The sequence below is a fragment of the Aphelocoma coerulescens genome, chromosome 2, assembly GCF_041296385.1.
Source record: "Aphelocoma coerulescens isolate FSJ_1873_10779 chromosome 2, UR_Acoe_1.0, whole genome shotgun sequence".
NCBI lineage: Eukaryota > Metazoa > Chordata > Aves > Passeriformes > Corvidae > Aphelocoma > Aphelocoma coerulescens.
In genome coordinates, this window is record NC_091015.1 from 74,975,779 (window position 1) to 75,440,086 (window position 464,308).

Below are 464,308 nucleotides of genomic sequence, written 5' to 3' on the forward strand. Positions count from 1 at the left end.
GATGTTCATAGTTCAAAAGCATTTCTCCAGTTTAAAATTTGTAGCAACATTTCCACCTAACACAAAAATGTCAAGGAAAGCCCCGAGAATGAAGAAAATCCCATTTGGTTATATAATGGGTTGGGGCTTTTTAAATTAATGTTGTGCTTTTCATTTCTTTCGTCAGGCAGTGGCAGTGTGCTTATTCAAACAGGCTTTGGGCACCAAACCAAAAAAACCCACAAATGCCAGGATTAGAATAGGCAACGTCCTGACCCCTCTCCATAGGAGGAAATGGACTTTCAGAACCTTAGTCTGACTTATGCTCAAGAGACTGAGCAAATCAATGGTGTTAAGTGCAAGAAAAGTAGACATTATTTTCTTTTCTGTGTTAACCCCCTCGGTCCTGAGTAACACAAACTCGGGTATAAGCCTACAACTCACTAATTCCACATGCAACAGATTAATATGAAGAAAGCAGCACACTGATCTAGGTATTACATTAAAAATAAAGAGGCAGAACAGCAATATTAGTATGTGCACTGCCTCAGCAGTGCCATGACTGCTCTGTTGCATACTGTAAAATCAGCTGCTGGTGAGAAAAACATTTATGCAAAATTGCTTCTTGAATTTGGTATTTTCCTCTATTTACATGAGCAGGTGGAATTGACACTGGATTCTTGGGAGTTTCTAGGCTAGAATTAATGGATGAAGTTCAGGTGCAAGCCCGCATCCAAGCTGGAGTGCAAACACTGAGGGAAGGAGAGGGTATGGCCAGCCCCAGTTGAGTCTGGCTTGTAACGTGGTTAAATTCTTATGCACTGTCATGACAGTAGGTGATTTGCTGGCAAAAAAAATCATCAGCTGGTACGCAGGCAATACTAGAAGTTTATTTTTGCTGAGTTCTTCTCTGCCCAAATCCTTCTGCAACTGTGCATTCTTGCTTTTATTTATTTATTTGTGAATATAATTATTTACTGAGGCAGTTTTGCTACCTCACTGGGGTTGCTATTTGGTCTAGTATGTTTTGGAAAAGGCTGGTAAATCAGTCTATGTCCAGCCAAGGAAAAAGACCTTCACCTCCTCAATCTGAGATGGTGAAGCCAAGTCGCCAGGCTGTCTTATGATTTTAGAGGAAAAGAGATGTGAAAACATGGGCTCAGCTTCTTCTCGCAGCAGTGGTATGAATGCCAAATCAACACTTGTCTCTGATGAGTTTACTCTCCAGCCTGTTTCTCCCAGCAGTGGTATTCAGTAGGGACAACTCCACCAAAGTCAGTGGCATTTTACTGCTATAAAGCCAGTGTGAGATCATAATCAGAGTTACCAATGTGTAACTTCAATAGGACTTTCCTTCATCCTTAAATTTTTCTCTCCATGCCTTTCTCTTATGTAAATGAGCTTTACAAATTTGACTATCAAATGACCACCAAATAAACTATGTAATTACCAGATTTTTCAAAGGCTCTTGAGATCTTGCAGGGGAAGATGCTCTGCAGTGATGAAGTAATGTATGGAACCACTGAATCACAGAGTGGCTGAGGTCGGTAGGGACCTTCCAAGATCATGTAGTCCAACCTCACAGGAAAAAAAAGTGGTTTCTAATGTTCAAATAGAATTTCCTGTGTTTCAGCTTGTGACCATTGCTCTTGTTCTACCAGTGGGCACTGCTAAGGAGAGGCTGGCTCCTTATGTAAAGCTATGTAGCAGCAACAGAATACCTGTTAACATCCTGTGAGATGACTTAGTATTTCCACAGAGAGAATCTCACTGTCTTTTACAGTATGTAGAGCTGTAATTCTGTAATTAACAGAAGTAACAGCTCACAATGGACAGGATACAACAGGTTTTGACCATTTAAAAAAATCTGCAAACAACTTCCATGCCAGTAAAGTCCAATAGTAAACCAAATGTGACCTGAGCATGGACCCAGCTAGAAGCTCAACAATGCAATAGTCCACATTTTTTTATTAGAATCACACTCCCTTGAACAACCTGGACAGTTACCCCTCCTCCAAGTAGTCTGAGGACAGTTCAGGCAGCATCAAACTGTTTCCAATATGCAGTTTGAGTGAGACCCCTTGAAGCTCACATATGGCACCTAAATGGCTACGTGTGAGCCACACTGTCTCTTGCCTTGCAGGGACAGATTGGTGTGGTCCACTTTACTTATCAGTACGGACAGACCCTAAGCATATTTCATAAGCCAAAGAAGGTCAGAGTTGCACTAATTATAGATTGCTGTGATTACTTATAATTAACATTTGAAACCTGCTGAAATCAAATAGGAATGGATACTGTCACTTACTCCTAAGTAAACTATACCTTGAATGAAAAGCTGTCCTACTGAATTCAGTGTGGGCCTGGGATTTAGCTGATGATTAGCAACTAAGATTATTTTTCCTCTAAGACCTTCAAATTTAAATGAAAATACTTATGGCATACAAGTTTCTTCATAACAAGTGATCTTCATTCATGCAGTTGAAGTTTGCTTGGCACACTTCTGAAAGGCAGGGGTGTCAGCCCCACTCCTCCCATTTCTGGTTGCTATCAAGGCCAGCAAATGCCTTAGTGTAGATGCTGTAATAATACTGATACAGTTCAGAGGAACACCCTTATCTCCACAACCAAAGGAAATCTGCTTGCATTTGCAGGGTTTGCTGAGTTACATTTCTTGATCCATCCACTGGGAAATGCTATTCAGCACAGACAAGGCCCGAACTCAAACAGAATAATAAAAGGGATTTACATTTCTCCTAAGCAAAACACGGCTCTTTCCTCAAATGTACTGCTTCTCCTTAAGAGTGAAAGATCTTCATCACACATGTCCTGCAGCATGTTGTTCTTTCCAGATATGGGATTTTTGCTGGGAAGTTGTGACACACAGTTTGTGGGAGCACTTGCCAGCTGAGCAACGCTTTCACTAGTGCTCACCACACTCCTTAAACAGGCATGCTACTTCTCTTACAGGCTGTCTGTATGGAGCTATATGAGGCTATAGTATTTTCCTAGGAACCACAGCAAGGATGTAAGCATTGTGCCTTCAATTGTGTTAGCTGTATATCTGCTGTGACAAGAATTTCTCTTGACAAATAATGACAACATCATTAAGCATTCACTCTAAAAGTGTTTCTGGTGCTTAGAAGTGCTCATACTTCCAGGTTATCACTGAATGCTTCTTTCAAAACCAAGGAGTTACTGAGGAAGTGTTCTTATTTAAATAAGAAAAATACTAGGCATTGATAAAAAGAAGTGTTTTTAATGCCATATACAATTAACCTGGTATACCACAAATAGCTGGCCTCCAGCTGTACTTAATGTCACTGATCACAACCCTTTGAGCCCAAAGTGCAGTCAGTTTTCAATCCACTTCACTGTCCTTTTAGCTAGTCCCCACCTCATAAGTTTGCCTACAAAAATGTTATTTGGAATCTGTCAAAAGCCTAAGTCAAAATAAACAAGAGCCATTGCTTTTTCCTCATCTACTGAAAAAGTAATTTCATCTTAGAAGATGAGATGAGCATGATTTTATTAACATAAATTCATGCCAACTACCTTCGGTCTTTCTTGTCCTTCATTCATTCATCTGAAAATGGTCTCTAGGATTATTAGCTCTGCCCCCTTCTCAGGCATGAAGTGAAGCTGACTAGCCCAGATCTTCCTTACTTCTTGCTCTTCTCAAAGACAGGACTGATACTTGCTTTTTCTAGTCCTCAGGACTTCCCCCATCCCACATGATCCTGCTCTTATGAGGATGTCTTCGCTACCCCTGATTTTCTGATGAGTCTCAGCGGCCTGGGAATCCTGAGACAAATCTTACCAAGGAAAACCAAGGTGAAGATGCCAATGAGTACCTCAGCCTCTTCCATGTCCTTTGTTACCAAGTCCCATTTTTGAACTAATTTATACTGTTAGATATGACAGTATTAACAATTAAAATAACAGGATGAAAACCACAAGGTCAACAGTCTTAGTTAATAATGGGCTTTAGACACAGTAGTAACTATTTGCATTATAATGATCACTTTTTCCTCCTCTCAAAAACACTAAGTCTAGAAAAGTTTTAGAAGACCTACAAAGCAACACCGGCATTGGTCTTTTCAGCTACAGTGGCTGAGCAGTTCTCTTATGGGTGCATTGTTCCATCTGCTTTTAAGTATAAATATAAAACAATGAAGTAGAGAAAAGAAGAACTCTGAAGGAAAGTAAAAAATCATTTACATATGCTAAATTTGAAATCAGTGATGGCTCATTTGCACTTGAAGACTAAACTGCATACAGCCTAGATGAACAGCTCTTTTTTCCATAGCAGAAAGAGATAATATGGGATCACTCATGGCAGGTATATCTCAAGCGTAAAGAGGAATAGCAAAGATACATAAGAGGTGATCTTCATTTTTGGATATGATATTAATGTGATTATTGATCGTGTCCCCTCTGGTGTCCATACTTCAGAAAGGACAATGAAAAAAACAGAGGTGGTTCAGCAAGAAAACGTAATTTTGATTACAGAAAATACATCTTTAAGTAAGAAACTGGAGAATTTCAAACTTTGTAAACTTTAAAGAACAGTCAAGCAGATCTGAGACACCTAACTCGTCTTTTAGTATGTGTATATGGGGAATTACTGGATATTAGAAGATACTGTGATCTGCAGGAAAATAGCCCTGTGAGCTCTGTGAGTGGACACTAAAATACTGGAAATTATAAACAGTATCAGGCATGCATTTTCTGTGGTTTACACATATCACTGTAGCCTCAATCTCCTACTCTTAACAACAGTGCTGACCTTTTGAACTCACAGTGCAGTGGCTTCTTTCTTTCTTAGCATCACATGCCTGCCATGAGGGCAAATGGAAGACATGGTGCTAGGCACAGACAGAAGGCATTTGTTTTTTTCCATTCTCAGTCCTCTGCTACAGACATGCCACTTCCAAAGGACCCATTCTCATAAGTACTCTTATTACTTAGCAGTAGATGGTGGCACATATGTCTGTCTGAAAAATATGTTTTAGTAGTTCCGTTATATTGTGGAGAAAACACCAAATGAGTGGCCTCTGTTATGCAGATGAGACTAATTATAGTCTATCTTTCCTGAATATGTCTGTGGGAAATACCTACACTGGCAAGGCTCTCCTGGAACATCATCTGAAGTTCCAAAGTCCCAGATTCAAGGCCTCTCAACCTGGACAATCAAAACTGCAAGCACTCAAATGCCCTGCCTTCTGTGTAAAGCCCCAGGCTCATGCTTGGTTATACTGGATTATCTGGGACACTTGGGCAAAAAGGTGTAAAAGAGCTCTGCGGGAGGCAGGGTGTTAACTAGACGAATGTAACTTTCAGATAAAGGAGAGAGTGCTACCTCCTCCTGCAATGTGTCTGAAGAACTGTCCCAGGCTTCAGTTTGCAGTCACTAACAAGGCTTAGCTCATGTGTCTTTCAAAGAAGTCCAAATCTTACTACCCACTGACTTCATAATTAAATAGACTTTAAGGCTCAAAGCTCCTGTGGAAGTCATCTCATGTAGTATCTGGCAACCCTGTATTGATCCCTCTGGCAGCAGACGTAGATGGACTCAGCACGTGCAATCCTGCTGCTATGAGTGGTTTGTGACTGTGTGTTGAACCGTGGCTAGCACCATTGAAAATGGAGGAAATAGTCACAAATTAGGCTCATGTATGCTCGGGAAAAAAAAAAAAAAAAAAAAAACAACAAAACAAAAAAAAAAAAAAACAAAAAAACAAAAAAAAAAACAACAACAACAAAAAAAAACAAACAAAAAAAAAAACAAAAAAAAAAAACAAAAAAAAAAAAAAAAAAAAAAACAACAACCAAACCAGAAAAGCTCCCTGTTGCTTCTCTAAGTGCAGTGAAATAGGAAATTACTGAGGCAGCTGCAGGTGGCTGGTGCTCTGAGCACTCTCCTATGACCAACCAGCTGCACATTTCCCAACGTCTCTAACGCCAAAACCACACTCTGGCCCTCTGCAGTGCGACTGGAGCCCAGCTCTACCCCAGTATTACCAGATGCCGGGCAGGGAGGGGGCCGAGTTTGGGCTCAGAGCAGAGCACCCGGGAAGCGGGATTCCCACGAAAGCCCAGCTACACTAAGTGCTGTGTTTTTTCTGTGGCTGGAGGCACAGCATTTTGGGCCGTGCTGCAGCAGCCCTAACAGCGTTGGAGAGCGCCGCCAGCCCCCGCCCGGTTCGGTGGAAGGTAGAGGGAGGCCACGATGTTCGTTCAGCCCTGCAGCAGGCACCCAGCACGGCCGGGCTCCGCACCCGGTACCGGCGGCGCCGGGGCCCGCTCGGTCACATGGAGGCGCCATTTCCTCTGCCCTTGCTTTGCCCTTAAGGCCGCCGCGGTGCCGCCGGTGCCTCGCCCCGCACGGGGCGGTTGCGGGCGGGCGACGCGTCCCCGTCTGCCCCTCACCGCACGCTGCCCGGCGGAGAGGCGGGGGTAGCTGCGGCGGGGGAAGGGGCAGGGGCCGGCCCCGGCCGGCTGCTTGGCTAAAAACAGCCCTCGCCTAATAAAGCGATGGGGCCCGGTGCCCGCGCCCTATAAATACGCTCGGTGCGCGGCCGGCGGGCTTTGGCCGGCGCGGCTTGGCTCGGCTCGGCTCAGCTCTGCGGGCGGGGCGGTGCAGCCAGCACAGCAGGGCCGCCACTGCCGCCGCCAGGACAGCCCCGGCCCCCGCACCCCGACACCCCAGCGAGATGCCCCGGGTAGACGCAGACCTCAAACTGGACTTTAAAGATGTCCTGGTCAGACCTAAAAGGAGCAGCCTCAAAAGCAGATCAGAGGTGGGGATATCCAAACCCAGCATGCTTCCCCCCCCGCCCCCCCTCCCTCCCAACGCTTAACTTCCTTAACCCGCCTTCCTCCTCTGCTTTATTTTTGTTTCCCGGTCTATAGCAGCAATGCCCTCCCCGATGGGGACGCCCTTTGCGTGGCGGGGGGATGCCGCTGCTGCCAGGAGGGCAGGACGTGGCCGGGGTTGCGGAGCCGGTGGCGTGTCCCCTCGCGGCCCCTGTGGAGCGGGGGGCGGCGGGTGCCGCAAGCCGGTGCCGCGCTGGCCTTCCTCGCTCCTCAAGCTAAAATGTAAGGGGGGCAGTGGGGGATTGCTTGCTCCTAACAGGTGCCTCTGCGGCGCTGAGCGGGGGCTGACCTCCGGTTTCGGAGGGGGCGTCGGCGGCGAAGCGGCAGCGCTGCAGGACTGGGGTGTCCGGTTACCCGCCCCGCAGCTTGGGCCGGCAGAAGCCGGTGATGCCACCTGACAGGCAGCATTGCCCTCAGCTTCGGGGGCTGTGGGCGGTGCTGATACCGAGGAGCTGATGTGCTCTTTAAAAAAATAATTGCAAAACAAGCCCCGCGAAGACGCTGGGGAGCGTTTCCCAGTGCGCAGGGTGCGCCGGGCTGGAACCCTATCATGGGGAGTACTAAGGGAAATCCCATCAAACCTGGGGCGATGGGTGCGTTTCACCCTCGCTTGGGTTTAACCCCCTTGTGACCTGCGTGTGTGGAGCACTGGGGTCCCCCTGGGGCTCTGTGTCCCTGCTGGCCCAGGGCCACTGTTAGCCGGAACAGTGCTGTAGTTCTCTCTCATCAGGGATAGGGAAAGACCCCAGGAAATCAATCCCATGAGAATCGATTGCCGCCACAAAAAAAGATGGCTGCTTCAGGATCGAAGGTGCCTTCTCGTTTACCCCACATAACCCCAAGGTTAACAAAGGATTTAGTTTGACTAAAGAAGGAATTATGTTGTATTGGGGGATGAAAAGAGGATTAAGGCTTTCTCCAGGGGACGTGGAGTTCTTAGAGAGACTGAGGTAGAAAGGGAAAGGGAAGCAGGGAGGCTGTGTTTACTATGTGCCTATGGCCAGGGATTTTGAGGGTAACAACGAACAACTGTGCCATCATGAGGTGTAAGATCAGAGAGGCCCTCTCAGTAGAAAGTTGATTTCTGGCAAGTAATTTTTAATTTACGATGAACAGTGTCCCAGCCAAGTAACTCCTCATCGTATACCACTGCTGCACATAGAGCCTGTGGGCACTTTTGAGCCATTTGCTTGGGGACCTGTGGATCTCTCCTTAAAATTCACTGTGCCGGCCTGGCAAACAGGTGGAGCTGTGCTCCACCGAGTGAGTGGCAGGCACATGGCTCCTTCAAGTGCAGTGTTTTGTATATTTAGCAGCGTGCAGGCTGTGGAAAGAAGGGCTGCTGGGAAGGGAAAACGATAGGAGGAACATGAGCTGATATGGCAGGGTTGTGACGGGTAGCTGTGATGAACTGTTAAAACGTTGCAGATGAGAAAAAGTGCGTGTCGTGAGGGGGTCAGTGAAAACCGATGAAGGTTAAGAAATTGGACACCATCACTGAGGCTGTGGCAACAGGGATAAACAGAGTCTGTGAGAGCCAGATCTGAAATGGACAGCCCCAGTCTGCTTCAAAACAAGAATATAAATAAATAGTTCTGGCAGAGGAACAGAGGCAGCATACTACAGTGCCTGTTACCCAGCAAGCTGCTGCTTTGAAGCTTGTATCAGCAAGCATCTGCTTCTCTGGTGTGAATGCCTCGTTTTGCGCAAGGATAGCTTTTTATGCAGTGACTAGAGTTAAGTCAGCTTCCTAGAGAGACAGTTTGGGATGTTTGCAGATCTTCTTGTAGGTTTGCTATGTTGATATTTGTTTCTGATTCCTTGCTCTGTCTTTGTTTTCCATGGTTGCTTTCTCCTTTTGGAAAGAGATCAGAAAAATGTGATGCTTGAATTCAAATATCAAAATTTGTTAGAGCAAGGATGAGAGTGGGAGCAACATTATCTGTCTGTGAGGTCTTGGTACTCACATAGCCTGTTCTTGCCTTGGCTGGGCTTACTCATGCACTCTGTCCATTACAAGTTCACCAGACAAGTGTCCTGTAGGAAGTCGTTAATTTAAATTTTGTAAATTTAAATAAGTCCACAAGAACAGCACAAATTGCTAAAATAGGTAGAGAGAATGGCAGCCAGCATGATCAGCAGTGTTGACTGATTTCCACATGAGGAAAAACCTAAACATACTAGGATAATTTGATATGGAGAAGAGGCAGCTGTGGAGGATATGCTAAAAGTCCATGAAATGAGGATTGGAATGGAAAAGGTGAAACTGAGCACCGGTTGTTAATTGTCTCTCATAAAACAAGAAGAAGCACTGAATGTAATTACTGGGCAAAGGTTGTAGTTTTTATGCAACATATAATTTGTCTTACTGCTGTGGGATATTGGAGACGCTAAAGGTGTGAAGGACTAAAAAAATTACAAGGCAAGTTCTTGCCCTGTCTTGTGAGTGTCTATTTTGGAATATTTTGATGTCTTTTCTGAAACACAGCTCGTCTCCTTTCTGAAGTTCCTTTGAAAGAGATGTTTTTCCTTTGTAAAACTGTAAGGCAGTGGTTCTGGTGCTGGTATCTGTGTGGAACTGGTTGTGAGATACTCTTGTTTCCTCCCCCTCCTCCATGGTTCTAGTTAATACATCGTATTAAGAGGGAGTAAAGTAAATTAAACTTTCATACTTGTTTCATACCTATCTTCTTTGTATTATTTTCTAATGTTAGCTGCAACTAAATTTCCTGTAAGACTGGTTTGTCATCCATGATGGCTGGAGAATTAGACCTCTGATAGTAAATGGGAGAAAGGAGAGTCTCCATTAAGATATATCTTAGATTGTTCACTAAAGTGACCCTTCACTTATGAGCTTATATGAGAATCTGATTCACAGTTTATCATTGAGGCACAAAGTTCTTTCTCTTATACAAACCAGTAATAAATCCCTCACAATATTAATCAGAACCTAGCCTGCAATTTGGCAGTGCTCAAAGTGTGTTTTAAATAAAGAGTAAAAAATCCTATATTTTTTCTGTTGCTTTCTTTTTGGTGATGGATTTCAGTTTAGTTCAGGTCTCCAAATGTTACTGGGTTAAAGTTGCAGTGAGGATTAATGAAAAGTGAAGGAGCCTTCGTTGTGGCTAGAGACTAAACTAACATCTTACAGTTGTGCATTTCTTTTTTTTCTCCTTTTGAGCTTTTTTCTCCTAGGTAGGAAGATGCTAGGTAGGCCAGTGGGAACCGATCTAATTTGATAATACCTCTTGCAGATGTAAGGAAAAAAAATGCCTGATGTTACCATGATCATTTGAAGGTGCTGAAGAAGAAATAACTTTGAAGGTGAAGGCAGATACAGTTTTAAGACATTAACTTAGAAACTAGCAGCTTCTTGGTTTAGCGAGCCAATGTATGATTGTTCATAGTGTATGGCGAGAGTGCCGGTAACCATGACCAAAAGAGCATACTTTATTATATTGTCATTTACCCTAAATAGAGACGAAGTCCTCTAAGCCCTGGAGATGGAGCAAGTTGCAATTCTGCCTTCTGTGGAGTTAGGACTTAAACTTGAGTTTCTCAGGCAGCCATACAAACAGCTGAGATTACTTCTGTATGCAATAACCCAGGGTCCTCATTGTCATTTCTTTCCAAGTTCTTCTGCTTTGTTCTTTCTCCTTTTTCAAATTTTATTTTGATTCTTTTTCTTAAGTAAGAGCTCTATTTAATGCAGAAAACATTCTTTTAAATTTTTTTTCTTGTTTGGAAGGCAGAAGTTGTAAAAAAAAATTAATGATGTAATAGTGGAACAAAAGGAACAGGAAATGTGAGGAAAATCAAGAAGCTCTGTCTAAACGTGCTGTATCTGAAATCTGCGGCAAAAACTTGTGTTCGATTACAATCGGTTACTTAAAAGAATGTGTCTGTTCATTGCAGGTCGACCTCACGCGCACCTTCACCTTCCGTAACTCCAAGCAGACATACACAGGAATTCCCATTATAGTGGCAAACATGGACACTGTGGGGACGTTTGAAATGGCTGTGGTTATGGCAAAAGTAAGTCTCGACTCTCATTTCTACAACAGTTGGGAAGCTGCTGGGTGACAGTGAGCAGCCTTTGTTAATTTTTATCTAAGTCTGTTGGAGAACAGGGGAACATGAGTTTAAAACTCCAGAACAAAAACAGGGCTCCTGATATAAGCAAGTTTCAGTGGAGATGCTTCCATACTGGGAAGCTTCCATCTTGGGTGTAGTTCAGCTTCAGGTGGAGCTTCTAGAGCTTAGTTTTTGAGGTCCCTTTGTGCTCCCTGCCAGAAAAGAAATATTAGCTGACAGGTTTTGAAAGGTTATGGGATAAAGCTGCCGCAGTTTCTACGTTAATGAGGCTCCATCACATTCAAAATACTGACAGTGGCTTAATGGAACATATCATAAACCTGGTCCTGAAAGGTTGGCTAAGTATGCCAGCCTTTTGAAGAGCTGTTTACGATTGCCTGGTCTGCTGTTTGCTGCTACTGTTTCTTCCAAGCAGGATGAGCCTATACTTAAAAGGGGATTTTCTAATGTCTTGTTTTGCAGCTGAGGGAAAAATTACTAATGTGGACATTAATATCAGTTCTCTTGGTTTTTTGCTAGCATGCAATGTTCACTGCAATTCACAAGCATTATTCTCTGGAAGAATGGAAACTGTTTGCTGCCAATCACCCAGAATGCCTTGAGGTACATTTTTCTACTGTAAATTATTATGGTTTATTGCTTTTTTCTGAACTCACATACACTGGGAGTCTCTTGGGAATACTGTTGTCAAGTGAGGTTTTGGGGAATGAAGATATTTGCTATTCTTAAATTCATCAAGAGAAGTGGCTTGTCCTGGTTTAAAACAACAGCTATGTGAGTCCATTACAAAAGTGTTTATGTTAAAATGCAAAAAAGCGAAGTTTATATATGCCTGGAATGGAAACAAAGAAGTATCCAGAACAGAGAAGGAGGAAATACTTGGGAGTAGGTGTGAGCACTGTGCTTCTGTTGCTGTTGGGAGCTGTGGTAGTGCACAGACGTGAATAATTTCAAGTAACCCAACCACAGGCTGGCCCTGCACACCCTTGTGCTGGGCAGAGTCTTTGCCATCAGGTGTGCAGGTGGATCTGGAGTCTGCAGGATGGAGTGGCCCAGGTGCTGGGCCTAGGCAGGAATGAGCATTGGCAGTTGTCAGAGCTTGTGTGTCTTCCACTTACTCTCCTGCAATAGAGGCTCACTTTGAGCTATTCCTGGCTGTGCTGCCCCACTTGTTCACAGGGTCCTAGCCTCATTACATTTAGTAAATTTAAACATTGACTTAAGTTCTGACTTTTCCACATTCAGATTCCTTCTTTTCTTCTGGCAGGCCCCTGTACCAGGAGAGGCACTGTAAGTGTTCCTGGATATCTCCCCTTCTGCTCAAAGTTCAGTGCAGTTTTTGATCTTTCTCTGTATGGAAAAGAATACCACACAGCTGTATTGGATCTTTACCTGTGGCACATTTTAGAATTATATTATCAAGGCTATTGATTACAGAGTTGTCTGAAAGTGAGCCTAGCACTTAGGCCAGTCAGGATTACTTACATGCCACCATAGGGTAGAAAGTGGTCCCCAGAGTGTCCTGTGTCTGAACACTTTCAAACTTATTTGTGGTACATAATGACTGGAATAGGACCTCCTAGTGATTAAATACTGGCTTGCACTGTGACCTTGGATTTCTGCAGAGGTTTTGTAGGCCAACAACTGTGGAAACTATTTTTCTTTTGGAAAGAACTTATGGGAAGATGAAGAAGCAATCTGCTTGTTTTCAATGGTAGCTGACCCTGCTTGAGAAAGGGGATTGGACTACAAAATCGCCAGAGGACCCTTCCAAACAAAATTATTCTGTGATTCTGTAGATCACAGGAGTGCTTGGTGAACTTAAAGACCTGAATTTTACTCTCTGACGGTGCCCCAGGTTTTCCACTCTAACTTGCTGGAAATATACCAAGTTAGGCCTTCATCTGTGTTTGAGATGAGTATGGCTGAACCTTGATTGATCTCAGGTGATTACATTTGCCTGTGACAGTCCACTTGTGAATGAATGCTAAAATGCTAATTTCCCTCTCTTTTATATCATTTAAACAAGACAGAAATAGCACACTGATTTTCCCAGGAAGGTATTTATTTCATATTACATAGTGTGATTTTTCACTAGTTACCAGCACAAGTCCTGCCAAGACTATGCAGGGAAAGACATACAAATTGTGTGTGTGTTTATGTCAGTTTTTGCAACCTACTACTCTGTTTTGTTCTCTCTATTTTTTTAGCATGTAGCAGCAAGCTCAGGTAGTGGACAAGATGATTTGAACAAGTTAACAAGGATTCTAGAGGCCATTCCAGCTATCAAATTCATCTGCCTGGATGTGGCAAACGGCTATTCAGAGTATTTTGTGGAGTTTGTGAAGTCTGTCCGTGCCCTTTTCCCACATCACACCATTATGGTAAGTGCGTAGAAAGGGTGGAGGGTGTGTGTGAGAATTCTGTCCAGGAACAGGACCCAGAGATTGATTGGTAGGCATCAGAAGCTAGAAAAAGAATGGAAGCAAGGAAGGATGTTTACAAACAATTTGGCATTATCCATCTTCCATTGCTGATGATTTCTGTGGGAATGTTTAGTGTGTGCTCTGACACAGCTTTTTGATTGAAGTTGGCATGGAGGACTGGGTGGATCCAGTTCTTTTCCTACTCATGTCCTCCTTCCCACTCTAGATGAGACCTCTAATCGTTACGTGTATGGGTTTATTTTGGTGATTCCAAGCAGAGGTTTGCTGTGGGAATGTGCCAACATTTCTGGCCAATTGAGGTCAATGACTGTTAGATCTCTCAAAGACAGCTCAATGCACTGGTCCTTGCCCATGATAAGAATGAGAGGGCTGTTGAGGACAGCATTATCAGGGAGCAAAATGGTCAATGCTGGGGCTTTTCATGGTGCTTTCTGTGATGTTACTATCCCATCTCAGAGTGCTAATTCCATGCTTCCTTCAGCCCTTGTGCACTAAGGGTAGGATGTTTGCATGGACATGGAACTCCCTGCAGCAGAGTGCTACTGCTGCTTTCCCAGGGCTCTTGAAGAAATGTCTGAATTGTTTCCATGAGAATAACAGAAATCCTCAAACAAGCAGCAGATCTATAATGAGGCTACCAGCCTTTCTTCAAGCCAATGCAGCAAAAAAATCATGTGTTTAGGCAACGCCTACTTTTCCATGCCAGAGATAAAGCTTCATGCATGTAAAGTAAATGTGAAGTAAAAATGTTCCTAAATGCACATTCTGCCTTGGTTCAATAGAGAATAACATGTTCAAGCAGCTCAGGGGAGGATGCATTCCTTTCTCCCATGCTGGAGGAAGGCAGTGTTCTTGCTTCTGAATGATGGAAAATTAAAGTGGGCTGGAATGCTTGTTGGATTCTGGGTTATCATAGCCTGATGAATAGGCATTCTTCAACAGCTACCAGGAGACATGGGAACCATCTTGGTATGGTCATACTTCCCATGGCTTTGGAGAGAGGTTTTCGAACTATGAAATTATAAATGTGGACCTTTTGAGCTTTCTGCTTCATGTTCACTGCAGTGAGAGAAGAAGCTGTTTCCTTGCTTTGGATCTGAAGTATTGACCCTAGTGACATGATTACTCCAGTGTCTTTGTCTTTGAAGAGTTGTGGGAGGGAGCTTAAATCACATAGTTAAAGCCAAAGATCATCTCTATCAGGAGTGGAAAGAAAATTATGTGTCATGCCCTCCTCCACCTCCCCACAGATTGCTGACTTTTCTGAGTGAGGAGGGAACTCAACCAAGATGAATTGCCCAGAAGGCAGAGAAGGTCAATGTCAAAGTCAGATATCAAGCCCAGATTTTAGTCCAGGGTTCTTAGGCCAGTCTCATCCGCCTTCCATGACTGTTCAGCTGCCTTCCTGGTATCTCTGCTTTTGTGGCTAAGGTTATTGTTACTTCAAGCCTCATTGTCCTGGGAGGCACTTGTGCTTGTACCACCTGCTTGAACACATTTACAGCCCTGATCTGTTCAGTTACCTTCTCTGGTTGTAGCTCCTTTCTCTGAATGTGGCTTAATACGGCTTATGTTTTTCATCTCTGCACAGTGATAATTTCCATTCCTAAAAACATGCTAACAAACTTGGGGTGTTCAAAAACCTTCAGTTTTCCAAAGCCTCCAGAGTCTGTTCAGTCCTGAAGGTGTCTGATTCAACTAGAGACACCCACCTCTACCCCGCTTCCAAGTGAGCGCACACTGTGCCAAAATGGCCTTTTGAAGCTGTTCCTGGCTGAAATGCAGGAGCTGGTCTAGGCTCCTTTTAATGGTAATCTGGAAGACATGTCCTGCTGCTACCTGTTCTGGCTGCTTTGATGTGTTTGTGCTATGCCTGCAATATGTTCTCTGGTGTTGTGGCTTTCAAACAAAAGGGCTAGCAGTTAAATAGGAGGTATAAAAATAAAGAAGCTTTCTCATGGCTGAAAGTGATCTCCAGGACCTTGCAGGCTGTCTTGTTTGCTTTCCTCAGCATGACTATTCATTCCACAGTCAGCTGCAGTGCAATACATGACAGTAACCCAACCGTGGATCTCGGGGAATGTGTGTTCCCAGGGGCCATGTAATGGGTTCAGCTCTGAGGTTGAAAGGGGATGTGCAAAGCAACTGTGGTTAATGTAGTACTCTCTGTGGCCAATACTCCCATGTAGGTGGAGGATGTCTCTTGTGTAACAGCCTTTCAAATGCATGTTTTTGTCTTTTTAAATACTTGCTTCTCTTGCTTCTATAATCACATTACCTTATTTTCTTCTGCTGGGTTCTGACACAAGGTTTTTTTACTCCTGCATTTTGTATTCATTTACAAAGAAGATCAGTTTCTCCATGGAACACCAAGGGTAGGGAAGACAAACAGGCACAAAGATACAACATGACTTGTCTTAAATCACTCATCAGGTTGGGAATGGGGGAAGAAGGAGTGTTTAAGTCTTCTGAGTGTCTCACAAGTGCCTCCCAGGACCAGGAAGATCCTGAGGAGGATCACCCTTTGGGGTGTTTTGCTGTTGCACAGCGTTATGTGCATCCATTGGGCTTGCTTGCTAAAGAAAACCTTTAGTCAATGTTCATGATGGAGGATCAGAGCCTTTATATTACAGGAGTCCTTATTTATTAGTTTAATTGTAGACGTTAGGGTTATTCCATCACCCTGAAAGTTTGTTTGCAAGCTGAGTTATCTTTGCCAGCAAGATCTGCCAAGTTTTTATCCTGAATTTTTCTTTTCATAGAATTCCTCTGTTCATGATACAGGAGCAACCCTGAGGGGGGAAGCAGGGAGTGTGGCAGGAAGAAAACTGAGGCAGGAACGCACTTGGAGATACTGTAGCAGCCACAAATGTGGGCCAGAGAAGGAGACAAGCAGAACTGCAAAGCAGAAGCAGAGGGAAACAGCAGGAGCCAGAAACTGTTGCTCTTCCTTGGAGTCAGTAGCAGAACTTTTCTGGGCCTTAGCTGGAGGCAGGAGTCAGAGAAAGCCATGCAGAATGCTCTCAGTTCATCCCGGGAACACAGGGTAAATGCAGTCATGGCATGTCCACCAGGGCTGAGGTCTCAGAACAGGAGCCAGGCAGGATCCCAGGATAGTAGACGGTGATACTGCTGAGCCCATCTCAGGTCAGGCACAGTACTGAGTGCAAACACCCACTGGGTATGGCTCAGCCTTGCAAAGGGCATCTCCCTCCATCTCATGGTTAAGCACCCCTTGTTTTGGTGGGTGGGAAGTGTCCTTTGGCCGTCTTCCTGATAATGTGGAGGCACAGACTGTGCTTTCCTCTAGGATACAAGAAGAAAGTTTGAGAACTGTTGTCATAGACACTTCTCCCCAGCTCGATCCATTGCCATTTGCCAGCAGCTTTCAATCAGTGCAGCAGTGTTCCTGTCTTAGGCAGTATGAGTTGATATTTATAGCAGGCTTTCATGAGGCACAGTATCAAATGCCTGACTGAAATTCAGAGGCACTGCCCTACTGTGCTCACTAATTTTGTATCTCTGTCAGAGAAGCCGTAGTCTTTATAATCCTGTTAGGTAAAATCCTGATCTCATTAAAGTCAGTAGGGAAGCTCCCTTTGACTTTTCTGAGGCCAAGATTTTCCTCAAGACTGACCCACAGTTCAGTCATCCTGGATAGTGCTGGTATGACCCATGGTGATGCTCAGATGAAACCTTGTGCTGAGTGATGGTACATCACAATACTTGCACTAATTGCTGTGTTCCCTGACTACTTGTGTAAACACACTATAACGTGTATTCTCTGTAGTGACTTCACTGTGCAGGTTCCAATTCCATTCCATTCTTTTAAGTGAATTTTAAGAGGGTTTCATTTCTGTAGTCTTAGTCTTCTATATTGACCTTTTCAGATTTTTTTTTTTTCAGTTGAAGTATTCTGGCTTTACCATACCAGTGGGGACTTCAAAAACCCTTTTGCTTCTATTCAGCTGTCCTACTGGTATCAGTAATAAGACAAAGCATTGGTTTCAGTAAGGCAGAGTTCAGCTGGATGTGAGAAAACAGATTTTCCTTCTGCTGTGACAGTGGGGTCTCTTCACATACAGATAGCTGTGCCTCTCTCATAGTGTTTTTTTTTGTGCTCTCTGAGGTCTGCAAAGGGTACCTAAAAAGAAGCAAGCCTCTCATTGGCAGGTCGAAGTCTGCTATGTAGATCTCCATATCTTCCTTGAAAATTTGTTAAGGATCTGCAGATTCAGAAAGACAGAAATCACTGATGTGTGTACATGCATTCCAGGAAAAAATGTATGCTGGGGACATAAGTGCTTTTCCCTGCTAGGATGAGCATTTTGAATCAACATATGCAGTTCCAACATTTTCTAGCAGTAACTTAACAGTAAACGTCTGGTTAGCATTTCTGAAGAGACAGTTTGACAGCCCTCTGTGCTCTGCTAATAAGGAGACACTGCTGTTTAAGTTAAATACATATTCGATCCCAAATCTCATGGAACCACTGATTTTAATACCTGCTCGTTCCTGTTTTATGAATCTTTTGCATGTATTCCAGTATTTCACCAAGTTGTAGTGTGGTGTGTGTCATACAGCACAGGTGGTCATCTGCCTTCCAGAGGTAAACTGCTTCCTTCATGTCCTAAGTGGCACACTCTCCATTACCCCACCTTGGAATGTACAGCACTTAGTATAACAAACTACCACTGAGCAGAAAGGAAGCAGCACTTAGCTGAAACACTACACCGATTATATATTCTTTATTTCCTGACTGTTCTATTTTATTTTTAATCAATATCATGTTCTTTTGAGCAAAGTTAAGTGGTTCTGTATCATAGACCACAAATTGCTGCTTTGTATTATTATTGTTTTTATAAGTGCTTCAGGTGGTGGCTTGTCAGCTGTTTCAAGCTAATAAAAGGAGGAAGCAAAATTCAATAAAAATAAATAAATGGTGAAATAGGAGTCAGAAATCAGTAAGTGGAGAACAGGCCTTGCCCAGTATTCACTGGGTGCCCTTCTGTTGACTTCAGCAGTAGTTATGTTTGAATAAAAGATAAGAAAATACTAAGTAAGGATTTTAGAATTTGCCTCCTCCTCTGCCCATATCAGTATGGCTTCAAACACTTGCTAAGTCCTGCAATATCATTATGTAAGAGATTTTCTGAACATCTCTAGATCTAAATTCAGATCTCCACAAATTAATAGCCCATCTTGGTACTAGTGCAAAACAGGTGATTTGGAAAACTGGGGGTTTATCTTGTGCAGTTTTTCTAGTTAGGAGCATTCTGTACACATGAGACAAGCCACAGAGCTGAAATACAAATAAAATTGGTTTGTAAGTGTCCCAGAGTACTGAAGGAGCTAGCAAAATCCCTCTCATCTCTTATCAAAGGTCTTGGGAGTGTGGGGAGATTCCTGCTGACAGAAGGTGAGACAGTGTTACTCCAGTTTATGAGAAGGGTATGAGAAACTAAACACTGAGAGGCATAGGGCATTGGGCACCTCTCTAGGAAGCCTGTTCTAGGGTTTGTCCAGCCTCTCGCTTAAGAATTGATTCCTCTGTCAGGTCTGAACCTCCCTGAGGGACACAGCTTTGAGTCATTCATATGCATCCTGTCACTGGATCCCAGAGAGAACTCAGCACCTCCCTCTCCACTTCCCCTCTTCAGGAAGCTGTAGTGAGCAATGAGGTCACCCCTTGGCCACCTTCTCTCCAAGCTAGACAAACCCAGTGCCTTGGCTGCTCCCCCCAATACCTGCCTTTCAGGCCCATCACCAACTTTGCTACCTTCTTCTGGCACATTCAAAGACCTTCACGTTCTTCTTAAATTGTGGAGTGCAATTTATAGGATTGCATTCCTGTACAATATTCCCCCAGAGTATGGGAATGCAATTAGTACAGCCTATAGTGAGTCGGTTCAGCATGTGCTAAGTCAGCGTTCATTTGCCTTGTGCAGCCCTTTGCAGAGAGGAAAGCATGGTCTGAAAATGCACTGGCTAACAGTTTGTTTTCAAATGTAACTCAAAGGATAGGTTTTAGCTCATAAATCTCCTTTGAATAGGATTCAAATGTCATTTGAAATCTTTGTTCTTTGAGGACTGTCTTTTCTCCAAAAGTCATCTGGACAGTGGACACTCCTGGCAAGGGAATTAATCTCTAGACTCACACTGATGGCTTATCCATCAGATCCGCATTTAGACACACGCAAGGGCCTGTCTTGTCACACTGAGCTTGCATCAAAATGTTTCTTTAACTGAGTAGACATAGACTAGCAGCTCTCTGCAGTTACTGCACCAGTTTTGCAAGCCAATTATCAAGTGCATGCTAGAAGGTTGGTTTGTAGTTTCTTTTATTAAAAGTATCAGTAATTTCATCACACTGGCATTCACAGCATCCATGGACCAGAAAAATCTGTATCTCATGGTATGTTACTACAGGCCCCCATATTCCATGCCCGCTGAGACTGTGTCAGAAGAGAGCCCCTACCTCAATAAACCACGTGTGAAAAACCATACTCTAGTATCAGGTAACCCAATGTCAGGGGAAGTGCTACAAGTTTCTGCTACAGTTTGGAGTAGGTAAATGTTCCTGGAGGCATGAGGAGATCACAAGGTGACTGTGAGCCAGGCAAATGCATTCTTGTGTGTCAGAAAAGGCAAGTGTTGTGCAAAGACTTGGTGAGAACTCACGTGTACCACTGTGGATAGTTCTCATTCCTCAGGTTCAAGAAACATCTGTCTGGTATGACTTCAAGGAATTCTGTGAAGGCAAACAAAGATGAAGCAATTGATTAGGGTTGTGGAGAGCCAATAGAAGAAGATTTCTAGAAGAAGGAAGACGAAGGCTGAGAGAGCTGCCTTCACTTTCAACAAAGATAACAATGTAGCCAAAAGGAGGAAAAGAGCTATTGAAGTGCAAGGAAAAATATGGTAAAGAACACAAACCAGTTCAGAACTTCTTTCAAAGAAGACGTCACCCTAAACAGCACGCTCTCTGTATCTCTGCAATGGTCATGCAGAGGGAACCAAACCCCTGTTTTTAACCACTGGTATCACCACAACCAAATTGTATGAGTGCTCAGATTTATATAGTCTGGATGTACATACCAATTTTGGCACCCATGTACAAAATTAGAAGAATAGTACCTTACTTACTCTTTCAGTGGGCAAAATGCTGAATCCTAAAGGAAAAAGATATTTTCCAGAGTTTTAAACAAGATCTGAACATCTTCCTGCAAGTTGAGTTAGGCAAAAGGCGTGGAGGTCTCTAGGTAGGAGAGGTGGAGGAGTTCACTGTATATAAGAGAGAAGAATAGCCCTTATGGTTAGGGATGATGTGGTTGAGAGCCTCTGGGTGAGGATTAGGGGAATGGATGACAAAGCAGATATCCTGATGGGATGCTAAGGATCAGGGTTTACTGGACTAAATTCATTTGACTTGAGAATGTACCTGTATGACTGGTTTAATCTTGGTGGCACATGCAATGAACAGTATGGTGAACTATATTCTCCCATACTCTGTATAGTTCAACTTGTAAAAGCTCTGGATAAGACTTTACATTATGATCATTACTGCAGTAGTCTTGAAGTCTCCTGTACATGTGATATTGTTCTTTTTGTCTAGGCAGGCAATGTGGTGACAGGAGAGATGGTAGAAGAACTTATTATTTCTGGAGCAGATATTATTAAAGTGGGTATTGGACCAGGTAAGTCAAATAAGGGTGGCTTTTGGTACCACTGGTGGAGGAGTTGTCCGGATGGAACCAGTGTATAATGCTGTTTTCTTGCCTGTTAGAATGCCAAGATCCACTCAGGTCAATAAAGTACCAGTGACCTAGCACACAGAGTATTTAAGAAATACACAGGCAGGTTGCTAGTGTTTCATAGTGCACAGAGTTGCATATTGCTCCTTCAGTCGGTGAAGATGCCTGTTATTGGAAGCACTGGGCTGCCTGAGTTCCTGACATTATCACTGATAACATGTTGTGTTTGGGAGCACTTTTCTAGCCTGTTGAAAAGAGGATGAGTCATCCAAGCTGAAGCTCAAAGGATACTGTGCTCAGGTGTCCACTTCTGTCAAGGAAAGATGGGTTTCTGAATAGCTTTATGATTTGTGTTCTGTGAAGCTGAGGTTATCCTTGTCAATGTCCTCACAGATGCAATGGCGGTAATTGCAAAATATGGGTAACTTTGCCTCTAGCTGTTACTATTGCCTGGGAGCTAAAATTTACATTAATGCACTTACATGCTATCTATCACTCTAACGTTTCCATGGATAAATGAGAGAACTCTAAACTTCTTACAGTGTTTTTCCTGTCTTCCCTAATATTGTTGTCTGGCATACACTGCCATAATCGGTCTTTTTTTCTCCCCTCTCTCCTTGTGCCTTCCTTCACATATTCCTTCTCTTGCTATTTTCTTCTTAGACTGCAGCTGGAGTCGCCATATGTGGGCTAGATTTTAAAGTGGCTAGCACAAATGCCACTGACAGTATAGCTGTGATCAGCCAGTGCAGTGCAGGCAGATTGTTTACTCTGCAGTGCATGAGTTACAGTCCATGAATGGATAACTGGAGCAGAGAAAATGATGTAATAAACATTGCAGTTGTGCCCAGGAAGATGTCAAACAATAAACATTGCAAAATACATGGAGAATAAATAACAGAGATGTCATAGTGTAATTATCACAGGCAAATTCAGATTTAAAAGAAGAATAATTATAGTTTGTAGCCTCAAACATGGAAATACAAGTAAATGCTGTATCATCCTCCCTGAAGATCTTCCTGAACAGATCTGTACAAATTGACCACGGAAACCCTCAAGTAACAAATGTTCCTCCCTCAGGTCTTCAGGTTCTTTTCCAGATAATGATCCATCCTGTGGAAAATGGCAATGATTTATTATAAAGCATTACATACACTATAAAGTACAAGCCCTGTGAAAATTATATTAAAACTAATTTTGTTACTATTTTGCAAGAATTCTTCTCAATGTTTTCACTTTGTCAGTTCTTTGAAGGATCTTTGGTAACTTTTGCTTTACTGGTAGCTTGAATATACCTGGATATCAGCTGAGTGACAGGATCCAGATTTCACTGCATTTGGTTTAGAATCTGTTTTGAAATTCTTGTTATCGTGCAGACCTTTTAGATCTGTGTCCTAAATTATAGGACCTAGACTGGCAAAAAGCAATCCTCATTTTGACTCTTAATTTGAGGAAAAAATAGAGAAGGTATTCCAGAAGGTCTATAGCCATGTTGCTATGTTGAACTATAATTAAATTGGTTTATGTATGTGTGTGTGTGTGTGTATATATATATGTTTATTTTTATTGTATATATATATGTATATATATATATACATATATATATATATGTTTATTTTTTATGTGCATACATACATGCATGCACAATGTATGTGTACAAATAATATAGTTCAATTATTAGATATAGTTTACATATTTCCCTTGTGTTGCACTATACAGCTTTCAGATGATTACTTATCTCGCTTTTTAAATGCTATGTGCTGATTTTTTTATATTCCCCAAAACTGCAGTCAAGCAAATATTTCTGCCTTCAGTATTAAACAAATAATGGGAAAATTGTTACCAAAAAAAAAGTTAGATTTTACCACAGAATTACTTCTTTAAACATGCAGAAAAGAGATAGAAATATTTATTAGAAGAAATGTTCAGGTAATAACTGCTACTGCTGAGTCTCACAGGTTGTGATTCTAGTCCTGTTGTCCCTTCCAGGCATCTCAGTCAGATTGGCTTTCTTGTGATGCAGTAATTCCCTCACTGAGAAGTATTACTGATGAGACCTAAACTGGGACTTGCCCTGGAGAAGAAAGGGAGGACATTAGTCTCCTCAGCTATAGCTCCCATGAAGTTGTGTGAGAGCATTTAAAAACTCAAGTTCCTATGTGTTCGTTTTATCTCTGAGAAGCTACCATTGGCATTAGAGACTTCTTGAGAGAAAAATAGTGCTGATAGAAACACTTTTTTTTGGTATCATTTCTGTCACCCTAATGGGCTATGTTTATTCCTCTCATTCTCTTGTCTAGGTTCTGTGTGTACCACTCGGATTAAGACAGGGGTGGGCTATCCCCAGTTGAGTGCTGTTATTGAGTGTGCAGACTCAGCACATGGCTTGAAAGGACATATCATCTCTGTAAGTAACTATCATCCACTCTCAGATTCCCACTGTGCAAATTGTTGTGGAATAGGAGAATCAAGCAGTCTAGTACCCTGCATGTTAAAGCCTGGCCTTCTGTCATCTCAGCTGACTCCTGTATTAGCACCTAGGACAGTCAGTGGAGATCCAGATGTAAAGAAACCAACTCTCTCTAGCATTGAAAAGACGTGGGCACCTCACTTCTGTTAATGCCTTTGGAAATCTGCTTCTTGCTCCCTGAATGGAGTAAGCTGTTATGTAAACAGAATAGGAAGCTTGATTGTGTTTTCACTATTGAAGCAAACAGTAATTCCTATGAAAGGCTTCTGAAAAAGGAGTGGAATGTAAACATGGCTTTCCTCAGCGAGTGTGACTGAGGGGCGGGCAGGCAGTAGAGGTGAGTACAAGGTAAAATGATGCAAGCCCGTCTGTGCCCTAGTTGGATTGATTCAGACAGCATCGTCACAGAGCTCTCTGCGCAGGGGCAGGAGTGTTCGAGGTGGCTCTTTTGAGCACAGCTGGCACGTGAGCCACTTATGTTCTCACCAAACTCTGGGGAAATAACAAGCCTGTGGAGGAAAAAGAGCATCTGTCTGTATTGCGTGCTAATGGCAGTTTCCACTCTATCAGCAAGACCATCTTCACCTCACACAGAGAAAAGAAATTGGTAAGCATGGCCCCAGACTGAGCTAGAGTGCAGCCTGCAGCACCCAAAGGTCCTGTATGCTTGGGCATACATAGGCAGGCAGCACGCCCTGGCCATGTCAGGCTGGCACAGCCTCTGCAGGCTGCGTGTGAGGCAGCTGCTCATGGGGAGGGCACAAGGGTTCACCTGTGTGCTGTGCTCACAGCCAGCAGCCTCCCTCAGCTGCCATAGGAGAGATCACACACTGGATTTTAGATCTACTGCCAAGTGAAATCATTGGAAGGCCCTGGTTTCTTCGATCCAGTTGGGACTAGTATCCATGTGAGGAAGGAGGAGTGTTGTGTTGTGTTGTGTTGTGTTGTGTTGTGTTGTTGAGGAAGGAGGTGAGAGGAAAACAAAGTGATGGGCAAAGAGTTTGATTGGGTCTCTTGGAGTGTAATGGAGTAGGAACACGTGTTACAGTCAGATCTCTCTTGCTCTTTATTGTTAATGAATATGCATTCCCTCCTCTCCATGGCTCCTTTATATGAATTTTGCAGAAAAAAAGAAAAGCAGTCTGTGATTTTTATGACTTGGGCAGTATTGCAAATGTTTCTGTCTATAACAGACAGTAGAACATGTGTGCAATAGAGCATGAAAGCCTCACTCGTTACTATGAAGGCTGGATAAGTATAGGTGTCATCCTGGCAGTGATGCTCAGAGACCCATCTTAGTTCTGCAATAATCATTTTCTGCTAGCAGCCCTCAGAAGAATGCTGTTATCCTGATTTTACAAGAAAACAGGGAGTGTGTACTTAGACTGCTGAAAAGTTAGATGGTTCTGTATTGTATCTCCTCTCCTGCTTTGGGAATGGATCAGTTCTTGACTTGCTCAGGTTTCAGTGATCCCACACCTATCAGCCCCCTAGACATTATGGGGGAATATAGGAGGGCAATTTGATACCTTTCTACTACCAACATCTAGGCCAAGGGAAATATCTTCAGCTGCAGCTGGGGTCTCTAACATCACTTCAGCTCAACTCTGACACCCAATCTAAGAAGGGTAAAGCAAGGGTAAAGATATTATGCCTGAATTCTAGAGCATTCAGATGGGTATTGGTGTATTTATTAGGGAAAGAAAAGGCTGGACTGCATGGTTGTTGCCAGAGCTCTGGCAAGAATATCGTGGAAGAGAGGTGTCCTCATGACAGAAAAACACCATATGGCAGCAATTCTAAGTATAGAATTGGGTCTGGTGGCGACAAGTATACATGGCATCCCTCAAAATGTCTCACTGCTGTCTTTCTGGGGATTGAAGAAGGGGCACACCCTACCTGAGCCAAAAGAAATCCCTACAGGCAGAGTATTACCACAGCTGTCTGTGTCAATTCCCCAGGAGAAAATGTGTCTGGCATTTGTTATATTGATATGGAAGTAGCAGGAAGCATATGAAAAGATTCGAAGCCTACCACCTAGCTTCGTGTAGGTTATAGCTAATGGTGTGATATGGGTTAGTCCCTTGGGGCACTTTCTTGTATCCACTTCTGTCTTGTCCAGTACCTTCATCAAATTGCTTCTTGTTCTTGTTATGCTGGTACAACTTCCATATGAAGGAAAAGATGCTGTCAGAATGAGGAAGTGGTGGTGCTGAGCACAGTATAGGCACTGCAGGGAACACAGCACAACTGAACCCTGATCTTAAGGAGCTCTGCTAGAATGGGAGCACTATCTGGGATTTTAAGCATTCTTATTACTGAAGTTGTCATGTATGATTTTTGGAGCTGATACGTTGACAAAGAAAGTGACAATTTTCAGTCAAACATGATAGTCCAAGTGAACACCTGGTGTCTGTGTAGTCATTTACACAGAGAAGTAGGAGGTAAAATTGCACCAGTTGCTTTCCTCATGCTAAATTATCTGTAAGACTCAAAGCTCACCTCAGAAATGAATCTTTCATGACTCACTGAAAGCAGAGAGGAAACCCTCCCTAGGATACAGACAGTTTCTGTCCCATGCTGTTTGTCTGGGAGCCAGTAGTCTCAATTTTCATTCTTGCTAATCCATTGGCCTTGAGAAAGTGCTGCAGTGAGTTACAGGAGGGGGCCTGCTTGAGATAAAGTTTCTGTTTCTTGTAGGTCAGAGAAGTCCTCTGCTGGACAGAGAGGCAGTCACATATTCTAGTAAGCCAGCAATGTGGGGAATGGAAAGCAGCCTTGCATGTGTCCTCTCTCATGTGGCTATCATTTGACAGAGATCCCTGTTTCCCCTTCACCCTGCCTGGGTGATGGGTCACCAGCATTCAGTGAAAAGAATGACTAAGGGCTTCTTCACCCAGCTGCTGCCATACTGTCTCTTTTTCCACACAGAAATATACCCAGTATATGTAGTTTAGAATAAAGCACCATATGTATTGTTTTTTCTGCTATATATGCCACATACTTATATATTTTCTGCATAATAGCTATCTGATTGCTGATACTGTAGAAAGCACTGGTTATGCAGTTTATTATAAAGGTTGCTTGAAACATAAATCATAGTTATAAACTCATTATAAATTGCATATGATACTAAATGTTCAACCAGTGCATACTGGTTTTCCATGCTGTATTTTTTTTTCCTTGGGCTAAATTTTTTTGCTGTTAAATGGCTTGTCTATCTGGAGAACAAGACTGGGGACAATAACATTACTTCAGCCATACTAAAGTAATTCTGTTGACTGGAAAGCTGCTTTCCCCTCTCCTTGTTCCTAGCACCCACTTGGCTCAGACTCATGCTCTCTACAGGTTCCATGACCATAACCCTTTCCAGTAGTCTTACTTTGGAATTATGCCAATTCTCCTGAATTCAGGGGCAGATTTTTACAGATTAATTTCTCCAGGGTTCTGAGGTAGAGGCTGAGCCTGCAGCAAGCTCTGTAACTCAAGCCCAGCCATCTACAAGTAATTTTGAACCCAGACCCAGGGCCCTGTTGGGACAAGCTGAATTTCAAGGGGAAGCTTCCAATGCAGCAGCAGAACAGTCTTACTTGGTAAACAGAGTGCCTGATATTTCACATGGAATGAAGGGCTTTATTGCATATAGTTTTATTATATAGCATCTTCTGACATAAGTGCTTAGGATGTTCCCTTTTCGTTTCCCTTTCTGTGAATCGCTAAATTTACCTGCTTATCTGAAGTAACTGGAGACATCTACAGATAAAGAAGGGCTGTGAATCATCATTGTCAGTTCCTTTTATCTTAAATGGTAACTGGTGAGCTTTTGGGCAAGTCTCTTAAGCTGCTCAGCATTTTGTAATTTGGTAACATTCAAAGTGATATCTTTTGAAGACAGTGATTAATGGTTACACAGTAAGGCCCCCCATCCTCTTGGTACTTTCAAAAGCATAAAACCTTCATCACTGCCACCACTGGGTTGGTGATAAAAGTCAGACACTGAGCCACCCAACAACAGCTGGCTGCAACCCACCTACAAGACAGCATTCACAGCCAGTGTCTCTCAGACAGTAAGAGTCCTAAAGCTGTTCTTTGGAGATTATTAGACCCTTCTTTCTACCCTGGCTCTTCCTCCCCTGACACATGCACACGTACTCACACCCTCCTCCAGGCTATGTCAGATTTGTTAGAGGGAAAAAATTGCACAAGGAGAGCCCTTAAAAGGAGAGAGAGATTCAGCTGTCAACCCAGCACTCATTCCTGGATCTGACAGCAAGGGTCTCTAAGCTCAACAAAAGGCAAAATGTGCTAGAGGTTAACAGCAAATTGAATGAAAACCCTTAAAGTTCTACCAGGCACTGTTTGCAGTGGGGTGTCCTTTGAGAAGCCACTCACTTTTGGATCCACCTTCTCAGTTTGTGTCTGAATCCTTTCCTGGATACACAGAGTTTCTAACCCACAGCCCTGCTGCCAGCTGCCCATCAAAGCCAGCTCTAATGTGGCTGATGGGGGGCGTGTCTGGCCGTGCTCTGCCGCAGGTCATGCACAGCCACGAATTTCTGCCAACAGGGAGGTGAAACAGCGTGAGGTAACCGGCCAGTCTAGGGGGTTGCTTCAAAAGCAGGAAGGATGTTGGCAGTCCGCAACGGATCCAAATCATCAAAGGAATGGGGAGCTCTCCTGGTACAATGACTGTGTAGAGAAAAGGATCTTTCATCTGGTGCTCAGACCTTTACAAATCCTAAAGAACCATAGCACATGATGAGCTCTGCTGTGTGCCATTCCTTTTTTACAGCTCTATCACGCATACACAGCTTCCCTGTCCTCAGCTGAAACCCCTTCATCAGCCACTGCTTTGCACTGAAACTGAAATGTGTAGGTTTAAAATGCTGGAGATCCAGAGTGCTGTTGTTTCCTTACTGAGCCCATAGCAAACAGTTAAGGAGTAGGATGAGAGGTTCATTTTCATTTACCAAAGATTATATTAACCAGGTTTCTTGGAGATTAGCAGATAAAAATCCAATATAGTTGATGGTATATTCCCTCACCCCTCCCACTGTGACCTTTTAATGTATTGTAAACTGCTGAGAAACTTATTTTAAATGTCTTCGGTGGTTTAAGGTAGAGGCTTGTGGTACCTCTGCATCACACAGCCTTTGATTAAAATGGCAGGGGATGATTCAGATTATCAGAGGAGGTTTTGTTTTCTGGTTTCTGGAATTTGGGAACTTGCAGTCAGGAATTTGCATTGCTGCTGTTACCAGTGGTATTATCAGTAGACTGTACAGTAGAGTAGGTGAGCCTAAAAGAGGTAAGCAGTGGAAAGGATCACCTGGATTCCCTGAAAACGTAGCCAAGATGATACATACCAAGTGCACAGTCAGCTCTCTTGACACGCTGTTCCTGAGCAGGGGCCGCAGTGTTGCAGGTTGCAGAGCTCCAGTGCTCACTGGGTCCCTGGGTGACCTCGCTGCCTCTCACTGTTGTCTTTTCTTTGTGCAGGACGGAGGGTGCAACTGCCCAGGAGATGTCGCCAAAGCGTTTGGTAAGGACATTGTTGTGACACCCCCACGTGTTCCTAGCACCCCTGGCAGCAGGGATGCAGGAATCGGTTTGACCCTGAATGTGTAATCAATTAGCAGGAGGTTACATTCGTCCCTGCGGGTGACTCCAGTGAAATTAATGCACCAGGCGTGAATTTGCTCTTTGGAACAGACAGTCCAAATTCTGCAGTGCAAAACATAGAGTGGTTGAAGTGCTATGTAGAAATTATCTGCCAGGTGTGTATGAGATACAGCCACTGGGAGAGTAATACAAAGAAAACTGATAAGAGTTTCTTCTGAGTAGGGTTCAGACATGCCTGTAACATTGCCAGATCTGGCTGACTTGAGCCTTGAGTGGAAAAAGAGCTGGTGGAATGCATGTTGGACAGAAGAACAAAACAAAAAGGCAGGCCAGATCCCTGGAGATGTTCTCAGGATCAGCTGTCCACTTGAAGAGATGAGATTTTATTTATACTGTATCCCCTAGAGCTAGGCAGATGTCTAAAACATCTAAGTTAATAATTAACAGATTTTGCTTTCATGCCAGTAAGTTCAGTGAACTGCACCAGCTCTTGGTGATAGAATAGAGGATTTAATCTGAAAGCACTGTCTGTTGGGCATGAAAGTTATGTTGGTATGGGGGGTCAAACTCATGATTGTCACTTAGCCATAACCTTGTTACAGCAGCATATGGGAAGCAGGCACTAAATGCATCCTGAGATGACAAGACATTTAAAGGTACTCCCCCACCTCCCAAAATGCCAGACTCTTTGTAGGTGTCAAGTAGGGTAATGCCTGGAATACAGTGGGACAGCACAGTCTCTCACTGGGATTTCAGGGTGGTATGAAAACAAGAGATAGCACATTATAATACAGAATGTCTGCTTTGCAGGAAGATTTGCAAGTTTAGAAATAGAGGCACACCTAAACTCAGCTTACAGACCTGCCAAGAAAAGCTCTAGGCCTCCTGGAAAGGTTGAAACCAAAATCTGTCTTCTAAGTTTGCAGACAGCTCCTGTTTTGAGACAGGTCAGATGACAAGGAAGACTTAGAGAATTCAAAGCACAGCTATGGAGTGGTTGCTACCAGCAATGAATGTGCTTGGTCAGAGGATTTCACATAGCCCTTGTGTTGCCCAGTGGTGATGTGATGCGAGGAATAGAGAATTCCAGTTGGGTGATTCCAACATAGCTGAACAGCACCATCCACCCTCTTAGACAAGATTATATTAAAGAATGCCAGACCTCTGCTCAGCCCTCACTCTGATGTGCTGCCTGCAGTGAGGTCTTTGTTCTGCCTTTCTCTAGCTTCACAGCTCACCAAGTTCTTACTGGTGGTGTGGTCCTTGGGAGCTTGTGAACTGAGACTGTGACCTCACTGTATTCCCAGCTGTCTGCACAGAAACTTTCTTCAACAAGAGCATTTCCAGAAGTTAGAACAACAGGAAGCAACTTCACAGTGTTTCAAATGTTTTTCTTTGTGGTGTTTATAACAAGTCTGAAAGATCCTTGTAGTCTCTTTGGGCTAACTGAACCTAAACCTGCTTGAAGCCTGTGAAGACAGCTCCTGGCTTTCCTGTTTGTCAAGAGGTGCTGGGATTCACAGTGGTACATGTCTGAAGGCTGCCACAGAATTATTCCTTGGACAGAGGAGCATCAGAAAGCTGACATTTTACAGGCAATAGTTACACTCTTGATAGTAGCCCAGACAGATCAGACTGACTGTGTGTTGCAGCTACAGAGCTGGAAATGATGGAGATGACCCTGAGGCAATAAACTTACTGTGTCTGGTTATGTACAGTTGAGGTAGACACACTGTGAACATCTGATGAGCTGGGCCCAGGGGTGCATTTGTCTAAAGTATGTGGCAAAATAAGCTTTGAGATAACATTATTACTACCAGTGTTTATTGAATGCTACTGAAGTGATTGGCTATCCGAGCCTCATAGATCATAGCCACCATGCCCAGCATTTACAAGTCAAAGCCTTGACACTGACTTGTCGAGCACAGACCTCTGCACTTGAGTCACATGAATGTATTGGATAGCAAAGACCAGGTGATGAAACACACAGATGTACAGCTTCATCTAGGGATGAAGGCCGGGACAAAGCATGGGCAAGAGACATGAAGAGGACTTTTGGTTAAAGCAATTCTGCTATCTCTTTTTAGTGGATCACTGTAAAATCTTCATGGGATGGGATAATTCACTGTAAAGCAGTGACAAAGCATCCATTTGAATCATGGGCAGTGTGAGGGAGTCCCAAACATGAAGACTAGCACTGACAAATGGCTAAAGGTATGACTGGAGGAGCCAAGTTCTTGGAAACAGGAAGAGTAGAGTGGACTGAGTGAGCGAATTGTGAAGAACCAAGAAGTAGATGCTGAGAAGCTTTAAGCTGACACCACTGACTGGTGCCAGGACTCAGAGGCAGATTGGGCATTTTGACAGAGGGGAAACAAGGTAGAAGCTTATTTAAAAACCCAAGGAACAGGGAAGCACTGAAGGTGAGGGACAAAAAATGCTGGGAGACACATACTTTGAGGGAGAGACTGCTGAAATTCTGGAACTGCTGAATGGGAACCTGGTATGGATTTGGTAAACTGAAGATGTCACTGCCATCTGGGTATTAGAGATTATAATGAAAAATATGTAGGTTGATAGGAAAGAAAAGAGCTGTTTTGATGCAGGAATGAGAGAAAGCACAAAAGAACTTTATGCTGGGGTCTCAGATGGTTCATATAACTGAACCCTTGGAAAGGCTGATAACATGAACACATTTCTCAGAATGCACTAGGGAGGCACTACTGTCTCCTTTTTTAATGATGAGAAGTCAAAGCACAGAAATAGTAAGTTCAGTTGCCTGAGGTCACATATATTTTTGTGACACAGCCAGAAGAGTGTGCTTTTTGAATCCTGTGCCAGCATCTTTAACACATTACTGCTGTTCCTTCCAGCAGTGATGAGAAGAGACGCAGGAGCAGGGAAGGAAAAGGAAGGAAAAATCATATAGAAAAGTCAACTGGGGACATACACTAGTTACAGATTACACCAGATCGCACTGGCTTTTTCTCCTGTTTTTAATAGCTCTGTGTGTACCTATTGTTGCAAAGCTCACTGGCTCAGCTGGAGCACAGGTGAATGTTGATTCCAGGGCAAGTTCTGGTCCAGGCAAGCTTACACTGCATCTGCCTGGAGGGCTGCCCAGCCCACAAATCCAGGCCGACTCCAGCTGAATTTGTGCAGAGCCAATCTGGTTATCAGTGACTTGTATAATCAGACATACAGAAGACATCTGAGGGACTCTGTCCAGATCCAGCAGAACTGTGTGAGTGCTGCAAGCTTGGGCTGGCATCACCACTGCTGTTCTGTAATGGCTTGAAAGAGGAGGCACTGTGAAATGTGAATGAGTAAAATGAGCCCAGATACAGCATAGGCCTCAAGGGGAAAGTCAGTGCACGAAAGCAGTGTTGTGTAAAAACAGGACTAGTCTGGCCAGCTCTGGGTGAGCTACTGGGATGCTTGTGTGCAACATATCCCATCACGTCCTGTGTTATCTAGGGGGTTGTTGCCAGCTGTTCCAGTCCCCCACAACCTGAAATAATGGCACACTGTCAGTCTGTACTTGAAAACAAAAGACTGCATATGGATGTTGCAAACATCACCAGTGCTTCTGGTAGTTATACAAGAAAAACATTCATAAGTTAAAGACCATGCTAAAAACTACAACCTCTTGGTCAGATATTAACTGGTAGAAACATAAAGGAACAGACTTGAAACTTTCAGATATCTTTGCAACGCTGAAGCACAGTGGAAAGTTCTGGAGAACATCGGAGAAGTATATTAAATATGGGCTTGTCATTTCTGAAGCAGCAGGGCAGCAAGCATGTGTCGTTTCAATGTTTAGACGTGCTGCATCTGCTCTAACATAGCTCCTCTCTTCTGGGAGAGCTTGATGAATTATGTTGTAGTTTGCAAAAGTTACTCAAGTTGGATGAGTTTCAATCCTGTAATTCAAACATATTTGCTTCCCTCCCAAAAATATGCAGCCAAAAGGAAAATAATAAATAGATACTGAAGTGCACAGGAACCAAAATTCTGTGATTCTGAAGTGTAGATTTCATGTGCCTTTTGCATTAATAATTTGAAGGTTGTAAGACCCACAACCAGAAATGGCAGTAGAATTGGGCATCAGGAGATAGTCTTGACAAGGCAAAGAATCCAGAATGTCTTTTGACTTGTTTAAATGCCCTCTTTGGAACCTTGACCTCAAGGCTGTCCCTCCTTCCTCATGTTTTCTTCCACCCATGAAGAAGACATAAACTAGATTTTCCAGGGTGCTTATTTTTTGCAAAGATGGAGCAAGGTTGTGCCAGGTAGCAACAGGAATTTGCCACCAGCAATTAAAAGATGAGTATTCCCTTTGTTTTTGGCAGGTTAATAGTAGTAGCAGCCATGAGTTGAACCAAGACTTCAAAACTCAGCCATCTGAAACAAGAGAGCTCAGGAGAAATCTGCCAGGTAGCTGACATGGTAGGACACCTGAATGTGCCTGGCTATAAATATTGCTTGTGATGTGCTTTGCCCAAGCCTGATTTTTAATATCCCTTTACCATGGTCATGGTGTTCCTTTCAAGCAGCCACCAGGGAAGGGGAGGTGAGGTCAGCAGAGCAGCTGAGTGCTCTGTCCCCAGGCATTGCTGCCAGCTCTGCTCTTTGGCAAATGGGTGGAGGGAGGAACTGGCACACTTCACCCTGTCATGTGTTCTAAGATCAAATATTCCCAAATTCAGGTTTGGCAGAAGCTGAGCAGACTTGATAGTGATTTCACTTACTTTTCAGATTTCAAGGTCTGGTGCTATTGTTTGGATAGTGACAGAGATCAGAGAAAATCCTAATGCCAGACTTACCTAGTCTGGGATCTCCCCAGAGTTTGGAATTGTTCTTAACAGGATGTGTGTAGTTCAAGCTCATCTGCTTTCTGTGAAGTGAGGTTTATAGCTCAGTTCCTTTGCCAGTTCTGGGAAGAAGCTGAGCAGTGAGGAGACCTGTTCTGACACATACATGTTGAAGAAGCAGAAAGTATGAACAGGAAAATGCTTTGTTTCAGGGGTGGGTCACCACAGGCTTATAAAAGACTAAAAGACAAACTTTTCCAAGCACAACTAGATATGCCAAAATATCACAGGAGGAGCTGCTGGTGGAATAGTTCCAGCCCAGCTGGAAATATTGGAGATCACAGTAGAAAACTAAGAATGATTCCAAAAACCGTCTTCCTGATCTTACTCCCAGTGGAGCCAATTTCATGATTTACAAAGCCAGAGGAGATAGACAGACTGAACAGTCATGACTGAGTATTCAGTGTTGCTATTCAGTACCTGGAACATATTTAGAAGTTGTAGCTATGGGTTAGACCTCCTTTGTGGTGCATGCTGAGAACCACAGAACCCAGGTGTGGTGGTCCTTGGCCCAGAATTTTTAAACAGGAACCAAATGCAGACCCATCCAGATCTCTTTGACTAGGGATCATCCAGAACAACACTGAACACATATGGCTGATGGACTTGAAAAATCCATAATTTCAATTAAAAATCTGCTTGTTTTATGTCATTGTTGGGAGGTGTACATTACATTCATGAGTCTGTTTTCCTTCAGAGTACATCCCCACTCACAGCTTGTGGCCTAGAAAGCTCTTGAAGTAGGAACCATCCACTTCTCTGTACAGCATTGAGCTCAACAGGTCCCAACCCTGTGTTTAGGACTTCTGATTGCTGCAGTCACAGTTAATAAGGAATCGTGCTCAGATACTATCACGAAGTAAAGGGTTAAAACTGAATTTGAAAATAAGATACTGTTGGGTAGAGTAGAATAATCTATATCTTTGTCATTGTAACCGAAAAGTATTTTTTCCATTTAAAGTACCAGAGAATACAATTCAGCCTGTGTCAGTTCCGCAGCAAAGCTTTTCTTCCAAGTTTGCTGTGACTGTTACAGGAGGGGACTCTGTACCAAACTTTTAAATGCTGGTTATTGTTTCTGGAGATCGCTGTGTTCTTGCTTTGTCTTTCACCTTCTTCTCCTTTCCCTGCTTTCTGACGTGTCCCTTTGCTGATCACAGGAGCTGGTGCTGACTTTGTCATGATTGGAGGAATGTTTGCAGGCCATGACCAGAGTGCTGGAGACATTATAGAAAAGAATGGCAAGAAGGTGAAACTATTCTATGGAATGAGCTCTGATACAGCCATGATGAAGCATGCAGGAGGGGTTGCTGAATACAGGTATGAATTCCACACAGGAGCAGTTGCAGTGAGCCATCCATCCAGGAACTTCTGGAGCAGAATTGTGCAAAAGGAAACAGGCCTCTCCCATTGAAGAAGCTGTTGCCTACGCTTATGACAGCAGATCTGAGGGAGGGATGACATCCTGAGGGAGACAGAGAGAAAGAGCTAGAGTTGGCTAGCTGAGGGCAGTGATATTCACTTGTTTGCAGCTGGTGTGGTGTGCTGTCACTGCAGCACCAGCGGTGTGGTCTGGGAAGTTATTAGGCACTTTTCTGACTTTACTGGTCCCTCAGGATGTGTATGAACTAAATGCTGGAACATGGCATAAAAGGCTGCAGTTTCTGTGCCTCTGCTTGTCCACATTGGGTGTCCTGTTGGTGTAGGGATCCCCAGCTAACCCACATGCTCCCTTCTGTTTGCAGAAAGTGGGTGCTAGTGAACTGGTGAAGCTCAGCTGGAGTTTCCCCAGTATGGAGATAAGGGCCCAGGACGTCCAAAGCACTCAGTCACCAGCAGCAGCCCCAGGACTCCCTTCTGCATTTGTTGGGCAGTCTTCTTAGGCAGCAGAAGCCTGCTGTACAGTTTTCCCACCCCTCTTCTGGTAACAGAGCACCAGAGTAGCCTCAAATAATGCAGAATGCAGCAGCTTAGTTTTTGAGCTAAAATCCTCAGGGGAGAAGAAAGGAAGATGGATTTTGCAGAGGAATCTGTTGTCCATTGCTATTTTACTCCAGAAAGTGCTGAGAATTTTGAGTTTTTGAAAAAGCAGATGACACCAGAAAACCTCTATGTCTTTTCTCTTACGAGTGGCAGTCATAGTCACTACCCTCAGACAACAGGATTCTTACATACTTTGTTAGAGAATGACTCCTTACAGTAAACACTGGTTTATTGAGGGGTCCCTTTTGATTCTTCTCTGCTGGCGTAGATTCAGGCTCTGGTCCCATCTGGTAAATTGCTGTTTGCAAGAGTCTCAGACACAGTGACCTGACCTGCTGTTCCAGCCAGACACTCAGGACTGATGGGTTTTGTTGGCCTTGTCTGCTACAACCACTCCAGCATACAGGTTTTTCCCAACGTGTCCAGCTGCTACCACGGGTAAGAGTTGCAGCTCTGTGAAGGTGACAGCACAGAATGTAAAGCAGAATGGGATCCACAAAACAAAATGGAATTCACGCTTTGACACAGAGACAAGCTGATAGATAGCAGTCCCAGATGTCATGCTACATGGAAGGATCTTTGATCCCACCTCCTGTTCTCCACCCCAGCATTGACTCCTATGGTGGTTTTTGTCTGCACCATAAAATTGTAGCACGTTGTGAAGTGCAAAGTGGTAGAACACAGCCTCCTTCAGAGTATTTACAGCCATGTCCTTTGGCCTAAGTCATGGCATCACAAAATCATTTGGGTTGGAAGGGACCTTTAAGGTTCATCTAGTCCAACCTCCAGTACAATGAGCAGGCGCATCTTCAACTAGATCAGGTTGCTCAGAGCCCCGTCCAACTTGGCCTTGAATGTTTCCAGGGATGGGGCATCTACCATGTCTCTGGACAACCTGTTCAGTGTTTTTGCTTTCAAACACGACTGTTTATTTGCAGAAGAAAGAGCTGCACAGGAGGCCATCTGCATCTGAGACGACCTGAAATGATGCACCAGAAAGATGTGCTTGCAGATTCCTGAGTTTTGATTTACTTTGGGTTTATATGCCATTTCCCAGAAGCAGTGTACAGTTTGGGGGCTCTTTTTTATTTTTTTTTTGTCCCCCAAAAATCTGCTTGTCATCAAAGCCTCTGAACAAATGCTCTGAGTGGACAGCACTAATAAGTGTGTCAGAGTATAAAAGTGGCAGCTGCCAGTTGCATGGTGGTGCTGGCAAGCTTTTACCTGAGTGATCATTTCCTGTCCTGTGCTACCCTGTGTTTGAGTCAGCTGGAGTGTGGGAAAGGCCTGGTGCTGATCAGGCATTTAGTTAATGGCAGCTCCCTGAGAGGTCACACAGCAGCCCAAGCGTGCTGCATGGATCTCAGTGCAGCACGGTCATTAGGGCCCGGCCTCCACAGAGGTGGTTGAAAGTTGCAGGAAAACTTTGGGAAAGCTGGCTGTACTAGGGGGATGAAGGACTAAAGCAGCTCTTAAATTCTGTTCCACCTAGTTAGGTGTGTGTGATCTGGTAACAAAATTTATTGCCAGCAGGAGAACTAATTGACACTGGTCCCTCTTAAAAATGAGATAAAGTGCAAGTATTCCATCTTGTAGGAGCAAAGGATGTACAGAAATGTAGGGAGCTTTAGGGACCGAGTCTGAAGAGCTGGCCAGAGTAACAACACGAACACCGGTACGATTTGAGCATTGTTCTCCCCTTTATTGTTTGCCTATACAAGCTTAGATCTACTTTTGCAAAGATTCACACCCAGTCCCTCTAGACGGCCTCTAATCCATGGGGGAGCCGACCAGTGTATTGCTTTGCCAAGGACTCTCAGGGCTGCCTGCAGCCAGGGGCCAGTTCAGGGGTTTTTCCTCAGCAACCCTGGGTTGTCCAACCTTTCCAGGGGTATCATATACCCCTGTTCCATAAGGAATCCCTCTACACTGAGCTGTATTTGGCTCAGTCTAGACAGACCCTTTGAACTCATTATGGGCAATGCTATACAGATTTGGCTTGATCCATAGCTGTATTTTGATTTGCATCCTCAGTTTAAGAATTCCCTGGGGACCAAGTTCTGAAACTTTCTCAGCAGCAAGGGAGCAGGAGCACAATCTGAAATTTTCAGTCCCTGTTGAGATACTGCATTTCTGTGCCACTAATGGGTAACATAGAAGGAGTCTCCCAGTCTACTGCTAGATACAACAGCTCCAAAAACTAAACCTGTGACCCTTGGCTCTTAACTGTGAAAGTGCTGATACCTGTCTTCACTCTACAGCCCTGACACAGAGCTGGCTACCTGTATCAGCCTTGGTCTCAGTCTTCCTTGGCCTGTCCCAGCATGAGTGTCACTGTGGTTTAAAAATAGCAGCTGCTAAATCCAGCACTGTAAATGTGCTGGGCATTGGAGGGGGATTTGAAACAGCATAAGACTTTGCTTTGAATTGCTCTTAAAGTTACAGGAAGTTTAATCACTTCCTAGTTAAGCTTATGGCAAGCTTGAACCAAAAGGGTTCTTAGTCAGCATTTTAAATGCTGGAAACCTCAAACTTGACCCAGACAGGTCAAGTCAGTGGGGTTCCTTTGTATGCATTTAAAAAGCCCAGCTGTAAGTCTGTATTGGTGACCCAAATAAGCTGTTTTGTCTTTAAAAGAGCCTGAGCACTCACAGCCTGTTAATCTAGCAGTGGGGAGCTCAGTGTGCTCTGTCCCCTGCAGAATCAGACTGCTTGTCACTTAACTTCATCTTCTCAAAATTACACGTGATGGCTGGAGAACCTGAGCCTGCAGCAGTTACATTAAAACTGACAGGTAAGGTGAGATGGCTGTAGCAGGGGATAAAGTCATGAGAGTAATTGGTTTTGTAATGAATATGTCAAGCTGATCCCATTTAATCTGTGTACGCAGTTTCATTACTCTTATGTCATTTATATATTGGCTTATTTTTACATTTGCACCTCCTTCCATGAGGAATATGGATCAGAGCTAGGGATTTCTGAAAGGCAGTTTTTATGTTTCTTTTGTGGGAGAAGAGAAATAAGGCAAGCAGGGACTGAGGCTGCATGCGGTATTGTTCAGTTTGAGCCAATTTATTTTTGTTAACCCTTTTGAGATTTCACAGGTTTTGTGTGAACGCTGCAGTTCTGTGGTGGCCACTCAGCAATTCACAGCTGCTACTAAGCTGGATTTGGGCACTTCATATTAACTGCAGGGTGAAATTTTGGCCACAGAGACAGAATAGCACCAACTGCTGGCTGCTGCTTACCATCTTGTTGTGTATCCCAAATGATAGCCTGGAAGACCTACCCACAGTTCCTCCATTTCTTATATGCCCCACTCAAAAGATTGCCTCATGACAGGGCAGCCTCTCCCCTTTATTCTGACCCACGTTTTGCTGGGCTGACAGAGCACCATCACATCCCACCTGCCAGGATTCCCACCCACCACACACATCCCTCCATGCAGCAGCCTTCAGCTGGCCAGGTGGGGCACCGCAGACTGGACCCTGTGAAAAAAGTCTGAAGCAAATGGTTTTCCCTTTCTATTCAGTGGCTGGCAAGAGTCAGAGTCACTGCTGAGAGCACCTGAGCACACCTTTCCCAGCAGCTGGGAGCCTCAATTGCTCTGTCATCACCTTTCTTTCTGAGAAGGGGTTACTTTTGGGTCATAACTCCAGGAGAGATGTCAGACCTGCAAAACCCACAGCAGTTCCTGCTGACTTGCTTTTGCAGCTCTCTGCCAAGTGTGCCAGCTTTTGTGACAGCCCGTGTAATCCATTGTCATGGTTTATCCTGGCAGGCAGCTAAACACCACACAGGCTCACTCCACTCCCCAGTGGGATGGGAGAGAGAATTGGGGAAAAAAACCAAAATTCATGGGTTGAGATAAAGACAGTTTAGTAGGACAGAAAGGAAGGGATGATAATAATAACAAGAGCATTAATAATATACAAAACAAGTGATACACAATTTTTCACCACTTGCCAACCAATGCCCAGCCAGTTCCTGAGCAGTGGCCCCAGGCAGCTTTCCACCCTAGTTTATATACTGAGCATGGTCCCACATGGTATGGAGTATCCCTTTGGCCAGTTTGGGTCAGTTGTCCTGGCTGTGTCCTGTCCCAGCTTCTTGTTCCCCCCCAGCCTACTTGCTGGTGGGGTGGTGTGAGGAAGAGGAAAGTCCTTGACTTGCAGTAAGCACTGCTTGGCAGTAACTAAAACATTGGTGTATTACCAACATTATTTCCATCCTAAATCCAAAACACAGCACTGTACCAGCTACTAGGAAAAAAATGAACTACATTTTAGCTGAAGCCCAGGACATCCATGCGTGGCCTGTGTGTAGGCATTTGTTGCTGGCAAGAGTCTCTACTAGAGGATTTTTTACTTTGTTTTCTTTATTGCCAACTAATGCAAACTTCTAGTCTCTGCTGCATAATTAACCAAACAGGTAAGTAAACACCTTTCCTCCCCCTTTTCCAGACTTCTCTTAAGCCACACCTTTCTTTACCCTGCCATGTCTCAACTCCCCGTACTTTCACCACAGGCCACACTCAGTCAGTCTGAGCTCCTTCAGTGAGAAGGGGGTAGCACAGGACATTGTAGTCATGTGTGTAATAGTTTCTCTCTGCTACTCCTTCTTTTTGTGCCTGCTCTGCTGAGGGGTGTCCACAGGACACAGTCCCTTTACAGCTGTCCCTGTTCTGGCATGAGTCACACAGGAATTGCAGTCCCTTTGGGAGTGCACATCTGTAGCATGGAGCACCTCCTTTCAAGGGTGCCTCCAGCTGCACCTCTCCTCAGGCATGTCCAGGTGTGTCTCCTCTCCCAGGGGCTGCTGCTGTTTCTTATATAGACTTGAGCAGAGGTGTCATGTGCTCCCCTGACTTGCTGAAAGTTTGGTGGCTCACACCATTTTTGGAGCCAGGTAGAGCCATCTCTGGCATGATGCAGGTCATGGCCTTCTCCCACACAGGTCACACTGGCCACCCATGTCACCTGAACCCTGCCATGTTTGCCCAGCACTCCACCCATGTGGGTGCTCGTGGAAATCAGCCGGGTGCTCATCATACTGGGTACTCATGAGTGTACTAACAGGGTGTTTGGACATAAATAATTTGGGCATGCATGTCTGCATTAACTGATTGAATGCTTATGCAAAAATTACTGTCCATTCATGCATGAATGTCTCGGTTTGAAAGACAGGTGTCTGCTAAGGAAGGCAGAAGCCTCCCTTGGAGTGGCAGATGTAACCCCTTTCCCTCTGAGTTATTATAATTTTGAAATCAAGGGTCTTTAGGCAGAGATGTGGGAAAATAGGAATAACAGTTCTTTACTATATATATATATATATATATATATATATATATAACTAGTCAAACAAAACAACAACAACTATGACAGTAACAGCAAACACAAACCCAGTCCCAGCCTTCTCGGCTGTCAGGCTATTTCCCCTCGGGTGCAGTTCCGCTCGCAGCCGGCAGGGATCGCTGGTGGCTCCCGGTGAGCAGGGCAGGTGCGATGGTTCCCCCGCGGCTGCAGGGGGCGCTCCGGAGCGAGCTCGGGAAGCACGCGGCTGCTCTGATGCCCTGGGATCCCGGGGAAGGATGGAACAAAGGAGCTTCAGAAACCGATGGGCAGCTGGTCCCGGGTTCTCGGAAACAGCAGGCTGGACTGGTAGGCTGGAGCGGCAGGCACAAACACAAATCCCGGGTGGCAGACGAGATGTATCCAAAAGGGGAACCCCCCGGGGCTCCAGGCAGGCAGGGTAAGCACAGCTACAATGCAGCGAAGGCTCGAAGCAGCAGCGGGGTGGGGCGGCCGCAGCCCACGCTCCAGCAGGGCAGGGAAAGCAGCTTTGGGATCCCCGGTGTTGTTTCCAGCAGAAAGGAAAGACGCCGAAAACGGGAACCAGCAGCTCCTCTCTCTGCACCTTCTCCCTCCAGACGCTGAGAGCGAACTGAACTGCCCGCCAGGTGAGAACAAAAGCCTGGACGGGCCCTTTTGTCTTTCTTAAGTATGGCTATCTCCTCTCAAGTATGGCCATTTATCTCCTAGCAACATGCTATGGGAAAAAATTCCTTTAACAGAAAAAAACTAGGACTGAACTGAAACCCCAACATTATCCACCCCGAATTTTTTTCCATACTAACATGTTACATGAAACTTAACTTTTTAACCATATAAATACAAGCATCACCTAAATTATATACATATGTACATGCTGATACTGATACAAGTACAGAGCCATGGGTAGTTCACCCTAAAACAAGGTCCCCTTCCGGTATGCATCGGGTCTCTCCATCCCTTTGCATCACCCACCAGGTACAACCTGGTCCCTGAGCAAAAACAACCCCACGGATGGGTTTGCCTTTGCTCAAGGCAGACCTTACCCAAACAGTTTTTCCAAGCATACCTCTCATGTGCACCACTGGAACCTTATCCCCATCTGTTGTTTGTAGGGGTTCGGATTGGGCAGGGCCGGCTTGGCTGGTGGAGCCTCGGGTGTTAACTAACCAGGTGGCTTTTGCTAAATGCACCTCCCAGTTTTTGAAACTCCCCCCACCCAGCGCCTTCAAGGTGGTTTTAAGCAGTCCATTACACCGCTCAACCTTCCCAGCTGCTGGTGCATGGTAAGGGATGTGGTACAACCACTCAATGCCATGTTCTCTAGCCCAGGTGTTTATAAGGCTGTTCTTGAAGTGAGTCCCATTGTCAGATTCAATCCTCTCAGGGGTACCATGCCTCCAAAGGACTTGCTTTTCAAGGCCCAGGATGGTGTTCCGGGCAGTAGCGTGAGGCACAGGGTAGGTCTCCAGCCATCCTGTGGTGGCTTCTACCATTGTGAGCACATGGCGCTTGCCTTGGCGGGTTTGAGGCAGTGTGATGTAATCAACCTGCCAGGCCTCCCCATACTTGTATTTGGACCACCGCCCACCATACCACAGGGGCTTCACCCGCTTGGCCTGCTTGATCGCAGCGCATGTCTCACAGTCATGGATGACCTGGGAGACACTGTCCATGGTCAGATCCACCCCTCGGTCTCGTGCCCACTTATAGGTGGCATCTCTGCCCTGATGGCCTGAGGCATCATGGGCCCATCGAGCTAGGAACAACTCTCCTTTATGTTGCCAATCCAGGTCTATCTGGGACACCTCTATTTTCGCAGCCTGATCTACCTGCTTGTTATTACGATGTTCTTCATTAGCCCGGCTCTTGGGAATGTGAGCATCTACATGACGGACCTTCACAGATAGCTTCTCTACTCGAGCGGCAATGTCTTTCCACTCCTCAGCAGCCCAGATTGGTTTTCCTCTGCGCTGCCATTTTGCCTTATTCCACCTTTCCAGCCAACCCCACAGAGCATTGGCTACCATCCATGAATCAGTGTAAAGGTAGAGCTTTGGCCACTTCTCTCTTTCAGCAATGTCCAGAGCTAATTGAACGGCTTTGAGTTCAGCAAATTGGCTCGATCCACCTTCTCCTTCCGTAGCCTGTGCAACTTGTCGTGTGGGGCTCCATACAGCAGCTTTCCATTTCCGGCTAGCGCCTACAATTCGGCAGGAACCATCAGTGAAGAGGGCATATTGTTTTTCACTCTCTGGTAGCTCGTTATACGGTGGGGCTTCTTCGGCACGCGTCACCTGCTCCTCTTCTTCTTCAGAAGATAACCCAAAAGTCTCACCTTCTGGCCAGTTCGTAATTATTTCCAAGATCCCAGGGCGACTTGGGTTTCCAATTCGGGCGCGCTGCGTGATGAGGGCGATCCATTTGCTCCAAGTAGCATCGGTGGCGTGATGCGTGGAGGGAACCTTTCCTTTGAACATCCACCCCAGCACCGGTAGTCGGGGTGCCAGGAGGAGTTGTGCCTCAGTTCCAATTACCTCTGAGGCAGCTTGGACTCCTTCATAAGCTGCCAAGATTTCTTTCTCTGTGGGAGTGTAGTTGGCTTCGGACCCTCTGTAGCTTCGGCTCCAGAATCCCAGCGGTCGGCCACGAGTCTCACCAGGCACCTTCTGCCAGAGGCTCCAGGACAGACCATTGTTCCCGGCTGCAGAGTAGAGCACGTTCTTCACCTCTGGTCCTGTCCTGACTGGGCCAAGGGCTACGGCGTGAGCGATTTCCTGCTTGATCTGGGCAAAGGCTTGCTGTTGTTCTGGGCCCCAGTGGAAATCGTTCTTCTTGCGGGTAACCAGGTAGAGAGGGCTCACAATCTGGCTGTACTCAGGAATGTGCATCCTCCAGAAACCTATGGCGCCTAGGAAAGCTTGTGTTTCCTTCTTGTTGGTTGGTGGAGACATCGCAGTGATCTTATTGATGACCTCAGTGGGAATCTGACGCCGTCCATCTTGCCACTTCACTCCCAGGAACTGGATCTCTCGGGCAGGCCCCTTGACTTTGCTCTTCTTGATGGCGAAACCAGCTTTTAGGAGAATTTGGATTATTCTCTCTCCTTTCTCAAACACTTCTGTTGCGGTGTTCCCCCACACAATGATGTCATCAATGTACTGCAGATGTTCTGGGGCCTCACCCTTTTCCAGTGCAGCCTGGATCAGTCCATGGCAGATGGTGGGACTGTGCTTCCACCCCTGGGGCAGTCGGTTCCAGGTGTACTGCACACCCCTCCAGGTGAAAGCAAACTGGGGCCTGCACTCTGCTGCCAGAGGAATGGAGAAAAATGCATTGGCAATGTCAATAGTGGCATACCACTTCGCTGCTTTGGACTCCAGCTCATACTGGAGCTCCAACATGTCCGGCACAGCAGCGCTCAGCGGTGGAGTCACTTCATTCAAGCCACGATAGTCCACAGTCAATCTCCATTCCCCATCAGACTTGCGCACAGGCCAAATGGGGCTGTTGAAGGGTGAGTGGGTCTTGCTGACCACCCCTTGGCTCTCCAGCTCACGAATCATCTTGTGGATGGGAATCACAGCATCTCGATTTGTCCGGTACTGCCGGCGGTGCACTGTCGAGGTGGCAATTGGCACTCGTTGCTCTTCCACTTTCAGGAGCCCAACTGCAGAAGGATTCTCAGACAGTCCGGACAGGGTGTTCAACTGCCTAATGCCCTCTGCCTCCACAGCAGCAATCCCAAACGCCCACCTGAGTCCCTTTGGGTCTTTGTAATAGCCATTCCGGAGGAAGTCTATGCCCAGAATACACGGGGCCTCTGGGCCGGTCACAATCGGATGCTTTTGCCACTCCTTCCCAGTCAGGCTCACCTCAGCTTCCAAAAGGGTCAACTGCTGTGATCCCCCGGTCACCCCAGCAATAGATACAGGTTCTGCCCCCACATGTCCCGATGGCATTAAAGTACACTGTGCCCCAGTATCAACCAATGCATCATATTTTTGTGGCTCTGATGTGCCAGGCCATCGGATCCACACTGTCCAGAAAACCCGGTTCTCCCGTGCCTCTTCCTGGCTAGAGGCAGGGCCCCTCTAGCCCTGGTTATCATTCTTTCCCTGGGCATACATACTAGAGGTACCTTCGAGGGGATCTGACATATCATCCTCCTGTCTGTAATACCTGGCAGCTCGGTCACGGGAGGCTGAGGCTACTTTCACCTTAGCGGAACCCCCTCGGTTAGTGCCTCCCTCCTTGAGTTCACGCACCCGCGCTGCCAGGACAGAGGTAGGTTTCCCATCCCACCTTCTCATGTCTTCCCCATGCTCACACAGGAAAAACCACAGCTCAGCTCGTGGGGTGTACCCTCTCTCTCTAGCAGGGGGACGACGGGCTCTGACCTGGGGGCCTGTGACTCGCACTGGTGCCACACTGACCTTCCTCATCTCCTCCCTTATCTCCTTTATCTCCTCTTTGAGGTCCTGGACCACAGCAGAGACATGAGTTTTCAGTGGACCATTGACCATACTGTCATAATTCCTGAGCTTGTTGGCAACAGAGCCCACTGTTTCTCGGTTATTGTCAGCATCAATGGTTGCAATGAAGGTGGTGTATTGCGATGGCCCTAGTCTTGCCAGGTTCCACATCATCTGTCCTGTGCACCTGACCTTATCGGGGTCATTACCGTGCTGTCCATCCCTCCCAAAGAGTACCTCTAATACTGCCACCTCTCTTAGCTGTTGGATCCCTTCCTCAAGTGTCTTCCACTGCATTCTATGATGGTACTCCTGCATTCTCTCTTTGTGAATGAACCTTTCTCTCACACTCATTAAGAGCCGGTCCCAGAGAGAAAGGGGTCCTGGCTCCCTCACAAATACCTGGTTCACACCTGGGTCCTGGGTCAACGATCCCAGATACCTTGCCTCACCACTATCCAGTTGCACACTTGTGCCCATAAGGTCCCAAACCCGAAGCAGCCAGGTGGTATAAGGCTCACGCCCCCTTCGCACAATGTCGTCTCGCATACCACGGAGACTGTCGTACGACAGGGACTCAATGATGATTTCTGGCTCTGGCTCCCCTGCTGGTTGTGAGGGCCCTGGTTCCCCATCATCATTAACTGGTCGTACTGATTTGGTCTTACACTTCCTCCTTTGCACAGGGGCGACTGCTGCTGGCTGTACTTGTCCTTGGGGTTCAGCTGAAACCTGGGCGGTTGTAACATCTGTGGGTTCCACTGCTGCACCATCGGACTCACCCTCTTTGGGGCAGGGAGAGGTTTTTTCACTAGCTGAGGAGGTGTATTCCCTTAGCAATTGGCATATCCCCTGGTGCACCTGGCCCATCTCCTTGCGCACCTGGCCCATCTCCTGGCACATCTCCTGCATCCCTTTCGCCAGTACCCCCACCCATTTCGGGTAGTCCATTTCTGAGGTGGGCTGTTGGGCGGTATCAGGCTGTGGGGCAGGGTCTCTAGTGTCTGGGGCTGTGTCAGGCTCTGGGGCTGAATCAGGCTCTGGGGTAGGATCTCTAGTGTCTGGGGCTGTGTCAGGTTCCGGGGCAGGATCAGGCTCTGGGGTAGGAACTCTACTCTCTGGGGCCATGTCAGGTTCTGGGGCAGGGTCAGGCTCTGGGGCAGGATCTCTAGTCTCTGGGGCTGGTGTCTGGGTAGTTATCCAAGCCAATCTCAACTTATCTTTGAATGCTAAATAGAGTAGGCCTACCAGCAGCAGGTGGTTAGTATTCAGAGGGAATCTAAACCCTTCAAAAATTGATGGGGTGGGTCCAAATAACTGGTTGAGGGGTTGGGGGAAAACTTCCCCTGGTGTCATTTCCTCACAGAAGGTACCATTGTTAACATAACCCCAAAAACATGAGCTCAGTGTGTGATAGCCGTTTATCCACGTGCCCACATTCCGGAGGAAGTTAAAAACCCATGAATTCCTCACCTTCTCGACCCATAGCACAAGCTGGATAACAGCAATGGTAGCCTTAGTGAGAGGACCCATATTCAAGTAGGGAGCTGCAAAGGGGAAGAATATAGCCACGGCCACATGCCACCCGAACCAGGGCAAAGTAGACCACATAGTGCTGCCTACCAAGGTTCCTATATCCAACACACAAACTTAAGTTATTCAGGAACTGTTATTCCTTTTTCACCTCTCTCTCTTAATGCCCTCAGGCCCCACGTTGGGCGCCAAGATCTGTCTCGGTTTGAAAGACAGGTGTCTGCTAAGGAAGGCAGAAGCCTCCCTTGGAGTGGCAGATGTAACCCCTTTCCCTCTGAGTTATTATAATTTTGAAATCAAGGGTCTTTAGGCAGAGATGTGGGAAAATAGGAATAACAGTTCTTTACTATATATATATATATATATATATATATATATATATATAACTAGTCAAACAAAACAACAACAACTATGACAGTAACAGCAAACACAAACCCAGTCCCAGCCTTCTCGGCTGTCAGGCTATTTCCCCTCGGGTGCAGTTCCGCTCGCAGCCGGCAGGGATCGCTGGTGGCTCCCGGTGAGCACGGCAGGTGCGATGGTTCCCCCGCGGCTGCAGGGGGCGCTCCGGAGCGAGCTCGGGAAGCACGCGGCTGCTCTGATGCCCTGGGATCCCGGGGAAGGATGGAACAAAGGAGCTTCAGAAACCGATGGGCAGCTGGTCCCGGGTTCTCGGAAACAGCAGGCTGGACTGGTAGGCTGGAGCAGCAGGCACAAACACAAATCCCGGGTGGCAGACGAGATGTATCCAAAAGGGGAACCCCCCGGGGCTCCAGGCAGGCAGGGTAAGCACAGCTACAATGCAGCGAAGGCTCGAAGCAGCAGCAGGGTGGGGCGGCCGCAGCCCACGCTCCAGCAGGGCAGGGAAAGCAGCTTTGGGATCCCCGGTGTTGTTTCCAGCAGAAAGGAAAGACGCCGAAAACGGGAACCAGCAGCTCCTCTCTCTGCACCTTCTCCCTCCAGACGCTGAGAGCGAACTGAACTGCCCGCCAGGTGAGAACAAAAGCCTGGACGGGCCCTTTTGTCTTTCTTAAGTATGGCTATCTCCTCTCAAGTATGGCCATTTATCTCCTAGCAACATGCTATGGGAAAAAATTCCTTTAACAGAAAAAAACTAGGACTGAACTGAAACCCCAACAATGAATTAATTGGGCACTCATGCATTAATTTATGTAGTGCTCATGCATGAACTAATATGGCACTCACACAAGAACACAGCAGGCCCAGTAATCTATGGCCTATACGTCACTCCTCTCCTCGCCAAGGCGCGTATCGAGGAACTCTTGGAACATTAATCCAGTATGAACTCTTTTGATATCATCATCACAGTCTTAATGTACATAAGTTAAAAACTCCACTTTTCCTCTCTTTGGACCAGCCAGTAGGGATTAATACTGTAGCAGTACACTTACTAAAATGTCTCTCCTCCATCCTGAGCATTGTATTAAAAAAGTTACCATCACAATTTTAGACCCATATGGATACAGATCTTACCCCTGGGCCAGACTACAGCAGATAATAGTGCACCAATGTATGCATACACATAGTAACATTCCACCCACACTTCCCTGGGAACCAGATGACTCCTTGGCTTGGTGTGTGCAACGCATTATCTCTTAAAAACCCCTTTCCTCTGGGGACAAGAGTATTGGGATTAATGTTAGCACAGCTTGAGTATATATTCATGACAAACTTCATCCCCTTATCCCCATGGACAAGACTACAGAGCTGATTTCACACTTCTCTTCTAGCGTGCTTCCCCCAGTACAGTATCTGCAGGTTACTCCTTGATCAACAGGACATCCCCCAGCTCATCAGGTGACACTTGGAGGAGCAGTAGCACGTGTTCAGCTGTCAGAGCTTCAGGGCTGTGTCGTTAGGTGTTCACCACTTTTGTAGATTCTGGTCTCCAAAGCCTAAAGTGGCAATCCACAAGCTCCAGCTTCCTAACACCACCGTAGCCACTGCAGGGACATCTCCCGGGGTAGTGGCTGTAACCATCACCCATTTCTGTAATTTTGCACTGAAAAAAGGACCACCAAGTGTTCATGCTCGTAGGAGCAATGTGCAACTTATGACCCACAGGAGGCTCAAGCACGTATTAACAGGGAACTTACATTTGAACTGGTGGTGCATTCATGCATCAGGTAATGAACTGAATGGGCAGTCATGCATGAATGCAGTAAACCCTGCACTCCTTGCCCAGTACAGCATGCAGAGCTCTTCTGATGATGGCAGGATGTGGTAGAATTTGCACTGGTTTCCACAAATCCCTGTGAGAGACATGCACTCTCACAATCTTGCAGGCTTCCCTGGAGCCTGAGCTCAATCTCCCAACTCTGACTGGAGGAGGTGGGCATGGCCAAAAGTCAGGAATAGGGGCATGAGTGTCATTTTGTGGGTCTGGCCTCTTCCTGCTGGCACTGGAGCTGAAAATAAAAGCCTGGGAACTCCCAGCAGTACAGGCCATACAACAGAGCCCTAAGCCCTGTGCAGTCTGCAAGATGCCAGTGGCACATCCATCTTCCATTGGCTACTCACTGCAGTGTTTATTTCAGAGTTTCAAGAAAGAGTCAATTACTCATCAGATGTAGGGAGATTAATCATGGCTCCTTACTCACGTGGCATATCAACACTTCGCCTTTATTGTCTGCCTAGGGCTGTGACCTCGAATTTAAACTAACAGGGTGAAATACAGCCAGGCTCACACTGAAGTACCTCCACATAGCAGCTGTTGCTGTTGTTAATGATTCACAAATGGAACCTCCAAACAGGCATGCCCTTTCTTGTACTGTCCCCTGGAAACTTTTTTAAGAAAGAAGAAAATAAAGCCACATTGAGAACAATGACAGACCCCTGCCATGATTTCTGCCTCCATTTTGTAGGGCAGAAGGAAAGTGTCTCCTATTCCCTCCACATTTGTCTTAGACCCTCCCTTCCCAAGGCTTGCCTGTCCAGAGGAACCAGTGTGCCAGGCAGAATGAGCTTGCTCTAAAGCCTGGTGAGATCAGCTGCTGATTAAGGGTCTCTGCTATAGGAGGGATTGCTGAACATGGGGCTGGAGAAAGCTGGAGGAGGAGTGCAAGTTATTTGCCTGGATTCTTCCATCATGTAACTCTTCAGATGTGCTTTTTGGGAACAGTGCACTCTGTGCTGGCATGCATCAGCACTTGAGAGTATTCACAGCACTGCTATTTTTCTGGCCTTTTTGCCTGGCTCTGAATTGTGCTAGATCACCTTTTAGCTCCAAGGGACAGCTGTGCAGCAGGTTTCTGTAACAGGTTTCCCACTCTATCTCTGTGAGCTCTGAAGAATCACACTGGTAGGAGACAGCCAGAGCACTTCCATCTGTGTCTGATCGGTGATGTGGGACATAGCCCAGGGGCTGTGAAGCCTCTGCAGAGCTGTGCTGGGTGGTGCCTGCTGAGAACCAGCTCCAACATTTCTCTGTTTGAGTCTGGCCATTCCTAACACTTTAAAACTTGCAGCTCTCACAGTCAAATTTACCTTTCAATAAGGCTGGAAGTTTCACTTGCTTGTAGGCAGATGGTAGAGGGGAGGAAGGGGCAGATCTGTAAATAAACTCCTGGGATATTGGAGCATCTGCAAGATCTGTCTGCTTCTAGTTCTCAGTGTTGGTGGTGAGTAGAACTGAGGAGTTTCAGTGCTTGAGAGCAACAAGCAGCAAAAGCAGCAAGCCGTAAAGCTGGGGGCACATTTGTAAACTGCAGCCTGCAGAGTATTAAGCTCCACATTGCTCCAGTAAACACACTCATGTTACTGATCTCTTCTCCAGGGCTTCAGAGGGCAAGACTGTGGAGGTACCATACAAGGGGGATGTGGAACACACCATCCTGGACATCCTCGGGGGGCTGCGCTCCACCTGCACCTACGTGGGAGCTGCCAAACTCAAGGAGCTGAGCAAGAGAACGACGTTCATCCGGGTCACCCAGCAGCACAACGAGGTCTTCTCTTAGCCTAGGCCTGGGGGGCTGGAGAGAGGGGTGGGGGAGAAGAGCAGGAAGGGCTGCTCTTTTCCTTTGCTTTCTCCTCCGTGTTGTGTTAGTGGCAAACTTCCCTCTCTGTGTCAGAATGGAAGTGTCGTAGCCTTAGAAGTGGCTATGGCTGGGATTTGGAAGGGGAAGGTCATGCTATTAACACAGTGCCATTGATTCAAAATGCAATAGCCTCATCTTTTATTGTTGTGCCTATTTTATTTTTTAATCAACATTTCTTAACCTGTTTTTTTCCCCCTCTGATAAATAGCTGCTGAAACCTCAGTTAACAAGGAATTGGCTTGTACAGACATGGCTGTTAACGCCTGCACACATTCACACATTCCCTTTTTTAAGACTGACCTGTCAGCTACCACCACTTTCTGGCAGTGCACCTTTCAGAAATTGCAGGCTGGAAGAGAAAAAGATGCAAGAAATTACATGGAGAAATAAAAAAGCAAATTCTCTTAATCTTTTTTTCTGGCCAAAGAATGGATGTTATGGCACAGCTGCCAGCCTGCAAAATGTCAGAGGTGGATGGTACATGAGGCCTGGCTGCTGGTGACATGTGATGCTAAAAATGCCGGATCTCTGTCACTCTCAGTTCACAGGGCTGTTATTGCTGTTCTTACTTAAATCTCCCTATTCAATGGACTTGCCCCTTCAGAGAAGCTGGCACTGAATGTAGCAAAACCGTGCTGGCCCCCCTGCCCCCATCTGAGGAGATCATTCAGGTGAACACTTTTCAGAGCTTGCCTGCTTTATCATGAGTGCAGTTATTGAATTACCTGGGTTCCTGCTTTTACCTGGTCTCTGGGAACAGGTTTTTAAGACATTGAAGTTGTAACCCTGACAAGGGGGGGACAGGTCTTGCAGTCCTCCCTGTTCCCTTGCCTGCTCACATCCATTTAGCAAAGACATAAAAACACTGTGCAGTGCATTGTCTGTGGCCAGGTGGAGGAGGCCAGACGGATCAAATTGCCTTCTGGTTATGTGGTACCACTCCTTTGCAGTCCTTGACACCATGCAAAGCAAGAGAGAGCTTTTGGCAGAACAGCCTGATTGATTGCAGGACTCTGTCAGGCTGAGATGAAGTTAAAACATTTGCTCTAAAGGCAATAATGGAGACTCTGGGTAACACTTCAATAAAGTGTAATGGCCTGCTAATTAATTGATAAATCCCAATGAAAATTTCTTTGGAAATACAGGTTGCATCCACATGAATACCACAGTAGCTCAATATGATAAATGATGTAAAAGTGAGCACCAATGAATTAATAATGCTTGGCCACTTACTTTAAACTGCTGCTGAGATCACAATGCGGCTGATGTTACTTCAGTACTTCAGAGTCTTATTTTCCCCTCCTGTAGACATCTGTGGAAAGAGGCAGGCTTCCTTTGAAAAGCAAAAAAGTGATCTGTAGGAAAAGGAATAGCAAAGAGAAACTCTAGAATTAAACTCATACGCTGGACTGCTCAAAAAGCCATGCACAAGGATTGGTACAATTGTCCATGCTGAGAAGCAAATCCAGGCCACAACCTGATCCCTGGTGATTTTGAAGTGTGTTGTGCACATTAGAAAAAGCACAGGATATCTTCTAAATTGCCTGGTATTTTAAATGTCTTCCATTTAACATGCAGGGCATACTTCTTAATTGTGGGATGACTCCTTCCTCTGCTTTGGAAGTGGATAAGGACCTTGATGTGAGCACAGGTTATGCTTGTGCTGGCTGCAAGGACCATTTGTCCTGCCCACTTATCATAAAGAAACATGAATGCAGAAGAAAAGCAGGCCCTGTGAATCCAGGTGATGATCTCTGTTCCCTCCAGCCTGGAAGCATCATGTTAAGAAAATGCCAGGCTTCTTCGCCACAAAAAGGCACCGTAGGCCACCTACTGCTCTCAGCTGCACTAGGCCCAGAGCATGGGCAGTGTGACCTCTCTGCATCAGTATGGCTGTGGGAAAGCCCTGCTCCTCTGTTTGTGTCATGTGAGGGGGAGGGGGTACAGAAGCAAACAGACACTTCTGATAAGAGTGGGGTGAGACTTCCCTGGCCCAGGCCTGACCACAGGTGTCTCCACACTGGTGCCTTCACATGTGGGAAGTGCAGCACTCTGCTGGTCTCATGCCCACTCTTGCTACTGCTTTTCTACTTTTTTTAGCTACATTTCTAAGTGGAATTTAAGAAATACATATGCATATAAAAATATATATATTTGTAAACATTTTTTTAAAAGATCACACGCACACCAAACCGAGCAGCTCCATGATGTCCTCAGAACAGTTTCTTTTCCAAAGGGCAGGTGCTGGGGGCAAGGGGAGGCAGCCTCTCCACAACTGTGGCAAATGGGGCCATTCTTATACCTGCTTTCCTTCCCTTCCCCTCCTGCACATACCTCTGATCAGTCACTAATACAAGAGGGACAGGCTAATCTTAAGTTGTCCCCCGAATTCTTCAGGCTGTGAGTGATATTGATCCCATGAATAGTGACTGATAAAGTTTTGATGTCAGGTATTTGGGTTTCTGCATAGCAGGTCTTCCCATTGTTTTGATAAGAAGCATGATTTCTTTCATTTTCTCCTCTCTGAAAGTGAGCAGGAGAGAAAAATGAGACGCATGAAGACTGACCTGGCATGTCTGCATCTCGCCCAGTTATATGTGAATTTTGTTCAGGAAAACCCTCAGTTATGTCAGTGCTCACCATTGACACTGTACATGTGCAGCTCTGAGACAGGCTGGAAATTTTACCAAAAAAAGCAAACGCTTGAGTCCCCATTTTGCACCTATTCCTGTGCTGCAGTAGTTGCCCTTATCTTCACTTAGCTCCAGGTCCTGTACCCTGCTCAAGCCTGCTGCCACTCCCACAAGGAACTGAGGCAGAGGGAGCTGGGAACACACTTTGTCTGGATGGATGGTCCAAGTCAAGACCACAACCACTGACAAATGCCATGTACCATTTGTGGATCTACCTCACCTGCACATCTAACTGGGTTTTTTGTTATTTGGTGTTCTTCCGTGGGAAATGAAATTTGTAAGTGCTTAATAATGCTTGATGTTGAGTGATTCTGCATAACCAGGTCTTCTCTACCCCTACACCCCAACCCTCCTGTCCAGAGGAATGCTGTGCATGTGACAGCCTGTGCTGTAGGCCAGGGCCATGCCTGCTTCCCCCAGACAGGCAATTGTTGAGCTCCCAAGGGCAGTGTTGAGGTTCGGCCCACGGGCTCCACAGGGGTGCAGTTTAACATACCAAAGACCTACAAGTGGGGATGCTGAAAAGGGCAGCGTTACATCATTAAGCAATCCCTGCTGAGCGTGTCTGCCTGTGGCTTCTTGAAACAAGGACACCTCTAACATCCCTGGCACTCCCAGTCCTGCTCTGGGGTTGCCTTGCTGCAGCACGTTTTGCAGGGTGGGCTCCTGCCCACACAGCCTGGCTTACTGGAACTCTCCTTGGGTGGGAAGGGCTTGGCACAGGAGCAGCCTTGCTCGCTCCCCAGTGACTGTGGTGGCTTTGAAGAGTGCACGTGGACACCTCCTTGTAGGTGTGAGCAGTTGTTAAAGGGCTGGGCCTCGAGCCAGCATCGTGACAGATGCAAAACAAGCCACACAGGTCTCCTTTCTCTGGAAGAAACACATTCCATCTGCTCATTGGAACAGCCAGTCCCCATCGGCCATGGGGCAGGGGCTTTGGCTGTGCTTCCGCCCAGCTTTCCTCTCCCTTAGGGCATAGTGGGGATGAATGTAGGATGGGGACACCCTGTAAATGTGGAGAGTTGTAAGCACGGTCAGAAGAAGCCTCTGTTTGCCTTTGGAGGAGCTTTTCCCATACAAAATGTGCCTGCCTCTTCCTTTCAGCTAGTCAATAGCAGGGGTAGAAAGGATGGGAATGAGGAAGAAATGCGGCAGCTGTTGGCCAAGCCCCACTGTGTTGGGACAGGTGCTTTCAGTCAAGGACAAGATGAGAGTTTAAAGCTTTTCTGAACCAAGCACTCCCTACTTTGTACCTATTGAACTCCACTCTCGTGACAGACTTGTTGCTACAGCTTTCTGCCAGTGTATGTACGGTGTCTATCCATCACCATCTCACATCCCCCACCAAGGGATGGTGCTGTTTAGTTGCTAATACCAGTTTTATACCAAAAATTCTTTTTTGGAGCCAGGAGGGCTTTTGCAACCAGTGCCAGGTTTGGCCTTGTGTAGAAGAGAGGGGGGAAAAAAAAAGCCAAGGCCCAAGAACAGCAGTTTGCCTTCTGCAGCAGCCAGGCCAGCACGTGGGAGAGGGCCAGCCCTTCCCTGCAGGCTGGAAGCTGCCAGGGGTGGTGGGGTTGAAGCATGTCTCGAGTAGATGCTGGCACAGCTCTGCACCCCTGACACAGGACAGACCACCCCCTGCAGCCTTCACTTCATTTGTGCTCACCCAGATGCTTAAGCGAGCCCTCCACAACATTTATTTCACCCAATGTTTACTGGCTGAAGTTTTCATACACAAATCAGCAGTTCAGAACTCCCTGGCGTTGCCTGCGACAACTGTGAAGCGCTTCTGTGCAACTGGCCAAAAAGCTGATGGGCTTTCAGTGTTTTGCTGCCGTGCTCGGCCTTGCTGAGATGGTGATGAGAGCACTGCCCCCCTTCCCTCTGCTGTGGCATCCCCGTGCGCGCGGCCCAATCATCCCAACTGCTCCAAGGTTTTTGTTACACAATAAAGAGCTTCACCCTGACAGTCTGCAGAGCATTTTATGGCCACGGGTGGGAAGGTACGGGAAATAAAAGCAAACACTCTCAAATGCATTGCCAGGGCGGGGCTGGGGGAGGACGGGGCAGGGAAATAAATTGGGCAAGTTATGTCCCTAGGAAAGCTCTCTCCCCTTCAGTCATAAAAGACAAAACACACTTTTGCAATTGGCACTGTTATTTTATTAGTACGAGTATACTGAAACAATAAACTTGTACTGGTATACAGACAATTTCTTTAAAACAATTTTGTTCAAATTTTGAATCAAACATTGTTTTATTATAATAATGAAATAATTTCTACCTAGAAAACCTGCAAGCACCATCAAAGAAAGGGACCATAAAATTCAATAAACAGACGCGAGTGTATCCTACAAATAGACACACCACCATTAGAAAATAGAATATGAATTCTTCCATTTTTTTTAATATTTGTTTTAAAAAAGCTAGTGCAAGTACAATATTTTACACTGGAATTACAGAGAGTATGCACGCATATGGAAAAAAGTTCTCCTGTCACAATAAAAGCTCTTAACTATGTCTGTATGCACTTAAAATCTTCTCCTCTTTTCAATAAGGTGCAAAACGTTATTCCCTCCCTATTTCTCCTTTGTACTGGCCATGTCAGCTCAATTTCTCCCCAACACAAAGCTGCGATATCCCTTTTACTGGGCCTACACTAGGAACTACACTGGAAGTGTGATTTGCAATAACCCTCATTAGTAATACCAGACAAAAAAAAAAAAAATTACTTTAAAAACTACTGATGTCGAATGGTTGGACCTGACCCCGGCTCGGCCAAGCGCCGCTGCCAGCTGCTGCCGGGAGCGGTGACATAGCTAGTACAAAATGGTTTTCAGTAGCTCACCCAAACTGAAAAAGGTTGGGAAATTCCCCCTCCCCCACTTTTGTAACACTGCGAAAAGAACAGTGTTCAACAAGTTAATATATTATTCAAAAAAAAAAAAAAAAAGGAGCAAATACATACATTAGTGAGTTTCAACATTAGCTGACTGTCGTGAAGAGTTGCATCTATGCCTTACCAGATTAGTAACTTCGCGAAGCGCCCGGCCTGACAGCCGGGCCAAACACACAGACCGAGCCACCCGCAGCCACCCCTGGCCCGTTGTTGCCCTCGGCTGCCCAGATCCAAACCCGATGGCCTGGAACAAGAATTCTGCAGAGCTTGTTCAATGGGAGAGTACCTGGGTCCTGGACTTCTAAAGCAAATGCTAGGGTGGGATCCCCTCACCAGCGGGTGTGAAGGGGCAGAGCTGCACTGCCTGCAGAGCCAGTGGTCCCACCCTGGCTCCACCCTGGCCAAGGATCTGGGCCCTGAAATTTCTGCCCATCACCAATCCCATAGTACAGCAAGGACAGCTTCAACAAGTGACTCTGCTCGCTGCAAACAACACTTCCAATGCACACCTGCTGCGTGGTCGAGGGAAAGGGCACAGGAGCTTTAACTGCTCAAAATAGAAACTAACAAAAAAGAAACAACCTTGGATGAAGCCTCCATAAAATCCTCAGTGGAAGACTTGAGTCCTTTCAACAAGAAAGTTGAGTTTCTTGTTGAGTCCTAACAACAAGAAAAAAACCTACAGAAACCTTAGAGACAGTTATTGTATAAATACTACCTGTTGGCTGAATGCACTTCACCGTAACACAACTGGGGCTGGTTTCTGAGTGCCCGGGGGTCACTAGCACAGGGCAAGCATTCCTGTCCCGTGTGCCTGCGAGAGCCGAAGCTTGGGTCACCTCCGGGGAGGGGGATGGGAGCAGCCTGAAACTTTGCCTTCTCCATCCTGCCACCAGCTCCCAGCTGCCCAGCTCAATCTTTGGACAGGAAAAGGATCCTCTCTTCAGGAACTGCTTCAGGATCCTCTCCTTTTGGCTTCTGAAAAACATCAGTCTTGCCATTGGTCAAGACCATCACTGGAAACATGCTCTGTGTGACCAGCTGCTCCTGGCACTCTGGCAGCAGGTGGTGGGGGAGAGGGGCAGTGACAGGGGCTGGAAGGCCAGGTCGCCTCGGGTACCATTCTGCTGCTAGTGCTGGGCAAGGATACCTTGTTACAAGCACTTCTCGCTCAGGGTTATACTCTTTGGATTTTATCTGGAACAGGAAGTGCTGAAAAAACGTGGGAACAGCATCCCCAGAGAGAGAAAAGAATGGGACCAAAAGGCCTCAGGTGGAAACTATGCACGTTGTGCTCAGCTGGCAGCAGCTCTCAACCCGAGGGCTGCCAGCACCAGCAGAGTCCCCACACTCGGGCCAGCCGGGCCATGCCTGCCCAGGGCACGGCCAAGGCCTCCCTCAAAACTGGCCTTGACCTCTGGGCTGCCAGGGGCTCCCTTAGCGCAGGTGGAAGAGACTTAAAACCAAAATACAACTGGAGAGTGAGACTAGTTCTGCACAGTAGCCACCCTTCGAAGTGCCCGGTAGATGCACTCAAGAATTGCTGCTCCAAGGTGTATTTTCAGCACAGGAATAAACAGTGTGACTCCATTCCCCAGAAATGGGACCCATGTAATACGAACAGAAAATTAAGCACAGTTGTTCTTTAAGAGCCTTTTAAGTAGTAATTCTTCCTGGCCAGAGCCAATACAAATCAGATCATCTAGACATGACATATTCTATATACAAAAAACATGTAACTTTCAACCTTTCTCTGCTTTTGTATTTAAAAACTTTTTTTTTTTACAAACAAGGTATGAAACTCACTGTTCAAACAGAGCCATCTCTTTTTCAAACACTGAATGAATCATTCCAACATTCATTTTTCTTTTGTGCAATTTTTTAAAACATTACCTGTACTCCTCAATGTGAGTGCTTCAAAAAAAGTTTCTATTTTTAATAAGCTTCTCAAATTAGGTTTACATCAAAAAATATTCCCACAAGGTATAGTGCTACAAGAAAAGATCCTATCAGTAAAGGTAACACATCTGAAGCGAGGTCGTCTATGTAAAAGAAATTGAACTCTGGAGTAGAGGTGTGCAACGCGTTTGGAATTTCCCTATGGGCACAAAGCAAGGCTGTCCTCAGGACAGGGAATCAAGTGGACATGTAGGCATACACGTAAAAAAAAAATGCACACATAACTTCTTTGTGTGCAAACAGACACTTCTGCCTGGGGGTGTGTGTGCACATATGCATATCTGCATCAACAAATTCTCATTTTGCTATATATTACAGGATTTGGGGGAGTGGGAGGGTTGGAAAAACCAGAGAAAAGGAAATTACTGCCTCCACTCCCGTGGTACGTTCATTCCCCTTGCTTTTCACATCAGCACTGGCCAGAGCTCACAGTGGACTCTGCTGCTACCTGTGATGATGGGGAGGGAAGAAATGGAAACGGTATGACTGCATGTCCCATTCTGCCATTTGTCAAATTTCTGGGACAGCAAAAGTGTTTCAATGGGCCACATCCCCTCCACCTGCCCAAGGCTTTTGCCCTGGTGAACCTCGACATTTTTCCAGGTGCCTGATTAAAATCAGGATCTGGCCCTGATTGAACTACACTTCAATTTCACAAAGATTTATACATGCGCTTTACAGCAAGCCCCTGAGCAGCCCTGGGTGGCCAGCCCAGACCTCCCATGGGCACATGTATAAGTGTTTGCAGAACTGGGTCCCAGGACATGCAGAGCATTGCGCCAAGAGCCACTCTGAAATAACACTATTAGTGTTTAAAAAGATTGAGAATTCGCTCTCCTTGACACAAGCTTTTTTTCTTTTTTAAGCAGTTGCAAGAATTAACAGAATTTCACCATTTCCTTTTTACTACTGGCAACACACTTTAAAGTAATATAAATCTCTGCAGAGAGTGTATTTTCATGATAACCAACAGCTACAGTTCATGCTGAGCCTGCTGCGTTTGTATTGCAATCTAAGTGAGATCTACAAAGTTTAAACCATGAGATGCAGGAAATCCAAACTTGTCTGTAACATTGTACATCCCTACTCCGGAGCAGTAAAAGTGCTGCTTCTGGTCACATCAGTGTACCACACATACGCCAGCCCCATCCCTGAGTAAAAGGTGTGAAAGGTTTCTAAATGTTCCTTGATTTAAGGGAAATGAGAGTAGTGATGTCACTTCCCCATGCTGAGAAAATGACGGGAACGACAGGTCGAACGAAGCGACAGTGGGATGAAGGAATTAAAGGAATGAAAAAAGGAACATGTGTCCCTCCCCTCCTCCCGAGGTCTGCATCTTCGAGGGAAAGCAAGCCTAAGGGCAAGGTACAAAATGGTAAAATAGGTCAACAGCGACTCTGATTTGGGTCTCGACCAGAGGACTCGAGGTAAGTGACATCAAACTCAAATTCCCCACGATGTGGCCCAGACAAACTGAAACAATGCCTAAGTTGAATGCTATAAGGAACAGTCACTTTATATATATAGATATATAGATAGATGATAGATTGATAGATAGATAGATAGATAGACAGACAGACAGATAGATTTTTTTTTTTTTAGAAATCCCTATAAAGAGGTTCTTGTTTTATTTTTCTTTGCCCTGACTAATTTCTTGGTGATTGTATGCATTTTGTTGTAAACTAAAGAGGCCTGCTACAAAAAGAAAGAAAGAAACAGACAAAGAAAACTACTGTTAGTTACTATTGTGAAGCGGCCGCCACGCAGAAGCAGAGGCTGAGCCTCCTCCTTCAGCTTCACCTCAGCATCCCCGTGCTTGCGAGTGGTATTGTGCCCCTGCCCCGGGGATCGATGGCACTCCTGGGTCTGGGGACGCCCAAGGGATGCTCAGTGCCAGAGGGAGAGGCAAAGCCCCGCCTTGCAAAGACTTGGCCCCGGTGGGAGCCAGCTCCTGTGCGCGTGTGTCCAGGCGGAAGGTGGCGCTTGGCCATATGGTGGCGTGCCACCCTCTGCCTGGCTGCCATGTAGACATGAATACATCTCTTTTTTTTGCTTTTTTTTCTTCCTGGATCTTTTTAAACATCAAATACAAAATAGGTTTGTGTTTCCCGGGGCAAGGGATCTTCTACCCTTAATATGGTGTGGGTTTTTTGGAGGGGGGAGGACAGGGAGGGACTTATTAACAGGGTTGGGGGAGGGGACAGGTAGAAAGAAAGAATTCCAAAGAGACAAAACCAGGGGAAATCAGAAGTGGGTATGAGATCTAGCTAACACCGCACAGGTGAGTCTAAGTTGGCACGTAAAGTATTGCACATCCTACAAAAGCCAAAGCATGGAAGGGGACAATTGTTTGGAAAGAACCAGTTATTTCAGAATTCCTCAGTCTGAAATACAAGCACAGAACTAATACATTCCTATTGCTCCAAATGTATTTTTTATTATTATTAATTTTTCTTTTTTTTTTAGTGTTAGTTGAATAGATCCAGTCAGTTTAACAGCCCCTGCTTCCTTATTAACCACAAATGTGTATGTGTATGGTTTTACTTGAGATTTCTTTTTTTTCCAAGTACACATGAAGTACAGAAATAGTGGTACGACTGTGAATTAAAATCTGTAATTCTTTCTATTCCTTTACCATCAAAGCTTAAAAAAAACCAGGAAACGAAACAAAACAATAAATTGCAAGTGCCCTGAGCAGAGTATATGGAAGATTAAGCAACTTCTCTGAGCAGAAATATTAACAAATAAGCACTAACTAAGCTGTGTGATTGTGAGAAGAAACCCACTCAGCTATTTGGTAGGCTGCCGAGAGGTTAATAAAATTCAAGGAAATTCAAAAAAAGTTTCAAGCTATTTTAAACATATTTCAACTTTTTGGTGCACCCCAGAATATGGTATAAAAACAATTAGGTCTGGTGTGAGCTAAATTTCAAGTAACAAGTAACAAGAGTCAAAGATGGGGTTTGGGGTTAACATTTCTTCTCTTAAAGAAAAGCACTGTATTTCAGGGGAGAGGGAAAACAAGACTAAATATATTTGTTCACTTTAGGTTACCATGTTTCTAATGATGGACTTTGATATCCTGTTCTCCCTGTGAGTACAGCTTCTTCAAAACTACTTGAAGGATGTGAACTCGCCAACCAAAAACGACGACACAAACACTTGCTCACGGAGGGCCCGAGCGCAATCCCACTGAAATCCCACTGGGATCTTTCAAGAGGCAGCGACAGGCTTTAGCACTCAGCCCCGACATACTTCATACTCGCACCTCCCCGAGGCTTGTGCAGGAGGCTGGGTGCACAGCACCTCAGAGGATCCGGCCCTACCTGGGGAAAGAAAAGACTGAACGCATGAATCCCCCCCTCCTACTTGGTTTGTACCAAACTCTTGAAATGTCGCCTTTCCAATAGAAAATGATGCCATTAAAATAACAAATAATAATAATAATAATAATAAAATAACAATAGGTTTGTTTTCAAAACAAACAAACACCTTTCTTACTTATAGAAATGGGTTTTTTTTGTGGAAAAATCTCTCAGCAAGTCTGAAGAAAAATTCTCAGAGGTGTCCCAGTAGGACCTGGTTCTGTGTGGCCGATACGGTAGAAAGACCAAAAATGAACTCCGAAAGGAACGTAACCCTATGAAATGGCCTAGAGCGTAGGCAGGTTAGTGAGTAATTGCTACATTTGTTTATGCTCTTTCAGACCCCCCCCACCCCACAACATTATTAGGTAAAAACTGCAGGAATACCACACAAATGATAAACTCAAGATGTGCAAATTGCAAGATTCTTTAAAGTCCATCTTTTTCAAAAACACTGGACAACGTTTTTTTTTTCCTCTTTCCTTTTTCCTTTCTCTTATTTTTTTTTTTTTTATTATGTCAGCTCGCATATGCCTTTAACTCTTTCTCAAGCATTAAAGTTTAAAAAGTGCCTCCTATTAAGTAGTCCTTTGTGGACAATGACTGTCACATACTAGTTCAATAATTCACATTCATCCCTTTGAAACCACATTAAAACTTTCAGCATCTTGCCTGTGAGAAAACTTTACACAGTTGCATGTAGTTACAGTGTTGAAGAGATTTGTTTGTTTGTTGTTGTTGCTTTCCGAGCAGATTAAAGTGATATACAGTACGTACTGAGTGTTAGACCAGGATGCTCAGCAATAAAGTGTGAACAGCATTTTAAGTGCTTAAAGACATTCTAGGTTCATCTTCAACAGCGGATTCCTGTGTCAACACACCGCAATTTGAAAGAAGTGGCACCAGTTGTCCATAACCATGAACTAAAACCAGTACTAGAGTTAAAGACAAAGATCTGCAACCTAACTGCAAACGATGGATGCCTGTGATCTCAAAGGGGCAGTCTGCGTCTACCTTGTGGAAGCAAATGTCAATGGCGTAACCCGGTCGATTTGTCTAACACTGCACAGAAACAGGAGTGAGCCTGAGCCAGGCGCATCCACAGAGCCAGAGGCCTCCTCACACACCCACGCACACCCACGCCACATGCACACACCCATCCCCCCCCCCGCCGTCAAGGAAAACCCTGCAGGGCGACCGGCACAGGAGTCCATACAGCCTCCCCGTCGCTGACTCCGGGCAATGGAACTGCACTAGCAAGCAGAAAGGAAATGTGGTGTGGCAGTTTGCTTTAGGAATAAAAATCAGTGCAGTCAGACCCCATGGGGGAAAAATATATATATACATATACACACACACAAATATATATATATATATATATATACGTATAGTAGAGCCTTGAGTACGAGTTGGCTTGTTGTTGAAAACATCAGAGACTGTCTGATTCTTTTCAGTAACACACCCAAGGGTTGTGTCCTCAGCATCCAGCTGGGGTGAGGAAACCTCATCGCCAACCCACCAGAGAGCAGCCGTCCCGCCCCGGGGATTGGCACACACCCACGCGCACACACACACACACCCACACATGCATCCCATGTTTGACACACACCTCTGCTACAGTTCCCTTCTCCTCACCTCCCCCCAAAAAAACTAGAACAGGAACCAAAACAACAAAACAAACACAAAAAAAAAAAAAAAAAAAAAAAAAAAACAAAAAACAGCAACGAAAGGAAAACAAAATCACAGCTGGACCCTGTCCTACACGAGGTGTTAGAAAACAGGAGCCATGACAACACATTCATTTCCACTAAGGGTGTGTGAAGCAGATACTGCCCCTTCGGTAGCTCTCGATAAACCTAGTCACTGACAAACACTTGTGGAAAAACATATGCACCAGTCTCCTGCATAATACCAGCTGCAACTATAACAACAAGGTTATAACATAAACCTAAAATAAGATGATAACATGTAAATACTGGGTTATTTAGTCTACAGTACAGTAATCTGGATAAAAATGACAAGGGATAGCCTAATTTCCTTTCCCCAATCAACTTTTACTTTCCTAGGTTGGATCGACCTTCAATGCAAATCTTAACCTCCTGAGGAATAAAAGAAGGCTTGGGAAGAGTCAAAGGTGGCTCCTCTTCTGATTTCTCTAGTTTTCGTGTTTCAGGGGCTGACCACCTCCTCTTCCTCGTTGCTGGGGGCTTGCTGGGTTCTGTTTTGGTGAGCAAAGGTGCTGCAGGCAATCCTATTTTGTCCGGAAACTTCAGTTCACCGTTCTCAGCTAACATCTGTGCACTTCCCTGATTAATCCCGTTTTCCTGCTCCGCATACCTGTGTCTACTTCCAGCTAGACTGTCATTCTTTGAATGCTTCAGCAAGATACTAGCTGAGTCCATGGGCTGGCCCTTTTTAATAGAGCCATTCTTCAGGTTCTTGAGCGTGAGCGATATGCAGACGTCCCCCACCGAGAGTTTGGAGCATGGCAAATCAAAGAGCTGGCTGGTTCTCTCAGGGCAGCAGGATGACCAGCCTTGTCCAAATACAAAAAAAGGGTATTCTACCAAGACTTCCACGCTGACCTGCAGAAAGAGAGGGGACAACACAGGGAGACAGAGGGAGAGAGAAGGGAGAGAATGAGATCACTCCATGAGCCCCCACACATGTGCAGTGCTTGCCACAGGAGAGAGGAATAAAGCTGGAATTGCAAAGGTGATACTCAGTTTCTGCAAAATCAGAACACTGGTCACCAGACTTCACGCCTGCCCTTGTCACCCAGCTGTTAATGCTTTCTCTGAGCTGAGCATTTCATAGCACAAAACTCAGCAGGAATCAAGCTTTACTTTTATCCAGCCACTCAGACAGGTGTAAGAGCTTCGGTGTCTGGCAACCTGTTTCCCACCATTGCCTTGTGGTACCTAGAACCTGTAATTCAAATCTGAAGACCCTTTCCAACCAGAGGATGGCTCAAGAGAAGCTCTCAGTTCTGACACACGATTTCCTAAATGATCATGGGAATGTCATCCTGATCTCTGCCCGAACAAGCATTCACTTAGCAGCGTAGAATGGTGAAGGCACTCTGATTGCCAGGGGAAGGCCATGAGCACATACAGAGCTGTAGCCATAAGAGCAGCAAGTGGGAGTTGTAGCCATAAGAGCAGCAAGTGAGCGCCAGCTTTCCCCCAGCAGTCTGTTACTAGTCCACTTTCTTCCCTTCTCACACCTGGTCTTCCACTCTGCTGCTGAGTTTACCTCCTGCACTTCCTCAGGGAGGTGGTCAACCCTCCTCCTCCTGTGGTTCTTGTACCATGTCTCCTTTTCTGTACCATGTCCCCTTTCCCCGCTGCTTCACCCCACTTTAAAGACACATCTGGTTAGGAATCCTATCTAACCATCTTACAGGGAGCCGCCATAGCTAGAACAGACCAACAACAGGTGACCTCTGCTCCGTGACTTTGCAAATGCTGGGCCTATCTCAACATGATAGAACACCTAAATACCCACTTTTCTTTGCATGTGGTAGCAGTCCAGCAGTTACTGCAGGCTCAAACACTTGATGTGGACTCATGTGACTCTCAACCCATGGAGCTGATTCCCTCCCACCCCAGCACACTACAAAGAGAGCAGGAAATTCTGACTAATGCTTCTTTAAAACTTGGCACGTGTTTTTAACTGCTGCCTGGCACACTGGAGAGGTCTACAACTGCAAGAGGCTGGCTTATGCTGAAGACAGACATCCACTGCTCTGCTCCTCTGGAGATCTTCTCAGGCATGGGGACAGGATCCCACTCTGATAGTGTAACCCTTATTTGGAAGGGGCAGAAGGGTAGGAGAGCACCTGAATACACATGCTCACCTCATTTCTGAGCTGTTCAGCAGGCATGGAGTATACCAGCTGCCTGGAGAGCCTTCCCTCTCCAGGACCATGGACTCACTTAAAACGAACATCACAGCAGGCTTGCGAGACCACCTCTCACCTTTGGGAATGAGTAATGCTGTCACACCCAGCATGGCTTTGTATCACTAAAAATGCATTTCAACACAGAAGCAGTTTGAGCTGCACACTGCACTCCAGTGTTCCAACACATTTGTTCACAATATTAAGTGTGAACCTTGGGAGGAAGTTGCATGGTCTGTCTCATAGAGGAGGCTGGACTCTATGGAAGTACTGCCTCCGGCAGCCCTGCCACTTCCCTGCTAGCACTGCTACCCGCAGAGCTGCCCTCCCTGCAAGTAGGGCCCCTGGTAGGGCCCCTCACACTCCACCAGCTCCACAGCCCTTTTGGGCAAGAAGACTTCCTCAGGAATGTCCTACAGCTCAGAGATAAATGCTCCAGAACCAGGAAACCAATGATTCCCACCGGATGTTGACAGTGCCTCTGACTAAGTGCATGCCATGCACTAGCAGCCAACTGCTGTTTATGAGACGGTTGATTCTGCTGGGAAAAACCTTACTGAGTCTATAAATACATGCTGTGTACTTCTGCAGCTAGGCCAGCGGATAACACTGCATCTATTATCCTGCCACTCCACCTGCCCAACATAGTATGCCACTGTACAAGGAATTTCAAGAGGAGCAGTTTAGAGGCGTAAGATACTACATCAATTTTTGTCATACTAAACCTTTTCCAACCCGAACTGTTTGCCAACAGTCAAACTACACACACTGCAACAGTGGAAAGGCACCTGACTCTAGCCCTGGTTTAAGCTCTGAACTATGGAGAAAGTGGGGTGAGGTAACCATGAAAGCCCCATCCCTTCATGTCGCTGGATAAAAACACTCCAGCACCAGGATTTGCAGAAATATTCGCCCAGAGCTTGGGATTCTATTCCATACATATGCATCTCAGTCTAACTGGAATCTAACTGGGAGAAATACTGAGTATCCAGCATCTTCCATGGACTGACATGGAAACTGCTGTCTGCACAAGAACTGTAGGCTTTCTCCAGGCATGGATCATCTGGTGGACACAGCTTTCTCCTTTATATTGCTTTTATTGCTTTTTCTCACCTCTTTCTTTCTGCCTGCCTGCCTGCTGCATTTTCTTTTTCCTTCTTCTTCTACTTTTCCACCCTTCTCAAAAGCTATTTGTATCTGTGGGAATCATACTTGCTTGTGTGCATCATCCTCACCGACACACAAGTTCCTCTTGATGTCAACACACTTCCACAAAACATTATGCTTTTTTTTTCTCAATGTAGCACCCAAAACACTTGCCTGAAGTGTTGATCACTGAAACAAATGCCAGAATTGGTGGTGGTGATGCCAAAGATGGTGGAATGCTGGAATCTCCACAATCTGGTCACACTGTGCATGTACCACTGTTGATTTGAAATGGGTTCCCTCATGGGTTATCAAGCCCTATTTTAGCTGGCTGCTTCTGGATTCAGCTAAAGGGGATTTGAGGCAACCATCTTCTAAAAGCAATAGTAGTTTAAGAACTTTGAAGTGTGAAAATTGAGTAAAAACACCCCCACTAAATTTTTTTCTGACCACTGCATTGAAACACAAAAAACCTTATTTTAAAACCTTCCCCCACTGCCCCCCCCCCCCCCCCCCCCACAGTATCTTGCCATAATTATTGCAGGAGAGAAGGAAATTTGGAACTTGTCTACCCACCACTAAGAGGATAAAGCAAGAAACAAACATGTTGGTTCCTCTCAAAGCATACTGAGGCCCTACTGCAGGCTACATTTATATTCCTATTTAACACTGACTAGTGAAAATACCCAAAACTCTTCAGTGCAGCCACTGAAATCTGCGACTTTCTATAACCCATTGTTTTTTTATTTCTCAGCCAAACTCAGTAGGCAGGACAGGCTTAAGACAGCTTAAGAAACCCCAGCTGGAGCTGCAACACAGATACTAGGGGCTGGCAGATCTGATGCCCAGGAAACACCCTTCCCATCATTTAGAAACACAACAACTTTAGTCTTGCGACTCATGCTGCAACCAAAATAACAAGCACTAAAGCAAAAGGTGCCTAATGAAAGTGGTTCATGTGAACCATATTTTAACAAATGTAAACATACATTTTCCAATTAAGTGTTTTTCCTCATAATACTATTAAAATGTGATGAAACTAGGAGTGGCAGGCTGGAAACAAAAGAGAAGGAAGCAGCTCTGGAAACAATGTGCAATTAAGCAGCAGAGCTCTCCACTGAAGGCCTTGCTGTGGGTGCTGAAAGACTCCTCAGGCCCAAAAAACAACTGGGTGGATTCACAGAATAGAAGCTCTCCTTCTCACAGAGAGAAGCCTCTGCAGTGCCATGCTCCCACACAACCTCCCCTGTTCCGAAACTTTGGGACTGCTGATGTTCCCCCTGCACTCCGATGCCTTCACAAGAGTGGATTTCCTTTAAGATATTTCTGGGGCTGTAGGCAGCACCTCATGCCATGGGAACCAGTCTCCACAACATGGTCTGACTGAGCACCCCCCCCAGGGCTGCATCTACCCCAATTCAGTCCACTGTTACTATAGCAAAGGCGGGCAGGGCTGGAACATCAGGGGCTGCTGCTCTCCGCAGTCACGCAATCCTGTAATTTCTCAAGAGAAGCCACCTCTTGTCCAGCAGACCACAGGCTGCCGACTTCATCACATGAGCTGTGTCATCTGCTGCACTCCCAGAACTCAGTAATGTGAGGACAGACCACAGCCACCCATCACTTGGAGACAAAAGGACTTACTGTCCCGTGACCAGGGGACACAGAGATCACGAGGGGAAGTCTGGGAGAGATCTCCATCTGCAGCAGTGAAATGAGTCAACATCTCTTTCTGTGTCTGTTATGGTGCCAAAGATAATGAAAAGGGGAGCTCAAAGAAAAAGTAACCAGTTTGTGCATGCATGGAAAGATGTAAGGGGAAAACTAAGCTAGATGATGGTCTAAAAACATATTTAGGGCTACTAACTGGATGCACTAACGGGACTTTTCCATCTCTAAGAGGTTATGATTCTGGTTTGGGTTTGGTTTTAAAAAAAGAAAAATTAGGAACTGTACGGTCATCTTTTCCATTTAATCTATACTTTAGAAATTATTACAAACTGAAATGTAGCATTTCAGAGAATTTATTCTTCATTGCCTGTGTGTTTTGACCTTAACATCACAGGAGTTGCATTATTAGCTTCTGCATTCTCCTGGCAGCAAAAGGACGGACAGGTAATAACAACAAAAGTCTTATTACAAGAATAGTATGTGGAATTGCAAAGAGATGTAGATCCACAGGTCTTCTCTTCTAGGCACCTTGAATGCACAGGAGTAGCAGCTCGACTGTGGGTTCTTGCCCAGTTGATACTTGACTTCTCAATCCAGAGCAGGGATGCTGTGAAATGGAAACCTAGCATCTCTCCAGGGGTAAACACAGTTCAGTTATTTCAGTTATGAAGGCTTTTAGGTGCATTGATTTTCCTCTAGGTTTCCATACCTGGAAGAGGGATGGCTTTTCCAGGTGACTAGAGGACTGGAAAAGGAGGGAAGTTGCCCCCTTTCTGCCTAAGTGCTCTGCTGGGGAGGACCAGCTGTGGGCTTGCAGTGACACAATACAACAGCAGCTGCCCAGTGCCTCCCTGTTTACATTACAGCAGTATATGCTCAGCTGAAAATAACCTCCTACCTCTGTCCCTCAACTGCTGAGAAAATGAGCTAATGTTTGCACAGAGCCTGAAAATACAGATTCATCAATATTATAATGACTTCCCAGAGATCCCTGGGAGGAGTAAGTAAGTGAGCCAAAGCTAATGATAACAACACTATTTTTGTATGGTGCTTACTCTTTACAACTTACACTCCCTTGGTAATACCACTCGAAAAGCTCCCTCTTTGCAGAAGCATTTATGCAACTGAAACTCAGTTGTAATGAAATACTTTGTGGAGCTGCACTACACACACAGCTCTGTGCCCCTGAACTCTGGAGTTCTATTTCAGTGCGGCAGCACCACAGTGCCAGGGCTCAGAGCAGCGCGACCAAGTACTGCTCTTTCAGTGAGAAGACTAAGCCTCTTCACACAGGCAATTTTCTACAGAGTAATGACTGCTGCACACCTGCAATTAAGGCTGAATACTTCCAGAGAGCCACGGCAGGCTGAGGGTGAGGCCACAGAGACTTCAAGCATGTAGAAATGCACTCTATCTCTCTCTCTCCCCCCACTCCAAGGTGAAGGAAAACCGGCAGTCATCCCTGCTATGCAGGGACACAGCTGATCTGGGAAGAGACCCAAGTCCTGGAATCTGCAGGAAACCTAAATTAAACCCCCGGTTCTAATCATATCTCTACGTGACTCGCCCTCCATTCTGGAAGCATCCCCGGTGGGAAACACAGCTGGGGAGTATTTCGGCTGTGATGATGTCAGCCCACTCCCGATAGGCTTCTCTGTAAGGTGACACTTTGCTGGGTGAGACCCGTGTGCCAGGCCCTGGATTTGTACAGCCTCGGACTCTCTTCCTTTCTGCCAGAGGATGGCACTCCACCCCCTGCAAAGGCACAGCTCTTCCCAGGGCTACAGGCCATTGCCTGCCTTGACAGGGCTGTGACCGAGACACAACACAAAATGCTACCTGCTCATTTGTACCTCTTCTGCTGTGCAGAGACCGGTGGCCTGGCTGTAGGCAGAGAAATGTGAGCAAGATGAAAATTGCAGAATGGATATTGCTACTTTCGAAATTCATTATTCAAGGCACCATGGCAAATTATAGTAACTGGTCCTGATCCAAGAACAGTTCCTCTAACAATGATGCCTGAGATGCAGCAAAATACAGTTAAGCAGCGGCGGAAAAAATCGAGTCTCTATACCGAAAGCACCAGAGGCCTGACTTCAATCAGCTGTGCAGATGCAGACACATACATGAACAAACCCACACAGGGAATCTGCATGTTTGACTTAAGAAGGAGGACTTGCCACATGTAGTGATTTACCGTGTATGTGCACTTGGGGAAATACAGGCCACAGGCTGCTGAGACTGTAAGAAATTTTCTGTGTGATCTGCTCCTCGGTACCATCACTGTTTGCTTTTCTCCTCCAAACCATCAGCCTGAAGTGCATTACTAACTGTGTCTGTGTCCAGTTCCTCTCATTCTCCCTCTCTCTCATTCTGCTTCTCCAGTGCTGAGGCTGCAGCATCAGTGGTGCAGATGGTAGAGTTCACACCAAACCAAAAAGATTTCCAACAGGATTATCTAAACTGAGTACCTCCAAGAAGACAAATGCTACAGAGTACATCTGAACTTTCCAGCATCAACCAACAGAATCTAAATTGCTCAGAAAATGGACAGCAACAGGATAACGCTTTAAAATCAATATGCACTCATTCTCAACCTAAAAACACCTCTGGAAAGTTACAGGTTTTCTTCCTGCTTTGCAAACAGAGAAACAAAGGTCAGAAGCACAGCCTGCCCAGACACCTAGATGGTTTCTTCTTCCAAATTTCACTTGACCACAGAGTTTACGTGAGCCATGCAGCGTTAAAACCACCTTCAAGTGAAGCCTCAGTAAAATTCTCTAGTGCATTTCAGTAACTTACGTGCATGAGAACCATTCCCAGGCACCTCCAAGTTTTCAAGCCATGGAAATTCACTGCCTTGTGACCTACCTATCTCTTTAGGGTAGGCTTTGATCTGATTCTAGCATGACCTTTCTAGTGTGAATGGTAAAAATCACCTATCAAACTGAAAAATGCAACCTTTCATACTCCTTACATCATCTTGTATTTTAATCAAAACCTACAAAAATCACGTAAGTATTCCTGTGAGTTCTCCAGCTATAAAAGAGGCTCATTTTATATGCAAGAGTCTACATTCATCACCAGTGTGATCTGATGGCTCCCCCAGCACAGTGAGGGTGATGATTTTTGGTCTACAGTTTGAATCACAGATGGATGAAGAACCAACCCCAAGTGGATCCAAAGCAAGTGAGCTGTGCTGTGGCCTGGGGGTCCAGAGCATGCACCCCAGTCCAACCCCCCCAGCCCACCATGCATTGCCATTACCTGTGCTCGATGTTCCCCCACCGCAAACTGTATGACGGCAATGCCTGGGCTATGGCTGTCTTCAATCCTCTCCACAGTGCTGGAGTCTATTTTCAGGTCGTTGCTAATTTCTGCGCTCTGTATGAAGTCTTCTGTTTTCAAGTCCTCTACTTTCTTCAGCTCCCCGTTGGCCAGCTGGATGATCGACCCCTTCATGAAGTAAGGGGGCAGCGTGGGGGGCGCAGCGGCAGGGGAGGCAATGGACTGCACCACAGGCAGGTGGATCTGCGCCTGCACCATGGTGGCCTGGTAGGCAGGTTGGGTGGTGAGGGGCTCCGCACTGAAGTTCTCGCTCTTGGGGACGGCGGTGGTGACGAACGTGTGAGGCACTGCTGCAAACTGAGGAGACGACGTGACGATCGCAGGCGTGACTCCTGACGGCTCGACGTCCGCACTGCCGACCGGTATCAGCAGGGACTGGGTGCCCGGGATCACCAGGTGCTGCGACAGGCTGCTGGGGTACCCGATGGCTTGCTGCTGGCCGCTCAGGTAGCCAATCACCGGCGGCTGGGTCCCAGTGTAGAAAGCCGTTGCCGGCAGCCCCACAGGGAGTTGCTCAGAGGCGCTGTGGGTGGTCTGAATGACAGTGTGAGGGGACAGCGTGGCCACTGCCTTCACCCCCTCGTGGCCCAGAGCCTGCTGCGGAGACAAGGCATAGGACCGGTGGGTTGGCTTTCCTAAGTGCAAACTTCCCTTGTCGTTGAGGGCTGAAGGAGAGGTCTCACGGTTGGTGGCCTGCTGCACCTCCATGTCTGCCGTGGGCGTGCTGCTGTTGGGGACCACCATGACAGAGGCTCGGACACCTGAGGAATCCCGCACGCCGTACTCGGCGGGGCTCGAGTGGACCACTACGTGCCTGGTCTCGTAATGATGGGGGGCTGGTTTATTGCCTGCTTTGACTAGACCCATGTCGGCAGAAGGCGAAATGCCGTACCTCCGGCTCTTCTCTATCTCACCGTTCAGTACCTCCTTGGCCTGCATCGCCTGCAGCCGGCTGCTCTCGGGTTTCTTGGGGGGATCCCTGGTGACAAAGTGGCCCCCCGAGTCAGTGTACTGCACCACCACTTGGGAGGAAGGGCCGAGGGTGAGGGTGTGTGGGATCACTGTCTGATGCGGGTGCAGGGGGACCGGGATGGTTGGAGGAGAGACATTTCTGACAGTGCTCTGGGAAGAGCTGGAAATGTGGACGTACTGGTTCTGCTGGGCGGGTGGAGGAGACCCAGCAGCAATCAGTCCAGGCGTCCTGACCAGGTGCGGCTCAACTTTGTGCCCCTGCTGGCTTAAGCCGCTCATGCTGGCCAGCAAAGTGGAATACGCCTCCAGCTGGGAGCGCTGGGATGGAGTGCTCGCAACGGCTGTGGCCGCCGCCACGGCACCGGTCGCAGAATTGGCTGTTGGGGAAATCAGCTGTGAGGGGATGAATCCGGTGTACGATCCACTGTACTGGGGCCCAACGAACTGGAAGGTGTGCTGCAGGTGAGTGTACTGCACGGGGGAAACGGGGGTCCCTGACTGGGAGAGGGCAGGCGAGTACACCGTGGGAAGAGTGGTAGAGGCTGGAACAGACCTGGGCGCACTCGGTGGGGAATAGTCCAGCCCTGCAGACAGTGACTTGTGCAAACCCTGCTGCAAGCCTCCATCCACTGAGGAGGTGGCCCCGGGCCGGTGCCGGCCCCCCAGGCCACCCTGGCCACTGGGTGTGCTGGGGAGCCATGCCAGGTTATCTGCACGGTGGTTTTCGTTTGGCAGGACCGGCTTCACCTCTGAAGGCAGGCTGGTGGCAGGGATTTCTCGCTTCTTAGGTGGCAGGCATTCATTGCTCCGCTCTTGGTTGGATTTCATCTTTCGCCGTCCCCCCTCCACTGTGCTTGCTTCACTGTCTGGCTGGCTCTGATTTCAGTCTGATAAATGGAAAGTCACATTTGATTTCTGCAAGGGATCCAGTGACTTCATGAGGAATCATCTCCCTGTGAGCACGATCCTCCGACAGCTCCTCTGGATTCTGCAACGAAATGGTGGGCAAGGGAGACAGGAGTCATATCGTCAGCAATGAGAAATGAAAACAAATAAGCAGACACCCCAAATCAGCAAATGGGAAAAAGACCTCTGGAAAAAAAATTTAAATGGTCAGGCATTGCCCCTCTCATGTCAAGGAGCAGTTGACAGCTGTGCTGTAAACAGCAGAAAAATCCTGGGCATGTCTTCTAATGCATCAGGAAAACATTTTAAAATTTAGGCGTATCAGAAACAATCTGGTCATAACCTGCCACATTTAGCAGCAGTCATTTGTTTCCCAAGGCCTGTTCTCCTTCCTGTATGAAAACCCTCCATGTATCTATGGCGCCCAGTTTGTTCTTCCAGCCTCCTCTTCCTCTGCAATGATGACATTACCTTCACCCTACCGTGTCCTAAAAAACATGGGAGCACAGCAGGGAGCCTTGAGGAACAGGCACACACAAAATATTTACATTAGCAACAAGTCACTGTGAGTGGTGCAGAGGGAAGCTGGTGGGTAACTCCTGAACCCCAGAGACACCCACAGGGTGACTTCACGTGACACCATGCAGGGCTGTGGAGGCAGCAGCTGCCTCCTGTCCCCACTCCACACCACAGCTCATTACAGGCACACGTGCCCTCCATCTCCCAGTCTGGCAATGAACCTCCGCCACGCAATCTATTTACAGCAGCAGCAGCAGCACAGAGCCAGGGATGGATCTGAGCCAGGTTTCTGATGCCTGGTGGGGTTTTTTTGACCTAGTGCTTTGAACTCCCTCTGCTACTGACACCTCACATTCAGGTGTCCAGGCAGGACTCTCTGCTGGAAGATGCTCCCTGCCACACGCAGGTAGGCCACAGCCGGACGCTGGCACCATATCCATCTCCGGCAGGATCCAACCCCACTGTTGCTTAGCCACTGCCGCACCACAGAGGTTGTGGGTACCACACTCACAGCCATGGCCACAGGTCCAAACACGGAGCAAACTCAGCCTTGGGAACACCAGAACTGCTTGGAAAAGCATGTTTGAGTTTCCTGATCCAAATCATGAGCCCCCCACCACTGTAAAAACTCACAGATTTTGCTATTAGAGCAAAATAGTTGCTTCCTCCACATCACCTAATTCACCCAAAGGCAATAAAGTCTCCCTAACTCTTCTATTACCTGCTAAGGAAAATATTGTAACTAAAAAACATTTGCTAACTTCCTGAAACTTACCTAGCCCTGCCTAATCAAACTTCATGGAGAGTGAAACTTTTCTTCAGCCCCTGTCCAGCCACCACCTGTCATCTGCATTTCTGGCTGTTTTGAAAATTGTGCAAGAATGGATGATGAGAAACTGTGCACCTTGCATGAGCAGCAGCTCAACAAAAAAAGCATGCATTACATGTAAGAAGAATAGAGAGAGAAAGAACTAAGAGTCAATGTGAAAGAAGATGGAAATAGGATATAGCTCACTTTAAAGGGAATGCTGAGCAGCAGTAATGATACTTATCTTATGGCAAGTAATATTCCTTTGGGGGATTTCTTTCCCTGCTCCCTCGCTTCTAATGAACAATAAGCCTGATGTTTATATGTGTATGAAGTACTTTGAAGACACACTAGACTCAGATTAAACCTATCTTTAAGAGCACTCTTTACATTTATGGTCCTCCAAGCTGCTGTAAGCCTGCAGGAAAAGTCCAAACCTTCTAATGGTTTGATACAATCAGTCTTAAGTTAATTATTCCATTCTTTAAATATTGATAAACAGTAATGAAACACCAATAGCGAGAGCTGGGGGAGGGGAGTAAAGCACTGTTTCAGGGTAGATTCCCTGGCTTTGAGGAGATAGGGAGGATGAAAGAACTCAGGGCAGCCTCAGATGTGCAAGGGCCCGTGACACCTAGGGTGCAGCAACCCAGGCACTATCCTGACCTGCCCTGGTCTGTCAGCCATCACCTCAGCACTGCGACCGCAGCGACAAGGGTAGCCAGGAGACAGGGTCCCTGCTAAATCAGCATGGGCCTTCCCCTCCTCCTAACAGTTGCTCAGCGTGTCTTGGCAACAGCTAAAATTATTATATTACACATGACTTACAGACTTTTCTTTTTAAGTTCGACTAAAAATAAAACCGCCGTGCTCACATTTGCGCAGTCATCCTTGGTTAACTTTAGCTCTCTGTAGCCTTCTGCCCTGGGCAGTCGGCTTGGGTAGATAAGTCAGCAGATCCTGGCTGAGGCAGCTGCCCAGGGGGGGATGTCCTCAACATGGGGTGCTCATCCTGCTCCCCTTGCCACAGGGAGCTTGTGCTGGACTTGGACCATCCTCCAATCTCCCCTGGAACATGAACTGCAAATCCAGAATTTAAATACGCTCCCATGGGGAAAAGCTGGGAGCAGAGGGCTGGCTTCCCTGCCTGTAACAGAGCAGAGAGCTTATACATGGGACCAAATAGGGACAGGCTCTTTTGCTGCAATGAGTAAACCAGGCTCCCCAAAAGCAGCGGTTCCAAAAGTTCGAGGCTGATCTGGGTTCAGCTTCTCTGCATCGAAAGTGAAGCTATGAAGCTCTGTGAAATGTGGTGAAGTTTCATTATGCAGGAATTGAAGCAAAGATTTTGTTCTGCTAAAAAACATCGAACCACTGAGGTTTGGGTGGTCTCCTATGCCAAACCTAACATCGTCCAAAAATACCAAATACTAACACTTTTGGGTCTTGCATTTTGGTTTTTTTGGTGTAAATCTTTCAGATGGCTGACTTCATTTTTACAGGTAACAAAAGGGCTGCCCAAAATCTCCTGAAGAACACAGGAGGAATGAATAAATTTAATGGAGACAAGGGATGAGACAGCCATAGAGCAGTGAATACCGCCCCACTTTTCCAAGCCCAAGCATTTCACAGTGAGACTTTGAACTCTTAACAAACATAGGACTGGATTTGCAAAAAATGCAAATGTGCAGCACAAAACAGCCTACTTCTATTTCAAGACCTAAAAGTAAAACAGTAACTTTTCAGCATAATTCAAGTTCCAGCAACAGTAAAGATAAGACAGGACTGATTTTGCTTGGGAAGCAATGAAAGGGAGACAACCCAAACAAGAATGTCTCAGAGGCAAGAGGTACAAGACCCGGTTAAACAGTTTTTTGCTGGCTGTCCTAGAAAGATGAATGTCTGCCTTCTGTGGTGTGCCGCAGGGTTTGTTAATTGTATGCTCTTTTTTTTTCCTGACTCTGAAGCCTTGCTTTCTCTTTAACTTTAGAGCTGTCAGTCACTATATGTAAGATATGCAAACGAGCAGGAAACACCAGGTGATTTTTTGCTCCTGTGTGTGACACAAGTGCGTGCGTGCGTGCAGGCATGTGTAATTATGGCTGGGAAGGTAAAAGGGACAAAGAGATCAGGGAGAGCAGCTGGACTTTAGTATCTCTGGCAGTGAGTACACATGGAACATTGCTAAACTGTCTGGACAGCCAGTGTCCGCTGGCAGTCTGCCCACACTCAAATTCCTGGAAAGGCTTAAGGCAGAAAAATAATCACTTGGAGGAGTCACCATCTGGGCTTGCTCTGGTCCCAGAGGGAATGCTCACTGGAGCTCGGGATGTGCATTTTCATGCAGAACTCCAGTGTCTCTTTGCAAGGCACTTTAAACCTCTCTCTGTTTCCCAAAACAGCATTTTTCTACTTATTTCATCTAATAAATTTAAAACTCAGGACAGGATATTGGATTTCAGCTTCAGATGCTGACCTTCTTTATTTATCTGGAGTTCACTACAGCAAAGGTAAACCCAGCAACGCAAGTGTCCCAACACAGTGACATGCTGTGTTCCACCACTCAGGACTGAGTCCTGGGGTGCAGAGAAGTTGGCGCCAGGACCACAAACCACAGCAGCACCTGGCTATGCAAACGGTGGGACTTTCACTGCCTTGAGAAATCAGGCACTTTCTCCATCCCATGGTGCAGCTAACAGCCTTTTTTGGGTCTCTAAACCTCCTTCAAAAATCTGGTCCCTCATCCTTCTCTGGTCCCTGACTTTTCTGCAGTTGCCAACAAGCTCACACCATCATGTGCCACCAGGAGGAAGGACTGGTGCAAGAAGCAAACACTCAAGGGGGGCAGTCGTCAGCTTCCAACTTCAGGGATATTCAATAAAACCAGTCACTTATTGTCAAAAGGCTCCTTTGATCCCAAACCCTAGTAAACACACAGAGTACTATGACTTTTCAACTGCCACTTTCCAGCTCCAGGTACGACCAGCAAACTCTCACATTTATCTGTGCACTAAAAAAAATTGGGTCTCTCCTCCATCCGACATAAATGCCCTGCCTGGCACGTAGATGTTAATGCAACATTCGCAGAGTCAAGGCTGATACGCGGCTCTTTATGTCTGGGGTGTTACCGGGCAGATGCAGCAGCACAGTCTGATGCTCCCGCCCCAAATCACCCGCCCATCCTATCACGAGTGAGTAATTTCGGCAGCGCTGGAAATGAGTGAGAAGGGAGGCACTTCGTCCCACCTCTCCCCTCCCCTCCAAGGAGGCTGGCATCTTGCAGGATCAGATTCAGAGAGACGAAAAGACAGACACACTGCAGAGCGCTCCGCAGCTGCATTCTGGCTCTCAGATCTGTATGCCAGCTTTCTCCCCCCCGCTCTACAGCCTGCCCGCTGCCAGCTACATATTCATGGTTGTAACTGCTGCAGATTCCATTAGCCTTGCCATGTGCAGCTCAGCGAACGCCAACAATAGCTATAGGAGTTTATTGTCCAACCCGACCAATTTTACAGTTCCCTGGCAGAATTCCCGGGAGGGCCAACTGCAGAGATCCATTAATAAGAAACATGAAAACCTCTAATAAAATTTGAAATTCTCCTCCCAAAAATGAAAGGATTCCTGATCAACACCGCATCCACAAGACAGATTGTCCACTGCAGTGTTAGCTCTCATTATACCTCTGGGAATCTGCCACAGCAAATTGCTACAGGTTTCGGCACAGTGAGCAGCGGTTCTGCACGTCCTTCCTCTCCCCAGTCAGATCAGACAGACTCCACACGAGACAAAAAGCAAGAGATATGAGCAAACCCCAGTGAGCACATCACCAGATGTGAGATGCCCAAAGGCTCAACATTCCCATGAATTTCATGGTAGGTACCACAGTTGAGAAAAGAATGTTTAGAAGGAAAAAACAGTGTAAAACATATTCCCAAAATGACGGACAGACTATGGAGTCCCAGGACAGCCATTCACAAACACAGGTGATACAAACTGATCATTAGAAAGCTACTCCAGTCTTTAGCTCTCTGTTTCTGCTACTTACTCTGAATTCTGAGGATAAGGAGAGATGTACATGTTCTAAGCCAGGCACATGCCTCCTGTTTTACTGTGGTTAGAATGTGCTTAGGGACACGTAGTTATTTTGCCTGGAAGGTGCTGGTGAACTGCACAGGAACATGGTGCTAGAATTTTCTTTGGTTTTAGTTAAGCTAATTGCTGAATGAAGAGTTGGAATTAACTTTCAGAAGCTTGCAGGTTTCTGCCATCAGATCATCTGGGTGCCACCCCTTTGTTCTGCAACACTAGAGATGCCCTTATTTTCAGCATGTGTAAAAGTCACTCTGCTCTGGGTATGCAGCAGACCTTTCTGTCCTTTCTGTGCACACACACAAAGCAGTGCACCTACACATAAGCCTTGCAGGACTGTGAGTATTACAGGTGATTTAAGCAGATTCACAGCTGCCTACATCCTTTGTTTATACAGAAAAAAGCTTTTAGCAAAGGTGATCCCTCCTCTTCCAGCATGCTTTGCAGAGAGGTGGTACCAGAGGACGAAGTACAAGATGTCAAGGAGGCTGGAAGCAAGGAAGCATTTCCTCCGAGAGCTGCAAGCTGATCCCATGGCAGGGCTGCCATTGGAGTGCTGGGTGTACTGGTCATCCTGCCACCCTCCCAAGACCACCCCATGGGCAGCACCCTCTCTCTCTGGCACCGAAATCCCCCACCTTGCAGTGCCAAACCTGGGCTCCCAGGTATCAGGAAGTCAGGCCCTGCTTCTTGCCTCTGAAACACATGATACAAATAGAAGGTTTATTGAAATTATAAAGGCAAATATTATTATTACTATTATTATTATTATTACTTCTTTTAACTTTCCCTTCTGCTGCATGAGGTCTTTCAGGCTCAAGGTCTCTAGCTTTTCCCTGCAAGTGTACTAGTTTAGCTAAACGTGGAATTTCCCATCTCATCATGTGACACCAGGAACCGGAGTTTTGTGAAATAGCATCAGATATCCACAGATAAAAATGCATGACCTGACAGTGCTGATTATAGTGAGGTTTTCTTGAGGGTGAAATGGTGGACTCCAGAGCTTTCTGCCTCTATGGAGGAAGGGAAAGGATGTAACTGCTAAGTGAGGGTCTGAGCCCTGGGGCAAAGCCACTTGAGGGTGTAAAGCTTGATGCACAGCTTTCTCTCTCAGCTGCGCAGCAGAAAGTGCACCTCAGATGACCCTAAGAGAAGCAGCTCCATCTGCAGCCACAAAGGAAAGTTCTGGGGCTGCTCAGGCTGGGGGTCTCAGCTCAGGCTGACTGCAAGCTGCATAGGTCCACATGCAGGGCTGATCCAGCTGTGATGCTGGAGCTTGTTCCAGCAGCTTGATGATTTACCACCATGCCACACTGAAGCCTTTACAGCCTGACAGAGGCCTGCCAAACCCCTCCAAAGTCCTGTTCCCCAGGCCTCGGAGTCCTCTGTGCCAGGACATGAGGAGCACCAACACAAGATGTTTGGGAAGTCAGCATTCCACTTCACACATACCCAGAGTCTGTAGTGGCAGCGCAAAAGCCGTGGAGCAAACACACGTATATTAAAGTGCTCCTTCAACCCCACTGACACCAGGATGGAAAGGGCAATCCCACCTATGCAACTCCACAAGGGGCCAGCGCAGCATCCAACCTTTTATCTCCTGCTCTTCGGGACATCTGACAGTGCTCAGTGACACCCTTTACTCTCACACCCATCCCCTAGAGGCGCTTCTGCAGTTTAAATGAGTGAATAGAGTCCATTTATAAACAAGGCTAATACAGAAATTACTTTGTTGATGTTTTTCATTTATCTAAAATGTGCCTACAATGCAGCTACAATGGGAGCTGCCTACACAATTTTCCATTGAAAATTTCACGAGTGACTATAAACGTAGCAACACCCACTCGCCACTCATTTTAACTTGTGACAGAAACTGTCATGCCTGTATGAACACATTTGTACTGCAGATATGTCACACAGGTCTCCTTCCATGTGTCTGAAAATGCTCGCAACATTCTCTCCATCTTCTGCAAAACAAATTAAGAGAGACGCCTGGCTTCGCTGCCAGGAGACTTGAGTAAGACCCCCACGAAAAATTACAGAAACCGGGGGCGTTTCACCCCTTTGAAGATCCAGCCAAAAACACCAGCAAGCAGCAGCCAACTCAGAGCAGCCATTTTACAGATAAGCACAGGCGCTCATGGGGAGGAGTGTGCCTTTAAGCCTGGCTGATAAGGGGAGGGTGTGAGAGCATGGCTTTAGGGGCAGATTTGGAAAAGACATCTGCATGCTCAGTGCCTTCCTTGGAAGTCCTCCCTGCAGACTGCTACTCTGGTAGATTCCACGTGCTAGCAAATTAGACTATAATTAGTCCATCTGTAAAGTGTGAAACATGAACTGATGTTAAATTCCCCTTGAAATGGATTCCAACACCTTGCCATTTTGCACCAGCCCTTGCTCACTGCCTCAGCACACACTTGGTGCCCTCCCAAATCAGGATGACTGACCATGACTACTGATAAAACAGAAAAGCCAGCAGCTCACATTGGTCTCGAGGCACACAGCACGTACCCCCAGTGCTGCAGACAGAGAGCGAATTAAACATCCCCCCTCAGGCACCTATTTTTTCTCTAATTCTTTATTTTTTTTCTTCTTTGTTCAGGTCAGGTACATTCAGGCGTGGCCTGCAGCACTGCCCACTCATCCTGCATAGACCCTGAGCTGACCATCTCAGTACAGGCAATGTCGTAGGGGTCAGTGTATGTAGGAATACACACAGGCAAGAAAAAAGCCAGATCAACTCTTCTGCACCTCCTCTCTCCCTGAAATGTCTCCCCAGGCCCTGCAGCCCACAAAACCAAGTGACTAGTTTCTCTTCCTGACTCAGTGTTGTAGGGAGCCTCCCTCCTGCTTAATGGGGAGCATGGCAAGCAGACAAAATGGGCACAGAGCCCAAATCCATCACCAGTGTCACTTGACTGAGGCCAGCATGGCGAGGGTGAGATTGCCCCAACTGTTCTGATTAAGCAACACAGAAAACAATCAAAAGAAAATGAAATAATGCAGGATTATACAAACATAGCAGGTTCCACAGTCACAAGCTCCAGTTGCAATTAAAAAACCCACCCGTTCCAACTAGGAATGCAAACCATCATCGTTGCTCTCAAGCAGGGAACGTTGACAAATGAAGGCGGTGTGCTAACAGGCAGTGCCAGTACTCTTAAATTAAGTATGTGAGAAACAAAGGTATGTACCATCCTGGGCTGCCAGAAAAAACTTGCTTTAAACAACAATCAAAAAGAACTCTGAGGATTTAAAAATTACTTTACTTACAAAAAAACAGATACAAGAAAACCTTTTGCTCTATTTTTCCCAGCCAAGTGAAGAAAGAACAAGAAAACAAAAAATCACACAGCTCCCATCAAGGTTATTTATATAGACGTTTTGAACTCAGGAACTAAGATAATTCCTGCATTGAACCTGTGGGTCCAGTGAACCGCAGCTTGGAAACCTGAATGGACCTTTTGTAAAAGCCACTGAGCCACGAACATGCTTTCTCACCGCTGTGATCACTTCTGTGAAAGCACCTTACCCATCTGCCCCTGGAAATCCACAGCACAAGACAAGTGACTCCCGACACCAGTGAAATGGACAAAAGGATGACTAGCTACCTGCAGCTGGTTTCAATCGGAGAGCCGAGTAATTATTGCAGCCCTCTCCTGTGGCTCATATGGAGCGCAGCATGGAGCTATAAAGCGTTATGCAAGTCTAATGTGCTGCCAGATCTCTTAGAGCAGGCAGCAGCCAAGTCGCTCCCTCCCACCATTGGCTCAGCTTCATTAACTTAATCAGGTATTCATTCATTCATTCACTCACTCATTCAAAAAAAAAAAAAAAAAAAAATTACTCTAAACCTGGCAAATAGCCAGTGCCATGCATGCACGGAGCATGCTCACATCAGCCACTGGGGCTGGAAGAAAAAGGGTAATCTAACATTCCTCAAGCTCTGTACTGGGCTTTAGCTTTGCACACAGCCCAGGCACAAATGCATCTTTGCCACGGCCTCCCCAAGAGCACGAAAGGCTTGGGAGCTGTGCTGAGGTCAGACGCTGGCGCTGGAGACTGCGGAATCAAGAGCAGCCCTGTAAGTCAGTACAGCCAGCAGGAAGCTGAGAATTTCCCCAGAGCAATGACTAATTAATTAATTTGATTATTTAGGGGGAAAAATAGGAATTGTGGCAGGATCAACTCAACTCATTTTGCTGCAAGGTTGCTCCCCCGTTTCTTCTGCACTTACCACATACATTGCACAGCTTAGTCCAGACAGAAGGGAGCAAAGCAGAACAGAAGTAGGGTTAAAAGAAAAAGGAAAAAAGAGAAAAAAGAGAAAAGGGAAAAGAGAAAAAAGAAAAGAGAAAAGAGAAAAGAGAAAAAAGAAAAAAGGAAAGAAAAAGAAAAGAGAAAAAAGAAAAAAAAGAAAAAAGAAAAAAGAAAAAAGAAAAAAGAAAAAAAAAAGGAAAAAAGAGAAGCACCACTCAGCTAATGTTAAAAGCAATTGTGGTAATGGAAATCTCTGTTTGACCCCTGTATTTATGAATGTAAGACTTCCTACAGGCATGTAGCACTCAAGCATTGAATACAACCCCCTCCCTTGTACAGTTCTTGCACTTATTTTTCTTAGTCTTTGCATGTAAGTCTGCAAAGAATGTTATTACTTCCCTCTAGCTGTCATCAGAATGACTTTCACTGCATTTTTTTCCCAGCACACTACAAGGAAGCTGCTTCTTAACTATTCCAAAAAGCAGGCCTTGAGAGTCAGCTCTGACTTTACTGTGAAGAGTTTCATGAAACGAGCCAGGCTGGGCATTAAGGAAAGGGGAAAGGTGTTACATTTCCCACAGCGGAAGCTGAGCAACAGCATGGAAGCAGTCAGCATCTCTCCCCCCCTTACCTCATTCTGCCCTGTGTGAAAAAAATACCAGATGGCAGATTACTCTGAGCAAGCCCATAAAAGTAACATGGAAATATAAAGCACTTTAGACTTTTTCAAAATAGTGTTTATGGTTATATAATGAAAACTATATATCCTGGTGCAAATCTTCAGCCACAGACCTGGCTGACATGGCTCAAGAGCATCTACACTCCCCACCTTCCCCCAGTGATGCAAATCAGATCTTATAACCCTCCATGCTCTGTTATCATGGAGAGCACAAATATTTTCTGTATGAACTTCAAGTACCTCTTCTCTAGATAGCCTACAAGTCACTGTTTCTCTTCAGATAAAAAAAAACCCCAGAAATCTTCTATAGCCACCAACACAAACCATGATACAAATGGCAAATTAGACAAAGACTTTCAAGAAGGGTTATTAATGTAAGGCCAACACTTAGATAAAGGTCTGCAGTTCAGATGCACTTAGCAAAAGCATTTAAAAGACCCCAAACCAACACCTGTTACTCTGATACTGACTCCTCTTTTGACCATACCACAGACGCCCATGGTTAACTCCAGGATCCCTTCCTGAAGTTCTCTGTAGGTGGATGGTACTGAAGAGCACCCAAGTAACTAGCAGCAGACAAGCAAACACACAGCTTCTGAGGAACCAGCTGTTGACATGTCTAAGGGCTACAGGTGAGATTTACACATTGCAGCTCATCAGCGAGTGAACAGGGAGGTATGGCTGATACACAACAGCATGATGGATTTGCTGACTATAAGAAAAAAAACTACTCAGGATGCTTTTACTGCATTAATAGAATTTAAAAAGAGAAAGAGATGCAAAGGTGTCTGAAGGCAACCTGTTTCTTAGTCCTGGGCCTTCTGCATTCCAAAGTGTGTAGGACATCAGCCAAACAGTCTCTAAGTACTCTACACTGAAGTCAGCCTCCTTCGCTGAAGTTCAGTCTTGAGCTAAGGGCCTTTCAATTATCTAAGCTCTTAAGCACTGTGGCTCTTTCATTACTTTTGCCCCCATCTCTAACCATTCTCCAAATGGGGTCCAAAGCTTGGAGGCTCCTTTTCACTTCATCTCCCTTCTCTTGCAGCCCTGACACAATTCAAGACACATTCAAGACACAGTGCAAACCCTTCCTCCTCTGCCCAGGCCTAACTTCCCCTGTCCTGCTTGAAAGCTGCTCAAGCCTTCTTCACTGCAGCAGGCTCCTTTCCTGGCATAAGGGCAACAAATTACCTGAAATTCCTCCTCCTGAGCCTCTCCTTCATGCATCATGCTCCGTACCTGGGAGGACCCAGCAAGGTGACTTCTGACACCAGAAATAGCTACACAGTTTTAAAGCAGGCTATCAGGAGGAGGTCAGGAACATAAAGGAGCAGGAGAAGAAAACCAGCCTGGGAACACTGAGGATTTTATCCCAAACGATCCAGACTTTGGCAGAAGTTGTAGTTTGGTCTAGATAAACAAAAGGGTTTGAGCAATTCTGGTTCTTTATATGAAAAATTTCACTTCTCTCTCTGAAAGAATCATTAGAAGAATGTGGGATTTCATGATTCAAGATAGGAGAATGAGAAGGCAATATTTCAGCACTGTGAAATGAGGCTTGCGTGTCTAACCACACCACCAGCTCAGAGTTCACTTTTCACAAGTGTCAAGTATATTTTCCATTCTGTACTTCTGCAAGCCCTACTTCTGTCTGTTGTCATCACTCATGGGGATTTACCTAATCCCTGAAATGGCAGAAGTACATCATCTTTTTTTTTGCTGGAGAAACAGAATCATGTCTCAAGCACACTGAAAAATTCAAACTGTATGTTTCATTTATTGTAGCTCCATTCACCCACCCTGTGTTGACAGTATAAATACAAATGATGCCCTTAACAAAGTGCTGAACTGCAGTCCAGTGTATTAGTGGTATTTCTTAGAGATTTCCACTAACTTTTGCTGTTTCTCTGCTCACATTCCTTACACTTCAGCATACTCAAGCAGCTGCCTGTTTATACAAACAAAGCCTGAAAGAGAAATGTTGATTTCCTTCTTCATCAAAGCTGGTGACTTTAGCTGTATCCAGTGGTCTCAACTACAAAGTGGAGCAAAGGCAATCAAAGTTAGTGGTTCATTTAAAGTCTACTGTCTGGCAGCTCAGCTACAAAGGGAGACTCCACAACTTTCTAAGCACAGAAATTCACCTTCCCAAAGTTTTATTTTGAACACTAGTGGGCTGCAATATTGACCTTTAAAATTCATTATATCACATTATACATGGCTGGTACAACTTGCTGTACAGCTCCTCTCATACACAAATAAATGACGGTGCAGTTCCAGATTTTATTGGCACTCCTTGGACCCATGCCATCAAATCCAGCTCAGGACTGTGCATCCTCTACTGACAGAGCTCTCCTACCAACTACAGCCTTTTGCACAGGGCCCAGCAAACCTGTGTTAGCTCTTTTGTAGCGACACACACATCCCATCAAGGTTTGCCAAGGAGCTTCAATGGGTACTACCCACAGGGCTCTGAAGTGCTACCCCCTGGCTGGGGCTAAGGCAAGACCTAGTATGAAAACTTCTAATCTAACCAAGGATACCTCGCTAATGACCAGATTTCAGCTTCCACAACAGTTAAGGACCTCTCAGAAGCACTCTAACTAAATTAGGGGAAGGAAAGAGATTCAGCCCAGGATCTCAGTGCTCAAAACCTTTGTGCATTCTTCTTCAAGCCAGCATTTAAGTGCTGTTCTCCCAGAGAAGAAAATAGTTAAGATAGGCTCAGATCCTCCTACTGCAAAGCAGAACCCAATGGGGAAGCTTTCGTGGAAGAACACAGCTCCTGGGGGAGTCCCTTGCAAAACACTGCCTCATCTCACTAAGACGTCCACTCAACCAGGACAAACAGGGAACACCGACAGCCAGACAGGTCTGATCATGGAGGCACCCTGTGTCTGACTTGAGAACTTCAGAAGCAGTAACTGTGTTTAGATTTGATGCATCCCGCTGCTCCACAGCTTCCCCTGCAGCCGCAACAGCATTACCCACCATCGCCATTCCTACGGCAAAAAGGAAAACAGATTTTTTTCCTGGTTTTATTTACGCCCATTTAGTTCTGGACCAAATGATTCTCCAGCTTCTGATCTGCTTACCACTTTCTCTCTCTGCCTACTCTGTTTCTTCTGAATGTATAATGATTTTACATCTGTTAATCTCATTTGGTTTCTTTTTCATATGTGGTTAGTGACTTGCAGACTCCTTGTGGTAAATATGAAATAAAATGCTGTTTCTTCTGCCTTTTGTTCTTGTGCTTATGGACGAAATGTCATATTTTCTTAGATACATGAAATAACTACTGCAATGGGCGATATATAATCACTGGTACAATGGGCACATTATAAAAACATGGAATAATCATGAGATCATACAACCAGGATGACTAAAACAACAACATAATTGGTCGGAATTTATCCAGCTCCTAAGGAGAAAAAGCCATGACAACACTGCTGTAAGGTTAGAGAAACTTAAACCGTAATAAGGTACACAAGTCACTGTTGCCCTTCAGCTAAAATTAAGTAAGAACTAATGCTGTCTAATAGAAACAGCAGGATTTTTTCAAGGAACAATTACATTAGAAAATGTTTCTTTTCAAACATGAATCTATTGGAGGCAAAAATGTTTGAATACATTTACAGCTGGGAAAATCTGCTGGTACTTCTTTGTAAATATTTTCCCAGTAATATTAAAAAAATTAAAACCTATTTGCTGGTCCCAAAATGAAACATTTAACAAAGGTGTAATGAAAAAATGCTGTAACTACAAGAGACATTTGGTTTAAAATGAAACCACCCTCTAGCTGAAATACAGGGCTATAGGCTTTGTTGTACCATTTTGTCAAACATTTTCACCTATTGCCTGATTTTCACTGTATCTCAGCTTTTTAAGTTTTCCTCCCATTAAAGCAAGAAATGTTTTTCTGAGATCTTGGAAACTCTCATGGGCAGAAACACCATTTCCTCATATCTCTGATTTCTAATTACATTTAAATCTTTCCTAGCTGAGGCAAGACCTACCCAAGCATTCTGAAACATTGCCAGGTTGATTACCCATATATATGAAAATTGCCATTTCTGCTCTTGCCTGGCAAAAACCATGAGCTACAATGGAAAAGGCGTCTTTCTTCTTCTGTGACAATGTCATTCAGCTCACCTCCCAAAGGTCCAATTCTGCCTGCAAAATCTTTCCTTTCGGTTCAAATTGCTGCCAAAACAGCACAATTCTCTCTGATGTACAGCCAGGTTGAGCTGACAGCTACCACACTGGATTAATGAGAGGGAAAAGAAGAAAGAGAGGAAAGGGAAATGCTGGCCTGTCTGGTAAATTGAGGTTGAAGGAGCTGTAGCATTTCAGAAGCTGGTCCATTCCATTCAGTGGGGAAGGAAGGAGAAAGGAGATGTCTTTTACACATCTGTTGCCTCAGCTGCTGTGGAAAGCTGCCTGCATGACTAATACAAGGGGCACCGCAGAATGAGTTTATGATAATCTCTAAAAAATAATCTAGTAATAGTGGGGAATAATAATCTCCCATGGGCTGCATTGCTACAGCTCTGTCAGTGAAACCCTGTGCAATCCCAGTTCACTAGTGGGCTGCTGGCAAGGATGGGAATATGCTTGTTACACCTATCCACTGAAAGTGTTGGAAGACTCTCAAAAATTAGATTTTAGCAGGTGATTTTGATGGCTATGCTTTGTGTTACCACTCAGCACAGCTGAAACCACTCCAATGAGGAGCTGCAAAGGTGGGAGTAACACAACTGAGTTATCTGTACCACTCAGGTCAAGGCCTTGCCCAGGACCCCTGCAGAGGTCCATGGCAGCTGCTACTCAAAGTGTGAGAGCCCAAGGGGAGCAAAGCACTCTGAAAACACTGCAAGCCACAGCACAGCCACAGTGTACCAGCACATAATGGCTCTTCCATGCAGTTGCACTACCTACATCCATCAAAACCCCGTATGTGTCACAGATAAATTACCAGCTGACAGAAAACCAGCAAAAATCCACCTGCATACCACCTACTGCATAGACCTAATGCTCCATTTAGACTAGGTGCCTCCTCATACAGCTTACTTCATTTAGGCAAATATTTCCAGTGGAACATGCAGACAAATCAGCCCTGGGATCACCACCAGCAGCTGCTGCTTTCTGCATGCAGAGTGTTGAGCAAATCAACAGAGATGAGCTGCCGCTCCCATCAGAATCTCAAAGATGTCGATGACAACCCTGGTTAATTAAAAGACACAGGATCAGAATAGAGGAAAATTGTCGCTCAGAAGCTTAGACTGAAAATCAAGCTGGTCTGACAAGAAATAACATTTACCAATTTTCAGTCTGTGGTCAAGTACTCTTTCTACAGCTCTGGTGTAAAATTATTTCCCTCCACACTCTGTTCTTTTCTGAACTACCGTTTTAGCATTTTTCTTCTTTATTCTCTCATCTTAGCATTTCTGTCATTCTTGCTTACTCTTAGAAGTTAGTTTCTGTCCTTGCTTCAATATCAGTTAAAATGCCACTATCACTAACAGCATGACACTGAGTCAGAACTGAGACTGCGCACTCACTTCTGACTCTAGGAAAAAATTACTAAAAGCCAGAAAAAGTACTGTGAATTACATCCCCTCTCACTGATGCCCAGAACAGAAGAATTGCACTAGTACAGTATGTATACAATTACTATGAAGTGTTTATTGTGTCACTCTCTCTACAAAAATTTTCCACTCTGTCCGGTCTTTTCCCATCCCCCAACTTTAAGCCTAAGAAAAAAACATTGAGAGGGTTGGCAGGCTCATATGGGCATTAATTCATATGTCAACGTGTTCTTAAGGATGAAGTTTTTTGCATCATTCCCATTTTAACATAAACCAGTGGTGAAGAAACCTTCCTGAAGGGGCTTTCTCATACCCTTGCCAGGGGGGTTTATTCTGTTCACATTCACTGCAGAGAATCCACACTTCACAGGCAGGTCAGTACAAAATTTCTGTAAAAACTCCAACTACTGATCTCAAACAGGCATTAAACAATGTTAAATATGCTTGTGAATTGCCATTTGGTTTGGATTTAATGGCACAGATTATAATCTTTAGAAAGAGGAGTTGATACAAGATAACCTCTTGTTTTCTTCATTTCCTACCTGCAGAATGTGTCCTGAAGACACTGGATGCAGAGGAGGTAACACAATCAGGATCATTCTGGTCATATAATAAAACTAATAGAACACTTTTTGATAGTTATTACCTAAAGATTTGCTTCTTTACTGCTAGAATTTGCTTATGGCTATGGGAACAATATCAGTCCTCCTTATACTAGGAATTTATTAAGAAGCCAAATCACAATTAAATGACCACAAACAAATTCCCTCCATAAGCATAGGCTATATTCATGCAGTGGAAATGCTTGCAAAACATACAAGACAAAGTCTGTTCTGTGCCATCAGAAAGAAAAAGCCAGTGAAGATCAACAGTCTTTAAAAATCAGTTATAGAAGATTATCTAATTACCATCATATTTAATAGTATATGGCTTTAATAATTTTCTGTTATCATCAAGCTGCTAGCACTAAAAGAAAATAGGAAATTGGCCCTAATGCCAACTGATAATGGGAAGGAGAGGTTCTGCCCTCTGGGTCCTTGGTTTGGAGCCAGCTCAGGTTGGAAGTGAAAGTCATTCCTGCTGGGTGCCTCTCTGAAGTGAGTTGGTGTTCTTAGGCTTGGTCCAGTTCCACATTCATAGAATAAAACCTGTCACCACAGCAATCGGCTGTGCTGGAGACAGAAATTCTTGAAAACATTTTGTCTCTGACTTTTTGTTAGCATGCAAACAGATCCTAGCCTGGAATGAGGATATTTATACAGGAATATTTACGCCAAAGCACATCTCACCAACGGTGACTGTATGAAACTTGCATGCATTTTATACCACTTTAAAACTAGAACAATTGGCCTTGCAGCAACAGGGGTATTTCTACCCCTGTGCAACCCTGTTACTTTGGTGAGGGGCAGCAAACCCAGGGACCACGAGGTCTGCCAAGCCTTTAGTAACACTGATGGCTGAATGTGCATCTCAGCATTACTGTTCATTTTAAAAACACCTGAGCAAGGCTCAGCTTCCAGGTGCATCCTGGGTCAGGCTGAATCTAGAGGACCTACACTGGCTGAAAAGTTTATAGTGGGTTCGTGTTGCTCAGCAAGTCTCCTTAAATCCAGCTAAACAAACAGTCAAACCCAATTAAACTAATGCAGGTGCAGGTCAATAAAGAGCTGAACAACTCTTCTTTTTTTGAAGGCTGGATGCTGCAAAGTGTAAACCAACACCCTATCCCTTGGGACTGCCCCTTTCCTGGCAGAGGCTGCAGCGCATTAACAGGGCAGAGCAGCTTGCACTGTAGCTTCTGTGCCGGCTCTGCAGATTAATGGAGACTTTGTCCTCTGGGGCTGTCAGCCCCAAACCTTTCAGGAGAAATGAAACCTCTGAGAAGAAAAAAAAAGAAACCAGCAGTGGAATTACAAATAAGTGTCTTTCTGACTTTCAAATGAGACGTGAAGCATCTTCATTTACAATTTAATATTTCAGTAAGCACTTTCTTGGAAGAGACTATCTAATGGGTTAATTTCCAAATGTCATTTATCTTTACTCATTGGGGATGACTTTCTATAATTCACTCGAGGCTGCAACACTCAGAGATTAATTCATCACCCTCCAACTTGAGAAGATAAAAGCCTAACAAGCTCTAACCTGCTACACAGACTATATTTAAGCCGTACAGGGTAATGATAAATATCTCCCATAAAATGTGTTCTCTTCACACTTCCTGCAGAAACTGCTGAGCGAGCCAGCTGGTGAGATGGAGCCGACGGTCCTTGCCCATCCACACATGGTGAAACTGGAGCACTTCCTTCCCTAGCATCCCCCCAATCCCGGGCTGCCCACTGGCCTCCAGAGGTGAGTGTGACTTTGTCACCTGCTGATGGGTTTTGTGGCTCTGTCCACACCCCAGCAGTGACTCTCCTCGTGCCTGGCAGGCAGGCAGGAAAAGGCTGCTGGGGGTTGTGTGTGCAGGTTGGTTTTCATTAAACATGCCCTGCTTCCTGGGCTGGACTAAGCGCTTTGCAGAACAAAATGAAGGCAAGGTGTCCCTCCAGCAGAGGGGGACGATCATTGTAAGCAGAGCAGGGGAAGCAGGAACCAGGAGGAGGGCAGATCAAGCAGCAGCACAGGCCACTTGCAGGGCCCGGATGCAAACTGAATCACTTCTCGCTTCCTTCTTTCATGTGCAAGTGGTGGATGCTGATAAGCATTCGGGGACCTCACGCTCTGACGCACTCCTGCGTCCGCACTCCTGCGTCCGGGAGCTAGAGGAGGTCCAGGCCAGTCCAACCAGTCTTTGTAATTTGCATCATACCCTGTTGACCAGATGTTATCCCAGTGCTTTCCAGGACTGCTTTTAACATCACAAAGATTTAACTGCAGCCAAGTACAATGACCTCCAGCTGGAGCTGGCTTTCCAGCCCAGGGCCTGAAGCCTGAGTGACCTGAGCACAGCACTGAGATGTTAACCTAGCTTGTCACATTGTTATGTGGGAACAATCTTGTATCTCCAAGCAATGCTGATACTCAGCATCCTTCCAACACCACCTTCCCCAAGTCCTCTTCTCACTTGCGTCACTGCATTAAGCACACACTGATCACTCATGTAACCAGTTTGGAGAAACAGAGAGCAGAGCAAAGAGCCAGCCTTTCCAATGTGCTGAAGAGGAGTCCTTGGCTACAACTGCGTTTCCCAGCCATCAGACCCTGGATATGTGCCACTGGAAACTGGAAGGGTAAACCTCTATGATTAAAAATTATAGTTACCTTCTACAAACACACTTTCTCATCTAATTAATGCAAGAAAAGAAGCCATACTCCCAGCCACCTGGCCATTTTAATGAGCTGAACACATCCATCATAAGACTTTCAAAACAGCCTCTTAGGGTAAAGGTCATTTATTTTGTTGCATTAAAAGCTCTCCAGGTCTTCACTAAGACTGACTGTGTGGGAGCTGCAGAAGTCTCACTGTCCTCTTCCAGGCCAGCCAAGATCAAAGTCTGATCTAGGAAAAACAAGAACTCACACTGGCCTGCCGTGGGCCTCCACGCTTTAATGAAGTCCTGTCACCACAGCTGGCTGTGCACAATGCCTTCACATTTATGCTTCCTTCTCTCCCATGAGTTAGGATAGCATCAGCTTAGAAACAATACAATCAGATTAAACCAATTTAATCTTTTTCTGCCAATTCTACCTACATTTTATTTAGACAATGTATTTGGATTCCCAAAGGTATTTCTTTTCAGATTATCATGATCTCACTACTGTAGTTACTGTAGTTACCCACCTTTGACCAACCACTTTTTCCCTGAAACATCTTTGCAGAGGTGAATTCAGTTCTTCATCAATGGCAGAAACATGACTAAATACTTGCTGCACAGATGAGCTAGTAGCATGACTTTTTTTGTCTAAATTTTAAACCACAAAGAGATGCAATAAGAAATGAATGAAGATATACAAATACATGCAATGAGGAAGAAATCCTTAGTACCTCTCATGTATCTATTTCCATTTTCTGATTTCAAATGAAGAACTACTGAGACAAACAGCTTTTTTACCAGTTCTACAAAGAGTTTTCTATGAAGACTGAAGGAGACATGGGGACACAAGTTTATGAACCTAGCACATTTTCCCTGCAGCCTTATGTTGCATCAGTTTTGGCTTCCTTTTCTTGTCCTATCCATTCAGACTGGAAGCATTCGATGGGAGTGATCTGGCTGTCATTCTGCACAACACCTCTAGCAAAACAAAGTGAACCCATTTCTTGGTCACTTCATGAAGTGCTCACACAACAATACCACCACATTGGCTTCCCAGGCTGCTGGCAGTGGGCAACACCCGCTACCTCACAGAAAAGCAGAAACTATGAAAGTAATAATAATACAACTAGGCACCCATAAACAGTGTAAAGCAACAGAAAAACAGACTTCATCTGACCTCTACAGTTTCTACTCCTGACTGCTGAGTTGCATTGCTCACATGAGTGGCAGCTGTGCCAGCGCCACTTAAGATCCGAGCATGAACACAGTGGGGCTGCAGTGTGTAATGTACACACACCTCTTGCTGAGAGGAAGGCACTTATTCCTGCTTACAACCTTTTTTTTTACATCTGTCGTTTCTGTAGAATCATTTGCCTTATGCTACTAAATGCATAACACTTGAGAATGGTGAGATGGAGACCCAAGTTCAGACCCTTTTTCCAGTTATCCCTGTTTTGCAGTTAAGACAAGACACACTGGGAGACCAGAAGTTGCAGTCGGTCACCTTCCATAACCAAGCTCCTATCCTCCCCAGGACTGCACAGCTTTGTGGGATTTGGAAACACGTATGAAATCCTACCCCCAGAGGAAGGAAAGGTAAAACTTCTGTGAAATTTATCAGGTTTAGGATTTTGACACATGCCATCTGGCTACTGCCACCAATACTGCTACGCGAAGGGAAGTCATCTGATGCTACCCTGGGAGGTTTTACCCCCAGAAAAAGCTTTTCTTTCACAGCATCAAGACATTACCAGCTGCCAGGCCACAAACATGGTCTTCCAGGAGAGTGTAACACTTTCACATATAAATTACATCTCTGTATCTTATGATCAGGATACCATTTATGTTGGTCCTAGGAATAATATAACAGATGGAAATCCACTGTTCAAAAGAAAACTGCATGGAATATGGTATTTTATAGAGAGTAACTTAAACTTACATGTGGGAAACAACTGTACAAAGAAGAAAGTCTGTGTGTTAATAGCACATGCAGGGGGCAGTAACTTCTGTGTGTCTTTAAAACTGTTCAAAACATGGATATATCCCTGTTTCATAGCACTGGTTATGTTTGTTCCCTATATACAGCATAATTTACCACTACTTAATCATTGGTGGAAAAGTAAACAAAACCTTGCGCAGCCATACCACCTTTAAAACTGCTCCACCCTGTCTTTTTTTTAAATTATTATTTCTTTTTTTAACAGCCCTAAGCAAAGCTCTTAGGAATTTTTCTAGGGGAGCTTGTCGGGAGTTGGGTAGATTCATATGATAAAAATGCAGTTGTCCTCAAAACTCGTATAAACAAATCTATAAAAGTAAATAGCATCCCTCAGAAGTATAAACACTCAACTTTAATTTTTACATAGTTTCCTTATCTAGCAATGATTTTTTTTTCCCTTAGTAGCTACCTTCGCCAGTGCCAAAACACAATGTTTTTAATACAGATCCAGTCACTGGGTATCTCTGTGCACAAAATAGCTGATCCAGTGACTTTAGCTCATTTGAGTAGCAATCAAAGCCACTGTTTCTCTAGATATGGACTTAAAATTCCACTCTAGCCTATTAACATGAAGACATGGGAAGCCACTCTGCTTAAAAGTCCAATCACTGAGAACATTTAGGTAACTTGGTTGGGAAGGCAGGCTTACATTCTCTGATGAACTGGGCCACTGAGACTCCAGACCTGGTTGCCGCTGTGCTAAGCCACAGCTATCTGAGGGAGAGAGGAGGCAAAAATAGCATTTAAACGGACAGTGACAGTGAATCCAGCACTTTGCAGTGAGTGGGTTCACTGCAATGAACTTGTTAACTGATCTCTGTGCAACCAAGCAACTTTATCTGTGCGGGAGCCCAAGTTAGGTACACTGTGCATTACTACAGCAACAAAGTGACAGACCCATTTCCTGGGAAGCAAGAGAGGTTGTGACTGGTGCATGTTGTAAACTTGCTGGAAGGAGCACATTTTGGTTGGTTGGTTTTTTTAAGTGAACAAACATACACAACAAATACTTCTTTTCCGTAACTACTTCATACAATGCACTACTGCAAATTGGGTCTTCAGAGAAAACCAACCTTTCCAGAGAAAGGGCAGAACTGAATGAAAATCTTTACAGAACCTTGGTATCTCTAGCGGACAGTTTTTGCTTTATTTTCTGGTATTTGCTATTGATATTTATCTTGTCATGCATGTGTCCATTCTTCTTTAATTTAATCCCTGCACTTGAAATCATTTCTCCTGGGAAGGAATGAGTCAGTGGTTAGACTGTGGACTCTCAAAACCTGTTTCCAACTCTCCATTTGCTCACAGGGCAACACATGTATACATATCTTTAAATCACAAGAAATCGATTCCAAATTTTAATGACTTGACCTCATTGCGCACCAGTAGAGTAAGAACTCTTTTTATGACTTTCACTTCACAGGTGGGAACAAATACTTTGAGTTCTTCAGGGGATGCTGCAAACTGGCACTGGCAGCAGGCTGCATTAAAAGGTCACACTGAAAACTGTTGTTTTGAGGAAAAGGCACATCCTCTTTGAAACACCAGCAAAACAGGCTGATGGGATAGGAAGGAGTTGGGGTGTGGACAGCTGGAAGCTGCTACCATTTCAGTTACCAGCAGTGAACTTCAGTCAATACCCTCATCACTATTCTATTTAATGTTCTTGCAAGCTTTTCACTGCACTGGCATGACCCATCCATAAGAAAAAGAAAACAAAAAAAAAAAAAAAAAAAAAAAACAAAAAACAAAACCAAACAAAAACAAGCAAAAAAAAACCACCCACAAAAAACCCCAAACCCACACCTTTATGCAAAGTAACAGAAAGAGTTAATTTTCATCCATCATCAAAAATCATCTTTTAAAGGAAGTGTTCCCTTGCACACCATTCTATGTCATTATTCAATTGACTTTAACAGGAAAACAAAGTATTTTAAACCCCTAAAATGGAAAAATAATTTCTGATATTCTGTTTTTTCATAATAATACTGGTGATGATGCCACTGAAAACTCATTCAGTAGAAAACTCCAGCAGTTTCCAATCGACTCAGGGCAATGCTGTCTTTCAGATTCATTAACAACAGATTTTACTCCTGAACCTTGTCCCCCAATGTTTGTGAAATTACCCCAGTCGCATGGGTTATCTCCCCAGTCCTGGCAAATCATTCCAGCTTTGGTTTGTTTTAACGCTGCTTTTCTCTCATCTCCCACTTCATGTTCACTGTCCTTAGGTCACCCCAAAGAACAACCAAAGAATTAAGAGGGATTCTTGGGGAGAGCAGAGATAAAAGAGGAGGATAAAGGCAAGAAACTATTTGTCTGCCATCCTGTTAGCGGGGAAAATGCTTTACAAGGCTACCTTGTGGGGAACATGCCCTGCCCATAGCAAAAAATCCTCCGTGTAGCTACTTTGTAAAATCCCAAAGCATAAAACACATCTTTGAAGCCAAATTAATGATCCACAGCACGTTGGAAATTCTTCTGACACTTCCGTAGACATAACGTTCTTTCACCCTTTTGACTTTCAGCAGAGCCTCAGGAACAGACCTGCTCAGATTGATAAAACTCAGGAATAGAAAACACCAGCAGGGACTGCCACAATGGAAAGTACAATGAGGAATACAGGGCATATATTTGTGCCCACACCTATCCTTTCGAAGTTACTCCAGGCTGAACATTTTGGGATATAAAGGATGTATTCTGTGCTCATTCTAATGGGCCCATGAGTTAAGAATGGAAATGACAAAGAATGTAATTCTCTTAATCTGGTTTCTTAATTCTTTCTCTTGGGTTTATCTGGTTAGTTTCCCTTTTGTTTAGCAGTAAAGTTTTCCTTTGTATAATTCAGTCTATGGAGAACTAAAAGATGATATGCATTTATAAATTGCTAAACACGATCATCAAAATTTTCTGCAAGGCCTGGACTATTATCTTAAAACAATGGAACTTCTGTAGGTCAAATCTTGTCCCTCCCAGTATAATAAAGTTAAGGAAAAACAAACAAACAAACAAACCCAAACAAAACCAATCAAATAAAAAGGCTAAGAGAGTCTACTTAGGGACCTGAGAGCTCTCAACCCTTCAGCAGAAGCCCCTAATTATTAGTGAAAGCTTGAGTCTCTCAGGAAATTTATAGATCCTGGGAGAAAATTTCCACTCCCTCAGCCTGTTGCCTGGCCTTCACTGGCCATGCCTTTCCCTTTTGTGCAAGGACCAGGGTGTCATTGATGGCACTGCCAATAGGATCACCATGAATTCCTGGTTAAAATTCTCCAAAACTCTATGCATTAGCAGGTGGAGTGTACCAAGCAACTTTCAGTTTCTTCACATCTTACCTGGCCCAGTATCCTAAATAGACAGAGCTCCAAATATTGCTGTCTTGTGGGAAGAAGTTGGCTGCATACCCTGCTCTCCCTTTTCTATCTAGCCCCTTAAAAGTGCTCTGGTTCCTTTAGGTGGTGAATCACATCCAGGAGGCATGTGTGAGGCTCCTTCCCAGTTGTTGTGTTTCAGAAATAAATGGCTTTCCAGTTTACAGCTACTGCTACGGTGCCCAGGTAAAACAAATGGGACATTGCTTCTCCTCTATTCTTCAAGGTCAGCCCACAGCTGTTTCTCTAGGGGCTCTAGACTGCTCTGCAAAATGGGAATACATGAAGGATCACGTATGTGAAACCTGCATCTAAGATTATCTGAGACCCAACGGATGAGGCCCAAATGCCACTGAAGGAGGCCATGTAAACTGCTTAGATGTACTAAAGGTTGCTTTCAGTGCCTCTTAATATCAGGCAAAGTTTGGTTCACGTCATTTCACATGATGCAGCCAAGGGCAGCCTTTGTGCCCTTGAGCTACTTGTCTGGTGACTGAGGATCTGGTTGTTTTTAAACAATATCAGAGGATTTTTAATTAAAATCCATTTCTAGCCTATAAAATGAGAGGGACTGCAACAGTGGCTTCAGACTTGCAGATCAGGCACCTGTGAGACAAAATATATTTACCAGTGCAGCACCTCACAGGAGAGTGCTATACACACCACAGGACAAATGCTGACCTCAGCTGCCAGGAGACTTTTCATTTACCTTATCACAAATGCCAGATTTAGACTAAAACAGGTAACAACCTCAGCTCCTTGAGCTGCCCTCCTTCTTGGGCTGCACACATGAATCCAGTGAGAGGACTTGCCATGTCTGGATGTCTGGATAATTCCCCTTTTGGTAGCTCCTTTTGGCCTAATAGAAACCATTTCCTCTCCTCAACAAATGCTGGAGCCTGCAGAAAGCAGTAAAGCATCACTGCAGCGCTCCGTGACCCTGAACAACCTCAACAGGTGCCCTGCTCTTGTGGAAAACACATGTTGCTCTGTCACTATTAATACACCGGGAGTGTGAATGGCATATGCATGTTTGTTTGCGTGGGGAGCATAAATTATGGAGATCCCAGCTTTGCAGCTGTCACCTTTTGAAGCTACAGAGCTGTTTCTGGGGACAGCCAAGGTGCAGGACCACAGGCACTTGGGATAAGTGAGAAGTGAAGCCCTGGGGGTCATACAGTCATGGGAAGTGTTCAAGGTCACACCCAGCACACTCTACAGCTGAAGGTCTCAATGCTCTGGTGACCAAGAGGGTCCACAGATCAGGGAAGAAAATAAATTAATTGTGCTGCCTCCAGACTGCCTGGCTGAAGTCGTCCCTCTGCTGATCACCTCCCGCATCTCCACATGGATGAGACGCTCACTCCCCTCACTATTCAGCAGAAGGCAGGAGCTGTTTATTGTTTCAGATTTAAGAATTCAAAATAGCAAGTCAAATTGATTTCCTGGGAAGTGAGATGAAGTACTGTCAAACACTCCCTCTACTCATCATCGAGTGATGAGTAGCAAAGACATATCTTGCAGAGCTAACAGCCATAGGGTGATATGTCCCAACAACTGTATTTTTCCTCTGGATAGTTCTGGATCCACACACAGCAGGAAAAAAAGGCCTACTTTTGTAACAAGGAGAAAGGAGCTCAGATCATGAACCCATGGACAGAAATCAGGCTCATGCACGAGGCACAAAACCTTTTATCTTTTAGCCTGACCACAGCTGCCACTTCCAAGCCATACCAAGTGAGAAAAGGGGAGATGATGGAGGTAAAATGCTTTATGCTCATTTATCTCAGGGCTTCCCAGTTTTACATATAGATAGAAGAAACTGTGTTCCTGGAACCTTTCCCTCATGGCTGGAAGATTTCTAGAAGGTGAAAAAGGTGTCAATTCAAACTTTGCTGTGATCTTATCAACACATGTTTTCATTCATCCGACTCTACCACTCTGGTCACATGAAAGTCTTGGCTAAGCAGTGCAGAATTAAAATTGAAAACATGAGGCAAGTAGCACTATTTTTTTCCCCCTTGAATTCACATAGCTGTGCCACAAACCTGCCCCTGCTCTAAATTACTGATGCAAGAGAGAGATAACCAGACAACATACATATGTGCCTCACACACCAAGTGTACAGGGAATAGAGTGGAGAAAGCCTGCATTTTCTGCATTCATGGAGAAAACAATGATAAAGCAAACCAAAAATTAAAAAAAAACCCCACTGCTGACAGTTAAAGGGACAGAAGACTAGCTTTTTATTGCCCCAGAGGGGTCATGCCTGTGCACGATGGAACTGTGGCCATTAGCAACGCAGAATAGATGTAGGAAGTGTTACCACCCATGACATCCTTTGCAGCTGCTGGGGAGTCCAGACCTCACACAGGGATAACATTTTTGTCCTGCAAAGTGCACTGGTGAAGAAAGCATTCCCACAGCCCTGCTCATTGTTCCCCCTCCCTTTGCAAAGGGGTAGTTCATAGTGCTTCAGGAAAACAAGGCAAGGATCAGCCTTGACCATAACCTCCCACCAGTCAGGCAGTACAAATACTACTTGCCCTGATGCAAGGAGTCAATGAAATTAGGTCTCTGTGCAGCCAACCGGTCCTTGGCTGATGAGACCACCTTCACACTCTCAGGGCAGTACTAAACATCCCACCTTACCATTTCTATCCCCTAGCCAAGTCTCTTCCTCTTGGGCTCACACTGCTGATGATGGTCGGTGAGTAATATAAAGCTCACCGCACCTGATGTCTATGCAGGAGATCAGGGAAAACCTCTGCTGTCTTCTACTGCTCAAGACTTCTTCCAAATTTGTCTCCTTCTCACCTGTTTCCTGTCTAAAACTCACCTCCTAAAGCAAAGCAGACAGCAGATCTATGGATGTGCCCATCCTGTTGCATAGAGAGGCAATTGCCTAACACCGGCTCTCTCACTGTGCCTGTACAGGCCAAGGTTGGTCTGAGAGGGCACAGCTCAAGCTGCTCCTCACCTGAGGTGGCACTAAAACAACTTTTTATTTTCTAAAGCACAGACAATGATCAAGCAAAACTAAAAGGGAATTCAACTTTTACAGGTCTTTGGAAAAATAACTACTAGAGCAAACAAGGCAGGAACTCAATGTTTTTGGAGCAGGGCTCCCTGCTCCTCTATCAGCTGCTCTGCCTGTCCTACCTTCTCAGCCTGGTGCACGGAGGAAGTGTGGTCTATAAGCCCCAGAGTCACCATTTGACTCTGTATGGCATCCAGCAGCCTATGCTGATTCACAGCTATGGCTGTACCTGCTTCCCACAAGAAGATCCAGAGTGTAATTTGCAGGGAAAGCACAGGTCTGATGAGCCATTTTCAGTCTGCTAGAGCACTGCATCAATGCCTGTCAATTGACCTACCCCCTACAGAAGAGGAAAGAAAAGACGCTCAAAGGAAATGGTCTTTTGCAGGCACAACAGCTCTTACACCACTTTTTGGCAGGAGCTGCAGTTCATACTGCAGCCTTGTCACTCTCCACCCCTTTCCTACAACTTCTTTCCCTTACAGACCACCTCCACTGAGCAAGCAATTTGGGAAGGCTGATGGCAGCCACACAACATCTTGGGACAGCTGCACAGCATTGCTTCCCAGCTCCATTTTCCTGATGCCTTCTGCCTATTGGCCTCATTTCTGAGCCACCTTTAAGCAAGGGCAATGAAACAAAGCAAAGGATCTAGAAACACTGGACTGGGATATCATCTTTAACTGCACATTAATGGCATTGCAATGGAAAGAGGCAAAAGCTGTATCTTTCCCGTCCTCACCATTCAGCTTGCTACAGTTTATTCCCTGTTTTCACACAATTGATTAGTTTGAAAGAAAAGTTTATCACAAAACCATTAATTTAATTCAACTATCCACAAAGGCCTCAGAAAACATGCATCACAGGTCCCATTCTCAGACTCATAATGATCAGCTCAATCCCCTGCAGCTTCAAATCCCTTATTTAAAATGCACCTTTGGATCCCAGTACAGTATTACACAGCCGACAAAGCAGCAATTAAAGAAAAATATTTTTAAAAGGTAAGAATGGTAAGGGAATAATCAGAGATACAATTGTCAAAGCCTTGTGTTAACTAAGGACACCAGAGAAGTATGGCTGATCCAGCCTCCTCACCACTTAATGTGAATAAACAGCTTACGAGTGGGAGAGGCTGAAAGGGGAGCAGCCTCCTTCCCTGTCACGGGAGAGGGAATGTGATGATCACCAAGTACCAAAAAAGCTCTTATTTGTGAAAGCCATGAAGGCAAGGAGCCTGCTGCTCCTCCCCACAGCTTCCAAGCAGCGATCGTGAGCTCCTGGCGCACAGTGTCGCTCATCGCACCATCACATGGCAAGTCTCACGCCATCTTGTCAACACAGAAACACAATTGGGTTAAAAGACAAAAGCTTTCTGAGATGCCTCTGTTTCTGATGTAGAATCAAAGTTCTTGTACTTCTGTTTTCAGAAAAACAGTCTTGAACCTAAATCAGTGCCACCAGCCTTTCCCAGAGTCACATGGACGGGCCTTCATGTCTTCAGAAAACACAACACAGAATCCCCACACCACACGTCCACAATGGGCGTGGATGCACAGCTAAGTCTGAGGTCTCCTGGCACAGAGCTCCCCTCTGGCCACTGGCCAGCCATGTCCTGTCTGCGAGCAAGGGGTCGATAGCCTTGGATGTACAGCAAACTGCTGCAAGGAAGGGCTGACCGACCATACCCTTTACGCCGCTCGCCTAACGGCTGGTGTGACTTAAATTAAAACACTGACCATTAAGTTTGGTCCCTGGCAGGCTGCAGAGAGACAAGGCTGATTTTTTCAGTTAGCTGAGAAGCAAAATAAACAGCACAGTCTTGACCTCATGCTCCTCTTGCCAATAAAGCCTGTCTATGGAGCAAAAAGGACAAAAACCCAAGCACAGAAGAAATATGATGGAGTGCCATGTTTTCCCTCCAGCATTCAAGGGGCTGGCTATTCCCTTGCCATAGTGCCACTGTTCACTTCCACCACCAAGCTCTCCATGGCACAAACACACGCACAGCCATGCATCTGCAATATAAAGGCCTGTACCTCACAACCACAGGAAAGGGCCGCACTGCTATCCCTAGAGGTTTCCCTAAAAAGACAGTTTTACAAAGACTGGACACTGGAGAATGGCATTGCCAGTTCAGCAGAACAATTTCTATTGCCTAGCTTTCACAATCAGCTTTCTTCTCAAAGAAGTGCCTTGGAAAAGCCTCTAAATGACTCCTGAAGGATAGTTTTGAGGTAAAGTTGCTATGCTTCTCACAAAAACAAGGTGAAATGAAACATATTGTACAATAGCACAAATACCTTATGCTAAATGGCTCCTAAACAGAAAAATCCAAGCTTTCTCAAGAAGGGTTCAAGATTGGACTGGGCTCTAGATCTGAAGACTTTAACAGCTTCCCTCTGCATTAGTGTGAGCATAGAGCTTCACGGTCACTCAGCTCAGCCCTCCCACTGTGTTACTGGCTTGTGAATACAGCTCTCCTTTAGGCTGGCATCAACCACCCCAGCTTCTGTAAACAAACTTATCGCCTGTTTAGAAGTAAAACAGAAGGGAAATGGGCCAGGAAATTATCCAATATGGTTCTGAATGAGCGTTTCAAGTGGCAGAGACCTCAGGAGTCCTATAGCTACCATTGCTGGAAAACAATTCCCAGCTAACAAACATATAAAAAGACCCACCCTAGTAGGAGAAGGGCTGCAAAGCTAGGAACTAAGAGAAGCCATGAAAGAAAATACATTATTAAGGAAAAAGAAAAAATCAAAGCAAGAACACCAAAGGGGAAAGAAATAAGTCTCCAGGATTAGCAGGGAGAAGCACAGATTTAAGAAAGATCCATTATGTGAGTACAGCTTTATAAAAGCTTACAACACAGCAACCTTTAAAAATAGCTTTATTTCTATTGCCAAAGCACCACCACAACCTGCATCAAATAAAGTTACAATTTGTCAAGGAGCTGAATGCACTGGCTTTAATGGGATTTCATGGTGCTCAGTAACTTGCAGGATTAGGTCCCTAACACAAAGCACTAAATTGGCTAAGAAAACACACAGGAGGAAACAACAGTAAAACAACCCTAGAGAGTTACACTGTGCACAATCTTTTACACATAACTGAACTCTATCAGCTGTTACAATAACAGATACATTCAATATCCCAAGCTGGAATTCTTATGCTGATGCAGGGTACTGAATGCTTTTGGAAAATGCACTGCCTTAGCTGTTTCATGCTAGATTACAGCAAACAACCAGGCTTTTTCTTGTGTGCTTTGGGGTGGGGGGTTACCCCTTTTTTTCAGTGACTTATTGCTTATGAAAGTCATTGATGGCAACAGTTGGGTTGCCTCCTATTCCAAATCATCCCTTTAAACCATGTAAAGCCTGAACATTCAAAGTACTGTTACTCTGAACTGCTGTGGGACAATATTGGTGAGGTTGTGGTTACATCCCTTGTTCCTTGGGCCACACTAACATTTAAACATGTTGTTAAACCTGGGACTGTCAGCTTCTTAAGAATAAATGCTTGTGACTGAGTGAGACAGGCTACGGGATGACCACAGCAGGGCTCCCAAGGTACTGCCTCATTCACTGGCAAGACTCAAGCCCCTGGCATGGCCCATGCCCCTTGGCAGTGTCTCTGAGTGAGGAGGCTGCAGCCAGGAGGGGAGGTTGACAAAGAGCTGTGTCAGGCAGCACTGCTGCGCAAACCCAGGATGGATATTCATGAGGGACTGCATCCTGGAGTGAACAACAGAGGGCCGGAAGTTAAGCATCCATGGGCACTGACATTTGACATACCTAGGGGTTTCAGGAGTTTCTTTTGGTGACTAGGGCAACATTCTACATCATTTTTTTGTAAGAAAAGCACACTGGCACTCCAGGAGCAGGGATATGCCATCAACAGCATTCTTATGCTCTCCCTTCTTCCAGGGATCAGGTTAGAGAGGCATTTACACAAAAGTAGCATCATGCTTTTCATTACTATTGTTTTTCATTGTGTCTTCAAGGCACATGGTAACAATCACAGAGGAAAGGACTTATGCTCTAAATATTTACCTGGAGAAACAACTAAGTGCGCAATTTGCACAAAACCAGGTGAACAGATGCCAGCAGGTAGGGAAATGCCTATGGAGCAATCACTCTGTGGTCACTGCAAAAGGGGGTGGGGCTCTGGGTGTAGGTATCGCTGCTTGCAGAGGGTGAGGGTGACAGGAACAGCCCCTCCCCCCCCCAAAAAAAACCTAAATAAATAAAGGAGTTGCCTGCAATAGAAAAGACAGAGTCACTTGCAATAGAAGGAAAGACCCTGCAGGTTGTGCTGCTGCTGACTAGCCTGCCCATATTCAAGCTAAGCCTACAGTCCCATCAGTGAGGACTGTGAAGCCAAGCTGAGTTTGAACTCACCAGCAGTAAAGGTTGTATCAGCCTGGTAGCCTTCCCTCTGAGAGAGTTCATCAAGGCTGACAATCCCTGCTCGAGGGACTTGAGATCAGAACTGAAAGGGATGTTTGCAGGTCAGGTTTAAACCTCCAAAGCCTGTGGGTGGGTGAACAAAGAAGGGGTGGGTGTGTATGTAAAACTAAAAGACCGCAAGACACCTGGTTTCTCAATACTGCTACTAGCCTATTCCTTCCAACACCATTAATAGCATGCCAGACTTCACAGAAACAAAAGCAAGCAGCCAGGCTCTTCCTCCCTCGAACAATAAAATAGAATAGTAAATCAGAGGCAAAGACTGATTCAATTAGCCCAAGATCTTTTTTGATAAAGATTACTCAAATAAGCCACATACGGAAGCTCTCCGCATTTACAACATTTCTGCACCATTATTTGCAATAACATGACACCTCACTTTCCAGAAGGTGCCACACTGGATACTAATAGCACACTTATTATTAGATTTTCTGCATGGTTACATAAGCCTGCAAAAGGGGAAAAATGTAAATGATTCAAGAAGATATTCGTCTTGTGGTTCTCATGAAGTCTTTAGTATCTGAAGATTGAAGACGATCCCTCCAGGCAAGAAACAATCAATTTTTATGCTTCATTAAAAGAGTTCTTTTAGTACTTTTAACAAAATGCTCAAAGGCAAGTCAAGCAAAGAATATATTTTTTTTTAATCTAAACATTCTGCACTAAATTTTACTCTCAGATCTTCCAAACTCTTTTCCTAAAATTAAAATGAAGCTGTGCATGCAACTTTGTGTTTATTTTTTCCTCGCAATCTAACAGTGATCTGAGGACATTTTACCCTGTCTTAACTCAACTGCACAAGTGGGTGTGAATTTCAAAAAAGGACATAATAAGGGCAAAAGCAAGGGAGGTATGAACTACCTCTGGGAATACTGAAGCAAGAAGACTTTCACCATAATACAGGGTCATAAGTCAGTGTCAGCTGCGCCGGCATAACTTACCCATGTCAACACACTGGCAGTAGGTGCTTGAGAACCTGTCCACCTGCACGACCAAAAGCACTTCTGCTCTATTATTCAGAAACGCACAGGTGATAGCAGTGATCTCTTAACTGCATGATGACTTATCCAATCCCCAGGGGACCTTTTCCCCAAAATCAGTCAGTGTCATACACTCATCCCCAAAGTCCATCTCTGCACCTACTGGATCTAAGCCGGCTGGCCTCCCTCCGGAAATACTGTCTAACATGACACACACCCAAAGGAATGGTGGGCTATGCCACTGCTATTAACCAAGTTTATCTGGTATGACTTTACAGGTCCTTCAGCGGTATCACTACACTACACACAGCATCCTACAACGCAGCAGATGCAGGAAGGGTTTACTGCACACTACAGCATCTGTCCTTACCTATCAATGAGCAGAATGCTAATTTAAGTGTCATGTTGTCTCATACTTCACTGCTGTGCAAATGGCACATAAATGCTGCTGTCACTGGTGCATAGGGTTTGCTTGCAGATAAGTGCAGTAAATCTAACACAAGTTCAGAGGGCTGCCTGACAAGTAGCTGCAAGCAGGAGTCACTGTTCTTCTCCCTTTAAACATAAATGGTCTCTAGTAAACTTACTTTTTGGAGGACTCAGCGCTCTTGCCTTAATGCATATTGAACAGTCCCCAGCCCGAGGCAAGCCTCTGGCAGGAGCAGGGAATGAGGTGGACATCACCGACACAGCAGAAGGTTTTGCCACTGCACTGCCAGATCTAACACCTCTCTAGGTTGCAAAGACAGCTCGACAGCTGGCTCACCTTGTTTCTGGCAAACATGTTACTCCCACAGCTCATATGCAAAGACATACAGTGCCTTCTGAGACACTCAGTGAATTGCCCATGAGAGGGAAGTTTTAGGGTACTGTATTACTGTACCTTCTTCTACTGAAAAGAAAAAACAGAAATAAGGAAAAAGAAATCAACTGCTGAGAAATTGCTAAGCCTTTACAGACAGTAAACTGTGGCAAGGGTTTTTTAGGTCCTGCATCCACGTCATGGTACAGGAGGCCTAATTCAACCTGGTTTCTTTACCTAAACTACAGCTGGTAGTAGCTATGTTCTGTCTGTACACCCCTGATAAGATGACCCTGGATAAGCAAGCCAGGATGCAAAAGGGTGCTTGTGAGAAGCAACCATTACATTCTGGAGAAGCAAAACCATGACCAGAACTTCGGGATTCTACCTTGTGATCTCTGTTTGCAAGAAACAAAATGGTTTTGTGTACTGATGGTCCTCAAATCCCCTGATGAATTTTCATAACTCTGATATTCAGCATTTTGAAAAAGGCCTTTTCTGTTCTGCAGTACTCCCTGAAGAGCCTACAGGTAGCTTTGAACAAACATCAGAGTACACCTGTGTCTCTGCTCAGTTCATTGCCAAAAATGTACTATGTGTGGACCAGCATTTTTGAACCTCTAAACTTAAGTCAGGCTTCTAAATCCATTTTTAGGAACCTGAAAAATACTTGATTTTCAGATGTGCCAGGCAGCTGCATCTACTTGTTACTTATAGAGAGGATGCAGTTGTTCAGCACCTTTGAGTATTGGACCAGCTTTATTTAGGTCCCTAACTTCAATCACCAGTGGAACAGCAAAGTCAAGTGAGATTCAAATCCTTTTCAAAGTGTCATGCTTTTTATACAAGTAAGTGATAAAGCTGCCTGTATTAGTGAACACAAAACTGAACAGCTACTTGGAGCCACTTGTACCAGCGACATCCCAGATTTAAGTAATTCCATTCAAGTGTAAATGAGGTGCATTGCAATTTCAGGATTATTTACTACATTTGTTTAGTACAATCACTTTCCAGGATGCCTTAAAGCGCTTTATTTGCAGAGCTGCAAAAATTGCCCCTAGGAATATGGATACAAGGTCTCACATTTTGTTTTTCTGGAAACACTGAAAAATCTGAATAGAAAAACAAAAAAAAAAGCCACAGAAACACATGTTGGGAAACCCAGAAAAAGGGTATAATGTCCTTTTGAACATGCAGCTCTCAAGAAGAAGAAATGCTTGCTTGTTCTTCATGCAGGTGGAAACTACCTGTATTTATGGAGGCATAGGAAGCAAAACAAGATAAAACAGAAGAGGACTAATCTGAAATGTCTTGACTAACTTAATATACCAAGATTGAATTAGTAAGCAGAGTATTATATTAATTATTTACAGTCTTGCCTTAAGAGGATGTAGATTTTTGTGTGTGTATGCACATTTGGATTTTTTTATACATTTATAACTGCTGATGTGAAGAGTTTTGTTCTTTGCCTCAGAAGAAATGATCTGTTCTGCCTTCATTTACACTGATCTAACTCTAAAATCCAACAGTTACGTTGCTGTAAAATTACTATTATCAAGGGGAAGAACATTCTAAAATTATCCCTTCAGCAGAGAGCACGAAGCCTGAAACTCTCAGTGCTTTCAACACCATTTTATCGGGACTGTGATCTCGGCACGGCTGGTAATGCAGCCAGACGAAGCCATGAAAGGGAGCTTTGTGCCCAGCTACACACCAGGCCATGTAAGACTTCCAGCTTTTTGACTGGCCGACGGGAATGTTGCTCTTAGTAACACAGCAAGATTGATTAGGTACAATAAAAAAAAGGGCGTTTGGAAAGACAGCAGTGAAATAAAGTTCCTCCTCTATGAATGCTGCTACAGTGCATGCAAGCAAAAAATTGCCAAGTAGTCAAAAAAAGGCAAAATGTTCAAATATTTCAGATGCTCAGCTAGTAAGGAGATTCAGAGATTTGTTTATAGTGGGACAAACCTCAGCCCTGTCTGATCCAGAATGAATGCAGCACAATATCTCTGGTGGAAGCACACACAAACCTACAACTGTATCTCTAGCACATCACCTCATGAAGGAGCACCCAACTACTCACACTATAATTGTGACATTTGCCTTCAGGATCTTATTCTGACTTCTGCTAGTACTTTGCTCCCATGGGGTATAGGCTGGCCAGCAGAAAGAGATCTTCCCTGGAGAGCTGCCCTCCTTCAGAAGGCTCCAGCAGACACATCCTGGACAGGGTGCCAGGGAGCAGAAATGACTGAAGTGAACCAGCCTTCTCTCTGATCTCTGATGATCCATGTCCCATTTCTTCCCCTTTGGGGCTGTTTCAGGAAATCTAGGCTTAGAAAACAGCTTTTTCCTAGGAAGACAAGGGTAGAGGAAGGCAGTCGTGCTGGCCAGCTGAAAACCACAGAGGCAACTTCTTCAAAGGGTGCTCCCACAGCAGAAAGAATAGATTAGGACCAACATTTCTGTTGTGTGCTGTATGAATCCCACACACCCAACAACATTTTGTGGACTTTTCCATCACAGACCGCTGAACCAGGCGATATGTTACCTGGATCCACAGACATCTGTAAAATTTGCCCTCATGTATTGCACTGTAATAAAAATTTCACCACCAAATGTGCTAGTTGCAAAAGGCTCCAAACCTATCAGCTAATCTTTTCCCAAGATGATTAAGAACGAATAACACAGCACTGAAGTTTTACTCATCTGTCAAAAAGTATGACTCACCATGGGCAGGTGGCGAGCTCTGTACACCACAACTGGTACACAGTACACAGTCAGGCTTCCTGACTCCAAACAAGTAGATGTCCCCCTGCTACCTCCACTCTGCCTCTCCATGCAAAGGCCAAGCATGGCACAGACAGTCCTGCCTTTCTCCTGGCTCTTGCTGGCTCTTCAAACTGGGCAGACAGCTGCCTGCCACAGGAAGTGAGCAGAAAGAGGATGGTCTCAAAGAAGATGTGAGATGGTGATGATTCAGTGCCCACAGTGCTCTCTTGGCCCATGGGATGGCTTTGAAATGACCTCCTTCCACACTTTATTGTTCCATGACATCTTCATAGGGTTCAACTTAGATTTTGGGCTGGATAACTCTCCTTCTCCCTTGGACTTTTCCCTTTCCTCTATATTCCTCATACGCGTGCCTGTTTCTTAGCACTTAGATAGCTACCCATGAAGAGATACTCAAATTGTATACATAAAGAAATGCAGATTGGACCAGCTTTGCTGCAAATCCCTGCAGAGACAAGCCCAGCTAGTCTCTCCCCGTGCTACAAAGTTTGCAGAGCTGCTTTAAATATATCTTCTCTTCAGAACACAGATTGGCTCGTCGAGGTGGTATATACACATTACTCTGTATACTCTGTATGTGTGAACATATGTTTGATAGCTAGATCACTCTATTCCAATACATAAAACCGTGTATACACTTGTTCTTTTAAAACCTTGCTGCTGCTGACTGTCACAGAGGTTCCCTCCAGGAATCTGACTCCTCAATGCCCCACTTGCCCCTGGGAAGGTTTTCACTCCAGCCATCAGCAGGACTGTGAGGCTGGCTCCAGAGCAGAGCAACGATGCTGCGAGCATCAGCCAGAGGGGGCTGCGAGAGTGTGTTGTGAGATGCAACCGCCTCAAAGGGCTGAGGCTGCCGACTGTGCTAGAGGCTTTTCTCGCTTGCGTAAACCATTTCTTGAAATAATAATGCCTAAAATAGTGCAGCAAGTCTTCAGGTTCCTCTCTTTTCTATGCATGCAGAATTAGGCAGCCAGGATTGGAGATGTACATCTGCATGCTGGCTGGCTATTAGCGCTGGATACCTGAACATCTGTGTGCAAAAGCAGTCGGATCCTGGTACCACCAAACTCACGGAGATGGTGCTGTGTGTTCGATCCCCAAGCAGTTTGTTAGCAGGGTCTCTGTGGTTCAGTGTTTTCTTACACAGATAGATGTTAACAGTAAAGAAAGGGACCAGACTTCTTGGGATAATGCACTTGATGGTGATAAAAATGTTTCCATGGAGCTTTACTGCAGAACAAAAATTGCTGCCCTTTATCTGATGTGCACACATTTCATACTTGCAATATGTCTAAAGTGATTTTATGACTAAATCCTGGGAAAAATGCAAAGAATGCTTGGCTAGAAGCATACTTTTCCAGTAAAAACACAACATGGCTTATTAACTGCGGCACTTGGAGAAGGCTATTCAACATTGAAGTGCATTTTTTTTTAGCTCGAGACTGAAAACATGTGTTCAGATATACGTTTTCTTTGGCTTCAGGCACCAATTTGACTGACTACATTAGAGGGGTCTCCAAACCCTTTTAGTGTACACTAGCTTCAGTACAAATGAAGTGGTTTTCTATTAAACGTGCCACGATACTGCAGCTGAAGGCAAGGTTAAAACCTCCTGACTTTTTCAGAATATATTAAGCAGAAATAATGGAAACAAAAAGCTCCATTAGGTACCTCGTTAAGATTTTTGTAGTTGCTGATCAGCAACCTTGTTATGGCAACACTTTTCAAAGTCACTGCAAGAAATGTTAATTGTGGCAATGGCGGGTGGGGACAGCGCACAATGAACTGCGGGAGCAGTACTATTAGTGTTACCGTGAGAACAGATTATGCCATTTCCATTCTATCTTTGAATTCTGGTGGGTGTAGGGTGATGTGACTCTGAGTGATGTCAGATTACCCAGCCTACATTTTTCTTGGAAAGAAGCTCCTTCCTCCACTTCTCTAGCAGGAGGGCTTGTAAATACTGCGCTTAGGAAATCTCAGCTTTATCAGACTCTGAAACGATCCCCGGGCTATCTGGAATTTTTTTAGTTGGGCAACTGGAAGGTGTACACTTACTGAATACCTGGGAATACCAGAACATGCTCACTTGGGCTTGTGAAATGGTGAGAACTGATAACAAGGGGTAGTTTTCTGCACTAATCCCCAGGAAACAGGACTTCACTCTCCCCAGTGTGGGCTGAAATCCAGACGATGTCAACCACATTTGTAAGCGGGTCACAATGTCACTCCTCTTCTCTCCCATTAAAAAACTAATTGTAAAAGCTTTTGTCTCTAATCTGCAGCTAACAAACCGGCAACTCTGCACAAAGCGGATGAGTGCGACTCAGTCCAACAAGCCTGAAGGGTACTCTACCTCCACGGCGTGCAACTACAATACATGAAACTGCCCAGAATACAACCTGTCATGAAATGCAATCAAACACTGGGTTTTGCTTTGAAACAGACGTGGATTTGCACACCTCTGCTCCCTGCTCCCTTCCCCAGTATCCCCCAAGAAGCCATGCAGCAGAAGGGTGCACAAGGGCACGCCACCATGCAGGGCTTGCACACCCAGCACCAGGCACTAACCCTCGGCTGTGCAGCAGGCAAACGTCTCCCAGGCAGCTCTGCTAAACGCAGGAAGAGCAGGCAAATTTCCTCCCTCCCTGCTCCAACACACGCACAGAGGCTGCAGGACAGGCAGCCAAACCATGAGGATTACTCAGTTTACATTTGAGCCAGAGATAAATGATTTTAAACTGCAGTCAGGGGTAAAACATTCTCCCTCCTCTCACTCCTGAGGCATTTTTCCCAATCACGTGGATAGGTCAATGCTGGCACTGGCTCTGTTCAACCAGGTGATTTTTTTTTTCCCCTGTTGGGGGCTGTGGACTGTGCTCCTGTGAGAGAATAGATTGGGACAGATTGTTTGTTACTCTTTTTTGTAGTGCTGCCCGAGGTAGGAAGGCAGAGATGCTGGTCTGGTTCAGTTTACCACAATATACCAAAAGCCTGACATTTCTACTCACTTTGGCAGCATATATGAGGGTGGGCATGCTCCTTGCCCTCCCCCTTCCATACTGGAAAGCAACTCCAGTAACACTCAAACCAGTAAAAACCACCTGGAAACAGACCCAAAATCAAGCCCACAAAGAAAGAGACATCAAACTCTGCTGATTTTTGCTGCTACTGAACTCAGGCAGGACTGAGCTGGGATGCACTACGCAGATCATCCCCTTTTCTGTGAAAATCACTTGCACAACACTACTCTTGCCTTCATACTGCATCAAACAAGCTCCTAGTGATACTAAAAGGGGAGGTCTAAAAGCTGATGTCACAGCTACGAGATGGTGCCTACATTAATCATGTCACCTCCAACTTTTTAAATGCTTGAAAAAGCTCCTCTCAGAATGAAAAAAAAGAACTGCACATGCCATGTGCAGAAGCATTTGCTTTTCTGAAAGTAAATACAGGAATGAATTATTCTTTTTCCTACAGAAAAATATGATGCAGGGCTTTTTTCACTGGGTTAAGGCAAAAAGAAAAAAAAGCCAAGAAAAACACATCCAAAATCCACAGTTTTGAAACTTTCTATTTTAACATCTTTCCAATGTGCACTGAAGCTTTAAAAATTAATTCTGAAACTTGTTGAAAAAGAATAAAAAGTAATTTTCAGGTTTGACAATATTTCCCTCACACATACACTCTTACATAAGAACACATGCAAAGTTTTCTACTAGAAAAGTCATTCATACAGGGAAAGAAGTCTGTCCCCAGGTGTGCACAGTTATACTACTGGGAGGTGGAAGGAGGAGAGACCAGCTAAAGCAGTCTTCAGTATGCACCTGTGTCAGGAAACATTGAAGAAATCCTCAGCTCATCTCACAAATGCAAATACTCAAATGTGATGGGAGAGTAACACCACCTTCTTTGAGGTTAGTCTGCTGGTAATTACAGATGTGTTACTATGAGCACACGTAAAAGGCAAAGACTGTTTCTCATACACAGAGATGTGTTTTTATTCCTCTTGAGGCTTGTGTGCAGGGTTCTCCCTCTGCTGCACAATTCTAACCCTCATGATCATCCCTCAGCTCCTTCTGTTTCTGCCTGACTCTCCTATAACCTTTTGGTGCCTGCTCTTTACTCCTGAAATAAACGTACGGCTGAGCCATTTATATCTCATCCAAGATGCGTGTCTCACACTTGGCACACCTGATGAGCCCTAAAGGGAGCTGCTGCCATGTGAGGCTGATTTGCTCTACACTTAGTGCCACCCTACCCGTATCAGTGTCCCATTTACCTTCACAGTCACAACCCAGACCCCACTTGTAATGCGCCACCCACAAATGTCAGGACGAGCTCTGAGTTGTCTGTTGCTCACTTCCTCTGCCTCTTAGATCTGCAAGGGAATCTCTGAATATTCTGCTGACCTGTTGAAATTTTTCTGGTGCTTCTTAATTTTTGTGTGCTTACCCTGATCTATAAACTAATCCCTTGCACATTGTGGTTTGTTACCAAAACATAAGCAATTTTTCTCCAAGCATCTTTCTCGCTCCTTTATTCTTATCTATTTTAAGTAACTTTCAGCTGAGAAGAAGGTCAGACTGACTGCTCTGGAGACCAAGGTACTTCAGAGAGAGGAACCAAGAACAGCTCCTTTCCTCTATGAGAAGTTAAAGGTGAACCCTCTATCCTCTTCAAAACTGCATCCTCTTTCAGTTTGCCTTAGTTGCTTAAAAGTCTCTGTTCACCAAACTGATGTGCTGTTGGGCAGGTACAAGACCCAACCTGTCCACACAAATCCCTTTGAAGGGCAGGACTCAAATCCCTAGATCAAGCATGGTAAGTCACACTGGTAAAGAGGTTGCTCTCTACTTCTGTACAGTCCCATACCTCCACGGATGATGAACAGAGGCAGTCCTAGACAATGTGCCTATGTAGAAAGGCTTCAGAAGAGAGCCACAGGGAGCCAGAAAATACAAAGTCCTCTGCTGCTGGGCAGGGCCAGGTGGAGCCTTCCCAGCAGTCAGTCCAAGCACACTAGCAAAATGTCCCTGGCTGAATTGTGCTCACACAGCCAAGACAGCTGGTGAGAGCGAGCATCTCACTTCTAACTCCCCCTCTGGGGGAGGACAAGACTCTCTGTTTAGCCCTTGAAGGGGAAAAAAATCAGGATCTTGGCCTTCCAGTTCTGCTGTCAGCAATGCTGAAACCCTCATATGATTCCATAAGAAGAAGGAAGTGTCACTAGAGGAGAAAGAAGGGCAGTAGTAACAGATAGCTACTACCCCACAATCCTTCAAAACCACTCTTTCAGTTAAATGATTTCTCCACCTGAGAAATCAGTTTCACTGAGCAAACAAAAGTCTTGCCATACCCTAAAAAATTCACTCATTCAGAGGCAAACAGGTTGGCTTCCAAAGAGAAAGTTAAGCATGAGGCACAAAAATGGCTGCTGAGGATGGCAGCAGCGCAGTTGAATCATTAGGTTAAAATTAATGCACCAAAGGATGGGGAAGACAAGCATTTCAGAGAATATTCTGTTGTGGTTTAACTTCAGCTGGCAACTAAGCATCATAGAGCTGCTCGCTCTCTTTCCCCCAGAGGGATAGGGGAGAACATTGGAAGGATAAAAGTGAGAAAACTTGAGGGTTGAGATAAAGACAGTTTAACAGGTAAAGCAAAAGCCAGGCACACAAGCCAAGTGAAACAAGGAATTCATTCACCACTTCCCATCAGCAGGCATGTGTTCAGCCAGAAAAGCAGGGCTCCATCATACATAACGTTGTCTTGGAAAGACAAATGCCATCACTCTGAACGTCCCCCTCCCTTCCCTCTTCTTCCCCCAGCTTTATATGCTGAGCATATGGTCTGGAATATCCCTTGGGTCAGCTGGGGTCGGCTGTCCTGGCTGTGTCACCTCCCAACGCCTTGTGCACCCCCAGCCCACTCGCTGGGGGGGGGTGTGAGGAGCAGAAGAGGCCTTGACACTGTGCAAGCCCTGCTCAGCAGTAATGAAAACATCCCTGAGTTACCAACCCTGTGTTCAGCACAAATCCAAAACACAGCTTCCTATGAGCCTCTGTGAAGAAATTTAACTCTATCCCAGCCAAAACCAGCACAATTCTTCTGAGATCTGACTGTAATGACAGACAGAACCATTTTGAAAATATCTCAACACCTGAGTCTAGCAGGTCTACTTACAGAAAAGCTCAAAGATAATTTAGGGAGGATCATACTTTCTTTTGAATTCTACAGGACTTAGCAGAAACCAGTGATTCAGCTGCTTGTAAAATGAAATTAAAAAAACAAATAAAAGGCAAAGAACACCTCACAAATATGGCTAAAAAATCACTACTTTCCTTGCAGATCTCAAGCATGGGCTTTAATTCAAAAGGTTCACAACCATTTTGAACCATCTTTGTTTTCTACAAGCATACATTTAGGAAGATACAATGCTGTCTGAGAGATGACCCCGACTGCTCCTTTGAAACAGGCTTACAAACAATGAAAACAACAAAAGCACATTAACAAGCAGAAGCATGGTTCATTATTTGCAGGCATTACTCAGTGTTGATAAACGCAGATAAAAAAATTAGTAAATCAGGCAACCAAAGCCCAGTGTATTACTAAGTGACAAAATAAACCTTGAAAACCTTGATCTGTAGGCAAACCCTATTTTGGGTTGTTGAAAGCAGCCAGCCAGCCAGCAGCAGCAGATGATGTGCACAGTGACCAACTGCTACATTGGCTGGCCATCATCCATCACACAAATTGATTAAATATAGTCCGTTATCAGTCATTTAATATAGGAGAAATAAAGTCATTATAATAGAATATAGTTTTCAGGATCGATACTTCCTGCTAAGGAAATAAATGTTTTGACAACACCCTGATATGTATTTCTGCCTTGCACCCCATCCTTGTTCTGGTATTTCACTGGCAGCCGGAAATCATTAACCTTTCTTTTCTGAGACCTGGAAAAGTACAAAACCCAGCTGTAGCATCTAAGCCTGTATGAAGCCACACAAATTCTCTTCCTCACTTGGGGAGCTCTTGGAAAGATGAAACACAGTATTGAAACACCACGTGCAGATGCAGGATGCTGACAGCCTGGTCCACACACCACAGCAGGACTCTGCATTGGGAACACCATGCAGGAATGTGTGCCCGCTCCCTGACCTTCTCCTCAGGAAGCACCTGAGAATGCAACCTGTGCAAGCTTCAGGTGAACAGCCATCTCAGCCACAGACCTTCCTCTCTCTAAAACTTCACAGCACGGACTTGAGCTGAAAGAAGTGAAAGGTTTTTCTCCTTAGATTCTCCATGGATTGGCAAAGAGAACAAAGAATCAGCAATCCAAAATCCCACAGCAGCCTGGGGAGGGGGAGATAAACATTTCCATGCCATTATTTTCAAGAGAACCTAATGGCAAGTAAAAACTGTGAAGGATATTGTGCTGCAAACATACGTGACAGAAAAAACTCAGTAGGCTTATTAATAAAAAAATACAGTCCCTAGTTTTCATCATACATATTGCAGCTTTCTAGCCATGCACTGGAAAATTAGCTTTATGGCCAAAAAAACAAGAGACATAACTATGGAGATCAAGCCTCTACATGAAAAGCGGAATTTAAGAACTTATGACTTGCTTGGATACAGCAGGAAAGTGAATGAGTAAAACAGGCCTGTTCTGCTCAGTCATTCTCACTTGTAATGGCTGTATGCAGCTTGCCAACAGCTCTTCCTCAGCCGTGGAGAACAGCCTGATGAGCCCATTCCAAGTGAAGTATAAAAAAGTTTATCACTAGGTAGTTTTACAGTAAGGCAACTTCTGCTCTCTTTCATTAGTTTTTTGGGGTTTTGTACAACAAGCAGAGACAGTTGCAGGGCAGAAAGCTGAACAGAGAGGGATTTCTGTGTTTCCGCAAGGAAATCCCTATTCAAATATACGCTAAAATACAGTGCTCTTAGAAATCCCCGTGTGATTTCCAGACATTGTCAGTGTCGGCACCGCCCACAGACAGCACAGGGAGGAGGGAGAAATGCCTCAAAGGTGATGCTCAGACCCCTGTCCGATGCAGGACCTCTGTGCCTTTGTTTGGTGTAGATCAAATGACTCAAGTGATGTGGCTTCCACCCCTTCCCACCAGAGTCTATTCCACAGTCTAACAGATCTTACTAGATAGAAGTGTTTCTGGATTTCAGCCTATATTTTCTGCACTAAAATTTATCCCACTACTCCTAGTCATAGGACCTTGGACCACCCAAAACAATTTTTCAAATTTGGATATTTATAACCCCTCAGGTGCAGCACTGATAGTTTTAACATCACCCTATTCCTTCACCCTCTTTGTTTCTCACTCAAACCATACATATTTAATTCTTAATCTTTCTTCTCCTCTCTAGTCCATTAATCACTTTTGTTGCAGCTGTCTGAATTCCCTGCAATTTGCCAAAGTCTTTCTGGTAATGGAAGACCAACACACATATGAAGTTTGTGTTTCTTAAAGTGCTGCCTGATAAAAGACATGGAACTAATACGCACACACACAGAAACACACCAGACATTTTTCAAATTCATTCTTTTTATAGAAAGAGCTTAACTTCTTTCAGACAGGAAGCAAAAGGCATTTGTCTTTTTAAGTTCCCTAACAGAGGTGAAAAAGTCACACAGTGTACTTTTTTTTCAGATAAGAAACTGCCTGACTCCCAAGTGCTTCCCACAATTGCTCATTCCGCCTTGCAAAAGCTGCGTATTTATCAATGCCTACCTCTTCCAGTTCTTTAAGGAATCTCACATTAAAACATCATGTTCTGGTTTTCAGAAATCATTAGTCTCCCCTTCAGGAACAGTTCAGTGCGAGCTGCTTAACAGCAACCTTTACCCGCCCCTCGCTCTCTCCTTTTCCTACCTCTTGCTAAAAAAATGTGGTCAGGGAGACAGGTCGCAGATAGGGATAGAGAAATCCAATTCAACATCCCCTTTCCTTAGATTTTTAGAACTTCATGTTGCTGGTGAACAACAAAACAATGCAGAGAAGGCAGAATTTCCTTTGGGACCCAGAGTAAAACTCTTGCCACCCTGATGGGGAAGTGCACCTGTGCTCCACCAGAGATCCTGGGCTGATTTTGGGCAAATATATCACTGACCTCTGTGCATCTGCTACCTTCTCCTAGAAGGGGCTTTTATATAGAATATATACTTTAAAGCATTTAACCCTGAATACTTTAAAGGCTATTCAGTAACTACCAACCATTGCAGAAGACTAATCTAGCTATGGTTTGGGGTCAGATATACAAGACCTTGATTTTGCTGTCAGATGTGACTTCATGTGATTTTAAGTTCTACTTAATTGCAGCAAGAATAGGAAAAAAATGGGTAAAAGAGTGCATATGACATCCAAATGCACTTTAAAATGAACATTCATTGACTGGAAGGCAGGGAAGAGGGAGAGAAGTCTTTGCAGGTTGATGCCACTTACCTGCAGGCAAGTTCTTTCCTCTAGTAAGACAACTATCTAGCATTAGAAGTCATTTTCTTTCTTACAAACGTCTAGGGCATTTTTATAACAGAGAGTTACAAAAAAAAGCCAAAACCCCAAACATGTTCAAATAACCACTGAAAACCAGACTATTTCCCTTTTTTAGTCTATTTGTAGGTTTACACTATCTGATACACATTAAGAAGCCACCCAAAATTCACTCTACTCACTTGTTTCATACCAACAAAACATGTACATGCAAATATCCTGAGCATAAACTCTTAAAGTCATTATGACATTATTTATACCCTGAAGCAAGTCATAATTTGTATGCACCCTGCCAAGTACTTTCTGTCAAAGCTAAAGTAATTATTGAGAACTATGAAAGCAGGTGTCACTTCTGGCAAGTCGTAAGATGGCTTTATATTCTCAGTTTCAATGGGATAAAAATGATCCCTAAAAAGAGCATAGCAGGCTATTACTTTACATCCAGCATATATGTGAAACATAACAGTTGCCGCCTGTACGTTTTTTTTCTTGTCTTTGGTATTTTAATTAAAGATTCGAGCTCCTAAAAGACAAAACCTAAAAATATGTGCAAAATCAATCCCATTTTGCATAATTTCTATTTAGTTTCATAACCAACTGTCAAGCCATCTGACCCTCATTTGCATGTGCTACAAGGCAGGCAGCCGAGCTCGCTTCCACCACAGCGAGACACAGACTTTGTCCCCGCTCACTCCCACATACGAAACTCCGGCTTCTTGGATGAATCTCTGCTACAGCACTTCAGGACAGAGGGGACAGCGATTGTTATGATTATGGGGCCAAAACCTTTCCAACTTGGGTGCCTAAATTTAACCGCCTAACTCCATCTTTAGGCATCTGAATAAGCTGCTAGTGTTTCAAAGGTGCTGGGCACCCAGCACCTCCTACTTGTTTCTGTTAAACTTGCCAAAAAGAACATCTGCCTTTAATTAATTAAGAGAGCACAGGTATGCAGGACCTTTGAAAGCCATCCCGCTTATTTCAGTCTCTAAATATAAATCCAGGTGCCTACCTCTAGGCAGTCAACTTTTAAAAAGCTGAAGAAGAAAAAAGCAGTCTTATTAAATAAATAATAACTATAAAAAACCCCCCACACAGATATTCTCAAGGCCTTTGGAGTCTTGTTCCATACTTGACGTATGACGTGATGAAAAAGAAAGTAGATGTGATTTTGTCAGAAAGTAGCACTTCATGCTGTAACTGGAGTTCGTGCATTGCTAGTAATTAACATAATTATAGTAAGGAAAGACATTCTGGGAAACTTTCTTCAAAAGCTGCTCCTCTTCCTCAGATAAGCAACTAAGCAAATCAGCCTCCCCAAAGTAGTTGTATTTATGCTAACAGTTTGGGGAAATTCAAATTTACTAGTGTATTTATTATGCAAGTTTATTTTATTTTTCTTTCATTCAGCCAGACACCCACATTCTTGACAGTGTAGAACTTGAAAAGATTTTTTTTTTATTTAAAAACTGCAAACAGAAGAAAAATACAGGCTACCACCTGCCTCTGCAAATCATTCACATGTGCATTTGTGCGTCTGAGCACGAAGCAACTGACTATCCTGTTAAAATAATATTCAAACACAGCAGCAATATTCCACCCTACAACGGGGCACTGACTCAAAAGGCAACATGACAACACACGTCTGCATGTGCATAAAATGCAGTTCTGCATCAGGGACCAGGAATGCCTTGCTGTAAGACCAAGAGATGTTCTCCCTACGGCTGATCAGAGAAGTTCCTGACTGCAGAACAGAGTGCTGTGGAACTCAGTGAAGAGACACACTGCTCTGGGGCTGTCCTATTTCTACTCAGGACATGCCACGTAAGGTGTATGCTTGTATGTGCCTTCCTTATGAGCATGCAGGATCACATCTTTCCTTTGGATTAGGAAAAAAAGTCACAAACCAGGTCTACAAGACATACACGCCATGCAGTTAGTCTGTACCTGTGAGGGGGAAAGGCTCATACTGTCACATCTGAATTCACAGTTTCAGACATCGTACAATATCCTGAGCTGCGCCACCAGAGGCACAAAATCCTCAGAACAAAGAAAAAAAAAGCATAATTATTACTGTTATTATTAGTATTTTATTTTCTAAAAAAATGCCTCAGATTCCAAGCAGGTTCAATCTCTCAATGGCAAGGGAAGGGGGAAGGAAACTATGCCTGGGGAAATATATTTATGGAAGTTCTACATAAACCTCATGGAACTACAAGGCATAGGATAGTACTCCACAAAGGTCTAGTTTCTGCCACGACCAGGATGACACCTGGCCCAGCCCTGCCTCCAGCATCCTGAAGAAGCTGCAATTTGCTGTCATTTCAAAATTTCTCCCACAGCAAACACATGGGCCACCACTTCTCTGCCACACCATATTCCCAGAGCTGGTGCTGCCCCAGGCCTCAGTGTGCAAGCTCTCCACAGACAGGACGGTACTGGAGGATTTATCTCATCGATCTTTAGTTTGCAAACACTGTTCCCAAATCTTAGGCACAGTCATGCAGGCAATCACCACCTCCTCCTCACCCACAGGAGCCCCAGCAGGCTGCAGCCAAGCTCGCTTTGCAGCCATGCCATGGCAGGCTAATCCCCACACCTGCTCCAGCGGCTCGTTGAAAATGCATTTTTAATCTTTGCAGACTGGCAGCTGCTCCCCCCACCCATCAACAGCAGCGACATCTTGCTGCCACTTGCATCAAGGCAGGGGAGAAATGCCAAACTGCTGCCTTGCCACTGCTGCTGGGTACAGCCGCAGAAAAACCTAACCTGGTGAAGCAGCCAAAGCTATCGAGCTCCAGCAGCACACCAAGGAGATGCTCCTTCTGTGACTCCTCGTGCTGTGTCTTGGTTCCTCCCATGGCGCATGGGAGGAATGGGAGCTGGGTACAAAGTGTATCCACCACGTTCCCTCTGCACGCTGCCACAGGATCTGCTTTGCAGTCCCACCCTGCCCTTCCCACAGCACAAGTGACCTGCCAGAAGCATAATGGGGCTACAAGGTGGTGTAGGGGTAAGAGTCTGGTCTTTCTCTGATACACCGAGCAGCAGGTTGACATGGTGTATGTGGGAGATTTGTGCATGGGATGATGTCTGCCCAAGTGTGGAGGGGAGAATTCATCTCACCACCAGGGATGCCTCCTTCCCTTGCTCCAGTTTGGACCTACAGCTATTGCTCTTTTGCTTCATGGGGACTGCAGTACAAGCACAATTAGATACTCTGCAACCTTATAAAATAACCTCTTTATGGGCACGCACATGTGTCTGACAAAGGGCTGTAGATTGCCCACCTTGCTCAGGAGGAGGCAGCTGAGATGCTGGCCAGGTGCTCTTCCCTGGCTCATCTCCACCACTGATGGTCACTACTCCTTACACTGCTCCTTACAGCTCTGCAGCCTTCAGTGCAGCTCTGTCCAGAGAGACCAGCTGAGGGGCCAGCAGAGCCCACCCGGGTGACTTTTCGAGGAGAAAGTTGCACTTTGCATTCACACAGGAAGACAGGAGAGCAGCCACCTACACACACCCTGCTCCTCCCATGGCTCCCCCAGGCTCTGGGAGTTGGCCTGAAATAACAACACTACTCATTTTTCTTTGACATTCCCGAAGTGAGGAAATAGAAAGAGCAGCCAAGCAATAGGAAGAACCAGAGAAGGCTATCGCATATTTATTTGTCATAAATTATGCTTAGGAGAGCAACAGGCCCAACAAGCTATTGCTCATCAAAGCAGGGTTTTGCTGTGTGTCAGAGCACTGCACTACACTTCAACAGAAGCATTAACTGGACACTGGAAGGAGAGAGGTCTCTGCTGCTCCTCCCCTTCAACCCCTCTCCAATTTCATCATTCTTCTCACATTGTCTCTTGGAAAGGGAAATATTTTTTTAGTGCACAGAACAGGATGATACTTTAGGACTTAACAGGAAAAGCCCTACCCTACACAAATGTGCTTCTGGTAAGAAACTTCTCTACTAAATCTTGGATGAAGCACACAAGATCAAACGTGCATATCTCCTCAGTACCTTGTCAGAGAGAAAACACACTGGCAGTGGTATGTGCTAATGCAAACGCCATGTGCTTTGGGTCCTGGCAGCATAGGCTCAGAGCTGCAGCTCCTGGTGCTGGCCTCTGAAGACCTGTAATTCTGTTAGGAAGGCAGCAGGACTTCGAAGAAGTCTTGCATGTTATTCCTGAATAGTTTCCTTGACGAGAAGTCTGCACACGTAATGACACCAACAAATGTTTCTACAAGTGTCCCACTAAGGGGCTGTTCCTGGGAAGATGTGTTACTTCTGTGAGACCAGGCTGATGGTGACAGCCCAGATACACAGGGCTGGGCTGTGCCAGGAAAAGTGAGGGGACAGCACTTACTTTCAGGGAGGTGTTCTCCAACAAGGTTTCGGATGGAAACAGGACTGCATTTTGTAGGTGGAGAGGCAGTAACACTTTAGGAAGAAGTGTTGGTATCTGCAACTGAAATAAACCCAGCCAGTGATGCTGATTTGAAAGCCTTGACACCTAAAGCACAGACACCTAAGTGTGCTCTTCTGGGTGCTTCTGGAAGTGTTGCTGTCCTGGCTTATCACACCACAGGCTTGTGTCACACAGCCCCGCAACCAAAATACCTGTGTTTTGTGCTTCAGTATCCTGTCATGCAGGGACAGCCATGAGAAATGCTCTGTTTGCAGGGAGACTGAGCAGCATCACCTTTCATCCTTCTAGTGTCTGTAAGAAACAGCAGAGAGCTCCCAATGCAACAAGGATATTGCCCTTGCAGAGGGTATTCCCAAAGGTGCAGGCAAAAAAAATCACAGGCATGACCCTATTTTTCCCTGCACCTTACCACCCCGGAAACACTCTTTTAAGGGGTTAGTCCACCCACTGCAGTATTTCTCCTAATGACTCACAAAATCCCACATGAGTCCGATACCATTTGCTTGATAAAACCCTGCCAAAATGAAACTATACATTTGGTGCTCAAACAAAAAGGAGAGAAAAAAACCCCTACAAGATAAACCCCTACTAGTTGTTATTAGTACGGAAGTGGTGGAACATGAAACTGACTGTGCGTGGTGCAAGATCAAGGGTGACGGCTGCACACAGACCCTCTGCAGACAGGGGTATGAAAGGGCTATGCTACCAAGAATTTGCTGCCTTCTGTGTTGCAGCTTACACAGATGTTCACATACTTTCTTGCATGTGGACAGCAAAAACAGTATTCATTTCAAGAATGACGTGATTGTCTGTGTGGTAAGGATAAGGAAAGAAAACTTTCAGTGTGCATCCAATGAAGCCAAACTGTTCCCAAATGCACTCAAAGGACTCCTCATGAAGTCAATGACAAAATTCAGACAGGACTTCATAGCTTCTTTTTTCCTCTCATTTAAATTAAATTACACTCAAGAATCTGAGATTCAGGAGCATGAAACATACTGGAGCATCGCAGTGTTCATTCACCACTGCAAAACATTAACTAAACTTGCTCTGAAAAATGTTTTGACTATTTATAGAGAAGCCAAGGGAAAAAAAAAAAAAAAAGAAGATGATGCTTACTGGGCTGTTGGGTTTTTTTGGTTGGTTTTTTTTTGGCAGACTTTATTTGAAAGCAGCCAAACTCCCTTCTGCTTCTGAAAGGCAAACTAACAGGGCACTGAGGTCACAAGAAGAGAGTACTTAAGGTTGTGCTTGAATTCGGGACAGCCTTTTACCAGGTGCTTAGACCAAAATGTGTGGAACTCCAGCTTAAGCCCTGCCTTAAAAAAAGATGCTGCTTAAATACTGCCTTAAAGAGAGGTATTTCTGTTAGGCTGCTCCTGAGCAGCCCTGGTAGGACTCCAGCCCAAACTCTACTGCAGGTTAAAGGCTGACATTTCATTCACTTCAAGGGCTGCAGGGTCATGGCACAGGAAATTAAAACACCCTGCACTTCTTTTGGGTGCCCAGCACCCCTCAGGATGGAGCTGTCATACAGCTCCAATGAACTGGGAAGGGATGCTGCAGCAAATTTACTCTTGTGCAAGTAAATCATGTACAGAATTTTTAATTTGGTCCATTTTCAGAGGAGAAAAGATAATAAGTTTGTGTTCAAACAGCTGTCTGGAGAGAACATGCAGCATGTGAAGGCCAGTGCCAGAAAATTCCAATTAATTTCACTTAGGGTTTTGGTTGTTTTTTTCAGTTTCACATATGGAATGAATTCCTGAAGTGAACCAAAACTTACATGAGGAAAAAGGCAGGTAAGGTAATTTCAGAGGCACCTTATAGCAACACCTAAAAAGCATGCCTGGCTCTCCAAACATAAAACAGACTGCAAAGGGCTCTGAGAGTTCATTTGCACGTCGTCCTCCCTAGAATAGCTTTAATATCACCAGAAACCTCAAGTATGCTCCTTCCTTCTCAGCTGGGCAAAACAACAGGTCTTAAGAGCTACTATTGGTTCAGTGAACTCAAAGGCTGTGAAACTGCACCGTCAGCTGCCTGCAGCATGTCACCCTCCCCTGTCTATTGCTCTAATGATCTGAGCACAAGAACTCTGTATCACCTCCAAGTCCTGACATTTCCTCAATCAAAGAGTAACAAAGAATGAAGTAAGACAGCAGAAGGGAGTTACTTTGGAAAGCTGAGCAGCACCAAACAAAACTGCTAATGTTCTTTTGGCAAAGCAAAAGATTTGTATAACACTTTCTCCTCCTACTGAATGCATTTACTCTTAAAAATCGATTTCCTCTGACACTATTTATTGCTGCACATTACTCGATGGTTCAAAGAAACTGCATGGAAAATCACAACGTTACGGTTGTTAAATTCACCCTACAGGGTCACACCACCAGTGCATGCATCATCTCAAGAGGCAAGCCTGCCAAAGTCATGCTGTGCATATCATCACTAAACCCAAGACAAAATGCAAATCTGGCTGTATCATAGCTGATTTGCATAGCTTTCCACTGCATTTGTACAACCTTTTTTGCAAAATGCCAATTTACTTCACTTTCCTACAGCTTATTACCAGTGTGAGGTACTCACAGCTTTTATGCAAGGCAGAGTTAGTGGTTAAAACATTAAAAGAGATAATTAAATGCCTTTTGGAAATAGAACATAGCCTTCAACTTGATGACATAAGGCACAGAACTTTGACTGGGATACAGAAATGTTAACACCCCTTCTCAAAGGTGCAGACTCTCCCCCTCTCTTACATGCAAGAGCTGCACAGTTTTTTCTACTTTTTATCTGATCTGCAAAAGCAGAACTATTTGCTTGCAAACTATGAAGGGCCTGAATCCAGTTACTGAGTACACATTTCACTCACACTGATATCAGAATGGATGGCTGCCAGTTTAGTGTCTTGGCTGGCATTCAAACACGCTGATTGCTGAGCCTCCTTGGATTCCGCATTCATGATTTAAAAAAAAAAAAAAAAAAAAGAAGGAAAAAAATCCCAAAACACGAAACAAATAACCCTCTACAAACATTTCTGAGATGCTATTGGGCTAATTTTCCGTCTCTCCTCTTTTGTAAGCTCAGTCTCTGGAAGCGAATGCATGTAAGTAGCACTCTGTCAAGAGAAGCAAATAGGGAGTTTGGACTTTATATCCAAAGCTATGATACAACGAACATTAGATACTTCCTAGCCAAGAAATTTTCACACGTGTAGCAGGGGCCAGCCCTCATTAAAGTCAGCCACAGAGAAAAAGATCTGTTTACACTTCTGTATCTTCACTTGAACAAACGGAGAAAAAAGCAAGAGAATGAAAAGCTTGAAATGCTCTGAGACTGATGTCACAGCTGAGTGACAGGGAACAGAGAGGTTCTTCGCCTTACACATACCTATTTTTTCCTTCTTTCTTCCTCACTACTTACTGCCAACATCCACCAGGTTGACAGGCTAGCCACAAGCTCTTTGAAGCCCCCATTTTGAGCTCCCAAATACCCCATCCCTGGGCACACTGCTTGGCGTGGCTGGCCCTGTGCGGGCCCTGCTTTCTCTGGCACAGCAGCAGACACTGTAGATCAGACCACTCAGACATTTCAATTGAACTTGACAGGTGTTTGTTAACAGGCTCTACAATACATTTGGGAAGGGCCACCTGGAATTGTAAAATGCCTTATTACAACAGTTTAACAAGCCCAGTGCACACAGTTCAGTGTGTTATTTTGTAAAGCTGTAAATGTAAGTGACCAAAATCTGAACTGTATGGCAATACACATGTAGCCTCTAACTAACCCAATTAATGGCAAATGCAGTCATACAGTACCTGTACAACTAAAGCTGATCCTGACAGGTCAGTCTGGCAGCCTCTCTGCTCCTTGCAGAACCTGTCGTCCAGGCATTAGCACAATTCACAGAAACCAGGTATATCTATTTGGTGATAACTTGGGCTAATTATTAGAAAATTCAACTTACGCTAATTTGCCTGAGGGGAGGGGAGCATAAAATTAACTTGACACATTTATTTAACTTTTTGCAGTATATTACTTAAAATTTAGGACAGCATTGTGCCCAGAGGCCCCAGTCAGGATCAGAATCCCACTGTGCTCGGCATCCCACTGTGTGTGTGTGAATATCCTCCCAGCATAATTTCGAGGCAAAGGCCCCATCCCTGAGTAGTGGTTTGACCAAACTGTTATGCAAGTGTTTGCCCCAAAGACAGGGAACGACGCCACAGAAATAGGAGGTACAAGTGATGTAGGTGCATAAAACCACCACATCCTACCATTCACTGGCAGCCCCCACCAAAAACATTCCTATTTTTGAAGAAAGTGACTGTTGAGTCACTTTGTTTTTTACTATTAAACACATCAACACAAGCAAGCCCTCTTATCTACTGATGTGTTTTCTTGCTTCTATCTTATAAACAGGACCCTCATTCAATGAATGAAAAGAATCCCATGTGGGGTAAAAGGCCCCAGAAAAGAAAAAAGATACAAGTCAGTAACTGATCCAGGGAATTGCCAAAATCTCACCTCTTATTTAGATACACAATGTGCAACAACATATTTTTTCCTTGCAGTGAACTTTGAAGTACCCCCTGAAGGATATCTGCCTAAGAAAAGCAGCTAGCTGTTCCACCTGCCTTCATTGCTGGATGTACAAATGCCAAGCCTGAAAGGTCACCATTTGGATGATCATAACAACTGATTGTGCTTGTCTAAGTTGGCCTTTATATTTGATACGCTTAACCTCATTGAACAACTGTACTGGTCAGACTAATCAATATGCTCTCATCATTTTATCTGGAACAGATTCAAATATTTTACAATATTTCATCAGAAGTAGGGAAAATGGGAGCTTTTCTGAATTGAGGCCTTAGAATTAAACTACTCAGAGTACTGGCCAGTACTAAGTACACAAAGGAGTGAAAAAAGAATTGTTGAAAAAGGGAATGGTGCCTTCAGGAGTCATTAGAAGACTGTCAGAATTAGGAGAATATTAATATTAATATTAACATTAGCAGACCATCTCCTCCTCTGGCTCTTAGTGTTTTAGAAACAAGCCGTCCATGCCGTATGCTCTTAGTGTTTGCTGGGGCTATAGGGCACCACATAAAAGTCAGCATGGTCTAACTTTCAAGAAGCCTCAGAAGCTCCTCAGCTCAGGGGCAGGGGAGATATCAGCAAACATGCTCCACTCCCCAATCTTCCTCACACCCCAAAAAGAGCTGCAATTAGCCCATACATGCAAAGAAAAAATAGAAACATCAGAAAAATATTCACTTGAGTGAACTGTCTTAACAGCCTTATTTCAGCCCTGCATTTCAGCTGGGGTGAAAGCAAGCACACTCACCTTTACGGCTGCCGCTCCTCCAGAGCTAATTTGTCTCTCCGTGCCCAAACACTACAAAGACCTCAGAGCAAGTTTAAACCAAACTCACACACTGGTGTAGCAGATGGAGTTAGGTCTTTTCCAAACTACAGTTTATTTCAAAATGCGAGTTTGCTTAATGAGTCTTCTGCTAACCTTCTAGCTTCCTCTGCTTCTCTTTCTGCAGCAGTTCATTGGAGCTGTTTCAAGGTTCGATTAAATATGTCAAGCCTTTTACATGCAGCTGCAACCTTGCAACACAAAGTGACACAGAGGCAGATGAAAGAAAAAGAATCTGTGATTTAGCCACACACAAATTCTGTGTGTTTTGCATATCACTCCTGAAATGAACTGGCAGCCCACACCAAAAAGACTTCTGTTTGGGAAGAAAGTGACATTTGAGTCACCTTTGTTTTTCTCATTAGATATGAAGACTTCAAACATCCCCTCCTGCCAATGGCTCCTTTTTTTGCTTCTACCTTATGAACAGGGCACATATTTCTGTAGTCCTTTAGAGCACTGCCTGCTTGACTCAGCACTGTGACATTTTGTGGTGCGTGTAGATTGTCCCACACTGATGAAGTGTGTAAGGTGCCACCAATAAGGCTCTGCTGAGCTGCCATCCTGGCAGGATGCTGCACCACTCTAGTTGTTAATACCAGAAGCGTACATAAGGAACAGGTCTGTGAAATGCTGTTCCTGCTGGCAGCAGAAAGCATCAACTTTGCTTGCTGCTACCCATCCCCCTTTCACATTGCCACTTTCTGCTGAAGAAGAGGCTTCTGAACTGTCGACTTTTCGCCCTGCAGGCCACGCTGTGCCCTTGCTAGAACTGTGAGTGAGACACTTGTGATTAGCTTATGCAGCAAGACAAACTTCTTGGAAGGGGGAATTTAGTCCTTTTAACCTCTTACTCCTTTTTATGGCTGGTTCTGTTCTTTTTACTTCCCAAAATAACGACATCCATTGTTTGACAACAGGCCTTTATCAGGCTTAAAAAAAAAAATCAAATTAACCTGCTTACTTCAAAGCCATGCTCTCTTAATTTTAGCTGGCACATCATGAACAAAATGGTCTAGAACTAACCTCAAACAGTCATCTGGAGAAAAACAACATATTTTCCCGTGTCATCACCACTATAGCACATACTAACCACAACTATTCAGCCTGTCAATTTTCAGTTTATATTATGATAGCTTTACCTAAAAGCATTTCATGGTTCAAAAACAACAAGTGCAATGCCAAGGAAACATTTGCTGAACTGACGAGCATGGCAACACTGGTGTGAGGAATATACTTTCTGCAAAATGGGAAGCAGAGTAAAAAAGAGATTTCACTGGGAAAAACGGACTTTTCAGAAATTCCCCAAAACAGTGCTTCAGGCTGGGTTAATCCCATAATCTAGGTTTAGTTTGGTCCTCAGGGGTGAATTTTCCATAAAAATCTCCAAGAACTGTGATGGATGGGAAAAGGAACACATGAATCTTTTTATATGCATTGGTATTTCCACTGCCACACAGAGGAAGGTTTTTCACATCCACCGAGCATTTAAGAGGTGAAAAATACAAATTCATGCAAGTCTGGACAGGGGAGTATGTGAAAGGCACAAAAGCAATGCATTTTAGAAGGACTTTTGGCTGTGCAATCCCCATGATTCACAAGGAACCAAGCATCACACAGTCTTTGACTACTTTCCTCATTTTACGGAGGACAAAGCAAATCTCTCATAAATGAAGCAGCGTGGTTCAAGTTCTGTATTAAAAACCCCTCAGCTTTGACAATCATATGCCCACACTCAGGCTTCAAAAACATTCTCATGTTACAACACTGCCAGTGTCATCACTTGAGAAGCAAATGAGAAGTCACTGCATAACTTCCCAGTGATCCAGAGCAAGGAGAGGATTGTTGGAACAGCAAGAACTGTAACTGTATGCTTAGGTAGGGACAGCAAACCAAGTAAAAAAACCTAAACCAAATGAAAATAAACAAAAACCCTTGAGAAGCCTACAGAAACACTCTGCAGGCTATGCTACTACTCTCTTCCTCGTAGTGATTTGCCCAAAGTTAGGTCAGGGTGACCCCATGCAGGTTTCCATAATAAATTAATTGGTAGCTTTGCTTTTGCGAGCTGCAAGAGCAGCCTGAGCCACCCTGCTTTGTGACTTCCTAAGGTGCAGTTTAGACACTCAAGGGCAGCTTTACTCCTAGGGGTGAGCAGGAATGCATTTCCCCTTCTTGGTTTTGGTGGGAGACACACTGAAGGTGAGGCATTCTCCCTAAGGACAGCCAATTTCAATGCCCACTGGACTCTAAATGAGCCTTCTTTAAAGAGCCATTATTAAGCCAGGCATTGTTCCCTGCTCCTCACTTTTTATGAATTAGGAAGGATGTGTGTTCCTGTGTGTCCTCTGTGGACAGACCTTCTGCCTGGAAAGACATAAGAAATATTAAGAAAGGGGTAGTGATGGGGAAAAATGGGTAGGACCCTGCAAGTGAACTTTCATTTATTTCAGAAGCGAGTGGTTATTTGTCTGCAGTGCCCCACACCCAAGCTTTACAGTCTGAGACATGAGTTCAAGCAGATCTTCCACGACCTCACGGTGAGTCTGAAGTAGACCACGTCCAGTGCTCACAAAACACACACCTGAGCCCCTCCACTACTCCTACTACAGCAATCCCTGTCAGTAAATGTACTGCTGCTAATATGCACTGTGCTCCCGCTTCAGATGCCAAAGCTGTGCTCTGCACAAAGCCAGGACTGTGTGGTGCCCAGGCACAGCCACTGTTAGCTGTATTTTCCCCTCATCTCATGGAAGCTTTAAGGGAGCCACTAGGTGAAAAGCAGTAGCATTGCAAGTTGTGTCCACCCACTCAATAAACTAACATCCATTTTTTATGCAAGTATTGCAGCTCAGCAGCTGTACTACGGAATCCCACAAAGTATGAGACTTCCTTAATTTAGAAAAACTGCATACTATGTCAACTACTGAAAATCTTGGTGTGTAGCAGAAAATGTTTTGAGTCAACAGACTGAAAAGTAGATTTTTGTTTGAATTTACAGCATGTTTGATGTTTTCAGGATGAGACTTAAGGAGATGTAGTATCAGATTTTAAATCTTCTCTGTTGAATCTTTTATTATTTTCAGACTGCAATATGCTTTAGTTGAATTTTTAAAAAATTAAAATCAAAAAACCATGTTTCACAGTTGAGGATTTATCATACTCACAGTACTTAGACGTGTACCTAACTTTCAATCAGTCAAGCCGACTGCAATTAAAAGGATAAAAGGGTGTTTATAAGGTAAGTGTGCCCTGAAGTGTTGTCCTGAACAGGAATTAGACACAACTATGTATTAGGTGTCTCTAAAATAGGTCTTCCATGTCTAATAATAAGTACAGATCACAATATACATTGTGTATCGAAGGGTAGCAAGAGCTACATGTCTTGAGGAAGAAGACTGAACAGAGAAGAACTGAAAGCCTCTGGGCATAAGATGTGATTGTTTTATTAGAAGGAAGATTATCACATAGAGGCCAAGGATGAAGTTGTAACTTGAAAGGAATATGAGTCAGGGAAGCTGTTCCAGATGGCAGAGCCATGTGGGATGTGACTACACCATCTACTGTGGAAATAAAAAGGAAGAAATGAAAACTTAGTGTTGCGAGAGCATATAGGACTGACAGTAAAATAAGAACTAACTGAAAGCAGTAGAAGGAAATTAAAGGCAGAGTGATGAAATGAGTCCTTCAGAAATTCTGAAGTGCAGCAACACCACTTCAATCAGCCAATATAAAAAAGGCTCAGTCACGTTGCTTCAGATAGACCCAAACATCTCAGAGTTTCAGTGCCTGTCCAGAGCACATTTTCTCTGCTTTTGGGTTTCACATATCATGTGGGCAGCTTCTCAGGAGAATCTCCAAGCATGTACTGAAGGAACAATCAATTAACAGTATCCCATTACTGCTGATTCCAGCCCTAGTGTTATATCCAACATCACAAGTGAATTAGACAGAATTATGTAAGATTGTGTCCTGGGCAACTTAAGACTAACTTAAGGGAATTTATAAAAAGTGAAAATTAGGCTGAATGTTATAAGACTTATTAACAACTCCTTGAGGGAAGTGGAAGAACCCATGAGGTCTGGACACTGAGAACTTAATAGGGCAAATGCCTTAAAAATGCATTGCAGTGACCCATCCCATCCTGTCAGGAAAACAGACATGGCAATAAGCACATAAATAGGTCTTCTGCACCTCTTACTTCAATGCAAACAGGAGTCACATGAAAATGAAGCAAAAATAATAAAAGACAAGCTAATAGACAAAGATCTGAAACAGATTCATACACTATTTGCAGGCTGTAAATTCCCTTTGATTCAAAGATGGGATTTTCAACCAGAAGTTAGAGGTGTTCTTCCTGAACTAATTTGTCTGTTCACTGTACAACAGGCCAGGCTACTCTCCACAAAATGACTGGAAAGATAGGTGGATTTGGAAGCCAACGTACACATTGTCTGAACTCTCCATTTTTCACACAAACATACACATGCACATTATGACTTCTTTGGTTTGGAGAGTCCTTTTGTTACATTTATATATTCAAATGCCTAGCCAAAATGGGCTTTGACTACAAACCTAAAGCCACAACAGTAATAATAAGTTCAAGACAAGAGATTCTTATTAAAATGGCAAAGAAGTACATACCACACCTGAACCTGTGAAAATTATTTCAGAGACACATCTGATCTTGACTTTCTTTATTGAAAGCCTAACCTTAAGTCTATTGAGTCAATAAAACGACTTGGAAACTTGAAAGCTGACTTTAGGCTGCAGTATTTTTCCATGACTGATGCTTTTCCAATCATGTTCCTTCCTGGTTATGGCTTCTCTATTTCAAAGCAACTGAACTCTTAACCTACCTAAACTAACATCGTTGAAAACAACTGACCTGAAGGTAGCTTAAGAGCCTTGGTCTTCCTGTAATTGCCTTTGTAGAAGCCACAGAGCCTGTGGTCAATTGGCTACTTGTTGACCTGTCCCTTCTTCCCAGTGAAGGGATGCTTATGCAAACATTCCTTATCAAAAAAACCCTAAACACCAACAGTCTGAAAATCTCTTCTCTCTTGCAAAGGATGAACTTGTTCTTCCAAGACACAAGATTAATCTGATTGCTTTAAACTCGCCTGGCTTTACCTGGGTACGTAAATGAGACATCTAACTGCTACAGCCACATACATCAGCCCGCCAGACACAAAGCAGTGCTAAAAACCAGCCTGCAACTCTTGCATATCTTTCACTTTTTATTCTTTCAGCCTTGACGATGTTTTCTTGGTTAGTCAACTTTAAATCTATCTACTGTGTATACAGTACGATTTAAAAACAGCACTCAAGTGAACAAGATAAACATGTGCCCCACTGAGTTGCTAAACAAGAGATAATAAATTTGCATCCCTGTGAATTTACTACTACCATGTAGCTGCCTTCAATGTACAGAACAATACAAAACCAGCACGCTGTGCCAAGTAAGTGAGAGGCCTTGTGCAGAAGAAGGCCAGCACTCTACAGGCACAAACAGAGCTATGCAAGGGAGAAACTCAGCAATCACTGAAAACAGGGCCTGCTAGACATTAAATGTGCATATTGAGGACAAAGAGAATTTTTTCATGAGAACAGAAAAGCTCTTGCACTTGGTATACACAGGGAGAAGACTCAAAGTTACAAGGAAAGAGGGCAGCTCTCAATTTGCATTCACTGCAGAAGTAAAATGTGAGCAGCGTGAAGGGGAAGGAGCACAAGAGCTTTGCCAAAGGCTCCAGGAAAGATTCAGAGAATCCTTGTGGTAGAGGAACCCAGCACTGTGCAGAAGAGTGAAAACATCCCAGGAACATGAGAAAGTCGTGTTTCAAGCAGCCAGAAACGAAAACACCTCCAGGGTTTTGAATGGCAAATTCAGCCAGAGCCTTTCTAACAACACATCACAAAGAACAGAGAGTAGGATTTGTGCTCTACCATCCTTCTGCATTTATCCACCCCTGCACCATCTTCCCTTTGGTGACCCTCAACAGCCCAGCCTTTCTCCACATCCTGCCATGCTGGCCTGCACCTGGGCAAGGGCTGCCACAGTGCTCTGGATGCAGAGGTGGGACTCACTGCCAGCCACCGTCAAGGAAAGCTACCAAGGGCAGAGCTTGGCTGTCTCTTTCCCCTCAATGTCAGCAATAGCTCATGGCTCTCACCTCCCCTGCCTGTTGAATTTCACAACAACAACAAAAATAATTGTAGGAATTTAATTGTCTTTGAGACTTTTACTTCCTGCAGGATTTGGTGGGAATTAGCCAAGACACTGTTATGGGAGGGGGGTGGGAAATGGCGATGGACAATTAGACAGGCATCATCACCACCACACACACCTCATGTCCTTGGAATCCAGACTAAAAACACCCAGGCTCTGGAGCAGAAATACTCATGAAAACATTTCATAATGCTTTACCAAGGAGTAATATCAGTATCATTATCTGCATTTTATGGCTGCACCACTGACTGGTCATGACATGCCTCAAGTCACCCATCAGATTAACAGTTCCTTCTGGCTCTGCCACTGTGTCTCCTGACTGCAAGTGACTTACCATTGGAGTCATCCCAAACCACAGGCTGCACAGCAGGAAAGGGCTGTAGGAGTTAATATACTAATATCTAAACACCAGCTATTCCCTTTGCAGACAGGACAGAGAGGAAAAAATTATAAAGGTGTGATAAAAACCACGAAATGCAATTCTCTGTCCAAAAGCAAGACCTGCCTCTAACAGGTTTGGTGCACTTGAATTGTAGATGCATTTAATGAAAAGGTAGCACAAGACAAAATTGACTGTGTGATTGCTTAAATTAAGAACAAAACAGAATCCCAAAGGAGACTGTGCAAGAGAGAAGGTAGGATCTGGAACTCCAGCTTTCTGATCAGGTGTCTTCTCAAACTCCTGGGGGCCCCACTCTTAAAAAACCCATAATGTTTCCTCTGCTCTTCAAATTCAGCCATGCTTAGCACTAGTAAACCAAACCTTACCAAAGCCAAATTTTTACCATTTTCCTTTGGTCCCTTTGCATGTAAAAGGATAAAGTAATTAGTACTTGCTCAAAAATAATTTCAATGATTCCTTGTTTATTTTTAAAATTTCCCTTATCTTATCCCTTAGGTTTCAAATTCTTGTCAGAATTAATTCTTACCAAGGGAAGAATGTTCCTATCATTAAAAGATGAATCAAAAAAAATATTAGAAAATAAGTAGATAGGAATTATTGAATTTACTTTTTACTGCAAGAAGTGATATGAAAGTGCAGCACTAATTGTTGGTTTCTTTCTCTAATTGCATATCCTTCTCTGTATCTCCTCCTTTCTCACTGTTTTCAGGTAAAGATCAAGGATACAATTTCTTCCCTATTCCACCATAAAAGTGAAGTCAAAGTACTGCCCAGCAAGTCTTGACCTCTGCCATCAGTCTCCTACCCGCTGTCATCCTGTCTGACATCTGTGGGCTGGAAATGCCTCAAACTGTATTCCATAAACTGTCCCACACTGCTGCTATGACTAGTCTTAAGAATGATGGTCCTCACAGGCAATTGCATTTCTAGTGACAACCACTGCCTGAGATGAAAGTTTTTGCAGTGCTTGTTCTGAGTTGCTGCATTGCTACCACTACAAGTTATTGCATATTAATGCAATGTCAAAACAAGTACCATGTTGTGATGTCAGGACACAGCCTTGCCCTCATTTTGTGACCTCCTCTCTCGAGGTATCAAATTCTACTTCCTGGACCATCTTTGAACTAGATTAAATAAATCAAGTGAAAGGATGCTATCAGAAAGGAAAGACTTAAGACCCCAGTTGTTCGATACATGGGAGTGTTTCCCCAAATGAGGGCTCCTCTCACTCTGCTACAAACATGTCCCTATCCATTCTGATCAGGCAAGTAGACTGGGTTAGAGCCACATGTAGCATCTTAGAGGGTCACATACTGTTTAGATAAGGCAGGGGTCTGACTAAGAGCCATGAGAAAGCCTCCTACAGTCTCTGTTCCAGTAAGATGGTTTACAGACAAACAATCATCAATCTGCAACTCCTCGTCCCCCACATCATCTTTGCCAAAAGAGAAATGGAAAGTACAAAAAAAAAAACCCCATAGAACCAAGAAGAGATGCTTAAATATGACAAATCTTTTCTAAACCAAATCACTTGGGTTTTCCAGCACAATACAGGCACTGAGACCGAACCCACCTGAGTGCAATTTCAGTTTCAGCTACACTAATACTGTACCAGCTTTGCACAATCACAATCAAATAGTTTGTTGTGCTCTCTGCAACATTTTGAAGTCCTGAAGGAACACATAAATAGAAATGCTTTCATTGAGCTTAAGTGCACTGCCAGTAGCCTTAAAATGCCAATCATAATTCAATTAAGGACCACTTATCCTACTTCCAATTGCTGTCCCAAAGAAGCAATCAGGAGAGCTTTTACACGTTACCTTTAGCACTGGTCTCATCAGATAACAGGCTTTGTGTTGGCATGGTGGTTTCCCTCTTTGACCAAGGGTAAACACCATTCCCTACTGCTTCAAGGTTCCAGCCCTGATAGGCCAGACAGCCTTAAAAGCATGCACAGGTTAACAAGCAGTCTCAGGGCTCAAGCTTGTAAGAGAAAAACAGCTGCTTCAGGTCTACAATGGGGCCCATGGGGTGCAAACACTGGGATTCGTTCCCTTCCTCTAGTAGTCCAGTGCTCTTTCTCCTGTTGCTCCCCACTGTCCATTTCAGTGAACAAAGCTCTTCCTGCTCTTTCAAACCATTTTTATGCATTTAATTGGTGCAGATCTGGGAGCAAAATGAAAACTGCTAGTCCCAACCTGACCAAGGAGCAACATTAGATCTGGAATTTTGATTGAGCTGTCCTGTTACGATGCTCCTAGCAAGATCTTACTAGGCAGCTCAACTGAAACCAGTAACTAAGTCATGATCTAAAATTGGTGAAATACCTGCACTGCAGTGAAAAATTATGAACTTACTGTTTTCATGTGTGGTTTGTACAAAACAGACTTCCTCTAGAAAATGCCGAGTACAGCTCATTCTGAATCTACTCTGTCTTATGCGTGCGCCAGGGCTTCAGAGCCAGCACACATCCATTTCCAGGAACAAAACACATCCTTCTAGTACTAGACACACAGGGCCAGCGTTTACACACTGATCTGCTAATAAGGAGACCCGGGAATTCCAGAACACGAGATTTATATTTATTGCTATTTTACATTGCCACAGAACGTGCCAAGTTTGGGCACTTTAAATGATGAGGGCTGCTACTGCACATACCCTTATCAGTCTTTTGCACAACTGCGTTACTGAAGCATCCTGATAAGAATGTCTAAAATGTCTGCTATGTTTTAAAACAGCAAACTCTTCCTTTTCAGCTCTGACCCAGCCATTTCAGTCAACAAAGCTCCTTCTACTCTTTCAAAACACTTTCTATTCACTTAATGGTTGTGATTATACTGACTGTCTTAGAAACTGCAGCTCCCCAAAATAATACAGCACAGCTATTTATTCGTAGCTTGATATTTTGAGGGCTACTATTTCACGATATGAAATGAAACATGAACATCCATCTTTTGACAAGATCTAAGTATCACACTTCAGAACATCATACACATTAACGCACCTTTTAAACGAAGAAAATCAGGAAACTGTGCAACTAAAAGGACCAACTTGCCAAACCCAGCATATGTTTTTGCACTCGCTTTTCCATTCCCAGGCTCACTCAGATCAATATATATAGATAGGCATGCGTGTATGTGTGTATACATACACATTCGTTCTCAACTGCATCTCCCAGGAAAGTGTCAGTCAGAGGAAGAACAGTCAGGGAGTAAAAAGCCACTTCTACTATAATGAGCGAAAACAGTTTTATTTGTTGGCATTTTGGGGTTGTCAAGAGGTCTTTTTTGATTGTTTCTTCTAAAACCGGTCTTCTGTAAGCTTACTCAATGTCTTTGAAAAAATATTTGATAGCAAACTTAGCTGGAATTGAATGTTAAAATACCAAATTATGCAAGTCACCCATCCCTGCACTCATTTCATTCTACAAAAACCCCACCTGGGAAGGAAGAAGGGAGAGCTGGAGTGGGAAAAGAACAGCTAATTAGCAAGGTTTCATGATCTAATTCAATATCCCAGCCCATTTTTCGGCCAGTCCTGCACACGTAAATAGGATAAAAAGCAGAAAGTCCAACCTCTTCATACTTTTATTCCTCAGTTTCACCATTTCTGGTTGTCTGGCTTGGTACTTCTGTCCCCTCACACAACACCCCCAACTCCCTCGGGGCTCCAGGGCACCACCTCCAGACCCAGGGAAGTCATTCACGTGCAACAGAACAAACAGGACCGAAGACACCCAGCAGGATGTGTTTTTCTGAGAGCAAGGAGGCTACAGGCTATGAGCTGTTCAAGATCTTTCCTACCACTTAGTACCATGACTGCAGTCCCAGCAAGCCGCCCAGGGCTGAGTGACGCTTGATAGCATGTACAGTAAAACCGCAGAATACCTGTGCTGGCTGCACAGCCACTGGCACACACTCGTGGGTCTGTGCCTAGCGGGCTCAGGCATTGAGAGGCTACACTGCAGGGCAAGGCTGTACAGACACACTTGTTTGACTCTCACCAGGGTCAGGCAGCACCCTGCTCAGTCTAATTAGCATAATCAGAGAAGATGTAAGGAGAGAAGCAGGGCTAATTAGCCTGAGCAAAGCACCTTGTCAGCTTGGGAATCTCTGCACAGGGCTCAGATGCACAAATAGATGTACCCATCGTGACTGAGCCTTTCTTACTCCCTGCAGTCAGCAGGTATTTCATTATGCCCAAGAACTACTTACTGCTGAAGCAACGTGTCTTGTCATGTGAGAGCAGAATGGGGTGATTCCTGAGTTCTTAATGCTGCTTTTTTGAAGCAAAGAACTGCAGGGATCTTATATATCAATGTATGATGCTTTCTCCCATGGCATGTGCTTAGACAGACACTCAACAATCTTCCTCTGCATGATCTTTTTTGAGGGAAGAGGATAAGAGGATCCTCTTATGGTTGCCGAGTATTTGTTTATTTCTATTTCCTTGTATAGCATTCAAGGTAGTTGAAAAGGAGAGGAAGAACACAATGCTGAGAATAGTTTCACTACTTCACTGTACCTACCCCATCTCAAAATACTCTCCAGATGGAAAGAGTTTATTTGGAAGTAGGCAAGCAGAAGGCTGACTGAAGAAAAGTGATAATTACATTAGAATAATAACAACAAGAAAACCCAGAGCTAATGAAGCCTGACAGCTTCATTTAATTTAAGAAGAGACTTCACCCTATAATGAAGACTTATAAAGCTCTACAGCTCACTCACTCTTTCTACGGATGCCATCAGGAGCAACAGAACTGCTCACTAAGCCAAATCACTTCGGCTGAACTGGTTTGACTGGTCAATGATAACAAGAAGGAAGTGCTTGTACTTATATCTCCTTGACTGCTCTGCAGGCTATCCCTCAGGATGAATAAAGATAGTTATACAAACATTTTAATGGTTCTGGTAAAAGTAAAAAGGATCCTGGTAATTTGCACTGTGGAATTAACAGACATGTCTTAACTCAGAAATATGTTACAAGGACCTTCCCATTTCAAAAGGCAGCAGTACATGACTGAGTGACAAAGAGACATTATTTTTTCTCTTTTCCCCATAAGAAGCTGATTCTTTCACAAAGTCACTTGCAGAGCACAGCTTTACAAAAACACAAACAAAAAATACTCCTTTCAAAAAATGTAAAGTAGGCCCAAAACATTTTAACTGTGAATATGAAAAGTGTCAGCTCCTCCAGTGCTCTTCCTGCTGCTCCACCGAGTATCAAACTCCCTTTTACTTCACCAGAGGTTCATGCTACCTGAAGTTTCTTTTTGTCAGCTATTTGCATCAGAAATGATAAATCAAGCTGCTGAGAAGACAAGTTTTGTCTGCCAGAGAGACAAATTCCTGTGACCTGAAGGCTTAAAGCACAATTTGCCCACTGCCTCCATTAAGGACACTTCTGCTGCAAGGAATCTCCATAGCTCTGTTCACAAATGTACCCCTGTCCGGGAAGCCAACCCACATGTTGCCCAGCTTCTTTCAACTGACACAGCTTTTGTAATGCTTTAGCAGGATTTACTGCAGTTCAAACGCTGGAAGTGAGACAAAGGGAATTTATAAATCACCACCCCAATTCTGACTGAAGGTTGCCTGGCACAGAAAACCACAAATAATGTTCCTCCCCTCATCTAATGCAGCCCTCACTCCCCAAACAGATTTCTTCTATTACTAGTGCAACAGCTTGGTAGGAAGTTGCACTATTGCAATAAACTTTATTTGCCATAGTGGGGAGGGTTTTTCTTTCATTTAAAAAGCTGCCAGGAAAACTCATTCGAAATAAATAAAAAAAAGTATCTCCGGTTTCCTTAGTCTGTCTCTAGTTCTGACACCTCAACAGGAAAAGAAGCTAAAGGCAATCCTGTCAAGTTGCTTATCTTCTTCCTCTTGAACTTTGTGCCATCAGGTGCCTCTGAAACATTCATCAGTGTGATGCTTGAAACAGCAAAGCTGATTAACAACAAGAAACATAAAACTCACTGAGAAGGAACACTGATAGCATCAATACAGCCAGTTTGAATAAAAGTATCTGATACTCCTTCCCAAAATATGCATCCAGGGTCAACATGCCCAGCAGACTGCAAACAAACCTGAAATAAATATGAATGAACAAGTTGTTCAGAATAATATTCTGCTACAAAGGGCTCATGATTCCTCTTAACTAACTTACCACTATCAGCAGCCTTTCCTTTTGAATGCGCACTCCAAACAGAAAATGGAAAAAAACCTCCTCTGTAGGAGAGCTTAATTTATATTCTCTTCTTGCTGCTGCTGCTGCCACAAACATTATCAGCTTTGAGAGAAGCATTGGCAGGTTATGAGATACTGTTAGGGTCATCATGGGCACAGCAAACCAGCTCACCAGTGATGCTAAGTATCGCAGCAGCACAAGAAAGCAGCAGGGAAACACAAGAAGTGTAAGAAAAGTGGAAAAAATATTCTCACAGGCATGAGATACCTGTGTTTCAATCAGCTTCACACCAGACACAACCTACAAATAGTAGGGCAGCTTTCACTCCATGCTATAAACCTGTGAAGGCTGGGCTTGGTTCCCAATGCTTCTTCTTGGTTTCACTGGACGTCTCTTGGACCAAGCAGTGCTGCCAGCAAGGACCAGACATTTCTCCAGTTGGAACCACCAAGTTAAAAATAAGCAACCATAAGCTACAATGCTGAACTACAGGAGATGCTTTTTGTGGTTTCATGCACCACCACTGGTATTGTAATCATTAACAAAGGCATTATTCACCTGCCTGCCTTGCTGCGTTTACTCGCTCCAATGCACTGTGCACTAGGACCGCCTGGACTTCTCTAATGCCAAATCATGAAACAAAGCTGACAGCGAAAAGCTGGGGCAGCAGTTAAAGTGACTGCCAAAGAGAAATCTGTTTGCTCAGGCAAAAGCTGTTCTCAGTCCAAACATGGGAGTCATAATCTTACAGCCATTTGCTTGGAAGACAATGAAGGGAAGGCAGAACAGACTGGGAAACTACAGCTTGCCACCATAGAGAAGAGAACAATCTTTGTGCCCAGATTTCTTTGCTCTGCAGGGTAAGTTTTACAAAGCTGACAACCAGTAGCAACATGTAGTGGGCCCAGGCATCATGCCTGCCTATCAAAGACTTGGATTTTAGCCCTTGAGAAATTACACCTTCTCACTTCTCTGGAACCTATACTGGCCGAGAGGAAAGCAAAACAGTAATGAATGACCTAACTAAAAGTTATTTTAATACATGGACTGCATACTATAAGCCATAAACTTAGGAGTGCAAGGAGAACTGGAAGGAGATGTGGAGAAGAAAAACATCATATATTGACAGGAACACCATAGCCACAGATGACGAAAGACAACCAGCTGAGGCTACAACAACAGCAAAGTCACCTATTGGAGTGGTAGGGGCTGGCACACTGAATGGAAAGAATGGGTCCAGCAGATAAGCCCTGGAGACAAGAGAGGAAGCTCAGCAGTTCAGTCTGGAAAAGATAGCGGGGAAAAGACAACTTAGGAAATCATGAGTTGAGGAGCCAGCCAGCAGAAAAGAGAAAGGTAAATCCAAGGAAGCTGCACAGATATGAATAAAAAGGCATTTGGTCCTGAGGAGCACTGGTGGCTTACAGCTTCATCGCTGCATGTCCTTCTGCAGAACTTGAAGCCACCCTGCCACCTCTCTGCTGGGTGGCAGGTGCAAGCAGGCACAGCCCAGCTCTTGCCTGCTGTCCCTTAGGTGTCCATACACTGACCGTGCGGGGGATCCCCCACCAACAAAACAGCCCAGCTGCTGCCAGCTCCCAAGGCCAGTTTGCCACCCATGCAGTCTGAGGACAGTGGTGGCTTCAAGGCCAGGAGAGGGGGTGAGCTGGTCTGATGCATAGAAACACCTACCACCACCCACTTTACATCTGCACAGACACACCTGCCCTGCAGGATTTCTGCAACATCCATTTTAATCCAATGTTCAACAGCTAAAGTAAACTGAAGGCCCAGAGTTATGGCCAGAAACTTTTTTTGGAAGCCCCATGAGAGACTCAAACTGTTTCAGTTTCCTCTCCCAAACGATAGCCTTGAGCTGTTCTTGCCTGGCTGCCGGAAGCCCGTGACGTGAAATAAAAGCCAGGAAATATGCCTTTCTGAATAAACATTTATTTGGTGAGAAATACTTCTCATTTTTTGGCAGAGAAATGGAAGAAACCTGAAGCCCTATGTATAGCATGCCTGCAGAGAGCAATTTCTATTTAAAGGGAAGCTGCAGCTGTCTGTAGCTCTTAATGAAGAATAATGCCTAGGAATAAATTACTGCTGTTTCTGAGAGACATTTCTCAGATTAACACGATTCTTCCCTTTTTCCCTCTCACTATAAATACCGAGTGGCATGTACTGGGCTGTTGTTTGGAAGAATGGACACATGCAGCTCTGCTCTTTTCTCAGCAGCCTGGTAACTTCCATAAAAAACCATGAATTGATTCAGCATACAGATACCAAAGCGACACAAAAGCAAAGACATCCAGAAACATTAAGACTGCATGTGTCAAAGCTTCCCATCGCTCTTCCAAGGTGTGTACAGCTCAGAACAGAAACCAGGCATCACTTCCAACCTGGCGTTGAGGCTCCAGGCGTGGGAGATGGCCGCTCACAGAAACCTGCTGCAAAAGGCTCGCTAACATTCAATTTCCATCCTTGCACAAGCCTCTTCCCCGAGGGCTGCCGCAGCAGCAGGACAGGCAGGCGGAGAAGGTGATGCTCTGGGGAGAGGGTGTGCCTGGGCTGCAGCCAGCCTGGCCAGGCTGCTCAGGAAGCAGCACTGACATCAGCTACAGGAGCTGTTGCTCCCAGACCCATCGCAGCTCCACGTGCCAGGAAAAACAGCCGGCAGCCAGAGGGGGAGTACATAGGAGACAGGACCCAGGGTAAAGGAAGCAAGGAGGGCCAAGGAACAGAGAAAGAAGGCAGCAGCTCAAAAATGGAATGGAACTGGGGCTAAGCCATGTGTGACTGCAGTCCCCCAGGACCCTCTCCGGAGTCAGCCCTTACAGCAGCAGGTTCCCACTGAAGGCAGGGCATAGAAAGCCTGTCTGGGCTAGAAATGGGGATGTTTACTATCCTACCATCTGCAGTTCGCCCAAAATAACAGTTATAGATATGAGATCAACTAAACACGTTTCTGTTATTGACACATACTGGATTTAGCGATTTATTTTCCATTTCCCACAAACCGTGCCAGAGGTTCTCACATAAGCACAGAAAAAAAAAAGAATGTGAAGAAATGCCTGCGAGTGAGGAACATGAAGAGTTTATTCCTTGCTCCTGTTAGAATGTGTTTGTGCTTGTGTGGCTAGCACTCCAAAAAAGCTGTGGCATATGTTTTCAGGATGGAAAAAAAAACCTCAGGATACCTACATCCTACCAGAAAATTATAAAACTGTATGCTGGAATACACAAGGCACCTCCAGCAAGAGCAAAGGAGCCTTGTCTTGCTTCATTTTTAACCTTGCTAAAATAAACGTTCTTCCTTAATGAACCCTCCTGACAGCCCTTTTTTTCTCCCCAGAAGTGGAATATGGACTTGATTTGTACAAGCACTGCTATTCCAGAAATGCATTTCATCCAAATGAAGAGAGCAGGGAAAAGGAAGCAAGAAATTTGTACTGTTTAGTAAACAGGCAGTTTCTAGGTGGATGCAAGACACTGGTCCCAATTTACTGCACCCCTCCCTCCTCACACTCCCCTTCCTCTGAAATCTGCCTGGGTGGCAGGAGGAGGCAGCAGAAAGGGAAGAAAACAGCTACTGCTTGCAGTGGGAAAGGTTTGATCGTTTTCCTCACATCTTAACATGACAACACTCTGCACACAGGGAAGAGAGAGAAGTATTTTTCAGTAAAATCACTGTATGCCAGGATTTCCTTTCAGGAGAAACACTGTACCTCCTCACCTCTGGTATTCTTGTCTCCCTAAGAGGTTAAAGGAAAGAGGAGAGGAGGAGCCTGGCTGACTGCCTCCTTCTTGCAGCAGTGCCCTCCAAGCAGAAGCCAGGTGACAAAATACACTCTCAAGGAACTGCTAAAAAGCTCTCCATCACCTACAAATGATTCCTCAAAAGGAACCAGTCCTGGATGCTAGGGTAAGAGGCATTCTCAAGAACACTTTCTCCCATCCATACCTGGTGAGAAGAGTGCTGCTTTTTCTGCACAAACCCAGGCCTCCTGAATGTAATTCAGGGTTTTGGCGCCACAATAGCAGAACATCACACTGTTCTTAAAGTGGGCTGATTTTCAATCGTTTAGGACAGGGCAGAATGTAAGGATCACAATGACAGCATCTTCAACAGATATTCTGCCCCCTGTAATGGCTGATGATTGCCTCCTTCACTTTATCTGGCTGATCTGGCACACCTTACAGGACCCAGGGAATGCTCTTCTTCATGTGAGGTGATGCTGCTGCTGCAATCAGTGGTGGTGATTGCAACATCTTGAACGAACATCTCCTGTTATCCCAACAGCTCTGCATGCTAGGACGGTTTATTATTATTATTATTACTACTTTTTTTTTTTTTTTTTTTTTAAGGCTGTGTCCTCTCTTTTTCTAGGATGCCAGCATGCAAAGTAAGCTCTTGTGGTCTTTCGAAGTGTGGGAATAAGCTGATATGGCCATGTCTGCTTGGATACATAGACAGTGAGAAAAGCTCCAGGTCTCAGAGGTCTCTTAATGAGCTACTAACTTGGCAGCTTAGTGGTAACTAGTAAGTAACAATTCCAAATGTCAGCTTTGTTAACTATTTCACTGTAGATCAAAGCAGGAGGGAAAGGCAAGAGATGACAAAAAATTTTCAGTGTCCTCTCTAATATTTATTTTGCAACTGGCTCTTGGGAAGGCAGCACTGCTTAGACTCTGTCTGAATCTGCTTCCCGAAGCCTGAACCCAAAGGGAAAAGCAGCACAAAGGAGGGCATCCAACTCTGAAGGAGCTAGAAGGCATGCCAGGAAATATATTTATTTACTACATTAATGGAAAGTGCACAAACTAGTTTGCTCAAACCGGAAGATTCTGCAGCTTGTTTTATCATGACTAATATCTTGAAGGACCACTGTACACTTTGGGCGTAAGAATTTAAATACTAACTTGCCTAACTTGGAAATCCCCATGGTTCTTTCTTAAGAGAAAAATAAGGATTATTCTAAAACCTGGCAGGCAGAGAACTCTTGTTTTCCTCTTTTTGTGAGAATGTTTACATTTGATCTGCATGTTTGCCCATTTCAACCCAGAAAAGCAGTGGGCTTCATAAGAAAAACAATGAACATAAAAATATTTATACCTTCTCTTTAGCCATCCCTCATGGGAACATTTTCTTTTATTAATACCACAACTGAATCAAGGTCTCAGTTGACTGACTGTGTTTCCCTCTGAAAGGTGTGCTACTCCAATTCCTATGAACATAAATGTCTGAGAGGAACATTTGTATTGGAAATACTCAATCTAATATAACAAACTGACCAACAGGAGTTTGGAATACCAGGCAGAAATAACCACATTTGCATTCCTCTAATTTGAAAGTGGTCAAATAATTTTAACCATTATATAAGCATGTATAAAACTCCTGAATCTAACCTGTAGACTCATGAACTGTTATCCATAGTATTTCTCATTCTTGTTAGGCTATGCAGTCACATGGCCTTCCAATGCAGGCTCACATAATTAACTAAAAAGCAATAGCAATATGACAAATAACTGTAGCAGTCCAAGGAAAAGAAACCCATCATCTTTTCTTAGATAACACTAGTCTGCCCTTAAACCCATTAAAAGAAAGAAAAAAAAAGTAAGAGGGAGAGAAATTCAAGTCTATCTTTGCAGCTCAACCCAAACACACCTGCCTTTGGTGCTCAGTGCATCACAGGGAAGAGACCAAACACTACAGGGCAGACACTACCTCCCAAAAAACACAATTGGAAGTACTTGTTATCACTGCTAGGAACTCACAGCATTCACTATGTTCTTCTTCAGGGAATTCTGGATTATCCTTTAGCATGAAGATTTTTCAGAAGCTGCTGGATTGTTCACAGGTCCTCACTGGCTTTCCTCTTTCAAATAAAGTAAGGTAGAGCTGTAAAACAAAAGCAAAACCAAATAAGAAAGGAAAGCAAGGACTAAAAAGAGGAAAATCCATAGAACTGTTTAACAAATGAACAATTGACTCCTACATCTCCTTGAAGCAAATGCGTTTTTAATGAGCTCCCAAGATGGAGATTCCAGTACGGAGTGAGTGTATGGCAAACACTGATCTAGGATAGGAAGAGTACTTTGCCCTGTACATATTATTAGAAAAAATTAAACCCCAGTTCAGAATTGCTGAAGCAGATACATAATTAAAATAATTCTTAGATACTTCCGCTGCTGTAACAAGAGAAAGAAAAAACTACCTGGAGCTGCTGTTTAGAAAAGTGTCTGCAAACAAAGTCCACAATGTGCAGACAGATCCACACAGGAAGATTTTTGTCCTCAATGAACTCCTCTAAGGGAAGCTAAACACCTATCTATTTCCATGGTTATCTGCAATATTGTAACAGAGGAGTACTGAAACCAAAAATACACACACTCACTCTTGCTGTTCCTCAGTAGGAAGTATTTTTCATAATTGAGATTTTTAATATTATGTGGTTCTTTCATTAATTTTTTTGACAAAATTTCTTTGTGGACCAATTCTTTATTTTTTTTTTTACCTACTATACAAGGTATCAGATTCTCCTCAGCCTTTTTACTGGGGTCTGAGGAAACTGCTGGGCTTCATTTTTATGTGAACCCCACACAGAATACTTAAAATAGAGCGTATATTTCCACCTGCGCCAAACTGAACATTTTTTCCTTGAGCCAGGTTCCCACGGTCTCCTTGTGCTTCCTAAATTCTTAGTTTCACTTTGTGCCACAAACCTTTCCTATCTCCTTAATGTAAGGCTCCTCAGACATTTCACATGTAATTTCAGTATTTGTGCACATGGATTCCATCCTATCAGCCTTATGGTGGAATCCATGTCCTCAAACCCATAACGTGTGCAGAACAAAAGTCTACGCCTTAGACAGTGCAAACTCTCTTCACTTGTTGGAGGAAACGAGGCAATCTAGAAAATTATTCATTTGACCTATCTTAAGCATCTGCTTTAGGACAGAATGAATCACTCTAGAAAGGTCTGGTTCTCTCCATAAAGTGAGTCTAGACACTGAGCTCAGATTAGATGGCTACAGATGAATGCAGATGAATCTCACACTACGTGAAGGCAGGAAACAAGTCAGACAGATGGACAAGTGCAGTTCATGGGTGAATAGCAGAGGGAAGGCAATGCAATGATAAAAAAAGTTGCTATTCAAAAAAAGTTTACACCTAGGACAGTTTGTTTCAGTTGAACATACAAAGCAACAACAATAAAACCTTCCAAAGGCCAAGGCAGTATCTGCCCAGCTGATCCAGCTTTGGTTTAAGACTACTCCTGGATTTACTGGCTAAGGCTAAGCCCTCATAGAGCAGTGTCTGTAAACCAGCATCCAGCTGGCTGGGAGTTGGGCAGGCACCTGGCAATGATGATGGTGGTGACCACTAGTCTCAAGGTACATGTGTCTTTGTCCTCTCCCTGATGGACTGTAGCAAAGCAAGATACCTATTACAAAGATGTCCCCAGTTTAAGACACAGTAGTTTCTTAAGAACTACAACTCCTGTGTAACAGAGGCACCACTACATCAAGAGCCTTCGTATGAAGGACCCAAGCCCTGACTACACTTCCAGGACTTTGGTCAACAGCTTCTCTCCTCTGCTGAAGTAGGACTCTGCTGCTTATCTGGCAGAGAAACACACCATCAGACATAGTCTCACAAGATTTTTAACTTTAGAAAGTAGACCAAAGAGAGAAAAATAATGCAGACATACTTAAAAAAAAAAAAAAAGCCTTGAAACCTTGCTGAAACGCAAACCAATTTATTTTCAAGCCATTTATTTTTCTTTAAATTATGTGAATCTCACAATCAAAAAAACTCCACTTGTGCTCAAAATACTCAAAACATTTTGTTTCTAAGTGTTAAAAGGAAACATTTCAGCATTTGCAAGTTATTTATGAGGTTTTTTTCCCCAGTAATTTGGCAACCCTAAAAGTTGCAATTTTTAATCTTTACTTCTTGTCAATTCAGCATTCAAGGGAACCTGCAAATGGCATCCAAATGACTATGAGAAAATATTTAACATTTCCAGCAAAAATAGATGTCTTCCAATTATTTTTAGTAAGAGCAGGGAAGTTTACTTCTTGCAAACTCCTGCTTGGACAGACTCCTGTGAGCCTCCCTGGAGTCAGCTCTGCATAACCCTGGGCTGACACCCACCACACTCAGTGACTAAGTCCTTCCACTAACTTCAACAAGTGGGATTAGGATTTTGATTCTGTTTAACAAGGCTATGATTGCCCAAACCAGGGCTTTGATCACTGAATCAGGAGAGAGGCCCCTTGCTAGCTATGCAGGGATCTTGCTGTCAGCCTGGAATGTGTCTTGCAGACCCCCTGCCAGCACAGGGACAGAGGAACAGGCCACAAGCAGCACCTGTGCAATACAGTGCAGTGGTGGTACTCCAGGGCAGATACCTTCTCCCCAGAAAGATGGGAGACCTTTCACAGGAAAGATGACACGAAGCAAGGTAGCCTACACCTAAGGCAAAAAAAGGGGCAAGAGACCTTGTATTTACCACAGGGCCTTTGTACCATGCACACAGCCAGTTATTATGGAGCAGATGATGTACTATAAATTCACAAGCTAGTTTAATTTGCTACAACTTGCTCCCTTGACCTAATCCATAGGCACTTCACTCTATGAGTGTCTGCCTGCAAATGCTCCCAGGCACTCTTATGCTTAAGATTTAAAGACAACATAGCACAAAATTCAGGATGCACAGACAGATAGTGCTTCTTGAACCCCAACTCTCACCTGAAGAGCAGAGCACTCAGTCCCTAACTGGGACAATCTTTCTGCTCTGCAGATCTGATGGGCTATGATGACATGCTCTTCGTGGAACATGTAAAGCAGTCATAACTTGGAGGGAGCAGCAGAGAAAGCTGGTTTGCAGTACAACTAGGTCTTAACCAGACTTTGCGACTGACGTTTCAACATGATCAACAAATCATTATCACATACATGGTTACCGATCACATCGCCGCTATCAATGGGAAGTGTTACCAAGGAAGCTGCTTTCCATGGTCCCACAGCACTATGGTTACTCAAATACCACAGCATAGCCCTGTCTTTGAAAGCTAAAAAGGACACTGTGCTGACAGATTAGAAGTGTAATTGAGACATGAATAGGTATCAAATCAAAGAACATGGAAGTACTTCTTGGGAGTACTTAGAGACTAAAATTGGACCCCAGGGCAATCAACAAATAAGGACTGTAGTACAAGTGAGCAACTGCAAATTGGCAACACCTGAAAACCAGAAGTTGGCTACATGCAATATCCTGTACTTATTCCAAGAAAAGGTCACGCTCTACCACCTTGCTTTGAAGATCAGGCAGTGAGAGATTACCATTTTACTAGTCCTTTCCTGCAGGTTTTTAATTGTCATCCCTTGCCCTCTTGCATGATATAATTTGGTTTCCTGATTTCACAAATCAGCATAAGCTAATAAAACTGTTAAAGAGACGGCAGCCTTGCGTCCAAGTTGTTCCATTGTTCACTATTATCCCACAACTAATCCTTCAACTCAAATAAAACCATAATTCATTTCCTGCTTTATTCTCTCTCTACGTGAAATAGTTTTAGACAGGTTCAATCCTGCCTCACCGCAAATGGGAAAGGAGAGGTTTTATCTTCCTGGAGCGTGCATGATTTCAATTACCTAATGTGTGTATCATCTATCACGTCAGGAAAAAACTTCTAAATTATTTTCAACAGGTTTAGCTGACTTTACACAAGGAGAAAAGATTCTAATGGAAATAAAAAAAAATAAAAAACCCAAACAAGAAAAAAACCAAAAACCACAAGCCAACCAAAAATTTACTGTCTTTTAGACTTCAAGTTAATAAAAGCTTCTCTACACCAGCCATGCCAAAATTTGCCCATCTGAAAATCTTCTGACATTTTGTCTAGTGTACAAAGGCTGCTGCTGATGTTCTGCTAGTATAAAAATTACTTAAATCCTAGTTATACCTACTTTAATGCTATGGTGAAGCAATATCACCTTAGGACAACAGAAGTTTACTATGCATAAAACAGGTGGCATCACTCTGATTTCTGTTTAGCATCCATTCCTCATCTGAAGCTTGATCCTCCATGGCTTTGTCATGTAAACAAACATTTCCCATGGCTTTGCATGTGGTCCATGGTGAAATGCCCAACTTCACAAGGTGTTACACCCACTTTGTTCAGGGTGAGTAACTGTATCTGGGTGCATGAGAGCAGTAAAACAAGTTGTCAGCACTTTGCATATCCTGCAGGTCCTAAACCAGAAAAACAGCATGCAGATCATGCGGCTCAGACAAGGAAGCCATCCATCCGCCCCCCAATTTGTAGCAGAGGACCTATGTTGCCTTCCCCAGCTCAGTGAACATGGGGCATCCCAGCCCAGAACATCTTTCCTGTGAGTGCATTTCCAACGTGAGTGCTCACCCAAAGGGAAAATGCAGGATGGGAACATCTATCTGAGAACAGTAGAGAGACAGGACCAGCACGAGGCTGAAAGGGCAAGGCTGCAGCTCACACCCTCCAGTGCAGGAGCCACTACTGAAGATGGCCACTGATTGTGCACAACTAATGTTAGCTGTGAGTCATCTAGAAATTCCTGTCCCTAGATTTAATCTAAAGACCATTATTCATCACTGCTTCACCCACAGCAGGTATTTTTCAATACTTAAGGCTCAGGTTAACAAACAGACTGAGAGTTTTCAGACCTACTCACTGGACTCATCTGCCCTTCCAAACCTTTTCATCTGGAAACCATAGAAGCAACTTTGCTCTTGAAGCCAGCTCCGCTGCTCTTGTTACCCATTCCCTAACCTCAACAACAACGGGAAAGCAGACACAGGTTCATCACCGCTGTCGCACTCACGAAAAAATGCAGAACAGCTCAAACTCACACTCTCAATTTACATGATGCCTAATAACAATACAAACACAAATCTGACTAGGACCTCAGAGACATCACTTTTACACAAATAACAGCAATCACAACCATACTCCTTATTTGTATTTCACTAATATCCAGTTTTTCCAAAAAGACTTGAGGTTAGACTGTGCTTAGCCTTGTGCTTCTCTTAGTGAGCTTAGTTTCTAAGTTCCATGTGATTTTCCCTCAGAAAGAGTGGAGCATAAGGTATTAAAATATTAAGTCAAGAAGTGGGCTATGGGTGCAACACACAATGCCACCACATGAAAAGAAAACTAAGAGGAGCTTGTCCACATTGTTTTGTCTAAGCAGCAACAGTACAGACCCCTAAGAAGAAAAATACCTTACAAATACCTCCTATCAGATGCCAGTGATATACTTTTTAATAAAAATCCATCACCTTATTCACATCAGCACCCCCTATTTGCCACTGTTTCATGGCTATCAAAGCAGGAATACTGGTAGGGAGGGGAGGGAATTTCAACACAGATCTACATTTCTCCTAGGATGCCAACTTTCTTCATTCTCAAACAGAGATTTAAAGTCAAAACAACTCTATTGCCTGTGTGTTTGTAACACACTCATTTCTACAGGTCTTCTGAGCAGAAAAGATTGAGAAAAGAATGCAAATGGTCCATAATAATTCAGGCTGCGAGCCAGCAATGTTGAACAGATATAAGCAATAAAAATAACTACTCTGGATGCTTCTGCTATATGACATAAATATTTCTCTTTTACTTTTATGGAAGCTATTATGCAAAAAATGCAGCTCAGCCCTGAGTGGAGACAATGAGCCTCCTGCATATTTGAAGAACTGCAGCACCCTATTAACTTGCTACAGACGAGAACAAGCTCAAGGGCCTTCATTACATGTACAGACACCTGTCATACAATGGCCACAGCTCTCCTGCAAGGATGGTGTTGAAGGGGGAATCCAAATGCTGTAAGTCACAAACAGGAGCAGCACCAAAAGCAATGGCAGAGATTCTGTTTAATTGCAGTACTTTAAGTAGCCAGAGACAAAACCTCCTGAAGAGAACTGTTAATGCTACAACCCAAAGAACCAGGGAAGAGGCTTGATCTCTGGTGGCAGCAGTAATTCCAGCAGATGCCCACAGTACCAACTCCCTGGTGCCAGTAAGATTTGAGTTTGGGCCATGGCCTTTGCCTCACTGGGTTCAGCCACAGGTGCCCACAGCTATTCATCAGCTACTTACACAAAGTTTTCAGGAAGCAGCTTCCCCATCACCTCTACCTGTGCAGAATGCTGGGTTGAGGAGGACCCGTATTACACCAGTTGCCAGGCTGGGGGGACACACACGGGCGCAGGCACAAACAACGCCACCACGTGAGCTTCGCTTCCTTAGGAAGTCAGCCCAGAACGCACCCTTAACCTTCTTCCCGCTTGCAGTGCTGCCACGTCTTCTGCACTGCTGATGCAATGTGAAACACAAAGCTGGAAAACAAAGGCGCTATTGACTAACTTTTTTGCAGGATTAAGATGACTATGCTGGCTTACAACAAAGATTTCAACGATTTCAACACTGAGCGCAAAGCAACAGGAACACGGTTTGGCAGTAATTCCAGAGATTACCTGTTGAAACATTAATGACAAATGTCTTTTGATGTGGGCTGCTTTATGTGGTGCAAAAGGCAGCGCTGTAATTATGCATTTCCTTTCTGTGAATCTAGTATTTAACAGTAAAGCATTACTGGGGGGGCGTGTGCACGTGTATGTTTGTGCATGTGTGTGTGCCTGTGTTTATGTGTGTGTGAGACAGGAAATACTCCACAGCTGAGCCTGCAATTTACCAGGGTGGCTGCACGTAGTAAATCTGCAACAGGGGAGCCTTTTCATTCATCCTGCACCAAGCAGAGGGCTAAAACAATTGCCACGCTTAAGACAAATGTCAGTGTGAGTCATACCAGCCGGAGCGCAAACATGTTTGCTGTCGGGTGAGTCAGAATATCACATCCTGAATTCACAAATCTTCCTATAAATAATAATTTCCGAAATTGTTGCATTTCTTTAATACAATGCAATTTTAAGTATGATGCCAAATCCATAAAGGCTTTCCTGACTACAAAGAAAATGTTTTTTCTCCTCTTCCCTTTTGCTTAACTGCGTGTATCTACCTACAGTAGTATGCTGTCTACAGTACCTGAAATGGTAATTGCCTTGATTCACACTTAGGAAAATGCAAGCAGGGCTCAAAAAAAGTCTAAACGAGAGACAGGCTCCCCAGCCCCTAAAAAAAAAAAAAAAAACCAAAAAAAACCCAAAAAAACTAAATACAAGCAGCAGGACCTTTCACTTACTGTATATGCTTCCTACATCTTTTTTGATGCTGTAATTCTGACAAGCTTTAGCATGTTCAGCATTCAGAGAAAAGGAACGTCATGCTGTCATGAGACACAGAGCAGCTGAGAAAAGGGGTGAGAAATGCTGGAGAAATGGTGAGAGAAGTCAGGGCAGCATGGTGCACGTGAGCAAGGAGGGACTGTGCCTGCACTGTGGTCGACAGCTGAAGCACCCACAGCTGAAGCACTGTCCCTGCTTCAGGGAGCACTCAGCCTTAGTACGGCGTGCAGAGATCATTCCTCCCCACGAATACGAACATACCTGGTAATGAAATTAATGCACTGTAATAATTGGCAATGATTATCCATGACTGCATCTAATTCAGGAAAGTATCTGAATCAGAAGTTATGCAAGTACCTTTTGAAATAGGACTGAACTCAAGGATATGACCAAATTTATGCAGGAGAGTGCTGATAAAGATGTCTGTCATCTCTGTGAGCAAGGGGGGGAAAAAAGTGGTTTGTGTAAGGTTGTTGGGGGGGGATGTTTCTAACTTGATTTTCAATTGGGAATTTATTCTCATCTTATATGAAAGGGAATTCACACACATACAAATCTCACATCAAATCAAGACAGTCTTGCTTTCTTCTAATTGTTTTGTGGAATAACCACTCAGAAGTTCATTTCTGTTATCTTTCTCAAGCAAAATAAAAGGCCTTTTAGAAAAATTTTATTGCTAAAACAAAGAAATCCTCCTGGGAATGACTTCGTTATGGAAATCAAGTGACAGTTTCTTTTATCTAGCCAAGCAGCAAGTCTGCATTTATAAAAGGCATTCTATGCACGAAGTACAGTGAGTAGGAGGACATGAAAATGCTATTTTTAAACCAGATTTCAGCGTTCCTCCCATACAGATTTCCTGGAATAATAACAGCAACAACAATAATGATAATTAATAATGCCAAAAAAGGAGTATCGTCTTAAAGGTGAGTGGCATGTGAGAAAGCAAATTGTAGTTAAGGACTTGTAAGATTTAGGGACAAATGTAAGCTTCGCTCAAATAAACTGGCATTGTGCCATGAATTTCACAGGATTTGAGACTTGCCCCCTAAATTTCATACTGCAACTTTTTTTTCAAAAAAGGCAATAAATTAACATTATGTTTAGCATATGCTACATGTCTACCATTTGTTTTCTTGCAGCAATTGTTATTTTAAGAAACACCACTAAATGAGAAGTTAAATGTGGAGCTGATGCTATCACTGTGTTTGGGTAAGTGACCATGGCAGCTTTTAGCACTGGGGAAGAAAGGGAAAAAACCTGAAAAAATCCAGGGCTAAACAATGTTTTCATATGCAACAAGAACAAGGGTACAATACAGACTTCAACCCAAAGCTTAAAGAAGACACTGGAAAGGTCCTTTCCTGCTTTGCTGACCTCTGGACCTGTCTCTCAGGACGCTCACAGAGAAAAGACATTGAATTAACAAATACGGAGAAAGTGTGGGTCAAATCCTTCCTCTCTACCAGGAATACACTGTCTCCAGTACGCTTGGAGTTCAATTTTCTGAGGGCAACTTATCCCAGATTACCAGAAGACTGTTATTCAATTGTGCTATCGTCTACCAGTGGTAATTAGAACAAGCGTCTGCATTTCACACCTAATAAAAATGAAGAGAGTGAGCAGGCAGTAACAAAATCCCTGGGACGCCGAGGTGCAACGTGAAACCTGCTGGAGTACTGGCACTTAAGAGTAACCCCATTGCTAGGAAGCCCCAATTTCCCACAAAATTAGAGCAAGGCAGAGAAATCACACACGCTGTCTGTCCCTCTCTTACACTCGGCAGCTCTAACACAGACACACGCTGTAGTCTGGCACTGACTCATGTTTTGAACTTGGGAGCACCCCCCAACACATGCACACAACCCCCTGCTCATCCCCTGGCTCATGCTGCTGCTGTGAGGTACCAACCATGTCCAAGTGATTTTCATCCATGTTTTTAATCCAGTGCAAAACCCTCAACAGCAGTAGCATGGAACGTGGAGGAACCAGCAGCCTTGACAGGTTACTAACTCAGTGAAAAATCTGCCACCTAACTAATCAGGTATGGTCTGTTTCTCAAAGATATTATGTAAGGACCATTCAGGGCATTTTTGGAGGCACTTCCACTCTCTCATTCTCCTACAAGACAAATTTTTATGTCATTACCCTTTAGTTGCCTTTTAAACAGTAAAATGTAAGTCTATTAAACCACAGAGTTCCAATTTGATATTTTGAGCACCTTCATCTGCTTAACGGGAAATGTACAGTGGTAAGAAAGGAAAGAAAATAGGTATGACTGGAATAAGTTAGTGCCGTTTTCCTTCTTTGTCCATTGCTTGCTGCCAAACATGGTTGCTGCTGGTCACTTGCCTCGCTCACTGCCACCAAGTGCTCAGCTGGGCACAGTCACCAATACTTAACCCTCAATAAAATTAAATCGCAATAATGCTTTGCACTCATTTAGGGTTTTATATACCACAAACACTGTAAAAAAATTAACTGTAACTCTGTAACACCCCTGCAAGGTAAATTGAGTATTGTTATTCATACCTTATGCAAAGGAGAATTTCACTGGAGATGGGATAATTGACCTGCCCAAAGCTATGCAACACAGGTGTTCCTGTTTCCTGGTTCTCTCTATGCCAACAGACCAGTTTTACCCTTTCCTGAAACTCAGAGTTCTGCCTTCATTTCTGCCTCTTTCTGCTGCTGAATGAAAGCAGGGAGCAGGTCTCTGTACCCAGTGGTATGAGCGGTACATGGGTGCTGTGAGGGTGGTTCCTGGCTGCATTGCCTGTGGTGGGACCAGCATCAAAAGACTGCAGCACTCCTTTTTCTACCTCCCTGTGGTAAGCAAGAATTAGCTGCAGAAAATTATTTGATCTATATTTGGTCAATAATAATTTACTAATAATTTGGTAACAGGAATGTTAAAAGCCTTTTTCACAAAAGACTACCAAGTTTTAGCTGCCCTGAGTATCTTCTAGTACTGCAAGGAGGACAGTAGAGGACTCAGCAGTGTACCACACACTGCTCCTCATACTTCCCTTCCCCCCTCTCTTCCCCTAAAGAGCAAAAAAGGGTACAGGTTTCATCCCAGACAAATGATGGCAGGGCAGGAGCAGTGCCCACTGCCAGCTCCTGTGGGCTGCAGCCACCCCTGCCAACTGTCACATGGCAGAAAATTCCACACTGGGCTTGCCTGCAGCCAGCACTGGTGTATTGGATTGACCTGAACTGTTAAACCACCTCTTTGAGGTGAAAACCCTCATATGTCACAGGCTGGACAACAGATTAATGTAGTCAGAGATCCTGTTACAACACCAGTTGTTCCTCCTGCACCATGACCAACAGCCACATTGTAGGTGGGACCCAACCATGCTTACTACATTAGGAATTAAAGGGGTTTTACCTGTAAAAGATCTGTACTCTCATGTGCAGTGATACAATTAAAGCAGAAACGTTAACTACTAGCCCTGTGGATGCAATTATCCTAGTTAAAAAGAGGGCTTTTACTGGCAAAGCTCATCCCTGTTCACACACCAAGTAAGCCCTACCTTTCATCAAAGCAGTTAAGACTGGAAAAGCACTTGAACATGCTGATCAGCTCCCAAACTAGGACAAGGCTTAAGTAGAGGGGTTTATCTCTCACAACTTCTCACTTTTAACCACGTTTGGTTGGGTCAGGGCCAACTTGGTGTAACCAGATCCTGAGCCCGAGCTGCAAGTTTTGATTGCCCTGAAACTGCAGCTCAAGCCAAAGCCTCTTTAGCTATCACACCTAAGAGCACTGGCATGCCTGCAGATCAGGAGATGAGCTCCACAGTTTAAGTGGATTAGGTGTGCTGAACAACTCTGCTACATGCAGTTCTCCTACCCAGTGCTCGAGCTTCCGTGAGCAGTGATCTTTTATACAGTTGATCCAGGAGGTTTTGCTGCAGAGGACAGAGCTGGGTTAAGGAGAAGCTTATGCTGTCCCCAGGCTATAGGAGAAAGACAAGCTTGGAGGTTGGGCTCGGTGGGCACCCCAAGGAACTCAGTGAGCCAGCAGTGCTCTTGAAGACCACACACCCTCTCTGGCACCAGAGTTTGGGGTTGGCTTCCCACTACAATGTGTGACTAGGGTGAAAAATATAAGCCTAACACACCACACACCACTTTGCCATGACTTCTTATGCAAAATCCTCAGCAGTGGCATACAACAGAGCAGTGCATATACCACCACAGTTAGGAGGATGCCCTCCTTATACCACCTTAGTCTGGGAGGAACAGCCTCTGCTGTGTCTTAGCAGCTACAAACCTCAGATCCAGTAAACCTCACAATTTCCCAGCTACACCAGATCCTTCTCTCAGCCACTCCTCCCAAAGGCAGCAGGCAGAAGTGCCACTAACGTAGCATAATCAGTGTGAAGTTGTTACAGTGTGGGGGAATGTGGCAATTCATGGAAAATGTCTTCGACCAAAAAGGCAATTAGCAGCGAGTCTAAATGCAGCAGCAGAAGGGAGTGGTTTCCTAACAAAACAAGCCTTGTTAAAAAAAAAAAAAAAAAAAAGGAAAAAAAAAGAAAAAACCAAACCACCCTAACACTTGCTTTCCTCAAAAAACCAGCATTCTCAGGAGATTGAAAGCATGTGGAAAAAAATACCTCTGTGAAGCTTTCTGTAAAGATTATTCTTTACAGAAACATTTGGCAGCCCTTTCTGCTCTGTCTCCTAATGCTATTGAGTATAGCTATGTTAAGTCAATAAGCAAAGCCACTCAATGTGGGTTTTTTTAGGTTTTCTAGGCCAAGAGAGGAAGCAGTGCGATAGGAAAGTTTTCAGAAGTGGGAGTTGTGCCTGCCTTGCTTCTAATTGCAGTGAAACTGTCAACCTCTGCATTGTGTTTCAAGACTTTACACTTCAAAATCATTCCCTCTGTGCTTTGAATTGCTACACTTTTAAGCTAACTACTTCTAAAAGTGCTGTTTAAGAAATGACATCTTCAACCACATTTAACATTGAGAATAAATCTAAATTTGCAAAGTCTCATTGGGTCCCTGCAAAAGTGCAGGTTTTTTATTGTATGTGACAGCCAATCTCTTGGAAAGTATCTGTGCAGAAATTTAGTTTAAAATTCTTCATATCAAGACATTTAAGAGAAAATGCGGGGGGGGGGGGGGTTGCTGTAAGTTAAAAATAATTATGTTCTTTTTACCTTAGATAAAAGAATCACCAACATTCAAGTAGCAAACAGCATCAAAACCAATTAATAACCTTACAACCTGAAATCCTACCTACGTGCAGGCATATATTAATCATATTTCAGAATGATCTCCAAACACACGTGGTTAAAACAACTGAACTAGGTTGACTTGCTTTCTTCCTTGTAAACCACCAAAAGTGAAAGCAGGTCCAGATTTCACAGACGGTGAGAATTATGGGCACTGCTTGTGGAAGGATGTTCTCTGCCTCTGATTACTAAACTCTGGGAATCACCCCACCAATGCCAGAATGCTAAATTCATAGATAAGCCAATGTGCTAAATTTCTCTTCAGTGTCCAAACTCAATTCTGTAAGGAGACAGATACCTGCCAAACTGCAGAGAGCTGAGGGAGCCTTGCGCTTTCCAAGTGCCCCTGCACACATTTGAATACCAGGGTAATTAGGAGGCCATGCTCCTTTCATGCTGTCATGAAACACAGAATATTTATGTTGCTTCAGCTTTAATGATTTTAAAATATGGAGTATCATTTCAGTAGGTAAAAGCAGATTCAGTAATGCTCAGGTATATTTACACTCTGTTGCTCAGTGTGGAAACACTAATTCAGGGTAAAGGTTTACTGCTAAATACTTGGGGAGACAGAGAATAGGCGAGTAAGCAGCTCAGAACGTGCAGGCTCAGAGTCAGCTCTGAGTGCGACAGTGCCCAGCATAAGGAAGCCCCAAGAATGACTCCAGTTCCCAAGTAATACTTCACCAAGCAGAAAATTATACTGTACCTTGTGGGGCTGAACAACTTTGAAGTATTATCTCGAGGTCTGCCAAAGCTGTTCCAGATGCCAGGTTTCAATTTAAGCCCATCTATTTTTCATATCCTTCTCCCAGACTGCCATCTCACTGGTTTAAAGGAGGATGGCACAGTACTTAACCCTGAGAAAAAAGTTCCTACTGTTCCTCAGGGATGACTCCCCTCCACAGCATTAGGAAATCACACTGATCACCTTGCAAGGAAGTCCCACCCCACTCTTTGCTCACCACATGATGGACGCTTGGCTGGGCCAAGCTGAGGTGCTACAAACAAGCTCCTGCATCGTCACTGGTTATTTCTGCACTTGGGAAGGAGGGATGGTGGCCTTCCCTCTGCACTCTACTCATTACCATTTCTCCATGCATGGATTTGATTTCTCCTCATGTCTTCCCAAACTAACAAAAAAACCCCTTAACCAGACAGGAGCAATGATGGCAAAGAGCCTTCTACTCCAAACTCCAGCACCAGCTCAGGCAAGAAGTGAGGAAACACAGCCATGTCACAAGGGAAACAGCTGAGCTATTGCAAACAACAGCAACCCTTTTGACTTAACCAGAAAGTGCCCAACCCAATACTAGTTTCCAAGTGGAAAGGCTGCCCTCCACTTACCACGCAGACTCCAGCAGAGCTGGATCGCCTTCTCAAATATCCTTTGTCTGCCACAGCAGTCCAGCAAACATTGCCATCTAATCATTCCCATAGTACACGAATCCCTTCCTGGCTTGGCACAAGGTGAGTACGAAGTTTTTGCTAATCTTGCACTTACAGTAATTTCCCCTTCCCTGTCACTTGTGTGAATCATCCCCGTTTCCAAGCATCAAAGAGTTAATGGAAGAAAGAACCACCCTACCATGTGCTTCACCCAAGGGTAAGTGGACTGGCCAGCTACCAAAGCAGATTGTTAAAGACTGCACCAAGCTTCTGATTTTTTTCTCTCGACTGCAATAAATGTAAGGATTGGATGTGGACATAAATGTAAACCTAGACCACATCTGCTGATAAAGCAAAGCCTTTGTACTTGTGCAACTGCTATTAACTGTACACAAAATACTTATATTTCATGAATTCTCCTACATTCAAAAGCTGACCTGCAGTCTGCCCGAGGCAGCCAATGTGAACTGCATGCTCAGCAGAATTGCACATTAAAGACAGAAGGGAAACAGATTATAATACAAAATCAGACTGCTAGGAAAGTGAATCATTTGTGCAACTGTTAAACACTCAGAGTATTTTGGACACACTTTACCACACCAGATTAAAACACAGTTCTGGCGGTTCTCTTCCGAAAGGCAGTGTAACAGGTAACAGGTTCGTGTTATTTGCCCCTTTCATCACAGGCACAAACAAAACCGGTGCCTTCAGGACTCTGTCATATTCCACTATTAAACTTTTCTTTTGAATTAACTGAAGCTACTCTGCTATTTGAAGATTTTTACCTTCCCATAATTGCATTAATAGCTTGGAGCAGAGTGTATGTGCATAGCACAACACTTCTTCCCAAATATATCTGAGGGAACTTCAGCTGTGCATCTTTGCCATAAGCATTCACGCTTCTTCTCGTAAGATAACTTCAATATAGTATTCTAATTCTAACTTATTTCTTGGTAAGATACTTCTACCTTGAGTTCATACCTGTCAGACATGGATTGTGGAGTTCCCTTGGTTAAGTAATACCAAATCATTTGAAGGTTTCTCCATCGCCAATCAGGTATAAGCAGCTACGACCTACCTAACAGGACTCCATCTCTAGACAGTTTCATTTTGAATGGCACAAATTACCTTGGGCCACCTTATTTCCATGTTGGTTCATGCTCTGCTCTGCTGTGACCTCTAAGGTAAACAACTCAGCGACCCATCTGTCCCAAAGTCACTTGTCTCCTGTTTTAGATTCCTTCCCATTTTAAGTCTACCATAACTGACCTTTAGGCAGGAAACCACTCTGGGATGTGATTAGTGATCTTTTCTATAGTTTATATTAGCATGATTATTTACACGATCATTATTAACAAGAGGAAAATATTTTAATTTACACTGCTAGCAAATTCAATTCTCACATCGATGATCAACAGAATCATGTCTACAAATAGATGTTTATTCTTACATGCTGGGCTTGGAGACACAAAACATGATGTATTTCTTAGCTGTCCCCATGGCATCTATACCTAATACTGCAATCTCAAATGAAGCAGAAGTCTGTGGTAACCCAGTCTGTTTTCAGTTATCCAATACCTTTCTAGTTCATGAATACTTTCATAAAAAAAAAAAAGAAAAAGAAAAGAAAAAGAAAAGCTTATGATAAAAATTCATACCCAGTTTTCAAAGACCTAACAGTGTTGGCAGGTGCACAGTAGATCATGCTCAGAGTACTTCATGCAAAAATATCAATCAAGAATTTTTGGTGCTTCCACTCAGGGTTGCTTAAATTTGTGATTCATGTGGGGAGCCATTGCTAAAAACAACAACAGTCTCTGCAATAAAAATGTAGAAACTACAGTTGGATCTTTGGGTTGAGAAGTACAGCGATTTTGCACAGGAATTGCACACACCCCATCTACTGGCTTTTCAGAAGACTGAGAATTTTAACAGCAGCAAGGCAAGTTTACCTTGCATTGGAATTATTTACCGAGCAATGCCTGTGAGGTTAGTGCTTGATGAAGGTACAGGAGACCCTCACCTATCCCAGGAGAGCCACAAAGCAATCCAGAGCTGACAAAACTGTTCAGAGCCTACAATGGTAGAAATACAGGTCACAGGCTAAAAAAAGTAACCCAAATCACCTTGTACATTGTGACAGAAACATAATAAAGAATCAGAGAAAATGTTCCAGTGACAAAGGTGTTAGTTGTGCTGAGTGCCTGCTGTGAGGCCTGCCTTGCTGCCCTTAAGAGCAGGGGCAACGTCCAGCAGAAAGGCAGCAAACATGCACCCACAGCAGAGATTTCGGTCAGTGCTGCTGTTGTGCCACCTCTGCAGCACCTGGGGAGCACAGGCATTGTAATTTTTAATTCAAGAAGGTTGCATGCCACATTAGAAGAATTCACAACAAACTTCAGTCACTGAGTCAGAAATGGAACTCAAGTTACACTCTGTCAATCAGGATGTTTGATCACAGCAAATCGAAGAATCTGCTCAGCTCTGCTGAAAGCTTCCCAAAGCCAGTGTAGTCTCCCACTCCTCTAGTAGCCTGCAATGCTTTCATAGCAGATGGCAAAAGTACTGAGCATAAATCCAGCACTAACAGCAGCTGAGAACACTGATAGATTTGCCATTAGAGTGTCAAATTCTGACATTTCTTTTCCCAACAAATTAGTAAAGTTAATATATGCTCACTACCACACCAATGATACCAGCCAGAGTCTGCCTGTTCATTTCTAACTCCATACTTTAAGGCAAGGGCTTACGGAAGTGGGCAACAGCCACCATAATGTCAATCTACAGTCTTAGGAGACTAAATACATTTAAATCTGTCAATACACTCTTTATCTGAAACTTGCATCAGCAGGCAGGCTGTTACAGGTTACTGACAGTTGTGTGAAATACATGGTGGGCCATGATACAGATTAGGGGAATTTTCAATGCCTCTTCACTTTTCACCCTGGATTTCCAATGAGTTTCTTTAGGAAGCATTTAGTACTAATATACCAGTGTCTTGTCACACAGATACATAACAGACATGATTTCTAGTAAAAGCCACAAATCGCAGAAATTTTATTTGCATATAGGGTCAGAGATGTTTTGAAAACAGACTTTTCAGTTAGCTAGGACATTTGGAGGAACTCAGTGTTGTAGAAAGAAAATGATGTTTTTCCTTCCCTTGCTACTGTCCACCTCACAGACCAAAGCCTGCTCTTGCACCAGTGTGACTTCAGCAGAGTAGACTGGGATCAGAGTGATGCAATGCATTAAATGTCCAGTTTTCAAACAACTGATCAAGTTTTGTTTTAGAATTCTGTCTTTACTCAGAGCATTTTAAACCAACTGTTTGATAAGAGGCTACTGTTGCTGTTGACCCATTCTTTCCATTTTCTGTGCCAAAGTTGTGAAGGTACAGTACATGTTTTAAGATATACACCAGCCAAGGAGAGTACAGTGATGTGAAACTGGTATTTGTGTTTTGTCAGTACCAGCAAAGGTGTGCCTGCACAAAGCTGTGATAACTGTCAGCAGCTCAAAGCAATTTAGATCTTTGCTTGTTTGTGTGCCAGGCAATCTTAAAGAGCTGCAGAATTCTCTCTTCTAAGCATTAAGATCTCAGTAACTTCAACTATGTAAACTCCCCAAATTAAAACAGCATATTCATCAATTTCTAGGAATACACCACAGTTTGGATGACACATTATTCCAGTGCTCAGTTTCTTCTGGACCTGAAGGCATCCTAGAGGTCTTAAAACTCAGCCTTTCCTCAGCTCCAATTGGAGCCAGACCAAGCGTTCAGCACTGGCACCAGACCCACTGCAGTGCCAGAGCATTTCAGAAACTAAGCCAAGAGCTGGGGAGGTGTTTTTAGGAACCCTTGCAGAAAGCACCTCTGCCAACAAGGTTCAGCGAGGTTTCTTCTGGTGACTTGAGAAGATATATTGAATGTCAATTGGCATATTTATCTTCTTTAAACACTGAGCTTCCTTTGTAACATCTAATAGGGCAGATTACCGGTTTAATACTAATGGAAACTGATCAAAAGATCCTTGATTATTTGGTTGGCTTACCTTAAAACCTTTTCCTGCTGTAGTTCCCATGCAAAATAGACCAAAACAGTATTCCTATGAACAGAGAGCCTATCAACTAATTATTTAAGGAGATGAGGAAAACTGCATTTAGAACTGGGTTGTGGATAAATATGCCAAAAACCTCCCAGACCAACTGAAGGACCTGCTCCACAAGTTTTCACAAGGACTACTTTGGAAATTAAAACTGAGAGAAGCATACTATATAAGGCCATTTGAAAATTCCACTCCTTATCTACAAAAGGCAGTTTCTTCTCAGTTGCCATCATGGTTCATTTGCTTAGGGACAAAAGTAGCTGGCAAACTAGCACGAAAAAAAGGAACAAGTAAACACTGGCATTTTAAGCGTTGTCTATAGGCAAAGATAAAAAGCAGTGGCCAAATGACAACTGACCAGGTCTCTTTCCATACCTATTTGAAGGGATGACAACTGGGAACAACCTTGATCAAGGCTATCAATGCATTTAAATGCAGAAATGCTTTTATGATTTCAAGGCAGAACAAATATTTCTTTTTGTCTACACACTTTTTAGAAGACATGAACAGTAATTTCAGAACAGAACATAAATGCCTGTTAACAAAGCCAACAACAATTACTGCTATGTCTAAGAATCAACAAAAAACCAACCAGTGTATTCCAAAGGCATTCACTCCCAAAGCAAACTCACTCCACGCAAGCCCAAGCACAGAAACGTGATAGTATCTCATGATTTATGTTCTCTCAGCAGGCTGTACCGGGTCCTCCAGATTCCATGTTTGCCTTTGAAAGCAATTAAGTTTCTAGCACTTCTGGAAGCGACAAAAGCTCTCACTATGAAAACCTGCATGCTGGACTCGTGCTGAGTCTGCAGCTTGGCAGACTGAAACAAAAGCACCACAGGAGGTGTGAACTTCCCCCACTTAACTCATCTGGGAGCATTAGTATGTGAAGGGCCATCTCTAAACTTTGAAGCTATTTCCAAATCATGTCTTTGTCCAGTGCCCAAAGAGCCAGCTGCCGCTGTGATTTGGAGAACATTTCCAAAGCCCCTCTCAGCCTGGAAAGAAAAATCCCTTTTCTCATCAGCGTGCACACAGGAAACTCTACAAGTTCTGCTAATGTGAACTATTCTAATTGCTCAGCAAGACAGAGTACCCTTACTTACATAAGAGCATGTCCAGACACCACGATGAAACCTGGGTCCTGCTGTGCTATGCACTGTACAAACACCTGCTCCATGGAGTTTACAACTTGCAGAGTAAACTGTACCTAAGGGAAGACAAGGGCAAGAAGCACATGTAGAGAAGTAATCAACAGGCGTTTCACACAACTAGTGTGTGAATTCTGCTTCTGAATTATTATAGTACAGGAATGCTGCCTGATCAAAAAATAGATCTGTGATATGTCCCTGGCTGAATAAAACAAACAGAATAGCAGCAAAGTCAAACTATTAAACACCCTGGCCCCAGCAACAAAAGCCCCAATGCTGTTCAAAAAACAGGCTGCCTTGGACAAGGCACAACATCTTTTACCTCCTCAAGATAGAAAAAAAGCCCAAGCCACTTCCCATCACTGTTCTAATTCTACCCATACTGCAGACAGGAGTGACCTTGTGAAGCCAGCGCCAGTGTTGAGCCGGTGTGACAAACATGGCAGCTGGGCACACAGAAGGGCGTGTGCCAACAGGCAGCCGAGTACACGAGGGAGGGCAACTCCTTCCAGGCAGGGCAGTGAGCCACCTCTTGTTTACAGCAAGGCACCCTGGCCTGAGACCGCAGCCAAGGGCAGTTACTCAGGGATTGCTCTCACACATGGAGTTCACGTGTCGTTTACTCTGTGGCAAACAAACTTGCCAAGATGAACATTTTTTCACAGCAACTTACTTTTGCACCTTAGACTTTGCATGTTTGGTTTTCCCAGTTAATCCTCCTAACTCAAATGAAATCAGCTGAAGTGATGCATACTCAGTACCCAGTATTCTGTATTTTTTTTTTTTTAACTTATCAGTGTACCTGTTTCCTCTGTTATACATTAAGACACCCAATTCTGTGCAAGTAAGTTAATTTCAAATAGTGTCATTTTCAAAATTATTTAAGCCTAGTTATGAGAGTCAACCTGGATCTGTTTCCTTCTGACAACACCTATAGCTTCATAACTTTAGGTTTTTGTACCTCTCGCTCACCTGTTACAAAGCAAGGACTTACAAATTCAGAGAAGCGATTTATCAGGGAGATTTGCAAAAAATGACCAACTGTGATTTTCTACCAGATTTAGAAGAACATTTCCCCCTCTCATCTCCTTCACTTAAAGTTGCAATCATTTTTAAGAACCAGAGGTAAGCACTTTTGGAGACAGAAATGTGCTTAAAGACACATAATGGCAAGAGTGTAAGATGCTTCAGTGTCCTCTAAGCCCTCTTTAAAGTGTTTAACACCTTAGGACAAAAAGTATGAGCAACTGTGAGCTTGGTCACAGATAGTTCATTACACATACAACATATACAGACATGTCAGAAATGTTAAGCCAGGAGCTAAAAGGCAAGGAAATAGCAGAAACGTGGCCAATTGTGTAACATTTAATCTTTATTTAATTTAGCGATCACACAGGAATTTTTTTCCCACAGGAAATGGTGCCATTCATGGTATAGTAAAGCTGGTATTACTGAATAAGCAATCCTCAGTAGTTTGCTTCATTCTCAGTATTAAAAATGGCCCTAAACGCTTTGCTTTAAAGACAGAACAACTATTTCCTTCTAGGTTATTTTCTGGCTGTCACCATATTACCTAACTGCCTGATTTACTAAAATTAGCACATGTTCACAACACCCCAGTGAGGAGGGTTTTTTCCCCCATCACAGAGACAGAACTGAGACTCAGAGAGACTGAGACTGTGGACAAAGGTCCCTTCCAAACCCAGTTACGCTGCTTGATGAGGTTTTCCTCCCACACATGTGCTCGGCACCAGCTGCCCCTCTTCCTGTGCTGACTGTCTCCCTTCAGAAGTGCTAACAGTCTGGTGTAAAAGCGTTTTGTAATCCATTATGGTGAAAATAAACTGGAGCAGCTACAAACTACTCTTTGGGCTCTTTTATGCTAACCCAGTTCTGCCTCCAACCAGCTGGGAAGCACTCACCAAAGAGGGTCCTTTCCAAGGGGAGGTGCAGTGAGCATGTGGGAAGCTCGTGCTGACAGAGGCAGACCCAAAAGAGGGCATCTACGCTGGTCAAAGTCATTACCAGGGCTGAAACTTTTAAATGAAAACAGTCCTCTTCTATTGGAGGAACAGAGGTAACTGCAAGCTGTCAAGGATCTCACGTGAACCAAAGCTGTAGTGTTAAGACACCCAGTTTGCATTCACAGATTCATGCTGACAGCACAGGGACAGCAAGATTAAGGTGTAGGAGCAGGTGGAAAGAGATGCATTCACATGAGGTACTATTGCCAGCAAGACACTTGTATGCTCTTGATGGAGATTGCTTCTCCACCACCGAGCTGCTCAAACCAACTGTATGAATGCTGCTCATCCACTTCAAGTGTGAATTTAGACATTTTGAACAGACTTTGCAGTGGTTTAAGCTACACAGTGCATTTGCACACCAGGGTTTTTGCACTGATGCAGAGGGACAGGATTTCATGAGTCAGTCTGCTGTCTCAGTAGGCTTATGAGGCTGCATCAAGCACTTGGACTACAACAAACCCTAGGTGAAATGATCCTGTATCTTCACACCAGACAGGACAAGCAGCATCCAAATGCACCCTCAGGTGATCACAAAATCCATACCAATGTACAGAACAGAGATTTCCCTTTTCTGTGGCTTCAGTTCTGCTGCTTCCATCCTCAGACTCTTTACACCAGTTTCCTCCCAGTTCCTCATCTTAATCCCGATCACATCACACAGTCCATCCGTGACAGTCACACCAGCTCCAAAATGCTATCCCCACACTTGGTGCTTTTAGTCTTAACTGCCCCTCCATCTCCTGGTTCAGTCCCATGTTCCTCAGTACTACTCCTGAGCACATCCTCCACAGCTTGTGTTCTCTTTCCATCCTTTCCTTCTGCTGCACCCTGTCTGGGCAAACAACAGCTTTGATGAAAACATGGGAGGACAATCTCCTTTCTTCTGCCTCCTATATGCCTAGGACCAAAGCACTCCTCAGGAGACCAAAGCAGAAATATCAAAGAAAGTTCTTCAGCTTTAAAATACAGCATACTCAGTGCTACTGAATGAGCTCCTGCTGTGTGGGTACAAAATGAGAGATCTCAGAGTTTATATACTGACTGATTATGGACAAGTTTTGCTGCAAATGAGAAGGCAAATCCCTAATATTGAGGCAACTCTACAGCCAGATTTCAAATACTCACTCCCAAATGTGACGGTGCTACACAGGTACTCAAATGAAACAGCTGACCTATTTTTTAAAAAGGTACAAAAATGCAGAGTTTTGTATCTTGTTCTCAAGACAACCTGAATCATTGCTGAAATGTAAAAAGAAAGAAAAATCATCACTAAACTGCCACTGCTTTTGGAAAAAAGTAATTTTAAACGGTTATCCTGGAAAAATCCTGAATGTTGTGCAATGCTGACGGTAGGCAGTTCAACCTGCTTTTCTTATGTTACTTGCAATTTCCTACAGCTATTGCTGAAAAAGTCCCTCAAACAAATCCATGATGTAGAATAAAAATGAAAGATTATAGGCTCCAATGATGTCTGGACTTACCTCAACAGGAGAACTACAGACTATAATAAAGATGCCTATTAGTGAGGCAATAGATAGCTAACACAGAAGACAAGACATCAGTGTGTGCAGTGAATTTTTGATTCAGATATGCAAGAGACAGGAAATCTAAGTGTCATGGTCACAGCCTATTTACAAAAATTAGGAGGAAATGTTGATTGGTTTCTATAGACACAAACACTGATATTAACACTTGGATCAAACAACTGTTCTTATGTCTGAAAGCAAGGTCAATCTATGATCATTGTAGTTCAGCAGACAAAGAAAGATGGCAAGAAAATCTTGTTGATACATAACCTTCACCATCTAAGAGTCAGGTGACTTGGCTACAAGAAAGCAAATAAAATTACTTTAAACCAAACATTTAGTTCTTTCTTCATAAAAATACGTAGCTTTTCAGCAGATGACTCAAATGTGAAAGTTTGTGGTTTTTTGCTCTGGCAGCCAGGTGGGCTGGATTCTGATCCACTATGCAAATGACTCAAGTGTTTTTCATTTTCGAGGGTGCCAGCTACACTCCTAAACCCTCTGCAAAGGGAACCACCACAGCTGCTGAGCCTCACAAGGAAAGAGCAATAGGGTATGAAATGTTTTTTCCTCAAAGATGACTACCACCCAGTTTTATGGCATGACAGAGAGGAGCTGTAAAGTCACTGTCTCCTTGAGTAACTCTTTTGAAATGGAGGCAAGAAGTCTAACTTTCTAATTTTACTGAAAGAGAGGCAGGCAGGTGGATTCTACCATGAAACATTCCAGATCTGGGCTTTGCAGAGCATCTTTTCAACACTGATGCTAAATGTCTCAGATTTTAACATGTACAATCAGATCTGCAAAATAGGTCCCACTTAGATGGGATCTTTCCCTTTATTGGATGGGACCTTCCTGTAAAGACAAACTCGACTTACAGGCCTTGGTGCTTCTTCCTTACTCTCCTCCCCAAAATGAGAGGCTAAGCACGAGTTTGCAGGGGTGATTTAAACAACAGAAGAGTCTTAAAGAGCAGCAGGCAAGCAGCCCCCAAATACAGGGGTGGAGTGAAGCTACAGATGGGCTGATCTCTCAGGTGCTCCACTGGAAACCTGGGAGCTGGGAACAGGTCTTCAAAGGGACTTACTGCTGAGACTTTCTGAAAACCTCCTGAGATAAAAGTCAGGGATCTAACCCCATCACACTGTATGACACAAACTCTGTCCTGTTCACACATCACAAACCCCACGTATTTCCAGCAGTAAGTTTAGAAACACCTGACTTTTACTGCCCATAATAAACTACATCTACACTGGGAGAGTCTGAAGCATTACTGCCATATCTTTGTAACCCTGATAAGAGCTGTAGCATAAAGAAAGCCTGGCTATTTTTTTTATCCCATACAGACAGAGCTCTAAGTCGCTGACTTCTGTATTAAGTTGGACTTCCTGGCTCTCACCTCTCTGAATCACAAAAAACCAAGCTTTGCAAACATCACTGTCTTGTCTTCTGCATTCACCTACTACATAGGTCTATTATGTGGATCAAGGTAAACTTTTTTTCCTCTGAACAGGTAAATATATATGGGGAAAAACCAAAATTCATGTATCAGTATCAGGCTTTCATGGCAAACCTAAAGAGTTAGGCAAGGAAAATTGAAACCTTCTTCCAAGTGGAGATGAAATGAAACTAAGCCAGGGTGAGTGTTCTGGCTGGAGAGCTCCCTTCCTCCTGGTGAATTCATCTTGACTAGAGAAAGAGTAATACGGTACAAGAGAATGTAGCCGCAACCTGGTGTGAGTGCCAGGCTGAGCAAAGGGTTCAGCCAAATTCTCTCACTTTCAAGCAGAACTGCTGCAAGAAGCAGCATATCACATCCAAATATATGCTTATTTTCTGAAAATGTGTAACTGCTCAGATCACAAGACAAGACAGAGATGTGTACAGCCTGATTTTTATTTCATGGAGCATACAGGAGTTAATTCTGACTCACATGAGTTTTGGATACCCAATCTAATAACATCCACATCCCTTAGTGTCAGGCTACTGAAATCAGAGGTTGAGGCAGGTAAGCAGTAACAACTTACTCTCCATGTTTTAAAAATCATCCTGATTTTCCTTTGAGTCTTCCAGGAAAATCAGATATACAGATCTCTCATCCTTACAATTCATCACTCTCTGGACTATGCAACAAGTCCCCGTAATGTTCCACTTTGGCTAGCAGAGCAGTGAACAGATGTGGAAAAAAATTCACTCACTAGTGAAGAAATCCAGGGCAAGAAAATAAACCAGAATTAACTGGACTGTGTCCAGACCTCTTCACAGTTTTATAAAGAAGAATGTTAGGAAGCAGAGGATACATGCTTTGATTTCAGAGACCCAGTTCCCCAGCTGCAACATGAAAAACGTGGTCTACCAAGGGGTGTGAGGAAGATTTCCATCACCATAATTTGGTGCAAACCTACAATTTTTCTAGGTTGAAGAGCTATAGCAACTTACATCAGATAAGATAGTCCCTCCCAGCATCTAAAGAGCCCCAATTATTTAAGGTTCAGATGGTTACGGACCTGCCACAAAAGACACCCTAAAACATCAGTAAGTTTGGAACAGGACACCGCCAGGGACAGTCTACCCAGCATGTCTGGAACACTCACAGGGGAGCAAAGGGCTCTAAAGAAAAGGGAGGTTTCCTGGAGCAAGAGTGCGTGAGCATCTGGAAAAAGCATCCTTGAGCTTGAGATCACACTGGATGCAATACAGTAGAGGTCTGGGATCTTCCCGTCTCCCAGATCATGTGGAGAACCTTGAAGAAGAAGAAGGTCTCTACTAATACATAGAACACAGGTGAGAAGAGCCATGTACAAAGTCCCTGTGCAGGAAAAACAGCCCTTCACTTCCATGCTGTAAAACAGCTTTTAAAAGCTGTAGAGAGGAGAGAGATTTGGGACAAATGGCTTGATTTATTACCCATGACTTTGCTAGAGGTTTGTGGTTTTTTTAGACAACCTAGCCGGCAAAGAGAGAGAAAAGAGAAAAATAGTTAACATAAAGAGTCATCTGAAGGTCTAAATCTTCTGACAACTGCTATCTAAACTTGGAGGGCAAGACAGTAGCTGACAGAGAAATGAGAAAATAAAAAGGAATTAGCATCAAGTGAAAGCTTCATGAACAAGCACTGTCACTTCATTTTGTTTTGAAACAACAACTAAGTGCAGGAGCAAAATGCAGGGGGTGCGCTGCAGCTTAAACAGTTGGACTTTAGGGGCTGATACACAGACTGAAGTCTGCTCTAGAGCCCCAGGGTAAATTCCACTCTCTGAAGCAGTACTATAGAGGGAGAAAGTGTTCAGTGATGTGCCACTGTCTCTGAATGCACAAAGGCTCCAAGTCAAAGATGCAAGTTAGCTGAGGTAACTGAGCTGTGACCACACTGAAAAAATGGGAGCAAATCAATGACAAAAGAATGAAAGAGTAAAATTGAAAACAATGAGGAATAGGATACAAGCAGAAGGGTGACCTACAGGATAAAACAGTTGCAAATTATTTGGCAAGTTTATGAAGTTAACGCTCAGCATCACTGCTCTCTTATGAGCCTGTCCTTCAGCCTTTCTGTACCTCATCTGCAAAATTATGCCAGTAGCAGGTAGCAGCAGTGAGAACAGCTGTAGGAGGTGTGCCCAGGTAGAGGAACTCCTCCACTTAGTGAGAGAGCTCAAGGAGGAGTAGTTTGAGGACCATCAGCAAGAGCGATAGAATACTGAAACTCCACCCTACCTACCTTCCCTGGGACAGGCCCAGCAGGCAGTCAGGATACAGAAGATTCCCTCTCCTCTCTCTGCCTGGCTGAACACAGTGACATAAGGGACAGGGGGCAGTGGTGACAAGCTCCTGCCTGGCACAGCACGCGTGTTCCCTATGTGACTGCCCCACCTTCCCAGGTGCCCTGGCATAACTGGAATGGGTCTATCCAAGTGGAACCGAACAACAACAAGGATGATAATGGTTCATCTATTGGGGCCAGTTCTGTGTAATGTCTTTGTCGATGATCTGGACAAGGGGATTGAGTGCACCTTCAGTCAGTTTGTAGACAACACCAAGCTGGGTGGGAGTATCAATCTGCTGAAGGGTAGAAAGCCTGTGCAGAGGGATCTGGACAGGCTGAATCAATGGGCTGAGGCCGGTTTTATAAGGTTCAACAAGCAAAGTGCCAGATCCTGCACTTGGGTCACAATAACCCCAGGCAATGTGACTGGCCTGGGACAGAGTGGCTGGAAAGCTGCCCAGTGGAAAAGAACCTGGGGGTGCTGGCCAGCAGCTGGCTGAACAACGGCCAGTGTGTGCCCAGGTGTGCCCTGGTGGCCAATAAACCCAATGGCATCCTGGCCTGTAAGAGAAATAGTGTGGCCAGCAGGACCAGGGCAGTGATTATCCCTGTGGACTCAGCCCTGGTGAGGCCACACCTCAAACCCTGTGTTCGGTTTTGGGCTCCTTACTCCAAGAAAGACATGGAGGTGCTGGAGAGTGTCCAGAGAATGAAAACAGAGCTGGGGAAGGGTCTGGAGCTCAAGTCTGATGAGACCGAGGAAGGTGGAATTGTTTAGCCTGGAGAAAAGGAGGCTCAGCGGGGACCTTATCACTCTCTACAATTGCCTAAAAGGAGGCTGTAGCCAGGTGGGGGCTGACCTCTTCTCCCAGATAACAAGTGACAGGACAAGGAAAAGACATCAAGCTGTGCCAGGGGAGGTTCAGATTGGATATTAGGAATAATTTCTTCATGGAAAGAGTTACCAAGCATGGGAGCAGTCTGCCTAGGGAAGTGGTAGAGTCACCATCCCCAGAGGTATTTAAAAAACATGCAGATGTGGCACTTAAGAACATGGTTTAGTGGTGGAATAGGTTAGGTTAACAGTTGGACTCAATTATTTTAAAGTTCCTTTCCAACAGTAACGATTCTGTTATTCTAAACATGAGTGAGGGCAGTTGCCCACCTCATGCAAAGCTGTGGTAATGAAACCATAGAGGAGACCAGAACGCTCAGCAGCTGATCTCACGGATCAGTGAAGAAGGGTTCCCCACACAACTGGAACCTCTGCCTGCCAAAGAAACTTAATCTTTGAAGTGGTTGCACCCCTCTACAGAAGCTTGCTAAAAAATGAAGACCCATGCTTAATCCCTGAGGCAGAGTGTGAATGAGAGGTTTTCTGGTTCCTTTGGCATTACAGAATTAAAGTAATTTCCTCCTTTTCATGACTTTCTCACAATTTCAACTATCCACATCTAGATTTATTGCCCATTTAGAAAAGAAGTACTACTGAAGGGACCATATCCATCAGAGTTCTTATTTCATCCCTCTGAAACATGAAATTCTCACTAAGACACAGTATGAAGGATTTTCAAGCACAAGATCCTTTAAACATAAAGAACTAGACATCTTAACTGCTTTTAGCAGACTACAAGATCTTACACATTAGGAGTCCCCTAGACATTCAACAATGTTATATTAAGCAAATACTGTGGGAAAACAGAAGACCTGAAAAGTCCATAGAACAGGGAAGTGTATTTCAACAATAGAAAGTACATGCTCATAGAACTCAAAATTAAATTCTTGCCCATAATATTCATTAGTTTCAAACACAAACTACCAGAGAAAAGTCTGGCTCAGAGAAAAGGGGAAGACAGAGATTCTGATTGAGCTATGCCTCTATGACTTCCTAAGATCAAGTCATTGCAGTAATTAATTAGTCAGATCACTCTTTTATAGTCTTCTTTATTAGGTCACAAATCCATGCAAATTTCTTCCACTACTTTTAGTAATGATCTGCTTGAGAAGTTGTCTTTGGTAAGTTCTTCAGTTTAATACTTATCTTGCAAATGTGCCAGTTGACTAAGAAGAGAGGAACAAAAGAATTTAAAAAAATTCTGTCACAAAACAGCAAATGTTAGGCCAGAAGAACATTAGTCGTTAAGAAGAAAATACCAACAGTAGAACCAAAAATAGCTCTTCAACCATTTGTCTTTTCAAACATATTTTTTCTTCTTAGGATCCATGCTTCTCATAACTGAATGTTTCTTATGCTTGTACTGGGGTCTCTCAGAACCTCTTTTCACTGAGAGATGTCATATGTCTTTCATATGTCTTTCATATGTCTTTTTCCCTATCATGTTATTAACAACCATAGCAAGTGGTTTTATTTCTTTTATCTTCGTGACTTTCTTGAGTTTTGCCTACTGTTTATCTAGATGCAACAGCTAGTGGTCAATGCTTGTCACTTTTCTCTTTTATTAAGTATTCAAATGAAAAGTGATGCTACCTCTTACTCAGATGTATATTTAAGCCATCTCTACTTGGGCAGGGAGGAACTAGGCTTTCCCACTGGCAAAACTTCACCATATATCCTCCTACCATCTACCAGAATTTCTCCTGTCACATAAACCTTTACTTCTTCTTTTTTTTGGTTTTAGATGTGTGACTAGTAACCAAACCAAATCTTTTCCTTCGGCTCACAGAAGTCAGGTTTTATGCTATCTTAATGTAAACTGAAATGACAGCCAAAGCAAAAAAAGCAACAAAACCATGAAAAGTCACCTGTCAGAACAGGAATATGCTGGTAAAAATCAAGATATGCGGTATCTTTTTGTGACATGCTGGCATTTTGTTGTAGTTGTTCCTCCCCAATAATTAACAGATGACAGTTTAGTTTTAAAACAAGAGCATTTTATAACCAGTGAACCATCTATGCTACTCAGCCATCTGATCTGTCTCAAGGTCACTGTCTTCAGTAACTGGGTAAGAATTACATCATCTGTCCTACTATAGGATGGCAATTACATCATTGATCAATACCTGAGATCTTAGTGTGACCAACAAATTCATGTTAGGGATGAGTTACAACCGGGCAGATACCACAAAATGAAACTCCTGTTTGCTTCAATCCACATCCCCATTAAGACTAAATTATAAAAATATCAACCCTCTTATTTGTAGTACAGTGCAAGCTGGGAGCTAAGCAAAGATGGGGTAGGGAAGGTGCCACAGTGACATGCCTTTTGCAAAGGCAGAGAAGATTGTCTTTGCTTTGAAGAGCTTACAGCAGCCTGAAGTGACAAGAGCAACAGAGGGCGGAGGAAAGATGTGTAAGCAGATGGCAGCAGACCACGTTATTTTTAAGCCTTTAGTGGCGATGCAGTTTGAGGCAGTCACATGTTCATCTTCAACAGCAATAAGTGTTTTCAGCTATTTTAGTTCCCTCTGCCTTGAAAGAGACCTGGAGCAAGCAAGCAGCAAGCTCCTGTGTCTCAGTGGAAGATGTGTGCATGCTTAGGTGTTCTGTCCCCCTGCAGGTGGTTTGGAAGTGAAACATGGGGTTCTGCATTCTGTGAGGAAGAGACCAGCTGAATGAAAGGAGCATGAAGGAAGGTCCACAGAAAGTGGATAAAGATGACCAAGGTAAGAGTGAAGTTGATGGAAGAGGCTCAGGGAAGAGAGGAAAGCTGGACCAAACCACAAATCAGCTTAGGGTAGAGATTTATATGCAGTTTGAACTCACAGTTTGTCTTCTGGCTGCTTTTGCCACTATGCCTCTTCTGGCTCAAGTCTTCAAGAAGGGGCAACTCCCTCCATCTCCTTCACAGGAACCTGATGAAGAGGAGGAGCTTGCTTTGCTCACTTTGCTCATCCAGGGCTCAAGCAGCCCTCAGGACCAGGGTAACCTGAGCAGAACCCCACTAAAATGTTTCAACAAAGTACCTAGAGTAAGATTAAACAGAGGGTGGTCATGCACCCATGGGGGTGCATCTATAAAATACAGCCATACCTACAGGCACTGACCTACTTGGCTTCTGTACTGGTGTACAGTGAATGACAGCTCCCATCTCAAATACAAGAAGCAATACACGGAGTATGAGTCCCAGGGAGAGAGAATACTAAGCCAACATTTTCACCCCTAGATACACTAAATTAGGTACCAATCCGTATTTTGGGACCTACATAGCTGGCCTCCTTCACAGTAGTGCTGTGTGCGCCCAGAGGCCCATTCAAATGAAGTGGAGGGTTGCAGGAGACTTGCGTGCTCTGAAAATCAGGCTGGGACTAACCAAATTTGATAGCTCTGACTTTAACAGATATAGTTGTAAAACATAGACAAGAGTAGCACCAGCAGGAAAATAATATGAGGTTTCTAAAACATGAATTAAATGTTGAATCTTGTAAATACAAACACTGAAACTACATGTCTTGTAGCACCTGTAAGGGCAAAAACTGACTTGGCCATTTAAAATGCTGGCTTTTCAAACACTTGATTTTGCAGAATGTAGGCTGCCTGACAGACAGACAACCTTCTCTGTCTTCTACTGTCAGATACACACAGTGGATATTCAGTGCCTATCACTCTGTCTCCTCCCTATAAATACAGAGACACAGCATGCTTGTCTTTAACACAAGAAGTCAGTAAAAGCATGACATCAGAGAAGAGAGAACAGCATACTCACCTTAAAGAAGAAGGTTTTATTTCAGGTTAGGGCAAGGTAGTTAATAACTGTGTTTTTCTGATAGGGCCTACTCATATATCTCTCACCAAGAGGCAGGCAAACTCCCTCGCTTTGGAGTAAATAGAGAGGCAAGATTTGCCTCTGTGGGGCTCATTACAGGCTAAGGGCATTAGACCCTTTCTCTTGCAACAAATCCTTGGTGTATTTGCAGTAAAAAAAAAAATTACTTTCAAAGTTTTGTTTAAAGTACTTGAAGTTCCGTATTCAAAGCCTCAGATCACATTTGCAGCAGATTTAACAGGGCAGTACTGCTGGCCTCTCGAAGGTACTTCTTACCCTTGCAGACTAAAGGATAATTGCACACAGAGAGGCTAATTCTGACATCCGTTGTACCATATGTATGCTGAAATAGCTCTGCTGATGGATGAAATTAAGATGGAATGAGATGGCAATAATCTAATACTGAATCAGGCCATAAAAAAATATAATCTGCTTTATCAAAAATGTAGTTGATTCAAGAGATTTCTTTTCCTTGTTTCCTATACAGAAACACTCTTTTTTTCACATAAGGAATTTTTGAAAAAGCAATGTCTGTAAGATTCTAGGTTCATCACAAAGTTAAGTGCAAATTCCTTACAGGTAATAGGAAATTAAAAGACAATAGGAAAATAACTTTTCCATACAGCTTTCCATATAGCTTATCAAGCAGGTAACAATGAATTTAAATAAAACTTAAATGCTCCTTCAGTTTTATGACTGCTAGCTCTTCATCCCTGTCCCAGAACCCAACTGCATTCTGTGGAAGAAGAAACACGTCAGTGCAGCTCATTTCACCTGCAATGAAAAGTAATTTATTGTGCCTAACTGTGAAAAGCAAATTGGTATCATCATCTAGGAGCTTGTATCTCACAAAAGTTGTTTCTGTAATTTGCCCTTTTGAAAAAAACTAAGATTAGAATAACTATATAAAAGCATGCAACTAATATTAAATTAAGCTTGAATGCATGAAAAGTTGCTAGATGATAAAGGTTGGGAAGGGATGTATATATGGCACAAAAAGAAGTACAATATGGTTATGAAAAAGAAATCTAATTCTTAATTACTAGTGAGATACCTTAGTCTCAGACATCACAAGAAATTCCAAGAAAAATAATCTCTTCCTCCCAAAGTGTTTCTAGAAAGATAGCCAATAGCTAATTTAAGAAAAAATGCAGGAAAGAGTGAAAAAAACTGATCATTATTTCTTCTGTTACTGAAAGGCAATCTGCATGAGCACAACTGAGGGGGAATAAGTTGAGAATTAAACCTTTATCCTGAAGCACCTCACCTCTGGATTCCCATGAACACACTTAAAAATACCATCATTTTTCCTAGCAACATGGATGATAGTATTTGTATTTTGCCACTGGAGCATTAGCTAGTTAAGCTTAAGAAAACTCAAAAGAATAGCACAGGACAAGAGTTAGGACAGGAATTGCATACAACTCTGAATGCTCACACTGCTTTACAAGTCCCTTGACTGCACAAAAGGGACTGAAGGTGAGACCTTTCCAACAACTGGTTTATCTCTGCTGTGGCAGATCTCTTCACTATGCAGCTACTCAGTTTACAGAGGGGTAAGATATAACCCCCAGAGCTCTTATTAGCACATCAACAAGAATAAACTCCAGTCTTTTATACTGCTGAAGTATTATATACAACAACAGAGACTCCTGCTTCTCAAATCCAGTGCCAGCACCCTCCAATACACTTGCTTTCCACTCTCTTCCCTCTCACTCTTTCCTGACATTTTCAGTTACCTTGTACACACTTCACTGATGCTCCAGCTCCCATCTACAGTATCTTCCCAACCCAAGCCTCAACCTGAAGCTCCTTCCCATGTTACTCAGCTTTCCTATTTACCCTCCCAACACTGCTATCCATCCCACTGCTCCTTTCCTCTGCTGATAATCTGTTTTTAAAAACAGGCCTTGAGATTTGTTTTTTCCTAGTACCAAAAACTCAAAAAACCTTTATGGGAATCCATGGAACTGATAACAGATCAAAGCATTGTCTTTGCCTTTACCTCCTTTAGAAGGAAAGACATGAAAAATATCATCAAAGGCACAGATCAAATTTATAAAACCAAAGCAATAGAAGCTAGCTGTGCTTTCTGACTTAACCTTGGTTGAAGAAAAATGCTATATATCGGAGCCAGGGGAACTGTTCTCTGTGAATGCATTTTCTGTTGAGGCTGGGGAGTTGGGTTCCTCTGGCCACCACTTTCACATGACTGCATCTCCACAAATTGCAATCTCCTCTCCCTGGATAACCTTCATCACCAAATGCTGAACACACTGATGAAGCTGATGAACAGTAAAGTGGTGTAGCAGCTTAACTGATGGCTGATACAGCAAGTGTGTTGCACCACTTCAATGATAGCAGCTTTGAGCATGAAAATTACTCTTCTGACCCTTTATCCTCCCCCTCCCCATCAAAGGAGCACTTTGCACTTGTGAACATGGCAAGAGTGACTTTTGAAAGAAGGACCTTGGGCAAACGAGAATTGCAGACTGGTAGCAGTGAGCAGGAAAAGAAATTTGCCTTGCAAAATGGCTGGGCCTCCAAAGTCCCAAGTGTGGCAGGGCACAGACAGAAATATTACAACCAAGTTCAACAGCACAGAAAGATGTATCCTGCAGGCTGCTCTGATGGCAACAAGAAACTCACATATGGCCAAATAATGCTGTGAAAACCTTTGTGCAATGGGTAGGGGACTGGAAAAGGCCTTTTTTAAAAGAAAAAGCAGGGAAAATAGCACTCAGCAGGGAGACAAAAGTGAACAAAACAGAATCCCCAAGACATCTGTCAAAAGAGACTGATGCTTACTGGTTCTGGAGAAGATCTGTATCCATGTTGTACACAGAGGATGTCCAGTTTTGGGATCCAGTTTGCTCTCATCGACAGCTCTTCATAGCTGCCAACAGCAGAATGCAGCAGAACCAGTGCTTGTGCTTTCTAGCAGTGAAAGCAGGCGCAGGGGTATATTCAAACAGATACTGATGCTACATACTCTCAGTTTTATTCTTGAACAGCAGAAACTGTAGTAGTCAGTAAAGGCTTGTTAAGCATACACAAATGAAGTCAGACTATTTCTACGTGCAATTAATCATGATTTATTTGAAGATACTCTGTTAGCATTCCCATTTTCTGCTTCCTGAAACTCCAATTAATGAGGGCCAACCCTCGATCTGAAAACGTTTTATTTCATGTGTTGAACAAAAGCAACCAAAAAAAAAGTTATTATCTAAACCAACAAAGTGTTCTGACAAAAAATTTCTTTGCAATTTTGAGCAGAACAAATGACTTAAAAAGAGAGGTTGGGCAAACCAGATTAAATAAGTATAGCACTTAAGAACTTGGAAGCAAAACAGTTTTTATTTAATAAGCAGCTAAGTGGTGTTTCTGCCATCAGTGCTATTAGTCTTCTGCTTTCTCCTCTTCAATGTCTGCAACTTATGATCTCAGAAAACAAGCTAGTTTAAAGTGTCTCTGAAGCAAATGAGTGAGGAAATAAACATGCCTTGTTTGTGATAAATTTGCTACACATATTTTTTAATCTATAAGTTTGCCTGTATAAAAGTATTTCCAACGGCTCTTTTGCACTTAGAGGAATAAAATCCACTTTTATTTTCCCTAATATTTCAAGTGCTTAGGTATGAGAAAACCCAGGTTACTTCTTCAAACAGTTTTGTCCACTTCAGCAGAAGAGGAGGTTTGGTGACATTGCATGAGTTTCACCTATCTAGTGAAACAATCTGTCTTCCCTAAAAAACTTCATGCCGTTACAAAGGGTAGACCCTCTGCACCAGATCCTGGTGAACATACCATATCCATGGACTGTTCATTGTAGTCCAACAACAACACAGTGTGAAAGCAACTGATCATAATGGCCTTCAAGTCACAAGTATCCCCAGAAACCAAGGGGGAAGCTGTTTTTATCAATATAGGCTTTCATGGTGAGATTTCTAAGCACTGCATTTTGAAACAGTATAAAAATCTGTAGATATTTCAAATACTTTCAGAATATCTCTTCCTTACGTCAGTCTAAAGGGCTAGCTATAAATACATAATAAATGCTGTATAAGCATGTTCCTTTCATAATACGCTAAGTGCTTTGATACGATGCTGGTTGTTATTTCAGACCCTAAGCCAGGTTTGTTAAAATCTGCCCAAATATCACATACAGAAACATGCAAAAGATGAAAGAGCCGTGCTACAAATAGAGCAACTGCAGAGGCTACGGCCCTGCCCACATACACTCTAGTTTATTTTTACACAAAGCCTAGCACTGCATCATGCAGGTGCCAGCTATAGCTTGTACCATGCTGCCAACAAAACAGGATCCAAAAACAGATAACAAGGAAAATTCTAGGGCAGTTTCTGTGTACTAAGAGGAACAGAATTTGTTGGGGTTTTAAGAATCACCATTGTAATGCATTACACAGACATTGAAAGCATGGATGCGAACAGCACTACAAGCATCAATCAGAAATTGTTTCAAACTCATCAGTCTGACTCACTTCTCTCCTCCTTTCAGGCTTTCTGAACCTGGATAAACACTGCCTGGCCTTCTCTTCATGCCAGAACAAACCATGTTCTCTGCCACTTGGACTTATCACAGTAAACTTTTAGATATTGACACAAGAAGACGGAAAACAAAACAAAAAATGCTACACAATCTTGTGGAAGAAAAACATCTGAATTGCTTGCAATTTAAAGCCTTGACTTTCTATTTCATTAAATAATAACTAGAGTTTATCTCGGAATAGAAAATTACAGCTTGAGCTGCACATCCACAGCTGAACCCAAGCTGTAGACTTGTTCAATCATTTACTTTTGTAGGAGTTTGAAAGAGTCAACAGTTCTGCAATCCTACAAACATTTTCGTCCTTTATTTCCCTTTATTCCAGCTGAATGACTGGTCTGTAGTAATGTTCTCCTTGGCAGAGTTACAGAAGAACTAGAAGTGTCTTCATGTTGCTCCATGAGTATGCAGTGGAATCACCTCAGAGCAATGTGACAAACGCCTCCCAGCTTCCCTGTGGTTGCTGGTGCCATCCCTGCAGCAGCCAGTACCCTGCTGAGCTCACAGTGACCCCAGGCTCCTCTGAGTGCCACCAGCGCAGCTGCGGTGCCAGCTGACACCTGACAAAACGTAGGAACATGAAAACTAAAACGAGGGTTTGAGAGGAGCAGGCAGTGCTCACAAGGCAGCTGGTCTGAGGTAGGCTCTGAGCAAACTAAGGATCAGAGCATGGGGTCATGCTAGAGAAGACCACCTCAGCAGCAAGAAATGCTTCAGATGCAAAGCTTTGGATTATAAAAGATACAGCACATCCATGGAAAAAAAAAAGAACACCCAGGCAAACTGCAGATTTTCACCATTTTATGTTTAGATCTTTACTACATTATTTACATGCATGTTCATTAATATAAAGCAAATTACAATGTGTCCCAGATATTATTAATCCCCTCAATAATGTAATTCCATAGACCTTCAGATCCTGAAGTACCACATGCAGTACTACTCCCTAGGCTTCCATGTTGCAGTACAAAATGGAGGATGGTGAAGGGAAAGGAACACACAGCACTTTCATTACAGATTTTAATACTGTGGGTTACAGGCCAAAGAAACAGCAGGGAATCCATCTCCTCTCCCCAACCTTCATCCCAAGTGGTCTCTGAGGAAACTTGCCCTCGCTCTTCCACTGTGTCACTTTGATCACATACATGGCACAAGCTGACACCTTCCTCACTGCAGCCCAGCAAACACCATCTTTCAGGCCAGCCAAAAATAATGACCCCTCAAGTGAGTCATAGAGCATACTGTCATTTATTATCTAAGACAGTTGCTTTAACAGTGCTACTACACTGGGAATTCAGTTAACCCACCCTACAGACTGGATTTCAACAATATTTAAGCTGCTGGATTTCCATCAAAGGCTTAAAAGACTTGGTGATTTTTCATTTATTTTTAGTTTTTAAAATCACGTAAGAAATGTCACTTGACAAAATTTATGTCAAGTCTGGTGTTGGTATGTAAGATTCCTGACAAACCCTAGTTCTTTAAAAAAGTAAATTAAAAAAAAATAAGACATTGCAGAGTAAAAACATTCCTAGCAGAAATTACAAGTAACTTTTTCCAGAGATCAGGCTTACCACACTTTTGTGTGTACTGAATAGTTTGAGTTTTTTAATTGGAAAGATATCAAACAAACTTTCTTGGTCCTTGTTTTTTCTGCTTTCCACTATTTTTTTCTTTCTGCTTTTCATTCATTTTTGAAGACTGTGGCTGATAAATACTATCAATTTCAGTCAGTAGCTTAGTCCTAATCAGGTCATCTCACAGTTCACTGCCTGGGGTTCTACCCAACAAGCAACACTGACCCAGCAGAGCCATCTTCCTCCTTTGGTTGCCATAGATACTCCTTGGTGACCTTCTGACACATTTACTTGGCTAGCAAACAGAAACTGTCATCACATCAAGTGCTGGTCCCTCTTCTTCTCATTGTTATTAATACCACTCTTTTTCCTAGTGGCACCAAGATCGCTGCATTCATATTCACTCACTGACATTGCTGTACAGCTTCACAGCGAGGTCTGAACTGCCTCTAACATGCTTCCTACAACTGCTTCAGCAACTGAAACCACTCATATTAACCCAAAACATACACCAAACCATCTTAGAAGACATTGTGCCAGTGGAAGTCTCCAAACTAGAAATATAATTTCAAGACCAAACCCCAGTAACAAAGAGTTTTATTAAGTTTGGGATTTATTACGGAAGTGCTTCAAATTTCTTTCTTAAATTATTCCTCCCAGAAGGCTAGCTTTCTTTTACACTGCCTTCCTTTCCTTCTAAGGCATTCTAAGATCTTTATTTTTGCTATAATCTGAGGAACAAAAGAGGTCACTAATACCTTTACTTGGTTTGTATGGTTGGAGAACATCTGGATCCAAAAATGACAGCAAAAGAAGAACAATTTCAAAAAATCCCACAATACTTATATGAAGAAATCAAGGGTTTACTTTCCCTAAGAATATTCAAGTTGGAACAAAGGAAACTACAGAATATCAGAGTTTTCCACAGAATAAGTGATTCAATTTTCAATCATGGAAAAAGAACTATATTTAGAAAGGCATAATACATTACTTTTTCTTCTGGTAAATTTAGTGGAATTAGGAGAACCAGATGGCCACATACTATGAAGTATTCATCTCTATCATCATGATGTAGAAACGTTAGAAAGGAAGAAATCCTACATGTCTTGAGAGTAGCCTGTGCAGACCACATAATAACAAATAAGATCATTATGCACAGCCTCAAAGCAAATGATCCTTTGACTTTCATCAATTTGTGTATGCTGTGGAATGTCAAGTTATTATCATTTTTTTCTGTTAAAAAATGCTTGAAGCACTATCCTTCCAATTTAGAGCAAAGATAATACAATGATAAACTTCTACTCCCAATAAATAATCATTTGGACACTTCAGTTATCACAGAATTTGAAAACACTGGTGTTATGAAACATTGGTTTACTATTGAAGTGCAAGTGAAGAATGAAAAGCACAGCTCCAAATCTCAGTCTGAAAAAAGGAACACACCCGCCCAAGTATCACTGATGCACACAGAAAGAAAAGCACCCCAGCAAAAGGAAAACTTTAATGCCACTTTAACACTCCTCAGAAAAGAAAACTCCTGGACAAACTGTGTTGGCAGCTTCACAGCATCCTTTCCCAGCGTTACACTCATGCAAGTCGATGGCATTGAAAAGCACATTTACAACCATCGCTCAGTATTAAACAGGTCTTTAAACTGCAGAGAGAGGAAGGATGATGCAGTGCCAAGAGTCCTTCAGTGGGACTTGGGAGATGCAGCCTCAGCTCTCTGCCATGCTGCCCTTTGGGCCACAGGCCTACCTGCAGGCTTGACTCTGCAATCTGAGCAGTGGAGGCACCACTGAGGGTAGCACAGTCGGGATGGACACAGGGAAGCCTGAGAGGCACCAGGTAGTTATTGACATGCTGCACACAGGCTCCCAACGTGGGCTCCGGAAAGCGTATCCTGCATTTCTGTGTTCTGCTTTCACCAAACAGGTAAGTAAAACTGGAGGAATTGGAAGGAAGTGAGTAACTTTGACAAGCACAATGAAATTCTGCCAATCTTTCCACTTGAAAAAATACTGATTTAGACACACTCCAAAAATAATAGCTGTTCTAACTTCATGGCTATAGCTATGGTAACATTTTCAGTACTGCCATGTTTCTGAAATATAATCAATGATTATTAAAAAGTTTTCTTGGAATAGCTTTGAGGTGAAATCTAATGTTCTGTTTTCATAGACTGCAAACAAATGTGATCAGTGCTGACATGAAAAGCATTTGAACTGTGCAAACACTATTTTCTTCTATAAACACTAACAGGAAAGCACCATCCAGGACTTGGTCTAGCTGATTACAAACTATTTCAAGCACTGTCTCTAAACATTGTGTTAAAAATAATTTAATGCTTTTTTTTGTAACACAGAATTGAAAAACATGATGACAACTGAAGAACCATTCGAAACACAAGCTCTGGTTTTAAACTATGTTCATGGCATGGAGAATCATGAGCAGATATTATAATAGCCCTTTTCTTTCCCCCACCCCAAAAAAACTTTAGTATGAGACTGTCCTACAATGACACATCCCTCAAAGGATTTCCCTCCTGCTTGCCCACAAACTGTCCAGCCCCCACAAAACTGAACGGATTGCACGTCAGCCCAACTAATTAATTCAAGCTTACAAATAGCTACCCAATCATTGAAGGCTATATACCTACACAGTGTTTTCCCACACACATTTTACTTATGTATTTTATGTTTAGACAGCCTAATCTATTAATCAGTAAGAAAAGAGGAAGAAGGCAAAATGAACTGTATGATTTACACGTTTTTCAAGATCCTATTACTTGCCTCAAGAGTGTAAAGTGGCCTTTATGTGTATGAAGATCAAACCTTGTGGGTAGGTCAAACCCAAAATACTGGTGGGTTTGACTTCAGCAGTTACAGTCCCTAAGAAGGAAAATATCTGTATTTATAGATATAGCCCCAAAGACCAAATGGTTCTTCAATAAGTAGAGATCTCATTCTAGAAGACACTGAATATTCATTGAACTCTCTGAGCTCTGAATTAATTCTCTCAAGAACACTACTTGATCAGGCCTTAAACACAGAAACAGTCTGAGGATGATTTTGCACATGGTCTTTTAACTCTGCCCTCCTCTTTTTTTTTTCCCCCCCTTTCTTTTTCCTTCACAGGTCACATACATTTGCTTGATTCACTGAATTGAGGCTTACAGCAAGAAAACACAGTCGAGAAATCCAGTTGTCATTAATTGCTAGTAACATCACAGTTACAGCCAAGAAAAAAACAGTGCTGAAAACTCAATATATTTTTATCTAACACATACAAAAAACTACTTTGATACCAGATATGGTATGCATTCTGTGCCCACCACTGCAGCTTCAACCATGAACTTATCTCTGCTTAACCCTTTCAAACACAAGTAAGCTGTTACATATGGCAAATAAAACCAAAACCCAGAAATCGACCTCCTTGTGGTTTCCCTAACTAAACTATAGCATCTTTCTCCTCAAGGGAAAACCTCAGTGTTTGTGTACCTGTGAACTGGTTTTGGTGCTTCTGTAGTTAATTCAAACATTTCCCCATGCACATTATCCAAGCTGTGGCAGACTAGGTGTGCCCATGGCTCACCCAGGGGCAGCGCAGGGAGCATCTTCCCTATGACCCACCCACCCCTACACAAAAAAACACATGCAGCTCAGTTAACCAAGAGGGGCCTTTGGTACACATTTGGAGAAACCTCTGAACTCCTGTCTTTGTGACACAGTATGGGAAGTTCTGTACCACATGCACTCTGTAAACTTGATACCAAAGCTGGCTGGAAAATATCCACCAGCACTACCCTTAGCTCCACGTTCCCACACTCTGCACCCTCTCCTAGCTGAAGCCATGTGCCCCTTCTCAGCAACATGTGACACCTCACCCAAAGTATCAGCCCCTAAGCAGAAGGATCAACATCAGCAAGCCAGGGCTGAGTTTCCTGGGTCAGTGTTCAGTTCTTTTTCTTGTTTCGTTTGGTTTTGGGGGGTGGGCGAGGGGTGGTGTTGAGTCAGTTATTCCATACTATGATGCTAAAGCAACAGCACCAGTGTTAGTGAGGCCAGTGCAAAATGGTGTTGTCAGCTTTGGTGCTTTCCTTCTAGGAGGATGAGAGTATCTTGACTTAATGTCCAAAACATTAAATCTACTTTCAGTAATGGACAGAAAATGATACTTAACCTACAGGCCTAAGTAACGGCTCTGTATCTCAATCATAGGCCCAGCACAAGCACCACAACTCACAGTGCCTGTAGCATGTATTATCAGTACCCTGCAGACCTGGAGAGTTGTCATTCCCACCCTCTCCCTCAGCAAATGGTCTGTTTGTCAACAGGGAAAAATTCTGCTAGGAAATAAAGAGATAAGCAACTCACTTCCATCGAATCACTGGGCAATAATAATAAAAAGGGGCCCACTTTAAAGCAGTTCACTAATACAAGCAAAAATTAGGGTAACACACATCATTTCAGAGGTGCAACAGAAAAAGGAGATTTTTCCTTCAGCTATGTGTAACGAAGACCAAACACAAACTTGCAGTTCTGCATTGCAAGGTCTCAACCACTGGGGAAGAGGTCTTAAGTCAGTGCCACCCACTTCAGTGACAGATGAATTAGGCTGACAGAGTGTCCGTGTTTTGAACTTTCTCATATAAAGGATAAATATAAACAGTCACATAGAGCAGATGGACAGTCAGGCAGCTATTAAAAGCTCCATAGATAACCCTCTGGCAGTATCACCCACATAAAACACAGATACTGAAGAAATTTCATAAGCAATAGTTCTCGAGCTCAGATATTCTAATGCAGTTAAGATCCAAAGAATATGCTTTTTAAGTTACACAAATCATTGTCCATTTATTTTGTAAGAGGAGGCCAGGCACATTCAACAACATACTTCTCGAACCATTAACACAGCAGAATTCACTTTTTGCTTCTTATTTTTAGTACACACACAGAGAAGGAATTAATAACCATTACTAAGTGGAGCAATACTGAAGCTTGTTAAACAGAGATCCATTTAATTTCCAAGTATTGCTCTTGCTAAAATTTACCGAAAATATTGTCCCTTCTGATTGCTTCTCACAACAGTCACTGTAGCAGCACAAAGCCGGGCAGAGGCAGCTGAACTGACACAAGTTGCAACCTCTGGCACTGTGTGCTTTTAGCACAGCATTTTGAACTAGCAACGGAAAAGAGACCATTTTTAAGCACATTTCACTGAGCAGCTCCCAAGTAAAAGGTTGTAATTGCAGAGTTTTACAGATGTTCAAACCTACAATGTTTCACTCCTACTATTGTTCTAAATGCTGAGTACACACCCTGCACTCCACACACACTCACACATGCACGCTCACATGCACTCAGTGTCACACCATGTACTTCACTTCTAATAGTAAACCTGACAGAAAGGAATTTTATTTTTACACTTTCACACCTCCCACTCCTAATTAATGTCAATCAGCATCTTCTGCAGAGTACACACTGCAAATGTACATGGCCTTATCTGTGCTCTGTGCAGGGCAGGGGCAAAAATTTCCACTCTTGCTAGAAATTGAGTATACTTTATGTGATGGATTCATACGGGAAGAATCTGGAGATGCACAACCCTCCTTTAATGACCCTCCTGAGAGGGGTCAATTAAAATGCTCTGACTGGGGGGAACATTTATGTTGGTTGACTTGTGCTTTTCGTCCCACAGTGATGAATAGGAAGCAATTCTCCAGTTCAGAAGAGTTGTTGCAGACTTCCCGAGGTGCAAGAGGGCTCAGGGATTTCCCAGTACATCTTGACAGCTGCCAGGAACAGTGGCAGCGGTAGGAGGGGCAGTGAAGGAATTTTGCCAGGGACTTCAGTAGAGCCAGTCCACATTGTTTAGACAACCATGGACCAGAACCAGAAAATCAAAAGCACTGGTAGTTACAGGGTAGGCACCTATACTTGCACTCCCCAGCTGTCCCAAAAACCACCGCAGTAGCAGAAGTGAGGGTGGGAAAATCTTGCTCCCGCACACCCAAAGCAGACAAACTTGGTTTTTCCCAGCACACACACCACTCACTTCTTTTTATAGACTGCTTTTCTCTCGAATGCAAAAGTAAATCCAGCTCAGATGATTTCCCTGTCTTAACTTTTGTACAAGAGGAAGACAGAAAGCTAAAAAAGGAAAATTAGACACTTCATGAAATCCGTGATTAAGACACAGAAACTATCAAGACAGATGGGCTGAAACATTCAGGGAGCTTCAGTTCAACAACCCATGTTTTTCAGAGATCTGCAGTACGCTATTGTCTTCTTCATTTAGAGTTTTTAAATTCCATTTTTCACTGCAGTAATTTAACACCATTTCTAAACTTGGAGTACTCTTATTGGGTAGGCCACAATAAACCCCAATATTTACTCAGCTAGCACATGGCCCTAGAACTTAACTATGGGATTTTTCTCTCCCTTTGCTCCATTTTTTTTGGGTGCAGGTAATGGCCACTGCTGCTGGCTTGTGAGCTTGCTGGGGAGGCACAGCAGGGTAACTACGGGGGGGGGGGGGAAGTAAGAGGCAGCACCCAGCTGCAGCTCCCTCTGCTCTGCTGCAGGCTTTGCTCCCTTGTATGCCCCGCGGGAGGAGCTGCTGTCACTGTCCTTAGCGGGTTATTGCCGTGCACACAGAAATTCGAGGGCAGCCACGAAGAGAACTCCCTCTCACAAACGTTTGTCTCCTAAGGGCAAGAAGCAGAAGCCAATACTGCACACTCTGAAATGAGGGGCCAAATGCTTCTACCGAGGGTGATCTGCTCCTCCACAAGCTCCTTGCTCACAGCAAGGACTCAGGCTGGTTCATCCTTCCACTAGATCCCTTCTTCCCTTAGATATTAAGTCCTCTTTTCTGCACGGTGCACAAAGCAGTCACTCACCCAGGGAAAAAAAAAAAAAAAAAAGAGGGGGCAGGGAGAAGAAGAAGGGGGAAAAAAAAGGAAATTTATGACTGCGCTTGGCAAAAGCCAGTGATCAGCAACAACTGCTGAAAGCTGAGTCACTTCTTTCCCTTCCACCTGGCGAGTGGCTGCCCCGATCCATTCAGCAGAAAGCCTCTTTTCACTGAAACTGGCATAAATCTGGAGTAATTCCCTCATTTCAATGGAGCTGCTCAGGATTTATGGCAGTGTGATACAAGTAGAATCCTGTGTGCTGAGAGCTACAAGCCCAGGTTTTCCTGCAGGAGACGGTGCTGCTTTGCTCTTGCAGGCCGCGATGCTGACCGTGCAACAGCACTGATGCCACAGCTTGTTCTATCTTTCCTGATGCTGTCATCGCCAGCAGATGCTCTGCAAGCAGGACCTTTGGAGAAATCACCCTCTTTCACACACTGCAGGAGAATTTTGACAATCTATGACCAGAAGAACATTTACTAGCCTGAATTAATTATTTTTTCGGATTTCATTTTTTCCCCAGATTTCATTTAATGCTTTAATTTGGTTTAGCAAAGATTTATAAAATTACTATTTTTTAACATCTCACTGGACTGTGTGAAACAGAGTTCAGAAGACAGCAGAAATATCTTCTGTGCAGATGATGTGTGAATAAGTAAGGGATGAGATCAAGATTTAAGGAATACCAATCAGCTTTACCAGACAATAATCTACTCTATTTATGTTCTCAGCTTAAGAAAAGGCATTGCTATGGGATTTATGCATGCACTGGAAGGTTTCCGTAAGCAGGGAAAGACCCTGAAAAAACTACATAATACTCCCCCCAGCATGCAATGCAGCGGCAAGCAGAATCAAAACCGGCAAATGAACACAAACCCCAACCTTTGAAACAGGGCTATTCCAACAGAGGAGGGTTTCAGCTTTACACTAAACACACCACCTATGTAAAAAAATGCATTCATACATATACTGAGGGACTGACAGGGTTTTTCTAAACAAATGCAATGAATCTTGTCTGTCCTGTCTAAGTACATTTACAGCATTCAAGCACGGGATGTAGCTGCCTAGAAACAGCAGTGTTCATGTAGTCCTTTCAATATGGGGAACACAGTGTGCTATACAAATATTAATTTAGCCTGAACAACCAGTGAGGTATGCAAACATTACTCCCAGCTTCAACTGGGATTGATTCGAGCACAGAGGAACAGCGAGGGGGATTTTTAGCAGTGCTTCTGGGAGCCAGCTCACAGCCAGGGAGAGCTGGAATCTTGCATGTCTGCAAGCGCTTTCAATAGCCCTGCCCTGACCAACTTCCTAGACCTGCCTGTTCTCTTCAGGAGACCCAGATGAGCAAACATTTTCTGTATCCTGACTGGTTATGCTGCCAAATTCAACAAGGCAGTTGTGCAGACATGGGTGCACCATGCAGCACCTCCCAGGTCCTGGTTTTGACATGGTTCAAGAAAAGCCACCACAGCCACTTAACCAGGCAAGAGGAACTGCAACAGACTCCTGCTGGGTACCACTACTGTCCAAAAAGCATTGATGGGGTAAAAGCAGAGAAAAGCCACAGGAGCTTCAGCAGCTGACACTGGCTTCTTGTTTACTGAGTAAGTTGCAGAACCCCTGGGGCTCAGCTGATGAGGACAGGGCCAGAGCACAAATCCAGCAGGTCTCACTGTGTATTTTGCCTTTTTAAAGCTCCAGCTCTAATCCAAAGGGAGGACAGAAATATTTGTGAAGTCAAAGAAGCAGACAAGAAAAGGAGAGCTGAAACAATGATCTAAGTGACCTGGAAAGAATGATCTCCTGCACCATTTTTTTCTACCACTCCACAGAGCAGCTGTAGAGGAAAGTGAAAGGCAGAGAAATGGGTATCTCACGGACAGAGTATACAGAATTGCAGCTGAACACAACACCTTTAGACCAGCAGCCCAAAGAAAGCAATTATCACAGCAACCATGATACTGAAGACTATTCAACCATCTTCCTCAAGAGCCTTGGTTTTAGCTTTTTACAACTCTGGCAAGTGAATTAATATTTTAATAAAAGATGCTTAATATAAACATAAAATATATTTTAAAATATTTTAATTAAAATCTTCTAGTATCTGCCTCAGACTGACCTTTTGAGGGAAAGTTGCAGGAAAAAATTAGCCATTTTGGAGAAAGAGAGCAGGCAAATAATGTATTGCTGACTGCTAAATTTACTTCTGCTGCTGCTGCTAATTTACTGAGATATAAAAATGACTTCAGGCTCTGGAGCAAGTCTGGAAATTTGGCAGAGGGATTATGCTGATCAGAGATGTGTTCTCAGCTATCCCTGTGAAAAACTCACCTATATTTGGTTAATTTTTAATCTTGGGTGGGGGAAACCAGCAGCTGAATCTTCAGACCTTTCATCAATGTAAACTTCACACCCCAGGCTTTGACACAGCTCCACATGGGCCACAGCAGCTATGGAAGGATCTGTCTGCATAGGGTTCACTGCAGAAGAAAATCTCTAAGCAGCTTTGGGACTTTAGAAGTCAAGAAACCACAGTTAGTAAAGAAATACGCAATTACTTCAAGGTACTGTTCTTTACCTGAATATGTACAGAAACAAGGCAGAGATACAGAAAAGCAAGAAAACAGTTGGAGCTTCTTGTTAGTTTGACCTTTTTTTTTTTTTTTTTTAAGAAAGTAAATCCATACCATCAGCAAAGTGCAAGCACTTAAAATATCCCCACCACAGAACTTACCAGGGTAAATATTTTCTGGTAACCCAGCATGCCAGCATAGAAGATTCATGGTCTGCTGTTCTCTAAAATATCCTTCTCTTTCAGGAGCAACACTCAGAGAGGGTGATACAATGCCAAGTTACTTTCCCTGTATTCCAAGGCACCTCCACTCACATGCCCCCAAACCCCACTTCTTCCTTGTCAGAAATCTTAGTTAACAGATTTCCCTTTTCGTTTATTTTGTGAACTGTGCTTGTCGTTTTTTGTTTGTAAACAAAGAAACAAACAAAAAGCCAGAATGTAGCAAGGCTCTGCCAGAACTCAATTAATAAATAATGAGCATCGAGTGTTTTTGATCATTTCCTTCTGTCTGAGCCTCACAAACTGACAGTAAAACAGCGTATGACCCTTTACAGAATGATTTTGCTATCACGTTACATCCTCATTGGAAATTAAGAACACAAATTTGACATTTTGAATGGGAACGGCTCATCCAATTTGGTTCAGTGTTACCCACTGGGAAGTCCAGAGCCAGCTGCAAGCCAGCACAGCAGGATTTGCAAAGCATCCATATAGTCACACAGCAAACCCCAGCACAACCTGCACTAACTTTGTCAATCACTGCACTATACAAGTGTGACTAACACTTTTCAGCTCAGAGCAATACTATTTTGCTGGGCTTTTTGCAAGACATAACTTAAGTTGAAGCAGTTCCTCAGGATGTAGGAATCCACAGGGATGGGAAAAGCAGGGAAGGAGAGGAGCAAAGACATCCTATTCTGTTGATACAACTGGAAGCATAGGGATGCAAGAAGTTACTTTCATATTCAAAACTGGAAAATGGGAAAAACATGAATAAGAGCCATTTAAAGAAGGAAAAGAGTCTGAGACCTGCTGACAATCTGTGTTTGGTCATCTGGGAAAAAAAAAAAAAAGCATGACTAGAGAACACATTTTGCCACAGAGACAGTGTAAGGGAATAGAGACACACACACAGAGACAACTACATGAGCAGTTTCCAGCATTGTGTTTAAAAACAGTGGCCAGGAAGACAGATTCTCATTCCATCTTTGTTGGCATAACTTTACTTGACAGGAATATGCTAATTTATACCAGCCATTGATCTGCCTCCTTCATTTATAAAGAGACAAGCCCAGTAATAATAACACCCTTCTGTGTCCTGGTGTTTATGAGCATACCAATGGTTTGCATTTGGAAACTGCCAACCATACATGCTAAATTGTCAAAGATACATGAAGTGGGCAAAAAGTCAAGATTTCCATGACTTCAGCCTTAATTCGACTAACACCAGCACCAACTGATCTCCATCCAAAGCATAAACATACTCCTTATAAACTGCTTAAATGCTAGTGCTCTAAAGGCACAATTGTTCATGTGTTGTAATCTCTCTAATGAACAAAATTCAGCTGCATCCACAAAGAAAAGTAATGTTTGTTGACACATCACTGGAAGGAAGCAAATAATGGCTCACAATACTAAGAAACCTGATGAAAATGGAAGGCAAATTACCCTTTGAATAATTTGTGCATGACCCGTAAGTTTCAGTGGACTACAGGGAATACAAACTCGATCCTTCCATTTTCTGCTCTCTTGCAGATACTTTCATTTTTATATGTATACATATATACTTTTTAAATGCACATGTACTCTCTTTTTCAAACTGTTTAAACTGGGTGCAAAGGAAAGACTGGATTTGAACTCTTGGATGAATCACATGCACAAGCTTTCTCAAAAAAAGCATGTGGATAATAAAATAAACAAAACAAAACAAAAAAGAGGATAATTTTCCTTCTCTTCCCAGTCTCTTTAAGATACTGCTGCTTTTCAGCCACACAGTGAATGCTTCATTCAAATAACAGAACGTGGATTTCTCTTAGTAACTGCAGCTATAATTGTAGCAACTGTTTATACTGCTTCCATCCTATTAGTGTTACAACTGTCCAAAGAAGAACACTCAACTCAATTGCCCTAATTTCTTATAAACATCTAATTTTTTATTTGTAACAGAAAAAAACCAAAGCGCCTTCAGAATGTTACCCCTTTCTTCTGTTACCTTATTTTGCTTCTTTGGCACCAAGAGCGTGAAAAAACAATACTGCTTTCCCTGCCTTCAATGTTTGGCAGCCTTTTCTTAAACAAAAACACTCTGATTCAGTGGATGCTCTGCCCACTATTACAGATAACACGCCTTTTCCAAATCTGAGTCTCTTAAGGACAGTGTGGGGTAGCTTTATTTGCAGTCATTCACCAACCAGTATCCCATTTCGGATCTAGTAAGAATTGGCTCTTAAGCATCTTCCTCTGCTGTATATGGCATTTGCATGCCTATTATGAAAAATAGTGATGAAAATAACTGGCCTGGGTTTTTGTATTTACTCATACACAGAGTACGTATCTCTTAAGTATTCTCATTATGATGAAAAGGCACAGGCATGAAGAGTCTATCTCTGCATGGAAATAGCATGTTGGGCAGAGTGGAGGTAGTAAGAAACCCTACTTTACTGACTCTTACACTGACAAGAAGAAAAAACTCCTGCATTGTCAAAATGCTAGAAAAATTGTATCACTTAAAGCAGTTACTACTCCTAAGTTTCAGTATGCTTCACTGGAAAGCAATTTTTCAATAGCATTATTAAGGTAGCACACTAAGATTTATTCTTACTTGGTTTTCAACTTAAAGTGGTTTTGCCTGCTGCATTTCCTTTTTTGGCTTTAAGAGTGGCCCAATAATAATTAAATAAAAAAAACCAAACCCAGCACAAAATACAACCACTTTGATTTATGGGGTCAGAGGAAGATATTTGAAATGTCCAATAAATCTAAACACTATTTCCAGTCATCCTTCTCATTCACTCGCTATTCGGCATATTTTCCTTTGTACCCTTGAATAACATATGGATAGGCCAAGCACATCCTGCTTATTGGCTCATTACATAACCAATTCCTGCTATATTATCATTCCATACTTCAATAGCTGTGCATGTTCTTGTTACCCCATCACAATAAACCATCAGAACAAGGAAACAGACTTCAGTGTGTGGCTGTGTGGCATTTTAGCAGGTTTAAGAAAGACAGGAAAAGAGGAAGAGGGAGAAAAAAGAGTGGAGGAGAACAAAAGGGAAAGACAAGAGCAGGACTTAGTCTTTCACATGGGAAGATATGCCAGTGCTTCTCAGCAAAGCTCGAGAGATCCAGGTCAGCAACAAGCCACGTGCTGAGCACTGGTGTGGGGTGCTGAGCACCTGCTGCTCCCACTGCAGCAAAGCAGGTCACTGCCTCATTCAGGACTGAGCTTCCTGTGTCACAGACCATCACACTCCCTGCTGCACCCAGCACAAGACATGCAGCAGTTGTCTTCCCCAGGGGCTTCCAAGCCCCTTCCTCACACCATTGCATGCAGACCCTCGCCTACAGCACATGACAGGCAGGCGACCACAGAGACACTGGGGCAAACATCATGATGTCAGCTCTTTGACCCTGATACAAAGGTCAAACACAGCAGCAATACAGAAGCCATTGTTTTAGTGATACAATGCTAAAAAAGTCTAGAAATATAAACTTAACCACCTAACTCATGAAACTAAACTCAAGTAATCTTCCCTCTCAATAAGCTCTGAAGGAGCACTAAGTACCTTCAGTCAGTTAAATGAACAAAGTTCTCTATGGTGTTACTTCTCAATTCTTGCAAAATACTTCTGGAAGTTTCTTGAGCATCATGGGAACACCTGAGTGCACGTGTTAAAATGCACATTTAACAAGCCTGGTTCTTCTCTCACTGAAATCAGCAGCCCTTAATTTGAACAGCAGGAGACCTGGGCCTTTTCCACTGCCATGTTCCTTATCAGAGCTCTATAAATGTCACATCTTTATTTCATTAGTGAAAGACATATTTTATAGATTAACAATAAAAGCATTCTTGTATGTGAGTTTTCTAGCCCCTGTTGAGACTCTGAATTCTTGAAGGTCAAATAAAGCAGTCCATAGGAATGGAGAGAAGAAAATGCTCTGCCATATCCTTTTAAAGAGCCTCCACAGCAAAGAGAGAATAAATAGCTGATTTGTTACATGGCTTTGAGGGCAGCCACAAATGCTAAGACCACAGGTAAATGAACCTGGTCATAAAAGGAGCAGCAGCTCATCCAGTACTGTATCTACATTAGTTAACTTTCTTTGTGATTCAAGTCCAAGACTTTGCATTGTTCTATTTCCGACTATTCCTCTGCTCTGGATTCCCTTTGTGACACTTTTATCAATGGAAAATGGAGGGAGGGATTTCCAGCTGGGAGCCCAACAAAAAAACAGGAGGTTCAGTCTGGTTTTCTCATTTGCACTGCAAGAACCATTTCAGCACTAGTAATAAAAGCAAAACTACACAAAGAAAAAAAAAAAAAAGACATGACCTGAAATTATTTTAGCATCATAAATGCTTCACCGCTCTTTATTCTGCAGTATGGTTAGTGTCACACATTGGCACAATAATTTGTTAGCTTAAACAGAGCTCCTTGCAAATAACGAATTTATATTAAGGGCTGCTGTCAGCTAGAATTCCAGGGAAATGCTAAATAAAAGATAACAGTGCCATCGGTCAGATCCACTCTTTGTTATGCCCTTGCAATTTTGACAGATTTATAGCTGCGGTGTCACAATATTTAAAAAAAAAAAAAAAGTCTGACTGTGTCCTCTGTGAGTGGTGGAGAAAATACACACAAACAACAAGGGAAGCCAACCAGCATGTTGTGAGCCACACAAAATGGATTGTGCACAGGGACATCCACACGGCCACACCTGGGGATGTCATTACAAAAGCCGTGGCGCTGCCCTAACCGCAGCCACTTGGGTGCTTAGTTTAGTTGTAACCTGAGGAGGTGGCTTTGAAAATGAGATCGTTTGTACTAAGAGGATTTTCAAGGTCATTTTCAGTGGATAGATTTGGTATCAATAAGACCAGAAAAGACTAATAATCCTACTTTGAAACACTATAGCAGTACAGACCATTCATCTTGGGAGACACTTGGTATAGTAACAACAGCTAACAACTCCCATACATTTATGTGAGCATTTAACACTCTACTTGAATTCCTGAGCTATTTTCTTACACCACCAAGGAGCCCTAGCCACCACTACCTTCTCAAACAAAAGAAGAAATGTCTCAAGGCTTTCAACAGTCAATTATCCAACCACTGCAGGCTCTGCTAGTGTCCCAAAGACAAGTAAAATCTCTTTCTCTTGTTCACATGTTTAGTCTGTAAGGGCTCTGCTGAGAGAAGCACCTTTAGATATAACAGAAATCAAGGCAGCTATCATCACCTCAGTTGCATAAGCTTGTCAAAGCTGCAACAGGACAAGAAGAGAAAAGCTGAAAGTAAAATACAAGGGTGGAGACTCAGATGCAAAAGCTGCCTTCTTAAGAGATAGAGAATACTTAAAGATGTGCCCTAAAGACAAAAAAAAAACCAAACTGGCAGTCACCATCATCAAATAGCCTGAAAGTTCAGAAGGCATCTGAGAGAACATTGTATGGTATCCAAATTCCCCTCTATTACTCCGTCTGTTGGAAAAATATTTTCAAAAGGTCAGGTACCTAAACCATAACACACTGTAAGTTAGGAAACCTTGAGAACTTGAGAACTGACTTCTAGCATTCTCTGAATCTGTACCACAGACCTGTTACAGGGAACAAGAGTTTGGGGTGAATCAAGTATCAAATACCTGCCCTGTAGATTCCCCTAATAAGAGAACATGCCAAGCAAGAGGGGATAAAATCCTTGCAACATTTGTGATGAGACTGATGAGGAAGTGCCTTCATTCCTAATGCCACAAAACCCGGAGGTTTTTTTAAACATGCTACTATTTAAACCCAGCTTTACACTGAGATTTTTATGTCCTCCCTAAGTCAATACATAAACTTCATAAATGACCAGGCAAACCCATGGATCTCCAGCTCCATTTACTTTATTGTCTTCCACAACATACAGAGCAATTCTCATTAAGTAGCTGAACATGTAACAGCTTAGTAGAGAGTTAAGGAAATTCCTAACCCAAAACTAATCTAAGGGGCAAACTATGTCTAGAAAAAAATATAATTTGTGTAAAGTCACATCAAGTAACTGAAGGAAGCCTGTGTGATCCTAGCAGACACAATCTATACCACATCACTGACAAACCAAACAGGAGGAAACATCCTTGAAAAATACATATTCTCAGCTCCAAATCCAGACAGCAGGGCATGAGTAGGTCACATTAACTAAATCCATCAAGGAAATCTCCATATAATTTCTGATCACTGTATAGGGTCTGATTTTTCACTGTGGCCAATCTCTGAGAAAGACATCAGAAAAGAAAAAAATGCACACAACACTAAAACAAACAAACAAACAAACAACAACAACCCAAGGGAAAAATCAAATCACCACACCCACAACTCAGACCTAATAATTACAAGCCAAAAAACGAAGTGAGGGAAGAAATCACTTCCCATCCCTGCAGGTAAGGCTGAAGTTCTGTAGCACTAGATTTGAAAATAATTAATATGAGACCAACAAGTTAAATAGCCTTACAGGGTCTTTTTAATTTATTAAATATATTTTGCTTTAATCACATTAATTTTTCAGAAATGTACAATAGTCTTTGTGGTTTAAAATTACTTTGTATTCATTTTTTAATGGAGAGTATTTTTATTCATCTAATACATTATCCTTTCAAGAAAATTACCATACTTGACTACAAGTACTTTACGAGGCACTAATTAATACTCCTATTTCTCCCCATTTAAAACTCCTTTGAGAAATGAGGTCAGAAACCTGGTTTAACACAGAAGACACTTCCCAGAGACTAAAGGGGGAAGGGACACAAAAGGCACTCGTCACCCTTCTCCACAGAGGACATCCCCCTTGAACACTAAAGCCCAACCTGACAGCGATCCCTCTGGCCGAGTCAGCAGCTGATGCTGAGCCCCCTGACCAGCAGCTGGCCCAGCAGCACGTCCCTCTGCTCCGCACCTCATGAACGACAAGAAGCAATTCTCCCACTTTTTGTTTAACAGGGTGAATTTTACTTTTCCCACTCCTGTCAGCTTGCGGCAGGCAACCTGCCCACCTCTCCCCTGGAGCACAGCTGAAGGGCTTCTCCTACTACAGCACACTCCTGAAGCCACTTATTCCCCCGTGTCGTAACACAATGACAGGCAGCCCCACCTTCCTCCGCGCAGAATCCCTGGCTGGGCCACGGCATTCCGCCAAGGCTTCAGCAGTGGCTGTGCCACGCCAGGAACGCCGGTAGGAAAATGCGGGTCACAAACACCTTCCAGAGCAGGAGCGGCTGTTTCGGACAAGGAACTGCTGCAGGGTTAAAGGGCAAAAGCAGAGACCAAGCACAAGTGTTTCTGAAGCTCTCAGGAAATTTGCAGACGCTCACCCATGAACTTCACATTTGAGTTCGCTCCGCATTGTGTACTAATTGCAATTATCTAAGAGCGGCTCCACGATGGGAGGAGGGGAGGACAAGGCGGCTTCCTTTTGGCACAGCTTCTTCAGAGTTCAAAGGACACATATGGCCTGCAAACACAGTGCAGGGAATAATGTAAAATTAAAGGAGGGATGAGAGGAAAATGAGAACGCAGCAGGGACAAGCACTGTTCTGGATCTGCTTGACTGGAATTTTAAATAAAGAAACACAAAACCCCCACACTTATTTTAATTCCACATCTGAACAGAAAGAGGGATCACAGGAGGGGCCCCACATATGAAGGGAAGATCTCCAGGGAGCAAAACCTGAGCACTTCTGCAGGAGGCAGAGACTCCAAGCCCCATGGCCTCAGCCAGGCAGCAGGACCAGGAGGACTGCCCAGAGTAGGGCTGGAAGCTGCCAGAGATACAAGGGCTTCGGGAAATGTACAACCAGCACCTCCAAAGAGACAGGATGGGTTCATTTCAGAATAAACACATGTATGGTACCAAACCTGCAGGGAAGGACAGCCTGTCTGCCCACAGAGTAAAGCAAGAAAAAATAAAGAAGTGTCCAAATAGCACAGGTCCCAGTTTCCCTTGTAGTGCCTGTCTCACCACACAAAGGGAGCCACATAAAAGTCAGCAGCCTGCTAGATAGTGCCTGTGTCCATGCCAAAGGCTGACACCTGCTTGTAGCCTTGTCCTTGTTAGGGCGGAAACCAAAGCCTGCTCTTCTCACTGCAGGGCATATTCAGCGCACAAATAAATAAATAAACCAAACAAAAAAACATCCACAACAATCCTCGGTTGTAATTTCTACATAATTATTGCACAACAACCACACATAATGAGAGAATGAATTTATAACCACACACAAGCTATATTTACCAGTGGACTGGTTACAAAGCAAAACAGCAGGAAACCACAATGTGTGTCTTCATATTAGCTCCTCAGTGTGGTGCAGAGCAGGGCTGCCCATGCAGCAGGGCAGGCTGGGCAGGTGAAACCCAGGCACACCCACCAAAGAGGAGCACAGCCTTATGGGAACACAATCTGAATTGAGCAAGGCACAAAGATGCTGCCAAATAGTCAAGGGAAGCTATGTAGAGGTGCAGCTAAAAAGACTTGTTTGACCTCAGGGTTAAACAGTTGGCCACACAAAAGAAACTGAAGGGAGTCTTGCCTCCCAACTCTCCCAGCTTCCAGAAATTTTGATACCAAGAGAGAATTTAAAAAAATCCAACACAGAAAACAAATTTAAAAACCACCCCACAACTGGAAATGCAGCTCCCTGTGCAGTCAGGATCCAGGAGATGAACCGTCCCTGCCCTTTGAAATGAATAGTCACCCCCAGAGAGCACTTTGTGCTCTTCTCCCATCAGCTGTTCAACAGTTGGCCCACGGCAAAACAGGCACAATTCAACCCAAACTGGGGCAGCCCGACTGTGCCACAAGAGGAGGCCTGACAAGGTCAGCAGCTGAACCCCAGATCATAACTTTTGATCACTTGAGAGAGCTGATTTGGGTGTGCCTATCAGCCACCATAAATTGCTGAGCTCAGGGGACCTTGACCCTTTCAATACTGCTTTTCAGGCAAATTTGGCCAGAACTGCCTCACAACTTTGGAAGTTACTGGGCCATTGCCCTTAGGGGAACACAGGCAGCACACTCACAAGAGCTTCACCTCCTCAGGCTGACATCATACAAGCAGGCAGCATCCCTGCTGCCAGCAGTACACTGACCACCTTGCCCCAGCTGCTCCTCCTCACCTCCCTCTGTGCCAGTACAAACCCTCACACTTTCCAGGCCAGTGTGAGAATGATGGCAAGCTAGATCCAGGAACAGATCCTGCTGAAAACTTACCTTTTTTTTTTAGGGATTATTTTTAACTTGGATCCTTTCCCAGACCTGGCTCGGAACATGACTACACAACGCTTATGTCAGCACAAGGAAGCCATCTAATGAGCACCCATGGGGGGGCAGGATCGCTGCCATTGCTATCCTGGCCACCTTAATGAGCTTGTAAAACAACGGCCTACAGACAGCAGGTCAAAAAGTCACAGAGCTTCAGTAAATTGAGGATGGCGGATAAAAAACCAAAAAAATAAAAACCAAACCCAAAAACTATACACACAGGTTACCTAGCTGCTGCCATGTCAAGCTGCCAATACACAGCAAAAGCACAGGGCCCTCCACTGAGGAAAAGCAACCCTGCACTCAGCTCCACCACAACCCCAGTGCAGAAGGGCTCCTGACACACACCCAGGGCAAATCGTGGTCTTTACTACCTCATAAGTAGGATATGCAAGCAAAACCCGCACCTTGTAAACCACCGGTATCTCAAAATGACCTTTCTCTTCTTTTTCACTGGGCATGCTCTCCCTGCCCTCTTCTATCCCTGGAGAGACACCAAACAGCCCAGCCTCAACTCAAAGAGGAAGCATAAAAGCAAAACAGAAGAGAAGGTGAACAGATAAAACAATTCTCCTTCCTCGTGAACTGTGGGTGCAAACCCATCACAACAAACTGCATAACCTTAAACACATGTTAAGATGGAGACAAAAATCCATGATTACTGCCTCTGGTGTTTATGCTGACCAGTGCACTATTAATGCTGTAAGAATAATGTATAATGGCATGATCAGTGAATCTGTCATGAAAAGAAAGGATGTGTTGGGTTTGCTATCGATCCTTGTAATTCTTGTCTAAGAATAATCATACCATCTTGAAATATAGCCCAAAAGGGCACTGTTATTCCGGAACTGAGCTCCTTTTGGAAGATGAGTAAAAAGCAGTTAAATGCTCTTAGATATCTTCTTGAGGTTGCAGACAATTTTTCCTGACTTTACAAACACATTTTCTGATCCTTAAAGTACTTTCTTTTCCCTATAGCTGAAGACCCACACGCAAATAAAGAGAAATCTAGCTATCTCAGGAAATCATGTAACTGACTATACACAGAGGGCTATCAAATATGCACAAAATAAACTAACTGAAATGATTTTTTTTCCCCTCTAATATTCTTCATTTATAGTCACTGTTGGTGTGACAACCAGTAACAGTAAGTGGAAGAATTTCATGCAGCACTTTCCATATTGAGATATTCTGTATCCCCTTATGCAGCAGACAGTTTCTATCACTTACTTTGTATTAGGGCAACAGAGTAAGGCACCTCCAGTTAAGCCTGGAGAGGTAACAGTTCCCTCAAACCAGGGCTAAAACCCAGGCTAACAGGCCATGACTCCTGCCAGACCACCTCTTTCTCCTCAGTGAAGTTTGGACATCACCAGTGGATGGGAAGCAAAAGCACAACCCTCTGATGGCATCCAAAACTGCCTCAAAAAACATATGAAAACACACATTCCAAGCATGGCTAGAACAACAGCACCAAACAAAACGTATGACACTAATCCAAGTGTTACAACAAATTGTCCATTGTAGCTGGAAAACAGAGAAACACAGCCCTGAAAAGGGATCAGAACAATACTGACTTAAAAATTGTTAAGCCTTACTGTTAAGCATACATTCTAGCATATTCATAAAGCAGGTCATTTTGAAGGTAGGAAAAAGTATGACAAAACAGGTAAATAAATTAAATGCAAATAATAAGGAAAAATCAAAGACATAAACCAGAAGAAATCTGAGCTAAGAAATACAAAAATATTTTATGTGCATATGTGTGTGAAATTTAATACTATTTCCAATTCTTGGTATCTTGGATAACACCTGTCTGTTTTCCAGACCTCAGTTTCAGAAGTTTACTACTTTTTTCACGTATAGTTTCAGAAGGACTGTGGTCTCTTTAACAGTGAAGTTTTGTCCTCCATCCCACACATGTTCCCATTGACTCCAACCAGCTTAAAGTTAACTATAAATACAATGGAAAATCTAAAGCAGCTTGTTGCCTAATTTTTCCCTTTTTTCTGATGTGCTATTAGGCTATTCATAATGACTATTAAATACTTTTTTTTAAAATTAACAATTATGACAAACAAAGGCTCTAATATTTTACAAATCTATTTGATGCAAAACACTAGATATGTGTTCTAGGTCTCTGTTTTTCAGATCTTTATTACCAAATTCTGACTTCTTTTCATTCCATTAGTGCTTTCAACAGGTTATTAACATAAAAGCACAGTCTTGCTAATTTACAGTAATGTTTAGGATACCTACTCTAAATTATGGAAGAAATCAATAAATTAATCAATCAACTAAACGGAACAGAAAAGTGACAAAACACATTTTGTTCTATTACTGTGGCAATTCTAAATGGTGTTTTAATTATTCATACAAATATCTCTAATGCATTAGTAAATGTGATGTATCACATACCTACTTTTTTTTTTTTTAATTCTTGGGTCCCAATTCAGGAATGTGGCTCCTTGTAGAAGTCCAAAGAAGGCATCTGAATACTTTTTTTAGTATTTGATTCTACACAGTCACATGCTGTCCTGCTTTGGATCTAGAATACCACAAGTTTACTTACTCCAAAGCACTCTCTGCTGAGAGCAGATCCACAGAGAAAGTCACATTATGTCACAAGCCTTGTAACACACCACACAACACAACCACGGGGCAAAAGCATCTCTCCATCACTCCTGACATAGCCAACAAGTAAATTCCCAGAACTGCATCTTGAAAGGGGAGGCAATTGTGGATACTGACATTCCACTGAGAAAACGAGGATAAAAGAATGAGCTAGTGAATATCTTTAGGAAGGGAAGTCAGGGTCTAAATTCTGGGCTTGCCTGGCCAAGCCCTTCCTCCTCTTTCATCAACATGTAAAATTCTGTGCATCTTCTGTACACACCACTCCAGACAATGCCATTCTCACTCATTCACAGCCAGGCTCACTCTGCCCACCCAGTAGCTACGCTGAAATAGTAACTAACATCCTTGTCCCAGGGGAGACGCCAGTAGCACAAAGGAAGCTGCAAAGCCCATGAGTGATTCTGCATAGAGGTGGAATTTTTCAAATTATGATAACGAGCTTCAAAAGAGAGTGCACAGAGCTGCACAGATACAGCCCCTTTTTACGTAAGCAGGGCACATAAAGGGCTGACTAACCTCTACTGCTTATTTTACGTATTAATCTCACCCCTCCCTTATTTAGCAACTTCCTCCTTAAACCCTGGCATCTCTTCTCCATTTCCCTCACAATCCTGGGGCCTTTTCCTCCCAAGATTATCATCTACTGAAGTTCCCCCTCCCGGACCACTGCCCACATCCCAGTCTTTGTTCTGGCTCCCTACAGCGCTCAGTGTCTGGACAGGCTTCACATTCACTCCAGATTTATTGCTCTCCTGCTCTTCAAAGCTTGTGAAGCAGGTTTTCATTCAACTGCCCTCGCCTGCCAGGACAGGGAGCAGTGCCTGGAAGCTGAAAAGAGCTCATGAGCACCAGGCACCAGGAGAGCAGGGCTTTGCAACTGAAACCCAAGGTAGGAATGCACACCGCGTGTCTTATTTAGTTCAAAGCTGAAATGTTTCTGTCTAGGATGTCTGTTTGTATCTCAAGTCACAAAGAAGCCATTAGTACCAATAATGTGTCATTATGGGGGCGTCAGCAGAGACTCCACAGCTAAGGTTAATTTGAGATGCATAATTTAAAGCAGAACTAAAATCCCTCCATTTCACACTTTAATGACTCAATTCAAATCATTCTTCAAATTTGACACAGCAGCTCTTAAGGGGACACTTGCATGTTTTTCTTTTTTCTTTTTTTTTTTTCCGGCCAATTTTAAGTAAAATACTTATCTACTGCAGAAATAAAATACACAGATCTTCCATTTACAACCACTTTAACCTGTCTTCCCCCTCACATTTCTTTTCAGCAGTTTCATATTTCACACATTCACTCTGACACATTAGAATATGCATGATACAGGCTACTTCCTCAAGTTAAAAAAAACCAAACCCGTTCAGAGTTAAAATTTCACTCATCATAACCCCAGGGATTTTGCCAAGAACAGCTGACAACACTGTTTATCCTAAACATACCACATCACTTAGGTAACAGTAGTACCCCCACAACTCTTTGTCCTTAGTAGTTCTACTCTCAACATCCTGCTAAAATACATTAAATACATAATCCTTGGTTTTAAAACTGAGGCAAAAGCAGAAGGATACTGTGGTTCAACAAGTGCTTCAAGCTGGTCCAAGTCTCCCAAATCACTGATAATTTGTTTTGTCAGGCAACTTCCCTGAGAACAGCTGATAAAACACAGAAATAATTAAGCAAAAACTCATCACAGCATAATGAAGCAGCATGATAGTGAGACATTCATGCTGCTGAAGTGAAGATGCAACACCTCTCTGTCAGACATCTCCTGCCTGTTGCTGTGCATTTTTCAATAACACTCACATAATGTTACAAAAATGCATAGAAACATAGAACGATTTTTGTCATCTGACACAACTGTATTTTGTTCTGGACTTTCAAGAAATCACAGTTCAAGCACACAGACATTCTTTGGAGAGCTGCCCTCAGTGCTAAAAATGGCAATGGAATTGCACAAGGCGGAGGGGGAGGGGAGGGAAGAAAATTCCAAGAAAACTTTGACTCATCCATTGTAATTCATCAGGTTTTTGGAGCAGAGAATGGAATGCTGTCAAGCTAAAATTGACAGAGCTATTTTCTGATCTCTAAGTGATGTCAATACTTCACAAAGCCACAAGTGCTGGGAAAATTTTTCTCTGCAAAATTCTAAGAATGACTCTTAAAATTTGTTAGTTTGGGGGGGGGGGGACACCCAGAGCTAAAAGAGATACTTGAAATTAAACTCCTACGTAGGTGTGTTTTTGAATACTGAGAGTATTAGGCTTCAAAGCTTTGTGCTATCTGTGACTCAGACCTGCTGCCACAGGTGTCAAGTGATCAGGGACTTAAACTGGAGCTCTGCAGAAACCTGCTGCTTTGTGATTATTTTTTTAACTATATGTTAAAAAATTCACCCTCAAAGACAGACAAAAAGCAGGCTTTTCCACTCAGTACAGACCTGAATCTTCCCAGTCACCAGATTTTACTGTCTTGTCAACTTTCACCTAGCAAAGCAGATTTTTTTGGTTTTCTGTTGTTTAAATCAACCACATCATGTCCACCATGGTTTTCAGAACAACATGATGTCAACCAAATCTAACAGGCAAAACGGTTTCAATAAATTTCTGAGAATAACACATCTACTCTGGAATGCCAACACACTATTTTTAATTGAAGCTCATTAAAGATGTAATAGAAGAAAAATTATATTCACTTCCAGCACTGTTCCCTCAATGCAGTGAGATAATCATGCTGCTGTAACATACATAAAGCAATATTTACAAGTAGTGTTTTAGGTAATTTAATGGAAAGACAAAAAGCAATGATTCATTCCTTGTTCTATCTGTTGCTGAAAAATTACTTTTGCCAATTGCAGGGCCCAAGCAGGCACACAGAGAGATTGGTTTCAAATGTTAGTAAAACAGAGACCTGGAAAATGAAAAGAGACAAGCCAGTTGAAGTGCCGAACAAAAGGAAAAAAATCTGGATTACAGATGACAATTACTTTACAGAGCAGCATACAAATGCAGGCCTCTGAAGTAATTTAAACCAAATGTAGATTGAAACTGAAGTCATTTAGTGAGTCAGCACAGTAATAGGACACTAAAATTACATGTGAGAAAAGCGCAATCCTTTTTGTATAGCACACTGTATTTTATTCCAAATTTACCCAAATACAAATTAATTGTCTCCTTTGTGTTGTATGTTCTTCGTTTCCTTTAGACTCGACCTCTACCTTCCAGAAAGAAACTAACTTTGTGCAGGCTGACTAGTTGTGAGCTCTGATGTCTAGGACTTGAGTTTCCCTTTCACAAAAGTTTCATCTCCAGACCATGACAACATTAATAAACAATCATTGGCTGGAACACTACTGACCCTCTTCCAAGTTATGATTACTTTCCTGTGAAAATAATTAAAAAAAAAAAAACAGTTAAAATCAAAACTGCAGAGAATCATTACAGGCTCTGCCTCCTGAATTCTGCCATCCCAGAGGTTTCAGTCACCTACAGCTTGATGCAGACCGGGACTTCAGTGCTAAATATGCTCACCATTGGTCAAAGAAAGGCTTTGCCTTCTATCTGCCTCAAATATTTTTTAAAACCATAACTGTTTTTAAACTTAAAAAGCAATTTTCATCTCATTCTTGCCTCATACTTTAAAAAAGATATAATTCCATGAAAGCCACAACAATTGCTTGTTCAACAGAGACTGCTACTCTCTGAAGTGCTTTCTGAGATAGATTTATACGGACAGACGTGGGTAGAAATGAATACTCCATAAATATCCACAATAGATAACAAGCAGTGTCTAGAAACAAAAAAAAACCCCCATGTACTGCAAATGCAGCCCAAATTGGAACGAATGCCTACAGTAGCAACAGCACAGGAAGAGCAAAATGTTATTGTACATTACTGGCCTGCAGCCCACAATTACAAAAAATACTGCAGTATTCCACGGTAACAGCGTAAAATATTATCATTTCAAACAAGCAGCTGCAGTACCCTACTCACAGCAGCCATGTCTCAGAGAGCCAGGGGAGGAGAGGGCTGCCAAAGGACTCCCCACTGCAGAAGGGGAGTGGGCCACAGGGTTGGTGAACCCTTGGGACGCCTTCTCCTCACACCCACTGCTCCACTCCATCAGAGCACAAAGGACCACTGCTCGGCAGCAAAATGCTCCCACATGGGCACCAGCTGCTGAGCCCTCCAGCAGAAGGGAATCCTGATGCTCGCTCTGCACTCTCCCTCTTGCTGTAGTGTGCCTTCTGCCAAATCTGCATTTTCACATTGTTTTGGGTTCAGTAAAATCTCCCCCATCCCAGCTCCCCTGGACTAATGCCTGTGTTACCCAGCCCCCTTTAACACCCAGCCAACAGGTTTTAACAGTGACCTAGCCAGAGGCTCCCAAAGCAGGGATTGGCATACCTTGCCATTTTGGTGGCTACCATTCGCCTCCCCAGATGGTGAGCAGTCGCTCCACTACCGATCCACAAAAGGGGAGACAATGTGCACATAAGTTTATCAGCGACGCTCTTGTCGACTGCTGTATCCAAGGATGGCCAGCACAGAGGGCAGTCCCACCAGAGCAAACAGAAAACCCCAAAAAGCAACAGGTAAGTCCGTGTGCTCACTGGCATGCACTGCACACTAATGAATAGCCCTAACTTGGTATTTGTAGAAATAACACCTACCACATTTGGGCTCTACATGGATCTTAAAGAAAGACCATCTAAGAAGCCACATGTTTTCTGCAAACTTAATGCACTTCCAGAACTTTCCAGAGGAAAAGCAAAGCAGAAATCTGAACTAATACACTATCCTGGTTTCAGCTGAGATAGAGTTAATTTTCTTCCCAGTAGCTTGTAGGTTTTGTGGGGTTTGGATTTAACATGAGAATAATGTTAATAACACAGCGATGTTTTAGTTGCTCAGTAGTCAAGGACTTATCCTAAGTCAAGGACTTTCCAGTTTCCCATGTTCTGCCAGCAAGGAGGTGCACAAGAAGCTGGGAGGGAGCATGACCAGGGCAGCTGTCTCAAACTGGCCAAAGGGATATTCCATACAATAGAACATCCTGCTCAATGTATCAGCTGGGGGAGTTGCCCAGGAGGGGCTGATGGCTGCTCAGGGACAAGCTGGGTATCAGCAAGTGGTGAGCAACTGTGTTGTGTATCACTTGTCTTTCTCGGGTTTTATTTCTCTTTCTCTTCTGGTTGCCTCCCTTTTCATTACATCATCATCATTATTATCATTACCACTATTATTGTTATTATTGTTCCTGTTGTTATACAATTATTAAATTGTTCTTATCTCAACACATGGGTTTTACCTACTTTGTTTCCAGTTCTCTTACCCATCCCACTGTGGAGGTACGGGGAGTGAGTGGCTGCATAGTACTTGGTTGTCATCTGGGGTCAAGTCATGACACTCATGCTTCCTATACAGCCTGCAAATAGTACAGATTCTCCAGACAAAACTGCAAAGCCTGAGCTTTGCCTCAGCTACCAATGCTGCCTCAGGTATTTGGCCTCTCCACACAGTCCAACAAGCCTGTAGTTAAGTTGGAAATACACAAACACTGTTGGGGAACTACCTTTTAGAGATATTCAAATCATGATGAAAGCTATTTCTCATGCAGCCAACCAGAGATATTATGTTTTCAGGAGGGAGCAAATTAACCACCATACCTAAATACTTCCCAGTTCACTTGCACTTCTCGTCTTTCCCACACTAGATTTTCTCTGCCAAATACAAAGGAGACTGTAGTGTATATATGTGCAATATATATTGCAGTAATATATGCAGTAGATTAAAATACTGCATTTTTGTATCCTCATAAGCAATCCACTGGATTAAGGATTCAAAGTCCCACAGGGAGTACTGCAAATACGCATAAAGTCTCTGGGTGCTGGATTTGACTCTCTGACGTATGTAACAGATGTGTCAAGTAACACATAACCAGATGCCTCTCTAGTAAATGCACAGCTAGAGACTGAAAATCCCTAAAAACGTTGTGTCCAAGGGCAAAGGAAAAGGGAGAGAATAAAAACAGAACCACATATCTAGCAAGAAAATAAAAATTTAGGCCTTATGTATTTCTTTTCTACAGTGCTGTAATTTTTCATGTCTGTAATTCAGCTATGGTATCTCAAGAGAGGACTTTTCAGGAGGTGGGAGTCCAGCCACTCTAGCCTGATTTGCTCCATGCCAGGCTGGTCAACCATTTCTTGATGTCTTTGAAATTTCAAGGTCCTACCTCCAAAGCCTCCACAGCAATTTCAAAGACCTCCATCCAGAAGAGAGGTCTAACTCCTAAGAAGAAAAAAATACTCGGAAAAGAAAGCATATGGCCGTATAACAGTCACCACCACAGACACCTTTCTCCTTTTCCTGAGTTGCTGTGTCCTGGCCACAGTGGCTAGGAGAAAACAGCTGCAATGCTTTTGCAATAACCTTCTAAGGCAGAGGAGAATAGTGGGTGAGAAAAAGCCAAAAACTTGTTTAAAAGCCTCAGTTTAAAATTTCTGGCAAATCCCATTTCTTGAAGTAACTTAAAACCCCTCTCTGCTAGAAACTGTGTGAACCACTGACTTCAGATCTGGATCCTGCCTTTTGCAAAGCTGCTGGGGGGCTTGGATCCACTGCTTTGGTTCAAGCTCTTATGTACTCCATACTAAAATGACTTATACCATACATCCTTTATAATAAATAGCCTCACAGTGGAGAAGGACAGTATTGGCATGGTTCATTTTCACATCATTCTTTTGAAAGTTTAGGGAAAGCACTGGAAACATTACAGCTTTCAAATATTTTGCCTTATGTGGTTTACAGTCAGCATAGTGAATGGCTGTGCAAGCTTCACCCGTTTTCCTGGGACATGCAGTGTGACAGTGTGAGTCCCAGGCAGTGCCCACCAGAGCCGAGCAGAACAGGCATGGTGGCACTGGCACAGGCACGGCCTTGTCTCACCACAGTGCTGCCCTGCACTGTGCCACTGCACTCTCCTGCCTCCCTGCAGTGAAGGTCTCCATTCTCTGTCCCAACCACCTCCTCTTTACAAAGGCTCACACACACATAATGAAACAAAAGAATAATTCCATTATGTGCCTGGCAGGCTGTGCACTTTCCTTTTGATTCACAATAGTGGTGCCCCATTGAAAAGACCCATATACAAGGGGTGAAAAAAAAAAATCTAAAGAAGTCTCTAGCTAGCACACATATTATCAAAGCCTCATTTCCACTTAACACAGGTTGCCTTGGGATCTAATGCACCTGATTAGAGGGGAAAATACAAACAAACAAAATCATCTTCCATTAGCCAGGGCAGGGGGTGGGGAAATCGAACCAGTGGCATCTTTGTTGAAAAGCTCCACAAAACTAATGGTTTAGGAGAGCTGAAGAGCATGGGCAGGGGACAATTTGTGACTGATCGTTGCCATCTGAACATGGCATGCTGACAGCTGAACGAAGAGCAAAACAAAAAAGGCATGTGTTTCATCTGGGCAGGCTTGGTCCCCTGTGTTCACGCTCAGTGAAAAATACAAAGCAGGAAAGAGTCACTCTCTCTGCCTGCTCAGCTCAGCACCCACATAACTCCCTGGCACACACCACAGGACCTTCTCCAGGCGCACAAATGGGTGCATTATTTCTTCACATGTTGAAAAAAATAAGAAAGGAGAAGAATAGCAGTAAAATTTAATATATCCTAAAATGGATCTTTTGGCACCCTCCAATACTCTGACAATGAGCTCCTGCACTCTCTGATACAAAGAAAGCTAAAAACAAGCTCAGTGATTTTCTGAGTGTAACATAGAGCTGATAAAATTATTATAAAGGCCACACAGATGCTACAAAATACATTTTCCTGAACTTCAACATGCGCTTCTTCAGAAAGCAACAAGAATGCAACTGTGAAAGGAAAATCATGCACGTTATCCTGGCCTGATGTCAATGAAAAGAAGGCAGCAATAAAAGAATTTTGATTTATGCTCCACAGAACCAAGAAGGAATGCTTGCCTCCAAGAGAGTGGGATGGACAGAAAGCAAAGGTGGCCTGAGGGTGATCACACAACAGTCACTACAGACCACTTCTTTCTCACTGGTTTGGCCAAGACTGTCACCTACACCTGAAACAGGGCTTGTCCCAGAGAGCAAGGCATTTTCACACCTCAGCCTTCAAACAGCTTTGCATTAATGCCTCATCTCACAACTACACAAATTGCCTCAGACTCCTGCTGAAAGAGGCCTGTATTCCTGTTTGGGCTCACAGCCCCTAGTGCAAGACCTGCACATAAAAAGGAGTTGGCTACACTGATTTGCAATAATTTTGATCTTTTCAGAAAAATCAGTACCAATACCTACAGGACCACTACAAATTTCCCCAAGCCATGGCTCTAGTCTACTGATCAGAAAGGAAATATTTAGCTCCCTGCAGTGGGCCTGTTGATTTCAAAAGAAACTTAATAGCTCTATTCCGACAAAGCAAATACAGAGCAATCACCAGGGGTTGGCTATGCTTTCCTCTCTTCTGAAATCTGGTAGGCAACATATGTCTGCAAATGCCACTTGCCAAAGGGTTTTGATTCTCTGCACTTTTGTGGGAATGTATACCCTGCTTCTTCCAGGTTATATGTGTCTTTTTGATTCTGCAGATTCCTTACAGCAATTTTGTCTCTTTCAGCACAATTGTGGGGCAGAACATAGTAAATAACTTAAAATTTTTATTTAAGGAAGATGCTGTGGTTTTTAGTGTTCATTCATGCAACATTTTCAGTGGTTAAAAGTTTTACAGCTGTAGTGTTTTCTCCTTACTAGACTCAGGTATGAATCTTTTCTAATGAGAAATGAAAACAAAAAAGCAAAGAAGACTAGGGGGGAAAGGTGAGCTTTTCCCTGTGCCTCATCATTGTCTTTATTAAAAAAAATTAACTCTGGGCAACACAATTCAGCCTCAGTCAGGAAACTCTTAGTTCAGTTGCTATTCAAATATCCAAGTGCAATTTGCAACTCTAGTTATGAAAGGGGACGTTATTTTCTTTATACATTTAACTCCATTTGTTCAAAGACATGTTGATGAAGCAATTAAGGCAGACATATTATTAAAGCTGGTGTAGAATTCACAGGCTCTGCTAAGACGTTTGGTATTTCAATTAGGTGTTTAAACATAAAAATGAGAACTATGTATTTAATATAAAAATATCACTTAAGAATTCTGTAAAATCAGATTACTCATGACATTATCACCAACAGTAAGAGATCTGTATATGCATTTTTCTGGCTGTGCATTGTGTATGTTCTTCAATAGCTTTCTTCTACTGAGTTCCCATATGATACAGATTCCAAACTAGAAAATATTTAGGCTTATGCCTAACTTTCAGGGAGAATAGCCTCATTGATTTAAACAGGGTTTAACCCTTATAAATGTCAGAGTGATTGCCCTTTTGTGGGACTGGAACTCATGGGGCCCATTTTCAAAAAGATAAATGCATTACTACTACAAATATTACATACATATTTTTACTGCTGTTTCTGGGTTTGCCATTACAGTTCTCTCCTTCCCTCTCCTGCCTGTTTTTATTGCCTTCAACAACAATATCATGACACTCTGAGGTACACAATGATTAATTTAATTACAAACTAACTGTAACTTTTGACAAGACCCTCCAATCACTTACCTCAAATTATGAGTGTTTAAAGATGCAATTGTTAATCTCCTTTTTTTCACCCTCTCACAGGAGATGTTGCAGACTTTTTTTTCTGGTATTTTGCATTAAAACTCTTTTCCTGTGCTCCAGGATCTTAAACAAAAACAAAAAAAACAGAAACACTCAGAATGAAAATGTCATCCCAAGCAATTGATGAGTGGCTATGGGGAAATCCCTGACCTTTTTTCAATGTATATTTCATTATCTAAAGCAAGTGTGGTAACTTCCTCCAGCAGTAGCTCTTCTGTCGGCTGTACTTTAAAAAAAAAAAGAAAGAAAAAGACCCAACTGAACAAAAAACCTCACAAAATACTGGTTTAGACCACTCAAAAACATGGCATTTAAAAAAATAGGTAAGACAGTATACTACAAAGTATTAATTTAAAGCACAATCCAGGATCTACCAGGCTCCACAAATTTATGACTGTGAAAAAGGAAGAAAACCCAGGACACAAACTAGAAGAAAAATCATTACGTAAAGTATCAAACTGCTACACATTTTTATTATTACTGTTTTATTATTACTGTATTATCACTGTTATTATCACTGCTATATGGCCAGCTCCCTCAGTCTTCACTGAGTTACTGTAGTATTTCTATAGTAGCAGCGTGGGGGAAGTAGTAGCCGCGCTGGAGAAGCAACGCAGCATTAGCACTACAAAACCCAGCCCAGCTGTCGAGAGAGGAAGGAAGGGAGGAGGAGCGACAAAGCAAATGAGTTAAGAGTAACTGGCAGGTCTCTAATACAATCAATTTTGACATTCTCCACCATCACCAAAAAAGGTCTGAAGGGTTTTGAATTTTCAGCGAGTGCTGCTACCAGAACACTTTCTCACCACTCCGTTTCACCCTCCTCCCTCTCCCATACCTGCAGCAAGGCTTGGCCAGAAGCCGGCTGAGTACGTAAGACTCCAAACCAGGCTCTGTCAGCAGGAAAACATTGCCAGCCAGAGCAGAGTTCACGTTCCCTCTGAGAGCGTGGTCTTGCATTTGCACAGCCTCTCTGGATTACAAGCATCCCAGCTATTTCTGTACAAACAATTTTTAGGACCAACAACCACATGCATTTTTGCTCTGTAAAAAGCCTGAAAGAAACTGTTCCCAGGGTTACACCTGTGGCTATCCCCATTGAAACCAACAAATTTACACAACACGACAATGAGACGATTTGACCTTGTGTACACGTAAGCCAGACCACTTTGATTTTCTTCCTTGGCTAGAACAGACAGACAGGTCTGAATAATGTTTCCCTTACTTTTAATGAAGAAATGAAGACAATATCCACAGACTTTTGGGGCTGTATATACATCAAAAAAGACAACTTTTCCAAAAGGGGTCAAAAATTCAAAAAGTACAGCTTTCTACACCACAGTTTATTCCCCCACATACCCTGGAGGAAAATAACCCAAAACTCCAAGAAGACCACAACACACAAATAAGGGTGACCTCAACACCTGTACAAAGGCTGTGCCTATGTAACCACTCTCCAGAGCTGCTCATGGTACAAAATACTCTGCTTAAATTACCATGCTTACCTACTCCACTGTGCTTTTTCATGCTGACATGGTGTTGCCTCTTTCTTCAAGGAGCCTGCTCTCACTCAACATCAGTCAAGGCTGCAACAGCCAAGCCTACCAGTCGCAGGAAGCGGACAAAGCCCTCTAAATCTGTGACACAAATCCAGAAAAGGCTGCAAGTTCAAAGTGAAATGAGGACAGTCTGTCCATGACTCATGCCACCTAGAAACCATTCTTAATTTAAGAAAAAGTTTTAAAGGGATTATCTTACAGAGTGTCACTCTGCCAGATCAACTAGGTTCTGCCTCTCATTTTTTCCCCAACTCAAATACAAGGTGGCCAAAGATCAAAATCAGCATAAAATCCTCCTGTTCTCACTTTACATACTTTCATTTTTAATGCTCTGTTTAAAGAGTCAAATAAAGCTGTTTGATGGACAGATTCCCAGCTATCCTCCCGGCTTTTCTGCATGACCTATGGGCAAATGCTGTGTGACACTTCCTGAAGGGCTGAAACAGCTCTGAATGAGACTTGAGCTTCTATAGTACAACTGCAGCATGAGAGTTTGGCTCCTAATGTACATTTGTCACTTAACCCAAATTTTCCTCTGCCTCAGTTTCCCCTGCCTCTACAGCAAAAATAAGAGTATGCCCCCATCTCAGAGGGCTGATGCAAGGAACACAATACCCATGCTGATTTAGTGGATAATCTGGAAACATGGAGAAAGTTATAGATCTCTGAACTCAGGCTGAAACTTCACATACCCAGAAAAAGACCCTGCAAACTAAAATAAGGAGTGAGTCATCAGCCTGTCCCTCTGAAACCGTTTTGCTGGATAGTCATTTCACTAGTACAACTCTCTTCTCCAGGGTGCTCCCAGCAAGCGTGGGGGACACTGAATGGATTCACTGTATTCACACAACAGCTTTACAGCTGCTGAAAAAAGGCCTATTGTAGGCCTGCATTTTACTATCTCAAGAAGCATACATAAAGTTGCTGTACAGCTTCCACTACCCATCTGATCCTTACAGAAACAGGAGCAACAAATCAGGGTTTTTCAAAAGAAAATAGATTTAACTGTGATGGAGAAAATAGTCTAGTTTAAAAAAAAAAAAAAACAAAAGTAACAATTTATATAGCAGAGGATAAAACACTAAAAATTCAGTGTAACAAAAATACTTTAAATACATTCTGCCCTCCTTTTTTTTTTGCTACATCATAATATCTGTGAGCCAAATACAAATTTCACCATCAGAAAGGAGCCTCAGGCCTGCCACACACATGTGCTCTTCCTGCAGCCACTGTCTATTCATGGCTTGCACCTCTATGCATTTCTGTATTTGCTCAGTAACCAAACTGGTATCAAAACCAAGAGTAAACTCTTAAAACAGAATTATTGGGTCACACTTACAAAGACTCATTCAACAGCCAGATAATTCTGGACTTTGCAAAACATGTGAGTCGATCTGACAGCCCCTTTCTCCATGTCTTGATTTTTCTCTGTAGTGTCTGTGGAGTCAGGGAAAAAGGACAGTCCTGAATTAGGCACATTCCTCCCAGCATTTGACTACTCCACTCTCCCCCTTCTGGAGAAATGAACGCAGCTTCAAACAAATCAAAGGAATATTTTGTCAGCTCCTTCACTCTTCCCAGTGCAAGAATTGAGGCGGTGCTTGGCTTCTCTAGCCCCCAGCAGAGGCAGCTCTGAAGTACAAATCCTCCTTCCTCCTCCCATACACAGCATTAACCCTGCCAGCTGCAAAGCCACCAAATTCAGCCAGGGCTATTCAGCAGCCTGTCACAGCTGCAGCATGCTGTACTAACCCCCAAGAATTTAGTGATGGTCGATCAGCACACATCTCTCCAAAACACAGTACTTCCCTCAAAAGCAATGAGATTGGACAAAAGTTACAGGGTCAATTTCTCTACCTTCTGGCTTCTAGAGTCCCAGGAACACAACAGGTGCTGTGCTGCTCTGCACTCAGAAGGCAGAAATATTTAGCTTTTCAGTGAAAGCTGAGACAGGCAGTATCCCTTGCTTTGGCAGCTTGGGACTTTAAGAAAATACCAAGGAAGTAGCAGCCTGACAAAATACCAGCACTAGGACACCTCTTTTCCCCCAGTCTTCCTTCATTTCACAGTGGGGCCTCTCTCAAAAGGCCAATGGAGCTGAATGGACTGAGATGATTTTCCATTCTAGGTAACTTGCACGTTTGCTCTGTCAGCAGGACTTGACTGTGATCAAAACTGATGAGAAACCACAGTAATGGAAACAAAGACTCAAGTAAAGAGAGAAATGAAACCCCAAGACAGCAACAGAGAAAGACTCAGCTCTTATTTCTGGATTTGGGCAGGCTTTCCTACCTCCAAGCCTGAGGGGCAGACAGGACTGCCAGCCTCCCTTGCCATCCCCGGGGCAAGCAGTTCTGGAGTGGGCCTGGGCAAAAGTAGTACTATTGCACGTGACAGGACAGAGCCAAGGCCAGTTGAGAACAGAGTGGATTGCTAAAATACGATCTCATTTTGGGATGAGCTATGAGGGATGGAGAAATGACAGGACCAGGCTCTCTGCACACCTCTCACCATGGGGACAGGAACTCTTCCCCCCAAATCTCACAGGAATGTGATGCCATCAAGTGGACCTACTACTCTCCCTTGGCTCTGCCGAGGGTCTGGCAGTCTCAGGCACATGTTCTTACAAGCTATTTATTCCTTTTCTTACCTTCTGCTCATAAGCACAAACACCATGAACTCCCATCTTTTTTTAACAGCCAAAGTGACTTTATTGCATGATTTTTGGACTAGAACCACCAGCCCACGCTCACTGCCCCCATGCCTTGATGCCACCTGTTTATCATTACAGGGTGACACAGAGCCATGCTCTCCCCCACTTACCCTGAGGCATGTCATGTCTTTTCAAAGCCCCAGTCTCATCAGGTGCTGACCTCAGGCTCTCCCTGGCACCCTAAGTGCCTCCTTTATCCCAGCAGGAAGGTGTGAGAGAGACAGACTGCATCACAAGTCAGTGGTTTCATCCCTTGGCAGCAACCCTGCCATGCAACTGCCTGTGCTCACGACCTCTGAAACCTCTGAAACCCTCCTTGGCTCACAACCTCTGAAAACAAGGAATGCCAGTGGATGAAGAGCTGAATACCCTCCACCCACTCTTTCACTGGCCAAGCTGCTCTGAACAGTAACACACATCCTCCTGTAAAAGTTTAGTGTGTTGCCCACAAAAAGCAGTAGGCAAGCGTGCCTCTGCTAAATAGCATGTATAGTTTAGAAAGAGATGTTAAGAAAATGAAATATGGCATGATATTCAATGTGCAGATACATTCTGGGTTCTTCAAATGAAGGGCTCTAAAAAAACAATAGAAATTCCATGTTGTTTGGAACAGATGGGCGTCGTATTTTTTTCCTGTTGCCTTCTGCTTTACTTACTCATCTCACCTACCTTCTAGCTATATGAGGTTGTCTTTTGGAATCTAGTTGCTTGCTGCTATATAGAAAGATCTGAACAATAAATATTCCTTATACAATAATGTATGTCCAATGACAGAGAGTACAGGACACATTCAGGACACTTCAGAAGAAACCTGTGATGACCTTTGTTGCAGGAAACTTTGGAGGCCTGACCATAAGCTGTTTTTAGAACAGAAATTTGACTAAGCCACAACCAGCCACTGTGGTTTGGTCTTACTTTTTGAGAGTAGCAGGAGTATGCTGGCAGCTTGGCCAGCAACTAAAATCCTCCAGGCAGAGGAAGAAACATTGCCCCCTCTGCCTGGATTCAGTGAGTTGGTTAACTACAAAAATTGGTTGGTTTTTTTGTAGTCAAACCTACACTTTTAATCAAGAAGAGACAGGACACTGAGAAAGACAAAGCTTTTCTGTAAGTCTACTTCCAAACTTGTCTTTTGTAAAAAAAATCCCAAAACACTGTACTACTACTTCTGTCACCTCTACTCTACTTCCACTTCCTTTTCTTCAGCACAAACCATAATAGGAGCATTTCAGCAAATGCCAGGTTGGCTCCCTGGTAGGCTCCCTGGGCTGCCAACTGTCAGATCCAGAATGCAGGACTGTCAGACCAGCTCTCACACCTGCTCTCTCAGGTAACATAATGTATTTTTCCAAGTCATGCTAGCAATAATATGACATTACACACACCAAGAAGAGGCTATACACCTTTAAATGAAGGATGCCCAGCCAGTGTCTTAGGATGGCTGACAGCCTCAGTTCAGTGCAGTGTCTGTTTGAGCACCTTCTGCACCTGAAGGTTACAAGCACTGTCCCCACGTGAGCACATGCTCACATCAGCAGGTCAAGTACCAGCCGCTAGACATGGGTCATTACTGGTTAAGCATCTAATGTGCACTTGGCATTGTATAAGCTCCTTCCTTAAAGAAGATACAATCCTTTCAGTAGAAGATTTCTTCTTTCTAACTTCTCAAAACAGCCTTCCTTCTCAGAAGCCTACTCACATCAACCTTCCCCTTTCAGTAATAATTACAAAGAAAAGGGAAGAAAGAACACGAAGAAAGAAAAATTATCAAATGTGTTTAACTAACTGGCACAACTATACACAGTCAGATCACTGAAACATGCCTTTCTTTCCGTGCCTTCATCCCACTACATCCCTATAGAGCAAAGCTACCTTCTGCTTTTGTTAGATCAGGCATGCAGCTTTTGAAGCAAGTCTCCAGATAATCCATCCTGCCTGGGCTTTCAGTTGTACTGTGGGGTGGTCCTGCAGCACACGAACAAATCCCTGTTGGGAGGAATTAACTAGAAGCATCATGTTCCCCAGCGTGAGCAGCCAGCAGCACCAGACTGCTCGGAAGCAAAAGCAACCCCAAAACATGCCTGGTGCAAACCTCAGCATCCCAGCACAGTTTTCGCAGATACTGTCTCCAGTTGGTCCACACTACTTGTTCATGAAGGCATAATCATAAAAATCAAATATTCTGCTGTCACTCATCTATATGCCACCAAATAAAAAGATGGTGGTATTATATTCTACTCTAATGTTGCAAGTGTAATAGCAACCAGCAGCAAGAGCACCTTGAAGTGAACAATGTAAAGAACAGATCAAAGTAGTTTCAGCTACAATAACCTAATTTCTGTAGTTTTACAATGAGTTCTTCTATTCTTTAAAGTATTTTTTCTTTGCCCTGCACCAAAATAGTAAAAAAAAAAACAATTACAGAAGGGAAAAAGTAAAACAAACTTAAGTATTTTCTCTTCATCTTGCACCAAAATAGTAAAGAATTATTATGGAAGGGGAAAAAAAGTAAACCACACTGGATAAAAAGACCAAAAAAAGTACTACCTTTCCACCATTAAACCCCATGAAAAATAATAAACATTAGGCATAATAATAAAAATTTTGGCATTAGTTGTAAAAATTGCCAGCAGAAAATTTTAGGCAGCAGTCCTTTTTTAATATGTTGTCATTTGAGCTTATGTTAAATGTCCTCTGGTACTTTGTCCTCACAGTGGATCTTTTGTTCTCTTTGAAAGTGTCATTAAACAGACCCTCAAAATCTTGACACTTACCATAACTAATTCAATTAGTAAGACAGTCATCACATCTTTTTTCAGTGCATGAAAGGCCAAGAATTCTATGACATGATGTCTAGCTTTACTTTTTGCCACCCTTTAAAAAGTACCTGCTGAGTCTGTGGAGGTTTTCAGGCCACTGGCTAAAAGACACCTGTCTACACAATCCCCCCCCCATACTTGTTGTTTCTTTTCCTCATAAGCTGTTTGTCCCTAGCAGTAACAAGAGCAAAACACTCCAGAGTTTCACTGGAAGTTGCTAAGAAATACCTTGTGATAGAAACCTCCTTGCGTTCCAGGTGCAGGAAACCAACTAAACCTCACTGATCCATCTGTTCAGCTTTTGTTAAACAGTTCTGGATCTGACAGCAAATTTGTGAGCAAGAGTGACACTGACCACCGTGCTGAGAACCTGGCTGGGGCCAAGTGAAATGCTCTCCTAGTACTCAAATCCTTCTTGAAAGCTTCTCTCTTCCTTCACATGCCTTCCACGCAGGAGATGACTCTGAGCTCACTGCGAGCACGAAGCCCAAGCACAGAGGAAGTGTGTGTAAAATCCACAGTCAACCTGGGCCCTGTCACAGCTGCTACCATGCTGTTTGTCCTTTCCCTTCAAAGCATTGTGGATCTGCGTTAGGTTCCTGCAAAGGTAATTGTTTCTATGTATTAAACCAGCCAGGGACATGGTTTCTAAGATGGTTAATTTTTAACAGCGCAGCTTTGGGCCTAACTCCTTATCCTGCATTTTCAAGAGCTGTCTGAGAAAGTTTGGGACCTTCAATAAGTGATCTCTGTGTTTAAACTGCGTTCACTGGTGATTTTATGCATAGGACAGGAGAAGTGGGTTGGGCTGTAACCTCCCAGCTCAGCTGCACAGACTTGTCCATCTGTCACACAGCCCTGGTCATATCACTTCGTCCCTCTGTCCCAGGCTTGATTTGACTCATATAGAACATGTGAAATGAGTGAAGGTGCTGTTGGTTTAGAGGAAAGCTGAAAGCTTAAAATCATATATTTACCAATAAAGCGTGGGAGAAGTAAAAGGATTTGGGATATTCTCCCTCCTTAAAAGACCAAGTAGTTCCATAAGCAGTGGAGTCCATGAGGGCTGCTTCCCTGTGGCTTTGCCTCTCCATGACCCCATGCACAGTGAGATGCAGGCTCTGAGCAAAGCTAACCCTGAGCAATGGCTCACACCCCATCGCACTCTCACATCTGTGGTAACATAGGCGAGCCTTTCCTTCAGAAAGGTCACCCATTCCTGTTGTTGTTCTACACCCAACTCCTTGTTTCACAAAACTGCTCAGAGTTCAACCTGCTTGGTAAATTTAGTTGGAGCTGGCCAGTGGACTCCAACCTTACTGCAAAGATTCAGGGTGATAGGAAGATAGTACACTCCACAAGGAAAACAAACTAAAATATCCATCTTGGCCTGAGAAAAATGATGTTGAACTGGCAACAAAAGTAAACCAATGGATCTGATGTTGAAACTCAGAACTGCAATGCCAGTTCTGTAAGATTCACCAGTAACAAAACAAAGTATTGTCTTGCCCAGGGAGGTTTATTTTACTTATGCTGGTTTGAAACACAGCTTTACTTGTACTTACTGTGAACTGCATTCTGTTTATGAATAATATTAGGTCTATCTTCTGGGAAATTAAATTGTAATCTGTCCTCTGTTCCATTTCTTTAACACATTCAGTTTACTACTGTAACTTCTTTGTGATTTACTAAATTCCAATTACAGAAAGTAGGACAACATTTTGTTTCTATGAACGACAGGAAAAGTGTATCTGTAGATGTACATAGAGATAACAATTCAAATCTGCTTCAAATGACAGAGGACAAGTAGATGTCTGGGCTTTTTGAGGGGAGGTGAGATAATAAAAGGGTTTTTCCCCTGGAGGATCAAAATAAACTATTTTTCCTTTACATGATTCATAATATAAGACAGATATTGTTAGAAACAAAGCTAAATTTATGGAACATTCACAATGTTGCATATGGCTACATGTGTCATTAATTTTGGTGAACAGAGTTTGTAACCAGAAAAATTATTTACAGCCTCGGTTTATTCTGGATATTGTACTTCTTTACATACATGTACTAATGTGGGCTGCAGTGCAGTCTAATCTCTCCAGTGTTTATTCATACCTAGGACAAAACTGCTTTCAACCTGCATATATTTGTCACGACAAAGCTAGCACTCAACAGTTTCATTTTCTAGCACCAGCCAGTGTCAGTTTTAACATTATACTGTCTTTTCCAACAATTCCTTGACTTTACACCTAGGGTTTCTCTCTGGTGTCTACAGCTAGTAACTACACCACCACATACCTTTCTTGTCACCACTGTCGTGGAGAAAATGAAAGTAACCCTTCTGCCAGTCTCTGCAGGATGAGCGACATTTGCAAGGAAACCAACTGCTCAACTTTCTTTCAAATGGGCTGAAATAGACAACAACCTGCTTTCAGTAGCTGGTATATTACTAAAAGAAAAAGGCAATGATCATTACGTAATTGCTTTAAAATAAGTTTAAAAAGCTACAAACACACTTCCTTGTACTAGTCCCCTGACTCATATTTTATGCTAAAATGCATATGCCTCAACATATAGGTATATATTTAAATGCAATCTACACTAGATTAATCAATTTAAGGCTCAAAAAAAATTAAAGAGGCTTTGAAAGTCAGCAAGGACAATTATGCTCCTTTAGGCTTCTGATAATCATATGACAGGGCATATAATTTGAGGTTAAAATCCTACCCACAGTGGGAAACCAACTTCCATTTCATGCAAGTGAGTAGCATCAAGCTCAGGAATTTGCTGTGTAGTATTTTCAGAAAGACATCTAAACTCTATAGAAATATTTCATCCACCTGTGAATGGACTACTTTCCTAGGCCTTTTCACAGTTATTACCAGGATCTTCTCATTATTATTAAAAACAAACCATTCTTCATTGTGAAAGAGTGAGCTGTTCCCCCTGCTCTCCCAAGTTCCAGTGAGTGTGACTGTCACCAAGCACTGACACGTTTGTATTAGAGAAAAATGTTTCATTAAAAAAAAAAAATACCCTTCACTCTAACTTCAGTATTTTTTCAGGAGTGGTTTCCACATATGTTAACAAGTTCCTTAAATTAGCATTTGTTATTTAAAATTTGTGCCTTTGAAAAATAACAGCAGCTGATCAGCACACAAAAACATGATATATTCATTTTTTGCATCTTTTTTGAAGCACTGAAGATTGGTATGCATAAACAAATAGAAATGGAATCCCTCCACTTCACATCCCATCGACATTATGAGCTACTCATTAGAAGTGGGAAAAGACTTCAGATTTGGGGGTTTTCCTGCATCATAAGATTTTGCAGCAAACTCTCCAGAATAAGCCAAAGAGGCTCTTTCAGGTCCCAAAACATTTATTTATGCACTTAACTTTAGGGGCTCCAGGAAGTCAGCAGAACTACTCATATTTACAAGTTAAACACCCACCCAGCCAGAACTGTAATCCATGCCAGTCAGCAGTACCACTGTTAACTGTCTGGAGGAGCTGAATTTGTTCCCTCTGTCCACCAGCTTTCCCTTTCTTTTTATTTCCAGAAGCAAGACGAAAGATAAAAGGGCCTTCTGCTATTTGTACTAATCACCTGTTAGTCACAGGAGTCTGAAAGGCAAACTGACACATCCAGTCATTTTTACTGTTTCCAGTGTTTACAGTATTATTTCTCCAGGACTGTGAAGCAGCTGCCAGTGATTACTAGAATATGGCATGTAGAAGCTCATGTATATGAAAAAAACACAATCAAACAATATGCAGCTCATTAAAGAAAGTTTGTAACTCTGTTCCCTGCCCTAATACTTTGTTTTTATCTCCTGGAAATATTTACCACACCACCTGATTAGGCTGAGCTGCTTATGTATTTTGAAAATACAAATTATGCCATCAGTCATTCGTGATATGACAGTAAATGTCCAATTACACAACTCGGCAAGTGCAACTCCCGCAGTGCACCAAGGCAGGCACGACCCAGCCCCAAGTGCCAGCACAGCACAACCAGACTACCCAAACTTTATTGATCCTAAACGAAAACTTGGGCAATAAATAAGCCCACGCTCTGAAGAACAAAGCTTGGACTGGCTCTAACCCATTCACCAGAGTGATCAGAGCCATGTCTTTGCACTCTGCCTCTGCAGGCAAGGTGAGAGGGAAGCACTTGCAGAGGAAGGAGTGACTGGCACACTTTCCTACAGGTGTAACTATTCTACCTTAAGATTCATTTCCCAGAGTTGGACATCTGTGCCAAGAAGTGGATCTCAATCCTACGTCAAAACCTACTGTCACTCTTTCTTCTCTCTTTCCTCCAATTTTCTTTTGTGCTTTTATGGTCCTCCATGTGATTATTCAGTCCTTTGCATACATGCAGAACTGTACATCGCAGCAGTAGGCTCCAACTCTTTTGGATTGTGACAGCTCAACAGAATTTGCCCTTTGAACCAGGATTAACAGGTAGCTGAAGACCCTTGAGAAATCTACCCTTCAACTTTTACATTGGTCCTCCTTTCCACCTCTATCACACTTAAAGCCCCTCCCTACACAAAATTAGCAATAATATTTATAGTGAACTAGAAGGCAGGAAAGTAAGAAATTACAGTGTCTGTATAAAATTCATGCTGCTGTATTTATTTCCAGTCTCATGTATCTATCATAGCACAATTAAAACTCCCCCAGTGCTAAACAGCTGGTTTCCTCTCTGTTGATGTGATACACTGTGTTGATTCACGTGATACTGATTCGCCCAGGGCTGCAGCTCATTCAGAAAGCTAGCACAAACGCCATGTCCCATTTAAAATCTAAATTACATTTTAAAAGATCAGCCTAAATCTACATAAATATCATTCCTTACTTCTTCAGAGCAGAGAACATCATCTGAGCTAGCCCTTCCATCCTCAAAAGTCCCAGCCAGTGGTCAGTATGACTGGCATGACACAGGTAGCTGCAGAGGACTGCTCCCTGCATCTCCTCGTGATGTGGAAGGGAAGAGCGATTGGTCCCGCGCAGATCTGCACGGCACCAGAGATCTATTTATACAGCTCTAGCGGGCTGAAACTCTGCACAGAAACTGCAGCCATCTCTTCAGCTTTCAAACTGAAGAGGGGTGGATGTCTCTAATTCTGATTCCCATGGTGTTCCCTGCAAAAATGACAATCATTTTAATTTTGCGTGGGGTAGAGCTGCTGGCATGTTTCGCACGTCTTTCCCTACACCAGCTTCAAGATTCTTACACCTCAAGGATTATCAGCTTTGTCACTGGGTTTTAGATTCCACATCTGTGATTTATAATATGGCCACCCAAATTAAATTGAAGGTAACACTTCCCCACTAAGTTCAATTAATCAGTAGGCACTGCAACTTTTTTTTTTAAGTATATGACAATAATAAAACAATCCAAAAAAGGTAATTTAGAGTCATACTATACCACCTGTCATTTGTAAGACTTTACTGTATCATTAGTCAGAGCTTCTGGTGACAATATAACCCACAAGACTGAAACTTGAGTGGTTTATACATGCCATCAAAGCCTTAAAAGATAAAAATCCCACCTCAGAAAGTGGGAGTATTTAATTTTTTATAATACTTTTGTACTAGTATAAAGCATTCACTTAAGTTAAATCAGTGACTTCTTTTCTTAAGGTATTTGTATCTGTTTGATATTTTACAAATATCTAATTCTTTTTCTCAGATCTAATAGTGCTGAGTACTTTGAAGACAATTTGCCAGGGCTTATTAATTAGAATTCCTAGAAACCATTGGAGGTTGGGTTTGGTGAGGGTTTTTGCTTGGGGTGGGTGAGGGGATTGTTTAGGTTTTGTTGTTTCTTGTTTGTTTGTTTTGCCTTTTTTTTCCCCCTCCAAACCAGGACACAGCATTGTAAATGCAAAATTCCAATCACCTCCCCCAGATACCAAATTCTTTTTATGAAGTGGCAGATTCGTTATGTTACTTGGTAACAGCTGTATGGTGTAGTGGCTGGTACTAGGTCTGTACAAACACATGTCCACTGGCTAGAAAACAAAACCAGACAAATTCTCAGCTAGCATAGAAAGGCTAAACTCCAATGAAAACTAGCCGTGAAGGAATGCTGTGACTCAAACTCATCACAGCCATAGCTGTGGACATTACAACTAGCTGCACAGTACTAATAATTACATACCAGAACTTGATTACTGACTTTCCTAGTACTGAAAATGCTCATAAAAATGGAATGTTATGAGAGCATTAAAACATTTTTTAAAAGTCATTGAAATTAAATATGGACAAATCGGGTATGGCAGTTTTCCATTAGCTCATGTTGTTCCACTGCAGCTCAATGTATTCATGGACACATGCATGTGCATGCACACATACACACAGTTTGGTGAAGTGGAGAAAAAGAAGAAAATAGATTTTATGAACAACCAAAGAAGTAGAAATTAAAGAACAGATTCAGCAGCCCAATGAAGCACATGATTCATTTCCATTATCTTCAATAGAGCTTGACTGTGGTTAAAGTGCTTTGATGAACGAGGGTCCCCAAAACACAGTGCTCCTCAATCCAGTTATCTGATCATGGCTTTATGTGAAACAAAACACTTGAAAGCAACTAAAGGTAAGGAAACGCTCAGGTTTAGCAAACAAAAGCCCTGTAGGAATTCTACTAGTTAGGAAAAAACCCACAGTGGCTTCCTAAATTTTCATCACCTCTAGCAGCTTTTGAATAATGCAATGGCCTTTCTGGAAGCTTCATAAAACTGTATGTAATCCACACAAGAAATTCTACAATGTCTCAGCACTTCCTGGGGACTCAGAGCAGTACGGTAGCCTTGCAACACAAGCAGAGATTAATCATTTTCTAATGCACAGTAATAAATAATGTATCCCACATAGTACATAAATTAAAGCTGTAATTTCATCCCGGTTCTGTGATGACACCAGAAGCCCAAGATGGAATTTCAGACTCGTTATGACCAGTCAGGATACGCATTATTCCTAAAATTATGATCTGAGAGTTCATAATGAACTGAGACGTTTTGAAGGCATTACCAGAAAAAGAAGGATGTGTAATTACAAGCAGAAAACAAAATTATTAAGTCAGATATTGTTTGCAGAACTTGCTAAAGTAAGCAGTAAATGTCATCCCTCAAAAGCCAACTCAGCATATTTGTAGCAGGGCAAGCAAAGATCACTACTACTATCAAAAAACTGAAAGTGTTCTAATACTACAGGGCAATGCCTCCACCACAGCAAACAGTAAGAAACTATATGCTGAAGTTCAGGTTTGTATGTTACAGGGTCCTTAAAATGCTGAATATATGTCCTCCTACAACCATATACAGCATTTCACTCACAAGTCAAACAAGTATCGTACAGGTGCACAACGTGCATAGAATATCAGGATAAAGTCACAGTATATCTCAAATCCACTTTCCTATATGACAAGAAAGCTACTGAGCAAAGCAAAATACTCATGATGAGAAGTATTTTATCCTTCTGATGAAAAAAAAATATATACACATACACACACAGTTTATACACTGTAAAGGATCTAAAAAATTTTCAAGAACATTGTCCTAGTATTTCTCCTGCAGATAATTTCAAGAAATCTTATTAGGACTCTAAAGACATTTTACAAGTCTAATAACAAGTATTTTAATGCAAGTAAGGTTAGAAGTATGAAGACCAAGAGCCAAAATAATCATCTATATAGAGTTAACTGCTATATTCACCCTGACTTTTGCTACCGATTCCCATGATTTTTAGCAAATCCCACAAGATTTCAAGGAGGTCTGGAGCCAGCTTTCTTTCAGAGACAAGAATAACTTTCTGACCATCTTACACAAGCAAGGCATGAAATTTCACAGAATCATTCATGGTCTGGAGTGGTTCCACATTCTGAACTTCTTTGCTTGGTATTATTCACAGATTTATCTTATCCCCCCTCCCACCACATTCTTGATAATGTGAGACTCATAAGTCATGCTCACTGTCTCTTGCCCTCTCTCCCCTCCCTGCTTCACTTAGGTTTCTAGCTCAGAGAGCTGCAAAAAAAAAAAAAAAAAAAAGAGAGGAAATGTGAAGATTAAGAAAAAAAGTCAAATAAATTGGTGAATTGGTGCAGAAAGTTGATTTTTAAAAGCTGAAAATGGTTAACCTTAGAGTAACAGTTTTTGAGTATCTGAGGCTTCCCCACAAGTCACTGTATTATTTGTTCCTTACCTTCCAACTCTTCCTCTTTCCACTTCCCATTTCTATAATGGTAGAGTGTTCAAACCTGAATACCTGAACTTATATTTTCTATACTCATATTTGAGCACCTTAACAGCAATGGTCTCATATTCAAGGGGCCACTCACCCAGAGAAGCCTACCGATTTTTCTGTTCTCTTTTAATCTCCCTGATAACCAGCAAAATTTAAAATCTGCTTATAAATATTTACATGCCTACATCTGCATTTAAAGACACATGTTTTCCAAGAAACTATTTTCTTCCTTTTTGTCTTCCCTGACTATTCATACAAACCAAAAAACATACCAAAAATCATGAGAAAAGGACAAGGAAAGCAAGACAATTGTCTAAAGGCTCCTCGCCTCCATGCTTTCTCCACAAGAATATCATCACCTCTAAATAGCAACCTGAAACCTACTCAAGAGACTTACGTAAGTTGTGAGTCAAGAACTAAAGCAGCGAGTGTCAAAACATTCAAAGACAGAGTACCCTCTGCTCCTAGTAGTAAAGGAGTAACTGCTGAGAAAATGCAGAAATGATCATTGCACTGGGGAAAAATAAAAGTAGAAACTTCTCAGAGATCAACAGAATCACAGAATCTCCCCTGCCATGTGCAGAGACATCTTCACTGGATTATGTTGCTGAAACCTGACCATTCAAAAATTATCCACACAAACTGAGCTACAGGCTTTGGCAGGAGTAGTACACTGCTAGAAACCCTCTGACCTGGTGTGATCTTGGAGGCTTATTGTGTCTCAAAGAACAATATAAGCTCCCACAAAGTGTTAACATAATGCCCAAAGCATGCCTTCATCTGCCTTTTACTGGGGACTCAGAGAAAGAGATGGTTTTCTATGGAATCTCTTAGACAGTAGGTTATGTTGCTCACCAAGGAATGGCAATCCAACACAGGGACTAGAGGGTGACCCTGTAAATAAATGTCAGCTGCAAAATCAAATACCTCTCCTGAACAAACACTGCTATATTGACAATGTAAAGAGAAGAGAGAGAGGGGAGAGGGGAGAGGGGAGAGGGGAGAGGGGAGAGGGGAGAGGGGAGAGGGGAGAGGGGAGAGGGGAGAGGGGAGAGGGGAGAAGGGAGAAGGGAGAAGGGAGAAGGGAGAAGGGAGAAGGGAGAAGGGAGAAGGGAGAAGGGAGAAGGGAGAGGGGAGAAGGGAGAGGGGACAAGGGAGAAGGGAGAAGGGAGAGGGGAGAAGGGAGAGGGGACAAGGGAGAAGGGAGAAGGGAGAAGGGAGAAGGGAGAGGGATAATTCCCTGATGAAAAAGAAAGAATGTAAAAAAATCTAGAGGGAATGTGAGAGGGAAGGGCACACGACAAACTTAGGTCCGTATAACTCAAACCGATGCAGATTCTTCTCATTCTCATCACCATACCCCATCTATGCTTAAGTATAAATAGAAGGGTTATCTATCATGCTCTCTTTCTTCATGCAAATATCATTTTCACTTTCATGTATTCCGAGGACTATATAACTTATTCGTTCAGAAATTAATCTAAAATTATGCCTATATAATACATATCATATTAATTCACAAGCTTAGTGCACTAGTCATGCAAACACGTACAACAGCTGTTATTCAGAATACTTTTCTCCTATCTGGGAATTATGTTACAACACTTGCACCCTAAATGTAAAGGCTTTTGTAAAAAATTTGTAAAATTGAGCATTAGCCTATTAATTGGTCTTCTTTCCCTCATTGTTAGATCACACATAACACAAGACACGTGGCTGAGGACTCAGAAGCAGTGAAAATTTCAGTGCTTGCAACCCAGGGAGAGAAGCAGGACTGCAGAACTGTGTAACTACAGGAAGAAAGAAGCACAATTGAAAGAGTCCCTGTTTCTGACACAGCACATCTCAGAAGAAGCACTTGTCACAATTAATTGTATCGTGAGGACTTCCCTACTGACACCATACCCAGAAATACGGAATTTTCATCACATGGAATTTCAGTTTTCGTCCTGGAAAAATGAAGGAGAAGGAGGATAGAAGGGTTTTTTTACAACATTTTAAAATTATTTAACTCTACTAACTGAAAAAGACTCATTACCATTGACTTACTGCATTATTGCGATACGGGCATTAAGAATCCAAAAGCAGAACCTCTTGCTGCCTATCATGTATTATTGGTGCTGATTTGTTCCTTAAAAAATATAGGACAAATGAACATACTGCTAATGCATACTGTGTTAATTATTCGGCAGTGCCATGTAGTAACCCTGATGGAAGTTCAAAGGAATTGTGACAGATACGGAAGGAAACAGTAGTATATATAGCTTAAATTTGCATTCAGTCGTTCGCAGCTACAGCATGGGAGAACTGAGAGTAGTGCAAGTACTGAGTAGTGCAAGGCTGCACTACTGCCTAAATGATCACACATTATGCTACCAGATTAAATACTCCTGTGAGATAAAACACTGTAGAGGACTGAAGTTCAGAAAATCAATTTCAACCCTGTTTTGTAAACTTCAGTACAGCTCCAACTCTCTGTTATTGATACCAATTCAGTGGACCACATTTATATTGCAAATCCACACCAGGCTTAAAAAGTCAACCAGTGAGTGCACAACACTGAGAGCACCGGAGGACCCGCAGACACTTACGGACAACACATTGCCAAAACAAAGCTTTAATTTAGAGGAAAAAATACTGGCCTCTGGAGTTGTAAGAACCACCCAGAGATGGGAACTGGGAGTACACAAATAAGCAGAAGCAATGCTATGAGCCTACACAGAGTGATTTCCAAAACTCATCCTCCCACATCTTTACCAAAAAGCAGCCGGGAGAGCTGAGCAGCAGCAGCCAGTTGCTGTCAGGGACCCCTACAGGGCCCCAAAACAGGGCAAAACCCTGCTCCCTGCTCAGCCCAGCTACCCAGGACATCCACGCCCAGTCCACAGCCTATGGGACACAGTGTTGACCCCCAAAATGCCCAATCCAGCTTGTCACCCACTCACACCCACACACCCTCTGGCATCCTTTGCCTCTGGAAAAACACAGTAGGTGCTGCCTCACCCCAGGGCACCTTTGGCTCCCACAAGCCCACAGCAAGTTGTGGGTTGCACTACAAGAGGGGTTTGATCCCTCTTGTAGCAGATCCCACGGCAAACTCCACCTGTCAGGGAAAACCCAGGGTCAAATCACTGCAGCTCACACTCGCTGAGGTGACACAATGCACTCCTAAACACAGACACAACTAAACATATCAATGGTACATATAAGCTTTCTCAGTAAAAACAGATCTGCATGCATTTACAACATACAGCCTTATGTTTTGATGTTGAAGTTTTTACCTCCCCCACGCTCCCTGAAATAAAATATTAAAAAAAATTTCCATTGGCTTTCTTCAATCATTAATCATATTATACTAATAAATATTCTGACAGTGACACTGTTTAAACAACTTCTTCTCCACCCAAAATCCACTGGCAAAATCCACATATAAGCTGACCATCCCATAACCCTGCTTTTGAATGCTAATTGAAATCCACTTTCCCCAGCCAGCACAGTAAAGAGCTACTCTTTGGGAGGGGGAGTGCAGAAAAGAAATGAGAGAGGGGCCTTTGAGAGGAAATAAAAATTGGATCCCTTGATCCCACCATGACATGGCCCAGACATTCTCCCTGTGGGGGAAGACAATGTTTCTTACAGCAGTAAGAGTTTTTATAACATTTTCTTCTTTTTTTTTTTTCCCCTTGCAACTTTGCTTCCTGAAGAATGCTTTATATAAAAGACATGACATTTGGCAACCCAGCTCTGCTGCTTTGTGAAATTCTTTGGCAAGCACCCTATGTGCTGACTGCATTCAGCATATCAGTTTATTTATTTATTTATTTATTTGGGCAGAAGTCAGAGGGAGCAAGCCATACAATTAATGCACAGCACGGTATCACTTCATCCAAAAAAAAAAAACGGGAGAGGAGCTGGGAAAGGAGGGGCTGGAGTCTCTCCTGTTGGGAAGCCTCATCATGGGAGCAAAGATGGTTCTCCAACCTACAAGTGCTGTTGCTGCTCTGGAGCATATACAGTGATTCTCAGATCTCAAGGTGTTTAGGGAACATCAATTAATTAATTAATTAAGACTGGCTTCCACATCAAAGGCAGGTATCATTACACATCTATTTTGCACATGGGTAAAACGAGCCACAAAGTGAACCTAAGCCTGTGTCCCAAGGCAGGAAGCACTGCCTTGCTCCTGCTGAGGGAGAGCCACCCTGCAGTAGCGAGCAGGAGGGCTCAGCACTGGCCACGTGCAGACCCACGCTTTCCCCCTCACACCACGAGGGAAAACAGAACACAGAGACATTTCTACATGCCACCATCTTCCCAAGGGTGCAGCCTATGTCTGTGAGGCACAAGAACCCCTGTCAATAAGCACTAATTTCCTTTGCTCCTTATCGTGTGCCCATGACATACCTCAGCACCATTAGCAGCAAGTCAGGGACAGCACCATGTATATATATAAAATCCGTGGTCATGGGCTTTGAAAAGCAAAATCTCCAAGGGTCAAGGACTCCAATGAGCAATGCCTGTCTCCTAGTCAGATGCCACATGCTGAGCAGGAGGGCCCTACATTCGTGGTTATGGAGTTATGGAGTGCATTAGTTTAGGCTTACAAGAGAACGAGATGCTTCTCAGAAACAATGGAATATTTTTGCTTGTGATCATCATTAGCCCTGTTTATTTACACCAGGGACCAACAAAGCTTGGCAGCACACTGCCAGGGACACCCAGCAACCCAGCAACAGCAAATTCACAGAATCATGAAGTTTTCAAGCTAAACAGGAAAGAGAGATGGGAATTGGAGAGGACATGACATACTTGCCCAGAGACAGAAGCTGGCCATCCCATAATCTTGGAAAGGTAAAGCTCCTGCACTTACCACATATCCCCTGGTATTTTCAAGCTAAACTGCTAGCAGCAAAGGCCCCACTCTATCCAAGGCATTGTTTAGCACACACTATGAAGGAAATGTTGAAACACAGTCTGGTGCCTTCCACAGGAAGGAGCTACCAAGTCTTTAACCCTGCTGATTGGGTATGGAAAGGACTTGTCTCCATCTCAGAGGGCTGAAATGGGACTAGAGACTGCCTGATCAGGTGGTGCTGCTTCAAAGACTATGTCCACTGGCACAGATAAATCACTAAGCCTTTGCAATAGTTTTAAGCAGCTTGGTCTATAACAAGCGTTACCTGTTTAACACTGAAAAAAAGCGTTTTCTATGCACAAGTCTAAAAGAGACAGACGTGTGTTCTCATCTGTTGCATGCACCCTGAAGTAAAAAAGAAGTCTAACTTTGTTCCTAGAAAAGAAAATCTGGCACAGCAATCTAAACCTGCCTTGTGTTTGCTAGAAGAATATGAGGACAACTTTTTTTCTTTTAAATAAAAAGTCTTGCATTACCCTCCCTTCCTGTTCTAAAACTTCTTCCAAGAATATCTCTCTTTCATTTCTAGGCCAATTTTTATGATATCCAAGTAGTTATCACAACAGCACTATAAAAGCACAACTCTCCAAGGTTTATTCAGGGCAGACCTCAATCAGACTGCCAGTTTTGCAGAAATTTGGCATGACCAAAGACTCGGGACAGTAAGATACAGAACTCAGCATCAGTTAAACTGTACAGCAACCTCTGCCAATCATCTGTCCTCAGTGAAACATGGACCAAGCTTGCCTTTGAAACAGATTTAGGGATCTCAGCGCTGAAAAGGGCCAAATGCACACAAATCTGTCCACAAAGAAATCACTGGCAAAATTCCCCTCAACTGAAACAAGGAAATACCAAGTCTTCGGTAGCACTACTCAGTCATTCTTTTTAGCCTGGAAACAATGCACTAGCACTTTAAATGGGGATTTCAAGCTCAGTGAAATTGAGTTACCGATGCCCACACAGGATGCACACCTTGGTCTACAAGCTGGCTCTGAAAGTATAGGCCAAAAGCAAGCAAGGGAAGCCTCAGCACAAGCTGTTTCAAGCTATGGTCTCATTAGCTCAACACAGAGGCTTGAAAGTGCACACAAAAATTGGAGTCAAGGGGTTTTGGATCCACGTGCATACGCTACATATCAAAATACAAAGATGCACACATCCCAGTGCAAAATTTCACACCAAAACACCAATAAACATGTTTTTTCTTTAAACAGAGGAAACAAAAAAATATTCTCCACCAAACATAACTGTGATGGCAACTTAGAGGAACTATCATATTGTAGCACAGGCTGGCAATCTCACTAGCCTGAGGTGCACAGTGCAGAGATGCTATGAAAGACAAAATTACTCAGCTAAAAAATTAGGTACAAATATTTCACTTGAGGGAAAGGAGAATATTATCACAGAGAGACAAGACTTGGAGGTAAAGGGTAGGAAAAGGACACAATACACAAGAAAGGGACAAGACTGGGTTGTTTTTAGCTTAACACTTGCCATTTCGTGAAAAAGCAAACGTGACTCATAGTAAAGGTAACTCAAAGTGTGATGTGACTGCAGTGGAGAGCTGAGCAGACCACACTGCATGAGTCAGCAGCACCGATAAAAAGGGTGATAAGAAGCAGCAGATGGGACATGTCTTTACTAAAACCACCCTGCAGGACACAGGCCTTCTTTCCTCTAATGAAACGGTGGTGCCAAGCTGCCACACGCTGGCTCATACACTTGCAATCCTGTGAATCAAAGAACGCCACGCATGGTTAGAAAAGCAGCAGGCAAACAGCTGCAGACACATCCACATGCAAAAAAAAGCACAGAAAGCAAAGCAACAGCACCGCCCCAACACTCACACACCCTTATGAGTGCCTGGGACACCACCCTCCAAACCACTCAGGCGGCGGGGTGGGGAGGAAGAGGAGAGGGGAAGGAAGCTGTCGCTGGGATCATGGCATTCAACCTGGCCAACGGCCAGCTTTTCCGTTCCTGCTTGTCAGACTTGGCCTTCCTGGTAGGCGCCGAGGGCAGGCGGCTGCAGTATCCCCCCCAGCCCGGTTCTGGCTCCCCTGCATGCACCTGCAGAGCCCGGAGGCAGCTGCAGCTGGACAGCTCGTACGTGTCTCGAGAAGCTGAAAGGGCAGCCGGGGCTATTTGCAGAGCTACACTCCAGTGGACCTGCAGCTCGGGTGGCTTTGCAAAACTCAGGTTTAAAGCTCCATCCTTTTGTTCAGGGTTGCAAACCCTGTTTTGCTGCAAGAGCAGAACACTTAGCCCCACGTTCATGAGCAGCAGAAGCCATACAGTCATATGCAAGGCCACATTACCTGCAAAATGCAAATGCTGCCCTGACCACATAAACAATCTGCAATGGTGGTTCCTCACTGTCGGGATCCTTCCACTTCTGAACCTGGTCAGTAAAGATGAAGGTCCTCTGTCACAAGCTCAGAAGAGGATAGAGACATAAGGCAAAGCTCAAATCACCTTTCATCTCACTTCTTGGATGAAGTAAAATTATACCCTGCCTGTGAGGGGCAAGATGGAAAGTAAAATGCTCTATTTTTAGACACAAGATCCTGCTTCATCAGGTTCATCTAATTTCTAAGAAACAAACTTTGGCAAAGGTCTGCAGCTGAAGGGGGTGAAACATGACTTATTTAATTTTCTTTTAGTGCAGCTCATAGCATGACTAGCATAAATCTAAGGAAATCTGCTTTAGCCACATAGATACACCAGCTGTTTTATTTGGGATAGTCCCTATATTTTAGCAACATATATATATAGAGAGAGAGAGATTGTTTTTCCCAATCTGTCCTGCCAAAATAAGCATGTTATGTCCAAGCATTTCAATGGAGTTAAAAGGTGTGTCTATTCCCCCTGCTCCAAACATCCTTATTTATAGATTTCAAAATTTCGCAGGTACACCAAGGAAGAGCAGTTGCTGAGCCTAACACACTCTGCACAGCAACAGATCCGTTGTAACAGATTACAGGCAGAGAGGGAGACAGGAAAGTGTTGTACTTTCCTTCTTTACAGACGTCCTTGCTTTCAAATGCAGCTTTATGGAGATAACGACAGCAAGGACTTGTCTAAAATACAGCTGGACTGAGAGCCAAGCCTCGCTGCAGCCCCATTGACAGCAGAGCTTGGCTATGCACTTTGGTCATGCACTTTTCTAACCCAAGTGTGTGTATTCCAAGAAGTAGGTAGAGGAACTGCTCCCCTACAGTCATCAGGAGCATTAGTGAAGGGGGAGGGTGGTCAGCCTGTATGAAAAATAGTAAAGTTAGTTTTCATTTCCTGTCAGTTTAAATCTTATCTTAGAAGCTTCATTAGCTGATATTTTCTGGCCTGCGTGCAGTGAAACTCCTTTTGTTACTCACTCACAGAAGGTCCCCCTTAGTGGCCTGCAGTTAAGTGTCTGTGCTCCTGGAATCCACCTTGCCCTGCCCACCATTCGAAGGCTGTAGCAGCCAGTGAATCAGTCTGCATCCACAAATTGTTGTGTTGGCCTTCCCCTTGTAAGTCTACAAACATACATACTCCTGATTATAGCATCCACTGGCAAACTGTTAAAAAAAAAAAGAAGCAAAAAAAAGAAACCCAAAACCAAAAGATAAATGCACAGGATTCATGGAAGCTGATGCACAGTTTTTCCCCCAGTTTAGTTTTTCCATTACCCCTTGAAGGGTCTTGGCCATGCTGAAACACCCTCATGCACATTTCACTGCTGGGTTTCACACTTACTGATTTGCTTTGAACTCATGATGCAAGTGCTTCTATTTATTCTGCAGATGATTCCTGAAATCAGTGTGCAATTTGCATGTGGACATACAGTGTCGACTAACCTGATCACAATTAGTGACAAACTGTGATCAGAACTCAGATGCAGACTCAGGGAGGACTCCCTTGTCCTCAGCCTGCAGACAGTGCTGCACCTACATAACTCCCACCACAGGGCTCTCAGGGCCCCAGTGCAGAAACTGCTCAACAGTGACAAATGGATGACAAACCATGACTGGGAGTTCTGCAAAAAGGTTCCTCATCTCTCAGCCACAGCCCCTGGCAATACACACACTTCTGAGCATCGCCTTTCTAAAGGACCCATCAGATGCACTCATCCCTCTAAGCTGAGCTGCAAGACACAGTTAGGCAAGGGTGACACCCTGCATCAGAGGGAGCTGAGGATGGGCATCAAGCTAGGAGAAGAGAAGGGCAAGGTACAAGTGAGGGAGCACAGAGCTTATGATGCTAAGAGTTAACCAGCACAGGTTAGCCAGGAGCAGCAACTTCTTCCCATGTGTGAACTCTGACCAGGAGCAATGCTGGGATGAGTGTGCAGCCAAATCATGGCTAAGGGAGATGGAAGAGAGGCAATCACCCAATCCTCCCCCCATGCCCATCTCTTAAGATTTATCTCAGCACCACATTGTTGATTCCTTCCCCAGTTTCCAAGAACTGACTTTCCTATACACACTAGGGAAAGAAAATTAGTTTTTCCAGTATCTTTACTTCCAGCTGGTGTTTGCAAAGCTCTCCAAGAACAAAACTGCCAGATTCCACAAGTGATCAGTGTTATCACACTTGATCCATATGTGCCTTGAGCTCGCTGCCCCCCATGGGACCAACAGCCATCACTGCCTTTTCCTGGAAGAGATTATGTAGCATATCAGAAAAAAAATTACTAACTTAATTCCTAAAATCTCTCAACAATCCTCAGTCTCAGTTCCTCATTTACAGCTGGATGAATCTGAAAGACAGAGTCACCTCTGCAAGATCCAAGAATATGACTGGGAACACAACAGCAAAGCCTCAAGCTCTGTTCTTGTCCTCAGTCTGCCACACAACCCTCTTCACCCCTTTGGGCACAGTGGAGATGGGTCACCACCTTCTGCATACAGGCTAATATATGTAAGTGATTTTTTTCTCATGCATTTATGTATGTAAATTAAGACATATTCTAAACTAGGTTATGAAAATGCGTAGTACATTCAAATGCTTTATCTATTGAAACTATTAGAATTCGGGGTTGTTGTTTGAGCAACATTTAGAGAACGCTGTGTTTCCTGCTGAAGTCACAAAGAAAATCAAACCTCAAAACTGCTATCAGTTACTGACTACACTTTTTAAACCAGGACTGCCAGACAGCCTGCAGGAGCTTGCAGCAGCAGAGTCTTCTGCCAGGCCAGGGAGGGTATCTGTCATGCCTTTCATTTAGCAGGCTGAGTTACACAGCCAGCTCAAACAAAAGAAAGAAACTGCAAGTTGTAAATGTAAGAAAATAGGAATTAAAATAATTTCTTAACAGTAGTGATATGCAAGAGTTCAAGATCTATGATTCCCAAAACTCTTATCCAAGATACTGTGACCAAAAAAACCAAATTTGACTTAATAACTACAATTAACTGTTCCTTTTAAAAACTACTTAATTTTAATGCAAAACAAGTTGAATTTTTTTCTCTTCTCCCCTCCTATTTTAAGGAAGCATTCAGTTAAGTTTGACAGAAATCTTTCAGAATCTCCTTTTAGGGCATTTTTGCTGAAGGTTTATTTTAATGTGAATATAGCCTATACAAGTTGCATGCAAAAATCTAATCTAGTAAACAGTGAACAGAAATTTGCACACCACTGATTAAAAAAAAATAGAAAAATTAGAGGCCCACAGAAGTCTATGTTGGAGCAGATTACTGGTAGAACATCTGTAGAAATATGATGTAGTACAAGTTTAAAAAAAGATATATAAAATAATTTCAAGTACTGAAAGCATTCTGTTGTTTAAAGACTATAACCAAAAAGAGTAAATGCAAAGCAAGATTTAGAAGTTGATGATTTCTGTAAAGCTCTCCTGATTGCTGATTTTAGTCACAATTGAAATCAGCAATTTAAATCCCCTGAAGAACTTCCACAGGAAGAGCAGTGCTGATTTATTTCACATGAGATGGGACACTCAAGATCATGAAGAACGTTAGTTTTCTGATGCAGAGCAGATACACTGGGACAAAGACAAGTGCACACTACTATTCTGTATTTTAAAAAGGCAAGAGACTAAAATATATGCACATATGTGCACATGTGAATTCATGTCCTCATTTTGTTATCACACTCGATCAGGACACAGACCTGCATAGCAGCAGACTAGGAAGAGGAAGCTTTTGCAAAGAGGTAAAGGAGCAGCAATTCTTGAGTGCTCAGGGCAGCCCTTCCAGGTGCCAGGAGCGGCTCAGCAGCAGGTCCTCTTGGTGTATGCACAGCAGTGCAAGGCCAGAGCTGCAGGGCCGGGGACACGAATGCGTGGTGATGTCTGACTGCTCGGGGTTAGTGTGGATACTGCCAGGATTACGATAAGCTTTGCTAAATCCATGCTGGGCACATGGTGACTCTGCACTGTCCTCTGTCAGTGCTCCTAGGCCCAGGATGAGGGTGACAAAACATCCCTCAGGTCAAGCCAGAGGCTGCGCTGAGTGGGACACAAGGAGCTTGGCTGCTCTCATCTGGAGGCAAACCGGCTCTCACAACTCAGGGAGCTCTCCTAAGGGTGTCCTGTAACAACTCCATCAACCCAGCTTGTTTTCATGGATTATAGCACCACATGAGACCTCCTCTTCCCTGTCATGCATAGCGACAAGAACAGGGGAAGCTGTGTTTCAAAAAGAAAAATACATTTTTGTTCTATAGCAGAAGCAGAGTTGAAAGACTTCAGGGGACCTGCAGAAACTTTCAAAGTCATAGAAGTGATCCTCCAGTGAGGAAAAAAAGGATTAAAGTGTCCATGGGGACACCAAAATCCATTTCTCAAGGCACTCAATGTAACAAGACAATGGAGAGTAACTCGGATATAGATAGCAATGAGGTAATTAAAGCTTAGTTCTTCCCAGCCTGCTCCCTACTCCACATGAAAGAAGCACACAAGTGCACAAACATCAAGACTGAAAACACAACGTCATGCTCCACTGTAAAACTCCCATGCCTCACAGAGTACTGCTGGCTTTACTATGGCCATGCTATGTACAATCAATAACAGGTACTGATAGTGTTTGCACACTATTTCAATAAGCAAAGCCAACCAACATCACTTCCTCTATTTCTGTACAGAGTAAGATATTTACAGGAACAGCCTTTTGAAATGCTCCAGTAAAATTAGCTTACTCAGATTTTTTTTTTAAACTAGAACAGAGAACAGAAGGGTATCATCATCATTGGGTTTTGTGCATAAATCAGCTGTCTATTTACCACTGGTATGTTGCAATAATGAATTGCCACTATCTCATGAGGTATTTGCTAGGTTATTAGATTACCTAAGTTCAGGGAATCAAAAAAAAAAAAAAAAGTCTTCATTATTTCCTGGGAAACGACCTTCAGAAGCATGTATTCCACCTCCTTTCCCAAAGCAATGCCCAAAATATTCCCGTAGGTGGTTTGTCTGTTTTATAAAAACCTCCAGTGATGATGCTTCCACAGCTTTCTCAAAGGCAAATAACTGCAGCACCAAAATACCCTTATAATTTCAAAGCCTTCTTAAATGTTTACCTAAGTCTTGCCACCTTCATATTCAGCTCATTTCTTTTAGTCGTAACCCCAAGCAGTCAGGCAATACAGAGTTTATTCCCCTCCTCCTCGTAGGAACCTTCCACATACTTGAACACTACTATCATGTCTGTTACTGGCCTTGTCCCCTGTAGACTAAACAATCCCCATTCTTTCATCTTCTTGCCCAGGTCATGTTTTCCAAATCTTTCATCATTTTTCCTGCCTTCTCCCTGGACACCATCCAGCTGGCTCTTGACTGTGCTGTGCCCCAAACTAGGTATTAAGCCATTTCAAACACTGAGTGGAGTGGGTGGGTTATTTTGTGCCTTTTCTTTACACACCCTAAAACAGTGCTTTTTTGAGGAACATGGATGGGGAACCCTTGTTCCTTGTATGACTGCATGACACCTACGGTCTCAGGTCTGCGATCCCTTTCCCTCTCAGATGCACTGTCCTGTGCACACGGCCTGGGAGGATTTGAGCTGGGACACTTCCCTACAGGCATGGTCACCATCTCAGGGTCAGAACCGAAGCGGGCAGGGGATCAAAAAAAAAGCTGCCCACTCAGAAGAGCACAGGCAGCCCAAGTCCCAGGGGAGAAGAGAGAAGGACACATCACAGACTGGTTTTCTTGGTAGTCTGGGAACCAGCTGTGATTTTTTTACCACCCTATTCAACCAAACCAGGCCAAACTGCAACTCCAACACAGCCCAATACCAGCTCACAGACCTTCTTCTGTAGAACCATTACTGAGTCAGCCCCATTCTGTCTCATGCAACTGCATATTTCTGTCTCTCTACAGCACTTTTATTTTGTATCCTAGATGTTTTTCAGGTTTTTTTTCCCAAACTATTCCTCCAGTTAGCCAGGGCAGCTCAAAACTTTCATCCTGCCTTCCAGCAAGCCTGCAGCCCCCCTTCACACTTCTTATCCTATGTAAATTTAACAACTGCTCTCTCTGCTTCATCAATCATTTCAATAATGAAAACAGTGAGTATTACCAAAGCCAGGACAGACCCCTGGGGAATCTCACTCACTCCAGTCTTGAAGTTTACAGCAAACCATGAATAACTGCTTCGACTAGTGCCTGGTGAAATGCTGTGCACCCACATTACAGGCCAGCTAACTACATACCCAGCCTGCCTCAAAGAATGCTGTGTTAAAAAGCAGCCAGAGCCCCCCATCAAAGAGGGAGTAATTTCTGTCAGACAGAGGGGTCCAATTACACTGTCATATGCACTGTTGGAAAGTCTTTGCTAAGCACTGCCATAAAAATGTAATGCATGCTGATAAGAGGAAAAGGAGGGTTGATAACCAACCTTTAGGATGACAGGAAGAACTTCACCAGAACTGAGACAGCAGGAGCCTCACTTTGCTTCCAGCAAAGGAGAGACTTGAAGAAGCAAACTGAAACGCAATATAAAAATTAGAGGAATTTTGTGCCTTCCATCAACTGCTGACAGGTGTGGTTTAGTTTGGCTTTTTTAGTAAAACCAAAACATTTTCTTAGCTCTTCCAGATGTTTTTTCAAATTGCACTGTTTACTGCTCCCTAACAGCCTATTCTGCTCAGAGATCACAAACAAACCAGACAGATAGCAAAGACCATGGTTCCCAAAACCCTGATAAACGCTTTAATCAACCACTGAAAACATCCCCAGCCCCGTACCACGACTAGGAGAAGCAAGTGGCAGTGGCTGGTGCCTGAAATGGGGAGAAAGGGTAAGTTCCATGGAAAGTGAAAGGTGAGGCAGCTTTCCAACGCTGGCTCCCTCTACTTGCCAAAATAGCAATGCCCAGCCCACGCCTCACTCCTACTTCTGTGGAAGATGCGCTTGCTTCCCAGGAGAGTTTACTCTCGCAATGCAGATGTGCTTCACTGAGGCAATCGCACTCTGTTGCGTAACAGAACACAGAATTAAACAGTGTGTGCTGTTTGGTGCATTTTTAAAATGTACACCACAAGTTACTGCAGAGTTCAGTTACGGTGCCAAGAATGTTAACACTATGATTTTAGCAGGGAAGAATACATCATATCCTCCCTACTCCCACAGCTTACTGGAGCCGTAATGTTGCAAAATCCTCTTGTACGTGTCAGTAAAATACAAAGCCACGCATCTGTGTGACTTTCATTTTGATCTTTGGTGACTGTGGGTATCGTCACCTTGGGACCTAACACAGCTGCACCAGTGGCAGGAGCAGGGTGGCTCCGGAGAGAACCTGGCAGGTGACTGCACTGAGGTGCTCCAGCTGAACCCTTCACCCCATGTACTACAAAAGAGGGGTTAAAAAAATAAATAAATAAAATCACAAGCAGAACCCACAACCAATCATTTCTAGTCCCCCCGGTGGACAAGGAGGAACAACACTGCAGATGCTGCCATACTTTGAGTAAGAATATACATACATTTAGATTCTTCTCTGTTTCCAGGAGTTACATAATGCCATTCATCTTCAGAGGAATACAGGTCTTTTCTAAAATATATCATGCATAACCTAGTTTTCCACAGCAGAAAACTCACCAAGGGAATACTGTTTGCTCATACCAGAAACGTATCCCAAAATTACAGTAATTTATAGCCTCATTATCATTGACAAAAGAAATAATACTATTCTCTTCTGACAAATATCAGTACACTGAAAAAGTAATGAATAAATGTCTATAAACAGGTATCAAATAAAGCAACTGTCAATCACTGCAACAAAACTTTAATTAAATCATATGTTAAGCAAAAAAAAGTAAAAACAAGACATATAATCTGAAATCAAAATAAAAATCCATCAAAGCCCAATTCAGAGCACTAAAATACCATAACCTGTTAAGCGATCGGTCATCTAATTGTTAACTGTAAAGTTCCAAGTTTACAAAACAAAGACAAACATACAGATTCAGCAAAGTACTCTGCCATGTGCCAAAGTACATCTGTATTTTAGAAACATATTTTATGTGACTGAGTTTAAAACTCTGGAACTGTTCATGTACACCTCAACCAGGATTTCTTTTTTTTTTTAAGAGACAGAAAGTGATCTGCACTATTCACATTTTAGTATTACAAATCAAATCAGCACTCAGTCTAAGCTGAATACATATTTCTGGAGACACATCAGAAAGGACCCTGAGGATTAGTCCTAACACAAAAGGATGAGGGAGTTGCTTGCTGTCATCCTGCCAATTTTCCAGAACAGGAGAGTTAGCAAATGAGGCATAAAAGGATGTGAGCAAAGAAACGCATACCTGCAAAAAATGCAGAAGTATCAGGTGTGCAAGAAAATGATAGTAAGTAGTATCAGGCCAAATCACAAGAACTGCTGACCAACTGAAAGTCCTTCTGGCCTCAGCTGGAAGTACTTAGCACCCTTAAGACTAATTAAACTTAGAAGCCATCCTAAATTGATGCTACAAATTAAATTTGAATATTCAACACTTAACTTTTTACAGCTCTGACCTTCTGTTGGAATCAACATAAGGCAGCAGCACTAACTGAACCTCTACTTACGTTAAAGAAAATCTTCCCGAGTGCCTCCATATCTGTTATTGTAAAGAAATTGATACAGTCCTCTCTCTTTTATTCCTTATAGTGATAGTGATAGCAATATCAAATATACCTATCATACTGCTGTAGGGGAAAACCCAAAAAGTTCCCTTCTTGGTCTCTGAAAAATCTCTCATTAATGCAGCTGGTGGCTTTCTGAGTGCAAAGACAAAGGGGGGGCATTGTTGAAGTGTGTGGGTGCACACACACACACACATGCAGGGCAAGTGCTGAAGAAAGAGGCGTGCACTCTGCAGCGCAGATCTCTGAACATGAGTGCAGCAGCCAGCCCCAGTTGGGGCAGAGGAACAGCCATGTTAAGGAGTGTTTGAGTCAGCTGCGCACTTCCACATCTGCCAAAGCAGGCTAACAGGTTTCATATGGCAAAGACTGCTTCTGGGGGAGGGGGAAAGCCAAGGTGGGGATGAGGAGCTTCACACTTGCCTGGGGATACCTTGTAAGTCACTATAATTATTCTGATACATAAGATTAAAAAAAAAATCAAAGAAAAATAAATTAATTAACTGAAGAAAAAAAGGGTTAACTTACTGAGTAAGACACCACTTTAAGAGGTTTCCCCACTTTCCCTGCTGTAAAGCACTTCAGAAAAATTCAGCCACTGAGCTACTGCTTTTCTTGACCTTTTCACTGAAAGAGAGCAGAGTAAAAACAGGAAAGAGCTAAAATGATACGCATTAAAGATACTTCATGTTAGGAAAGTCTTCTGAGTCAATGTTGCAAATTCACTCTGTGTCAGATTTGTCAATATACTGCTTGCTAAAGACTACCTATTAAGAGCAGCAGCAGTCAAAGCTGGCATGTTGCCTCTCAGCTGTTGCAGCAACACCGTACACACCATATGATGCAGCTATGTAGCATTTGCATCTGGTGCTGGTTTTCCACACCCAAAAGCTCACTTCATGTCTTTTGATTAATTTGTAATGCCCTGAGCCCCAGGCAGATTTGCTCTGCTGATTTCCCTTTTCTTAACAATAACACAAATAAACATGGAAATAAATCTATTGTCTGAGGAACCCTTCCACTAATTCTGTTCTTTGATGGTTTGGTTGATTTACTATGGCAAGGAATCAAGAGTGAAGTGGATCGTAGCTTAATATTGAGTGTGGTTAATCTTCCCTTTGCATAATGCTGGTACACTATGGCCCAAATACCAGAGATTTATTTGATGTGTACATGCTTTCAAGCATTAGTAAACAAGTTGCAGCCCATTAGGAAAGAAGAGCAGATCCAAACAGTGGTGAAGCTCTTTATGTACTAGATTGGCACTGGCACTGGAATATACTTACATCTGCATGTTCACTAGCTTTAAAATTCTGGACACTATTTCATCATTTTTAAACTATAACTAAAAATATGGCTGAGATCATTTCCCATGTCCTGATGCACGTTGCCTGAATCACAACAAAACTGAGCAAGAAAGACACAGTCTTCTTTTTCTCTTTTTCATCTTTTAATTGATATTATTCCTCGTAACATAACCAAAATGAGGAAGAACATATACTAGAGCCTAAAAAATCTACAGACACACTAATTCCCATGAAAAAACAAAAAGCTTCTCTCACTTCTCATTTCTTATTCTTCCATTACTTTGAAGAACATGTTATAGAACACACAGAAGTACTCTATGAAACATCACTAAATTTTTTACTTTACTAGACCTATCAAATACATTACAATCCTCCATTCAATAACTAAAATATTTTTCTTGCTGTTCATATACAAATTAAATTCGTTTCTTTAGAAGCTGGTCTTAAGAGCAAAGTACTAACTTAAAAATTAATTTTAATAATGAAGTTTCAAGCAATGGTACAGTGGAAGAACTTGAAGTGCACAAAAGTTACTTGCATGTGGCAATGCTTCCTGGAAAGACCCAGTGTGAGTCTACATTATTTGAACACACACAGGCAAAACTCACCCAAGCTGTAATGTTAGGTATCAATAAGTCATTCTTGCAATATGGTGCATCTTTCCTACCTAGGAGAAGAATCACAATCCCGTACTCAGGCACCAGCTTTAGAGCATGGTACCTAATTCCTTGCACTCTCACATATATACGTGATTTTCAGGAAATCTCCCAGTGTTTATAATACATTCACTGACCTCCCCCCCCGCCCCCCACATAGGCTACAACTGTACACCAGCCATCACTGGCCTAGATTTTATCCTGTTCTGGGTTGAACACTGACTTGGGATGACTCAGAAACAGTTGCCTCTGTTTTTTCCCCACTTAATAAATAAAGAAGCCACAACAGAGACAGAGAGAAATTCAGAGCTGGAGGCAGGAAGGACTTTTCAGACAGCAATTCCAAAATCTCATCTGCAGAGGTGTAGAAAACGTACACTCCTGGAGCAAGCTCTTCAGATAAAGCCTCAAATCTTGGTGGCAACTATCAAATGGACACAAAAGTATATGCCTACAAAGGAGGTGCTGTGAGAACAAACACATCAGTGACTGAGAGATGTCAGGATACCACAAAAAAGTAACACAGCTTAAGAAGAGAGGATGCCAATGTCTCAGATAAGCAGTTATGGCCATGTTTACTTAAACTGTTCTGCTGAGCTGTTCCCGTTTCAGGCAGAAAACTTTGATTTAAGGAAGAGACTTGCAGTTCTGTCTTCATTTTTTTTTTGCCTTCAAAGCATGAAAGAACTTCCTTTTTCAAAACCAATTTAACAAAGTTTATGTCCAAACCCTCTCAGTCCCAAAAATGTCAGATCTGAACTCTATTAAAAGCAGCAGTCAGTGCAGCCAAATGCTCCACAGTATATTTAAGAGACTATAATATTTCTAATGCCTTACTGCCTGAAGTCTATGATCTGGAAAACCAGCCAAGCACACCCACCCAAGAGCAACGACTGCTACAAAACTCATATCTACCTGTGGTACCCTACCACCACTGGCATGAGCAAACCAGGGACTCTCCAGCTGCAGACAGTGAGCACACAGACCACCTCTCTGGCAAGAGGAAGCCTGAAGGAAGCAGACAAATTAGAAATTAAAATTGTGCCAAGCATGTAAGCATAGAGCTACTGTTTCAAACTTCAGGTCTTGCAGTTTTATGGATATGTTTTATTACTTGATTTTATTGGACCCTTCTTCTTCTAGCCTACTGCTTCCCTTATATCACTTAACAGTTCCTCCCATCCGTTTCTGCCTCACATCCTTCAGGCTGGAAGATTGCCCAGATCAGCTTCCCCAGTTCAACCACTAACTCCCTTGATGCCAGTGAGGACCAGAGTAGGCATCTGCCCTGAGCTCAGGTATGAGCACCCTGCATGCACACCCAGCAGTATTTTTCCCTGGCCTAAAGGATGCTTGGGAAAAGCATTTTTGATGCAGATTTCACAGTTGCCAGTTGTGACACCGGAAAATAGAGTTCATGCCATCTCCTGACAAAACACCACACCGCCTGTTCTTCCATATAAGGCATACATGTAGTAAAGTAAAGTATCTTTTCCAATACGTTATGCAAAGAGAAACAGCTTCCTGGTACCTATTACAGCTGACTGGGAGCTAAAATGATACTAATTATACTGTTCAGTTGAACTCCAGCAAGGTTTCATGAGTCCTAGCATGAAGAGCTCTGCCTGAGCAAACCCCTTGTCAGGCCCCTCCCTGCAACCACACGTGGGCAAGGCCCATGCCAGTCGCACCCAGCCTGGCACGGCCTGCTGCTCCTCCTCTGTCACCCTGTACCACGGCACCAATAGCACAGGACAGGAGCAAGGCTGTCCCCATCTGAGCAAGAATTTACTCCCAAATCAGGTTTTCTAAGCATCAGACCTGCTGCTGAGGAGCATTTTCCACTGTCTTGCCAGCCTGACTGCTCAAGATGAAGCAAAGGTATGGATGACTCTGCAGCTCCTTCCCTGTTATCACACCAGTGGGCTGATGTGGATTCGCAATGAAGCAAGAGAAGCAGCATGCTCAGATATGAACGAGGCTGAACTTTCAGGAATGGTTTCTCCTGTTTCAGGCCCATCTACCATGAGTACAGGGGAAGTTTTAAAGAGCAGTCAGAAATAGTTCAAGAAAAGGGAAAAAAAAAAAAGGATTATTTGCCTATATCTAAATAATGAAATAAGGCATTTTTCACTTCCATGCTTCAGTATCTCAAAAATAGGAAGGGAGTGTTATCATTTACTACAAGGTACAAGAAATGAATGGATTCCGACAAATACCAACAGTAACACTTTATTCCCTTTCATAACAGAAACAAGCAGAAAACGTTTTACTCCAAAGGATGAGTTTTCCAGAAAGCTTTCAAGTTCTCTGAAAGCAGCCATAACTATAACACTGCCTGCAGAATGTTTGGTAACTTTATCAAAGATGCCCTCTGTTAAACATTAATTTTTATATAGATTCACTTAGCTATCCTGTTGTGTTTTCAAAGGCAGCTCATTTAACTACTTTATTGGATCAGTAAGGAATTTTGGGTATCAACAACTGCACGTATAGTCAAAGAGAAAGAGGCACTAACTGACTCAAAATGGGCAGGGGAAAAAACAGGGAAAATGACACTAAAATGAAAAAATATAATTAATATTCCAAAAAACAATTGGCTTACCAAAAAGATAACTTTTATGATCTCTCTTCACCTGCAGAAAGGCCAAGCAAGCTTTCAATCTTTTTCCACTTGCAAGGCCCTTAGGATTTTCCTGATAAAAGTGAAGCCCACCATAGAACAACTGCACCAGCTGACAGCCAGCTTTGCTTTCCTGAGTCCCTGCTCTTCAGAGGCAGGCTCCAAGTCAACAGGTTCACAGACCACAGTCACTGGTCACTACTGCCACCACAGAGTACAAACTAAAAACCACAAGTACACTGCAAACCAACACTCTGCTGCTCACAACCTCCAGTGAGGGCCGCAACATCCTGAAGGAACATTCCCGCCTTTATGCACACGCAGTGCAACACTCCTGTATCCAGTTATCCCTAAGGGGCAACGTTCCAAAAGGATAGAAAAATTTAGGTAATAGACATTATGCAACATTTGAATTGTATTTAAACAAACGCCAGGCTTAGCAATTAATTGCCTTATTTTCCAGGTGTCCTGAAACTGTGCAGAAGGTAAGCAGGCTCACAGGCAGTCCCCACATCCCTCACTCCTCTTTCAGCCCCAGGCCCCTGCTGCACCACTGGCATGGAGCACCCACAAGCATATGCTCTCAGGATAAACCTGACCCTGCAGCAGCACAGAACAGCAGAAAAAAGCCCACAAGGAGCAGCTGCTGCAGGGACAGATGGGAAAAATTAAAATCTGGTCACCTGCACCCAGGCAGTTGCCCATCTCTGAACAGCACACAGGCCCTAGCTTTCACAGTTTGAGGTTAAAGAGCCCCAGCACTCCCATAATCTACCCCCAGAGCCTCCAAAATGTCCCCCCAGGAAAGACATCTGCCAGGTTTGAATTCCCTACTCCCAAGGGTTCATATGTAACTACACAGCTCTGACCAGAGGCATGAGCAATTTATCTCTCCTTAGCCAAGTGATGCCAGGTGAAATTATCTCTGGATTGAACTGCATGAGGCTCTCTGGTCCTGCCTGCGTCTCTTCCTAGCTGTTCCTCAATTTTTCCAAAAGGCAGGGTAATGAACTGCACTCAAGGGGGCACAGCATTCAGGTAATGGGCTTTGGTACTTCACACATATTAATCAACAGAACAGCAAGAGGGGTAAAAAAAAATTCTGGGTCACAGTCCTGACTATAAGATTTTAAAATCACTAGCTATGAAATTCACACTCCAAATGGCTAAAGATTCATCTTTGAAAGCAAACATTTAATAATTATTTAGAAGAGGAAGGTTGTGGTCAATTACACCTCAGGGTACTTCCAGAAATGACAAGTATTTTAAAATGCAAAATCAGAAATTCTGCAGTATACTGAATTTGAGTATCTACTGAATGTCCTGGCCATACACCATATTGCTAGCAAAATGCAAAATGTTATTTTAAGAGTACCTTTTCCCCCAGTTACACATTAGAATGCACAAAATACAAAAAGCATGTCATATATGGCATGCTTTGGAGCAGTTACCATATGCTCTGTCAATAATCTATGGATTAATAGGGCCCTGATGCACAATAACATGTTGGCCACTCACAGCTCCATGGAGGATTATTCCATTCACCATGACAATTAGCTGACATTTAGGCTTATGTCACAATTTTTCAGTCACATTTTTGTGTTGATCAGCTCAAACATACTACTCTTGGGGTTTAGGGTTTTTTTATTGTTCTTATTTCTTTAAAGGTATGATCCTAATTTCATTAATTTGCACTAACATCAAGGAAGCAGGTTCAGACACTAAATCAGAAGATAAATGTTATCTTAACAATTTACTTCTATGTTCCTTTGAGCAACTATACTATATTTTTTTTTAATTAATTTAACCTATTATTCTATCACTGGCAGTAGAAGTAGCCAATATTCTGGGAAACAGCTGAAGAAATAGAGGAAATATAGGGTATAAAAAAAGTAATTTGTTTCATTATGATTACTCTCATTTTGGGCTGTCTTTCTGGGCAGTTCAAAATCAAGACACTTTTCTACATTTTGGCATGGGGAGCAGACAATAAAATAGATCTATATAATCACCTGCAGCAGCAACTCATCTTGTAACTGGCCAAAGTCTCACAGGTATTTTATTTTCTTGGTTTTTATTTAGAACAGAGGTCTGAATAGTCAGGTGAATAGCTGGCCACAGAATAAAATATCATTTACTAGTTATAGCCTAACCTAAGGTGTAGGAGGTACACCTTCCATCCTGTAGCTCTAGAGGCTCCCATACAATCACCCGCATTTGTGCCTGGGCAAATGACTTTGAAATAAGAACACATTGGAGTGCTTCCAAGACAACATTTTCCATTCCCTCTGTACATGCTGTGAATTCACCTTACAAACAGCACAGCTCTGGAGAGTAAGATCTCCAATGCATTACTATCTTAGTCCAGGTCTCCTTTGTGAAAATGAGATTGTGCCTAACAAATTTAACAACTCACTGGGGCAGGCTAAAATGCCATTGGCATCACCCAGGGGTCAGGAGTCTGCCGGGTTTGTACATGGCAGCAGGGGATTTGCATTTCTTAATGTAAGTGCTGTTGTTCCACCCTTTTTATAGGAATGCCAAGGACTGCCAGGGATCTGTGATTCCCCAACATCCCCGTGCAAAAGGTACCTCAGAGGGGTTGCTCCCATGTAGGTTACACCCACTGAGACACAAAGGCTTTTATCATTCCTGTGAACTGCCCAACATTTCCTCCTGCCTACAGTGGCAACACACAGCTAAAGGGAGCTGCTCACACTTGGCAAAGCAGAATGGTGCCACTTTGGCGTAATAGGTTGCAGCACCTACAACTACAGGTATATAAATACTTCAGAAGGTAAAGTGCACTTTGGTTTTGGTTGGTTGGTTTTTAAATACATACCTGTCCTTATAATTTGTCTGGTAAGCAGTTTTTGCAGAAAGAAGCATTATACAGTGCAAAAGTATGCTAAAATTCCATTTGCATTCTAAAGATAAAAATTTCCATTAATCACATCTGAAAAAAAGAGAGTCTGAAAGCACAAGATATATTTTTGAATGGAAAAAGCGGTCACAGCTACCAAAACACTTTCAGAAAGGAGGCTGACAAACTTTTCCTTCCTGTCCCAAAAAATAGAACTCCTTTAACTAGTTTGCATATAGCTAAACAGCTAAAATCAAACTGGTGCAACCTGTACTACCAGTACAAAGCCAAAAATGTACTCTACATACTCCACTGACAAGGAATTTTGGAAAGCAATGTACCTATCATTACTACCACCAGCTAAGTGACTTACCGAATCATCTACATAACAACAATTGCCAAAAGCCACTAAGAGATTTATCAACAATGGGGCACATCCACACCAGCACTGCAGTGCAGAGAGCGACAGAACAGAAACATTCCTGTTCCTTCAGGGGGCTTAGCTTGGGCTGGCCTCTTCTGCTTGCAAAGTATCACCAGTTTTTCACTAGTCTACATCTTTATTTTGCATCCTCTTTGAGGGATGTTTGTTCCACTGTGAAGGAAAAGAGGACACAGTCCTTGGGCCCCATAATGTAGGTAGGCTGAAACTTACTGTGTACTTGTACATGAAGGGCCGTATTCTCCTGGTCTCACCACACATAACTACAAAAATTGAGCAAGCCATAACACATTCATAGTAAGGGATTGTGCACACACCCATGTGCATACAGATGTGGGAGAGCAAGCTTGCCTGTTAAAAAAAAGGGACTGTCAGCACTGCTTTATGTTTAGAAAAGAAGGGTCTCTCTTCAATAAAGTAACCTGTCACTTTGACAACCTGTTAAAGTTGTCAAATCTCAGCTTTACAGAGGATAACTTACAGTGCATCTCAAGCAAGTTTGAAACTGGCCACCAGTCACATGCCCATTTGTCTTTTCTTGAGCCCACATCCACTCACGTATTTGTAGAAATGAGTCCAAAACACTACGCAGCCCTGTGCTCTTACCCTTTTTTGAAACAGTCTTCATCAAACTGCAAGTGGGGGAGGAAGGGGGAAGACAGAAATGGCAAAGACATCCCTTTGCTTCCAACTTTACCTGCAGAGATATTACCAAAACAGAATATAAAATGTCCAATCCTGAAATGTAATTTTGTCTCAGTTTTCACAAGGCCTTTTCTTCAATGTATAATGAAGGGTTTTAGAGCTTTTCTGTCTTTATCTGATCAAAATGCTATCCCTCCTCCTGCAGCCCTGGCACTCTTTGTGGTGAACTGTTTCAGTATCAATATTAATATTCAAATGTCAAGTTTGTGACACTACATTTCCTGTACTATTTAAAGCATTTAGAACAATTATTATCTATGAAATATGTAACAGTAAATTTTTGCTACCTGCTTACAATTTCAGCAGCCCTATCTGGGACAGAACAGCACTTAGACTAGTCACATGGCATTTTACATAGAAATGTATCATTCAGCTTTTCTAGCAGTACTTCTGCATTTCCCCAAGTTGTCTTTTGTTGCTTCTAGCAAAGATACACATTTAGTCTTTTTCTCGAGTACAACTGAGCCCTGAATATCAATCAAATGTATAGAATTTAGTATTTCAGACTTTCATTCCACATATATTCCCTAACTGATAGGGGCTTTTACATATAAGGAACCCTTGAGCTTTTTGGGGTTTTGGGGGGGGGCGTAATATTTATAGAATAATAATTCTGTCTTTCATCATTTCTACTGCTCTTAAAAAAATTTTTGCCTTTTTTTTTTTTTTTTCCCTGTTTCAGTACTTAGTTGAATCTCTTTCTTTTGCAGTTACCTAGACTGTGGTCACAGATCTTTGGCTATAAGGGTATTTTTATTGTAACACTTAGGTGTCTTTAAAAGCAACATATTTTAGAGCTGCACAGCTGAGAATGCACTGAATTGTCACTCCTTTCTACCAAGGTGCCAGAGTTCTGGAGAAACTTTCATATAATAGCACCAACTTAAAATAATAAATGCATAATAATCCACATACAGAAAGGTGCATGTTAATTAGATACATTCTTTTCCTTGTCAAAGAACAGCTTCAGGAGGAAAGCATAAAAACCACATCAAGCCTTCCCTTAACAGGGAACACTTTAGGCTATAGATCAAAATGAAATATCTCAAATAGCTTAAGGAAAGCTTTATTTTCAGTGTATGGCTTGATGATGCCATAAAGTACTTTGGTACCATTGCACAGGTCAGTTATTTCCTCCATTCTCCCCTCCAAAAGTGGAAGGCAACTACAGAATGTGCATGCTTCCTTCAGTCTTAATTCACTCCAAATTTGAGCTAAAGGGGTCTGATCTTAACACTGCAAAAGTCAACAGGAGGAACGCCAGTGGGAACGGGGCCTGAAACAACATTTCTACAGTAGTCAACAACTCTGAGTTATGTAAATACTTCCTAATATATCAATACTGACTGGTCATCAACATGTCCATTATAATCTTTGTACTTGGAGATGTCTGTATGTTGGATGCTATCCATACTTCTCTCCAGCCAGCCAAAAGGAATTGTTTTTGAGTGATACAAGGCCCTCCCTCTCCTCCAGAGACCTGCAGACAACTAACAGAACCATCATTTTTCACACAAATCAAGAGGATCCTACCATCTTAGGCTGAATTCCAGTTTACCTGCTTTGATACAATGTACTTTTGCAGGGCTATAAAAGGAAGCTTTGGTTTTGTTTCAGGAAATCAAGGGCTACCAGATTTTTCATGTAGTATGTCATCACATCAAATAATCAGGGCTAGAAATGCAACAATTAGGTTTGAACAACAGCTTCTGAATACTGTGCCCTGAAATTCTTCTTCACTTTGTTTATAGTGCATTGAGAATTATAAATCTAGTAATAAACAGCAAAATCTGGTCTACCAAAATAAGGAGCCTGTCACAAATGCTTTTGAAAAAATACCAGGGGTAATACTAGCATCACAAGCAGTATTCTTCCCACTCCTACCAAAAAAACCATCCTTGAATTTGATCTCCTTGCACTCAGAAGAATGGCTGTTTGTATACAGAGCCTCAGCACTATTATAACTGAACTCATTATTTTAAAGTGCTTGAAGCACCTTGAGCAAGACAGAAGACACAGAAAAATTCTCTTGGACAATATGAAATTCATACTGATGTTAATTAATTCACATTCACAACATAAGCTGAAGCTATTCCAAAAAAGCATTATGGTGTATTTTGAGAACAAATACTAGGAGCAATACACAAAACTTGGTTTAGTTTAACCAACCTACCAACACAACTTCATGAATCTTTCTAAAATGAACCCGAGTCATTTTGCTCCTTCCTGCTCCTGGAACGATGCTAATATTAGGCCTACCAAACTGCACTGATCAAGAATCAATTCTAGAAGTAATTATTATTTCTGAAGAAATCAATTATTAAGGGAACTGATTTTTAAGAGCAAGGTGGGTAAAATGTGAGTGCAACTGCTTCATGCATTAGTTGAGAAATTTAGCTGAAGGGCATACATGTTACCCTCAATTTTTACAGTGAAACATGTTTGTTCCTTCTCTTGCCCTTCCAGGACTTCTCTGTATCTACTCACTCATCTTCAAGCCTTCCCTGAACCAGACACCGAATGATGCAAGGTATTTGCAAAGTGGTCCTACCACTGCCCCCCTGAATTTCAACAACTTCAGCACATAAGATATAAACCTGCTGAAGAGAACTTGCTCTGTGACTGCAGAGCACTCTGGTCTGCAGAACCTGGGCCAGAAACACCTTGATGGACACCAGTAACACAGCACTAACCAGGTGAGGTGAGGTGAACACTGTGTGGAGGCTTACAGCACGCTCTTTCTTCACAACCGAGGTGTTTCAGTGGTTTTTTCTAAGGTGCAAACACGCAGAGTTTATACATTTATGTTGACAGGTTAGCAGCTTTGCTCTCAGTAGTAACCACAATTTCTTTTGAAGTTTTTAGCTGAAGCTAAGAGATGACCCAGGTCAGTATTCACACATCACACACCACAGCTTTTCTCAAACACAAGAAGAAAAACCCAGCAACAAAAAGCCCAGCTACAGAGTAAACACCACTTACACACACCACAAAAGCTCTTATTTTCCATGCCCATCCAAGACCACAGATTGTCCTAAGACTGAACACTGGCTCTCCACAAAGGACCTCTGGGCCCATCCGAGTGTCTCAGCTCCCTGCCAACCTGCCGGCTCCCAACAACAGGGCACTTGCACATAACAGAACTGCCCTCAGCCAGCTACAGCAATGCACTTAGCATCCAGACAGTGGCTTCTTTTCATTCCATACCTTCTTGTACAGGCCTTTGTAAAATACACACACAAAAACTTTACTAGTATGGAGGGAAATCAGTGGCTACAATTGCAAAGCGCCGTGTTGCTAGCCAGAGATGAAGAACACGCAATCCGATGCTGAAAGACTGCCAGCAAGGAGGAGTCCCAGCTTAAGGCCTCAAAAGCGCTTGGAAAGCTGTTGCCTGGCTGATTACGTCCCCATGAAAGGGTAAGGCTCCAGAGCAGTGTGCACAGCAGATTAGAGCAGGGCTCCCAGCAGCGCCAGCAGGAGCTGCAGAGCTGAGCCGACACACGTACTCTGCAAGTGCACCCTGGTGTGTACTCACACGGCAACGCGTCTCCAAGGGCCACTGCCCTGAAAATAATAGCCATGAGCAGTAAGACTGCAGTCCCCGGGCAGCCACCATGAATACATGCTCAACTCCCTCTGAAATGAACTGGTCCTTAAGAAAATTTAAACACCAAGTGAAGGATGTAGTAAAACTCCAATTAAAAAAAATAGTAAGGGCAGTGTCTCTGAAAAAAGGGACAATTTGGCATTTGCAGTGTGTACAAGATGTCTTCATACACTTTCCTGATTCCTTGCCAGTAACTATTCAAAAAAGACCACTTAACAAGCAAACAGGTCTTCAGCACAACAAATAATAAAAAAGAGAGCAAAGCTTGTGCTATTTAAATATCATGAAACATTCTGCTAATCATGCACAGATGGAAGTACAGACGCTTCTGCCAGACGCCTTGTTCAGAAACTTTGCTCTATTTTTAATTATTTGATGCATAGAGGACCTGTTTGCTGATTAAAAGGGCACTGCCTTTAAAAGTACTCCATCAATATGGAGTCTAGCCTTGTTTTTAACAGAGGACTTTAAAAGTAGTAACTCACACCTCCAAGCTCCCTGCACCAGTTTTTATAATCTTATAACCATGTGGTTGGGGGGTTTTTTCAGATGTTTCTCTCACCTCGAAAAACTGCCTACATACAGGAAAAGTGAAATTAACTATACTCAAGCTATTGTTAAATTCACTGAGTAAATCAATATGGAAAATGTGTATTTTCCTCTAATATCCCTTAGTCTGTATCTTTTTGTTGTTACTTATAACAAGAAGGGTTCTCAATTTCCAGCTAGGAATTATTTTTGATGGTTTTCTGTTTAGTCAAAAGCCTCCTTTTTGAGAAAACATACCAACTCCAGAATTACCAACCAAAATACTTATTAAATTGTTTGGGTTTTTTTAAATCTACCACAACCACAATTATCATTCCAATAGTCAGTTCTTGGCAAAAGCATGCTGATACACAAAAAAAAAAATTAAAAAACCCTCTTACATATTTCCACTTCACACCTTAAGTGAACTTCACTCATTTGGTGGGTGCTTCATTCCTGTACTTCGCCATAGCAGTCCAGGAATTTTTCCCTCGCTGAAGAACCTTACTCAAAATGCATACTATGTCAAATTTATTTTCTTCTTCTGAATGAAGTGCTTTTCAAAAATTCTTTTTTGGTTTAAGCTACATTTCGCAACCTATTACTACAGAACTTTATCACTGGAGCAGAGTCATGGTATGAGAAGAAGTGATGATAAAGAAGCCCAAAGAAAAATGCCCAAGCTGCTACTTTTGTCCCATCAGTATGACACGTGAAAATGGTACTGTATTTTTTTAAATTTACATTAACAATTTGAATTACTGCTATTAATACAGTAAAAGAATCCTTTGATTAGAAGATCACACAATATGATAATAAAATAATAGTGACTCCATTATTTTATGAGCAAATGACCCAAAGAGTATGGCTCCTAGTTCATGCTCAGGTACAGAGAAAATAACTGAATGAGTTTTGGGTTTGTGGCCTTTCATTGTTTTTGTATTTTTAAAAATGCCAGCATGTAACATTTTACAAACAAATATATGCTACTAATTTGTTAGAGATCAGCTGACAAGCCTAAAAAGCAAGATGTCTGCTGAAGAGACACTGCAGCTGGAAGCCAGGGAAGACTGGCAGGAGCACACGGACTGAAAATCCAATGTTCAGTGAGGGAAACAGGTACCCACAGAGAAGCTTCAGAGAAGAAATAATGGTCTTTTCCCATGTCTAGAAGCGGAAGGCTGCATGGAGTGAAAGGCTTGTCCAGGCAGATCATTGGGGTTGCAAAGCTCAGAATCCAGCTATGACTAGCTAGGAAGGAAGAGAGGTAGATGAAACAACATTCAAATTTGCATTTCTGCAGAAAACTACTGAGGTATTGAAACACTCTAAGCAGAAATGCATTTGAGACACATAGAAGCATACACACAATTCAAACGAAAGAAAGGATCTACACAAAATCTAAGTACCGTGCAGGTAACAAAGCCAGTGAGGGAGCTGTGTACAAGTAGGTCAGATACGCAGCAGCAAGAACTGCTGAGCACAGGAGAATCTTGGTAGAGAAGGCAGTGAGGAGAAAAACTAATTGGCCAGCAACAAGAGAAAGAAGTCTGGAAATAGTTAAAACAGGACAGAATGATAAAAAGGCAAAACACTGCTTGGGCTATGTAAAGAAAGATTAGTCTTATTCACGAACACATCCACCTGAAGCATGGGAAGGAAAGAAGACTGATGACATTTGACTGAGGAACAACTTTCACTCCCTCTCCACTTGAAGGAAAAGCCAAGTGACTGCTCTACTCCCATCAAACACAGTATCTGATCAGCAGTGCTGCCCTATCTTTGACAGCTCTGAGCCCAGAGGGCCTAGACACACCCCAAAGGCCCCAGACTCTATCACACCACATTTACACCCACATGGCTCCATTGAAACCACCCAAGTAAGTAACAGAAGTGGGAACCTGACCCCTTATTTCACCATAGCCTTTGGCTGAGCACCCCGGTGCAATGTGCAACACACACACTTCATGTTAAATAAGAAGAGCAGCATAAAACTACTGGTTGCTGCAGCCTGGGTTGCACAGCACTACTGGTTTCATAAAGATACTCTGGCTGAGCTGTATAAACAGCACCAAACACTGCAGCCAGCCAGCTGACAGCTCAGATGAACGCACTTCATAGCAGAGCTGCACACACAGCAGAAGTGTGTCTTAGTTTGCATTTCTCCCATTCCATACAGCCAACATGACATTCACCAAGACTGACTCCTTAGGTAACAGGGGTGCACTTGATTGCTGATGTTTAATGTATTTCAGATGGTTGCCTTCTACCCACCTCAATTTTCCTTAGGGCTCTTTCTCACTGTACACTGACAGATAACAACATCTGGATAGTAGCCTCATGTAACAAATGTCATGCTTTCACTCAGGAATTACTTTAATTTGCTCAGTCAGTACACACCATATTCCCTCTGAATATCCTACTGAGGTGCAATCAAAATAAACCAGTGGTGACAAACAAATGGCAGGATGCACATGTGCTGGTTTGCGTCACTCTCACACCTGAAGACCATAAACCAAGAATGAGTTATTCTGTCATCTTGTGCAAATACGGAACAAAATGCAGACTTTTACTCCTTCAGTCCTTCCAGTATTGCAGTATCACACCTGTTTTATGACACTATCTAATGCATTTGTGAGCTATCCAAACATACATATAGTACAATTTTAAACTATAGATTATTGGTCTGTGAGCTCCACCATCATCCTCTTTCCCTGTAAAATAAGACACAGATGTGTTACATATACTGACATGGCACTTACCTCCCCCAGTTTAATTAATCAACTGTCAGGTTCAAAAAGGAAATCACAAGTGATTTCCAAGGCTGTCATTAACAACAAAAATATCAGGCCAGATCACAGCAGAGATCCAAGAAAGCTTAGCAAGAGTGGCAAGAAGGAAACATGAAACTCAACCCTGATTCAAAGAGAAGGCAGACAAGTCCTAAGCAGAGAGTTGCAGCAGCTTCTCAGTTCTGTAAACAAGAAGCTGCAAACACAAATTGTTTGACCAGATCAACCAGGTCATCCTTGGCTAGTCCATCAGCAAGTATTACTCACAGAAGAGTGATGCTAACAGGGTAGATGGCGGGAAAAGAGCAAAGAGGATCCAGAGGAAAGAAACACAGTATCCAGGAATGCATCAGTTTCTCATTTGTAATAAATTAGACGATGGAAGGTACCATTTCTTTTGGGTGCCAGGGAGAGAACAGCAGTGGTCAAGAGAGAAATCTCCACTGTACGTTAGTGAGTTCAGTTTTCTTTGTTTTCAGCCAGAGTCCAATCTTAATACATTAGCATGTAATTAAAATCTTGTGTTAACTGAAGATCACGTTCACAATATTCATATGTTGATGTTTTACTTGCATAACTATTGATAGAAAAATAGTATTGGTGTGCATCAGTGTGTCTGGGGCCAAACACTTTAAAGTTCAATCTCAGACACCTCTGAAGCAGGCAGATAAAGATCTGTCTAAATCAACATCAAATAACTCTTTGGCTGCCTCTGGAAAAATAAATATGATACCATGGGTCAGGATGCAGGTTCCTTCTCAACAGCTGTAATGGTTTGTAGAAGGACTTGTCAAGGGGTAAGTCCTCTCAGTGTAAGCAAACTTTTCATATCACAGGTGGGGCACCCTAAGAAAGTCATATTTCTTTTCTGATCCTTACAGAGGATTCCTATTTTCGGCAATGCCTATATAGCACTACCTGAGACACCCTGAGTCATTATAAACTTAAATAGGATAAAAAATAGGTTTTAAAAAATCGAAATATGATTCAATGACCTTTTGTGAGGTTTTGACTCCTTGTGTTATTATGCTATTTAAAATGCCTATTCATTGCATTTTATAAAATCTCAAATTATATTTGTTTTTTCTTCTTTATCTTTGCTTCTAAAACATGACATATTCTTAAAAAATAAATCCAAAAAGGAAAATAGGACTTATTTTTGTATTAAATTTTTAAGGAATAATCTCCCAAGCTACTTTCTGTCTGTATATTTGCTGTAATTGTGTTCATATTTGAATTCTGTACTTCAAACCACCTTTGATCAACTTGATTAATATTCCTTTCAAAAGATTTTATAGCTGGTGTACTTCACGAACACAAAGTAGATTAATCTGTTCTGAATTGTATGTTTCATAAAATTACTGTTCCTCTGATTAATTTTACAAAAACACGTGTAACTATGAGGTTTTCTCATTGATAAAACAATCCTGTTACACAGCTTCCAGTACTGGGCAAGAGATAGCATTGTGAATATCTAATAAATCAGCAAACCTGATGATGTAACATCATGTGAGCTAATACACAAAATACTGTACTTTTTATTCCAGTAAAGGAAAATATAGCCCAATTCTAAGCTTATAGCACTGGCTCAGCTACAATGGAAATCTTCAGGTATCAGTATCAGTGGAATAATGCCACCATCTAGTCTAAAGTGACTGTAGGTGATTCACAAACCTTTCTCTACTGAAACCAGTAAAAAAATTTTATTCGGTTTAATTTCAGAGACAGTGAGACTTAACAGGACCCATCTGACTCCTGATCTGCAAGAGAGACTCACTTTGACCTTACCATGACTGCCATGAGCAGGCTGATGTCGTTTCACCTCATAAATTCCCTCTCCTGGTGCTGTAGCTAAGCACTGCTGAACTTAGGTACCCCTCTAGAAACACTGCGATGCTGTAATTAGCAGTGAGACTTGCAATGCATTCCCCAGCCAGGAACAAGGGTTGCTGTGGCCACTAGAGTAAAAGAATGTGAAAAGGGAGTGGAGAAGAATGAGTAAGACAGGTAACAGCAAAGAAAACACAGTAAAAACTTACTAAAGTATCTCCTATTAAAAGAGCACAACAACCACCAGGAATCAGCTGAACTGTCAAATAGGTATTACAATAAACAGTGGGTTTTTAAAAAAAAAAAATCGATTGAATTGATTATTTCAGTGGAGAGGAACAATGATATATAGAAGGTATATCTCTGACACAAGCTCCTGCGCATCTAAATTACATTAGGTTTCATGTTTGGGGTTTTTTTGAGAAATTATGTATTTAACATTCTGCTTGCAGTGCAACAGTAATCTAAACCCTTCTTTTATTTTTTGGCAAATGCTGTGCATCACTCACATTCAGCTTTTCGTTAACTGTGAACTGTTCATGTATCTTAGTGTGGTTTCAATGCTCCTATGGCAAGGCTAAACAGCATTTCAAAAACAATTATATCCCCAGGCCCACGCTGTAGTTTCTGAAGCACAGATTAAGCACGGTATTCTGCTCAACAAGCTCATCACTGTTAAGTAACTCATCAGAAAATAAAGAGGGAATTATCAAATGGGAATTGCCAAGTAATTAGTTCTCTGAAGCAGATGACATACAACTGTTAAAGGGAGGGGCTTCCCTGCTAGTCATATGTCAAAGTAGAGCCTACTAATCTGTAAATAAAATTTCAGTACATATGATTAGTGCAATGGGTTTTTAACTGCTAGTGGTACATGCAGAATAAAGTTACAACTTCTTCTACCATAATAACCTACTGGGATTTTTTTTCCCTTAAATATATTGAATTTTCAAACCAGTCTGGATCTACTTGCTGTCAGACTACCTTGAGAAAGCTCTGAATACAGCACAGTACCAAGCAGCAAATATGTTCAGGAGCTACAGAAGAGGCGAAATACATTTACTATTATATACATTTGAAAATATCACTTTCCAGTCAGCTGCTACCTATGCCACTGAAAAGGAACCACACCAATGAGAAAATATTCAGTAGCACAAAAATTCTGAGCACCGTAAAGGAGGATTAAGCCTGCTTTTCATAATTATCCTTTACCATTAAAAGCCTGACTTTCTTTCAAGTAGCTGGCCTCACAGAAATGTTAGCTGTACAAAACTACAAAGGCCTTCACACGTGGGGACCTGACAAACAATAATGTGGTAACAGTCACAACCACACTTCAATACAAGTGAGAAAGACTTTGACATTTGTACTTTTTATAGAGCAAGGAGTAACTCAATAAATGCTAAAGTCAGGTTTACAGCTAGTTCCAAAATAAGTAACTGATGAGAAAATAAAGAGGCAATTATCAAATTTGGGGTTTGCCTCTATCACAGTGTCCCACCATGAGAAACCCCTCAGCCAACACATTTAAATACAGATGCTGCCACCTGGGCTAACTTCAAACCAAAATTATACCCCTGGTAATGAGGGCTAACTTTCTTTCAAAAGCACAGCCCTGGTTTCAAGGCAAAGCAAACCTCACCTGCACACCCCTGCCCAACACACACAGCCAAAGGAGAGGGCAGCAGGAGGGTACACACAGATGCTCAGGCTTGCACACAACTGCACATCACATCCAGGCATCTCACCACTTCTCAGCCTCCAGCACATGGAAGTTCTCCATCTACTCATACTCAAACTAACATCCAAAAGCCCACACTTTTAAAGGAATGCTAACAAGTTGCAGTGCGTGGGACACCAGGTCTCATTCCATTAGCAGATACACCTTTTAAAAACACCAAGTTGGAAGGTGAATCAAACCTCAGATAGCGCCTTATATCACATAATGAATGTCAGCCTTGTGTTTTTATGTAGGCATACCGCTACACTCAACTCCATTTACACTTCAGACCGTGTTATGAAACTTTCTAGCAGAAAGACAGCAGATCTTCAGCATCCGCTGGAGGAACAACAGAGCAAAAACATGAAAGGTTATGGCTGAGGTGAGGGGACCACAAAGCCTCATTTTTAAGACATATGTCAGCACTCACATCATATAATTTAATTTACCTTTTAGTTGCTCATACATAAACAATTCCAAAAATTAAAATTATTCCTAATTACTATCCAATTATACCTAGTTCACAGCTCCATTTCACTTGTGCTGTTAACACATTAGAAGTCTCCATTGCCTACCTTCTTTTAGCCCTGCAGCTATTGTAGACCTTCATACATGAGGGAAGAAATAAAACCAGCTACGATAAAAGGACACTGATATGACAGCCAAAAACCTACCACTGCAAACAGTAATACAGAGACAGATTAGTTATTTTTATGTTCACTATTAAGTATTTTAAAAGGGCAGACTTTTGCCTGTTTACAGAGAGCAGTAGCCAGAAGTCTGCATAAACCAGAAATTATTTCTTACGTAAAAGATAAGCTATATCAGGTAGTATACAGACATACTTACTGAAAATTCAGCCAAAAAAAATTTCTTACAAATGGGCTGCAGCTGTAAATTCATCCCAGTACTATAATATGATTAATAAATATCAAGTGATTCAACAGCGGAAAATATTAAAAAGAACTCTTTAATTGTTAAAATGTCCAGTATCTCATGCAAAATCCTCTCAAGACAACTGTATAAAAGAAAGCATTGAGTCATTTGCCTACGTGGAAGGAGGCAGTGCACGCTCTGAACAAATAACAATAACTCTATGTTTTGGAGAGCAAGCTAAAATTAACAAGGAAGGAAGGAAGGAAGGAAGGAAGGAAGGAAGGAAGGAAGGAAGGAAGGAAGGAAGGAAGGAAGGAAGGAAGGAAGGAAGGAAGGAAGGAAGGAAGGAAGGAAGGAAGGAAGGAAGGAAGGAAGGAAGGAAGGAAGGAAGGAAGGAAGGAAGGAAGGAAGGAAGGAAGGAAGGAAGGAAGGAAGGAAGGAAGGAAAGAAAGAAGGAAAGAAAGAAGGAAAGAAGGAAAGAAGGAAAGAAAGAAGGAAAGAAAGAAGGAAAGAAAGAAGGAAAGAAAGAAGGAAAGAAAGAAGGAACGAAAGAAGGAACGAAAGAAGGAACGAAAGAAAGAAAGAAAGAAAGAAAGAAAGAAAGAAAGAAAGAAAGAAAGAAGGAAAGAAGGAAAGAAGGAACGAAAGAAAGAAAGAAGGAACGAACGAAAGAAAGAAAGAAAGAAAGAAAGAAAGAAAGAAAGAAAGAAAGAAAGAAAGAAAAGCTGTATCTATTTATTTATTTTCATTTTAGTTTTACTAATACTGATGTTCTTATCCAGGTGAGATGCTTAGCAGGCTCTGCAGAAAATGCTGCTTGAATTGGAAGGGTAAGCACCTGGAGAGCTGACACACAGAGATGTCACCCACTGAAGCCACCCAATTCCTCACACAAGTGAAGGTATGAATGCACATGTAGGGACATTAGGCCTCAAGCACAGTTTCTGAGATCCATTTTGGATGCCTTCAAACGTGTCCCATGTTCCGTCCCCTCTGACAGACTCCAGGGTCATAACCCAGGTCTGCCTAAAATGGAGCAGGGCTGTTGCCAACTTCACCCCAAAACAAATGCAAAAGCCAGAAAGACGATGAGTGTGAGTATGAAGTGCTCTGTCTGTGGCTGCTCCCTGCACAGTGCCAGGTCATGTTTCTTTCATGTGTTACTACTGTGAGCTCCTGTCTGTTTCCTCCAGTGACAGAGAAAATTTGTAAGCAGGCAGTGTCTAGCCCAATAACTTTTATTTTAACTTATTTAGTTATACAGTGGGCCTGATTTTGATTGTTCCATAGAGAAAATGAGAACTAACTAATGAGACCAACAGAGGTACCCCCAACTCAGTGGCTAAAATGTCCAACAACAAGAAGTTAAACCAAATCTAACCTAATCTAAGGTCCACAAATACAATACTATACTTCAAGCTGAACTGGTATAGAAAAAACAGCATTTTAGTACTATATTCCTGTCATGCCTCTGCACCAGACTTAACTAGGTTACATTTTTTTATCCAGTGTTTGCTTAACATCGAATATATTCTCTCTCACGTAATTGCAGAAAATACCAGATGCTAAAATATCCAAGGTGACTTAGCAATACATTGTGGGCAACACAATCTGATTATTCATAGGATTTGACCAATGCCCTATAAACAATTACTTCTTCTAATTAAGAGATATAAGCTTTTCCAGCAGTAATCACTTCTTCAAATAAACACATTTTCATACAACCCAAGCTAATCATGAAAAAAATTAAGTGCTTTCTGAAAATGATAGTGTCATAGCAAAAAAATTCCTTCTATTCAATGTCCCAAGCCAATAGCTGCTACCAAGTCAGTTTTCTTCCAAAACGGAAAGCCAAAGTGTATCAGCGCATGGGCACTTTGTGTGGTTTTTCACTCTCAAGAAACTCTTACTGCTCTGAAGTTACAGTGGTTACCATCCACCCCCACCATTCAAGCTCATTTGGAGACTGTAACAGGCATGTCCTTGCATGTAACTACTTGCCTGGGCAACTTCCCTCTAAAACACAGCACCCTTCCCCACAGCCACAAAAAAATGCAAATGATGTGCTGCATACTTTTCTATGACACGCTGTATACATTAAAAAGTTATTCTGCAATGGAGACTTTCTGATCAACCCTGCATAAATAAGAACACTACTGTAATTAAGCTTTCTGATTGTAAATTTAAAAAAGAAACCAACCATTTGATTTTCTGCAAGCAATCATTATATTTCATTTTCTTTTATTTAAAGACACATGCAATTTTATTATGACCCTTTATCTTCTTTTTTTAAAGCATTAGCAGTATTGCCAATCCCAAGCACTTAAAAATCATAGAACAGGTCCAAGAAAACAGGCTGGCTTAATGACAATCAGATTAAAGAAATAAAATTTAAATTTATGTTCTTTTTATGGGCAGTATGATTGTTGAGTCTTGGGACTTGTTCTTTTCAAGTTATTTTCCCCAACCATATGGGGAGGAGAGAGAGAGGAAATGGACAGCAGCAGACTGATACACGTGCACTTTTACATCTTGTCTGGCCACAGCATTTCAGGGAGGAAAATCAGAAGAACAGAAAGTATTCTTCAAAACAGTGCAAAAGACACACAGTAGTGACTAATTATCCTGAGAACTATTCTAATGCCATACAAAGTTTAATGTGCAGAAGAAACTCGAGAGGGTGGAAAAGCCAAGCCAGCAGCAAGCAAAAAGTATCCTGAAAATGTTCATAGAAGTGAAGGAAGGGTTTATACAATTTTACACATGGCATTTTGTAACAAAAATCAACGTCTGCGAACTTTTCCATTCATACTAACATATTCCAGTAACTGAATATACTCTGACCTCAGGTGAGCGTAAAACCACTCATGTGGAACACACTTGTTCTCTAAGTCACCAAACTGAGTCACCAGAGTTAAAGGAATTTTTCTGAGCAGAGTTTCTCAAGGACCTCTACTGCCAGGCAAGGGAAGTACAAAGCTATCACGGGTAGGTAATCACACAGACACCGGGAAGGTGTCCACTTTGCTTAAAGCCTGGAGCAGACAGTATACACTTGCTGAAGGAAATAAAAAGCATTGCATTCTCACCTTATTGGCAGTGCGTAACTGTATGGTGAAGACAAAAATGACGGTGGTCACTGTCCTATGGGGTCAAGAATAAATTCACAGCTTGTATTGCTTGCCCATCTGGCTTGGCCTGCAATGTGACTGTTGGTTCAGGTGTTGAGGAGATGGAAACCAAAATAAAGAGAAAAAAAACACAGTTAAGAGTCAAACCATTTACAACACACTAAGACATCCCAATGAAGACTGAGAGAGGCTGCTTTTACTATTACTCAAGCGCAAATAAACTATAGATTTAATCCCGTAGACAGAGCTCATACAGTGGAGAGCAGAGCCCATTTATTCAGTGTTCTTTTCCTAAATGTGATCTTAATGAAGTGAAGAATCATAAGTGAGTGGAGATGACTGTCTTCACTGTCAACAGAACATATTTTATTTGAGAAGCAGTAGCATCCTGAAAATATAGTGCAGCAACTACTACTACTAGGTGAAAAAAATTCACCTATTGGAATGTGACTTTACCTTGTACACTATTTTGTTGCTAAAGGTGGCATGCTACAGTCAATGCCTACTACAGTAAATTCCCAAATAATATAAACAAAGAAAAACACTACCAATGTGTTTTTTTTTATTATTTCTGTAGTTTTTCTCAGCAAAATCATGACGAGCCAGCACTGAACTTCTGCTGACATCACCTATTAAACAAAATACGTTTGGGTTTTTCACTTGGAATCTCACCAAATATTTTTATCACTCTTGGTACAATAAAAGGATTTAGTGGGACCATTTCTCCCTCATTGAGAATAATTTCTGTTGTTTCAGTTTATGAGCATACTTACTTGTTCCTATTTAGGCAAGGATTTACACGCATACTTAACTCTAGATAGATTCTTTAATCAATTCTCATTCAGCAAAACCCTCACTGGGACACATACTAAAGTAACTTTGCAGACTGGGACCAATGCACACATACAGATTTGCATGTGTTGTACAACCACTTCAGACTACAGCTTTGAGAGGAAAAAAAAAAAAGCCATGAAGCATTACATTCTCAATGCATGCACTGAGATCAAAAAGGAGTTATGGTCATGGATCTAGTTTTTGTCTTTTTGCAAAAATCAGGAATCTACAAAGTTTCTTACGTTTTAAAATGTTAGTCATGCACCACCTCAGCCAAAAACATGTAAAAATCTTCAACTTTCTCATATAAGGAATGTGAACCACTGAATAAGACTTCAAAATACAGTGCCTTCATCCAAATACCTATTTATTTATTTATCACACTTAGAGTCTTGCTTAAAAGTAAAATGAAAGGATAAGGTGAGGATTTTCAGTTTGCAAAACTTAGGCTATTGAAGTCACTGGAGTATAGCTAGTCGGTTCTTCTTTGCAATGAAATATTTACCTGTGCCAAGCCTGCCATATTTCTGTTTCTTGTTCTAATTATATCTTTATCTGTTAATGCAGAGTTGGTTACAGCAGTCTCAGAAGAGACCTACAACTAAATCTGTTATCTGCACTCTCTGAATTGTACACAGCATACCCGTACAGCTCTCCAGAACAGCCAAATCACTCACAACCTGTGTGGTTATAGCTGAGGCTGTCACACAGCCCAACTTCTCTCAAGCATCACCAGCGTCAGCTGCCTCACACGCTGGAGTAGGTTTGCAGCCAGCCAGTGCTTCAGACCATCTATGCAATCCTGACAAGCACTTCCTTTACAGCCTGCCATACTTCTTTATTGCATTTCCCCCTCAATTAGTACACCACAACAAAAGCAGTGTGCGTATGAACAATGACAATGATAATCCTGACTGTCATCTGCTAAGATGTGCTACTAAACTTCAGCAAGGCGAAAATTAGGCCTTGATTTTGTTTTACTAGCCACATTGCTAACACAATTATTTTTAAATTCTAATGTTTAAATCCTTAGTTGCTTTTCAGGTGACTGCATTCAAGTGTCTATTTTCTTAATTAATGGGAAACTAGGCCACTGGATCTATTACATAAAAAAATTTTGTTAAGTGAAATTCCAGATCTCTTGTAAATGTCTTTTAAAACAAAACTAGTTTCTTCAACCTTTCTAAATAAATTCAATGAGGCTAGAAAAGCAAAGTTACACTGGGTTTTTTTCAGAAAAGTTTTTTTTAACTATGTATATATGGCCTTTTTGAAAATAATTACTTTCTAACACTCTTAGTCACACAGGTAATTTGTCTTACAATAAAATATGTATAAGCAGCATGTGGCATACAAAGGCTCACACTACAGGAGTCGTCCTGCTCGTGACTATTCCACTCTCTCCAGCCAGACCTCCTAACAAGCTCTTCTATTTCAAGCCACCTCCTCAGAATGGAGGCCCAAAACTGAGCGGAGGATATTCTCTCCTAACCAGAAGGGCAAGCTAGTTGAGGCACTGAGAAGTTGCACTTCAGTGCAGGAAATTGTCTGCAAATACCCTGTCCCCTCATCCCTCCAAGAAGAAACACTCCTGCTCAACAGGCAGGCTGAGACCTGCAAACTCATCACACCAAACCCAAGACCGCCAGCTGCCTGTCACGACAAGAGCTGAACCACCAACAGACATTTCTCACTGCCTCCTCCTCCAGCTCCAGTGCTTTACCATCAGAATGATTAAAATATCTATTTTACTGAGATATTTCTGGATTGCTTTATGTTCCAGCCCGGTACTACAAACACTCAGGAGCTGTGGGTGCTGATGATTTCTCATCACTGAGACACAAAATCCTCCGGGCCAAGTTCAATATTAGTGTAAGTGCACCCAAGATTAGTGACTGGAAGAGGGGTGTTACCCACTTCTAGAGATACTTAATGCAGCTCGTTAATCAGGCAAAAATCCTATTTAAGCTCACAGTGCTTTTTGCCATGAGAAGCAATATACAGAACATAACAGTGATACGCAGAAGATCACTTTCTGAGCTTGGTTACTCTACTACATGCCTGGATTAAGTCCAATAAATGGAGTTATTCGAGATACACACCCATTTAAGTGGCTCACAATCCCATCCCCTAGAGTTGCTCCAGATTTATGACATTAGAACACAGTGACAAATCTGGTGGTTTTAAAAAATTATACCTACATTTGTGGAAGAGTGACTAAAAAGAGTGATGTCCAAACACTGAGAATGAAGACAAATATACATTGCTTGGTGAAACATGTTTTTAAGAGCAACATGCAGTTCAAAGCTAGTTATATTGCATATCCTTTGACAGTATTATAAACTGTGTTAGAAAGTCTCCTGCTCTGTGGCTGTAGTATTTTGATGAGCATGAATGCAAAAGAACCACTTATACCAGAATCAAAGTGTTTGCTGAGGCAAAATTTTTTTGAATAGTATATACTTAGGATTTTATCATGAGAAACTGCAGTCAGCTTTCACCTAACACACAAAAGGGCCTAGACCTTGCTAAGAACTATGAGGAGGCTTAACAAACCTAGAGCGACAACACTGACATAAAGTATCACCGATTTTCATCTTACCAGACAGAGGGTCTAAAGTACAGTACAGGAGTGGAGAGTGACAAGCCTGTGGCCTATAATGAAAATCCTGGAATGCCAACTGTTAACAAACACTGCTACAGCCACCAAACAGTTAAATCAGACAGACGGGGGGAGTGGAGGGGGGGAGGAAAGGCAAACTCTGAAGAAACTTTCATGCAAGCTTGTATAAGCCAAAAGCATTTTTACAAAGTACCACACCTTCATTAATTTGCTAATAATACACGCAAGTGGAATTGACGATTTGGCTGACCTGCTAAGCGTGCCACGTATGATCCCATCTGCCTGACACTCCAGTGGGAAAAAAAAACCCTTCCCGAGAAGTTCGGCCATTAGGAACCCATCACCGGCATTTTTCAATTTTCGGAAAGCTCGAGGCGGTGCCCGCGCCGGCCGTACGCCACCAACGCGGCACACGCAGGGCTGGCGGTAGCCCGCGGGGTCGCCCGCCAGCCACTCACGCACCTGGCTGGCCGGTGAATACGGTGAATCCCGTCTGTTACCATGGCAGCCTGATCTAATTACATGACTGATCAGGGCTGGAGTAAGCGCGCTGAAAGCCTGCACCGCTGACATGTCGCTACATGATGAGAGAGACAGACAGACAGCCGAGCACGGAGCAAAACCTATCGACCTCTGCCTTACGTAAAAAGTGAGGAGATTACAGCCACCCTTTCAAAATAGCTGCTGCCCATAAAATACTGGGCCAGTTTCACGAATACATTAGGTGCCATAACGTACAATTACTACTATTATCTTGCAGCATCACAAAAATAACTACGGCGCAATATTTTCCCTGGCCATTCTCAATTTCCCTCTCCCCCATTCATAACCATTGCTCCATATGACAAAACTGCACCGTCTCTATCACCCTAACAGAAAGAGATTAACATGAAGCCAGGATTTTCCTTTAGGGGACGGTTTCATTCGAAACTGAAATTAAAAGTCCTTGACTTACCAGTGTGTCAGCAGAGTAACTCACTATGCCTGACCGTATCTGACACGTAAAGTAACCATTACTGCATAAAATACATAACCATGAGCGTTAAAGTGTAAGCTGTGTTACAAAATATGAATTTCTTTACCATATGAAAGGGAAAAGGTCTCCGGCAAAGGTCATCTACCTGCACACCCTTCCCGATCTATACACAGAAATCATACGTAAAAAGGAAGGTTTTACAAACCTAGATTTCTTCGTCTGGTCGTGAAAGAAATGCTTAAAATTTTTCCCCAATTCTATCTGGAGTTCGGGCTCATAGGGGAGAGATGCTGCTCGGAGGAGACCCTATTACACAGCATACGGTAAACAAAATAAAAATAGCCCGTCGCTCTCGTTGTCTACACAGTGCATTATATAACGGGCTTCCGACTTGTTTTCTTTTCTATTATTACTCTTCAGTAATTCCTCCTCTTCAATAACATGTAAATCGCTCCCAATTCTGTCATTTTATTATTATCGCTATTACTATTACAGTGGGAGCTAACGCTTTTCCAGCACGCTTTAATTTAGACTTTAATATTCTCAGGAATCACACTGACGGATTCAGCACCCACAACCGTACACGGGGTCATTTATTTGTTTTTCTGCCGGTAAATTACGATGCCTCGGGGTAAAAAAAAAAAAAAAAGAAGAAAAAAAAAAGAAAAGAAAAAAAAAAAAAAAAAACCACAACCAACCAACCCCAAACCCCCCGCAACCCAACCACCCCCACCCGACCCAAGCAAACCCGGAGGCGACGGGGGATCGGTGAGCGGCAGGAGGGCAGCGGCCGCCGCTGGAGGCGAACGGAGCCCCGGGGCGGCGGCGGCGGCGGGGAACTCCAGCCCCGCTTCCCCTCGGGACGCCGCCGGCCGGACCCCACAGTCGCGGGCGGGCAGCGGGGCGGCGGCGCCCCGGCGCCCCCTTCCCCCATCCCTCCCGCCCCGTCCCTCCCGGCAGTACCGGGTGGCGTCTGCAGCCGGTCTGGGCCCTGAGTAAAGCGGAGCGGGGCTGCTGCCGGGCACATCCCAGCGCCAGCGCCGCCTCCCCCGCCGCCGCCGCCTCCTCCTCGCTTCATTCACCCTCCGGCAGCCGCCCAGCCCCGTACTACATACGCCGTGCGGCGGCGGCGACCGGCCCTGCCGGTGACCGGCCCCGCGCTGCGCCCCGCCGGGTCCGCCCGGCGTACGCGCCCCGCACGGCCCCCCCGCACCGCGCCGACCGCGCACGCACACGCACACACGGCACCGCACCGGCACCGCACCCTCCGCACAGACACACGGCACGGTACCCACACACACGCACCGCACCGGCCTCGCACCCCCCGCACACACACACACGGCACGGCACGGTACCCACACACACGCACCGGCACCGCACACACGCACACAAACACGCACACACCGCAGCCCCCACGCACACACACACACCCTACACACCACACACGCACCGGCACCGCACCCCCCCCGCCCCCCCGCATACACAAGCACACGCGCAGTCTCACACACCCCGAGGCCGCCGCCGCACCGGGGGCAGCTGCGACTCGCAAAATGTCCACCGTCCCCGCGGCCACCCACACCCCGCCCGGGCCAGGGGGAAGCGGGAGGGAGGGAGGGGGGGGGGTGAGGAAGGAGGAAGGAGCGGGGCGGGGGGGGGTAGGGCTGTATGAGCGGCTCCCGCCGCGGGGCCGCCCCGGCCCCCCGCTCCCTCCCGTGTCCCCGCATCCCCACTCCGCTCCCTGCGCGGCGCCCTCGGCCATTTCGCGGCCGCCCCTTCTCCCTCCCTCTCCCCTCAGGGCCGGGCCCGCGGCGGGCCGGGGGCGGCCGCAGCGAAACGGGCTGCAGCCCCGTGGCGGGGTGGGCAGAGTGCTCCCCTTCCCCCTCAGCCCCCTGTTTTTCCAGCTGGAAATCGCCGGCGGTTTTCAGTCTAAACAAGGGAAGAAGCCGGGGGCGGGTGGGGGGGGGGAGGCAGAAAGCAGAGGAGGAAAAAAAAACCACTTACTGTAAAGTGTCAGTGGAGGTGGGGTTGGCGGGGGTGGGGGGTCAGAGAGAGACTCGCACACAAATGTCTTCCTAGCTGATCACGGGGCTTGGGTCTGCTTTTTGTTTGTTTGGCTTTTTTCCTTCCCCCTGCAGTGACACAGGTCCGGGATGTCTCCACCACTGTAGTAGAAATGATGTCTGCGGTACAGCGCTCGCTCCCTCTCCGCTCTCCAGCATGTAAATGGGTAATAGAAGCCAAATATGGAGCAGTTGGCTGCCTCTGTAACAGCTCAAGGATCCTACTTCATGCAAAAGGCGGGGGGGGAGGGGGGGGGGAGAGAAGGGAGGAGGAGGAGGAGGCAAGGCAACACTCTGGCAGTCGGCCAAGAGAGCCACACAGATTATTGCATACGCACGGCACCGCCGGGCCAAGGCGGCCTTTAACCCTTTGCGGGCCGCCGCACGCTGCCCGGGGGCGGGGAGGGGGGCTGGGGGCTCGCCTCGACACTTACCTCCTCCGTTCCCTTGTAACACTTCAAAGGCCAAGCTGGCTCTCTACGGTGGGATTAATCCCTGCGCACGCCAATGTTCCAGAGAAGTCCCCGCTCCTGTAGCAGGCTGCGTCGCGGGTCTCTCAAATCACTTTGCAGGCGGAAAGAAATGAGATGGGGAGGGGAAAAAGAAAAAAAAAAAGAAAAAACAACCCAACCCCAAACCTATATTGTTTAAGGGGGAAGAAACAGCTAGCGACGTGTGCTGTCCTTCAGAAATGGCAGGGAATGCTGGTTTAAAGGATGCATGAAAATCAGTTGCTCAGTCAAGGCTGGTCTGTCTCTCTAAGGGAGGAAATAAAACTGTGCTGGAAACCAGGGAATGCTCTGAAGCAGCCTCTGCGAGAGTCAGAAGAGGGTGATTTTATTTAAGATGCCATATTGCATTTCACTGAGGAGAACTGTGAAGTGATTTAGAGCAAGAGCCTGCATCCCACTCCCTTTTTCTGAATTAGTTTTATTTATCCGGATCCTTGGCATATGCTTGAGCTGCTTTGTAGAAAGTACCTTCCACTTCATTCAGACCAAAGAGGCTCTGACTCATACCGTCACTGAACTACAAGACAGGCAGGGCTGAACCACGCATGTTTGGGTACTAACTCCCTCTGGATTCCTCAGCACTGGTTTCATCAAAGATCCCTTTGCATCTCTCCCAGTTGTATGCAGACCACTGTGAGCCTCTCCCGAACTTCCCCCCCCACACCCCCCACCAACTATGGCAACTTACACTTCCCTGGCACTCCAGCGTCAGTGTGTTACTCTCTTACTTCTCTCAGCGAAGGTGTCTGCAAGTGCCATAAACTGCAGTGATGGGCAAGTAACAAGCACAGATGCAGAACAGAGACCAGAGAAAATATCCTCCTTCTGGAATGTCTCAGTCTGGTCTTCATATTAAAAAAATTTAAAAAACAAACCAAACAAACCCCCATACCCCCAAAAATAATTGGGTACAATTAGGTACATAAGGTACAATTTAGAGAAATGAAACGAATTATGAAAGCAATGAATGGGATGAACGCAGCCAAAGGATAGGGGGATGGTATGTTTCCATGCAACCTGTCAGTGGTCCATGAGAAGCCACTCACTCTCTGCTTTGGCATCAGGAAGAGAAGTAGAGCACAGAGAAGGCCTCTCCCCACCCCAAGGACATTGCAAAAAAATGTTGCATAAATACCAAAGCCTGTTACATGCTGCCTCCAAGGAGCTGGACACTGTGGGGTCCCTGGCCTCAGAAAGGCCTGAGATGTGCACTCCATGTAACATGGCCATCCAGATCAATCTGTTTATCGCAGCTTGTACCAATTTGCCATAAAAGTAAGCTCCAAGGTACCAGGTTTCTAGTAGGTATACCTCCTGTGTGTCTGTTATATATTAGCATTGGGTTTTAGCTGCAAATTTAAGAGTCTAGATGCCAAGTACCCTAGGACTCAACCTGCCGTAATGCAGATCAGCAAAGTAGTCCCTTCTATAAAGGACTGTACTAGCTCACTGTAATTGCTAAAGAACATAGTAATAACCTTGTAAGCTGCAGTGTTCTGGATTTAGAGTTGATACTGTAATACAAACTAGCTTTATGAAACACAAGGATATTTTACCACAGCACCTCCTGTATCTTTAGTTTGGGTTCACTATGAAAATCAGTTTCAGATTTTCTGTTCTAGCAGTGATGTGGAGAGAGAAGCAGCAACAAGCCAAGATATCTGGACAAACATGCTGCTCAGTACTACAAGAGAGTGAATCTACAGCAGCAAAGCGGATAGCAAAATTATATTCACCCAGCTAATGTAAGGTTCATTGATTTAATAAAAGGAACCAAGAGAAAGAGACAAAGACTGGAGATTACTGAAAATCAAGTGAAAGCCTTGGAGAAACTGAAAACCCATCATCAAGGTTCAATTCAGAGTACAAGGCATTCTGTCTGCCACCCTTTTTATTCCAGTAGTACAGAGTGTTACCTCAGGAGAAAGGAATCTTTCCTTCTCAAACATTCACCTTGCCAAGAGGTGTGGCACATGAAGAGAAAGAGAAGCCACATTCATGCCGAAGCAAGCTTTGGGCAACTTTCCCTTCTGCAGCAGGCTCATGTAAGAGGCTTGTGTGTTGCTCCACTCTGTGGCTATGGTGTTTGCCTCAGGACCCTCATTTTTTGCCACACTCCATGCTCTAGGCTTTTATATCTTTATCTGTGTTTCTGCTTCAGAGTAGAAAAGAGACCCACAAAATGTAAGTCCTTTGTAAATTAAAGCAATAGTGCTTTCCTGAGCCAGCAGGCACTTAACCCACGGCTCTGGGAAGTGCCACAACCACCACCAGCCATGTCAGGTTCATGAGCCACTCTCACCTCTGTTCTGACTTGATACATGTTGGTTGCATTAACAGATGAGGGATGAGGGGACTATGCCTCTATGAACATGGCCTAACACACGGGATATACAACCATGTCACAAGACATCCTTGTGCTTCTGCAGCTCCCCTGCCAAGTGCCTACACTGGGCCTCAATATATTCCCTGCACAAAGGATTCCACAAAACATCAAGGTGATGATGAAGGCAAGTGAGTGGGACACAAGAACCCACACAGAGTCAAGTGTTTTTATTTACTGCTGGTGATGTGCTGAAAGTGATAGGACTCCCGGGAGAATATAGTACTGACCAAAAGATACTAAACAATTTGACATGCAAGATGCACACTGTCTAGAAGAAGCTGTTTTTCAATTCACCAGTTGTAATGTGCCAGCTACCCAGCATGTTTTATACAATTAATAGTACCTATAAAAAATGGGAGAATAAGAGGCATAATAAGTTGGATTTTTTTTTTTGTAAAAAAATAGCATTCAGGGAAATGCAGTGATTGACAGTGTATTGAGTGTGAAAAGTAATCTCACAATTATTGATTGTTACATTTCAAGTCTTCAGTCTGTCATAAAATGACATTGTTGGTCTCATTACAGCCTCTAGTGGACAGTAGTAATCCACCTCAGAGACCTGTCATATTATTTGCTCAAATGACAAGCTTTATCAAGGCAGAGGTTACTCCGAGAGAACGTGAACATCCAGTTCATTCTTATCCACCAGCAAAAAGGAATTTTGAATACAATCAGAGGTTTGCTGTCATTGCTCGTAATGTGCCTTGCTTTATACTTCAGGTATTAGCATTGGCTTGTAAATACACAGAGAAGTTCTGCTATTCATTTCAGCTTCTGACAGCTTTCATAAAACTAAATTAATCTCAAATATTTTTATAACAGAAAATATTGGTTGCCATGTTTTTGGCTTAAGTAAGATGTTTTTAATCCAACTCAGAATCCGCCGACTGTCCAATTCACCTCCTATCTATTTATAGCCCTCTCACATTCAGAAAATTTTTGCTAATGCAGTTATTTTCATTATTATTTCAGACATATGCAGCTGATTTAAGGTATTTTAACAGCTTTAACAAATGAGAAACTAATTTGGATTACAGCTGGCTAATTAAGGTATGCTTTCCTCAGGAAAGTTAAAAATATACACGATCTGAACAATAATGTGTTTGGACTATATTCTTTAAGTGCCACTTGTGTGAACGTAACAAAATATGACTAATGTCTTTAATTTTTGTGTATTCACATAGAAATGAGTGTATCCCCTGTCAAAACAGAGCTGTTGATGATGTTCTCTCTGTGATTGTCTTCAAACTCTGTGATTGTCTTCAAATGCAAGGAAGTTAGATTGGTAGACACAGAGAGCCAATGCTGTCTCTTTAAAACCACAAGTATCTAATGCAAATTAACATTTAGTGAAAGGAAAGCAAAGCATTCATGAAAACCAAGCAAGTATGTAGTACTACACTGTGATTTAAAGAGAAAAATCTTACCATCTAAAATGGTGGTTCTTTGCAAGTGAATTCAAAGGAAAGGCTGCCCTTAAATTTTTTATTTTACCACACTGTGGCTAGGTAGGGGTTGTCGAGTGATGAAAAAATCATTACTGGTCATGCCTTACAGTTTAGGTAATGGGATATTTAGGTTAAAAAATGTTTACCTTATCATTGTCTTGATTTTTTCAAAGAAGCAATCAAGTTCTCTTTAAATAACAATAGCTTCAATGGCTTTAAAGTAACAATAGGTCCTTAGATGGAGATCTGAAATGAGATGCTGTCCTTTTGTTGTTACTTTCTTAAAACTGGTCAAAGCAATTCATCCGGGAATTAAGAAAACGGAACACTCTTCTAAAGTCTTAAAATCGAGCCTGATTTAGTCTTTTGAATAAGAGGTCAGTCAGTTACAAGTCACTGCTCAGAACGGAAGATCAGTTAACCTACCAGTGACCACACCAGGATGGACCACAGCCACAGCTAGCCCCAAGATGTTGCAACCAGTGGAAAATAAAAGTGCTCAGCCCTTCTCTAGGTGTGCTTAACTGGTCTAGACACCTATCACATAATAACTATTATATCCTGTTAGGTGCTTTATGGCCAGTGTTCTTCATCTGTCTGAGGTCTCAATCTGTGTCCTGGCTTCCGTGTATCTCCCCTGACATTGCAGCTAGCCACATGGCTGGTGTGAACAGAAGGGCCAAGCACAAAGGCAAACTAAACTCTGTCTTATTCCTAGAAGTGATCACTTCATCTTGGGGTTAAAGTACAGAAGAGAAGCTCTGCACTGCAGAAATGCTTTGTTTCCAGGGATGTCAAGGCAGTGCGGTTAACAAGGATTAACATTCAACCAGCCTCAGGAGAATTTGCCAGCCACTGTCTGGGAGAGGGCTCTCAGGTGCTAGCAGGGAGCAGTCAGAGACCACATGCCCTTGTAAGAGACACATGTTGTCCTGTCCCTTAAAATAATACCTAGTACAGAGACTTACCTGGGAGCTCACTTACCAGGGTTTTTTCTGTCTCTTAAGGGCGTTATGGTCTAGACAGATTAGATTAGCATCTACTCTGTAAACACTTAGAGTTGGGAAATATCTCTTGACCTTTCTTAAAACATCTTACCTGCATATAAGGCAGTGTGGTTCCCAAAACCTCTTAGTCTCTCTGATCAATGCTATACAAGCTTTGATAAGTGCAATGAGTTTTTATGGGAGGAGGGGAATGAGCTAGAATGGACTGGTTACCTGTTTGAACAGACATAGAAATTGAAAACATGGATTTTTGACTCCTAAATTCTTTAATGGCCCCAACTGAGCTTTTCTGGTCTACTGAATGAATCCTTCCTACCTCATGGATCACTGACCTACCAGACCTCCCAAGCTACTGTGCTCGATCCTGCTGCCAAGTCTGCTCTTTTTGTTCACATGCTAAAAATCTTTTATGTTGTGTTGAGAAAAGGCACAGCTTATGAATGACAGCTATTTTCTACTCTCACTGTCTCTACCTCTTCACAAAATATATACACATGGGCCTTCGCCCCAAAGCTGTCATGCAAATTCAGAAGTCTAGTTTACCAAAGTCATCCAATATGGGTAAGTTTGGGTTCATGCCTCGGTTTCAAGACAGTGAGAAGTGCAAGCTGCTTAATGTTCAAGACCAAAGTTAGTTTGTATCTATATTTTCTTCAAAAAGAAAACTAATAACTAATACAGTATTAGCCAGAAAGATAGTAATGGTTCTGAAATATAGGCATCATTCACACAGGAAAGAGATGTATTTCTTTGTTTTCAAAATATATTACACAGCAAAAAAAATGCAGTCACCTGATGCACAGGATGAAGACTTTGAACGGTTCCTGAACATCAAACAAAAATTTAAATGGGATAATTTTGGTATGAAATAATTGCTATATCCCCTTATATTTGACTCATAGTTGGGAAATCACCAGGCAGAGATGGACAACAGGCATGACAGGGTATTGCCTGGAGGGTAGGAAGTCCTCAGCCTGCAAGGCTTTGACCAACAACCTAAGTGAGCATGGTAAACATTTAACCTTTAATTTATCCAAATAAAAGCTGGGAGGGTATTTTCATGTTTCTTCTGCAAGGTGACAGGCATATGCACACAGAACCCTAAGAATACATAGTTTAAAATAAAATGTCCTGGGAAAAGTCACAGGAGGCCTGAGGGAGGATATTACTTTAAATCAGAGTTATTTCAGCTTGTGCAGGTCATTTTATAACTAGACTGGCATAACTTTTGACTTCTTACTGCACAGAGGCAGCATCTTTCCCTCAGAGATCTGCCAGATCCTCATGTTCTCTCTTTACCCTTCAGCAGAGTCCTTTCTACTAATGGCAATAAAGGTTCTCATATTGACTGAGATGTCATATCTTTCACCCTACCCAGCTTTTCCACAGAAGAGCTCCCATTTATGCCTGTCTTACTCTGCTTGATCTGTCATTGGTCTGCTCTCATATCATCCTCATATGATATTATCAGTTTATTTATATTTAAGGTAATGAAGGATACCCATTCAAAGCTCTAGCAGCCCTGAGACACAGCAACTACAAGCAAAACGCAACAGTGTGAAAGAAGTTTTATCAAAAGGAACTTACCTGGGCAACCAGGTAGACCAGAAACACCTGTCTGCTGAAAGCCCATCTCTAGTCTTCTCCTAAAGTGGGCGGGTTTTTGCCTCAGGGCCTCTTCAAAGATCATATAATTCAAACTCTTGTGAAGTGTAGGTTCTATCACATGGATAGATTTGCTCATGCATGGACTGTTTTGTCATGGGGTCAAGTATAGCCAAGAGAATGGAGTGGAAACCTAGGGGCAGGACCATCTCACGACCAGCTTTCCTACTCAAGAGACCCTAGTTCTGAAACGTATCTCACTATAGAGTTTTCACAGTTTATACTCTCATGGAATCATTAAGGTTGGAAAAGACTTTTAAGATCATCATGTCCAAATCATCAGCCCAGCACCACCACCATGTTCACCATTAAACCATGCCCTCAATGCCATAGCCATACATTTTTTGAATGCTTTCCAGCTATAGTGACTGCACCGCATCCCTTGGCAGTTTGTTCCAATTCTTTCAACACTTTCAGTAAAAAAATCTTTCCTAATGTCCAATTCTAAACCTCCCCTGGTACAACTTGAAGCCATTTCTTCTTGTCCTGGGAGTCCTCTCATCATCTTTGTGCAAGAGGACATAAGAATGGCCACACAGTGGCCATAGGACAACAGTGGTCATAAGCAAATGCTTAGGGAGACATGGGCATTATATACTACTTTCTCCACATACTTTCCAGGCTCCCACTATATTCAGCTTAAGGTACCTCCTGAGCAGAATGTGGTTTCTGCCCATTTAGTGACCCTCAATGGATTTATCTCCCAAGATTTGTACAGTCTTCTCCACCAGCATGTGTAAATTGTAGCTATGTGCTAGGTCACGTTGCACAGGTCGAGTCCCTGATGCAGGAAGAATCCCCTCATCCTGCCTGCTTCATTCAGTGTTCCTAGCTCCTGCACTGAGACAGGGAATGGCCAGTCCCTACCCATACTCTCAATGCTACATAGATCTTTGCAGCCATTTATCATATTTCCCCTTCTTCCAAGCTGGAAATGTTCCAAAACCAGTCTGTTAGAGTATTCATTGCTTCTGCTGCAATTCTTACCTGGTTTTGAGTCCCTCTGTCTTGGCCTTAGTCCTGACACATTCACTCCCTCTGTTCTTCTGCCTGTAGAAAAGCAATAGTAAAAATTGTCCTTTTATTCCACAGAACAGTGGTGACACAGTGAAGTACAAGTATTATTACTATAAAAGCAATACAGAGGGCTCTCTTTTCCCAAGGCTTACCCAAGGACTCAGAAAAGCAACAATTCCACATATCAAGGACAACAGAAAACAGTATCAATGTAAACAAAAAGAAACCCATGGTTCTATCTACATTTTCTTCATACTTGTTTAGCAACACAGACTGACTAAAACCCTTCCCATTTTGTAAACTACCTCTGTCAACCAGTCCATTCCAGTGTAAAAAATCAGAACTGATGGGACATCTCCCACCAATCTCAGATTATTTCACACACGTATATACATAACAGGTCTGAAAAATATGACATGTTACAAAAGTGGGAGTACCAGATGGCTTTCCTGCCATTTAATCTGTCTCTCCCTTTTCCATGATATATCTCATTTCTTAGGACATATATATTAAGTCATTTCCCTCCCTTACTTGGCCCATCTTCAGCTAGGTGTGTAAACCTGGTGTCTTAATTCAAGGTGTACAAGTTGTCCCATCCTCATAATGGTTCTGAATCATACATTTAAAGTGAGCTTTGTGCTTGAGGGCATGGCCTCATGAACATGTTATAGTGAGGCATTCAAGGGTGTGGATTTACAGGACACCAGCTACTCTGCAATAACTGCACAGATGAACACCCTTTTCCTGCTGGTAAATGCAAGCTAGCTAGTCCGGAGAGAGACTCAACCAAGATCACCTCTGCCCCCTACAATTGCTCTTCTTGATATTCCCTGAATGCTGCTCCTTTTGAAGCAAACATGTTAGTTGCATATAGAGGCACCACCACCTCCCTCATCTCCAAAGTGATCCATCTCCAGACAGAGCTCAAACCATACCCCAGAATCTTCCAAACTGAAGTCATATTTAAAAGACCGTGCAACTCTTGCATTATGACTTCAGCCTTTTTTTTTTTTTCATGTTTATATGACAGGATATATTCTTTGCAGTGTCTTCATCATGTGTCACATATATATAAGTCCTCTAATTCTTGAGCCCTCCTGTTTCCCCCTGCTGGTTAAAAATGCATAGCAGGGGGGAGCAGGGAGGGTAGGAAACGGCAAGCAATTCCTCAAACAATTCTGAGTCAAACCAGGTACCCACTTTGGGAGGAGGGAGCAGAGGGGACAGACCTTGTGAGTACTGAATACCAGTGGCTGCTGCCCCCAAGGGTATTTCTGAGAGCCTACAGGTATTGTTACACAACGTATATACTTCATAGGGTCCTGAGTGGAGTTTATCAGCTGTACAGAAATTCCTATATAGTTTATCATCTGGGCAAGCATCCCAGCACCAGTGTTGTCTCTTGCTAGAGTCTCTTCAGAGTATCAGAGGTTCCCAGAACATTCCCAGAAGCTTTAAGCTCAGCATGAGTCACTGCCAAGTTTAACAGTTTCTTCGAGCCCCAATCATCCTGAAAATTGCAGAAGAGGAGCTTGCAGGCTCTACAACTGTCCCTAAAAGGCTCAACTTGTACAAGAGTCACTGTCTGGCCTCCAAAAACATTTATGTGAACCAAGACCCATTTATCTCAACCTTGCACACATTTAAGGTCTCGCCAATAAGATCACAAAATCCCCTTGTAGCTGGAAATGAAAGTTTTTCCTTTGGTGATTTTCTAAAATATTTTTTAATTTCATATTCTAATAATCCCTCAGATCCCTAAATGAGGACCAGCACCCCTTTCCTGTTCAAACTAGAGGCTCAAGTCAGTTATGTAAGGCCAAGTTTCCTCCCCAGGCAGTTTACAGCACAGGCACACAGGTTATGCTGTCTGCAGTAAATGATGCAGTGAAATACTCCATTATGTGATATATCTCTCAGAACAGTTACGTTCTGAGAAGAGACTGCGGTTTTGAGGCCAGCTGATTTTTCAGAAATGGCAAACAATAAGTGGGGCAAAAAGGTGGATTTCTCCAAAAGTGAAATAACAGTGTTTTCTTATTTCAACCTACAAAAATTATAATTTCCTGAAAACAAAACAAAACAAAAAATTCCAACAACGACCAAGCCACTTTTACTCTTGAAGAATCTGCTACTCCCTCTTTATTTTGCTTTCTGAGGACTTGCCTTCTACATGTTCACATTTTTAATGCTTCTTACTAGCCAAGTAATGGATGACTTAAGTTCCAGTATATTGCTTTGTCTGAATCTGTTACTCTTAAAGTGGCGCTTTCCTTTAGTAGCACATTGAATTAGTGTAGTTTATGGTCACTAGTTCCTAGATTCCCTCTAGTACTCAAATCTTCAATGAACAGAAAGATAAGTGTGAAGAATTTCCCAGCTTGAAATCCCTGCTGTCTGGACAACAGACCAAAAATTGGTTTTTAATTATTTCAAGACTTCAAACTCTGAATGTCTGGCTGTATAATTAAAATCTGGATTGTTAAAATATACTGAAAATACATTTACCCTTAAAATGTTTCACCTGTTGGTTATTCTACTTCAAACTCTTCCACTCTGCGGTGTTACTATTTTGTTTTCTTTGATGTTTTTTCCTTTTAAGCTAACCCCAAAGAATTTCACTCTCACCCACCATGGGTATCAAGCTGGGGTTTGATAGCATTTTAAGTATTTATGACATACAACTCTCTTTTGCTCTTCCCAACTTGTAGGAATTAATACCTTTTATGCATTGATTGATAGCCCTTCCTTATTGGTATTCCTTTTAGGAGAGTTAGGAATGACCACTAGATACTCATCTCCATCATTTGATAACACTGTTCCTGGTCTGATGTATCACTCTTGTATAACGGTGGTTGGTATGTAAATACTCTTCTTAATCATCATCTTTTGTTTCAAGGATAAAACAAACAAAACAATAACAAAACCTCCTTTATTTTGCATGCTGGAAGCACATGCCATTAATATTAATTAATTTATTTATTTAAACTTGGTAGAAGCATTTGCTCTTAGGCTGGGAATGTGACTGCCAAGTTTCCTGCCTGCAATTTGTTACGGCTCAGTAGTAAACTCCTGAAAATAGGAATTTGAAATGGAAATAGTGACAGGCCTTTTAACTACACTATAATAAGCAGGGTGGTTTATCCTGCATACTGTATGTCGTTACACAATGGCAGCCTATCATAATGTGCACAGAAAACAAACAGGGTCTCTTTAGATCACTCTCCTGGCTAAAACTGGGCAGACAGAGGAAGCAAAACAGGCTGGAAAGACAAAAGACTAGAAGGTCAAGAACACCACACCCAGATCTAAGCCCTTCTGTTACACAGTGGAGCACAGGGATCTTAGAGAACTTGCACTTGAATAAATTGACTTTGATCAGCTTGCCATAAAAAAAGAGGTGCAGCCTGCTATATTGCTAAAGGAGGTAAAGAAGGAAACTTGCCCATAGTCTTAGGCTGCAAATTAATGTACCTAGACACACCCTGTTATGAAGAGCAAAGCTCCAAAAAGTATGTTTCTTGCAAACGTTTATCTGCTTGTAATAGTATGCTTCATGTAATTCTGCATGTACAAAACACATGAACATTAAAGCTGCTTTGCACAGTAGCTTTCCAGTGACAGTTGTAAAGTGTAATTTTTCAGAGCTGCTGAACTTCCAGAGTCCTAACAAGTCAACTGAGTTTCTCCTGATCTACACCTGTGTAAATGACAGCAGTACTGCATCTTTTTGAAAATAAAACACTGCTATTGCTTTTTACAAGGTATTTGACAACCAGGAAAATAACTGAATCATGTGTGCAGAACAGAACAACAGAGTATCTGGGACTTGAACCGAGCACTTCTGCTCTGTAGAACACGTTTAAATGCCATATATTGAAGTGCCATATCATGTCTATTTTTACTAATGGAGTTTACTTGCGTTTGGGCACTGTACCAGCTACTCAGCAAGTCCAGGAGATTAATGTAAAAGCCTCTCTGCATTTAGAAAGTATAGTCACTCTGGATTTACAGCTGCTTACTTTGAGGATGGCTGACTGCTGATCCTGATGTCTTTGAGCAACAGATGGTTTTCTGAGCTGCATTGATAATGAAAATGATATAATTTGCCTCTTAACATTAAAATAAAGTAGAAAGGCAGAATAAAAGAAAAAGAAATATATTCACCTTCTACAAATAGCATACCTTAGTATACAGCGGGATAAGAAGAGGGGGAAGCCTAGTCAAAACTCAAGGAATAGTATTAGAAATTCACATGAGGACAAACTTGCATAAAATAACCCATCCTGATTTGGACTGTGAAAGTATTGGCCCTTGTAATGTTAGAATTTATAGCTGTAATCTTCTTAAGAGCTGCATGGCTCTTCTCACATGCAGGGAAAACAGATTTGATGTTTGTGAGATTAAAACTACTAAGCTGAACTTTGCTTGTTATTGGCCAGAAGCATTTGGAAACCTAATAAAGCATTCCATTACAATCTTGGCATTTTAGTAACACAAAAGAAGTAGGCTTCTCAAAATATGAGTCCAAGGCAAAAGGACACTTTGGGGGGCAGGGGGAAAGATTGCGGAATTTGGATTTTAACAAAGTTTGCAATTACTTTAGAGTAGATCAAAGGAAACATGAGGTAGAGGGGAACAATAAGTGCTTGAGGTAACTAGCAATGTGCAATTCTTTGTTATTACATTTGAAGACATTTTTTCATGTTCTTTTAAACCTCATACTTTCATGAGTCTATGAGTAGCTGGAAAAAGTACAACACATGTCACTGACTGGCTGTGTGGTCTCTAACAGGTAACGTGAGACCTGATTTCATAAAATTGTGAGGATCCACAACCACAGACGACATCAAGATGGGCTACTGATATTCTGGGCTTTAGATGATCAGCTTTACTCTGAAATAAAGAACTCCATTAAAGCTGGCTAGGCTAAAATTTTAGGTGCACAGGAAGCCCATAGTAAACACAGTTTTGCACTTATAATCAGTATATGGTTTGATTTGATCTATGAAGTCACAACTAAGGCTTCTGTAGAGAGAGGAATAATACTTGTGGTGATGGTATGATCTATGAGTTCAAAGCACAACTGAGCAAGGGTTAGGATCTTATCAGCAGTGGTAAAACCTTGTATAGTACCATTTGGGCAAATGAGATGAGAGCTGCCTAGTGCCAGCTCACTGTCGAGAGCCCTTGCTTGCCTTCACCAAGGTACAGTACAAAGAAGCCTCATAAACTACAGCTTTTACTTTTCTCAGCAGGCAAAAAACCAGACAGAAATAAAGACATATAATCAAGTTTAAAAGAAGTAAAGCTTCATAACCAGCCCTAAATACAAGTCTCTTGCTAGAGTTCATTGAAAAGGTTTGGGGTTTTGTCACAAGGCAAACGGCATTAATTCCAATGTGCTATGGAATTACTTTGTCTGTACTGACAAAGCCAACCATGAAAACTATGCTAGAATTTGCCTGTGTATAGTTGTAGCTAAATCAGATCTTCTAGATACATTCTCCTTACAGAATCAGGAAGTATGTAGGCTATCTTCTGGAAAACTTGTGGTTAAAACACTGGGAAGTCTGTAGGGATGATCAGGTAACAATCAAATGCCTACAAACAAACTTTAGCTTGGATTTTACCCCACAAAGAGAACCAGAGTGTTGAACCTGGATCACACAGCTGGTGTTAATGAGTCCTGCACAAGCTCATCCCACTGTAGATTTCTGCACAGAATTCACTTATGCAATTCTATTTTCTGCCCTTTCAAAAGAAATTCCCCTTTACACAGCTGAACATTACTGGGTGCTCATAAACTGGCAGCTAACATGGCTGGTATGCTTTATTTTTTGTGGCACTAGCATATGAAGAGCTATCTACTGTAACAGATGCTCTTTGACAGTGCAAAATAACAGCACTCAGACTTAAACTGTAAATTATAAACAATCCCTCTCTAACTACAAAATGAATACACAGAATGGGGAGCCTTGTCAACTAAGATATTAGTAAATCAGGTTGAGGAAGACAAATTATTCACTAAAGCTAAAGTAACTAAAATTTTATTCAGTTAACATTACTGTCATTAGAGTTCTCCTGTTTTTTGCTGTAATTGGTAGATAGGAAAGAGCGTAATTATAAGCAACACACAGTAAAATCAGTTACATGTTTTCTTGCTATGGAAAAGCTACATAAAATGTTTCTGTTCTTCCTTTTTATTAATTACTATCAGTAGAAAAGATGCTATATAAATGCTTACTACTGGTATGTGCCTGGCCACATCAAGACAGCCCTTTCCCAAGGGATTTCATAATTACTTTTTCTCCACCAAACCACAGACAGGACTGTGAATTAAAAGTGACCTTGATGGCCCAGTGGTGCAGCTGCCATGTATCTGATTATAAACTTACTGGTACTAATGCCAAGGAGAGGTGTTACAACATAAGCTGAAAATTAGTTTAAGCATAGTTTTCTTCACAGAATGTCCCTGGTAACCTGGCTGCAAGAAGCATTCAATGCACAAAGATTTTTTTTTTTTTTTCAACGTTTAAAAAATAAAGCATTCCTTTTACCTGGAGCTAGGTACACATGGGTACCATATCTACGTCTTGACAGCATGTGTTAAAGAAGCAGGACTAGCTGAATGTCCCTCTCTCCTCTGAGAGCCAAATTTGTCTTCTTCCTCCTTCACAGATTAAGCAGTGAAGCACCAACCCCATCAGTTTTGCAGATGCCAGCTCAGAGTACACCCAGAGGCATATTTTGGGTGCTTAAAGAACTTCACAGCATTGAAAGACTTAGCTCAGGAAATGCAAAGGGTCAGGGCCTGCCCTCCAGAGCCTGACAAAAGGGTGTATGTACACACTGAGGAAGGAGGCTCCCTCTGTTGCACAGAGCTGGCTCCATGGTTCTTTCTCATCTCCCTAGAGATCCAGGGTATTTGTATGCAAGTTAGGAGGAAACCAGCAGACTAGTTAGCATGCAGGGGGATTTGGTGGTCTCAGTGAAGATTGCTTTAGGTAACATAGCGAAAGGGCCTCCTAATGTGGGATCCAACCCAGCCACAGTTTGGATGGTGGGAAAGCCTCTCAGTCCCCACTTGTTATAGCTGACCAGTCTCATCTTAATGCACAGAACAAACTCACTGTGCAAATATGCCATGATGGGCAGTTTGTGCCCATGATGCAAGCTATACCCAAACAAGCAGAAGGGTCATAAAATAAGGATTAAAGTTCAACAAGGACGCTGATAATGAAGAAGCCTACCCAGCCTATGCCCTATTCTAGCCAATGTTATGTCATCTTCTAATTTTAGAACAGCTGACAGTTTTTCCCAGACCAGAAGTTGACAAGAGGCTGAGCAATGCCAACGTCGTTAAATCTTTGTTTTCAGGCACAGTGTTGTCTCCACACTGCAAGAAGTTGTTTCAGCATGTGAAATTTTGCAGGAAGGCACACACTGTCGCTGGATGCCCATGCAGAGAGCTGTGTAATATGTTGAAACCATCTGGCATTTTGTGGTTTTGCAGTATCAGTCAGACGCACTGTCTGGAAACACAGGGCTCACACGCAGAGTCCTTGATTCAGGTCAGATACCTACAGATGCCCGTGGTTGTTTGGCCAGACTGGAAGCTGCAGAATAAAGCACTTAATTAGGTGGCTGAAGTTTATGACAGATTCTAAGGGCAGCCAAGCTAGAAGCCTATTACCACTTAGGAAGTTTTAGTAAATGTAATTACTACGGTATGTTTGATATAATACACGGTCTTCACAAAATGCTCCAAAATAGTGTTTTAAAGACACGTTTAAAGTCTTGTTGCTGTTATGCTTTGTACCTTCTGACTAAGGAATAGGCCTGATGATGTGGATCCCAATGTGAAGCTTACTGAAAACTACTACTAAAATTAATAGAGCATAGTTATGGAAGAGTATTTTGTATAGAATTGCCTTCTCTGGAGTGTGAACAACGCTGCTGAAAGCAGACTCTGGGTTACATTATTCCTGTGATCCAAATTTTTTAACCAGCTGATATCACTAGGGAGATTTAAAGTCTTTATAATTACTGCTTAAGGCCTAGAGTAAGGGGGGAGGAAAGACAATGAAATTATGTTTCATATGTTGATTTAGAGAGTAACCTGTAGTGGTCTGTTAACCTGTTTCATCTATCAGGAAAAGCAAATTAATTCTGTATCCAGTCGGTTTTATGAGCGGCAGCTCAATTTGCTTTCCCAGTTAAGCAGAGAAGAAAGTGGCCTTTTGTCACAAACAATTGCTTCCTGCAATGCTGCAGAATAAGATGTAAAATAGGCAAAGAGCTTTGGATATAGCTTCCAACGTCCTACTAAGAAGTAAAATTTCTTTCTTTCATCTTCCCTCAGAGAAGGAATTCAGGTTATGCTCTGCACTAAATTAAAGTGTTCTGCTCAGTTATGTACATGTACAGCTTTGAAAACTGTTCCTGCTTCTAGGTCAAGGGCTCTCCCTGTGGCCGGGTGCCAGCTTTATCCCTGGACTCCCATAATCCCTTGAAATAAATCAACTTTCCATTGAAATCCTCTGCCAGTTCCACTTCAGACTAAAATGTGCTGTCTGTAGCATGATGCTCTTTTATACTTTTGTGGAAACAAAAAAAAGAAGAGAAACAATGTGGCCATTGTGTACTGGAAACAGTTCTACGTAACAGGCATTGTGTATATTAAAGTCTATCTTTGTATGTTGCACTAACCCAAGATTTCACTGTTTATTATTAGAACTAAGAAAAATACCTTTGACCAAAAGAATAATTTGACTGACTGAAAAGGATCCCAGCTTGTGTGCGTGTGTGTGTGCGCGTGTGTATCCCATTATTACTCTGCTCACGTGGACTGAAGTATGTGGATGCATTATACTACCTCCCTGGGCAGATGAAGCCCTCAAAGATTTTTTCTCTTTCGTGTTTGTTTTTTTTTTTTTTTTTTTTTCCTTCCTTTCCCCCCTAATATAAATTTTCTTCTCTGTGTGTTATAAATTAACCCGAATACATTCACACGTTCCTGTCGAAGACTAAAAGCTGTCACTTCATTTCAGGGAACCAGGCAGCTTTAAACTCAGCTGCAAGAAAGCCCAGATGCTACTACATCTCCAGGGGAAATTCATCTACTCAGAAACGGCAAAACTTCTGAACAATAATAACAAAATACAGCTTAAAGATGCTGATGCCGTTCTCCTGTCGGTGCTGAGGTCAGTACTTTGGAGAGTGGGTGCCAGTCAGAAACTGCAGCACTCACAAGACTGACAATTCTGAAAAGCTCTGCTTCTCCTCCGATCTCAGTAACTTTAAATGGTCTGCCAGTTAAATCAGAACAGCCTGGTATAAAGCCTCCAATTTTCTGACAACCTTTATATTCTCTTGGCTCCTACAAGGCCCTAAAGCTGATGGTGTATAATCCTGAACTGAATGTAAAATAAATACAAAAACCTGTCATGATTTTACAGTTTTCCAAAGGATATTTCACTAAATAAAAAAGAGCTGCATTTTTGGCACACAAGCACTCCATATAAAAATGACAGTTAGTTCTTTAAAATAAAGTTACACAATGCAGTGCCAGACTCTGCCCTCTGAAGTTTCCCCCCTGAGTGCTGGGGAGCAGCTACATCCCCATGAGCCAGCTGGCCCTGAAGGTCCCGTGCTCCTTTCCCCTGCACAGTGGCTATGCGAATCAGGGCTGTGACACCAGCCCAAGCCAGCCCAGCCCTTGAGGGTCCCTCCAGCACAGGAGCCTAGGGGGGAGTACCTGGGTTTCCTCTGAGCTGGGACACAGCCCATGGTGTGGCCAGCTAAATCTAGCACTGGCAATTGATTCCATGCTTGTGGTGCAAATACAGCCTGAGCAAATTGTGACCCAGAGCTCACCCAGCCTTCACGTCCTTGAAATATGTTGCCTAAGAAAATAACAATTGTTTGTGAAAAGCTCTTCTGCTAAGCCTGCATTATTTAGCTATCTACATTAACTGTGTGCCAAGGTGTGGGCTATAAGCTGGAGTGTCCACAGCACTACAGCACGGAAATGAGTTTAAATCACTGACAAACTAGAGCTGATGTCAGGCTCCACTGGTTTCACAGACCTCAAAAACATCTGCACGTCGAGAGTACAGCTACAGGGCCAGACAGAGACACACAGCTCTAGCAAAGTAGGATCTAAACACAGAAACCTTGACAATGGACATGAGGTGCATTTTGAGTGAAGCTGTGACCAGACTAACAAAGGATAGATATACCATCCTGCAAGAAATCTAAAAGACTCATCCTCCAAGTCCTAGGGTGGTAGCTCACTGTTAAAATCACAAGTTACGTTTGAACAGTACTGTTGGAATGGTTGGGAGGGAAGAAATAGAGGCAAGGCAAGGCAATTCAAAAAGGGAAAATCTGTGTTGTACTTACAAGGTTTCCAGGTTTGTCTGCTGTTCTTTCATTGTGCGGGTTTTAAATGTTATGCACCTGTGTCTCATAATCTCCTCCTGGAACAGGGTACAGGCAATTGCACTGGATATACAACCACAGTTAACTACACACCTAGAGCTTTAATTTTAGATCAGACTAAGTGAAACTATCCAGTTGTCTCCTAGAAGCCCTCAGTGGACAGTTTCTTCACTTAGGTCTGCCACGTTTGGGCCTTCTTTTTAAGTGAGGAGTACAGCTGAATCCAAGAATTCAAAGCAAAACTCAGCTGAAACCATTATGTTTCATCTGGTTACATGTCAAAACCTCAAACCTTGTGTACACAGGGCTCAGATCATAAACATATCAGGCCCAACCCTGGAGTGGGACCCAGGTTTGCCTGGAGAGCCCGCAAATCTTTTAGAGAAGCTGATACAAGTTTTGAGCTCATAATGACTTGAAAACCCAAAGCGGCCAGGAGACTTTTCCAAGGTCAAACAGTGAGTTAGAGGGTGAGCTAAGAAGAGAACCACAGCCCTGGCCACTTCACACACTGCTACGAACAGAGGTAGAAACTCACTCTGCTTGAACTTCATACTGCATAGCCTTTGCCAAACCACTCAAAAGAACCACTTTTTTTTGCCTGTTAATTGTTTTAATAAGTCACATGGCAATGAATGACTAAAAATTACATCATCCCTCTAAGGATTCAGCTGTGGAAAAAGCATCCATTTAGCTGCAGGGTAGTTATTACTGTATAGCTTTGATTTTGCTACACAATGCAAACCCTGTTTATGGAAATGCTTACATGCTGCTCCAGGTGAAATCATCATCACTTACAGATATACTCTGAAGCTAAAGGAATGAGCTCAGATCCACTCATCTAGACCCCAAATGAGCCCTGTCCACTTATCTGAGTCTCCACAATGCTCTCAGATGTTGGTTAATGTTCCTTTGGACATTTTTGAATGCCACCCAAATCTCTGCATCTATAACATGAAAACAGAACTCCAAGGTGAGAAAAAACAATTGCAGTTAGACTACCTGTCCCTCCTGCTGGCTCCACCACGGCACACGTCTCACTGGGGAACACTGGGATAATTTCAAGTTCACAGCACAGCATAATGTAGTAATCCCTTTTGAATCTACAGTCATCATGCAGTGGTCACTTATTTGCTGCTCCACATGCATTCTACCAAAATTTTAAGACTTCCAGCAATACAGCAAGCAACTGCTTCAGGATTGATGCTGAAACACCATCAGGGCTGAGGATTGCTACAGATTGCTTTCTAATAGTCCCTGCTGTTTGACACCTGGAGTGGCATTAAGGAGCTCTGGCACTGTATCCAGAGTTCTCTACCAATAATTGAAAGTGCTTCTATAATATAGGAAAAAGAGAAGGGTGATCAGGGTTCAAGGATCAGGTCTGTTTATGGTCTTGAAAACATTTTTGTGGGGTGAGGGGTCAGCATTTGAAAAGTAAGGTATGGCTTATATACACATGAATAAAAACCTGACATTGTAATACATACCTTTACCAATTCAGGTTAATTAGGAGTTTACTGTACTCCCAGATAGTTTTGCTTGCAGGCAAATTTTTTTTGAGCTCAGCAGCCAGGACTGTATCTAGGGCTAAGCTTTCCCACCATATCATTCCAATATTAAAAGAATTTTTCTGGCTTCCTGTTAAACCATGCACTGATTACAAAATTCTTTTGCTTATTTAAGGCCAGATTCAATAAAAATCCTGTCCAGCTTCTGCATCATGGAAGGCCACAAAAGCCCTGAAATATTTTGGTTTTGAAGCCTGTGTGGGCTTCCATGGTTTGGATGCTGGGTAACTGTTCCAGTGAATGTGGTCCTCATAAAGCTTTTCAAGGTCCTGCTCCATATGGACCTAGTGATTCCTCTTTATTCTCTCCAGTGTGGATTACAATCGACTTCAGAGAATCTCTGATTTATGCCTCTAGCTACAAGCTAAATCCTACAGGAATAGGTCCTTTTCATATCAGGTCACATCCTCTGCAGAACACTGACAGAGAAATTCGAGTTTCTGAAAAGCAAGTACCACTTATGAAAATCTGGTATGTTTTGCATGCTTTATATGAATATAAGTGATTGGTAAAATCTAAAAGGAAATTCAATAAACTACTCATTATCTATATTCATATGACTAAGCTACACGTGGAACGTAGCTTTTATCCTCCATAAAAAATGTACAGATGTTCTATAGAAAACTGTATGAACAAACTTTAACCTCACGACTGCTATTATTTTGTAATAAAGGCTTACAGCATAATGTGAGCTTTTTTTAGAATGTAAGTTCCATGTGAGTAGCGTGTTGTTAATTTAATATTAATGCAATGCACCAGGAAGAAGTCTGCACAGAATCTCAAAGACAGAGAATCACAGTGCTGCAGACAGGAGATTTGTGTCATGGATTTTATTTGTTTCAGCACTCACAAAAAAAGTCATTGACCAGGATTCCCATTGCCACAGGGCAGTGGATTCATCTACAGATGCTTTCACATGCCTTGGCATGAGGCTTTTGCTGCAGCATTCCCACTACTGTTCCTGAGAATCATGTGGTTAAGTCACCTTGTGCTGCACAGAAAATTTACCTCTCACTGTCAAGTGCATATGAATGAGCTTCTTTTTTGGGAACAGCAAAAGAAAAAAAGAATCCACTGAATAAACTTTTGAATTTCTTTTGCGGAACCATCCTTCAGGTAGCAGGTGCAAAGGCTTTCACTAAACTTGCAGATTGCAAGTGCAGTGCCTGCCTTGCTTGCAACACAAACTAATTAAAGCAGAACAGAACAGAAATCAAATTTCACCCACAGTTTTCCTTTCTCAGGGCCTGAGTCCTCTCCCTTGCAGCGTCTGCCATTCAGATTACATATCCTGTATTCCTTCGAGGAGTCAGTTCACTGTCTCATCTCCAAATGCATTGGTGAAGTAATTTATGACTCCCATTATTATAATCGCTTAGCAGCTCCCAAGCATGTAAAAATAGCAACAATAATTTCTCCCACTTTTCCTTCCTTAGCACCCCATAGGAGAAAGAGCCTGATTAAATCTGTAGGGGTTACACTTGCACTTGTGTGTTTCTATAACTTACAGAGCAAGTTTGACATTTTCGGGAAGTGATGATGTCTACAGACATCTTACTCTTTGCAGAAATCATTCAGTCTAGATAAAACTTCTCAAAAGTCCTGTGTCCAGAAGCTTCCTTCTTTTGCTTGACAGTTTCATTGCTTGTGTGAAATCCACTCATGATCATAAAGGGTGGCCCAATCTCAGAAACAATAAAGGCCATTTCCTTGGAAGCCTTCCAGGATCAAATTTGAAAACCTACCCAGGACTCCATGCAATGAAGCAGAACCTCCATGCCTATCAGGGAGGAAAAAAATGGGGAGACATTTATGAACAGACCCATGGCAATGTGTGCATGGTAAATGGACAGCCTGCTCCCATTTGTTCCAGTTTTCTGAGCATGTGATTGCAAATGCAGTTATCATTTTATGTGGACCATCACAGCTGCACTGCACCCATCAGAGCAAAGACAACAGTCTAGTCCTCGTGAAATGGAGATGGAGTCTTCCTATTTCTGTGCATAGTCTGTAGGCAAATACTAAAGCCCAAAAGTTCACAGAGGTGCAACAAATGTCAAACAAAGGCCCTCAGCACCTGGAATAGTTATGAAAGGAAGAATTTCAAAGCACTCCTCTGCTTCTACTGTCATCATCTAGGTCTAAACTACTAGGAAGAAGTATCCTGGTTTTTCTAAAGGCATAATTTTAAATCCATTTTGGTTAAACCAGTGTAGAAGACATGGACATTCTCATATTTCAGTGCTAAACCATGTCTGGTTTGGTTTAAGCTTAAATCTTTTAGGAATTGATTTTGTATTTGCAAATAAGATGGTCTTTATCTAGTAAAATCCATTTGGTTTACATGTGATTTTTAAGCAACACTGATACAGCTGTTTAACACAACTGATACCTTTGACTTGTCTGGTTCACTTCTGGCCAGTTGTTCTGCAGTGCAATGTCAGCTTCAGGTAGCCACTGAGATAGTTACAGGAAGGCAGTAATTATGCTTGCAATAATGAATATGAAAACTTAGATAACATCTACAGAAAAGCAGGCACTATAGTTCACTATGTGATCTCCTCAGCTCTCCAATGGTTTCACATGCTTATGGAAGAAGCCTTGTCAGCTTCCAGAGATGAGGAGTTTGGAAACAGGAAAACAACTGCTTCTTGTAACTCCTCTGGCTCCACCTTAGGAGAAGGAACAGAATGCTTTCAAGGAGCTTCCAGTTATATGCACAGTTCCTCCATACATGTTAGCAGCATTTGATGATCTACAGTATCAAATATCAAGAGTGATCCAACAAAAAATTATGCACTACCATTTTTCACTGGCAAAAGTTACAAGGGCGGTATCAGTACCCTGATCTACCTTGAAACTTCAGTAATGGGGATCAAGTTACTGGCTGCCTCACTGCTGATGTTAGAGATTAATTTTTGTCAACTTGATTAGCAGAGGATAGCTAAAGTTTGGGAGGTAACTCTAGGATCTCACTCTTTGAAAGACCGATCCATGAGTGAATCTTACCAGACCACACATTAGCTGGAAGATTAGATGGAAGATGCAAGTCAAAGGGGGAGATCACAACCTCCATTTACTGAAGCCCCAAATACCCCATTTCCATGTCCATTTGCTCAAACCTGGAAAGACTGTGTTACGTTTCTTCTCCCAATTTAGCTTGAGTGGCTGGGATGTTTCAGAGATGATTTTTGTGAAAAAAACCACTTCATACAAAAGATGTGACAAAGTGAGTAATGTCAGACGAGGTATATAAAGCAACATTAAGCTCCTTCTGCAATGTCAGATAAGTAGGCCTCTGGCAGTGGCAAGGTACATTGCAGTACTTTGCATCTATGTCTGTGTCAAGCAATATTTCTGCCACTGGTACTCGCTGACTGTCTTTCAGGTCTTCTGCTCAAGCCTTCTCTTATTTCTGGGAGGAACTGGGAGAAGACAGAAGAGCAGGAGCTGAAGGCTGAGCATGCCTAGCAGTAGCTGCATTTCTGTCTCCCTGATATGTTCTCTTATTCCAAAAAGTTTTCTAAAACCATAGGCCGCACAAAAGAAATGTTGGGTTGGCCTGCTTCGTACCACTCCAACCACATGCTTTTTACAATCTGCTTCTTCAACAGAATGGCTGATAGCTTAGACAGCAAAGCATGACAAGCTGATGCATCAGGTATTTCCATCAGACTAAGGAGACTTATCAGGTAGGGTTTTTCTTGTCCCTGCATCAGTGACCATTTCTTCATTTGAAATTAATTGGAAAAACATTCTGAGGAGAAGCATTTCCCATGCAGTTGATGCTCCTACCTGCTACAACCTGTGCCTCCTTTGGGGTAGGCTGAAAACACTTAGCCTTCGCCAGCAGCCCTGTCACAGGGACCAGAACTGAACCCCTGCTTTGGCTGCAGTTTCCCCTGGTGTCATCACATCTTGCACAGTCACACCAAATGATGGAAGTGACAAGTACACCACACATGTTTCAGAGTCCCATCCCCTCTTTTTAGGTGAGGAACACTGCCACATGCCCCAGAAAGCTCCACATATGCTATTAAAAGAAAACAACCGCCACTAAAAAAAAAACCAGTGCCTTCTATGCTACAAGTAACAACTCAATGGCAAACTACTAATCTATTAAAATTTTTCATTAAATAATTTCTCCCAGCTGATGCTTATGAAAGGCCCTGCCAGGCCAAAATGTCAGCTCATTTATGGGATTTATTATTACTACTGTCAGGCCAGAAGGGTTTGCTGCAGCAGATCCATCAGGCATGCTCAGACAGGAGCTCCTGCCTTTGGGCCAGCTGCCTCAAAAACAGGACCAACAAATGTCAGATGTCAGGTTCTCATTTCAGGTCCTGCCTCTTCCCTTTCAATCACCATGGATCAATGGATCGTTTTAGCTGTTTAGCAACTGGCAAAGTCCACCTCACATAAGGTAAGCATCAGTGGTTGTTCAGCTTTTAGAGCTGATAGAGATCTTTGTCTCAGCTTTCTCTATATTTAAAGTACTAAAGCATGGCTTCAAGGACTTGTGACTCAATCAGCAGGGGAGGGGCAAGCTAGAGGATGAGGTGTACTTTCCTCAAGGTGGTGGCTGCTCACCATAGCCATGTGCTTTGGGAGAGGTGGCTGAGGGCATCTGTAAGCTGCAGGTCTGTGTTCAGGAGTCACAGGCTGATCCTGGTGCAAAGAGAGGATTGCACTTGGGTTTCATAATGGAGTTCATGGAAGCCAGTGAAAATTGAACTGCAGCCAAGGTGGAGAGCCATGTAGAACAGATGTCTTTACAGAGGATAAAAAAAACAAACAAAAAAATACTCAGAGTCTGAGTTAGAACTCTTGGCCCACGTCAAATATGTAAAAAGCCCCAAAGTGCTCTATTGTGGCTGTCCCAAACACTTAAATTCCACATGTATAAAGTAAAACACATTTGCATTGCTAATTTATTAAAGGACTTCTTGACCCAAAGTCAAATACTAGCACAAGTCTTCTGCATGGAAAAGCTCTGATAAGCATGCTCTTTAACTCTCTGTGAATGTTCAGTAATGTTCCTTTTAAAAGTACATATGCTTCTTCTCGTGTCTGATGCTAATTATCTTATCAGATAACAGGCAGCCCTGTGTTGAGTAGGTATGTAATATATCAGCCTTGGGAAGGGGATTAAAAAAAAAAAAAAAAAGCCTTATCTTTCGAGTAGATTTGCAACTGTATATGATCTAAGTCTGTGGAAACTTTCCTCTGCAGCACAGAGATTATATAAGGAAGACAATGAAGAAAAAAAAAATCTTAAAAAATCCCAGACCTGTACAGCAATTCTACAGGCTGTTCCTTTCTGTGGAATTTTCTCCTCTATCAGTATTTTGGAATGGCATACAGGTTAAACTGTTCATCTGGCAGGGAAAGCAGCTTTGGTAATTGTAAGTTTACATTATACTATAAACAATCAGATTAGAGTAAACAGATGAACTGTGTAAATAAAATGTCACTGCTTAGCTCTCCTTTGTGACTTGTATTCTGATACCACTACTACTGCTTTTACTACAACTACTACTACTACTGCTAGGCTTCAGCTGACAGTTCAGCCTGAAACCCTTTATTCATCTTTATTACTGCTTCAGCTGTTTTGAGAGCAAAAAGGCATGGAGGACTTATTGGCCAGAGGCTCTCTAACCTAGCAGGCCTGCCTGGGAAATCAATATGCCGCACTCAAGAGCACAAAGATGGATTGTGAAGCCAGGGCTGGCAAAGGAACGCGCACTGCATCTGGAAGGACACGGAGACAGCCAGTTCTGCTCCGCCAGAAGCCTCCCAGACCGCGCATGTTTGCACACCAACCTCGTGGCACCCTTCCAAGACAATTTGTGAACCTTGGTTCACACCATTTTCAAAGTAGGTCATACGCAGTAATCTCAGCCGAAGAGAGATACCCTGTCAGCAGCAGTGGCTGCGAGGAGGGCGATAGCTGCGACCAATGAGCGAGCTGGTGCAAAGCGGGGAGCCGAGCGCTCGCAGGACGCCAGGACTGGGGCCAGCTGCAGCCAAGGTGCTCGCCGGGCTCAAACAGCTGACGGGCGGGCTCCCACACACCCAGCCTCTTGCCATTTACAGCTGTACAAGCACCCACTGTTCCCCTGGACACAGCCACCGGCACGGCTTAAACATTAACCTGAATGAAAATACAGTAGGAGATGAGATCTAACCTTTACTGAGCTCTATTTTCGTGACAGCAGGAATCAGCTAATTCTGAACGAGGGGATTTAAATTTACTACGAGCTATGGATTACTGCTTCCTAACGTGCTTCCGTCACCTGCCCCTGCTCTGACAGTCAAAACACAGCCTTGAAGGTAGCTGTGTTGACAGAGAGGATTCCTAAAGCATTTACAGTTTCCTGCATTTTCCTGTATCCGTTGCTTGAGCTGTTTTAGGGACATGGAATTAGGAACGGGCACATTTAAAGGTGTATTTTTGAAAAATGGTGTCCAGGAAAATAAGTGCAGAAATGAGTGTGCATACTTGTTTCCACACTATAACAATATAAAAATCATCAGAGAATTACCAGTTTCAAGCAACAGCACAGAACTTCCCAGGCATAGGAAGTGCTGGGAATGCAATGCCTTTAAACACAGCCTGCACACCATGACACAGATGACTTGATGCTAGAAAGCTAAAGGATTGCCTGAAGAGTGCCACTGCGTTATGTAATTTTTTTTTTTTTTTTAACAGGTTAATTTTTAAACAGGCTCAATTTAACCTTGTTCCTCGTCAATAGTTACATGAATCTGAATGAAAATATGCTCTCTGGAGAAATCCACTCCAATATAACAGGCATGCATCATTTTTAGCTCTGAAATCAACACTGAAGCAGCAGAGCTGGACAAGCATTGCTTTTTTTTTTTAATCTGGCAAGTAAGAGGCCTGACTTTCCTCCATTTAAAAAGCTGTGCTTTTTCCTTTTTCTCTTGCTTTCCCTGTGATGTGTCAGACTAGAAATCTTAAACAAAAAGGACGAGAGATTTCTGAAGCTACCATACTCTATGCAAAGAGAAAGGGAAGACAGGACCCTGAAGACTAGCAAAAAGACTTATCTCCCATCCAAGAAAGAGTGCACAGAATGACTGTCTGCTCCACCAGAAGTGACCTACCTGATCAATAGCTTGTCCAGGGAGTTTTAAGACATGCAGAAACATGCCACAATGTGCTACTGTTATCAGCTAAAAGGGTGCTGTCATGACTTTCTATGCAAATATACAGAAAGATCCATAAATCCAAGAAGGGTAATCACTCAGTACATCATCAAGGGAACAATTTATTCTCTAACACGGGATGCGATACTTTCCTGCCAAAATCACATTGCTTGTTTGTTATCACTAAGCTTTGAAAAAAAAGTAACCAACAAAAATCCCTTCTGCTGCTGCCTCTGGAAAAGAAAATCCCTTTTAAGAAAAATTGTAACAAAGAAAACCCCCAGACACTTCACAGTTTTTTCCAGAATGACAATTTACTCTAGCTGTGGTTACAAATGCTCTCAGTATTGTACAATTTCAGGTCATGTGAGTTTTATTACTTTTCAGACTAACTTGTGCTTTTTCCCAGCCAGCTGCTGGCAGTTGTCATCTTAGGACTGAGAGCAAACTACTTTGAAAGCAAATTTGTTCAGAAATTTTTTTAAAGTGATTCAGAAAAAGAGTCCTTCGTATTTTTCATTTTGGTTTGATTATAACCTCTTTTTTTCTTCCGTCTTTGAAAGGAATGAGTTTCCAGTACTAAACAGGTCACAGACTAATTATGCATCCACCTGAAAATTAAACACACATTCAAAAGCTTAACTAACAGCATATACTAATTCATAACAAGTATATGTCACTCAGTTTTTTCATGGTTGATCGTTAGGGTGTAAGCAAAACCAGATCACATCAAACCCAGAGAACAAACGCTGTAATCTTTCTGCAGGTTTAAAAGGAAACAACAGCAAGGTGATACTGTGTTGAGGAAGCTGATCCAATACTGCAGGGCAGCAACAGCAAGTCCTGTGTATCTGAAATCTTTGTGTCAGGAGGGGGGTGGTCTCTGGGGTTACTCAGAGAAAAATCAGTCCTGAGGCCTAGCCAAGCTGCTGTGCTTGGACAGGTCAGCAGAGTCATTCCATGCTCGGGCCAACCTGAGATCAAACCTGGATGGCAACTTTCAACATAAACCTTTGCCTGAATTGAAAAGACAGACAAAAACTTTGGCAAACCCTTTTATGTTTAGTGTAGAGCCAAATTTATTATCTGTGACATGCACATCTTCTTGCTCTGGTGTCACCAATTAGTTTTTATTAGCTTTCTATGTTTTCCCTCACTTTTCATAGCACAGGTTTGGCAACAGCATTTCAGATGCATAAAAGTCATCAAATCTACATTTCCTTCACAGAGTGGAGGTGTTTGAGTTAGTAACATCTCTTTTACAGATTTCCTCAGTCATAAAAACCATTTTTCTTTGACATGGAGAGAGGAATGTGCAAAGCTAGCAGAGATCAAAGGCCCAATGAAGAAGCTGAAAGGACCTCAGCATGGTCTTTACAGAGGTGCACAGTGGCACAGAAAAACTGTGAGCTAACGTAGCTGATTTGTACACGACCTGCCTGCCTCCAGCTGAGCACTTGCTGTGACAGAGTTTGGGATTTTTTTGGAACAAGTGCTGCAGAACTCTAATGAACTGGTGCTGGTTAAAGGAAATCTTCGGGCAATGCTAAGATTGAAGATGGATTAAAGGTGACTTCAGTCAACCTTTGCTTCCTTATCCCAAGTTCCCTAAGATCAGCACAGGTAAGACTGAGCTATTATTTATTGCCTTTTGGATCTGCTGCTGCAGTAAGTTTGAAGAATAGCATGACCTGGCTCTTCCCAGTTACCTTTGCACTTGGCAAAAGCTGTGGTCTCACAGCGTTCCAGGTACCCACTGTGTCAGGGACAGGAACCCCACACATCACCTCCCAGACAGTTTTTAAACGGAGCTAAAGCATTTCTACTGTTTAATTACTTTTAATATGGTTTCTGGAATGTTCTAGTTAGGCTTGAAGGATTTCACATGGTCTCTTCTGGCTATGATCAGCAGATACCTAGACTGGAGTATGGTGGAGCTAAAAAAATGGGATTGTTACTATTGCATATTCAGTAGCATGCACATACTCGCACACTAGAGAAGGGTTTCCATGTCAGCATTGATGAGCCTGAAGAAGTGCTACTGAGGCTTCACTGTGGCCTCATTCTTGGTGGCCAGAAAGAACATCCTCTTCTAAGACAAATGGTTGAAAGTGTGCATAGTCAAAATTGCAGAGCACAGTTTTGTTCTGTTCACCTCTTTCTCCGCCCTAGTGTTGCCTCAACTCTGCTGTTGGGAGCACTGGAATAAGCCTGGTGTAGTAATACTACGGAAGTCAATGGGTTTATACTGCTGTAACTGATGTCAGAAGGTAGTTTAGAGGCTCAAAGATCTAAGCTTGTGTGTTACCCCGACCGTTTCTGACCAAAGTGCTTAGCTGACCGCCACTGGATTAGCAAGTGCTTCACACTTCCTGCACTCACAATGTCAGCTCTCCCCCGAGCCGAAAGAGCTGCTCCTCCACCTCGTTCATTTATGACAGGTAGCACAATAGCTGGCTCAGCCTGAAGACCTCCATGACCCAGGGCCATGACCATACCAGGGCTTTTAACACAGTGACTCACCTCAGTTTAGCACCACCCAAGTAAATGTAACCCTTCAGTTTAAAGCACATGGCATTTTTCTTGTGTTGGCATCAAATAAAATAGCACACCAATCCTTCTGGTATTAGTCAAATGGGGCTTAAAAATCCACTCATATGCTTTGCAGTTGCAAGATTTCCCTGGCAAGTATGTACACTGGTCTCAGTCATGGATTCTCACAGAATCTAAGCTTTTGTTAAGAAAAAGAGAAATAAAAACCAAACTTCATGGCAGCAAAAACTGCCTTGCCAAGCTTAAACTGAGTGCAAACTGTAGCAACACTGGCTTCCCAAATCATAGAGAAATAACTTCAGTGGTTGTTCAGCTCCTCCATCCCAGTGGACTGGAATCCACCAGCACCTACTGATGGAGATTACCAAGATCCCAGCCTATTCTCCATGCCGTGCAGGGAAAACCCAACAGCCCCCTAAGCTGAAGCTTAAAAAAGCTAGACTTGGGGACAGGAATGGGCACTGGAATGATTCACAAGAGAGAAAGATCCTGAAGGAAGGATGCTGAAGGAAAAGATGAGTAACAGAAATAGCTTGCTTGCTTCATCTTCCAGAGAAGCAAGGAGGAGGGCTAGGGATGCTGAAATGAGAACACTACTTCTTTTTTCCTCCCGTGACTATCAGGAAGTTGACAGGGAAAAAAAACAAGCTGCTCTGCTTCAACAGCTAAAAATGAGAGTTTCCCACTGAACAAATACTTACTAGCTATAAAGGTAGAACTGCATCTCCAAGCAGGCTCCTGCAGTAACTTTCTCTCAGAAATCCCCCAAATCCCAAGTGCTGGTTCACTTGTCTTCATCTAGTTTGTTTACCTACATCAGACTTGTTGGTATAAGCATGTTTCTTGGGAACAATTTTTTAATATAAAATTGTACCTTCTCTTTTATTTTCGTCAATGAAATTGTGAACATCAGCCTGGTGATTACTTTTAATTTTACCGTGTTATGTTTTTTAAGAGAGTAAATATTATAAAATAATAATAAAATGCTTGTTGGGATGTGTTATTATATTTTTGTTATCATAACCTGAATACCACATATTTTACTTATTCAGGGTACTCTTCTCTTGACCACTATCTCATCCATGCGGTAAAGTCAACAGGAAAGGCTAATATCTCATCAGTGGTCAGAGGAACTCACACAATCACTAAAACTGAGACTTTTCTCAATGTAAATAGCACAATTTTTTTTGGCAAGCCATTTGATTTGGCTTAAGCCACATAATGCAGAGTTCTGTCCATCTGTCCTACTTAATTATAATGATTGCAGAACCTAAATTTGCTTCCAAACATCCTTAATTAATATTATACTACAGACTGGGTGGGTAAGGGGAGGAACTCCTCTGTTTCTGATTCCCAAAAACCCCCAATCAAACCAAAACAAGGTCTGGAAGATTTTACATTATTTTTTCAGTGTCACTGCTAGAGACTTAATAACCACATTATGTGCCCTGTGGTCTTTAATAATTTCATATAATAAGCAAACAATGTTTGTTGGCAAACAATTTGGTAAAACATCTTAACTTGCATTTTTCTCTGTGCCAACAGAAGATTTGTTCCACGTAGGAAAATTTTCATCACAGGATATACATGCCCTGCATGCTCTATGTAAATAGAAAATTTTGACCAAAGTGCTACAAATATCTGAATTCAGCTGTAAGTAATACCATTTTAGATAGGTTACATTTAGTTAATTCCAATTGCTCTATCAAGTTGCAGGCAGGGAGAGAAAAGCCATCTAGTGGACAAAAATGTAATTAAATACCAGAAAATATTTTGAAGCACAAAGCTGGAGAACTCTTTTTTTATTTTGTTATTCATCTGCAGTACTGCTTATCTAGGAACACTCTAGAAGACTCTGGGAAATCAGGGTTTGCTGGAGGGCAACAGCATAGATCTCTAAGCCCACGTTTTTGGCAGATTTTTTGATTAGCAATTGTCATAAAACATGGAAGACGCTTTGTCCCTCCTATCCCTCACAGAGAATTAATCAGCATATTTCTTACAGCGCTGCAAGGGTCATCAGTCGACTGAATATCTTATCACTAGATTCAACACTATGTGCCAAGCAGACTGGCATTGCCACAGGGTTTAAATAACTGAGCTAATATTTAAACTTTTGCCCCCTCTGATCCCTGAAAAATAATGAGAAGAGACTTTGTGACTTTGTAAACAGATGAGTCAAAGGGCACCCAGAACAGCCTTTTACTAAAATTATCTTTGAGAGTCTCTGGGACACAAAATCAGGGAGGGCTGGGGAGCATGAGGCAGAGCAGCTGAGCCACCCCTCTCACAAGCCTGCACGTGGGATTCGTTCAGCATCTGACGTGAAAAGTGGGGAGAAAGGAACAAAACCTCACATCCCACTATTATTTACAACACCCTCTGGCCTTTGCTGAAATGCAGACTACCATGGTTGTAGTGGCCTGTGCCATGAGTTAAGTAGCTGAATGTTTCCCAAGCAGACAGGCTGAGCTCTGCACTGCTCTCCGTTTTCCACTTATGCCAGGGAGCACAAGGGAGTAAACACAGCAGCCTTTTCTGTGCAGCATTTTCACAGACCTGGCCCCCAACTTCATGCTCTTCTGACACAAAGTTGAGAGCATTTAGCTAGGCACTTTCAGCTAATCTTGAAGAGCAGATAACGATCAGTCATGCTCAGGCAGGCCAAAGCATTGAAGCCAAAGTATAATTTCAGTGGGATTACAACAACCCAAACCACCATCATCAGAGAATATCCTGTGATGATGCAATCAAACATCTGTGACTTCTGCTGCTCCCAGCAATATACTGAAGCGGGATTAGTGACCTGCCACTTAGAAACTGCTCTGGTGCTGGAACAACAGGTTTTTCTCCGTCTCCAGTACCCCTTTTGTTTGAGATAATAGGTAACCCCAGGTATTTTGTGCTCCCAGTAACAAAAGAAGAAAAAAACATTTAAAAATCTCTGAATTAATCTTTTGAAGTAGAAGGAGCATCCCATGCAATGATTTCCACCCGAGACATCTTTGCAGGGCCATGCATTTACCCAGCTTTTCCAACTGACCCTGCACACACATGCTTAGATGTATCACATAAGGAACAGGCATCTCCTTACATCACTCCTCTGTTTGCCCCAGCATGAGGACTATTTAAAGCATTACTTCTGATAGAGCCACTATTTGCTGTGCTCAGACAACCCTTGTGTTGCTGGGTTGTAACACAAGGGAAATGAAGCTTCTGGGCTACCTTGCACAGACCTTCTCTACAGTCTCTTATTCATCTCTCTCCTAATGAATCACAGCCTTTTCTCTCTCTTTTCATAATAACCAAATAAGGATTTCAGGGTTTGGCCCATTCACTACATTCTGTGTTTTAATACAGACAAGAATGGAATACAAAATACTGCCAAAAGTTTAGCAGCATGGGGCAATCTTTTTGCTATTTTCATGTCTACAGTTCCCAATTCAACAATGCCAACTTGCTGTTCTGCACGACTGCAAAGCTAGGAATTCATAAACAATAACAATAATAATAACTGTCCAACAAGGCCTCATCCCAGCCATGCATAAGTGCAGGACTGGCACAGAGCAGAAAAATGCTGCTTTGTGCCTTTACAAAGCTGACGATATAAACTTTGCACTGTCAGTTTAAAACTTTGGCATCTGTGTCTGCAAATGGGGAGGAACCCATTTTCAGATACTTGTGAAATATAAACTTCAGCTGTTGCCAAGCTCAGAGATAGATTTGCTCCTTTTTATTTTTAAGTTTCCTGAATATGTGGAGAAACCCACAAAGACATTTTAGAGATGTGTAGCTATGAAAAATGTACATGCTTCTGTTTTTTTCTAAGGAGCATTCTCAATCATTGTAATTATTCATTGAGAATGCTTTTTAAAAAAACAGAACCATGGCTATTTTTCACAGCAACAAACCCCTAAAACAGCTTCAGAGCTTTCTGAGAAACTTAACAAAAAAACTGCCTTTCAGCTAAGAACAGTAAAAATAGATCAAAAACCAATTAGCTGGCCCGCATGTCAGAAGACAGGTGTGCTTTGGATGTGGTATTTATACAGAATCAGGATAAGCATTTTTTTTACTTTTACACAGATTCTTGAAGACTGTAAATACCACAAACCTCTTCTTGCCAATGCCCATCCCAACCATTTAAAACACCGGCCACTCAAAGAATAACCTTAGAATGCAGCCTAAAACATTTCATCTTGCCTCCTACCAGGTTATAAAAGTGAATTAACATGAAAAGCAGCAGACTGATGAGTGAATTATGGTAATAATGAACCTTCAAAAGCAAAAACAAGTAAACTCCTTTGGAAACTGCAGCCGGAGAGAAGGCTGGGAACACCGAAACCAATTACGACTCCTTTAGTGCTACACCTGTTTAAATGAATGCCAAATCCAGCACAGAATTATTTACATTATGTTATTAACAAAGGGATATATGAGTAATGGGAAAATAGAAATGGTTTATGCAAAACAGGCTCTGCTGAAACCATCTAAGAACTTCAGGTATTTGTGTCAGAAAGCAAAGGCTGTGGTCAGACCTGCACTGACTGCCCTCGAGTTAGGCAAGGAGGCTTCAGCTCCCTCTCTAGCTGCTGGTCACTGTCCCCAAGCTGCCTGATTGATGCCAGAATAAATACCCATATAATTGCCTCTTATGCAATTCAGTTGATGATCTTCCTGCTTTTCAATACTTTGAGGTTATTTTTTAAAACTATATTGCTCAAGCAGAAACAGATTTAGGGACAAGAAACTGTGCCAGGAAATCAAAGAGGGATAGTCTTCTGCAAACACGTGGCAGGTGATAAGCAAATGGGAAGAGGTGGACAGCACCAACTTCTTCCCCAGGTCATAGTATATCTTCTTACTATTATACCTTCTTACTATAAAAGAAGATCAGGTGCATACAACCCCTTCTCTCCTTCCAATTTTTGAGGATTCAAGTACCTACATACATGATGTTTCCCCACTGTATAAGACACTTCATGTATTAAGGCATGTGACAGACAAGAAAAATCGTATTTCTAAAGAGACCAAATGCAAGGCTGGGAGCTGAAAGTGACTGAAGAAGCCTGGCAAACCTGCCCAGGGGCTGGGATACTCAGGAAGCCCAGATCCCAGCTCTGTCTCCATGGCATTTCTTCTTCCATACCCTGCCTTCCTCCCACCTTTAAGATCTTGTTCAAATCCTGATGTGGGAATGGGCAGGTGACCATTGACTGAAATGGACTGAAATGGAAATGATCACTTGCAGAAGTAGGTTTCCAAACCCATGCTGCCCTCCTCACTAATCTCATCCTCTCATTGAAAAATGCCAGGCCATCTCAGGCAGATGGCTATGGTCAGGCTTCCCCGACACTGGCTTGAAGCAAAAATCCCTTTTCTCTCAATTCCTCCTTTTATGATGCATCTACTTTAACTAGTTCAGAAATGGTTCCTCAAGCCAGCAGAAAAATCAAGCTGTCTCTTTTACTTCCAGCAAGCACATTCGATGGTTTTGACATGGTGATAAATATTGTCCATTCTTGTCACAGCCAGGACACACATAACTCAGTTTGATTGTTTAATTCAGCAATGTAACAGAAAAAGACATCTCTCTCTTTTATACCAAAGAAACCTTGCAAAAGGGCTTATTCTATACAAAGAAGATGGTACATTAAGATCAGAGACACAATTTTTCACAATTCAAGTTTCACTAGAGCAGTAAAATAAAGTGGCTCTCTTCCATTCCCATACCTAATGCAAGCAGTACACAGACAAGGAAACTGGGCTTTTACAGCAAACTGAACAGCCTGCTGCACCCCAGCAAAGCTTTGGGGAAATTAAGAATGGAAATAAATGTTGTATAACAAACTGCACAGCACAGAACAAAAAAAAAAAAAAAGGCAGAATTCAATGTTATATTCAGTGCACATCTCAGAGGACTTTGCCAGATCCTTGCTGTCTCCTGAAGAAACGCTCATTCCAAGAATGGTTGAACACCACAAAGTGACCATGGGCTCCGACAGAAGTCTGTGAATCTGTTCCCAAGAAGCTCCCAACTGTGCTTCAAAAGCCAAGATGACTGCCATTTAAGGTTCTCCAGGGCTGAAACAGCTTACACATAAGATTTTCCTCTCACAACCAGAACACCAGGACCCAGAAAGAGTTCCAGCTGATTTTCCAAGCAGTGAGTAGCTTTCTCAAATACAGCTGCTTTCTTCATTAGGAGACTAAAAATAGTTCTGCTCCTAGCAGGCTGACTTCCTTTTAAGCCTTCTGCCATATCCATGTGTGTATTTCATTCAGTTTCTGCATGTCTGTGCCACTGTAATTCTATTTCAGCCTTTAAGTACATTCAAGAAATTTTTCATTTCCCTCTCCCATATTCACTCCAGATGTCCTGAACTGTCCAAAAAGGTTTCCTGTTAGTAGAATTTGTAGGGTTATTCTGGCATATACACCGCTCCCATCTGCTTCAATATTTTCAGGAAAGATCAACTTTCTTCCCCAACTGTTAAAGAATACAGACAATGAGTTTATGGTTTTAAAACATCCATGATTAATGGTAGATGTTTTGCTTGTACATTGTACAGTAAGAATAATTGAATACTGCCATATCAGGCTTTCAGGTTTTCCTCTTGGAGAGATGCTGGAGTGACAAACCCACGGAACTGGATGATATCCTGTGTCTTAGAGAATATATTGCAACAGCAGTAAACACTTCATGACGCTGCATCAGCATGCAAGAACTTCACTGTGAAAAGCCACACTGAACACGAGGTGGTGGACTGTGGGAGCACACACTGCAGTGCTCTTTTCAGTCCCAGTCACCTTGTTTTCCAGGTCAAGGGAAACTGGGCACTGCCACTCTCTTCTAGCTCACATGGTGGGCATGAAAATCACAGTGCAAGAGGGATTGTAGGAAGGGAGGAACCAGGGCAGGGATATACTCCCCTGAGTCCTCCTAATGTGACACTAGCATATGCTTAGATCCATATGCATATGCTTAGCTCCAGACGGTTCAAGATGACCTGGCCAGTAAAAACCTGTGGCATATTCAGTCCTGAGTGAAAATGCCCAGTGTTGGACAAATGGTGTACTAAAAATGTGACTGACACACCCACCAGAGCTAAACAGCATCAGAGAACCACATTTGCTTCTACCCCAGGAAGACTTCAACCTTGAACCTTTCAGTGCAATTCTCTACATGACTTGACAACAAACAGTAAACTTTGTAATGATGGGAATACTGATTCAAACAAATTAAACAAGTTTAGTTTAACTCCTAGAATTCTAACCTGAAGTATATTTACATTTCCAAAGGTTTGGTCATAAAAATGATGTGCTTTACTGAATCTGTCCAGGATGTAGCTGGGAAGCAATAGGGATCCTAGTACGCAGGATATTTCTGGATGAAAAATACTTGCATAAGCATTATAAAATTTTGGTAATATTTCTGCCCATCCTTAATCTTCTTGCAAGTGTAGGTGTGTTATCTAATAAACTCGAAGATGTACAACCTTTTTAATACAGATAAGCTGCTTGCAAAATTTTTATTCCAGGAAAGATAATTAAAAGAGAACTCCATGGCCTTTTTTTTTAATCTCAAGTTTCAGTATGTGAATTGCTAACTGTCTGAGAATGCAAAGGTATCCACAAACCTTTCTAACCCTACTTACTTCTACAAGAGTCGAGGTGATTCGTAACCTCACAGTCTTGAGTCAAAAGTTGTTCTAAGAATGGTATTGCTTTGGTGTTTTTGAAGAGGAAAGACAGAAGGGAAATGTACTGATAATATGTAATGCTACCCAGGTAGTATTATTTAAAATAAAATATGATAAATGATCTATCTCCTTCCTCAAATATATACTAGATAGGTCCCTTCAGAGTAAATAGTCTTAGCCATTTTCCATGATGCTAAAAATGGAGGTTTCAGCTCCCCTTCTGCATAAGTAGGAAATAATAACTGGCAGGAATGCCAATGCAAATAGAAAGCAAATTAATCCAGCCATGTTTTGCTATGAACAATGTTGCTGCAATCCTATGATAACCCCAGCCAGGAGAAAAGTTTGGCTTGCTCTGTCTTCCCCCTCTAAATGTCTCACTCTGACCATACAACTGTTCTATTTTCTGGTTAAACATTACATGGAGTGTGTTCATTTCTGCTTCAGCTAATTTAGCTATGCTAAATGCAAATGCTTCCTGCACTTATGAATACAATCTGTTCGTAGTGAATAGTTTTGAAGATTTGGATGAGTTAAAACAGCAACAGTATCCATGTGGGACCAATCTTCCCCGGACAACTCTTATGCTTTGATTCATAAATTCTTTCCATAGGAAATATCTGTGGAAAATCTCCAACACATCCAGAAATGCACAACTCAGTTGCTTGAGTTATTATGAGTCCTTAATACTCATTGCTTCTCCCTTTATTCCTCACTCTTGTAATGACATTGGCTCTTGGGTTCACATCAGATCCCGCTTATGCTTATTTTCCATTATTATAGAATGTGTATTTAATAACTGCAACAACATCCATCATTTGTACTACCACATGAATCTATTAAAAAGCAAATTCCAACTCTGAAATAATCTGATTTCTGCATCTAATGGGTGTGCTAAGGCACCTCCTCACCTACTGTTACCATTCTGCATGTTTGACTTACAGTGTGGAATTAAGAGCCAGTTGCTTATGAAACTTATGAAAAGTTGGATTATGAAAAAAAGCATACCATTCTCTGATTTACAATACAGAATTTCAGGAAACCTTGAAACAACATTCAGCCTTCAAAGATGTAGGGGTGACAGTGGTGGGAGCACAATGGAAATTGCAAGTGAACTTCTGAGGCCTGTGGCATCCACAACCCACAAAAGATGAAGCAGAAGAGCAAAGAGGGGGGAGTATGGCTGCTAGGATGTCAGACTGTGCCTAGTTTGTCACAGATGTCAGAGGCTGAAGGACTTTTTTCCTCTTCAACAGTTCATTTTGGAAGCGAGAGCCCTGTATTCAGTTGCCTGGAGTGCAGAGCTTCAACATACCCAGGTGGTTCTCTTCTCATCTCTGGCAATTTGTCATGGATCTCTGCCAGAGAAGTTTTAGCTCTTTACACCAGATTTTGCAGACTCCTCAGGAAGTCACTATCCATCCAGCCATTGGTGTAGCAGTACCAGGTGTTGCTTTAACATGAGAAGGAGTTCTCCTGTAGTTGAGTCTATTTTTATCAATCCTTCTTGAGATGTGGTCTCACCAATGGAGTCCAACTCTTTCCTAAATTAAAATTTATACAATTTATAAGAACTTTAGGCAAAACCCAGCAAACTGCAACTAGCCAAGAAGTTAGAAGAAGAAACTAGAACTTCTGGTCCACATGGGTCAAGAAATAAAGTTTTTAGGCGATGGTGGCACTTCTTGTCAGTCAAAGAAAAGAGCAAAAGTTTAAGACCCTTCCGCAAAGCATTTGCCTTCTCATGTTTGCATTTGACAGACTCCAGTTTATTCAGTATTTTCTCTCTCTTTTTCAGTTTCTATCTTCTTCAAATGGTGTCTCTTCTTCATGATTCCACTGCTCAACACTCAGGCAGGTTCAAGGGTATAAGTAAATGCTGAAGGTTTCATTTCTGAGCAGCATTTCTCTCATTCTTTGTATAATTCTTGACTGGCCATTACACTCCAGGTTAGACCCATAACTGCAAAGACCATCAGATTCTCACCTCCCAGACCAAGACAAGACCATAGTTCAGTCTTCCTCGCAGCAGGAATGCTGTGGCAGCGGAATTCTCTGGGTAAGTGTTCTGTGGGTTTCTTTTAAAAAACAAATTAGTCATATGCAGAGTATGTCTAGAGTGGAGAAAAGCCAAAGATAGAAGTCCTTTTACAGACCTAGCTATGCCAGCTGAAGATGATGATCCTCCCAGCTGCCTCTCACCCTTGCCAGAGGTTACAGCAAGCTGACCTGCTAGGGAGCAAGCGTGCTTCAGGCAAAATGAGTGAAGTTGGCTGAAAATGTTTAAATATTTAGTCTTAGTTCACTCAGTTTTTTTTCTGATGTGAACAGGTTTAAGTGGTCCCCATGACACTGAGCCACAGGTCAGAGGGGACCTCTAGTGTGGGTAGTAAGTCTCCAGTATAGAGAGGGATATCTGTAGTAACCTTTTCATCTGGCAGGGCAGTTTGCAAGACAGAACGTATTTCCACGGTTCTGCACTAACATAAATATTCTCTATCATCAGTATGGTTCTTTCCATTCCATCACTGGATTGCCCTAACAGTTCAAGCAACTTTATCATCACATTTTCAGGCCTGGACCTCCTGAGGGACTTTTACCACCCCAATATTTGCTGGAGGGACAACACAGCAGGACAGTAAGCAACCCAGGACATTTCTAGAGAGCATGAATGACAAGAGCCAATAAGGAGAAATGTTCTGCTGGACCTCATGCCCACCAACAAGGAGCAATTCATCAGGAATCTGAAGATTAAGGTCAGCCTTGGCCTAAGAGAACATGAGATGGGGGAGTTCAGGATCCTGAGGGCAGAGAGGAGGGTGAAAATCAAGCTCAAAACACTGGATACTTCAGGAGAGCAGAATTTGTCCTCTTCGAAGATCTGCTCAGAAGAGTCCCACGAGACAATGCACTGGAGGGAAGAGAGGTGTAAGAAAGCTGGATAATATTAAAGGATCATCTCCTCCAAGAACAAAAGAGGTCCATCCCAACAATTTCAAAAAATGTCAGGAGGCCTGCATGGATGAAAGAATAAGTCCTAGACAAACTCAAACACAAAAACGAAGTATACAGAGGGTGGAAGACAACCTGGGAGGAATATGAAGACGTCTGAGTACCAGGGACAAAGTTAGTTACACCAAAACCCAAACGTAATTGAATCTGGTGAAGGATATCAAAGACAACAAGAAGGGCTTCTATAAGTGCATGTGTGACAAAAGGTAGGCTAGGGAAAATGTGAGCCTATTATTCAGCAAGACTGGGGACCCGGTGACACAGGATATGGAAAAGGCCAAAGTACCAAACACTGCCTTCATCTCATAGCAGGACTGGCCTTCAGGAATCCCAGGTCCTAGAGACTATGGAGAAAGGCTTGAACAAGGGAAAAACACCCTTAGCAGAGGAGAATCAGGTCAGGGAATACTTAAGCAAACTGGACATATAAACTGTTCCACTGACTCTCAGCAGGTCCTAAATAGTTTAGCATGGTACTAGTAGCTTGTATTTCAAGGGCAAAGAAAACTGTTAAGAAATGTCATTAATGCCATTAAGCTTGCCAGTTTGTAAATACGGAAGAAAACACACATGGCATTTGACTATGCCCTGATACCTGATGATCAGTCGTCCAAGCAAAAAGCAGGTAAGACAAGTGTTCTCATTTAAGCTGTAGTCATTACCTCATGCTTCATCCCTTCTGTTGATAGCAACCTTGTCTCACAGCCAAACAACAACAACCAGCATAAGCATAAACAAAATCGATCATCCTCTTTCTTATAGTACAAAAACATACATAATAAATCAATTCCCACAGAGAGACACTTTAAAACAGTTAAGTTGCCACCACAAAAGAGACATAAAACAAAAATAGGCTAATAGCATCTAAGGGTATTCTGTTGAGATGTCGGAAGCCATAAATGGGTTAGTTTGGCTTTCTGAGTTACAGTTTGCAGACACATCTCTACAAGATTATCATTATGAGTTACTGTTGTGTATATTTAATGAATTTTCTTCTTCTCCGGTACTGCAGGTTCCTAGTCTGGAGTTTTGTTTCTTGCCAGATCTAATCAGCTAATACCATGTTTTACAATATTTTCTTGTTAGCTACTAAATTTTGGATTCTCAGGCCAAGGAATGAAGGACTGAGTGCTACACATTTGATTATGTGAAAACTATCTCTATTTTCATCTGTTTGTGCTATAGATATATTTGCCTTGTGAAAGTCAAGAGCCTTACACTTCTCCTGCATCTCACATAAATATTTTATATCCCATTTAGATGCAACTTAAAGTACAGCTGACTGTGTTGTCTTAACTATACATACTAATGCTTTCTTAGTAGCTCTTACACAGCCTCTATTAGCCTTTAGCCACTTCAAGGCCCTATCTTAAAACCCTCTTTCATATAAATAACCATTATTGAATGCTAATACATGTGAATTCTTCCTCACCCACTGACTACCTTAATTGATAGGGACATTATGAAAAAAAACTGAAGCACCACCTTTGAATAGCATCTACTTTTATTTTTCTTTTTTAATTCTCTGCCACTCCTATTGAATGTATGGCTACAGCCTTACAGGATCTATAAACAGTTTGGTGGTAAGCACCTTTGATTTTCATCAAACTGGACATTCAGTGACACCATGAAAGCAAATTAGGAAGGTATCTTTGCTATGGCTCAGCTTAGCCACTCCTAAAAGGCAGCTCTCAAAATGCTATCACTGACCTGAACTAAGATTTGGGATAGCCCAATGATGAACATCAGACACAGTAATCTTCTGTGTAAGTTCACTGCAGAGATGTCAAAAGATCATGTTTAATTTGAGAAAGACAATTTGTATTGCACCATAAATTTAAATAACTAAAACCTACATCATCAAAACAGCAGTCCAGTGACATCACCTCTGTTTAATAATGGCACTACCAAAGAAAACTGAGAAAGTCTGATTTGCAGTTTTATGAGAAGTATGAAAATCTATGAAGTCAATAAACAGAGCTTTTATGTGGTGCAAGGGACTGCTGGAAAAATTAGTGTGCAGGTAAAGGATGAAATTTCTGACAGGTGTCAAGCAGCTTTTAGCCAAGACTGCAGATGAGCAGCACAGTGATAGTTTGATGTGGTTTTACTGGAGTAACCAAAGACAGCACTGTGAAAATTATATCCATCTTAGAGTCTCAGTTCCTCTTTGTACTGCTTGTCTCTCAAAAGCACGTATTAAAGTACCGCAAAATGCAACACATGACACTGATCAGCTTCAAACATCTGTTGTGTAGCACATGCAAAAGCATGCTACAGAATTGCTAAGGAAAGATGCCTTGTAAATTTGTAGGAAAGCTTTACTGATTCTCTTCTGTAGGGAATTCAATTAAAACCAAAATTTTTAAAATTAGGAAAAGTCTGTGTGAAAAGCAGGAAATGGCAGCACTCTGCACACACACACATACACACACTTCCCTGCCCCATGCCCTCTTAACACAAGAGTATTTACATTCAACAGCAAACAGCAACAGCAACCAGCTGCCTTTCCCACTGCCCCATCAATCACCCCACAGAGCCTGACGAGGGTATTTCAATGATTGCTTTGCGAACACAAAACCCAGAAGCGCTTCCCCAGCTCTTGGGTCCAGCTGTCCACGCTATCGGTGGCTGTCAGTGCATTCAGACAAAGCGTGGTTGTGTATCGCCTCCTCCCACTCAGCCTCGCTCCCCAATTCCCACGGGAAGGCAATTCGGGCACGCGGTCGGCTGGGAGCAGGGGTGCAGGAAGCCGGCTGAGCTGCGGCCGCCGGCGCTGGCAGTGAGCTGCAGCTCTACTACGGGTTTCACCAGTCAGGGAGTCAAGTTACAGCATGGTTCAGATGTGTGGGGCAAAGCAGACCCAGGGTATGTTGTAAGCCGGCTAAGACTGGAAAGGTGATCAGCCTTGTCACTGCTACAAATTGAAACCATGATGTAAGGGGAGCAGGGACGGCTGCATTATTAATCAATGACAGGATAGCATCTGCCGAGCAGACAAACCCTACCAGTCAAAGTCACGCTCTCTGCCGGCCTTTTCACTCGAGGTAAGCCACCCAGAGGGTATAATCCCTTCTGACATTGCTTCCCTGCTCAGATTTCCAGGCCAGGCCCAAAACACAAGCAAAACAGATGCCAGTTCTGGGCAGCCAGTCTTTTTCAAAGGCGCTTGATAGGAACATCTGCAAATTCCTTGCTCACGGAGGCCGGCCGGGCTGAGGGCCGCACATCTGGCTCCAGGGGCAACCTCACGGCTCCCCTCAGCCAGCGGCAGCGCTCCCGACCGGCCGTGCAGCTCTCTGCTTGCCATCCACTGAATCCACAGTGGTTTCTCTGATGTCTGAACTAAACTTTTATACCCATACCACGTGTAATGCAACAATTTGTTTCCTGATAAGCATTTGATATTTATATAACTGAAGATGAGAGAGAAGGGGGGAAAAAAAACCTATCAGAAATAGCTTTATAGATGAGTCGTCTCATTGTCTAACAAGCTTTTCATTGTTTTTCATTTTCATTTCTCTCCATGGTTCAGGGCACTTTGAAAAAAAAATAAAATCTATTCAGCAGTTTCCCACTCATAATTCAAGGAAGAGAGTCATGTATTATAATAGAGATAATTAGCTTTGACTGAAAATAATAAGCTTGGCACCAAATATCCCCCACTACTGCACAGAATAACCATTTATTGTCTTATATACTCTCCATCAAGCCTAATTACTGCAACAGTAATTACTAACCTGTTGAAAGAACAAAAGAAAATGCAACTAGCTCTGCACTGAAATAAGGCGAACATTGCTGATTCTAATACGAAGCTCTTGGTTGCCCTCTCTTAGAACATGCTTACTTACATTTAGACCCTTTATCAACACTTGTGCTTGTAAGCTCCAGGAAAGGAAATAAATCCACAAAAAGTCTGATTACTGTTGTTAGGTCCCACCCATTTAGGCCAAATGTCTTTTCCTTTGGACTGAAGGAATGGCACTGATTTTTGGATTTCTGGGAAGTTAAGAGACCAGTGCCTGTCCCAGGCTGTGTGCTGCAACATTCAGATTTCCATATGCTGGACAGATTTGCTTGCTTACTGTCCTGACCCACCAAACCTCTCCCTGGCTGTTATTCTGTCTTGTCTCAACAGATAGGCTGCCAATCATGCCAAAGAAAGAAAATTAACAAACACAGCCCTTTATGTTCAAAGAATAACATGTGCTTAAAGGGCTTGAAGTATAATTTTTATCTGCAGAAATCTGTGTTCATTACAGCATTTCTCCTTAGTTCCACTACATCCCACTTTGCTTCTACTTAAATTCAGTCTTGGAGCTTCACCTCTGACAGCTGAGTAAGCCTTGGAAAAAGCAGCAAGTGGGAGCACCAGCCCCTTTTGCTGCTCAAGGTCATAAAGGAACCTGTATTTGGGAAAGCGTATACAGCTACCTGGGAAAGTAGAGGGAAGTGTCATTAGAGTCCTTATGTCCTGTTCCAGAATGGGACCTATCCCTATCTCTGTCTTTGCCAATGGGCAAAGTGGAGAAAACTGATGCCTTCCAGATACCATCAGTACTTCTCAAAATCCAGACCGCCACAGTTGTTATGCTCATTGAATCCAGGAACTGGAACAAAGCCACACAACATATGTGAGCATTCACAGCTAATCAACCCAGCTGAAATTTCAGATATTGAATATTCTCTGGGAAACTGTTCTCAATCAATCCACAAATGTAAACAACACAACCTCCCACCTCCAAAAACCCCAACAAGCTATAAAATAATTCATAGCATAAATACAACTGAAAAATACAACCTAGGAAACCTCAGAAACAATAATCTGAAGCACTTAACAAGCACGAGACACACACACACTCAAATAATGAGATTGGTTTAAATCATAAGGAGTTTGGGGCTTTTTATGAGTTGTGGATTTTTTCGTTCCCTGCATTTTGAAGCATTAGAGTTTCAGAGCTTTTTCAGCAGAATCACGGGGACTAAAAACTGCCTTTTTCCCCCCCAAGTTTTAATTCATTGCTCTTTTTCCTTGGTCCCACAATCCCAGATGGTACAACCTTTAAGGAAAATGCAACAAAGACTTAAAGAATCACTTCTAATAATTGTGTTTTCTTCTTCCACTGGACACGTACTGCTAGAAGGCATTCGAGTAAGTGGGAGGACAGTCCCAAAATCATAGGAATACCAACAAATGCAGAAGCCGTAACACCTGATTATCCCACAGAGAGAGAAGGGCATGATGTATTTTCAAAATAAAGGGGAAACTTCGTAGTCTAATAGCTGTGTCATTGGTGGATTTGGTACAGTAGAACAGGATAAAATCACCAGTGTTTTTTACAGGCTTTAGCCTGTAAAAAGGCCTTAGCCACAAACACTACATCAATATACTTTTAATAAAAATACACACATTTTTCCTCCCCAAAACCCCAGTACCTAAATGTAATTTGACACCAAGTTTTAAGATGTCATTGGTGAATTTAAGAGATGCTTATAGCAGGATTGGAGCATTGCAGCTCCTTAAGTTGTAAACGAAAATTTTAAATATCACTAATATTTCCTTGATAAAATATCTGATCACTACCTAACAATTAAAAGATACAAAAAAAATTTTTTTTTTCTAAATTCACCGTTTAGAATAACACAAAATCAAAACAAGGCATCAAAAGCCAATGAAATTCCATTTTGTTGCCCACTAAAATGTTCAGTTATGGGCTTATTTTGCATGCCACCATAAATTTCCCCTACTAGTTGAAAAAAAGAAAAAAACATAATAGCTTCAAGAGGGTTGTTAAAAAATGTCCAGTTTTCCCACCTTCCTGATTCATTTAGTTTTTAACCACTGGACTGTATTTCTCTCTGTTCTTTTCCAAGCCACCCTTCTCTGCAATGCAGAATAAATTGTCTAATGAGATCCCAAAAGAAGAAGAAGAAAAAAATCAACAAAATCCACCCAAACAATTGTAAGTTGTAGGCATTGCTCCATCCAGAGAATGTCTCTATGGGCTTGCAAAGACAACAAGATTTTCGTATGTGTAGGATTTTTATAGTGTGACTTGTTACTCTTCCGGAAGCTTGCTTTCACACACTCCAACCTTGTCTGCTTCATCCTGCATGAATCACAGTGAAAAAGCACACTTGGGAAAAATATCCAAAGAAAACATGAGCAAACTAGTTAGTTGGAAGTAGGACAGGCCTATGCCAAAACCAGAGACTCAAACATATCCGAACTTTGGGAGTACAAATTTTAACTTCATATGCATTCCCTATGTCTACAATAGGTCTCAGAAGACTAATTTGTGTAATTAGTTCTACTTGTAATTATGCTGTTTGGTCACTAGTGCCTTTTGGCTGTTTTGATGCTTTCAGGAAAGGAAGTGGTTTCTGGAGACAAAGAAAAATGGAGCATAATTCATTCTGTTTGGAATTGCTACTTTCCTTACTAAATAATTCTTCTTTAAGCACTTTGAAGAATCTCACCCTGATTCCCAGACACATTCAAAAGAAGTCAGAAAAATGATTCTGACCTACCTCTATGCACGTGTAAATCTGACTATTCATTGAACAGAATCTGCAAGACTCAAGATGATAAACTTATAAAAAATCTTCAGTTTTGCATGCATCCAAACTTTTGGTCAAATCTAAAATAAAGAGATACAAAACACAGATTTTGCTTTCAATGCAAGTGCTCTCTGCATCTGACAATCTTTTGCCTGAGTTTTCTCTTCAAGACTCATACCAGTATCTGTGTTAAAAATCTTAACAGTAGCTCTTTTCAGAATAGGTGGATTATCTGATTATCTGATGCAAACACAGTTTCTACAATCATTCTATTTTACAGCATGAGCCACACACACGGAGTATGTTATAAACTTGTTTTTATACAGAAAGAACTTTTATATCTTTCTAGTCTGAGGAGATTTTTGACTTCATCACAAATTCTCCTTTCCCTTTTAGATGCCTTCATTAAGGATATAGGATTGGCTGCAAAGAGAAATGCATTACAAAGAACTCCTCCAAGTTATAACTGCCTATACAGCTGATTCAACAGGACACACAGAATTGGGTATCAAGAATAATGCACACATCCTTATAGATGGAAATGGAAGTTCTCGCATTCTAAGTTAATACAGATCCTTTTACAGAATATTTTTATATCTAGGCTCTTTATTTATTTTGGAATGTCTTTAAAATGTCACCCTCTTCTGGCTTTACATACCCCACATGGAGACAGGACATGTCTCTAGGATTTTATGTGCATTCTTTTACAAAAACTTTAAATGTGGTCAGAGGTATTGTAAAACTCTCTGAACAAAGCCATCAGCTGGTCTGGAACTTCTTAGTCACAATAAAAAAATAACTAAGTGAATTAATATTTGCCTTTGTGAGACTCTCTGCTGTGTACAAATAGTGCTCTACAGTCTTTCTCTATCAGGTAGATCCTCACTATGTGTAATTTGGCTTTGACAAAGCTTGGGTGCTGCTTGGCCACCTGATCTATATTGACTCACTCTCTCCCTCTGTTGTAGGAAAGGTCAAACATTAGTGTCCTTGGTCAGGTATTCAGACCGCTGCATCTTTCTTGACTTAATGCTGCAGCGTGACTGATGCCTTTTGCTCTAAGTGCTGGCATTTTTAAGCCAAAACCTGATCAGTACACAGAGAAACAATGTCATCCCATCAGTTTCTCCAAAGAGCAGCATACAGGTTTCTTCCATTCTGTTTTGCTGTTTTAACCACAAAGTATTGAAATTTTTGCTGGAAGCACCAAAGCAGAAACAATTGTTGCTAGAAACAGCCCACATATTTACTGGATTATGAAAGCCCTACTTCTGCTGTAATCCACACAGGACTCACAGGCTCTCTCTTCCTCCTAGTACTGCAATCATCTCATCCTATGTCCTTTTTCAGTCTCTTTTCACCAGATAGGTCTATTTAGCCAAAATCTTGAAACCACTGCCTGCTCCTTGGCACCAAAAGCAACTCCCACACAGAACGCCCCAGAGCTTAACGTCAAGAATATACAGATATAACAATGTCTTTACATTTCCCTGCTCTAAACAATACTACCGTGTTCTGACACAAGAACAAGGGTTTCCATTGTCCTCTGTGAAGAACATTTAATGCTATTCCTTCTTCCTCCAAATGAGAAATCATGTGTTACTTGAAGTCTGACTGGTCATGCCCTAAAGCAAACACATCTTCCTCGGTTAATGCGCCTGTACCCACCAAGAAAGCCTGCCTCCTTTCACTGGCACTCCTTGACTTCCAAGTGTCCTGAATGAATCATCTTTCTTATTACACATTGTATGGTTCTGAAGCTCCTTCACCTTTAGCTGACAGTTCAGACATAAGGTCAGCTCCACACAAAATGACCAAAACTCCTGTGTCCATCAAGTTCACTGACAGACTTTAAAAACTCACATATCTGGGTCCTTTTCTCAGTTACCAATTAACTTTCATATTTACAGGTTTGCCTCATCCAAACCAGATAACAAACCCATTCACCTCCTTCTGCACCCCCCCTCACCCCCCAGTTTCCACAGTTCAGTGTACACAGTGTCTTTGTTCAAAGCCTGGGCTGCTGTGGCACAGAAAGGGAATTAACACCTCTTTTCCCATGACAGAGCAGTTGCTTCAGGCTACACTAAACACAGTTGAGTAGTGTAGCTTGTAATGAGTAAATAACCTCAGTGCTGCCAGTCCTATAACTTTCCTGTATAGAAACATCCAGGAAAATTGTTGTTTATCTCCTACGTATCTCCAAGATGGTATTTGTATCATAGTTGTGCCAGGATATCCCAGTTATACCCTAATGAGTCCTGTTGCTCCGCAGACTTTTTTACAGTTACGTGAAGGGTAGTTGGATTTAGAGTCTTTAATAGATACTAAGAACTGACTCCATAAAGGAAGCACGAAGCAGAGAGAAGGACTGTGGGACCGAGAGGTGGGACAGCTATAGCTGGTTTGCTGCACATGGCATATGATTTTACATCGGCATCCTTACAGCTAAAGTTTCTGGATCTAGATATTGTGCATGCAGCATTCTTGAAAAATCAGATCTATATAATAACAAGGATAAAAATTTAGTCTATATCTCCCTGTCAGTGGGTCTTGAGCTCCATCATGCCTAATGCATCTCTGAAAACAAAAATTCTGAGTCCGAGACACGTAAATACGTCAGAAAACTTTTCAATGAGATCACCAGAGTTCAATCAAATCAGCTAAAATTCCCACACAGCTTCTGGCCAGAATGATGCCCACCTTGCCCTGGCTATATTTGTTTTCCTGTACTTTTGTGATGTAGGGGAAAGGGAACAAGATGTGTGCTATGGCCTCCTTTCCAGGTTTCTTTCAGTCAGAGGGAATACCACTGTACCCAGCAGAAACAGGACCACATGCCTGGAGAGACAGCAGCCTGAAGCACAGCTCACCTTCTGTCTGTGCCCACACCTGTGGTGACCTAATCCAGAGCCCACCCAGAAGTCTTCTTGGTGAAATCACTTTAACCCCAAATCCTGCCTGTCCCTTTCTGAGCCAAGCATAAATACCGGCTCCAAACAGGGCTTGTTCCTCCCATGAAACCAAGCAAACAGCTTTAGCAAACAGGTCCATCTGGAACTGAGAACGCTGAAACATTGTTTTTGTACTTTCTTGATCTCCAGAGTATCTGGGACTTCTGATGCCCCAAGAAATAAACTGGGTGTTTTAAGCAGCCTTTTAACCCACTGGCTAGATGGGGTGGGGAGGGGGAAAGGGAGTCAAAATGGAAGCAGCCAAATGACAAAATCTGTGAGCTCTGACCTTCTGTCTGAAGATGAAAGCTGAGTTGGATGACTTTTCTATAGATGTCAGTAAGGCAGCTTTTAAGGCTACTCTGCTTGAACTCTTGGTTGCACTTCAGTATTGTAAACAGCTGCCAGAGGGAGATTAAGTGAGTGGAAGTCCAAAAAAGTAAGAAGCGTTTTCAGCAGTCGAGAATATTGATCGTAGTGAGAAACCATTTATGCTCTGAAGGGCCATCAGCTGTCACTATTCCCCTGGCTCCAGAGCCATATTTAGGTGTCTGAGTTAATTAACATATTCATTAATAGGTGGGTGGAGCTGTGTCAGTCTCAACAGATAGGGAACACTGACATCAAAATAGACTAATTAACATAATTTGAACCTGTCTAAACTCACGATTGATAGCAAACACAGAAGCTGCAGCATCAGAGCAGACAACTGGCATAAAATCTATTCCATTTGATTCCGTGCTTCCAATGAGTGGCCAGAAACAAGCAAGTAATATTACCTGATGTGGTCAGTTAATGAATAATTGGCACATAGGAACAGCAGATAATTGATGAAAGGCTTATTCCATTTGAACTCACAGTCCCCTGAAACAGTTTAAATCTTATCTAAGGCAGTTCTTTATATCCTCAGAAGCATCTGTGGATAGCTCATGGCAATGCCTTCCACAGGCTTAATACATATTATATAACACTGCGTCACTTGAATCAACTTCAGGTTTCCCGCATTCAATCTTTCCCTCATGTGATTAGAAAAATATGAATAGTTCCAATTCACAATTTTAAACCATTCGTTAATTCATCATCAAAAAGCTGAAATTCAGTTATAGAGAGGTGTACCGGTTTGGCCAAATTTAGAAATATATACTCTGAGAGAAGGCACAACCACCCCTCCCCCACCAGGTTCGGGAAAAAAAATAAATTTTCCTCGAAGGAAAGTGAAGAAGATAAAACTATTTATTTAACAAACACACGGGAAAGGAAAATGAGGTTAAATGGTAAAATCTTTTGCTGTGGAGGAAAAACCTGGGAAAGCGTTAGAGTCCTCCCTTTGGTCTCCTCGGAGCTGGGGCTTGGCCCAGGGCCAGGCCCTCTGTGCCCGACGAAAAGTCCTCCCGATGTGCTCTGAGGTTGAAAAGCAGTCCAGTAGCAAAGGGAGAAAAATCCGGAATTCTAGAGAAGGAAAAAGCAAAGTCCAACTCTCAGTCTCTCTTTCCGGAGAACCAGAAACTGAAACAACTGGCCAAAAGCTGACTGGAACACCGCAAGCCGGGTGCTTCCTCGCTCCCCTGCTGCGGCTGGGAAGGGAAAAAAAACCTCCTATCTTTATGTGACCTTGAACAAGCTGCAAACTGCTTTGAGAAAGTTTTGCTCAGTTTTTTCTTCTCCCTCTCAGGCTCAGTTTAGAGGCATAGAAAGGCACAAAAATTAATTTCTGGGCATAGGCAGCGATATGGGATACACATCGTAAGGTCACCCCAAGACAACAGGGCCTAAATTCAGAGAGATTTCAAGTACTCAGCTCAGAGATACATCCACCTCTTTCCTGCTGCTGAGCTCCCAACTGACTGATAATGCCCGAGGAACAGCAGGTCTTACTAGATCATTTCGTTACAGCGGATACTGCATAATTTGATCTTGGAAGTCCAGTGTAAGGATAAGCCCTTAAAAAAAAAAAAAAAAATTGTCCAAAACTAGCAATTTAAAAAGCTAGCATCAAATATTGTGAGGGAGCAGTGCAAAGGAAAAGAGAGAGAAAATGGGTCTAAAGTGAGATCCTAGCAAACAGGAATGAAATCTCACTTGCTGGCATGCACTTCAGTAAACAGGTTGCATACTATACTCTGCTTCCCCACCACACTCCAATTCAAACGCAGCTCACATACGGAGTGTGAATGTTCTTGTTCAAATCCCATAAGGTTTTTATTTCCTTTGCTTATTGACAAAACAGTAAAAACACTATGTTGAACAATTTTGCTACAAGACAACAGCAGTTTGTCAGAACGACCGAATAAGGCATCCCTCAATGGAAAAAAACACAATGTTATTAGGGAGCGAAATGTAACAGAGAGAGAGTTCATTATATGGATACAGAGAGATTTCATTATTTTCTTTTAAAAGGTAGCATTTATACAAGTTATACAGTATTACAGGCATACAAAAATTACTTGAAAAGGAAGCAGAGAATGATGCTGAGAGGTTAAGTGGGGTGTTCCCCTTTATCTCCTCAGACAATACAAAGCAAGCTGATACTCAAGGAAACTGAAAGGCAGTGAATTTACCAACAACAAAAAGAGGTTTTTTTTATTCAGTGCATGATAAATAAGCTAGGAAACCTGCAGTCTGGAGACATTATTAAAGCCAAGAGCTTATCAAGATTCAAAATGAGATTTTTGTATATGCACACAATAGGAAACCGGCAGTAGCTCAGAGAGGTAGATTCTTTCAAAAATTTCTGACAAGATCTAGAAGCTAAAGTTCCACCTTCAAAACTGATTCAAGCACACAGCAATTGCACCCGCATGAATGAACCCTGCTTTTGTAATTGTCTTCAACATTCAAGGTTGCACTAGTGCTAAGAGCCTCTTAAATCAAACTCACCCTACTCTTGGTCTGGCCTCTCTAAGTGGCAAACCAGGCTTGCATTCATTTGTCTGCTCCTGGTTTCCCATGAAGCTGTAATTTGTGGTGACTACACACACCTGTTGCAACCTCAGGGGGCATGACTGAGATGGTTATTCACTGGTAAATTCTCCTCCAAGATAAAAGTCCTAGATTCCTATAGAGGCCAGAAAAAAACCTGTGGTTTAAGGCAGAATTTGGCCCCCCACATACACTGGAAGTAGGCTCTGCATGTATGAAGGGCTTTAAAAGCCATTCTGGATCCCTGCTTTCATTTTTAAATGACTTTGACAGAGAAGGGCAAAATATTACAATGCACAAAATTACCATAAAGTGGGGTGAAACAGGAATTAGGCGCAAAATTCAGCAATTAACAAATTTAGCCAATGAGTGTAGCTTGGATTATTGCAAACTGTATGTAAATGTATGCTGAGCTCATCAGGCAGTTTCAACTAGCTATGGGTATCCTATTTCAGTAAACTATTCACAAAACTGTTACTTATACTTACCCCACTTATAAAATACCCAAGCACTTAGGACAATTCATTTCTCTGCCTAAGAACAGGAGACTCCTTATTTGGGAGCATCCCTTTGCTACTAACCTACCATCTGTTGCCACTGTCCCGGGTACCCTCAAACTCCCCTCTTTACTTTGTGCAATACACATTCACTAGCAGAGGAGAGCCCTAACCATCAACTTGCTTTAGTCTCTCACCAGTTCAATTTTCTGCCTCTGCTCTAAGTAGCAGAATCAAAAGCTCTAGTAAAGCCTCTTGTTTTAGCTACTGGTAAACATTTAACTGCTTCTTGGGCTAAAGGGCACACAGAAAATGACAGCTGAGCCAGTGGCCCAAGGATGTGTGTTTAACGTTCTGTTCTTGTTCCACCAAAGTTTGTTTATGTAAATTTGAAAAAGATAATGTACCACTTCATCTAGCAATGCCTAATAGCATGGTAGAATTGGTAAAAAGCTAAGAATGCAAAGCCTTTTACAGAATGGAAGAAAATCTTGAAATTCAGTCTGTGATGAGATCCTGACTTGGACAAAGCTTTGAGGTCGAGGTGCCTATGTCTTCTTCTGCAGCAAGACCCCTAACAAAGCCAAAAAGAATTTCAATTGAAAAAAAGAAAAAAAAAAGGTGTAGTTTTTGAGATTACAAACTACAGAAGTTTTTTAAACAGCAAAACCTCACAGCCACTCACTTATCTCCCTATAGCCAGTCCACTGTGCACATACAGGCAGGTCCTTGGTTACACTTAATGCTGGGACTTACACTTTTCCAGGCCGAGGATTTCATAATGGGAGCTCAGTGTGAGATATCCCTAGAGAATACTGTTAAGTTCACTACTTGCCTGAATCTGTATCATGTAGTTAGGGTCAAACAAAACATGTCTATCTGCTGTTGCTGCAGGAATGGATGTGTGTTCCCTTGCAATTGGTCATAAAACAACTTCTTTTCCTATTACAGAGCCTCCTACCCAGAAGTAGGAAGTGGTTTCTTGCTGTAACCACTGATTCCCTCTAAAACATCAACTGGGTCAAAAGGGAAGTGTTTAAGAATAGTAATAAGCAAGCCTCTCTCGCTCATCTTCTTTTTTAGTAACTGTACCATAATTTTCATCTAAGGAGAGGAAATTACCTTTATTCCTCCATACTCATTACAGTATGACCATATGTGAAGTGTATCATTGGTTCTTCCATCATACAGTTTACAGAGATAAAAAGAAAACTCATTTTCACAAAAAGATAGAAATAGCAGTAAGATGAGAGATGCTCCTCTAAGAGCATTAATTTGAGGTCACCTTCTTACCACTAAAAAGGGAGTTATCACTGAATTTACAGAAAGAATTAGTCCACACAGCTACTGTGCTATCAGTTTCCATCTGAGCACCATGAACACTAACTTTTTTATGTAGACAACCCCAATGCAAAGAAAATTCTCTGATCATCTCTTGAACAACTAGAATAATGGAGTTTATTTACCCAACTAAGAAGCCACTGGCTCTGCTGAAGTCAAAGCTGAGACCTATCTCTTTGTGTTCAGACAGCTGGGGGCCTTTTCTCTGTGTGACTCTAGAAAACAGATTAATACTACTTATTCATATTCCAGTGCTTCTAATGGGTTTGATCAACTGATGTTTATGCATTGTTTCGAGGATGTAAATATTCTTATGAAAGTTTATATCCATATCTGCTGGTAGACTATTTTCAGCACTGAGATCACTTCAAAATAGCTATAGATATTCAATGCAACAAGGCTAGAGAAAAGTCAATGTGATTATCTGCCGAGTGTACACATAAGGACAGTAAGTGGTTTAGACGTATGTACTTATGAGATAGATCCTGTTTGCTGCTAAGAATTATAACAACGTTTTGGCAAAATATGGAGATTTGCCAGAAAGGATAGCAGCAATACTGTATTGTTTGGCATTTTTATAATTTGCCTCCCACCCCCAAAACATGCTTGCCTTGACTGAATAACCTCTAATCTGCATTTATATTGTTGTATCTTTATCTATTATGCATTACATGCACACGAAGCCAAGTCTCTGATCACACAGAGATGCTATTTAGAGTACACAAAACTTCCCTGGAGGGTTTCCATTTAGAGATGGAAGCAGATTATTTTACGTCTCATGCAATGGTAAAAATACAAAAGGCTCAGCTATTTCCACTGTGGAGTATCAATGTCATTCATGTGTCCATATTTTAATATATTCAAGTACAGCAGCAGTCCTCCATGATGAACTGTGAACAGGTTTCCAAGAACATCAGGTAGGAAATAGCTTTTGTTCTCTGTCCTGCTGTTGTCCAATTTAAACTTCAGTAAAGAACTTCAGAGCAAAATTTACCAGTCTGTTATTCAACTCACCTGCAGTACTACAATTAGTGACTTCAGAAGGTTACATGCTGCCTTTCATTTTCAACATGCTTGGTCTGCACAGAGGGATTAAAAAAGGGCAAAGTAATCAAACAATACCATAATAATTGTACAGAGCAGAAAAAAGGGGAGAAACATTACTAAAGGAAAAAAATGTAAAAAATCATTTTTTCCATGTAAACTCATGCTGCTTACCAATCTCCCTCAGAATAGAACAGCAAATCATAACTAAACACAGGTAACAGAATCATGCTGAAGCACTTAGGTTTTGGCAAGGGATGGGCAGCAGAAGGGAAATGTGTGTGGGTGAGAGTTTCTGAACACTGCTGGGTCTTATCCTTTGACACTTAATGTTGGGTCATTTGTGGGAACACACTTGGACATTGGGTTCTCCCTATGGACTAGATGGGAATCACTCCAAGGGGAGTTTGTTCCAGTAAGGACAACATTTAGATTAAGTATATCTGTACACAGCCAGCTGGAAGCCCAACTCTTGAGACTGCAGGGTTGAAATTACTTCCTCTGGGACTCCATTAGTACCCCTGGAATGACACCAAAGATATTTCTTTGAGAAAAAAAAAAAAAAAGTTAACTAGTTTGCCTTAATGCCTTAAAAGATATACCACACTAGCCTTCTCTTTTGCATTTTCATTGGGTGCTGCTTGCTTTTCTTCAAGGAGGTTGCATCCACTTAGACATGAAGTGTCAAACTGATCCTCTCCTATCAGATTCATAAGATGATGGGTAAATAAGCATACTTTATTGATCTCTATCGGTCAGACTCTTACCAAAAGAGGTTAGCAAGCATGCCTCATTCAGGTGCTGACATTAGAGCAAGTTTGTTAGTCCAGCTGGCAGGGATAAAACCTCTGCCTCAGTAATTTCCAAGTCGTGACCATCTTTGCTAGCAGTTCTACTGGAGGTCAAAGGCTGATGACACCAGACTAGGAGTGTTCAGATAGCACAAAGGTGGCCCAATATAATTTTGCAGATAGGATGAGCTAAAGTCAACAAATGACTGAACGGTCTTCTCACCCCTCTAGCTGATTCCTTCCCAGTTAAAGCAAAGCACTTATGTCCACATAAAGGACCAGGAGAACCAAAGCATTCCATTAAAGGTTGTGTGCCCATATATTTATGAAAGAGCAAATGACTTGTGTTTTTACTCAACACTGGCAAAAGGTGAGAGCAACTAGAAACCTTATTTCTCCCAGCACTGTTGAAACGTCTTGTACTTTACTGAGCTAATGGGGGTATAAGCAAGGAAGAGAAGAGAGGTCTGTGCAAAAGCAGTTTTTCACTTCTGCATAACCAGCCTTGTCCCAACAAGGTCCAAATCCTCTAAGTCAGAAGAGCACATTTAGTCATCTCAGTTTGTGTGGACAGTGCAGCCATAATAATTGGTCTGTACATGAACATGTGCCAGAGGATAGGGGGGTATGTTCTTACATATAGACAAATAGGAAAGGGAAAAAAAAGGTATTTTGGGAGGTGACAGGGCAGTGCTGAGTGCTGCAATCACATATCCTATGACTGGCCATCAGCAACACAGAAAATTAGATTTGTTGTAATGTAGAGTGACACTGGCTCCTAGTGCTTTGCAAAAAAAAAGGCTTGTGATTCTCTTCAGCATACTGGCCATGGTTTTCACCTTCTGTAATAAAATAGGGACTACTTCTTTCCATCAAGGCCCAAAATTTAATTGATGCTTAACTTCTGACTGCCAGGTACTCCTTGCAATATCATCCTCATCAAAGTCCACTTGCCTTTGCTTCTCTCCCATCACCCTACCTTCCATCAGGAGGAGATGACACCTTAAGACACTCACTAGGGCTGCACTCCTGTGGTATGCTGGAAAGGCAGTCTTTGTTGCTCACACATTTCACAGTTTCTCCGCAGCCCGGAAAGAAGGGCAGGGTAGGATGCTCTGACCTATGAAGAGCATCCCCTCCATTTGGTCCTTGTCTGCGTCTATTCCCAAAGTGACTGAGAAGGATATCTGGGTCTTGGATCCGTATCCCTGACTGCAGAGAGCCACAGGTGATGAGAAGCTTGTTGTCTGCAGCCCTGCCAAAGGAGGTATACAGCTGCAGGAAATACTGACATGCCTTTTGAAATGGCCCAGTGCAGGTTAGGTTCTGAGACTTTCTTTAATGTACATAGCTTTTGATACTTTTAGAAGTTTAAACTAGCATCATACAGCAGCTGGCATGAACCCAGACTCTTCTAGGTTTGCTGGTATCTGCTCATATTTCTACTAAGAGATTTTCCCAGTACCAGAGCCACAAAGCAGGACACAGTCATCGCACATACATGAAGTCTTAATCCCCACTAGGCCCTGGCTGCACCCCTCTGTGCTGATACCTTGCACACTATCATGTGTTGCTAGAATGTCAGCTTGGTGGTGTGGCTTGGAGATGCTGGGCCTGATCAGATACTTTTGGAGGCGTTTTTTAATGGGGAAGTAGAACATTAGTGTAAGGTGAAAACTGTGCTGGTACAGCAGCACCAGAAAACTGGGCTTTGGAAGGGCTCCTTTCCATCTCTAGAGACTTTCTAGGCTATCATAGGCACTGGTATGAGGAGGTGGCCAAAGTGAGAGGCTGCCAATAACCTGTCTCTCTGCTGAAGAACAAGTGGCAGGACAGTTTATCATAAAACCTACAAACAATGTCTCCATTTTCTTCGCCCCATTTTCCTTCATTCTCCTCCTCTTCCCTGTTAAAAGGAGGGTTTCCCAGCATTTCAGACACACAAATCACAAAAGATTACTCATGAATCACATGATTCCTCTTAATTCCTGGAAACTAGGTATAGTTGGGAAGAAAATCCTGACATTTAGACTTCAGATGTCATATCTTAAACATACCAAAAATTTTTCTCTTCTCGTTTAAAAAAGAGACAGAACAAATGTTAGATAACCAGTTCTCTGCTGTACAGCTGTACAAAAGGGGGCTAATATGTTACTGGCTTAGAATAGTCAGTATGATATGGTGGAAAAGGAAACACCTGGTACCTAACGAGATGTTAAAAGCTTGTATTTGCAATGAAAGTACACAAATGGAAGAGGAAAATGGACTCATGCAGCCTAAAGCCAGGAAAATCCAGCGAGTGGGGATTGATCTCTGGGCCTTCAACATCAATAGGACTATTCATGCATTTAAATATTCCATGTGTATTTTAGCACCTGGCTGAATTAAAGCCTCAGATAGCAAATCAGGAGATGGCTGCTTGTTTTCAGCCTGCAGAAAAGCCAACCCTTTTTGAGAACTGCACTGATTACCCTAGTTTATAATCTCCTTAATATCACAAGTTCCACAAAGATACATTTTGTTCCCTAGAGCTCCTCAGAAATCAGCTAAACATATGGACTGCTTGCTTACACCTACTACAGAAGGCTGAGTATTGAGGATTTATATATTTTAGTCTATGTGGTGTAAATATGTATAAATTTATATTGTGTTAATTTATGGCATACACTACAGAAGGTTTTGCGTGAGCTACATTGCATTCCTTCCCACGTTTCTGCTGAAATATTCATCTTCGGGTCTTTTTCTCCATGTTTTCCTTAGTCTCGCCACAGATGTTTGGGCAGCTTGTGTTAGAAGGGAGTGTGCCTTAGAAGTACATTTAGGAATTTAGGTGATGAGAATACCAAACTCAAGTGTGTGGCTACAGCGTGATGGGGTTAACAGGCCTGGTGAACACTCCCCAGTGTCTCGGACCTGCCTTCTGATACCCAGGCAAGCATTGCAACACAGCTTGTGAATTAGCACCACCAAGGCAGACACCCAGCACACAGAGAACTTCTGTCTCCAGGACTGCCAAACAAGTGCCTGACAAACATTGCGTTCACACACAAAACACGGATACATAAAGCTGCCGTGCCAAAGGAAGGACTGATTCGCGCAAGAACAGGCACCTGTATATCAACAAACTGCACTCTGCATCAGCACCAGCAGTTCTTCCCATCTGCCTGCATGCAGCTCTCCAGAATGAAAATGTATTCGTGTGTCCCAAACACTCTGAAATCGATAGGACTCTTGCTGTTGGATCAACAAGAGCAAGGTCAAGCCATTGGGCTGAAACACAGCCCTTATCTCCCCCAAGCCCTTATCACCATTCTATCAACACAGTTTTTGTGTACAAGGACTGGCGGTAACCCAGAAGTCCCAGTGCCAAGTTGTGGCAGCATTAAGAGCCTGCTGCCTGTCCTAATATCCAGCAAGAGATATGAATTCATACAGAAAACCTAATTAAAGCATGACCTAATCAACAAAAGTGGGGCCCAACACACTGTTTATTTGCTTAACATTCCAGTTGTACATCAACACGTTGCATTTCACTAAGTTACTCGAATATGAAAATGCACAACTACATAAATAGTACCAGAGGGAGTTACCTGAATAAATAAATCATATACAGCCAAATAAATCTTTCAGCTCTTACAGAGCCCCAAATGCAACACTTACTACTAACTGACAGAGGAATGAGTAAGAGGATGTATCTGCAAATATTTTCTCAGACACAGTTGTGAACTACTTTGAATTTTGACCCTTTTCCCCATTCACTGTCCAAAAGCATTTCTATGTTCTGTGTTTATGGCAACATACTGCAAGATCTGGGTCCGAAGTCCAACGCTGCTTCAGATTCTCTGGCTAATTCTGGGAAAGTTACTTTCTCCTTTGAGGTCCTCTGGGAAAGACACAGTTACACACATTTTCCTCCAGTCCTCTTTGATGTTCTTGTCTATCTAGGATCAGGGACAGGTTTTAGAAGTTATTCTGATGCTAAAGCTGCAACCAGTGCTCTTGCCAATCCCATCAGTTACTTCATTTTGCCCTTGAGAACAATAGCAAATATATCCTATCTCCAAGTATCTGCAGATCCTCACCAGATCTGGCCCTGTGCTCTGGGATGATGAGTGCCCACCAACATGTACGTTACCTAACACAGGGCTGCTGGTGTGTTCACAGGGCGATGTTAGAAGAATAAAAGATACAGTGGTAAAGATTTCAGTAGAGTTTAATCTAATTTTTCAGGATAGCTTTTCCAGTACTACTACTACAGCTACACCATACAAGAGCAGATGCACCAAAAATGCTGAAAAAGCATTTTTGCACAGAGTGCATGAATAATTCTAATTTAGCAAGCAAAATTAACAGCAATTCAATAAGGGTACAGATTACATTACCCTGTTATGTTGTTGTATGAAGGTTTAACTAGGCCATACATTTTGCTGGTTTTATTTTATAAACAGGCCAACTAAAACCTCACATGTAAAACAATCCACAACGAAAACCAAAACCCTCAAACTACTGCCACTCTTCTACCTCACCCTTTTTTGTCCAACTCTTTCCCAACCTATTGCCCTGGCCCTTCTTGTCTCTCATGCTGAAAGAATCTCACAGTGGAGCCTAAAGTTGCTGAATTCAGGGAACAGTAATCAGGGCTGAGCATGGAAATAAGTGCTTCCTGATCCCACTACATGCTCCTGCCTACCTGAGTCTAACTCTCTCCAACACCACAGAGCTACAGAGCATTGGGAAGATGCTATTTGGCCCTCTTTTCCTAGAGCAACAGAGCCACATTCTTAGCTACGGTCCTGAAAGAGTCCTCAAAGATGAAATAGACAGTAATACAGTTTGGAGTTCTCATGTGGCTGATTTTCCGATTCTTCTGCTTTCCTCACCCTTTCTTCATTCTCCTAGGATTTAAATAATGGCTGAAAGATTAAAAACAACAGAAGTTAATAATCATCCTATCATGAACTAGAAAAAACAGAACACACTCAATGAGTGTTGACGGCTTGAATACCTCAGTAGGCTGAAATATATTCAGAGAGCATTTCAGTGAATTTAGGTAAATGGGGAAAATTGTTAAGAAAAAAACCCCAAAACAATAAAATTCCAAAAAGCAAAATCTGATCTTGGATAATTAACAGCAGAAACAGGGCTAAATTGAAATAAATTATTCAGTGCAAGTACTTCAGACAGCTCTTAAGAATAACACATGGATTCATGGCACTCTTTAGGGGACTTTGTGCCTATAAACTAATTAATAGATCTGACTTCTCCATATGTAGTTTTTCCATCTGTAACAGATAAAGTATGGATAGGTTTCTTCATGTAACAGGAAAAATTAAAACTAAAGTTATTTTTGTAAGTTGTAGAATATTCTCTAACTTATTCAGAACACAAATGTGTGAAATACCATGACAGAATGGAAATTGATTTTGTAAAATGTGAGAGTGAACGACCGCGCTCTGAAACATGTGGTGCAAAGTCAGAGACAGGGCGCTCGGCTTCCTTCCCCTCCAACCACGGCCCAGGCGTGTCGCAACCCAAACGGCGCAGCAAAGGCAGGAGGGCACCTAACAACCCGCTCCTTGCTACAGCCAGTGAGCAAGACAGCCACATCAGAAGCATTTTCATTCCAAAGCTGAAAGGCTCCAAGTTTTTGCCATCCCAATACGTTGTGCAGTGAGGTTTCACTTAAGCCTTTGCAAGCCCTTGGACCCTTTGGTTTAATCAACACAGGAGCTGCTCTGGGTACTCCTTGGATCAGCTACCATGCTGTGCATGTAGAAAAATGCTGTACAGCTTCCTAGGGCAAGCTAGGAGCTGGCATGCACGAGCTTGTCCAGACTTTTCAACTGGATAGAAATCTGTCTGCAGCCATTCCATCCAGCCCAGGATGTGAATATTGATAGAAATTGGCTGAGAAACAGCTCACTTCTGTTTTTTGCAGATATCTCGCATTTCACAGGATTAACCTTGACACTTGGATTTCAGAGGTAGCTTCCAAAGTTTTAGCCAAACTAATGTACGTCTGTCAGCATCACCCATTTACATTAACTGAATCCCATCTGTGAGGAGGGACAGTCTCACCCATGCTTTCCTCTCTCTGCCTGGAGGGCTGGCCAGTGTGGGAAGTTGTTATTCACACACATATTAGCATACCTATTTATTTGTAAAGGTTACTTAAAATGGAGTGTATTAGCAGAAAGTGACACAGTCTTACATTTCAATGTTTCAAAAGCAAGAATTGTTGTACAGCCAAGTCACCATCAACATTCATAAAAACCCCAAACCTATTCAGAGGTTCAGAAACATGAGCAGTTGTTTTATCTGACATCTTTTCTCCCAATGTCTCATGATTCCCATCAACAAGCTGTCCAACAGTGGTGCCATGCCCAGCCACTATCTCTGCCAAGAATTAACACCTCTTAAGTCACCTCCCCTCTTTTTATCCCACATCCATCTCCAGCCCACATCTTCTCAACCAGCAGCCCAAACATCTGGCCACCTTCACTGGAAACTGCCTCTTATCCAGCCTAATTCCCACAGCTCGATGCCCAGCTATGTTCCCGCCCTAATCTCTAAATACAACATTTGCTTGAGTGTGTTGACATCAAATCTCATTATTGACTTTAAGGAGAGCATCAAGAAGAGTTTCCTTCACTTCATCTTGTCTTGGTGAATACAGACAACAACCCCTGGCATTTACCTTTAATTATCATGAATAATGGTAAACTTTGGGAGAAAACCTGGAGTTTCATCCAATCTGAAGTTAGGCCTAAACCCAAACTGAATACTCCTTAACATTTTTGGAGGCTGTACTCAGATGTGGGGGTTTGATTTCACTTCCCCTGTAAACTGATTCTGCACCCAAGAGTGCTAAGATATGTTTTTCTTTTTATTCTAGCATTTTTTCCTCAGATTTCACTCCTTACAGAGCACTCTCTGAAGAATTGTCTCATTTGGGTCAATCAGAAATACAAAAAACCAACCATACACATTTACTTTATTCTCTTTTTTGTCTTGGGGTTTGATTGTGGTCTTCTGTTTCCCTTTCTTCGTAGTTATGTGCATCTTCCCTTTGTCATTCTCAATGTGCTTTTCCCTTTAGCAAGCTAAGAAAAGCCTCTTATATGCAAGAGATCCAAATTTGTGCTAGAAAAAGAAGACTATGAGAACATTTCAAAAGGAAAAGCAGACAAGGTAGCAAAAGAGCCTATTGTCTCTACCATCAGTCCCCAACCATTTAACAGGGTGCTCCACATGCAGAATTGGCATAGTCTTTCACACTGTGTATCACAAGAATAAATTCATTTGGCAATTAATAAATCCTTCCACTGTTTCATTTACCTTTCTGCTTAAGGAAACAAAAGTTTCCTTAGCAGTCTCTCTGATCTGTATTTAGCACACCAATTACAGAATAAAATATAAGACTGAACAAAGCTGGTGGTGTGTGACTGCTCCTCCAGGTGCCAGCACTCCCATGGCTGAGGTGAGGGCAAATGGGGGCAAACAGCAATCCCATCTTCTCAGCACTCATCCTATGTAGGCTGCTCTTATCATGGAGTCACTGTACATCAGGGTGAAAGCTGCTCAACAAAACCACCAGCTTCTTCCAACACCACGGGGATATCTCATCTCCCCTTACAGCTGTACAGTTATTAAACACCTGCTTTGATATCACACACTTTGTTGTTTGTGAATGTGCAGTCAGTTCGATTGGAATGCACATGAACCCAGCCCAAGACCCTGTTTCCAGCCTCAGCCTCTATTCACTGGAAAAAAAAAAGAAAAAAGAAAAAGAAAACTTGCTCTCTCAGGGTACTGGGCTTATTTCCTCTATAGCAGTTTCCCAGAGGTGACTCTTTCACTAACCTGGTTGGCTGACACAAATTGTGCAGGGAACAACAGGACGCTTGTCAGCACTGCTCCAGCATACAAATGAACATAACAGACAGGTAGCAATAAACTCACCTAAAGATAAAATTATGATCTTCAGTCATTGAGAAAGATGATAACTTAACCACAGGATGTATAGCAATTAGCTTCCTCAGCAGCCTACGGAAGCAATATATACAAATTACAATATAATCTTCCGCAATTTGAAACCATTTAGGATCTTTAGCATCATATACTTGGATCAATTTAAATCTTAAAGTTGCTATCATCTTTCCTTCTTCCTCAGAGATAAATATCTCATTTTCTAGTGAAACACAGTAGATGTTGTTTTTATGTGGCCTGACTGTATTCATTTCTTTCTTCAAGTTAGCTGGTTGAACTGTCACGAGCTCCCCAGGACTGTGCTTGCAAAGCACAAGGACTGGCCACGGCAATATCTGTGTTGGATCGCCCCCAGTGGCAAGGAACTGTAAAAGACTTTGGCAAAGAGAGAGAAATGAAAAATTATGATTGAGAAATAGGTCTGCTGGTGTGAGGAAAGTAAATAAATAAATAAATAAATAAATAAATAAATAAATAACTCTCTGCATGTGGAAATCTTTAAGCTTTCATCCATTTCTAGGAAACTGGAATGGGAGGAGCATGCCTCCTACTCTTAAAGACATCTGCACTATGGGGATAAAGGGAAACTACTGCAGCACAAGCAAGGTTTTGGCAAATTAAAGCTTGTCAGAATCACACTGAGCTTCCCGTTGGTCTGGGTCTACTTATACTTTCATTACAATTCTGTGTTTCTTTCTGCTATTTCCCTCTGGACATATAATACTTAAAAACTAGCACAAGAACTTGATTCTCTGCAACGTACAAGTAGCCAAAGTATTTCTTTCTATGGCCGCCTTCTTCCTCTTGCCTTGTTTTTGACTTAGCATCTGGGAAAACTGGAAAAACCCTGGGACATAAAAATTCCCTTAACTGTGAGTAAGCCCTCATTATACGTCTTTCTTTATAAAATGGCCTGCTTGATCAATGCCTGTTCGCATGGAAAGTTTCTCGTCTCCTTTGCTCTCTCTTGAAATTGCTTTGCATTTTAGTGTCTTCTTTGGCAAGGGGGAAAAAGCTGGATGCTGAGTTAAATCATGGCCCCTTTCTGAGATCTGGGGCTTTTGTTATTCATTTCCATGGCACCCGGATTTCACCCTTACTCTTAAGAACTACAGCCTCCAACAGTGGCCTACTACACCACTTAAAGTCTTTGGACTGGCCCAAAGTTGCTATTTAAAATACCAGCGATTTCAAAAGCCTGTTTAATTCATTAGGCTTTCTCCAGTCCACTCAGCCTTGTTCAGATGAATCCAGTAAGCTATGTTCCTATGTGCTCTCTTGCCTTTTAAGTGACAGAACTTTTAACTTTGCAGACTGAGAACTTACCCCAAGACAAGTCTAAAAATTAAGAATCCTTCTCTATTGAAATCTGAGGCTGATACTTGCATATATGACGATTTTAGAAGGACTGAATCTTTGCCATAGAAAGATGTCTATTTAAAATCTAGGCCAGGAGAATATCACTTTTTTTACAAATCAGTCTTACTTAAGTTTATGGCAACCAGTAACAGACCTGCAAACATTTATGTACTTGGCAATTACAGTCAGCTGTCTGGACACTCAGCCAATGGAATTAAACATTTGAGAGATTGTGATTCTATTATATAATCTGGTTATGAACCTAATTACATCTCTTGTCATTGTTGACAATGTATGATTACAGAGACAAAAATCTTGGTTCTGCTAGTCAAATTCCATGGAGAGGTATAGACAGGGAGAAGGAAGGGAAAGAAAACGGAGGAAATCAAAACAACTTTCTTCTCATTTAAGAAAAGACTACCTGAGTCCAGGAAAAGAACAAAAAAGAAAGGGGAAAAAAAAAAAGGAAAAAGAAAATAACACCAAATAAGAATACTTAAGTTCCCTTAAAACGCTGAAGGAGATGATACATGGATGAAAAGGTATACAAGGCTATTTTCAATTAATCTGTAAATAAACATGTAAAGTTGAAGCTTCCAGAAAACTAGCATGGAAAAAATATTATTAAATGAATTCTTGAACATAACACACAGTTCCAGCTTTGCAAGTAAGGCGATACATTCCAGTACATCATGCAGATGCCAAGGGTTCTCTCAGACAAAAGCACAACTCTTTAGAGAATCAGAAGTCCTTTTTAGAAGCAACAACTGAATTCACTACCCCTTGTGATCTGCAGTCTCCTAGCTCCACATGTCCAGCAGATAATACAAAGCAAATTGTAAGCCTTCCATATTTTCCATGGTGTTGCTTAGTTTGTATGCTCAACCCTTAATTGCTGATTTTAAACTTCACTGGAATGAAAATTAATTTCTCAAATTAATTTCTCAAATTATTACACTATAAAATCCTGCATGCCCTGAAAGCGATGGCTTATTTTAATAATGATTTTTTTTTTAATCAAACACTATCAAACATATTTCCAAAACACTAATTGAAGTTTTGATTTTTTTTTTCTGACATTAATAAACCCCAAAGTCTGAGGACTCTGTTTCTGTTTCTTGCAAAACTGAAATTTTAAACAAGTCTAAATTTTTTCCAGATCATAAGTTACTGCACTGATAGAAAAATTTCAGGGACCTTACTGAAAAGGAAAATTTTATTATTTCTGTTTGTAGAGGAAATTGAGAGCTAGAAGTAACAAAGAAAAAAACAAGTAACTTTTTAACACATACACACAATTCTGAAAAATTTAGGAAAAGCTCATGATTTTTGAGCTGTTGTTCAGCAAACTGCTGCAAAATGAAGGACAAAGAAGTAGCGACAGAGAGATTTTTCCATGGTTTCAGAACTAATATTCTATGCTGGCCCCAAAGACCCTGCAGGTCATGCTATGAAGTTTACCTCGCTGCCCTGACTCACACATGTTTATGGCAAAAGGTAAGGATAGTGACAAGGCTTGCTCCTACTGTTACTTTAGTATTGCAGGTTTTATTCATTCTTTATTTATCTAGAAGTGACCTGGACACTCAGCTTGACTTCTACATGCCCCATAAATGAGAGGCACTTAAATTTCTCTTGGTATAATTTTCCTTATCACCAATAATTTCTTCTAGCCCATGGCAGATGGACAGTAGAGGTAGGAAGGAGACCAGATTACTCTGTTCCCAATAATGCTATTTCCTCCGTTTTTTATATTGATACTGCTGCTAACATTTTCTTTCCAAAGCCACAGTAGAAGCTAGTAACTGCGAAGAATAAAATGAAAATTACACTTAGAAATGGTATCCTTCTCTTCTGATCAGCAATCAGTCAGCCCATATAAATTGTACTTGTGCCTTTGAATTTAAAATGTGACTGTACTCAGTCTCCAGAAAGCATAATTGAATTTGGAATTCACAAAGCAAAAGGGGGAAAATGGTATGTTAATGTTTCAACCTCTGTCAGTGTTTTAAATCTGGAAACTGCTATTCTTTTAAGGAATAGTAATAGTTTTGGAAGCAATACAGGTAGACTGTACTTAAACTAAATTGTGTATGATTCTTATTCTGTTCACTCAGAAATTCAATGTAAATGTTAGAAACTTTATGGAAAACAGGGCAGAAATGTGTTCAAGTATGCTTACGATGATCAGGTTTTAGAAAAGAGAAGTTGCACGTGCACCTCAGCTTTCACACTCGCAAAACAACAAAGCCTGACTGGTAGTGCTGGGAGCTAACTTCTAATGAGCATTTAAAGTGTGATAGAAGATAAATCAATATTTTTTTCTGTGAATAATCTTATCCTCTGACCATAGAAATGTGAGCTGCCAACAGCTGGGCACACATACAGCCTTGAAAATGCCATTCCCTTTCATGGCTGTAAACCAAAACAATAAATCATTTCAGTAAGATCATTTTCTGTCTTCTGCTTGTTCCTACAAATAAAGAAAGGCATGGGCCTATCCCAAACAAAACAAAACAAAATCATTTGGGGATTTAACAACAACAATTTAATTTGTATTAACCACGGCACAACATAAACATTTTCCTCAAAGCTGAAGCAATAACAGCTTACGCATATTTTCCATGTGTGGGGGTTTTTTTTGTGTCTGTGAGCTGCTGAGACTGCTTTCATTAAAGCAAATTCAAAAAACCCACTTCCCATATGAATCAGAGTTTCATATTTGAACTGCAGGATTCCTCATTTGATGGTTTACTTGTTGATTGAATATGGATGTTTAACAAAGGTGGGCCAGCCAGGAAAACAGAGTAAGAGAACAGGGAATACATTACAAAACAGAAGCACGGCAAAGTGAGTGAATTAGCATAGCGCCAGAGCAAAGAGATACAACATGAGAACGTGTACTTTTTTGTCCCCTTATTTCCATCAAAATCAATTTGTGACATGCTTCCATGCCCTATGAAGTAAACACAAGCTTTGAGGCGGGACTGTGAGAACAACCTTACTTAGAGCCACTGTCAGAAAGTGATAAAAGACAAAGTACACGAGTTTCAGCTGTGGTGGCTAGTCTTGGCACTGTCAGTGTACATCGTTCAAAACTCCACATTAGTGAAGCCAAGTGTTTACTTAAAATGTCCTTGCAGTTGATACTGTAGCTTTTTGTCAGTGAGCTATGTGGTGGGCACACTCTTGGAAAGATGGTAGGGTGGGTGGGAAACTGGGTGGTAAGGCTGGTGCTGCAAAACAAGCTACTTGCTGTAGTTGGGTCACCAGGACCAAGAGAATTCCTCATAAGGTGACACTGACAGACCTATGAGACACTCAAAAAACACAACAGGAGGCTGTGTACAGACAGCAGATATGGCACCCAGACCATGGGTTCAGCATCCCTACATATAGAGCTGAAGGGCTGAACGGCAGCTCTAGACTCAATTTCATCCCACCCCAAAGCAATAATGAGCTCTACATGTCAAGACCTCACTTGCAGATGCCCAGTGTTTGCTGGACACCCAGGAGATTAAGGCACTTTTGAAAATGTCTCAGTCAGGATCTTTTAGTAGCCAGTCTTTTTTCTTTGCCTTAGGTGTGAGCTTGGTACAATTGCTACCTCCGAATGCTTCTCCCATTGCAATAGAAATCACTCTACTGACTCAATTTAACAGGATTTGAACTTGCTGCTGTTTTCTGCCAAGAAAGCAGAATCTTTCAGCTTTCTGTGCGCAGGAACAGAGATGTTAAAATTAGCCACAAGCAGTATATTGCTCCCTGAATACAAGAGAAAGGTACTGCAATTTGCTGCACAAAGGCAATTAGTTGAAAAATTAATTCAAAAGTAACAGATTTAAAGAAAGCATTCTCTGCTTTGCCAAGACAACTATCATGCATGCAGACATCACACAAATAGCAAAATGTGTACATCCAGCTTTTGTTTGAGAACCCCTGTGAGGTCACAGCAGATAGCACTGTTACTTACTTAAGCATCCTACAACCAGCACTGAGATGCTTTTTAAGCTGCGAGACGCAGAGCACACAGAAACCAAGGTCACTTTCTATGTCTCTTTTTGTTTCTGCTCGGTGGAGTAGCCATTTCAGCTGTTAGTGCTTCAGTTAATCCCTGTCCCCTTTCTGGGGCCATTGGAGGACCTGAGTAATTTCCACCAGTGCAGCAGGTTATAGCAATCATTGTTAAAGAATGAGGAGGTAGAGAAGAAAACACCCTCAGAGTTCCTGTTCAGTTGGATTCTGTTCAAACTAACTGTGAGACATAGCTGCAAAAACAGGCCTTACAATATCCCAACTAGGTTGTTTCTGCTTCCCATTCTTAGGCCAGCAGAGGGGTCTGAATTAAGACATTCACATGTCTCACCATGCTGGGGACTGGGAACAGACTCTGTGAAATTGGAAGAGTGCAGTAAGGACACTGATTCCTATCTCTGTGTGCTGGTTCAACTCACTAATCTGCAGAAAAATGAGCCCAGCTAAAAAGAAGAGGTTAGAAAGGTGTTGAGAGCCAGAGTTCACATGAAAACAGTTTGGTGCAGCCAGGACAGGGGTGGTGGAAAGCAGCAGAGGGAAGGCCAGGAATGGGGACTTCCCATTGTGGATAGCACACTGCTATGGTTAGCGCAGACATTTACAAAACTATGGCACTGGTGTGTGCAAAGTCCTAAGTGTTCCTTCTCTCTCCCTCTAACCGAAAGCAGCAGATATTTTTAAAATGTAAAAGTATTTAGAATCATGAGCAGAAGCAGAATTTATCAGGACTGGTAAGCACTTTTTGTCTTCCTTACAGACAAGTAGCTCTGTGAGCAGCAGATTCCACGAGAACCTGCATCTCAGGGCGTCCTTCCACCATGGGCACTCAGAGGTCTGATAGGCTCCGAGTTCTGAGTCCTGCAGCCTGGAAACCTTCTTGCTGCCTTCTCCCTTCTACCTGACCACCTACTTTTGAGAACTTAAGACACTTAAATAAAGCCTAGGCCACTGTCAAATTTGGTTGAAACATTCTGTGAGTTCATAAAAGATTGGTTTCACCATGTGGAAGGAGAGATAAACAATTAATACAATCTGTCCTAATGCATAATGACTTTTTCATTAGGAGGCAGGTCTAACAAAAATATATAAACATGTTCCTGCTCTATTAACAACCATTTACAGGTCAACTTATGCTTCTGGTTATATAGCTGTAAGCACAGAATCGCTCTGATTCACCAGTTAACCTCAGCCAACAGTGAAAAATAACCTGAAGCACCAAACCAGACTGACATATACACACCACCTAAGCACTGCAATTCTCTGACTAGCAGGCAAGAGTGCATGTTTATCACAAACAATGGGGGCAGCACATATTAAATCTTTTAATGAGTCCTCACTTGTGTCTGGCAAATTAAAACATCTGAAATAGCAGGTTAGAACTAGGAGTACAGTATAGCATGTCTTAATTTTCCCTTTTTAGAAGCACACAAGAAATAAGAATATTTAGATATACATCCTAGAAAAAGCTGTATTCTGCTGTCTGAGGTACAGCATTTTCACAGGACATTGCCAATCTAACAAACATCACAAAGTGAACAAAGCAAAATGAATTTCCTTTGTTATTGACTACTGCTACATCATAGTAAAGGAATTATAAAACTGAGTTCATTTTGTTCAGCCATTGTTTTATGCCTACTTTTGTATTCTATTGGATTAGAACGGATTAATTTGTTTGCGTTCTCTTTCTAGACACTTTTCATGTTCTGGCTCAGTAACAAGGCTCCATTTTAAAAAAAGAACAAAGTCTCAACATCTATATTTTTTTCCTTCATGCTACAGTTGCTTTAAAAAAAAAAAAAATCTTAACAAGTTTAATATTTGGACTTACACTAGCTGGCAAAGTAAATTTCTCAGTAAATGACAACACTTCTTCAGAAGTTGTCTTCAGCCCATTTTTTAACACTTTATACCACTGCATTGCCACAGGCCCCAGATCATTTATTCTAGCTAGTTAGCTGAATTCTTGTTTCTACCTCTGCATTGACTGTTCTGACAGGAAAACCTGTTATTGCCAACAGATAACCAAGATGTGACGATGTTTAAAAAAGCTTTATGAGCCCTCTCCTGACACAACAGACTGCACCTCCACTTGCCCTGAAAGCCACCTTGCTGGTCAGGGCACCACTAATGTCTCCTGTGAAAGCAGGGAAGCCAGTCCCAGGCATGCAGCTTCTCCTAACTGTGAACTGGGGGAACTTGTGCTGTCACACCCCAGCAGGTGCTCAGCTGCTGGGGCAAACGGGCACCCTCTCCTGGTCTGACCTAAGGGCTCCTAAGAACACAAAACTCCCCCAGGCAGTCTGCTCACCTTCTGTCCTTAATCATGTGGGTTGCTAGCCTTTCATTTCACCAGTTGGAAGCCAGCAGGCAAGTCATGGGAAGCTTCCTCCCCAGCAGGTCCCATCTTGTGTTGTTCCAGTCCTAGGCTGGGCTGTTAACAGGAAGAAGGAAATGGCTGAATCTCTGTACTTAAGGAAAACAGGGGTGGGTTCACCTCCATGCCGTCTCAGGCAAACCATCTATCCTACCTTCCAGCTGAAGACTAAAGATGACTGCTTTTATCTGCTGTTTCCATCATAACCCTCTTCCAATGGTCACCAACACCTGGTGCAATGGGGCCACGTTATTGTTTGGAGTCTCTCAGTCCTACCCTCATACAGACAACAATAACAACAACTGGAAGAAAAGGCATTCTTATGCTGGGTCGCTTTAAAACCTGTGCACTGAATATAAGTGTTCTCCAGTAGATTCAGTGGGATTTCCTGCAGCACATACAGCAGTGCACTTTTACCCACAGTAACTGCCATTTGCACTCATCTCCTTTCCATGAAGATCAATCTATAAACCTAATAACAACAGAGTCATCTTGGATGACAGGTATTAGCCAATGAATTAATTAACCATAATGGTAGAAATTTTGGGAAATAATATTCTATGAGAGCAACACAAATCAAACTGGACAAGCAGACCCTGAGAAAAGTGAGTGACTTGCCCAGAAATGTGTTTTTACAGTATTTAATAGTAGCAAGTGTTATTCTGAGACAGGGCAAGGAAAGGAAATTGTAAGAATAACACACTAAGTCCAGAAAACACAACCACCATGTCCTGTTACCATTTCTGAAAGTCATTAGCTCCTCTCCCTGTGAAAAGTAACACTGAAAACTCTCCATGCTCTAGCACAGTAATGGCAGCAATTCCTTGGCATCCTGTTCATGGATCACTGTCAACTTTCTGAATGCACTCTGGGCTATCATACTGCCTTGTAACACCAACCTTTTAAGGCAGCGTGGCTTTGCGAGCCGCTAGCAATCTGTAAACCATAGCTGAGAATCACTGCTCTTGATAATTTGACTTCAGCAAATCTTGAGTGGACAGAGCTGCCTACCCCCAAGGTCAAATTTTTCTGCTGGCAACAATTTTGGTATTTGATTTCTAAAGCTGAGGCAAGTGGAATGATGACGAATCCAGTACTGTGGGATATGCCCAGCCCTTGCCCTGGAGGGATCTCTGCTGAGACAAGAGATTTCGCAATCACCCAGCAGGACTCCCTAGAAAGGCAACCACTTCTTGGGTCATGGCGAGGAAAAGTGGACCCACAATCCTTTGAGAGACACTATGCAGATCTTTCTGTAACCCCCTGGTCTGTCCCAGACCCTCTGTAACCCATTGGTCCCCCACTGATCCCCTGTATCCCTATAAAAGGAAGCCCCCTGGCTCTGTGGGGGGTGAGAGCTCGGCCCTGGCTTTCCCCTTCGCCGGAGGGGACCCACAATAAAGCTACCTCTGTGCGGAACCAGCCACACGGGCCTTCTCGTCTCTCTCTGGTCTGGTTTGGCCTGGAGGTGCCCTGCAGAGCTGAGCTGAAATCACGAGCTGAGAATCACTTAAGAGCTGACAGCCTCTGCAAGGGCCCCTCTGCCAGCAGCTGAGAGGAAGACACTGGGCCTCGGGAAGGCGATCCCTTTCGGGACCATCTCTCCGGACCAGTCACCTCTTCCTGGGTCAGAGCTACTGACCCCACCACCAGCTGTAATACAGTACTTCTTCACTTAGAGGTCATTCACTTAAATATCAAACCACTAACTTCAGCTGTAACTCCTGGGATTTGACTCAGTGGCTCAGTCTGGAGTGCCTTGCAGTAGCAGTGGCAGCCTTGAGGAAAGCAATGAGCCTTATCCTAAGCCTTCTCCTGGAATCAGATTGCACAGTAACAAGGAATTCCTGGCACTGTGGTAAACAGTTCTCCCTTGTCCAGGATATAACACCAGAACAGATGATAATAAATAAGCCACTTCAACAGGGCTGTGAAAAATGATCCATGACATATCTGTAGCATAGCAAATGTCATCTCGGAACAGGCTTGTCTGGATGCCTACAGGAAAGCACCAACTGTCTGGCTCAAATTCGCAGCCTACTCCTGGTACGGCGCTGTGAGCAGATTGGTGACTGACTAATTCCGCACAGCGGTTCCCTACCTACGGAGCACTCTTTCCAGCTATTAGTGTCACAGTGTATCAAACGGGCTGTCACAAACATGTTTATCACCCTTTCCCAAACTCCGGCAGGTATCCAGCAGCAACTATTCAGTACAGATCTATGCACACGGTAGGTGTTAGCTCTCTGGTAGGCTGGACCAGCACATCTCATTCAGGACAGAATTACAGCCCTCATGTATCCTGAGATCACTACAGACGCGTGGGATTAGAAGTGCAGCTTGTTACATTAAAAGTCTCCTTTCATGTTCCCTTTAAGAGCCGTTCACAAAACCCATCTCCAGCCTGGTGAGACCATGTTTCTTTCTACAGGCAGTGGAGAAGTGACCCCAATGGAGAACAAGGTCATCCAGAACAGAAGCCCAACCTAACTGTCCCAGAGGCCTTCCCTCTATTCACTGCTAAAGAGCCTTTGCAAATATTCCCTCATTTTATGCTGCCAGCTCCTAAGACTTTATTATGAATCTCAGAGTATTTGATGTTGCTCTTGAAGGCCCTTTTCCTCAAGTCATTTAGTTTTCCAATAATCATATATTTTTCCAAATATATACGTACATATACAATTCTTATAAAATACATAGGCCTTGCTGTTGTGGAGAAAACTTGAAAGTGTGAAGTCCAGAGATTTAAAAAAAGTGGAGAAATCAAAAGGCAACATAAAACAAACAAGAAATTACCACAATTTTTTTTAAAGCCAAGCTCATGTCATGCCTTTACACTAGCAGTACTAACTTTGTTTTACTGCAACAGTCTAAGAAGTAATTTGAAATTTGCAGATGGAATACTCACATTTGCCTTGTGTCTTTTTCCGACGATTTTTTAATAATATGTTTGGTTTTCTCAAATTCCCACATGTATTAGAATTTCATTTTATTTGTCACTTTAAAACAAAATTAGCTTTTGACAGCAGGGAAAACTCTGCCTCCTTTTAATATCTGCATATGTAAGAATTATAATCAGTTTTCCCAAAACATTATAAGCATTGCCAATGACTGACAGTCACAGCTGCTTTAAGTAAAAGGGATTTCCAAAAGGTGTAAAACTCTGTTCATTCTCAACAAGCATCCAGTAAAACAACCATTCCAGAAGCCATTTCCTTATCTTTAAGGTTATGTCTAAAATTCTGGATGTTGTTCAGAGAAAGAAGCAGTCTTAAGTACATGCTGCCTTGTTAGCCAATGATTTACCCAACATTACATTATTTTAGGTCAGTTCCTATTTTCCTTCACCTGCATAATATTAACGGAATTCCTCTTGTATGCTGCTGTGATCACTAGATGAAAAGAGGGAAACTGCTCCAACAATTTAGAATCATTCACTTTTGCAAAGGAATGGATGATTCAATACCTGAAGTTTACCCTAAAACCACTACATTTGAGGTGAAGAGGACTTTATTTTTATTTCACTGTTAAGAGCTCTTTGAACTACCTCAGACTGGATTTTTAAAAGTTAATGCACATAACTAGTTAACTCCAATGTTCTCAGGTAAGAGTGAATGAATGGAGTTTATATTTAGTTCTTGGAAGAAATTTCACAAGGGGATCCCCCATACTACAGGCTGGCATTCAGCCAGTAGCAGTAACTTGCACAGCACGGGAACAGGTCTCCAGCTCATGATCTGCAGACAAGAAATTGGCACTTCTGGGAATGCCATATCTTGCCCAGGAAGGCAAGTCTTAGACTCTCTCTGTTACAATCTCCTCTTTGTCTGGTAGAGCTCCAGGTTACATCATCAAGAGTTTTCTGACCTTCTGCATTATCAGAGGAGGGGAGCAAAGGGATAACCAGTACATACAGGAGTTCATTAACTGTTTTCCTGACCCCGTGTGCTCTGTATCTTAAATGTTGTACAATAAAGGACCCCTAGGACATGGACCACAAGACATAGAGGAGATGAGGATATAACACAAGTTCTTTCTTCTGCTCTGTATTTTTCACATATAACTTCTGTAGTATTTTGAGAAATAAAAAAAAAATACACATTTTATTTTACATCCTCTGTGGACCACAGCAGTCTGTTCTGCATACCAGTGGTTACTTCTATTAGGAAATTACTCAAGACACATTCAGCCTACATTTTCTTAGATTAACCTATTGATCTTTCTCTTAGTCCCAACCTCTGGTTCATACAAATCACAGCCTTCTGGTTTCTGGCATTAAAATCTGAAGATGATTAACAGAGCATTGATGTAATCAACTTTCAGCTATTCAAAATGTACACAGGGACATTTTGTTTTCTGTTACTTTTCTAGACTTATTGTTATGGTGAATAGCATTCTTTATTTACCCTCAAAAGGAGGATGAAGAGTCTCCCAAGGGGAAGAAACAATTTCCTAACACAAAAATAAAGCACTAGAAAATACAGGCCTGGCCCATGTATAAACAGATAGACATGTAAGGAACAATGGGAAAATGCTTTTTTCCCTTGGTAACTAAAGGTCACAAGCAGTGGTGTATACTGCTCCAGTTTTTCCCCCTTTCCAAGGGGAAAAGAGGAAGCTTTTATCTCCAATCAAGTCCCCAAACACATTGTTTGATCCTACTGTACTACCTGAACCCTACAGTAATCTGTGACAGATAACACAGTTTCCTTGCACCTATACACACTTACAGCAGCAAGACCTTGTTAATTGTCACGTAATTAGTTTACCCATATTCCATAACCTGAATTGGTATTCTTCATACCACTGGTTAATATATAAACCTGACACACAAATACACAGAGAAAGATCTGGAGTAACTGGTAAATACTTGGTCTGCTTAGCCACAGTGGGCTTTGGGCTGCCACAGCTGTAGGGCTGTCTGCATGCAAGTTAAAGACAACTGAAAGGTTAAAGTGTGTATATACCATGTCAGACAGCCCTGCTATGAAAGAAAATATGGCAGCTCCATGTTTGTGGGAACACAAGTTTCAAGACAAGGCTATAATCCCAGTAGGGAAGTCCTCCAAATTGGCAGAATCACTTAAGCAGCTGGCTGCAAGGGTGGGATTTGGTTCAAGATTAAGGCACTTAATATGCAATAAGCATATGAATTCCTACTACCATCAAAGGAGATCTACTCAATATAGTCAAAGAAGTTTATAGGACTATTCTGCTGACAGCTGAGATGTGTCTACTCCAAGGTAAACCAAATCACTTGATTCCATAAACTTACTGATTCCATAATAAGTTGATTTAACTTCCATTGACTACAATGGAAACTGAATGAGAACATGACTTTGGTTCTAGGAGTTTATACATAAGTACTACAGTTACAGTAGTTTTCCAAAAACCTTATCTAGAGGTTTGATCTGGGACAAAATTCTTCTCCAAATGACAGGAGGAATTCCACATAGAAGATGTGGAAGACTCGACAGAACCAAAGGCTGCATTAGGATTGTGAGACTTAACGTTTGGATGCACACATGAACAAAACCTCTGGGATCATTGGTGAACAACTCACTGCAGATGTTGGCCGCACCACTCCAAGAGACAAACACTGGAAGGTGCTTGCTTCCAGAAGACTCTGGTAAAAAGGCACCCACATGAATGACTTTATTTAAAGCAGAGTTCTGAACATTTCCATAGTTGCCGTGTTTGGCCATGCCGACTTAGACTGGCAGTCTGGTCAAAGATGGACCAAGAGTCCCATGGATGCCTTCAGATGCATGCAGCTGTGGGAATGCAATACTGGGCACTCAGGTCCAGTGAACTGCTGGAGGCACCCTCAGGGACAACACTCCTTTTACCTTCAGTAGAGCAGCACGTGTATAAGCTTGCAATATGTGAACACCAGCTCTGCACCTTGCTCCCAGCTGCACCTATACCTCCTGCTCTGTGACAACAACAGTGGCTCTGACCAGAGGTCACAGCTGCTGAACTCACAGTGCTACGCACAGCTGCAGGCCAACTGAAGCACCAGGATCAGTATCTAAAGCATCAGGGTAATCCAGGGATAACTAGATCTAGAAACATACAGAAAAAGATCAGAAGACGTATTTGAATTAACTGGTTCCTCCTCTTCCTTTCCTTGCCAATCCCCTTCTTGCACGAGAACATGTCATCAGCCTGATAATTACAACACCCACATACCTATTACCATAAGAAAAAAAGCAAGGTAGATGCCCTTTATGTGCCCTTTCCAAGTCCTCTGCACATATCATGCTACTCCTCTAGACTTAATGGGCCAGAGTTAAACTGTTTCCTCACCTGACGACTTTGTGACAACCCTCCGCAGACAGTGTCTGCAAAAGCCTTTTCCCTGCAACACGGCGGAGCCAGCCTGCAACAGATCTATTCATAGAGCAAGAGAGAAAAACCTTCTCGGGATTGGAGGCTCCTAGGTGAGCAGCTACAGTAACTGATCTAAATGTTTCCCTTGTATTATATGATCAGCGAGAATGTGTGTTTTCATTTGAATTTTTACCCTTTGGTTTTCTGCATCTGGTAAATACTGGCAAAGTAAATGTTAAGATGTCAGCTCTCTCTCCTAAGAACTGATTGACAGTCCCTGAGTGCTCTGGGCTTTTTATAACCAATGTGACTGACAGCTTTTAAGTGGAAGCAGTTCGTGCAAGTTTCAAATGTTAGTTGTCTGCACGAATAACACGGAATATTGGCTTTTCTTGTATCTATCTAATGGCATTTCCTCCTGCGCCAGCAGCCACTCTAAACCCTCGGTTGTTAAAAGAGGGGAAAAAAATAAGTCTGTGTTCCCTGCTCTGCACATTTCCAAAGCTCTGAGTGTAACAAAAGGCAGAATAAACCAATGCCTCTATTTTAAGTTCTTGCATTTCAAAGCAGTGCAGCAAACAACTCATTTCTCTTTATATCAGGCTTAGCTAAAACATTACGGTGTCTTGTACAGTAATATTTCTATTCAATTTATTTTCAAGTACTCTGCACCAAAAACACTTTCAAGAAATACAACAGTATTATTACTCTGTCAGTGCACCCAATCAAAGCATTAGCACCCATGTTACTGAGTCCAGGATATCTCTTGGCCTGCCCCTCTAATAACTAAGGAAAACATATACACTAAATATTAGACATGAAACTTAATGTACATATCAGAAATGTACATGCTATTTCTCAAATAAATGTGCCAAAATTAGCACCTTGTACAATTCGGCATTTGAAGTCCAGGCATAGATAAAAGTCAAAATAGGGCATTTAGTGCATGAAAAATTGTTTGATTAAAGGCACCTAATTTTACTTTGCAACAGGCAAGCAACTTAAGTGCTGTTAATAAGCACATTTCATCTGTGAGACAGCTCATAAAAATGTTGCTGGCCCTTCTACCCAGCAAAGAGACCGAGTTTTAACAGTGTTCATTTACTGAAAAAGTTTCCCAAAATGAATTTGAAGTAGGAGTTGAAGGACAACCTGGTTTTCAAAGCCACAGAAATACCCATCATTTCATGTATACTTCTACACTGAAGGACTTTAATTTTGTATTTCTTCTACACTGTGTAACTCTGGAAATGTTTTCAATGTGAGCACTTCAGTTTGAATCAATCAAAAAACATCTTGTGCTTTCTGAATAAAGTACAAGGATAGAGGCTTCACATACAGGTAGGCCACTCAAGATTAAAAAGCCCATTACCACAGAAAAATCAAAGAGTGAGATCCCTTTGTCCTTAGCCATCATGACAAAGGTCAGGTGAAGGTGCGCTCCCTTGATTCTTCCATTTTCCAACACTCAGTGCTCAGCACCCCATCACCCCTATCCAAAAGTCTACATAATGCCTGACAGCAGGGAAGGCACAGGCTGAGCCACCAGCCTGTAAGACAGAGTCACACCATCCCTAGTGCTCTTCTCCCCTGACTGACACAGCCCTGCAGCTCATGTGGATGATGCAGGGTATGTACGAGAGAGATCTGCTCTTCAGTTCCCTCACAATTTCTCTTTGCTGAAATGCACCTCTACCTAGAAATAACCTTGGTGGCTCAGGAAAGTGAAGCTGCGGAGTCAGTGAAAACAGTAGGGCACTATCTAGATTTTGCCATGCCATCATAAAAAGATGACTGTTGGGATACAGAATGGACCTTTCCAAACCTGTAAACAATGTATTCGTCTTAGTGGAAAGCCTTTGGCTTCCTACAAAAGAGAAGCCAGGTGTATACGAAGTGATATTCACCTCACTTTCACAGCTAAGGTGCAAGATTTTTATAGTTACCTTTTCTTTGTTCAGTTACATGACTTCAGTGCTTTTTTTTTTAAGGAATCTAACTAGCCATCATTTGTTAACTGTACAACATAATCTACCTCAGTGAGTAATACAATTTCCTCTTCAGCTTCTCATTTTTCTCAACTTTAATGCAGTTGATTCTCCCCTCTCCAGAGGGCAGACAATAATCAGGTTAGGTTGGTATCTTTATGACACTGACCTTAAAGTTCACTTAATTTTTTCTCCCATCCGCCCCCACCAGCCTTTCTTAGGTCCTCTCCACTACATTTTTTACTGTTGAATATACCTAATAATAGAAAGTGGACAGATTAATAATTTTACCTCAAAATTTATCAGTGTGAAAAATAAACTAATTACTGCTCAGCAAATGTAGAAAGATACTTTAATCTTTAGTATCAACTGTGTTCATTCATTTTCTTTCTTTTTATAAAGAAAAAAAATTATCCTGAAAAAGATTAGAAAAGAGACAGAATACTAGTTTTGTTTTCTTTAAAGAAAATAAGTGAAGTCACTTAATCCTCCTAAGATAAAAAATTCTCTAAGTTTTGGAGAGCAGTGCTTTATTTATACTGGTTTTAGGTACCATAAACAGTTAAGAATTTTTGTGTTTCCCCTGAGTAATTGACTTAAACATGTGCAGCAACATTGATTAATCTAAGCCACATTATTTCCTGGTAGTGTTTTCTTTATATCTATGTCTTTCAGGCTGCAAATTACAGCCCAAACAGAGCTAGGGAAAGTTCTACAGAACTACAAGTTATTTTCTCAAATTTCCAAAACCTCCTGCTCCCCGCAAACAAGTGGTAGTAAAAGAGGAAGAAGTGTATCTACACTTGAGTGGTTTAAAAAAAAAAAGGAAAAAGGAAAATTTTCCCATGGATATAAGCGTTTCAACTTTCTACATCAAGTTATTTGAATTCAGGATACTTTTAAATTCCTTCCTCCTCAAACTGTTCACTTCATCACTAATATGCACCACCTGCATTTTTAGAGGCTGGAAACCCAGGATTAGAGCCGACAGCATGCATTTGCTAAAATAACACATTCATATATTTAACTTGCTATATTACCTAAGATTTAGCTAGCAATGATTTATTCCAGAACATTGCACTTGGCATCTGCTAGACACACTGAATACTGCCAAGGTTAGCTACACGGGAGTTTTCCCTGACTCCAGCCTCCCCTCCAGGAGAATATTATTAAGATGAGGAATCCACACTTTGTATTAGGCATATGATGATTACAACACAATCAGCAAATAAGATGCCCTTCAGGGATTACTTCATTATCCCTCCAGTAAAATAAAGAAACCCTAGAAAATACATAATGTGAAAAAGAAAAGATAATTTTAGATTTTCACAGAATTCTTCAACTTACCGTAACAAAACTTCAGCTACAGGAAAGTCAGTGAGCTGGTGAGTAGCAGAGTATGAATTCCTGAGCCATGAAATGGGAGAAGATAATGTTTTTCAAGCCCAGCGATGCTGGTTTCTAAAGCTGAGACTTTTACCTTCATATAATGAAGCTGGAAGAACAGGTTCCAGCTACTGCACTCAGTAAGAGGAGAATGTCCAAAGAGATGTGATATAAATAAACACGGAGTGAAGAAATTTGCCCTTGTTTTGTGGTGTGGTCATGCACTGCTGCTCAGGATGGTTCCATACACCCCCAAGTATGTGACTTTGGAGGAATGTAGGTTTATATACCCAGGATCTGTCAGGTACTCTGAGTAGAGCACGTTATCATTTAGTTTTGTTCTGGTTTTTAATGACGAAATTCACTTCACTCTTCAGACTGGGTTTTGTCTGGTGTAATCTGGTATTGTTCACAGACAGTGACATTTCTGCATGACAGCGGGGTTACGCAAAGGCTCTGTGTCCTTCCTGACTCAGTGAGGAATATGCTGGTAAGGCTGGAATGAGTTGGCCTGTTTGGAACTGCTCAGGGACCATGGGATTACATGAAGAATGTCTGTAGTGACTCAGAGATGTTGTGTTTGCAGAGGCAGCTGGGACTAACCTTTCTTTGGTGAATGCCTGGTGATGTGTTTAAGGTGCAGCAGGGATTAGGGAAAATAATCTTAGGTTGACAAGGGATGATCTGGAAAGTTCAGCAACAAATACTGGCAGATTACAACCTTAACTGGAAAGATTTTTTTTCCCAACCAGCTATGTTATGTAAAAGAGAGAGAACATATATATAACTCAAAAAGGTATTAGAAAGCTAGGATTTCAAACCACTGGGGTTTTTTTTAAATGTTCCTGCTTCCCTATTCTCTTCTGTTTTACATATCCCAGATCTGTCATATCTGTAAAAAAGGAAATAAGCGTAAAAAATTCCTATCCTTTGGGAAAAAATTGAGTTACTGTAATGTAATATTCTCTAGCTAGCCGTCAACAGCCATAACAACTGCTTAGCTGTAACAGCTTCCTGATCCACTTTTCGAGGAACTCATTCTTGAGCTGACATAGCCTAATGATGATACCTATGCTCAGGGCCTCTAGAACCTAGTTTTAAAGTGGCAGATAACTTTAGCTCAGTTACATTTTGACAGGACTATGAATTACATACAATTAAACCCCATGAAATGGATGCAGTGATCCTTACAAGCTGTCTCTGTAGAGTTACATTTTCTTTACTATGCATCTTCATTGAAGATCAAGGGTTTTTTAAAAAGAATATTCCTGGGGAGCTCTCAATCCCATGGTGATATGAACAAGACTAGGTACACACCTCCAAGTTACAGCTCAAAGAGGCCTGCAAGTCACATAAGTTATCACTGTGCTCAGCTCACATCTTCAAATTTGCATTCAAAAGTATAAATGCTAGGAACAACCTTTATTCATTTATTTTTTCTTGTTGCTTGTGCCATGGCAGCGGATCCAAGAACATGGAAAATATATCTGTTTTGTTAGTAGGATCTATCTTGCCAGAGGCTAACTTACATTTCCTAGGTACCCAAGCTGGTCTAGTAGAAGATGACAGAACCAGAAAATGAATGATAGGTGTAAAGAAGGTGGCCTATTTAAGCACAATACAAAGCAGAGGGATAAGAATGGAACCAGGAGGGAAGGACAGCGTCAACTAAATCCATCTAGGACTGTCAGAAGAGAATCATGTGCTGTTCTGGATTAGCAGAAAGACCCGCAGTCTCACTAGGTAAAAGGCTAAGGAAAGTTGGGTCAGAACAAATGTAGTCAATTAGGTAACAGAAAATGGCCCCTTGGCCTGAGTGTGGACAGGAAGAAACTTTAACTGAAAATGCCTTCTTTGGTTAGACAGACTAACTGATGTTTAGAAACCAAGCTAGGGAAGCACTTTGGTCTCAGTTTAACACTGTCCCTGTGGGTAGTCCCATTGGTGTATTTTGCCTTGAATCTTCCAATATCCTCTTTGCACAAATCATCTGGTCTACAAACTCTTGGACACTGTCCTCTCTTCAACCACAGCTTTCCAGCTCCTTCACAAAGCTCCAGGCCTATATTTCAACCTGCTTGTCATAAGGCCTAACAAGCTCTTTCAATAGCTTCCTAACACTTGAGAGTTACAGAGCTTTTAATGTTTCCTCAGCCTTACTTAAAAGAGGCTGGTACTGGAAAACATAATATATTCAATGTGACAGGGCTGGGTTTACAAATATACTTGCCTGGTTTCTATTGACATTTAAAAACAATGTTAGTGACAAAAATGTAATTATTCCTAAATTATGGAAACAAGGAGCCAGGCATACTGAATGAACTTTTTTTGAACCTCTATTCATTTCACTTCAGATTTTGGCAGAGGGTTTTGCTGGTTTCTATTTTATCCTAACCAGTTTATCCGTGTTCCAGACTTTATATGTTCTGTGGCTGTAAAGCTTTCCTGTGGAATTTGCCCACTGCCACAGAATTGTGCTAGAGAAATCCTGCTCGGCTCTGAAAAATAGGAGAATTTTCTTGTGCTCACATGTACAGATAAAATTGAGAACATGCTCCGAGCATATGCTGACATAACTCACTCTCCATCGTGTTTCAGGGTGCCTCAAACTGTAATTCTGAAAGGTGTGAACTACCTCATCCATCTCAGTTGGTGCTGGAAGGATTTCCCTCTTCCAGTCTTTAGAGTGTGCTGATTTGCACTGTGCCATGGAAATTCATCATTTTTGCTACCGAATTCCCTGTTTTACCGCAGTTCTAATGCTTTGTTTCCTTTCTCCTGACTCTGTTAAAACCCACCTACACAACTGCCTCTTCCTTTTGAATCACAGTGGGCACAATTTGAAATACAGGGAACTCCATTTAAATGCCCTTTATAGATAAAACTTTTACTGCTGGTATGATTGGACACTGGCACAGGTTGCCCAGAGAGAGTGTGGAGTCTCCATCTTTGAAGATACACAGAACGTGACTGGACAAGGTACCTGAGCACTGGGTGTGGACTATTTCCAGTGGTCTCTTTTCACCTCAGCTACTTTGCAACTGGGTGAATTTCTCCATGGAGGAATATGTTTGCTGTATTTTAGCATTTGTTCTGCCTGCACTGTTCCACAGTCCTCTCCAGGAACCTCCCAGGGACCTAATGAGCCTATACAGGTCAAGTCTACAGGTGTCAGCTTACCAATCCATACACTGCCCTACTGCAGCTGGAAAATGATACATCAGCAAAGCCCTAGAAAGAAATTTTCCTGTCTATACGGAAGGGTACTAAGGGTTCATCAGAATCACCTGGGTAGGAAGCAGAGAGCTGCCTTGATAAATACCTGCCATCTCTCCAGCTGAATGAATTCACAGAGAGCAAAAAAAACCTAAAGGAACAAAGATGAGGTTTGATGCAGAAAGATGGGAGGAGACTCACAGATGTAGAAGAGGTGATGTTTTGGCAAGGAATCTATGAGTAAACGAGTTGTGTTCTTACCATGACCTCCACAAACAGCTGTGTTGACTGGATTAATTTCTGGTAGTCCCTACCTCCCAGTACAGCAATGCAATGCTGAGACTCGTGTAAAATAACAGAAGGCACTTCACTGCCCACTTTCAACTGCACAATGCCCACTCTCAATCCATTTATGCCACCACTATTATGTTTTGCCTTAAACTAAGGTGGGATTTTGGTTGGACAGATTTAGCCATCTCAAGTTTAAGTACTTAGTATCAGCTACTCACCCAGGCTCCCCTTAGAACAAATCAAAACAAGCAGATATCTCAGAAAACCAAGATTTCCCTTCCCAGAGTGACTATCTGAGACAGGTAAAGAAACAGACGTTCAGAGAAGGTTGTTGTGCATCTAGGTTTCCTTTAACATCAGTGGACAACAACTTTTAGGTACCAAAAACTGGTTTATGAGCTCCTATGATAGGCACTCACCTTGTCATTGTCACAACACTACAAACAAGTAGTTTCCAAGTTTAGTTAACTACCACAAGAAATATTTTTAAGCTACCCCACAACACTGGTCATCTGAAGTGGAACAACGCCCACTGAAAAGCCTATCAGCAATTAAATATCTTAGTCCATCTACGAGGAGCCCAAAGAAATGGTCTCGTATCTCCTGTTGACTGTAGCTGGTAAAATGAGAGTAGAGGCTCATCACCACATTTTCTGTCGTTGTCTAAGAACAAGCACGTAGGGATCTGAAAATACTTCAGAGTCACCATCAGGCGCTTCACAATGGACCAAAGAAAATTCAATATATACTTCATTAACAACTGGAAATGAACCGGGGGTGGGAGTGGTGAAAATCAATCTTCAAAACCATTAAGAAATGAAAGCTACCTGTGAGATACCGTGACAGCAAAAGCTCCAAAATTGAATGAAGCATGAAAATTGCTTGGAAGAGTAGGACACAGGTGGGAGTCAGAAATCTTTTTGCCTAATTTTGTCTCTGATGCACTGAAATGACTTTGGCAGATCTTTTATACCCTTTGTGCCTCTGTATCCACATCTGTAATTCAGATCACAGCTAACCTGGTAACATTTACCCCACAAGGATACAGAAAGGCTTGAAAGTTGAGATCCACTATGTGGCTTAGGAAACGCAATTATTAAAAACATGAACACTTGGGAGATGATCAATAACAGCTCTGAACAGTATTTTAAAATCAGGAAAGGCTCAAACAGCTATAACAGAAGAAGTGTGTCCCCACCTTAATTGCTTCATGGAGACTGGGACCTCTGTTCACTTCCAGAAGCACACACACCAACTGCCGGCAATATTGTGTGTTTAATCAATGCCTAAGCACAAACCAAACAACAACAAAAGCAAACTGTCCAGACCTCACACTGCTGTGACTTCTTGCACCTAAACCACAAAGGTCCAATAATCTCTTTCTTTGGTGGGAACAAGTGTCCTGAAGGTAACTAATCCATAGCACAATGAACTGCAAGAATACCAAACCACCCACAAACACTCAGATGACGGCACAGGCAGGCATTCAGCCTTACAGGACGCAGCCTCATTGAGAGATGATGCACTGTGAGCAAGCCACTCGCTAAAGGTGATACGAGGAAATGCTGCAGGATTAATTTACACTCCTACACCTCTTCAAACATCATCTGTATACAAAAAAAATATGTGAAAAATAAGGTAATTGAGTTACCATAATGAAACACTGCAATATGAAGTGATAGGTAACAGTGTCCTTAAACTAGATGAGAAGACTCATGTCCTTAAAGACCCCGTTCAAGTGCAAAGCTGTCAGTAGCACTAGTGTTAACAAATGACAGCAGGAATTTCATCCCATCTATACAGGCTGTTTTCACTATCTGTGAAAAGCTGATGTAGTTAAGCCATGGGAAACAGAAAAAGTTACTGGAATTAGTGAGGGTGCATATGTTTCTGGGTTTCTAGGAAGGCTGAAGTATGAGAATTTCATAAATGTGTGGAAACTTTTGATAGCATTCCAGTTGAAACAAACTTGTAACAAACCCTGCGGAGAGGTTCATTCAACAGGATGAGCTAAGCAAGAAAACAGTCAGTTCTGGCTAGTTGCACGGATATTAGCAGCAGCTGTGAACTCAGTAAACAGCCCTGTTTTCTGGTTGTCAAAGAGCTGCTAAAGCAGATGTGAAATGCATCAAAAATAGGTCACAAACAGAAAACATGCAAGGGAATGCATCAATATGAGAGTGATCTGAAAATAAGTAATGCTGGAACATCTCAGTAGTATTTATAACCCTGAAGTGTACCCAGCTCAGAGCAGCACCCAACAATAGGCTGCTTCACATGGTTCTTACGACAGGACCTTCCACAGACGGCGCTGTCTGTGTGAATAAGGGTGCGGTGCTCTCAGCAGCTGAAGTGTCAGACAGAAGAAAAGGTACTGAATTGCACTCTGCTTTCCTTTGGATTAGGTTTTCTGAGAGAGGCTTTCATTCCTGTCTTTCTCCTCATCCCCAATCCGAAACTATAATTAACTCAGACTGAGGTATCATAATGAGCCAAGCATAGAATTTGCCACTACAAACAGATTACAAACTCACTTTATCCGATAGGCAGTCCTCACACAATAGTCATTCCTCCAGGGACTGGAATCATTGCCAGTGTGGTAATTACATCCCTCCCCTTTTTTTCCTTTCCCTTTCTAAAAGCCCATAGGACCCATTCCTTGTAATTTCCTCATATGGAGATCCAGTTGGATCTACTTCTAGGACTCTTGCAGTACTTAAAACACTTAAGTTCCTTTACTACCAGGTATATAAAGGAACAAGATTTAACTCTAAAGGGGAAGGTTAATAAAAATAATGTACTTGGGCTATGGCCCAAGTAACAGGACTAAACAAAGCACCTACGTGTCCTGTCATTCCCCCGGCGAGCCTTTGTAGCCTTCACAGCACAGGTGTGAGACGGTCTTTGGCCAAGCACCTTCAACAAGACGAGTCCAGGCACCACAGCCTGAAGCAGGCTCAAACACTTCCCACAGCCTGCAGGCAAGGACACTCTCCTTTATCTGATTGCTTTTACTTCCATTACCATGGCAGATTTTACCCCTTCAAAACCTAAACATACTGTATAATAAGCATTAGTAAGACAAGACTAATGAGACAAAAAACAAAATAAACAAACAAAACAAAACTGTTGATATACTCCATACATAGTAAGGTCAATTCTTATGTTTAACTGGGAACACGGGTCTTAGGTAAGTATTCAGCAACTAAATCCCTTATGTAGCAATGGCTCTAAAACAGCGTTAAACACAAAAACACTGAAGAGGCTTCATGCTATTAATGTTTTAGACCAGGAACCAGGCTTCCAGAACTTGTCTTCTCCCCTTCAGAAGAAGGGAGGAGGAAAAAAAAAACCACCACTCATATCCAACTTGAAAGAAACCCTTTGTGGTTTACATTCAGTTGAAAGCCTTCGCTGAAACAAATGCTCATTTTAGCATGGATTTCTTAGAGACTGGAATCTAGGGTGAAACGTGGGAATTGATAATGAGGTTAAAACTGGCAAGATAAACATAAATAATCATTGTTATCAGTAGTTACATGACAATGCTCAAAAATCCTTTCTTTTTCCTTTAAGCTAGTGAGCTTTTATTATTATCATTCATCTAAGCAATAATTCAAAAGTAGTCATACTTCCTAAATCTAGCAGTATGAATCTTGGAGGCTGAAGCATGCCGCTGCACTCTGCTCTTTTGAAGAACGGTTTTCTAGAAAAAGAGCCTGCAGAGGGAGAACAGAAAGCTGTTACTTTCCTACAAGGACATAAAAGGATTGTTTCATTCTTTCAGAAGAAATTGGGCTACGTACTTGTACTCGTTCTTGGCCAGCTTGTTCCCTCCCCGCCTCATGGGGCAGCACATTAAACACATTTGGCTGCTGTTCTCCGAGTGCCACGAGTGCTTTCATTCCAGCGGTGATGCGAGTTTGTGAAGCAGCTTGGGTGGGGAGGGACAGGAGCAGATTTAAACTTTTGCAGACAAACCACTTAAGAACATACTTTCTGTCCCTACAGGTTGCAGTTCCTGGGTAAGCTCTCACTTCCAGAAACAGAGCAATATGCATTTTTACCAAGTAAATATCATGCAGACAAATCAGATGGTAACTATTTCAGAAAACTTGGCATAAGTTCCGTTTACGCAATGCTTTCCAAATGTTCCATATTTGCAGAATAAAGATAAAAGCTCTGATCTTTGTAGTCTGAACTTGTCTACTTGGTTTACTTTTCCTTTTTGGCCTAAACAGAACTTTTATGTATATGACTTCTGATTTAATACAGAAAACCTAAATTAATCCCAATGAAAAAAATGTCAGCTGACAAGGTTTGGCTCAGAATTTGAGGCTTCTAACACTTGAACTCTATTTTCTCAAGTTGCTTTGAGATGTATTTGGGCTGGACTGAAAATGAATTCCATAAACTTCTTCCCTGAATTTTTATTGACTTAGTGACAGAGAAATCCTTCCTCAAAGACAACTCATAAACACTTTGTCATCAAACCCTGTTACAGTCAGGCACTGAGTTACCTTTTGTGCTGTAATCTGTTGATAAGAGTGTTTAAAGTGGTGCTTACCCCAAGATTCCACTAGCTGCAGCATGTTTTGAAAATCTGAAATTACTTACTTCAACTTGCCTGCAATAATCTGTGTTTGTCTAGTAGGAAGCAAAAGGAAGTGAATGATTAATTACACTCTTCCCAGTAATTTAGAAGTGTTGATGAATGCCAGGAAACACTGTAATGAGTACTGAAAAAACCTCAAAGGCAATATATTAGAAGCCTTATTGTTGCTTTCAATAGACGCAAAATAATTAAGTCTGCTAATTAGACACTACCTTTAAAAAAAGTAATAACAACAGGTACATTTCATGCTGTCCATATTTTTGTGCAAAAATCACAAGCTGGCCACATACAACTGTAGCCAGCAACTGTTCATCATCACAACTCAGCTGCTTAATCTCAAAATTAGCAATGTACATAGACACACATACAGTCAAATAATTTCTCTTCAGTAGACATCTTTCAGTCTGTCATCCACTAAGCAGCTCTGTGCTTCAAGTGCATTCTGTGGTGAAACAAGCAGAAAATTTTTCTGTGTTTCACTGTCATCTCAAATGGGAAGATCATGTAAGGTACTTTATTCTGTTATGTGGTTCCCACACAGATCAGAGGGGAAAGTTGCACATTCAGGAAAAAACATGCTACGTAGTTCATTCAATTATTTGGAAAGCATTCTAAGTGGTTAATTATGTACACCAAGAATCTGTACAGGATTGGTAAAGTTGAGGATTTTCTCTGAGACTACTCAAAGAGATTTTGTTGCTGTATTCACACTGTATTAATTTCAACACCATATTTTATATAATTAGCTAGCTTAGAAACTGTACAAGGTCTCATACCTTTATTTAATCACATAATTCTTTACTGTGAGGGTGGTGAGGCAACAGAACAGCTTGCCCAGAGAAGCTGTGGATGCCCCATCCCTGGCAGTGTTCAAGGCCAGGCTGGATGGGGCATGGAGCAACCTGGTCTGTGAAAGGGGTCCCTGTCCACAGCAGGGGGGCTGGAATGAGATGATCTTTTAGGTCCCCTTCCATTCTATGACCCAATGTGGTTTGCAGATTTCCATGAATTTGAACAAACTGAGTTTTAGAGTTCATGCTTTAGAGAGCTAACAGGAAAAATGGAGCCTCAGGACACACACCCACACCCCCCCCCCAGCCTCCCCATATATATATATATATATATATTTTTTTTTTTTTTTTTTTTTAATCTTTCCTGTCTCTCTGGATTACTTCCTAGGATGTTGTGGTTGAGGAACACATTCAGGTAAAAAGTGAGCTTGACATTACAGGAAACAACTCTCTTTGGGAACTGTCAAGCATCCATTTCTCTTTGTTCTTTCATCCCCACTCTTTCCCTGCACAGCACTGCTGCTCTGAAGCAGCACCTTTAAGGGGCAAATTCCAGCCCTTTTCCTTAAGTAAAAAAAACCATAACCAAACCAACCAGCTGCAGTGCCAGAATAAAATCCATGGATAGTAACAAGCCATTTCTCCATTGCAGCATCTATGCTTGCTAAAATAAGATACTGCAACCCAAAGCAAAGCACAAGGTATAAGTGGTGAGAGAATATAACAGGCAGATGTGTCGCTACTCTGAAGGTCTATAAAGACAAGAAATTTTTTTAAGCTGCAGAGGAAGATCAAGTGTTGTGCCCGCTGGGTTACACAGCAATATGCCACAGGAAAAAATAAATCATCCAAACATCTGGGATGCTACAAACATCAAGGAAAGGCTTGGCATGTAGTAAAAGGACATGCTAAACAAAATTCCCAGAAAAATATAGAGACCAGAAATTCCCAGAAAAATATCCGACCCGCTTTAGGGCAAGTACCTTAACTCTGTACATCAACCACCAGCAGTCCAAAGAGCATCCCGGACACAGAGTGATCAGAGATGCTGCCAGCACACTCCTGGGCAGAACCAGCCCAGGCCCAATGCCACAGGGATGGTAGAGGTGGCCAAAGCAGCACAAAATACCAGCAGGGGACCCAGAGAGAAAGCACAGTTAAGGGCTGTGTGGATGTTCACGTGTGATCCCTTTTGTGCACACGGAGGCAACACGTGGCTGATCGTGCACATTGCTTTGTGCTGCACCTGCTGCAGCGCTCTCACAGCCACAGAACTGGGGGAAATTCCATTGTACACTCAAGGGACAGACCAGAAAGCACATTTTTAACTGCCCCCAGGAAATGTTTAACCCAGCCTGGGAGGTTGAAGTGGCAGATGCATCTTGTATTCCCATCCCATCTGGCTTCAGCACAGTCCAGTGCCAATGTCCTTCCCCACTGCACAGCCTTAAGAGCTCCCAGGGATCAAGGGGCTCTGCCTGAGCTAAAGCCCAGCTTGCAAACAAGGTCCACCCTCTCACAGAGAACGAGCATGCAGGGCAGCCAAGAGCAGGAGGAACCAACAAGTGGCAGATCATTTGTAGCTGTCAGCCTCCCCTTCTCAGCAATTACAGATTTACACAGGCTGCTTGTTCTGCCCTAGAAGAGCAGAAGTCACTTGTCAGAGCACCCTAAAGTCCAGTTACAACCCAATTAACGTCCTCACCACTACCCCTGTGCAAGACAAGGTAGACCTTCAAGGCAAACATGCCAACTTGACATCCACCAACCCTGACTGAGGGAATTTAATTCCCCTCACAGCACATGGATGCTTTTGCTTTGTGAGAGACATGATCGATGGAATCGACTGAAGGATCTCTAAGAGGCATTTTGAATCCTCAATCTGGACACTGGGGGAACAACCAGGAGCAACCCGATGGGACCCAAGGCTCACATTGCTTACAAGCAAAGTGAATTCCAAAGAAACAAGCACATCAAAGCTATGTGATGCTATAACCTTCGCTTTGAGAAATCTTGCTGAAACTTTTACTAATGCAGGACAAAAAAAAAAAAAAAAAAAAAAAAAAAATTCAGAATTTCCTTTTTAACATGCTAGACTAATTAAACAGAGACAGCCTCGTCCAAGCCCTAACAATGCTTCATGGCACATGGAGGATACAAATTCACTTCAATTTTATTAGCTAGTTACTAGAAATCAGGTGATCGAGGAAGAGGCTTTACCTAGGGATAAAAGCTCAGCTATTTTTTCCTCCAATACAAAACACTGCTGTAAGGATTCCAGCCTAGAAAAAAATCCCTACGCTACAATAAATGTTGAAATGCTCCCAGAGATCTCATAAGTGCACACTGCAGGCACTCAGAGTAGATGTGATCACTACATGTTACGCTGGCAACTACATAGTACTTGCATTCACTTTAGTGTGGCAAATTACGGAACACGTGGCTAAATAGGAGAGAATACAGGGAGAGCCAGAAAGACTGAAAGGTTTAGGAAAACATTAATGAGTAGGAAAGGTTAAAACACTTGTTTGCTTAGTCAAAGAAAAAAGAGATGAAATATGATAATAGATTACCAAAGTGTAAAAAGTTGGGCTTTCAGATACTAACAGATTGTATGCGACCCTTTGCATACATACTACCGTGAATGCAATTTTCAGTAGGGAGGACTGAGTTAAATATTAGGAGGAGAGCCTTTCCAGATGTAGGTATATTACACAGTAGAATCCAGGGGATCGTGGTATCCTCCTCGTTGGAGGAGCTTAAGTTAGAAACTCGTCTGTTAAGAGAGGTTAAATGCAGATCCTGCCTAAAAGCTGGTGACGTACAGGATGACCTTCTGAAGGGCACTCCAGGCTTGCCGTTCAGCCGCGCTTCGCATCTCGGAAACGTCAAACAGGCAATTACTGCCCGGCTCCTTATTGCCCCCATCCAGCGATCCGGCCTCGCGCGCGGCCCAGCTGCAGCGGCACATCAGCCCCTGGGGGCCCGCGCGCCGGCCCGGAACCCGCCCGTTCCGCCCCCGGTGCCCGTGCATCCCGGCATCTGTGCCCCGTGCCCCCGGCCCGAGCGGCAGCGCGCGGCCGCATCGCCGCGAGCAGCGGCGCAGGGGGACCTCAGGGCAACCGACGAACAGGGAATGGCACACGGGGCGCTGCTCCCCGCTACCGTGTCAAGGGCGTAGGGAAAAGGTTAAAACAGCTTTAAAAACTACAGAAACTGGGGGGGTAGAATTAACCTTCATCTAGAATTACACGCAGGAGATTGCACTGGATGTGTCCGCTGCGGTGCCGGGAGCCCCCTGAGCCCCTCAGAGCCGCGACCTCCGGCGCGCGGCGAAGCTGTGGGTGGGCGGCGGGAGCTGCGCGCCCCCTGGCGGCCGTGACCGGCACCGGCAGGATCGCGCGCGAGACTCGGCGCGCGAAAGGGCACGAGCACCAGCACGAGCCCAGGCACGTGACAAGGCACGCGCACCTGAGCGAGACATAGCACGTGACAGGGCACGAGACATGGGTCAAGACCGGCCGCGCGACAGGTCGCGAGACAACACGCGAGCTTCGGCCACGCGACAGGGCATGCGCACTTGCGCGAGAGTCACCACGTGACGGGGCACGAGGCCCGGGCACGCGACAGGGGACGGGTAGTTGCGCGAGACGCAGGCACGCGACGGGGCACGCGCACCTGCACGAGAGACTGCACGCGACAGGGCACGAGACAGGGCACGCGATGGGGCACGCGCACCTGCACGAGAGATAGCGCGAGAAATTGCACGCGACAGGGCACGAGACAGGGCACGCGCACCTGCACGAGAGATATCACGCGACAGGGCACGCGACAGGGCACGCGCACCTGCACGAGAGGTGGCGCGAGACAGGGCACGCGCACCTGCACGAGAGCACGCGACAGGGCACGAGACAGGGCACGCGCACCTGCACGAGAGATATCACGCGACAGGGCACGAGACGGGGCACGCGCACCTGCACGAGAGGTGGCGCGAGACAGGGCACGCGCACCTGCACGAGAGCACGCGACAGGGCACGCGACAGGGCACGAGACAGGGCACGCGCACCTGCACGAGAGGTGGCGCGAGACAGGGCAGGGAACGGGCCGCGCGCTGTCGGCACAAGCGCGGTGGCCGCGGGACAGCGCCCAACCGCCACAGCCCGGGACCCGCCCCGCGACTGGGGCGAGCGGGGCCGGAGCGGCTGAAGCGGGAAAGCCGCAGTGACTCCCAGCACAAAGCAAAGACCGGCCGCCAGCAGCGGCACAGAGCCGGCGCGGCCCAAGGACAAGCCCTGGCGAGGAGGAGGAGGTGGAGGTGGTCAAAGAGCAAACGGTCCCATGGACGGTCTCCCCCTCCCCAAACCACGGCGGAGGGGAAGGGGAAAACACCTTAGAGCCCGCTCTGTGCCGAGGGCGAACTCCGACGAGGGTAAAGAGGGGTGGTCAGAAGGGAAGCGAAGCATAATGGGCTGTGAGGACAGAGGAGCAGAGAAGGGGAAGATGCTGCAAACCTGGGAGGGCTTGAACTCACACCCAGAAAGGGGGAATTAATATTTTCTGGGCTGCAGCTGTAGCCCCAGCAGGATTTGCGCTGTACTGAGCTTCTGCCGCCGCTCCCAGTCACAGAATGTGACAACAAGGCACACACACACCACAACACCCCCCTCCTGCCCTGCCCCTCCTTTACCATTGGGAACCAACAGCCCCGTTCCTCCTCCCCACTCCCAGACTCGTGGAAGCGTGATTTTCAGACCATATCCTGCTGCCATAAACCTTTAATTTAACAAACTAAAATATTACAAGATATTATTATAATCTACTGGGATCTGTTGCTGTAAAGTGATTTTGACAATATCAAAACACAAGAAAAGCTCATGTAGCAAAGTCGAAACCACATAGTCAAAAAATGAACATTTTAATCTGAAGCTTCAACTCTATAATTGAAATTCAGCTTGGGCTCGTTTCTAATTTTCATTTAAAAGTTACACACATTTGAAAGCCGTCAGGTGCTTGCTTTTGCTCTAGAAACATTCCCACATTTGCCCGTGCTTTCTCCTCAGCAAAAATTAGCACCGTTCACCTTCACTGAAACTCTCCACGCTGGAGTGTGGGAGGGGAAGGTTGCAGCAGGTTGGTGTTTCCCCTGCACACCCCAAGGTCACATCGCACAGGGTCAGTGATGTTATAGCTCCATTAAGGACTCCCGTGGCGCTGGAGGCGTGGGCCTACCAATACCATTTTAACATCCTAATCATCATATCCGTGAGCGAGTACAGCTTCCCTGCAATTTAATTTACTGTTTAAACAAGCACAAACCTCACAGAACGTTTGCCCTCCAATTACTCTAGAGGTGGTTCAGTGACACTGACTTCCTCAAAGAGATTCAAGGACAGCAGAATAAAGCAATACAAAAAGTTCTATTGATTTCCAAATCCCAACCACAGGAAGTCACTTAACTGAGGAAATAGTGACCTGTTACTAGCCCTAGGTGGAGAGAAAGGAACACCCCCCCCCCCCCCCCAAAAAACCCAAACACCAAACTCAAGTGTAACTGACAGTGGGAGCTGCAGGTTTACTAACCAAAGCCCCACCAATATCAGTGTGACAGAGAAAAGGCAGAGCTACCTTGGCACCAAGTGCCCTTCAGCATTCTTGAAGTTTTATGGAAATGAGAAAATAGGTGTCAACTTTTTACAACTTACAAGACCTCAGCACTTTTTAACTGAGGTGCTGATTCCTGCAGAGTAGATTGAAGTCCCATTACAAGAGTCTTTCTTCTCTTATTTACATGTATTATCTCCTTCAGAAATCATTCTAAGTCTCCAGCAGTTCATGGATCACCAGTTAAATACTTTCTCAGACACAAGTGTATGCTTCATAGCCTTGAAAACCTAGCACAACCGGGCAGGCAGCCAGAGTCTGTCTTCAGACTTTTTTTTGACTGGCATGACTTAACAGCATCCCTTTTATTTATTTATATGAGGTACTCTTGTGACAGAATGGGGAGGATATACACAGAGATGTTAAGTATCTGTTCAGCTCTTCCCATCATCTGTATCATGCTGGCACAGCGCCTCACGGAAAGCACTGGAGCCTATCCATTTGCATCCTTGGCTAGGAGTGGATTGCCAGTCAGGGTAGAACACACCACCAGTATATTCCTGTGTTCCTCATAGGTGATGCTCAGGGGATGCTGTACTGTGATGCTATAAAAAAATCCTTGTGACATCATGCATGCTACTCATCTATATTTGAATTAATGCATCAGTATTTATGCCTGTGTGCCTGAATATGAAATGCAGATGGATGTATATAGTACTTACCAAAGTACCTACTCCCTGAGGAGAGGTATAAACAGATGAGTGTCTGAAACAATTTAAAAGTTCATACTCGTCTCTTAGGCTGCTCACTTAAGGACCGTACTGTGAGAAGCAAGTGTGCAGACTGGAGTGCACACTCATCATTCTAACTCGAGTCCAGTCTGTGCTTGTGCTCACTCCAGCGCCCTGCAGAATTCTTTGTTCTCCTGCTTCACAGGCACCTATTGAAACTATTTCCAAACTCTCATGTGACAAGTGACTGGGAGAGAAGGAAGGGACAGACAAACCAGGTTGCTGTGTGTTCTTCACAATACAGAACAGCAGCTGGTGGACTTTTTTTTCCCCCACGCAGATAGATAATTGCTGTGATGGAATTAAAATATTACTTCCTACATATGAAGTATGAGTTGGGAAGAGAGCACTGCAGAAAGATGAGAGCAGTAGAATGATGTCCAAGATTATGGGAAATCCTTCTTGAACAAATTGAGAGAAAAGCAGCTCTGAGGTGTGTGAACTCTGGAAGACACAAGTGTGTTGCAGGGAGAAACCAGTTTCCCGCTCTGCCATAATACCTCATAGTAGAGAGACTAAAGCAGCCAAGGGGGAAAAAAAATGCTATTTAGCATGATGCAAAATTATGCTGTACTCATTTTTCTCTTTAACTTTGTTTTTAGTTTTGTAATTAGCAGTTCATTGTGTGCTCTGCTAGAATCACAGTGTTTCATTTTCAGCACGAACAGTGTTTAAGAGTGACTCAGGCAAGCAGCACCTCTAAATAGCAGAGTGCTACAGACAAACTCCTGGGTGCTCAGGGGCACCAGGCCATACCCCCCATCCCACTGATGGTGTCAAGTGTGCAGACACAGATAGGTTTTCCTCTGCTGGGTGTTAGCCAACACCCTCTTCTCCTCCAGCCGTTGAGAAGGAATGACACAGCTCCCAGGCTCCTGTCACCACAGATACCTTGCCTGCCATCTAATTTTCAGGAAGCAAACAAAAGCTAACTTTGCCTTCCTCTGGGTAAAGAATGGGGTGTGATGCACACACACACACATTAAATACCTTGCTTAAAATCAGATCCTTTGACACAAGAATATTTTAATGACATTTTCTGTCAGACACCACCATATATTGCTTCCTCTGTGTCTTGGGAAACATTTGCCCCCAGTTTTCAGGCAGCCTGTCCCTGTGCTATCGGTCTGCTCCAAAGCTTCAAGATAGTGATAGAAAGAGGAAAAAAACCAACAGAAACCAACACCTCTAAGTCTCCCACACTGATTTGAGTACACATTATGCGAGCTGGTAGACTAGGCTTTTGTACCAGAGAAGATTAACCAGGATCTGCAGTAGCACAGACAAGGATGTGCATGTGTTCTGCTACCTATAAATAGACTCTCCACTTAACAAAAACACAACCCAAACAGCCAGCTGTTAACAACCAGACCACAGAGTCTAGGCAGCAATTGCTGCTTGCTGAATAAATCTGTGCAACCTACTCATGCTTCAATTGGCAAATGATGTACAGATTAATGTTTGATGAGAGGTGATAATATTAACATGATCTCTGAAGAGGCAGGAGTGAAACATGCTAAGCATGAAAACAATCTTTGAACTGCTTCTCAGCTGGGCTGTGAGTGGGGCTTTCCAGAAGTGAGCATTTTTAACCCACAGCTTGCCACTGGCGGGTTTGGCAAGAACAGTGAAGACTGGCAAAGCAAGGAAGGCACCCACACACCTAGGGGATTGTCTTTGGCTTGAGGCTTACCTTGCCCAGCTCTGTACTAGAGATTCAGCAGTACGCTGGAACAGCTAGAGGAGTATTCCAAGGATGAATGTACTAAAGACAGGACAAGCTAAACTCTTCTCCTAGCCCTAGATACGATCACTTCAGGGCAGACTTGGATCAGGAACAGGAATACAGACAAAAGTTTGCATTCTGCTAAGCTCAGCTGAGTCTGACAGTTTTACAGGAACCAGCCCTCAAAGCTGTATTGCAGGTACTCTGCAACAAAAGTAGAGTTTGATTGGGTCATGGGAGAGCCAGCGCTTCTGGAAAACTTTTTCCTTGGTGCAGACTACTTGCCAGCAGTCCAGAACCTTAGCACCATTCCAGGTCTCATGTGTTGACCTGACTGTAAGGCAGGACAGAGATTCACAAGGTCAATCTGGTTTGATTTCCTAATTAAAAAAACCAGCCAAACAAAACACCATACACCAAAAACCAAGCAAAACAACAACAACCCCCAACCCCAAACAAAACAAAACCAACCCCTTTCCTTCAGTAAAACATCAGAATCCTGTCTTAAGGCTGATTTTGAAGATCATTTGGTCCAAAAGGCTAAGCAAGGTAACCCCCACACCACTAGGCTGGGGCTCCCCTGATACAGAACACAGCCCTTCTCCCAAGGCTGTACCACGACAAACTGGTGGTTGACACACATGGACTTCATTTCAGTTCTGCAGCTGAGCTGGAGCTGATGATTCATCTGGCTTGTATCACCTGTGCCAGAATGCCTGCAGCCCTGGCAGGCACATCTACTTGTACATGTTTGAACCAGCCACACAACAGAGGTCCCCTCATCACATGAAACAGCAGCTTTGACACCAGAATATCCATGTAAATAAAATACAGTATAACCCTACCAATGTGTTGCTCTTCCTTTTTTTCTTCCTTTTTTTTTTTTCTTTAAATTAGAGTAACGAGAAGGAAGATCTTTACAGTTTAGTTATTTAAGCCCTGAGATATTTTCCATTAAGCATGCCAATATGGATTCCAGATTCAGGCCAGGATTAGACTGCAACAACTTCCCGGACTTCAGAAGCAAGACTCTGCTTTAGGTAAGCAAAGCAGAATTATGCTGAGCATTTAGAGACAGCAACTACTACAGAAACAAACCAAAAAATTCATACACATCCAGAATGACCCAACAAAAAGCTTAAAAATCCCTTAAACAGGCACTCCTGAATTTAGCCATGGTAAATCCAAATTGCACCCTCTTCCTTCTCCACCTTGCTTTCAGCCAGAGGTTACTGCTCCTGTAATAGGAATGGAAAAATACTGCTCCTTTATGTAGCCCTCACAGGCAGCTTATGACAGGAGTATAAGGCCGTATGCAAGAATATAAGGCTATAAAAGATTACAGCAAACCCTGCCAGTTCTTACCTTTCAGAGCTCTTAGAGAAAACTACTAAGGCCACGCTTTGAAATTTATTCTAGCACTATTATTTTAAAGGCTGTCATAAAGTTTATGAAGGACAGAGTGCTTACTCTTTCACCACCCAGCATGGACACCCTCTAACTAAAGGCAAACTGTGTTGTAAAGGTTTGCATAAAACGACAAACTGCATTAAAAGCTTGACATTCCTTTCAGAGGAAGCTAAATATAAATCAATATATCTTGGAAGAAAGGCATGGGGACAGGGGAGGTAATTGATGGTGGAAGGCCAAAGGGCACTTTTTATTTCTTTCTGGCTGTGAGGCTCTCACCTGGGAACTGGTTTTGGCATCTAAAGATATTTTTTCCAGAGTACATATCTGATAACTGTCAGTTCTAGAACAGGCACAGTGTGAAATACCTTGAGAAGCTGATATTGTATCGATAAGCCATATGTTTTCCTTTAATGGTCACAATGGGAGTCCCTTATAAACAACAGGAGAAATTATCATGGATATTTAAAGGCTGAACATTTGCTTAACTTAATCTGAAGAGAAACATTACTAGTACCATTATGTTGCTTGTATGTTAAACTGTGTACACCACTGAAGATCTATGGTGACAGGTAATACAAACCAAATCACAGCCCCAAATGGTCTGAAATCAATTTGTAGTATTCCTTTGCAAGAATGCAAGTTCCAGAGATCAGAACACGACTGAATTCTTTATCAATGTTTTTCATCTTTATAAAGTGAATACAACTGAAAATCCTTGCTCACAAATGCACAACAAAACATGATTTCCACTCCCACTATGCACCACTATGCATTGTTATAAATGCACCAGTACAAATTGCTAAAACATTCCCAGCAAGGCTTTTATAAAATTCATAAAGGCTGGTTCTTCACAGGTCTTCAAACTGCATTGAATCCTTAATTTTCAAATGTTTTTCTCTGTATATTTCAGTTTTGAAGAAAAACAGGCCAACAGAGTAAGGTGCAATTATGCTTTGCTTTTACAATAACTCTAGCACTTCTAATCAGGAAAATGCAGATCTTGGATGCTCTTGCCAAGTTTAAACAGTTTTACATTTCACATATCTATCTCTGATAACTGCTGAAATAATGTTCTGTTGTACCTAACTCATCAAACTCCACATTATCACCCTCAACAACAGCAGGTTCTTGGGCACACTAACTTCTTTTTTACAATAATGAAGCTAGTCTGGAGTGAAGAAATACACAAATGCACACTAGGAAAAGGTAGAAAAATTCCACCAAACATCAGCCACACCATTTTTCTAAAAAAATGAGCAATTGAAATACAGGAGGCAAGACTTCTACTGTGTGTTTGCATTTTGCTTTTTCCATCTCCTGCAGTAACAAACTGTTCTGTTGCACTCACATGGCTCTTCACTGGTTACACTTGCAAAACCCAAAACCATTTGCAGAGGGAAATCAGCAGAGCAGCTGTCAACAGAAGAGTAAATGTGATGGTCCTGGTGTCATCACCCAAGCAAAATGCTGACTTTGGAACTCCAGCAACCTGACAAGACTGCGTAAGCCCACTGCAACCTTTTATTGTAAGGTTTCATGTTAGGATTTCATCTCCAATTGATCACACATGTCAGAAAAGCGTGGGATTGTTGCTACCACTTAGGAATGCAGCATACAGCTCATGCATACAGAGGGGACAGTAACTGGTCTATGAATCTGTTAAATCTTCAGGAAAGGGGTTTGAGCAGGAGTAAAGATTCAAGTGTCTTGCTGTCTCTTTACACAGGGGACATTTTCCATCCTGACTACCAGCTTCTACATCTCTGTGCCCACTCTTCTGGGCACTTGACAGAAACAGCCTAGGCTTTGCATTGTAATGCTTTTTTCTAAAGCTGGAATTTCAAGCATTTACAGTTACAGGGCATAGCTTTATGAGCTCTTCTCCAATGAAATAATTTTAGTTGTTTTGTTTTAGACTGCTCCCCAGCACAACCTTGCTGACTTCTTTTAAAAAAGCATGAAGCTGTGTCTGTGCTCCTCTGGTGGTACTGATTTGTCATCAGTCCTCACTTAGTAAATTAGTAAAGTCATCCATGAAGTGAGCTGGGGAAACAGCATCATCCTGTGCTCTCCTGTGCAATGCTGCAGCACACTACTATAAATAGCTGCTGCCTTTCACTCCAGAGATGGAAGCTTCCTGAGAACAAGGCATTTCTGTACTCAGGGTACATGCACGATACACAGCACACTGATATATCACCACTTGCCCATATGTAAAATGAATAGATTTGCAATATTTCCCCAAACAAAAAGCTGTCCCAGCCACACAGCAAGTATGTTTCTTGTAAACACTCTTCGGCCTCCGCCCCCCCAAGCTTGAGCAGTTGCATTTTAACTCATGTTTTTTTAATTTTATTTCCACAACTGCCAAAGCAGTTCCATGTTTCTGCTAATCTTTTTTGAAATAGAAGAAAGTGAAAAATGTTTCAGGAGAAATTTTGGAACATCTTCAGATTATTTTTTTTAAAAAACATATTTTGTTTAAGTAGAAGCAAACAACAAGTTTTTGATCTCAGCTCTCACATACAAATCTGAACCATTCCACATTTAGATGGAAAAACTGAATCAATCTAATTCTGAACAGAATTGGCTCTGGGCAAGGATAGGCAAAGCATGACGGCCGCTCACTCAGAGGACAGAAGCTGAAGGGATGCTCCCTGGCAAAGGGAAAGGACGCACTGAATTAAGGGATAGAAGAAGTGATCACAAAGAGTTAAAATATGGATACAGGACTATGAACCAGATAAAAGAGCTTGGGAGTCTGATGGAATTTTCTGTTGAGCAGAGGAGCAAAGCTGTGGCACAGCATCCTTAGAAGCTCTGACAATTTTGCATTAAACATCTGCTAAAATGGTATTTGACCACTGTGCCAAAGGGACATCTCTCATGTGTTGCTCCCAGTACAGACAGAATGCATTTGGCAAAGCAATAAGCCACTCTCTGCCCCATGCTTCTACCAGACCCAGGAGAGGAGGAGTGCTGGCTCCACCTCACTGCACAGCCAGGCTCCCAGCAGCACAGAAATGCCACCAGGAACAAGTAGCTCCTTACCTCACCACTTCTGCCTGCCAAGAAAGCGTGAGAGCCCAGTGCTTTGCCTGTTCAAATTCAGGAAAAAGGTGTTTGAAGAGCTTTGCTCAGCACAGGCAGCATTCTGTGAACAGTGGCAGAGCTCTAATTAACTGCACAGACTTCATCTCAGCAAAATGTTTTAAAAGAAATTTTAAAACTACATGAATACTCCCAGTTAATCCATAAGGCAAAGAGCTGAATCACAGACTCTGACAAGGCAGTCCCTGGAAAGCAGATAGATATGTCATACACTCCATTTCTCATTCCAGGAGCATCCCAAGTCCAATGTGTAGCAGCTCTATATGCATATCAGCTGAAAGGAGAATGCCAGTTTCCAACACCCATGAGGAAAGTTCAAATCTGGAGTCTAATTAACTTCACAAATCTCCTTCACCCCTAGTGTAGGAAAGTTACAAAGGGAGACTGACTTGACTGCATGCCAGATAATGTAGATTCCAAACAACAGCATTTCTCCTGAGCCCTTCCACAAAGCCCAAACTGCAGTCAGGACAACCAAGGACACCAGCTCACCCAGGCTTCACTTCAGGGCTGTCCACCAACCTGGGTCACTTCAGAGCCAGGTGGTGCCCTCTTGGGACAGCACTTTTCCAGAAGCAGAGCTGTCCTGTCCCACAAAAGGAGCTCTAGCATCACTTCACAACGCTGATGCAAGGATGCAACGCTGATGCAAAGCAAGGCTGATGCCTAGAATATTCCTGGTCCATTCCAGCAACTACAAGTGCTTGGGATCACAGGCCAATTTCATTCCCTTTACAGTAACTTACTCCTAACCACAGTCTTATCCCAGCAATGAGCAGAATCTCAAGGTGAAGCTATCTGTACATCCACACGTCCTTCTCCATTAGCACAGCATCTCCTGTAGCTTGTACCCAGGACTGGAGAAATATTGCCAAGTGATTCTCTTGTTACATATCCTTCTGGCCATACATGTGGGCACATCTGCAGGTTGGCCAGAAAAGTGATTGAGAGCAGCCCTGCAGAGAAAGATTTGGGGTGATGGTTGATGAAAAACCCACGAGCACCGTGCACACTCACAGCCCAGAAATCCATAGGAGTCCTGGGCTGCATCCAAAGCAACATGGCCAGCAGGGCAAGGGAGGGGATTCTGCCCCTGTACTCTGGTCTGGTGAGGCCCCACCCAGAGTGCTGCATCCAGCTCTGGGGTCCCCAATTCAGCCTGGAGAAGAGCAGGTTGTGTGGATACCTCATAGAAACCTTCCAGTATTTGAAGTGGGTCTACAGGAAAACCAAAGAGGGACTCTTTTTCAGGAACTGTAGTAATAGGACAAATACTAATGGGTACAAACTGAAAGAGGGGAAATTTAGGTTAGAGATTAGGAAGACATTCCTTACTGTGAGGATGGTGAGATACTGGAACAAGTTACCCAGGGAAACTGTGGATACCTCAACTCTGGCAATGTTCAACACCAGGTTGGCTAAGGCCTTGGGCAACCCAGTGAGAGGTGTCCCTGTCCATCGCAGATGTATTTGGACTAAGTTATCTTTAAGGTCCCCTCCAGACCTTAACATTCTATGATTCTAAGAGCGTTCCCTATTCTGATAGGGCTTTGGTTTGCCTCTGTGTAGGGGTTTGCACTTCCAGGTTCCTGTATTCCTTTAGGAAAGTGTATTTCAGCTCAGTTCAACAGCTTAGGGGGAAAAAAACTGGCAATTTCTACTGTACCTTGAGAACTTACTCATTGGCTTAAAATCTGGTATCAAACCTGGCATCACATGTTCAGGTAAAATGGTATGGGTCTGAAAAGGCCTGGGGAAAAGGCCAACTCAGTCCAAAGTGATGCAAGACTTCTGAACTATTCCCAACCCACCCAATTAATGTGCATTGCATATTTCTGGAGAACAGATGCCATTATGAGTTATTTCATACCTGCATGGCATGAAGTCTGCAAGGACTCTTCGGTGGCAGAAACACAAGCTTTCTCAGAAGACAGTGACATCCACCAATTCAGATAGGGTCCCAGCAGACATACTCAAAAGACTCATAGGCAATTTTAGCAAGATGGAAAAGGCCTGGTGTATTTGGACTGAAAGCAAAAGGATGAAAACAGACATGAGGAGCTTTCATTGACATCAACTTGAGAGAGGAGCAGGAAGTTTTTGCTGTTGCTTGGGAGGGGGAAAAAGCATAAAGAGAGATGCAGATGCACTTCAGATAAGCACCACCCTTCAGCTTATGATGTTTTTTTCTAGTTGGATAGGAAAGAAAAAGGTCTTGAACCTCTCAGGCAAGCTATATTCTGCAGAGGATTGGATGCAAAGGTGGAACACAACACAAAGGTTCTGAACACCATGAAGATCAGTCCTTCAAAACTTAAAATCAGTGTGTCCCCCATCTACACACACACAATCAGTACTTCACCATATTACAACTAAAATCATGAGAAGCTAGCCTGAATCCTTGTTCAAGAGAGCACTGTGCAAAAGTTGCCTTGAACATTACAGTAAGAAAACTGCTCTCATACACATCCCCTGCTCTCAACTAAGCAGCAGTTCCTGACTATACTAGTAATTAGCAGAATTAACTTTTTCTTGCTGGACAGGAAGGAAAACAGCAAGTGGTAAGAGAAATTCCCATCTCCTATTTGCCAGACTTTCCTTAAACTATTCCATGTTCATGAGAAGCTTGCAACTCCAAAGAGAACACTTTGAGCATCCCGACTCCTAGTAGCAATTCAAGCAGGGTTTCAGTGCTATTCACTTGAATAGCATTCAGTCAGAGAAAGTGAAACAATAACATATGTGAAACAGCTTGAATCTTGAGAATATGATCTATACAGAATTAGTTAACAGAATTTTTTTCTTTAAACCCACACACTCACCATAACATTCATTTAGTAAATCTGAGTAAGAACTGCATTCAAGAGAACACAATCTGCATGTGAACATTCTGTGAAGAGAAAGAATGAATTCCATGAATCAATAATTTGGTTCAATTGTCTTGCTTCTGTTTACTATCTACACTATGTTTGATGAGTCTTAACTTATTAATGTTGGACATCCTCTGTTTTAAATCTCTGCATAAGACTCCAAGTGAACAAGGTCTGTGTTTACTTTGACTTCAAAGATAATTAAGCATCTGCGGAAGAGTTTTCCAGACTGAGCTGGACTTTATTAGCTCTGCTGTCATAAGTTCAGAAAAAAATAAATCTCTACATCAGGTAAATTTGAGGCAAGAGGCCCTTCATTCAATATCTCTTATATTTTGCAAAACAATACTTTTTTCATAATGTTGGTATCATATATAGTATTGTAGTTAACAGTAGCATAATAATGATGACATATGTGCTATTACCATTACAATGTTGGCGTGTTGATTTTTAGTATTGACAGAGCTGCCTGAAATATCTACTGTTTACAACATTTGTTCTAGCTAAAGAGATTTGGTAGAATTTGCTAATCAACTGCAACCACTTCCCACCCATAAAACTGATGCAAATAAGGGAAAAAAACAGCTAGAGGGATCCAAAGACATAAACACTTTTACTTATAACTCTGTAAAGAGAAATCCCTCTCTCTCTCTCTCCATATGGCTTTCTCTTGGCTCTTAATCATCTTTTCATTGGCTTCCAGCTGGCTGTCTCACTATCAAGACCAACTTGTTATGCCAGAGTCAGGCTCAGAAAGATGAGAGCTGCAGAGTGGCATGACTGGATGCAGCAGTCTTTACTAGGGACAAGTCTAGCATAAAGGATACATAGCAGGGTCACTTCACTTGCCTCAGCAAAGCAGCCACTGCTGTGTTCCCAAAACACAGCAGCAGGTCTATGTTCACACTTATTAGTAGCAGGAGTGAAGAACGACTACTACAATTGAAGCTACGGGGAAATTCTGCAGGCAGAAGTGTAATTACCTGAGTGGGAATTCTGGCAGAAAACCCAGACCTCTTTCTCTCCTTAAATAGAAACAAATACTGTGCAGTCACCATGGAGAGATTACGTACAGCATTTGGATGACATACAGCACTGAAATACAACACACACACACGAGTGCCAGCCATGGAGCTGGTTTAGCAAAGCACAACCAAGTCAGGTCTCCACTGACTACAGCCACCATTTTAGCCATCACCCCAGTCTTACAAATATTAAGCTATGTGTCAAAATTCAGGCTCTGCAAGCTGTTTAGTTCACCTGGGAGTACGTGGAGCCTGACATGACATGAATGAGACAGAGATGGAAGCACTCACAAATTGATCTACCACTACCTAGGTAAGATTTCAAGTTGAGAACAGAAGAAAACGGCCAGGAAAGAAACATCATATAGTGCCTGTGTGTGAAAGCCTATTTGAATTTAGCTAAGCAGTCAGTCACTGAAGTGCAGCAGTTCTTGTACAGTCTGTAGAGGCTTTGACTCAGTTGCAAAAATGCTTAGTTTTGGTCCATGTCCAACACCTTTGGTTTCCAGTCACCCTATCTCATCCCACCTCCTCATCTCTTTCTCTGTCCCTTCCTTCTGCCCATTCCACAAGCCAGCTCATTTCTTGCGTACTGCCCCCACCAGCCTCCAGACTCAGTCCCAGCTGCAGCGCCCCTCTCCTGGGGTGGATTTTTCCCCTCCACTCCATCACCCATGTGTCTAGCAGACAGCAAAAATGGGCACCCATTTCCTTCTTCAGGCACAGTATGGGCTGCAGTCTTGCAGTCTTTTTGGCTTCAAACTCCTCGCCCCCCCCCCCCCCCCCCCCCCAAATGACTACCCTGTGCTCACCAGTTGTCAGGGCATTTCCTCTTTAGCCACCAGACTATTCAGTCCTGTTTTCAAAGAGAAATATGGCAACTCAGAGTCCCTTAAAAATCCACCATCACTTTCTATTGTTCGAAGCCAGCAGGACTGTTACCAGACTAAAAATGTCAGAAATTTGCCTCTCCCTTTCAAATCAGCCAAGCTTTGTTTTGTTAATAACTGCAGTCAGCTTCCAAACCTTAGGAGAATGCCTTTTATCTGCATACATGTCAGGGTGGTGATACTAAATGGAAATCAGTCGCTTAGCGGGACCAGCAAAGCCTTGCTGTATAGCAGAAATGCCATTCCATGGATAGTACTTTTCTCCCCTCTCTGCAGCAGCTCACTAATTTAGGTGTATAAATCAGAGACAGCTGATAAGGTCACAGATACCAAGATGTCCTGCCTCCCATTTAATTTTGCCAAGCATCCTGCAAGCCATCAAACAGCTTCAGATTTGGAAGTTTTGAAAACAACTCCCCTCATTTTAAAATACTCATACATTTCAATTTCCTCCACATACCACTAGCAATTACAGAAACAGCTTTCTGATTTTGTAGTGATTATTCCCCAGCATGCACGTCCCTGTGACTGGCTTTTGTTTTCATTCTCACAAGATAAGGCAGAGAGAGACCTGCATTTTTTCCCCTTTTCACCATTACTAGCCTTCTCACAGCTCCTCTTTCTCTCTAGTTTCCATGTTGTGCTTCACATAGGCTCCATTCCATGTGTTTTCTTAAAGGCAAATATCTTAATTTGTATTTATGAAAATCCTCTATTTTTTCACATACCACACATCCACAGTGCCTTGACTGTACTGAAACTTGCTTATTTTTAATGTTACATATTAATGAAAAGCTGCTAAACTGAGAGAAAGGATTTTCTATCGTCAGTCAGCATCAGCATGAGAGCAGTCTGCTCTTGAAAGCCTGTAGCTCTGATTGTCCAAAAACATACTGTTCACCACGTCAATTTAATCATGTGCGTCAGATATTAAAAGTTCAGGCTCTAAGTGCACAAATCCTGTTGAGATCTGAGAAAGTTCTTTTACATAAATATTAATGAGGGCCAATTTCATGCCACTTGTTACATCCCATGTACTCTTATTTCTTCAAACTATCACTTGTCTTGTCTTTTATGTGCCAATAATCAATTTGTAAAGCATAAATCATAAAGCTTACCTAGTTTTTGACTATGCTAAAGCCTATGATTTTACATTTAATCAATTTCCTTACTTTGATAAGTGACATTATTTCCATTTTATCACCTTATCTGTGTTTGAGGGAACAAACAAAAATCACCTCTTTGAAAAGGATTAAAATTTCACCCATTATTTACTTAAAACCAAGTTTTAGAACTGTACTATCACAGTAAGCAGTTAATCAAAAATACAAACAAGAAGCTCAACCTGTACATCCTGTTCTGCCCTACATCAAGCATCAATCATATTTCAGCATTACCACATGCAACCTGCAAACATCTGCTAAAGAGAGAAAACAGAACAACAACAACAAAATACCCACATACCAAAAGGTTACTTGACTTGCATTCTGTGTGAATTCAGACTGAACACAAGAGTCAGGTCCCTGTTGATCAGGGATGAAAAAATAACAAGATGTCTTGGAAGACAGCTGTTTCTCAAGAAACAGCAGGTGCACATTTGAGAGTGCCAGCACGGGTAGGTACAGTCACACACACGCTCCAAGCTCGGCAGAGGCACTCACTAGAGAGAGCCTGGAAGCCGTACAGGATCCTTAAGGCAGCGCCTTGCACAGTCAAGCAAGGCACCCTGGGGCAGGGAAGATCACTTTAGGCTCCCTGCCATGCGAATGGGTTTATTCAGCTTTCCAACCAGACCAGCTGAGGGCCTGGACCGGACACAAGAGGAACACAAGAAGCTGCCTGCAGCCAGCCAGCCAGAGCGATCGCTTAAGCTGGAGTCACAGTGTCTCAGCAGTGGGGTTCATTGGATTCTGAAAGTCCATTGGTCTTACTATTTAAAAGAGACATTAGTCACGTAAACATCTCCGTCTCTCATATACACACAGAAAATTTGACAAGTTTTAAAGAAATGTTGCCACTACAAGTCAGGATAAGGTCAGAAAAGTGACATTCGTTACCAGGGTCTCAGGAAGTTAAAAAAAAAACCAACTTAAAAAAAAAAATCCTCATCATTATTAACAATTACTCGAGCTTGTTCTCTCCGTCAAAAGGTTTTGAATCCTTATTTCATACAAAGAGCCTGTTTCATGTAAATATTTTGGGGGGGAAAAAATCTACTTTTAACTATAACTAGCTGATGATGTCAGCACAAGTGACCCAAGACATGATCTTCAACTGAAAGCACTGACTTAACATTTCTCTGCTATCTTTTATAACAACCTCTTGAAAGTATAAGCTATGGCTGCTTTTTTTCCTTTTTTTTAAATGTCCTACAGACATCTACTTCTAAGGATGTGAACAGACTCAAACAGCAATCAAGAAATTGTACAGCGATCTCAAAGGATGCTTAAAACATTTTCCCTAGTCACAGCCTGTCCCTGTCTCCTGATGACATTTTCTCCCATTTAGAAGCTTGCCTTACTGCCTGGAATTCCAGATTTAGAACTGATCTCTTCCCATGGCTAATGGTGTTGAAGTATACTTAACAAATTCAACCAGACACTGAAATGTGTGTATTTTACATGACAGTATCTTGTTCATCTAACAGCTTGAGTTCCCACAGGAGGTTCACTAACACCCTGGATGGCCTATGCAGACTTGGTACTCCCAGACCAGCATCCCAGCTCCACAGATGAAACATACTCCCTCTCAACTTATGAGAGGAGTGTCTGGACAAGGACAATGATGTCTGTACACCAGGACATAAGAAGAAAGCTTTCTGTGGAGTTATTTATTGTAGTAACAAGCCCTGGCAACAGTTAAGACTCCCTGGTGATAACAAATAAGCAAGCTCTCAAGGAAGAGAATTGGGCATTCCTGCTCCCTGGACTTGCAGCAAGGAGCAGATGCTCACAATTTCACCATGGGCTGCAATATTTCTATCCAGGCTGCAGTTGCACAGCTGCCTTCTGAGGGGCTACAGAACAACCAGGGAGTAAAAAGCCAGGTGGTGACCTCTTCCCCATGGACTTCATCTGAAGTACGTTAGGAGATGCCTTAGCACGCGAGTGTACCAGGAGGACATACACACACACAGACATGGTTTTGCTGATGTTAGGGGTAGCTCTTTAAGAGGGCTATCACTCACTCAGCTTAATACAATCCTTCTGGTACAGGGGAGGCAGATTCACCATTTGGCCACATGCATGATCTGATTTCACAGCACCTGAGAAGTTGCTTTTCACAGTCTGTCCCACTTGCCTCATTAAAGACACAATTATAGGCACTTATCTCCCACACCAGTGATGAATTACAACACTGCAGCAAGGTAGATTTTGCCTCAAAAAGTTATTTGGAGGCAGGGGGCTTGTATATATGCAAATATTATATATGCGAAGCCACTTTGTGAAGCTTACAGAGTTGAGTTGGCTTAAGCCCAAACATACAGAGAAGAGACAAGAATACATCTAGGCTCTAATCCTGCATTATTTGGAGGTTCAAAGCTATTGTTTAGAAGGTGCACAGTTTAACACCTTACTAAGTGCTAATTTAAAACTCAGTTTTAAATTTCTAACAAATGTTCTGCACACAGAAGGCACTTAGAGTACTGAAACAATACTCCAGTAGAGTCAAATGGATTATGGACACATTTAACCTTAAAGTTATTGCCTTGTTTTGAAAAGGGAAAATGAAAAAAGAATTTTGAAATGGTCCAAGAGACCTTCACTCACCATCCACCTGTGACAGAACATGGATACGGTATCAGGAATGCCTGTCTTCCACTGCACTCTGAACCTCCCAATTCTGTAGGGCTACTCTAGACAGTCTTTTAAATGTTTAGAAGCCCAAGTAGCTTTTCTCATTTGTTTCTTCATCTTGCTGTAGACTAGAAATGACAGCATTGATGGAAGAGAGACAGACCTTCACAGGTTGGGGCAGCTTGACCAACAGGGACTTCAAAGGATGGAGCCAAACTTGAAGATGAGACCAGTGAGGAAATCTTCCCCAAGGAACCACCATGAAGTTTTACATCTTTTCAGATAAGCAGCAACTCCCAAAGCACAGGTAAACAATAACTGAAGCTCACAACAGCTCCACAAACACAGACCTAGGAGGAAATAATCTTGAAGGTCTATTGCTACAGCCAGTTTCCATACTCAGAAACGTTCATGCTGTGACACCACACAGACTGAGCTCTTAGCACTGGTTTAAAACTGTGACATAGTAGCACAGAGTAGCTGATGATTATGTTCTTCAGCATGACTCAACCCTCACTACCAGAAGAGGAAGGAGGATCAATACTTTTCTTGGCAGATGCCTGGAACAGACCAAGAGAACAAACCCAGCCTTGTCCCCAGGGGCAGCCCTCTCTAACTGGGATTACAGTACATTGGCAAGGGAGGTTGCCCACAGGAGGGCTCTCAGTCTGGTGTTACAATGAGCTAGTTTTTACCACAGTCAATACAATGCCCTGACAAGCAGCAGGTAGAGATAGGATGTAAACACCCAATACCCTGTTATTTCTTCACGTTTGCAACCAGAAGTTGCAAGGCCAGTTATAATATGGAAAAAAAAGATAAAAACTCCAGAAATCATCATGACAACACGCAAAGGTGTGCGAAGAATTTTTTCTTTTTCTTTCAAGTGCAAGTGAGCACTTAAACTTTTCTATAATCTTAGGATACCATTGCAGTACGAGTTGCTAATGGAAAAGCAGGACCATTTTTTGGTTTATTTAAACCCCCTAATTTCAAAGTTTAACTCTTGTATTTTTCAAGTGCTGTGAACATACTACATTTAACAAATATGCTAAGTGGAATATCTAAAGTGGTTGTTTACTCTTTATAACAAACTAGAGTTGTAATAAAGTATTTCAAATTGGACGCAAAAATAGTAATTAGTGGTGTTTGCTATTTGTTAAAGAGGACTTAACTCCCAATACCACAGAAGGATGTGATGAAAGGATTTCAGTTCATATTGAACAAAATTATTTGCTTGCTCTGAAATGGTTTCATTTAATTTTAAGCTCCTTTTCCTCCCACTTTCTAGAGGATAACTTCACAGGAAATTTCTGAACAGAAAGTTTTGAAATCGTGCTTCAATCTTCTTTTTCAAGACCAAAAAAGACATATCATACCAAGATACTTCAACTACATTTTTCTCCTGAATGGATTAGTAAAACCAATACAAATTCACATCACTTGTCAGCGTTGCCCACTCATCCTGCTTTTATTTTTTGCCAGGATGTGTTTTGCTGTATACTGGCTTCTGACATTTGCATGTTCTGACTGACAGCTGAACCCCAGTGCTTTTTGGGTAACTGGTTCGGTTATTTTAGGAGCAGTACGGAGTCAGCTACAGGGTGGTAGATGTTCTGTATTTTTGTTTTACAACTGAAAAATAAGACAACACTGTAATACTCACTCTGCTCTTGAAGACTGGCAGATGTCAAGTATCTGCAATTTTGATTTGGTCCAAGCATTTTTCATACAAGAGCTCTCACTTCTGCCAATAGAGATTGGGCAGATGGAAGAACTGTCAGCTGAGGACTGCAAAACCCAGTGGGTCTTGGCCTGAAAGTTGCTCATTGTTTATTCATGTCTAAGATGTGGAAACTAAACAGACACTCAGAAGAGTTATCAAATAACTTGGGTTTTAGTCCTAATGCTGTTTATAAATATATAATTGTTGAAATGTTTATGATCAGACTCAAATGTAGCAATGCTGTTACAACAAAAATCACATACCACACAAACACGTGAAAGTTTGGGTTTATTTAACAGACGAACATACGGATCTTTACAATATGGCCATTAGTAGGCTTGTACTGTACCATCCTAGCCTGGCTTTCTCCAACTAGATCACAGAACCCTTAAGAATTCAAATTATCAAGAGCTCCTATGGACCCTCTTTGGGAACATGCTCAAAAATTGACTTCACAGGTCTTCAACATATGCTTCCATGGTTTACTGAACGTGCCCCCTCTGGGTGTAACTGGACTAGGTGCCTGCACCATTCTTCAAGCCACTAAAATGTTTACTGCAAGCTTTGAGCAGTGAAGAGAGGCTCCAGCTGGCCCTTCTCCACTGGACAGTCTCAGTATGTAACCTCTTAAAACAATAACTCTGGCATTGGAAATACATCATGAAGCATTGTTTGAATGCCAAGTGCTGTACAAGTATGAAGTTTTAATGTTTGCATCTTTTGAAGACACACTGCTCACCAACGAGTTCATCAGTAAATCATCACCCTTAGAGGAAACAGAGGCAAAAATCATCATTCTTGAAGAGCTAAGGATACAGGGAATAATCAAGAGCTGAAGTACCACTGCCAGAACTGGAGAAGCATATGAGAACAAGGTAAGTGTCATATGAAACAGGACTCCTGCTACAGCTCTGACTCTGCTGTGAGCACCCTAAGATGCAGCTTCTGTACACAATAAACATCCAAGCATACATCCTCTTAGACTTTAGAAGCAAGTTGTTTAACAACAGAGAACTGCACTGTAGGGGTGTTAATACAACAGAAGTTGTCAATGGTTTCCAGTTGTTTACTGTTTCTGGGCTTGTTTCAAATATGGACAAAGGAAATAACAGTACTGATAACTTGCTCTTTGAAAAACTCATTGGAAGTTGCGTGCCAGTAAGGGATACAAATTTGTTTCTCAGGCCCATGAAACTAGAAGAAATGCTGCTGTCAGGACTTTAAATTACACTAAAATTAAGACATCAGAAATCCCAGATATCGGCACTGCTGAGAAGTCTACAGTTCATATCTGATCTCAGCCTAAGAAACCATTATAAAATCGATGTAAAAAAACTATGAAAAATTATAGAACTGATATTTGACTAAGAAGCTAGCGTCCATTTTCTTTGCATTCTGAATGATAACCTGAGATTTATTTCGGTTTCTGAACTCAAGTTTTTTCTTCTGTTGTCAAGCATTGTGTTAAGGACCAGATGCCTGTTCTATAAAGGCTTTCGAGTACAGATGTCAGGAAGGAGGAGGTCTGCAGGACATCCGTAAGAAGTTTAACACGTTTATAGATATGCATTTTCCAAAGCATGATCCCACCACTGCTTGAACACCTGAACAATTCAAGCTCAAACCAAGGGCATCTGAGTAGCTTTATCATTTAAAGGGAAGCCATTCATGCATCTCTGACCTCAGCCACTTATATTATTGAAAAATCAAACAGAAAATTTCATATTCTGTGATTCTGCGCAAGAAGGACTAAACAAGCATGGGCTGCCTTACAGTCTGGCCACTGGTGCTGCCTAACATATTTCCTATTGCCAGCACTTTGGAAAATGGGGATAGAGGGTCTCCAAGTACAGCTTCTCTGTAGCCTTTACTTACTTCTTTCAGACAGATTTTTGAGTATCCAAGAGGATTGGCCCCTCTGTGGCTAAGTTTAGGTAACATACTGCAGGCAGGTTTTTGTATTTTTCCCCTTCATAACACAGGCGAGTGTCTGCTCTTTTTTTCCTATTGTATTTAAAAGCTGTCTGGTATTAAATTACACAGATCCTTTTATTGACAGCAACTCAGTCTCTGCTATTTCTCCTTAGAGAATTTCTATTCTCCCAACAGGAAGAAGGCACTTTTTTCAGTCTTAAAACGAGTACAGATTTTTAAATGAACCTCATCTTTTTCACTAACAAAGCCAACTTTTCCAAGTGATACTTTATATTTGAGCTGGGCCCACTGCTGGATAGCCTACAAGTGAAAACATAAATCTGTCACTAGCTGTTAACTATCAGCTCTCCCTTAGCAGCAACAGAAAACTCAGCCTGTGCTACTTTCCTTAAGGATAACTTATTCCATTAAAGCTCAAATCCAGCAGATTTCCTATGAATAGGCAGATTAAATGCATTTAACACAGACACAGTAGAAAAGGTGTAGTACCCAGACTTATTGCAAATTACAACATGCAGCTCTGGATTTTGCTGATTAACACACAGGTAAATTCACATCTGAAATTTTGGAACTAACCAGGAATAAGTACAAATTTATGCCAAGTTTCATTCCTAGCACTAGCTTCAATGAAGAAATGAACTCATGGCCCTCACAACCCTATAAAAGATGAGTACAACCAGGTCTGAGATTATTTTTACAGTAACACTGGAGAGAGAGAGAATCTTGCTAGAGCTTTCCCTTCCTGTGCATAGTTCTGCTTCACGTAAGTATCTGCGTCCCTGAAGCCTTGGCAGCATTACCCGTCTTCTCCAGATTTCCTGCCATGGCCAACACTGTGAAACAGCTACACTAGAAGTGTTCAGTCTTCTGACCATCCCTTGCTTTATCCTGAATGAAGGAACTTAAAGCAGTACATGTTAGGATGTCTTGTTACACTTGTTTCTAAGGATTACTGCTCTAAAGGAGCAGTACCTTTGAGAGCAACATTTTATGCACCTAGATAACGAAGCCAAGGAAGAGCCATACATACCATGGGATAAACCAGCCTCTACAATTTTAACAGTGGCTCTTACTAAAATTGGTATCAGAAACAAAGTTTTCACCTAAGACACAGGTATCTAGGCTTCTTTCCATTATTGCATTTTAGCACCTGCTGGAAGTTGGGGAACCCCTTTTACCATTTATTGCTTCAAAGAGATTGTATATCATGGGATATCTCAAATTGGAAGGGACCCATAAGAATCATTGAGTCCAGATTCCTGCTCTTCACAGGACTACCAAAAACTGGACCACATGACTAAGTGCCATTCAGATGCTTGTTAAACTCTGACGGGCCTAGCGCCATGACCACTTCCCTGAGGTGCTTGTTCCAGTGCCTGACCACCCCCTCAACAAGGAACCTTCTTCTAATTTCTAAAGTATCATAGCTGATGTCAAACATGAAAATGTTTAACTCTAACCTCTGAGGAGTTACATTAAACTCCTAATAAGCACCCCTTCTCCCAGGAAATGGCAGGAGTTGAATTGCAGGCAGAACAGGACCCTTTAGTTCATAAGTGTACCAACAGCTGTAGGACATCGTCTATCAGGTACCTTTTTTCCAAGTCTACTTTTAAAGACACTCCTACATGTGCAAGCTTTTGGAGGGTAAGCAAAAGGACCAAAAGCGGTCATTTCAAATGGAACGGTCTGTGGGAATTTTATCTTCTTATCATGCGTTATCATTTACAAGGAATGCACTCAGGTTATTTTAGTGTTTCTATTGCTGTTAGCTTTCAGCGTGGGTTCATTGAAGCTATGAGGACTCTTGATCTCCAAAACTGTTTAGCTCAAAGACAAGTTCTTTTCTTAGCTTGTATAGACACAGAACAATCTGGAAAGCAACCTGCTTGCTGAATACTCTGCTTTGTTTGGAAAAACCAGGAAGAATTTTCCAACCATCTCTTTCTATACAGTCCACAGTTTATCTTGGCTAAGGAATAGCATGGTCAGTATGCAACACCTTCGTGCTTTGGGCTTTTGCTGGAATGGTCTTTCTCATTAAATAGAAGAGTTTCTTTTTCCTTTTGAAAAAAAAAACCCTTTTGATTCATTTTTATGATGATTGAACATTTCTTTGTTCAGATTTTTTGTGTCATCTGCATTCAAAATGTCTCCTTTGTATATCGGTTTTCTTGCTACTGATTCATGCTCCACCTTCATCTCACTTCATGAGTCATCTTCTATACTATTTGCAGCACTTAACACTTCTGGCAGTGAGGCCTGACTTCTAGAGTTATTTATGGCAATAAAAGGCTGAGGAGCAGATAACTCAGGAAACTGGTAACAGGATAGTGATTACCTCAACCCTAGGTCCTCAGTGTGAGTTTAACACTGCTAAACCTCACATAGAAAATGGCAGAATTCAGCCTCCTGGCTAATCACATAATCACCACATCTTTCAGGACTAAGTGCTGCCCTCAGCAGCAGGGCTGTAGGATTGGGCTTCTCATTTGTATGCAGCAGAGACCAGTATTATGATTATGAAGCTTTACCAAAACCATTCTTAAATCTCTTCAGCAGTATAAAGTAACTTCTCTAAATCCTCAGGACCTCATTACCAAATCCCCACGTCTGCTGGGTGTACAGCAACACCGCAAGCTTCACAGACACATCACTGACCAGCAAAGGGGAATTCTCACTGCAGACAACACTCCCTCATGAGTGAGCACTGAGGTTATTAGCACATCATTATTTCTAGGCTTTCACTGGTATTGGAGTCCATCACCTCCATGCATGAAGAAAAAAAAGCAGTAGGCAAGCAGCAATGTGTCATCCCAACAATAAAATATACCGTGCTGAAAGCTTTTAAGGTCTCTATATCTAGAGAGATGTCCTGCAAAAGACACTGAAGAAACCCCCAGCTAGGCTGGAAAAAATTCAGTTTGGAAATGAGGAAGTGGGTCATTTTACAGTGAAGGACATGAAGCCTTCTGCTGAAGGAAAGAAACAGGTCATCTAATTCTGCTGTGTATTTTTCCAGTGTTTGCTTTATCACCCAAAACCCTCTACTTTCTTATAAATCAAGCTAATGCAGACACTTTATGTACAGCCTACTAGCAAAACCTGATTAACTGCAGTACAGTGGCTCTTATATTTATCTCATAGATGTTGCAAGTCCAGGTTTATTTTTGCTGAAAGCCTGGAAGATTACTCTAAAAATATTCGTAAGAGAGGAAACTTCTGGAGCAGTCTTTTTTTGTTCCTATAGCAAAAGATTCATAGTCCATGGACACCAGAACAAATTGACTAAATTCAGTGATAATCTTCTGACTACATTTGGATAAAAAGACAGAAAGAACTGCTGCATGTTTTTGACACATACCTACCTCCATCCCTCATTACAGAGCATTGCTCATTTTGTTGTTTTGTTCTAGGTTAGGGAAGAGGAACTGAACAAAATGCCACAACACATCACATCATTTTTCCCCCCAGAAACTTCTCACCAAACCACAAGGAAACAGACTGAAAAGGACTGCCCAGGTTTTGAAAGTCAAGGAGGTACAGACACCCTCAGCCCTCACTTTTAGATGCTGAGCCAGGGGTGCTGCTGTGGAAAACAACTGCAGTTGACACACAAACAATTATACTGAGGACTCTGTCACTGACTCTTGATAACTTACAGCTGCATCTATGAATCGATCTGGATCTGTCTTGCAAATATGAAGAACTCCTCTGTTCCCTGCAAATGTCTTTCTTGGGGGCATAAGTAAATGATTTATCGTAGGGCACAGCTGAGTCTTGCTGGTACCTATCTCACCTGGGAAAAGGTATCTAATCTGTGTGTAACAACACATTAATTAGAAGAAACAACTGAGAGGAACCAGGAAGAGGCAAATTAGTAACAAGCCAGTCACTAAATTCAAGCACACACACATTATCATGATTCTATCAAATTTAATTTACTATTATTATATTATTAAATTTATCTAACTTCTTTAATGGCTCAATAAAAATATTCCCTTTCCCTAAGGATCAGGAGGTTGGAAACACATTGTATACACAGAGGAATACACAAAAGCAGGAGCACACAGGGAAAAAGCTACGAGCAGCAGGCATTCAGGACAGTAGAATAACACGTTGGGACCCGAAGAATTTTAACTTACTGTGCAGAGAGACGGGCAGAGAGGTGGGACCTTCAGGCAGTAAGGCAACAACAGGCCCCAAGAACATCTCTTTGACAAGCATTGAGCGTATGAGGGAAAGACAGAACAAGTACCAAAAGTATAATGGAGAAAACAACAGATGGGCTGAGATATGCAAAGCACAGGTGAGTTGGAAGGAGATGACTGTTTCTGTTGCAGAGTTGCGTGTCTGGTCTGTCTCCTGACTTTGGAATCCTCTATGCCCTACCTCCAATGGGCATAAAACATTTACTATAGCCAGCTCTTTCAAAAAGCAAGTAAAGCAACTGTTTCATTTGCAGTCTCCCTGCTGTCAGCCCTGCCACCACCTCCTAGTCCATGCCCACTACCATTTGGGCCACTGGCCCTGCCCACCTCCCTTCCTCACTAAACCCACACCATGCTCACCTCTGCTCCTAGCCTGGCTTTTTACTTTCTTACCTCCAGCTACAGGTGACACATTCTTCCTTTCCACTTTCCCAGCCAAGGAAATCCAGCTGCAGCACAGGACCACTCTTCTCTCAAATCACAGGCCAAGCACTGCAGAACAGATTAAAAGATAGCCCCTATTTTTACAGCTTTATGGCAGTTCTCCTATCACTCTCAGGAATAAAAAAAGCTTTCCTGCTTTCTCTTCTCTTCTCTTGACAGACTTGTACTAAATCACTAAGGGGAGGAGCAAGAGATTATCTTGTTTCCTAAGCAGCTGGGATCCCACCTGAGAAGCTGAGAAAAGCAGCCCATAAGATAGAGCCTACTCTTTCAGCCTACCTCCGGGCCTGGTTCAGTTGGCATGTTTTGCAAAAAAATTCTTTTAGCAATAGAGAAGAAAACCTGAACATCACCCTGTGTTGCCTGGAAAGAGCAACGAAGAAACAGGAAAGTAAGAAAAAACCCCTTAGAAAATAGAGAAAATTTACTCAGCTGGTTCAAAATTTTCCAACAATCTGGCAGATAGGAAAATTAAGAGATCTGAGGGTACATTCTCACGACAGTAAACCCAAGCTGTTGCCTGAGTTTATTTCTTAGGCACTTTCAGCTAAGGCTACCTGGCCAGGTGTGGCATAAAAACTGATGTATGTATATACATTCATCCATATAGACTGTTCCACCAAGTTAAGAGTAATTTGCCTGCCCTGGCAATGAAGTTACTCGAGTGCTAGTAGTCTCCCAGCACCTTCTCATAGTTTCAGAAGGGCAAACGATCATCTGTTTGCAGCCAATGCCATTTCTTCCATTATTTCCTGGGCAAGAATTTTAGCTCCCTGCAGCACAAAGCCTGATAAACCCCTGAGAAAAGCACAGCATCAGGAAAGGTGCCTTTTTGTAACAGGACCACTCATGTGATTCTGCCTGGCTCATCTGTGTGCCACACGTGATTTTTCATCTCTCAAATCAACCATGCCGCAAAGATGCCCTGAAAAAAGCAACAAGAAACAAGAAGGCCTTTGCAAGTGTAGGACTAATAGCAGTCTACCTCAGAAAAACTTCCTAGAATCAAAGATTTGAGATGAAGCTGGGGCACAGCGTAGTTCAGCTGGTGGGCTGAGAAGTGATGCTGTCTATCTTGTCAGCTTTACTTGGGGGGAGCACAAATCTGTTTCAGAAGTGAAATACTCAATTCTTCCTCCTGTGCACATCCAAGAACTTAAGCCCAGAGCAGGTAGCTTTTCCACATGCATCTGGAATGGGGCAGGGTGGGTGTTAAAGGTTGGTAGCCTGGTACATGCTTTGTGAAGGGGTTGTTGACCCCGTTAGACCAGGGGGAGTAACATTCTGAGGCTTTCTAGGGTGCTTTTTGGAAGAGACTGAACACTGTGTAGAAGCAGTGGAAGGAAACTTCAGAAAAAAGGCGCATGGATTTATCCTTTTACAATCTTTACAACAACTTTAATTATTGCCTCTATTAGGAGGATCTGCTGAAACCCACAATTTCATGCTTTTTGACACAAGTTTCTGAGCATCCTTCTTCAACAGAAAATACAAACTCTTGGCTGGGCACACAGTTTAAATATTTTCTGGATTTGGAAATAATTTTAAAATAAAGACCAAATGTCTCTGATGAGTAAACTAATTTTAGTGTTATTAATAAGAGAAGCAGTTAAAGCCTGTCTTACTGAATTCTGTATTTAATTGAATACTGATCTAACTCCCACTGAAAACCATCCATGTCTTTCCATTACTTTCAGTGGATGTTGGACTTGTCTCTTGATGCTTAAGAGAGTAGCTAAGCAGGGAGAACTAAGTTACATTTCTGAGCAAAGAAACAGCTTGCTGTTTTGACGTAGTTCAAAGGAACGGTACATTGTGAATATTCCTGTGTGTAAAATTACACTGAGATGTAGCTGACAACTGCAGGGCTCCTAGCCATGGCTAACTGCACAAAAAAAGCAGGACAGCAAATGAGTGCCAGGTGTCTGCTTTTAAAATGCCTTCAAGTATTAAATTTTCTCTTGCTGGACTGCTGGGTGTCTTACCAAAACCCTCACGGCACAGTTCAACAACTCCCATGACTAAGCACCACGGACTTGTGTCACAGTCACATTTGCACTACTCCCTGTCCCTTGACAGGTTGAAAAGGCGCCAGCTAAGCAATAGGAGCCTACAACACCATACCAACTGTGGAAGAGAGCACTGGTCTCCCTGTCAATGGTGATCTCTCTCTGCTAGCTGTGAATGGAAGGAGACACACAAGTATAGGCAAGGGTGACTTGAGCAGATGCCAGGGCTCGCCCTCCTCAGACACAACCTGGACCTGTTTCCATAGGAGTAATTTGCCTGAATTTACTCCCTTGAGCTTTACCAGAGGGCAGCCAACTTTCTGAGACTGAACTCGAACTGGCTGAGCAACCAGGTGAACAGAGTCGGAGCTACAGATATTTGAGTGCATCAGCATCACTGGTGTGCAGCTTAGGTGCAGGCCAGAGGATTCCTACCCCTGCTGTTTGGGGATAACCCCTCAGTCTCTGCTCTAAACCACGGACGCCCTGTGAGAGGCAGCGAGCCCTTACCTCAGGTAATGTGTGTGGGGAGGCCTTTTGGAGCCTCCTGCTTGCATGACGAAGAAATGGTCGGTGCACGATGCTGTAACACGTAGTCAAGCTCCTCTGAGCACAGGGTTGAGTGCAGCTTGCTGCTCCTGCGCTGGGATTTTCGCCGGAATTCCAGCACAAAGCGCCCCCGGCAGGGGTCACCCTGCCCCGCGGAACTCTCTCCCGGCGCCGCTCCCCGCCCCAGCACTGCCACTGGGGAGGTCAGGTGTTTATTCCTGCTTTTTTTTTTTTTTTTTCCCCTGAGTTTCTGAACAGGAAGGGAGAATATTCCGTGCGTGCTGTATTTATGCCGCCGTCCCTTTTAAGTCAGTTTCCTAAGATACCCGGCTAAAAGAAGGATGTGAATAACTATTCGTTCATGCTGTCACCAGGAAGAAAAACGGGAGAAAAAATAGAGTTCCAAGAATACAGAAAGACAAGTTCAAGGGAAGTAAAATTATGCATGTACTATCAGTTTGCTTTTTCTCTTACTCCAGAGGCAACTCTGCCATAGAAAGCAATGCCAGCCATCCTCACAGCTTTTTCCTACAAGAGTCACCTCTATCGAAAGGAAATGTTCTGTGTGATGCTGAAATGAAAGAGTTCAAAGGAAGGGAAAGAAATACTCAAAATAATCAGTGGGTCAGGGCTGGTTTTGCTTTTATGGGGGTTTGCATCTGTCTGAAGGAAAGGCAATAGCCAGGATCCTGTGCTGGTGGGAGCTCGCAGGGTCAGGCCCCTTTGCTTGAGGCTGACATTCGTGTTTGTCCATCGAGCTCATTCCTGGGCAGGTGCGAGTGCTGCTGGAGGTCCCTGTGGGGTATGGTCAGAGTTCCTCCCTTCGTGAGTCTGTGTTTCTTCTCCCCTCATATTGATTTTGTCTCTTTCTCTTTTTGTTCATCTGTTCCTCTGATACTGTTCCTTATGACCCAGTTTGTCTTCTCTCCAGCATGCAGAGGAGGCACTAGGCTTTTTCCTGTCCTTGCTGCACTGCAGTTCTTTATACACTGAAGAAAAATGTTCCATTTGAAATATCAGTCCTTGCTCCTGGACCACCAAAATCTTCCCATTTCAAAACAATGTCTGAACAGCTAGAACAAACATTTTTCTCACAAAAAGCAAGACACAGTTGACCACTATGCCCTTCATCTTCGGGGAGACAAAATACGCACCTAGACCAAATTCTCAAATAAGCCCCTAATACTCAATAGACTGGAGTAGCTGGCAGGAACTGAGATGCCTCCCATTTTGAAGCATTTGAACTCAACATCCAAATGGTTTTATGTTGCGTAAGTCTCTGTTTTATAAACAGCCTGTAGTGCTGAGACAGTGTGCTGCAGCAGCTCTCAGGAGCTCTCTCTTGTGAAGCTGCACTGTTTCCTAAATTGCTCTGTTCTCACTTCTAATATTATCCAGAATGATGAAACTAAATTTGTTCCTTAGAGCTTTGCGTTAGCTGCCTGCCTCTGTCAGTGCACTTCAGACCAAGCCAAAATACTGAATGGTGGGGGCACAATTGTGCTCCACAATGTGATGCTTTGGCATGATTTCAAGAAACTTAATGCCAGAAAGGGTCAGTAAATAATGTCATAACTTCCTATATATACAGAACTTTACATTTAATTACAGACTGAGGTACTAAGGGTACAGAAGGATTGTAAATGAAAAAAAATGAACCAGGAGCCTTCAACCTCCCTTTGTTTTTCAATGTTAACTTTACATTTCAAAACAACTTGTCCTCTTTTCAACTTCTGTCAGAAGTGCTGGTTTCCTTTGAGGAGCCAAAAGTTCTTGTTTCAGGCAGCACATCAAGAGAAACCATGTTTTCCCAGCACAGAGTCAGCAAGTACTGAAAAGAGACTTCAGTGACTGTAGAAGCAATTACTGAAAATATCCCAATTGGTGTAAGATGCCCAGGTCTTAATGTGCAGGGGAAGCTTTGGGAGCAGTGGGCATAGGGAAAGGGCAGGATTAATAAAGCGGGAGGGTGGTTTAGGATAGAAAGCACCAGGGTGCTTTAGGATAGAAAAGTCCCAGAATGGCAATGCCAAAAGTATTTCCCTCCTCCTTTTGAAAAACAAAGCAAAGCAAAACAAAACACAAAGTTTTGATAAAACAAAGAGGCAACTTTACTTTACAAAGTAAAGCCAGTATCAATCACACACAGCAGGAACTCAATTTAGCATAGTGAATTCCCTCTCTTTTCCTGTTGACTTGCAGATTAGGAAGGCACAGGATAAAGAGATCCTGTCAGAGATATTAACAGAGCTCTCCTGCAAAGATACCATACATAAGCTCTGGTCACAGCCTCTCCTTACCATGAAGCAGCCAGCTCTGGAGATGCGTTTCCAGCTGATTGACGCTATCTCCAAGAGAGTGAGGACAGGAATGAGTTAGAATGTCCTACCCAAGTGTGTGACCCCTGTGTGCCCTCACTCACAGCTACCCCATTAACCCTTCTGCCTGGGATTTAATTCTGTTCTGAAATAGAGACCTGACTGATATATAAATAGCAGAATAAACTTGCCCACTATCACCACTTTTCCACTCCCCTTATATTCAGTTTTCTCTTGTTCCTTCTCTGTTCTGTGTTTAACAGGCCGTCTTTTATTTTTAATATTGGAATACCTCTGGCAGGTGCTAGATCTATTCTTCTTCTCTGGAAGTTTTAGCATAAGAATTGTTTTGTTTTGGAGGAAAGTGGGGAAAGAAAATGAATAAGGTAAACAAATTCAGAAAAATATTTGCAAAGACAGCACTGGGAAACTTCTCTCTCCTCCACATGAGAGCATTTAGTGTGCTATGGCAATACGTAGTGACTGGCTACTATAGTATGTTGATATGACTGCTTCCATTATTTTCATTCTGTTTATATTCTGGAAGATACTAAAGCCAGCTAGTGATATAGAAGGTAATGGTTACTGGTGATGGCATCTCTGAGAGCTGTTTAGACTAGAGTCATGCTTAAAAATCAAATGAGTAAGATCCTGCTGCAGAAAGTCCAGCTGGAACTAAAACTTCCATCTGAAGTTGTAGTCTCACTTAGTTCTGAGAGCCATTACCTTTCCTGTTACACTCCCTGGATGCCTAGAGCTAAAAAAAATGAGCTATTAGAGTTGGAATTACTGAGCCAAAGCTCTCAGTCTGGGACTACAAGGGATCACAATCCTCAGTAACAGACTGTGTTACACTGTGACTTCCTCTACAGTGGGAAATTAAACATTCCTGGGATCAAGTGGCATGGAATGCCAACATATAGCCTATTAAACGGTCCTTGATCCAGAGTATCTTCTGAATTGTGTCTGGGAGCTGTTGGGACAGTGCTAGCTGGCCAATGGAACAACTTCCAGAGGCTGTTCGGACAACTGAACTCATGACAAGTTTGTTAATCCTCAGAAATCTTCCTTGACACTTTAAATTACTAGAGTGAGCACCATCTGTCTGAAACAATGTTTTCCTCACATTTCTGACCAGTGTAGTACTCCTTCCTCTATCCTCTCTATTATGTGCCTTTGATCTATACTACCAAAATACTTATAATTATCCCATGATTTAACACTGACCTGTTAGAAACAGGCTACATTAGTTAATAAACAGTCATATTAAATATGAAACTCATTAAACTATACCCAGTCTGCTTGTCACAAATACTGGTTGTTACCACCAGCTCTAGCAATTTATCAATAAGTGTCATACTTTACCATATTCTTTTTCCCATAAGAGTTCCTGGAAGATCACCACTTTGCAAAGGCAGTTCAACCACTCTTTGGGGACACTTGATGGCTGACAGGCAAAAAAAAAAAAAAAAAGAAAAAGAAAAAAAGAGAGGCCACTAAAGAAAAAACTTTCTGCTGGATAGCCCTCATGAGCTAGGAAGTCAGTGGACTACAAGTGCTCCCCAGCAACTAAGCTGCTCCTAGGCATATCCATATCAGCCTTCAAAAGAAAAAGATATTTCACGATCCTATAGGATACTGAAAACAAGCACTAGATGGAGCAGTGGGTAAACGTCTGGACTCTCCCTGCTTACGTTCAATCCATGAAGTTACCAGATAGCCCTCTTGGAATCTGAGCTGACAAGCTGATGCCAGGTCAGTACTTTGTGAAGACGCAAGTGTGCCTTGGGTAGGGCTGAAACATTGGGCCGTATTACACGGCTCTTTGGATTCAGTGCAATTAATACTGATGGATAACTGGGGGCCACATTCTTAGTTATATTCTTAGATTTTTATACATTCTTTGTCTAACAGTTTTGACTAATATGCATTCTTTTTGAAGTTTTTCATTAAGGATCTGTAAGTCCACAGTATCCCACTTATCATTTGACTGCTGAGGACTTCAGTCAACAAAATCAAAACCAGACCTTTCTTTTTAATTATGGATAGTGCATTACACCTTGTCTGCCTTACAAAAATATCACAGCTTTTTCATAGCTGAGAGTGCACAAAGATTCTGGTCTTCCTTGGTGTTAGAAGATTCCCAATATAGGGTGTCCCTAACATTAGACAACTCAAAATGTATATGAAGGGGGAGAAATTTTCACAAGGCATCTGGTCTGGGTTTCAGGCATTTTCCCAGTGAAAGAAAAAGTTATCTTGTTGGAAAGGAAAAAGCATATTGTTAGGAAACAGTCTCATGATTCTTAGGGTAACTTGGAGGGAAAGAGGAATGCCAAAGTGAATAGCTTTTAAGCATTTGGGAATGCCAGTGTGGACTTCATCTTTCTTTAAAGAACAAAAAGTAGAAAAGGGGAGGGAATATTTCCACCTCTTCCCTTGACAAAAACAATCTTTGTAATGTCAACCAACAGCTAGTGTTGAGCTTATCACTCCCTCCACTCTGCCCTGTCCTCCCATCTCAGTAACCTGTTCTGGCTTCTGAAACTCACACCCTTTGGAACTGATTGAATAATGGACTTTTCACTTCAGGCTCTGCATCAAATAAGAGAAAAAAAATCCTGTGGGTTGCATATGGAGTTATTCAATCTAGCTTCAAGACCCTACATTTGAAAATTCACTCTAAAAATGAAAGAGGGTCACTTCTAAAATGAAAAGTTAAATGGATTGTTTTGAAAATAACAATTGTTTTAAGGCCTTACTTGTCCTTGTTTTTTTCCCTCTGGACTGTTTATCAAAACCTGCCCTAGTTTGCCAATTTCATGGCAAATTACTTCAGTTTTCCAGAAACTGCAGATGTCCCTCACCAGATTACTAAGAAAATATCAGGAGAGTATATAATGTTTGCGTGAGAGCTATTTGAAGAATTATTCATGTCAGCAGTTAGTCATAAACCTTTATACAAACATTTATATCACCAGAAAGCTGATGACAACCCCAAATTCTTCTCCTAATTTTCCCCCCACTCTTCCCTTCCCTAACGCACTTCCTAAATGAATCCAATTATTTGCCCAGAATTCACCCATCTGACTTTATGCCTAAGATATGCCCCAAGGAGGCAGGAACAGCTTACAGCTTGGTTAGAAGGACTCAAAAACAAGTTTCATTTACTCATGTAAACTTGGCATTTAGCTGAATTCAAGCATTGACAGGCTAATGGTTGTTGTTTAGCTGCAAAAACAATTTATTTTGCATTTTAAGACCCAATGTAGCATCCTGCTACATCTCTCAATAGCCTCAGTAGCACCTCTCAAGAGATGCATCAGTGACTTTAGCTGCAAGGGAGAGCCAAGCCCAGCCCACACAAACAGTAATTACTGTGTTGTTCACCTTGTTCCCCTTCAGTCACCGGTAACAAGAATTGATGCCCAAACAGCAAAGAGTGGTCAAATGGCTCATTCTCATCTCCTCCAGCACAGGTACCACGGGCAGTCACTGAGGAGGACGGAGGACTGGAGACAGGAGATTGCCTGCTTTATCTGTGCCTGAAGCTGGTCCTGATTCAAGGTGTGATGGCAGAACATATCAACATGTGACAGCACCCTTATTTTCAAAGTGTATGCAAGATGTCAGCGTTAAAACCTGGGCCAGGAAAAGGCTGAAAATAAGCAAAGGAACGCTAAATCACACCTTAAAATCCTACTCCAGAGAAATGCAAAAAGACACTATTAACCTGAGCCAAAAGCACTTGGTGTTGGAAGGAAAACCCAAGCAAGAGTGGCTAAATTGACAGAAAAAGACCTCAAGTTATGCAAATATGAATGGCAATATTGATCAGGAACAAGAACATTACTGTCACATAATGGGGAAAAGTAATTTGCACATGGCAATATCCGCTGGCAGGATTGCTGTGAATAATTACTCTGAGGTTCAATTTAGTAATGATTATCACTGAGACTATTTTAAAGAAGAAAAGAGTATAGGATGTTAGCAGAGAATTTTAGTTTTGTTTGTTACTTTATTAATGAGGATTTGTATAATGCCTTATTAGTCATCATTTGTATTTGTGTAGAGGCCTTCATTATAAAAGTCTCTCAACAGAGAGACCTAATTGATTCTATGGAGAGAACCACACTGATTTTGAGGATATGCACAATAAATATTGCATCACTTTCACGTGCTTTTCTGTTGGCTATACAGGAGACAATACACTCTCTCTGCAAAACTGTAGACCCAGATGTAAACAGGACTATCCTAAAATAGTGAGTACTCTGAATTTGCCTAAAATATACATATTATTGCACTATGCTCCTATTTCAAATGACAGTTGTTCTGAATTATGATAAGGTACTTTAACTAAAGATTTTACCATTTATAAACATTTCTTGAACTTGAAAGCCAGGCATTTATTTAGCAGCATGTTATTCCACTTAATGGGACAATGAAGAGTAGAAGCAAAACCAGGCTACCTGCACTTTCTGGCATCCTGTGTATCATTGTCATCAAAGTGATGCTGTGGCAAGGGGAACAGCTCAAGCGCATCACTAAGCTCTGAAACAAGCTATGCCATTATGTGAAAGTTCCCATGAAGCCCCAGTGACTGTTAAATTATTGAATGTGAATTGCTTGAAAATGCAGTGTTTCCAATAATTCCTTTCCAAAAGACTGAAATTTTGTTCCCTACTAGATGTCTCAAGCAATAATAAAATCAAAGCACGAAATCCCTATGCAACAGCAGATTAAAGAGAATGAGGAGAGCGTAAGGTATTACTGAAAAATAAAATTAAGGATAATCTTGTATTAAGTGTTTGGATTCAGTCTTCATCCAGAAAGAAAATCCTACAATAGTACCTATGGATTCATCTTCTGCTAGCATGAAATGTTACTGGTTTGCCCACATTGTCACTATGACCCTCTGTGCAGTGGAGTCAAAATTATTTGGCTCATTGCTGTGAACTCTGTTCTGTTATTGTCAACAGACAGCACTCTCTTTCTGCCAAAAAGCTGGGATGTGTGCAAAGCAGGAAGACTTGGGCCTTGCCCTTTCCCCCTTGCACGTTACCCCTTCCCCTCTCCTTCCCCTCTCCTTCCCTTTCCCTCTCCTTTCTTTTCTGTGCTTTTCTTAGGACAGCAAAACAGCTGTTTTATTAGTGTGATCCTGGAGAACTCAGACTGCAGGTCTATCAATTTATACTTATTATACATATGTATAGTATACGTATATTTGTATACACAGTATTTTGTATCAGCCAGTTAAACGTGATTATGGGATTTTGTTTTCTTGCTGATAGGGTATAACTTTTATTTAATAAGAGGAGCATAGGTATTGCAGCTTTTCCTACATGCCTCTTGGGAACTTTCTTTGACATCTAAAGCCTTTTTCTGGCAACCAGTTTGTTCTCTAACAACAGCAGGCAGGGAGTTGTGATAGATCCCACTTAGTCTTTTGAGAAACAACTAAATTCTGTGAGTTAACTTGTCTTCTTTTACCATCTAAGGAATATTGGCAGGCTGCAAACGTTTTCGTCTGTTAGCCCTTGAAATGATTCTTCATGCTTTTGTCACATAATTAAAATTAGATTATTGCAACTCCCTGCTGGCTGGCCTTAGAGCTTTGTAAACACTCCAGCTGGCCCCTAGGTTCATAGTGAAAGGGATGCTCTAAGCATATTCTTTCTTTGTCCTCTCTTCTCTCATCTCTGTTGAAATCACTGCACTTGCTAACTGCCAGCAGAATGTATTAGGTTATTGCTTTCTAAGGGCAGTGAACATAATGTTAGAGACATTATGTGCCAAAGTCTCTCTCAAGCTTTGCTTGAAAGAGTCTGGATGCAAGAGCTTTCAATCTATTTTCTCTTTGTTGGTGAGGTCTCTTTTTGCTGAAAAGAAGGGAAAGAAGGGGGAGGGAGTGGAGGAGCACAGGCTCTCCTAACAGAGCATTCAAATAGAAAATGCATACAGCTACACAATTTCAAAACCAGGGGCTGACTTTCACTGACCAGTGTGTAAATACCATGGACATTATGCAGTTGCTTCTTCTCCTATGATAAAATGACTCCCTTCCACCCCGATAGATGAAAGCCATTTTGAAATAACAGCATCTCCCACTACAGCCATGCTTTCTGAGTTCAGTAGGGAGCATTCCTGGCTGACTTCTTTTTATGTCACATTTGCTTATGGACCGTTACTCCCACATTCGCATCCAGCCAGTTCCATCTTATAAATCTTGCATGGAACATCGCGACCGTGTGAGATTTGCCTGATGAGCTTGTAGGGATTATCATATTAAAGTTCTCAAGAGTCTGAATGACTAATTGTTAATGAGAGAGAAAAATGCAGGGATAATGGTGCTTTAAAAGTAAGTAATACTAATGGCATAGTTTGTGTTTGGATGTGATTGCTCATCTTGCTGTCACACATAGAGATTATCTCTTAGTGTCCTCTAGTTTTATGGGCCTATAACCTCAACTCTGTAATCAGATAGTCAGTAAGCACTTATTCTCCTGAAGAAGAACTATAGTGGTGAAGAAACACAAACAGGCAGTAAAGCTGGCTCTATTGAACTCTCCAAAACTATCAGAGCCTCACCACTGAAGCCAAGAGTACATTTGTTTGGGTTGAGTTTTTACAGAGCCTTGGCCAGTCAGTGTTATGCAACGGTGACTATGGCTGCAGAACCACAGGAGCAATACTGTAGAATACGAATATTCCCCTCATTTGTGCTTCACCTTTTCTCTCCTATTAATGATTTATGTTCCAGCCTGGTCACCTCTGTGCCCAGTCACTTTTTCTGTGCTATCTATTCCTTTGGACACCAGTATTTAGTCATGCAGTGCTGTTACTATCCAGGGGCTTGATTTTAAATCTCTTGGACAGATTTCCAGAATGACTCCCCCATCCAGCTGAAAGCATAAGCACTGCAGGTCTTTGGCAGCTCTGCAAATCAAGAGTACAGCTCCTAGAAAAAGTCTGAAAACAGTTGATTCTTACACTCAGCTTCCTGCCACAGTGCAGTTTGTGACTGCTGGCAGCCACAACATAACATAAGCTTCATTTCTTTTCTCCCCTGTCTCATTGGAGCTTTTGCTAACATAAATACGTTACCACGGGTGAGCAAGTGCACAACGCCATGGCTAATGCAGAGAACTTCCTCTCCTGTGATAGAGATGCCATTTGCCATGCTCTGCTGCCTTGCCAGTGCAAACATCTCCACTGGGGACCTCGCCACCGCAGTGCTGGCATGCCACTGCCTTTGAACAGGGACGGTGCCAACCTCCCAGACAGCCGTAAGCATGCGAAGCCAAGACACCATGCATCAGGGCCTGTGCATGTGTCAAGGACAGGTTTCCCAGGCTGAAATGTCAAAGCAAGTGTTTTTTCCCTCAGGAGGTGCATTTGTCTCTATGGTGAAGAAAATGTATTATCACAAGTGTTGCCTTTGAGCTCAGAGCTGGATAAAGACCAAACAGACACTGAATCCAGCAAAATTTCAGCAACCCCCTCTTCAGAAACATTCACATCCTCTGACAACTTTTTTCTTCCAAGAACCAGTCTGCTTCCAAAGAGAGAGCTGAACGCTGACCAACACAGTCCTTGCTTCCAGACTTTACATGACAACTGCTTGGAAAGCAACACTTAAAGTTTGTTCTATTGAGGACTACTCTAAAGTCTAAAGCCCTTGTTAGCCAAGTTGGGACTCCACTTCTTGTGAGCCTGTGTCCCCAGATATTGGCATAGATAAATGGCCTCTAACCGGGCTCTTTATTTTGCTCCTAACATTACAGACCCCACACAGGGACACAACCCGTAGTTTCAGACCTGGGGCTTGCAGAGGGCTGTGAAGTGATCCTATTGCTACTGAGTCCCAAAGGCATCTAAGGGACAACTGATTCCAGCATGTTGGCAAGCCAGCTAGGACCCCTGCTCCTGACTTCACACCAGCTTCCTTCTGGGTGTCAGCTGCTGACTCTGACTGAGTTAGTCACTGCTGTGAGCCAAAAGAGCCAGGACCCAGAGGGTATTTCATTCTTAAAACATCTTGCAATGCTGCAGAAAGGCAGGCTTGTGTAACGAAACAGTTAAGCAGGAGATGGATACTTTATCACTTGACCAAAATGGGCAAGCAGAAAATCTCCAATTGCCTTCCACAAGTCATTTCATGTTATTTCTCCTGTGTTGCTCTGATGTTTTCCTGTTTCAAAGAGAGTGGGGGTGGTATGGAGTTTTGCTTCTTTCCTTATTTTTAATTAGAACCTCTGGGCAGTGACCCAATCAAAGCCTCATCTCCCCAACAGAAGCCTGTCTGACCACAACTTGCATGTTGCAATTTTCATTCACAGGCGAATACTATCTGTTGTCCAAGTATTTTTACTCTGTCATAATCAAAATACAAATTGTAGCTTAGCTTAAAATAGACATGTCAGAAACACTTGACATGACCTGCATACCTGTCAACAAGTGATAATCAAATTTCCTTGCCATACTAAAGTTGGGCAGAAGACATTTATTTAAAAAAAAAACCAACCCAACCTATCTGGTTTCCATATCATATTGAATTTCTGAGACACAATGAGAGTTTTTCTTTTATGCAAAGGAGGCTAAAAGGAGTGCAAGCAGTTAAAGGGATGTCTGCTGAAGCTGGGACAAGGGTACAACTTCTTTTTGAAACAGCCTATGTGCAGCATTACTGAAACTTAAAGAGCAGAGGTGGAATTATTTCTCTGTTTTTTCCATGTATTGATTATGTAAATACAATTTCCCTTGTATAAATATTTAGCTTCTCTGTTTCTCTCTGAAAATCAAGCAGCAGCAGGGATAGAAAAGCAGGGAATACAATTGTAAAGTTGGCATTACAGTGTATTTGTGAGAGTTGAGAGCACAAATTGTGGTGCATTTTTAATGAAGGTAAAACCCAAACTGACACTGTCCCTTACAAAATTATTGGGAAAAAATATTACACAGTGCCAAAAGGAAACTTCATACAGAGAAGTTTCTTTTAAAAAAATGTTTAGCAGAAAAAGATAAAGGTGTAAGGAAAGAGAAATTACTCCAGCTCCTTTCTGCACAAACTTCCTTTGGAAATACTCGCCGAAAACAAAAACCACATCCCAGGAATACAAACAAATAGGCTTGTATAGTACATGGTTAAAATTATCAATGTCTCACTAACTTGTGATCCAGACTAAGCAGGGCATTAAGAAATCCAAAAGAGCACAGCATCTTCTATTCCTGAGGAGACTGAAAGGGTACACTGACATAACAGTTTCCAACAGCTGTGATAACAGCCTGTGCAGGGTCATGCTGGAGCTGATGGACAACAGCCCCTTGCACACAGAGCACTGGGGCCGTGCTTCACAGGGCTGCCTGTTGCCAGGCTCAGCTCTGGTTACCTTGTACAGTATATCACAGACTAATCCTTCTGTGCTTGTCTGAGTCCTCCTCCGAGGGGTTCTCCCCCATCTCCTTTTCTGGTTTTGCCAAGGCAGAGGAATGCCTCTCCCTGCCTCCTTTACTTCTGCCTATTTCAGCTTCTGACACAAAATGGCCCTTCCTCACCCAGAGGTGTTGTGAGATGCATAGAAGAGGGCTTTTCCTTTCCACACTAATTGCATATGTTTGGGATGCAAAAGTTCCAAACCTCTGCTAAATATGCATCAGAACAAAAGCATCTCTTTGTCATGACATCGCTGCTCTAAAACAGGAACTTACTGGGTTAAAATCTGGGACACTTCCTATTTATTTGAACAATCCCCCACTAAGTTCAATGCAGTTGTACTGAGAGAAAACTACAGTAAGGACTGCTGAACAGAAATGCTCACAATTATCAACTAATTATCCCAGGAAATCTACTGCTGTGGGAGACACTGTTGCTCTTGATCTCATGAGACAGAAGGACCAGAACACAGAGAGCTGTGGCACTCCTTTCTAGCCTTAACCCCAGCTCTGGGAAGACTGCTGTTCCTCCTGAAAAGCCACTCCGTGGAAGAGGACCATAGTAACAGATCCTAGACTATTTCAGCGGGGTAAAACACAGGGCAAGCTGCCCACAAATACGCATGGTAAGTGCAGAAAGTAGATACCAGGCGTCCTTAGCTGATGAATATTCCAAAATAAATGTCACAGGATGAGAACTTTCTCCTGTCCAGCAGCACAGCTTCAAGAGGAATGTTGCAGACCAGGTGTTGCCATGGGATGTCTTCAGATACTGTCTCAGGATATCTTGACTGTTTCCTGTGGATTAACAGAGCAGGTGAAAGAATGAATTCTGAAGATCTTGTCCTCTCTTTATATGTATTCTGAGGGACCTGGAGTCTGACTCCTCGTAAGTCTAAAAAAATTGCAAAGACCATGTAATTTCTGGAGGGAGGAAGTGTAACTGGCACCCAGGGAAGCTGAGGAGCATTAAAAACTAAAAACCAAACCTGACTTTTTTTGCAAAGATGCCACCTGGATTCTGACAAAAACAGATTTGCAATGCAAATTTGCATATTTTAGGAAAGTCTGAGTGCAGAAGACCCAGAAAGGTGTCAAATGTCTGATACAAACTATGTTCTGAAAATATGTGAAAGGAGTATGGATAAAGATGATGTTAGAGGCATTAACTAGTTTTCTGATTGTTTGTCTTTGCAGATGGCAATTTGTGTCAGTTTAATTTTTAAGCTGCTTCTGGAATTTTCTGTTTCTGTTCCTCCAGGTTCAGCTGTCCCTTGCTATCCTTTTGCTGGACTGCATGCTAATGCCCTGTGATGTGCCAAATGTGGAGAGAACCAGTTGCATATGCCATGCTTTACTGGAGGGGATGAAACCTCTGAAAAGCAGCAGGAAAGGTAAATTTTTAACCTTTTTCTCTTTCCTCTTTCTCACACAAACTGACTGTGATTGCACTTAAAAGGCAGAATTAGCACCTGAGACAATACAGGGTCAAAGGATGTGGAATTCATATTCTAAGCAAACAATGAAGAGTAGCTGCAAGACTTTTGGCACCTGAGTATGATGAAGCTTTCAAGAGAATTTCCTCCTGAAGGGACATGAACTATTGGAGATTACACATAGTGCATACTCAACTTGCACACTTACAGAAAAATTCCCTTTTAGGCAATTGTAAAATGCATGTGTTTCAACCATTTCCCTGGCACTAGTATAAACAAAAATAAGGAGAAGAGAGCTGCAGAGGACGATTCACAGAGGCTGGGGATTAGTGAAAGGAACATGAAACCATGAAAGATGTATATGCCCATATTTTCTCTAATGCTCACAGCCGAGTGAGCAAATGGCCACTCCTGGTATGACTAATGATGTAACTACTTAAGGACTTATTTCTACTGAAGTTTATGAAAGTTAAATCAAAACAAACCACACAGTTTAAAATAGAAATGTTCACTATCTGCTGTGAGCTGCAGCAGACTATTTCAGCACATGTATGATTTTAAGCACACGTGCAGTTCTTTGGAAAGAGATGCAGTGCCTAAAACCACGTGCTCACATTGACTGCTTTGCTGAATTGGGGTCTCCATCTGACCATAGTGAGCTGCACATCCAATGTCTGTGCAACTTTACTTTGTAGCCATTAGTTTTGGCCCCATGGGAAGCTATTTATAAATATCTGAAATAATTAAATCAGATCTGTACAGCAGAAAAAGAAATCATTGAAATATGGTCACTATGGCAACACATATTTTCTGGATGTAGTTTTGCTTCTAATCAGCAATGGCTTCCCCATGTTCCTAACAATGGCAAAAGTTGTCAGGCTTTTCTTGTTTGCCTGTTTGTATTAAATGTGTTCTTACAGAGTAAAACAATAAATGGAAGTATTTTAGACAAAAGTCCCTTTTCAGAAGTATTTTACACTAGTTTAAAAATTATTAGGAACTTGAAAAAGGAATCAATTGTTTTCCCACTTTCTTACTGCCCTCCATCCTCCCTGGTACAGAGTGAGCCTCTACTACACTGAGAAATTTCAGAGGCTCCAACTCTGAATTCAGATATTAAAGTGATCCCTTCACTACCAACAGCAGCTGAAAGCAAGGTTAGAAAGAAATGAAGCCACAAACCAAATAGCTGTTTCCAACAGGCAGTGCTGGCTCACTCCTGTGTCTATATTAAACAAAAACAGAAAATAAAAGGTGCTCACACTTCACCAGACCCCACCTGCAAAATATTCTTCTGGCCATGTCAATCACAAAAGTTAGGCCCTACATGCAGTAATACATGCTGGAAATGTCCAGGTCATGTCTGTGCATAGTCTCTGAACTTGCCAACATGGCCACAGCCTCCTTGGAGTTTTGCAAATTTCATGCTTTATGGATTGAGTCTTTGATAGGTTGTAGATATCTCAGAGGGCTTTGCGAACTTATCTGCACTTTGGTGGAGCTTAAAGACACCAAGGAATTGTTTGAGTTTGCTTGCTCTTTTTTTTTTTCCCTTGAGTACATAAAACAACATTTCAAAAATAGTTTCAAACACCAGTCTTGTCCATTGCCATATGAGAGAGCATTTCCAGGAGAGGTGTATATTTCCTCTCTGGTTTTACATTCCTGGGTTTTTTTATAAACAGTGTCCTCAAAGGTATGTAGTCAGTCCAGCTGTTTTTTCCTTCGCTTAAAAACCAGCAAATCCATTGGCAGTGTCAATCAAATGCAGCAAAGGTGGTCAGTCCTCAGAGATTATTAAGATTGTACAGCTTTCACAAAAACAGTTCTTTGGTAGAGAGAAGTGATCTTTTCCATGCCATGACTGTCAGAAAAGTTTGTTCATTGTCTTGTCAGCTGTGCAAGAATCTGTGTTAGCACTGGGGCAAGAGGCAAAAGAATACCCGTGCTTCTGATTGCCCCGCTCAAGGCAGAAGGGTCAGTGGGAGCTGACAGCCTTTTTAGACACCAATATAAACCATGGCTCCTTATGAAATCAGCCTTTGTAACTCCCAGTGTGCCTGACCTTGCCAATCTTACATCAGTGGTTAAATTGTTAATATTCATCTTTAAATACCTCTTCACAGTTACCTGTGCCAACTCAGACAAGAGGTTTTAGACTGAGGTCACTCTCCAAGGTAGATTTATTCATTTATTTATTTATGATAATTATCATGTGATATTTTGGAGAAGAGAAATCTATTTATGCAAGAGAAGCATTAGGTTTGTAAAGTTCAAGCCACACCCTTCACACAACCAAAACAGCAGCAACGCCATACAGAGATGCTGGAGCAAAGGATATGCTCCATGAGCCTCTGACTTGCAAACTTTGGTGTTTGTTTTTCTTCTCTTTCATCAATGCAGGAAATTCACGCTAGCAAAGGAGCTATAGCTGAAATAAGGTATTTAGAAAATCACCAACAAAATACTTGGAGCTTACATTACTACTTTCCCTCTGATCTTTGGCTTTCAAGCCCCTTCTGACACAACTCACGTTCTAGGCACAGCAAAGAGAGCAAAGGAAACTGATGACCTCTCACCCACATTAGCACCCACGGCAGCAGTACCAGCGCATTAGCCCAGGCTTCTCTGGGAACATGCAGCTGGATTTTTGGCATAATTTTATCTTCTTTACTAATACAGTGTCTTAAAGCAAACATTCCTAGTAAAATTAAATGCTACTAGACTTGTCCTATATTAAAGAATGTCTTCATGTCCCCCTGTGCATGGGTGAGGAATTAATGAAAATCTGAGGTCCTTTTTGTCTGCATTGAGAGGGTACCCCCACCCTCAATGTGGCTGTTTGTTAATGGGGGGTGACAACTGCAATGTAGGGTTATCTGACATTTGTTTTCTAATGCACAGGCTGTTTCAAAAATAATAATAAAAATGTAAATAAATGCAAAGGAATCCTGAGGACAGAAAAATATTTACAAAAAAAACACTTAATGACAAGCTTGCATATTGCTCTGTATTGTGTCACTGGCCATATATATATGTTAATTCTTCTAAGCCTCATTTGCCTAAGAGCATGGAAACTGCCAGCATTTTAAGAACTGCTATCAGATAACCTGAATGACGTTAGACCATACAAACAGCAAACAGACTCTAGTGACTGTTTTCTTGAATCTGACCTGAGGTGAGGCGTGGCTGTGCTACACATAGACTTTAAGGTTGCTAGACACCACCTGAGTCCCTAAGCTTCTGTGGTAAGAGAAGTTACACAATATATTGCAAAGATGGGGCTCTGAGAAATTTCACGTCTTGGGGACTGTTCCAAAATTTTAATTTATATCCTTGCCAGTCCAGGGAGTTATTTTTCCCTGCTTCTATCTTCTCATACTTTGCTGTCAATTCTTAGTGAGATGAGAAAACTATCATGTAATTCCTGAATTTCAGTTTTAGGACTGTTTTCCTGATGCATCCAGAGTCAAAGCAGTACAGAGACTCCCCAAGCCAGAACTCCCTGTGCTACATGCTAACTCAAAACAGTCACAAAGAGAGACAGGCGGTATGGATCTCAACTGCAGAGATACTCTGAGATCTTGAAAACACTTGTGCATGTACTGAACTCATTAAAAGGAGCTCTGTTATTTTCTAAGGACCTTTTCACATGTTTCAGAAGCTGCCTATTAGGATAACAGCATAGACAAAACTAGTAAACTTACAAAGGATGCTTTTACAGAACAGGGAAGAGAACAAAACAAATCCTCCAGAACCAGCTGTATTTCTACCACACAACTATGCATCCTTTCATAAATATTTCCTCCATTTAAATAAGACTATGAAAATATTTTCCTATCCTCTGCATATAATATCAAATTTAAATGATTCTTCTTACTCACTAGTATTTCTCATGAACTTCTAATCGGGTTGCATTTAGGGTCTCTATTTTTTTCAAGCCAGCTCCCTCCCCTCTACCCCTCCATTTTAATAAAACCTGTTAACACACTTGAGAGTCAAACATGGACAAAAATCTCCCATTCCCTCCAAAGTATGGTATTCATGAAGATGTCATGAATAAATAAACATTCTCTAGTGTTCTGTTTCTTTTGTCTAGCTTATTGGTGTTGAGAAACCTTCTTCTTCATTTATTTATGTTGGTATTTTATTTCCTTATTGAGTTTCAAAGATGAAAAGAGAAAAATAAGTACCAAGAAAATAGCTGATAGACTGAAATGACCACGAATTTTCTCAGGGAGTTTAAAAAAAATATGCTTTAGTACGAAGGTGTTGGTGTCTCATTATTTCATTTAATAGACCTGCTTTTAATATGGAATGCATGACAATCTGTGTATGAGAGTAGACAGCGAGACAGTATAGTAAAACCAATGTGCAGGAATGCAATTTCTCCTAATTCTGATTTAATGATATTGCATTTTAGGCCCCTAAATGACTGATGTGCTTTGAAGTGAGGCAATCCTGCCTAGTCTAGCCTTATTCAAATGGTAGAATATGTACAGATCAGACAGCAGGTCAGTTTTGCACAGCTCCACTGAGGTACCAGGCACTCGCCTGCAGCAGATGCAATATTCTTACCTTTTCCCAAATGCCCTAGGGAAACAGTGCATGGCAAGATACTTGCAGCTCCCAGTGAAAAGACAATGTGCAGTATCAGGTCAGCAAGTGAGCTGATTCTCTTTATGTCACTTTGTTGTACTCCATGATAGATCTTGGTAAATTGAGCAAATCTCAGAAAATGTATTTCTCAGACTCTAATTTTAAAAAGAACTGTTAAACCTCAGTGAAAATTAACAGACTTTGACAAATGCTAGGCAGGATGCTTATCTTAGGTCACAAAATACAGTCTACATTTTGTGTCTTAAAAAATCCAAGCACTATACCTGATCCTTATATGCAGTTAATAGAAATTTTAACTGTTTTGTGTTGATTGGGTCCATTTTTAAAAGCCACAAGAATTCTATGGTAGAATTAAATCCAGTTTGATCCTTGTACATGGCTAACCAAAGGACAAGGTAGTATCTTTTCTACAGCACTGTTAACACACTCACGGCTGTATTTTGCCAGCAAAGGTCCTTTCTAGAGGTGAAAATGGAGGCATTGGAGCACAACGTGCTTTCTGTGTCCTACTTCATAACCTCACACCTTATATGAACTGTGAAACTTAAGACTAAGGGACAAACATGACAAACAAGCCAAACAGTACTATTTTTATTCTCATGACAAAGCCTGAGTTTGGTTGGTTGGGTTTTTTTACTTCTTTTTAAAGGCAAAAGTCATGCCTTTTCCAACTGAGGACAATAAAGGCTGTAAGAATGCTTAGAAACCCCACATTACCTTACTGGGTTGCAGCAATGAGTATGTAGATGCTACACTGATGAAACTCCCGCTACTCAAGTGGTAACATGCTCAAACTTCCACTTGTACTGCAAAACAAAACAACAAAAAAACAACCTGCTGCATAGTTTTGAAGCTGTAGCCCTTGGGGCTAGAATCTTACAGGTTAAACTTACAGGTAAATTTTTGACAGAATTTGACTTTCAAATTTGTAGGATAAATATAGAAAGCAATGGTGACTCAGTGCAGGCAGAGCTCCTCCCTTCTGAGTCACTTCTGCTTGCATATCACAGGAAGATGGGAGCAGTGTGTCACCTTACTAAGGGATCATACTACAGAGATCCTGACCTTTTGGTGGGGTGTGAAAAAAGCCACCACGATCTTCTGCAGATAGAGGGTTATTCCACTTTAGTGTTTGGGCCAAATTCTAACTTACCTCGTTTCTACCTACCAAAAAAGAAAAACAAACAAACAAACAAACAAAAAAAAACAAACAAACAAAAAAAAAACAAACAAAAAAAAAAACCCAACCAAACAAACAAAAAAAAACGACAGGAAAAGAAATATCTCTGAACCAGCAAAGATAATGTGGTCTGACAGTCCTTGAAGACAAGGAATGCTGTGTTACAGAGGAGCGCTGGCTGTACCACAGCAGCAGGTGGTGAGATTCAGCTCAGGGTAGTAAATCTCTCCAAGGTCCTTCTGGAATGAAGGCACCGAACAACCATCACATGCTGCTATTTTTTTTTTAACAAATCACATCTAATCCAACAAGTGGAACCACCTAAAAGCTATTGTTGTATTGGGGATATTTTTAGTTGAAGAAACCAAGACTGCAAAGTAAACTGGATAGTAAGAAGCTCAGACTAAAAATACTTGACAGCAACATGATATCTTTGGATCAGAAAACATGGTTGAGCTAGTAAACAAGCTACATTCTCCTATAACACAACTAATGAGCACAGTATGGGTGAGACTGGCAATACACTGTCTATCCAGAGAGGGGACAGTGCATAAATGCGATGGCCTCTGACTAAATTCCATCTTTCCTCCTAAATCCTCTCTTTAGCCCTTGCAGAGAAAGTCTCAAGCTCGAGTCTGATTGTCCAAGTCACAAGAACTCTTCCACATCCCTAGCAAAAGATGCTGTGAGAAGAAGATGGAGTACAAATTTAATTCATCTGCTTTTTCTCTACGTGCCTTTGTGCCCCAGATACCTCCAAAGGAAAGGAGAGGACGGTTCTGTGGAGCAGTTCTCTCTCTTCTTTGCTCATGCTGTGATTAGCAGACATACCCCTGGGTGAGTGGTGAGGAGCACTGAAACTTCTCTTTTCCTCTTAAGGAAAAAGTAGTCGAGGGAATATTTTGGACTCTAATTGCTTCAGCAGTGAGGTGAAAGCAGATTTTCTTGCAAACTCAGTTTCCCCAGTACAAGCAGTACAAGAAGGACTAAGTCCTTAAAAAAAAAAAAAAAATTGGGTTGGGTTGAACTTAACAAATGAGGATGTGGTATTTTCTGGCCATAAATTAGAACCTTCCAGCTCTCTGACAGGAAAGTGCGAGTCACTCTTCTGGAGGGCTGAGAGTGCACAGGGCCACTGACATGGCTATTCCTGAATCCAGAGCTGCTGTACTACAGTATTCATGTCATCAGTTTCTCACTAAGGACTAAGGGGCTGAAGTGTGTTTGAATGAGCTCTTCTCTGCATTTCTATTCATGTATCCACATTACTTTTCTACTAACCTACTTCTGCTAAGAGATGTGCAGTGTTCTATGAGGCTGATGTCTGGCATACAGCTTGTCGACTGCCAGTTTAATCCCTTGTAATAATAACTGGCAAGGGTTTAGTGGCTGTCTTTCACCAGCATCCCCATATTTCTGTTTCCTTTGTTTTTTTGCAGCTCATTTGACTGCTGGTCAGATGAAACCCGATGAAGTTTGGTTTAATTTCACTGTTTTTAGCAGTGCTTCACCAGTTCAGACTGGTTGAGAATTTTTTCTCAACAATATTCTTTGTACCAGGACTTCTTGTTTTGCATACAAAACACAAGCAAGTAATGAGTTATGTGGCTGTATCAGTCCAGGCTATGTGTATATGGCTCAGCAGACAGCTCCAAGCACTGGTTTTCCCATTGGGTATTGTGGTGGGGTGGGTGTACAACATTTTAAAGATGCACAGAGTGTGCTTTGTAGACAGTCATTCAGCTGTTACGCCACACAGAACATCAATGGGATTTTGCAGATTTGTTAAATGTCTGTCTCTTAGTTTCCTGTGACCAGGACAGGTAAGTATGAGAGTCAGGTGTTTCACACTCCAATTTCTAAACTTAAGCTAGGCTGCAAATCCTAATTTATTCCCTCCCTGGCACAACTGCCTTGCTTGTTGTCAACATTAAGAATCATTGTTCTAACCCTGAGTGTGTCACATGGTGGGGGTGAGAGCTTTGTGATTTTGCAGGTTCAGCCTCTGGCATCAGCGCTGCCTCCATCACAGCATCATAGGACAACTTCAGTTCATGCCAGGCACCAGCCTCGTTCTATCTTCTGACCTGTTCTAGCACTGGACAGCACTATTCAGTATAGCACTCATGACTTGGTATTCATAAACCCTTTCCCTTGGGTTTTTTTCTCACATACCTTTTCCTCGTGTTCTCCTACCAATATGACATGCTCATTGTAACTTCTATGGATGCATTCAACCTTCACTCATCATTCACCCCTGCTTCACCTGACATGCCTATTTTTTTCCTACAGACAGGCAATGTGTCTTAAATTTACAGTTCCACAAGCTTTGAATTTTGTTTGCTGAATTGCTGAAATTCTGTGTCACCTCTTCCACCGCCCTTTAAAGGGAAAAATATTCTCATTAGAAACTACCCCTGGTGGTCGACATTTGGTGATTTAATTGGGAATAAGGACATTATCATAGTTAGAATATCATAGAAGATCATGTCACTTAGAGCTCAGATACTGTAACAAAAGGGACTTTGGAATATGGCAATATTAATAGGTTTCAGGGGGAAAAAAGAATCCTATGATGAAATCTGTTATAATGGGGGCACTATCAGGAGAGAGGTGGTGGAAGCCTCCCGGTTACGAAACTTTTAACAGAAATTCACAATTTAAGAACTTATCCTAGATAAAGATTGTAGATCAGCAAGAAGAGTGAGAAGATGATGAAGTTTCCAAGTTTCTCACACTGTGATCTGTTGGAACATGAGTGTAATACCTACTTTATGCATCCCTAGACAAAGTCAAACTATCACCCATGTAACAGACACTGAGCAGAGCAGAGGTTAGACATTCTGCTCCTCTCTGTAATGGGATGTGGTTGGTGGAAGTGCACAGATTAGCAGACAAAGCCGTGCCTAATGTTATTAGCTGAATGCTTTCATAGAGCTATGGCATTATGGAACTTCAGCAGAAATGTCTCACTGACCAAACTGATGGTCTCACTAGGTTAACAGATAAAGAATTACTTTTATTTTCAGCCCTACATAACAAATCATGGTGGTTCAGGGCCCAGGCACTCTAATAATAGTGTTAGCAAATAAAATGTGCATGTAGGTATATGTATATGTATATGTTGATATATAGAGATATTCCAGATGCATTTAATTGACAGTGTAGTGAATGTTCTGAAGACCACAATTATTTACTGAAATAAAGCACTAGGAAGAATGACTGGTGTGCAATATAATCAGAGGTCTTTGTTGTTTCCAGAAACCTAATGAATGAACACATAACATCCATTGGTTTCCGACATGACAGGCATATGGTGCTCGTAAATAAATAAAAAGCGTGATATTACAGTTACGCTGATACCACTGAGTGGCAACATTTGGTAAACTGGAAAGCTGTCTATTCTATCCTACCTTGACAGCAAAAACACAAAATCTCTGAGTAAAACCAGTCAATTGTGACTGATAGCTTTTGGGGTTTCCTCCCATTAAGCCATGTTATTAGGTTCCAAATGAAACACTAGATCACTTTCTCATTTATAGAATCAGATATATATTTTAAAGCCATTAAAATTACATAGAAGGTAATTGTCAGCTACAATACCCTTCAGCAACAATACCTCCATACCTAGGAGAGATTCCCAGCAATGTAGAAGACTGCAGCAGGACCTGGGTGCCTATATTCTACTTCAATTCAAAACTGAGATCCTGAAAAGACCAAAATAGCTGCCTACAGGACCAATACTGCTCTTTTACAGTGATCTACTGTTTGTGGTACTCACCAGAACAGGGGTGACCCTGGTTCAATTACCAAATTTCCATGCGTTTAGGAACCTTAGTTTCACATCTCTCCCAGGAGTGCTCTACCTATACACTCCTCTTTCCACATGTTCTCACTTCTTGCCTGAATTGTCACACTTTCACCAGTGGCATCACTCCTGCAAAATTTGCAGCATGTAGGAATACATTTCTTTCTGCTACACTTGCATTCCAAAGCCACAATCAGATCCCTAGCAGTAAGTCATCCAGCTGACCCATCTCAAAACACAAAATACATATTATCTCAAGCAACTGGGAAAATGGCACTTCCCTTCAGCACAGTAAATGCTGTACAATCCATGCCTTTAATTCTAAAAACCCTTTAGTCTGACTGCAAACTTAGCCAGACATCCAGCATGGCCAGGTAAACACTGCCCCATCAACTCAAGCTAACTCCAGGGTAATCCTCATCTGAATTCATCCAGACTCATCAGTTTTCTGTGGTACGTACAGGTTCCGTAGATGAACCTTGCTCTTCAAGCTTTGTGGAAACCTAGCCCCAGCTAGGTTTCCACAAAGACACAAGCCCCAGTCAGGCCAGAACATTTTCACAATGGGTGTCATCTGATAGAACTCCCTTCCTAGGCTGTTTGTGGTAACCTCCTTTGGGTTAAGATTAGCCCAAAATGTGGAGTTAACATATGGTATAGGAGAGAAGTATACAATACATTCCTGATCACTAAAGTGTTCAAATGGTCTTTAATTAATGTCCATATGATAGAGGTCACCTTTCTCTTTGGATAAAGCTAAAGTGATTATTAAGACTGAGATACGGTTGGAAATACTTTTATTTCTGAGGGCTGCTGAAGGATTAGATAGCCTGTCACTAGTAGAATCAAATCAGCCACAGTTTGGGCATAAGATCATGAATCCAAGAGCTGGAGGCCTCTGTTTTTCATAGGTTATTCCACGCAAAAATAAAGGCTTGTGTTGACAGTGGACTGAATGCACTAGAGGAAGTTGCAAACGACAAGGTATCACTTCTCTGGGATTTAGGTAAGGATTCCTAGGAATCCTAAGGCCAGAAAATCATACCCTAGATTCTGTCAGGACCACCAAAGCAGAAAAAGGTCTGATGCTCGAAGGGATATAAGGTAAAACTGAGTTTTGAAGAGTTATCCTTCAATAGTGGGGGTTGTTTTCCTGTGATAGTGATACAGTTCAGAGATACAGTTCATACAATTCAGCTGGAGAACTGTATTTATTCCTGAATTTTACTGGGATTGCCATCTTAAATTGAGAGTGCTAATACAGTAGTAGAACAGTTGTAACATAGCTTACAGGATATATTTTGATCTGTTAATGGCCAGAGTCACTCCTGGTTTTACAAAAGAGGATATGTTAGCCTGTCAGAGTAGGTTGAAAACTGTACTGCAGATACTTTGAATCAGCAGTATGAACAAGGGCTGCACGACCTACCTAAATGCAAGGAATTTGTCTTTTGTTGAGACATAGATGTGGAAAGTTAGGGTTTTTTCTGAATCCTGGAAGACCTGCTGTTGCTGCTAGACCAAAAAGCTAGGTTTTGTGTTTGGGTCTGTCAAAGTCATTGGTCTTCCACTTGGGCTGAAAAAGGTGAACTCCTAAATACATCTGCAAGTAGTTCTGGGACAGCTGTGTGTTGCTTTTCTGGCCTTAATACAGGAGTTTGTGTAACGACTGCAAAGCCAGGCTAATTCACCCTTCCTGCAGACATCACAAGACACTCAGAAGTGCTGGGCACAGCAAAGGAAAGGAAATGTGATGGGGTGGACTACATCTGGTTTTAGGTGAAGTTCGTCTTTCAGGTCCACAGGAGTCTGAGAAGTTAAATGCACTCCTAAGTGGGCTGTGTGCTGCAGGGCTCCATTGAGCACTGACACCCTTAGCTGGGCTAGTATTTAAGTTCAGGTCACTGGGCCAGAGTTTAAAGTTACGATTAGCCCTCAGAACAGAAGTGGCTGGAGTGTCAGGTTTAACACAATGTTTCAGACCAACATGAGAGCCAAGCTGGAAGACATTTGGGGACAGAGCTAGATGTGTAACTGAATTCAGGTGAAGGTTAAGGGCTTGTCATAATATCAGTTGAAAAGCAACATTTATGTCTCATCCTGCTGGGGTTGCTAGATTTCACCTGAGTTAGGCTTAACATGTTAAATCAAATTTAATCTGGAGTGTCTGAAGGATCAAGTAGGGTTTAGTGACAGCGTGGCTTAGTATTGTATAAGCCATTAGAACTAGGAAAACTACTGATGAAAAAATCAAATGGAGCTAAGGTTAGATATGGGCAAGCAGGGCCTGAGGTTAGGGCTAAGTGCTCTCATTATGGTTAATGTTTGGTACTTGAGGGGCTGAAGAATTTTGTGAAAGTCTGTCCTGCAAATGATGCATTGCTTTTTCCTAAAGGAGAGAGCCTTCATAGGGAAAAACCTGGCAGACAGAGGAGGAAAGTGAAAGAGGAAGAAGAGACATACAGTACCTATCAAGACTTTGGGATGGCAAGGGGATGGTTTAGAAGTCTATACACATATGCACATCTGTCTTCCCCAATCTTTAACCTTCCTCCCATCCGACCGGTCTCCCGGTGAGTCTCCCTTCCCCCCAGCTCCCACAGTCCTCCATCTCTTCATGTCACACAGACATTCTTTTCTTTATGTTTCTCTTCATCCTTCCCAGTCCCAGCATTGGGCAGAGGCAGCAAGAGAAGAGAAAAACAAGGGAAACAGCTTTACCATTTTTTTTCATCTTGTGACCAAATGAACACCAAGAACCACAACCACCAGCACCACCACAATAAAAATGGATGTGTTGCAGCTTCGTAGTTTTGCTAGCCTGGAGAGAGCAGTAAGTGAAGGTTGCAGGGGTTTGACCACAAGCCTTCCGAGAGGGATCCAAGCATTTGAGGACCGCCAGCAACCAGAGAGCCTGCTCTGCCCGCGGGCTCTCTGGCCAGCCGGGCACCGCTGACCCCACGGGACCCTGTCTCCTGGCACTTGCTATTTGGAGCAAACCTGCCTCGAAGGGCACCGGACCTCCCCGAGGGGCACCTCTGAGGCCGCCCCTTGGCCTGGCGGCCCCGAGGCCCGGCTGCCGCCGCACGGGGGGCATCCAGCTGTTGCCAACAGCTGTGTGTCGGCCCCGGTTGCGCCGCGGCCGAGCGCGGGGTCCGCCCTGCCGCCGTCCCCGCCCCTGCGAGGAGGAGGAGGAACCGAGAGTGCCCGACCCGGTGGCTTTTAGGGGGAGAGGCCACTCAGTTGTTAGAGGCTGGGCCTTGCACTCCTCTTCCAGCTGCTGCTTCTGCTCGTTTCCAGCGCTACGGCCGCCAGGCTGGCTGCTGCCCGGCCTCCCCTCCTCCTTTTGCCGGTACCTAGCTCAAAACCGCCGGAGGCTGCGAGGCTCCGCTCTTGAAGGAGGAGGAAGCTGGGTCTGCAAAGGCAGAAGGGAATTGCATTGTAGCTGGGTGGCGGGGGGAAAACGGGGGGCGGGGGTAGAGAGGAGAAAAAAAAAATAAAAAGGAAAAAAAGAGCGGGGCTGAGTCTGGAAGCGGGTCTCGCCGCCCAGGACCCGCACGCCCCGGCGGCCACGCGTGGGTGCAGATCGCGGCGCGGCGCGCAGGGCTGGGCGGAAGATGCACACGACGCAGAAAGACACCACTTACACCAAGATCTTCGTCGGGGGCTTGCCCTACCACACCACCGACTCCAGCCTGCGCAAGTACTTCGAGGTCTTCGGGGACATCGAGGAGGCGGTGGTCATCACCGACCGGCAGACGGGCAAGTCCCGGGGATACGGCTTTGTAAGTGCCGGGGCGTGGGGCAGGGCGGGGGGTGGCGGGGCAGGTGGGCGGCTGCGGGGGGACATCGCGGGGAAAGTTCCGCGGGGGCCGCTGTGAGAGCTCGGGGGGGCGGGAGGGGGTGCCGGGCGTCCGGCTTTTTGCCTTTCTCTCTCTTTTTGTTTTTATTTTTCTCTCTCCCTGCTGGGGAGTTTGGATAGAGGCGGGGGGGGGGGGATTACTGAAAAAGGAGATTGAGGGGGGAATTGCCCAATTCCTCGCACGCCGCCAGCGCGCCTGTTGCTCGCTGATACGGCCGCTGCGGGGTTTATCTGCCGGCGGCGGAGCTCGGCCCGCGCCCTCCGCCCTGCGCCCGCCGCGGCTCCCGGCGCCCCGCTCCGCTCGGCGGGCGCGCCGGGGCCGGGGTCCGGACGGGGGCCCCTCGCCGCCCCGGCGCCGCCCGCGGGTACGGCCGGGTCGCTGCTGTGGGCGGGAGGCTTCTCCGTCCCCGGGGAAAGGGATCTAATGCGCGGCATCGCCCGTTAAGGTCACCATGGCTGACAGAGCTGCTGCTGAAAGGGCTTGTAAGGATCCCAACCCCATCATCGATGGCAGGAAAGCCAACGTGAACCTGGCGTACTTGGGTGCCAAGCCGCGGATAATGCAGCCAGGTGAGGAAGCGGCCCCGAATGGCTTCTCTGTCCGTACCTCAGGTTTCTGAAGAGAGTAAAACTTCAAAAAAGGTAGTGCTGCCCTCCACCTTCCTGAAGTACGCACACAGTTGGGCGTGCTTTCGTTTTGATTTTTAAATGCAGTGTGTAGTAACTTTCTGGCTATTTTGCACGTGTGCCTTATTTAAAAACAAAAGCGATCAGAGATAAAATAATCTGGAGTTCCCCAGGAAGACTTCCACAGCTCAAACACTTCATTGGTTATTCCTGCTGCTGGGAATGTGGTGGCGCTGACCATTTACAGTATCGTTGCAGGGTAAGATTGGCCTAGGAGTGAATTGCTTCCAATGTGTGCGGTCTTATTAATACAAACAATATTTTAATGCAAACTTCTCAAGCAGATGGGAACTACTTTGCAGATTTTAAAATGAAATGGCTCTTCCTAAGACCACATCTGAGACAATCTGATGTCCTAGCCACTTCCCAGACTGCTGCTTTGCAGCAAGAGTGAGAGGAGTGTGGAGTGTGTGCACGTTTGTGCTCTAAAGGAGGCCATTCTGAATTTCCCCTTGTTTAGCCTGATGAACACTTCTGTGAGTAAATAACTGCCTGCCAAGGAAAGACAGGGTTTATACTAGGGTGTTTGAAGAACAGAAATGAAGTTGGGATTTGACCCCCTGTGCTAAGTCCTCATGAGTAGGGGTGACTGAAATTTTATGTCTGTAGAAATTACACAAATACACAGATGAATGGAAAGTATAATCTAATCCTTCAGAGGCTAAAATTAGGGATCAGAATGGAGCACCAAGTAAACTGTGAACAAAAACCCTGTGCTTGTTTAGAAAAAGTCATTTTCCTAAACATCTCTAGGAAAAGTGTGTGCTTTACTGGTTTAAGTTCTCTGTGTGTGTGTGTGTATGGACTGATACATTTTGCTTTCTAATTTTTGGTTCTACAGCCTTTGAGATGTTGTTACTGCAGGCTGTTAGTTAAGGCTCTTACTCTGCGTTTTGTGTGTGTGCGTGTATGTGTATATATAGCATAAATAAGTGGCCAAAAACCACCCATACAGAGAACATGATGTGTTTTTGTTGGTAGGTTTTGCCTTTGGTGTCCAGCAGCTTCATCCAGCTCTCATACAGCGGCCTTTCGGGTAAGTCTGTTCAATGGGACCTCAAACAGGGGAGGAAAAAAATGGTTTTTTTTTAAAAAAAAAGGAAAGAAAAAGTATGATCGTTGAAGGCCTCTTGCAGTAGCATCCTTAAAGCTGGCCAGCAATGCTGAAGCTCTCAGATTTATAAATGTATACCTATAAATGCACTCACCTTGTTGGTCATGTTCTAAATGCCACAGCTGAGTCAAGTTGTGTGGGACATGGCCCTTCCGACTAAGCAGTCCAGTCCCACATGACCCTATGATAAAACAAGGAGGTATGACTTGATGCGAGATTGCTGTGCCCCATTTTTCTTTTTTCAGCTTGACTCAATGTTATTTATCTCTTTCTAATCTGACAGGGATCGTTTACAGTTAAGATAACTGATCAGAAGGATATGATGATAAGAGGTGGAATAGTTCTGTTTGGAATTAAACTCTGTAACCAGTAGACTCAAACACAAACAAGCTAAAATGGTGATTAACGATGCATGTATGTTTTTTCATATAGTCAATAGACCTCCGTGTGCTTTTTTTTTATTTATTACAGTAATGAAGTGGTGTTGATAGCTAAACTGTGTGCTTTTATTTAATTGAAAGAGCTGTAGTGAAAGTTTTTTGGGGGGGTTTTTTTAATTTTGGTTTTGTTGTTGAGGAGTGACTTTGCCATGGGGAGCAAAGGGCCTTTTTTTTTTCCTTGCTTTCAAGCTGTAGCCTGTGACTTTTTTAACCATATTTTGTAGTGAGTGCTAAATTGTGTGACTTCTTGATTTTTAAGTAAATCAACATATTGCTTGCATGTTCATAATTTTTGGGGGCGTTGTTCTTGGGAAGGGTGTGGAGCTCCTTATTAACGATGTGCGTCCATTTGGGCTTTCTAATTTGAGGGTTATTTTCTTCAATCTGTCTTTAATATGTAGTGCATTTCTCCTGAATTTGAGTATAAACTATTCCTAAGTGGATCTAACTCTTGCTTTTTATAGGCATATCATTAGGAGGTGAAGTCTGCTTTAAGCTTTCCATAGAGTGTCACTTCACTAATGCACACTGACTGAGAAACTTATTGTGAAATAGTGCATTTTGCTAACTAATGCATAAGCTAACAATAAAGTAGGGAAAATGTGTCACAAATGTATTTTGCTTATTTGATTAGAATAGCTTTAGAATATCATACCTATCTGTTATTAAGCAACAATAGCTTCTTGGTAATTTGATTTGACAGAATGGAAGGAAACAATTCCTATCCTGAAAACCACAGGAAAAAGTTTTCCAAGAAACTTCATGTAATTTTAAAAGAGCGTGTTAATTCTTCTGAGAGCAGGGAGTCTGTAAAAAACTTTTTTTACCTTCTTATGATTATGCTCCACTGTATTTTGCTTGCTTCTTTGAAGTGTGAGGAGATGAGAGTGTGTATGCGGTGATCAGTATATGATGCCTGCAATAACGTAGGCAGGAAGCGGAACACCTCGTCTCCAGAGCTGTTAAAACACTTGTGGAAAAGGGAACTACTGAATTCTGCAGGGATCAGCTGTGGAGAGACCGAATATTTGCTGAGCACAACAGAAAAGGAGGACCTGTGGCAGTCCCTTGCTTAAAGGACTGTGCAAATGTAGGAGTCTTTCTTGCTTTCCTTACCCAGAGCCAACTATAGATGACATGAACCATATTTAGGTCAGAGAAATCCTTCCAGCAAGAATAAGGTTGTATTTCTAATGCATTGCACATAAATCTGAAGAAGTGTTGGTTGCAGTCATGTATATATGAAATCGGTAATTTTATATCCTTGGCTCTTGCGTTTCTTTTACTGCGTGTAAACAATGGACATTACTAATCCTGCTTCCTTCTCAAAATTTCCAGTGACCTGTACCTTTATCTAAAGTATGTAGTTCAGATTAAGAAGAACAGCATTCATTAGGATGAATGAACATCTTCATTCACATCATTGACAGTAAGAGGACATGTTTCAGTGCTTATTTCAATCTCCTTCTGTTGAAGAGTTCACTCTTAGGAGGTTGCTGCATGGATTGCACTGAAATACATGGTCACCTTAAAGCTTTTTTCTTCCTGTGCAGTTGCACTTTGGAAATCCACTTCACTAATACGCTGTGTGAAACAGGTTGTAGTGGTGATTCACTCCAATACTCAGCTAATCCATACACAAAAGCTTTAAATGTTTTGTGGTTGAGTTTGGGGGTTTTTTCCTAACAGAGTGCAAATCAGTGAGGTGCTGCCATATTTTGGTACAGTCAGCTGTGTTTTGGAATCACAGAATCATAGAATGGCCTGGGTTGGAAGAGACCTTAAAAATCATGTTGTTCCAACCCCTGCCATGGACAGGGACACCTTTCCCTAGACCATGTTGCTCAGAGCTCCATCCAACCTGGCCTTGAACATTTTCAGAGACGGGGCATCCACCACATATGGTTTCCCCATAAAATAATTTGATTATGTTACATTACTTTTACCAAGAACATGCAGAAGTTCAATATTCTGATTTAAGTACAACACTGTTGTGGTGGAGGGAGACAGAAACTAGATTAACTTCAATGCATGATGCAATTAAAATGCAGGGAATGTTTTTTTATTCGGTGCTGCAGAGATCAGTTCATCCACCAAATAACATTTCTTCCTGCTTTTTACATTCAGCATCTATCTTACTGTTGGTGTGTTTCGTAGAAAGGTGTTTGATCACAGGACTGGTTATTTATACAGCATTGTTTTTAGGATTGTTTATTAAAATACTGTTTCTGAATTCAACAGGAATTTATGGAGGGGGAAGATGACTTTGCTTCCCAAGATAGCTTTCCTTGTTTTGCTAATGTAATTTGTTCTTTATTATTGGTGGGAAAATTTGGGGTTATACAAAGGTGTTGATGTAGGACGTAACTGTTGCGTGGAGATTTTTTTCTTTATTTTCTGTCTAAAACCTGTGCTTTGATCAAAATGAAAACATTCCCACTGTTTTCAGTAAGACCAGAATTAAATCCAAAGTTACTAAGTCCATTATCAAATGGTTAGCTGATACAACATGCTTGGTATTTTCCAAGAGTTAGGCAAATCTGCCTTTCTTAAGAGAGAAGGAAAAGCCCCCTCTTGAGTTTGTGATCAAAAGACCTGTATAATACTAGACTACAGATAGTCTGAAAAGAGGGAATGAAGCTGGAACAGTCAGAAGTTAGCCCGCTGTTATGTCCCCTTAGTGGTTATCAGATAAAAGGAAACATAGGAAGGGTCTTGTATGTTTAATGTTTATGTAACCTATTTCTGTTAAAAGGAAAGCTGTTCATTGGTGAAAATCTACTCTTCAATTACGCTTACAAAAGCAGACGATGCCATGCAAGGGCCAAAGCAAAACATTTTGTTTAAAGTTAAATACCTACTTTTGTGAGAATGTAATGCTGAGAGTTAAAGATGCATTATTAGTGCCGAATTTCTCTATGCCACAGCTCTCTGCATTAGTCTGAAAAGTCCCTTCTTTCCTTTGAAATTATCGTGCACTTTATTGTTGCCTATACGATTATTTTTGAGGTGTTTAGTTAAACATAAATCTTCTGTTACAACAACAAAGAAAGTCTTAAGGCACGTGGCAGGGATGTAGGTCATTGAATTTTGAGTATCTCAAAGCTACAGTTATTGCTAAAGCTAAATGCACCTTCTATTTTCCTTTATTGCAAAAGCATAAAACAGTAAATACACATTCCAAAATAAAAACTTCTGCCAGGAAAGAGAGCTTAAATCCTATGCATTTCTCACACTATCACTCTGAAAAGTAAAGCACCAGCTTTTATTTAAAATTAAGGATATTAAGGATTTGCAGCATAACTGGGAATTGCTTTTTCAGCTTTTGACCTGGCAGAGCATGAAAAGCAGTTGGGTTCTGAATGGCTGAGATCTTCATGTCCTGGCCTCTGCAGTAGGTAGAAATTTACTTTGGCCATATAAAGCCATTTTACTTGACTCAGAACAGTTGTAGCATGACAGATGATCAAAAATAGCCCCACTGCAGCTTATGCTGTCAATCATCATGTGTTAAATGGCATGGTGGAGAGGAGCCTGCACAGGGTTTATGTTTATTGTAGGGTAAGATGTGGCAAACAGATAATGTTTCGTAACTTCACCACCTGTTAGTTTCTTGGCTTAAATAAACCAAGTCACAAGAGCTTAAGTGGAAGCACATGTATCTTTCTGTCTTGTTCAAGGATATGGCCGAGTGTCCAAGTGTCTTCAAGAAAATCTTGGTAACGTCAGTTCAAGTCAACACAAGCAGCCTGATAAGCTTGCTTACTGTCTCTTCTGTTAGAATTATTCTCTTCCCTAAGTGCTGAATGTAAAGATTCCTTTGATGTGGTGTTAAATGGACTCTTCATGATGGAAAAGAGGCTCTCAATGACTTCAAATTTGTTTTTATACCTCTTTCCTTAAATGCTTAAGAAATACGGTATTATGTTTATTAGAATTGTACTTGGTTGGTGACCAATACAAAATGCTTGCTTATGCTCATGCATATGGAGAGCTCAGGTAATGATGTGTATTTAAATACACAGAGCCAGCTTAAGTATGCTTCAAATGCACTTCTGGCTAATCACTTCATAAATTAGGTGAGTGTTAAAAACCCAACTTATGGTTTCGTTTTATGTTTTCTTTCCCTTCCCAATCCTTCCCTATTTGTCACTTTTTTTTTTTGGTTACTGTTTTTTCATTTTTCCTTCCCACAATAGGAAATTAATTTCAGTGACATGTTGGGTTTTTATGATTGTGGTGTTCATGTCTTAAACACGGCAACTGAACATTTCTCTCTGCTAATACTCCTATTCAAGCAACTGAGCTCTTTTTTTCTGAAAAAGAAAACTAAGCTGTTTTAAAGTCTATCACTTATTTTAAACTATGTTTTGCTATGATTCCAGTTGACAGTGTCCCTTCTGATTGCAAACGTTTCCTTGTTGACCACTTAAGTACATCTTAAAGCTATTTTAAAAAACAAACAAACCCCAACAATCCCTTTTCTTGAAATCTTGAATTTGGAGAATAGAGGACACTTTTTAGCATTGCAATTTTTCTCTGTGCTTAAAAGGTTGGTGCAGCCTTTAGAGTTGTCTGTAAAGGTAAAGTTCAGTATGAAATAGTGAATTTGCACAAGAAGTTTTTCATGCATTTATAGAGATTCACTGGCTGGGAAGGAGTTGCATACATGAAGGACTTCTCTTTGGAAATTCAGATGCAAGACAGGGTTGTGAATGTAAAATGAGAATTATACAGAGTATTTTTTAAAAATCATATGATAAAATCCAACCATGAGATTAACATGTATGTACACTTGCGTGCTAAGACAATTATATGACCAGTTTTTAAAACTAAAGGGCTAAGTAAACAAGCCAAGAAAGCAAACTTTGTGACTTGGAGAAGATGGGAAAGTGTGTACTCATCCATTCAGAAAGGTTATTTCTTAAACTGTAAATTTGTGGGTTTTTTGCTTTTGTTAAGCACCAGATCTCTTTACACTTAATCTTATGCCCACCTCCCAAAAAACTCTATGCTGTATGTCTTGCATAGAAATAAACAAGCTGGCACAAAACAGGACATCAGTGACCTGATAATCAAACAGGTTTGACCCTTGTGTCCTTGCGAACTTTTATAAAAGTGTGATGCACATGTACTTAGGAGGCACTGTTATGGATTTTAATAGCATCTATGTAGCTTCCCCTCAATGGCCTCTTGTGACGGAGTGAGCTGCACTATCGTTCGTTTGGAAAGTGTGATTCTTGCTGTGTTTACCACACTTGTGAACTCTATTTAAACTCCTTTGTCGCCTGTGTTGGTTTTTTTTCTTATTTTTAATAAGGGTGACTGAGGTTGCAGAGAAATTAATGTGTGCTGAGTCTGCATAGCAACTTAAGTAGGGTTGCCACAATACGCGCTTAACACGCCTTCCTGGGAAGACTTGACATAAAGTCAGGGTTCAACCATTTTATTGCCTTATTGGCTGTTGTCAAACTCAGTATAGTGATGCTGTCACTAATGCTCAGTTACTAATAATAAAAGTATTGCAGGAAATAATTTTACTAAGAGTCAAGTAGTTAAGAGAGAAGCGGGGTAATAAAAGTGACTTACAGGTGATTTGAAAAACAAGTAGTGCAATTTTCCAGATGGAATAATCAAGCTTAATCCTTCAGAGTTGTCTTAAGACAGACATCAGTAATGTTGGTCCTTCTAAAGATTTGAATGGCATTAAAAATATCCTCAAGGAACACTGAACACCCTGACTTAACTCAGCTACAACGCTGCGCTTTGGAGTGATGCATCTCTTCGGGCCAGTGAACTGATAATTGGTCCATTGAGTCAAGTTATTGTGGCAACCCTATGCACATAACAACAACTAAATTGAGTTTGTTTTAGTTCGGAGTATGGATATGAGACTTAGGCACTGACTCGCGTACCAACTCTAACTCCCTCTCCCATCTTTCAACAGGATACCCGCTCACTATGTCTATCCACAGGCTTTTGTGCAGCCTGGAGTGGTAATTCCCCACGTGCAGCCCGCAGCAGCCGCTGCTTCCACCACACCCTACATCGACTACACCGGAGCGGCGTACGCGCAGTACTCGGCGGCGGCGGCTGCCTATGAGCAGTACCCGTACGCCGCCTCGCCGGCCGCCGCCGCCGGCTACGTGGCGGCCGGGGGCTACGGCTATGCCGTGCAGCAGCCCCTCACCGCAGCGGCGCCCGGCACGGCCGCAGCGGCCGCGGCGGCTTTCGGCCAGTACCAGCCCCAACAGCTGCAGACAGACCGCATGCAATAGCAGATGGACTCCTGAAGGAAGCTCGCGCTCTCTCTTCCTCTTCTCAGCCTTCCAGTATAAGTAGTTAACAGAGACAATTGATAGTAACTAAGGAGCTTTAAGGAAAGCGATGCTATTGCGAAACTAAAGATTTTTATTCCACTGTCTTCATACAGTATACATCCAAATCATGTTGGTAGAGGGGGAAGGGTAGTGCGGCATGTCTAGTTTCGAGTATCAAGCCAGAAGAAAATGGGGGGAAAAATACTGTACTGTCATGAAAGAGTGGCAGGAGTAGCAATGGGACTTCATATTTTCAAACAAACAAAAAAGAACCAAAAAAAAAGCAAAGATGTACTTTCTACAGTATCAGGGAAGCAAAACTGCCTTTTATAAGTAAGAAAATGGTATTTGAAAAGCTTGAACCAGGGAAAAAACTTGAGTCAGCAATATGTAACCTTTATCCATTTTAAGAGGAAACAAGCTTAAAGCACTGATTGTCCTTTCTAGCTTTCAGAAGTTGTGTTTGTGAGATGGGACCTTGTCACTGTCTCACTGACGGGCACCGAACAACCCAAGGAAGATGGCCGGCTAGTAAGATGGCGGACAGGCACCAAAGTTATTTTCTTCTCTGTCCTCTGGATGAGTGGGACTATGGAGCAAGTGATGTGGAAGTAAGGGGTGCAACAGCTGTAGAGACAATCAATAACACAGACAGTTCTGGACAGAACACATCACTCATGCTCATATGATGAGCTTGTCACATCCTAATCCCTCGCCCCATCCCGTTTCACTTTTGGGAAACTTTAACTGCTGGTGTCAGCTATTCTGATTCTAAAATAGGATCAGCCCTTTACTACAACAGCCTTCTCTTTCTATTTATTGCATCTATTCGTAACTTGTGAATAAAGGCAGGAAGGAGCCTAATGAATTAAAACCTTTTAAGAACTGTTTTAAGGGAATTTTCTTTTCTGAAACCATTTGTACAATTTTAATATCTATTTCAGGATTATATTTAAAATATTTATTAGCAAACATACAGTACACAAGGCGACTTTTTGTTACCAAGACTGCAGTTCTTGAAGGGTTAATGGTATGTGATTTATACTGTGCCTTAATTGTTATGCTATTTAAAAAGAAATATTTATTTTGAAAGTTTTACTATGCTGCGCTCTAAAGACAGCGACTTTAGATGTGACACTGTAAAATTATGTATTCATCTCATGGTATAAATTATTTAGTAGGCTTAGATGTAGCATATTAAATATTAACCTAATTAACTAAGGATGTTGACTTGGATTTATTTAAATTCAGTATGTGCACTGTATGAGAGTACTCTTAAATTAACACTTTTTTTTAGGTTTTTACATAAAATATTGCTAGTTCATTCTTTTTCCCTCTACTAGTTATTCATGTAGACTTCTCAAATACATTAGTGCCGTTTTCTCACTCATCTGTATGTAGACTGACTATTTTTCCCTTTGCTAGAAAATGCTGCTTTACATTGTCCTGTGAAACTACAATACTTGCAATTTTTATTCTTGACCGAAATGGAATTTAATATTTTACACTGTATTGGATTTTTTTATACTTGAACAATTTCATACAAGGGAAGACAGGATAGCATTTTTATGGACTTTATCCAATGTCACTGGATTTATTTGAAGTATTCTGAATACTAGCCAGTGTTACAATGTAGACATGACTCCTGTGCATATTATTTATTCAGTATGTATATTGCTTTACAGCATTTCAGATCTCTTCAGTCACTTGTATTAAACAATAAAAAAATGTTGTCTCATCCTGTCTAGTGTTGTTCTTGCCCAAATTGTCTTAGTTCTTGTTTAGTTAAAACTAGAGAGGCAACCTTTTATGTAGTTTTCCTGCTCTGTGGGGTGAATAGCTGCATATACACTGACTTCAGATGCACAGATTGATGGAACTGTATTACATGGAGGAAGTTCTGCAGAGGAGATGGAGAAGGTCCATTCTGAGGTTTATCATAAAATAATTCAGAATAGAAGGGACTGTGGGAGGTCTGAGGTCCCTTACGTGTTTGTCCAGTCAGGTCTTAAAAAATGCCCATATGGAGAACTGCACAACCCGTCTGGGTAATCTATTCCACTACCTAATTATTCCTGTTGTGTCGTTTTTTTCTCCCTTCTTTCTAACAAGCACCTCCCCTGCGTGTTACAGCCTTTGTCTCTCATTCTTTGGCAGAGAGCCCAGCCCTATCTTCTCGGTAACCTTCTCTTAGGAACTGGAAAATTGCTGTTCTCTTCCATAGGCTGAACAAACCCCAATGCCTCACCCTCTCCTCACAGTTCTCATGCTTCAACCTCCAGCCGTCCTGCTGACCCTCCAATGGAGTCGTTCAAAGCTGCCAGCAGCTGTCATGTACTGGGAGCCTCTAGACTGGACCCACTATGCCAGCTGTGGTCTAATGAGTGCTGAGTAAAATGGAATAATCAATCTCCTTGATCTGCCATCTGTGCTCCTGTTGATAGTCTGATGCACTTTCACTGCTGCCAGAGTTTACCACTGACTCCTGTTCAGCCTGCCCCACGCCTCCCATGTCCTTTTCAGCAAAGTAGCTAACTAAGCCATGGGGGTTAGTCCATCTGAGATAAAGAACTCTCTGTTTGTCCTGACTGAACTTCATGATGTTCCTGTTGGCCTAGTCCTCTGGCAAGTGTAAATCTCTCTGAATGGCAGGCCTGATCTCTAGCATATCAAGTACACTCTCCATTAAGTATAATCAGTCCACAGACCTGACAGTACTGCATCCTATCTCTTCCTCCAAGTCATTGATAAAGATACCAGACCAGCCAGACCCCAAAGAAACTCCACTGTAACCAGTGGAGACAGAGCATAAGCCCTTTTGACCAATGATTCAGTTAGCTTTTTGCCTAGCTATCCATTATTGGGATAAAAGGATTCTGTGGGAGACTACATGGAAAGCCTTGCTAAACTCAAGGTAGATGACATTGTCTGGTTTTGCCTCTTCAACCGATAAAGTCACCTCATCACAAGAGACAATTAAATTGGTCTGGCATGATTTACTCTTGTGAATCCATGCTGGCTGTTCCAAATCACCACATTCTCCTTCATGTGCCTGGAAACTTCTGCCAAGATTGCTCACTCCATGATTGTTCAGTATTTCCCTGCATGCCCTTTCTGAAGATGGGTGCATCATCTGCCTTTCTGCAGTCACAGAAGACTTCCCCAATCTCCATGACCTTTTAGTGACGATAGTAAGCAGCCTCAGAATGACAACATCCTTGGGTGCAGCCCATCAGGTTTATGTGGATTGAGCTTCCTCAAGAGGTGCCTGAATCAATCCCCTGCCATACCTGGAAGTTTTTATGGTCCTTGAACCCTTCCTACAAGCAAAGTGGTGTTACTAAAAACCTGAAGATCAGGACACCTTTTTGCATATAGTGATTGAAGTGGGAAGCAGTGAAGTAGCTGCCCCGATGCTGTTGATGATGGATTTGTAATCTTTTGGACTACTTAACATTTCAGTGTCAGTCCAAGACACTAACAACCAAAAGGAGTTGCTACCTGATGTCTGAAAGAAGACTGTGAAATGCATGGCAGTCTTAGCTAGTTCTTAGAGGAACGGGAGGATGTTCATATAATCTTCATACTGAAGTTCACCACTGCAGCTGTCACTCTTACTGTGACTTCAGCAGAAGCACAGGCTTGACTGCAGAATTCAAGCTGCTCTTTCATCCACAGAAAGGGTCTTTTTCCTCTGCGAAAGAGGGGAGTAGGGAAATCGAAGTGATAGAAAAGATTTTTTTCCTGGTCTTGGGATCAGACTTCATTTCACCATGGACGGTTATGAAACTCCAGAACTGGAACACTCATTAACATCCTGGCCTGATGCTGTCATGGTTCTTAATAAATGCTTTGAGCCTGGCTGCTGAGAAGTGTTGCTGAACTGCCTTTTGCAATCTGACCTTAAGATCTGCGACCTTGCAGAACGCACTGTAGTGCTCTTTCTGCTAAGAAGCATGTAAACACCCAGCAGGCAGGTGAGTAGAAAACAATAAATGCCATTTTCTACTCTGTTCTTCTATTTTCCTTACCCTGGTCTTGTTCCAAGGGACTTGCCTGCAAGACATGGTATCAAGTAGGAATCAAAACCAGAAGTCCCTCAGAGAGAAAGGCAGAGCACACTGATAGCACACTAATTGCAATTTGATAAGGGATGAAGGAAGCATCTTTTCCCTACTGATGGACACCCCTGACAATGTCCTTGGGCCTTCCCCTGCCTCGGTCTGGAGGTGACAGCACCCCCAGGGAGGGGTGTGAAGGGGGATGCTTGCTGCCCTGGAGGGGTCTATGTTGTGGTAAGCCACTATGGGAACAGGATAAAAGTTTATGACTCAGCTTATAAAGGTCAATTGCATGCTGGCTCTAACTTGACAGAAGAAATAATGTCAGCAAAAATGTAAATGTGTGAGCTCCACTACCAAACTTAGCTTTGGGCACACAACATGAACACTAATAATTGTTTTGATAAATGAGTAGCTGAACAGACCTTTGTACATAAAATACACCTCAGTAGCACCTCACATATATGAAATGCCAACAGTTCACATTACTAGGACCAAAATAAAATAACTGAGAAATAGCAGCACATAATTAGGAAATACGTGAATACTCAGAAAAAATGTTAGCATTTTACTTGAGAGATGGCATATATGCAAGAAATTGCTCACAGTACAATTTCCAGTTGAGTTTCCAAAATCTTAAGAAGAGTTTCTATACTGAAAAGGGACCAGTGCTGAGTTTCTTGCAGAGGGAGGGAGAAGTTGAAACTAGGAAACATTGCTAAGGAATGTGTAGATTAAAAAAGGTGTAATACCTTGAAAGGTTACATTGATGACCTGGCTGCTAGAATTGCAGTTTTTCCTAGTATATTTATTTTCCTGTTAACTAGTGAACATAACTTGGCATTGCTAGACTTCATTGGTTCTAATTTTTCTTGGATTTTTCAAACACACAGAAGGACTACACTAGGATGAAAATAATGATGCAACCACTCGAAGCACCTCTTAGTCTTGTTCATCAGATGCTTACCCATTTTAAACTGAGCAATTCCCTAGCTGTGCTCAAACCCTTATGTGAAAAATCATTCTATTTTGAACCTATGTTTTGTTCTAAACAGCCTGCATATGTTCAAAAATAACATGGTTATGTGTGAATTTACAAAATGCTTACTATGACTGATGATTGGGCTTGGAGGCTTGTTTGCAGATACTTTTATCCCTCCAAAGTGCAGGGTAAAATGATGAGAAAAAACAGTAAGTTTGACATAGTGTCAAACAATAAGGAGAAAACTACAGCCATGACAGCATTCAAACATGCAGATGTGCACATAGAACAATTATGAGCTTTTCTCAACATAAAGTAAATTAGATCTGGAATGTTTCCCAATTCCATGTGCCAATTTTGCTGAGATAAGCCATGAATTTGGGCTAGCTTGCACTATCATTATTTTTGACCTAAACAGTCTGGGGATAGGGAGGAACCCACCAAAGTCTGTTTTATCACCAAACATCTGAAAGATGGTATCCAAATTAATTGGTGACAGTTCTCTGACATACATATAATCCTTAGCTTAGTATGCTCACATTAATCTTTGGACCAGACTTCATTGTGCCTCCTGCTTCTTTTCTGTTCTCTACATGTGACTATTGTGGGTGATGTGTTCCCCACTCCTTTACAGGGCAAGGGCTCTTGCAGTTGCCCAGTCACTTCCTTCTTAAGACTCAAACTAGGTAAAATAAGAAAACCCCATTGTCTTTCACCTCAAAATTTACAAAATATGCAAAAGTCTTTATAAAAGAGCTCTTTCTATCTGCAGCTCACCTTCTTCTGAATTTCATGACTCCATTTGAACCTGAGCAAAAGATGTTAAAATACCAAAACTGACAGAGGTAGGTCATAAGCAAAGCTCAGTGAACCCATCACCTGTCATTAGGCTAGGTTAAAAGAGTTTTTTCATTGCACTTGCAAGGACATGAATCAATTGTCTTCAACACACTTGAAGAACAGAAAGCATTTTTATCCAGTAATGCAGGTAAGGGATTTTGCCACCCTGCGAAAAACTTGGAATTTGTTGTTGTTGTTTGGATTTGTACTGATGACAAAAACAAGCTAAAGTTTAAAACCCTGCCGTAAACAAAACTGTCTCCCAGAAAAATAAAATTGGGTAATTTAAAAAACATTTTAGATTATTAAACCCCCCTATTTTTAAAAATCATAAATTGCTTAAAAGCAAAATGTCCCTGCACTTAGAAGTAACAGAGTAGATTGTTTTTGTTTTTTCCTGACAAGAACCAGTAGAATTGAACGGCTTTCAAAAAACACACCACTGCATTTTCCAACTGCTTCAAAGGGAAGACTGATTCCTTGCTCAAGGCTGTGGATACTATGATGTTGCCAAAAATTGAGATTCCCTGGCTACTTGTTGAAACCGCTGGAATTCATCTCCTAATCTGATCACTGGTAATATTTCTGAATGAAGACAGAAATAATGGAAATCTAGAGGAAAACCTTGTTTTCACTGAGGGCAGTTGGACAGTTTGGGAATCACAGAATCAGGTAGGTTAGGTAAAAAATTTTAAGATCATCAAGTTTAACCATACTGTTTTATGCAGACAAGTAAACATGGGGAAGAGCAACCCAAGCATAACAAAGCTGAACCACAAGTTTTTTTCATATAATGGCCAAAGGTTTTAATCAACAGTCTCGATTAAAATGTAATTTCTTCATCACAATAGCAATGAAGGACCTTAAAAGTGGGCTGCTCTCTTTGTCCAGTATGCTCTCTACCTAGCCTTGGAAGATGGACATTAGCACACTGCACATTGGAAGTAGCACAATTAGTGGAATAAGGAATGTTTGCAATTTCTTTTTCAATATATGGTTATGGAGTAGTGTGCATTCTTTTATATAGATTTATGTTATGAGCACTATTCAAGGAAAATCTGTTCTTCATTAACCAAGGCTAAGGCATCACAGTATGTAAGTTTATGCATCAATCTTTCTTGATTTTCATCAGTATTGGCTTTTTCTCCATTAGAGAACTGCTTTATCAACTAAACTCTTCTCTCATTTTCTGTAAAGTGAATCCTTTCACTAACCTGAATGCCATCATCATTTATACTCATTTTTATGTAAGAGAACATAAAGAGATCTCTAGGCTTTATTCTTCCGTAAATGTCATCAGTTCCATGTACACTACTGTGTCTTGAAACTGGTTTTCCTCTGACCTTATCCAGAAGGGCTATTTTCCTGTCTACTCTAACAACACCTGGGATCTTGCCAAAAGAAATCAGAATCTAACATACAGTTCTGAGAATAGCAGCTGAGTGTGAAAACAGAAGCATGCCCACCAGCCTTCAGAGGGCTGGAGTCAGCGGGGAGCTGCCTGTGATGTGGCTGCAGTAGCTCAGCTGAACGAGCACCTGAGAAGGGCACACCATGGCTGAAAGGCTTTCTTTGCGTGGATGCATCAGTTTAGCTTAGTTAAGGTTAGTCAAAGAGCAAAGAAAGCAGCACTGTAGCATCTTTCTGGGGAAGAAGGTCTTGATGCCCACTAGAACTTCAAGAATGAAGCTGTCTTCAAAGATCTTGTGTTTTGTCTTCAATATAATGCAAACTGTAGGGAGCGCCTTGGCCTGATCCTGACAACAGCAGTGGTGCTTGCCAGCAGTCCTCTAAGAATACAGGTTGGCGGAGATACAAACAGTGTGTGGAGGAGCCTCAAGGAATCCAGCTTTCCTAAATGTGGGGAATGGCAGTATTAGGCAGAAGCAGGCACTGTCTCTATTGAATTTAAGATACAGTTTATTTGAAATGTGGCTGCACTGTATTAATGATCCCTTGTTTCAGCAGGACAGCTGGGATGCTTACTGCCACAGCCATTGCTGCAGAGAGAATAGAATAGCAAGCTTTGGGCACAATCAAGATGAGCTTGATATCCAGCCAGGGCCCAGACTGAAAACAGAACTGCATGAATATGCCCTGAGAGAACTGCAGGAGACCAGAGAGTTTTGCTCCAAAGGGGTAAAAAGCACAGTCTGCTTGGTGGTGGTGAAAGTGCTACTAATTGCAAACATGAGAAGATTTTAATGGATTCTCAACATTTATTGTGGTGTTTAATGTGATTATGAGGATGGTATGATTGTCTGGAGATTAAAAACTAAGAGGAGATACTCCAGGTCTTAACTGGCTGAGAACAAGGGTAGTTACTGCCCATTTGTTGACCCCTGAGGGCAAAATCATAAATATGCCAACATGAAAAGAAATTGTTTCTTGGTGTGATGTTCTTCAATCTAAGCAGGTTTACCTGCAAAGTCTGAGGTTCTGTCAGTCATACAGGCAAAAGATCTAATGATACTGACTTTTAATTCTGCATTTAGCAATGATCTCAAGAAAAGAACTATTTAACTGCACTCTCACTTATCCTGGTATTCAGAAGATTATTGGTGTTTGCAGACTATTTGTTCCAGAGAACAACTCATGAAGGCCTTGTTGTTGAGCAGAGCAAGCTGCATGTAAACCCTTCAAGCAGCTCTGTGTTCTACCAGTCACTGACTGGCTCTCAAATTTGTAGAATGGGAACAACTCTTAACACTTGTGTGGGTTTAGTGGAAGAACAATTCTGCTGTTCAATTTGATGTGCTAGAAAGACAAAAAAGGCAGGAACGTGTTCACGTTTGTGATGAATTTTGGGTCCTCTTCAGATAATGACTTGGTGTAGAGGAGTGGAAAAAGAAACATTTAAGTGATGCTCAGTTTATTTCCCAGAAATTGAAGCAAATCATCAGTGGTGAACTTTCACATGCTGCTCTCGTTCTTGAGGAGTGGTAGAAAGCACCTCATCTTGGCATTGTTAGAGAAACAGTAAGTTTTGAGTAAGATCACTCAAAGAGCAGAATGTGGGGGAGCCATGCCAACTACAAAATGGAAGTATCGTAATCCATTTAAATGGAGCTGCCTAAGCACATAAAATTTAGATTTCACAGCCGCTTGTCTGGATAAACAGGTTCATGATCCTGCTGTAGGAGGTCCTGCAAATTCAGTCTCTCCACCACTGCCTCATTTTAATTAAAAATATAGCTGACCAGACCATTTTTCCTTCTGTACCTGGAATCCTTCTTTCTCAAGATCTACAGCTATGTGACCCTGGGCAGCTTTCCTGGGGGGAAATTCTCATAAGTCACAAGGTGGTGCAAGCCACTGACAAAGACCTTCTTAAGCTCCAGGCTGGAAAGCAGGATGTGCAGAAGGCAGTTATTTCAACTACCAAAAGCAATGCATTGAAAAAGCATAGCTGGACAGTGCCTCCCCCATTATTTCTCAAATCCACTATCACTTCTTTCCAGATATGCCCACCTGCACTCAGTTCTCAAATTTCTTTTTTTTTTTTTACAGCAGAGGCCATCTCTATTTGCACCAGAATGGAGAATAATGAATTGCCTAGTCTGCTTCTAATAATGGAGAAAATAAGAAAAGGAAGATGAAATGCCTTATTCCAAGAGAATAATTTACACAAGCATAAAACATGCAACACTACATCTTACATACAGAATTCCTTGCAAGTTTATGCTTTGTTTAATTGTTCCTGTTAGAGGTATATAATGTCAAAGGCTTCCAAAACAACAGATCTTATTTTAAAAGATACATTCAAAGGCTTTCAGGTGACTGAAAATTTAATTTAAATGCTTTCTTTGAAAACAATTAATTTGCACCATTAACATGTTTTTTCACTCAGTCCAAGTATTTTTCTCTTTGCCAGACAAGCATAACTTTCCATAACTGGAAAAGGGAAAGTGCTTCCTGTGCTTTCTATCTCATTTAGTATTTTATCGGATGGGATTGTAATCCTTTGACCTGAAACTATTATTTTATTTAATTAAAATTTTAGTATAATGTGCATAATGAATTATATTTCAACAGTAATAAGTGGTAATAATTCAGATGTCTTTAAAAAAGGCTCATTCTAGTATATTTTAATATGCAGTTTTATACTCTCTCTCCCTTTCAATTTGCTCTATTATTTTATTATTCTGTGAGTCTATTTTCATGCCCTCCAAAACTGCTGCTGCTCTTCCTGGACACAACAGTATGATTCAGGCAGCATGAAAGATATCAAGAATTTGATGCCTGATTATGGCTTTGTTGTTGTAAAATAATTATTAACTATCTCCATTCTCTTTCACTTGCTTTGCATCCTTCTCTCACTCTGCTATTTTTTCTTCTCTCAGGCTTCAAGCTGAGACTATGCTCTCTAACATTTTCTAGTTCATTGGAGGTCATTAGCAAACAGCTTCAGAGAAGCTAGACAGCATGCTTGCTCTTTTCATGTTGCTGTATTTCAGTTTTTGATGGGACAGAATCTATTAAGATCTTCTCCTGCACTCTTTTTCTCACATGAGCTCTTTGTTCCTTATGATCTATGGGGAGAAAGTACACACATACTGTCTCTTGCTTTCACAGCTGAAAATAGCAGACACAGTTTCAAAGGTAAAGAACATGCTATTGTATCAGATATGGGCATATATCTTTACATCAGTGATGCACACACCTAGACTAGATTCAAATATGTGATCAGATACAAGTAAATTATAAATTATATGTATGGTAAAACACATACAAAAATAAACTTGCAAGTGTAATGCATAAAACCTTGGAAATCTGTGTATTTTTTGAGCTTACTTTCAAAAGTCACCATGTTCTCACTTCAAACTTGGTTTAGACCCTGCCACACTCTAGAGGCAACTCATCAGACCCTTCAAGCCTGCCAACTCCTCCAGCTAGACCTCTGTAATACAAAGCTATCTAAATCTTACAGGTCCTACCCAAAATGACACTTGGACCTATTAAAATCAACTGCTACCTGTGCATTTCCTTCACAGAAAATGATGTTGCACCAAGAGGTTTTCATATTCAGAATAATAGGCAGGGAAAGTCTTAGTAAGGTGAAGAAATAGAAAAATGAGCAGTTAAAATATTGGCCTAACAGACTACAAACAAGTGAAAAGTACTGTTCAGAAGTACTGATTTTCTGTGGAAAAAACAACCAAGAATCAGAAGGTCAAGAGGAAGAAGAGGCAGCAGAAAAGGCCACCTGCAGATTCTGCAGAAAGATATGTGAAAACAAGAGGAACTTAGGAGAGCAGAGAGGAAAAAAAAACCCAAGTAATTCATTTACTGATTCAATAGTTAGCAGAATTTGCATATCCATCCCTGTTTCAGAGGCTTTGAAATTTTGTTTTTCTCCAGCTGTTTTTCTTATCATTTTGGCATGTTTTCTCATCACATGCAGCCATTTAGCTCTCAGATGCTCTCACTAACAGACTACTGGCATCTTTCAGCTGCTCCCAGGCCTTCCCTTTTAAATCTCCCAGCTGCCTCTCTTACCCCTCATAACACGACTGGCCTACCCAATTTTTAAAAAATTGTTTCCAGCTGCCACATTTGGTGCTCTGGATAGTTTCCATTCTCTCCCCCAGAATATGGTATTTTGGAGTGTTTCTGTGGGCTGACGGGATGACAGCAGATTTCTAAAGCCTATTTCCACCCTAATAGGAATCTCATCTGAGTCCTTTTGAGATTTTCATGCACCAAACTGAAATTTTTATTTTTTGCTGTTGGCGAATGCTGGGAAGCTGAGAGGAGGAGGAGAGCATGGTGCTAAATCACCAAAGTGGTAAAAATACAATGATCTATGACCAGAAAATCAAATCTCACCTCTTGCTGTTTCACAGATCTCATGTATCTTAGTTCTCTCTTCTCGTAGAACCTGTCCAATCTCCCACACTGTATGCAACATCTCTGGAATTTAGAAGAAATTTCAGGTCATTTCAGCTCACAATTTGGAATCACAAGCCCAACAGCATCCCAAATCCTTACGCTACTCCTGCAGACTGCAGCCTCTGGAACTGACATGGAAAAGGCTCTATGTGTATTTAAAAAACATATTTGGTACATGTGAATCCTTTGACTTTCATGGTCAAGAAAAAAAATTTATACACAGATTCCTCTTAACTGTGTAAGAGACTGTTTAGACACACCTGGTGGTGATTATCATGCATTCTTTTGCACTTTAAAAAGCAGGTAGTGCTTTCATGTAGAATGGTTTGTAAAATTTTGTCCCAAACTTGTATGGTTATAGGGAACTCTAACTGCCATCTAATTAAATTTGCTCAAAATTTCAAAGCTATTTGTCTTCCCTTTTTTCCATATTTGGGCAAAAGTAAAATGAAATCTGGTCATGTGAGGCACTTAGAAATTATGGAATCCTAACTGGATTTTAGCAATGCCATTTGAATAAACATGCTTGAACTTTCAGAAAATAATGATAATTTTAAAAATCCCAAAGATCTTATCTGCATATCATTTAAGTTTCTATGTAATTCCCTCAGGGCTGTTCCTTTTTATTCAAGACCTTTTCTTATCCAGATAGAAGCTCAGATTTAGCCACAGGAGAGGCCTGGGTGAAGAATCTTCTGTGCAACAGGTGCCCTCTATACCCAGATGAGCCAGGACAAAATGTGTTGGCTTCCAGCACTTGTTTTGAAATAGGTCATGAACTCAGAAAATCCATTTATAAACATTGTTCCAGGCTGTAGAACAAGGCACATGTTTGGAGGTGTCTGAGAAAGGAATCCTCCTCTACCACTGCGGAGAAAGGATCCTCTGCTCATCTTCTTCCATTCTCCTCTCTGAAACTCGTAGCACAGTGCCACAGTTTAATCCTAACTGGCGACTAACCAGCCAAAACCAGGACACACAGGAAGAGGAAAAGGAATTCTGGATCTGTGTGCTCATTCTAACATTGTAAAAGGGAGAAAGGAACTTTATCATGAGGCCTTGAAAAACAAGAGGAGCTTGCAGCTTGATTTTAAGAACCAGTTAGGTCACTACACTGGTCAGGAAAGAAGCAACCACAGAATTGGCAGGTTCAAGTAGAGGAGAGGCCGGAAGAGAGGTTTTTTGACAGAATCACAGACATTTTCCTGCTGCCTGAAAACAGTTTTCCTCATAAAGGTCTAGTGGTCTTCTCCACAGCACAGTGAAATTATGGAGAGCTCTCCAGATACCTTCAGACGACTTTGTGTTGGGTCTTGTCTTCAGATTTGATGGTTTTAATAAAGTGCATTAACAGACTTTTTTTAAACACTTGTAAAGTCACAAGAGCTGTGAGATCTTTGCAAGACATAAAATTGTTACCAGACATAAGAACAAAAATCCCAGGTTCCTTCCCAGTTTGGTTTTTAATGCTTGCAAAATGCTTCTCTAGTACAAAGAGAAGGAATTTGCAAGTCAGATCATGAAATATAGGAGAACCAAATTCCACAATGAACTAGGCCATCATCTAGCACACATAGTTCTCCATTTTCCTGCCAAGTACTATCAATACTCTAAGAAGAACCCTATCAATAAGAAATGTTATTATTTAGAATAGACAAAGTTGGGGTTGCCTAGTTCCAAAGAAACCAAATATGCTGACCGTGACACAGCACTCTGAACTTTCCACATGAGATCACTAGATATCTTTGACAGTGAGAAATGAGAATGGGATTACATATTCAGTATACAAAACACAGAATCACTTTCTATATCTAGGTTGCACCGTTAAATGACAAGAATGTGTTTAAGTACTTTCCTTCTTAAAAAAACCCAACAAAAAAAAATTCAAATAGCGTATACATCCTCCTGTTCCTGTCATTAATTAGACAAGCACTAGCAGATAATGCCAAATCCTATGATTCTCTATCTTACATTTTATCAGCACTGAATACTGTAGTCTGGTGCAAAGCACAAAAATGGAAAAAATTGAGAGTCATTTCCACAGGCTTAACTTTACTCCAGAAAAAATCTCCCTAGTCCTGCTCTGTGGTCAAGAGACACATAGATCCTTTGAATTACTGTCAGAAGGCATCTCTTTCTCCTGCTTGTAAAAAAATGCAAGGGGGACTAGCTCATCTAAGGTAAAGCTTTGCTTCTGTAGTGTTATTTTCTCTATGTAAAAGGTTTTCTGCTGGTTTTTTTGTTTTTCAAATAGAAATATAAGACAGGGATTGCCTAGCTTTGTCTTTCTGATTAATACTCAATTAAATCCTAAAGACAGTTCCTAGAGACATCATAAAAGCAACACAAAACCACAACAAATTATGAATGTATTTTATCAACAGCAACTCTACTGTTAACTCACTATCAGCTTGATAGACCCTTAACTGTGATATCAAAAAGTGGTGTCTCCAGTACACAGTTCTTTATAGAAAAAAAAAAAGTCAAAATGGAAGGAACATACAGCACCACACTTTTCATCATTTGAAACAAAGTTTTCTCTGGAAGAAAATCATTATACCAGAATTCTGTAAGTGTGTGGTCCAATTAAATGTTCTTTTATGAGAGCAAATGGAAGGACACAGTGATCTCCAAGTGCTTGGAGAGAACTGTATTTTTGATTTGGTTATTCTCAAATCTTCTAGTAAATCTAGTGTCAGCATCTAGTTAATAGAGCTGACACAGTGGGGATGCTGCACAATGTTTACATTACATGTGATATGTATTTCCATGTAGCTTTTGCAAATGAACATTTGTAATTCTCTAAAAGCCAGACTGTAAGTTAAGAACAGATGCCACAGATTTGAATCCCTATCATCAGATAGTAAGGTATGAAAGAATGAATCAAATATAGTAAAAAATATCACATAATTGCATATTGAATTTATCTCACGTATGCTGTGGAATACCAAACATTCATGTAACACATTTACTTTAAGCATACAACATATTTTTTTTAGATATTGGTTATTTTCTTTTGATCAACAAATTATTTTACTGCTGACACAAAGTTTACGGTTTTTCCTTACACAGATACAGCCAAACACAGTCGGGTAAAAGTCAGAAGTCTTTTCTATGCAGCCTTTTCCTCGACATTTCTATGTTGTTTTGTTGCTCAGTGTGTCGGCTGTGTTTGATCACTTTTGCTCACTGCGGTGTGAACACACATGCATCTGTATGTGGACTGAGAGCCAGACAACATGTGGAACCCCAAAGATGTGCTTGCCAGGTAACTAGCACAGGTGGGATGGTACAAAGCTGCAAACACAAATACCTCAGATGACTGTGTGCATGAATTTCAAATAAACTCTGTGTCTATGGGCCAGGTTTTGTCCTTGTGTAGCTTTCCCCAAGTTTATCTTATGACATTCTGTTGTGGCTGTTGTTAAAAACAAACAAACAAACCCAAACAAAAACCCTGCTAGAAAAAGGAAGCTTTTTTTTTTTTTTAAACATTAAAAAGAGAAGGGGGGATTATACAACTTATTTCAAAATATTTGAGCTGGAGTTGTTGTGGTTTGAATGGCCATTTCTACCTAGCCAAGACAGTGAATAAATACCATGTGTCTATTTGTTAAATGACTTCTCTTCAAACAAAAGAAGGTAGCAGACATTTTATGAATAAGTAGTCATAGCAAACCCATAACTTTAAAAAGATGGGCTAAGAAGCTGTGAAAAAGTGTAAAAAGCTGTGTCATATAAGCAAAATTATAATAGAAAATTTCATTTCTTCACACAGCTGCATCAGAATTTCAGAACTGATCGGGGACATGCTATAAAATCCAACATTCCCTCAATGACTGAAACAGTGATTGTATAAATTTGAGCATTATCTTATGCATTACCACTACTATCCCTCCTCTTTCTTGGACAGCATCACAAGTCTAGTGTCAGTAGTTACAACTTGTAGAGTCAACCAAATGTTTGCTGTTACAACATGGAGCTGGTAATAGCCAATCCCACCTCATCCTGCACAACACCAGCCAAAATAGCCAATGGTGCTGCCAGACTCAAAATATGTCACTATGTCCTCCTGATAACACAAAAGGACAGAGTCCCACAAATTCAGATCTGTCATCCTTCTGAAACAGATGGAACTTGATGGGCAAATTATCATAAAACTTAATTTGAGTCAATTGAGCCAAGTGAATAATAAAAACCCTAAACTGCCAACTGACGTATATCCCCCTGCCTTTTGCCATAGACAGGAACAATCTATCTTTATTCACGGCATATATAGTTACTGGTATGCAGGTTTGATGATAAGCTATTCCTTAGAGCACATAACAAATTCCAGGTGAGCGTATTTGTGCTGAACCCAGACCCTGCAGCAGCAACAGGTATCACTGGAACACTCGAGTGCAAGTTATTCTTCCAGTGCAATGTTCAGCCACTGAGCTTTTGAGCCACAGGATCTGATCTGTGACTCACATGGGAATTTGACATATTCATACTTTGCTATAGGTACCTTGATTGAGGCTTCTAAGGTTAATAAAAAATTAAGAGAGGTAACATATTTGACTGATATCAGTCCATGATTCACTGATCCCTGTCAACATTTCAGAGCTCCCACTTCCCACCACCTGAATTCTAGGTCTGTTAGAGAGTCTGTGTGGGTATGACTAGACAATGACCTAAAAATATTCAATATAGAAGCCCCTTTTGATTGGCATATATTTTTGCTACACCCGTCACGTAAACAAAGTTCTAAATCCTTAGCAGCACACATGTTCCTAGTTTCAGATTGTATTTCAGTGAAATAACTGCATGGACACTGGGTCAGATGTGCATTGGCTATAAACCAGCAGATCTCTGAGCTTTCTGTAAGGTCTGGAGACCTAGAAGAACTGAGCATCTAATCTGAAGTGTAATAGCTTCAAATAGCTTTAAAATAGCTGTTATAGGTAAGAGTCCACTTCTAAAATATTAATAGAAAAATTTACTGAATTTGTCTCCAAAGATACATTGACTAATTAATACTACTTGAACACACAGTTCTTGCCTTAGACAGGTACCCTAATCTAAGATGCAAATGAACAGAGATAAAGTAAAAGAGGGGAAAATATTATACTGGAGAGATTCAATACAACAAAATCTTCAGCTTTCATAGCCTTTTCAGTATTAAGGGCCACTACTCACAAAAAGAAGTTTGAAGGAAGAGGGGGAAAGATCACACATTCATCATAGCCCAAATTTAATCTTCAGTGAAAACTAAAAAGCCCCACAACACTGTCAAAGCAAAACTGCAACCCCAAGCCACCTCCAACTGTCAAAACATTTCTATGACTGTGTTTAAAATAACTGGTAATGGCCTGTCCAGGTTTTGTATCCCTATAAAGATCCCCTAAAATAAAGGAATGAAACTCCAGTGTTTAAAAGGTCTTTGGCATAGGAAACAATGAGTTAACAATAATGAGGTGACAGTGGCAGTAATAAGCTTATTTTTTCATCCCAAGATAATCCAAACAGTTGGAAGATCATTCCCTAATGTGCCAAATAAGTTCCATCCCTCTCAACTTTGAGAGAACAAAAAAACAAGCATGAAAATAGGAGTGAGATTTGTACAAAAACACATTCTATGAATGAATCTAGGAAATCATTAAAACTGTAATAAGTTGGAAGTAACATATATGAAGCCACAGTATACGTTTTGAGCTCTTTCAACACTAAATTTACTTCCATTTACTGAAATCACTCTCACTTAGTATGAAACTTCATTCGACACACTTATTGTGCCTGAGACAACAAAAGCAGGAGCTTGGCCAAGTTTCCTAACAGATCCATGGATAAGACCACAAAGCTTTAGTCTACAGGGAAAAGCAGTTGACTTGGCAAGTCTGCCTGTGGCTCGCTGACCTTTCTTTCAGAAAAGGTCACCGCAGAGTCAGGTTCCTGAACTTCCCAGGGATTCTGCAGCTGTAAAGCTACGGATCTTTTAGACTATAGCATCATGCTAGCCTAAAGCAACATGAATTAATAAACCTTTTTTGTTTTTTAAATTCTCACAAAACCTTTTCAGAAGCAAGAGCAATCAGGAGTGATACCACTCCAGTTCTTGGTGATCAGCAACTGAGAGATTGCTGAAAAGTGCTGTAAGAACACACAAAACCAGCTGCACGTAGGTGAAAGGCTGAAGGTTTCTGTGTCTGTGTGAGGAGGTCTGATTGTCTGTTGTCTGCCCTGAGCACAATTATGAGTGTTTAGCTTACAGTGCTATCAAGCTGGGTCTTCTTGTTACATTCAATGCAATGAAAAACAAAATAAAAAGGCAGTGAATTTTTTCCCCCAATTATTTTCAGTGGAATAATAGAACACTTTGCACCTTAGGCTGCAGGAATGAAGTTGTAAGCCATGGCAGATTATAATAAATTTATTTGCGAAAAGAGCAGATAGAAATCCTTGAGTTACACAGCATTTTAAGCAAGAGAATGATGGACTGAAACAGGTTTAACACTGATACTAGGTTAAATCTTAAGTTAGGCATGTACAAAGGCTTTCGGCTTTTCAGGGTGTGGCTCACACATGGAATGAACAAACCAGTTTTTAAAGAGGTAAAACCTCCACAATTAGAATGATTATTTTAAAGAATCATAGAATAACTCAGATATGGAGTTGTAGATGCTTTTAAAAAATCATCATATTATTATTAATTCCAAAGGAGCAATAGCTGCTTACACTGCTGAACTTTGTGATCATTCTTCTACATTAAATTATTTATAATTTTCTAAAAAGTGCATTTCTCTTCTATACTTTATATAATTTATATCCTTATCTTTGGTTTCTTTTTTAAAAAGATGAATCAAATAAATGGTTTAAATAAAACAGAAGAAGCTGTATGAAACTACTCTTGCTGGAATGAAAAAGTTGCTTTTTTTGGGAAAATAAGATAATTTATGGGCCAATGGATAAGATGACCTCAAGAAGTCCCTTCCAACATAAAAAATTCTGTGATTCTCTGATAGGTATTTTTATATGTTATATGTTATATACCTTATAAATTGCATAAACCATATATTTCATTTTACTTATAAATATTAATGAATATTAAATATGTTATATTTTCATTGCATGTTATGTAATTATTATGCATTGTATTTTATATAGTCTCTCACGCAAATAAAACAAAATAAAATTAAAGAAAAGCTAATGGGACCATTTTTCTTAAAATAAAGTTACAAACTAAAGAAGTATTAGCAAAAAAAAATAGTAAGAGAGAAAAATAGATGTTTCTGTGTCCTTGATGGCGTATTTTAACAACACAGTCTCCAATTCAATGTGTATAGTGACAACAGAGGAGTAGCCACCATGACTGTTAGTACTGCAATTCCTTATACAAATAGCTCACTCGTATGTGTCTATACACATATACATACACATACATGACACACCAGTCCCAGCAGAATGCTGGTTCCTGTCTATTTATCATTCTCCGTGCAATCACACCTTTCCACCTATTCTGAAGGTCATGAATTTGCACTTGGTGGAGGGATGGATGTCAAGTTCCAGCATGCAAAAATTTTAAAAAAGGGAGACTGTGAGTGCTTTCCAACCAAGTATTAACGCCAGGCTGCATCCACTGCTGCTGGATAGAAACTGAGTAGTCATGGCCTTCGCAGGTGGAGCGTGGGAGGTGACATCCACAGTCAGTGAATGAAGTTGCCGGGCAAGACACACACACATTCCCACACAGCAGCTGCTACTGCTGTTCCTGTCAACAGCCCCACCATCTGAAGGAAAGAGGCTTTTTCAAAGGTGAACTGATTCAGCTGCACAAGGGTTTAAGGACAATTTTACTCATTATTTCCTGAATTACAGCTATCTTCTATTAAATAATGGTAGCTACTCAAGTTGACTTCGGCTGGAACAGGAGTGGAGCCCTAAGAGCTGCCACCCGCTCTCTCAAATCAATGACTAAACTTGTGCTGACGTAAATCACCCTGGAACAAGCAAACCTTTAAACCTGAGGCTCTCCCTCAAACAAAAATGGACTAAAGTCAGCAGGTGTTTAGCTCAGAAAGGCTCCAGTATGAACTTCCAACTACTAAAAACAGCCCCTGGACATGTACAGATACACTGCCCATCATCTATCAAGTCTCTGTACTGAAATGTACTTTTGTAGAAGACCTAAACACCTCTGAGGAGCTGACCTTTTGCTCATTCTCCTCCTGCACAGTATCAGGAACCATGAATACATAAGTGTATTTTCACCTATACTAAAGGAGTCTAATGTTTGTTATTTGTTAGCACTCAGCCAACAGTCAGAAATGTGACATTGTAACTTTGGAGTTTTGGTTGTACTCTTGGAAATTACTATTTGCATTTCAGAAAATGAAAACATTAAAAAGGTTGAGATTGATGTTACAGAACTGACATCCAAAGTGACAACAGGAAAGTGGAAAAATCTAGTAACAAATATCAAAATAACTAGAAATAGCAAAATAACAATAGTCCCTTCTATTCTGCTTTTCTTCATTGAACAGTAAATTACCATAGAAGATATACATACAACCTTTAGGCTGGGATCTCTATCACACAATAATCAGGACAATCAATCTCCAGCAACTCCTATATGTGGAGCACATCAGGTTCTCTACCAAATTCGTTCAGTAACACTAAAATGAACATTTTAAGGAAGGTAAGTTATGAATACCACAGGGATTCCTGGAAAAGCTGCACTTCAGAAATATTTAAACTTCTTAAATTTTATAGCGTTAATGCTGATGAACCCTTATAAATGCTGATGAACAACTTGGGAAAAAGATTCAATGATGATGTAGATCAGCCTGTGGTTCCAAGAATGTTAATGTGGGGACCATCTTATCTTCTGTTTCCTCAAAAGATTTCACTCCATTGTTCCTCTGACACATTTTATTTTCTTTTTATTAAGTGGCTTGCAAAAGAACTCTCAGCAATTCTGTCCCTGCTGCTGCCGACCCTGATGTCCCCCAGCATAGCCCCTAACTTTGCTCATCTCTAAGGTACAGACACAGGAGGTGACAGAAGCCACAAACAAACCACTCAACCACGCTGAGGCAGCCAACCACAGGTAAGCAGAACAGGTTTAGCTGATTATTATGGGCTCAATGAAGCTGGTGGCTGGAAGTGGCTGACATTTCAGGATTGGTCAGCTCAGATACATGGACCAACCCTTTATAAGCCATGGCAGAGATGAGTGCCTTTAATACTGGTTTGACTTTGTAAATACATTCTTCATGGCAATACCCAACTATTTGCATTAAAACAATTTAACCTTTTATAAATAACACAAGATACAGTTTTGATGCTTTAAACACACTTTATACAATCTGAAGTGCCTGAGTCTATCTTATACTGGGGAAATGAGTTGGAGATGTCTCAGCTCAGCAGCTGGGCAGTAGAGGTAGATGATCTATAGATCAGAGGGACAAGATAGACTTGAACTTCACTGGGATGCTGATAGGTCTCTTGCTAATCTGATGCGCACATCAAATGAACAATAGTAATCTAGTAACAACCATCTGTAGGCCACAGATTGTCTATGAAGGTGCTCCTAGGTTCTTTTCTTTGCATCTAAACTACTTATATTTCAACCAAATGGGATATATAGGAGCTTGGATTAAAAGCCCTTTTATCAATGATTTGTTTCAAAAATATTATAAATTGCATACTATTCACAGTTTTATTTATATCGTACTCTAAGAATTTCTTTTTCCTTTCAAAACCTACATATATTGTTAGCCTTATTAGCTCAAGGTTAAACATCAAATCTTCATCATAATTATCTTTCATGCTAATTTTTTTCATATTTTGTGGTAAGTCAGTTATAATAATGGAAATCTGTATATAACCAATAGTATTGTTCCAGAGGTACTGATACAACTGAATTAGAATCAAAACTGAAGTCCTTATTTATACCAAGGCTTTATGTATTTTTAATGTTCATGGTCTAATTCATAAATCAGCCTTGGAGTGTTGTTTTCCTTTCTTTTCCTTTATGAAAATACAAGAATGGCAGATTTGACGAGGGATTAAAAGAGAACTCCAAGATGAATTATTCAAGAGAGCAAACAATATTATTTTCTAAAGAAAATGATAGCTTTCAGAAATACAGTGCAGTATATGCAGAGCCTTTGTAGATACAAAGAGAAGCAAGAAAATAAGAATGAAATAAATTACTGGTTTTGAAACAAAAATATTATTTCTGATACCTAAATGATTGGACTACATTTATTCAAGGAAAACATTCATTCAGACATGTAGGGGGAAATGCTGACCCTGTTAGCCAGTGAAAAAACACTCACTAACTTGAGAAGAACCAGGATTTCATCCCATCAGTGTGAAATATTTATAGTTTCTCCAATCCATTTTAGGTATTAAATTTAAATATGTTTTGTTACTTTTCTTTATGTTTTGTTACTTTACTTTGCTCCTCCTCCCTTTCTTGGAGAAAAAAAAAATGAGATGGCAGTGTGGCTATTTGGACTATTCGATTGCTGTAGGTCCTTTCCAACTGAAATATTCTATTCTATTCTATTCTATTCTATTCTATTCTATTCTATTCTATTCTATTCTATTCTATTCTATTCTATTCTATTCATTTCCTGGCTTGATTAATCCTAAAACCTTTTTTGGCTTTATACTTCCAAAGTAAACCCTTCTTTATTCAACAGCGGAAATACTTCTGCCACAGATACATAGGGAAATCATTTATTGAGAAGGACAGATTTCAGAAAAGGTGTCTGGTATTAAAAAGCTCTCAGAATATTGAAAAATAAAAAGATGCCACTCCATTTGCCATGAAGAATATAAAAGTTGGAGCAAATCACTGTGCTAGGCTCTGTGCTGCTGTGCCTGATCAGCTCTGTGTCCCTAATCTAGGTAGTCATAAATTGCAAAATAATAATTTGGGCTGACAAAACTGCATAATAATGTAAGTTATGTACTGTACCTAGGGATCCTTGCCAGCAGTGTCATTTTGAAGGAGGATATAAAACTCAGATATCCTTACTCTTCAAGTCCTTGGTTGAGGGAGAGGTTGAAAGAGCAGAAGAAAATTCACATTGCTGTCACGCCTGGTATTCCAGTTGTGAGGAATGAGACAACTCTTTGTAGAAATTAAAACAATTTATTAAAACAGAAAAAAATTGAAAAATTGCAAAAAAAAAAAAAACTAACAAAATATAAAAATTTGGGATCCAGATGGCTCGAGAGATATGCCCCAGGAGCGCAGGGATTCAGGAACTTTAGGCTTAAGACAGCTCTGAACCTCAGGTAGAGAAAAAAATAAACTTGCAGTTTAGGTTGGTCAAAAAGAAATCTATTTCTAAAAAGCCCCTAGAAAGGGGTAGGCTTCTCCAGCACTGCCTTAGCAAGCTGGAGAGGAAGGGAAAATGAGAGTGACCACGTGTCTTTTTCTTCCTTTTATAGCTTTTGCTCCGCCCACAGTCCGCCCACAGTCCACCCCCCTGGTTCAAGGCGGTTGGTGTTTTCCCCTTGACAGACCACCTCTGTCCACCAATGGCTCCTCCTGGTCAGAGGGGTGATATTAGTTGAGATAAGGGTCATGTGCTTATGGGGGGCTGGGCTGTTTGTTGCAACTGGGGTTTTTTAAAATCTGCCTTGAAACCAAGATACAGGTAAAACAAAAAATACATCCAACACATCTTAAAACACTTGTAAAGGTATACAGTAAACACAGGAAGACCATAAAAACTTGATTAGTGTACCTGGACTGATGGATTGCTTTAACATTCAATTTAAAAATATTAAGCTCAAATTAATTAAGGCACTTAATATGCAAAGACCAAGCACAAATAGGGATTTCATGTATGACACAGTTCTGTATTGGAAAAGCATAAATCACCTCAGATTCTTTCAAGAACTAGGTAAAATATTTCAAAGACTCACATTCAAAACTCGTGGGTTTGCCCCCTCTATTCTACATTAGGGTAGTAAGTGTACTTACAGAAGATACCTGTCAATAGCTAAATGGGTTCTTACAGGAGAAAACCAAGCACAGTGACTATGTTGAGGTAAAGGTCTTTATTTCTGCCTGAGTGAACTGATCTAACAGGGACTAAGTGCTTTTCTTGCTTTCCCCTCACCCACATAGTGCAAAGGAGCTTGGAGATGGACAAAACCAACTAGGTACAGCATTGGGAGAAGGGGGTAGCAAATGTCACCAGGTAGCTTATTAACTATTGTGAAAGTACAGAGGAATTCTGTCTCTAAGGGGCTTTTTTCTTTGACTTTACTAGGCCTGTAATGACCACAACTGGGCTTACACTACTTAGGAACCACTGTTTAAATAAGGGCACAGTCTATTTAAATGCCTGGAACAACACTAAATTTATAACTTTCAGAATGCAGATTGGTTATCTGCTCACATTGCTATTTTATTATATCCTACAAAGTGTTCTCTCTGTAAAAAAATCTTACTAAGTTATCAAGTAGTGTGATTTTACCACAAATTTTGCACAATTAGGTGTTTTCTTTAAAACACCATTCCCTAGAATAGGTGATTTTGTATTTTAAACGAAACAAAACAAAAAATGTTTTTATCCCAGTGGTTTCCATAGTAAACCTTGAATTCATTAACAAAAAGAATCTCAAATATCCCCAGCTTCCCAGGAAAAAAAATCTTATTTTCTGTGCGTCTGGATTTTTCTGTACCTCTGCTGCCCAAGCCATCTGGGCTTTCCTATGTAACAAGAATATCAATCCCAGGGAATCATTTGTAAGCCTTCCCAGGAAAAAGTTTAGAGATGACTCTAAGCTTTCTACTTCTAGGAGACAGAAAAAACCCAACAAACTACAGCCTGGATTTACTGGGAAAAAAAAGGAAGTCATGTCAGAACTTCCTCAGCAATAAGCAAAAATGACTTTGACTGATCACTAAATGAGGGATTTTAACTGCCAGTAGTACATGAGGAAGACTGACGCATTTTACTGATGATGTAGACACAGCAAGTCTTGACAAGCTCTGATCATGATAGTGATGCCATCATACACATGGTGATGAAACACAGCAGCAGACAACAAGGAAAAAAATGTCACCTACTAAGAAAAAGACGCAGCTGCAAGAATACACAGATTAAAACACCAGACTTGCATGCCTGACCCATTTGCACATTCTGAAAGTGACTGGAGCTTCAAGGATGTTGGGACACTTGGAATGAGTCAAAGAAGCTGTGGCATGAAGATGACCACTAAACACTTTCAGTTGGTTTTGACTTCCGGCTGTGTTTGGGTACACTTGCATTTTCCTCTGCTGCAGATGGATTACAAAGCACTGGCAAAGACTAGGTGGAGAACGTGGACATTTAACCAGCTGCAATTATCCTACTAAGATGCTTCACAGCTCGCATCTGGAACAGTAAGGCAGCATCATGGTAAAGCTGTCCTGAAACTCTGTCAAAGCAGAACTGTGCATTCAACTAAGCTGGAAGCAGTACCTTGCTTTGTTTAGTTATACTGGTGTCTCACTAGAGAACACTGTCAGTCTCTCTTAAAGGAGCCCCTGCATCCCAGATTGAAAGGAAGGTGAAAACAGAACCAGGAATCTTAAACAGAAATGCTAAGATTCTAAAATGGGAAAACTAACACTGACCAATGAGTAAGACTTTGTTATTCCTTCTGACTACCGCTTCCATAGGTCTCATACACAGCAAGAGAGTAGTTCAAGGTGGCACAGTAACACTACACTCACACACTTGGAAGATTTGCTAAGTTAAATCATCCTCACTAAAAGTTCTTTGCAAATTTCTGCCTGCAATTAAATGAAAAACACAAAACTTCACTTGAAGTCCATATCAAAATGCAGTACTGTAGAAAACAGGTTGTTTAGCAAAAACACAACATGAGCCTGTATCCCATGATCATCAATAGACAAGGCAATGTAAATACTTAGCAGAACTGAGGCCCAAGCCTACCAGATCTACTGAAGAGATTTCCCAAAACCCCCACAGAACTGAATTAAACCACAGAACCACCACTAGTAAAAGCAGTCACAAAGATTAGTATTTGTGAGATCAGAACAATGTCCCCTTGGATTCAGCACAGTCCTTAAAGATATACTGAATTATAAACAACTGAGTAATTCCATCCCTATGTGACAAGCTACTTAAACACAATGGAAATGCTTAAGTGCTCTGTTACACGGGGATGCCATTACTCACATACTTAATAATAAGCACGTGCTTATTACTTAACTTGTTAGATTGCCATGTCTAAAAAGAAGCATGCAACTAATTAATGTACAATTATGAGAGCCCACACCCCCAGAGCTTACTGCATAAAAGAGAACACAGAGAAGAGATTAAAAAGCAGTAGAGTGACAGCTATGAAATTAAATGTAACTTGAATCTGCCTGCATATTTTACAGGTGAACAGTTTGAATGATGACAGATTTCACCCCAGTTTGAAAGAGGAAAAACAGTCCACTTCTCTGGCAGAATCTTCCCTTTATTTCTTCCTGCGTGTTTGGACACTTGATCTGTAGAAGACAAAGGGCTCTTCACAGATCTATTTTGTTAATTAGCTATATGCTGTTTTTCAAATTCTGTAGACTAAATAGAAGATCTGGTAAGCACAAGCCATCTTGACAAGTCCTGAATGCACTCCAATATTATTTAAGCAGATCTAGAAAATCACACTACCAAGATTTTTCACATGATATTCCAATTTATTTTCCCATCAGTAAGTGCTTCTGCAGTTTTAATCCATATTTTCTGCATTGCCCCAACAAAGACAGACTGCACGAAATCAAGGCAATGAGCAACAATATTTGTGGTTTTCTCCACACTTTTCTATGAACCATTTAGATGCAACTTTCATCAACAGAGAAATTTTACAATCATATACATTGAAAGTCCATTTTCAACACACACTAGGAAAGTAAGAATTAACATTTTTAAGTCTTCTTCTGTGAAAAAAACATGTATGCAAATAAAAGATGCACCAGAGTTTTTTCTTTTAAGTAGGTTACAATGCTGTCATTCTACAGAGATTTTGATAGCCTGTCTCTACAGCTTCTGATGTGTACTTTGGGATCCCTGCACAACTTTAGAAATACACTCTTCTATAAAAGGGAATAAAACATGCCAGGCTTGGCACAGATTGTCTGCAGCAGCAAAGTCAGTAAGTAAAATGAAAAAATAATCATAAAGTTTTATTAAATCCAATCCACTACATTCCATGAGCTGCTACATTTTTACTGGGTAACTTCCTGCAAGAGGGGTATTACTGCACTTCTTGCTTAGGAAGAGCTCCTCAATATTTCAAGATGACTATGGCCTAAGTTAGAATTTTAGGGCTTTTTTGGAATGTTTGGATCTGGAAG

The 464,308-nt window shown here is 42.4% G+C and overlaps 4 protein-coding genes across 33 annotated transcripts; 3 read left to right on the forward strand and 1 right to left on the reverse strand.

Moving 5' to 3' along the window:
• Positions 1–6,392: 6,392 nt before the first annotated feature.
• GMPR (guanosine monophosphate reductase) lies at positions 6,393–56,159 on the forward strand. 2 transcript variants are annotated; one of them, XM_069008060.1, is made up of 9 exons: positions 6,393–6,782; positions 10,774–10,893; positions 11,473–11,556; positions 13,164–13,337; positions 21,016–21,097; positions 23,455–23,561; positions 29,124–29,166; positions 35,281–35,440; positions 36,372–37,865. In XM_069008060.1, the coding sequence occupies exons 1-9, from the start codon at positions 6,696–6,698 to the stop codon at positions 36,427–36,429; spliced, it is 915 nt and encodes a 304-aa protein (XP_068864161.1). In that variant the 5' UTR covers positions 6,393–6,695; the 3' UTR covers positions 36,430–37,865. The 2 variants fall into 2 exon arrangements, with proteins under 2 accessions (XP_068864161.1, XP_068864160.1); XM_069008059.1 differs by lacking the exon at positions 36,372–37,865 and adding an exon at positions 51,238–56,159 and having other exon boundaries at positions 6,399–6,782.
• A 173-nt stretch (positions 56,160–56,332) lies between these two features.
• Positions 56,333–399,555, reverse strand: ATXN1 (ataxin 1). Of its 28 annotated transcripts, XM_069008043.1 has the most exons (18): positions 399,350–399,555; positions 385,325–385,392; positions 384,373–384,529; positions 368,261–368,388; positions 368,087–368,173; positions 367,298–367,429; positions 351,175–351,297; positions 286,889–286,951; positions 279,318–282,124; positions 278,825–279,104; positions 272,349–272,468; positions 249,836–249,934; positions 227,358–227,467; positions 217,912–218,034; positions 203,668–203,807; positions 148,992–149,115; positions 72,401–74,441; positions 56,333–65,000 (listed from the first exon to the last, which is right to left on the reverse strand). In XM_069008043.1, the coding sequence occupies exons 17-18, from the start codon at positions 74,279–74,281 to the stop codon at positions 64,470–64,472; spliced, it is 2,412 nt and encodes an 803-aa protein (XP_068864144.1). In that variant the 5' UTR covers positions 74,282–74,441; positions 148,992–149,115; positions 203,668–203,807; positions 217,912–218,034; positions 227,358–227,467; positions 249,836–249,934; positions 272,349–272,468; positions 278,825–279,104; positions 279,318–282,124; positions 286,889–286,951; positions 351,175–351,297; positions 367,298–367,429; positions 368,087–368,173; positions 368,261–368,388; positions 384,373–384,529; positions 385,325–385,392; positions 399,350–399,555; the 3' UTR covers positions 56,333–64,469. The 28 variants fall into 28 exon arrangements, 16 of the variants coding, with proteins under 16 accessions (XP_068864144.1, XP_068864143.1, XP_068864142.1 ...); XM_069008042.1 differs by lacking the exons at positions 384,373–384,529; positions 385,325–385,392 and having other exon boundaries at positions 278,825–279,033; XM_069008041.1 differs by lacking the exons at positions 384,373–384,529; positions 385,325–385,392 and having other exon boundaries at positions 278,825–279,107.
• STMND1 (stathmin domain containing 1) lies at positions 390,250–398,497 on the forward strand. The gene is given in 8 exon segments (XM_069004888.1): positions 390,250–390,366; positions 391,256–391,391; positions 393,537–393,685; positions 397,612–397,737; positions 398,162–398,291; positions 398,294–398,356; positions 398,359–398,394; positions 398,397–398,497. Coding segments are annotated over 8 exon segments (858 nt in total).
• A 28,662-nt stretch (positions 399,556–428,217) lies between the features above and the next one.
• On the forward strand, positions 428,218–438,913 carry RBM24 (RNA binding motif protein 24). 2 transcript variants are annotated; one of them, XM_069008062.1, is made up of 5 exons: positions 428,218–428,537; positions 429,061–429,184; positions 430,283–430,337; positions 435,887–435,938; positions 436,803–437,042. In XM_069008062.1, exons 1-5 carry the CDS (start codon positions 428,370–428,372, stop codon positions 436,956–436,958), a joined length of 555 nt encoding a protein of 184 aa, XP_068864163.1. In that variant the 5' UTR covers positions 428,218–428,369; the 3' UTR covers positions 436,959–437,042. The 2 variants fall into 2 exon arrangements, with proteins under 2 accessions (XP_068864163.1, XP_068864162.1); XM_069008061.1 differs by lacking the exon at positions 435,887–435,938 and having other exon boundaries at positions 428,221–428,537; positions 436,803–438,913.
• The last annotated feature ends 25,395 nt before the right edge of the window (positions 438,914–464,308 follow it).

Excerpts from the sequence above, each read along its gene's own strand:
- GMPR (XM_069008059.1), top strand. The coding sequence starts at position 6,696 with ATGCCCCGGGTAGACGCAGACCTCAAACTGGACTTTAAAGATGTCCTG. Across the intron at positions 6,783-10,773 it reads GCCTCAAAAGCAGATCAGAG|GTCGACCTCACGCGCACCTT; the intron begins GTGGGGATATCC and ends TGTTCATTGCAG. Across the intron at positions 29,167-35,280 it reads AGATGTCGCCAAAGCGTTTG|GAGCTGGTGCTGACTTTGTC; the intron begins GTAAGGACATTG and ends TGCTGATCACAG.
- ATXN1 (XM_069008042.1), bottom strand. The coding sequence starts at position 74,281 with ATGAAATCCAACCAAGAGCGGAGCAATGAATGCCTGCCACCTAAGAAG. Across the intron at positions 65,001-72,400 it reads TGGGGGAACATCGAGCACAG|GTCAGCGTGGAAGTCTTGGT; the intron begins GTAATGGCAATG and ends CTCTTTCTGCAG.
- RBM24 (XM_069008061.1), top strand. The coding sequence starts at position 428,370 with ATGCACACGACGCAGAAAGACACCACTTACACCAAGATCTTCGTCGGG. Across the intron at positions 428,538-429,060 it reads AGTCCCGGGGATACGGCTTT|GTCACCATGGCTGACAGAGC; the intron begins GTAAGTGCCGGG and ends TCGCCCGTTAAG. Across the intron at positions 430,338-436,802 it reads CTCATACAGCGGCCTTTCGG|GATACCCGCTCACTATGTCT; the intron begins GTAAGTCTGTTC and ends ATCTTTCAACAG.